Raw genomic sequence first — 576,716 nt, 5'->3', positions numbered from 1 at the left:
TTGATGTATGGTAGTCCCTTAAAAAATAGTTGCAATGTGGAACTTGAATAAATTTTTATTTGAATAAATTTCCATACACATTTAATGCTCTGTTACATTATAATTTCTTGTTTTGCCTTGTGCTTTGAGTTCATTTTTTATCTCTGCATGATTTATTATCATCGTGCACTTGTTGTTTAGAAAATATTGGTTCACTGAGTCACACAGTTTCCAACTGTTGACATATCTTATGAGACAATATTTTTAAAAGCCCACTAATGAACTTTTAACCACTGAGCATCAATCTTTAAGTATTGAGAGACTATCAAGCATAAGGCAGCAGATGCAAAATTTCCCCCAAATCTCATTTTTCACTTGAAAACTCCAGTCTTTTCATTGGCAACAAATAAAATCTATTGTCCTTGAAGTAACAGGCTCGCTTTACTCATTTTTGTGGAAATGTTTGCCAAACATCCAAGCTGAAATAACCATTCTTTGCCTGATAGTTGCTCCTTTTCTAGCAAAAATGATGTTCCCTGAAATATGCAGCCAGTCAGCTGATAGCTCAATCACCAGGACTTCTCTTCCCTGACCCCAGGGCTGCAGTTTGATACAAGTGCTTTATGATTGCTTCTCAGATCAGAGGCCATGTGTTCAAAGACAGATTTAATAAAACACGTAATGCCCATTGCGTTGGCAATGATGGTCTTGGGTAAAACCTGGCTCTGGCTCCACTTTGAATGCTGGGAGTGAAGTACACAACAACAGCCACACCCCAAGCAATTTGGGGGTCTCTTAGTTGATTTGCCTGGGTGTTTTCTCCATGGGAATCACTGTTTTCACAGTGAAAAAAACAGAGCATCTTTGTATTGGTACAGAAGTAATTTTCACTTTCAAGGTTTTTTGATCTCTGTTTCTGAGAAGGTTTCAGGGGCCTAAGAGATAGTACAGCAGATAGGGCACTTGTCTTGCATGCAGTCAACCAGACTCAATCCCTGGCATCACAAACTGCCCCCTAATTCCCCCACCAGAAGTGATTCCTGAGCAGAGATAGGAGTAATCCCTAAGCACTGCCAGGTGTGGTCCAAATGCCCTGTCCCCGCAATAATTATTTAAAATGAAATAGAAGGGCTTCAGGCATCTCTATAGATTCAAGGGCCACAACCTGGGAACTGATGATCTCTGATTTTTCAAAAAAACAGATTCTATTGCAAAATATTCCATAACAGGGAGAAGGGTGCTGGGGATACAGCTCAGTGACAGTACAGGCTTCACGTGAACAAAGCTCTGAGTTCAATTCTACTCGCTGTATCATCTGTCCAGCCCTGCAGTCTTGCTTCTAAAACTTATTTTTTTGTATTTCCATTTCTGCACAAGAACAGGAAAGTGCAGATATGGAGGATGAACAAGCAGGCATCAGCATGGCATTAAAGAAGATAGAGAAAAGCAACTTAAATATTCACAAGTACGGTCGGTCGGACTCTGCACCAGACTGTTTTCACTTGGGGCGACCCGCAGTGGGGGAGTGAGAGCCCTCCCTGCCCCAAGGGACCTAGCCCTGGCAGCTGACCTCCATAACCTAACCACCGCCACGCTCCAGGCTGCTTTCCACATGCTTGGGCTGAGCCTCACATGTGAGTGAACATATTCCTGAACTGTGCGGCCACTTTGCGGCCACACAGTACATCATCACAGAGGGAAATAAATATCTATGCCTCTCAGAGAGTCCAGCAAGCTACCAAGAGTATCCCTCCTGCATGGCAGAGCCTGGCAAGCTCCCCATGGCGTATTCATGTTACTAAAAACTGTAACAATGACATGTCTTATTCACCTGACCCTGAAAGTAGCCTCCAATAATAGGGAAAGATGAGTAAGAGGAGGCTGCTAAAATTTCAGGGCTGGGACGAATGGAGACTGGCACCGGCTCGAGTAAATTGATGAACAAGGGGAATGACAGTGATACAGTGATACAGTGATGGTATTGAGGAACAGTGACATTATGCCATGTCATCAACAGAGGAAAGTGATAGAGATATCCATATGGACATGGACTGTTGTCCAAATAAGAGACTTTGATCCTCAACAAAAGACAAAGCATGGAGCTTCAACTGGCTATGAGCAACAGTATCCTTGCTAACACTGAGTCCCATGTGTACTTTCATAGAATTACCAGAAATGCCTCCAAGGTGGGGGACTAGAAGGTGAAGGGAATGTTACTCAGCTTTTGCTTCCTGTGCTCTTGCACCCTTTTGAAATTGGGGTGGAAAACCTGCTCGGAGCCTAGCTACCAGGCTAGGAACATCCTTTCAAGGATAGGTGAAGGTCACGCTCTGATCTTGAGCAGCCCCTGGCCCAGACCAGGAAATAGAAATAGACAAGACAGGAAGAACTCTCCAAGCAATCCATCTTTGCAAGGAGTCCATGTGGAGCTGCAGATTGGGCAGGGGAAAAAGGTAGAAACCTGCTGCTGTAAGATTCGGTGCCCAGGGACACTGATACCCAACTTAGGGCATAGTGTTTGGTGGGTGCCTTGATGGGTGGCTGTGGCTATGTCCTGGGCTGAGAGGAAGGGCTGTCCATAACCTCTGGGGGAGTTCTGAGAAAGAGGTCTTATTATTATTATTATTATTATTATTATTATTATTTATTTATTTTTTTTTTGCTACAGAATGGAGACCTCTGGGAAGACACCGCCTCTGGCTACATCTAGTACCTTCGAGGATTGTCTGAGCAAGATCCCAAATGCCATCTCTTTAGTTGGCTTTTAAAAACTTTCCCCAGGCAGTAGTTATGGTAAGAGCTGAGAAGAGAGGGGGCAGGGGGCTGGAAACAGAAACCAGGCTGTGTGGATGACTCCTTCGCAGAGACTGTGTTTTCCCAGCTGATGTCTTGCTGCTCTAAGTGAGAAGTGCTGAGACCGTTGGCTCCCAGGGACGCGCCTAACATTTCCTCCAGAGTTTGGTCATGCCAGCTGATGGATGCCATCTTCACTACTGGCCAGGAAGCATAGGACCTTGTGACCCTCAGTGAGGATGGGAGAATGTGGCTGCCAGACAGGTTTGCAAACAGGCCATTCCTTTTCATGCCCCTCTGTGCATCTTGGGTTGTAGGCTCCCTGTGGCACTTACTCACGGGTGATATCAGCAAGCTCAGGGAGTTGGACTCCTGAGTCATCCTGATTTATTGAATTCTGGGGCTCTAATTGAGTTCCTAGTGTGGCCAAAGACAGCGATGCCAGAGCTGAGGGCATTAAGTCATTAAGGGGCGGCGTTAAACAAGAGCTTCAGACTCTGGGAACTCAAAGGAATTCCCCAGCTACTGAGACCTGAGTCCTGGGGATGGGTGTTCATTCCTTGCTTAGGATTCAAGACAGAGAGAAGCAGGAGTTTGGGCTGAAGCAGCAGCTTCAGGCATGTGTGACTGAAAGCTCTTCTTTTGGGAACCGGGAAATAGTATAGTGGTGAGCACACATGACCAGCAGGCCCAGGTTCGATTCCTGGCACCTCATGGTTCTTCAAGCACCTCCAGGTGTAACGGTCAATGTATGGCAGGGGTGGCCCAGTTCTACCCTACAAGGCTGGAGCAGTATTGCATCCTTAGGCTCTTGTACTAAACTGATGGTCCAGTTAGCCAAGAATTGCTGGTGGGAATCCCAGACCTCCTGAGGGCTTGGCGCTTGAGAGGTCCTCAAAACAAACAAGGAAACAAAAAAATCTTTCACTCTCCGTTTAGGATGGTGAGCTTTTTTTTTTTTTCTTTAATGCAGAATGGCCAGTTCAATTTGAATTTCAGATACCCAGTGAAAAAAATTTTAAGTATATCCATACAAAATATATTTGTTGTTTGGGGAAGAGCAATAATACAACAGATAGGGCACTTGCCTAGCACATGGCCAGCCCAGGTTTGATCCTTGGCACCTCAGGTAGTTCCCCAAGCACCACCAGGAGTGATTCTTAAGTCCAGAGCCAGGAGGAAACACTGAGCACTTCCAGATGTGGCCCGAGCCCCCTATGGTTTAAAAATTTTTTTTTTTAATTTTATAAGGTGGTTCATAATATTTGATTACAGTTATTATTCAAATACCAATCCCACCACCATTACACCTTCCCACCACCAAATTTGGGATGTTTCTATCCCAAGCCCTAAGCCCTGTCCCAAGGCACAACTGAAATAATATATTTTGTATTGTCTGTTATGAAAAACCACTGAAAATGCTACAAAAAGTATCCATAGAAAAGATAGTGTGAAGATTGTTCTATTTTGGCAGGGGCCATTAAGACATGCTTTAGAATATCACTAACAGAGAGGAAGTTGCAACTTCGGGAGGGGAAAAAGGCGACCACGAGAGACCGAGCTCACCCAGAGTCCCTAATCACACCAAGAGGGAAAACTGATAGTGAGCTTGAAGGCCACACCTCCATATGACCACCACAACATGAAGAAACAGCGCAAATCCCCACCACAAGGGGAAGATGAAGAAAAAGGTCCAGAAGCCCCAACAGGGGCTACTCACAAATTTGATCTCTCCAATAAGGAGTTCAGAATTGAAATGTTGAAGATGCTCAATGAACTCAAAGAAACAGTGGAACAGACATCTAGAAAACTAAAAGGGGACTTGATTGAACCAATGGAATGGGCAGTCAACAAAATACAGGAAGAAATGAGAGCAGAAATAGAAAATCTACAAACAGAAATGTCACGAATAAAGGATTAGATAGATGAAATAAAAAACTCAGTGGGTGCCCTCTACAGTAGAATGGCTACAGCTGAAGATAGAATCAGTGAGCTTGAAGATGAGCTGCAGAAATCTTACAGACAACAACAAACTATGGGAAAAGACCTCAAAATAGCCCTAGGGCAAATCAGAGTCCTAGGGGATGAATCCAAGAGGAACAACATAATAATCATCGGAGTACCAGAAGGACAGGGAGGCAACCCCAATGAAAAAGTCACAGTTAAAGATATCATTGCTGAAAAGTTCCCAGGGCTGGAAAATGCAGGCATCCAGATCCAAGGAATCCAAAGGGTGCCAGCTAAAATAGATCCTAATAAAAAGACTCCAAGACATAACATAGTAACAGTGATGATGACATGGATAGAGACACAATACTGCAAGCAGCAAGGTCGAAGAAGGAAATCACATACAAAGGACCACCCCTTAGATTTACAGCAGACATATCAGAGGAAACCCTCCAAGCCTGAAGATAGTGGGAGATATAGTGAAAAAAAACTCAAGAAAATGAGCACTTACCAAGAATACTCTATCCAGATAAACTCTCACTCAAATTCGAAGGAACCATACACTATTTCGTAGATAAACAACAGCTCAGGAACTTCATAGAATATCACTAACATGTTAAAGGTTGTGTGATGTGCACTTTCAAATATATATATATGTATATAAAACTATATATACACATAATTATATATATATTTTCCTCTATGATTTGTTGCCTACTATTTGAACCCCATCAACTGTGGTGTGGTACTTCTGGGAAATGGGTAGGGAGAGTCTTATGATGTGTCACACAGCTGTGAATGTGGTGCAGCCAAATAGTCCAGGAATATAGTCACTTGTACATGAGGCTCAGCCAGAGCATGTGGGGAGCCTTGAGCATGGCAGCGGTTAGGCTCTGGAGGCTTTCAGCTGCCTGGGCTGGGTCCCTTGGGGCGGGGAAGGCTCTCACCCATCCCCCTCTGGGGTGCCCCAAGTGAAACATCCTGGCGCAGAGTCCAGTCACCCCCCCATCTTGCCCCCCAATTATTTGTTGCCTAATTCAATGTAACTTAGTATGCTTATGTTTTTATCACCTTTCCCAGGTGACCACAAATTAAGACCTCATTTCTGGCATCTAGTTCTGCATGATTTAGTCTCTTCTACCTGTGCAACCTAATTTTCTGATAAATTGGACAAATTTAACTCCCTCCTGCACATAGCTCTGCCTTTTGCTTCCTTGCCCTTGGATTTGGCAAACACTCTCGCCTTCACTCCATACCTTCAGTGCCACATCCACACGCCATCCCTGGTTTCCGTGGCCAGAGCCCTATCTGTAGGAAATTCTTGACCATGCTCCTGCCATTTAGAGGATGCTCATTGCTGCTGGCCTGGCACCTCCCGCTTAAGGAAAGGCACACCCTCCCAAGAACCTATCCTACTGTTGCACTTCCTGGTTCCCAGCCCTCTGCTCACTGGCCTCTCCAGGAGTGGGGTGGGAGGGGTGCTGAGCTGAGTCAGGCCTGTCGTATATCCTTACCTGGGCAATTTTTATAGCATGTTCTGACCAGCTAGCTCACACCCTGTCTAGGATTTCACTGACTCCAACTTCAATGTGCGTGAAGGTCTCTCTACACAGCTGCAGTATCTGAGAACCCAACTCAGTTCTGTTACTCTCTGCCCTGGGAACATCCTCTTCCACAGGGCAAGGACTCAGCACCCTCAAATCCCTATCCTCTGCTTCAGATGCCCGTGGTAAGCCCGAACTCTGACCTGTGCTTCTGATCCACACGCTGTTGCTTGCAGGTTCCAATGACCTCTTCAAAACTTCAGGGCTACTGAGTGATACTACAGTGGGTCAGGTCCTTGTCTTGCATGTAGGTGACTTGAATTTGATCCCTGCAACCTCATATGATACCCTGAGCTCTGCCAGGAGTAACCCCTGAGCACAGAACCAGGAGCAAATCCTGAGCACTGCTGGGTGTGGCCCCCAAATCAAACAAAACCAAAGCAAAATTGGGGCTGGAGCGATAGCACAGCGGTAGGGGGTAGGGAGTTTGCCTTGCACGCGGCCGACCCAGGTTTGATTCCCAGCAATCCATATGGTCCCCTGAGCACTGCCAGGAGTGATTCTTGAGTGCAGAGCCAGGAGTAATCCCTGTGCATTGCCGGGTGTGATAAAAAAAAATTAATTTTGGCCAGAGTGTGCAACCAAAATAATGAGTAGTGCAGAAAAATATGTTGGCATCACAGCTAATGTGCAACATCAGCGAGCCAGCACGTGTGTACAACCTCAGAGCCAGCCCATCCATCCCAGCAACAACCCCACAAAGGGAATTATCAAGGCAAGAGTAATTCGATGTTTTAGTGTGTGTTGCAAGCAATATAAAGAAAACTACTTCGGGGGGCCGGAGCGATAGCACAGCGGTAGGGGGTAGGGCGTTTGCCTTGTACTCGGCCAACCCGGGTTCGATCCCTGGCATCCCATATGGTCCCCCAAGCACTGCCAGGAGTAATTCCTGAGTGCAGAACCAGGAGTAACCCCTGAGCATCGCTGGGTGTGACCCAAAAAGCAAAAAAAAAAAAAAAAGAAAAGAAAAGAAAAAAGAAAACTACTTCGCACCTGCTAAGAAGGCAGGCTGGGGGGGTTGGGGGGGTATGAAACTGTGGACCTTGGTGGAGGGAAGGTGGTGGGATTGGTGTTGAAACACTGAATGCCTGAAACAGCTTTATGAACAACTTCATGAACAAGTTGTATTATGAACAACTTTGTAAATCATGGTACTTAAATAAAGGGTTTTTGGTTTTTTATTTTTAAAGAAAGGGTAGCAAATTTTAGGTCCCAAGATTTTCAGGCCTATGCTTTTGAGAGACTTTGAAGAGATGTTCCCAAGAGTCTCTCCTCAACTAATTTGCTAGAGTAGTTCACAGAACTTTGGAAAGGAAACCTAGGGCTGAGAGGTAGGGTCTCCAGGCAAAGATTCTACATGTGCCCCAAGGTTTTATGAAAATCTATTCCACCACATCTCCTGAACATGATCAAAGTTAAAATGCTAAGTCATTAAGGCACAAATAGCAATGATTGTTCACAATGCAAGTCATATTATTATACTATTTGGCTATATTTAAGTGACAAGAATTCATAGTCTTAACAAAACGCAAATATGTCATGTGACTCTATGAAAAACACTCTGAAGAGAATGAGAAAACAAGTGAGACCAGGCAAAAATAGTTGCAAAGACATATCTGATAAAGGACTGTTACACAAAATAAATGAAAAACTCTGAAGACCAAGAGAGATAATACAAGGGTTAAGGTACTTGCTTTGTATGCAGATGGCCCTGGTTTGGTCCTCAACACCACCTATGGTCCCCGGACACCACCATGAGTAATCCTTGGACACAACGCAAGAAGTAAACTCTAAGCACCACTGAGTGTGGCTCAAAAAGCAAAAGTAAAAAAAAAAAAAGTCCAGATGGCAAATTAGCATATGAAATAGTCTGTTTAGCATATGTTGCTAGTGAACTGCAAGATGAAACAATGAGATGCCACTCTACAACTCTTAGAATGCCTGAACACAAATGCTGGCCAGGACTTGTGGCAGCAGGTACTGCATTCATTGCTGGTGTGAACATACAATGGTGCAACACTTAAGAAGACGATTTGAGAGTTATTTACAAGGAAAAAAATAAAAGACTTAGCATTTGACCCAGAAATTGTGCTCCTTACTATTGTACCCAAATGACTGGAAGGGGGGCTGGAGAGGTAGCTGAATGGGCAGGAATGCATGCTTTTCTTGAGAGAGGCCCAGGTTGAGTCGCCAGCACTGTGTGGTACCAAATCACCACCAAAAGCAGCCTTTGGAACACCACTGAATGGGACTCCAAATAAACAACAACAAAAGAGGCGAAACTCGAAAGCAACCAAGATATTCTTTAATAGGTAAGTGAATAAATTGTGGTATATCTAAGCAACAAAAGACAATTCAGAAACTAAATAAATATGAGTTATTAATCCATGACAACATGGACGAAGCTAAAATATATATCCCCAAGTGAAAGACGCCAATGTGAAAAGGCTCCAGGCTACACACTTCTGACTATCCAACGTTCAGGAAAGAGCAAAACAAGAAAGAAAGACAAGCCACGGTCAGGATTAGAAGAGGGAAGGGATGAGCAGGCAGAACAGAGAAAGCTTTTAAAATGGTGAAACTATTCTCTTGTTTGTTTTGTTTTTGGATTTTGGGCCATACCTGGCAGTGCTCAGAGCTTGCTCCTGGCTCTGTGCTCAGGGGTCATTCCTGGTGGGACTCAGGAACCACATGTGATGCCTGGGATTGAACCCAGGTTACCCGCATGCAAAGCAAATACCTTACCAGCTATACTATCGCTCCAGCCCAAGACAGTGAAATTGTCCTGGGTGACACCATAGCGTTATATCCCATCATTACACACTTATCTAAATCAATAGCATGCACATCTACAGGAACTAGCATAAATTGGACTTTGGGTAATTGCGATGTGTCAGTGTGGGTTCATGGACTATAACACATGTCTTTTCTATTGATAGCGAGCAAAGCTTTATTTGTGGGAGGCTAGAGAGCATGGAAAATTGTGTAATCTGTTTTGCTATGAGCCTAAAATTGCTGTGAAAAACAAAGTTTACAGTAACCTATCATTAAGTCACTTCATATCAGAGACATGTGGGATAGAGCTACAATTCTCTTACAATAGTCAAGGCCAGGATTGGCCCCTGGTAAAATCATTGTCATCCCCCTCTTTACTAAATCTGTCCCTTGCCTAGTCTGATATTACTGGTGTGTCATAGTCACTGAGGCATATATAACATTAGTAGCACTGTAGCACTGTCGTCCCGTTGTTCATCAATTTGCTCGAGCAGGCACCAGTAAAGTCTCCATTGTGAGACTCATTGTTACTGTTTTTGGCATATTGAATACGCAATGGGTAGCTTGCCAGGTTCTGCCATGCAGGCAGGATACTCTCAGTAGCTTGCTAGCTCTCCGAGAGGGACGGAGGAATCGAACCCGGGTTGGCTGCGTGCAAAGCAAACGCCCTACCCACTGTGCTATCACTCCAGTCCGAAGCATTGGTGGTTCAGTGGTAGAATAACATTAGTAATTGGGAAAATTATTTAGCAGGTACTCAGATGAACATTTTATTATATATTTTTGTTTATCAAACTAGTCTGTATGTGTAGTGGTTCCTTCAAAGTAAAGACAAGTATAAAGCCACAGAGGCAGTGCAGGGGTTAAGGCACTTATCATTGCAAGTGGCCAATTCCCATTCGGTTCCTGAAACTGCATATGGTTCCCCCAGAACCACTAGGAGCGATCCCTGAGCACAGAGCCAGGCATCTACCCTGAGCAAGGCTTGGTGTGCCGTCCGAAAAACAACAACAACAAAAGGCATTAAGAAAATGATTCTATTTAGTATACCAGTGACATACAAATATGGGGCCAGGGAGGCCCAACAGGGAAAATTCTCAGGTGGCTGAGGATGGTTGATCCTGGGGAATCTGCTCAACAATAATGACCCAGTTCTACTCTGGATACCTGTCATCCTCTTTAATTGAGAGCTGGGGGATGGGGAAAAGTAGAGTGGTAGTCGTTGTGGAGGTTGGATTTTGAGACCACACCTGGCCGTGTTCAGGGCCAAATTGCAGAGTGGTGCAGAGGAAGACAGGACAGGTTGCTCCCAGAGGAGCTCTGAGACCGGAGGGTGAGGGGATGAAATGAGCCTCCTGGATGTGGCACCCCTGCTCCAGCCCTTTGAGCGCCCTCCCCGTCCCTGTAGCCCTCTTTCATTTCCCTTCACTGAAAACTGCAGCTGACACTCACCTCCCTGCTCTTTCCCACCTTACAAAATCAGCATCTGGGGCTGGAGCGATAGCACAGTGGTTAGGGCATTTGCCTTGCACTCAGCCGACCCAGGTTTGATTCCCAGCACCCGTATGGTCCTCTGAGCACTGCCAGGAGTAATTCCTGAGTGCAGAGCCAGGAGTCAGCCCTGTGCATTGCCAGGTGTGACCCAAAAAGAAAAAAAATCAGCATCTGTTAAGAGACTCACACTTCAAGTGAACTTGTGCAGAAGATCTGTAGTGGCATTTGCTATTTACTGGGGCTCCTACAGTGATGGTTATTTATTCATTTATTTATTTTTAAAAACAGGGCTTGTGAAAATCCATCAGCTACTTGGTGTCATGGCCAGACAATAACTAATGGTTTTGTCCCCAGGGTGAGAGAGAACTGCCCAGAAGGATTAAAGAGGATCAAGGGAGTAATTCTAAATCCAGACTCTGGTGCCTTAAATCCATCATGATGAGAAAATGAAAACATATATCTGGGGCTGGAGTGATAGCACAGCGGGTAGGGCGTTTGCCTTGCACGCGGCCGACCCGGGTTCGAATCCCAGCACCCCATATGGTCCCCTGAGCACCGCCAGGGGTAATTCCTGAGTGCATGAGCCAGGAATGACCCCTGTGCATTGCCGGGTGTGACCCAAAAAAAAAAAAAAAAAAAAAAAACATATATCTGTGTGCAGACAAGGAGGCTTGGAGAAGTGCTCTCAAAAAAAACAGAAATCAAACAGCGGCTTGTGGAAATTGAGCCTCAGGGGTGAGGCGGGGTATCCTGCAGAGCAGGAAGCCACAGAGACTAAGAAGTTCAGAGGCGATCACCTGTAGTCTATCCATCCACCCACTCATCCATCCATCCATCCATCCATCCATCCATCCATCCATCCATCCATCCATGAATGCACCTTAGGGGTCCTTCCATAAAACAAGATCATTCAACTTCAGAGTACTTCAGGCCATCCATAGGTTCCCTGAAACTGTTCCTTCAGTTTATTCAGCAGCTTGATACTGTTCACCTTTGTTTTTTGATTTGGGGTCATTCCCAGCAGTGCTCAGGGTTTACTCTTGGCTCTGCATTCAGAAATCACTCCTGGCAGGCTCAGGGTGCCATATGGGATGCTTGGGATTGAACCCGGGTCAGCTGCATGCAAGGCATGTGCCCTGTCCCTCTGTACCATCTTTCCGTCCCCGAACTGGGTATTTTTTAATAAACAAATGCTTTTTTGTTTGTTTGCTTTGTATCTTTGGAAGGACCCACACCTGGTGTTCAGAGGTTACTTCTGGATCTGTGCTCAATGATCACTGCTGTTGGGACTTGGGGCACCATATGGGATGCGCAGTATAGAACTCAGGTTGGCCGTGAGGAAGGCAAGCACATTACCCACTGTATTATCTCCCTGGCTCCTAAACAGCTACTTTTGTATTTATAATAAATAAAGCCCGAGAGTGTCCAAGCTTTACTGGAGCAAGAGTACGAAGTTAGTGATCCCGAGCAGCCATACATGAATGGCTCCTCTATTCCTGAACACCCATGATCCCGGAGGCCCACTAACTACTTTCGGCACCCAGCGGCTTCTTACAGAAATGCCTCTAGACTGTGAACTAAGCCACGGCCCCATGCTGCCCCGGGAGGGGTAAGGTTTTTCTCTCGGCTTTTCCTTTCCCCAGTGGCGTGGCGACTGCCATCTTATAAGGCCCACTAAACAGAGACATGAGCTTGCAATGATGTGACTTCTGGCAGAAATTTCTCTGGACTTAATTGCTAAAATACCAGAAATACTGGCCGCAACAGCGGCCACGCAACTGCATATGCTCTTCAATTCTCAGCAATGGAAAACAAATTATCAAATGACGCCTTTTCGGCAAGTCTGATTGTTGGGGAGAAATTCCAAATAATAATAGTGAGTTTTCTGTTGAAATATTGACTGTAATCAAAGTAAAGAGAAAGTAAAGTGAAAATCATCAGCCACACAGGCAGGGGTTGGGGGTGGGATGGGAGGTATACTGGGGTTCTTGGTGGTGAAACATGTGCACTGGTGAAAGAATGGGTGTTTGATCATTGTATGACTGAGACTTAAGCCTGAAAGCTATGTAACTTTTCACATGGTGATAAAAAAAAAAAAAAAGTACGAAGTTGCTGACAGCAGCTTCAGACTCACTGTTCTAAAGCAAGTGACTCTCTCCCTTCCCCAGGCTGCCTTCCAGCCCTGGGGTTTCAGTCATCATGACCTGGAGACAGCCCAGCCCAAGTATTGCCTCAGCATCTCCTCCCAAGACTTAGGTTCTGCCAACTGTCCCTGAGAAGGACCTGCCAGTCAGCAAACCAAAAGCTCTGATGTAAGCTGGCACCAGCTTAAGGGAAGCCGATGCATGTCAGTGTGGAGCAAAGGGAAGACATGGCCCATCCCATCAGACTACCCTTCCCAGGCACCTCTTTGAAAAGGAAGTAACAGTCACAATATGTCATCGGCCTGCACGATTCCTAACCAGGTTCTTGCACTTTGGACTTCACCCATGCATTAGCGACAGACAGCAGAAACTAAACTCTCACAGTCAAACAAACGATTTGCACATGACCCTTTACACATTCAGGTCTCTGAGGTTCAGAAACATTCATATAAAATTAAAAAGGTCACTCCAGACATAAGCACCCATATAAAATTAGATATTACTTCAGATAAAAACATTTCACTCCAAAAGGTGTCTGAGGTGATTAGCTAATTTCACCCACTAGATATTGCTTAAGTCCCCAAAGAGGACTACTGGTTCAGATCAACCTTTTTTATCATCTTTGTGCTTGATTCACTCTTAGCCGACTATGCGTATACACACACACACACACACACACACACACACACACACACATGAAATGACACTATTAATTTGCATCAATAATATTGAGTTCAGAGAGTACTCTTTTTTTTTTTTTTTTTTTTACTTTTTAGTAAACACCTGGCGATGCTCAGGAGCTAGTCCTAACTCCTCGCTCAGGAATCACTTCTGGTGATACTCAAGGGATCATATGGGATGCCAGGAATTGAACCTGGGTTGGTCTCATGCAAGGCAAACGCCCTCCCTACTATAGTATCTCTCCAACCCAAGGACTTTTTCTTGCTGTCTGCAAAATTCCATTTGAAGGCATAAATTACCCACTGTTCAATACTCTGAAGATTCTTGTTGTTTTTGTTGTTGTTGTTATTGTTGTTCCTATAGGATCAGTGTGAAATTGAGTACTTGTGGGGTCTTTCTCCAGGCAGTTTCTTCAAATGGGAACAATTCTGACACTTTTCTTCTATAAATATCTGTCATAGCTGCGGGAGCTGGGAAAGGTTTCACAGATGTGTCTTCTTGTCTTTAATAGCAAAGAAAAGATGGATTCTAGGGGCTGGAGCAATAGCACAGTGGGTAGGGCGTTTGCCTCACATGCGGTCAACCCGGGTTTGATTCCCAGCATCCCATATGGTTCCCTGAGCACCGCCAGGGGTAATTTCTGAATGCAGAGCCAGGAGTAACCCCTATGAATCACCAGGTATGATCCAAAAAGCAAAAAAAAAAAAAAAGATGGATTCTAGAACTAAATTGAAAACCTTCCTCACCCATGTATTAAAAGTATCTTTATTTTGGCAGCCAGGAGATAGTACCACAGTTAAAGCACATGCCTAGCTTGTATCCAACCCAAGTTCAATTCCTGGCACTGCCTGGTACCCCGAACACCACCATGTGCAGCCCTGGAGGCCCCTGACCGGTGGCTGTGGCCCTGGAGGCCTCCAACTCCATCAAGGTGACCTAGTATCCCCTGGACTACAGGCCTGACCAGCATCACATCCTTCGGCATTTGTGCTGGGGTGCCCAGACCTCCTGAGTGCTGCTTAGAAAGCTCCATGGAGGGTTGGGAAGGGACCACTATGACAACGCTAGAGAGAAGTGGTCACTCTGCAGGAGAGCTGGGTACTGAAAGGAGGTAAAGTGACATGCATAATATCCTATCAGTAACAGTACTGCAACCATAGTCCCTGAAAGGAAAAAGGAAAAAGTATCTGCCGTAGAGGCAGGCTGGGGGCTGGGAGGGAAACCGGGGACATTGGTGGATGGAAGTGGACTTTGCACTTGTGAAACATTGCACTTCTGAAAGTCAATTATGAATAATTTTGTCATTCATGTTGATTTAATTTTTTTATAAAGCCCCCCTACGTATTTTAATTTTTGGCGTGTAAAATAACAATTAAAATTAAAAAACAGGGGTGGGGGTGGCTGGAGGGACACTGGGAACACTGGTGGTGGAGAAAGGGCACTGGTGAAGGGATGGGTTTGATTGAAATGCAATCACAAAAATTTGTAAGTCTGTAACTGTATCTCTGGTGATTCACTAAAATAAAAAATAAATGAACTTTATAAAAATTTTTAAAATATATACTAATTTATAATGTAAAAAATTGAATTAAATTAAATTTAAAAACACAGAACGGGAGTGATAGTATAGCAGGTATTGCACGTGGCCAACCTGGGTTTGATCCCCAGCATTCCTGAGCAATGCTAGGAGTGATTCCTGAGTGCAGAGCCAGGAGTAACCCCTGAGCATCCCCAGGTTTGACTCAAAAAGCAAAAAAAAAAAAAAAAGCCACATTTGAAAAGTTATGATCAAAAATATCAGACAGAAAACAAAACAAGCTAAAAAAAATCCTAAAGGGAACTAGTTTGGAAGCCTTCAGAAGGCCAGTATGATTGGGGAGTTATGAGCGAGATAAGGATGAAAGCCAGCCAATGGGGTGAGAAGAGAGGGGTTGAATTCTACCAAATTTTGTGCATTGTTATACTGGATTTGTGGTTTCAATTTGAGTACCATTTCTATGGTGAAGTCAATTCATCTTGTATTAGCATCCTTGCAGAACAATTATAAACTCCCCAGAGTATAAGACAAAGCCCTATCACTGCAACTCTTACTGGCATCTACAGAAACGCAGGCTGACTTTGAAAGGACCAAGACTTTATTTTTTATTTATTTATTTATTTATTTATTTATTTATTTATTTTACTTTTTGGGTCACACCTGGCGATGCACAGGGGTTACTCCTGGCTTTGCACTCAGGAATTACCCCTGGCCGTGCTCAGGGGACCATATGGGATGCTGGGATTCGAACCCGGGTTGGCTGCGTGCAAGGCAAACGCCCTACCCGCTGTGCTATCTCTCCAGCCCAGGACCAAGACTTTAGAGAGAAGGTGGTGAGCCTTCCCTTTTATAGCCTCTGTCCTGAGGGCAGGGCACTTTCAGCAGAGCGACTGAAATTTCTCTTGAAAACATCACATCTTCCAGCTTTCCAAAATCAGAAGAATGTTTAAGCCAACTGGAGCATCTGGGAATGTAAGGGGGTACTATAGGAATCAGAGAGCTCAAAAGGAAGGGGAGTGGGAAGAGTGGAACATATAAGTTGTGGCTAACTAGCTTACTGATCCCAAGATTTCACATGCTCAAGTCATAGTAAAGTATCCAAGTGAAGTCTCAAAGATGCATAAATCTGAGCTCTATTCCAGAAATAGACTTTGCAATGTGAGTCCAACTGAGATTTTTTTTAAAAAAATCTAAAAATAAAAAGAGGGGGATGCTAAAAAAAAAAAAACGCACGAGGTTTAAAGAGCTTGTCTTGCATGTGGTAGACCCCTAATCCAATTCCTGGCACTATACAACCCCACAGTGTCACTGGGGATAGCCTCAGAGACCCCCCAAATGATGTGGCCCAAGAAATGCCCAGCAACAGGGCCCTCACATTGAACTCTGGCTCAGTTGTCAGAGAAGTCAGCAGAAGGTTTCCCCTCAATACTAAAAAAAAAAAAAAAAAGTTGCAACATTTCCCAGAGAAATTAAGCACAATTCAGCATCTCAGAATAGAATATATAAAATATCTGGATATAATCCTAAATCATTCAACAAAAGTAGAATTAGGGCAATATGATCCATTCTCGAGATGAAAACTAATAGGGACCAACCCTGATATGAACCATTGTTGAATTGAACAAGTAATATCAAATATGAATTATATTTGCATTCCATGATGAAGAAGAAAATATCTGCATAATAAATAGGAGATGCCAGGGTGGGAAGGGAGAAGAACATACCAAAAAATTAATACAAATAAAATCTCAACAGAAAACCATAAGTTTCATTTCAAAACAACCAAATATAGGAGCTGGAAATAGAAGTCGAGTCCTTCTGGAGGCCCTAGAAACATCACTCCTCTTGATGCTGGCTAAGCAAATCCCTGTATTATTTTCATGGTTTTACATTATTTCTTCTTTTCTCTTTAGATGGCTTCTACTGTTTCACTTCTGAGCTCATTGATTCAGTCTTTGGCTTCTTCCATTCTGCTGTCAAGCACCTCACGTGCACTATTTTATTTCTGCTACTACGTTCTTCAGCCCTATGATTTCTATCCGAGTGTTTCTCTAAGTTTCTCTGCTGCTTTCTCTTTGTTGAAATTCTCATCAACTAATATCATTTTCAGAGAACATATTTAGGACTGTCGCTGTGCAATTTTTTTCCCTGAGATTGGGGGGAAATTTGGGCCTTTCCCCTCCACACCTCTTCTGCCAGACCAGTAGCCCATTAGTAGAGTGCTCGAATATGAAGCTGCGTGTTGGGTTCTGGCTCTGCTCACAAACTGATTGTGACCCAGAGAGAGCACAGCCATGAGGATCCCTGATATACAGCAATGTGCAATCTCCAGTGTACCCCAACCATGTATGCACAAATACCACCACTAAAGGTTGTGACCCCAACTCATCGGAGCAATAAAGGGAAGGGAGGAGGGGGAACTAATTGATTTTTTTAAAGATACTTCATTTTCCCCACCTACTCTGTATTTTTTTAATTGATTGAGATTTTGTGATTTATAATACTGGCATTGTTTCATACACGTGACTCTAATAACACATCCATCACCAGTATACTCTCACCTTCCTCCCCCAAAGATATTGGTGCTCCTGCCTTTCAATACTCTCCCTAACTCAGTTGTGTGGATCTGTTCTCCTGTGTTTTAGCAAGATCCTTTTAACTGCTGTATTATTAACATCACATCGTCAAAGTTCTTCATATATTTTTGACATGTTTGTGACATTTCAATTTTCTTAAAGGAAAACTACTCTTAGAGATGAATCATCATATCCCCTCTACCTACCCCAAAAGTTTCTTGCTTTGCTCTGATTTCATGCATTGCAATCAGAAGCAAATAGAGTTTGGTGTTCTTCTGTTTCATTAACAGTGCAACAGAAACACCCTCCACATCTCATAGAGACTGTTGGTAGTGGATATGAACTATTCGATCGGGTGGCATATCGGGTCACCCAACTGATTTCTTAGGTCCACAGCAGCAGTTGCTTCTTTTCTAGATGGACATCACAGTACTGGGTTACAGTAGATGCTTAAAAAATACCTGTCAGGAAGTCTCGCATCTGTTTATTGCTAAAGTTATGACTACAGGGCTTTATTATATGTAGGGGGACTCCCCAAAGCCATTCTGGGCACTGGCCCAACAAGGTTGGACCATTTAATGGTAAGGCCCAAAGATGCAGAGATGCGTAATGGTGCTGGGGGCCATCACGGCCATCCCAGCTATATATGGGGGGCTTCCAGAACTGCACCTCAGCAGTGCTCCAGAAGCAATGTACTGCCAGAGTTCAAGATCCAATGCGGTGAGTGCAAAGCATAAGCCCTGACCTCTGAGCTAACTCCTTGGCCCATACTTTTTTGGGGGGATGGGGAGGGAAGCTGGGGTTACACACAAAGCAGGCACTGGAATCCTTTAAGCTCTCTCCTAGTCCAGCGTCCACATTGCTCTTAGCCTTTGTAGGCCACTGAGGCTCCCACGGCTGTTTCTGCTTTTTGCTATGTAGCTTCTCCTTGGCCCATTTCTGCCAGATCTGGCTGCAGCACATCATCTAAAAGCTACTCAAGAGTGGAGAGAGCACAGTATGTAACGCAGTTACCTTGCACACAGCTGATCGAGGTTCAAGCCTTAGCACCATATAAGGTCCTCTGAGTACAGTCAGGACTAGTCACTGAACATAGAACCAGGAGTAAGCCCTGAGAACAGCCAGGTCTGGCTCAAAAACAACCAAGTGAATAAATAATATATTTTTTAATAGTAAAAGCTACTCAGCTACCCAGATGTACGGGACCCAGGGCTGAGATCTCCAAGCCAGCTCAGATTGGGACTGGACCTTCTCCAGCCAGACTCCCCATTTTCCAGTATCTTGGCAGCCACACCCACAAACTGCCCCTGGCGCTGTGTAATCCCATCAACGGCCAACATCCAGAGACTATAAAACCAATAGTATATGTGTAATAGCCTTGTTCTAATACTATGTAATAGCCTTGCTCTCCCTCTTGGAGAACCTGACAAGTTACCAAGAGTTTATTGCCTTCATGGGAGAGCCTTGAAAGCTTCCCGTGGTGTATTCATATCCCCAAACACAGTAAAATATATATGCATACCTCTCGGAGAGCCCGGCAAGCTACCGAGAGTATCCCACCCACATGGCAGAGCCTGGCAAGCTACCTGTGGCGTATTCAATATGCCAAAAACAGTAACTATAGGTCTCATTCCCCTGACCCTGAAAGAGCCTCCAGTCGTTGGGAAAGACGAGTAAGGAGAGGCTGCTAAAATCTCAGGGCTGAGGGCGGCCGGAGTGATAGCACAGCGGGGAGGGTGTTTGCCTTGCATGTGGCTGACCTGGGTTCAATCCCCGGTATCCCATATGGTCCCCCAAGAACCTTTAGGAGTAATTCCTGAGCTCAGAGCCAGGAGTAACCCCTGAGCAATGCTGGGTGTGACCCAAAAAGCAAAAAAAAAAAAATTAAAAATCTCAGGGCTGAGTGTAATAGAGACGTTACTGGTGCCCACTCTAGTAAATCGACGAACAACGGGATGACAGTGATACAGTGATACTCAGTACATGGTCAATAAGTCTTCTTTCCACTTAGTCTCAGTCTGTCTTCAATTGTTTACAATTTAACATCCAGTCTGGTTCAATCCTCATTTTCTGTTCCTGTTATACAACGTGTATGAGAAATAATTTAAAATAAATTCCTTCTGGGGAAAAAAATTCCCTCATTTCTATAATACCTTGTTATAATATTCTTTATTATTTAAGCCTTTTTTTCTCTATTCAAGTCAAAGCATTCTAACATGGGTTTGCTTTTTGGTTTGCTTATTTGCTTAGTTTGGGGCTCATACTCAGAAATGCTTAGGGGTCACTCCCCGCCAGGGAATCCTGCAGTACTGAGGATCGAACTTGGGATCCCAAGCCCTTTGGGCATTTCCCTAGCCCCTAACACATGTTTTTTATTTGTTTGTTCATTTGTTCATGTTTGGGGGTCACATTCAGTGGTGCTCAGGAGTTACTCCTGATTCTTTGCTTAGAGATCACTCCTAGTGGTCTCAGGGGACCGTTATGTGGTACTGGGGATTGAAATAGGGTCAACCACATGCAAAACAAACACCTTCCCCACCGTGCTATCTCTCCAGTCCAACATACATGTTTCCATCATAGCAACTTAGTAATAGGAAAATAGGGGCAAATTTACACATGACTGACTAAAGTTTGATCCTCAGCATCCCATAGGGTTCTTGAGTGAGGCTAGGAGTAATTCCTGAGTGTAGAGCCAGAAGTAAACCCTGATTGTCGCCAGCTGTATGGGGGGGGAAAAAAGAGGAATTCAGGACTCATGGTGGTTCAGTAACTGACCCAGTATTGCAGTCTATTGTTCCATCTTCTAAGTCAAAATTCTTCACACGCTACTCATCAAGTGACCTTCCATAGTGCCGTGTTCTATGTCAAATGTTGCCAACAGGGACTGAGATTAAAGCAGGGACAGATTCTAAGAAGAAGAAACTCAATCAGGGAGGCAGTTCTTCATGCTATACAGAAGGAAAGAGAGCTTGATTGTGCATGTACACACACACACACACACATACACACACTCTCTCTCTCTCTCAGCCAACTGATGCCTCCCCCTGCTTTTCCATTACCAGGTGCTAAATCTCAGAGGAATTGGTTAGCAGCGCCCAGCTGTGCAAAGCACACCTTTGATGAGCTTCTATTTTTGTGCTAACAAGTGTTCTTTCCATGAGGACTTTAAATCGTGCACAACCCTTGCAGGAATGACTCACACATGGAACCTGGTGGGGTGAAGGGAACCCAAATGGGATGCTTGGAGATGTTAGGACCAGTGGAGACAACATCATCTCCTTCCATCCATTGCATGGTTCCTGCAGGCTCAGAACCCCCCCACCTGGTAAGCGTGTGGACATAAATGCAGGGAAGGTCTCATGCTAGAGGAAGCATTGGAGGAAGGCTCCTGAGTCTTCAGTCAATCCCTAAGTATTTTATGGTACAAAATATGAGCAGGACCCCTCCTGCTCTGCCGCATGTGTCAGGGTTGGGGGGAACACAACAGAAAACACACAGAACCCATGTAGAAGCCCATCTGCTGAGAGACAAAGGAAAGGACTCAGAATTTAGTCAACTCTCTCAGTGTACCACCATTGACCGGAGACAGGAGATGTCTCATTATGGCCTGAGACATGGTGTGGGCATGGGGTTTTATTTGGGGGAGGGGAATGTTTCAGAGAGAAGGGAGGAAATGAAGGCAATGCAAGAAAAGACAATGTCGTATGTGTTAATGAAGGGTGAATACCCCTTACTAGTGACAAAGGGAAAATGGAGGAAGGATGCTATTCTGAGCAACAGAGCCTCAATCCTGCAGGCACTTCCGGAAAAACCTCCTAGAACATGCCTCAGTGAGATCCTAGCAAAGGATGGGGAAGTGGCGGAAAGGTGAAGGGTCCCCTAGGAGTGTGAGGCCCCAGCTTTACCTCCTCTCTGCACATGCAGCTACAGTGACAATCGTTGAAGCTGCACTGAAAACCCAGGTGGGATGGCCCAGGCCAGTTGTCCAGACAAGGCAACTCGGGTAAGGTGACCTGGTACATCACTAAAAGCTGCTCTCCTCAGCTGGGTGAATGTGCCAAATACCACCACGCCGGTGCAATCTGCCAAATCCAAATTGTGGGCGATAGTGTCAGGAAAGATGATCTGGCTTCTTCTATAAATATGGCAATAAAGAGGGTAGAGAATGCCAGAAGCTGAAACGGACATAGAGAAAAGCCAATCCAATGTCACACATTTCGTTTTTCCTTGGGGTCTGGGCAAGAGAAGCAAGGTTCACATTTGGCTGTGCTTGAGGGTGACTCCTGACACTGTGCTCAGGGGTCACTTCTGGTAGTGCTTTGGGGACCATAGGTGACACCAGGGATTAAACCCAGGTTGACCGCATGCCAGGCCAAATGCTTTGCCCACTGAACTGTCTCTTTGGTTCCACACATATTCCTCTAAGGATCTGAATTTGAACAAACCAGGAGTCAAAGACTTTTTTGAGGCAACTGAGGAAAAACTTATCTGGCCTAAGTGGGATGCTGTTAAGCAAGTGTTGTGGAATTTTGTTAGGCCTGAAAATGATGTACAGGGGGCTAGAGAGTTGGTACAGTGGGTAGGGCTTTTGCCTTGCATGTAGCTCCCGGGTTCAATTCCCATCATCTTGTTTAGTTCCCTGAGCCCTGCAGGAGCAATTCCCGAGTGCAGAGCCAGGAGTAACCCCTGAGCATCTCTGGGCGTGCCCTCCGCCTCAGAAAAAAAAAAGATGATAGTAGAAGAATTTTCTTGGTCATTGTATTTGGGTTTGGTTTTGGTTTTTTTGGTTGTTTCTTTTGTTTGTTTGTTTTTAGGGCCACACCCAGCAATGCTGGGGGCGGGGGGAACTCCTGGCTCTACACTCAAGAATCAGTCCTGGTAGTACTCAGGGGACCATATAGGGTGCTGGGGATTGAACCCAGGTGGGCCACATGCAAGGCAAGTGCCTGACGGGCACTTTGGATCCCTCTGATCCAAAGAGTTTTGTTTCTTTGCTCTTTTCCATTTGAAAGCCGTCTTTGTGGTTGAAATTACACCATGACTGACAGTTTCTTTAAAACACTAAAGCAAGGGAAAAAAAATGTTAGTGGGAGTGTAGGTAAAACAGATTATCACAGGATGTGGTATCTGATGTGGATGTGATTTGAGTGGGAGTGCACAGGTTCTGCATATGCAAGGCCCAGGGCTGGACCTGGGGCACTGAGTGCTGCTGAACGTGGCCCCCATAACTAACAACAACAACAACAACAACAACAAGTAACATGGTGATAAAACTGGGTGATAGCAATCCAGGGATTAAAATGCAATGCTGTTATGAAGAGAAAATGTTTATCAATAGAGTGAAATTTTCAAAGGAAGAAGGAAGGGAAAAGGGGAGATGAGAATAAGAGTTTCCTAGATTTTCCCCAGCTTTGCATGAAGTCAAGTGGAACCCTAGAGCCTTAACTCAGCAGTGGAGGAGGGAGGGGGTATCCCTGGTAAGCACTGTTCCAGCCAAAGGGGCTGGAAATGATGATGAACCAGTACTCCCTGCCACAAAGACAGACACTTTAACACTTGCAATGAAATGAGGGTTCCCAGAAGGGAAGCAGGGTGAAAGAGAACTCGTAGGGTGATGGATGGAAAGGAGACACGGAAGTGGGGAAAACAGGATAGTTTACAGATGTCATTTACAGATGTCATAGGGTCATACAGTGAACTGTGCAGTGAAAACTGAAAACTGAACTGTATATCAACCAATGCCACTTCGACTAAAGAAAATGGGTGTCACGTACATTCAATTCAGTGCCTCTGCTCTGAACCCTGCTTCTTCCTGTTAGGCCATGTGCTGTCCCTGGGGATGTGGAAACAAAGGGCCTCTCTCTGGGATTAAAAAACCGAAGTGACCCCCCACTCAGCTGCTTTCTTCCACAATCCAAAATTGCCCCCATGCCCCCGGCCTGACTCCATTGTCTCAGGATGGACCTCACCAAGATATAATCTGTTGAAAATTCTGATATGTGGTTTTGTGACTGAAATCTCCAGGCTTTCTCAGGGTCAGAATAGGCTATCTCCCCACACCTCCCTATACTTGGGGAAGCCTCATCAGTCACATCCACATCCCTAAGCGGCCACCCAATTGAAAAGCTACTCCTGCCTCAGTGTCCTGATAAAAATACTGAATGTCCTGAACAAACACCATGACCTCTTGGCACCTGTATTGCAAACCATAATACACAAAGGAAAATAAGAGAGAGAGAGAGAGAGAGAGAGAGAGAGAAGGAAGGTGCCCTGCATTGAGGGAGGTGGGGGCTGGGGGGCTGGGGGATGGAGGTGGAGAAATGGGGGACATTGGTGGTGGGACATGTACACTGGTGGAGGGATGAGTGCTGGATCATTGTATGACTGAAACACAATTATAAACAGCTTTTAATGCTCTATCTTTTGGATATCCAATTAAAAAATATTTTTTTTAAGTAATGGGGTGTGGCTACCAAGCTACTGGGAAATGGGGTCTGGGTGGAGGAAGCCCAGTCCCGATTTGAGCAGGCTTGGAGATTTCAGCCCCGGGACCCACACACCTGTGTTCCTCTTCTGGTTCCTTCATGCGTGAGACTCGTTCGAACCTGTGGAGAGGGACCTTGAGCATGGCTGTGGCTGGGTTCCAGAGGTTTTCGGCTGCTGGGGCTCTGCTCGGGGCGGGAAGGGAAACTCAACTCATCCTGCTCCAAGGGGCCCCGGTGAAGACAGCCAGGCGTGGGGGCAAGAGACTCTTACACAAAGTGTATAGAGAAAGGTAACAAATAACCCCAAGATTAAAGGCTGGAGACACTACCTCCTTCTGGGATTAACTCTACCAGCACTAAGATTTATGCTATGGATGTTGATCTTTGCCTTGTAGAACATAAAGGGAAAAAAAAGGGAGGAACAATCCCATTCCCAGGTATCTATCCAAAGATCACGGAAGCACTAATTCGAAGAGCTACAGGTGCTCACTGCCACCATATTTATTACTACTTCTCTAGGATAACCAAGACAGGAAAAGAACCCAAGCTCCCAAGGACAGGTGAGTGGATGAGAAGACTTGGCCTCTACACACTATGGCAGACTCGGCCATTGAGGAAATCTTGCCTTCTGCTACATGGAGACCCAACTGAAGAGGGGTCATGCTACTCCAGGGCTTTTTTCTTGTGACCCCCCCTTTTACCCCTGAAAAGTTTTACAAAGTTCCAGGTGTATAAAACAGGTGTATGAATAAAATATTTACTAAAACTAAATCATACATTCATGTTTAAACAAATTCTTCACAGCCCCCACACTGAGCTGCACAAAGTGCGACCCACAGTACCCAGAAACTGGCCCCGATGCTGTGTAATCCCATCAATGGCCAAGATCCAGAGACTATAAAACAACGCTCCTGGAATCCACCTCTTATAGCCTAGTTCTCCCTCTCAGAGGACCTGACAAGGTACCGAGAGCATCCTGCCCACACGGCAGAACCTGGCAAGCTCTCCGTGCCGTATTCGGTATGCCAAATACAGTAACAATGATGGGTATCATTCCCCTTACCTTGAAAGAGCCTCCAATATGGCACTACTGGGAAGAACGAGTAAAGGGAGGCTGCTAAAATCTCAGGGTTAGGATGAATGGAGAAGTTACTGGTGCCCACTCGAGCAAATAGTTGATCAACAGGATGACAGTGATACAGTGAAAGTAATGGGGAGTTCGTGCCCAGTTCAATCAGCTTAATCAATGACTGAATAAATAGCAGTACCCCTGCATTAAAAAAAAAAAGGCAAGCTCTGGCCGTGGAGGAGGACAGGGCATGTGTGGCACGTTTCAGAGAGGACAGACACCCCAGGGAACACGGAACCAGCTTTCCAACACCTGAGCCCTTTCTGTCCTCTCATTCAATGCCAAATCTCAGGGAAGGGACTTTGAATGGCTATGGCTTGGGAAAAACAGCTGGACCACAGTTCTGGTCAACAAACCCAAGAGGTTCTGGGGGATACGGAGGAGAGTAAGGTGGGTCTCACTTTCCAGTAAACAATGCCTGCCAGGAAGGAACCTGACGGCAACTTGGCCCTACAATGTGAAAGCGAAACTAACTTGGTACTGAGGGCTGGCAGATGGTTTTGCTCCATATCATGAAATAAATGGAAACAGTTTTTTAAAAGTAAAGTTCCTGAACACCTTCTATCTAGAGGACACACAGCTCCAGCTCTGGATACTGTCAGGCGAGGGGAGGTGTGAACCCCAGGGAGAGGAGAGGGGCGGGGGGGCGGGGGGGCCGTGGGCAGTGTGTGAGAGATGCTGTCAGCCCAGGCTGTGCTCAGTGACAGGCGGCCCTGAAGGTGACCCGGGTCAGATATTGCAGCTCTCACATCAAAGTCGAAGATAACCAGTAAATGGTTTTCTCCCTGGTTTCCTTTCCCAGCAGAAACAGTTCATTTCAGAAAGAAAAACAATGTTTTTCTTTAAAAAAACACACTATCTTTGCAAAAGAGGTGGCTCAGAATGTTATCACTAATTTTGTTCAGCTTTAAAAAAACTGTTTGTTTTCTGAAAAGCTTTCCTCAAGGAGCCCCTCCACACCACACACATACACACACCTGGCAGTGTTTGGGGGTACCTAAAATTGGGGCTCTTGCATGCAAAGCACGTGCTCCACCCTTTGAACCATCCTCAGGGTCCTCTAAAAAAAATTTTTGGAGTGTGGAAGGGATCATGGCCCGTGCAATGAGCAGGCGGCAGAGAGATTGCTGATTCTATCAATGTGGGTCAGTGGCAAAGAGTCTTGGAAAATAAAGGAGAGAAAAGAGGCAGAGGAGACAGGAGGAAAAGGGGGGGATACATGCAGGAATAAGAAACTGAAAGAGGGGCCTGGAGTTATAGTACAGCATGCAGCTGACCCGGGTTCAATCCCTGGCATCCTTTATGACTCCCCAAGCAATGCCAGGAGTGATTCCTGAGCACAGAGCCAAGAGTGAGCCCTGAGCATCACCAAGCATGACCTTGAAAATAAACCCAAAATTAATTAAATTTTTTAAAAAGAAAGAAACGAAAGGAGGGAGAGCAGAAGACTTTAAACCAGCACCTGCCACTCAGCCTTGCTCCCCTCCCAGGCCAGTCGATAGCCCTGAGCATGCTCAGAAGACTGGTTCAGATGGATTGACAGACTGATTTGACACAACTGAATGAACAAAACACTTTCATTTCATGATTCGGTTTGATCTCTTTTTGACTTTTGTTTTCCCTTCTCACTAACGCACAAACTGAGGTTCAAGATCAACCCCACTCTCCCACAGAGTCGGTCACTCGACAGTTACACAGTCACATACATAGACCCTATACCTAAAAGTCGAAGCCCGGTCTACAGCGGCCTGAGAAATAGTAAGGAGTTAAGGGGCCTTGCCTGTAGCAGACTGCATGTTGTCCCCTAAACTCCACCAAGAGTGACCCACCCAGAGGTCATAGAGCCAGAAGTAAACCCTGAGCCCTACTGGGTGTGGCCTCCAAACTAACAATCAAAAAGCTCCATTCTGTAGCTCACACAGTCCTCTGCCCCAACAGAGACTATTGTCACTAGTGGAACCTGAGAATTGGGTAGGTGGCCCAAGGTCACAGAGCCAATGAGTGACCGGCCCAGGATTGACCACCAACACTATGTCTACCCCATGGCAGGGAGGACATATGTGGGCGGTTCTCTCCCCAACAGATAGATACGAATACAAGTCATCTGTATCAAAGTCTGTTCTGTTCTGTTCCTGTGCTAACTCCTTAGTCTGTAGGATTCTGCAAAACAAAGCTTTTCCCAGACTCCCAGTGGAAGCAATGAAAACATCTCCCATTGTCTTTTCAGAGACATGCTCCTGAGAGCAAAACTGATGTGCCAACAAAGATTGGCCCCCAGCACAGAATCCATATGAAAGAACAAATGCTTGCAAAAAAGAAAAGACTTTGTAAGCAGAATACCAAATAGTCTGCTGCGGGTGATTACCACCCAGTCACTGCGCCTGCGGATAGAGACAAAGGCTGCGAGGAAACGCAAACAGTCGATCAGTTCTATGGCGAAGGGAAGCTTTGTTTTTCTTTTTTTTAAAATGGATTTAATGCTTTTTTCATATTTGGGCAAGAACACAAGGTCTTTGACATCCTGTGTGGAGGAGATTCATAATGTGAAAAACAGTGGAGCTTCTAACAGTGGTATAAATCCAAGACGCAGCTGCCCAAGTGCCTGGGTGGACTGCTGCTTGGTTGGCCATGTCTGACCTTGGCGGGTCCCAGTCATGGTCACCATAGAGATAGACAGGAAGAGAGAGGGGCGGGAGCCGCCTAGCCACCAGGCAGTTGTGTTAACTGCTTATTACCGAGATGTTCTGAATACAGGCTGCAATTCTTTTGTTTAGTTTGGGTTTAGGTTGGGGTTTGGGGGCCACACCCAGATGTGCTCGGGTCTTAGTCCTGGGGATCGCCATATGCAGTGGTGGGGATCCAACTGGGGGGGCCCCAGCTGGATTACGCAAGGACCTTGACTCCTGTACTGTCTTTCTGATCCCCGGGCTTCATTCAATTTTGCAGAGTTTGCTGGGCAACGACTGGACGCTGGGACTCCGGAGGAAGCAGAAAGGGGCAGGAGCGATAATACAATGGGTGGGACGTTTGCCTTACATGCGGCAGACCCAGGTCCGACCTATGGTTCCCAGAGCACCATCAGGAGTAATTCCTGAGTGCAGAGCTGGGAGTAACCCCTGAGCATCGCCCGGGGTAACCCCAAAACAAATCAAAACAAAACAAAAGCAGAGGACGCATAGAGTAAGTTCTCCGCCCTGTGGGAACTCATACCCACCTCCCTTTTTGGCAGTTTTGGTTACTTTAGGAGAGTAAAACCCTTCACATATGCCCACCTCACAGAGCCCGCCCTGCTTGAGCTTTCCAGAGGAAAGGCCTGCAGAACTCAGTGTCCTTTCTCTGCATTTCATCCATGGAGTCAGGCACCCAGGCAATGCCGGTACATGGTAGGCACTTTGTAGATTTTTGTAACAAATCTCAGTACTGGAGCCAGAGCAATAGTACAGTGGTTAGAGCATTGCCTGGCATGCAGTCAACCCAGGTTTAGTCTCTGGCACCCTCTATGATCCCAGAGCCCAGCTAGAAGTGGTCCCTGACACTGGTAATGGGATTGGTGTCGGCAAGATGCATGCCTGGAATTTGATCATGAATGACTTTGTAAAATCACAATACTATGGATAACTTTGTAAATCACAGTATCTCGATAAATAAATAAATAAACAAATCTCAGTGCTACTGATACCAGCCTGGTGGATTCTCAATCTAGAAAGAGGTAAGGCCACCATGGGTGAACTAATAGGGTCTTCATCTTGGGTCCCCAAGCCTGCCACAGTGAATCAGGGGCCCCATCCAAGGCTTGTTGAATGGACTCAACTTGACTCATTTGGAGACCTCCAAAAGGCTTCAGTGACACTGTCCCCTCTACTCAGCCCCTTCCAGGTAACATGGGGAACTGTTAAGAAACTACTGCAGGACAACAGCAGGAGACCATATTGTCTTGTCCCTTCATGCCACATGTGATCTCAGACCTCACCTCCCTCTGGGGGGATCAGAGAGTAAAGAGAGGGCTGGGTGGTCCTCCCAGGTCCCCGTCTCACACAGCCAGCCATTTACCTTCAGAGAGAGGCTGCTGGCTTAACTCTGTCTTTCTCTCTCTTCCTTAAAGTTCCCTCCAGAACTTAAAATGAACAGAGATCAGAATGTCCCTCCTGAGTTGTCTCCAGATCTTATTGAGTAATTCTTCAGGCTCTCTCCACCCCAACCCCCACTATCTCCCCACCCACCAGATGAAAAGAACTCTTTGGAAGTACAGTATGTAATTTCCAATCTTATCCTTGGATAACAACATAAGCTTTTGGAGAACACTAAATTCTGCTGAGTTATTCTGGTCAGAAGTTCCAGCATGAAGCCAACATAGACATCACAGAATTAGGTGCTCAATGTTTGATGCATTGCACATCCATGGTGATTTCTACAGGACAGAATAGATGGATGGACACACATACACACAGAGAGTAAGGCACAGTATCATAAAACAGAAGTGCAGGAACTGAAGTGCTAGTACAGTGGACAGTGAGCTTGTCTTGCATGCTGCCAACCCATGTTCAATTCCTGGCACCCCATAATGACTCCAAGAGTAATCCCTGAATGCAGAGTCAGGAGTGAGCACTGAGCACTAACAGATATGGCTCCAAAGCAAACAAACAAGCCAACAACAACAACCAAAAGATGCACAAATTGGGAGGAAAGTTTAGGCAAGAAATACAGAGTCATGGGCAAGGGGTTAGGAAAATTCACAAAAAGCAAAGGAAAAGCTAGACAACCAGAACTCAGAAAGTTGCTGCTAGGGAGAGACTGTGGGTTCTGTCAGGGGCATGCAGCAAACCTGGAAGTGGCGAGAGACCCTGAGTCCAGCTCCTGATGTGTGCAGATTGAATGCTGTCCCCCCAAAAAAGACATGCTGGAATGCTGACTCCCAGCACCTCAGGAGATGACATTACTTGGAAATAGGTTTGGTGCAGATATTAATTAATTAGAATGAGGTCATGCTGGGAAAGAACAGACAGATCCTCTATCCAATATGATTGGTGTCACAAATGCCACATGAAGACAAAGACACACAGGGAGAAGATGGTAATGTGAGGAGGAAGACAAACGGCATGTGGCAGGCTGGAAGAGCCCATCTGTAGCTGGGGGATCCTGGGGACACCCCATCTATCAGAGTCACTGTGGAGAGTAGGAAGGACTCTCCCCAGATTCTCAGAGAACAGGCCTGTGTGGTGTCATTGTTATAGATTTCTGTCTCCAGGATTACGAGATGGTCAGTTCCCGTGACTTTCAATCCCTTCACTGATGATGCTTGGGGCTGCAGTTCAGAAAATGAGCTACCCCTCGGTGGGAGGTGAGAGATGAACAGGGCAGGACGACGCAATGACACAGAGGAGAGAGGGAACAAGGAAAACCAGGGAGGTAGCATTTGAGCTGAGTCCTGTTTTCCTGTTTTTGTTTTTGGTGCCAAGGATCTAAGCCAGAGCCTCAGCAATGCAAAGCATGTACTCTAGCCCTGAATGACAGCCCTGGGCTCAGAGGTTTCTGGGAGGTCCTGAAGGATGCAAAGATTAGGAGAAAGCTCTTAGTCTGTTCAGCTTCTTGGGATCCTAAGGCCTTCTTTGCTCAGCAAATCTCTACACAGCCGCTCTTTCCGGGGCCGTCAGATGTCCATCGCTCGTCCTGAGCATTTCCAGCATCTCAGGCTCTTGCCTAGGACCAGGTCAAGAGCTCAGAGGAGGTGCACGCCTCTCCTTCCAGGGTCACTGTCTTTGTCCCCTTCTCCAAGACACACCCTTGGGCACTCAGAAGCATTGCCTGTGCTCAGGTTAAAGGTAGCAGTGAGGAAAGACAACCCTGAGTGCCAACCTGCCCAGAGGAGCCAGGAGCTCACTCGACATGGCGATAGCACCGAAACAGATGTCAGCCCACAGGGACCCTCACAGCTGACGCTCGGGGCTGCTCTGCCAGGAGGTGGCCCTCGGATATTATTTTTCTTCTGCTGGCCCTCACTGACCCTCCCCAGAATCCCGTGCCTGTGCTGCTGGGAATTGAACCCAGGGCCTCCCACAACCTAGACGTTTGCTCTTTAGCAGAGCCACATCTCCAGTGCTCCCCAGAATGTGACAGGGACCACAGCTGCAACTGCTGAGAGGCCCTCCAGGTCCCCACTGGTATCCATCGTCACCCCTCCTCCTCACCCCTCCTCAGGCTCTCACCGATTTGCCCTTGTTTGTGCAGACAGATCAACTCCCAACTCCAACTCCACTCAACCCCCCCAGCTCAGCCCCGACCTCGTCCTTCTCCAGTTCCTAGCTGGCACCCGTCTCAGCTCTGGGCTCCTCCTGACAGCGCCTTATCCAGTGCCATTATTTGATACAGTGTCTGGTACTACCACCCACTGACCTTGAGCTCCAGCCCAGTCTGTGATCGTCTCGGCCCCATTCGCCTTCTGTCACCGACTTGCTGGCACTGAGAGTGACAAGGGTCTCACATCAGTGATGCAACACCCATGGCTCTAAACACCCTCTACTTACTGCTCACAACAGCCTCAGACATAAGTTCTGGGACCAGGAGGTCCTGGAAGGACAGGGAAACTGAGGCACAGAGACATAAAGGACTTTGCCTAAACTGACACAGCAAGGGGGTGCCAGAACCAAGGTTTGAACCCAGGCAAGTCTGAAGTCACAGTTCACACTGTGAAAGAGAAAGGGTTGCAGGAAAGGGGAGTGCTGGGCTTTGGGGCTATACCCAGCTACCCAGCTGTGCTCAGGGATCACCCCTGGCAGGGCTCAGGGGGCCATATGGGATGCCAGGGGTCAAACCCAGGTCAGCAGTATGCAAAGCAAGTGCCCAACCCACCGCACTACTGTGCCGGCCCAAAGTTCATACTCTGAATTGCCACACCGCACACTCTATTATTTATTTACCTGTATAGTATACGTGCATGCATGCAATATATAATATTGTGATATGTCTTATAGAAAAAAACACATTAAAAAAGCTTTAATTTGAATTATTCATAGCAAGAAACACAAAATAAATTATTTAGGGCCTGCTATTGGGGCAGGCTTGGATGGTGGTTGGGAAAATTTGAAATAATGGTGGTGGGAAGGTGTAATGGTGGTGAGATTGGTGTTGGAATAGCGAATGTAATAAATTATTATGAAAAACTTTATGAAATAAAATGTAAAAAAGTTTTTTAAGCTTTAATTGAATTTTCTATCAATAAATATTTGCTTTTGGGTGTTTTTGGCCACACCCAGCAGTGCTCAGTGGTTACTCTTGGCTCAGTGCTCAAGGATTGCTCCGAGCAGTGCCTGGGGAACCCTGCTTTGCTGGAGACAGAACCCAGGGTTTCCTCAGACAGCTCACAGGCTACAGCCTCGTCAGCACTCTCCCCAGACCCTGGTCACTTTGGGTTTTGTTCTGTTTTCTTTGCAGTCCCAGGGATCAAATACAGGCAAGTGACTCTCTTATTAAGTGATCTCAACTCAAAAATTAAAAATAAGAAATGACCCTTAAAAAGAGCCCCAGAGACACTGGTGGAGAGAGAAAGACACTGGTGATAAGATTGGTGCTGGAACATTGTATGCCTGAAAAAACTCTATTCTGAACAACTTTGTCAATTATGGTGTCTTAATAAAAATTCAAAGACAGAAAGAAAGAAAGAGAGAGAAAGAGAGAAAGAAAGAGAGAGAGAGAGAAAGAAAGAAAGAAAGAAAGAAAGAAAGAGAGAGAGAGAAAGAAAGAGAGAGAGAGAGAAAGAAAGAAAGAAAGAAAGAAAGAAAGAAAGAAAGAAAGAAAGAAAGAAAGAAAGAAAGAAAGAAAGGAAAGAAAGAAAGAAAGAAAGGAGAGAAAGAAAGGAAGAAAGAAGAGAAAGAGAGAAAGAAAAATAAATAAGGAGCCCCAGAACTGGAGTGAAAAAGCCTCGAGATTCTTCCTGTAACTCTAGCTCTGGGTGCTTGCAGCTACTCTGAACGGTGTCATCAGGAGGTCCTCTGGGTCACCAGAACCCACACAGCCCAGCAGGGGCCTCTTTGGGGCATAATCCCATGTAAGCTGAAGCATCGGTGCATTAGAAGGCCTGAGCACCAGAGGCCACCTCAGCTCCATCCTCCCCTGCCCCTGGGCCTCCTGCTTGCCAGGGCCAGCACATGCCCGCCAGTAGGACAGTGTGTCTGCTGAGCTGTAGCACGATGCTAGCCACGTACTATTATATCTTTTGTTTTCAGCTACCTTTGGAAACCAGCCCATTTTATTTCTTTTTCTTTATTGAATCACCTTGAATAACAAAGCTACAGAGATATCTATGGTTGAGCTTCAGGTTTATCCTGTTCCCACACCAATCCATTCATCAGTGCCCACCACCCTCCACCAACGTGCCCAGTTTCCCTCCCATGCCCCTGCCTCTGTGACAGGTATGTTTCCCCGTTGTCCCAGTGTTTCCTTCCCTAACCAATTCCCCCTCACCCCTGTCCCAAGTGCCAAGTTTCCTATTGGAGACCAGTTCTCCTCCTCTTCATTTCTGTTCGCCAGCACATTATAGGATTACAGAGAGGGCTTTATAGAGAGGGGAAAGTTTAGGTCAGGAAGGAGTAGATGTCTCAGACCAGTCAGGTCAGAGGAGGCAGAGTCAGACCTAGAGCTTCTGGGAATACAATCCACACCCGCTCCCTGCCCCCCTAGCCTGGGGCCCTGAAGCCCTGTGTGAGGCCTGACATAGAGGCTGCGATCTGCAGTATCTGCCTGACCCCCAAAGTGTCTGGGGTTCCCCTGAGAGCAGTATATCAGGAGAAGGGCTTTCCTTCAAAGGCCTGGTGGGGCCACGTGAGTTCCAGCCCAGGCCTCCCTGACTGTGGAAAAGCACCTTCTAACCATCCCCAGTCCCTGGGAGCCAGGGCAGGAAGACATCTTCCTGCATTTCACTCTTACAGAAAATTCTCTGTAAGGCTCAACTGCATCTCAGGGTCCAGCAGCCATCAGTGATCAGAGGACTTAGCCCCAACTCGGCCCATTGCAAAGCAAAGACCAAGAAAAGGCGGGAAAGCTTCTCAAAGCTTTTCTCAAAACTCATCACTAGTGGCATGGTGCATTTTTCCTGGGATTACCCACCACCCCACACTGCTAGGAAGCCTAAGGGTGCCCATCACTCTTAGGTCTAATTAGGTTGAATTCTGGAATTCAGAACCCCACATGACTGGGGCAGAGATGCTGTCCTCTGACATCCAGTTAAGAAGGAGAGTGCAATTAGGACAGAGAGGGAACACTATGATAATGATAGTTGGAAATGATCACTCTGGACGAGAACTGGGTGCTCAAAGGTAGTAAAGTGATAAGCATGATACCCTTTCAGTAACAGTATTGCAAACTACAGTGCCTAAAAGGAAAGAGAGAGAGAGAGAGAGAGAGAGAGAGAGAGAGAGAGAGAGAGAGAGAGAGAGAGAAAGAGAGAGAAGAAAAGTGTCTGCCATAGAGCCAGGCTGGGACACGGGGGGCATGAGCTGTTGTAAACTGGGGACATTGGTGGTGGCGGAAAACCCCCAAGGGATGGGTTTTGGAACATCTTATGACTGAATGTCATCATAAACAATTTTGTAACTGTGTGTCTCATGGTGATTCCATAAAAATAAATAAATAAATTTAAAAAAATAGAAGGTGGTGCCAGGAAGGGAGGAGAGGGGGAGGAAGCACAAAAGGGAAACAAGAAAGGAGAATGCACTCATAGTCTTAGCCAGGACTTGAATGGAAGGACAGAAGGGGCCCAAGACCTCCCACCCGCCCCCTGCCAGGCACGCTGCCTGCCAACAGCCACTGCGCCTCTTGCCGTGAGCCCTGCTTGGTGCAGGGCCCTGTGCTTTCCAGGAAAGTCACAAGCACACAGCTTCTCATCTCCCGCTTTCTGCTGTCTCTGCAGCCCTGTCAGGCTGCAGCTGGCAGAGAATGCTGCTGGGATGGATGGCATCCGAAGGTGACTTTGAAGATCAGGCTTACACAGCTCAGGAGCTGCTGGTGACGTGGGTGCATCAGTAGGAGCAATGCCCTGAAGGGGGGCTGTGTGCAAGCCTGCCCGGCCGCCAGCTTCGGCCTGGGCATCTGAGAGGCGGAAGGAGGACACAGGCTTCTGCCTGTCTTTTTATTTAATGCTGAGATCTACCCTTATGGCAGGGGATTCATGGGTTCCATGGATTTTCCGCACTTCAGATGAGCTTGCCGTTTCGTTGTCCTGATTATCATTTTGCAACGCACTTCAGCTCCCAAATAACTCCAACTTGTTCTCTCTGAAGGGCTTGTCCTGCTCGTATTACAGGAGGGACCCTAGACAGGTGTGTTTGGAGACCTGGGTTCTGCCACGAACTTAGCAGGAGCTCTCTGTGTCACATAGTCCGAGTTGAGTTTTCTTGTCTCGGAAATGGGTCTAGGTTTGTGTGGTGACTCAGACAACCCCATTAAGGACAGGTGAGTGAGGGTCCCCAGAAAGATCAGTGAACAATAACTTGCCTATAGAAAGAAAGAGCCCCTGGAAGCCAGAGAAGTAGGACCATCGGGTAGGGTGCTTGCCTTGCACTCGTGGCTGACCCAGGTGCAGTTCTCGACTTCCCATATGGTCTCCGGAGTCCCACCTCATCACGGTGGGATGTGGTCCCTCCCCACCAAAAAAAGAAAAAAAGAAAGAAGTAGCCTCTGTGTGGTAATGGGTGGCTGTAGCGTCAGAATTCTAAGACGCTGACACCCACTCCTCTTCAGCCATCTCCTCGCTCTGCTCCTGAAGCTTTCTGGTGCTTTCCAGAACAAGCTGTTTGGTGTGCAGGACTCTGTCTTCGCGTATGCTGTTGCCCCTACCTAGAGTTTCATTCCACCCTGACCGGCTGGGCTGCCGCTTGCTCATTTTTCAAAAGTCAAGCTGGATGTCATTTCCTTTGGGAAATCCTCCCCCACCCCCCCCTTTCCCTGCATTCGGCGGGAGTTTCCTTTCCCACAGAGGACTCGTTTCTTCCTCTTTAGGGCTACCGCTGCCTCTCGGACACGTTTGTTCTTCCTGTGTGCGTTGTTTTGCATCAGGCCAGGTTTGGACTCTCCCTGGGAGTCTGGGCGCTGCCAAGGATGGGAATATCTTGCTCCCCACTGCTGCAATTCTGGCCTGGACGGTGCTCTGGAAGGTGGTGGCAGCTCTGGCATGTACTTGTTTTTCTAAGGATGGCAAGGACTCCTCCTCTTGCCTTAAACTCTAGGGCTGGTCCAAGTTTTCATGCATCCTCGAGCACCCCCTTTCCAAGCAGTACCCCAAAGATATTTTTCCTACCTCTAGTTAAGCGCTTCAGTCAAGTGCTGGGCGCTCAGAAACAAACATCGCAGGCCCTGACTTTGGAGCACTCACAGGAAGGAAACCCACAATTGCAACAGAGGGCAGGAAAGGCCACGCTGAGGCCTGCTGGGTGCAAGCGTGCGATTGGGGAGTGACCACTGAGACAGAGCAGAGGCGGCAGGAAGCCAACCTCAGTTTCTGCTGGATGGGGGTGGGGAGCCTGCAAAGGCACCGCATGGATGAGGAGCAGCCCTGACTCAGGGCACTGGGGGCAAGGACAGGGCAAGTCTGAGAGAGAATCACAGTCTGTGGTGATGACTAGGACGGTCTAAGAGGCAGAAGAGGGCCAGAGAGGGAGCGCCGTGGGCTGGGACTCAGGTATCCGGGAGACCTGGGTTCAATCCCCAATCCCTCATGTCTTCTGAGCATGCCTGCGGGCCACCCCCAAACACAGAGCCCAGAGCAGCTCCCAGCACTGCCAGGTGTGGCCCCAAAATCTTTTAAAAAGTAAAAAAAAGAAGAGAGAGAGAGAGAGAGAGAGAGAGAGAGAGAGAGAGAGAGAGAGAGAGAGAGAGACACAGAAAGAGAGATCCCAGGGAGGGAGGGAGACAGGTGGGGTCATTCCTGCTGCCACCTCTGGACTCTGCAGGAGCGCCCTCTCCTCAGAGTCATGACTCCAGTGCCTCTGTGTGTTCACATCCCTAGGATGAGCCACAGCAGCAGCGACAGTGGACATCACTCTCCTAACGCAACTCTCATTCCCTAAATGATCGCATCCAGACCCAACGCAGGGAGCCGTGACCCGGTACTGAGACACCAGCCGTGTCCCTATCCCCCCAGCCATGCAGTCAGACCCTTCAACTCTGGCTTGGCAAGGAGGGAAAGTCTATGAAACCCCAGTTAAATACTTAGTGAGGCTTAAAGGTAGCTAGTGATTACTTATGGAGCAGATTTAAAAAAAAAAAATTTAATTTTATTGAATCATGAGATAGAGCATTACAAAGCTGTTCATGATTGGGTTTCAGTTATACAATGCTCCAAGACCCATCCCTCCAGCAGTGTACATTTCCCACCACCAATGTCCCCAGTTTCCCTCCCACCTCCCCCACCCACCCCCCATGCCCACCATAGGCACCTCTCCTCTTTCTTTCTTTCTTCTCTCTCGATCTTTGTTTCTCTCTCTCTCTCTCTCTCTCTCTCTCTCTCTCTCTCTCTCTCTCTCTCTCATTTTAGGCACTACAGTTAGAGCAGATTATTTTAATATATTCCTTACCCACAACACGGTCCTAGCACACAGGCTGATCCTGGCCTCCTTGTGCGGTGGGTCGTGAAATAGATGCTCACTATCATTCTTTCCAGTAATGGACAGACAGGGCTCAAGGCAGAGGGAAGGTGAGATCAGGTCCAACTAGCAGGACTGGCAGGAGCTGCTGTTTGTCAGGTCATTCTTCCCTGCTAACGATGGGCACAACTCTACAATTCTCTGTGCACCCAATTCTTTGTACTTTGAATGATGAAATGCACCTTAATGGAATTCCGGAGCCTGTGCCCTGGTTTTCTTCCCTGAACCCTTCCATGAAAGTAGGGGCTGGAGAGACAGCACAGTAGGTAGGGCACTTTCATGCACACAGCCAACCTGGTTTCGATCCCCAGCATTCCAGATGGTTCCCCAAGAACCACCAGGAGTTATTCCTGAGTACAGAGCAGGCATAAACCCTGAGCACCTATGGGTGTGGCCCAAAAAACAAGTTGGGGGGAAAAAAAGGCTCTCAGGGGTCTAGAATCTAGCACCAGGAAATGTACACTAGTACTGTTGGTTGCAATCAGAAACCAGGAAAAGGTCAAAGGGCTCTCTGGAATCAGTGAGACCCCACCAATCAATGAGACCCCATGGACACTCTGACACATAGGCACCTGAAGGGTGTGTTGCTTGCTCTAGCCAAGACTCAGAAATAACTGGAATAAGCTTAAGGAGTTTCTGAGTTTATTTCATGCAAAAAAAATTTTTTTTGCTACTAAAGATTCCAGGCATTACTATTTAACGAGTACATCCTATGCAGGGAATGGAGAGATGAACAGTCCTTCACCTTGATTTGGGGAAACACCATGTCATGTAGTGAAGAATCGGTGACTTTTCAAGGACCCTAAAGATCTCAAAAACCCTGTAAGTAAATTGTACAGAGTGATATGAATATGAAATCTCACACAGTACCTAAGAATCTAGGCTGCTTTATTCCAATGAGCAATTTTTTAAAAAGCACCTGAAGCATTTTCCATCAACAAATATTTGATTTGATTGATTCCATCAACAAATATTTGAGTGATTGATGAATCCCCTCATCCATCATTTAGACATATGCCGGTCCTACAGATTTTGCCTACAAAGCCAATAATTTAAAACTATAAACTTGGGGCTGGAGCGATAGCACAGCAGGTAGGGCATTTGCCTTACACACCGCCGACCTGGATTCAATTCCCAGCATCCCATATGGTCCCCTGAGCACCGCCAGGAGTGATTCTTGAGTGCATGAGTCAGGAGTAATCCCTGTGCACCGCCATGTGTGACCCCCCAAAAAGAAGAAAATAATAATAAAACTATAAACTCTAGGTTCTGGCAGGGCTCAAAACATGGCTGCATGTATTTTGGACACAGAAGTGTCCATCCTCCACACTGAACACCACCAGAAACTATCCTCAACCACTGAGCCAGGAGTAGCCCCTGAGTACTGCCAGGTATGCCAAAAACACAAAACAAAAATAGTAAAAAGCTACACTAGGTTGGTTAGAAAGAAAAAAAAAAGTAGGAAAGGTACTTGCCTTGTAACCCACTGACGCCAGTTCGATCCCCAGCACCACTGCCAGGAGTGATTCCTGAGAACAGAGCCAGGAGTAAGTAAGTCCTGAATAGTACCAAGTATGGCCCCCAAACAGAAAGAAGTACACAGACATACAGACACAGACACAGACACACACACACATACACACAGAGTGAGGAAGACAGCATGGATTCTGCGGCAGGCAGCACCAAGGCATGTGGGCAGGAATGAGCCTTTTCCTAGCAGTGTATCTCTGAACTGCCTCCAGCCCATGTTCCCTTCGCCGCTCTCACAGGGGTTATTTCCTCTTGGCCATCAGAGTTTGGGCTGACCCATATTTTGCTCAGAAACTGCCTGGCACCTACCGGACAGCATAAACCTGCTTAAGGTGTCTGACCAGTCCCTACAGTCTGACCACCAGTGGCCAAAGCCCCATTAGTCAGGACCTGGGACCAGTTCTTGAGCCCTGAACACTCAGTTCAAATGGGCATCTGAATGGGAAGTTCCAAGGGGCACAGGAAAGAGAGGAAGAGAATGGGTTGCAGGTTCAGAGTAATGGGGGGCGGCTGTGTACCCCAGAGGAGGATAGAATTGGGAGCGAGGAGGGCCACACTCCTGTATCTCCAGACTCTGGGAGGGGGCAAGAAAACAAAAATTCTCAGCTGCAAAGGATAGCATAGGCAGCGGACCTGAGGCCAAAACAAGAGTGGAAAGGTGAGAAGGGAGAAGACAAGATTGGCAGAAATCTCATGGCACCATTTTTCCTGCAGAAAAGCTAAGTCCAGGACCAGAGACTGAGCTCAATAGGCTGAACATATTTAAAGCACTCGGGAGGTTTGGGTTCAAGCCCCAGAATCTCATGGTCCCCTGAGTATGGCTGGAAGTGAATCCCAAACATATATGTGAGTAGCCCCCAAGCACCACCCTGTGTGACCTCTCCCTCCCACACACACACAAAGGCAAAGAAAAGCTAAGTCCAAGTCTTAAGGTAGGAACAGAGCCCCCCTACAGGAAGAGCGGTGAGAATGCGCCCCTCCATTAAAACAGGATGTGAACCAACCTTTAGTCCACCCAAGGACAACTGCAAGCACAGAGATTCTGCTTACAAGCTAAATGATCACCTCCATCATATCATCATCATCACCACCATGAGTGCTTGCGTTGTTAGATACTCTTCTTCTTAACACAATCTGCCATTACATCACTGCTGTATACAGAATGCAGAGGTGAAGAGAGGGCAGGTCATTCGCACAGGGCCACCAGTTGGTGAACAGCAACACAGGGCTGGAAACCAGGTCCTCTGAGAACCACTGTGAGTCCAAGGTGTGCTCAGCTGTCAGTTGAATTCAAACTTCAGATGTGTTTTCCTAATGGTGAGACAGGGTGTTAGCTTTGCTCAGTCAATAGCCACAAGCTATCTTGAGAAATATTTCTTTTATAAAACTGAGCAAAGCGTGCCACGAGGAAAGCTATCTCACAGTAGGCTCCGACATCCTGCAGTGAGGATGTGGGGAAGGGCTTCGCTTGTCTGCTAAGCCTGTCATTCTGAAAGAGTTGTGAGCCCAGAGGATCAGAGGATTATTTAAAAACCGATTTCATGGGATTGTAAATCTCGCTTCCTCATGAAATAAGGGATTGAAGGGTCAATCTAGAGAAAGGAAAATAGAAAACGACAACTTGCAGCAATCTTGGATGACTTTCAATGCCTACATCTGACCAAGCATCTCTGAAATATTTAACTCCCCCTTTGCTTCCCATCCATCACTGTCACCATTGCCTTGATTCAATCTCATCTGCTTTTCTGAAATGTTCTACCACTGATTCCTACCTCAAATCTTCCAGCCTATCCTTCATATGTAGTAAACAGAGGAACCCTTCTGGAAAATCTCATCGGCAGGGTTGAGTGGCATGGAAAACAGTTTTGACTAAAGCGCTTGTCTTACAAGTATGAGGCCGTGAGTATGATTCCCTGTGCCAACTGTATACACCGAGTGTGCTCCTGGCAGCTCTGCTGTCTCTGATCTTCCAGCACCTGAGTGAGTTCTAGCTGCATCAAAACCAGGTAGGTGCAGGCACTACAATGCCAAAGAGCCCCAAACAAAATGTTTGCACACCACTGTTAGGCTGTGTGCAACAATAGATCGTTGCAGCCACATCAAGAGAGGGAAAGGCTGGAGCTATAGCACAGTGGGTAGGGCGTTTGCCTTGCACGAGGCCAACCCAGGTTCGATTCCCAGCATCCCATATGGTCCCCTGAATACCGCCAGGGGTGATTCCTGAGTATAGAGCCAGGAGTAACCCCTGAGCATCATCTGAGTGTAGAGCCAGGAGTAACCCCTGAGAGTCATCGGGTGTGACACAAAAAGAAAAAAGAGAGAGAGAGGGAAGGGATGAGGTGGGGCGAAAGAAGAAAAAAAAATTATTCTCAAGTCTCCTGTGGGAAACAGTGTAGATGACAGGAAGAGAAAGCAGAAAAGATGGGTGCTGAGCTGGGCCCAGGAGTAGAGTTATATTGTTTGATGCACAGAGTGTGTGTTTGGGAAGATAAGGAAGCTCTGGAGATGGTTGGATGCACAACCGTCTGAGGGTACTTAAAGCCACTGGACTTGACACTTAGGAATAATGAAAACAGTCAATACCACATTGGGTTATTTTACAAAATGTAGAGTGAGGATTCCTAATGCTCACAAGATATACTTGTTCCTCAGAAAAGCATCAAGGCCTATAATACTCATTTGCGACCTTACCCCACATCCCCATACCTGGGTCATACACCCTCCCTGTCCCCCTGTTCTGCCCCACCACATACAGCATGGTTTCTCGGGCCTCTTTCCTTCCATCTATCCACCCCCTTCTCTCTGAAGCATGCCTCTCCACTCAAGGACTAAAAACATCTTAGTCTTTCATTGCTTTGTTTTTCTGTTTTGGGGTCATACCCGGCAGCACTCAGAACTACTTTCAGCTAGGTACTTGGCAGGGGCCTGAGGTGTCAGAATCAAACCCAAGTCTCCCACATGCCAAGCGTGTCCTCTCCCGTTGAACTGTCTCCAGGCAGGCCTGAACACCCTCAGGTTGAAGGCCGGCCTAAGGCAGATCACCTCGCCCCTCCACACACCTGGCACGAGGATGACCTCTCAGGCACAGAGCCTGTCTTTGTCCCTATGACCTCCCAGAGGTCGAGCAGACACTCAATAAATGTTTGTTAACCATTCAATGAATAAGATTTCTGTCTCCCTCCTGGGGGAGCATTACGAGACATCCATAAATGAAGTCATTCATTTCTAAAGAGGATGACGCAACCCAGAGGTGGGTCAGCATCTTCCACAAGAGAGATCTTTGTAGGTCTGGGGGCAGGCCCATGAAGTGAGGACCAGCCTTCCAGGGAGGAAGTGCACGAGGGCAGAGCCCCCCAGCCCCACTTTTCAGGAGAGAGATGAGATCCGGGTAAAGGCTTTGCCAGCCTCAACGTTCATGTGCCCCTCATGACTTTTGCTTTTCTTCACCGTGCTGACCAGTTGCCCAAGTGTGATTGCAGGGGACATGGTTAATTTGGGTTGCCCAGAACATGAAGTCCCTTCCTTTGAGGAACTCCCCACTTTGTAAGTCTTAGTAGAAGACAGAAACCAACTTCCTCTTTGAAAGGAGTATGTTCCATACCTTCCCCACCAACCCTACCCCAGAGTGAGGAATAGTACCTAACTCGGCCTTGGCTTAACACCCCAACCAGGTTTATGCATCTAGAGAGGGCAGTCTGTGGAGGAAGCAGGAATTATGGAGCATTCCCTCTGAAAGACAGTGGTGTGCCTTGGTGTTCAGTGAGATTGGGGTGCATGTAGGGGGCCTAGGCCTAGAGATGAAGGAGTCAGAGAAGCGGGGACTGAAGCCTGGGGTCCTGTGGCAGCACTCATGGGATCTCTCTGGGTAAAGTCTGCCATGTGATTCTGACTGGTTCTGAGGGCACTTACTGCCAGGGCCGGTCCACTTCACAAGCCTACTTCACCATTGAACTTCAGGTTACAGTCAGCAATGGCCTTATGGACCAGAGAGCTAGTACAGGAGCAAGAGGCACGTGCCTTGCATGTGGCCACTTCAGCTAACATTGGTCCTATCTCTGACACCACATGTGGTCTCCTGAGCACCTCCAGGGGTCACTCCTGAGCACAGAGCCAGGAATAGCTCCTGGGTACTGTGGGGTACGGCTCAAACCTTTCTCCCTCCAAAAGAAGATGTAATGGACTTCTATTTCCAAAGCACCAGAAGAGGGGGCCCAGAGGAGCTGGGGGAGATCTACATTGGACCTGGTGAAGTCATCTCAAGGCTTTTGAGTTGATTCTATTTTCGTAACTCCTGGGTAGCATGACCTGAAGTCAGCACTGGGTCCTTATTAACGCATCAACTCCTCATCACTATCTTATGAAGTTGGTGCTGTTATTACCATCACCCCTACTTTATGAGCCCAGAAACTGAGGCCCAGCATAGGTAGGGCAACTGCTCAGATCCTGTATCTAATAAGCAGGAACCATAGGAGGAAATCCAGGTCACCCGTTCTCCCATGAGCAGCAGTTGGAGCTGGTGAAGGGTGAATATTTGAGGTTTGGGGGGTTTTATTTTGCTTTGGGGCCACACTAGGTAGTACTTGGGGTTAACTTCTGGCTCTGTGTTCAGGAGTGATTCCTGGCAGTGCTCAAGGAGCTACATGTGGTGCCAGGATTCAAACCAGGGTCTGCTGCTTGCAAGGCAAGCGCCCTGCCCCTTGTCCTATCTCTCCCCAAGCCACCTCAACCCCCAGTTTATATTTGTGGCAGGATTAGGCTTCTGAAGCGGCCAGGAGGGCAAGGTAACCAGTGTCCCTGGAGTGGCTGCACCCATCATACTGTCCATGTGTCTGTTAGTGAAGGAAGAGGTGAAGAAGCAGAGGTGATTTCCCTTGAACCTAGGTCATTGGATGCCAAGTTCTCCTGAGGGAGAGAAGGTCCGCATTCCAGTATGCTGTCCACACCATCCTTCTTGGGGCTCAGCCCTATCTGAAGCTGACTCCAGTTCAGCTGAGACCCTCCTGCCTCTTGGTCAGCTCCCACTGGGGGCAGGGTGGTGGAAAGGAGAGAAATGCAGGACCCCCGCCCCCACCCGCCATCCTGTCAGTTCTCCTCATTGCGTCTCATGATCCCTTCTTCTTGGGAGAAAGTCTGAGGCCTGCAGCCTTCTGCAGTCACTCCAGCCCACACGCCTGTGTGCTTTCTCTCAACTCCCTTCACACTTACTGGGAGCCCCACACAATCGGAGCCTGTGTGCATTGTTCTCTAATTGCCCTGTGTTCATTCATCCAGCCAACTGTCCAGAATTGTCTGCAAATGAGTCATGATTGGGGAGATGGTTGAAGATTCATTGCTTGATGTTCCAAAACTGAACATCCCAACACTTCTGGATGTTAAAAAGAAAAATCTAAGCACTCATTTGTGGGATATAAAAAACATAGTATGAGACTAATACCCAAGGACAATAGAAACTAGGGAGAGGAGGATTGGAAACTTGCCACAAGTGGGGGAGAGTGGGGAGGGGCAGTTAGTACAGAGAAGGGACCACTATGACAATGACATTGAAAATGATCACTCTGGACAGGAACTGAGTGCTGAAGGGAGATAAAAGCACATACTTGATAACCTTTCAGTATCTGTGTTGCAAACCACAAAGCCCAAAACAGAAAGAAGGAGAGAGAGAGACAGAGACAGAGAGAGCAGAGGAGAGAGAGAGAGAGAGAGAGAGAGAGAGAGAGAGAGAGAGAGAGAGAGAGAGAGAGCTGTCCACCATAGAGGAAGGTGGGGGCTAGGGGGGTGGAAACTTGGGACATTGGTGGTGGGAAATGTACACTGGTGAAGGGACAGGTGTATGACTGAACCCCTATCATGAACATCTTTGCAACTGTGTATCTCAGTTATTCAATTTTTTAAAATAATAAAATTATTTTTAAAGGAAAATACAGATATGGATAAATATAGACACATGTAGTGTTCAGTATTCTAGAGCTGATTCTTTAACACTCCAAAATGGAGAGAGAATATATAGTTCTGGGCTTTGTGTGTGTGTGTGTGTCTGTCTGTCTGTGTGTGTGTGATGATTGTGGCTCCTTATTGCATATCCAGCCCCTTCCTGAAACATGTGCCCTTCCACTAAATGTGACAGCCTCGAGAGCTTTCTCATGAATTTTTTGTCAGTTTGTTGTCACCATTTGGCAACTGATTATGTGGCACAGGAGTAGGCTGGGCCCCAGGTGAGTCCACAGGACAGGACTGGACTGGCCGCAAAGCCCCAACATTTCTACTCAGAATCATTAGGTGAGAAGGTCGCATGAATTCAACTGGACACCTTGCAGAAATTTCCCCTCTATCTCCTGAACAATGACTTTTGGCCTTGAAACCAGGTAACTGAGTCTCTATGAACTGAAAACAAAGTTTGGGGTCCTCTGTCCCACCCCTGTGCTATCCAATGAGCTCCTGGTAATCACAGACTGGGTCTTAGCCTCTTAGCCTCTTTGTTTTCTTTCTTTCCTTCCTTCCTTCCTTCCTTCCTTCCTTCCTTCCTTCCTTCCTTCCTTCCTTCCTTCCTTCCTTCCTTCCTTCCTTCCTTCCTTCCTTCCTTCTTTCTTTCTTTCCTTCCTTCTTTCTTTCCTTTTCTTTTTTACTTAGTGAATCATCGTGAGGGTACAGTTACAGATTTATACATTTTCGTGCTCATGTTTCCCTCATACAAAGTTCGAGAACCCATCCCTTCACCAGTGCCCATTCTCCACTACAAATCAACCCAGCATCCCTCCCACCCCCCCAATCCCATCTCCCCCCACCCCACCCTGCCACTGTGGCAGGGTATTCCCTTTTGTTCTCTCCTTTCTTTCTTTCTTTCTTTCTTTCTTTCTTTCTTTCTTTCTTTCTTTCTTTCTTTCTTTCTTTCTTTCTTTCTTTCTTTCTTTCTTTCTTTCTTTCTTTCTTCCTTTCTTTCTTTCTTTCTTTCTTTCTTTCTTTCTTTTCCTTTTTCTTTTTTTATTACAGCCCCTAAGACCATGTCTGGCTCAGGGTAGCCCCAAATATTTTGCTGAATAAACTAACAGGAAATTGAGTCCGAGTTAGAAGATGGTAGTTCTCCCTTGAACTGTTTGTTGTCTTTTTCTTATAACAGTTATGTGACTAAAACAAATCCCACCTATGCTAAAAAACAATGACTAGGGCCAGAGGGTTGCTCAAAGGGTGGGAGCACAAACTTTGCATGTGGTCAGCCCCAAGTTCTGTTCAGGCACCTCATGGTCCTCAGAGCACTACCAAGTTATAGGACAGTGAGTGATGCTGCTAAAGAATCTGTTGAAGTTACAAGACACTTCACTGAGAGAAAGAGTTTCCAAGAAATTTGAAAAGGTAAACAGGATTTACTATATTGTATGTGTTCCTCCGCCAGGAACTTTAGAACACTTTCAAAAAAATTTTTATTAAATCACCATGAGACACACAGGTAAAAGATTGTTCATGGTTAGGTTTCACTTATACAATGTTCCATTACTCATCCCTTCACACTTCCCATGACCAATGTCCCCAGTTCCCTCCTGCCACCCCATCCCTACCCACCCAGTCTGCCTGTATGGCAGGCACTTTTCTTCCTTCTCTCTCTTTTGCTTTCTTTTTTTTTTTTTTTTTTTGCTTTTTTTTGGGTCACACCCAGCGATGCTCAGGGGTTACTCCTGGCTTTGCACTCAGGAATTGCTCCTGGCAGTGCTTGGGGGACCATATGGGATGCCGGGGATCGAACCCGGGTCGGCCGCATGCAAGGCAAACGCCCTACCCCTGTGCTATCGCTCCGGCCCTCTTTTGCTTTCTTTCTTTCTTTTTGGGCATTATGGTTTGTAATATAGGTACTAAAAGGTTATCATGTATATCGTTAGGGCACTTTTTTCACTATACAGGAATCTTCCATGCCAGCTTTAAGGTTCAAGCGTATTCATCAGAGCAAACACCACGCCATGTTTATGGAACATGCTATATAGAGACCAGCTTTGTATTTTTTCTTTGTGATTTTACAACCCTTCTGGTGACTTCATATATTGGGCACAGAGTCCGCCTGTGACACATACAATTGCTAGTAGGGGAAAAGCCTGATTCACTCTGAACAAGTCTTCAATGAATGCCTTCTAGGGCCACAGTCACCAGATGGAAACTTGCTCCCTGGACAAGGGGGGAGATGGGAGAGGAAGGAGGGATGGATTGTAACTCATGACATGGAACGGACAGGAGTGGAGAGAGATACCTGCTCCTGCAGATACCTTGAGCATGTGCATAAAACAGAGCCTTCACTTGGAAATCAAATCAGCAACAGATTCCGTGCTCTGGCATGCCTTAACCCCCACCTCGACCCCCACCCCCCACCCCCACCAGCCTAAAATAAAGAAATGTTCCCAAGTGGGCAAACACTGCAACTTATCATCTTCCAAAGCGGGGTGCCCTGTTCATTGCAGAAGATTGAAGCCAAACATATCTGCATTAAATTGGAACAGATGCCAATCTGGACAGGTAAAGTAGACTCCAGAAACTTCCTTTTTTTTTTTCTTTTTGGGTCACACCTGGCAATGCACAGGGGTTAATCCTGGCTCTGCACTCAGGAATTACCCCTGGCAGTGCTCAGGGGACCATATGGGATGCTGGGAATTGAACCCGGGTCGGCCGCATGCAAGGCAAACGCCCTACCCGCTGTGCTATCACTCCAGCCCCGAAACTTCCATTTTTTCAACCGTTCAGTGGGGATAATCATACTGAACTTTTGTTGGACATGCACTAGGAACAAAACACCAAAAATCAAACTCATACCTTGAGGAAGCTTACTACCTTGTAAGGGAGAGAGGAGAGGCTGGTGGGTCATGGCATACTCCTAAAGGTATTAAAGATAAGTTGGTGAAATAAGAAAGTATGGAATATATTAATATTCCATAGTTTCTTGTCTTGGTGAAAGTATGGAATATACTTTCCATACTTGTGCAGTGAAACATCAAAAAAACATCATGGACAGGGAGAGGGAGGAGAGAGAACAGGAGAGAGAGAGAGGAAGAGAGAGAGAGAGGAAGAGAGAGAGAGAGGAAGAGAGAGAGGAGAAAGAGATTATAAGGATTAATTCTAAAATTGTTGGTAGATGGCTGCAGGTAAATCTGGAGATTCAGGAGAAAATTTGAATCTGAAGACTAAGATCTTAGAAGATTTCTTAACTAAGGCAGAACTAATATTGCAGATGAGTTCAAAGACCATCTGCTGAGGAACTTTTTTGTTCAGCGAGTGATGGGAGATGATGTTCTGGCTCTGCACTCAGGAATTACCCCTGGTAAGTCTTTCAACTGATGAAATGGGATTCACTCATGTTCTGTGCTTACTAAAAGCACAGAATTTTTTTTTTCTTTTTTGGTCACACCCAGCGATTCTCAGGGTTTACTCCTGGCTTGCACTCAGGAATTACTCCTGGCAGTGCTGAGGAACCACATGGGATGTTGGAGATTGAACCCGGGTTGGCTGCATGCAAGGCAAACGCCCTATCTGCTGTACTATCACTCTGGCCCCAAAGCACAGAATTTTTTTGTGGAGGGGAGTATGCCCAGAGATGCTTGGGCAAGTGGCTCCTGGAACTTTTCAGGAGATAAGGGGTACCGATATTAAATTCAAGACTCTTAAGTAGAAAGCATGGCCTTCAGTCCTTTATGCTGCCTCCTATTCCCCCAAATCCACACATTTTAATTTACGTGTTAATCTTTCCCTTTCCAGAAGCATCCAAAATAATGTTTGATTCTTTTCTGGTTGGTTCAGTCAAACTGACACATAAAACTAACTACCACTGAGCAAAGAAAAGAATGCACTTTCTGGAAGGAAAATCATGTTTATGTTTAAAAGAGAACACATGCGTGTGCATTCTCTCTCTCCCTCGCTCCCTCTCTCTCTCTCTCTCTCTCACACACACACACACACATACACACACATACACGCACACACACGCACACATGCACACACACGCACACATGCACACACACATCAAGAGAAGGAGGTCCATAGAAGCTAACAGTCGTAACTCCTAGACACAGGCTCTTAGATTCTTTTAACACTCATTTGTACATTTATTATTTAATTTGGGGGATGAATCTCCTCGGATGTTTGGGGCCATGTGGTTGCCCTGTATTGTTTAATTTTGTTTTGTTTTGTTTTTGGGGGGAGCCACATCTGGCAGTACTGAGGACTTACACCTAGCTCTAGTGTGGCCCAGGAGGACCACATAAGATGCCAGGGATTGGGGCCGGAGCGATAGCACAGCGGGTAGGGCGTTTGCCTTGCATGTGGCCGACCCAGGTTCAATCCCTGGCATCCCATATGGTCCCCCAAGCACCGCCAGGAATAATTCCTGAGTGCAAAGCCAGGAGTAACCCCTAAGCATCGCTGGGTGTGACCCAAAATGCAAAAAAAAAAAAAAAAAGATGCCAGGGATTGAACCTGGGTCAGTTGCATGCAAGATAAGTGCATTACCTATTATACTTTCTCTCCAGCCTAAATGTTTAATTCCCATCCACCAACCGCCCGTAATAAATACCAATACTTGTGTGTTGGGGGGGTGGACATCTGGCTATGCTTGGGGCTTAATCCTGGCTTTGGAGGATCATATGTGATACTTTGTATCAAACCAAATCAGTTGTGTGCAATGCAAGTGCATTACCACTATATACACTTTCTGTCCCACCATTACATTTTTTTTTTTTTTGCTTTTTGGGTCACACCCGGCGATGCACAGGGGTTACTCCTGGCTCATGCACTCAGGAATTACTCCTGGCGGTGCTCAGGGGACCATATGGGATGCTGGGAATCGAACCCGGGTCAGCCGCGTGCAAGGCAAACGCCCTACCCGCTGTGCTATTGCTCCAGCCCCAAACACCATTACATTTTTTAAGATTATTATTATCACCATTATTGCAAAAATAGCCAAGCATCAGGGCCCTGACTACCAGGAGTGATCCTTGAACACCAAGCCAAAAGCAAGCCCTAAACACCTTCAGATGTCCCAAAGACCAATAAAATAAAATAATAAAAATTTCTAAAAAAAAACAGTCAAGCATTACAAAAACATTCTGGGTTGTGGAGATAGTATAATGGGTAAGTAGCTTGCCTTACTCATGACTGACCAAGGTTTGACTCCTAGAACCCACAAAGTCCTCTAAGTCCCCCTGGGAGTAATCCCTGAGCATCTCCGGGGGTGTCCCAAGAAACAAACAAAAACTTCTATTGTCTGGCATATAATAAATATTGGCTGTAGAGATGAGATGGTACAGTGGGTAGGGCACTTTGCCAGACGCTGACCTGGATTCTATCCCCAGAATCTCATATGGTCCCCCAGTCACCGCTAGGAAAACTTCCAGAGTGCAGAGCGAGGAGTAACTCCTGAGCACTACTGGGTGTGGCCCAAAAACCAAACCAAAACAGAACTGGTGAAATGGTAGAATGTGGGAGCTCTTCCATCAGAGACTGAACAAAAGCTTGCTCAAAATGCCTAAAATTCTCTCTCTTCTCCCTCCCTTCTCTCCTTTCCTCCTCCCTCCCTCCCTCCTCCCTCCCTCCTTCCCTCCCTCCCTCCCTCTTTCCTTCCTTCCTTTCTTTCTTTCTTTCTTTCTTTCTTTCTTTCTTTCTTTCTTTCTTTCTTTCTTTCTTTCTTTCTTTCTTTCTTTCTTTCTTTCTTTCTTTCTTTCTTTCTTTCTTTCTTCAGAATGGAATGGAACCTGGGCTTCACATAGTGGTTACCCACTATACAGCTGGGCCATATTCCCGACCCCTAGAATGCCTGAAATTCTAACAGTAAAGTTTTATTCAGCAAATGTAAGCATTTTCTTTCCTTATAAAATGCAAGTCATGGCAGGGTGAGAGAGCTAGCACAGGAGTAAGGTGTCATGTGACTAACCCTGGTTCTCATATCCCCAGCACCTCATATGGTTCTCGAGCATCACAGGATCATAGTGGGGAGGGAGGGGAGGAGAAGGCCCTCTCCACCAGATGTGGCTCAACCTTTTCTCCCCTCAAATGCAAAAATTTTTTTTAAATTGCTTGAAAGTTATTCTTTTTTTTGTGTGTGTGGTGAAATGATTCAATCTGATACTTTCCTGAGAGAACATAGTAAAAGTTGGAAAATGATAGGGGTGCAATGTGGCGGGGTTGGGGGTACTAGGAGATTCCAGTAAGGCAGACACCCATAAACACAGATAGAGAGGTTTGTTGATGGTAAGAATCACCCTTCTGCTGCCAGTTTGAAGAAGACTAGATTCTAGGGACCTGACCCCACCTAGACCTGGACACATGGCAGCGGTTACCCCTCTTGTGCTACTCTCCCCAAATCTCATGCAGCCCTTGCAGGTGGGTGGATAATGGCACAACTCTTCATCCGCTAAGCAGAAATATTGATAATGGGCATATGGGAATTGGCGGTGAAAAATTCCTCTCAACTGTTTGAAAAAGATCTTGCCATCAGGTAGAAAGAGGAAGCAATTCCTCGTAGAAGATCCCCAGGTTTAGGCAAATAAACCAATGAAGCAGTTGATAAGGGTAAGTTCCAAGGAAAGGACTCATTTCATTCATTCTGAAGTGCATGTGGGATGGAACCATTCTGCAGTCCATTAACTCCACTAGTTACAATCAGGATTCCAGAGACAAGCCTTCACAAACGTTTCATAAGGCACTAAGGCTCCTAGCAACAGGATAGGCACCCGCAGAGGGAAAAGGAGGAATAAAGAGCAGTATTTGTGAATGCATGATATAACCAGAATTTCCCTGTGATCACTTCCTAACCACTAGTGGAAGTAGGATTATTTTGCCACCTCAGGAAACAGAAGTGCAGAGAGACAGTAATAGAGTTCAAGGTCAAGGTCATGCTGCAAATAAAGAAAGAGTAGGGCCGGGATGGAGGCTCTTTTGGCTTCGAGCTCAGCCCGATCCTTCTCGCTCCAGAAGCTTCTTTTCACCAAGTAATTTAGGGAAAAAAAAATCAAACAAATAAAGCAATAACTTCTCAGACCTGTCACTGTCTTGTATGCTCCATTCCCTCGAGTTTTCGCTAGCAGTTTGCATGGGAACGTGTAACACATTTCCTATTTTCTAAACTGAAATTCCTGGAGGATTGACACTCAGCGGATCATTCCTGGAGTCCTTACAGAACAAACAAAATCTGAAACAGTTGCTACCCCAATGGGCTTTGGTGCAGAGAATGTGCACTGCGGGGGCGGGCTGGGGTGGGAGAAGGGAGGAGGGGGGAGGGTTCTGGAAGATATTTAGGCTCTGGCCCTTGTTCACTGGGTGGCCTTGTGCATAATCATTTCTCTGTGCCCCCATTTCCTTATCTAATAAATGAAAATGTTGGTCATAATGTATCCACTTCATGGTGACATTAAGCACTTGTAACATTTGCCAAAAAAAACTTACAATAGCATTTTTTTTTTCTTCTTGGGGGTCATACCCAGCTATGCTCAGGGGTTTCTCCTGACTCTGCACTCAGGAATTACCCCCTGGCAGTGCTCAGGGGACCATATGGGATGCTGAGAATCGAACCCGGGTCGGCCGCATGCAAGGTAAACGTCCTACCCACTGTGCTATTTCTCCAGCTCCTACAATAGCATTTTTTGCACACAAAATCACTCCATAAATATTAGCTTTATATGTCCAAAAGACTCCAAGTTCTCATGTCTTTCACTTGTGCTGCCTCAGTTCTTTCACAAAGTTATTTAGATATAGGTTATTCCCCTACCCCCCCCCCCCTCAAACTGCTTGACAGGGCTGTGGAGATAGATGCATGCTCTGTAAACATTGGATTAGGTTCAACCCCTGGCAATGCCATTGTCTGGTGAGACCCTCACAGCCCCCACAAGGACTTTAGTCGTGTTGGGTCCTCATATGGAATTATCTGGCTTCATTTGCTGAGTATCACTAGGTGTGGTCCCAGCACGGCTGAGATCTCTGCTTGGGAGCCCACCTGCCCACAAATAAACAATACAATTTCCTAAGGTGCCATTGATTCAAAGCAGTTCTTACTCCTGATTCCATAACTCAGGAGCAAGTATTTGGGAAATATTGTTGATTGAATGAAAGCTGAAATTTTAGACTACAGAACAGAGATTAGCGAAAGCTTGCGTAAAGTCACCTTCAGACAGGGCAGGGCGGCCAAAGACAAAGAATCAGGGAGCTTGCTCCTTCCTTCCTTCCTTACCACGCAGGTCTAGTTTCCTGACAATTTCCCTAAAGGGTCTCCACTTCCCCAGCCCCAGCTTTCACTCTTTTCAGCCCTCTCCTGGACTGTCTGTAATTGGGAAGCTTGAAATTCACTGGTCATACAGAAAGCATTTTATCTGACCTTCCACATGCAAATTCTTTCCATTGGGATTTCTTGGTGTCCAGCTCCACCCCAGCCCACACGGCTATAAACACTCTTGTGTCTGCAGCCTGGCCCCAGGGATTCCAGAAATAACAGCAGGGCTCTCCATTAGAACACTGGACAGTGTAAAGCATTTCTGCACGGAGAACACAGGCCCTTTCCAGTCCAGGCTTCTCCTGCCTGTCAAAGCACAAAGCAACCTTTACAAATCAGGGCAGGGAGGGGTCGCTGGGAAGGAGTTTAGGTTTCTGCAAAGTCCACACCTCCTTTTGCCACTGTCTGCACTTAGATGGTCCTTTCTAGAGCTTCTCCAGAGCTCCTCCAACCTCCTCTTAGTATGGGACATTCTTGTTTGGGCCCTGGCCTTTCTTGGCTTGCAATGCACCACGCTCAGGTGGATGTGCTAGTGCAGGAAGCAGATGCAATTTTCATCTCAACGTGAAGACACAAAGGCACTTTCCAGATGCCCAGGACAGCCACCTCCTTTGGAGGCGGGGCACTAGGCAAGTGCCAGGAGAAAAGGGAGCGGCTGTGAGGGCGTGCCTAGTTTAAGGAGAAAGTTAGTACAGGGCTTAAAAGGCGTCTGAGGCAATCCTGCACACTTCAGAAGGTGTTCACTAGGGAAAGTCTGAAGTTGACAGCTAGGGGAGAGGAGCTTTTCAGGTGGCCCTTCAAAAATAACATCAGAATATCAAAAGTGTATCTCAGATAAAGATTTAGGTGGGCAATCTGGAAAGGTTGGAAAAATATTTGCAATTTTGGAAGGTATTGTCGAATGTTTTCTTCTAAGTGGTCCTTCACGTGTGTCACAATTTAAAAAATAATAAAGAACACTTGGCATTGCCAAGGAAACCTGCCTGGAATCTCTTGGGACGTTTACGAGGGAAATTTCGGTTTTATGTACCGGTCAGAAAACTTGACTTATCGAGGAAGAAAAGAAAAATCATAGTAAGCCTCTTTCTCCAAGTCATAATTCTTCTTTAGTGGGGATGGGATCATGTCTAATTCGCACCCTCAATCGCAGTATCATTCAAGGATGGTACTCGGTGTATTGTGCTCCAAACCTTTGTCAGGAATAGCAAGGTGGGAGAAAGAAAGGCGCTTTTCATTTAACGGCCAATGTGTCACCACCCTCGGGGCTCGGCCTCACCGCGGCCAAGCCGAGCCTCAGCTGCCTTAGCCCACGAGAAGCTGCAGCAAGGAGAGCCGGCCACAGCAAGCGAGAGAGAGGTCGTGCTCGCCACCTCGCTCCCGTGCCGCACCCCGAAGTACCGGGGGTGGCGGGGAGGATGAGGGGAGTTGGTAACAGCATCGCCATGGCAACAGTGACGTCCTTGTACCCTGGATCTAATTGGAGGAAACCCCGTGGCCGAAGCCGCAGCCTGACGGCCAACCGAACTTGCCCAAGCCGACCCACCCTCCGAGCCTCCGCTTCCCCCCCCTCAGCCCCGCCCCTTTCGCCCCCTTCCGCGCGCTCCACACTCATTGGCGGCCGGCAAGGCGGGAGGCGGAACTGGCGGCGCAACTCCGCCGCCTCATTGGGCGGCGGGCGAGGGCGGTCGCACGGCGGCCCGCCCCCTCGGCTCGGGAGTAGGCTGAGACGGGAGGGTCCTCGGCGCCAGCCCAGAGCGGATCAAAGTGGTGGGACTCGCGCCGCGGCCGCGGAGACGTGAAGGTGAGTTTCAGGGTCGCCTCCCCGCCCCCCCGCCCCCCACCCCCCCACCACACCACACACACACATACACACGCCCCCTTAACTGCGACCCGCTTCGGGTTCGGGCGTTAAGGTGTGAGAGCGCCGAGCCAGGAGCTACCCCCCCCACCCAACCTCCCGCGTCGCCTCCCGGAGAGCGACCGTCCTCGACGCCGCTCCCCTGAGGAGACGCTCCGGGCGGGAAGGTGCCGGCCAACGGCCGCTTCCATATTGGGCCGGGCGGGCGCGGGAACGGCCCTTCTTCCTCCTCCTCCTCCTCTTCCTCCTCGGCCCGGCGGGGCGCGGCGGCTCGTCCCGCGGCTTCCTGTGGGCCCGGGAGGAGCTGGGGGGACACGGAACCGGGCCCGCGCGTGCGGGGACGGACAAAAGGGGCGGTGGGCGGGCGGCTCGGGGCCCGCTCTGACGGCGCCCCCTCCCCACCCCCGCCCCCCCCGCTTTTGTCCGCGCCCCCCTCCCCGCCCGCAGGCCCCGCGCACGCCGCCCTAGCACGCCCCCCACCCCGCCCCGGGTCGCCCGCCGCCACAGCCGCCGCCGCCGCTGCTGCTCGCCCTCTTCCCCGCCCCCCGCCCCGGTCCCCCCTCATGGAGAAGACGGAGCTGATCCAGAAGGCCAAGCTGGCCGAGCAGGCCGAGCGCTACGACGACATGGCCACCTGCATGAAGGCCGTGACGGAGCAGGGCGCCGAGCTGTCCAACGAGGAGCGCAACCTGCTCTCGGTGGCCTACAAGAACGTGGTGGGCGGCCGCCGCTCCGCCTGGAGGGTCATCTCGAGCATCGAGCAGAAGACGGACAGCTCGGACAAGAAGCTGCAGCTCATCAAGGACTACCGGGAGAAAGTGGAGTCGGAGCTGCGCTCCATCTGCACCACGGTCCTGGTGAGGCCCCGGCCCCTTTTGTGTGACTGACTCTGTGTGTGTGTCCCCGTCCCCACCCCAGCCCACCCCCGGCCGGTCCTGGCCCGCCCCTCCCATCCCCTCCTGTGCCCACCGCACTCCCCAGCTCCAGGCGGGCGCGTAAGGGGGTGTGAGCCAGGGTTCTCCCGCCGCGGTGCCTTCCTGCAGCTCCCCAGGCTCTGGAAGCTGCATTTGCAGGGATGAGTAAGTCTGTCTCTCTTTTTTTTTTTTAACCACCCCCCCCCACATGCTGCTTGGTTGCTTGCAGCCATCGAGGGTGACTTGGAGCTGGCCAACAAGCTTTAGGTTAGCACGCGTGGACGTCGGGGTTTTTTTTGGCTTGGTATTTTTTTCTTCCTCCCCCTTTTCTTTTCCTCGCTCGCCAAAGGTGATCTGAGAACCGTCAGAGAGGCTCCAGGCTTCAGTTGAAAATAAGGTGCAGGCGGCTCTTTGGACAGGCTATGTACATAGTAGGCGTACTTTCTCACCCGGCCCCTGTAGAACCGCCCGGGAAATCCAGAGCATGGATAGCTGAACGTTGGTTTTTTTTTTTTTTTTTAATCCCCTTTTATCATTACCCCAGAGTGTGGGGGTGGGTGGGGGTTTGGAAGGCATTGAATTCTGTAAATGTGAAAAGGGCACACACACCACTAAATCTGAAGAACAAGATGTCCTGGTGAATATCAGTATTTAATAACATTTCTGGCCATTACATAGCTACACTGAATCAGCACTGATCCCTTTCTGCCGTGGAGTAGGCAAGTTTCCAGCTTTCCAGGTTCTGGACTGTGCACTCTTTGCAAGGGTGGCTAATGGGTGGGGTAGGTGACTTCTATGATTCACCCGTACTCAGAGAACAGTTTTAGCTTTGTCATGGCATGAATCTTCTGATCAATGGGTTGAGCTTTTGAAATTGAAATACCAACATTAGGTCCTGGAGTGTTTTAAAAATGTCTTAATACTGCAGAGAGAGTGGCTTTACTATTAAATAAAAATGTGATGTGGTTGCCAGTTTTCTTCTAGGACACTTGTACAAGGGGCCTGCTGGTGTTTGACATGTATGCTCATACTGCATTTTAAGTGAGCTTTCAAAGACAGATGTGAATGATAAAAGGGTTTTTTAAGGAATAAAAGGGGAAGTGCTCCTTTTCCTTCTTCCAATCTCAACCTTACCCTTATCAGAATTTTTTTAATTTTCAACTGCTTTTTTCAATACAATACCTGGTGATTGAACAAAATCATGGCTCTGGACATTGCTGCTAAAGAAGCAGTGTGTTTAAAGGAAGGCTTCAGAGATTATTGATTTATGAAGGCAGAAGTTTGTTATCTCATTTGTCTTGACTTTCATTTCCTCTGTTGCATAGAGGATGCATTTAAAAAAGCTTTGTGAACTGAATTGCTTCTATTAAAGTAAATGTTCTTTGTAAAAGTAAGAAAGGGTAGTCTTCTATGATATGGTAATGGTTATTGACAGCATTGGTGCTATTATCGAGGAAAAATTCATAAGAAATCCATATGTTAATGAGATTTCCTGGTATATTTTCATCTTCTGTTCAGCTATTTGCAGTTGGTTACTGTGCAGTAATTCAGAATAGCCACAGATTCTTGACTTATCTAACGGATTAACTGTCTGTTATGGGAAAGTTTTGTTTTGTGGCTCTTACAACATTGAATGTGTTTGTGTGTGTGTGTTTAGCAGAATTTTGCTTAGTTGATTTAATGACTGGATAAGAACTGTTATCTATACAGATTGTTTTCAGATTGGGCCATTTTTATACTAGGCCGTAAAATGACTGAAGAGAATGATGTGATGGGCAACCTATTAGAAAAATCTGTGGGGCTGGAAAAATAGTATAGTGGGTAAGGTGCTTGTCTTGCACACAGCCTACCCTAGTTTGATCCCTGACATCTAATTTGGTCCCCAGAACACCACCAAGATTAATTCCTGAGTGTAGAGTCAGGAGTAACCCCCAAGTGTTGCTGGATGTTGCCCCCTAAAACCTAGGGAAGTGAGTATTTACATTTGTGGCTGTTTTTGAAAGTCTAGTTTGTGTAAGGTATTACACTTAGCATTATGGGGCAGTTCAGGCCTGAGAACCAGGTCTTTTTTTAAATTTTGGTCCTCCAATATCACTGTCACTGTCATCCCGTTGCTCATCGATTTGTTCGAGCGGGCACCAGTAACGTCTCTCATTGAGAGACTTATTGTTACTGTTTTTGGCATATCCAATACGCACGGGTAGCTTGCCAGGCTCTGCCCCGCGGGCTCGATACTCTCGGTAGCTTGCCGGGCTCTCTGAAAGGGGCGGAGGAATCGAACTCGGGTCGGCTGCGTGAAAGGCGAATGCCCAACCGCTGTGCTATCGCTCCAGCCATTTATAATAAATTATGCATCTAGGACATCATAAATGCAGTTTTTACAAGGTGATTATGAACAAAATGTTTATGTTAAAGGAGCACAAACCTTGGGAAAGGCTTCATAAACATGGTGACTTTTAGCGTGAGGAAGAATGAAAGAACCCCAGGGACTCAATATTCCAATCCAAAGGAATATATCAGGAGGTTTATGTGTGAATGAAGCTGCTTGCAGGAGGAATGCTTGGAAAGGAAAGTTGGAACTATATGAGAAAGTGTCAGGGAATTTTCCTCCTTTGTAGTCCGTATTAAGATACAGAAGTTTTTTAGTGGCTTTTGAATTTACAGAGCTTTTTAGTGGCATCTAGAATTCACGTGTTGAATGCTGTTTACCAGTCTGTAATCTAACAGATAAGGAAGTGAAATAATTCTTTAAAGAGCCTGATAATTGTTAAATTAATAACTATTGGAGCCTGTAAACACAATGAGGATAGAAAAATGAAACCTGAGTTTCAGAGTGAGTATTAAACTGAGGGTTTTTGCTCCCTCTTTTTTTTTAACCTTTGAAAAGGAATGGGAATTTAATATGGAGAAAGTAATTGAAACTGACTTATAGAAGACTAGTAAAGAGTAAAAGGATACCAAAAATGGGGCTTAGCCTCTTTCCCTCACATTGAGTAGTCTGGGAGTGAAATTATTTGGTATACTTATTCACGATGAACATGGTAGACAATCCTTGATAGTCTTAGTATTGAGAAGTTACTGAACTGTGAATTTTTTTTTTTTTCTTTTTGGGTCACACCTGGCGATGCACAGGGGTTACTCCTGGCTCTGCACTCAGGAATTACCCCTGGCCGTGCTCAGGGGACTATATGGGATGCTGGGATTTGAACCCGGGTCAGCCGCGTGCAAGGCAAACGCCCTTCTGGCTGTGCTATCTCTCCAGCCCCTGAACTGTGAAATTTGAAGAAGTTAAAATCCAGTTACTTAAAGAGCAAGAAATTACTGTATTGGGGCTGGAGAGATAGCACAGCGGGTAGGGCATTTGCCTTGCACGCGGCCGACCCGGGTTCAAATCCCAGCATCCCATATGGTCCCCTGAGCACAGCCAGGGGTAATTCCTGAGTGCAGAGCCAGGAGTAACCCCTGTGCATCGCCGGGTGTGACCCAAAAAGCAAAAAAAAAAAAAAAAAAGAAAGAAATTACTATATTTTACTGTATAATCATTGTTCTGTTTTTATATCAACTCAGCATTTTGTTTGTTTAACCTTATTGTGTGATGTGAGACCATTTCTCACTCTACTTTTTGCCTCCCTATTATTGTCCTAAAAATCTATCACGTTTATGCAGTGAAATTGACCAAGTTATCTTTGTCCATTCTCATTGTGAAACCACTGCATGTAGACTAAGATTTTCTGGTTTTTTTTATAATACTTTTATTTGGGGAACTATACAATTATTCATTTCAAGTCCAACGTCTGTTGATAGCAACAATCATTCTTATATTACTATAGGATATAGAAATTATAAAAGCTTTGTCATAATGTAAAAGCTCTGCAAAGTTAATTCAGTAACATGTTTGAATTTAGTTCCATATTCTAAAGTGTTCTAAATTAATCTCTTAATGAAATGTCTTGTGCTGATTATTTTGAAGTAAGACTACTTAAGATTACCTTGATAGGTGATCTTAATGTAATTTTGTGACACAATGGAAAAGAATTTCTGCTCTGGATTCAGACAGTTTTTGTATCATCACTCCAAAATCTTAGAATTTCCTGAGCATGGACAAGTTTCTTGTCTCAACATTTGTTTCTTTGCATACAAATTGGAGGTGGTGGTGCCTACTTGTAACTGAAATAATAGCTCACAGAGACCAAGCAGATAGAGGCTAGAGTTCATGTTTTACATAAAGGAGACCGGCTGGGTTCAAGGCCCAGCACCTGGACTGTAATCCCTTGAGCATCAGGGAGTATCCCTCAATCACTACCAGGTTTCAACAAAATAAAACTGTCTACTGACATTTATTGGGCATTAACTGCATGCTAAGAACTTTATATACCCACTTTGTTACCATAAGTTAGGTCAGTAGTATTTCTGGTTTAAAGTTGAGAGAACCCGAAGTAATAAGGAAGATCAATATCACAGAGCTAGCAAAAAAAAAAAAAAATTGAACCTGGGTGCTGTGACTCCTTATAAAATTAAAATGATTCATTCTGCCAAGAATACATAATGACTGACTAAAGACCTCAATATGATTGTTTTGAGTAATTTGTACAGCTTAGTAAGTATAAGATACTATGTTTAGGGAGGTTGGAAAAATAATGCAGTGGATAAAGTGCTTGCTTTGCACACAGCTTCCCAGTTCTATGCCTTGCACTGCCTATGTTCTCCCAAGCCCAGCCAGGAGTAAGCCCTGAGCACAGCTGGGTGTAGACGAGCAACCAATTTTTAAAAAGATAATGTGTTTGATGGGAAAGACCTCCCAGTTTATAAATCTTTGGCCTTGTAGGAGATTACAATAAAATTTGAAACTCCTTGAGATTTTTTTACTTTTAGATTATAAGCTCTTTGAAGCCCCAAATTGTGTTTTTAAGCACCAAAAGAAATAGAACATTGTACATAGAGATAATGTCTTAAGTCAGTCTAAGTAAGGTCTGAACCAGGGTGAATTTACTTACCTCAGGGACATCTGGCACATTATAGGGACAACTTTTGGTTGTCAGTACCTGGAGAGGTGTGGATAGTGCTTCTAACATCTAGTGAGAAGAAACCTAAATGTACAGGAAAAATGTGACAACCAAGAATTATCCGGACCAAGATGTTAGTAATACTGAAGTTGAGAAAGCCTGTAGTTTAGATCATAAATAAGACAAATGAGGAATATTAACCTCTTACACTGAATTGTATCGTGTCTGTTACTTGGGTTCTTACTAACATGTTGGCGTCTTGTCAGCATCTTGTCTAAACTTCAATTACTTTTTCCTTGTTAGTAGTATTTTTGTGTTTGCTGTGTGTTTGTTAATTCACCTTTCTGCAGTACACTGAGTGGGTCCTATACTTGCAGAGTTCCATCTCATGGTTGCCTTCCAGACCCCATTTTGATCTTTTTTGTTTTGTTGATGATTGATGGTTCAAACCCTGTGATGCTTGGGGAGAGGCATGTGATGCTAGGGATGGAGCCCTGTCCTCCTGAGCGCAAAGCATGTGCCCAACCCTTTGAGCTATCTCTGGTTTTGTGCATTGCTCTGTTTAAAAGCTTGGCAAAAAATAAATTAAAAGCTTGGTAAAATGGTTGCGGGACAAAGATCCAGCTGAAATTACAGAGAAGGCTTGGGGAAGAGATAGTTAAAATTCATGGACAGTAAATAGTCTCCTCTTGTTCCTGTCAGTAGTATTTTGACATACATGGTTTCAGGCTTTTCACTCTGGTGTGTGTGCTTATTTGATGTTGTATAATTATACTGAGACCCTGTTTAACAACATTTAGGTTGTAAACAGCTTTTCTCCATTATAAACAATCCTAGGAGGATTTGAGATTATACAGTGGGTAGAGTTCTTGCCCTGCCTTCGACCAACTTGGGGTCTATCCCACCAGGAGTGATTTCTGAGTGCAGTCAGGATTAACCCCTGTGCACTGCCAGGTATAGCCGCCAAACTAAAGCAAAATAATTACTGTCACTGTCGTCCCATTGTTCATCAATTTGCTTGAGCGGGCACCAGTAACATCTCCTTTGTGAGACTTCTTGTTACTGTTTCTAGCATATTGAATATGCCACAGGTAGCTTGCAGGCTCTGCCATGCATGTGGGATACTCTTGCTAGCTTGCCAGGCTCTCCGAGAGGGACGGAGGAATCCAATTCGGGTTGGCTGCGTGCAAGGAAAATGCCCTACCTGAAGCAAAATAGTAATGATAATAAATTTAAAAAAATATTGAGAAAAGCATCCTTTATCATATACTTGTTACTGTATTATATAATTAGAAGTAAAACTTACAAATTAACGAATGGAGAGATATTTTTCCCTATTTGACCTTTTGAGAGTATTGATTATCTTGATACTGCCTCTGGCAGTGGGTGAAAATAACCATTACTTCTACTGCACAGGTTTTTGAGAAAAACAAAAAGGGTGACTAGAGAGAGGAACCACAAGTTAACCTCCTCATTCAGTGTTGGGTATAATTAGAACTATAATAATGACCTGACTTTTGAAAATCTCATATACAATTTCACATATAAAATGATACCCTAGGGGCTGGAGCGACAGCACAATGGGTAGGGTTTGCACGCAGCTAACCCGGGTTCGATTCCCAGCGTCCCATATGGTCCCCCAGCACCACCAGGAGCAATTCCTGAGTGCAGAGCCAGGAGTAACCCCTGTGCACTGCTGGGTGTGACCCCCCCAAAAAATAAATAAAATAAAATGATACCCTAGAATGAGATTAATTCAGGATGCTTGACAAATTTGCTTGATCATATTGAGAAGTCTGCATGGTCATGTTGACCTTTGTTGTATTTAGAAATAATTATTTCTGTATTTAGCTCTAGTTCTTTCAGAGTAACAATGGGATATATCTGTTCCATTGATTTTTCAAAACCTTTGTTGTGTCTAGTGCCAGGGCTTATACTCAGGATCTCACATGAAAGGCCAGGTCCTCTATTCCTGAGCTACATACATCCCTGATCTGAGTTCTCTTTTATTTTGTTTTTGTTTCGGGGGCACCTGGTGGTTCTCAGGAGTATTCAGTTCAGGATCAAATCCTACCTCTTGCATGCAAAGCTTGTGTATACGCCATTGAATTCCCTCGCCCTGCCTGGTTTTCTAAGTTCTAAGTAGCATTGGTAGAAGTGTATCAGAGGGGGGGGGGTGTAGGGGGGGAGGGAGGGAGGGAGAGAGAGAGAGAGAGAAGAAGGGAGGGAGGGAGGGAGGGAGGGAGGAAGGAAGGAAGGAAGGAAGGAAGGAAGGAAGGAAGGAAGGAAGGAAGGAAGGAAGGAAGGAAGGAAGGAAGGAAGAAGAAAGAAAGAGAGAGAGAGAGAAAGAGAGAGGAAGGAAGGAAGGAAGGAAGGAAGGAAGGAAGGAAAAGAAAGAAAGAAAGAAAGAAAGAAAGAAAGAAAGAAAGACAGCCTGTGGTTCTCCAAGTACTATCACTCCTGGCAGTATTTGGAATCTTGTGCTGGAATCTAACCTGGGTTGGCCCCGTGCAAGGCAAAATTGCTCCAACCCAATCGTATGATTTTTGTTGAGGAAAAACTTATATGTGCATTTGTCAAAAATCAGCAGATGTAGTAAAAGAAAAGTGGGGTAGGACAGAGCAATTATGTATGGTCCTGAGCACCATCACAGATCATTCCTGAGCACAGAACCAGGTGCGGATCCCTCTCCAATATACATCTAGTATCTGTATATTTTACTTCAGAGCAAAATAAGGATGTGCATGGACCGATGTTGGCAATCTAGGATTAAAACAGTGTAATAAAACAAGTGTGATTATAAAGGTTAATGGTAGTATCTGTTTGGTGTGTATACTGACGTTCATTGTAGTTGTTGGTTGCCATGTATTAGATGTATGATTCTTAATTGCTGTGATTAAATGTGTTTAATACAAGGAAAAAAGGAAAAAAGACATGAACTCTTTTTCACTGCTGTGCACCTTTAAAATGAGTAGAAAGGTATTAACATCCACTTAGGAGATAGAAGACTTGACATGGCAGTTTTTTGGTGATAAATGCTACTTAAATGGTGCAGTTACTTGGTACATTGAAAGGTAACACATGATAATACTTTAAGGTTCTTGATATCATGACCACTTGGCACACTTAGAAATATTGTGGAACCCAAAATATTTATCATATTTATTATGTATTATATTTGTTTATATAGATTTTATCATATGATTACTTAAATTATTACAAGTAAAATGGAAAATTTTGTTGGGGGTGAGGTGGACAACATCTGGTGGTGTTCAGGGTAATTCCTGACAGTCCTTGGGATCATATTTGTTGCCAGGGATTGAACCAGGATCAGCTACATGTAAGGCAAGTGCCACAACTCTTGTACTACCTCTACAGACCATAATACACTTTTTAAAAATTGCAGTAAAATGTACCACTTAGGATATATTTTGTGCATTTAGTGCACTCACATTGTTTGACAACCATCACCTCCCACTTACCTCCAGAACTTTGTCATCTTCCCCAGTTGAAACTGGATGCATTCATTAGACTTTGAAGCCTCCTCTTCCATCATAGCAGCCATACCACTTCCTTTTTTGTTTGTTAGTTTGTGTTTTGGAGCCACATCCACTGATGCTCCTGGTTCTGCACTCAAATCACTGCTGCTGAGCTTGGGGCACCATCTGGAATGCCTGGGATTTGGGGATTTGAGCCCAGGTCGCCTATGTGCATGGCAAGTGCCCTACATGACCCTGTATTATCTACACAGCCCTCTCTACTTTCTGTTTTTGCGTTTTATTCAGATATAAGTAGAATAATTTTTGTTTTTCATTTTAAAAAATGTTGAATGAGAATACTGACGTTGCTTTATGTTCCATCTATTGCAACTTATAGCTTCTAAAATGATGGTGAAAAAGCAAATAGCATCTGTTACAAAAAATGGTTGGACTTTGATATATAAAGAGATATAGTACAGCAGGTAAGGTGCTTGCCTGGCACAAAACTGATCTGGGTTTACTCTCTGGCACCTAGTCTGGTCTCCCAAGCTCCACCAGGAGCTAAGTCCTAGGCATAGCTGAGTATAGCCAAAAATGAAACAAAATGATTGGACTTTGTGGTCACCCACTCCCAAACTTTTTTTTTTTTTCTTTTGGGTCACACCTGGCAATGCACAAGGGTTACTCCTGGCTCATGCACGCAGGAATGACTCCTGGCAGTGCTCAGGGGACCATATGGGATGCTGGGGATCGAACCCTAGTTGGCTGCATGCAAGGCAAATGCCCTACCCTTTGTGCTATCACTCCAGCCCCTCTCCCAAACTTTGGAGGTCCTTGAGCCCAGATTTTGGGTACTGCCTTCCATGGTGTGCAGTTTTGTGCACACTTTCCCACAATTAAATGGTTTCTTGTTTCTGTTTTTTTGTGATTGAGCAGTTTTCTGAGTGAATGTCCTAGTGTTGCCAGAATTTTTTTTCTTCCTTCCTTCCCTCTTGTTCCAGTAATTGGAGATCCCACGCTTGATTTCAGTGCTCTAGAGCTCACTCCTTTGGGTTGTTTTTTTGTTTTTGTTTTTTGTTTTGTTTTGCTTTTTTGGGTCACACTGGCAATGTACCGGGGTTACTCCTGGCTCTGCACTCAGGAGTTTCTCCTGACGGTGCTCAGGGGACCATATGGGATCCTGGGAATTGAACCCGGGGTCGGCCGCGTGCAAGGCAAATGCCCTACCTGCTGTGCTATCGCTCCAGCCCTTAGAGCTCACTCCTTTGGTCACAAACTGCAGTGATGCTGGTGGCACATTTGGCCTTTGGGAAGGTGCCAGATCATTCATTTATATTGTGGACTGAGCCACAGCCCCAGGCACTCTCTTGTAATGTTGATGTAAATATTCATAAATTGTATGTGTAATTGTTTGGTGCAGATTGACATTTTTAGAGAAGATAATAATAGGGTCAGTAGTAGGTGTTTTGGGCTCTTTGGGCATAAGGTGTAACGGTCGTGTGTTATGACCTTTCCATACCTAGCTTCTAAAATGTCAGAGAGATAAAAAGGCTGTAGTCAGAGATGAAGGACTGAGCATTATATTTGTTTCTGATAATAACAAGAATTGTTTCAGCTATTTGGGGTTAAGTAAGGGAAGAAGACTGGTTTTCTTGTGTACTATAGGCACAACAGTGAATGTGCAGTTTACACATTCACTTTTGTCAGAGGCTCAAAATTTAAGATTTTATGTGTTAAATAGCTCTGGCTTAGCTAAATTAGAAGATGGGTGGACATTTAAAAACTTTCTTTAAGTATAAGAGTACTGCTATTTGTTCAGCCATTAAGCTGATTGAATCGGGCATGAACTCCCCCCCTCCAAAAAATTGTTTTAATTGACTCATTGTGAGATAGAGCATCACAAAGCTGTTTATGATTGGATTTCAGTATTCTAACACCCATCCCTCCACCATTGTACATTTCCCAGCACAGAGGCCCCCAGTTTACCTCCCACCAACCTCCAAATCCTCCCCCATTCCCCCATGGGTGGACATTCCTATATAAGAGCATTTTACTGCTTGAACATTTTTTTATTTTATTTATTTATTTATTTATTTATTTTTTGAATCACCAAGTGGAGGGTTACAAAGTTCTCAGGATTATGTCAGTTATACAATATTCAAACACCCTTCCCTTTACCAGTGCCCATCTTCCATCACCAACCCCCCCAGTATATCTGCCGCCCCCTCCCACCTCCCTAGTCCCCACCCTTGTACGTGATAAGTTTCACTTCATTCGCGCTTATCTCGATTACATTCCATTGAACTTTTTTTTTTTTTTTGCTTTTTGGGTCACACCCAGCGATGCTCAGGGGTTACTCCTGGCTTTGCACTCAGGAATTACTCCTGGCAGTGCTTGGGGGACCATATGGGATGCCGGGGATCGAACCCGGGTCGGCCGCGTGCAAGGCAAACGCCCTACCCGCTGTGCTATCGCTCCGGCCCCCCATTGAACATTTTTTTTAAGTGCTCACTGTTTTAAGGGTGCACAATGCTCACAAAAGATTCTTTCTTACACCTAAAGTACCACTGTCTTGATAATCATATGTCGCTTCAGTCATGGGGTCATGGTAGTGGGTAGTGATCTTGTCAAGGACAATGAATTTACTAGTATTTAAGAGAGGGAGATAGAAAAACAGTTTTTTCTGGGACTGGAGAGATAGTACAGTGTGTAAAGTGCTTGCCTTGCATGGAGCTGACCCAGGTTCAATCCCCAGCATCTCATATGGTCCCCTAAGCATTGCCAGATGTGCCCTTCACCCAAAAATATCTTAATGAAAAACAACAAAAAAAGCTTTTTTCTCTTTTATTGGAAACCTGTATTCTTTTCATCATGCTTCCCCTCCTTTCTGTCTGTTTACCCACTGTACTTTTGCTTCTTAATTTCTTTGGCTCATAAAATTATTTGCCACTTGATTTGCAGGGGAATAATACTCCCATGTCCTCCCCTTTCTTTTTGCTGCTGCTATTGCAATAACAGTCTGGTTATGATGCTTCTGGAATTTGGTGGTTTGATGGCATGTGATCCCCAAGTACCCAGAAGTGCACAGTGGGATTCACTCTCTCCCCACCCCAGCCTCATACACAAAGATAAAGTCTTTTCCTTTGGTGGTTTGTAGGTAAGAAGGGGAAGTTGAATGTTCACAACTTATTCTTGGGTTATTTGTCTAAGGTATCCAAAATATTCTTGATATGGAGAAATTACATTCAGGGGCTGTGGAATAAGTAAGTGATTAAATAAGCTGCTTTACAACTGTGAGGTCATGAGTTCAGTCCCTGGCAGCAATAGTACCTGGCAAAGCACGATTACAAGGATGTCTGTGAGCACCTCAACTAATGATTGGTAACTCCTGGCAAGTACTGAGGCAGAGTGTGCAAGAGCTTACAACCAAACGTGTGATTCCCAGTCACTGCTACAGCAGCAGCAACAGGGATAAAGGGAGGAAATTATATTCAGGGGCTTGGGTGATTGGAAATAGGAGACCAGAAAGGTGGGGGGTGGGGGCGTGCAAAGGATTAAGATGGCATCAGACTGAGTTTAGGACTGCTGAACACTTTTCTCCTAAGTCAGAAGATTGAGTAGGGGTAGGAAAATAGCAGATTGTGTTTACAACCAAAGTTGAATATTCTAAAACGTCCCAAAGGCCCATCCACATGTCAGTGCTCAGTCTGCTTAAGAGAAAGATTTGTGTTACTCATGGTGCACAGTGATTGAGGTTTATGCAGCACTGCAACCTTCTTAGCAACTTGTCTTACTTCCCAAGATCTTCACAATAGTTCTCTGAAGTGGAGACTGTTGACTGTTTTTCAGATGAATAAATAGCTACAGTTTTAAAAGTTAATTTGCCCATCTTGGTAAGGGGCAGATTTAATGACCTATTACTTAAGGTTAGCCCTTGTGAATGTTATCTCAAGTGATCCCAAATCTGCATTCCTTTAGAATGCAGAATGGCTAACTAAATTGTTTGAGATTCTTGATTATGTGAATGAAAACTTCTGGAATTATTCTTAAAAGTTGAATTTCAGATAGTGTAATTGGATAACAGGGTTTGGGCCCCACCCAGCAGTGCTCAAGGAAGACCATATGAGATGCAAGGGATCCAAGCCAACCCAGGTCTGCTGTGTGCATGGCAAGCGCCTTAACCCACTGTACTATCTCTCCAGCCCCAGGAGTGTAGTCTTACTGGCAGATACTTGTTGGATTGACAAAGAAAGAAGAGTGCTTAAATTTTAGGGTGTGGGAGGTGGAGGTTTCTCCTATATGCTGAGCATGCCTCCAGCCCTTTGAGCTATCTGCCTTACCACAAAAACTTTTTGTACTAAATCATTTGAAATATTTCCTCTGCAGATTTGAGTTAGCACACCTGCTTTGTTCAACATCTTGTAATAATTATGTTTTAAGATTATAGGTGGGAGGGGCTGGAGCGATAGCACAGCGGGTAAGGCGTTTGCCTTGCACGCGGCCGACCCGGGTTCAAATCCCAGCATCCCATATGGTCCCCTGAGCATGGCCAGGGGTGATTCTTGAGTGCAGAGCCAGGAGTAACCCCTGTGCATCGCCAGGTGTGACCCAAAAAGCAAAAAAAAAAAAAAAGATGATAGGTGGGAATTTTTTAGCTACTCCATATTTTGGTTACTGTAATCTCATTGGTGACATCTCTTTTATTCTGTTACTTCTTCCTACTTTATAAAAGTCTTTTAAAGCAGAGGTCTGGGTGGAATTTCTGTATTTGTCTGGAAATGTCTTTATTTTTGCACCTTTTTTTCTTTACATGATGCTTTTAATTGGTTACTGAATTCCATCTGTCAGTTGTTTTTCCTAGCACTTTGTAGATACTTGATTATTTTCTAGTGAAAAATCAACAGTCGGTCATATTGTTACTTCTTCCTTTATAGGTAACAGTGTCATTTCTTAGTTGCTTTTAAGAAATTTTCTTGTCTTTGGCATTCTGCAGTTTTACCCTGATGCCCTGATGGTCTAGGTATGAATTAATTTTTATTTTTAATCTAGCTTGGGATCTAGTGTTTTGGTTTTTTTTTTTATTTTTCCAGTTTGAAGATCAGCTACTGCTGGGAGAGTCTTGGCCATAGTCTTTGGATAATAAATTCTTCATTCTGTTTTCACAGAATTTTAGTGCATTATTATCTTAGATAAGTCTATTTGCATCTTTCGTTAAGTCCAGTTTTTTCATCTTGTTGGTTCTTTGGTCTATATTCTGAGTTTTTTTTTCTTGTTTTGTTTTTGTTTTTGGTTCACTTCTGGTGGTACTCCGGGTCGTGTGGTGCTGGAGATTCAAACTGGATTTTACTGCATGTAAGCATGAGAGCAAGTGCCTTACCCACTGTATTATTTCTCTGGCCTTTGAGATTATTTTTCTTAATTGATCATACTCTATCGTGGCTTCTGTTTCTCCACTTATCAGTTGGATTATTTTAGTCAAGGAAAATGCTAGGGCCGGGGATATTGCTCATTGGTAGAGTGCCATCCTGCTTCCATGAGTACCTGAGTTCAAATGAGTTGTTTCTATTTCCTCACCCGGTATGCCTCTCTTCCCAATCCCCACCACCCTCTGATTTTTTTGAAGCCAATCCTGACTAGCATCTATTTAAAGATGGTAAAATATGTACTTTTTTGAGGGAGAGGGGACCTAGCATTTATGATGCTAGGAATCAAACTGGGGTTGGTAGGATGCAAGAAAAGTATCTTAACTCCTGTAATTTAGCTCTGTAGTACTTTTTTTTTTTTCCCAATTTATGAGTAGGAGGTCTTAGATCATACTTGGTGCTCTGGAGCTGCTCCCAGCTTTTTGCTTGAGTCATTCCGAGTGGAGTTTAGGGACTATGTGTTGGTGATCGAAGTAGGGTTGGCACATATAAAGAAAGCCCCTTCCTTAGTTGCTTTACTCTCTAGCTCTTAAAATAGGCATCTTTAACTTTTCTTTAATCACTTTTCAACATATGTTCTATTACATTTTTTTCTCTTGATTTTGGGGCTATACTTAATAGTGTTCAGGGCTTACTGCTGACTGTGCTCAGGGATTATTCCTGATGGTGGGTGCTCAAGGGACCATATGTAGTGCTGGGCATCTAATCAGGATCAACTATGTGGAAAAGCAGGCATGCCCCTTGATCCTATACTCTCTCTCCTGCCCACATTTGTTTTTTATTTTTCAGTTATTAACCAGTCTGTTGTTTGTTTAGCCTACAGGTGGGTGGTCTTGAATTATTTGCTTATTAATAATAGGATTATAGCTTTTCCTGTAAAGTGTGTGATCATCTTTCAAAAAATAATATTCTATTTTGGATGTTTGGTATTGGTCCTGGCATGTAGTCCCTTTGCCAGGGGTAGAACCTGAGCCTGTTCCATATAAAGACTACATTCCAATCACTGGAGCTATCCCCTTAGCCCTTTGAAAGTCTGTACACAGTGGCTTTGTTTCTGTCAGCATACTATTTTCACCCATTTCTGTCCACATTTTTATATAACATATATGAAATAAAAATATGAATAGTACCTGCATAGAATGTGGATTTGGGTTTAATTTCTTAATGGGAGACAGCATACACTGCGTGCCCTCAAAAGTCCAAGAAATAGTTTCCTTGCTGCTTCCAGGATAAGTAGGACACTCTGCTGTCACCGTGTTGTAGACTTTCCCTTTTTATTCCATCTAGCACTTGGATATCTCCTGTCTTTTGGACCGCTGTTTTTTCCTTTAATCTATTTTTGTTTAGTGTATTGATTATTTTTAGATGGAAAAGTCTGCTCAGTCTCACTGTTTTGCCAAAACTAGAAAATCGTGTTTCTGCCCATCTATTTTAAGATGATGACTCAAAATTTTCTCATGTGCTCCTTACCAAGAGTGAATGTATGTGTGTATATTTTAATCAAATATACTGCTATTTAGGTAACATTTTTTAAATACTACCATTTCATATGGTTGGGTATACAATACACTACATACACATTCAGACTTGTATTTCAATTAAGTGTCATTTTCATTTGTGTTAAAATTGAATTGTTGTGCCAGAGAGATAGTATAGGAATTGATTAAGGCTTTGCCTGCTACTGACCTTGATTCAATTCCCAGCACCACAAGGAGCAGAGCCAGGAGTAGGCCCTGAACCTAGGACCTCTAGGTGTACTTCAAAACCAAAATTGAACAGTCAGATTTTCTACATCTTGTATTGGTCAGAAATGTTGATAATTTTATATATGTTTAAATAGAATAGGTGAATAGTAATAAATACAGTTGTACAACCAGATGATTTGGGGAAGGGCCACACTTGGGTGGTGCTCAGGGCTGACTCCTGGCTCTGTACTCGGGGATCTCTCCTGGTGCTGGGGAAAGTACATAGGGTGTCAGGGATTGAACCCAGGTCAGCTGCAATCAAGGGAAGCACTTTACCCACTGACTGTCTCTGACTACTAACCAGATAATTTTTAGATATAATAAATTCATATAAAACTGGAAAATGTTAATCACTAATGTCTAAAGATTCCACAGAAGTCTAGAAAAAAAATCATTTGTAAAATTACAGAGACTTTAAACACTTCACCAAAAAGGACAAGCAAATGGTCAATTTCATTTACAATAAATTTCAAGTAAGGTGTGCAAAAGCATTTGCTCAGCCCCATTTGAGCGTTTTCTCTGACCCCTAAAAATGTGCTAGATGTAAAATACCAATTTGTACTTTGTTTTATCCCTAGTCTTCTCTTAAGACCCAAGAAGGTATAATTAGTAGGAGTATATCAATATTTCACTCGTCCTTCCCAACGGTGCCGCATTGGAGGCTCTTTCAGAGTCAGGGCATGTTACTGAGACTGCTTGAGAAAAGCGACGATCAACGGGATGATGATGATGATGATGATGGTGGTGGTGGTGGTGGTGGTATCAGTATTATTTCTTGATCATTTCCTTAATGTATTTCTTCATAGCTTTTAAAGTGTAATCTTCATTATACACATCCTGTTTATTTGAGCATGTTTGTTTCAAGGTTCTTTAAGACATTTGCTAAAGTGACATGTATGATATATTCTTTCCTCTGACTGTGATCATAATGGATTGACTTCCATTATGCCTTCCATTTTTATTCTTTCATAATTAGGGATGGTGAATACATTGATTTCTTTACAGATTTCATTATCAGAAGTGTAAATAGTGCGTTTTACCCTTCAGTCAAATCATTGTCATCACTGGTGGGATCCCCAGTCTTAGTTCTCTAAGTCTCCTAGAATCATAAAGAGTTTGCAGGTTGAAGGGTTGTGAAAGGATTCTGCTGTTTGACCAAATAATGTACAGGAAAAAATAATGTGGGAATTTTACTATATAAATGCTAAGACTTCAGGGACTGGAGCGATAGCACAGCGGGTAGGGCATTGACCTTGTACGAGGCCGACCTGAGTTCGATTCCCAGCATCCCATATGGTCCCCCGAGCACCGCCAGGAGTAATTCCTGAGTGCATGAGCCAGGAGTAATCCCTCTGCATCACCGGGTGTGACCCAAAAAGCAAAAAAAAAAAAAAAATGCTAAGACTTCATTGCTCTTATCGTTGATGTTTTTTCAATAGCCATATTTAAGGAGATATTCAGTGGGGTACTGAACATTTATTTTTCTTTGTATGGAATTTTTTAATATAGAATATGAGTTTTTAAAACAAAAAGTTGAATACTTAGGTTATATGCATTAAGTTATTTGTATACCCTATATTCTACCTGGTATTTGTAATTGATAGCTAATATTGATAGTACTTGATATAGCCATGATCAGTTTGGTAACACATGACTGATTCCACTCTATTTGATTTTTTTTAAAATTGGAGTGAAATATACATCTCTCCCACTGATAACTTATGGAAAGACAGAATTATTCTATATCTGTTGTTTCCTTCACAGAGAGCTAGTGTCATCTGACAAAGAATCATGACACCTGGCTGAAACTCCAGGATGGAAGTAATGCACAAGTCACTAATTAAAGCCAACACTGTAAATCGTACGTAATGGCTATATGCAAATTAGTAATCAAAGTAAATAAGAAAGAAGCAGTTGGTAATTAGCCATGCATGGCTGTGTAGGTACTAATCCAATAGCTGTTTAGTTGCTCTCTAAGTCTTTGGAAAGCCTTGGAAGTGTGCTGGTAAGAGTCCTCATGAGTACCCCCACATTTGGCTCTGTGATTGATGAGGGATTGGTAGTCTCCTCACTCCAAGTCCTAATTCCAGTCAGGCTATTTCTTTATTACTGTGCTTCTACCGCTCTTAATCATAAAGTATTAGGTTTTAGAAGATAACAAGTCTGTTTTTTTTGTGTGTGTATCTGTCTGTCTGTCTGTCTGTAAGTAAGGTCTTTCTTTGCCAATGCTGGCACCTGTAGAGATCATCTGTAGGATCTCATTCTTACTGACCGACTGACTTGGAAAAACAAGAACAGTGAGAGGCACTATATTTTACAATAGAGTTCATCATGTGGGGACAAGAAGAGGTGGTAATTCCCAGAGTTTATACTGTATGTTATTTGATACTACTTTCCAGAATCCACTCTTTCTTGTTCAGTAAGTGACCTTGGGGCTGGAGAGATAGCATAGCGGGTAAGGCTCTTGCCTTGCATGTGGCTCACCAAGTTTGATCCCTGGCATTTCATAATGGACCCAAGTATCACCAGGAGTGATTCCTTAGTACTGCCAGGTGTGGCCCCAAAACAAAAAGAAAAGACATAAGTGACCTTTTCAACGATCGTAATTCAGGCCTATCATTAAAGTAGTTATAAAATTGAAAGTAACCCATCTGTCTGTATCTATATTGGAGGGGAAAATTTAGTGTGATTTTCTAAGATACTGGAAAAATTTCTCAGGTTTATTTTCATAAGTAATTGACTGTTAATGGTATTGGTGATATTTAGCAAAAGAAATTTTGTGGTTCTTGTACTTGAATAAGGTGGTACGGAAGCTGTGTTTGTTGTTCAGTTACCTTAGTGGTTGGGTGTGACTTCCAATGACATTGCTTCGTTCTTGGACCAGCAACGTTTCCTATTTGATACCAGCTGTACTGTAATAGGTAAACTTCTAGGGACATCATCAGATAATTTCATAATACTAATTTACCTGAATTTCAAATCATTTTAGGGACTATCCCCGGTGATGTCAGGGGCCACTCATGGAGATGCTCAGCCTAGCCATGAGGATTACACTTGGTGCCAGGGCTCTAACTCAGGGCCATACACAGGCTAGGCATATACTCTACTACTTGAGCTATTGCGCTGTCCCCAAACACTTTTAAAATATTTATATACTTTGTTTGGGGCTATCGTTAACTGGACCAGGGCATATTCTTGGCTCTGTGTTCAAGGGTCATAGTTGGCAGGGCTCATAGATCACAGGGAGGGGTTGCTGGAGAACAAACCCAGGTAGGCTGTGTGCACGGCAAGCATCCTACCCTCTCTTGCCCCCTCTTACAATGTTTTATAAAGTACTTTAACCTAAACAGTTTTTAATTAAATTTGTCTTTAAAACATGTATGGGTGTTTAGTTTAGCGGGTTGGGAGTTTGCCTTGCGTGCATGCCGACCCAGGTTTGATTTCTGGCATCCCATGTGGTCCCCTGAACCACCGCCAGGAGTGACTCCTGACTGCAGAGTCAGGAATAACCCCTGAGCATCGGCCAGTTATGACCCAAATTACCTACGACTAGGAAATATGAACTGGAGAGCATGCAGTCCTCACGGATTCAGTCCTGGGCCCTGCATGATCCTGTAGCACTGCTCTCAAAGCAGCCATAGGGTGTGCCCCGAAACCAAAATGTAAAACAATAAATAATAAAATTAAGGGTCTTACAACCTTTATATTCCATATATTTTTAACCCTTACCTGTGAACAGCTGCCTTTTACCTCAGGAATACGTTATCTGAATTTAAAACTGTCTTAATGAGTTATTCTCCAGACTTCCCATTTTGTCTGCTTTTAAAGTTGTTTTTACTAGTCTCATTTTGCCTAGACCAAAAATCACCAGTGACATTTACTAAGGACTGCCCTATGATATTACCCCTTGCCTTGACATCTGTGTGGTAGCTTTTATCCCCAAGCAAATTAATGAACTGTGCGTGTTAGTTTCTTTCAATGGGATGTTCATTTGATTCTGTAATGTATATTAGTGCAAAAAGACTTTGATTATCTAGTATGGAGGAAAAAATGATACTCCAAGAAGATAGCCTTGTCTTTTGTGACTCTTAGTCTCCCAAGGACACCTTGTACAAATGCCCCTCTGTTTGAGAAGTACTAATTCACTAAGTGCACACTTAACTCTAGGCCCTGTACTTAACCTTGTTTGGGTGTGTGCTGGATGGGCAGAGGAAACTTAGTTCTGCTTTTCCCTGAAGTGATTGCACAACCCCTGTTTTCTAACTGCTGCATCTTAAAAGTATCCTTTCTCATAAGTATATGTCCATACCAGGGATGCCAGTTTAACCAGCGGTCATCTCCAGCAGAGTCAGATATTATCTCTGTGTTTCCACAGACTTTGCTCACACACCTCTTAACCAGTGTCTAGTTCATGGCATACCATCCCTTTTTTCTATTATAAGAATGTGAGTTCTTTGAGGGCAAGGACTTAACGTATTTCTTCTTTATAACGCTTGACTCAAATATAGTGCCTGGGACCGAGCGAGTGTTGCTGGATGAGTGAACAGACAGGTTCTTTATAATTAGTGTTTGGTCTAATCTAACTTTACTATCAAAAACTACGAGTTGCTCCAAAGCCAAGCATTCAGCTATTGGCAACCACCTGGCTCCTATTCTCAGCCCATGCTTTAAGTCCAGAGCCTGGTATAGAGTTACTGTGATAATTAATGATTCAAATACTTATCATTGTTAGTTTGTGTGTGTAATGAAATGCCTTTTCATTAATGTCTTAATGTTTTATCATATTTCTTTCAGGAATTGTTGGATAAGTATTTAATAGCCAATGCAACTAATCCAGAGAGTAAGGTGTTCTACCTGAAAATGAAGGGGGATTATTTCCGGTACCTTGCTGAAGTTGCAAGTGGTGATGATCGAAAACGTATGTATATTTGGCTTGTAGGTAAAGTGAAAATAATTTTAAAAGGATTAATGAAACTTTTACTTGTCTCTGTATAGTCTCTAGTCCCTTTTAAATTTTTTTTGGGGGGAGCGTTAAGAAAACCATTTTGAGACCTAGGGGGTTATAGCTCAAAGGGATTGTTAGTGCCTGGGGTTCAGTCTCCAGTGCCATATGCTTCCCCAAGCACCACAAAGAGCTATGTACTTTGAGTAGCCCCTTGTACTTCTGGGTATGGTCCGTGTGTCATGTCTCCCTCTTCTCCCCCCGGTAAAACAAAAAGGGCTGGAGAGAGTACAGCGAGTAAGGCACTTGGCTTTCATGGGCTGAACTGGATTCTATATCCCCCAAATACAGCCAGGTGTGACCCAGAACCTCCCACCTCAAAAAAACAACAAAACAATGATTTTGTTATTTATGTATAAGAAATTAGTGCTAACTCAGGTCTCCAAAATCATTAAGAATTGACATGATTTGCCCTTTAGAAACATTAAGCTCATAAGTGCTATTTATAACCTGATTTTTAAAATTTTGAATCTGATAGTTTATGCTTTTTTTCCCTTCATATTCTTAACTCCAAAATTCTATGAATGGTTTCTGTTATGTTACATGACCATTATTGTGTCAAATTATAGGCATTGAAACTTAAGATAACTGGAAATAGGTGCCAGAGCAATAGACAGTGAGCAGCCTGTTTGCTTTACATATAGCCAACCTGGGTTTGATCTCTGGTATCACATATGGTCCCCAAGCACCACGAGGTGTGACCCCAAAGCAAAGACTAAAAGATAACTGGAAATAGTATACGGTAATAGTATTTGTGCTTTTTATTTCTGGCATCAACTTATTAGCTACCTAATTTGAAGGATTACCACATTGACTTTATTTCTGAGGAGGAGGAATACATGTTATTGCAGGCATGTAATTTGTCACAGAAAACAGATGTGGGGGAGGGAGGAAATTTTTCAAATTGCTTAATCAAACTTAATCAAATTGCTTAAGTTGATTATAAAAGATTCGCTGAGTAATTTGGATCCTTTTAAATATTGTGTGTGTGTTTGTCTTCCTGCTACTCAGTTTACCAAGTTAAGTTCAGAAGTGCCATTTCACTTTCTCTAGTAAGTTTATTGGTTTTTGTTTGGGGGAGCAGTGCTCAGGGCCATTCTCTCTGGTACTCTGGCCTGCAGTGTTGCCCTGCTCAGGTCCAGGTGTGCTAAGACCACCCTGGACCTAGCCCTTATTTTTCTCTTAATTTTGCTCCACCCAAAAATGGTATATTACCCACCCCAAATAGTTACCATGGTCCTACTCCTACAGAACATTACTGATTGAAAATAAGGCAGTTTTCCCATCCCACATACCAGTGTAATTGAAAATACAAAGAGAAAAGTGTTGTGCCCTGCTGTAACAAAATCTGTTATTATGTACAGATGTCTAATTCTGTTGCATGAAGATTAAATAATTGAATGCGAAGCTCTTTGCCTAGAGCTGAACATGTTAAAGGCAGCAAGCCAAAGTGATGTTTTTCTGATATAGTACCAGCATTAATCTGATTTGTCTCTTTCCAACTCATTGGCATTTCAGGTCCCACACATAACAACGGTTATAATAATCGCTATAAATTCATAAATAGCTTGTGTTTGTAGCTTAGATGTTGACTGCCACTTACTGTAGTGTATTGTATGTGCCAGACAGCAATAACTTGGTGTGTGAAAGATATACTGGTCGCCACACTTAGATTAATAACTGCCATTTTGGAGGAAACAGTATATAATTAGGACAAAAAAGGATAACAGTTTTTATTAAATCAGAATTTCTAAAGCTGTAATGGGTCAGTGACTATTCAGAAAATGTATCCTTTTGAAAGCCTGGATATATAAGGTTAGGGTTAGTAATACCTCCTTGACATTTTTTTAAGGAAGGAAACATTATTAGGCCAATAATAAAACTCTGGTCAGAGTCTGTTTGTTCTGTATATTGGCGCTTTGATAACTGCCTTTCATATACGGTATTTTCCTTAAATAAGACAGGCACAAAAATAAAATTTTGAACATACATATTTTTGTGGGCTGGAGTGATAGCACAGTGGGTAGGGCATTAGCCTTGCACAAGGCCGATCCGGGTTCGATTCCTCCGCCCCTCTCAGAGAGCACAGCAAGCTACTGAGAGTATCTAGCCCGCATGGCAGAGCTTGGCAAGCTACCCACGGGGTATTCAATAAATATGCCAAAAACAGTAACAACAAGTCTCACAATGGAGACGTTATTGGTGCCCACTCGAGCAAATCGATAAACAATGGGACGACAGTGACAGTGACACATTTTTGTAAAGTGCTTTCTCTTGGGAAGGTGTATTACAGCCAGATTATCACTTTTCTGGCTTTCCTGGGATATTTTTTATACATATCAAAATAACTGCATTTCTTTTTTTTTTTTTCTTTTTTTTTTTTTTTTTTTCTTTTTGGGTCACACCCAGCGATGCTCAGGGGTTACTCCTGGCTTTGCACTCAGGAATTACTCCTGGCGGTGCTTGGGGGACCATATGGGATGCCGGGGATCGAACCCGGGTCGGCCGCGTGCAAGGCAAACGCCCTACCCGCTGTGCTATCGCTCCGGCCCCAAAAAATAACTGCATTTCTAAGTAAAACAATTACAACATGAAGAGAAGATCTTTGTTTTTGCCTCAGAGATGGAAATGTCAGAATCACTTGTGGTGGCACCCGGGATTTGGCTCAGAGCCTCACTACAGATGTTTTTGTTTTGTATTGTTTCTTGTGTGTGGTTTTTTTTGTTTGTTTGTTTGTTTTTTGTTTTTTCAGTTTTTACACCACTGAGCTTCTCCGTTGCCCTTTCTCACCATGGTTCCAATTAAGCTGTCAGGATCACCTCAGCAGTTGTGTACGGCACTAATTTGAACTCATGGCCATATATTTGTTGGCAGGCACTTAAACCATTGAGTCATCTTATGGGCCTATAAATAAGTTTTTAAAGAGTACAAATTATATTGGGGTTTGCTCCCATGGTTTTACAAGACGACTACAGAGAGAAAACTGGTACTTGGACCAAGAGCTAGTGTGTGTTAAAAATGTTAATGTGCTAGGGCTGGAATGATAGTACAGGGGGTAGACTATTTATCTTCCTCGCAGCTGACTCAGTTCATTCCCTATCATAATGTATGGTCCCCCATGTACCACCAGGAATAATTCCTGAGTACAGAGTCAGGAGTAACGTTACCCCTGAGCATCACTGGGTGTAACCCAAAAAGCCAAAAAAAGAAAAAATGTTACTGTGCTATAAATACTAGAAGGATCTTTTTCATGCTTTCTTTTTTCTTATTTTTCCCTTCACAGAAACGATAGATAATTCCCAAGGAGCTTATCAGGAAGCTTTTGATATAAGCAAGAAAGAGATGCAACCTACACATCCTATCCGGCTGGGGCTTGCTCTTAACTTTTCTGTATTTTATTATGAGATTCTTAATAACCCAGAGCTGGCCTGCACACTGGCTAAAACGGTAAGCTGTGTATCCAGAAGTATCCTCCTGAGTTAAGGTTATTTAAGATAGCAGGTATGTTCATTTCTAGGTATTTTACTTGGATAACTCATTCCTTTTTTTAAGCTTTATAACCACTCCTTACCTCTCTGAATATCATAACTCTCCTAAGAACAATGATAAGCAGTGATACTATTTATAAAGAGCACACTGGCCAGAGTATTCAAAGAAATATGAAAAAGTATAATGGATTGTAAAGGAATGCCTGCCAGGCTTACTCACTAGTATATAGTTGTATTCTTTAAAATTTCTCAAAAGTGGTGAGTAGAAAAGGGTTTTTGCAAGTAAATGCTAGATCTTGTTGGTAAGACATGTTTAGATATATCACACGGTATCATACATCCTGTTAAAGATCCGAGAAATCCATGGTTTTTGATTATAGCTTTTATAATTCCAGGTCATAATCAGGAGAGACTTGAAATAAGAGGGAATTATTACACTGAGTTTTGAGGGGCTGGGGATATGGTTTAAAGTGGAGACACTATTGCCTAGCACATGTGAAGTCAAGGTCAATCCCTGGTACCAGTTGGCTCCCCAGCACTGCCTGAAGTGTCCCCTAAATAAGAAGTGGAGATGGGGGAAATCTGTCTGTGCGTTTTTTGTTTTTAATTGCTAGAATTAAAGTAAATGTTTGTGTATTTCATAAAAATGGTTTGTAATTGTGGGCTAACAAGTTTGTTCCAATGTAAATGTTTACCATGGATATTAATTAATGTTTTTCAGGCTTTTGATGAGGCCATTGCAGAACTTGATACACTGAATGAAGACTCATACAAAGACAGCACCCTCATCATGCAGTTGCTTAGAGATAACCTAACAGTGAGTTCATTCTAATTTTATTTGTTTCTTAGGAACAAAATTACTTAGTTTATTTCAGGCTCCCTATCTTTGGGGACAGTTAAAAATCACATTTTCTCCAGAACCATAGGGGTAATACTGGAGGAAAGGAACTTACTTGCCTTGCATGCATTGAACTGTGATTGGATTCCTTCCATCACATATGGTACCCTACACACCAACAGGAGTCAGTCCTAAGCACAAAGTATTAAGTGCTTGTTAATACTCCAGGTTGACTGGGAATTTTGTCAGACATCCTTGAGAAGGCACTAAGATTACAGAAATCTAAGATTAACATTAGCTATTTCATTGAGCTTAAGGTTTATTAATACACAAATTATTAAGTTTGTATAGTTCAAATTTTACTTTCTAAACTGTACTATATTACATAGTCATTTGATAGAAGTCTCTGTGTACCTCAGTTTGTTCCACTTCTTGTAGGCCAGGTCTCTTACTGATCATTTTTCCCTCTTTTTTGGGGGGTGTTTGGTTTTGGGTTGTATCCAGTCATGCTCAGGGATCATTCCTGGTGTGCTAAGAGACCACATAGGGTATGGGAGGGCCCAAACCCGGGTTGGTTGTGTGCAAGGCAAGTAAGTGTTTTACCTGCTGTAGTATCTCTTCAATCTCGCACTTTCCTTTTTTGTTTTTCTCCATTGTTTCTTGAAAAGGCAGGTGAAGGAAATAGTAATGGAGGGAAAAAAAGTATTGGTTGAGTGTTATTTAAGCTTATTTCATAGATGCAGATAAATTTGATGTCAGAAATCTAGAAATAATTTGGGAGAATGTACTATCCTTTTTTTTTTAATAAGAAATATTTTATTGAATCACCGTGGAAAAAAAAATATTACAAAGCTTTCAGGTTTAAGTCACAGTCAAATACTGATTAAACCCCCATCCCTTCACCAGTGCACATGTTCCACCACCAAGAACCCCAATACACCCCCCTCCCACCCCGCCCCCCACCTAAGTAGCTAATGATATTCCCTTTATTCTCTATATACTTTGAGTACATTCCATATTTCCATACAGAACTCACTATTACTGTTTGGAAATTTTCCCCAACAATCAGGCCTGCTGAATAGGCATCATCTAATAATTTCTCTTCATTGCTGAGAGTGAAGACTCTGAGTCCGCACGGCCGCGATGCTCGGTTTTGGGTTTCTAATATTTTAGCTCAGTTCACAGTCAAAATGCATGGCTGCAAGAAGCCGCTCTGGTGCCAAAATGGGTTAGGAGACCTCAGGATCACAGTCTTTAGGCTCGAGGCTGTACAATCCTTTTTAATAGAAAGTTTCTTATCTCCCATTTTGGTGTTTTATCTTTTGCTCAATGATTGTGTGTATAGTATTGGAGAAGGGTTTTTATTTATTTTTACTTGGGGACCACACCGAGGGGTACTTGGTGACTACTCCTGATCAAAACCATGTGCCCTAGTCCTTCAAGCTATTTTCCCAACCCTAGATTAATTTTCATGTCATGCCTATCCAACTTTGCTAGGTGGGGAAATGATGAAAATACTTTGTTCACTGTCAGCAGAAATTCCTGCCTTTGTGAAATGGCAATAGAAATAATAATCCTCAGATCAAAGTGAAAGTACAATGGGTCAGGCTCTTGCCTTGCATGCAGCTGGTCCTAGTGTGGTCCCCTGATCCCCGCCAGAATTGATCCCTGATCCCTGAGCACAGAACCAGGACTAAACCCTGAGCACTGCTGAATGTGCCCCAAAAACAAAACTGAGAAAGAATTTCAGCAGAAGAACCTTTTGTGGGGGCCAGGGAGAAAAATTACAGCAGGTTAAACTCTACCTACCTCTAATTGTTTCTCTCTTTCAGAGCTAATGCTTCAGAAATGTTTGTAGGGGGCTAAGGGAGTGAGAGGGAGCGGTATTGGGGTCCTTGGGGAAGGGAGGTGGATGCACTGGTGATAAGTGTGGTTGGAAGTATGTGCATAAGAAACCATTAACATTATTATAAATTACAGAACCTTTGTTAATTAAAAAAATTTCAAAATGAAGTAGTTTTAAATTTCTAGCTTTTCTAAAATTGCCAGTAATGTCTTAGCATTGGTTTAAAAGAATTTCATTTTGTGAGCGTTGTCAACAAATACTATTTCATTTATTTTAGTGCTTCATTCTAGAAAGTAGGATGAATCTTTGATATATAATTTAATATCCTGTCTAGCTTTCCTGTGATTTATATCATCCTCTTAAGTTTAATTTTTTGCGGTAACACAAAGTAAACCTTTTTCTACAGTTTAGCTCATCAGATATTGAAAATAGTTATGTCTCCATGGTTTTCTACTTAATTTTCTGCTTTGTTTGTCTTATAAGTTTTATTTCAGTAGTGCTTTCAAAAGAATATTTTGAGGGCTTGGGGGCTGGAGTGATAGCACAGCCGGTAGGGCGTTTGCCTTGCACACGCACGGCCGACCCGGGTTCGATTCCCAGCATCCCATATGGTCCCCCGAGCACCGCCAGGAGTAATTTCTGAGTGCATGAGCCAGGAGTAACCCCTGTGCAAAGCCGGGTGTAACCCAAAAAAGCAAAAAAAAAAAAAAGAGAATATTTTGAGGGCTTAATATCATTATCTAATCTAGAAATAGTAACTTAATATGATTTCTTTTTTTCCCCCTAGTTATGGACATCAGACAGTGCAGGAGAAGAATGTGATGCAGCAGAAGGGGCAGAGAACTAAGTGCACACAGGGTGGCATCCTTCTTCCCCTCGAGAAATCTTTTTACACATCTCCATTCCTTATTCCATTTGGATTTTCTCTAGCAAAGAAACCCATTCATGTGTATGGAATCAACTGTTTAGTCTTTTCACACTGCAGCTTTGGGAAAACTCCATTCCTTGATTTGTGTTTGTCTTGGCCTTTCTGGTGTGCAGTTACTGCTGTAGAAAAGTATTAATAGCTTCATTTCATATAAAAATAAGTAATGTCCAAACACCTATGTAGAGGACTTAAAATGTACCTGATATTTAAGTAATCTGAACCAGTTCTGCAAGTGACTGTGTTTTGTATTACTGTGAAGATACGAAAATGTAGTTAATTGCAATTTAAAAGTGTTATACATAATTTCTTCATTTCTATATCCCTCTCTTACTCTTGGGGTTTCCTTTTAATAAGCAACTTTTCTATGCTTTTAATGTATTCTGTTTTGGTTGGATTCCCGAAGAATTAGATTGAATGCAAAAGCATTGACACTTCTGGGCTGGGGGTCACATACTGAAATGTCTCCTATTCCATACCTTGGAGGCTTTGTGTGTTGGTGACAATGGGGAGTTTCCTTATTCACTCTTCATTTGCTGCTGTTTCAGTTGACAACTTCCCTTCCCAATAAAAATTCACTTACACCTCCTACCTTTGTAGTTCTGGTATTCACTTTACTGTGTGTAATAAAAGTAGCATGTTGCTGTCAGAATACAAGCATTGCTTTTGGCAAATTAAAGTGCATGTCATTTCTTAATACACTAGAAAGGGAAAATAAAGAAAACAAGTCCAAGTCTAAAACTTTAGTACTTTTCCATGCAGATTTGTGCACATATGAGAGGGTGTCCAGTTTGTCTAGTGCTTGTGACTTAGAGAGTTGGACCACTACTGTGTGTTGCTAATCATCGACTGTAGTCCCCCAAACGCCTTGTGAAAATGTTATGCCCTATGTAACAGCAGAGTAACAGAAAATAAAAATTACATTTTATAAATCATATATTATGGCTTTGTAACAATTGCATACTCATTTTAAGGGACAGGTGAATTTAATACTTTCCTGAAGTTTATTGGTAATTTCCTCTTAAGTATAATGATACCTGTATTTCTGCATTGTGATACAGTTGTCTAGGACTGCCTGGAAATGTACAAAATTGCACCTTTATCTTAGAGTCAGTGTTTTACTATAGATCAGTTTTATGGATCATCTCTCAGATGTAAATGCTATCCAATGGATGGAATAAAATGGACATTATAAAAGTAGGAAAGTTAATTATGTACTTGTGCATGCTTTGGCTGGTGTTATATATAATCAAGCTCCAGTGATGTATAAGCAATGTCAGAGTTTAAGAGGACCTTGTTTAGTTTACAAACAACTCTTCATAAATAGTCATATGAGTTTCAAATAACTTTTTTTCCCATGGTGGCTGTTACACTAACCTGTCTTCAGAAGTATTCAAAAGATAATCTGGAAAACTGCCATCTGGGTTTATCTTTTGTCTCCTGAAATATGGAACAAGGTTTTGCTTGTACTTGATTTGTTTTCTAAGGAAACAATGAGGAGGAAGGATTAAATGGACAATCTAGGGAAATACCTGCTTAGAATAGAACTTTGATTCCCCAAAATCTAAGAAGATGACAGTTGCAGGGAGAAGAGCATGCAAGGGACAGAATCCAGGGTCTCATGTGGAAAGCATATGCTTTCCCACTAAGCTACATTCTTGGTCCCAAAATAACAACCTCTGTAATGGAAAGTTTTAATAAGTGGCTGGAGAGATACAGTACAGGGAATAAAGTGCCTGCCTTGTATGTGGCTGGCCTCAGTTCAGTCTCTGGCACCACACAGATTTCTAAGCACTGTAAAACATTATTTAATTTCTTTAAATAGGGAAAATATTTTTAACTAAGAGAAAAAGTGATCACATCTTAACAAAGTGGTAATCACTGAATTAGTTCTTAAAGAGCAGATTTTGGAGGCTAAAGAAATGCACATGTCTTGCATACAGTCAATCCTAGTTTGATCCTCTGCACCACATGATTCCAAAGCACTGCTCCCTTAGCACTGCCCTGTGACCTGGTAATCCTTGGCACCAGAGCACCCAAGAAACACATCCTCCAATCCTCACATTGAACTGCCACTTCGGTTGGCCAAAAATCATCAGGAGGAACCCTTGGGCCTCCTGAACACAGACTAGGAGAACTCCCCTCCCCCCTACACACACTAGCAAAGATGAAAAATTTCTTAACATTTAGTGACATATTTAACGCTTGCTTTAAGAGAAATGAGCATCTTTGAAAGGTATTCCAGTCTAGTTTGGAAACCCTCTATGCTAGGTAGAGGGTATTTATAGAACACTACTGTAAATCCAAGACAGTTTTTTCACAAAGAAAAGGAAGCGGTCAAATTTTGAGAGATTATCCTCATTTGGAGACCATACTACTTGTTATCAAGGATCACTCCTGATAGTGCTCAGGGGACCATATGTGTGCCAAAGATTGAGCCTGGGTTGGTCATGTGGCACAAGCATCTCACCCACTCTATCTCTGACCCCATAGCCTCTAGGTTTTCAAATTAGGGCTTTTTTCATGTTACAATTAATTTTTTTTTTCTTACTCTTAAGGTGCTGGGGATCAAGCCCAGATCCTCGTTTATGTGAGACTTAAGCTCTACTGCTACTCCACATCCCCCCAGCCAATATTCAACCTGTTTTGTAGTTAGGACTTAATTGGCAGTTTTAAAATGTCATTTGAGTTTTAATAACTTAAAATTATCTGGGAAAGATTACACCATTTGACTATCCAGAAGAGGTGCATTCGGAATTTTTGTACCCATAGTACACTCAGCAGTGATTTGTTGATCCTAGTTTGGCAAAGACCAATATGGATTTTCCTCTTGGCCTTTGTTTTGATTTTTGGGCCACACTTGGCCCTGTGTTCTGGGATCATTCCTGACAGTGCTCAGGGAATTATATGGGGTGCCAGAGATCGGATCCAGGTTGGCCACATGCAAGGCACATAAGTTTTTTGATATTGTGAGGGCCACGCCTAGTGTTCCTGGGGTTCACTCAATTCTGTTGAGCTGAACTTGCCATGGGTTATTTGTCATACTTAAGGGTTCTTAACATTAGATCAAATTTAAACTTAATTCAAATTTAACTGGTGTGATTGGTGTTAGATTCTGTATTTCAGTGTACTGGAAAGGCTGTCATCAGGGTTTGTGCCTAATGTCCCTGCGAACGTAACTACATAAGGATCAGCACATTGGGGAACTGACTTGTCCTTCACAAACAACTCAGTCACATAAATTTCTGTATATTGGCCTTTATCCCTGATTGATGGAGGAGGAAGTAGGAATGGAAGTCTGTGACATCCAAGACAATACCACAATGAGTAGGGTGCTTGCCTTGCACATGACTGACATGGGTTCAATCCTTAGCACCCCAGATGGTGCCCTGAGCACTGTTGTTTGTGGCCCAGAAACAAGTCAGTGGTATTCCTATAGCTTGGGTCTCCTAGCTAAGGAAGTAGTGGCACCAGTGTCAAATCTGTTTCCTCAGCTGCATACAGCAAGTACATTGTTGCCTGTATGTTGCATTTATTTTGGGGACACTAAAACAGTTGAACTGGCATGCTTGCTGCCTTTTTTTTTTTTTAAGATTTTTTTGTAGTAAATCAAAAACTCTTAGGATTTTTGTATTAAATCGGGCATGAGCGATAGCCATAGTGGCTAGGGCATTTGCCTTGCATGCAGCTGACTCGGGTTCAATTCTTCCGCCCTTCTCGGAGAGCCCAGCAAGCTACCGCACAGCAGAGCCTGGCAAGCTACCCGTGGCGTATTCGATATGCCAAAAATAGTAACAAGTCTCACAGTGGAGACGTTACTGGTGCCCACTCGAGCAAATTGATGAGCAGTGGGATGAAGTGACAGTATTAAGTCACTGTGAGATAGACCCTTACAAAGCTATTCATGGTTAGGTTTCAGTCAAACAGTCATCCCTCCACCAGTGTACATTTCCTAGCACCAGTATCCCCAGTTTCCCTCCCATCATCCCACCCCGTAGCAGGCACTTTTCTCTCCCTGTCTCTCTCCCCACCCACCCCCACCCCCCTTTTAGGCATTGTGGTTTGCAATACAGATACTGAAAGATTATCAATATATCCCTGTACCTACTTTTTAACACTAAATTCTTGTCCAGCATGATCATTTCCAGCTATTACTGTCATACTGGTCCCTTCTTTAACAACCCTCCACCCCCCACACACTTGTGGTTGATTTCAACCACTGACAGCCCTCCTGGCCCCCGTTTTCCCTGGCTGTGAATATTAGTCTTCCTATTTATGTGTGTGTTATATAGCACGAATGCAGTCATTCTATATCTGTCCATCCTGACTCATTTCACTCAGCATGATACTCCATGTCCATCCTTTTTTTTAAAAAAAATTTTATTGAATCACTGTGAGATAGTTACAAGCTTTCATATTTGGGTTACAATCACACAATGATCAAACACTCATCCCTCCACCAGTGCACATTTCCCACCACCAATATCCCTGGTATACCCCCTTTACCATCCTCCCCCTGCCTCCATGGCAGACAATATTCCTCATACTCTCTCTACTTTTGGGCATTTTGGCTTGCAACACAGACACTGAGAGGTCATCATGTTTGGTCCATTATCTACTTTCGGCATGCATCTCCCATCTCGACTGATTCTTCCAGCCATCATTTTCTTAGTGAACCCTTCTCTGTTCCATCTGCCTTCTCCCCTCTGCTCATGAAGCAGGCTTCCAGCTACATGTCTATCCATTTATAAGCAAATTTCATGGCTTCATTTTTCCTAACAGCTGTGTAGTATTCCGTTGTGTAGATGTGCCATAATTTCTTTATCCATTCATCTGTTCTTGGGCACTCAGCTTGTTTTTAGATTCTGGATATTAATGAATAGTGCCACAATGAAAATAGGAATGTAGATGGTGTTTCTGCTGTGTGTTTTTTGGTCCACAGGGTATATTCCCAGACGTATTGCTGCATCAAAATGGGAGCCCAATTTCTAACTTTCTGAGGAATGTAGAACTGGCTTTCTTAAATGTTAAGCCATGACTTGCTAATGGTCAGTGGAAACAATCACAGCCAGCTTTTCCCCCCTTCTAAGTGGAAAATAAACACACACACACACACACACTTGGATTTTGGGAAACACCCAGCAGTATTCAGGACTTCCTCCTGTCTATGCACTCAAGGCTCACTCCTGATGGAGTTCTCGAAACCATATGGGGTGCTGGGGATTGGACCTAAGTCAACTATTTGCAAGGCCTGCCTATTATACTAAAGATCATCATCATCATCATCATCATCATCATCCTGTTGATCATTGAATTTCTCGAGTGGTCTCAGTAACGTTTCCATTCGTCCTAGCCCTGAGATTTTAGAAGCCTCTCCTTACTCGTCCTTCCCAACGATGCCGCATTGGAGGCTCTTTCAGGGTCATGGGAATGAGACCCAGCTTGTAACTGGTTTTGGCAGTGAATACACCATAGGGAGTTTGCAAGGCTCTCCCATGTGGGCAGGAAACTCGGTAGCTTGCCAGGTTCTCCCAGAGGGAGAAGTTGGCTATACGATGTCACCTCCAGGAGCTTGTTTTTAAGTCTCTGGATGTTGGCCATTGATGAGATTACATGGCGCCAGGGGCAGTCCCTGGGTGTGACTGCCTAGCTACTGGAAAATGGGAAATATGTGCAGAAGAGGCCCAGTCCCGATCCAAGCAGACTTGGAGGTCTCAGCCCCGGGTCCCACATACCTGGGTTCCTCTGCCTGTACCTTCATGAGTGAACCTCATCAGAACGTGTGGAGAGGGGCCTTGAGCATGGCTGTGGCTAAGGCTCCAGAGGTCTTTGGCCGCCAGGAGCTCTGCTCAGAGCGGGAAGGGAAGCCGGAGCCCATCCCCTCTGAGAGGCCCTGGGAAAGACAGCCACACTCGTGGGCCAGGGACTCTGCATCGCTCTCTTCCGGGAGCTTGCTTTTAAGTCTTTGGATGTTGGCTGCAGAGTCTTAAAAGCAAGCCAGCATCCAGAGACTTAAAAGCAAGCTCCTGGAAGAGAGCGATGCAGAGAGTCTCTTGCCTGCGTGTCTGGCTGTCTGTCTTCTATACTAAAGATAGTATATTTATTTAATAGAATATATAACTTGCCTGCTACTGTGGGTGATATTTTGTGAGAGTAATATATGTGGGAGCAGGACCTATAGTACAGCTAGTAGGGTTTTTGCCTTGCATGTAGCCAACCTGGATTCGATCCTTGGTACCACATACGGTCCCCGAAAACCTCCAGGAATAATTCCTGAATTTAGAGCCAGGAATAACTCTTGAGAATCACCAGGTGTGGGCAAGAAATTATATGAATAATGGATTGTGAAGTGAAGTAGATTTCAAGTGAACTGTGAACTTGAAAGGCATTTCTACTAGATGGTCTTAAGGTTTTCTTCCTAATCCATGTTCTAGGATGGTAGATTGCACAACATATCAGCATTTTTTAATGGTGGGTGACATTGTTGGATCATTTCCATTACAGCATGGCATTACGCTTTCTACTGGAGTATGTACCGCTCATGCCATCTCTAAATGGTCTTTAGAAAGAAGCAGGCTTGGGGCTGGAGTGGTAGTACAGCAGGTATAGTGTTTGCCTTGCACGTGGCTAAGCTGGGTTCGATCCCCAGCCTCCCTTATGGTTTCTGGAGCACTGCCAGGAGTAATTCCTGAATACAAAGCCAGGAGTAACCCCTGTGTATCGCTCAGTATTGACCCAAAAAGCAAAAAAAAAAGAAACAGGCTCCCGTTTTTCAGAATGAGATATTTAGTCCATATTACTCTAAGTATTATTAAAAGATACTTGGGTGGGGGGAGGGGGGAATAAGAGAGGCATTCCAGGCAATGATCAAGGGACCAGGCAATGCCAGAGATCAGAGCACATGAGAGTCACATGTAAAAACTTTCAGCACTTTGAGCCCCATCCCTAATTATTGTGTGTGTGTGTGTGTGTGTGTGTGTGTGTGTGTGTATGTGTCCTTAGAGGCACCATCTGCAACCAGAGACCAAGGATGTACTAGTAGATGTGACAGAAGTAGAATTTACTTAACCTAGCAAAAAAGAGTTAGAAAAGAATAAAAAGAATATACTAATGTAATACATACGAATTGCTAAATTAGTTTTAAATTAGATTGAGTACTGGATAAAAATCAAATAGTACGAGCCCGGAGAGATTGCATAGGGGTTAAAGAGCTTGCAACACAGCTAACAATGCTGATTTGATCCTCAGCATAGCATATTGTAAAAGATGGTGTATGTACCTCAAATTAGAGGTTTGGAATAATATATTGTATTATTTGGAGTTCCAACATCCAGAGACTTTTAAAAGCAAGCTCCTGGAAGAGAGCAACGCAGAGAGTCTCTTGCCCTCGAGCCTGGCTGTCTTCCCTGGGGCCCCTCAGAGGGAATGGGCTCCAGTGTCCCTACCCCCCACCCCACCCCCAGCAGAGCTCCCTTGGCCAAAGACCTCTGGAGCCTAGCCACAGCCATGCTCAAGGCCCCTCTCCACACGTTCAGACAAGGCTCACGCATGAAGGTACAGGCAGAGGAACCCAGGTATGTGAGACCCGGGGCTGAGACCTCCAAGTCTGCTTGGATCGGGACTGGGCCTCTTCTGCCCATATTTCCCATTTTCCAGTAGCTAGGCAGTCACAGCCAGGGACTGCCCCCCCACCCCGAGCGCCCCCCAACTCATGTAATCCCATCAATGGCCAACATCCAGAGATTTAAAAGCAAGCTCCCGGAGGTGACATCTTACTAGCAGGCTTCCGAGAGTTTCCTGCCCACGTGGGAGAGCCTCAAAAACTCCCATGGCATATGCCAAAACAGTAACAAGCTGGGTCTCATTCCCATGACCCTGAAAGAGCCTCCAATGAGGCATCGTTGGGAAGGACGAGTAAGGAAAGGCCTCTAAAATCTCAGGGCTAGGATTAATGGAGATGTAACAGACCATTCGAGAAATTCGATGATCAACAAGATGATGATGATGATGATGATGATATGGAGATGCCGGGAATCGAACCCGGGGCCCCATTATTTTAGATTTACAGAATTATTGGGAAGAGAGCATGAAATCCCATATACCTAAGTCTAATTCCCTCTATTACTTACATCTTTTTTTTTTTTGAAGTAAAACATTTTGTTTGGAGGTTTTTGAAGGAGAGGAGGAAGAGAAAGTGGAGTGGAGAGTAATGTGCTCAAGAGAGAACACAGGTTTCTCCAAGGGTCAAGAGAGCCCTACACACATCCCAGCATTAGACATGAAGGCATGAAAGTACACATCTCAAGAGAGGAGGTGTGGGCGACACTTGTGCTCAGATACCACATGTGCTCAGCCATGTAGGCACAAACAGCATATAGGTTTGGGCAGCATATGTGGCCCTTCCTTTGTTCAAGGTGGCCTTATTATTTACATCTTAATGTAGGCATTTATCACAAGTGCCATGTGATAAATGAAGCCATCCTCTTGGAGAGCCGAGATTATCTGGCTGCAGGGAAGAGCCTGGCAAGCTCCCCATGGCGTATTCAATATGCCAAATACAGTAACAATAATAGGTCTCATTCCCCTGACCCCGAAAGAGCTCCAATTGTTGGGCTGCTAAAAAATCTTAGGGTTGGGATGAATAGAGATGTTACTGGTGCCTGCTTGAGCAAATCGATGAACAACAGGATGACAGTGATACAGTGATTGTATTATTTGATCTCCCCCAATCCCCCTTAAGATTTTGGGTCACACCTGGTGATGCTTAGGGTAACTGGCTTCCTGCTTAGGAGTGACCCCTTGTGGTGTTTAAGGGGTCCATGTGGTACCAGGGATATATTTGGCCTGTATGCAGAACATGTGCTCTGGCCCTTTGAGTTATCTCTCTGGCCCTATAGACTTTCGTTTGTTTAAGCAATTAGGCTGTGACAAGCTGGCTTCCTTTTCTCTGAGTGATCGTTTTTCCAAGTGTAAAAGGTAGTGGACTATGTATGTAAAGTTCTTGAGTGGGAAGAAAGTAGCAAAACAGCTAATTTCAGAAGTGGACAGTGCTAATAAAGTGTTAAAGCAGTCTTGTGGGTACGAAAATGAAACAAGAGTACATCAGGTAGGGAGGTTTTTTATGATCGACCCAGATTTAATCTCTGGCACCACATGTGAATCCCCTGAGCACTGCCAGGAGGAAACTCTGAGCACAGCCAGGTATGCCCCCCCCCCCCCAAAAAAAAGGAAGGAACGAAAAAATCAGCCACCCTTTTGACAAACCTATTGCCCTAGATTTTCAAGGACATGGACACAAAAAGAAAACGAAGTATAATTTGGGAATTCAACGTGAAGAAACAGGCAATAGTTTTGTTTCTAATTAGCACTCTTTCGGAATAGAATGGAGAAAGGTTATTCTGTTAAATGAAGTGAAAGCAGAAAAAATTAAAACCCAGAGAACTAGGCCCAGGAAGAGATGCCTTTATTTCTCCAGAGTTACATTAAGATCTTAATAATCAGTCTTTAGCAGCATCAGAATCTCATGTTGGGAGTTTTGCTAAAACACGAGAATTTTGAATCAGCAGTGATGGGGGGGTGGGGGGCGGAGATGGATAATGTGCTTCCTAAGGCTGATCCCAGGGATGCTGCTGCTGTCAAAGGAAGTCTGGCCAGTGAAGGCCAAGAAAGGACCAGGTGAGTTTCACAGGGTTGTTCAAATAAGTCAGAGGATTCTGGCTGGGGACATGGCTTGGCAGGCTAGGGGCACACGCTTTGCACGCAAGAGGTCTGGGTTTGCTCCTGAGCATCGCTGATGTGGCTCCCAAACCAAAATCAGCAAGACCCCAATAAAGGATTCTGAGGGCCAGGGAGATGGCTCTATGGGTTGGAGCACCTGCTTTACATGTGGGAGCCTCTGGTTCAAACCATGGCACTATGTGATGTCCTCTCTCTGCCCCACAACCCCCACCCCACCTGGTTGGTCCCCAAACAAAAGAGGCAGGCTTTGGAGTCAGAGAGACTGTAGGGGTTAAGGCTCAGCTAACTCTGGTTCCATTCTCAGCACCGCATAGGGTCCCCCAAGCACTGCCAGGAGTGACCCTTAAGCACTGCCAGGTGTGTCCACCTTCACACCTAAAAAAAATGCAACAGCAGATGGCAGACCAGGAGGATGGCAGTGGACGTTAGGAGGCCAAACCAGTGAGAGTCCAGTGTAGACTCCGAACCTGCGAGATACCGATGTGGGCCAAGGATGCTGTGTTGGGAAAGCAGCGAATAACTAGTGTGATTCCTGGACAAAGAATGCTGGGGACCCGAAAGGATCTTAAAGCTGTCACTTTAATGTTGTGAGCCATGGGGGTTTTATATGCTCATTTTACACACAGAAGTTCAGGAGCTAGTTAAATTTTGTGCTAACAAGGCTCAGCTTACTCTGGTTCCATTCTCAGCACCGCATAGGGTCATCTTCAGAGCTCTCAGCAACTGAAAACGGGTTGTATGAAAAGAATAGGCTTCGGTTAACTCTGCCTCTCAATTGTGTAGTATTAAAGTAATGCTAAAAGGGCCAGAGAGATAGTACAGGGGAGTCAAGTGCTTGCTTTGCATGCAGTGGACCCCGGTTCAATCCCAGCACTACCAGGCATAACTCAGCCCTACCCCACTTCCCACCTGCCCAGACACCCCCTCCCTCCCATTCCTCCCTCTAAAGAAAAGCTCTGGCACAGAGAGTATAGGACGTCAGGCATTTGCTTTGCACAGACCTGTGGCAGTCCCTGCCCTGGTTTGACTCCCCAGCATCACACATTTCCCCTGAGCACTGCCTTAGGCTACCCCAGACAAACAAAACAAACATCTCAGGGGCTGGAGAGAGTACAGCGGGTAGGGTGCTTGCCTTGCACATGGCTGATCCGAGTTCATTCTCCGGCATCCCATGTGGTCCCCTAAGCACTGCCAGGAGGGATCCCTGAGCACAGAGTCAGGAGTAAGCCCTGAGCACCAGCAGGTATAACCCAAAAACCAAAAAGAAAAGTAAGTTCTCAACAGGGCCTAGGAAAGCAGCTGAGAAGATGAGTGCATGTCTGGCATCCATGGGGATCAGATTCAACCCCCCAACACTGCATGACCTCCCCAGCCACCGGTATAGGCCTGGTAGCCTCAGAGCCACTGGGAAGCCCACCTTATGTTCCCCCAGAGAAAAATCTCAAGGACATATTCCTTGTGCCTTTCCAGGAACTAAGAGCTCTTACCTTTGTAAAGACAGTGCGGTATCCTTTCAGCTCTCCTAAAATAGATGTCTCAGTCATTTGAGTTTTGCATGAAGTGCTTGACTTGAGATCCCAGCTGTTGAGGCGTTGGAGCCCTCCCAGCTGTCACAGGCTGAGCATGAGCCTCTTACTCCCAACTGACCTCACACTCCTCTGTCAGAGAGCAACTGAAGGGGCTAGAGTCACAGTACAACAGGTCGGTGCTTGCCTGGCACACACCAGATCACCAGCATCCCACATGGTCCCCTGAATGCCACCAGGAGTAATTCCTGATAAGAGAGCCAGGAGACAGCCCTGAGCATTGTAGGGTTTGGCCCTGAAACAAAAACAAAGACAGCAACCCCAAAGCTGGCCAGTTTGCCTTTCAGGAGCAGTTTGATGAATCACAACGGGGGTTGGAGCAATAGTACAGCAGATAGGGCATCTGCCTTCTACTTGGCTGATCTGGTTGATTCCTGGCATTCTGTTTGGTCTTCTGAGTTTGCCAGGAGTGATCCCTTGAGCTCACGGCTAAGAGTCGCCTCTGAGCACTGCCGGGTATGGCCCAAAATCAAAACAAAAGAAGTCATAACAGGCAACAGAGACTTGGACTGGAAACCAGTTGGCCTGAGCTGTCATTCTTGCAGTTAACTTTCTGTGACACTTTAGGAAAATCACAGGGCCTTTTTCTATAAACCCTGGGAAGGCCTAGGGAATAGAGAATGATGGTCCATGAGTACTTCAATCCAATAGTTCTGCTTTGATCTGTTTTATGGATTATGTTTCTGCAAAGATTTGGAGATAAGACAAGGTTTAAAAACATCACTGGGCTAAAAAGGATACAGGGGACAAGGCACTTGCCTTGCATACAGCTGACTCTAGGTTGAATCCCGGGCAACACAGATGATCCTGAGCACTGCCAGGGGTCAGTCCTGAACATAAAGCTAGGAACAGACCCTGGCAATGCTCAGGGACTGTCTTTTGGGGGGAAATAATTATTTTAGTTCCCCACCCCCAAATAAAAACATCACTGAACTAGACAATAGCCACTTGTGCTTATTTAAAATTTACTTATATCTTAGGAAGGGTTTTTTTGGAGATGGGGGCCAGGGGAGTAAGATAGTTTTATTTAGAGAAATAGAAGAGAAATTGAGAGACAAATAAAACATTGTAGGTTGTGATACAAGCAACAGAGTGCATCTTATAAAGGTTTTTTTCTTCTTTTTTGTTTGTTTGGGGTCGCAGCCTGCAATGCTCAGGGATTACTACTGGCTCCGCACTCAGGAATTATTCCTAGTGGTGCTCAGGGACCTTATCAGATGCCAATGACCAAACCTGAGTCTGCCGCTTGCAAGGCAAATACCCTACCTGCTGTACTACAATTCTGGCCCCACATCATATAAGTTATGTCAACTTTGAAATTATTTCTAACACAGGACAGAATGTAAACATATAGCATCATAACATCATAACATAATAGTTCATCATATGGATGAACTATTGAGGGCTGAGTATGATGCTGAAAATGAGCCATTATTGTGATTCTTCTGCATTAACTTACTTTTGTTGTCTTACTGCTTCAGAGTTAGTTAAAAAACAAATGGTCATTTCCCTGAGGCAACTGGTACTGTTCTGGCCCTTCAGTGTGATCAGAAGGGAGCAAGTTGCCCAAACCCTACAGATCAGAATGATCTGAATGGGCTGCACAAACAGCACCAAAGCAAGAATGTTGTCTTTCTGTAGGCTAGATTCTGAGATGTGTTTCTCTTCAGCTCTCACTAGTTGGGGATCCTAGACTAACCTCTTGGGCCCCTTAGTAAGACAACAAAAGTAAGTTAATGCTTAGCTGTGGAGACTTTCCAGAGCCTGACTCTGGGGCCATCGTATGCATCAGCTAGCGTGGCTGCCGCCCTTAGTGCAAGCAGTCAAGGCACCAGCAGGGTACCCGATCTGACCTTTTCCTAAACCTGCATTTTGAGTCAGGGATTCATTTTTGTTGTTACATTCTTGGGCCACACCTGGAGATACTTGGGGGACCATGCAGTGCTGGGGATCCAACCTGGGTCTTCAACTCTGAGTCATCTCTCTGGCCCAAGAAACCATTTTGTTTGATCTGTTTGGAGGTCACACCTAGCAGTGCTCAGGGTTTGCTCCTGGCTCTGTGCTCAGGGATCACTCCTGGCAGTGCTCAAAGGACCCTATGTGGTGCTGGGAATTGAACCCAAGTTGACTGCATGCAAGGCAAGCACCATAACCCCTGTCCTCTCTCTCTGCACCACACAAGGACCTATTTATTTATTTATTTAATTTTTACAAGGGCCCAAGGCTTGTTTCAAATCAGCCTCCTAGGACTTTTCAAACCCCAGTTTACTTCTTTGTTTATAAAATTCTAGTATTTTAATGTGGGCAGGGTAATAGCACCTGCTGTTGTATCTTCTGCCCCTTTAAGCCAACAAACAGCAACGTCCAGTTGCATTTTTCTTTTTCCAGTTGCGTTTAAGGCTACTACACCCTCCTGGATTGGTCTAGCAGCAGCCCTCCTGCCCCCATACTTCTCCCACCCACTAACCCACCCACACACACACCTGGGCCAGGGCCTCCTACTTTGAGAGTCACTGCCCTGGTCACTGGGACTGATGGAATGTTCCAGACCATGCTATGTGACTCCGAAGTACAAGCTCTTCGAAACCCTCAGAGTACAAAGCAGAATTTAGAGGTGACAGTATAACTATGGCATCCAAAGGATGCGCTGTGGGGCCAGGACCAGATAACATCAGTCCTTCTAGGGCTGAGTCAGAGAGAACAGCATTTGGAAGCACCTTCAGAAAATGATATGGTCTGTAAGTTCTTTCATTAAAATGGAAAGTCACAGGATACCTGGCAGCCTGTCAGATAACTCACTGATATTTGTTCAGAAAAGATCCTTGACTGCCTTTCCCGAAGGATGAAATGAGAGATGAACCATAAAAGAAGCAAATGAACACAGGGAGATCTTGAGTGTGGTCTAAGATAAGTAGAAATGGTGGAGGAGAGGATCCAGGGACAAAATGACCCTTAAAGCTATTAGACAAGCACGAAAGGGACAGAGTGAGGATCCAAGTTCTCTTGTACACCGGTTAAAGATGTTAATCACACTTCTCTGCTGGAAGAAATGGAGAAGGGATTTTTCATTTTGTTTTGGGGATACACCCAGTGGTGCCCAGGGCTTACTTCTGGCATTGCTCAGAGGATCACAGGCGATGCTGGGTCAGCCACATGTGAGGCAAGTTACTTACCTCCTGTGCTATCTCTTCAGGCTTCGAATAAAATATTTAGAAACAGCTTAAGATGATTCAACGTGTAAAAATTTGAGGTGACTAGAGGCACTATGGTATCCTGCATTGCATCTTTGAACAGTAAAATAATGATTAATGGCAAAACTACAACCTGTTAGTAGGTGTTCAGGGCTGGGGAAAGGGATTAGAGGAGAATGACTGCTGAATGAATATGGATTTTTCTCTTAGGGTGAGAAGGATGTTCTGGAACTAGATAGTGGGAATGATTTCCTACACTGTACTGTCACTTATACTAAATGTTATCTTGTGTTTTACTTTTGATCTTTGAATCACACCCAAGGTGTTCAGGGTTTACTCCTGGCAGTGCTCAGGGAACCATATGTGGTAGCAGGGCTAGAATCTGGGTTGTCTGCATGCAAAGCAAGTGCCTTACCCAGTGTGCTGTCTCTCTGGTCCTAATAATTATTCTTAAAATTCTAGTAGAGAAAGAAGATAAATGGAAAGGCTGGATAATGTGTTTTGCACATGAGGGGCCAGGTATGATCCTTAACCCTGCAAGGTCCCCTGAACACTGCTGAGAGTGACCTTCAAGGACTGCACTGGGAGTGATCCCTAAGCACCAGCAGGTGTGGCCCCCAAACAAAACACAGCCAACAAAACAAAAAAGTGTCAGCAGAATGATGTCACTGTCATCCTGTTGCTCATCGATTTGTTCGAGCGGCCACCAGTAACATCTCTCATTGAGAGACTTATTGTTACTGTTTTGGCATATCCAATACGCACAGATAGCTTGCCAGGCTCTGCAGTGCGGGCTCGATACTCTCGGTAGCTTGCCAGGCTCTCCGAGAGGGGCGGAGGAATCGAATACAGGTCGGCTGCGTGAAAGGCAAATGCCCAACCGCTGTGCTATCGCTCCAGCCCAGCAGAATGATGAGATTTTATTATTTATTATTATTTGCAGGGGGTGTTTGGGGCAGCACTCAGGGTCTCAGGGATCAAGGGACCAAAGCCAGACAGACCTTCAGTGTGTGAAGCCTGCATGCAGTCCAGCCTAGATTATCAGATTCTTAAACATTCTACATTGAAGTTCTGTTTGTCTGAAGAGCACCAAATGGAACAGGTTTTCAATTAAGGTCTCTGGCCACTGCCATACTGGAGGATAATTGGTGATATCCACTTCTCCTGGTTCTGTGAGCCTACGAGTAATGACTTTTGGCCACTTCAGACCTGAGGTAATTTTGCACAGCACAAGTTTCCATTTGTTCTATTTATCCAATTTACTCTCTGTACAGTTATTCTTGTGGTTCAATTACTCTGAGATCTCAGGGGAGAGAGAAAGGGATTTAAGAAGGAAAAGAACCAACGTAGCTCTTTATTTTGGGTGGCATTCAATATATAGGGCATAGGATAACTTTGCCAGCAAAATCTAGGTTACACAGTGCAAATAACTGTAATTAAAAGCAAAGTTTCTTAATTTTATTTTTTAAATTTTTATTTATTTTTAATTTCATTTTTTATTAATTTATTCTTTTATTGAATCACCATGTGGAAAGTTACAAAGCTTTCAGGTTTAAGTCTCAGTTATACAATGCTCGAACACCCATCCCTTCACCAGTGCACATATTCCACCACCAAGAATCACAGTATACCTTCCCCCCACCTCCCCAGCCCCCCACCCCTAAAGTTTCTTAATTTTAAAAGAAAAAAATACCTAAATGGTTGTGTGTGAATATGGATATGGTTACTAAATTTTTATTTATTTTGCTTTTTGGGTCACACTGAGCGATGCTCAGGGATTACTCCTGGCTCTGCATTCAGGAATTACTCCTGGCGGTGCTCAGGGGACCATATGGGATGCCAGGAATCAAACCTGGGTCAGCTTCATGCAAGGCAAGGACCCTACCCACTACCCACTGGGCTATTGGTCCTGCCAAACTAAACTTTTAGAATAAATCTTGAAATATTTTTAGTGAAATGGCTGGTTTTCTTCTCTTTCTGAAGTTGGAAGGGAAATCCGGTTTCAAGTATACCTGATTATTTCTTGACCATTTAAGAATCCCCTCCCCTCCCACCAAACAATCATTAGTTGGTCAGTGAATAATCTCAAACATCCTCCTTCCCTTTACATATGTTTTTCTGTTTGGGGGCGCATCCGGAGGTACATTTGGTTTACTCCTAGTATAGTGCTAATAGGCCTCTCCTGGTGGTGCTTAGAGGACCATGAGGTGCCAGAAAGCGAAACTGGGGATCCTTCCTTCAAAACAGGTGCTCTAGCCTTTATTGTTTTCTTCTTGCTCTAGTTTTACTTTCTACAAGATCTAAAATAGATTTCTAAATAAAGCTATTAAAAACTTTCTAAGTAAAACTTTGGAAACTAAAGTTCTTGATCCATGACTTTGTATATAGTGCAGTTTCACACAGGTTTGTTCAGTGTGGGAATAATAAAAATTTTATTTATTTTACATTTTTGGTTTTGAGACACAGTAGTGCTCAGGATTTACTTCTGGCTCTGTGCTCAGGAGTCATTCCTGGAGGTATTCAGGGAACCACATCCCAGGTCAGGTATCACTGTGGGCTCATTTGCACGCAGGCAATAGTTTTAATTCCTGTACTCTATCTCTAACCCAGGAATAATGAACATTTAATTAAAAAAAATTTTTTTGGCCACACCGGTGATGCTCAGTGGTTATTCCTGGCTCTGCACTTAGAAATTATGCCAGGTGGTGCTTGGGGGACCATATGGGATGATGCATATCAAACCTGCATTGAGGGGCTGGAGCGATAATACAGTGGGTAGCATGTTTGCCTTGCACATGGCCGACCCTGGTTCGATTCCCGGCATCCCATATGGTCCCCTGAGTCCTGCCAGGAGTAATTTCTGAGTGCAAAGCTAGGAGTAACCCCTGTGCATCGCAGGGTATGACCCATAAACAAAACAAAACAATACCAAAAAGCTTGCATCGATTGTGTGCAAGGCAAGTGCCTAACCTGCTGTACTATTGCTCTATTCCCCATAATGAGCATTTTAGAGAGTAAAGGTTGTATGCAGCAGATTGGGGCAGGTGAGATTGGTATAGGACAAAAAGTGGCTAATGGGAGAACTAGAGATGGGATGAGTGAAGAATAAAACAAACAAAAAACTCAAAGCCAGCCACTTCTCCTATCATTTAAATAAAATGTCTAACCAATCCTCTGTGTGTGGTGTTAGGAGCTGAACTCAGGGCTTCACACATGCAAACACATGTACTTTATCACTGAGTGCCATCTCCACCCTCTTATCAGTTTTTTTTTTTTCTTTTTGGATCACACCCGGCAATGCACAGGGGTTACTCCTGGCTCTGCACTCAGGAATTACCCCTGGCGGTGCTCAGGGGACCATATGGGATGCTGGGAATCAAACCCGGGTTGGCCGCGTGCAAGGCAAATGCCCTACCCGCTGTGCTATTGCTCCAGCCCCTCTTATCAGTTTTTATATGCATTTGGCAACTAACTCTTGAACCATATGTGGCTATAGCAAATGTTTAAAAATTTGACTTTTATTTTGTTGTTTATTTTACTCTTTACTTTTGGGCCACACCTGGCAATGCTCAGGGCTTCCTCATAGCTCTGCTCAGGGACCACCTCTGGCAGTGTGTGGGGAATTATACAGTACGAGGGATTGAAGCCTGGTCAGCTGTGTGAAAGCAGTATCTTAACCAATTGTACAATCTTTCTGACCCTACTTTTAAATTCACTTGCAGTATCTAAATCATAATTCATTAAAGATTATTTTAAAAATCTTGTGTTATTGAGATTCTGAGATTTACAGTAAATACTATCAATGATGGTTTACTGTGCACTTAATTCCAACACCACACCCATCAGCAGTGTACCTCTGTTCCTCCCCACAAGGGTCATTCCTTTCAAACTCCTCCACCCACCATCAGTTTTGTGGATCAGTTCTCTCATTGTGTTGCCTTTGACCCCTCGTTGCTACTTTGCTATGTATCTTTTTTTTTTCTTTTTGGGTCACACCTGGCGATGCACAGGGGTCACTCCTGGCTCTGCACTCAGGAATCACCCCTGGCGGTGCTCAGGGGACCATATGGGATGCTGGGATTCGAACCCGGGTCGGCCGCGTGCAAGGCAAACGCCCTACCCGCTGTGCTATTGCTCCAGCCCCTGCTATGTATCTTTTAAAAAATTTTTTATTTTCATAAAGTTGTTCACAATAATTGATTACATTCAATATTTCAACACCAATCCCACCACCATTACACCTTCCCACCATCATTATTTCGAAGTTTCCCACTCAAGCTACTCCATAGGCAGATGCTAATCTATTTTGTATTGCTTGTTATGAATAGTGTAAGATGTCTATAAGAGTCTATCTCACAGTGATTCAACAAAAAACCAAAAAATATAGCATATCATGCAGCTGCGTGCTCCTGAGATTCTAAAAATTTCAGTAATTGGGGTCCAGAGCCATCTCTGCAGTGAGCTGCTCAGTTCTGAGATCCATTTGTGAGTTTCTGGATCATGAGTGTTAATGTGCTTACATGGCACCCGGAGGCATTGCTGTGTATCTTTCATCATCATCATCATCATCATCATCATCATCATCATCATCATCATCATCATCATCATCATCATCATCATCATCCTGTTGATCGTCAAATTTCTTGAGTTGTCTCAGTAATGGCTCCATTTGTCCTAGCCCTGAGATTTTAGAAGCCTCTCTACTCGTCCTTCCCAATGATGCCGTATTGGAGGCTCTTTCAGGGTCATGGGAATGAGACCCAGCATTGTTACTGGTTTTGGCATTTGAATACAACATGGGGAGTTTTCGAGGTTCTCCCATGGGGGCAGGAAACTCTCGGTAGCTTGCCAGGTTCTCCCAGAGGGAGAACTAGGCTATAAGATGTCATTTCCAGGAGCTTGGTTTTAAGTCTCTGGATGTTGGCCATTGGTGGGATTACACGGCGCCAAGGGCAGTCCCTGGATGTGACCACCTAGCTACTGGAAAATGGGAAATCTGGCGAAAGAGGTCCAGTCCCGACCCGAGCAGGCTTGGAGGTCTCAGCCCCGGGTCCCACACACCTGGGTTCCTCTGCCTGTACCTTTATGCGTGAGGTTCGTCCGAATGTGTGGAGAGGGCCCCTGAGTATGGCTGTGGCTAGGCTCTGGAGGTCTTTGGCTGAGGGAGCTTTGCCCGGGGCGGGGAGGGAAACTGAAGCCCACCCACTCCGAGGGGCCCTGGGGAAGACAGCAAGAGACTCTCTGTGTCGCTCTCTTCCTGGAGCTTGGTTTTAAGTCTCTGGATCTTTGTATCTTTATTTACTTTTATTTTTGGGTCACACCTGGCAATGCACAGGGGTTACTCCTGGCTTATGCACTCAGGAATTACTCCCAAATCATATGGGATGATTTCCAACATCCCATATGCTCGGGTGACCATATGGGATGTTGGAAATCAACCCTGGTTTGGCCATGTGCAAGGCAAATGCCCTACCTGCTGTACTGTTGTTCCAGCCCCTGCTGTGTATCTTTAAATCCCACATTTATGAAAAGTTTTCATACGTTATGAAAATACCTAAAAAATGTTTAAAAAATTTAGGCACCATGATTTATAAAGCCTTTATTACTGGAGTTTTTGGACATCCAATGTTAAATCTTGAAAAATTCTATAGCATGGGATCATCAATCCTCAAGTAGTTTATTAAATTCCAAATTCAAAGAACTGCTTTAGGTGTGGAGAGGATCTTGGGAGCCAGTCAGCCTGTTCTTTATTTTGAAACGGATGATGATGTGTAACAAAGTGCCCCCAATTTAAGAGCTTATAACAACAAACATTTCATTTCAGGGTCAGAAATCTGGGAACGGCTTAATTGGGTGGTTCTGGCTCGAGATCTCAAGAGGCTGTGGTCAGGCTGGGAGGCAGTGGAATCATAGTCACCTCGAAGCTCAAGAATTCAAGCACTAGTCCTCACTTGGAGAACTTTTGGCGAGTCTGTTGCTTGTGGTTGTTGGCTATTGACCTTCATTCCTATGACTTCTCTATAGGCTTTTTTTGTTTTGTTTTTGGGTCACATCTGGCAGTGCTCAAGGCTTACTCCTGGCTCTGTGCTCAGGGATCACTCCTGCTGGGGTTTAGGGAAACTTAGGCGGGTCAGGAATCAAAGCCAGGATGTTGGTGTGCCAGGCAAGCATCCTGTCTGCTGTGCTCTCTCCAGTACCTCTATAGGTCTATGGAATAGTCTCATGTCCTGAAAAGCTGGCTTCCCCGCAGGGAATGATCCAAGAGAGCCTAAGAAAGCAAGTACCGCAGATAGAAAACTGCCTCTTAGATTTTTCTTTCTTTTTTTTTTTTTTGCGGGGGGTGGTCCATAGCTGAGTCTCTTAAAAGGGAATTTTGCAGGACCAGGGATAGAGGGGTTCCTGGTACCACATATGTATATCTAAGCACCACTAGTGATTCCTGAGCCAAGAGCCAGGAGTAAACCCTGAGAACTACCTGGTTCAGCCCCCAAATCAACCAACCAAAACAACAAAAAATATAAAACCCCCAAAGACCCTAATTTTGCAAATGGAACATTATTCTGTTTAAGCTATGCTGATGATCACAATGCTGTGGTTGGGTGTGGGAGTTGACTGACTGTATAAATTAGTCAGTATCATGAAACAGGGCCCAGGAGGAACTATCTTGGCGATTAGCCAACTTCTGTGGCTACCACAGAGGCTATCAAATTTCCCAGTTATTTCTACTCCATCGGGCAAAACTTAAAAAGAATGACTGGACATTTATTTTATTTATTTATTTTTTTTTAAATTTATTTATTTTTAATTAGAGAATCACCGTGAGGGTACAGTTACAGATTTATACACTTTTGTGCTTATACTTCCCTCATACAAAGTTTGGAACCCATCCCTTCACCAGTGCCCATTCTCCACCACCCGTAAACCCAGTGTCCCTCCCACCCTCCCCAATCCCATCTCCCCCCCACCCCACCCTGCCACTGTGGCAAGGCATTCCCTTCTGTTTTCTCTCTCTAATTAGCTGTTGTGGTTTGCAATAAAGGTGTTGAGTGGCCGCTGTGCTCAGTCTCTAGCCCTCATTCAGCCCGCAACTCCCTTCCCCCACATGGCCTTCGACTACAATGTAGTTGGTGATCGCTTCTCTGAGTTGACCTTTCCCCGGAACGTGAGGCCAGCCTCGAAGCCATGGAGTCAACCTCCTGGTACTTATTTCTACAGTTCTTGGGTGTTAATGACTGGACATTTAATTTTAAATTTCAGTGTACAGAGTGTGCTGAAAATGTCATTCTTTGCAACTACTTGCATTTAAGAATAAAACTTTAAAAAAATATATTAACACAAATTGAATTATTTAGGAGATAAAAGAATAAAAGTTTGGGAGTCTCAGAGATGCCTCAAAGGGTGGGAGAAGCTTGTCTGATTCCCAGAATCACAGGCCCTGCACTCAGTTCTGGGGGAAAAGGGAAAAAAAGAGGGCACTTGGCTAAGTGGCTTCTATGAGCAAGAGAGTTTTTGGAGGACAGTAAGAGATAGTAAGATCTACTAAAGTTATAAACGGGATAGTGCTTAGATTCTCAGAAAATTGATTTTTTATTGTACAAATACTGAGTACATAAGTTGCAGAGGTGAATTTTTTATGATTAGGTATACCATCATTGTACATGTTTCATGGAGACAGTAACGACTCAGATGAATACACCGAGTTAATAAAAATCTGCACGTTATGGCAAATAACCATGGGAAAGGATGCCGAGATCTTCATGAGGCCTACCCAACAGAACCTAAATTTATTTAATTAAAAAAAAATTTTTTTTTTTGGTTTGGGGTCCCCACCCCGCAGTGCTCAGGGCTTACTCTGCTCAGGGAGCACTTCTGGGGGGCTTGGGGAACTGTATGGGGTGCTAGGGATCGAACCTAATTGGGTGCATGCTGGGCAAACACCTATCTGCTGGCCCCAGAGCCGAAATTTAAACCATAGTTTGAGTATTTTGTATTAGCAACGAGCCTTGAAACCTAACTAGGCAGGGCTGATTTTACTCCCTACAAGTTACCATTTCACAATGGAAAAATCAACTGTTCCAGCGAGCACACTCTTGGAGTGGAAAATGCACGATGTCCCACTTACATCAACTTCAGCTCAACCAAAATAACAATCACGCATCGATCGATAGTGGCGCGGATGCTCCGGAACCACCAACACTACATTACAGAGAGCAGAAACTATGCAAAGGATTGCGAAACGGGGTCACCAACGGGGCCTCGGGAAATCTCCACCCTGGGCTACAGGACCCAGCAAGTGCTCTGACTTGTAAAGAAGTCGGCCGTAAAATGTTTAAGTTCTGTTATCTAAACTAGCTCCCATCACGGATGAGGACTAGACTTTAGGCCGCCGGTGTTTGGTGTTTGGCGGGTCCTCTTACCCATTGCTACTTCAAGCGTGCAGCAGCTTGTGCCATCTCCAAGGTTCACCTTTTGGGGGTGGGCGCAGGGTTACTACACCTAGCGGTGCTGGGCGGGGGATCGAACTCGGGGCCTCGAGTGTACAAGAGTTTCACCTCTTTGGGTAACTGTCCCAGCTTACAACGACCTTCCTTAAACAAACACACACACACACACACACACACACACACACACACACACACACACACAACCAAACAACACCCCCCACACAACCAAACAAAACCCCAGACAGACCAAGCGCGGGGGTGTTGCCACCCCTGAAAGGTGGCCGACCCCCGACCTGAATCTCAAGCAGCGGCTTCTCCATCCCGGGGACCACCGACCCCGAGCCTGGGCGGCTCCTCCAGCTCATTTACTAAAGACGAGGGAGGGGGGATGGGGCCCGAAAGTGGGAGCGAGCCGGGGGTCTGCGGGATGCCCCTCTGCGGGCCTCCTCACGAGCTGCCGCCGGCCCCGATGGCGGTCACCTAGGGACAGAGGGGAAAGCCCGGCAGGGTCGAGTCAGGACGCCGCGCTCCGCCCCGCAGCCAGTAACCGCTGAGCAGCAGCAGCACCACTAGCAGCGGCAGCAACAACAGCGGCCGCGGGGCCGGGAGGGCGTGGCAACATGGCGACGCGCCTGCGCGGGGCGGAGCGAGAGCGAATTTCCCAGCGTGCCGCGCGGCGCCCGGTTTCCGGATGTGGGCGGTGCGGGGGCAGGCGGCGGCCGGAAATGGGCTGGGCCTGCTTCTGGCAGCGCCGCCTGCACTTCCGGGGGCCTGGAGCCCGGCGTTGGAGTCTTCCGGCAGGAGGCGCGGGAGGAGAGAGAGATTTGAGGGGCTGGGTCGGGCGGGTCTCTTTCTCCCCCGCTCTGCCCCCCGCCTCCCACCCATGTGAGCCGCGTCCCGAGCCCCGGTCAGGCTCAGGCTGCCGAGAGGGTCGGAGCCGGCGGCCGCGCGCGGGGGAACATGAGGCGTTCTGTCCTCTTCCTCAGCGCGCTGGTTCCCTTCGTGTTGGCTCGGCGACCGCCGGACGAGGCGGGTGTGGGCTCCTCAGAGCGACTGGGTGAGAAGCACGGCGTGGGGGGTGTGGGGCGGACGTGGGGTCGGGTCGCCCCGGGGCGCTCCCGGCAGGAAGGGGGTGTGGCGCGCGGGGTTTCGGGCCGGACCCGCGCGTGCAGGCGCGCGGGAGACGACCCCCGCCTGCCGGGGTCTGCGTGTGCGGGCGCGTGTGTGTGGTGTGGTGTGTGTGTGTGTGTGTGTGTGTGTGTGTGTGTGTGTGTGCGCGCGCGCGCGCGAGGGAGACGACCCCCACCTGCCGGGGTCTGCGTGTGCGGGCGCGTGTGTGTGGTGTGGTGTCGTGTGTGTGTGTGTGTGTGTGTGTGTGTGCGCGCGCGCGCGCGAGGGAGACGACCCCCACCTGCCGGGGTCTGCGTGTGTGCGTGTGTGTGTGTGTGGGGGGGGAGTGTATGTGTGTGTGTTTGTGTGCGCGCGAGGGAGACGACCCCCGCCTGCCGGGGTCTGTGTGTGCGTCTGCGGGAGATGACCCCGCCTGTCCGCGTGTGTGTGTGTCTGCGTGTCGGCCTCCCTGCCGCCCAGGACCCCGTGTCTGCTCGGCCCTCAGAGGAACCTACTAGAACCTGTGGGAGGCACTTAGGCAGCTATGTGGTCGGAAGGCGGTGGTGACTGCGGAACTCCTCTTGGCAGTGACTTTTTTTTTTTTTCTTTGCTTTTTGGGTCACACCCGGCAATGCTCAGGGGCTACTCCTGGCTCTGCACTCAGGAATGACTCCTGGCGGTGCTGGGGGAATGCCGCGTGCAAGGCAAACGCCCTACCCGCTGTGCTATCCCCAGCCCTTCCCCGCCCCCCCCCCCCCAGAGCTGCCGAAGCACCTGCCAAATGACTGTAGTTTGGGAGGAGGAGAGAATGGCTGGGATTTGGGTTCGCGGGGGTAGGGGTCCCTTCCAAAGCCTGCCAGGTCACTTCCCGCCTGATGCTAACCCTTCCTGGGAACTCCTGCTTTGCATTTTTTAAATGAAGTGATCCCTTGGATCAGCTTGGGGTGGTGGGCGGGCGGGGGAGGGATTGGCAGAAAAGTGGAGGATTCTTGGAGAAATTGGATTTTACAGGATGGATGCCCATAGAAATGTCAGCTTGGGTGGAAGTTTGTCTAAAGTTGTGGTTAAGTTCCTTTTAATCTTTAAAAAAAAAAACACACACACCGCCAAATTGACGTTTACAATTCGGTTTGATGAATAATAAAGGATCTATTTCCAGTGGGCTCAGATCGTTATGTAGTTTTGCAGAGTTGTGCTGGTCCCCAAGTCACGCTAATTACGCTTTTGCATGGTGTTTTTATTTTTCTTTTTAAAATAAATGGACAATATTGTGGTGGACTGATACAGGTATGAAAGGTGTAGGTATTTTTCCCTGAACAGCTAGCGGCCTTGTGGTTGGCGGTCTCGGAGGTCATGCCTTGTGCCCTTGGGACCATATGTAGTGCCAGGGATTGAGCTGGTATCAGCCACAGACAAGGAAAGCGCCTTAACACGTTACCATTGCTCTGTCAGGTTTCACTAGATAAAGAGCTAACCCTAAGCAAGAAAAATGAAAGTATGGACTTGTACTTTCATTAACTATATGTGGCACCGACAGTACAGAATCAGACTGTCCGTCTTCAGAAGTTTCTTGAATAGTGAAATGGAGTGCTAAAGAAACCTTAAGGAGGAGAGTGAGAGCAGATGTTATCATGAGGGAGCTCAGAACCTAACCTGGGAAAGCTAGGAAGGCTTCCTGAAGGAGGTGATTCCTGGGCCCATACTTTTAGTTAGGCTGGTGAAGAGGGAAAATAAGTACCATCTTAAAAAATGACAATTAGAGACTCTTGTTGAACCTTGGAGCAGCGACCTGCAGTGGCAGGTCCTCAGGTGTAAAAATGTTGAAAACCACTTGTCTGCGGTCTTGGTCATAACCGCCAGTCGGTGGATTGGTATGCAGGACAAGTGTTGTTCCGCTGCTGTGAAGAGGCTGAAGAATGCTGCCTTAGAGACCAGATCTTTTTTTTTTTTTTTTTAAATGGAAAGAAAAAGTGAGTTCCAGAATTATTAGAGTCGCATGTGAGATGAGACCAGAAAGAGTACTGTGGTAAAGTGCTTGCCTCGCTTGCAGCTGACCAGGATTTGATCCCCAGCACTCCATATGGTCTCCTGAACCCTTCCAGGAATGATCACCAAGCACAGAGCCAGGAATAAGCCCTAAGCACTGCAAGGTGTGTGTTCCCCCCTCCCAAAAAAGCACATATAAATGTGCCTTGTGGGGATTTTTTTCTTCTTCAGAATAATGATTTTTTGTGTCTGATATCTATGTCTGTTGCTGCTGAACTTAATTTCTACATTTTAGATTGAATGGGTCAGTGTAAATTTAGATTGTTTAGATTCAGTTTGCCCAGTGATTAGTTTCATAGTAAAGGTCAAGGCTTTTTATTAGCTTACTTATATGCTGTAACAACAGTACTAAATACTGATTAGGAATTTGACAGTTTTTCTGTTTTTTTTTTTTTTTTTCTTTGGTGAGGGGGCTTAGACTTGACGGTGTTCAGGGATCAGACCTAGTAATGCTTGGGAGACCGTATGTGATGCCTGGTATCGAACCCAGGCTAGCCACATGGAAGACCTACTACAGTACCTCTCTACCTCCTGACAGTATTTTTCTGAGGGGAAAAAAATCCACGTAATAGAATCCTGGCTTTTGGTGTACCTGTACCAAAATAATTTCAATTGATCTGTTGTGAATTGCATAATTTAGGAAAGTTGTAAGTCATGTGAGCTTAGTCATGATGATAATATGTTGAAGTTGCTGCTGGGGTGTATAAGTTTCACTTTGATTTCAAAAGTGTTTTTCCCTTTGTCTTCTAATAAAAGAGGATGTAAAGGGTGGAAGAAAAATAATTAGTCACAGCTGAGGGATATAAATTTGTATCTGAAACAAACTTTGACATTTACCTAAAGGTTATTGGTGGGTATCCTCCACATTTCTCATTGACAGCACCTTTTGGCTCAGTGTTCTGAAACCTGGCTAAATTTTGATTAGTCTGCTTTCCTTTGAAATGGCAACCTTGAACCATCCTGACTCTAAGAGAGACTATGACTCTGAGAGACTATGCTGTGTGCAGATTAAATTTGATTCAGTTTTGAGAGGGGTCAGGAAGAGGGGCGCTGTACTGGAACAATCCAGTGGGGCAGTAGTGATCTTGAATGCCATTGTGGGTGCTTTCTGTTTGTGCACTTAAAAAATGCAGATTTCCATTGGGCACTTAGTAGTATTTTATCTGAAAAGGGGGCTGTAGGCCAGATAAATTTGGGAATCTTTGTGCTAATCAAAGTGAAAAACTGTTTAGAATAGAATGAAGACAGTTAAGTATAGACTAGATCGAATAGAGTTAAGTAGAGAGGTGGAAATGAAATTTTTTGCCTTTGTGGGATTTTCCAAAATTAAGTATTGATGTTCCTACCCAAGTGTGATTAGTTTATAATTCTTCATTTGTGAGAGATACAGGTGAAAGTATTACTTGTTTTGGTTTTGGAGCCTCACCTGGCTATGCTCAGGGATCATTCCTGGTGGGGTTTGAGAGACTGTGTGTGGTGCTGGGTATTAAACTTAGGTTGATTGTGTACTTGTGTATTGTCTCTCTGGCCTTTAGGTGGAAGAAAATCACTGTCACTGCCTCCCATTGCTCATCGATTTGCTTGAGCAGGTACCAGTAACAACTCCATTGTGAGACTTGTTACTGTTTTTGGCATATCGAATACGCCACGGGTAGCTTGCCAGGCTCTGCTGTGCGGGCGAGATACTCTTGGTAGCTTGTCAGGCTCTCTGAGAGGGACGGAGGAATCGAACCCAGGTCGGCAGCGTGCAAGGCAAATGCCCTACCGCTGTGCTGTCGCTCCAAATATGAAAATTATTGGAAGGGATATAGAGACAGAAAAAGGTACCACTGGGGCAAGGAAATGAAGGGACAGTTTTTCAGTAGGTACCTTAATTTACCTTAAATTGCAGGGGTATCCCCCTCTCTTCTTATATGGTTACCATGATACAGATAGGTTTTTTTTTTTTTAAAGCAGTCCCAGCCCCTAAGGACAATCTAATAAAGTATACCAAACAGGAACATTCTACTAATTTTTTTTTTTGGTGTAGCGGTTGGATTAGGGCCAGGCACACGGCACACCAAGTTATGCTCCAAGCTCTATACTCAGGGATCACTCCTGGCGGTGCTTGAGGTACCATATAAAATACTGGGGACCAAACATCTTATTTGTTGTACTTTCTCTTTGACCCAGGGCATTCTACTTTAAATAGTGTGGAGAGCCTATAATCTCTGCCTTTCTTGAATTTGTAACTTTTTCTGCTGTATGACATGAACCAAACCAATTTCCTTCCAAGGTTCTCTTGGGATGTGTACTTTCATTTGGGATCAGTTTTATGTTCTGGTCTTGTTGGAGAGTGTCTCAGGATAAATAACCTTGCTGAAGAGCTCGCTTGCTCTCTTTCGTGCGCTCTCTCTCTCTCTCTCTCTCTCTCTCTCTCTCTCTCTCTCTCTCCCCTCATTTTTCATCTTTTTTTTTTTTAAGAGCTCTTTATAGGGTATTATATGAGGGAGGTTATTCTTCATCCTTCCTAACTGGTATAAATACATAAAATTTAGTTTGTAGTTCCCAGGCTCTGGGGTCCATTGTTTCAGCAGGACGCTTTGCTCTCCTTTTCTCATACCCTTGTTCCAAGGAGGAATCAGTCATGCCTGGGACTTACTGTACAAGAGTGTGACCATGTCACTCCTTGGCCTGCCTGGTTTGGGGGATGATGACAAGAAACACATCTTATATGTCTTCTGCCCAAACAAACATTTGACAGTTGTCTGGGCATTACCTTTTCATCTTGAGACCAGAAGCAGGAGTCCGATGTCGATAGTGTCATTTGAGGGCACTCTGCAGCAGAGCAGTGGAATGTGAGCCACTGTATTCCAGGAAAAAGCAATTTATCATTGAGAGAAAAGAGTAAGTTAAAAGCACACAGATGTTCTCAAACTCTTACCTTTTTTATTGCTTAAAAATAAATTGATTATGGGGGGTGGGGAGGTGCCTTAAAGGGCTAAAGTATGTTTTTATATGCAGGAGACCTGGGTTTGATTCCTGGTACTGTATGGTCCTCTGAGCACAATTGTGTGTGACTCCCAGAACTAAACCAAAGCAAACAAACCAACAAAAGTGCTGACTCTGGGTTTGATTAAGAAATAAGGGTCCTATGTTATTGACCAAAGTTAGTAGTTATAAAAGCTTATCCTGGAGATGAAACAATTCAGAAATAAGAGAAGGGTGAGATGGGAAGTTATTAAATCTTCTAGAGTTTATTTCACTTCTTCTCTAGAAAGCCAGTAGTTGCTTTCTAGACAGGAAGGTCCAACTTTTCTCATTTTTCCTTTGAGAACATAGAGAAGAAACAAAGTATTGATTGCTTTTTGCCATTGATGTTAATATTGAAAATAATATAACAACAGATCTGCTTTCTCCATGCTTAAACTTACTATATGATTTATTATTAGTGTAATTGCAAATATATGATAACTTATTACAAAAAAAAATCCTATGTGATGGGGCTGGGGAGATAATACAGTGGGTAAGTGGCCCTTGCCTTGCATGCAGTTGACCCGGTTTCTCTCCCTGGTGCCCCAGATTGGCCCCCCTGAACCTTCCAGGATTGATCTCTGAGCACAGAACCAGAGTTAAGCCTTGGGCACAGCTGGATGTGACCTCCCCCCCCCCAAAAAAAAAAAAACCAACTAAAAAACCAATGTGAATGAACAGTATAATTGTAAACTATATGTTAATACAATCTAGACCTCCAGAATTCTGCTTTCAGTTGTCCTTTTTCTGTTATCCTTTCCCAAATCTGCTGCTACTCAGCTTTTTGTAATCTCATTGAGTTGGTGTCACTATCTTTGCAGCACTCTAGGCAGAAACCCACTGGACTTTCCATGATCTGGATTGCTCAGTAGTTTCCTGGTAGATTTCCAGACTCCAGTCTTATTGGCTCTAACCCATTTTTCATAATGCGGTAACAATTTTGAATTTCTAGATGTTGTCATTATTCAGAGTGAAAAATCCTTTAGTTTTAATGACCCTCACAGCCCAGCCTTTGTCTGCCTTTCCTGCTTCACACTTCCTGGTGTTCTATGTTCTGCAGTTCCACCCTGCCAAGCTGCTTTAATTTTTTTGGGTATTCTATTGTGCATTTCTTTTTTAAAAAGTAAAAAGTTCGGTTGTTTTTGTTTTGGAGCCATACCCAGCAGTACTCCTGGCTTTGTGTTCCGTGATCACTCTTGGTCCTGCTCAAGGGACCATATGCAGTGCTGTGGATTGAACTAGGCTGGATTACAAGCGAGGCAAACTCCTTAATCCTTGTACTGTCTTTCCGACCCCCTATATTGTGTATTTCTTTGGATTTCAATAAAAAAAAAACCTCTTCTTTTCTCCTTTGACTGCCTTTATCTTTGAATGTCCTTGCTGTGTTCTTCCACAACTTCCAGCAGCTTCCTTTCTCTTAGCACTGGACATACTTTATAATAGCACTGTAGCACTGTGTTGTTCATCAATTTGCTCAAGTGGGCACCAGTAACGTCTTCATTGTGAGACTTGTTATTGTTTTTGGCATACTTTGTTATTATTATTATTATTATAACTTTTTGCTTTTGGGTCACACCTGGTGATGTTCAGGAGTTACTCTTCTTGGCTCTGCACTCAAAAATTACTCCAGGGGGGTTGAGGGTAGTTAAGATAGAGGAGGGTGCATTATGACAACATTAGTTGGAAATGATCACTCTGGACAAGAACTGAGTGCTGAAAGTAGGTAAAGGGATATGCAAGATAGCTTTTCAGCATCTGTATTGCAAACCATACAGCTTAAAGTGAGAGAGAGAAAGAGAGAGAGACAGAGAGAGAGAGAAAGGAGGGAGAGAGAGAGAGAGAGGGAGGAGGGAGAGAGAGGAGAGGTGCATGCAATAGAGGCAGGGGTGGGGAACGACTGAGAAGTGGGAGGGAAACTGAGGACACTGGTTCTGGGAAATTACTCTGGTGGAGGGATGAGTGTTGGAACATTATATGACTGAAACCCAATCATGAACAACTTTGTAAAAATAAGTAATTTAATTGGAAACAAATAATTACTCCTGGCAGTGCTTAAGGGACCATATGGGATACCAAGGATCAAACCTATGTTGGCCATGTGCAGAGCAAATGCCCTACCTGCTGTACTATCACTCCGGGCCCTATAAAAATTTTTCAAGAGATTTTTTTTTCCTCTCAGTGTCACAGTATTTTCCCCTCTATATCTGCGATGACTCAAACGTATTTGTTGAATATATCAAACGGTGGGATCTGGTGGATGAGGGAAATAAATGCCATGTGTGCAAAGTAGAAGGAAGAAGGGGTGGGTGGGGATGGAAAAGATGAAGCAGCATCGAAAAGAATGTAGGGATCTCAAGTCTGAGAGGACAGGTCACGGGACGGAAACTAGCTCTTGGCAGGACAGGGAATATCTGAATATTCAAATCTCATCTTTGAATTTTCTCATTTTCAATTACTTGGTAGCTAAAATAAGAAATGAGAAAAGGCTCAGCCGATTAAGGTGATTACTAGAACAAGTTGTGGAGAGTAAGGAAGGTATTCTCATTCTAGAGTGCTGGCAGCCATTATGGAGTTTTTCTGGTTTGTTTTTGAGCCACACCCAGTGGTATTCAGGGCTTACTCTAGGCTCTGTGTTTAGGGATCACTCCTGGTGGAACTTGGGGGACCATATATGTTGCCTGGAATTGGCACAGGTCAACTGCATGTCAGGCAAACATCTATCCTCTGTACTATCTCTCCAGCCCTGTTTTGGAGATTTTTTTAAAAATCAAGAAATCTTTTTTTTTTTTTTTTTTAATCAGCTCTTGGTCTATGGGGGAGATAGAAAATTTGCAGGAAGTTGAGATTACCAAAATTTAGAATTTTGGAAGTGAAATGTAGTAAAAGACTGATTTGGGGCTGGAGGTGTAGTATAGATGTTAAGACACTTGGCCTTGCATGCAGCTGACCTAGCTTTATCCCCAGCACCCCATGTGGTCCCCTGAGTATAGAGCCAGGAGTAGGCCCATATTGGGTGTGGCCCAAAAAACCCAAAACAAACAAAAACTGGCACAGTGTCTCAGAGGTGACTAGCAAGTGATAAGATAGGAGCTAGAGGAGAGATTCTAGTGGCTGAAAAAAGGGAGAGCTTTTACCCTGATTGTAATGTCTCTAGGACATTGACTTGGGATAATGCAGTTTTTAAGAGAGAATAAACTACAATGGAAGCATGTTCAGCGTTTTAAGTTTCTTTAGCAAGCAGCATATTAAAAATGCTTAATATAGGAAGCATACATAAAATTGGTGTCCTGCTTTATTTTGGGCCATACCCCGTGGTGCTCGGTTGCTTCTCCTAGCTCATGCTCAGGTTTCCATGTAACGTGGCGTATCAACCTTGGCCCCCTGCAGTGCAGAGCATGTGTCCCATCCCATTACCTTATCTCTCCGGCCTTACTGTATGAACTTTTATTACCTTAGTTTATTTAGTATTATGATATAACTATTTTCCCATGTTCTTAGCATTTTTCTTAAAATGTTTCTCAAAAGTTCTTAGACTTGTTTTCCCATATTATTAATAGCGGGGGTCTGGAGGGCTAGTCTTGGGATTAAGGTGCATACTTTACATGTGGTTAACCTGGGTTGATTCGGACACGGCATGTTTTCCCTGAGCATTGCCAGGTGCAATCCTGGAGGCCCCTGAGCACCTCTGGGTCAGGCTGAGTAATCCTTACATCCTTGGCTCTTGCACTGGACTGCTGTTTTTTTTTTTTTTTTGACACTTGGAAGAACTCTGATTTTCCTGTTTCCTAGTTATTACTGTGTTTTTGATTTTTGTTCTTTAAAATAATGCGAAGCTCAATAGCAGATGTCTTTCTATTTAATGTTCTTTCTCCTTCACTGTGTTCTGTTTCTCTGCTTCTGTCTTATTGCTTAACAAATTTGAGTGTGTTAACAGCATGAGGAAGGAAAGTTGAAGATTTCTGATCCTTAATTCTAGAATTTTCGATTGTGAAAACTGCAGGGAGACATGAAAATGGGCATTTTTGATGAGTTCCCGGGTGATGCAACTGGTGTGGGGTCTGCACTTTGAGAACTGCTGGCTTATATTATTGTCGGTGAAATGAGGTTAAGTTTCTACAGACAGTAGGAGTGATTATGATCTTGAATGAAACTGCGTCATGTACCAACCTGTTATGGGGAAGTTGAGCTAAAAGATGATATCAGTATTTCACTACTAAGAATTTGTGCAACTTATGAACATAGGAGTGCTGTTTTGTGCAAGATTTTGTGCTGGGTATTAAGACGAGGATACTGTGATGAATAAATCATAGCCTCCTTTGACAGTTTTTATTATCTTTTTGAGAGAAATGTATGTCACTTACAAGCTTTAGACAAAGATCTAGCAAGCAAAGGGCTTCAGTATAGTGAGAGTCATGTTTGGAGACCTGTTCTTGGAAGACAGTTCAAGTGGTAGAGCATGTGTCTAGCATGTATATGGTCTTGGATTTGTTCCCCAGCACTGGTAGGAGTGGCCCCTATTTTTTTTTTTTTTTTTAAGTTTAACTTGATTTTGGACTGGGATGTGTCTCAGTGACAAAGTGCATAGGTTTGGTCATTGGTACCACCAAAAAAGTTAAAAAACAACAACATAGAAAACCAAGAAAATCCAAGAAGAGACAGGCTATTTTTAAGGAGCTTAAAAAGTATGACATCAATAAAACTTGGAGTTTTCAGACAAGTTTTGAAATTTAGATCCTCTTCTTTGTTAGAAATGACTTATATGCTCTGAGTTTGACTCTTCATCTATAAAATGCAGCTATTATTCCAGTGCTGTTTGTGGAGCTGGAATAAAACACTAAGCAAGGTGTCTTCTGGGAAACAAACACTGCTAAGATTGTTGAATAGGTAAGCTTCCTGAAGGTGCTGCTAAGCACTGCGATTAGCAAGGCCCAACCACCAGCAACCATCCATTGGCATGAAAGTGATTGATGTCTTATGAAATGATTCTCTGGATATTTATTTTGATTTTGGGGTCACACCCTGCAATGTTCAGGGGTTACTTTTGACTTTGCACTCAGGGATCACTCCTGGTGGTGCTTTGGGGACCATATGGGATCCCAGGGATCGAATTTGGCTTGGACGCTTGCAAGACAAACACTATCTACTGTACTATCTCTTCAGCCCTCTGGATTAAATTTAAAAGGAAAATTTTCAAGTAGGTGGCACCCAACAAGTATGATATTTGCTAACATTTTATTATTTATTTAGACCCTTTATGAATTTTGGTATTTCCTCTGTGTCATCTATCTCTTCTGCATAAGTGGCAGTGATTTTTCTGTTATTCCTTCTTACCCCTTCCATTCTCTTTGTTGTTCTTATTGCAATAACCAGGGATTGAATGCATATTTGGTTGTGGTGTTTTGGTGTTTGCATACTTGTACTTGCCAGTGATTGTACACTTTTGGTTGCAGTACTTGCACATGTGCTCATAGTGCAGTGGTATCACACAGCTGGCCTCTGTGCTTATATGCTTTTTAGTTGTGATATTTGACAGGGGTTGCACATTTTAGTAGCACTACTTGCATTTCCCTCTCTGTGGTGTGCTGGAGGATATCACAAATACTGTTGTAGTGCCTGGGATCCTACAAAGGATAGCTGCTGGGATAACGCTGGGTGCATGTGGAAAGCACCAGGCATCAAACTCATGCCTCGTGGTTGCAAGCCTTTTGCCATTGAACCATCCTTGGGCTGACCTTCCTCTGTTTAATGCTGTTTGTCAGTAGTGTCTTACAGATAGCAGTAAATTAAGAAATTGAAGAAAGAATCAATTGGATGGTAAGAAAAGGGAGACAGTCATTGAATTTGGTTTTTATTTGTTTGTTTTTGGACCACACCTGGCAGTGATCTGGGGTTACTCCTGGCTCTGCACTCAGGAATCACTCCTGGTGGTGGTATTCAGGGGACCTTATGAGATGCTGGAGGGTTGAAACTGAATCTGCCACGTGTGAGGCAGGCGCCTTTCCTGTCTACTATTGTTCAGGCCCCTGGATTTTTTTTCCTTTTGTTTTTCTGTGCCGTACTCTGGTGTACTCAGGGCTTATTCCTAACTCTCTGCTAGGAGTAAGTAAGGGAACCATGTGCTGTGTTGTGCATTGAGCCATGGTTTGATATATGCAAGCAAGTATCTTAATCCTTGTACTATCTCTCTGGCCCTGAAGGACAACTAGTCTCAGAAGAGATGCCAAGCCAATAAAACTCCCAGGTAGACCAGTTTCTGGCCTGAGAGCTTTGGGACTTTCTCAGAGAGTGAGCGGGCAGCCTTCCCCTACCCCCTTGTTCTTCCAGGAGGTCCAGCAGTTCCAGCTCCATCCACACTCCAAATTCTCTGGCATATAATTGGCTCAGCTTCACTACTAATCTTGGAAGAGACACCAAGCTGATGATGTGTCCCAGTTCCACAACTCCTGGTGTGCGCAGCCACATGACACCTCCAAATTTCATAGTACTGACAGCTGTGTAGGAGCACAGCAAATTAGATGGAAAATTGCATAGAAATCCACTAAGTTCTGTAAGCAAAATCAGTAACACAGAGGTCTCATCTTTCACCAAACAGCTCAGTAAATCCTTAGACAATGACTTTAATCACACCATTGTGAGATATAATAACTCACAAATTTTCTTTTTTATTTTTGGGCCACACCCAATGATGCTCAGGGGTTGTTTCTGGGTTACTCAGAAATTACTCTTGGCGGTGCACTGGGGACCATATGGCATGCCAGGGATCAAACCAAGTGGCCTACTCACTGTATTGTCTCTCCAGGCCCCACTGATTTTTTTCACTGAGCTTTTTTTTTTTTAATCCATTTTTCATTTATTGTAACAAGCAATATAAAGTTAATTATCTTGTGGCTGTTAAGGAGCAGGCTTGTGGAGTGGGTGGAAACTCGGCATGTTGGTGGAAGGACAGTCACACAGAGGTGGAATTGGTGTTGGAACATTGAATGCCATCACAACTGTATGAACAACTTTATAAACAAGCTTTTTAAATTAAGGTAAATTTAAAAAAATGACTGAGGGCTAGATTGCATGTGAGTTTGAGACCAACACTACGTGGTCCCACAGACATAGCTTATAGTCATCCTCCTGAGCCTGCCAGCTGTGTCCACAGACCAGAAAAATAAAATAATTCAGGATGTTTAATCATATTTTTTGTTGGCCGTACCTGGTTGTGCTTGAGACTGCTCCTGGTGGTGCTCAGAGGACCATAAGGTGCTTTGGATTGACTCCAGGACTTCTGTGTTTGTGGCATTGCCCCAGCCTGTGGCATGGTCTCTCTGATCCCATTAGGAGAATATTTAACTTCAGTGGTAGTGTACTTATATTTTAAGCTATTGCTATTGTTTTTTGAAGTCGTTTTAAATACACTGGAAAGATTTAAAATATCTGTTCTTTTGCAGTAGTATTTGCTGTTAAGAAAAGCCTCAGGTCAAATATTTTTAGTTTTTCTGGAGACTTAAGTCATCAAAGTTGTTGTCAAAATCCTCCTGGTTCTGGAAGAGGAAGCAGTTGCTGCCAAAGAAGTGACTTACATGGGTAGCAGGATAGCATTGGTGTTGTTTACTCCTTCTCTGTTCCAAATAAAACTTATTTGTGCTTTTGCTATCTTTGGGACAGTTCTTTAGTTCCAAGTAATTCTGGTAAAATAGTTTTTTTTCCTAGGAACTAGATTAGCTTTACCACTTTTACTTTCTGATGTTCAGTGGATTGATACTCCATCATTTCTGTTAAAGGATGTCAGTAATAAGTACGATCCCACTTCTTAAAACAATTATTTTTAATTAATAAAATTTTAAAAATTAATTAAAGTACCACAATTTATAAAGCTTATCATAGTTGAGTTTCAGGCATACAATATTCCCAGCACCAGTCCCACTGCCAGTGTCAGCTTCCCACCATCAGTTCCCTGTCCCCCCTCCACCCTCCCAGTCTGCTTCCTTGAAAGGCATGTTTTAAGTTTGGTTGTTACAATTTGAATCTCTTGCTTTCAGTGTTGTTGGCTCTGTGGTTTAGATATTAAAGATATACCTCATCTCTACCCTACCCCCATGTGTCCAAGTTCCCTGATCCTGTTACTTCCTGTCTACCTCTTCTCTCTTCTACCCCCTCGATTTCTTTCATTCCCTATACTTAATAGCTTGCATTTCCGTATAAAACAGCTAAGTGAGCTCCTCCTGTGTTTTTCCTCCTCCTGACTTTACTTAGCATGATATCCTCCAATTACATCCAAGTTACAGCAAATTGCATGGATTTATCATTCCTTGCAGCTGCATATTGTCCCATTGTGTATGTATAATCACACCTTCATCATGACCTACTTCTCTGTCCTTGGACACTTAGGTTTATTCCATATTTTACTTATTGTACTAAGCTGTATAAGAGGACCATAAGGAGATTTGGATTGGCCCCAGACTTCTGTGTTCACAGCATTGCTCCAGCAATGTGTTGGTATGTTGGTGTGCATATGTCCTTTTGAATGAGAGTTTTTGTGTCCTGGGGGTAGATAACCAGAAGTTGAATTGGGTCATTTGGCAGTTCAGTGTTTGTTTTCTGAGAAATATCCCTGTTATTTTCTGTAGGGGTTGAGCCAGATAGTATTCCTACCAGCGGTGGCTGAGAGTTCCTTTTAAACCACATTCCTAACCAACACAGATTGTTGGTCCTAGGTTTTTGTTTTTGATTTGTGCCTTTCTTTTTTTTTTTGCTTTTTGGGTCACACCCAGCAATGCTCAGGGGTTACTCCTGGTTCATGCACTCGGGAATTACTCCTGGCAGTGTTTGGGGGATCACATGGGATGCTGGGAATCGAACCCGGGTTGGCCGCATGCAAGGCAAACGCCCTACCTGTTGTGCTATCGCTTCAGCCCCGATATGTGCCTTTCTTAATAGTGTGAGATGGTATCTCTTTGTTATCTTAATTTGGGTTTCTCTGATAACTGATGGTGAACACTTTATGTGCTTGTTGGCCATTCTTCTGGGCTGTTGTGTGCTAAGATGGCACCCAGAGGCAAATTGTGGGAATGACAGCCAGTCTGCTGGGCAGGTGGGACCTGGGGAGGAATAGCTCAGGTCCTCTGCTGCTGTGAGTGCTTGGAGATTCAATCCTAGAACCTGCATAGAGAGGGAGAGGGGAGAAGGGGCTTGTGAAGGGGACTTGCTCTTGGTCTCCGGGATTCCATCTGGAGTAGGTGGGGAGGACACATCTGCTCTATCTGGGGTGCACTGGTGAAATTGACCTGGTATAGGGCCCGGAGGGATCTCCAGCACTGTGATGTCTTCCTGGACTTGCTGTTGTGTCTCTGGGCCAGGGCTGTTGGTGTGCAAAGATGGCGCCTGGAGGCAAATTGTGGGTGTGATAACCAGTTTGCTGGGTGGGCAGGGACGGGGATGGACAGCCCAGGTCCTTTGCCACCGTGTGGCCTGGAGATTCAGTCCTGGAACCCGCATAACTGGGCCTTGCTTGTGGAAGCTCTTGGTCACTAGGATTCCATCTGGAGTAGGTGTTTTGCAAATATTTTGCAAATTTTCTTAATAAGTGACTTCAGAAAGAGTGTTAAAATTTTATTAATTTTACAATTGATTAGTAGGTTTAAGTATTAATAATCTTTTACCTTTATTTCAGGAAATCTTGATTCTTTGCTCTCAGACTACGATATCCTTCCTTTATCCAATATTCAACAGCACTCGATAAGAAAAAGAGATTTACATGCATCAACACACTTAGAAACACTACTAACTTTTTCAGCCCTGAAAAGGTAAGTTGATAATGTGAGGCAATGGGTAACTTGACTTAGCAGAAGCAGAAAGATAAGGGTACCTACTGGAATCTTAGGGCCTTATGTTTTAAAGAGTCTCCTCCCCCCCCTTTTTTTTTTTTAATAAAGGTGTGTTTGGTTTTTTTTTTTTTTTTTTGTCTCTTTTGGGTCACACCCAGCCATGCTCAGGGGTTACTCCTGGCTCTGCACTCAGGAATTACTTCTGGTGGTGCTTGGGTACCATATGGGATGGCAGGAATTGAGCCCGGGTCAGCTGTGTGCAAGGCAAACGCCCCACTGTACTATCGCTCGGCCCAGGTTAATTTTTTAATAATTTTTTAAAATTTCATGTCAGATATTTGTTATCAATTTCCAGATGCATAGTAAATTTTAAAGAAGTGGTGATAATAACTAATTTATCAACTGCTTATTCTGTATAATTTACTTCCATAGATACTTTGCATATATTAACTATTAACATTATATTCTGTATAGATTTTATTATTAATTTTTTGAAAGCTGGAGAAATAAAAGGCCCAGAGAAGTTTGATAATTTGCCCGAGGTCACTTAGCTGTTAAGTAGGAGATAAAAGTTAAAATACAGGTCTAAGTCCAAAATGTATTATTATTTTTTTTTTTCAAAATGTATTATTTCTGCTGTGCTTTTGGGTTTGGTGGATTGATGTTGTTTTTGTGGGTTTTTATTTTTTGTTTTAGTTTTTGGGTCAGTTCTGGTGATGCTCAGAGCTTACTTCTGGCTCTCTACTCAGTAATCACTCCTGGCAGTGCTCAGGGAAACATTTGGAATGCTGGGTATCAAACCTGGGTCAGGTACATGAAGGCAAGTGCCCTACCCACTGAATTACCAGTTTGGTGGACTGAACACAGTAACAATGAATAGGAGCAAGAGATGAGAGAGGGAAACTGTAAAAGATGAGTTCAGTTCTCCTGTCTGAGTTACAAGAGAGATAGTACAATGGGTAGAGAGTGGCCTTGCAACATGTCTGACCCAGGTTCAATCCCCAGCACCCCATATGGTTCCCTGAACCCTTCCAGAAGTTTATTCCTGAGTGTAATGCCAGGAGTGGCCACTCGAGTGCCAGTGGATATGTCCCCTCCTAGTCCCCCACCACCAACCCCCACCACAAGAGTGGTTTTTTTTTGGTCTATAGAATTATTGGGTCTGTAGCATCCTTGTTACAGGGGCGGATATTGCCATGACTGTATATAGTAGTTTTTCATCTTTCTTAAGTCACATTAATTTATTAAGAAAATGTTAAATAATATGCACTTATTCTTTTCTGTGTAAAGGAGCATCCACTTATTTTTTATGTAAAGAAACAGACATTTATAATTTGTTTTACAGAGTATTTATTTACTTATGTTTTGATGCACACATGTGTTGTGCTCAAGGCTTACTCCTGGATCTGTTCTCAGCGTCGCTCTTGAAAGGCTCAGGGAACCATTTGTTGTACTGGGGATCGAAATTTGGTTGCTTGCAAGGAAAATGCCTTGCTTGCTATAGCATTTGTGTCGAGTCCCTGACATAGATGTTTAATGGGAAATACATGTTGCAATGTATGAGAATTTTGTACCAAGTACTTTATTTATTTATTTTTTGGGGGGCTGTGCTCAGGGGTTACTTCTAGCTCTGTACTCAGGAATTACTTTTGACATGTTTAGGGAACAATATGGGATGCTGGGGATTGAATCTGGGTTAGGTACATGCAAGGCAAGTGCTCTACCCGCTTTGCTATTGCTCTGTCCCCATACTTTAAAAGAGTTTATTTAATCCTTAAAATCATCAGTTGTACTGGGTGAATCTGATCCTTGGCACTCCCAATCCCCACCAGTAAGTCCTTCTAAAATATTTTTTAACTTGCTACCACTTTTGTTTCCTCTTTGTTTTAAATCAGGAAATGCCCTTTTAAAAAATGATATAAAGGTTATAAATATTTTAATAATATTTTTAATGATGTAACAATTTTAAGGAAAATATCTTTTTCCTCTTTAAAGTAAAATTGGGGCTAGAGAGAGTGTAGCAGGTAAGGCTTGCCTTGCGTGCAGCCACTCCACATTCAATCCCTGGCATTACATATGGTTCTCCAAGTACCTCCAGGAGTGGTCCCTGAGCACAATAAAGTGTTGGCCCCAAACATCCTCCCTCAAAGTCTGGAACTGATTTTGATAATAACATGTTTCATTATAATAATGAGTGTGATTTTTACCCAGCTAACTGGACCACTAAAAATAATTATGAAAATAATGTTACTTTAGACTGATTAAAATAAATTCTGGCTCATTGGTAGTTATTATAAATCCTTAACTTAGAATATAGGAAGAGCAGGGGAGATGACTCAAAGGTTAGGCTGCAGGTTTTGCTGGAGACCCAGGTTCAGTCCTTGTCACTGCATGATCCCACAAGCACTGAACCTGGAGTAGATCCTGAGCACTGATGAGTGTGGTCCAATAACCAAGAAGTAAAATTAAAAGTCGGAAAGAAAAATGAAAAAGATCGTGGGGTTTCTGTCATATCCTGTTGGAAGTTTCATAGCTCAAAGGTGAAGATTGGAAACAATGAAAAACAGGGATTTTGCCATTGCTTGGTTCTTTATAGCAGAACAGGTTCTTAGAGTAGAAACAGGAATGCAATTCTGATGCTTTTTCTGGAAAGAACATTAACAGTAACATTGAGACTCCTGGAGAGTGCTAAAACTAAAACAGCAAGGCTTGTATGGTGGGAAACTTTTCATATTCTTAACTGATAGGGGAAAAAGCCTAGCTGAATATGTGGGGTGATAAGGATAGCAGTAAAAAATGTTCCAAAGTTTTTGAAATTATATTCTGTAGTCTCTCTCTTTGGGACTATTAAAAAGCCACAAACTAAAATTATCTTGTTATGCCTTAAAAACATTTGTTGCCATGGAGATAGTTATAGTCTAGATTCTTCTTGGCTCTTTAAACTTATCTGTGCAAAGCTGTGAGCAAGTAACATTTCATATTTTCAACACCATAGTCTGACAAAATTTCTTCTCTGACTGGGATGAATAATACACCTTCTTTTAAGATTTTGGTGTTCCTGGGCACATTGAAAGGGTTCTGTAACTAGCAGTAACAAAATTCTTGGCTCACCACACCCAGTTTTTATGTCAGGCTTAAAGCTACCAGAAAGCAAAAGAATATTAAACCAACTAAAGGACTTGAATATGTATTTTTAATATCTGTGTTGGATATCTTGTATTTATTTTCCCAGGAAAATTGTGGGTTATTTTCTGTGTAACTTCTCTGAGGAAGAAAAAAAGCACAAGTACTTTTAAGTATTAATAAAGCCTTTATGTTACACAGCAATAAGAAAGAGCAGCTTAGGATGAGAGGCAGAATAGTATAGACTATAAAACAAGTTCAGTTTCCAGTTTCCCCAGATATCGGCTGTGTAACCTCAAGTGTGTAGATTAGCCTCTATTCTCAGTTTCACTGGGTAGTGGAGGTAGTGTATACAAAGCGTTAGCACTTTCCTATAAATGGTTCCTAATAATACTATTCTTTAATAAATATTTAAGACAAGTGGGTTCCAGTATATCCAAATTTGTGGTTTTTTTTTTTTCTCTTTAAGAGTGTCAAAAAAAAGTGGACTTCTTACATTTTTTATTCTTTTGTCCTTCAGCTTTGGTTTCTTTCGGTTTGCCAACTTTTAAAATCAGTCCTTTTGTCTTTTCAGGAGTTATAGTGCTTTTAATATGTAGTAAAAAACTGTTCAGTTTGCATAGTGTTTCATATGTCATCTAAATTTTTAAGATTTATAATTTAGTTGAAAATTAAGGCTTCTGTTTTATGTGCTTAACATGAAATATAGTTGCATGTTTTCCTTAGGCATTTTAAATTATACCTGACCTCAAGTACTGAACGCTTCTCCCAAAATTTCAAAGTCGTGGTTGTTGATGGTAACAAAGAAAGCGAGTATGCTGTCAAATGGCAGGACTTCTTCAGTGGACATGTGGTTGGTTAGTATGGAGCCTATGGTTTGTCCTTGTGTCTAAGATGTGAGGTTTACAAATTTAACTTGATCTAGAATTTTCTGGGAGAAGAGAGAAAGGTTGTTCATTAGTGCTATTCTTTGTTTTATTTCAGCTATATAATTTTGAAAACAGCAAACAGGAGGAAATAGGTATTAGCCACCTTAAATTAGTTGGCTATTTTAATGTTTAAGGGGATTTTTTTCTCTCAAATGATAAGAATTGAATCTTGATTGTTTTCAGGAAGGATATATGTTTCTCTTATTGATATTTTCAACAGGGAAGCTAGGACATAAAGTGATTTTATGATCCTGTTTACTTATTTAGAATATATATTGAGCAGCTGTACTTTTCCTCTGACATTTTTTGCAAAATAATAAACTAAAATGGAATTTTTTTTTTTTTTTTTTGCTTTTTGGGTCACACCTGGCGGTGCACAAGGGTTACTCCTGGCTCTGCACTCAGGAATTGCCCCTGGCGATGCTCAGGGGACCATATGGGATGCTGGGAATCGAACTCAGTTCAGCCGAGTGCAAGGCAAACGCCCTACCTGCTGTGCTATCGCTCCAACCCCTAAAATGGAATTTTAATCTCCACAAATAATACAGTTCAACAACTGTGTTTCAAATTATACTTTGTCTCTTATAATGTAAAGCATGTGCTGCAACCATTTCAGCCATCTTCCTGTTTTATTTCTTTAAACTAATAGTAGATAAAGCAATGTAAATAATAAAGAAGAAAATCTACACTTCAGTTTGCTTTGTTCTGTAACATATCAAATAATTTTCTGAGAAGTCTGAGGGAAAGAGTTTCTCAAGTGACTGGAGTTGAGGCTCCTCATTAGGAGTGAGAAAATCTAGATTTTTTTCCCCTAGAATCTTTGTTTCTTTAATTATCACTGCAGTTCCTAGGCAAATGCCACTTTTGCCAAGGGTATGGTTGATTTCTTTTGACAGTAGCATAATTTACTATTTAAACATTTTTAAATAATGACCTCTTTTTTTCTCTTAAGGTGAGCCTGACTCTAGGGTTCTAGCCCATATAGGAGATGGTGATATGACAATAAGGATCAACACAGATGGGGCAGAATATAATATAGAGGTAAATCTTGTGAATTTTTTTCAGGAACGTATGTATCTGATTCTTCAAAAATTAGTCTGTTGTTTCAAGAAGATAAAGGCCTTTAATCATACTTAAATGTCTTTTCTATGTGTATATATTTTTCTAGACCAGGAAAATAGATGATTTAAGAAAGAAGATAGTACTTTGTACATATTTGAGAAGCTGCCGAAGATACACCTTTATTTTTAGTCATTGTAATTTAGAGAGCATCACGTGTGGGGTGGTTAATAGGAAGAGAAAACTTTGTTCCTCTTCCTATTATGTTTTATTAAAATATGATTTTTTTCTCTAGTATTCATTCCTTAACATTCTCAAAGGTGAAGGTGAAGTTGTAGTTCTTCATTTTTCCCTTTTTTTCCAAGATAACTCAGGAAGTGCAAGATCAGCAAAGATTGATAGTTTGTAATATGTAAAGTTTAAAGAGGAAACTGGGAAATGCAGGCTTAAGCCCTTTTCCGTGGAAAGTGCTAGTTGTGGAAATCAAGATCAGACTATTCACATGTGCAAGACACACCCATGCATCAGATGCTAGTTTAGGAAACAAAATGCTTGCCATGGATTAGTGAATCGGAGTAAATCTGTGTTTCTAGGGAAAAGAATGTTCTGGTGGTGCAGTTATCTAGTTGAGCTTGGTCCACATGAGCACTTCAAGGAATATTTGAGTGCTAATTCAGTGTAAGGCAGGGTGCTGATGCTGTAAATGCTGTATATTTTAATACCTTTTAAAATGTATGACCTCTAGTCATTTGTCATTGTGAGAGAGAAATGTGTCTCTCTTGTATTTTGGTTTGCTTGTTTGCAGACTGTCTGCTACCATTGTTTTGGGGAGTCTAGCATACCGGAAAGAGGCTCGCTCGCTCTCTCTGTCTCTCTTTCTCTCTCTGTCTCTCTCACTCTCACTGTCTCCCTCGTTCTCTCTCACTCTGTTTCTGTCTGTCTCTCTCTCTCTCTCTCACACACACACACACACTCTCTCTCTCTTTCTCTCTCTCACTCTCTCACTGTCTTCCTCGTTCTCTCTCACTCTCTGTGTCTCTGTGTGTGTCTCTCACACTCTCTCTCTCTCTCTCTCTCTCTCTCTCTCTCTCTCTCTCTCTCTCTCGCTCTCTCTCTCGCTCGCTCTCTGGGCTTCACCCAGCTGTGCTCGGTTTGGTCCACACCCAGCTGTGCTCAGGGCTTACTCCTGACCAGGATCACTTTTGGTGGACTCGGGGGATCATATGGAGTAGTGGAGATTGTGCCTGGGTCTGCTGTGTGCAAGGCAAGTGTCCTGTACTATCTCTGGCCCTTGGTTTCTCTTTGAAACAAAAAATGTCCATGAACAGTTTGAACACCTCTTTTGATTCACTTAGGATAATCTCAGCGATAGGGAATTTTGGGGAAAATGGAGGAACCTTTGAGTCCATGCCATGATTTCACATCAGCTTCTTCCATGTGACTCAGTAGGTACAGCAAAGGCTCATTGCTTACTGTCATAAGAGTTGTTTATGTGGATCCTCTGATCTTATACTATCGCTCTGACAACTCTGAACACATGTTCTCTGAGGATGCCAATAGAAGGGAAACATTTTTTCACTCTCTTTTTTTTTTCTTTTTGGGTCACACCCGGTACTGCACAGGGATTACCTCCTGGCTTTGCGCTCAAGAATTACTCCTTGGCGGTGCTCAGGGGACCATATAGGATGCTGGGAATTGAACCCAGGTTGGCCATGTGCAAGGCAAATGCCCTACCCGCTGTGCTATTGCTCCAGCCCCCATCACTGTCTATTTTTATTAAGGGGATGTGAAAGGGGCTTTTACTATATGGTTTTGAGTCTCATTTCCATAATGAGTTGATATATATAAATATATACACACATACATTATAGATATCCACATATGTTTATATTATTATTATTCTCTATATATTTTCTGTAAGTTTCCTGATTTTAAAGAGGCTAGATTGTTTTTCTGGTTAAGACTTTGGAAAAAAACCCAAAAACAAACATCTTTTGATTTGTGTAGCCTAAGAAGATGTCTTAGTTCTTTTCTTTGGCTCAATAAGTGAAGTGTTTTTTTTTTTTCCTTTTGCAAGAAGCTGTGGAGGGGTAATTAGACCACTTCCAACTTGTGGCACAGGTTTGTGCTTTGGTCCATGCTGTCCCAGAATTTGAACCCCTCTTGTACACAGAGCATGCACTTAAGCCCGCTGAGCTTAAAGCTCTATAAGTCGAGAATTTTTTAAAAACTGCTGTTCCTGAAAGTAATAAGTTTTAGGGATAGTGCTACAAGTTTTCAGTCTTAGGAAAATGATTTTTTTTTTCTTGTACATAAAATCTACCATGTGAAATAAAATCAACCATGGCAGGAAAATGTCATAAAAACATGTAATTGTTAAAGGACATAGAATGAAAATGAAGACAAGAACAGAAATAGAAATCTTGCCTGGCTTTCATAGCACACCATGAAGAACAGAGCCAGTGTATGGAGGATAGTGCATAAATATTTTTAAATTAGTGATTGGAAGAGAATTTGCATTTTTCTTTCTCAATCTTTCAAAGGTTTTCTAACTTGTGCAAAATAATTGCTTTTTCCATATGTACAGATAAAATTAGAAAATGAATAACCCATTCATTTACTAGCTTAGAAATTCTGTACTAAAAATCTTTTTAAAGTGTTTTCAAAAAGTGGTCAATTTACTTAATGTGGAAATAAATGTTATAAGAACAGGAAAGGATGTAAGTATTTAATCCTTACAAGTTCTTATTTTTTCTGTCTCTTTTGTGTTTTAGCCACTTTGGAGGCTAATTAATAATACTGAAGACAAAAGAATGTTAGTTTATAAATCCGAAGATATCAAGAATATTTCACGTTTGCAGTCTCCAAAAGTGTGTGGTTATATAAATGCTGATAAGGAAGAGTTGCTTCCAAAAGGGCTGGTGGACAGAGAGCCACCTGATGGTAAGATTTAAAAGTATATTTCACATTAGAAACAGTATTATATCTGCTCTCAGTTGAATGGTTAATTGATGAAGTAACATGATTATCAAATAAGATTTGACCGGAAAGCAAGATTTTTTTCATTTTGAGAAATTCTAAAGTTAATTCTTTTACCTTTAAAATTAGAGGTCAAAAACATACAATGGCAGGGCTAGAGAGATGACTCAGTGGACTGAGTACATGCTTTGCTTGCAGGAAACCTGGGTTTAGTCCCTGGCACCAAATGGCCCCTGGAGTTCAGAGCTTGGAGTAGACCTTGAGCCCTGTCAGATGTGTTCCAAAAACAGAAACTGTAAAAAGTAGTGGTAACAGTAAATACTGAATTAAAAAAAAAAAAAAAGGGAAAGGTACTATGAAATGATCTAAGAGAAAATAATTTTTTTATCTGCTTATATTTGAAAATGAAAAATCATTATTTTGTAGAACAATTTATTTTGTTTTTTAGTTACATGTGGTAGGTGCTCAGGGCTTAGTCCTTACTGTTTCCAGGGTTCACAGATGGCAGGACTCTTGGTTGAACCTGGATCAGCTATGTGCAAAGCAAGCTCTGTACCTATTCTGTCTTTCTAACCCTAAAGCAGTTTTCAGTTTATAAGAAATTAATTGGTGATATGAGAAGTCTAACTAGCATTGTCAGTCTTATCTTGGGACAGATCGGTTGAGAGTCATTTAAAATGTATAACTGGGCCAGAGAACTGTGCTGGAGAGTATGCTTTGCGTTTAGGAGGCTCATGTTTTATCCTTAGCACCACATTGCCCCCAAGCACAGCTGGAAGTGGCCTTGAGGAACTAAGCTGGAATAGCCTCGGAGTATCACCTCCAGGTGTGACTGCCACCAAAATAAATAAAAGTTAAAAACAAGAGGGGCTGGAGAGATAGCAGAGCGGATAGGGCATTTGCCTTGCATGCGGCTGACCCGGGTTCTATTCCCAGCATCCCATATGGTCCCCTGAGCACTACCAGGGGTAATTCCTGAGTGCAGAGCCAGGAGTAACCTCTGAGCATTGCTGGGTGTGACCCAAAAAGAAAAAAAAAATGTAAAAATAAGAACAGTAAGTCAAACCAGAGTGATAGTATAGCAGTATAGTGGGTAGGGTGTTTGCCTTGCACATGGCCAACCCAGGTTCAATCCCTGGCATCTTACATGGTCCTTGAACACTGCCATCAGTAATTCCTTAGTGCAGAGTCAGGAGTAACTCCAGAGCATTGCCAGGTGTGACCCAAAAAGCAAAACAAAGGGGGCTAGAGCAATAGCACAGTGGGTAATAACACAATAACACAATCGAACCTTGCATGCGGCCGACCCAGGTTCGATTCCAAGCATCCCATATGGTCCCCTGAGCACTGCCAGGAGTAATTCCTGAGTGCATGAGCCAGGAGTAACCCCTGTGCATCGCTGGGTGTGACCCAAAAGCAAAAAAAAAAAAAAAACCAACCCAAAAAAACAACCAAAAAATCCCAGTAAGTCATCTTAGAAAAGAATTCTGCTATCTGCATTTTGGAAAACTTTAGAAAAAATATTAGTAACATTTTAGTATATAAATTACTTGCTTTTTTGTTAGTTTTGATTGTAGGGCTGTTTGTTGCTTTTTTTCCTGGGGGACTGTACATTTCAGGGATTGAACCTGGGCCTTCTGCATGCAGAGCATGCACTTAGTTTTTGAACTATCTCTTTAGCCTCAAAAACTAGTTTTTAAAAATCTTATTTTTTAATATTTTTTGCTTTTGGGTCACATCTGGTTATGGTTAGGGGTTACACCCAGCTCTGTACTCAGGAATTACTCCTGGCGGTGCTCGGAAAGTATGGGATGCTGAGAATTGAACCCAGGTTGGTCACGTGCAAGGCAAATGCTCTACCTATTGTACTAACACTTTGGCTCCTTAAATTTAATTATGCATAAGAAAAATGTCCTGTTAATCTAAGCAGTGTTTGATTATCTTAATATTTTACCATTACTTTGGTTATTCATAGATTTCTTCTAGAGGAAAATCTCTTTATAGTCCAGAAAGAGATAGGTGATTATTAGTGTCAAGTCACTTTAATATTTTTGTTTGTTTGTGTTTTTGTTTTTGTTTTTGGGCCATACCTGGCAGTGTTCCCGGGCAGTGCCTGACTCTGCAGTCAGGAATCACTCCTGGCAGGCTGGGATACTGAGATTTGAACCTGGGTAGGCTGCATGCAAGGCCAACACCTTATCTGCTGTGCTATTTCTCCGGCCCCTCAAGACACTTTTCTTTTTGATTTGTTTTTGTACCACACCCAGCAGTGGTCAGAAAGTGCTTCTGGCTTGGTTTCCAGGGGTCACTCGTGGCTGTGGTCAGCGGACCATCTTGTACCTCCTGAATGCTGTCCCAGCCCTTGAACCGTTTCTTTGGTCTTGTGTTAACTTTTTAAAAGTTTTGGGAAAGTACTTTACTTTGACTTTGAATTTTGCAGTTTTAAAATTTTGTGTTTTTTTTCTTACCTAAAAAGTATTGTTTTGTTTGAGATACCTTTAAGGATATTAGGTCCCAATAATGTTTGTTTCAGTATGTACTAGATCTAAAGTGTTACTATAAAAAAACTCGTTTTGATGAATTTTGATTTAATAGTGCATACAAATTCATATTAGAGCTTGTTCATCGAGTGAAGAGAAGAGCTGAGCCAAATCCCATGAAGAACACGTGTAAATTATTGGTGGTAGCAGATCATCGCTTTTACAAATACATGGGCAGAGGGGAAGAGAGTACAACCACAAATTACTTAGTAAGTATCTGATATTGGATACGGTAATTGGATCCACCCAGAATTATGTAGGTAGGTAAGTTTTGTTGAAAGGAGACTGCTGTTATTTGAGATCTATTTCAAATGCTGTAGTATTTCCTAAAACATCTGAAGCCAGTTTTGAGGTTTTCCTCTTCCAGTATAGAGAGCCTAGTTTTACTTTTAAAAAAATTGTTTTTCATCTTGTAGGTAATATTTTCTGCATGTTAGAATTTTTATGCTTATATTATTTGGAGAAAATTCATCACATAGACCTCCTGGTATATAAGTAAACTCTTCAGAAACTGCTATAATGACAGTGAAATATTTGGTGACACATGTGGATATATGCTCCTTAATAAAAGAAACTGTACTTGTATGTATCTGTGAATGTTATTTTTACCTATCTGTGTATCTCAGAGAAGATATGCTTTATGTTGTGTAAAATATGTAATTATTGGAATAACTGGGTAGGTGGGGGTTTTATTGTCTGATTAATTATAGGTCAAAGATTTGAAGGTAAAAGTTATAGAAGTGCTGACACTAAGTTTCTTTTTTTTTCTTCTGATACTAGATTTTGGGGGCAGGGCCATACCCAGCAGATTTTTTTTGGGCATAGCCAGCATTGCTCCGGGGGCACACCATATGCAGTGCCAGGTTGGAACCAGGGTTAGTTGCATGCAAGGCAATCTGCTAACCCTTGTACTGTCTGCTCTGACACTGATTTTTCAGCATTTGCTATTATAAGTCTTTTTTTTTGAGGGGAAGGGGGTTTGTTTTTGTCTTAGGGACTGGGGATGCTCAGTGGTTACTCCTGGCTCTGCACTCAGGAACCTCTCCTGATGTTGCTTGGAGGAACACTGGATGCCAGGGATCAAACCTGGGTTGGCTTGTGCAAGGCAAGTGCCTAATCTACTGTACTATCTCTCCAGCCTTGTTACTGTAATTTTAAAAGTCATGGGAATCATATTTCATTGACATTTTTGTTAATATGACCTCATTCGTCGTGGTGTCTTGGCTTCTTGGCACTGATCAAATGATGCTGTGGAGTGAATAACAGAGAATGCTGCTATTCATGAGCCAGGAGCCTAGTGCAGTAAGGCCTCTTTTTCATTGCGTCTTTTCTCCATTGTTTGTGGTTTTTTGCCCTCACTCTTTCCTTCCATGTCTAGTGAAAGAATTTATTATGAGACTAATAGGAGTGAGAAATTACTCTAATTCTTTTTTCTAAGAGATAATCTTTCTTGAAACAGCTACTTTTAAAAATAAGATTTATATTAGGAGTCTTGTTTGTTTTTCTGATTTATCATTTTCTAAGTATGAATACATTGAGAGGCTTAGTCCTAAATATTGAATTCCTTTTTTTTTTTTAAATATATATAGTTTTTCTTTTTGGATTACACCCAGTGATGCCTAGGAGTTACTCTTGGCTCTGCAGTCAGGAATTATTCCTGATGCTGTTCAGGGAACCATATGGGAGGTCAGGGATTAAACCCTGGGTTGGCCTCATGCAAGACAAATGCTCTATCCATTGTACTACTGCTCTAGTCCCTGTAACTCGGTTTTCACTTGAGACATCATGGTTTATAGGAGGATTGAAGTCGCTGAACTACAGAGCGGCACCTGCCCCTCCGCCTGTGTGGCAAGATCCCTTCAAGGTTATCTCCTTGCCTCTTCTCCTCTTGCCCTCCTCAGCTCACTGTCCCTTCACCCCTCAGCTCACTGTCCCTTCTCCCCTCATCCCTTCCCCTCTCACCCTCCTCAGCTCACTGTTCCTTTCCTCATGTAACACTTCTCAGTAGTCAGTTCTGTTGACCATGTCTCAGGGTTTGTTTCCATTAGGAATTGTCTAATTGTTTCTTTACACTCTGCTTATGTGCAGCATAATTTGGTCTGAAAATAAGCAATTCCAACTGCAAGTCTTACAGTTAGAAGAGCAGTTTCACAATTGTTGGAACAAACCTGATATACCCAGTTTTTTAATAGAATATTCTGGTTGAGCTCAATGGGCAATGAATATTTTGTTCTTCATTTGAACTGTCCATCCTGGGTAATGGCCTCTCTTTCCCTGGTATTTCCTGCTCTGTTCCCCACTTTCCTTGTCAGAGGAGAGAGGAGGAATGAAAGCATCTCTCTTTCTGGCTCTTACCCAGTCCTCAGTGGGGACTTTACCCACTGAGGGAGGAGGTTTATTATTTTGGGCTTTCTGCCTTCTCAATTAAGATGCTTGCCAAGAGATAGCATGATGAAGACAATACAGTTTAGAAGGGAATGTTTTAGGTTTTGTTTTTGTAGTTGGCTAAAATAGTTATTAAAAAACCTACCTGGTTGATATTTCAGTTTTATTTGTGCAGTCGATTACCTGAAACTTGGGATGATTCTGCCACTCTGTATTTTTAATTTTGGGGACCTCCCAAGTGATACTCATGAGACCCATGGCCTCTCCCTGTGATTCTCAGCCCCCTGGGCTGCGGTTCAATATGAAGGCCTGATAATGCAGTGCTGTCAGGGACTTCTGGTGCTGGGCATTACTTGGACCACTCTGTTGGTGCTTTGGGACCTCCAGGGCTGCACAAAGCAGCAGTGCGTATGGGATCATGCAGTACCAGGGATCTAACTGGGGTCAGCCTCACGCAAGGCATGCCCCTTAATTGGACAGCATCACTTTGGACTAGGAATAATTCCTTTCTTACCACAGTAAAGACTGACACCTCAGTGTTAGTTTTTGTAATTGATAGACATTTTTTTCCTCTTGGCTTTTGGTTTTTGCACCATATCAGCTGTGCTTTGGCATCACTCCTGGTGATGCTTGGGGGACCCCTATATACAATGCCAGGGATTCACCCTGCTTTAGCTCTCCAACCTGTAGAAACTTTTTCTGTGGTATCTTCTTTTATTGGATGGAGGGGCGGGTTTGGGGCATACCCGGTGGTGCTCAGGGCTAACTCCAGGCTCTGTTCTCAGGGATCACTTTAGGCAGGGCTTGGGAGACTATATGGCGTGCTGGGGATTAAACTTGGGTTGACCGCTTACAAGGCAAGTGCTATACCTGCTGTGTTTTTGCTCTGACCCCCAGTGGTATCCTCTTAATCTTTTTTTAATCCCTGCAGATTTATATTACATTGCATAGGGTAGTAAAGATAACCACAATATCTTTCTCTTAATCTTTTTTACACACAGATAGAGCTTATTGACAGAGTTGATGACATTTATCGGAATACTTCATGGGACAATGCAGGTTTTAAAGGTTATGGAATACAGATCGAACAGGTATTTATCAAGGATGGGGCTTATATTACTTCACTGAGTTATGTAATGTAAATTCTTATTGTTTGTATTCAAACTTTAAGACCTAGGTTCAGCTTTAATCAGAAATAAATGATTTCCCAATTGCAGTAATTTTTGTACACTATATAGTGCTTTGATATTAATTTGTATATCTTGTAGCTTATTGTTCTAAAACTTGTTTTAGGCAGATTTTTTTGTTTAGGTTTTTGCTGCTGTAATCATTCCTTTTTCTTAATTATACATTTTCCCCTGAGTGTTTACTTTTCTTTGATTATACTTTTTATCTTTAGTTAGAATGCTAGTGCAAGTTGTTGAATCTTAGAAAATTTATTAAAAATATTTTATGCATTTGCTAGACTCTAAAAATCTGATTTATTGTAATCTATAGAAAGTATGTACAGCATTGATGTCATTTTACTTAATTATATTTCATTATAAATATATCATCATAATTATATTTTAATGAAAATTGTTTCAAATTGATTACTAAAAAGATTTCTGAAAATGAATTTTGCTTTGGATGGATAGGCATTTTGATGTAATTATTTACACATCAAATAATAATGTCATTTGATGTAAATTATTGTCTAATTTTTTCAGGCTTTTTGTTTTAAGTTAATTATATTATTATAGACCTTTTAATATAGAATTTAGAGAGTAAAAATTTTTTTTGATATCTTGCCTATGAATGTTCAATTTTTATAATGTTTGTATAAAACTAAGAGAAATATTTTTCCCTTTTCCATTCTCTTTCACTGTTTCGCATTTTCTTTTTTAAGTTATTATTTGAATAGGTAATACACACACATGGTACAAAAGCCAGTGACAAGTAAGTCGCCTCAATCTCTCTCCATTACCACACCAGTTCCTTCCCCCAGAGATATCCATGGCCCTAGTTTCATATGTGTCTTTGCAGAACCATATTATGCATGGACAGCATGTGTATGTATATGTGTGTATTTGACACATCGGTGTATGCTGTGCAGTTTTGTATCTTGCCTTTCATTTCACATATATGTTGGAGATTATTCCATTTTGGTACACATGAAGCTTTCTTCCCTTGGAGTAACTGCATCATGTTTGTGTTCTAGATGACAAATACAACTCCTTTAGTCTTAGGAACTTGAACCTAATTGAGAATTAAAGTGTGATGTAGAAAAGTAAAATACCAATTTCTTTTATGATAATAGACGAATTGCAGCATGTTATTTAGATGTGTGGTCAGGTGGGTTTCCACCCATTTATCCCACAGTTGATCTTGATTATTTACCACCAAAGAGCTGCAAAGCCCACCCCAGTAAATTTCTGATATCAGTGCAGAGCAGACCAAAGTGCCACCTGCAAGTGATCAGATCTAGTGAGACTGGGCTAAGCATGATTTTATTTCCTTAAACTCACCAGTTGGCACGACTCCTCTCTTTTGGAGAAGCCTTTGTCCCCTTTTATTTTTTTAGCAGGATTGCTATGAGTTTATATTCTGTATGTCTAAGGAAGAAAAACCCTTATGCTTTACAAATGTTTAATTACAAATGTAAACTCCTATGCTTTACAAATGTTTAATTCTCTTATGCAGTAATCATACATCTTTTTCTGCATCTTTGAATCATTGACTATAGTTGAATAAAGTACTTACATTCATGGAATCCAAATTCTTAGATTTCCCAATTAAATGTAGAGGAAATGGAGATTTCAGAATAAATTTATGAATCATTCATCAACATGTGCTTTCCATAAAATACGCTTTAGTTTGTTTTTAAACACTGCATATAGTTCTAGAACTGAAGACTGTATAGGTTTAGCTCTAAAATACTCTTTTCTAGAATGGTGGGTAGTATGTTTTTGAGTCCAACAATGCAATATTTCAGTCCTGTGACCATCTTCCGAAGTGTTCTAAGGATGTTATCTCTTTAAGTATAGATTCGCATTCTCAAGTCTCCACAAGAGGTAAAGCCTGGTGAAAGGCACTACAATATGGCAAAAAGTTACCCCAATGAAGAAAAGGATGCTTGGGATGTGAAGTTGTTGCTAGAGGTAGGTTGGGGAATCCTGGCTGTGTTGGCTGTTACCACCACTTTGTGATTTCTGATTGTATCTGCATTGATGAATCCCAAGTTAGTTTAAATGTAATTGAAAACTGAGAGGAGCATTCCGAAACTGATCCAACAGTGACCTCATCACTGTGGCAGGTTGAACAGCAAAATGTCCTCCCTCGCCCCCTCCAAACAAAAACTGTGTTTGAAAAATGATAGTAAGCAGTACTTCTTAACTCCTTCTCTTCAGGAATCTAATGAAGTAGTGGGACTTCAGAAAGTAGGCAGATACTCTGTTTACATATTTTTGCATACTATTTTGAAGGGATTGTTTAAAGAATTGTCTTCCAGCCTTTGACTTTGAGTTTGTGTTTGCTCTGGGTATTCAAATGTGTTTCTTGCAGGCAGCAGAGTGTTGGCTTCAGTTTTCTAATCCATTTCATTGGTACATTTTGCCCATTGACATTGAAAGAGATTATTGTTATGAGATTTTGTGCCAACTTTCTGCAGGAGTTTGGTGTGTTTATGGGACTTGTCTTAGAGTAGCCCATTTAGTTCTTGTGACAATGGTTTTGAGTCTGTGAAGTTCCTGAATTGTTTATCTGTAAATTTGTGTATTGTTTCTTCAAACCTGAATGAGATTCTGTCTGGATAAAGTATTGTTGGTGAGGTTTTCATTTTATTGAGCTTTTTTCATTATATCCAATCACTGTCTTTGGCTTGGAGAGTTTCATATGATTAGTCTGCCGTTAAGGATGGTCCTTTGTAAGCACTTTGCTTCTTTGATCTTGGCTGCTTTCAGTATTCTATCTCTGTCTATGTTTTTCGTCATTCTGATTAGGATGTGTTGTGGAGTATTTTCATTTAGGTTTCTTTTAGCTGGTACCCTTTGGGCATCCAGGACCTGGGTGCATGTACTCTTCAGCTCTGGAAACTTCTCAGCAATGAGGGCTTTAACAGTTGCTTCACTGTCCTTTCTTAAGGCCACAAGCCATAATGGCTCACCCATGTGATCTCATTTTACCTTATTCCCTTTCTTAAGGTATGGTTCTATTCCGAGGTTCCAAGGGCTAGGACTTCAATACGGGAATCTCAGTGATGTAGTCTAGCCTCCACAATCTAGGTTAAATGACTTGTTCTTTATTGGTTGTACTAATAACAGCAGAGCCAGACGTGGTGACCAGATCTCTGACTCTTCAGACAGTTGACCCTCCTCACCTTTGCTTCTCAGTGTGTCTTCAGACAAATGACATCAAGAAAAAGAGACTGAAGGAAGATACAACTTGAATCTACATAGGCACCTGGAAGTTTCCCAAAAGCCTCACTTTTATCACAAATTATCAAAATCCCACTGTGGCCAGAGAGGCAGCCTAGAAAAACTTTATATTACATGTTGGCCTTTCTGCTAGTGCTTTTTGGATCTTACTTAGGTGATACTCAGGGGCTTCATGGTCTTAGGGGTTGCTATGTCTCTGCCCCTTCTTTTTTTTTTTTTTTTTTTTTTGCTTTTTGGGTCACACCCGGCGATGCTCAGGGGTTACTCCTGGCTCTGCACTCAGGAATTACTCCTGGCGGTGCTCAGGGGACCATATGGGATGCTGGGAATCGAACCTGGGTCAGCCGCGTGCAAGGCAAATGCCCTCCCCGCTGGACTATTGCTCCAGCCCCTGTCTCTGCCCCTTCTTAACACTTTTTTCCTTTTAAGTTGGATCCTGAACTATTAAGGAGTGAATCTATTTGTAGAGACCTTTTTAATTTAAAGGGCCAGGATCATAGTAGAGAGGTTAAGGTACTTGGATGCAGCAGACTTTGGTTTGATTCTCAGCGCAGCATTGTCCCCAGCACCTTCAGGTGTGAGTCCTAGTGGTCCCTCCCCCACAAAAGGAATAAAGAAGTCTTCTCAAACTGTCAGTGAGTTTTTTAGTTTCTGATTATAGTTGCTCATATGTTACAAAAGCAAATTAAAAACCTGGGGACTGGAGAGATCCTATAGAGGTCAAGGCACATGCTTTTTATGTAGTTGACTCCATTTTGATATTTGGCACCACATGGTCCCCTAAAGCATTGCTGGGTGCAGACCTGGATAGCAGATGTGACCCAGGTAATCCCCAGCACTGTCAGGCCTGAGTAGCCCCCATATTCTTTATCCCTTACATTAACTCATTTGCCTGGTTGATCAAGAATTTCCAGAAGGGGCTCTCTATCTTTCATTCCAACCTCTACTCCCTCCCTCCCACCCCCAAATTCAGGCCAGGAGATAAATCAGTGGGCTGGAGTCCTACTTTACTTGGGGGAGCACAGATTAATCCCTGTCACCTCATGGTCCTCTCAACATCCTCAAGAGCGACCCCTATACTGAACTGGGAGTAATCCTTAACACTTCTGGGTGTGGCCAAAAACCCCTAAAGCTGCCTTGATATACTTTTAGGATTTGTTTTGGGTGGAAGTGCTGAGAACCCTGGAAGAACTGACAAAGCACTGAGTTGCAGTGTCCTCACTGGTAGACTACATACTAATCCTAACCTCCCATTCTGGAAGGAAACAGCAAGAGTTTACTGTAGTTTTTGTTTGTTTTTGGATCTCCTTTTTGGGGTAGAGTGGCATTGATTGGGCCACACCCATAGGTGCTCAGGGCTTACTCCTGACTGTGCTCTCAGAAATTAACCCTGGAGGACTCCAGAGACCATATGGGACACCAGGGATCTAACCCTAGTCAACTGTGTGCACGGCTAGTATCCTATTCCTGTACTGTTGGTTTGCCCTCACTTTTGAATCTCCTTGCCATGCTGGGGCCACCTGAGCCACACCTGGGGATACTCAGGGGCCATGAAATACCAAGGGTTGAACTTCTGGCCTTGTTCTTGCCTGGCATGTGCTGCAGCCCTTTGAGACATCTCCCCAGTCCCAAAATGTCATTTAATTTCAAATTTCTGTAAAAGCTCCCAAACACTTCCCTTTTAGGTCCCCAGTACCCACTCTACAGTCGGCTTGGTGTATACTGGGTAAAGCCCAGGTAAGGGGTTCTGTGCTGCATAAGATTGTTGCTGGCACGTGACTGCAGCCAGTTCCTTGATACTATTTGTGAAATTTAGTCAAAATATTCTTGGGTCTGATTAAGAATGATTTTTTCTTCTTTTTTTTTTTTTTCTTATAAGCAATTTAGCTTCGATATAGCTGAAGAAGCATCAAAAGTCTGCCTGGCGCATCTTTTCACTTACCAAGATTTTGATATGGGCACCCTTGGATTAGCTTATGTTGGTTCTCCAAGAGCAAATAGTCATGGAGGTGTTTGTCCAAAGGGTAAGTTATTCATTTTCTGTGTAATTTGATTCTGGAATGAATGACAAGCTAATTAGGTCATAGTCTAATTCTGTATTGTATAAAAATGTTTATTTTTTTCCTTTAGCTTATTATAGTCCAGTTGGGAAGAAAAATATCTATCTGAATAGTGGTTTGACCAGCACAAAAAATTACGGTAAAACCATCCTTACAAAGGTATGTTTTTTTTTTTCCTGTCTTTAAATAATTTTTATCTATTTTTATTGTGGGGGCCACAGTCAGCAGTGCTTGGTTGGCCATATGATAGGGATCTAACCAGGTCTTCACATATGTAAGACATATGCTGTACTATTTAATACACATCCCCCTGTTCTTTTACCTATATATTTATTTTTTTTTGGAGTGTATACCAGATGGATAAACTCTTCCTGGTTCTGTGTTCAGGTGACCATGTGATACTGGAAATTGATCCCTGGCCTCATTATATACAAAGTGTGCACACAGTTCATTTATAGAAGGCTGGATTTTTTTTTTTTTAATTAAAACTTTTTTTTATTGAATCACCGTGAGATAGTTACAAGCTTTCATGTTTGGGTTACAATCACACAATGATCAAACACCCATCCCTCTACCAGTGCATGGTCCCCACCGCCAATATCCCCAGTATACCCCCCCATTTCCACTCTCTCCCCCTGCCTCCATAGCAGGCAATATTCTCCATACTCTCTCTACTTTTGGGCATTATGGCTTTCAACACAGACACTGAGAGGTCATCATGTTTGGTCCATTATCTACTCCAGCCATCATTTTCTTAGTGATCCCTTCTCTATTCCATCTGGAAGGCTGGATTTTCTAAACTTGTAGTAGACATGCATGTATAATGTCAGCTATTACATATTTATGTCAGTATCGTATATTTATATTTATTTTGAGCCCAGTTTGGCCACTTGCAAGGCAAGCATCTTAACTTGCTCTACTATTTATATGCCCCCTCCTTGTTTTTATATCTTTTTCTGTCTCCTTCCGACTTGCTCACGTTGAGAATGAAGAGGTTGGAGACTTTGCCCAATTAAATGCACATTGAATGCTTGAAATGACCAGTATTTGGTGCTTCAGTTGAGAGTGTTACAGTTCATCGTGTAAATTATATATATTTTTTTCTTTTTGGGTCGCATCTGGTGATGCACAGGGGTTACTCCTGGCTCTGCACTCAGGAATTACTCGTGATTGGGGGACTATAGGATGCTGGGAATCAACCCGGGTTGGTCGTGTGCAAGGCAAACACCCTCCCTGTTTTGCTGTCGCTCCAGCCCCTATATTATATGTTCTTATACTGATTTCTGTTAATTTTTATAGTGTCTTATATTTAAATTCTTTTAATTAAAATTTTTTATTTTTACAATTGGTATTTTAAACCAGTCTGTTATTGTGTTCATGGTCTGATTCATAGGACCCTGTTTAAGTCTGTAGGGCCCAACAGATTTGAACAGTTCATGGGAAATAATGTTTTCTTTTCCTCATCCTTAAGGAAGCTGACCTGGTTACAACTCATGAATTAGGACACAATTTCGGAGCAGAACATGATCCAGATGGTTTAGCAGAATGTGCCCCAAATGAGGATCAGGGAGGAAAATACGTTATGTATCCCATAGCTGTGAGTGGAGATCATGAGAACAATAAGGTATGTATCTTTTGGAGCTTTCATAGTGGTTAGGGAAGAGGTAGACTTCTTATTTATTTATTTATTTATTTATTTATTTGGTTGAGGTAAAACAGATTTTATTTGAAGGATATTTGGAGGGAAGGAGGAAGAGAAAAGTGGGAGAGTGGAGAGTAGGAGAGATAGTAACGTGCTCAAGTGAGAAGGTGGGCTTCTCCAAGGGCAGAGAGAGCCCCTGCACACTTCCCAGCGTTAGGTAGGAAAGCATGACAGTACATATCTCAAAAGGGGAAATGTGGGCGACACATATGCTCAGGTACCACATGTGCTCCCCCATGAGGGCGCAAGCAGCATACAGGCTCGGACAGCATCTGCGCCGACACTTTTTTTTTTTTTTTTTGCTTTTTGGGTCTCACCCAGCGATGCACAGGGGTTACTCCTGGCTTTGCACTCAGGAGTTACTCCTGGCGGTACTCAGGGGACCATATGGGATGCTGGGGATCGAACCCGGGTCGGCCGCGTGCAAGGCAAACGCCCTACCCGCTGTGCTATCGCTCCAGCCCCATGCGCCGACACTTTTGAACGGTACTAAGGGTTCAGGAGATCGTCCAGTTCAAGGGGCACAGATTACAAAAGACTTTGAAGTGTGGTTGTACTTTAGGGTGAAATATGTTCATGTGAATATGGTTCAAGCTATAATTTGTTCTGTTAAAATTTATTATGTAGGTTTGGGCTCTAAGGAAAATTAGTAATGGTTTTTGTTGGAGTTGGGTATGACTTTTCAGTTAAAAATTTTATTTCATTTTCAAGTTTTCATTTTGGGAGGAGTGCCTTCTTAGTGATTCTTGGTCAGTCTGATTGATGGTTTCATGTTAGAGTTCAAGAACACCATGGACTCAGGCTCTGCAGTGCTGCGGACCATCAGGGCTTGGCAGACCATGTCATGCTAGGGATACAGTCTTGAGCTTGTGCCTTGCATGCTCCTTAACTCCCATGTTATTTCTCACTCCCCCATTTTATTTTAATTTTTTGGATTTTGGGTCATACCTGTAGGTGCTCAGAGCTTATTACTGGCTCTGCTAAGGGATCAGTCCTGGCAGGCTTGAGGGACCATATGGGATGCTGGAGATCACACACGAGCGGCCACGCAGAAGGTAGATGCTCTACCTACTTACTGTCTCTGGCCCCAGTTGCAGAGACTTTAGAAGAATGGCTAATACTAAGTCTTAGAATCTGAATTAAAAGTGTTAGCTGCTGGCCATCTGGTATTTTGTGAAGTCAAGCAGCATCAGGCAATGTAAAGAAAATGTGTCATTTTTGTGGCTGCATTGGAGGGCTGGGAGGGACTAAGTGTTCAACTTGGATGGGGTAGGGGGAATAGTAACCCTTCTGATCCACTTCTGATCTGGCCACGGGCACTCTGACCTTTGCTTCACTCAGACTTTGCTTTTTCAAATTTCTCTCACCTTTTTGTCATCCTTTTTTGTAGTTGCATCTCATTTTCTTTGGCTACTATGTGTAAATAATTCTTCCTTACTTGGTCTGCATGTTTTATTTTCCTCTGCTTGGCAACTTGTTCCTGAGGAATTTTTTCCCCTTCCTGTTTTTGTCTGTTCTTCCAACTTGACATATGCCTTGCCGACCTGGTGGAGTTTCCTTCTTTATTTATACGGTTTCTGCCCTTCTGTTCATGTACTGGACAGCGTTGTGTTAGGGTGGTGGCTGTGAGGGAGGAATGTCTCTCTGTTCTGCCCAGTACCACAAGCACGCTCCGTAGTTGGCGAGCCCTTGAAATGGCTGGAGAGACTGAGGGACTGACTTTGACGTTTCCTTGTGGGTAGGGAGCCTAAGGATAGCCAAGTGGTAGAGTGCTTGCCTTTCAGGTCTTGAGGACACATTCCAGGAATTCCCAGGACACTTCCTTCAGCCCTCCTACCTAGTACTGAGACCATGTGGCACGCCATTTGAGATCTCTGTACCACCACAAATTGTGCTGTCTCCAGCTGTTGGGTTACCTCAAGCAACTGCAGCAGAGACAAGGGAAGGAAAAAAAAATAACAGCCAGTTCAGTAGCGGTTAGCTGGGGCTGGAGGTGGGAATTGGGCACTGTCTGTAAAGGACCTGAGGAACCTCACTGAGAAATGGAAATGCAGTGGCTGTGGAAACTGAGTCAGGGTGATAGCCGCACCACTCGGTGATGGAATCAAATCAGTGAATCCTGCTTTGGGCAGGGCGAATTTTATGATTGGTGGAATATGCCCAGTAACGCTGTTAAATGGCCAAACCAGTGTGAGCCAGAAAGCGGTGAGGCCAGAGACCCAATCTGTGATGGAAGGGTGTTCACGATACCTACAGTCTGTTCACTCTGTAGATGCTTGAACATTTCTTTATACCTTTTTTGTTTTTTGGGGGTGGGCACACCTGGCAATGCTCAGGAGTTATTTCTGGCACTGCACTCAAGAATCACTCCTGGCAGTGCTCAGGGGACCATATGGGATGCGAGGGATTGAACCTGGGCTGTCTGTGTGCAAGCCCTACCTGCTGTACTATTGCTCTGGTGCCCAGATGCTTAAACATTTATAATAAAAAACTAGGAAGTAGAAGCTAGGGAAGGTTAGGAAAAAGAACCTAAAGCATGTGCATCTGGCTGGTGACCGCTGTAGGAAATGGTGTCATACGTGCTTGGGGAATGTCACTGGTTTCCTGCTGTCTGGTACATGGAGGGAAGTGGTTCACAGTTACTGACTCCACCTCCAGTGAACACAAAGACACAGTGCTTCCTGTACTCCAGTCCTCAGGGGGATTCCCTGTGGGCTCTTCCTTCAACCCCCAGGAGAACCTGCTGATGAAAGCAGGCTTCTAGTCTGTCAACAAAGAATAGTTTATCTATGAATTGATTTTTGTCCCAAGCAAATACTGGTTTTTTTTTTTTGTTTTTTTTTTTAATTGGTCAAGCCTTTTTTATTTTTTACTATTATTTTTTAATTTTTTTTCCCCTTTATTTTTAATTAGTGTATCACCGTGAGAGTACAGTTACAGATTTACTCATCTTTGTGCTCTTGTTTCCCTCATACAAAGTTTGAGAACCCATCCCTTCACCAGTGCCCGTTCACCACCACCAGTAAACCCAGCATCCCTCCTACCCTCCCCAATCCCATTTCCCCCCACCCCACTCCGCCACTGTGGCAGGGTATTCCCTTTTGTTCTCTCTCTCTAATTAGGTGTTGTGGTTCGCAATAAAGGTGTTGAGTGGCCACTGTGTTCAGTCTCTAGTCTACGTTCAGCTGGCATCATCCTTCCCCCGCATGGCCTCCAACCGCATTATACTTGGTGATCCCTTCTCTGAGTTGCCCTCTCCCCAGAATGTGAGGCCAGCCTCCAAGCCATGGAGTCAGCCTCCTGGTACTTATTTCTACTAGTCTTGGGTGTTAGTCTCCTACTCTGTTATTCTATATTCCACAGATGAGTGCAATCTTTCTATGTCTGTCTCTCTCTTTCTGGCTCATTTCACTTAGCATGATACTCCAAGCAAACATTGTTTTGTGTGTTTCTTATAGTTTTGTTTACCCTTGAAGCATTTGACACATGACAAGAGTGGCCATCTTTTTATCGATGTTATATGAATTCTTTAGTATGAATTTTTTTTTTCCTTTTTGGGTCACACCCGGCCATGCTCAGGGGTTACTCCTGGCTCTGCACTCAGGAATTACTCCTGCTGGTGCTCAGGGGACCATATGGGATGCTGGGAATTGAACCTGGTCGGCCGCGTGCAAGGCAAATGCCTTACCCACTGTGCTGTCACTCCAGCCCTAGTATGAATGTTTTAAATTCAGGGTCACTCCAGTCCTAAAATGAATGTTTTAAATTCAGTGGTAGCACAGCAGGTAGGGCCTTTGCCTTGCATGCAGCCGACCCGGGTTTGATCCCCACACAGCTTACCAAGAGTGATCCAAGTGCAGAGCCAGGAGCACTTTGAGCACTGCCATCCAAGTGCAGAGCCAGGAGCACTTTGAACACTGCCATCCACCCTAGGCCCCCCCGAAAAGAACGTTTGTATTCAATAAAAAGGGCTACAGATCAAAACAGATTGTTTCTTAATCAGAGAAGTGACAAGCTGCTGGCTTGTTTATGAACAGCTGGCATTTGGAAATGCCACATCGCAGGAAGGGGAATTGCAGAAGGAGGAGCCTGGTGTTAGGGTGCAAAGAGAAGGCCACATTCCTTGTCTGGTGTGTGGGGATGAAGGGAATGGGGCTGTGGTTCCTCATTTTTCCTTGGGTTGGTGCAGGGCTATTACTACTAGAGGAATTGATGGGGTGATCTTGATGTGCATATGAGTTCATTGGGACTTGAATCTGTGTAAGTGTAGTGATAGAATTGAACTGGTGAATCTTCAGTGATGGTGATTGAACCCCACTGGAATATAGTTCCTCAGGGCCTGTATTGAAATAATCAGTTCCTTTAGACATCTGCTCTGGAAAATGGAAGGTCCTTTAAAAAAATATTTTCTTTTTCCTTTTTGATTATTGGCCACACCTTGTGGTGTTCAGGGGTTAATTTCTGGCTCTACTCAGGAGTGACCCCTGGTGGTGCTTTGTGGGATCATATGTGGTGCTGGCGATTTAATTGGACTCAGCCGGTTTGACTTGCAAGCCAAGTGCCTGATTCCCTATGCTGTCTCTCCAGCCCCTCCCTTTGTTATTGTTATTGTAGATGCCTGGGGGTTGGCACACACACTTGATTGTGGTGTTCAAGCATTATTCAGTTGTGTTCTTTGGGGTCGCACACTTTTTTTGGTGTTGTTTTATTCTGGGGGCATACCTAGCAATGCTCAGGGGTTATTCCTGGCTCTGCACTCGGGAATTACTCCTAGAGGTGCTTGGGGGACCATATGGGACGCTGGGGATCAAACCCTCATTGCAAACAGAAAAACAGAAGAGCCTTAAGGAGTGTCCTATGTGTGCGGTGTCTGTGAGGGTTGAATTTATGTTCTTATGCTCCTGGGATAGGTTTTTTGAGCCACAGAACTATGCCCTCTAGGTTTCCTCTTTTTAAAAAAGCAATTCTGGGGCCCAGAAGGTGACTTTGTGCTCTTGCTTGGCAGGCTCAGGCTTGTGAATTCATAGGCTGGTGCTAGCACTTGCTTGCACTGAGGTGATAGGACAGTCCTGCTGTTTGGGATCCCCAAGAGAAAGGGCCCAGAAATGACTCTGGCTGAGGAAATGCCCCTGGCAGGAGGGAGGCCATGAGCTTAATCCCAGGATATGCTGGGGTGAGCCAGACCATCCCACTTTCTGGAAGGGAAAATTTTCAAAAAGCAGAACCAGAAATGTCCAGTTGACAATTCTTTTGATGGGGACTTGGGTGTCTTTCTGAAACCATGTCTCTGTGTCTGAGTCAGCGACCGAGTGGCCTTGGTCTGCGCCTGTGCTCTCTGCTTTTCAAGGGCTTTGTCTTCCTGCTGCTGTCTTGAGGTGAAAGTGAAGCCCTGTCACCAGTGTGCAGAGATTTGGGGCTGCCCCGCCTTAAGAAATGAATGCACTGAGTTTTCTCCCAAGGTGCCTCCCTTTCTTCATTTCAAATGGCTTGGAAATTTTTTTGTTTTGGAGCTCCTGATAAGAAATCCTCAAATTTAAAAGGGACTGTTTGTGTGGTCTGTTCACCCCTGAGGGTGGAGGTTTCCTTTGAGAAGTTAGCAATGAGACCAGTGAGAAAGCACAGAGAAGTGAGCAGCTGGCCAAGAAGAAAGCTCACATAAGCTATTCAAATCTTGGCTTCCAGGGAAATGTTTGGGTAACACTTTGGAATTTAGGTTTCTGTCACTGTCTAATAGACTGTAATATTAGCTATTTATAAAGAAACAGATTATTCGTTGCGCTAACTGGGGGTGGGTAGACAGAGATGCTGCAGCTGCTGCTTTTCTGCATTCTGGGTTCTCTGCTCTAGGCAAGGCCAGTCTGTGCCGAATTCTCACTGTCACTGAGTCTTGCCGAGCCCCAGAACAGAGTCATTACTGCTCGTCTCTCCAGGGCTCTAGCAGAGCATTGATGTACTGTCTTTCCTGGGAAAAATGTTAGCATCTAAAATTAACATCAGCTTCAGCCTCCTGCCTCCAACTTTCACTCAGGCTTGACGTGAAGCTTCTCTGGGCAGTTCTGACTGGGGCTTTACACCCAGGTTTGTCCCTAGAGCAGAAGCACAGGCACTGCATGGGACTGAACGTTGATGATGTTATTTGGGGTCCTTTGTGGCCTTTTTCTTTTAAGATGTTTTCAAACTGCAGTAAACAATCCATCTTGAAGACCATTGAAAGTAAAGCGCAGGAGTGTTTTCAAGAGCGCAGCAACAGAGTGTGTGGAAACTCCCGGGTGGATGAGGGGGAGCAGTGTGACCCTGGCATCATGTACCTCAACAACGACACATGCTGCAACAGTGACTGCACGCTGAAACCTGGAGTGAAGTGCAGGTGAGATGTCCCACAGTAGCAGAATGACATTCAGGGCTGATGCAGCAGAAGGTTCCTGCGCATGGAGCATTCACTCCATTGCTTGTATGACAAAACCCTTCTTCCTGCTCACTCTGACACAGCCATCAGAGTTCAGAAGCATGTTTAAGAAGGATGATTTAACACAGACACAGAGCTATGTAGTTTTTTTGGTTTTCATTTTTGGGCCATACCTCACGATGCCCAGGGGTTACCCTTGAGTCTGCACTCAGGAATTACTCCTGGCAATGCTCGGGGGGCCATATGGGATGCTGAGGATCAAGCCCCGGTTGGCTACGTGCAAGGCAAGTGCCCTACCCGCAGTACTATTGCTCCAGCCCCAGAGCAACATACTTTTAAAATGGTGCAATATTAAATAAGGTGCTAGCTCTGATATGTACTGCTATGTATCTGTGCAGTAGGTTACGATTATTTTTTATTGGAAGGGAAGAGGAATGGGTTTTGGGATCACACCAGTTTTGCTCAGGGTCTTCTGATCAGTAATCAGAGAGGTCACACCTAGCAGTGCTCGGGGGACATTGTGTGGTGCAGGGGATTGAGCCCGAGTCTCTTGCATCTAACGGATGCATTCCACCACATTGAGCTCTCTCTGTTCCCACAAAAGCGTTAAAGAGATGAGTTCCTTTGGACCTCTTTGTGCGTACGTAGGCATTGCTGGGTGATTCCACACAGGCAGAATATGTGCGGGTGGCACCAGCACCAGGAAGTTGGGCATGCACATGCAGACGGCTCATGCAGGGAGGCCCTCTCCTGTTGGATATGAAACTGTCATATGTTTTTCTTCTGCAGTGATCGGAATAGCCCTTGCTGTAAAAACTGTCAGTTTGAGACTGCCCAGAAGAAGTGCCAGGAGGCTATCAATGCTACTTGTAAAGGCGTGTCTTACTGCACAGGTATGTATGGCCATGTCTCTTGGAATAATTGGCTTGCACACATGTACAAGCTGTCCGTGTGTGTGTACATGTGTGTTCACGTGTGGGTACTTGTGTGTGTCCATAAGCCCATGTGTATGTCCATCTAGCTGGTTCTCTTGAAACAGTTTGATCAAATGTGTGTATCTTTGTAAACCAAGACTGTTTTGTTCAGTTGGTGACAGTGTATTAACCTCACATGCAGGGTTTGATTGATCATACTCCCTTGTCTGGGATACATGTGTAAGATGTATTGTTAAATCTGTGAAAGATTTATTGTTCCCCTTTTCAAAATACATATCATTGAAGTTAAGATAATGTGTTTTCAATACTGTTCTTGTTTATGGTTTTGATGTGCAGTTATTGCATTTCACCATCACCAAAGTGCCCAAGACCTTTCACCAATGACTTTATATCTAGTCCCTCCTCTGCTTTTCTCCCTCTTCCTGCTGCTTGGTACTCTTGAGTTTTGTCCATTGATCTGTTCTTTATCTATTTGTCTGTTGAGCATTTGGGTTGCTGCCATACCTTGACTATTCTACTAAGCATTGCAGTGAACATATGTGTGCAAATTTCTTTTTGAATTAATTTTTTTTTTTTTTTTTTTTTTTTGCTTTTTGGGTCACACCCGGCGATGCACAGGGGTTACTCCTGGCTCTGCACTCAGGAATTACTCCTGGCGATGCTCAGGGGACCATATGGGATGCTGGGATTCGAACCTGGGTCGGCCGCGTGCAAGGCAAACACCCTACCCACTGTGCTATCGCTCCAGCCCCCTGAATTAATGTTTTTATGTTTTGGGGCTGGAAGCCAGGAATTGCTTGAGTGGGTCCATATGGAAGCACTAGTCTTTGTGGTTTTGGGCCCACACCCAGCAGTGTTTAAGACTTAATCCTGGCTCTGTGCTTAGGGATCACATTTGGCAGGGCTCAAGGGACCAGTTCTGTGGTGCTGGAGATTGAACCCGGGCTGACTGCATGCAAGACAAGTGTCCTGCCTACTCTACCATTGCTTTGGTCTCATAACAATACTAATTTGATGTAGCCCCATTTATTTGTTATGCCAGTGAGTTATCATTGAAAACACCCAAGATCAGTACCCTGGTGCATTCTGCCTATTTTTTTTCTCTGTATCTTATGGATTCTGATCTTGAGGTCTCCAATCCACCTTAAATCAACTTTGATGTATAGTATGAGATACGGTTCAAATTTCACTTCCAAAACGTTGCATGTGTTATTCAGTTTTCATTACTCCATTTCATGTGCCCAACTCCTGTCATAGATTTACTGTCAGTAAATCCGAAAGCTTGTCTCTGGGGCCTCAAGTCTGTTCCATTGATCTTTATTCCAGCATCACATATTTTTGATTACTATAGCTTTATATCACAATTTAAAGTCAGGAAATTCAGTTCCTCCCATCTTCTTTCTTTCTTTCTTTTTTTTTTTTTTCAGAATAGTTTATATACTTAATATTTGCAGGATGAGTATATATCCTTGAAAATAGAATAATGTTTTAGTGTGACATTCTACCTATCTTCTTTTTTGGGAAAACAACACTGTTTTCAGAAATTATCTCTGTTGCTTTGTATGCCAATGTGTACATATCTGTATGTGTATGTAGCTTGTTGCTTTGGGCACCTGCTGAGTGTATAGTCATGTCTTACTTTCTGCTCACCAACTAATAGCTGCTTGGATTGTCATCATCTTCTAAAATGCCCCCAAACATCTTTAGTACTGTGTCTAAAAAATTTTCCACACTCGTCTGATACTGATTTTGATTTTGTAGAACAAATTTGATTTTGTTCCACAAATGTTTTTCAGGCATTTTAAAGGTATATTCAGGGCATCATATGCTGAAATAGATGGTGCAGAGCACAAGCCTTTCTGAAATTTTAGCTCTTACTTCCACTGGTAGCAGGTTCCCTCAATTATTTTCTTGTGGATATTGTGATTGCCTGGTGCCTGTAAAGTGTTTATGAAACCAGAGGGAGAATAAAAAGTGCTTATTAAGTATCTGATGTATATTAGGCACTTAATAAAAGGCTGCTTTTGTTGGCAGTCAGGCAGATTGCTTTCCCCTTTTGTTCAGCTCCATAGGCCTTAACGTCCAGATTCTTTTGGTTGGTTCAGTGCCTTGGCTGGGCAGGACCTCAGCGTCTGGGCATGGTCCCTGTTTCCATGTGCTCATTTCTCTCTTTCTTTTCTGTGTTGACTTACTGCTTGTGCTGCTGATTTTCCAGAATGAGTCACTCATTCTGCCCTCTCCACCCCCATGGTAACAGCCCACTGGCTTTTCTTTGTCTTTAAGAATCATTGATTCATTCCAGAAATATGTATTTTGCATCTGCATTGTGATAGGGTGGATCTCACTTGATTAATGGGATTGATCTTTATTCTCCTGGAATTCACCAATCTCGCAGAGGGAAAACAAAGTAACTAGATAATCACATAGATCTAAATTGCAAAACCTGTAATGAAGAAAGAAAAGATGCAAATAATGATTGAGCTCTCATGGCGGGGAGGATACTGCTCAGGCCATAGCGTCCTTGGGTTGTGTTGAAGACGAGACTTCTGAATTGGAATGGAAGCCCTCAGAGTGAGGGGACTAAGCACCGGGTGGGCCGAGCAGCAGCTGGTGTTCATTGAGATGGAGGATTGAAGGCAGACTGGGAAGGGACTCATGGCAACCTTGTGTTTCAGGAAACAGCAGTGAGTGTCCCCCTCCTGGAGACGCTGCAGATGATACCGTGTGCCTGGACCTTGGCAGGTGCAAGGATGGGAAGTGTGTTCCCTTCTGCGAGCGGGAGCAGCGGTTGGAGTCCTGTGCCTGCAATGGTGTGTGTTTCTGAGCCCCGGTTCGGGGAAGTGATGGTCTTCCCCTCCAGGCCCCCTCTTGGGTCTGGTGGAGGAGGGAGGGGGAGAGCAAGGACATGTGTGTATTTCAGAGACAGACCACTCGTGCAAGGTGTGCTGCAGAGATCTCTCTGGCCGCTGTGTGCCCTATGTGGACGCTGAGCAGAGGAACTTATTTCTGAGGAAAGGAAAGCCTTGTACCGTGGGCTTTTGTGACATGAATGTGAGTATTTCTGTGTCACCCAGATGCAAAGTTTGGGTTGGTAATTATTTTTAAGTTGTGGGTGGACACTGCAGTGCTGGGGGCCTTGTCCCCTGCACCACCTGGCCCCTTCCTCCTGCAGCCCCCACCCCCAATACGTCCTGAGCCCTGTGGTGTGATGTTTGTAAATAAAGTAGTACCCCTGACCCAACAGTTCCCAGTGGGATCCTGAAGCCTTGGATAGTACCACATCCTGTACCACATGACAATACTCTGTAATGAAGGGCAAGTCTTCTCTATGTGATTATCCTGCACATGCAAGCACTGCTTGAGTATGGCGTGTACTCTGAAAAAGAATAAAAACTAATTATGGAAGTGTCAGCAACAGTGTATCTTGCTTAGGTTCGCCTCTTCACCTGAAGAGATTGCCTGTGTCAGACAGAGCTGGGCCCGAGTTGTTTGCTTTTAATGAAGCTTTGTACATGTCAGCTGTTTATGTACAGGCATGTTACTTGCTTTTAGAAATGATTCTGCTTTCTGTTCACAGGGCAAATGTGAGAAACGTGTACAGGATGTAATCGAGCGTTTTTGGGACTTTATTGACCAGCTGAGCATTAATACTTTTGGTAGGTGATTCTTAGGGTCATTGTTTGTTCTGAACAGAGCAATTTTGCTTTTGACCTTAGAACAGTGAGGCCTCACGCTATGCTCTGTAGATGAGGGAAGGTCACTGCTGGTGTTGGAAACAGCTTCAGTCTGGCTGAAATCAGGGGCTCATTCTACGTCTGCCCTGTGTAGCTTGGGTACACATGCTTTCAGACAAGGGACGTTAGTTCAGATATTGGGTTTTTTTTTTAGTAGTTGAAAATTGAATGTGTAGGGCTGGAGAGATCGTACAGCAGGTAGGGCGCTAGCCTCGCACTCAGCCACCCAGGTTCTATTCCCAGCATCCTGTATGATCCCTTGAGTAATTCCTGAGAGCAAGCCAGGAGTAACCTCTCTGACCACTGCTGGGTGTGGCCCCCAAAACCAAAATAAATAATAGAATTTAAAAAAATTGACCATGTGACAGTAGGTACTGGGATGTGATAGAACACTTGACTTGAGTGTGTGAGGCCCAAGGGCGTTGATCTCTAGTGCCATACAAAAAAAGAAAAAGAAAAGCCCAAAACCCAAAGGACCAGAGAAAGTACAGTGAGAGGGTACTTAATTTTGCACACATCTGACCCAGATTTGATCTCTGGATCACATAAGGTTCCCTCCAGCCCTGCCAGCTGATCCCTGAGCATAGAGTCAGGAGTAAGCCCTGACCGGGTGTGACCATCAAAACAAATGGCAAAGCAAAAAATAGAAACATGGAAATGGAGCAAAAGCATAGTTCAGCGGCGTGGATTATAAACTTAACTCTTTGAGCTAAGAATTCATGTAAAAGTGGGTCTCAGATTTTGGAGAAGGAAGGATTCTGACCTCTAGGTTGGTTGTAAAATGATACTCATGGAGCAGTATTATTAATAGTAGCCTTTTTTTAGGGGCAGTATCCCAGTGATAGTGTTGAATGGTGTGAACTCTCAGGAGGGCCGTTTCTGGGAACGCACTTGTGTGGGGCGGTGGGCTGACCTGACGTGTGGAGAGGCACTACCTGGTGATCATTGTGGCATTTGACACTACAGCTGCATCTAAGCATATTTAATATTTGTAAAGTACACGATCATGACATTCACCATTTGGAATTTTCACAGGGAAGTTTTTGGCAGACAACATCGTGGGTTCTGTGTTGGTTTTCTCCTTAATATTTTGGATCCCTTTCAGCATTCTTGTCCACTGTGTGGTAAGTCACCAGTTTTTAAGTAATGAAACATTCTTTGGCTGTTTTTAAGCCAAGTTACGTAGTGCAGACCTCGCATATGCAGACACCAGTGTGATCTTTGGCACCACAAACAGGTTTTTAAAAAAGTAGTTGCCGCCTTGTACACAACAGTTGGAAAAGATAAGCTTATAGCAAAGTCTACCTCTTATTTTTCAATAAAATGTGTGCTCTCTCTGGGAAAATAATTCTGCAAAGAATTGCATATTTTGTTTATGCTCAGGTATAATTCCTGAGGAATTTTGTGCTTCTGAGCATAAATGGGGGTAGGGGATAATACAAAGGCTTGGAATGCGTACCTGGCATAGGGTCCCAGTTTAATCCATGGTACTGTATTGCCTTTGGAGCACCATTGGTGGGGAAGTCAGCCCCCTCACCCCAATCCCTAGGCACGGGAAACATTTTCACTAGATTTGTGTAAAATCTCTGATGTGTGAAGCTTCTGAAGAACAGAAATTTTAGGGCTTGAGTGGTAGCTCTAAGGGTTGATGTGCAAGATTTACATATAGAACACCTGGGTTTGACCTTTGTCACTAAGTGCTACCAGTGCACTGCTGGGAGTAGCCCCTGAAGATGTGTTTCCTGCACTATATAGATTCGTACACTATATAGACTAATGTTTTATATGGGTTTTTTTTCAGCCATACTGTCTTCCAAGTAGGGTGATTTTCATTCAAAATGAATAACAGCTTACAGTTGAGTTGGGCTTTGTCTGAAAAACACAGATACTTAGAATCCTGGCACTCTTCAGAAATGTTTCCATTGACTTGCTGGCAACTATCCCTCAGCGCACTCCTCCTCTTCCGGGTGAACAAATGGAGGTGGGGGGAGCTCTAGGGAGCGCTATGTTACAGCAAAACTGTTTTACTGGTGTGGGGGCAGCTCTGACAGAAGGGCAGCTGGGACCACCCGCCTGCGTGATTTTCCTTAGAATTGCACTGACTGCTTTTAGCGGACGTTACCTTCATGGAGGGAGGGACCTGTCCTTCGATTCTGACCAAAGTCCCTGATAGGGGAGGGCAGTGGATTGCTTCTGACCATAGAAGTACTGTCAGGGAAACGAATAGAAATCAGACTTGAGTGGGTCTGGCCTCCTATCTTGCACATTGTCATCTGTATGTTATGTATTGGCTGTAGGGGGCTGGGGACATTAGCTACAACTTTGAATTCATCCTTCTTCAGAAGTACGGCTTGAGGACTTATGTATGGCCTAGTTTCCAAGAGTTTGGACTGCATAAACCTGGAAATAGCTGAAAGAGTTGTACGGTTGTGGTGGGTGGGCAGTGTGAGACAAGTGCCAAATGAGATGCAAACACAGCCTGTACTGCCCAGTGTTGCCCTGTGTGCCTGGGTCGGGCAGGATCTGACCATATGACACACAGAGCCTTTGTTCTACTGCCCACAGGGGACATGTCTGTCAAAAAAAAAAAAGGCCTTAAATATGCCTATTTCTGAACTTCAGGCCATGGAAACACTTGTAGGCTGATGACAGAATTGTTAGCAGCTTATGTAAGAAACTCATTTTCTATTGAGCGTGCTACACATTCTACAACTCTAGTTCTAAATGTATTCTTCACGTGATATTCCAAATAGTCTAGAACTTACTGTGATCTTGTTTGTGGGAGTAACGCCTCTCTTTTTTGGCTTCTTTCTTTTCTAGGATAAGAAACTAGACAAGCAGTATGAATCCCTGTCTCTCTTTCACCCCAGTGTAAGTACCCCAAATGAAAGATGTCATTTTCTGTGGTTACTCTGGGGCCTTGTGAAGCAGATCTTAAATTGGCCACCTTGAACCCTTCGTTTTTTCGTCTTGCTTTCTGTCTTGCTGGCAACAGTCCCGAAGGGGCTGGAGGGTGAACCCCTGACCATGGCAGACAGATACCAAGCGCTGTGTGGAGGACAGAGGGGGTTCTACAGCCCCTGACTTCCTCCACCAGCCAGAGATGATGAGCTGCTCAGCAATGGCGTCCTTAGTATAGTGAGATCTTTTCCTGACTCGGTTTTTGCTTTTTTTTTTTTTTTTTGCTTTTTGGGTCACACCCGGCAATGCACAGGGGTCACTCCTGGCTCTGCACTCAGGAATTACCCCTGGCGGTGCTCAGGGGACCACATGGGATGCTGAGAATCGAACCCGGCTTGGCCGTGTGCAAGGCAAACGCCCTACCCGCTGTGCTATCGCTCCAGCCCCGGTTTTTGCTTCTTAAGCAGAAAAGTGTTGGGAGCCTCAGTGGGAAAGGTCACCATGCCCTCATTGTAAAAGGCCCTTTGGTGAATAAGGCTGGACCTATTTCATTGTCTCCTGTCTTTCCAGAATGTTGAAATGCTAAGCAGCATGGACTCTGCTTCGGTTCGCATCATCAAGCCCTTTCCTGCTCCCCAGACCCCAGGCCGGCTCCAGTCCACCCCTGTGATGCCTCCAGTGCCTGCGGCTCCGAAGCTGGACCACCAGCGAATGGACACCATCCAGGAAGACCCCAGCACAGACTCGCATGTGGATGAGGACGGCTTTGAGAAGGACCCCTTTCCCAATAGCAGTACAGCTGCCAAGTCCTTCGAGGATCTCACAGAACGGCCAGTCACCAGGAGCGACAAGGCCTCATCCTTTAAGCTACAGCGTCAAAATCGTGTTGACAGCAAAGAGACAGAGTGCTAGCTTAGGGGCAGAGGCGGAGAGTGCCTGTGAGTGTGCAAACTATTTTTATAGCTTTGGCCTAAAATCACTGCATATATTTTGTGAAGACTTGGCAGAAGAAAGGAAGTAACTCCCCAGCAGATGCTGGTCATGTGTTTGGACTTCTTTCCTTCACGTACAGAGTACCACGTGTTTAGTCCCTCTCCTTTCGAGGGGAGGGGAATCTAGCTTATTTTGAAGCTTTCAGGTTTTAGTTTTTCTTTTTTGGTTTGATCTTTAAAATATCCTTCAACCTGTGGTGCAAAAGCAAAATATAGCTGGATTAGGTTATGAATATTTACATTTTTGTAAATCAACTTTTATATTGGTTACAGCACTGATTAGGGAGATAATCAAATTTTTTTATACACTGTAATGATCATTGAATATAATGAGGCATTTAGCAGCTACTTGGTGAGGACAACTGGAACATAGGATTTTTTTTTTTTTTGCCTTCAAGCAAAAGACAAAGGAGATAAAATTATTATCTCCAAAATGTGGGTTCTATTTCTTGGTATTACCTAGAGCTCTTAGCAGGGAGTATTACACATCTAAACTTAAAAATAACTTGGGTTATGATGTCCTCCTTATTCTAAAACAGTGTAGTTTATCAGGAGGGTCAAATAGTGCGATTGTGTTTACAGAATCGTACGAAGTGTTCAAGGCTCCTTAACTTGCAGAGCCGTTTGTGTATGTTTTTTCAGTCTTTTCATGCGTCTTACACTGTTTCCATGCTCTTTTTAAGAGTGTGGCTGCCTCATTTTAAACAGTGGACAGAGGGAGCCTGGCCTCCCTTGGGCCTGAGTGTCTGTGCCTTATTGAACCGGTACTTTAATCCTTTATTAATCCTTTGTCTGGACCTACAACAGGACTCATGCATTATGCATTACTTCTTGCTTTAGTGCTTCAGGATTTTGGACATCTGCATTTACTGTGTGAAGGATAAGAATCATCAGATTGAATTCTTGTTTCCTTAAAGTTGAGGTTAAATCTCTCCCCTCCCCCCAGTACTAAAATGTGCTCATCAGCCAACATTTTAACAGATAACTTGTAAACTCTGAGGGCAAATAACTGAACCTGTGACGAATTGTATTTTTTCCAAGGACGTTTGTTACGCAGATACCTGTTACACTAATACTTGAACCTGCACCTTGTGGTATTTGCTACTTTTAACTAGCCATGATATTCTTATATTTTAGTTACACTTTTGGAATCTGATAGAGGTGAGTGGGTGTGTGGGTGTATGTATGAGAGTGAAGCAATTCCCTTCTGAATGTAAGAAAAACCTTTTTTTTTTTTTATAAAATTGTGACTTTTTAAAAAAATGAAACAGTTCTTTACTTCTTTTTTCACTTAGAGGATTGGCAGGCTGCTCAGGGTATATTTTGTAGCTGTGGCACTGATGACACCTGCATCCATCAATAAATGTTTAATATCAAAACTTTGCCGAAAAACACTAATGATTTTATTAGTCTTGGTGACAGATGCCAGTGTTTTTGGTCCAGGGTAAGAAGAAAACATTCGTGATTCTTAGCCAAGATCTTTCTGCATTGAAGTTAAGCTTGCCAATGAGAATTGGAACCAGACATGGCTTGCTGCAGCTAATGGTCCCCATCTCCCAGGAGACTGAGTTCCGGTTTAGCTTCTGCTACGTCCCGCCAGTACGGCAGCAGCAACGGCAGGGAGGAGACTTTATTCTCTATCAAAGGCCAAAGATGGGAGAACAAAAACTCATTTCCCTTTGGTGACAAGTGTAGTCCATCTGACAAGTAGGATGAAAAGTCCTGCAAGGAGAGAGAACACAGAACACAGGGGCAGCGAGAGTCAGTGCTCGCCAGGGCTGCACACGCAGCACGTCCTGATGCTCAGGCACAGCCAAAGCATGTAGCCTCCCGTGGACAGCTGTGGACTGTCTGAATGTTACACACTAAAACCTCACGTCACTCAAGTGCCTTTAGGTCATCAGAACTAAAAGGCTGTGAGTGAATGTGATGTATTCATTTCAACGAAATGGGGGAAAAAAGAGCTCAGGGCCCAGAGCATTAATCACTGTCACTGTCATCCCCTTGCTCATTGATTTGGTTGAGCGGGCACCAGTAACGTCTCTCTATAGTGAGACTTGTTACTGTTTTTGGCACATCGAATATGCCACGGCTGTAGCTTGCCAGGTTCTGCCGTGTGGGCGAGAAACTCTCAGTAGCTTGCTAGGCTCTCCAAGAGGGGCGGAGGAATCGAACCTGGGTCGGCCGCTTGCAAGGGAGAGCATTAATAGGGTTTTTTTCCCCCCCTGTTTTGGGGGTGGGGGAGGGAGGAAGGGGACTTGGGTTACACCTGACAGTGTCTGGGGGACCAAACGTTGGCTGCATGCAGGGCAAGTGCCTTAACATCTGTACCATCTCTCCAGCAGCCCCTCAGTAGTAGTTTTAACTTAGATTATTAGGTGGGAAGAATTTCAGCTGCCCTGCCTAGAAAAACAATTGCTGCAATACAAGTCCATGTCCCTGACTAATGACATTTTCCATCAGAGCCATTTTTCCTGTGTGAATGCTCTCTGGGCTACAGTGCCCCCACATCCTTATCAGAACCTACAGTGGCTGGGGCAAGAGCAGTAGGACAGCAGGGTAGGGTGTTTGCTGGTGTGGCAAACATGGTCGTATGTGGCTGACCTGGGTTCCATGATCTGTATCCCAAAAGGCCCACTGTCCCCACAAAAGCCAGGTAGTTACTGGCTTTATACAGATTCCAATGGCATTTCTTGTTTTCCTTATCCGTGATCTCTAAAGAAGATTCTCCCAGTTCTAGAATATTCCTGTTAAATCTACAGGACTATGTAAGAGCACTTGCCCAGTGGCTTGCAATTTCTTTTCTAGCAGCATAACTCTGAAGTCATCTCAGGTGGAAGCTGATCTAAGGTGAGCACACTGTACACGCCCTCTTCAGCCTTTCTGCTGCTGGGCCCTCACCACAGGGTCCAATGTGGGTTACAGGTCCATTTCTCTGGGTGAGATGGTAGAGCCTGTGTCAGTATGAGGAACCAAATACCCTGGGTTTGAGCTCCAGTAAAGCAAAACACCTGCTAAGCTCAGTGGCTGAGGCAGTCAGTGTGGGATCAGCTCTTTCCCTTTATCTGTTAAATCTAAGGGGACTGTGTAAGAGCAGCTCTTCTGAAGGGGCTCTCTAGCTATAAGAGTTTATCTCAGTATAAATCTTGGTCCTAAGAGATAGCTCAAAGGGCTGAGTGTATGCAAGAAACTCAGGTTCAATCCTTGCCATCAGCAGGTCATTTGTGTACTTATGTGCCCCTAGAATCTTAAGAAATTGTTTTTGTCTGCTAAGTTTGGTTTTTTTTTTTGGGGGGGGGGTCACATTTGACAGTGTTCAGGGCTTACTCCTGGCAGGGCTTGGGGAACTGTAACTGCTCATGCCTTATTATAAAAGAATCTGTCCTCCATGGTGGTTTTTTGGTCACACTCAGCAGGGCTCAGAGGGACACTATGGGGTGCCAGGAATTGAACCTGGGTGGGTCAGCTGCCTGCAAGGCAAATGCCCTACTTGCTATAATATCTCTCTGGCCCCCATCAATAATTTTTAAATTAGAAGCCATTTATTTCACTGTATATGTTTAAGGGGGTTCCCAGAGGATGTCACACAGGGAATTTAGGAACCAAGCCCACGGAACTGAGCCATTTCTAGGTAACCCACACCCCTTAAAAGAACCAAGCCTGCCACCCTACTGTACCTGACTCTCCTTCTGCATCAGGGTCCACAAGTCAAGTGCATCAGTACCACAGTCTTGGGCTACTTGTAAACAGGCACTAGCATATTCTCCAACTACAGAGTTTAGGCGATTCAATTTGCAACCTGTTGGGGAAAAAAAATTCAGGTGGCAACTGACAGAAGCAAGTGCTGGTTCTTGAGAAAATTCTCCTAGCTGAGAGGTTTCCTGCTCTAGTGAACAGACACATCTTCAGGGACCTTACCTGGCTCAGCATGGAGAACAAAGGGGCCTATATGTTACTTGCCATGGCATGGAACTAAGGGAGCCATCAGTGGTAATCGGGTCCCTGAGGGGCTAAGAAGGATACTAAATAGCCATACAGGTAGGCCCAGGGGATCCAGTCTACTTGGCCAAAGTGCATGCCAGAAGTGAACGGAGCTGGGTGGGTGACCTCTAACGCTAGTGGTCAATTTCGGAGCCGTTGGCACAAGGCATTGCAAGGGGCTGGTCCTGGGTTCTCAGGCATGACACAGTGGATGCTGATAATCTTTCTTATATAATTTCTACTCACTGAAAACAGCCTGATTCAGGCTCAGGGGCGTCTTGGGGCAAGTGTGAGGCTGAGAGTTTGACCCCACACCCTGCCCCACACACCCTGTGCAGGTGTGGCAGTACTCTGGTTAAGGACGCCAGTACCCCACACAAAGTGTGCACTCCCAGGCGAGCATGGAGGTAAGCACCATAACCAGTCAGCACACAAAAATGGAAGAAAAGGGCAATTAGAAAATTAAATGGGTTTGAAAGCACAACCGCTAAGGGGCCCGAGATCCGAGGCTATGTACCTTGCATGCGACACTCCTTTTCCCATGCGGTCTCACAGAGGGGGGGTGGCGTAATGAGAATGATCCTCCTCTTGGGAATATCCATGGACTTCAGGTACTGCACCATACTCTTCAGATTCTCAATGTACTCATCCAGGGGGATGTGCTGCTTGGGGTTCTCCTCTGTTCAAAGGAAATTGACACTTGAGCCCAACTGTTTACTGTTAAGTGGTAACATGGCTAGACAACGCTCACAAATGTATAGGACTCATAGTATTACTAGAAACTGTTCAGCACCGAGGACAGAAAAAGAAGGTGGACCAAATCAAGCAGTCTTCAGAGGCTCCTGTAAATGCTCTCACCCTGTTCTTCTGGGGGCCATCGAACTGGGTGGAATTTGGGGGAAGAGTGAGCCCAGTTCTAGCCTGACTCAGCTGCTGATCACCCACATGGTCTGGATAAATGCTCCACTTTTCTGTACTCTTTCCACACGGGTGAAAGGATGACACAGGATCTACCTCACACAATTGTTGAGTGTGTAAAGCTCAAGGCAAGATGCCTGCCACAGAAGGGCCACTCAACAGATACCTCTGCCACTACCAAGACTGATTTGTTCTTAGTGATCACACATGCACCAAGGCTCACTGCAGGCCTTCTACAAACCACAGTACTTACAGGGGGAAAATACCGCTTTTGATACTTATTTTTACAGGGGAAAATGATACCGCTGCCAGGGCTAAGCACTGCTGGCACTTGGATATATTCACCAGTCTTCTATCTAGATATGTATACTTAGAATTTTATCCCACAGAGGAGCATCTGAGTCCATAAGGAATCTTCAAAAAATTATAACAGGGTCAGAGATAGTACAGGAGGTTAGCCACTTGCATGCAGCTGAGCCGAGCCATAACTGGTTCAAATCCCCAGGATTACATAGTTGCTTGATGCAATTATAAGAAACCACACACAGAGATCTGTGCATGTATCCCTGCCTACACTCCTGAGTATTTCTGATGGCTGGAATGCTAGGGGAGGGCTAATAGCTTTCCAGAAACGTTACAGCAAGTCTTCCTCACTGTGTCAGCACAACTATCACATTTTAAATTTGTCAGCTTTTATTACTTGCTTTACTGCTTCAAGCTGCTGCTGTCTTTGAGAACTGCATAACCACATTCTGGGGGTGGTGCATGTGGCTCTGAGATCGGCCCTATATGCATGAGGGTTGCTTCTTAGCACTGCCACTGTGACCACAGCACTAAAATGTGCAAGCACCACAACCAAATGTGTCAGGGGAACAAAAAAGGGCAAGAGGAGGAAAAGCCAAACAAAACACCTCGTTCTACTTGGCAATTTTGGGTTTTTCCACGTATCTTCAAACACTTCTGTGACTTACCTGTTGCTACTTGCCCACTTTCCTATTGGATTCAGTGTTTTTATTATCCCTCCCTTAACTGTCCACCTGACTGGGTGACACACACACTTGGTACTCCATGGGTCACACTTCATAGCTTCAGGACACCTATGCTCGCTGAGGTCACAACACATTAGTGCGTTGCTCATAAACCTGGCTCTACTGCAGCCAGAAATAACCCGAGGCACGTGGCATTTCAGACTGAGCTCCCGGGACTGTATTTCACACACACACACCACAGCAAGGACCCAACTCACGGGCTCAGGCTTGCAAGGCTCTAACTGCTGAACCATGTTCCAGTACCCCTGCTGCTTAGAGGGAAGGGGTCAGGCCACTCTTGATGGTGCTTAGGAGTCACTTGTGGCACTGAAGTGTCAGTGGGTGGGCTGCAGGCAAGGCAAGTGTTGATAACCCAACTTTCCAAATGAAAGGCTGACTTCCCCTCCTTGATTCTGTGCTGGGCTCAGAGGGAAGAGCAGCCTGCATGTGGCCTGTGACCTCAAGCCACAGTCCCACTTCTTCCAGAAGCACAGGACCTAACTCCAACTTCCAGTGCCCAAGCTGTGTACCTGGGTCAGGAACTGCTGCTGGCAACTAAAGACAAGCGTCAGAAACTCGGCACTCATGGGCTCCAGGAGACAAACGTCAGCTCTGCCAACAACCACACCACCCTCCACCCGCTCAACCCCCAAGTAGGTCAGTCAGGAATAAAATGAACACAAAGCAAGAAACATATAATAGTTCAGTGGGAACACAGGAGGGAATTCAGAAATTTGGCAAAGCTTTACTAAGAGGTAAATAAACAGTTGAAAAAAAGTCTGTTGTGATATAAAATGATTAAAAGTGATCTGAAAAACCACAAAAGTGTTTTTACCTTTTAGCGCACTGTCATTAGCCCCAAAGAAAACCGTTACTGCCACTGGGTTGTCCAAACTGTTCCCTTTCCTGATGAGTCTTGGAAGGATAATTTTGGCCCATCTGGTATTGTAACCTGAAAATCCACGATTCAGAACATCACATTTTCTGAAATGAAAAGTTATTGAAAAGAACTAATGAATTTTGGGCCAAGAGCTCTTTGGGAGTCCCCTACAGTTTTCTGCAACCGTAGGGCCCCTTTGGCGACTGCCGTGCACAGCATTCTGGCCCTACCCAGCTTCCCCCGCAGGAGTGGAGATGTAGACGCTGGTCCCCTTCCGGCGCCCAGGCTCAGGCGACCCTCTCCCACTTCTTTGTGAGGGCCATGATGGGGTCTGCACTCCCTGGTTTCATGTACAGTCAGATGGAGTTGACTGTAGATCAGTACCACTAAAAAACTGGAATTTAAAGGCAACTGGTTTAATCTGGGGTAAGGATGTTTATCACTGTATCACTGTCATCCCGCTGTTCGATTTACTCGAGCAGGCGCCAGTAACGTCTCCATTCATGCCAGCCCTGAGATTTTAGTAGTCTCTCCTTATTCGTTTTCCCCAATGATTGGAGGTTCTTTTCAGGGTCAGGGGAATGAGATTATTGTTACTGTATTTGGCATATTGAAAATGCCACGGGGAGCTTGCCAGGCTCTTCTGTGTGGAAGGATGTTTATGTACACCTTAAAGATATCTACATATTTGTATGAAAGTAAACTTTCTCGTGTACATTTTTTTGCTTTTTGGGTCACACCTGGCGATGCACAGGGGTCACTCCTGGCTCTGCACTCAGGAATTACTCCTGGAGGTGCTCAGGGGACCATATGGGATGCTGGGAATTGAACCCGGGGTCAGCCGCATGCAAGGCAAACGCCCTACCCGCTGTGCTATAGCTCCAGTTCCATGAACCTGGGTCAGCCGCATGCAAGGCAAACACCCTACCCACTGTGCTATAGCTCCAGTCCCATGTACATTTTTTTTTTTTTTCTTTTGGGTCACACCCGGCAATGCACAGGGGTCACTCCTGGCTCATGCACTCAGGAATTACCCCTGGCGGTGCTCAGGGGACCATATGGGATGCTGGGATTTGAACCCGGGTCGGCCGCGTGCAAGGCAAACGCCCTACCCGCTGTGCTATCACTCCAGCCCCAGTACATTTTTTTTTTAATCAACTTAAAACTGAGGGGAAGGTAGAGAGCACATAGCTCCTGTCCGTACCTCTGCCCCCCACCCCCCTGCCGCCCCAACCTCATGTTAGCTTATGTGTCAGTTTGGCAAGTCACCAAAATTCTGTTTGTCTTATTTTTTTGTCATGCTGGGAATTGAACCCGAGGCCTCATACATGCAAGAGGTTTGCTCTACCACTGAGCTGCATCAGTGCTGATACCTCAGCACCCAGAGCTTCAATCCACTTTAGTGAATGTCTTAGTTGTTTCAGTTTGTTAATAAGCCAGTCCTGACTTTTTACTTACAAATACATGATCTGAACTGAGAAGCAGCTCAAACTGCTGTAGCATTTTACCTGTGGGAGATGTGAATTCGATGCCCCTGCCGCAAGGCTGCTGCTTCCTGAGCACTGAGCCAGGATTACCCCCAAACACTGCAGGGTTGGTCCAAAGAGAACAAAATAATCCACAGCATCATGTCATCACACGATTATGAAAAATTAGGGACTTTGAAGCTCCAGATTAAACTGGACAACATGACTAAACCGCTGAACACCACATCACATACAAGACGGTCCTATCTTCTATTTTTCCTTTGGCCACATTTAGTGGTGTTCGGGGGGAGCTCCCAGGGCTGCCTGGGGGACAATGTGGAGCTGGGCATCAAGTCCAACAAGTCTCCAGCACACGCGGCACGTGCTCTATAGCCCCCCGAGTTCCCTCTCCGGCCCCATATTTTAAATAACATGGTAAAATGTTTTATGACCTGGGGTCAGCTTTTGAAAAAACCATGGTGTAGGGCAGCATATGACTAAGGCTACCTGTGGGTCCCAAAGATATTCCAAGGGGGCCAGAGGTGAAAATCGCATAAACGGGTACCACAGTGTGTTTGTTACTTATAAAATACTTGTCATTTTCTTTTCAATTCTTCCTTTAGGTTTTTGCGCCACAGCTGGCAGTGCTGAGTGGTTACTCCTGGTGGTGTCTGGGGAACCACATGGGATGCTGGTGATTGAACCCAGGCCAGCTACATGCAAGGGAAACACAGTACTATTGCTCTGTCTGGCCCTTCTTTTCAACTTTGATTTGGGAGTTTCCCCTCTTAATGACTTCCTTAGCTTATGTGTAAGTTTGGCAAATAAGTCACCAAAATCCTATTTTGTCTTTTTTTTGGTGTGTGTGGTGTTAGGAATTGGACCCAAGGTCTCATACATGCAAGGCTTTTGCTCTATCACTGAACTGTGTCTCCAGCTCATCTGTCATATTTTTAGAGTTTCAAGAAAAAAAGGTATCTAAAATAGAATGCAAGTTTGGACTGACTGTATTTTGCTTGAATTCCAGTGAATTCTTTGCTAATCTAAAATCATATCTATGCACAACTGATAAAGTATTTACACCTTTAGAGCAATAGCTGTATTGCTATTGGGAATCTAATCTAATTAGAATCTAATCTAATAGGAAATCTAAAAATCCATATATAGTTTTCATAACTATTAGGATTCAATTTCACATGGTGGCGAAGTTGTTTTTATTGGAACTTGAGTGCCTGATCCCTCTCCTTTCTTCCCCCAACTGACTAAGAAAGGCCAGCAAAGGTGAACAAGGGAAGAAGTTACTGCTTGAAACTGTATTATCCACTATCTTCAGAGGTGCAACTATATTTTCCATCAATAAATACATACCAATCTAGAAACTATTCTCACCTGGCCAGCTTGTCAGCCAGTGATGCTCCCCATCCACCCTGCTGGAAAGAAAACTGGAGAAAGAAAAGCCCATTACTACTCATCTTGGAATTGGGGCGATTAGGTTAGCACTCCCAAATGATTTTTCTTTGCCTCCCCCCACTTGGCTATCCTCTGGCTTTACAGATGATTGTAGTCCCGTTTCACTTGTGCTCTGGAAATGTGTCGTTTTCTTCCCCATCAACGGGATTTGGGTCACTTGCATTTTCCCCCGAGACCTAACAATTACTTAAAAAAATCTTTATGGGGTTCCAGAGGGATAGAACAACGTGTGGGAGCATGCAAGAAGCCCCGCTTTGATCCACTGCTGCATTCCCCGTAGGTATAACCCTGAACAGCCAGGTATAGCCCTGGCAACCCCCAAAAGCTAAACGTCAAGTCTTGCACTGCCATGCGTATCTGTAGGAGTGGCCCTTGGGCTCCCTTGGCACCGAAGGACAGAGCCCCTTAGGACCATAAATTCTCTATGTGGAATTAAGTATAAGAGAGCCAAAGGCAGGCCCTTGGATCCATCCCTGTGCAAATTCCACCCACAAACCAGCAGTGGGAGCAGCTCAAGGTGACCCCTTGGACCCCTGCCCTCTCAGCATCACCAAAGGGGTCTCTCAAAAAAAAAAAAGAGTGTGTGTGTGTGTGTGGGGGGGTGGGGTGGCCGGCAAGTACTAGTATGAAGGGAGGGCACTTGTCTTGCATGCAATTCACCACGTTGGGTCCTGAGCATTGCCAAGAGTGATCAAACACAAACACTAGGAATAAGGCAGGAATAAGACCTGAGCACCACTGGGTGTGGTTTGTGCAAATCAAAACAGTGCAAAGAGAGAAGCAGGGAGGGAGGGCACAGAGAGTACAGGTGCGTAGGCACCAGCCTTACAGGCCAGTGGCTCTGGTTCGAGCCAGGACGAGCCTGTGAACAGCCAGAGGTGCCCTCCCACCCTCATCACGTGCAAGAGCTACAGGTCGCTCGGTTGGAGAACGAAGTCCACGGGGCTCCACTTTCACAGTGCTCAAGAAGTTCACGAGGGCAAGAGAAGGGTGACCATTTGTGAACTACACATTCCCACGGAATCGCAAAAATCCTACTAAAACCCGAGTTACCAATTATTGGCATATACACAAAATCGTTTTTAGGAGGTTACCCTCGAATTTGTGAACAGGAAGCTGTAACTGAGAAATATATATATATATATATATATATATACGAAGGAAAAAAAAAAACCCCAAAAGATCATGGAAAAAATAAATTTTAAAAACGTTTCCCTTTCCTCCTGAAATCAGCACGTCTCGCGAGCAGAACGAGCAACTGATCTTTTAACTTCACGCCTGGGGTTTCTCTACTCGACATCAAGCTGGTTCCAAGCGTGCTTCCAGGCTCCGGCTGCGCACCGCGCGCGAGGTCCTGGCAGGCGGCCCGGGCAAGCTCTGCGCAGCCGGGCGGGGGTGCGGCGGGCACGGGTGCGGCGGGCACGAAGACGACCCCAGGCCCCGGGAGGTCACCGCACCTGGCTGCTCTCCCCGCGGCCCCACGAAAGGTGGGCGGCGGGAGGGCCAGCGGGCACGGCCCGGGGTGGCGTCGCACACCCAGAAGCCGCGGCCGCACAGGGCACCCGGCCTGCGAGGAGCGAGCGGCGGGTACCTGGGTGATGGAGTCTCCGAAGAGGAACACCCGCGGCCAGTACAAGGCGCTCCCGCAAGCTGCGGCTTCGCACAGCGCCATGACGCCCGCCGGGCAGGATGTCTGGGACGGTCTGGGGGCGGGGCCTGGCAGGACCGGATATCCGGGAGGCCTGGGGGGCGGAGCCTGGCAGGACGGGCTCTCCAAGAGGCGCCTGCGCAGTCGCTGCCTCTCAGCTCCCACCGCGTCCCTTCAGGGCCGTGAGGGTCACGCGCGCTCCCAGTTTGGCTGTTGCCGGAAGGAGCGGGGCGAGGAGTCAGTCAGGTGGATGTCAGGTTACCGAGGGGCAACCGCAGAATGGGCCTAACGGGGTGCGGTCTGTGCCCACGGTGGGATCGGTCACACTGAGGCATTTGAGCGGGCCAGGGAGGCCACGCGGAGGCTACTGGCAGAAACTTGCGCGCGGGTCACGCGGGTTCGGTCCCCGAGCCCGTCAGGGGCAGCTCCCGAGTGCCAAGCCAGGAGTCACCCCTGAGCATCGCCGGGTGTGACCTTTCCCTCACAGTAAGAGAAATGGACTGTAGGCAGGGGGTGTGAGGGGCCAGTAAGAAAGAGATCGTCGCCAAGGATGGTCTTTGTCATGGCACCTGATCGCCCCTGAGTGGAAGGTCGGGGAGGTTATTGCCGAGCTGCCACTGGAATCAGTTAGAATCTGGAGCTCTGGAGCTTTATGTGCTGAGCAGAGATGGTTAACGCCAATATTAAATAAAAATAAGTGCTGATCAAAGGGCCAGGGGCATCAGCACAGTTTTGACGTTCCCTAATTTTTCCACTGTGCAGGTAGGATGGAGAAACTGCTCAGCTGTGGTAAGGGGTTTGGTCCTCATCCTAAATACAAATATGAGATCAAGTCTCTATCTCAAGAAATCAACTATTGGGAGAAAAAGGCGTGGCAGGAACCAGAGGGGAAAGAATTATGGAGATTCACAAAATAGAGCTCAAGAAGGTTCTAATTTAGGAGTGATGCAGATGTTACTTCTGGGGAGGGATTCTATAGGTGAAAGGGCATTTCCTTCCAGCCAGTCAGTGGGTAGGGCTTTGCCTTGCACACAGCTCACCTGGGCTCGATTCCCCTACCACATCTAGTCCCTTGAGCATCACCAGAAGTTCCTAAGTGTAGAGTCAGGAGTAACCCCTGAACATTGCTGGGTGTGGCCCATGCCCTGTCTCCCCTTTAAACGAAAATGTTTTAATAAGACCTTATACTTACAGGTGACCTTTTATACAAGGAATGCATTTCAAGTAAAATTGTGGAATTCTGCATTGGTTTGTCAGTCAAGCACAAGGAGGAAGTATCAGAACAGTTAAATCTTCCTTTCCCTCTCCCCAATGGTGAGGCATGCGGAGCACCGAACCAAGTGTGGGTGGCATTTGGTGGAGGCGACTTGGACGTCAGGCCTGATGTGACCAAGCTCCTACACAGTCCCTGAGAGGGAGTTTCTGGAGCAGATGTGAAAGAAGCCCTTAGCAGGGCTGACCTGCTGCTTATGATTGACTCACTTCTGTGACCAATTATCTGCAAGTCTGAATTACATCCCAGAGACTGGACTTATGATTTATTCACAACTGAAACACTGCAGCAATTGATACCTGAATGCCCAAAACTGAGTATAAAGAAACAAACAAAACCCCCCCAAAATTCTGAATTTAATGTAGAGATGCTATATAAAAAATTAAAGTACTATTGAATTCTCAGTCACAATTATTTGGAGGAAGGGGGCCACACCCAGTGGTGCTCAGGGACCATATGTAGTGCCAGGGATCAAATGGGTCAGCCAGTGCAAGGCAAGAGCCTTAACCTACTTGCACTATCCCTCCAGACCATAAAATTATAAACACGAAACAAATTTAATATCAGAAGAAAAATAAAACAGGAAAGGGGCTTAACATTTGCTGATAATCTCTATACATTTAAATTCAGAACATGAAAAGATGAACTAGGCTTCCTTAAAAATTAAGGCTTTTCCCCCCAGGGAAAACTTCAAAAATATATGCATGAGAGCAGACTCAAAGCAATCTTAAACAATGGAGGCTAGAGTGATAGTACAGTGGGTAATGTGCTTGTCTTGCACACAGTTGGCTAGGGTTCGATTCCCAGCATCCCAAACGGTCCTCCAAGCCCCCCAGGAATCATTCCTGAGTGAAAAGCCAGGAGTAACCCCTGATGGCTGCCAGGTGTAGCCCCCAAACAAACTCCATATCCCCCACATAAACCAAAAATACAAAAATAAAAAGCCACAAAAAAACCCCAATCTAAAACAATGGCAGATTATTTAGCAGTCCCAGAATAATATTAGCAATTTCTTAGTATTCACTTAAGCCAAAGTATGGAGGCTGGGGGTGGGGACGTGGCTGAATGGGAGAGCACATACCATTTGTTATATCTGAGGCCCTGGGTGCCATCCCTGATGCTACAAAATAAGCACACACGCGCGCGCACACACACCAAGCATCCCCAAACAAAACTAGGCTACCCCAGAGAAACTAATGTATTTATTGTAAGTAACAGAAATAGAGTCCAGCATTGCAAAGAGAAGAAAGCTTTAACATATACAGACGGAAGTTGTCAGTGGACGGGCGTGAGGGCCTCGTAGAGTCGCTGCGCAGCCAGCTCCACCATTTCTCGGAGGGATTCGTCATCTTCACTTCCTTCCTCACATTCTACGGTCTGTAAGTGGAAGCACAAATGCGACTTTACATGAACTTCTCCCAGGAACGGCCCAGTCACCCGGCACTAATTGTCAAGGACTCGAACCTCTGCACTGCACACACAGGGGATGTGCCTGGGTGCAGATTCCCGACAACACAGTGATACATCTGATTAAAATGAACTTGCGGGGACAGAGGTGTTTGAGCCACACCTGATGGTGCTCAGGAAATACCCCTGGCAGTGCTTGGGAGGCCACATATGGGCCGGGTTCGGAATCAAATTAGGGTCGGCCAAAACACTTCCTTTTTACCTTGTAGAAAATACCTCTCACCTGACTTAAGAACCTCCTTCTGTCCCCACAGCATCTGAGAATACCTGTCTCCCAACTCTCACCATAATACTATAATGACTGTGCCCATATGGTAAGTGCAGTTGATACCTTAATTTTTTATTTACCTTACTTATTAATGAATCTGAATTATCTTTTTCATGCTTATTGGCTATCTGTATTTCTTCTCAAATGAATACGTGGGTTTGTTTGTTAATTTATTTATCCCCAGCACCACATGAGCACTACTGGTCAGTGCCCCCCCTGCCCCCCAATACACACACGGACCACATCCTCAGGCTCACAAACACACACACACACACACACACACACACACACACACACACACACACACACACACACACACACACGCACACGCGCGTGCGCGAGAGCCTTCAAATTGAACCCTCCTCCCCAAACACACACATAAATACACTGGGCATCGAATCCTCAGGCCCTAAGACTGAACTGCACTCCCCCCCCCCCCGAAAAAAAAACCAAACAAACAAACCCCAAATAACCCAAATGTGTACACTGCAGCAACATGGAAAACACTTATGATAGAACAAGACAATACAAAGATGTAAAACCTCAGATATAATAATAAAAATACAACACTGTAGGAGAAATCTGGAAGAAAATGCCAAAATGTAAAAGCTACTTTTAGAATGGGATTGTGGTTATTTTTGTCTGTACTTCCCAAATGATTTGAAATGTAGGACACAAAGCTCCATACCCGAGTCTCCAAGTTTATATTCGCAGTTTTTCCATCCACGGTGACACCAAGAATAGCACCATCTTTTACACTCACACAATCTTCTCCAAATATGTCTCTTAAGAAAAAGATGAGATAATAGAGAGAAAACATGTAAAAAGAAACTTTTACATATCTGAGGGAAAACATTCATCTACTTCCTAGTTTGAAGCAGAATATAGTTAACTCTTTATAGGCTGGATCTCTAAAGAATCTTAAAAAAGTGCAACTTTAAGAAACAACTTAGGAAACTAGATTTCTTATAACTGCTGTCTTCCTCAAGGTCAGCAGAGATTGAATTTTTTTTCATCAATAGTCTACCTAAGCAACATTGAACAGAATGGCATTGTTTGAGAACCTGCCCGACTACTTTTTCTTATTTTTTTTAGGTTTTGGGCTACACCCCAGTGTGCTCAGGGTTATTCCTGGCCCTGTGTTCAGGGATCACTCTTGGTGGGGCTTTAGGGGCCATATGAGGTGCTGGGTTCAGCAATGCTTATATCCCAGCTCAGGTATCCAGACTGAATTGCTTTCCAAAATCAATGGCTGTCTGCTCCACTTATTTATTTGATTGTTTGTATATTATTCTTGGGCCACATTCAGTGATGATCAGGGTGTGAGTGTACCCTCAGGGATCACTCCTGCTTGGGGGACCATATGGGATGCTGGGATCAAACCTAGGTCACCCTCATGCAAAGCAAAGCCTTACCTGCTGTACTAGCGCTCTGTGCCCTGTCTGTTCCTTTAAATCAATTCAGATGCCTCCTTTGAGTTAAACTTGTATTTACTGGGCATTGCCTAAGTCCCAGGTGCTGTTCCAGGTGTTGGGGATATGGAAAACACTAAGATACTACCTCTGGCATCGAGGAGCTACAATTTAGTCACTAATCTCCACATTTGTCCCTATCAGTTACACAGGCATTCACAACAGCAACTCACAAGTGCGTCCAACAAGCTGGACACAGGCCAGACAAGGCGGTCAGTCAAGTGACCCTTAGCACCTCTCGCAGCATGGGGGGGAGGGGCGTATTCAGCCATTTATTCTTTTGGGGAGACAGAATTTATTCCTGCACAGTCCTCAGACTTAAACAAGTGGAGTAAGAAGCTGTTTGTTTGTTAATTTATGGTTTGGGGCCATATCCAGCGGTGCTCAGGGCTTACTCCTGGCTCTGTGCTCAAGGGACCATCTACAGTGCCAAAGATTCAAACTGGAGTTGGCCGCAGGCAAGGCAAGAGTCTTAGATTCTGTATCATCTCTTGGGCCCAGCCGTGCCGTTAAGTTTGGAAGATGAAACTAAGGCTTCTGCCCACTGTGAATACCAGCCCTTTGAGCCACCCGCTGGGTCCTGGGAGGGATGCTTCAAATGACAGCACCAAGGGATGTGTGAGAGCTTCATGGGGACACTCCCACTGAAAGCCTGTTAGCCCCCTTTTGAAAACGGAATGGCTGCTTACAAAGAGCTGTCAGTGTGAAAATTCGAGGAAAGAAACATCAGCATAAAACCATCCAAATACACAGAGCATCTTATTTGAGAGATTACTATCCAGGGCAATTGTACCAGAGGCTCAAATTATAAAAGCTAAATTCAAATGCTTTATCTGGTCTCCCTTTGGGGTACAACACACAGCATAAACTGCAGTTCTTTACTAGGAAACAGGTAATATGACTATCTGAAAAGCCATCGTAAAAATCAACCATGGGAAAGTTTAAGGTTCAACAGCTAGTGTTCAGAAAAGTACTGATTTTTGGGGGGCTGGCAGTTGTGGTGGGTTAGGGCACACTCCCACTGGTGCTCAGAGTGACTGTAGTATCAGGGCAAAACATGGGGTTCCTGCAGGCAAAGCATGGACTCTAGCCCTTTGAGCTAACTCCTAGACCCCAGAAAAGTAACTCTTAAAGTCTTAGTAACACTGGGGTAGGAATTTAGCACTTATTGGTTCTGCTGAGCGGTCTATGGCGCTGAGTTCAGGACCTTAGCATTTGTTCCTGGTCATGATGTTTATCTCTGTCCATGCTGCCATTAAGCATAAGCAAGTCTGGAGACCCTGTGTTAGTTTTTTACAGGGAAGTGACTAACCAAAAACATTACATGTACTTGGAACCAGCTAGAGGGCTGAAGAAGTGGTTCAAACTATACTAGTGACAGAGCCTCACAGACAGTCAGCAACGGGGCCAGAAGTGAATCCAGGCTTCCCACATCCCTGCTCAACACCAATCACCCGAGCAGTATTTGGGGGATACTTACTGAAGCATGATCTCCAATCTTTTGCTATAAACGTGCATTTCTAATTTTTTGGAGACCTTCTGTACTGCACCTGAAAATAAAAACACAGTTTCATTTCCATTGTTTCAATTTAGAATAATTTCCAGGGGCTGGATCGATAGCACAGCGGGTAGGGCGTTTGCCTTGCACGTGGCCGACCCAGGTTCTAATCCCAGCATCCCATATGGTCCCCTGAGCACTGCCAGGAGTAATTCCTGAGTGAAGAGCCAGGAGAAACCCCTGTGCATTGTCAGGTGTGACCCAAAAACCAAAAAAAAAAAAAGAATAATTTCCAAACCAATAACTCCTCATAGTTTCTGCTAAGTGATTAACTATTAAATCCTTTAATAAATGAGAAATCTGCTGAAACAAATGGATATTTTCATTTATTTCTTGTTTTCTTCTATGTGTGTGTGTGTATTGTGTGTGTGTGGTATACTGCAGGGACAGTGTGGTGCTGGGGATGGAGCCGGAGCCCCTGCCGAGGGCACACGCTGAGCCACCTCTCCCTGAACATAATTCATGTTTTCTTTACACGCGTGATTTTTCTATGAAGGCAAAGACTTTATAATTAGATTTGGAAATGGTCACATTAAAGATTAATTTTATTTCCAGTTTTTTTTTTTTTTTTTGCTTTTTGGGTCACACCCAGTGATGCTCAGGGGTTACTCCTGGCTTTGCACTCAGGAATTACTCCTGGCGGTACTTGGGGGACCATATGGGATGCCGGGGATCGAACCCGGGTCAGCCTCGTGTAAGGCAAACGCCCTACATGCTGTGCTATCGCTCCGGCCCCCTCCAGTGGTTTCTTGAAAGTCCCTATGTTTCACTTGGGGGCCACACTTGGCAATGCTCAGGGGTTACTCCTGACACTGCACTCAGGAATCACTCCTGGCGGTGCTCAGTGGAACATTTGGGGTGCTGGGGATAGGTCAACCACGTGCAAGGCAAGCGCCCTACCTTCTGTGCTATCTCTCCGGCCCCAGAGTGAAATTTTAACTGCACAAGTTTTAGAGGCACATCTAAACTTGATGTTTATGAAGCCCTTTGTTGTACATAAGGCAGGAGGCTGCAACTTCTCCAGGATCATGCTTTCTGCTTTTTAGTTCACAGAACTACAGGAGAAGGGAAAGAATCGGGAAACATGAACGAATTCTGTACCTTTCCTTATTTTCGGGTTTGACTGAACTTCCAATATCACGGTCGTTACAGTATCTGCATACATGTCATTGGAAGGGTTCGCTAACCACTGTAAAGCAAGAGACAGAATTAGGAAACTACAGCGATGGCCAACCACAAAAGCCACTGAACTCCCACTGACACCCCTGCACTATTCATGGGACTTGTTTCTCGCACTTGCACTGAGACTAACTGTTCACAGAAAGCAATTATCAATGCAGGACTTCACTACCTGGATTAACCACAGTACACGGACTTTGTGAAAGTGTTTTACATGCACTGGCACTATTCTCTCTCCCTTCCTCCTCCCTCTGCCCTTTCCTCCCTCCTTCCCTCCCCTCACCCCCTTGCTCTCATTTTGGGCCACGCCCAGCTGTACTCAGGCTTCTATCTGGCTCTTGGCTCAGAGATCACTTCTGCTAGAGCTCTGGGGACCATACACAATTCTGGAGATGGAACCAGAGCTGGCCAGTTGCGTGCAGGGCAATGACCTTAGCCCCTGTACCGTATGCTGTATCACTCCAGCTCCAACCTCTTCATTCTATAAAGGAGGGAGCTGATTTAAAAAGGAACCTGAGCAAGACAACACTGCATAAATGCTGACATGGGGATGGGGATCCCAACTCAGATTTTTAATCTGGTATTTTAAGTAGCATAGACAGAATGGTTTGGTTTAAGAGTAATATAATATATGTATATATAAGTTTTGGGGCCACACCTAGTGATGCTCAGGGGTCACTCCTAGCTCTTTACTCAGGTCCCCCGGCAGTGCTCAGGGGACCATATGGGATACTGGGGATCGAACCCAGGTTGGCTGCATGTAAGGCAAGCACCTTACCCGCTGTACTATCGCTCCAGCTCCAAGGGGGTAATAATTTTAGGCATCTAATTTTGGGGGCTAGAAGGACAGTATAGCAGGTACGGTGCTTGCCTTGAATGTAACTGACCCATGTTTGATCCCTGACATCCCATATGGTGCCCTGACCCATGCCAGGAGTGATCCCTGTGCACAGAGCCAGGAGTAAGCTCTGAGCACTGTTGGGTGTGGCCATAAAACAAAACAAAATAAGCAAATAAAACAAAGCATCTAATTTTCTTTCTCATATGAAACCTGAGGCCCCAGAAACTTGCATGCAGTCAGTGCTTCAAGAACACCTGGGATGTCTACCAAGTTAGGGTGAGACCAGATGAATTATTGAAAAATTATAACTCTACCAATATTTAATTATCTCAATTGTATGCTTCACAGGCAAAATGGAGCACTTGAAAAGCGTTCTCAAACATCTTCGGCATATTAACTTTAGGGAACAAAAATATGGTCTCATAATATTTAGCAGCTAGCATTAAATTACTGTCTCTGATTTCCCCCTTACCAGGTGTTAACATTTTGTATATTATTGCCTATAATTGCATGTTACAGATAATTACTCATTTTGACAGTTTTTTGTTATAAGTAATTGCTATGAATCTAGTTCAAACTTAAAAGACAGAACAACATTGGGTCTATAGGCAAGGGCTTTATAAAAATAATTCTTTTGTTTGGGGGCCACACTTGGCAGTGCTCAGGACTTACTTCTAGGTCTGCACTCAAGGATCACACCAGGTTGGCTCCGGTGCCAGGGATCAAATGTGGGTCTGCTGTGTGCAAGGCAAGCATCTTAACTGCCTGCCATACTACGGCTCTGCCCCTTTTTCATTTATTTGCTTTTGATTTGAGAGTTTAACACTTTTTAATGTAACGGAAGACATCCTGGAGTACCACAAAGTAGACTTGGTCCAGTGAGAGACCGCTCTACTCACTAACATACAAAATATCAAGACAAGTGATTAGTGCCTATGTTATTGCTGCTATGCATTTAGAAAATGTCTACTCATGTTATCCTATTAGTTGTGGCGCTTTTGGATAGTGTGGGGCCACATCCAACGGTGCTCAGGTGTCTCAGGCAGAGCTCGGGGAACCATGTGGCCATCAGGGAATGAACCTGAACTTTCAGCATGCCAAGTTCATTAAGCTAAACTACACTATATTTAAGAAAAAAGATCTTAAATACAGATGTGGCAAAGTGGCAGACAACTGGCCTTGCAAGACCATCCCCAGCTCTTACTCCAGAAAAGCTGATTTTAGAAAGAAAAAAGATATGCACATACATATATACTGTCAACAATTTTTTTCCCCCAGGCTGGGAAGAAACTCATTTTCTCTACAGTCACATGTGAATGCTTAACACTGTTTTTAAACTTCCTCGTTTAGGCAAATGAACTTAACTTCCTCATTTAGGCAAACGAACTTATCTTACCTCTAACACCACCATTCCTGGTTCCTGTATTACAGTAATATTTTTAAACACTTTCAAAGCAGGTTTTTCTTGAATTTCTAATTCTTCTACATCACCTGAAAAAAAATTATAAGATGCATTTAGTTTTCTGGAAAATTAGAAAATTAAAATTAAGAGTAGAAACAGATAGAAATTTAATTTAAAAAAGTTAGAAAATTTAGGAAAGTTACCTAAGGAGACTTTAAACACAAGAAAGAATTATTGCTATTTTTAGTTTTTTTTGGGGCCACACCTGGCTGTACTCAGGGCTTATTACTGGCTTGCTTGGGGGACAATATTAGCCAGAGATTGAACTCTCGGTCGGCTACATGCAAGACAAGCACCTTACCTACTGTACTATTGCTTCGACCCTATTTTCAGAATTTTATATGGATCAACAGTAAGTGATCTTATGGCATTTAAAAAGTTCACCAGTGCATTTTCAGAATTTATTTACCTAAAGTTGATAATAGCCTTGTTCTAATCTAATAGCCATTTAATAGCCATCTAATCTAATAGACATCTAATAGCCTTGTTCTCCCTCTTGGAAAACCTGACAAGCTACCAAGAGTCTACTGCCCCCATAGGAGGCCTTGCAAGCTCCCCATGGCATATTCATATCTCAAATACAGTAAAAGATTTATACATACCTCTCGGAGAGCCGGGCAAGCTACCGAGAGTATCCCGCCCGCACACCAGAGCCTGGCAAGCTACCCATGGCGTATTCGATATGCCAAAAACAGTAACGATAGGTCTCATTCCCTTGACCCTGAAAGAGCCTCCAATCATTGGGAAAGACGAGTAAGGAGAGGCTGCTAAAAGCTTAGGGCTGAGTGTAATAGAGATGTTACTGGTGCCTGCTCGAGTAAATCAATGAACAATGGGATGACATTGATACAGTGAAAGTTGATAATAACATGATCAAATGAAGTACCAATAAAAGTTATGCAATTCTAGGGCAAGAGAGATATCACGGGGCTATGGTGTGTGCCATGCCTGTGGCCAACCTGGGTTTAATCCCTGGCACCCCTGAGCACGGTCAGGGCTATCCTTGAATGCAGAGTCAGGATAAGGCCTGAGCATTGGCAGCTGCAGCTCAAGGACTCCCGCACCTCCCCCCCAAAGGCTGTCAAACACTGAGACAATTAGCAAAACTCAGGAAAGAACTTTTCTTACCTGTAGCTCAGGGGAAAGAAAGAAAACAAGAACAAACACAGTGAAGTGAATTTTAACAAACATACACACCTGTCAGTTTCTGTAGCTGGTAAAAGAGCAAGTTAAAAGGCCCCGTGTACGGGATCGCCTGGGTCTGTTTGACGGTGCTCATGGCCAGGTCAGTATAATCTGAAGAGAAAGTGAAGAAGAAATATACGGTAAGAAACAACACGGGTAGCAAAAATTATAATCTGCAGACACATATTAGGAGTAAAGAAAACAAGGGGTGAGGGTGAAGAGAGAATGCGATTGTTAGACTAACAAGCCACTTGTCTGTTCGGCCCCACCACCTACTCCTGCACCCCCTGGGCAGACGGACATTCCAGTCAGAAGAAAGCCCTTCACTCCCCAAGCACCCCGGAGCCAGCAAACCCACTGTCCTCTGCCTTCTTTCCTGCTGGCGACAACTCTTCACCACCCGGCATGGTGCTTTTGGCTTGGCCAAGTTTTCTCCAGCTCCTCTAGGTCCGCTCTCTCCTCACCTAGTCTGCAATTCTCCCCGTCACTGGCAAGGCCCGCGGTCGGCTCTTCCCAACTCTGCTTTCCTCAGCAGATGTGCGGGTCAGAAGGCTCAGCTTGGGCTTTTATTGGTTTGATTTTCCCTTTTTTGTTGCACTGCACCTGGCTGTGCTCAGGGATCACTCATAAAGACGCTCAAGGGACCATGAGGTATAGGGATCAAACCTGGGCTAGCTGTGTGCAAGGTATAATGTACAATGCACTGTACCAATTCTCTTATTTTTCTAATTTAATTGTATTTTAGGCACCACGATTTATGAAACTGCTAATGGTCAGGTTTCATGTATAGAACAATCCAGCACCTCACCCTCTACCAGAGTGTCTGCTTCCCTCCATCACTGCCCCAATGAACCCCAGACTGCGTGTGGAAGTCAATCATTAGTTCTCCCGGCCTGGCATGAGTAAGAATTCAATGCTGGAGAAAGGAGCAAGCTCTATTTTGCTGTGCTGGCCTGAAGGCTGACAGCTGATCCATCTCACGAATACCTACACAGCTGCTGTTTCTTAGTCTTTCATAAAGCACTTATGACTGTTATCAAGAGAGAGGACTGAACCTGGTTACCTACTTTATGGTAATGCCATATTTACTGAAAAAGTACTGATGCGGGGGCTGGAGCGATAGCATAGCGGGTAGGGCATTTGCCTTGCACGCGGCCAACCCGGGTTCGAATCCCAGCCTCCCATATGGTCCCCTGAGCACCGCCAGGAGTAATTCCTCAGTGCAAAGCCAGGAGTAACCCCTGTGCATTGCCAGGTGTGACCCAAAAAGCAAAAAAAAAAAAAAAAAAAAAAAAAAAGTACTGATGGGTTGGGTCAAAGAATTAGCTCAATTGGACGAATGCAAGCAAAGAGACTTTGCATATAGGAGGCCAAGTAAGACGGACCCCTGGCACCGCTGGGCATAGCTCTGGAGCACCACCAACCAGGTGTGCCCCCAAATGAACTAAAACAGTGATGGCTTGGCGTATCCAGCTACATATCACACGGGGAAGTCGTTATAACTCTAAATTTTGGAAAAAGAGCTACCAAATTTCTATGTTTTCCTTAGATATGTAAGCTCCAAATATAGGTACTGTAGTCTTGAGCTACTTGTTTTTACTTATTTGAATAATGAAAGAAACCCAACACAATATTAACACAGCATACTTGTTTATTTTTTCAATATCAGGTTTTGTTTTGTTTTGTTTCACTTTAAAATACATCATGAGGGCTGGAGAGATAGTGTGAGGGTTAAGGCACTTGCCTTGCGTGTGCTGACTGGGTTTGACCCCTCCAGCACTCAAGAGCACCACAGAGCGCTTGCACTATCTGGTGGCCTCCAAACCAAATAAAAACGACAAAAAGCAAAAACTAAACACCATGGAATTTTTGTTCTCTACACAGATCATCTTTTGGTTGACCCTGAAGAGCTATAAATCAAAATCAAGGAGCTGGAGCTTTAGTAAAGCAGGTTGGGCACTTGCCTTGTATGTGGCAAACCTGGGTTCGATCCCCAGCATCCCATATGGTCCCCCGAGCCCTGTTAGCAATGGACCCGACTGCAGGGCCAGGAGTAAGCCCGGAATGCTGCTTAGTGTACTTTTCCCAACCCCCTCAAATAAAAATCAAAATGCTCTTGTGTAAAGCTCATTATGACTTCAAAAAATAAAGTACCACTAATCCACGTGAAAGGCAGAAAATAAGCTTATAAACTAGCAAGATTAGTCAGCCTGTCTTAGAAGTAAGCATATGTTCCCAATGAAGAAAAGATGCTATGTAATCAAGCATTCAGTTCAAGAAACATGTTTTCCCCCCATAAAGCTAACTACATCAACTTTGATTTATTGTTCTATTATTTAGTTGTTACATGAAATTTGGCCTTTAGGTAAAATGGTCTCAATAGATTTTCTTTCAGTATTAAAATTAAGTTGTATTTGACATTTAGTAGTATACTTACTGGAGAGGTCACAAGGAGAAAGTATGTGATAATTAAAGTTTCTCTTAACAAGTATTCCTGAGACTCGCTGGCCTTGTTCTGGTTTTTTGTCTGCTAAAAAGCCCATGACCTATTTTAAAAAGGAAAAATATCCAAAAACATTAAACAACAGCTTAAAGAAACAGAAGCTTGCAAAATGCAACTTTTCAGGTACACAAGACAAGCACAATCATATGTCTACCTCTGAATGATGGAAAAACAACAGAAGCATTTGGAGGACAAGATACAAATGTCATTATTTCACAAGAACGATGAACAGGCTCAGGGGGCCGTGCCACCAGAGCACAGCTGACACAAACGGCAAGTTTAAGGTTAGCTTTGATCGACTCTGGAGCTGCAAAGGCCGGATGAGTGACAGGATTTTTAAAGCTCTCAACTGAGAGACAGCACAGGACTGAAGGCATTTGCTCTTCATGTGATCGCCTGGACCAACCCTGGTTTGATGCCTGCACCACATACGGTTCCTTGAGCACTGAGCTCGGGAATAGCCCCTGACCTCTACTGGATATGGGTATGGCCCCAAACAAACCACACAGATTGTAGTTGTCAACAGATGGGCAGGAGAGACAGAGGAGAGGCGAGTCAAGTGCTTGCCTTGCAACACAATTGACCGGAACTCAGTCCCTGGCACCCCAGCCCACAGGCACAGCCTTTGTGCCCTTGAGCACTAAACCACCAGCTACAGAGCCAGCAGGAGTACCAATGGGAGTGGCGCCCAGGCACTTCCTCCCCTTTACCTCCTGCCCCTCACCCCTAGAGGATTCTATACGAAAGTGTGTTCTTTACTGGGCAGTCCGATTATTTTCTGTTCTTTGAGAGAGGGACTTTGGGACACAACTACTGGTGCCCAGGGACTATTCTCAGCTCCTGGCAGTGCTCGGAGGATCGTAAGTGGTGCTGGGCACTTGAACTGGAGTTGGTGGGATGTAAAGCAAACACCTGAACTGTACTGAACTGTACTGTCTCTCCAGCACTCAAAATTATTCTTTTATTTGGGGGTGGGGGGGTGCATTTAGGCCACATCAACAGTGACCAGGAACTACTGGTTTTGTGCTCAAGGGTTCCCCCCAAAGCTGTCCATGTCAATTTCATTAAGCCCTACTCATCTCTCAGGAAACTTTCCACATGACAGAACAAATTAGAACCAGAAAAAGCCTAAAAAGCATGAAGAATGAGGGCTGGAGAGTGCACAGTGGGGAGGGCAGCTGGGCATGACGGCCACCCCTGGTTCAGTTCCCCGCATGTGATCCCTAAATATCGCAGGGTGCAGCCCTGGCACTGCCGGGCCCCAACAGCTTTGCATCCTTGGGCCCCAATATCACCTGACACCTGGGGGTCCAGGAATTGACGCTGGGATCCCTGGAACTTCTGAGCACGCGTGGGAGATTCTTACTCCCCCCTGCCCCCGCACCTCTCTCACAGAAGGCGTTAAGAACCAAATAGTTTCTACGGTTGTTTTGGTTTTGGAGCACACCCAGTGGTGCTCAGGGATCACTGGCAGGGATTAGGCCACATATGGGGTGCCCAGGGACTGACACCTGAGTGAGGCAAGTGCCTCACCTGCTGGACTATAACTCTCTGGCCCAAGAATGGCATTTTATAGTATACGGAGTAGGCAGGCAGACAGCACCATTAACTACACTTACTCATCTGAGTACCAGAGGTTCATACACAGACTTTCCTGAAGGTAAGACTGGGGTAGGATTAAAGGCCAAACCTTTACCTTGGCCAGTTTCTCTCCCCTGAAATTCAAGGTGACTGCTTCCGTGTTCCGAGGATTATGAACCTCTATGTGAACTTCATCGTTATCTTCGTATTCTCGAATCAGGGCTGCTTTCAACCTGGCCATTTCGTTCTGCTCCCCGTGCACTAAAATCTACATGGAAGACATTTTCAAGAGCACAGGAAGATACTGTTAATTCAAACATGAGTAACGATGGCGCTCATCTGGGTTACACACACAAACAAGTGATATACCTGAAGCTACTGAATGTCACCATTTTTTTTTTTTGTTTTGTTTTTGGGTCACACCCAGAAATGCACAGAGGTTACTCCTGGCTCTGCACTCAGGAATTACCCCTGGTGGTGCTCAGGGGACCATATGGGATGCTGGGAATAAAACCCAGGTTGGCCGCGTGCAAGGCAAACCCCCTACCCGCTGTGCTATCACTCCAGCCCCTGAACTTCACCACTTTTAAGGACCAGTCAACACGACTTCCTCAGGGCCACCCTGGCCATGTTGGGCAGCCAGGCGGTGTTGGGCATCACAGGGTCACAGGCAAGGCACGTTCTCCACTACTTTGAACCGTATATAAAAGGACACCTTTAATTGTTTTTGTTTTGTTTTGTGGGGCAACACCCGGCATTGCTCAAAGCTTAGTCCTGGACCCCTGGCGGGAATCAGGCGTGTTGGCGATCGAGCCCCGGTGGACTGTGTATAAGGCAAAGGCAAGCACCTTCCCTGCGATCCAGCTCGCAGCTGGACATTGGCAACAATAATAAAGGGAAGAGAATTGGGGGTGGGTAAAAATGCAAATATTATGTCACATTTTACCACCATTTGGTAATTTGGGAGAGAAAAAAAAAAAAAAGGGAAAAAACCCCAAGAGGGCCACTGGCTCTAAGTGACTCTCCCACTGGAGAGGTGCTTTACCTTTTTTCTTTGCTGCCATGTCCCACACGTGTCCTTCATTTAGAAATAGTGTGGGCTTTTTTTTTTAAATTTAACTTACTCCCCCCCACCAAATTCTACCAAAATCTGTTAGCCTCTTAATTACATGAAACTTAAAAACATAAAGGCACACTCATAAGGGGCTATGTAATGTACTGCATATCTATTATTTCTTTATTTTGGGTGGGGGCTGGGACCACACCCAGCAGCGCTCAGGGGTTATTTCTGGCTTGGGGGAAAACATGCAGTGCCAGAGAGGAACTGGGGTCAGCCACAGGTAAGGCAAGTGCCTCAGCTTCCATGCTTTCTCTCTAGCCCCTGCGCCTTTAACTAACTACATCACTAGTCCTTGTTCTCACCCCGAAATTTAAATTAAGCGTAAGTTTCCATAATAACCCTAGTAGAAATTAGTATTCCTCTGTATAAATGAGATAGAGATATTAGGTAATTTGCCCAGGATTACAAAGAAGGAACAGATAGAGGGAGGAGCGACAGCACAGTGGGTAAGGTGTTTGCCTTGCACTTTTTTTTGTGTGTAAGGGTTTGATTCCCAGCATCACATATGGTCCCCCCGAGCACCGGCAGGAGTGATTCCTGAGTGCAGAGCCAGAAGTAACCCCTGTGCATCGCCGGGTGTGATCCAAAAAGCAAAAAAACAAAAATAAAAACAAAACAAAAAACCCAAAAAGAGCTCAAAGCAGTCACTTTGCAACACCTGTGCTTCTAAATGGTAGGCAGTCTCGAATAACTAAAAGAATACTGGAACTGGGATTGGTTGATGAAAGTGATATGAAATAGAAAACTAAGGACCACAGCTTCCTTTAAAAACAAAGCAGTCTGTGCTGGAGAGACAGTATAATGAGTAGGGTTACTTGTCTTGCCATGGCTGAAATAAGTTCCATCCCTGGCATCCCATATGTTTCCCCAAGCCCACCAGGAGTGATCCCTGAGTGCAGAGCCAAGAGTAAGCCCTGAGCAATGCCTGGTGTGGTTTCGTACCCCACGCACACCCCCCTCCATAAAAAGGCCACATGTGAGACCAGAGAGATAGTATAGCAGGTAATGTGCTTGCCTTGCATGCAGCTGACCCTAATTCCATCTCCAACACCACTTAAGGTCATGCAAGTCGTGCCAGGAGTGATCCCCGAGCACTGCAAGGCGTGGCCCCAAAACAAACAGACAAAAATTAAAAGCTACTTTAATAGAAGATGGTGCATGGGCTGGAGAGATAGTACAGTGGGTAGGGTGCTTGCCTTGTACACGGATGATCCAGCTTCAATCCTGCGCACCCCAGATGGTCTCCAGGGACTATCAGGAATAACTCCTGAGCATCACCGGATGTGGCCTCCCAAATCCCCCTTCTACCCCTCACAATAGAAGATGGTCTTTGGTTTGCATTTTGGCTGCTGCAAAGCTCCTTCCCCCACCCCCATAAACGCTAAGATCAAATCCAGACTGACCACATGAGGCGGTTTCAAAGCACGAATAAATTCACTGGTTTGCTGGTAATCTGTGTGAGCAGAGAAAGAAATGTAATCAACGGACATTTTCAATGGTAACTTCTGTCCAGACATGGTCGTAATTTCTTCAGGTTCAGACATGATATGCTGTGAAAAACAAAGAAGAAAAAAACAAACACTAATAATAACAAACAATGCATTTAGAGATGGTGCACTTTTTAAAAACTATTTTTATGCAGCTGTCAGTTCTTATATCAGATTTAGGATCGTTAGCAAAACAAATCGTGCTAATACAATTGACAAAGCAGGCACCAAATACTTATTTTCTTGATCAAGGAAATATTTAGGCAGCAAAGTAAGCATACTAGCCAAAACTGAATGTGCAGTGACAATTATAGATTGACAATTTTGTGATGAGAACTTTTTTTTTTTTTTTTTGCTTTTTTGGGTCACACCTGGCAATGCACAGGGGTTACTCCTGGCTCTGCACTCAGGAATTACTCCTGGAGGTGCTTGGGGGAATCTTATGGGATGCTGGGAATTGAACCTTGGTCACGTGCATCCAAGACAAACACCCTACACACTGTGCTACTGTTCCAGCCCCAGCTTGAGAATTTTAAATTGGTTTTGGGCCACCCCTGGTGGTGGTCAGGGGCTACTCCTGGCTTGTGCGGAAAGGTTGGTTCCTGCAGTGTGAGAGAGACCCTGTAGGGGCGGATCCTGCATGCAAAATACACACACTGGCCTTTGAACTATTTCACCAGCCTCTCAAATTTTTTTAAACAAGGATCTTTAAACAATGGTGACAAGGGGCTTGGGTAGCTTAGACAGCTGGGTTCTGTGGCTCAGTGTTCGAGCCCAGTCAGCAGTACTAGTTGGGCCAGGAGGTGCTGGGGACTATTAGGGCTACACTTGGGGGTGCTTGGGAGCTCATGTAGATAGAGCTGGGGGCTGAGCTCCAGGCCTGGTGTGAGCGAATAATCACTCCATCCCTTTGAACTATCTCCCAGCCAGAAAACTACAAATTTTTTCCCCCTTTATTTATTTATTTAAATTTTTTACTAGAGGATCACTGTGATGTACAGTTAAACTTATGAACTTTTGTGTTTGCATTACACTGATACAGTGATCATTCACCCATCCCTCCACCAGTGCCCATTCACCTCCACCAATGATCCCAGTATCCCTCTCACCACCCCCATCCCACCCTGCCTCTGCAGCAGGGCATTCCCTTTTGTTCTCTCAGAAAACTACAAATCTTGTGATTAGAAAGGCAAACTTGTAATCCCAACTATTCTCTTGCTCTGGAAAAAAAAAAATCACTTTTCAAACAGGAGGATTCACAACTTTCATCTGAAATCTATTCTAAATTTATAGTCATTGTCAGAAATATTTACAGAGTAAGGTCATAAAAAACTGTCAAAGCACAAAATCATTAACACATTAAAAAATAAAAGTTATCGCTTAAAGATAAGAGAATGTGAGATGCCTGATGCCGAGAAATTGCCTCTACAGTTTTGTTTTGTTTTTTTGCTTTTTGGGTCACACCCAGCGATGTACAGGGGCTACTCCTGGCTCTGCACTCAGGAATTACTCCTGGTGGTGCTTGGAGGACCATATGGGATGCTGGGAATCGAGCCCGGGTTGGCTGCGTGCAAGGCAAATGTCTTACCTGCTGTGCTATTGCTTCAGCCCCAGCCTCTATAGCTTTGTACTTTGACGTCTATGGTACTTAAGAATTAGAGTTAACTCAGCCATTATTAATACCAGGAGGGTAGAAATCACCCGAGCAAGCTTTTCATGAGGTTATGGATAAAGCACCTCATTAGCTGAGGATACCCATGTGCTACTCTCAGCGAGGTACCTCTCTACACACACATGTAAACTGCAAGTAACTGCCGCTCCAGCTCCCTGTGCTACTGCTGTCCTGCATTCATTCCTCCTCCTCAGCTCCGGTGACCCATTTCCATTCTCATTAAAAATAACCCAAAACTTGTTTCATTTAGAGAATGATTTTCTTTTTTAAAAAACTTTTGGGCCATACCCGGTGATGCTCAGAGCTCCCTCCTGGCTCTGCACTCAGGGATCACTCCTCGCGGTGTTCGGGGGACCATATGGACGGCTGGGGACCGAACCCGCGTCGTCCGAGTGCGAGGCGAACACTCTCCCTGCTGTGCTACCGCTCTGGCCCCTAAGAACTACTTCAGCGGGAGCAGGCGTGAGACTGCTGGCCCCTGGGCCACCCTTCTGGGCGAGGCAGGGTGGCCAGTGACTGACCTTGGCGAGGGTGCCCTCCACGCAGTAGCCTGCGATGATGACGCCGTTCCTCTTGTCGGTGCACCAGCTCTCAAAGAGCTCTCTGGAGAGGCCGCTTTGCATCATACCCGGGGAGGCCATCACCACGCTGGGGCCAATGTCATCAAAATGATCCATGCTCTGGAAAGGAAGGCGAGGGGGGACAGAGGCTTAACTCTAAAGAACACCGAAAGGTCAAAAGGTCAGCCATGTGACCAGAAGCGCCGTGGCAGAAATTTAGCTGCTGTACTGTACTGTCAGTGCTCTGACATCAGAACACTGTATTTTTAACCAATTTTTTTTTTCTTTTTGATTTGGGGCCATACCCAGCTGTGCTCAGGGGTTACTCTTAGCTGCTCTGCATCCAGGAATTACTTCTGGCGGGGCTCAGGGGACCATATGGGATGCCGGGGATTAAACCCGGGTCAGCCATAGGCAAAGCAAGCACCCTACCTGCTATTTTTCCAGCCTGAAGATACTGTATTTTTCTAGTTAAAGAAAGTCAGACTTTATTGAATATCTAGATAACATACAGAATTTTTCTTTTAATAGAGAATTTGCAGTGCCAATCAAACACATGAGATTTGAGCAATAACAGAGAAACAATAAGTGGGGCCCTTAGGGTAGTACAGCAGGAAAGGCGTTTGCCTTGCACACGACCAAGCTGGGTTCAACCCCCAGCATCCCATAAGGTCCCCCGAGCCCTCCAGGAATGATCCCTGAGTGCAGAGCCAGGAGTAATCCCTGAACACTGTTGGGTGTGGCCCCAAAACAAAAACAAAAAAAGAAAAACAAGATATTTTTCTCATGAGCACTTTGTATTGCAGAAGAAATGCCAAGTAATGTTGTATTGAGAATGTATGGGGACCTGGAACAAACAGAAAAGTTGTTCAAGTGAAAAAGGGTACCAACTGCTTGATTTTGATTTCTGGTGAGTGACCAGAATTCAGTCACAGAAGAATTCAGTCACAGAATCAAGTAAAGACACCAACTACTAACGGGTCTGTGTTTAACCATCCCTTTCCCCTCTTCTACAAGCACTCACCTTGAGGTTACTAATGTGTTTGAAAACAAAGGGGTTATTGATGTTGATCTGTTTGCGGATTTTGTCATTCATGGCATTGACGTAAGTCTGGTACACTGCCATACACTTCTTGGCCAGAGATGATGCATAGTATATTGGAATGTCATGGAGTTCCGGGTGATTCTGCCAGTACTCATCTAGAGAGATTTGACAAGACAAAAAAAAAATCCAATAAATGATACAGATAACTGAAAACTTCAGACAACTTGGGGCTGGAGACATAGTCCAGAGGTTAAAATTCTTGCCTTGCCCGCAGCTGACCCTCGTTCAATCCTCTGCACTGCATATGGTCCCTTGAGCACCATCAGGAGTGACGCCTGAGCACAGAGCCAAGAGTAATCACTGAGAGCTGCTGCAAATGGCTCCCCCCAAAATAAATAATTCAGACAAATTAGAAATAAAGACATATAATTACATTTTCAGGAGTTCAAGAAAAATTAGTCAGGTGTTTATTATCATTATAAAACCAAAATTATGCGTGACCATAGTCTGAAGAGGTAAAGATTTAAAAAAATGATTCAGAGAAGTTTATACTGAAAAATGTTTGTTTTTGGTTTGTGATAAATGTTTGTTTTTGACTTGTGAGCCACACCTGGTGGCACTGAGGACTCTGCACTCAGGGAATCACTCCTGATGGGTTCCAGGACATGGGTCAGCTTGTGCCACAAGAGCCCCCCATACACTATACAATTTCTCCAGCCTCATGGATCATCTTTCTGAGGGATGTTATATCTGGCAGTGCACAAAGGTCACTCCTGGAAGTACTAGGCGGACATATGCTGGGGATGGAACCGGGGTCAGCCAAGTGCAAGGCAAGTACCTTAATCCCTGAACTATCTCTGGTCCATAAGAATCAATCTGTGTGTGTGTGGAGCCCCACCCACCACATGCCCGAGTCACTTCCTATCCACCCATTCCCCGCTAACCTGGTGCTCAGTTTGAAGTCTAGTACTCCGAGTTTGTTATTGGTAGATGTTGTCTATAACCTCACTTTGTTTCACTGAACACCCCGGGCGCATCAGATCACTCAGTGTTTGTTCTGAACCCCTGGTTTATTTCACTCCGCAGGAAACCCTCCGATTCAATCATCAAAATTGCAGTAAACTGTATTTCATTTTTTCTTGTGGCTGCACAGTATTTCATTGTTCATCTATATCACAACTTTGCAACCATTTGATTTTGGCTTTTTTTTTCTTTTTTTTGTTTTTGGGTCACACCTGGCAATGCTCAGGGGTTACTCCTGGCTCTGCACTCAGGAATTACTCCTGGCGGTGCTCAGGGGACCATATGGGATGCTGGGATCCGAACCCGGGTCGGCCGCGTGCAAGGCAAACGCCCTACCCGCTATGCTATCACTCCAGACCCAGATGATTTTGGCTTTTTTTGCCCACATCCATCAGTGTTTCAATGACCATATATGATGCCGGGATGGAACTGGGTGGCTGCGTGCTGGGAAGCGCCTTGAACCCTGAACTCTGAGCCACCACCACGTCTTTATTCGTCTGTTGTTGGATATTTCGCTTGTTTTCAGCCTAGACCTCTACTTTCCTGGTCCATTTAACATATTGTGTGTGAAAGGAGGTATTTATTCACCTACAATGTCGTTATTTCTTTATCCTGTGACATTTACTAATGGGGTATTTCTTTTTTTTTTTTTGCTTTTTGGGTCACACCCAGCGATGCTCAGGGGTTACTCCTGGCTTTGCACTCAGGAATTACTCCTGGCGGTGCTTGGGGGACCATATGGGATGCTGGGGATTGAACCCGGGTCGGCCGCGTGCAAGGCGAATGCCCTACCCGCTGTGCTATCGCTCCGGCCCCCGAATGGGGTATTTCTTTAAAAACACAGGAACAACTGAGCTTTCTTACTGACGATAATTTCTGTACCTCCTTAATTTCCCCAGAACACTTCTGGGACAATCTATTTTTAAAGTTTCAAATTCTGACTGTCAAGACTTCTGATGCTAATGGCGCTAGTGGGTAATTTCTATTCCCAGGTGCAGCGCACTAGTCACTGTTCCTCTGGGCTCTGACTGGTACAACGGTCTCTGATGCTTACATGCCGAAACCTCAGTCCTGAAAGGCAGAATGACCTCTTCACGGCCACACAATCACCCGGATATAATGGAAAACCATGGCAATCTCTCAAAAGGAGGGAGGGAGCGAGGAGGAGGAGGAAGAGGAGGAGAGAGAGAGAGAGGAAAAGAGGGAGGGAAGAAGAGAGAAAGGGGAGGGAGGGAGAGAGGGAGGAAGGGATGGGGAGAGAGAGCAAGAGAGGGACAGAGTGAGAGAGACAGTGAGAGCGAGTGTGGAGCGAGTGCACGCTTACCTAAAATCAGAAGCAGCTCCTGAGCCCTTCCAAGGGCGAAGACAGGAATGAGCCCTCTGCCTCCCCGGTTTACAATATCATGGACCGTGTTACAGAATCTCGCTTCTCTCTCTTCACGCTTCTCGTGGATATGGGTCCCGTAAGTGGATTCCTAAGAAGCACATTTGAAGTGGGAGAGGAAGATTGGTGATTCCCAAAGAAAAGCACCATGAACTGCAGAGGCGCTGTGATGCATCTCACGGTGAACACAACGCTGGCTTGAACCCATAGAGTGTCACATGGACGCATTACAATTTGGATTTGGTTAAGTAGTTAGAATGTTTTAGAAAGTGAATATTAGAAAATAACCCCCAAAAATGTATCATCTGGGAGGCCAGGGGGATACAGCGGGTTGGGCTGCATGCAGCTGACCCAGGGCCTATCTCCAGCATCTTGTCCCCTGAGTCTTCCAGGAGTAAGCCCTGAGCACAGCTGGGAGTGGTCCCCAAACCAAAAGCAAAACCAAACCCAAGCAAAAATCTCTAAGTTAATTTTGCTTTTTGTTTTGTTTTTTGCTTTTTGGGTCACATCCAGCGATGCACAGAGGTTACTCCTGGCTCATGCACTCAGGAATTACTCCTGCCAGTGCTCGGGGGGACCATGTGGGATGCTGGGCATCAAACCCGGGTCAGCTGTGTGCAAAGCAAACGCCCTACCCGCTGTGCTACTTCTCCAGCCCCTGCTTTGTCTTTTAAAAACAAACAAACAAACAAACAAACAAACAAACAAAAAACCACAAAAAGTTTGCTAGGCTGGAGAAATAGCTCCATGCTTTGCATGCAGGAGGGCCTGGTTTCATACTCCTGCACCACATATGGTCCCCTGAATACCACCAGGAGGGACCCCTGAGCACTGAATCAAGAGTAAAGCACTGCCAAGTATGGCCCCCAAACCAAAACACAAAACCAGAAACAAAATATCAAGCCCAACCCTCCGAAAAACATTTTACTTTCTAGAAATTGAAAAAATATTTCTCCCTCCTCTAATAATAAGTCAAAGCATATTAATTCACAGATAGATATTTCTATATTTACTTACTCTTATTTATGTTTAATTATCATTTGAGGAGAGGTTGTGGCCATATTCGATGGTGTTCAGGGGCTTTTCCTGAATTCTGTGCTCGGCAGAGACCCACGGTGCTTGGGGGATGGAGCGGGCGGCTACGTGGCTAGGCAAGCGTCTTAACCCCTTTGCCATCTTTCCAGCCCACTAAATTCTGCTTCTGACAGTTCAGTTTAAGAAGATCCCATGCATGCTCTGATGGCCAGTGGCACCGTCACTCACAGGAGCTCATGAGAAGAGCCAAAGCTCACTCAGGCTCCCTGAACCACAGAATCAGAAACTGTATTTTTTTTAAATGTCACTAGATGTTTCATAAGCAAAGTCAAGTTCTGAAGTACTGGAGAGAGGAGAGAGGAGAGAGGAGAGAGGAGAGAGGAGAGAGGAGAGAGGAGAGAGGAGAGAGGAGAGAGAGAGGAGAGAGGAGAGAGGAGAGAGGAGAGAGGAAAGAGAGAGGAGAGAGAGAGAAGAGAGGAGAGAGAGAGAGAGGAGAGAGAGAGAAGAGAGGAGAGAGAGAGAGAGGAGAGAGAGAGAGAGAAAGAGAGAGAGACCTTCCTCGTTTGCAGATCACGCAACAGGAATAGTTAAGGTATGTGCCTGCCTAGCACGCTGCCTACCCAAGTTTGATTTCTCAGCACCGCAAATGGTTCCCTGCCAGGATTGGTTGATCTCTGAGCACAAAGTTAGGAGTAAGCCCTCAGCACAGCCAGGTGTGGCCCCCAAACAAAAAGCAGCAGCAGCAGCAACTTCAATGAGCGCACATGTTGTGTGCCTACGAACAAAATGGGCAAGTTCAGTCCCCGTATTGGAACAGTTGAGCCAGTTAAAAAGAAATTCTTTTTTTTTTCTTTTTTTCTTTTTGGGTCACACCTGGCCATGCTCAGGGGTCACTCCTGGCTCTGCACTCAGGAATTACTCCTGGTGGTGCTCAGGGGACCATATGGGATGCTGGGAATCGAACTTGGTCGGCCGCGTGCAAGGCAAACGCCCTACCCACTGTGCTGTCGCTCCAGCCCCAAGAAGTTCTTTATAGAATTCTTTTCTAGCCAAAAGCACTTGATATTCCGACGTACACCACAGGCTCCAAAGTTCTCAGTCCTCAGAGCTCACCGTCACCAAAACACACTTAGAATTTGCTCCTCACCAAGTCCCCCACCCCAAAACTACTTTGTACTTACTGACTCTGTATTTTCAAGACTTAAACTCATAGGCAGACTTGAAATACATATAAAATTAGGAGGTGCCATCAGTCAAGACAGTCAAGAGAGCCAAGGCTGTGGGGCCACAAAGTTTCTATACAACCCAGAAAGTATATGAATCTGGGCAGTTTAACCTCAACACAAATCTGACACTGGAGAGAGTTAATACAGAATAACTGGCGGAGTACTATACAGAGAAGCCCAAAGATGAAAATATCTGATAACATGTATGGCTATGAGATGGCATTCCTTCTCGGTAGGAAAACAATTTACGCTTCCATTACACTTTAGCACAGTATAGTAGTACTCACGATAATAAGAATATCAGGCTTAATATTGGGAATTTCAGCTGCCATTAAGTGTCTATCTTCTTGTCTTGAGAAATCACCTGTATATAAAAGCTGTGAAAAAGATAAAAGCGGAAAGTTAGGCTTCATTCTACTAGTAAATAAATGTAACACACAAAATCTTATATGAAACTCAACAGAAAAAGGAGTCTGCACACCAATGACATTTAGATGCAACCCTGGGTCTGATTCAAAGTTGCAATTTAGTCTAGTGATAATACATTCAGTTTAAATTATTTAACTAATGGGAATAACAAACTCCCAGAAAACTCCCACAAAAATGACGTGTCAATTAATAAACTTGAGAGATACCCTAGGCACCTCCGAAAGAAAGGGTATGACAGGAAAGAGACCTAGGGAGATCTCCGAGACAATGATCCAGTTATACAGATAAACTCATAGGAAGGAGACTGGGGAGATAGTTCAGTGGGCGAAGCTCTGAGTTCAATTCCTGGCACTGCCGGAGTCCCCAAAGCACCTCGGAAGCACACACTAGAAAATGGCCCCGAGAACCTCCCAAACACATAGTGGGGGATGGGGGATGGTTGCATAGAATTTCAAGTGGGAATTTTAATTTGCAATTGTGCACTTTCCTGCTTATTTCTGGGTCTTTGAGCAAATAAAAAAGAAAAGTATAACTCAACAGATTAATGTTATCAAATATATGTGTAGCTGCCAAAATTTAGAGTGTTGTTATCCTGGTTAATAGAATCTTTTATCATTAGAATCACCTTAAAAAAAAAAAAAGATGTCACCCCCTCACTCAGTTTTTGATTCAGTGAGCACTTTTTGGGTCTTTTTTGGAAAAAAAGAAAAAAGTTGCTTTTTTGTTTTTTGGGCCACACCTTGCATTGCTCAGGGTTTATTCCTAGTTCTGCTCAGAGATTACTCCAGGCGAGACTCAGAGCAATATACGGGGTCCTGGGGACCAAATCTAGGTCAGCCGAGTGTAAGCCCTACCCGCTGTACTATCCTTCCAGCCCCTACATTTTTCTTTATTATTATTGCTGTTGTTTTGTGACTTTCTTTAATGAGTATTTTTAAAAAAGCTTTGCAATGATTCTAATGTGCTGCCAGAGGAAGAATGGCTTAGAACCTATTAGTCTTAAAATCTATTTGCCCACCTACATTTTCACAAGTTTTCCACTGGTCTTTTTTTTTAAAAATCAAGAATGACTGGAAAGATAATCTCTGATTAACCACCTCTATTCATGCAGTTTTATTTTTTAATGAGAACTAGATGTAGTCATAACTCTTCCTCTTTCCCTTCCCTCCCTCTCTCCTTTCCGTCCTGCTTTTCCTCCCCCCCTCCTTTCCTTCTTGTTTTCCCTCCCTCCCTCCCTCCCTCCTTTCTCTCTGACTTTGGGGTACATCTTGCCGTACTCTGGGCTTTTCCTGGTACTGCTCAGGGTACTAAGGCTTGGGCAAGTGCTACCTCTCCAGCCCCGCTTTTCCTTTCTAAAGAACAGTGAAAAAGAATTAATTTTATGATGCTATGAAGGAAATTTACATTTTTGAGATGCTTATTTTGCTTTTCTCAAACTTGATTAAGAAGAACTGCACACTGAAGTATGAACTATAATATTTAAGTGAAGAAAAAAAAGTCAACTGGATTCTGCCCTGTTCAGAGTTTTGACAGAAGCGTGAAGGACTCTCTAGTCCTCCTGGGTAGCAGAAGCTCTACGGTGGATTCCGGTGGACAGAAACTGACAGAGCCCAAGTACCTTCACGCCCGCGATCTCGATCATGAACATGGCAGCGCCGAGAACGTGCCCCGCGTGGTAACACCAAAACTTGATTCCTGCGACTTCCTTAACTTCATGAAAGTTGATAGTTTCAATTTTGTCCATGCTCTCCTCCAAATCTGTCTCTGTATACAGCATGTCATCTGCTGATATGTTACTACATTTTCAAAGAGATCAACAAAAAGAATTATGGGTAGGACATTTTTAAAAGCCTCTGAACTAAAAGAAATGATCTATAGGGGCCAGAGTGATACTATAGTGGACTCTTGCCTCGCACATGGCTGTCCTGAGTTCAATCCCTGGCAACCCATATGGTCCCCTGAGACCCATCAGAAGTGATCCTTGAGCGCAGAGACAGGAATAAACCTGAACACCACTGGGTGAGGGCCAAAAACAAAAAGGAAAAAAACATCTGTGATAGTATAATCATGAAGCTGTCACTGTCACTGTCATCCCGTTGCTCATCGATTTGCTCGAGCGGGCACCAGTAACGTCTCCATTATTGTTGGGGACTGCTCAGGACCCTGAACGAAAGAGGACCCCGAAACCTTTACCCTGGACAAACCGGAAAATTCCATTACCAGCTTTGCTTGACCTGAGGCACAGGTGCCCTTGTGACAAAGGAAATAGCCAAACTCAAGAGGTAAAAGTAGCCCAGGGCAGTTAACTAAGAGACGCCATTAAGCCCCTAAGTAGAATACCTTCCTCTACCTTGTGCCTTCCTCCTGCCAGATGCTCCTGCCAGATAAACCCTTGCCTTCCTCTCCCCACTATTTCTCAATCTACTCTTGAAGAATGTTGTAAGCCCACCTAATACACCCCGAACCTTTCCTTATTTGGTCTGAGAAGACACTTCCCTGATGATTGACAACTTATGTACCAACCCCCTGCTAAGAAAAGTATAAAACCAGCGTGGCAGTTAATAAAGTTGCCCTTGATCGGCATGTGTCGTCTTGGGCCCCCTATTTATTATCCTCACTAGTTTTATTTCAGGTCGGAACCGCTCACAGAACCCACCCAATTAGGAGCACTTTCCACTGCTGTCTCTCCGCGGGCCGGAGAGATCTCCAGGGGAAAGCGCACATTATGAGTCTGGTTGTTACTGTTTTTGGCATATCAAATACACCACAGGTAGCTTGCCAGGCTCTACCGTGCAGGCGAGATACTCTTGGAAGCTTGCCGGGCTCTCTGAGAGGGGTGGAGGAACCGAACCCAGGTCGGCTGCATGCAGGGCAAACGCCTTATCTGCTGTGATATTGCTCCAGCCCCATCATGAAGCTATATATTAAAAAATTATATTGTATATATTATGCTATTTAAAATATCTTGGAAAATTTATGTATGTACCCCCTTTTGGTATTATAATTAGAATGTTCAGTGTGTGCAGCTACAAAGCTTGATGCTGCTCAGCAAAGCACATGATATATTAAGGCAAAATGCTCTTTGGGACATTATTTCTCAACCTTTGTTTTCCATCTCAACACTTCTGAGAAACTCACAAATGTACTGTTCCATAGACGATACCATTCTCACAATACAATAAAAAAAACTTTTTTTGGGGGGGGAGTCTAGCATAAATGTTTTCCTGAAAATAAAGCTAATATACTTTTTAAAAAGTGGGGGCAGGAAAGACAGTGATTAAGAATATAAGCTCTGGAGTCGGACTCCTGGGGGCTCCATCCGAGCTTGGTCTCTCTGAGCCATCCAAGTAGGCAAATCATCTAACCTCTCTGTGCCTGGTTTCACCACCCATAATAAATGAGACTCTCAGTACATGAAGGTGATATGAAGATTAATCAGGTTAATATGAAGAGTTGAGGACATGGTGTTATTTATGTTTTTGTTTGGTTTTGGGCCAGAGCTGGCAATGCTTAGGGGTTACTCTTACCACAGCACTCAGGAATCATTCCTGGCAGTGCTCAGGGGACCACATAGGGGGCCAGGGATAAAACCAGGATCAGCCACACACTAGACAAGTGCCTTACCCATGGCAGTATCACTCCACCCTCAAACATGGTGTTATGGAAGGATGAATACCATAATTATTAATAAGGAAATTCCCATTCTTTGCTAGAATATACATGTTGAAGAAGAAACTTTTGAAGAGTAATACTTTATGCTGTAGGAATCATAAAAATATCTTAAAACTTTCAAGCAAAGAAATGGATTTTCCTCCTGCAAGTGAACTTTAATAAAATTCTGAAATTCTATATTCAGAATATTGTTATCGTAACTTACAGCTCACTTAAGTCACCATGATTCCTTTTTTTTTTTTTGCTTTTTGGGTCACACCCGGCGATGCACAGGGGTTACTCCTGGCTTTGCACTCAGAAATTACTCCTGGCGGTGCTCAGGGGACCATATGGGATGCTGGATTTGAACCCAGGTTGGCCGAGTGCAAGGCAAACACCCTACCTGCTATGCTATCACTCCAGCCCCGTGATTTAATTTTTTAATTTTTAATTTTTTTTTTTTTTGCTTTTGGGTCATACACGGTGATGCTCAGGGGTTCCTCCTGGCTCTGCACTCAGGAATCACTCCTGGAGGTGCTCAGGGGACCATATAGGACGCTGGGAATTGAACCCAGGTTGGCTGTGTGCAAGGCAAATGCCCTACCCACTGTGCTATCGCTCCAGCCCCAAGTCACCATGATTTTAAAGAATGTGAAAACTACATGAATGTTTCAAGGTCAGGGCTCAGGGATGGGAGTGCTCAGAGGCCTTCGTGTCTCCTGGCAAGTGGCTTCAGTTCCTGATGCTGGCCATGACCTCGGTGCCTCTGCTGTCCCCTCCCAGAGCCACAAGCAACTTCCAGTCATGGCATAGCCAGGCATGTGTGAGCACCGTGACGGCAAAAGGCGCGTGAACTCTGGTGAGCATCCCCACTACAGTGTGTGAGCGCAGTCAGGCGCGTGTATGATCCCTAGTCACTGCAACAGCAACAACAAAGGATAAGAAAGATAAAGGCCGGGTACATGATGGTATGCCAGGAACTGCGATGAGATGACCTCATTGTGACAGCTGTCAGTGAAAGCAGAGCCTCATTTCAAAACACAAAAGGTACCTCTCTTGCACATATGAATTATGGATAATTAATTTAAAAAATGTTAAAACAGAATAAAGTATCTTACCTAACTTTGACATAATCTGAAAGAAGCCATCTATAAATGGCTTTTGTGGCATGAGTCATAAATGTTCTTCCTTTGAAACTTGTCTTCTGTAGAAACCAGGGCAGAGCTCCGCAGTGATCCAAATGGAAACTTAGAAATAAAAAGAGCCCATCAGTTCTGCAAATTATTGTCCATCATATTCTTTATGCAATGAAACGATTAATCAGTGTAGAGAGACATCATGGCATGCCAGCCATTTCAATACCACGGGTAGTTACGGGCAGGGGGAAGGAATAATGCATCCAGGGCTGGTAAAAATACTAATTAGAGAGTGAAGAACATATCCAAACCCACTCTTGGCAACCGGAATTACAGCAAGCACTTTAGTGACTGAAAGCAGAATATGTCACTGTTTAGAAATCAAGTTCCTCAAAAAAACACACAAAAAAACAAAACAAAACAAAAAAGGGGCTGGAGCAATAGCGTTTGCCTTGCACGCGGCCGACCCGGGTTCGAATCCCAGCATCCCATATGGTCCCCCGAGCACCACCAGGAGTAATTCCTGAGTGCATGAGCCAGGAGTAACCCTTGTGCATTGCCGGGTGTGACCCAAAAAACAAAACAAAACAACAACAAAAAAGAAATCAAGTTCCTATAAAAGAATGTGGCAAATTAGTGACCCCAAGGTGATACTGTGGGAAGAATAGATTCTTAGTATACAGTTTTATAACTATCCAAGTTTCACACTATCGTTTTCCAATCTATGCTTCACAGTAAATCTTTACACTAGCCATAATCCAAGTTTTACAATATCTAAGTATTACACTATCCTATCTCCTCCTTATTCTACAGGTCACTGTCACTATCACTGTCATCCCGTTTACTCATCGGTTTGCTCGAGTGGGTACCAGTAACGTCTCCATTTTAGAGATTTGTTACTGTTTTTGGCATACTGAATACGCCAGGGTAGCTTGCCAGGCTCTGCCGTTCGGGCGAGATACTCTCAGTAGCTTGCCAAGCTCTCCAAGAGGGACAGAGGAATCGAACCCAAGTCGTCCATGTGCAAGGCAAATGCCCTACCACTATGCTATTGCTCCAGCCCATTCTACAGGTAGGGAAGGAAATTTCTCTAACCTGGGATAACACAGAGTATGGTCTTAGATGTTTGAAATATAAGGGACCACTATGACAAAGATAGCGGGAAGTGATCACTCTGGATGAGAACTGGTGCTGAGAGGAGGTGAAATGATATGCACGATACCCTTTCAGTAACGGAATTGTAAACCCCCGTGCCTAAAAGGGAAAAAGGAAAAAGAATCTGCCAGTGAGGCAGACGAGGGGGTGGGACGGAACCCGGGAAACTAAGAGGTTACTGGACACTGGTGAAGGGATGGGTGCTCTAGCACTGTATGTTTGAAACTCATCCACGAGCAACTTTGTACCTCACAGTAACAATTATTAAAAAAAATAATAATAAATCAAAAAACAAAACCAAAACAAATCCCGAAAGGATGCTTGAAATATGCTTCCTAGTAGAAATTATTTATTTTCTACTAGGAAAAAAGTGAAAAACAGTGTGTTAATAAAGACAAAACAAACAAACCAACCCCAAACTTACTGACTAATGAGTAGAAGATCAATTTCGGCTGGATCAATCAAATCGATGTAAGGAAGAGCGTCCATTCCTTCCAGGCCAGGGTGAATCCCACAGTCCAGCTGCAAGACGGGAAGATCAGACCGCAATCTCACACACTGTTTACTAAACCTCATGCGACAGGGCTGGAGCAGGAGGGTCGCGGACAGGGCATTTGCCATGCACATGGCTAGTATGGGTGCCATCCCCGGAACCCCCACTGGGTCCCCCGAGCCAGGAATAAGCACTGAGCACCACTGGGTGTGGCCCAAAACAAATCCATTCAACAAATTAGAAATACCTGTAACTGAGATGTCTGAAATAGACCCATGAACACCTAATCAAAGTTAGCTAGAATTTAGAATGGACTTAAAATGTATTTTTTCTCAATCCTTATTTTTCAGCTTTTAGGCCATACTTGATGGTACTCAGGGCTTACTTTTGGCTGTGCTCATGGATCACTCCTGGTGGTGCTCCGGGGACTGAACTGGGGTAAGTTATACGCAAGGCATACACCTAACCCTGTACTGTCTCTTTGCTGCCCACCTTTTTTTCAAGTTTTGGAGACACATCTGACAGTGCTCACGGGCTACTCCTGGCCCTGTACTTGGGGTCGGCTCCAGGAAATGCTTAGGGTCCATGCAATGCTGGGATTGCTGTCTCCATCATGCAAAACTTGCATTCCATGGGTGGGGCTGAGCAACAGTACAGTGGGTTCTGCGCTTGCCTTGCCCAGATTTGACCCCTGGTTCCCTCTGTGGTTCCTAGAGCCCTATTAAGAGTGATCCCTGAGGCTGGAGTGACAGCACAGCAGGTTGGTCCCCTGAGCACTGACAGGAGTGATTCCTGAGTGCAGAGCCAGGAGTGGCCCCTGTGCATCACTGGATGTGACCCAAAAAGCAAAAAAACAAAAAACAAAAACAGTGATCCCTGAGACCTGCCAGACGGGGACCCTCGTTTTGAAAAAAAAAAAAAAAATTAAAAAATTAAAACTTGCAATCAAGGGACTGGAGTGATAGCACAGCAGGTAGGGCGTTTGCTTTGCATGCAACCTGATCATTGCTGGGTGTGAGCCAAAAAGAAACAAAAACCAAAAACAAAAAAACAAAACCCAAAACTTGTAATCAAGCCATCTCTGGGCCTGGAATACAATTTTTATTATGACCAGTATGTCATTAACAATTCTAACTTCCTGAAGAACAATTAAAATGGACAGAAGAGCTAGAACAAAATAGTACAGTGGGTAGGTCGTTTGCCTTGCATGCAAGTAACCAGGGCTTGGTCCCCCGCATCCCATATGGTCCCCTGAGTATCGCCAGGAGTAATTCCTGTGTGCAGAGCCAGGAGTAAGCCCTGAACATTGTTGGGTGTGACCCAAAACGCAAAACAAAAAACAAAAACAAAAACAAAAACAAAAACAAAAACATAAAATATTCAACAAGTTTGCTTTTTTTTTTTTTTTTGGTCACACCTGGTGATGCACAGGGGTTACTCCTGGCTCATGCACTCAGGAATTACTCCCAGCGGTGCTCAGGGGACCATATGGGATGCTGGGAATCGAACCCGGGCTGGCTGCGTGCAAGGCAAACGCCCTACCTGCTGTGCTATCTCTCCAGCCCCAATATTCAACAAGTTTGACCTGGTTGTATCAACATGGTTGAAATCTAGGGTTCAGGAAAATATATTGCACCATTCTCTTTACTCTTGCATATGTTTGAAATATTTTCATATTAAAACATTAAAAATTCTAGAGGACCAATGAGATAGTACAGCAGGTAGGGCACTTACCTTACATGCAGCTGACCTGGGTTCAATCTCCAGCACCCCATACGGTCCCCCAAACTCTCCAGTAATAATTCCTGATTACACCCTCAGAAATTACCTGTGGGCATCACTGGGTGTGGCCACAAAACCCAAATAAATATGTTCGATTTGTTCGAGCGGGCACCAGTAATGACTCTCATTGAGAGACTTATTGTTACTGTTTTTGGCATATCTAATACACACGGGTAGCTTGCCAGGCTCTGCCGCACAGGCTCGATACTCTCGGTAGCTTGCCGGGCTCTCCGAGAGGGGCGGAAGAATCAAACTCGGGTCGACTGCGTAAAAGGTGAACGCCCAACTGCTGTGCTATCGCTCCAGCCCAAATAAATATGTAAATAAAAAAAAAAATTGAAAATTGGGGGTGGGGTGGGCGGAGTGATAATACAGTGGGTTAGGCATTTGCCTTGCACATGGCTGATCTGGGTTCAATCCCCAGCACCCCCAGAGCACCGTCAGGAGTAATTCCTGGGCACAGAGCCAGGAGTAACCCCTGAGCATTGATGGGTGCGATTCCTCCCACCAAAACAAAGCAAACAAAAATTCTGAGAGAGAATACAGAACTCTAAAACCAAAATAAAATATACGGTTAGGGAACACATTTTTAAGAGTCATTCAAAAATGTTTCATACTCTTTTTTTTTTTTCACATTACAATCAAATAATACCCCCAAAATGTCTACAAAGGCAACATGTCTGGAGTCAGAGCGACAGTACAGCAGGCAGGGTGCTTGCCTTGCATGAGGCCGACCCAGGTTTGATTCCCAGCACCTGATATGGTCCCGAACCCTGCCAGGAGTGATCCCTGAGCACAGGGTCAGGAGAAAGCCCTAAGCATTGCCAGTGTGGTCCTCCCCCACCAAAAAAAAACCCACAAAAAACAAAAACCTAAATAATTCCAGGATAGAGACACACAAGGAACTAAAGGAAGGATGAGCCACTGAACTGCACAGGGAAGGCTAGAAAACGCACCTAGGAAGCTCGTGTTAACTTAGCGCTTAGGTGGCCAGACCAGGGCTCTAGCACCACCGGCTCCTTCTGCTGTGGGCGGGATGGTAGGCTGGCCAGACTCTCGGGAGTGAAAAGCGCGTGTGAGGAAGCAATCATTTAGGGGAGCTAATTGTTAACTTCACAATCCTGGAACACTGCTTCCTAGTTTATTCAATGTTTTGGCATTTTACTGAGAAGTATGTCTCCACTGAATTGTTTTGGTGGTGGGCACACCCAGCTATGTGCAAAGGTTACTCCAGGTGGGGCTTGGAGGACCACTGGAGAACCGAACCAGGGCCAGCTCCGTGCAAGGCAAGTGGGCTACCTGCTGTACTACGACTCCAGTCCATCTTTACTTTTTTATACTAATATTTGAGAATAATAATAAGAATAATAATAAAAGAGGGGCCAGGGGGAGATAATGTCAAAGGGCTAGTGTGCATCCTTTATTCAATCCCTGTCACCACATGGCCCTCTATTATGCATGGAATAGCCCCTGAGCATGGACGGTTGTAGCCCCCAACCCAAAACAATCAACAGAAAAACAGGCAAAAATTAAAACAAGAAAGCAAGGAAATACTGATAGCAGAGACTATATTTACCAACTATAAACTTTTTTCTGGGAGCTAAATAGATACCAGGAAAAACCTAACTACTAAAGATCCAAACTGTTAATTTGACTACAAAGTGATAATTACCATTATTTTTCTTCCCTTGAACTCCAGGATAATACATGATCTTCCTACTTCTTGTCCAGCTCCACTGTAAACATTCAAGGGAAGAAATAAAAAAATGATTCAAAAACAATCCAAGTTAAATCCAATGAATTCAAATTTTTCGCAACTGTCAATGATACCAGCACTCATTTGACAGAGGAGGGTCTCACAAAGTTACCAAGACTGAGAAGAATGTGTCCTTGAGTTAAAAGATGAAAAGTGACTATTTGGGATTTCAGGGGTGGGGATTTAATAGAATTGCAGAGAAGATGGTAAGATTTGAAGAGCTCAAAGATCAACTTTCTGTTTTGGTTAAATTATAATGTACTTAAAACATAAACCATCGGTTACACGGATTGTTTAATAATACATTGAGCATCAGCATTTAATTTTGCCGTAAATTTATACTCTTGTAAAATTCTTTCCTTTTCAAGCCAGAGATGGGTTAAGTCAGGCACTTCTTGCCCAGGTTCTATCTCTGGCATGGCATATGGTCTCTGAACACTTCCAGGAGTGATTCTTGAACACAGTGAAAGTAACCCCTGAGCATTGCTGGCTGTGGCACAAATCCCTAGTTCCCCTGGGAGTGGGGACCCCCAAGAATAAAAAGTCCTTTATTTTTTTTAGATCATGACACACATTTGCCAAGTGATTAATTTTAAATACTTAACCCTGCAAATCTCAGTTCCTTTAACTTCTATTATTCCACCATATGACGAAACAGTGTTATTTCTAATAACTATACAATGTACTCTAAATTAAATCTCCTAATTTTCAATTCCCTTCCCTTCTGACAGCTCCTTCCAACCATTCTAGGTCATGATTCATTTGTTCAGCTTTCAGCTCCTTTTATCCACCGAGCCCTACGCAAAGCACCCAGCACCCAAGGATTCTGACTGTAAGGCGCTCAGAGCCCACTTATCAGGAGACAGACACAAGTGGGCCATATCCCTATACTGAGACCGTACCTCAGACGAGGATAAAGAAAGCCCCACCACTAAGAGGCTGCAGGAGACCCTGGCGTTCCACCTAAACACTCCCCTGCCCCGCCCCCGTGCAGCTGCGTTTTCTAGTTCCCACGGCAACCATTCCCAACCTGGGCACCTTTGCTAACCATCTCCTTCACGTAAGGCACTGGCCTCCATGTGCACCTGCCACTTTTCCTCAAGGCCACTTACCTTCCCACTCATGTCTTGGTCTCTTCCCTTCTCTCCGATGACTACAGACCCTCTGGGCATCTAGCTCACTTTCTCCCCAGTTCTCAGTTTTCCAGTACTTCCTCCGAACACTGTGGCATCAGCTCCTGAGCTTCCTGCACCATCAGAACTGAAATGTGCTACAGCCCTTCTCCCCCTAAATCAAATGTCTGAACCCTAATTTCCAGTCTTCTACAGCCACACACGCACTCTGCCTCCGCCTGTCCTCCTGGCAGTGCTCTCTGCCCTCTTGGGACCCTTCTCTCTCACCTTCTGACTTCAGGCTCTCGCCCTGTTTCCTCCACGGCACTGCCTCTGCTCACCCTTTACACACCGATGCTCCAAGGCATCTTTCCTCGAGCCTCCTCTCAGCTTTGCGACCGTTTCTCATGCTTTCAACTTGCCGAAGACTTCCTAGATTGTACTTGCAGCCCAGAGAGTTCGGGCCTCTCACATGCACCTGCCATAGTGATGGACCATCTGGCACATCTCACAGGTCGCCTGGGTTCAAATATGCGGGGCTGCAGATAGGACATCAAAGAGGACAGGCACTTGCCTCGCACCTGGCCAACTCGGGTTTGATTCCCCAGCACCACATATGGTTCCCAACCCACCAGGAGTGATTCCTGAGTGCAGAGCCACGAGTAAGCCCTGAGCACAGCCAAGTGACTCCAAACCTCCACGCACCCCCCAACCCCTAAAAAAAAAGTCAAATACGCTAAACTCATTTCTCACTCGGATCCTTTGTAGAACTTTCTCTCTGGAACATGCTGCCCTCAGATTCTCACAAGACGGACTCTGAATCATCTTGGAAAAGACACCACCTTCTCAGAGGCCTCCCTTATATGCCATCCAGAATGTTCTAACATAAGACTTTTTACTGCATGAAATCATTAACTACCTCATTTATGGCTGGCCTCTCACTATTATAATGAAAATTCTCTAAGGGCAGAACAAAAAATATTTGTTCATTGCTGTGTAGCCAAATACGTATCACTGTATCACTGTCATCCCGTTGCTCATCGATTTGCTCCAGCGGGCACCAGTAATGTTTCCATTGTGAGATTTATTACTGTTTTTGGCATATCGAATACGCCATGGGTAGCTTGCTGGGCTCTCTGAGAGGGACGGAGGAATCGAACCCAGGTCGGCCACATGCAAAGCAAACGCCCTACTCGCTGTGCTATCCCTCCAGTCCTAGCTAAATACGTAGCACTGTAGCACTGTCTTCCTGTTGTTCAACGATTTGCTCGAGTGCACCAGTAACGTCTCCACTGTGAGACTTGTAACTGTTTGCACCAGTAACGTCTCCATTGTGAGACTTGTAACTGTTTTTGGCGTATCGAATATGCACGGGTAGCTTGCCAGGCTCTGCCTAGCTAACTACGTACTGAGTCAAAACTCCAAATTATGAATGAGTCTTAGATAAGACTTGCTAAGTGGAAGAAGTCAGTCACAAAAGGTTTCATATTGTATGATCCTTCATATAAGCGTCCAGAGGTGGGAGAGGGGTTAAGACACATGCCTTGCCTGTGGCTGACCCCAGTTTGATTCCTGGCACCACGCATCTCAGGGAGCAGCCCTGGGAATCCCAACACCACTGGATGGGCCTGGACGGTCCTCAGCACTGCCTAGCAACACTGCATCCTTGGCCCTTGCACTGAACGGCACACTAGATTAGTCAAAAATCACACGGAGGGTCCTGACTTCAAACAGTCCAGAACAGAGGCTGGAGCGATAGCATACCAGGGAGAGCATCTGCCTTGCACACAGCCCGTCCGGGTTTGGTCCCCGGCATCCTATAGCACCGCCTGAGCACCACCAGGAGTAACCCCTGAGCATCACTGGGTGTGATCCCTCCCCACCAATTCTCTTTAAAAATGTCCTGGATAGGTTAATCTGCATGATGGAAAACGGATGAACAGTTTTCTATGGCTGGAAATTTGGGGCAAAGGAAAGTATAGCCGCTAATGGGTACAGGCTTCTTTTCTGGAAGGATAATAAAACTGGATTTAGTGGCCTGGTTTACCACTCTGTACTAAGGGACATAATTCAAAGGACCAGAGTGCGTCTTTGCATGCCAGAGCTGAGTCTGCTCCCAGGGACTGCAGAGTCACTGAGCCCTGGCAGGATTGGCCCCAAAACTAAAACCCAGGGGGCCAGAATGGCGGTACAGCCGTTAGGGCATTTGCTTTGCATGCAGTCGACCCCGGGTTCAATTCCCAGCACCCCATATGTCACTTGAACACTGCCAGGAGTGATCCCTGAGCACAGAGCCAGGAGTAAGCAAACCAAAGCAAAATAATTGGCCTCCCTACAAAATATGCAAAATCCTATCACTTTAAGTGAATTGTATCTGAATTATATCACAACAAGGCTGTTTTATAAGACAGTTAAACTCCCAAATTAACTCCAGACCTGCCCTGTCTCCTATAGTTCTCTCAAAAATGACCCAAACAAAGAATCGGAGTTACTGAAATTAAACTCCTTTCTCCAATTTAACACTTTGTCCCTTCATACAAATCTAATGAGTTACAAATTTCTAAATAGTTCTTTTTCTGGGGCAAAGAGATAGTACAGAGATTAAGGCACCTGTCTTGCACGTGACCAACTCTGGTTCGATTCCCTGCATTGCAGATGGACCCCCACACCACTAGGTATGGCCCCCCAAATTAAAAAAAAAATCACTTCTTTCTCAAATCCATTTCTTATCAGCCTGTTACTGCCAATTTCACTCATTCCAATTACCTTCTACCTGCCACCCTCCATTTAATCTGCCCTTCTACTCACCCATGATACTTTTGCTAGGAAAGATCTTTGACGCTCCTAAAAGATCTGAGAGAAAATCTCCACCACATCCCATCTCATTCAAAACTGCTGGCTTCCGATAACTGGTAGGCGAAAGACACAAACTCCGGAGTCCCTTCAAGGAGTGAACCCCTAAAGCTCTCTCGGTCCTATTTAGTCACAGGCACGAAGAGACTGGCCGCACAGTGCTCCCACTCTCGTTTTCATAAGCACCTCCTCTGACTGGAGCATCCTTGACCTGACTTTCATTCCTATTGGTTCTCAGGACTTGGCTCACACCCTGTACTTTCCCAGTGTAGGAGAGCGCAAGCTCTTCTCCATCTGCAAGTCTCCCTTTACCCTGCGTGTATGCACACTGTGCATTGCCTCTCCATACTTTAAATACGGGCCATCTACTGAATACTTGTGGCCTCAAAACTGAAGCCACATACACCATCTTCATGTGAGGAAACAGGCTCAGTGAGACCACTGTGCAGTGAGGGACAGAGTAGGATTTTAGGGCTGAATTCATGATGTCCCTGTAGTCCAAACTCTCCCCAAGTGACTTTTCACTGTGCCCTGCCACTCCCTCCACCTGTCCTCCCTGTATCCCCAGCGCCTGCGCCTGTGACTGTGTTTGCTGGTCACAGGAAGAGAGCACAGATGTGTGCTAAAAAGTGGGAAAAGAGTATTATGGCATCTGGAGCTGCTCAGATAGTCCTCACTGAATCCATATACCAGGTGATATTCTACCCTCGAAAAAAGGCACATTTGCCTGGTCACTAGACATTAGATGTCAGGATGTCAGTCATTAAGTAATAGTTATAGATGGTTTATTATATTAGACGAATTACTAGATAACTCACATCTAGCGTTAGTTCCCTTTCTAAGCCACACCGCAGAGCTGTAGAAGCTTCTCTGGCAAAAGATCAGATTTCTCACGAGCAATCAAAGTCAATGTTTTTGTCCCTAACACCGGTTCCTATTCTCCTTTCCACCTTTTCGCCTTCCCGATCATGGTAAGGGTCTGCACTCAGAACGCAGCTCCTGGCTGGCCCCAGATTCATTCCCTCTTTCTTGGCAATCATCAATTTTTGGAGGCACCAGACACACGTCTGACTCTTTCCCGCAGGACTTGTGCCTTATGCGGATCCTGGTCCAAAGTAGGCATCACCAGGTGTCACAGAATCTCGCACTCCTGAGCCGTATGGGAATGCGCCAAGGGGTGCGGGGGGGGGGCAGCAAAGACATCTTTACCCTCCTCAACTCCAGACACTCTCCCCTAAGAACAAAGGGGAAAAGGGGGGGCTCTTCAATTAGCAGAACCCTTCCAATTAATCCTTCTCCAAGCCCATCAGCAAACTGCAGGCCCAGGGCAGGGGATGGAGGCAGGCTGGAGTCGGGGCAACCACTCGGCTACCCCTCCTTGCCCAGGGGGGATAAAGCCCGTGTGCTTTAATTCCCTCCGGCCGGGCCCTTACAGCGGTCGGATCAGCAGCTGGTCGCTCTCCTCGGCCGGAATCGCGGACATCTCTGAAAGGCGAAGGAGACCCGAGTCTTTCTACCCTGCAAGCAGAGCCATGCAGAAAGGAGCTAGGCAGGCAGGCAGCACTCCAGGGACGCGCAGCACGACTTCCGGCACTCCAGAGCCCGCGACGCCCTAGGCTCCTCCCCTCCACTTCCTGCCGGAGACTCCGCCCACGAGCTGTCCGAAGCTGGGGCGGGATTCCAGCTGCGCCTGTGCATTGTCGCGGGACGGGGCGGGGGCGGGGGGCGGGGGGCGGGGGAAATGGGTGGAGTCCCCGGAGGGCAAGGCCCGGAGCGCCTGAATGCCATAGGCTCCTCCCCCCACTTCCGGCCGGAGACTCAGCCCACGAGGAGTCTGGAAATTTGCGGCGGGATCCCGACTGCGCCTGCGTATTGTCGCGTTGGGCGTGGAACCTGGCGGGCGAGGCCGGGAGCGCCGGAAAAGGTGGCGCTGGATCCAGACCTGGAGTGACTTGCCGGGGCGTCGCCTGCCGCGCGAGGGGGCTCCAAGCCCGGAGCGCGGGCTCTGTCCCACGGAAGGGCCGGCGGCTGTGAGGTGGGAGTCAGGGCCTCGTGCTCCCCGAATGGTACCGTGGGTGTCTCCGGACAGCAGAGGGGCGGATGGGTGGGGCCGTGGGGGCCGCGGTTTCCACGGGGGACCCGCCTGCCCTGGGCCCTGGGACCCCGGTGTTAGAGTTGGCCGGGGCGGGGAGGGGCGGTTGGTGGGGAGCGGGACCTGCCGGGTGCCCCTTATTGGGGGTCGGACTCCCAGCTCCGGTGAACGACAGGTGTCGCACGGGGCGACCCGGGCGCGAGCATCAGCCGGGCTGCCTGCTGGCTCGGCGGGTTTCAGGCTCTGCTCTGCGGCCAGGGCGGCCCAGAGCCTTGGCTTTTGAGGCTGCAACCCTGGTGGTCTTCCCCCAGCAAACAGAGCAGAGGAGAACCGAGTGCCGGCTGTCCCGTTCGCTGGCGCCCTGCACACCTGCACGTGGCACTCGGGCCCGGGCGGGGCGGGCGAGGTGGAGAGCAGCGCGGGATCTGCAGAGCCCGGGAGCCGAGTTCAGCACCGGTTCCCGGGCGTGAGTCTGCTGACCTGGGGCAAGTGCTCTGGCTGCCTAGGTTTGCAGAGGACTGTATTGCGGCAGCCTCTCCAATGCCTTGGAGAGTTAGAGGTATTTATAGATAGTATCTAGGGCTGGGTGACGCGGGGGTAAGCGTTCAGTATGTGGGAGTTGCAATGTCCTCCCTCGCCCTAGAAAGTTCTCCGGTGCATGAAGCATGACGTATGCCAGCTGGTGCCAGGCATTGGCTATGCAGAGATCCTGAGTTAGTCCTGTCCTCCAGAACTCCAGTTTAGAGCGAAAGAGAAGTCTACAAGAGCAGATATGCCATGAGTGGGGTGCAAGCTTGAGCTCTGGGGGTGGGGAGGAGCACTGGGGAGGAGGAGGTCTTTTAGGTCCAAAACAATCCTCTCTCATCTGGAAAGGCGAGTCAGATTAGCCCAGCGGATGACAGGTAAGTCATTCCCGGCAGAGGCAATGCCATGGGTTCGACATCTGGGAACATGGAGCTTTGGTGTTGCTGAGAACATGAGAACAAGTAGTGGCTTCTCATTGCGGGGGGAGATCAGTGCAGAGTGAGGAAGCTGGCGGAGGGTGAGATCAGAGAGCGAGAGGGCGAGCAGGGCTTTGCGTGTTCTGGGAGAAGGGTTTTGACTTGTCTGGAACCCTGGGGAGCCCCGGAGAGATTGTAAGTAGGTCAACGGAGTCAGATTTGAATTTTCACTTATTATTTGTTATTTTTAGTTTTTCCTAATAGCTGATACCCAGGATATTAGAATATTTATTTAGGTTTGGGGGCTACACCCACTTGTGCTCAGGGCGTACTCCTGACTCTGCACTCAAGGATTACTCATGATGGGACTTGGGGGAGAACCATGTGGGGTGCCAGGAACCAAACTTGGGCCTGCCACATGCAAGGCAAGCACCTTACATGCTGTGCTATCCCTCTGGTCCCAGGTTTGCATTTTATTACTTATTTATTTTTATTTTTTGTTATTTTGGGGGGCAGCACCTGCCAGTGCTCAGGGAACCTTGCTGGAACTGAACCCAGGCCACCTTCCATATGCAAAATATGTACTCAGCACCTCCAGCCATCTCCTGGGTCCCAGGCTTGAGGAATTTTTGTTTATTTGTTTTGTGGGCCATACCCAGGGGTGCTGCTTATTCCTGGCTCTGTGCTTAGGTATCACTCCTGGCAGGGCTTAGGGGATCAAATGGGGTACTGGGGATTGAATCCAGGTCCGCCACATGCAAGGCAAGCATCCTCCCTGCTATACTATGGCTCTAGCACTCCAGATTTGAGTTTTATTTAATGAATTCTTTGGTTTTTAGACCATACCCAGCGATGCTCAGGGGTCACTCCTGGCTCTGCACTCAGGAATCACTGCTGGTGTTGCTTGAGGGATTGAACCCGGGTCAGCCATGTGGAAGGCAAGCGCCTTACCCACTGTACTATTGCTCCAGGCCCCCAGATTTTAGTTTTAAAGAGGTGATTTTAGCTGGAGTTTGCTAGTTATGTTTAAAGTGGCCAGACGTCTAGCTGGAACAAGATTCCATGCCTGGAGTACCTTCAGGGGGTTGTTGAAGCCTTTAAAATGCACGCTAAACATTGCCCATGGGGGCCTTTTTAAGGGGCGAGCATCCATCAAGTTTATAAGCTAATCAGACATTTAAATCAGCCAGGTGGTGGTGGGAGGCCCAGTTCAAGGCATAAGAGAACACTTCAGGTGGTGTATTTAGTGGATCTAGGAGCTTGATTGAACGTGGGACTGGAGGATAATGGATGAGTTTTTACAGAAAATAATAGAATTTTCAGAAAGTGAAAGAAGAATGACATGTAGAAAGGAAATTGATGGGTACTGCTCTGACATTTCTGCAGTTGATGAGTCTGTGAAACATGAAAGAGACAGTTTGGGGCCTCATTTTTATGCATGAATAATTTGGAGACAATTGTGCTTTGCAGTCTGCCGCAGTAGCACAGTGGGAGGGTGCTTACCTTGCACGTGGCCACCGTGGGTTCAATCCCCGGCATCCCATTTGGTCACCCAAGCATCATAGGAGTGATTCCTGAGTGCACAGCCAGACCGTGAGCATTTCTGGGTATGGCCAAAAAAGGAAAGAAATAGTGAGTGATTTGTGTAAGAATGTCCATTAAGATAGTAGCACAGACCAGGGATGTAATCAGAGATATAGCATATAGCTTTTATATGTAGGCTCTGAATTTGATATCCATTACTGAAAAAAAAAATAGCAGATAACCAAGAGACTTTAATAGATGCTTTTTTTTCTAAGCTCTTGAGATTGAAGGTGAAAAAATAAGATTGATGATGAAAAGTAAAAGAGTTGCAAAGGTATTGTAATATAATATGATTTTCAAATCATTCTGGTATTCAGAGGGTTTGAAGAGATACTTCAGGATTTCACTAACAATAGAATCAAATTTTAAAATAAAAAATTAAAACAGTAAGTGTGTATTTTTACATATTCAAAATAGAATGTGCAGAAGTGGTTGCGCTAGCCTCTTGACTACCAAGACCATAACCTTGGTCTCTGGTAAGTACTTAATGCTGCTAGGTTAACCCAGTTTTTTTTTTTTTCTTTTTGGGTCACACCGGTGATGCACAGGGGTTACTCCTGGCTCTGCACTCAGGAATCACTCCTGGCAGTGCTCGGGGACCCCATATGGGATGCTGGGAATCGAACCCGGGTCGGCCGCATGCAAGGCAGACGCCCTACCCACTGTGCTATTGCTCCAGCCCTTAGGGTCATCTTTCTAAAGCTGCTTTTGTACATCTTTCTGTAACTGCTTTTTCCATCCTCGGCGTTTCCTGTTGAGCTGACGCAGCCTTGCGTCCTGTGTGGCCTTCTGCAGCTCTCCCTGCTCGTCTGGCCCTCCTAGTCTCAGCCATGCACTCTACCCCTGAGGCTCTCCTGCAGACCCTTCCATCTCCTGAAGTCCCGCTTCCTCAGAGCATCTTCTTCGGAAATTCTTCTCTGTAGTAGCCCCTTCACTTACCTTGGTTCCTTTTGTGGCCATTACTACTTCCTAGTAACGTTTTCCATTTGGTTTTTGGGTAGGTCTTTCTGTTCCCTTTATCTCACAGCAGCCTTTTTTCTACCCTCTGATAACTCAGGAACAAATGCATCAGATATTTTTTTTTTTTTTGCTACTTCACATATAAAGCAAAAAAAAAATAGAAGAAAGTAAGAGAAAGAGATAAAAATTGTATGATTGTATGATGAGGCTGTATAAAAAGCTGGGTCTCAGGAATCAGTTTTGAGTGAGTGGCCTACCGCTTCTCGGTGTTTTGGCTAAGGTCAAGTGTTGAGAAAGTGACCTAGGGTCAGAGCCTGGTCAGGGCACTCACTGGTTCCAGAAAAACTTGGACAAATGTCCACCGGAGCAGGGCCTCACGCTGCGTGTTCCTGACCTATGCGCTCTTTTTTCCCTCATCAGGTACACTGCTTTTCTGAAAAGATCAACCATGACAGGAAACTCTCCGTGCAGCTGCCTACTGGCGAAACCTCAGAAGGCACTGAAATAGTATTCAGTTCTACGGTAGGTAGGGCTCCATGGGTAGAAACTGTTAGGTTATGCTGCTCGCACATCCTTCTGAATGAGGGGGCACAGTTCCCTCGGTTACTCAATGCAGATTATAGCAGACCTCCTGTAAGTCCCTGGTTGTGGGAGCTAGGGCCCCTGGCCCTTTGAAAACCTTGGAAGGGCAAGTGGCTTTCGTCACCAGCTTGTAGTTAGGGCGACAGGAGACTGTCTCTGGAAGTCCTTGAGCTCAGAAACATTATGCAGCCAAATTGACAGTTTTATAAGCATCATACATGTGCTTCTACGAAGTGAGCAAGGTTAGTCTACTGGTTTTCAAATGGCAAATCTTAAGAATTCCTCTGGAAACATCAGGTTGCTTCCTCCCCAGGGCTTCCTGTAAAAGGAGGTGGCAGGAGGTGAGAGATTTTATGTGAGCTTTTCCATAAGGTAGTGAGGTTTCCAGAAGAATGCGAGTTGCGGGGAGGTGGGTCTGCCCTTTGTTCTTAGCCCTGCCATTCACAGATTGTGGGCACGAGACAGCAGCTAAATCTCAGTGTCGTCTTGCTTTGTAAACTGAGATGTCTTAGGTTTCACTAACATCTCAAATGGATTAAAGATCTCGGGTGTTTGAATACTAGAAACTCTGTCTGCTCCTTCGAAGAACCTATGACCTTTGTCTGCTCCTTCTCAGAACATGTTTCTCTAGATGTAACCCGACATTGGGGGAGGGAAGTTGACACTGGAGATGGGACTGGTGGTGGAACATTGTGTGCCCGGAACTCAACTATAAGTAACTTTGTAAGTCAGGTTGCCTTCATAAGAAATTTTTCCCAAAAATTTACGACAAAGAACAGCATCCAAATTTTGAGCTAGTGGGGACATATGTATCAGGAATATGAAAATGGAAGGGATTCTTTTATGCATAGAGTGATAGAAAGTTGATTTTCATATAAGCACATTTGTTCTTCTAGGGGCACTCCGAGGGATCAAGCTATGGTGAAAAATGTTCCGAAAAGGCAAAAAGCGACACAGTAGTAGCAGTTCCCAAAGCAGTGAAATCAGTACGAAGAGCAAGGTAGGGGCAATGGGGTTAGGAATGGAGTCTCGAAGCACTGCCCATTTTGTTTCTTCTGGTACTGCATAAAAGATACCAACTGGCAGTGCTGCCCTGTGGTCTCCAAACTATGTTTTTGATACTGGGGGGTTTGGGGCGGTGGGCAGTAGAGACAGATTCTGTGCTTGATTTGAATTTTATTTTGTTTCAGTCGTTATTCTGGAGTTCTTAAATCCGTTATGCTAGATTGAGGACTCAGCCTATGAATGATCTCATGGAACACTGATTTTTTAAAATTTTCTGACATGATAGGAATTGCAAGCAATTTAAGGGCTTCACCTCTCAAATTCTAGAATTTGGCAGGGGTGTGTGTGTGTGTGTGTGTGTGTGTGTGTGTGTGTGTGTGTGTATGTGTGTGTATGTGTGTGTGTATGTGTGTAATGGAAATTCTGCAAGCAGTTTAAGGGCTTCACCTCTCAAATTCTAGAATTTGGGGGGGTGGTATGTGTGTGTGTGTGTGTGTGTGTGTGTGTGTAATGAAAATTCTGTTTACTTCCCAGAGTTAGGATTGTGTGTTTGTGTGTGTAATGAAAATTCTGCTTACTTCCCAGAGTTAGGCTTTTGTGTGTGTGTGTGTGTGTGTGTGTGTGTGTGTGTGTGTGTGTGTGTGTGTGTGTGTGTGTGTGTGTGTGTGTCTGCTTACTTTCTGATCAGAGTTAGGACGATGAAGCAAGTGCCATGATTAGAATTCTGGTGGTGTCGAGCATGTGAATTTGAAGGGACCTTAGAATCTAATGGACATTTTCACTGAGCCTTTTGTTTGCTTTTGGGCCACATCTGGCAATACTCAGGAGTTAGTCCTGGCAGGCTCAGGGCACCTTATGGGATGCTGGGAATGAATCCGGGTTCACCTAGGCTGGCAAATGCCCTGCCTGCTGTGTTACCACTCCAGCCCCTAAAGAGCCTTTTTATTGTCTTTTGCCCTGGTGAGCTCTCTAGGCCTATTTTGTTTGTGGGTGAGGGGTGGGGGGGAGGTAGGGAGCATGGGGAGGGAGGGTGATTGGGGCCACATCTGGCAGTTCTTGGAGGTTGTTCCTGGTGGCACCCAGGAACCATCCAGCACCACAGGGTCCTGTGCCTTCCTCTGCACATTTTCGCTCCCTCTCAGCCTGAGCTCTCGGTTTCAGGTTTCAAAAGATGGGCAGGTGGCAGAGAGGCTGGTGAGGAGCCCATCACCCAGCATGCAGAGTGGGCGTAGCATCAACAATGGGCACTGCACCGAGGAGTTGACACATGGCAGTGCGCATTCAGGGGCCCAGCCTGTCATATCGGTAGTGGCATGCTTCTAGCCCCAAGCACAGAAACTTGCGCATTCTGGATCATCAGGGTGGGAAGAGCAGCCGCTTCTGTAGGTTTACAATTCCCGGCGCCAGCCAAGAGCCCCCCTGCCATGCCCTCCTCAGCCTTGGAGTGTGCGCGCCCGGGCTGGGAATCAGCGGTCTGGCCCTGATCTTGTCTCCATCAGAAAGTCACGACCTCACGGGCGGCTCTGGCTGAGCAGGACAGCAGCTGGGTCTCGGGTTCCGTAAGCGTCTACTAATGGCTTCAGCTGTCGCTTCCAAGAAGGTGCCCACGGCCGTGGGGGGTGGACGGTGAGGCCCCAGAGGCCCCAGCTCAGTCTAACCCAGAAGGTATCCCTGAGCTGCCGTGTCGGGGAGGGTGGCGGTGCCGGTGGTGTAAGCTGCTGTGTCTTGTGACGTGGGGGGCAGACCAGTATCTCCCTTCCTGCATTCTTTGTGCGGTGGGCCTCTGGTGGCAGGTTTCCTGGGGTAGGGGAGGGTTGGTAATCTAGTACAGAGGCTCACCTCTGTTACTTCAGGGTCTGTATTCATCCTAGAACAACTTCCCTGCTCCTACCCAGGCAGGTTTAGGCTATTTCCAGTGTGTTACAACCACATATAACATGACGAACTTCTCTCTGCTGTTTTTTGTTTGTTTGTTTGTTTGTTTGTGTTTGCTTTGGAGTCATTTCCTGGCAGTGCTCAGGGGCCATTCCCAGCCGGGTGCTTGCCCATCACTCCTGGCGGGGCTGGGGGTCATCTGCAGTGCTGGGGATGCAGTCTGCTGAGCTTCCTCTGTGTCCCCTTAATTTTCATTACATCCCACAGAGTGCAGTTACTGAAAAAGGGAAAGAACATATTTAAGACATATTTAGTCATGCTTGTATTCTTCTTTACTCTGACTGATAATACATTACATTCATAACTTTTGAAATCTAATTTTGATTCGAGGTGTAAAAGTAACACATTTCTGTTTTTGTGGGCCGGGTGGTTTGGGACCACACCCAGCCGTGCTCAGACTCAGCCTGTGCTCAGGAATCTCTTCTGGCGGGGTCTGGGTTACTGTCTGGCTGCTGGGGGTCGAACCGAGGCCCTGCCTGCTGTACTAACACATCTCTTAATCAGAAATTTTCAGACAGGCCCAGTGGACGAGTACATGCCTCGATGTGTGAGGCCCTGAGTTCCATCCAGGGCACCCCGGGAGTGACCCCAGGCCCCTAGAGCACTGTTGGGTGTGGCCTCTATAAAACCTTATTTTCACCAAATGTCATTTCAGAAGAAATTAGGCATATTGAGAGTATAATTCTTACCTGTGTGGGTGCACCCCATGGAACCCGGAAACTGTATACTCGGTTCAGGGCTCAGGGTGCTAGGACAAGCCAGGGGCTCTGGCGTGCAGAGCACAGTCCCCGCCCTTTTTGTGGAACGGTTTAAGTGGAAGAATATTAAGATCAACATTAAATGATGAACATTAACCCATAGGTTAACGTAAGTGAACATAAATCAATATACATTAACCCATGTTCTTTTTTTTGACTAAAACTTCCACATTTCCCTCAAGATCAGACTGGTCCGTCTACAAAATGCAGGGCGGTGGAGAGGACCACCTGATACAACAGAATGCAATACCGTCTTTACTCCCAGGTGCCTTTGAGCCAGCTCAGTGTTCTCAGAGATCATTAACAATAAAGGGTGCCTTTGAGCACGGCTCCAGCCCTGACCGAGAGTATAATTCTATAGAACAGATTACACCGCCATGGGTGATTTTTGTCTTTGGCTTAAGTTTCCTTTACCTTGCACTTCAGGTGGTGGCACTCAGCCCTGCCAGCCTCCCTGGGCGTAATCCCTGGACAGGGCCTGGATGAGGAATTGCAGAATCTCTGGGCAGGGAATTGGAAGGTGTTGGAGAGAGAGCTGACGAAACCTTGGTTTCATCACATTACCTCTCTGGGCCCTGCTCATGGATTTCCTGGAGTAATCCTCCCCCCGCACCCCAAACGCATTCTACAATTTTTTGTGTTTGTGGGCCACATCTGGCTTGCTCCTGGTTCTGTGCTCAGATATCACTCTTGGTGGATTCAAGGGAGCATAGGGGGTGCCGGGGACCGAGCCCGTGTCTGCCGCCGCATGTGAGGGAAGAGCCCTGCCTGCTGTCCTATTTCTCTAGCCCTCTGCAGAGCTCTTTGAGGGCTGAGTGGAAAGAAAATGAAAATAAGTCGTGGATTTTCACCTGTAATGTAAATAAGTACGAGGTGTCTTGTAAGGCAAGGGAGGTAGTAGAACGGCTCTGAGGGAAACTGGGGGTCTTGACCCCACTTTGATCCAGCATACGGGAAAGAGCAGTGGGGTTGTTTTCTGAAGTTTGCCGATAAAATTTCTTTCGAAAAACGCAGGCACTGTCTTTCTGCCCGAAGAGTTGACGTACTGATGTGATCTTGTGCGTCCGCTCAACTGTAGTAAGCTGGACCGGCATGAGTGAGAGAGAACGGTGCTCTAACTGTGCTTCCCCATTTGTCTCTCGTCTCTCAGTCTGTAGATTCCAGCCTCGGGGGCCTTTCTCGCTCCAGCACTGTGGCCAGCCTTGATACTGATTCCACCAAGAGCTCAGGTACCCGGGGCTTGGGGGCATGTGCCATCCACGTTAAGTGGCCATTGTCGTTTCAGCAGGGCAGCCCAGGGAGTGTCTGCAGATTTGAGACTTTCTTTCCTCTGCTGTTTTGACGCAAGTCGAGAAATGGTCCCAAGACCCATGGCTGGAGATCTATTGGGGGCGGTGGGCAAACTGCTTTGAAGGGGTCTTAGAGGGAAAAAACAAACTAACTAAAACCTGTGGAAGACACTGTGGCAACTATTTAGAACTTTCCAAACAGCTTTTGAAAAAATGATGTGGCATGGGGTGAATTACATTGGAACTGCTTTTTTGTTTTTGGTTTGGGTCACCCCTGGTGATACTCAGGGGTTCCTCCTGGCTCTGCACTCAGAAATTACACCTGGTGTTTCTCGGGGGACCATTTGGGATGCCGGGGATCGAACCTGGGTTGTCTGAGTGCAAAGCAGATGCCCAGCCCGCTGTACTGTTGCTCCGGCCCTGAACTGCATTGTTTATGGGACATAGGACAAATGTCTTGCTGATTGGAAGGACTGAGCAGCTGTCCACCCAGAGATTTTATTTTACTTATTTTAAGTTTTGTGCCACTCCCGGTGGTCCTCAGGGCTTATTCCTGGCTCTGCATTCAGGGATCACTCTGGCAGGCTCAGGGGACCATATGGGATGCTGGGATCAAACCCGAGTCATATGCAAACAAGGCAAACACCTTACCAGCTGAATTGCTCTCCGGTCCCAAGATACTTGGTTTTTAAACATCAGAAACAATTGGTCAGGAAGGATAGCACCTGTCTCACATGCTAGAAAATGTACGTAGTGGACTGGAGTGAGTAGCTTTGTTAGAAATCAAAAGATGGCTCTGACTCACCTATCAGCTCAGGTCCAGTTGGAAATATACCATATTTACATCCATTTTCCTTTCCTTCTCTTCACCCTCTTTTTTGGGGGTGTGTGTGTGGGCTTGGGTCTGTAGTCCTCAGGGCTTACTCCTGATTCTCTGCTCATGGATCATGCCTGATGGGACTTGGGTGACCAAATGTGGTGCGGGGAATTGAACCCAGGTCACCTGCAGGCATCCTGCTGTCCCAGCCCCTATATGCATTTTCTTGTTGTTGTTTGGGGGCTACTCCAGCAAGGTACTCCAGGGACAGTGCCAGGGATGGAAATTGGGCCTCCCACACTCCAGCCCTTTGAGCCATCTCCCAAGCCCAGGTTCATTTGTTTTTGCCTAAAATTCTTCCATATTTCCCCTCAAGATCAGACTAGTCCATCTTTAAATGCAGGGGAGTGAAGAGAAGTACTACATGATATGAAAGAATATGGTACCATCTTTACTTCCAGATGCTCATAAGATATTTCAAGATAGGGGCTGGAGCGATAGCACAATGGTTAGGGTGATTACCTTGCACGCGGCTGACCCGGGTTCACTTCCTAGCATCCCATTAGGTTTCCCCGAGCACCTCCAGGAGTGATTCCTGAGTGCAGAGCCAGAAGTATCCCCTGTGCATTGCCGGGTGTGACCCAAAAAAACAAAATAAAAAAAAGATATTTGAAATGTCAGCATCTTCATTACTGAATCATGGATACTTTGTGGGCATTTTGTATTGGATATCAAGTTCATTTGCCTATTGCCATCAGTATTGAACCCAGGTCAGCCATGTCTAAGGCAAACTCCCTCCCTGCTGTACTATCGCTCCGGCCCCGTCATCAGTACTGTTAAGGGACTTCCTGTCTAGCTTCCATCCACAATAAAAAAAAAAATTACCTTCACTTTCTGATGGGTAGAGGTAGACCCAATTGTTTTGAATCAGGACTCTTGAAAAAAGGGAAGAACCCCCAAAGTGATTAAATGTCATTATGCCCTATAAAGGTCCTCAGTCATTATCTAGTTGACATTGTTTTTTAACTGCAGGATATTAATAACTCATTCCGATGGAGGGTTTGGGGGAGGTAGGTGCTGCGGATTGACCCTCAATCTCAATCTTGCACGAGTTCTACCACGGAGCTATATTCCCAGCCCCCTAAGGAGATCTTTACACATGCAGTGGGTTGTGGGGGAAAAAGGATAACGAAGTTCTCAGTTCTTCCCTATCACACCAAAACATTTTGTGTCAATATTTTTCTCATTAGAGAAAATCTGATAACAATCTGTGTTGATTTGGGAAGGGATGGAGAATTTTTATTTTTAAAAATTTTAAAAATACGGATTTTTTTTTAATGTCTTACTGTTGTAATTTTCTTTCACCCTTAGGACAGAGCAATAATACTTCAGATACCTGTGCCGAATTTCGAATCAAGTATGTTGGTGCCATTGAGAAACTGAGGCTGTCTGAGGGAGAAAGTCTCGAAGGACCTCTAGACCTGATCAATTACATAGATGTTGCCCAGGTAAAAACAAACAAACAAACCAAAAAAAAGTCCAATTTTTGTCGGGTCCAGCAAATAAACTTCCAGCCTTGGAGAAAACCTTTTGCTCAGTGGCATCTTCCCGCCGCCCCACCTGAAGCCAGGTGCTCTGCTATTCATGATGTGCCCGGGCCTGATTTGCTGGAATTCATAGGACAGTTTCCTTCCTCTGTTTTCTGTTTTGTTTTGGGGCCACGTCTGGCAGTGCTCAGAGTATACTCCTGGTTCTGTGCGCAGGAGTCATTCCTGGCAGGACTTGGGGAACCATATGCAGTGCCAGGAATCAAAACTAGGTCAGCCACATTCAAGGCCCTACCTGCTGCACTATCCCCTCTGACTGTTACTTAGACAAATGTCTTGCTGATTAGAAGGACTGAGCAGCTGTCCACCCAGAGATTTTATTTTACTTATTTTGTTTTGTGCCACTCCCGGTGGTCCTCAAGGCTTATTCCTGGCTCTGCATTTAGGGATCACTCTGCAGGCTCAGGGGACCATATGGGATGCCGGGATCAAACCCGGGTCAGATGCTAACAAGGCAAACACCTTACCAGCTGAGTTGCTCTCCGGTCCCAAGATACTTGGTTTTTAAACATCAGAAGCAATTGGTCAGGAAGGATAGCACCTGTCTCACATGCTAGAAAATGTACGTAGTGGACTGGAGTGAGTACTACTGCAGGTTGCAGGGGGAGCTCCTGGAGGTGCTCCAGGGATTTTGCGGTGCCAGGGACCAAGTCTGGGCCTCTTGTGTGCAAAGCCTGGCTTCAGGCCTTTGAGCCGCCTCCTTGGTTCCCTCCAGTTATTTTTTGTTTCCGAGGCTGACTGACTTCCTTGTTGAAGTGAGAGCCACTCCACGTGCAGCAAAGCCCTCCATGCTCCCTGAACTGATTTCAGTGCTCGGCAGCCTAACTCACAGTGCGGTTGGCAGCATCTTACTCATACCTGGAGGCAGCTTTCAAAAATAGGTACTACTGGTCAAGGAAAAAAAAAATCATTAAGAATGAAAAATAGTCACTGCATTCAATCTCCCATGAGAATTGATTTGGCAAGAGAGCACGGCAGCATGGTGAGGGCCCGAGAATGGAGTGGATGAACCATTCACCTTCATCCCGGGAGGCAAGAAATGCCACAAAAATACTCGGGGAAGGATCAGCTCGACATTGCCAACAGTGTCTTCCTTTAACTTAGAGAAGGCAGATTAGGTGGTGTCCAGGCTAGGGCGACAAACTGCATATGAATCTGGCAAAGATGCCGCCAGAGATACTGTTTTCTTTCTGGATAGCTCAAACTGTTATTCTAAGAGCCAGGCACTGTTTTCTGGCTCGAAACCATGGACAGGTGTCCAGAGTGGGTGAGCACCCCATTTGGGTAGGGTTGGGGGACCAGCCCTGAGGGAGTGCCGATGGTAGCAGTCTGGTGTAAGTAGGGGAAGGGTGCTTAGAGATTAGGAGTCTGTAGGCAAGGGGAGTTTGGGGGCCTGTTCCCTGGAGCATGGGACCTACTCTGGTTAGCTGAGTCCTGGGTAGGACTTGAAAAGGCTGAGATAGGCGAGCCCTGTGTAGTGTTATGTACTGATAAAACCATAAGCTTTCAGCACTTAAAAGACCAGCGTTTTTCTAATGTTACTATTTCACCCTAAGGTCAGGAAGTTTATAATTTACAATAACATCAAGATTGAGGGGTAGAATATTTATACACGAAGAGCATGCATCTGAATGTTGGACTTTTGCACAGATGCGTAAATTGTTAAACAAAACAATATAATGTGGGAAAGCTTTCCCTCTGCGTCTCTGGAGGGAAATTCTTGCTGGGTTATTGTTCACTCCATATTGTTTGAAGAGTTTGGTTTTGTTAATTGCTAGGTACTAAAATTGCCTTTGATTACAATGTATTTTTAATGTGCATCATGTAATCTATTTTCACTTTAAAGCAAGATGGAAAGTTACCTTTTGTTCCTTTGGAGGAAGAATTTATCATGGGAGTTTCCAAGTACGGCATAAAAGTATCAACATCAGATCAGTATGTAAGTAATTTAAGGGGTTGGGAGGGGAATGTGTTTTAGATCAGGACTTCTTAAATTCTTTCCATTGGAGACCTCTTTATACTCAAGAATTTTTTCATAGCCTCCCCCCTTGACATATAGTGTATAAAAAAAGGTGTAAAAGTCAAATATATAGTAAAGCATAATTTTTTTTTTTTTTGTGCCACACCTGGTGATACTCAGGGCTTATTCCTGACTCTGCACTCTGGGATCTCTCCTGGAAGGCTCAGGGGACCATATGGGTTGGGGATTGAATCTGCATTAGCTGTGTGCAAGGCAAGCACCCTCCCTGCTGTATTACTGCTCTGGCCTCAAGAAATTTGAAATGTATTTTAAAGTAGTTTTTTTTTTTTTTATGACCTCCCCCCACCACACACACATTCAGTCAGTGAGGCCATGTGGGCCACAATCCCTGGCTTAGGAAGCAAGGTTTATTTATTTTTACTTTTAAAATTTATTTTTATTAAGATGCTGCTGTGATTTAGGAAGTGAGATTTTAGGTGTTGGGGAGTTCAGGCTGAGAAAGGTCTACTTCTTGTCAAGTCTGTTCTTGCTGAGTTTTTCCAGGTGACTGGGCCCAACAGTAACTGATTTTTTTTTTTTTTACATAGTGTTGCATTTTATTTTTTGGTTTTTGGACCACACCTGGTCGTGCTCAGGGATCACGCCTGGCAGTGCTCAGGGATCATACGGGGTACCAAGATTGAAACCTCGGGTCAGCCGAGGACAAAGCAGGCACCTTCCCCTCTGTCCTGTAGTCACTGATTGCTTAGGGTAAACGAGTAGGATGTTCCTTCAGTGAGGTGGTGCCCAAGCCTACACCCCCATTGCTGTTCTGTAACGCATTTCCAAGTTAGAGCCCTACATCAAGTCACGTAGTGTCAGCTAAGCAGCTGGGGAAAAAAGATCTTGAGGGGCTGGAGCATTAGGTAGTACAGTGGGTAGGGCATTTGCCTTGCACGCGGTCGACCCGGGTTCAATCCCCGGCATCCCAAATGGTTCCCCCAAGCATCACCATAAGAAATTCCTGAGTGCAGAGCCAGGAGTATCCCCTGAGCATCGCTGGGTCACTGTCATTGTCACTGTCATCCTGTTGCTCATTGATTTGTTCGAGCGGGCACCAGTAACGTCTCTCATTGAGAGACTTATTGTTACTGTTTTTGGCATATCCAATACGCACAGGTAGCTTGCCAGGCTCTCCGAGAGGGGCGGAAGAATTGAACACGGGTCGACAGCGTGAAAGGTGAAAGCGCAACAGCTCTGCTGTCGCTCCAGCAAAAGAATCGTGAATTTAGATCATCTTACGCCCTTCTTTCATATCAGCCCTGTCTGCAGGGTACATAGGTCTAATCCTGAAGGCAAATTGCTCCATATTTGACACTGTTTATGCTGGGACATTCCTTTGGGTGAAAAGCCTGTGTATGTTTTCAGCCAGATCCACACACAGGTGGGGTGAAAGCCTCACAATTAATTCTATCCAGGAGAATGTTTCTGAGAATCAAGAAACATGGAACACAGCGTGGCCTCTCTCTCCCTCCCCCCCACCGCCTTCTGTAGGACGTCCTGCACAGGCACGCCCTGTATCTGATCATCCGGATGGTGTGTTACGACGATGGTCTCGGGGCAGGAAAGAGCTTGCTGGCTCTCAAGACCACAGATGCGAGCAACGAAGAATGTAGCCTCTGGGTCTATCAGTGTCATAGCCTGGTGAGTTACTTCGCCTCTTTTTCACCGAGTCAAATTGGCAGAGCCAGAGAGGATTCCCGGTCACTTCCAAGGGGAGATGCTGTCCACTGGCAGTCCAGCAGCCAGTGGAATGAGTGGCGCCAGGCGCTAGGTCCGGCACTGTCCGGACTCACTGCAGCCTGGGAACTAACTGCTGGGCCAGGAGCAGCCGAGTAGATGCAAAGCCGGTGAGGAAAGTGGCGTGTCCCCCTCGAGTGGAGCCCCCCCACCCTTCTGCACACTGTTGATCTTAGTCCTGCTGGCCTTCCCTAAGGCTGCTGGTCCTGTGTTACCGCACACACTATGGGTGTTAATCCAGGCTTTCCAGAAGCTCCTGGTGTGCAGGTGTAGGACAAGTGTTAAGAGGGCCAGAGTTAGGGGCTGGAGAGAGAGTTTAGAGGGTAGGCGCTTGCCTTGCATGTGACTGGCACAGGTTTGATCCCTGGCACCCACCGGGGTCCCCTAAGCCCCGCCAGTATTGATTCCTGAGCACAAGGCTAGGAGTAAGCCCCGAGTGCCACTGGGTGTGGTCCAGAAACAAATCAATAAAAAGGATCAGAGTTCTCTCTGTTCATCACTTAAGTGCCAGAAGAGATTTATGATGTATCTTTTCTCTTACTGCAGGAACAAGCACAAGCAATCTGCAAAGTTTTGTCCACTGCTTTTGACTCTGTATTGACATCTGAGAAATCCTGAATTCTGCAGTCACGTGGAAGTCAGCCTCGTGTGAAAGCTGAACTGTTCCAATCTGCAGTGTCGAACCATTGAACCGTTGTGGAAATACAAAGCAATACCTTGCTCTAGATTTTTTCAGAAGAAAATCCAATGTATGACATACCAATATTTGCTTTTCTATTAAAATGTGTCTTAATAGCAACGAGTAAATTCTCAATGAAGTATTTGTCTCTGGCACTGCAAAGACCAAGCTCACTTGTCACTTTGATACAAGTAAAGTTCGATCAGTACCTCATTGTCTCATAAGCATGCATGCAGTGGGCGAAGAGCACCGAGGACTGAGGACTAGCGTTGGCAGTTCAGCAGCAGTCTGCAGTAACACAGTGTCACTGATTGCTTTGGTCGGGGAGGGGACTTGCCTGGCAACCTGGGTCATGCTGGCCAAAAACAGTAAGACCGACCAAGACATACAAATGAATCTTTTTAAGTGTATGTTCTGGAGCGATAGCACAGCGGTTGGGTGTTCGATTCCTCCGCCCCTCTCGTAGAGCCCGGCAAGCTACCGAGAGTATCGAGCCCGAGTGGTAGAGCCTGGCAAGCTACCTGTGCATATTGGATATACCAAAAACAGTAACAATAAGTCTCTCAATGAGAGACATTACTGGTGTAAATCGATGAGCGACGGGATAACAGTGACAGTGACAGTTCAGGATAACAGGAAGCAGACCACAGTATTTTTATTTCAGAGTTAGGAAAACCTATAGAGACGGAATGACGGTACAGTGAGGAGGGGGCTTTGCCTTGCATGCGGCTGCCCAGGTTCAATTCCCAGCACCACATACGGTCCCTCAAGCAATGTCAGGATTGATCCCTGAGCACAGAGCCAGGAGTAAGCCCTCAGCATCACTGGATGTGGCCTACAAAGCAAACACACACACAAAAACCCTTTAGAGTATCATTTAAAAAGTATTAGAATTTAAAGTCTCATGGACAGTTTGCACTCAAATGTGTTTTTTAAAAGATTATTTTGTTTAGGGGCCACACCTGGTGATGCTCAGGGTTTACTCCTGGCTCTGCACTCAGGAATTACTCCTGGTGGTGTTCGAGGGACCATATGGGATGCTGGGAGTCACAACTAGGTCAGCCACATGCTCGAACTTCCCCTGAAATGATCATTTTAGCCTAATGCTCTAAAGATGAAAACATAAAAGCATTAAACATAGAAACATTAGAAACACCATGTCCATTTAAAAGTATTTTATTTTTTTCCAGTCAAATGACTAGTTAACAAGAAGAGTAAACTTAAACATGCTCTAATTATAAATCACTGCATTAAGGACAATGAAAATAAGAATTGATTTAGGTTATACAATATATACAGTTGCGCTGCAACTAGACCAAAGTAATCAAGTGAATGAATTGAATATCATACATCTCAAATAGCATTCCAGACTATGCGACATGGTCCATCCCTTAACAGATCAGAGCAACTTAATCTGTGCACATATTTCTGAGTCGCCATCCTGAGGAATCAGGTCTGATGGAAAATGGCATGCAAAATGCCAGAATCCTGCAGCTAAGTTCATGGAACATAAACTTTAAATATAAATAGATTATCTACAATGCTTTCCTCTCAGTTGCTTTTAAAAAAAATTTGCGAAGAGTAAATAACTAGGAAAAGATGTTAGTAGGGAAGTTAATATAATTTCTCTTCTGGCAAAAGTAATGTTAATTACTGCACAATAGCACCACCAAATTGTATACTGGAAAAATATTTCTAAATATTTCTGTACCAGTGGACCTGATAGATTCATATGGGACTGGTGTTCAAATGTTGATATGAATTAACTTGAATTCCTTAGTTAGCTGGCACCAAGTAATCCAAAGGCAGATTATAAAATACAGATGCATGAGAATTGTGTTAGACATAATGGGCACTGTGCAAAATACATCTGTTTATTATCTTCTTAAATCTATGAGAATTAACTAAATAGAGGATTCAAACAACACAAATCAATAATTAGTGAAAATAGATGTAGTGTTTTAAAAAAAGGCTAATTACAGACCTAACACATTTTTACACAAAACTTTGAAAGGCAAAATGCAATTGCCACATAACATCATAAAACTTTCCAGTTTGTTCTGTCTGCTTTCATACTAGCAACGAAAAATACAATGCAATAAAAATTTAAAAAAAAGATTACAAGAGTTGCATAATAAAGACAGGCTGCTTCAATCAAATGTACCATCATAATAAACGCAATAAAAGCACCATTGCCTCACTTTCCAAGCCTACATTTTCAATTTATTCCTTTGCTTTCAGTAAAAATTCAAGTGGGCATTATATCATATGCCTAACTAATCTCAAAGAGTGCCAATAGTTCCAATATTCCTACAATGAATCTTATGCTCACAATTACTAGAGATATGACAGTCAAGTTCATTAAACTAATGAAATTTTGATTTTTATCATACAATCTAACCCCCCAAACCCCAGTAGCTTAGGCTTAAGGATGATATGATGGGGGCTTTAATAGTGAGACTGGGATGGGAAGGGGTATTTTATTACCTGGGACCTACAGATTTCTGATATGCTCTTGATGACAAACAGGGAACAGTTTCAATTCCGAGACAGTGTGACTACCATTCCTGTTGGCATGTTATATAGATACAAGACACTAGACGGAGTAAACATTCTCATGAGCTCGAAAGGGCAGGCAGTGGTACACTCGACGGGAGACAGCTAGTGTGGGAGGTGGTCGGTGCCACAGGGTTCTCTCTGCGGTTGTTTCCTGGATGACTGATGAAGTTCAAGAAGGCAAAGTCCAAGCTACCTAAAGCGTATAAACTAAGGATCTGATTTTGCAATCCGTCAACCTTAGTTTTCTAACTGAACTCACAAGATGCAGTTTCCTGGAACCTGGCGCCGAGGTGAGGTCAGCGTGGTGACCCTGTGGGGCCGTCGCACACGTGGGGGAGCGCTGTGAAGCAGGATGTTCACCACTGTCACACACATGCAGGAGACGAGGAGAGCGGCAGCCTCACGACCGGGCGGGAGGGACGGAGGCTGAGGTGTGAATTTCCAAGTTCTTTAAATAAATACCGGGTAGATTTCAAAGAAAACTTGAAAAACATTTAAAAAAAAAATTTTTTTAAAGGTGGGGCCGGAGCAATTAGCTACCTGGTTTTGATCCCCGGCATCCCAGAGGGTCAACCAAGCACCAGCAGGAGTAACTCCTGAGTGCAGAGCCAGGAGTAACCCCTGAGTATCACTTGGTGTGACCCAAAAAGCCAAAAAAAATTTTTTTAAAACATTAAAAAGGTGAGTTGGTAGCATCTTACCTAGAAAAGGTGAGAGTTTTCTCCACTATGGCTATAGATACCTAAAGGAACGGCTTATTGACTTCCTGAAATAACAGCGCTAAAGGTCATGCCTCTAGAACTGCCAAAGAAAGCAGAGTGAATTTATTTCCAAACTCAAAATTTGATTTCTGGTTCAGCTAGTTCTACAGATTCAGGATCTTGATATTGTAGTTAAAATAATTTTTTTTTTTCAGTTCACCTCTCAGGAAAGCCAATTTTTCCTTAAAAAAAAAAAAGTATAGCAATGTCTCATGAAAACCACAAATTATAAAAACAATTCATTTATATCTAAATTGCCTTTGAGGTTTTAAAACACGATAGTGGCTTTAGAGAGAGGGGGCCACCGGACAATCGCTCACGAAACTGGGCAGAGTCTGGCAAGAGTCTCAGTACCAAGAGTGATACGGGAACATAACTCTCAGCAGGAGTGCTTCGTTCAGGAGCAACTTAGTCAGCAATAAAGTGCACAAATGATACGGGAAATGCTCCTTTGCGACTGGGGTCTCCGTCTAGATGGCCGATCTGAAATGAAGAAATGGTCCGGCTGTTACTATACAAAGCTCCAGCCCTACATGCTTATAAGGAAATGCTCTCGGAGAAGAATCTCTGGAGAAACAGTGACGTTAGTGAGGCACGTCTTTCCCTTCCCTCCTAGTTCCACGTGCACCCACTGCCTCTGAGAATGTGGGGACGTCAGGAGCTTGCTCAGAAGTGCCGAGACCCAGAGGCTATAACCACTGTCCCCCAAATGTATTTTTATGAACGAAGAAATTGAGCCAGAAACGTGTGAGCTGCAAAGTCAAAGAAAATGGCCCTAATAAGGCTTGGCCCTATTTGGGTCAGACTGGAGGAAAATGCTGGGAATTATACACTGAGCACAGAACCCAACGATGGCAGTTAAATGTGGGTTATGGGAAAGAAGACTTGAAAGGAGAACTGCCCGACGCCAAGTGGAGGGCTGTGGCACGGGACGGAGGCGGCGTGTGATGAAGGGCACTTCCTGCTTTGTGTCTCTGCACTTTGCGGCGGGCGCCTGAGCCGCTGCTTTCTACACTGCGGGGCCTGCTGCCCACCTTGTGAGGGCCCGGGGGAGGCAGGTCCTCACACCTACACTGCAGGCTGGGTGCTCTCTGCTGCTGCAGGCAGCACGTGGCGGGGAGCACCAACCCTCGGGAGGCAAAGGGTCCCTTTGCAGACTCCTGGGGAAACAAGACCAGGATCTGGAAGCCAGCCCCTCCAGAGGCACAGCTGCAAGAATTCGGAGCTCCTAGGGGTCTCTGAAGGGGAGAACTGACCTGACCGTTGACCAGGGGGTGGCACTGCTAGGATGCCCCCACTCACAACGGCACTGAAACGCTTCTCTGAGGGTGGGGACATGGGCAAGAACTGCCTGGGTAAAGTCCCAGTTCACCACAGGCCCCCTGTTCGCCGCTGGGTTGGAGGGCAGGGGGTGGGGCACTTAAATGCTAACCAGGAAGTAGCCAACCACCTCAGCACCAGGAAGCGACCCCATAATGACCACCAAGAAGAAATCAGCCCTTCTCCTGGTGATCTCACCACCGTCTCTGAGTTCGGGTGACAGAGCCGTGCCTTTGTGCCCATCGTGGGCCAAAGACTGCCAGCTGCTCCGTGCACGTGCTCTGTGCGTATGCCTATACATGTATGTATATATGCATGTATGTGTGTGTGCATGTATGTGTATGTGCTGCTCTGAGCACATACCAGGCACCCCTCTTTTACACTGAGTTTTGGTTTTCAGACCACACCTGGTGGTACTCAGGGCTAACTTCTGACTCTGAGCTCAGGGCTCACTCCTTAAAGGTCTCAAGGGGACCCTAGGGGATGCTGGGGATTGAACCCGGGTCAGATGCATGCAAGGCAAGCACCCTCCCTGCTGTGTGATCTCTCTGGCCTTCAAAAAAAAAATATGTTTTATTTGGTGAGGCCTCCCTGGTGGCACGTGGGGACCAGGGGCACTTGTTGTAATTTGTGGCCTGAGTATCAGGCCCGACAGCTAGTGCTCAGGCCTCGTCATGTAGCTGTCTGGGTCAGTGACAGGGCAGTATCCGAGCTGGGGATGGAAGCTAGTGTGCAGCAGGTATGCACCCCACTCCACTGCGCTGTCTCCCTAACACCCCAGCTTGATTTTCAAAGAGAAGCTCTCAGGCTTTCTGCAGAACCCCCCACCATGCAGGGCTGCCTTCCCTTCCACAGATGAGGGGACCTTGGTGGGTCGTGCAGACTCTGGGGGCTGGAGCGATAGTACGGCGGGGAGGGCACTTGCCTTGCAATGCGGCTCACAGGGTTCAATCCCTGGCATCTCAGATGGTCCCCTGAGCACTGCCAGGAGGGAGCCCTGAGCACAGAGCCAGGAGTGACCACTGAGCACCACTAGGTGCAGCCCCCAAACCAAAACAACCAAAACAAAACAAAGATGACAGAGACTAACTGATTCTGAGGGTCACTGCCCCCTCCCCCCACTCCTGTACCTCAGATCTTATCAGTAACACCAGGGGCTCTGCTGCCCCCTCTGCTCTCTCCACAGCTCAGTCCCGCCAAGTGGCACTAGAGGGACAGTGCTGTCCAGAAACTCAGAGGCAGAGGCCTCGGGGAGAAGGGCCCTGGAAGCTGTCGCCCAAGTGGCCCCCAGCACCCAACTAGGGCTGAGGGAGGAACCCCCAAGCCCCCAGAGGTGTTCACAGGTAGTGCGGATTAGGGACGCACTGCGTGTGGTCAGGGGCCAGGTGGCAGGAGTGCCCGGGCCCGTGTCACATGGGTATGTGGGAACTGAGAGCGGAGTGAGGGGAATCCCCATACATCTCTCAGTCGGGGGGCAGGGGGAGCTGAAGCCCCCACACCTCTCAGTCGGGCGCAGAGGTCGGGTCCGCTCCCCCAGAAACCTGAGCTGGTCTGAGACACAGCCCCACGCCCCACCCCGACTCACCCACCACTCCTGGTCCTCCTCCCCGTCCACGATGATCACGTCCCCCTCCGAGAAGGTCAGCTCGTCCGGGTTGTCGGCCACGCAGTTGTACAGGGCTTTCACCCGCTTGGGCTTCAGCTTGGTCTGGCGTGAGAGGGCGGGGGAGGGGGCAAGGTCAGCACCATGGGGATCCCTGGGGCCCGCGGGCTCGGTCTCTGGGTCTGATTGTCCACAGGCGTCCAGAGATGGATGCGCAGGGCGGCAGGACTCGGTGGCCAGGGGAGAACAGGGAGAGTGTCTGGCCAGGCCAGGGAGGAGCCAGCTCTGAGCAACTCGGGGCCGGGGATTTGCTGGTGGAGTCGGCGAGTCTCTCCCAGAGCTGGGGACCGGGCTGAGCCTGCTGGCTGACGGGCTCTGGGGTCCCATCCCGACACAAGTCACCAGGTACCCAGACCCGCTTCCTCTGTGCGCCCCTGGGTGGTCCCCTTACCGTCTGTGACTTCCGGGGCATGGGTGCCGGGGGCTGCACTGCCACCGTGCTGGACAGGGGACCCGCGGTGTCTGTTCCGCAGAGATCAGCTGCTGTCAGGACAAAACAAAGCAGCTCAGTGTCCCTCAGTCACCACTGAGGGACAGAACGACCGAGAGCTGGGCTCATGCCACGAGTCAGGTCTTGTGGTTTCCTGGTCTCCTTAGGGAAACGCTCCTCAAAGGGCCCGGGAGCCTCCAGGCTTCCACTCTCCCCGCAGAGGGTGCACCAGCTGGAGAGTGGGACACGGCCCCCCACTTCTCCACCCACAGACCCCCCAGTCACTGCGCAGGCCACCTTGCCCCATGTCAGGACAGGGGTGAGGAGTCGGGCTGCGGGGCGAGGCCGCCTCCCCGGGGGGAGAGTGTTCTGTGTTGTGTGCAGGGCAGGGTGGCGGTCGGGCCTGGACACGGGGCCGACCACGGTTGCCAATGTCCCCAGATGTGCCCCGGCAGAAGCCAATCCCAGTCCCAAACTGAGCATTACCAGGTCCTCTGGGCTGGCCTTTGCTGATCAGCGGGGTGGACTTGTCGGTCCTGAAAAGAAGGGGAAAATGAGTGAGCGGGAGAGGCTGAAATGCCTCCGCTCGCCCTTCATAAGAAGAGACCAGCGGGAAGAGGTGAAGCCAGGAGGGCGGCCGGGGAAACACCCTACCTGCTGTGCTACCGCTTCAACCCTTCTCTCGAGGTAGGGAATTAATAGAGCAAAGAGAACTAGAGAGAAAAGAACTCTGGAGGGGCAAAGCAGTGGAGAGCCTGGCTCACCAGGGCAGCAGGGAAAGCCCCAGAGTGCTCCTCTCCAGTGCTCTCTCAGGGAGCACAGCAGCAGCAAGAACAGGAGCTGGCCCAAGTCTGCAGCATTCTGGGTCTCCGGGTCCCCGCCCAATCCCAAGCTCCGCGGGAGGAGACGCTTCTGCTTTTAAGGCAGAAGAGACCGGCTGGGTGGGTGCCGAGCGTGGCTGCTGTGACTGTCCAAGAGAACAGAGACCTACGGTTAACCTGGTCTCTGCTTCTGCTCTCAGGAAACACACTCTTGTGAGTCGAGAAGACATTCTTTTTTTTTTTTGCTTTTTGGGTCACACCCGGCAATGCACTGGGGTTACTCCTGGCTCTGCACTCAGGAATCACCCCTGGCGGTGCTCAGGGGGCCATATGGGATGCTGGGAATCGAACCCGGGTCGGCCGCATGCAAGGCAAACACCCTACCCGCTGTGCTATTGCTCTAGCCCCGAGAAGACTATTAAGGAACCTGAGCTGGCCAAGGAAAAGGGCCACACTCAGGGCTCCCCAGTGAAAACCCTCGAGAAGTTACTCTAACAAAACCCGCATCTAGTGACCACACATTGGGGTGCAGTTTGTCTTTCAGTTGCTGTTTTTTTTTTGGGGGGGTGGGGGGTGGGCTACACCTGTCGGTGCTCAGAGACCATTCCTGGCAATGCCTGCAGGACCATATGCAGGTAAGCTGGTACCATAAGCTGGTAGTTAAACTAGGGCTGGCCACCTGCCAAGCCAACGCCATCAGCCCTGTACTTACTCTGTGGCCCTGTCGGTCAGTTTTTATTGCCTCACATGAAGTAAGGCACCTTATAACACGTGCCCGAGAGAGCACAGGCCTCACGAGGGAACCACCCGAGTTCACTCTCTGGCACCACACGCAAGAATAAACTTAACGTGCTTAAAATTTAAAAACAAAGAGAAAAGAACATGGAAAAAACAAATTGTGCAGGTAGACAACAGCTAAAATAAACAAAAAACTGCCCTCCAATATCCGGCAAAAACCCACAGTCTGAGATGAGAGGAAAGGATTTCATGAAATGAAAAGATGGGACTGGAAAAATTGTATGATAGTGGAAATAAAATGCCAAAAAAAAATAACTGGAAGACAAAAATTCAAAATCTCCCACAGGGAGGATGTTGAAAATGAGTGAGGAAACAATGCAGAAATGGAAGTGAGAAGGGGGCAGAGGGTGGACCCCGACAGAAGGCTCAGCAGGGCACTTGGATGGCCAACAGCGCCTGCACTTCCAGCCCCGGCCTTTAGGTGGAACCACAGGCCTGACGCATGCCCAACTCCTGAGCTTGGAGGTAGTGGAGGAGGCGGGGTAGGCTGAAAGGACACATTTCAAGGGAAGGCCAGAGAAATCTAACATTCGGATTACCATGGGGGAAAAAAAGTAGTGGCATGAAAAATGTAACGTTCCTGAAGGGCTGTATCAAGCAGCCTGGAGCACTGGAGCGCAGGTGGGGATAGTGGGGGGGTGCTGGGGCGGGGGCAGGGGACATCAGAAGGCAGAGGTGGGAAGGGAGGGAGGGAACTGTGGCCCCCAGTTTTTGGCAGGGGCCTGACTGGTGAAGCATTTCCCCGCAAGTGCTTGCAACTAGAAATCACCAGGACTGCAGCACCACAGTGAACTATGAGGCCTCGACTGAAATACAAATAAATTAATTAATTAAAATGACAACCCCCACCCTGGGCTGGAGCGATAGTGCAATGGGCAGGGCATTCGCCTTTCACGCAGCTGACCCGGGTTCGATTCCTCCATCCCTCTCAGAGAGACTGGCAAGCTACTGAGAGTATCTCACCTGCACGGCAGAGACTTGCAAGCTACCTGTGGCATTTTCGAAATGCCAAAAACAGTAACAAGTCTCACAATGGAGACGTTACTGGTGCCTGCTCGAGCAAATCGATGAGCAACAGGATGGCAATGACCGTGACAGTGACAAACCCAACTTTTTAAAGGAAGACAAGAGGACAATTTAAGTTGGATTCCCTAAGTTCTCCTACAGAACCCACTGATATGGTAACATCTCCCAGGGACCATCCCTTCCCTTCGACAGGATGGACCAACTCAAAACTTGGTTTTCAACAAATTCCTGCTCATGAGAAATATCTTGGAGGAATTTCTGAAAAACTTTATAATGTTCTTTGCATCATATTCTTAATTATGCTTAAAAAAACCCCAAAACAAACACCCAAGCCCTTTATCTCTGACTGAAACGTGTGTTGAAGACCAAGACGGATCCACCACATCACGTGAGCATGAAGAGACGCAGAGAAACACCACAGACAGCGTAGGCAGACCTCACTTTCTGTCACAGCACCAGGTCGCAATAGGACATGTGTGCTGAGCAAATGCCTGTCTCTTTAATGATCTAATAAAAGATTTACCAGAAGAGTAAGCATTTCACCGCAATTCTTTTTTTCTTGGTTTTTGGGCCACACCTGGCAGTGCTCAGGGACCCTCCTGACGGCCTCAGGGGACCTATGGGATGCTGGGGATAGAACTTGTGTTGGCCATGTATAAGGCAAACGCCTTCCCTGCCACACTGTCACTCCTCCCTCCAATTCATCAGAGCTTGGGTCACCTGTCTCAACGTGCTACAGCCTCCTGCTGAGTCTCCTGTGTCTCTCTTGGACCTTGGCAGAAGTTACACCGTGCCAGCCTCCAGGGCGGGCCTCTGTGAGGGGCTTGTTCTTGGGTTCCAGCGCTAGAATACTCGGAAGGTTGCTGGCCTGACGGAGAAGCCACCTGTGGCCCCGGCCAGCTGGGCACCTACTGCGGGATAGGCACAGCGAGGAGGAAGCACCAGGTCCTGGGTCTCCTCCTGTGCCCTGTCACCATCCATCACTTATTTATTTATTTTTTTGCTTCTTTTGGGTCACACCTGGCGATGCGCAGGGGTTATTCCTGGCTCTGCACTCAGGAATTACCCCTGACAGTGCTCAGGGGACCATATGGGATGCTGGGAATCGAACCCGGGTTGGCCGCGTGCAAGGCAAATGCCCCTATCCGCTGTGCTATTGCTCCAGTCCCTCCATCAGTCTTTTCACCTACAACTGAGGCTCTACAAAGAAGCAATCAGCTCGCCCCAAGTGCGCCTGCCCGATTCCTGACTCACAGCCTGCAAACAGAAATGGTGTTGGTGTGATCCACTTCTAGAGCCACTGAAACGGAAGATCATAATATATACGTGTATATACATATTTATATATAAAATTAATTTGTGTGTGTGTGTGTGTGTGTGTGTGTGTGTGTGTGTGGCACAGTGGACCAAACGCAGGACCTTAAGGCATGTGTCTGCTGAGTCATGTGCCTACCCCTTCTCCATTTTTCCCTCCTTTTCTTTCCCTTTCTCTCTTTCTGCCCGTTGAATTCCTACTAGTATATTTATAATTCACCGGCAGTGCACCCCCCCACCCCCTGGCGCCAGATCCCTCCCCTCAACCCCATTCAAAGCTAGCCCCTGGGATCACATGCTCTCACCCACTGTACCCCCCACCCCCTCCCTGTATAGTCTGAGAGTGCTGTGTGGTTTTCAGCTCCTGCGAGTTTTCACCTCCTGCAGTTTCCCTGTGTGGGTTACTGAATGGAATCTTGCAGCCAAATGAAAGTCACACATGAGACCAGGCCAGCAGCAACAATAGTGACTGACAAGTGACCAGCACTGGAGAATGGCCTCCCGCCCGAGGAACAGGGCCATTCCGAAAGCAAGGCGCTCCCAGACACCCGGGTCTTGGCCCCAAGGACCCACATCCCACCCCAAAGATCCCGACGGATAAAGGAGCAGGCCCGCTACAGCAAAGGCCGTGAGAAGCGAGGGGCCCGACTGCGCCGGAGTCAGTGACGCAGCTGCCCGGATCTGCTGGGCTTGCGGGCTGTGCTGGGTTTGTGGAAGGCGCCCGAGTGCAGAGGACCTCTATACGGTGACAGCCACCCAGTGAGTGAGCAACAAACAGACCTGGAGGGCTCCTGCCTCACAGTGCCCAGTGTGAAATTCTCTGTGGAGGGCGCCAGACAGCACAGCGGGGAGGGTGCTGGCCCGGCACGTGGCTCACCTGGGTCCGATCCCCAGAATCCCAGATGGTCCCCCAAACACTGCCAAGAATGATTCCTCAGTGCAGAGCCAGGAGTAACCCCTGAGCTTCGCTGGGTGTGACCCCAAAACCAAAACCCAAACAAAACGCCGAGTGCAGAAACTCATTATTTTATATGTAAGATAGACATTATGAGAAATATTTATAGTTTTAAGAGTTCTGCACAGTGCCTCGAGACTGCAATCTTCAAGCTTTCAGAGTCAGGAGGGACCCCTCCACCTCTCTCCCTGCACTTCCGCTTTCCTGGCACTCACGCCCATGAAAGGCCCTGGCGCCATTTAAGCGCATTAATGGCCATGATCCAGATGCCCAAAGGAATCTCGGAAGAGAGTAGCATACTATAGTGATGCCTCCAGATCCCAAAATCACCATTCAGTTAAAAAAAAAATTAACTCCAAGTCCAGCACCCTATGAAAAAAGTTTAGTATTTCAGGAGCACGTGGCCGTAAAACCAAGAGTAGCACACCACGTTTGATGGGGTGTAAGGTTGAAGACAACCAATCTTGATTTAAAAAAAATAATAATAAATATATAGGTACATATATATGTAGATAAATATATAGCACTGTAGCACCTTTGTCCTGTTGTTCATCGATTTGCTCAAGTGGGCACCAGTAACGTCTCACTGTGAGACTTGTTGTTACTGTTTTTGGCATATCAAATATGCCACAGGTAGCTTGCCAGGCTCTGCCATGTGGGTGGGATACTCTTGGTAGCTTGCCAGGCTCTCTGAGACGGACGGAGGAATCGAACCCAGGTCGGCTGCATACAAGGCAAACACCCTACCCACTGTGCTATCACTCCAGTCCAGAGTCTTAGTACACAAGACTCAAATTCTAACAACATGTTCACTGTATCACTGTATCAGTGTCATCCATTGTTCATCAATTTGCTCGAGCAGGCACCAGTAAAATCTTCATTTGTCCCTGTCACGTGCTAGTGTAGCCCAATGGCATCTGCTCACTCCAGGAACACAAAGAGCACGTTGGTTGTTACTGTTTTTGGCATATCAAATACGTCACGGGTAGCTTGCCAGGCTCTGCCGTGCGCAGCAGCCTCAGACACTAGGAAAAGCCATCTTTTCAAAGCAGTATTACTAGAAATATTAAGAATTAATAAAACAATAGTTGAGACATAGAAGTCTGATTTTTCAAAATTCAGCCAATAATTTCCCCTCTACAGAACAAAACGGTGAACACGTTACCTAAAAGAGGAACACCTCTCGGTAAGTGACGTGCTCTGAAACTTGGGACTGCTTTCCCAAGTTAGAGAATTTTTTTTTACAGACTGGTATAATGCTTTATTTCACAGGCATACTTTTGAAAAACATTTAATAATATGCCCCAAGACAATTGTTTCCAATGACTTACTAACAGAACCAAATAGATAACCTAAAACAAACTAATTTTCTTTCCAGGCAGAAGAAAACATCTTTTCTGTTTGAGTCTTAGGGGTCATATCTGGAGGTGCACAGGGCTGACTCCTGGGTCTGTGCTCAGCGATCACTCCTGCTGACGCTCAGAGGACCATAGGTGGTCTGGTCCTCAAAGAGGTTGGCCACATGTAAGACAAATGCCCTGCCCATTATACTAACTCTATAGCCCTTTAGTCTATTTAAAAATATAAAAACATATACAGCATGATCTCCAATACAGGGACTTAATGACTCCAAGATGAGATACAAAAATTTTCACACTTTCCTCTAAGGAAAGCTCTTTGATCATTTTCAGTCAATTATTCATAACAAGTAATAAAAATAAGTCACTTAGCATCTTCCTTTTGGGCAGGCTTGAGTGGTGGTGGGAAGGGGTAATGGTGGCGGGATTGGTGTTGAAACATTGAATGTAATCAATTTCTGTGAACAAGTCCTTGAAAATAAAAATTACAAGGGAGTTCTGCATAAATTATTTGTGCACAATGATGGGGCTGAGGGGTCTCCCCATTAGCACTTGCCCACAGTGATGACAGGTGCTGCTCAGGCCTGGTGACATGGGGCCACCGTGGCCACACATGGTGCTGAGGACAGGGCAGAGAAGGGGCGGGGCTCATCAATGCAAGGCGCGCTTGTCACAACCCTGGATGGATCTATTATTATTGTTGTTGTTGTTGTTTTGGTCTGAGAGTTACACCCGGTGCTCAGGGCTTACTCCTGGCTCTGTGCTCAGGAATCACTGCTGGTGGGGTGCATGTGCAAAGCAAGTGCCCTGTCCACCACACTGACTGGATCAAAAAAAATATTTTTGTTTGTTTGTTTGTTTGGGGGCAATATTTGGCAGTGCCCAGGGGTCTGCACTCAAGGATCACTCCCGGCGGGCTCAATGCAGGATGCTGGGGATCGAAGTCAGGTCAGCCACATGCAAGATGAGTGCCCTCCCCGCTGTACTCTCTCTCGGCCCAGACACATTACTAAGACCCCCGAGACCCATCAAATTCATTTCGCCAGGCTGGACTTCAAACATCACAGAAGCAGAAGCGATGGGAGATTTCAAATGATCATTCAGAAAGCCCAGCAGATGCTCCCCGAGGGCAGGCAGTGGGCGTGCAGGTGCTTACCCAGGAGCAGGCCTCTTCTGGGGGGGTCGGTTGGGCGGCTGAGGGGGCAGCGGTGGGGCTGAGGCCTTGCTGGGCAGAGCCCCGGGCAGGGTGGGCTTGTTCTGCTGGCTCAGGACGTCCATCACACTGGACAGCTTTGCTCCGGGAGGGGCCTGTGTGGGAGCTAGGGGATCTGTTGAGAGAATGAGGGAGTGGGGGGGAGAGGGAGAGAGAGGGAGGGAGGGAGAGAGAGAGAGAAAGAGAGAGGGAGAGGGAGGAAGGAAAAATGAAGGAGGGGGAGAGGGAGAGAGAGAGAGGGAGGGAGAGGGGGGAGAGAGAGAGTCAGGGGCCTGGATGTAATGCTCCCTACCTTCTCCCAGAGATTCCTCAGGTAGTGCTTTCCGCCCCCATGGCTATGCCCCAAGGAACCTAGCTGCTGTTTCTCTGCAGGTACCAGACCCCTTCCCAAGTGACACAAACATGGAAGCTGCAAACCAGATCAGGTTTAAGAGGTTTTCTGAGTTCTGATCTTTTTGGTTTTGGAGTCACACCTGGCAATGCTCAGGGCTTACTCCTGGCTCTGCACTCAGGCATCACTCCTGGTGGTGCTCGGGGGACCATATGGGATGCCAGGGATCCAACCCAGGTTAGCTGTGTGCCAGGCAAGTGCCCTGCCCACTGTGCTATCACTCCGGCCCCTTCGAGTATTTCCAGGCTCGTGTTCCCTAGCCGCAGCCCTGACGCCAGCAGGGCCTTCTTCGGGTCTGTTCTCTCGGTCTCAGCGAGCTCCCAGGGTGCCACCCTTTGTGCCCAGGTGGCGGAACAGGTCATTCCACCCAAGACGGTGAGTTTGAAACTCCAGAAAGGCTCTGCCAACTGGGCGGAGGGCAGGAAGAAGACCTTATTCTTGAGGATTTACTGAGAAGACACTGAGGTGAAGGTGTTTGCCACGGCTTGCAGTGCTGGAAGGACGGGGCTAAGCTGTGAGCCAGGCGGGCCCTCAAGCTCACCTGGCGATGCTCAGGGCTCTGCACTCAGGAATCACTTCTGGTGGGCTTGGGGGACCGCTGAGGGTGCTGGGGATCGAACCTGGGTCGGCCGCGTACAAGGCAACTGCCCCACCTGCTGTACCATCACTTCAGCCCCTCAAGGTGTCCTTGAGGACAACCTGCCTTGGGACTGGACACGACACCTCATGGCCAGCAGTTCCCTCTGTGGGACAGTCGGGTTCAGGGTGCCAGAAGATGCCAAAGAGTCCCTTTAGAGTCTGTTCTTGTTTCCCGAAGTCTGGGAGCGAAGCTCTAGCCCCCAAGTCTGGGGAGACTGAATGCAGGGAAGCAGGCCCCCGGCCCATGGGCACCCCTGCTGATGGCCTGGGGTGGGTCTGAGCTGCCGGGCCTCTGGAAGGCCCTCCTGCACCCAGATCCCCACAGTGTCACCAGCTGGCATATATGTACTTAACTGCCACCGGGGCTGGCTTCCTTCCTCCTCTCTTAGGGTACGAGCGAGAGCCTTGGAACAATGCACAGCGTGCTCCAAGCAGGCCCCGAGACACTGCCATGCCTCCCTCCCCCGGCCCAAGTGGAGGAAACAGCCGCAGTGACTTCAGCTCAAGCTCTGGTGCTCACACACCCCTACACCTGCTCTGTCGGTGAACCTCCTCCCGGCCCCTACCCAGGCTCTGGCACTTTCACCCCTAGACTGACAAGGAGAAAAACCAGACTCCCACCTTCTATACTCTACTACTTTGCTCAAGAGTTTGAGACTCGAATGGCCTTTAGCAGATGAAGCCCAAGTGTGATCCATGAAGGCAGACATGCTGCTCAAGTGTTGGGTTAGATGGAGCCATCCTGGTGGGGGGCGTGGTGCAGGGCAGACAAGAGCGAGTGTGTACCTGGAGAGGGAGTGCTGGAAGGAGGGAGGAGCCATGGAGGAGCCCAGGCCACAGCAGGCAGCTCCATGGTGCCCCCTAGTGGCCACCAAGAGCATCCCTAGTCATTCACACCAACAGCCCACGGATAAAGGGGGAAAAAAAGGGCAAAAAACGTACTGGTAGATGTCACGCGGAGTGGTGGATGGACAGCTGGCGGATCTGACGAAGATCTCTGCCTGCTGACACCGTCCACCCTTACAGAGTTTGTCTTCCACGTGGCGTTAGCTGGGGTGGCTGTCTGAACTGCACACACAGGCACGCACGCACACGTGCCCAGCATACGTGGGCGAGCACACACGCGTGCACACGGGCACAGAACAAAAACAGAAACAGAACATGGCGTTACTGATCCTTGCCCTGGCTCAATGGCAAAGACGACCCTTCTACAAGTGCATTTCACAGGAGAACACCGGGTTTTAAAATTCCTTTCCCTGACAGGTCTGGAAGAAAGACACAGATTTGCTATCCAAGGAAGGATGCTTTAGGGAATATTTCCGGCTGGTTTTCTTAGTTTCTTAATTTAAAAAAAAAAAATTCCTGGGGCTAGACCAATAGTACAGCGGGTGGGGCATTTGCCTTGCATGCGGCCTATCCGGGTCGATTCCCAGCATCCCATATGGTCCCCTGAGCACCGCCAGGAGTAATTCCTGAGTGCAGAGCCAGGAGTAACCCCTGAGCATCACCGGGTGTAACCCCAAAAAGCAAAAAAAAAAAAAATTCCTGACTTTATATGACAAGTTTATGCTGAGACAGGAAAGGAGAATCTGAGCTTTTGAACTTCGGGCTGTGGCATGCCTGACTCTTTGGGAAGTGCTCTCAGGGGCCTGAGGCAGCACTAGTGGCCCATGGTGTTCTCAGGTGGAGCCATGGGTGCAAATCAGGGACAGCAGGTGGCATGCTCCTCCCTCCTCCTGCAAACACGCCTCTGAGCACCGATCAGCACAGCTGACGCCGACAGAGAGCGCCGGGTGCCGTGGCCACGGCCTGAGGTCCCCTCACAGCTCGGTGGCTTTCTCAGGGAGCCTCTTCTCAAGGGCCCAGGGCAATCTCTGGCCCACCTGGAGCCTGGGGACTCGAGGTGGCCCCACCTGCACTGGCCTGGCCCAGGGCCCAGCTGAAGCCTCACGCGCCTGATGCAGACAGTGTGGCCGCATCTGCTCGAGTTTCCGTGCTGCCTGCAATCACGTGTGGGACCAAGTGAAGACCAGATGCAGCTTTTGCAGGGACACGTGGGGCCAGTGGGGACGAGGCACATCACCAGAGGAAGAAAGCAAGTCGGCACAAGAACAGTAATGGGAACAGGGAGAAATCAAAGGGAACCCCCTCGCTCCAGGGTGTTGGGGACACAAGCAGTTAGAGAGCTGTTCACTCTTTTCTTTCTTTTTTTTTTTTTTTTGCAGGAGGATATACCCAATAGTGCTCAGGGTTTACTCCTGGCTCTGTACTCAGGGATCACTGCTGGTGGGGTCTATGGGACTGGTACCAAGGACTGAACCTGGGCTGGGTGTGAGCAAGGCAAGTGCCCAACCTGCTGTCCAATCTCTCTGGCCCCTTTTATCTGACCCAAGAGAGCAGAAAACAGTCTTTCCTCGTATGACAGAGGGTGAGAGCCACCAGAGGGGGACGGGGGAAACTGAGCACCTTCACCCTGGCCTCACAAATTAGCAGCTACGTGCTCACAGCACGTGAGGGGAGGGCAAGGAGGGGGCAAAGAGACACCACCCAGGGAGTGACCTCCCACGCTGGCCTCACTGGCCTGGTCCTGCTGGCCAGGATGATAGGATGATAGCAAGGGGCGGCTGTGGGATCTGACCCTGGAACTTCCAGCCGAGTTCAGGCACCGCCACATCAGGCCTAGGTGTGAGCAAATCCTGCCTGGAGTAGCAAACATGGGTGATTTCCCTGACAGAGCTCAGTTCATGATGGTGACATCTGCCAGTCTCTCTCCTCTTTCTCCCTCTCTCTCTTTCTCCCTTCTCTCTCTCTCTCTCTCTCTCTCTCTCTCTCTCTCTCTCTCTCTCCTCTTTCTCCCTTTCCTCTCTCTCTCTCTCTGACACACTGGCAGTGACCTTCGGGCTGTAGCACGTCCGACTCTTTGGGAAGTGCTCTAAGGGGGTCAAAAAGATCGAACTGTGACATCCATTTCACTGTTATGACATCCTAAATGAGGTGGGTGTCGTGAGCACGGTCATTTGGGGGCACTGAGGTCCTTCCTTGTTTTGTTTTGGGGCCACACATGGAGGTGTTGGGGTGGGGTTGGGTGGGAGCTGGACAAAACACACGTCCTCTCTGGGCACAGAGGGAAACTACGTGTATCACCAGCCAGGGCACTGCTCCCTCAGCGTCATTAGGTCAATTCCCGGGGATCAGAGATAAGTGCCACACGTTGGCAGGGGGCAGACAGGGATGGAGAGAGGTGGCATGCAGCGCACCACACCAGCAAGGCCTGCAGCAGGAGACCGCTGACCCGGCCTCATCAGAGCTGCCCCCGCCCTCAGTGGCCAGGGCTGGGAATCCCGGTCCTGCACCGGAGCACAGCACAAGCCGAGCCAGGAGGGGAACGCGGCCAAGATGCCTTTTTGGCACCGGGCGTTGGGAGAACGGTAGGATTCCCCGGGAAGCTAGTAACAAGACCACAAAGTGCCGAACCCTGGGTGAAAGCACCATCCTGACCGGACCCGAAGCGAAGCGACTGGGGACTCGTCAGAGCAGCCCCCCCAGCCCCCCCCAGCACTGAGGGGCTGCAGCAGCGTTGTACCTTTGGCAACGTTCCTCGGGGGCAGTGGGGGGGCACTGGCGGTGCTGGGGGCGGTGGGCTGGGTGGACGGCGGGCTTGCGCTCAGGATGGTCCCGTATGTCTCGTTCTGCAGGATGTTGGGCACAAAACTCCTCTGCTTGTCCTTGGCGAGGCCGGCGGCGTCTCTGGCCAGAGATGTGGTGGCATTGGACTGTAGCTGGCCGGAGCCCAGCTGGTAGAAGCTGACGGGCCGGTCCTCGCGCCGGCTGGGGCTGGGCTGCAGAGGGCGTCAGGCAGTGGGTGAGATGCAGCTCACTGACCTCCGCTAGCAGGGCCCAGCCTATGGCGGGGGGCGGGGGGCCTCAGGCACATGCGGGACCACCTGGGCGCTGCAGCTCTCAACCGTCATGTGAGAACTGCAAGACGGACAAACTCGCTGCTCTTGGCTTCTCAGAGGGAAGTGCTCCCCGCACCCTCCACCCCACCATGATGGAGAAGTTACGCTTCTCCATTCCAGGAAGGCTGCATCAGGAGGATTTCATCTTGACTAGTGAGAGCTCTTGCACTCTAGTTCCACACATCTAAAAACACGGCTTTTAGATGATGAAAGAGTTGAGAGCTGGTCTGGGCACCAGTGCACCACGGTGGGATTGCGAGTTCCGGGCTCGAAGTCTCAGTGTAAATGAACGTGCCATCCCACGCCGCCCTGTTGGGACACCCGGCACAGAGATGGGTCTGCCCAAAACGGCTGGAGCCCAAGTCAGGGGCCAGCACTCGGCGGCTGAGGGCTCACCCAGGGCACTCTGAAACTCCAACCATGCCCCCAGCCCCAGGGTCTCACCATGCCAGGAACTACTGGACAGGAAAGGCTGGGTGAAGGGCAGGGCGGCAAACGACAGCACCAGCTCAGAAGCTTCAGCTGGGCAGGCCACCCGCCGTGCCCTCTGCTCTCTGCCCGGCCCAGTCTGTGACTTGTGCTTGGGGACGAGCCACGGTGAAGCCTGTGCTTCAAACCTTTGCTGTTTAACAGGAGGCCAGTATAAACTGAGTTCTTTCCATTTGGCACCACTTTCTCGTGTAATTCAGTGAAAAAAAATGTTCTCCTTCTGTATTCTAAGAAACAAGTTAGTTGCTAAATACACAAATAAATAACAAGTATAGCTAGCTTCAGAAAAGCCACACGTGTAATGAGAGCCGCAGTCCATGCCAAAACATCACCCTCTAGTAGTGCAGTGTAAAGGTGGACATAGCGTGTCACACCACCTCACAGTAGGAAGGTCCGCCGGCCCCGGGGACAGTCTCTGAGACTGGTGTGTGGCGTATTCTATATGCCAAAATCAGTAACAAGTCTCACAATGGAGACGTTATTGGTGCCCGCTTAGGCAAATTGATGAGCAATAGCATGACTGTGATACAGTGATATATATATATATATATATATATATATATATATATATATATGTTTTGGGGGGGTGCACACCCAGCAATGCTCAGGGATCACTCCTGGCAGGCTCGGGGGACCATATAGGATGCTGGGGATGAATCCAGATCGGGTGCATGCAAGGCAAGTGCCCTACCCACTCGCTGTACTGTCTATCACTCCAGCCCCCTCTCCCCTGCTCAGTCTTAAAGGGTAACTTGGCAAACTTGACGACTGACACTGGAGAACAGTGGAATGATGGAGCGTCCTCTGAAATAGTGTGATTCAACCTTTCCGTGCTTGTGGACAGGCATTTGTGGACATGCAGTTAGAATCAAGGCGGTGGATGGACCACTGGTTTTCAACCTATCTACACTGCACACCAGTACTGGTCTGTGGACTTTGCTCTAAGACATGTCAGACTCAAAGGCTGCCCCTTGCTTCCCTTCCAATCAAGGAGGAACCACTACTTGTGATGACATCATCACCCACCCCTGTATGTTACCCTGTGGAGGAGCCAGCGGGCAGGTGACACTGGGGATGGGTGAAACCAAGACCCACGGAGATGAGTAGAAGTAAAAGCCAGTTTTCTTTTATTTCCCACAGATCAGATTTTCTGCTCCAACTACAGCCTGGGGCTCACTCTGCTCTTGACTGAAGCGTCTCACAAAACTCAAGGTTGGACAACCTGGGCACAGACCTGCAATTTCTCATCCATGTCGTCATCACTTTCATCCAGGTCCTCATGTAGCAGTCGCCATTCATACTCAACGTGAACGTGAGAATTGAACCTTCCAGACAAGGCTTGGGTCAGCTGAGAAGAAGAAAGCGCTGTTAGTGCTCGAGCACTCAGCCACGGAGGCGGCATGCAGCCGGCTGTCTAGAAGATGGCAGGTGGGCATCCGGGGGAGGAAGGGAGGAGGGAGGAGGAGCATTGGCTTGGTGGTGGGGTCAGACACAAGGCCAGCCACAGGATAAGCCCTTTCCCCTATGCACTGAAGCTGAAATCTGTCAGCACCCCTTAAGTGTTGTGCAAACTGTCCAGTGCTCACTTGACAGGGCAAGGGATATTAGAGACCTGCGGGACAGTGGCTGGCCTGAAGGTGCTAAGAAGTGCTCATGGGAACAAAGTACACAGGAGAAAGCATTCAGTCTTTCTCCAACCAGGAGACTGGAGCCCTACCGGAAATGATGTGAATGACCATGATCTCCACCCCAAGGAAGGTAGCTAGTGCCCTCTGGTCAAGAGGCACAGGGGAGAGATTAATTCATTAAGGGCAATGAATGTCTCAGGAGACGAGGGCTTAATCTCTGCAGCCAGATGGTAAGCGTGTGTTCTAGGGTGTGAGACTTAACGCCTTCATGACATTTCTTCTACTGGTAAAATGGGGCAAAAGGTAAAAGCCATGTCAAAAGGTAATTACAAACTAAAAAATGAGTAAATGGATGGAGAAGTGCTCAGAAAAATATCTCATCCTATACTTCCCTGGTTCTTTTTACTGGGCACTTACTATGCATCCATTGCTTTAAAGTTCAACAATAACTTGTGCCACCACCTTGTAAACTGTTGGTGCGCACTCCACTTTAACTTTAGTTATTTATTAATTTATATATTTGTTTGGCTTTTTAGGTCACACCAGCAATGCAATGGAATTAAATCCTGGTGGTGCTCGGGGGACCATATAGGATGCCGGGGATCGAACCAGGGTGGGCTGCGTGCAAGGCAAACACCCTACCCGCTGTACTATCACTCCGGCTCCTAACTTTAGAGATAAGGAAGGAGTTGGTGACTTCCCAAATGCAATCGCAGGTCTACCCGACTGGCCACTGGCCACACCACTGCCTCTTTCCCCCAAGTAGGTCAGGAAAAGATGGTGCCAATGATGGGGGGTTGCGGAACAGAGTGAGGAAGCCAGCTCCGGTTCCACAGCACAGCCAAAGCCGTGGCTGTCCCCAGGGCAGTGTTCCAATAGCCCCAGACACACGGTGGCAGCGAACATAGACTCATGCTCCGAGTCTCACTGTGTGGGCTCGGGTTGCCTCCTCCTGAGCCCTTTCCCGTGTTTTCTCCCAGTTGCTCTGATAGGACCGGGATCTGCTCTGGGTGGCTCAGAGAGAAGCCCCCCCACCCCAGGGGGCCCCAGCATCCCACCCACACGGCCACGGGGACACTCACCAGCTCCTCGCAGTGCTCATGTCTGAGGCGCTTGGCAATGTCCAGTGGGGTCTCCCCTGACTCGTTAGCTGAAAGGAGGGGTGGGGAGGGTGGGAAGGAGCGTTATGGGCCAAACCACGCCAAGACCTGAGGCTGAGAGGGGACTGCAAGGACAGTGAAGCGGCACTGAGGCAAGGCGAGGGGGACCGTGGCAGCACAGGGTGAGGGGTCAGGGCTCGTCTGCGTCTGTCTATGATGGGGCAGCGCCCTTGGTCAGACTGGGGGGGCTGGTAGAATCTGGCTCATGAAAGTAGGTATCCAGGGTGTAAGCTCCATCATCTACCCAAAGGCGCTGCTCATTTGATGTGATAAATGAAGCACTTTTTCTAGAGCAGATTGTAAATGTGAAAATATATTGTATATTTCTTCTTTGTTTAAGAAATTGGGGGGGGGGGGCTATACCTGGTGGTGCTGAGCCAACCATATGTGATGCCAAGGACTGAACTAGGGTCAACTTCATGCAAGGCAACTGCCTGAACCGCTGTACTGTTTCTATGACATGTGTCCTTTTTTTTTCTTTCTAAATAAAAGCCCCAGTCAACAAGATTTGATCACCAGTTTTTCTTTTGTGGGGTGAGAGGACTCCCAAGTGTCTTTCAGGGAGACCCGGGGACAGTGCTGGCAACTGTGTGCCAATGGGCCATTTGATGGACAGTCAGAGCCAAGCACACAGCTGCTCAGGCCCTCGGTGCTGGGGACCACCAGGTCCACCCCAGTGGTGCTCTGGCTCCATGAGGAACATACCTGGCCCCCAAGGCTTTGCCTAGTGGTGTTTGGGGTCACCAAGCGGTTGCTGGGGATCACCCTAGGGTACTAGCTCCTGTACTAGCCTGGTACTGTCTTCCCTGCCATGAACTTTAGTTTTTTTTTTTTTTTTTTAAGAAATTTCGCTCACAAACAGAGCTATGTCTTCCAGACTCCCTGCTGCCTAGGGGGAGGATTCCAGGATTCCAGCTGGGCTCGGCAGGTGAGGTTGTGCCCAGCTGCTGTGGAGGTGAGCAGAGTGCATGGCCCTTTGAGGAAGGGCTCGGGGCCCCTGAGAGAGGGGGCAGGAAGCAGAACCCCCTCCAACCTGAACCAGCTCTGGGCCAGGTCTGCTCAGGTCGAGAAGCAAAGGCTGACAGACTACGTCCCAAACTCTGAGTAAGTGAAGGCTGTGGGGCCTGACCTTGGCGCCTCTTTTCCTTCCTTTCTTTCTTCTATTTTTTTCTGTTTAGGGGCAACACCTGGCAAAACTCAGGCATTGGCTCTGTACTCAGGAATGACTCCTTGTTGTGCCCGGAGAACCATACAGGGTGCCAGGGATTGAACCTGGGTTGGCTGCGTGCAAGGCAAGTGTCCTACCCGCTGTCTTCCTCTCTGCTCCCCCACCTTGACACCTTCTGACCCATCCCAGGGCTGCAGATGATGGACAGTTGGAGGGGCCCAGGACATTCAGGGAGAGGCCCCGTGCTCCTAGGAGGGCAGATTTCCCTCGGCTCTGCCAGCGTCCCAGACTTTTGGACTACCCCCGTCCTCCCCTGCGCACAGCACCGAAAGTGCCGACAGCGTGGGTGCCGCCAGGCCCCGGGGCCCTGCTCACCTATCTCGATGGAGGCCTTCCCGCGAAGCAGCAGCTTCAGGCACTCGGCGTTGTCCGTCAGGCAGCAGTAGTGCAGCGCTGTGCTGCCCTTCCCCGTCTGCTTGTCCAGATTCCCACTGCCCGAGGAGGGAGGGAGAGAGAGGGAAGGAAGGAGGGAGGGAGAGAGAGAGTGTGTCACAGGCAGAGCTTGGGCAGCTGGAGGGGCACGGATGGGGGAGGGAGCACTCTGCGAGGTGGGGCCTTCCCGGAGCATGTGCCATCAGTCTGGATGAGGCGGTCAGGGCGTAGGGGCCGCGGGGAACTGAAGGGCAAAGGGGAGCAGTGCCAGGCACCTGGGCTGGGGCTGTGGGCCACCTGCCGCCCACTGTTCAATTGCTCATGCCCCAAGAGCCTCATTTTCTGATGGTCCCTGTACTCTCTCACTCTGGAGGAAAGACCCCTGGACTGTCTTCCTGTGCCTCAGAGGGTTCATGTGCCGGCTGGGGCCTCTTCCCGCGGCTGCATCACAGGGTCCTGAGTCCCCGTGGCCAAGCACTGGGCAAGCATCCAGGCTCCAGCAGAGGGCAGGGCCCGTGACCAGCTTCCACTGAGCGAGCAACCAAGCCCCGTGCCCGGGGAAGGAGCTGGCCACCCGGCCCCCCCTCCTTGTTTTCTGATTATTTCTTTACCCCACCCCCGAGGAATGACAAAGAAAAGGAGAAAAACAAAATTGCCCCGTGCTTCTGCACCGTGGAATTCGTCCATCTGGAAAGACTTCAGTTGCTTTTAACAAACAGGGATCCGAGTCGAGATAGCCCTGGACAGGCCTGGTCTGGCCTTCCGCTGCCAGGGAGGTAACCCTGAGTCAAGGGCGATGCCCCGAGGCACAGAACTCCACAGTCTGCACTAAACCGCCCTGAAATGCTCTCCACAGCCTTGTCTTCTGATAAGAAATCAAAACAAGTTCTCCAAGCAGGCAACCCAGAGTTCTGGTTTACAATGCCCCGCTTGGACCAGTGGCCGAAGCTCGGGTGTCTGTGTCCCTCGAACCGGGGTTGCCTGAGGGCTTCTCTGCAGGACATATCACAGGATGATGGGGGACAGCCCGTGCACAGAGGGTGGCTGCAGGTCACAGACAACGTCTGTCTCCAGGAGCCTGGGACAGCACTGGACCCTCCCCGAGCCCCGGAGAACAGAAGCTGGGTTCTGTGGTACCACACGAGTACCACGCATGAAGGGGCTCTGCTCACATTCTCGGGCACACTAAGGGCTGGCGCCAAGGGCCCAGCCCAGGCCTGGCAGTACTTTTCCCTGTGCTGTAGTTTAAAGTTGAGACCTGGGAAATTCCCACACCTTGGCCCCAGGGCTGAGGTCATGAGGCAAGACTGGGTTCTTTCCTTAGAAACATCCAGAAACAAAGCCCAACGCTTTGGACGCTCGTTCTAGAATGCTCACCTGTTCTGGACTAGAAAGTCCACGATGTGGAGGGAAGTGCGGTCCACGGATCTGACTGCGAGGTGGAGCGCTGTTTCATCGGGCTCCTGAAACCCAAACAGGAACAATTCCATAGTGCTACAGTGACTCCTGAGCACAGAGCCAGGAGCAGCCTCTGAGCAACGTGGTGTGGCCAGCCACTCCCCCACCCTGCTCGCCCCTGCACCACCACCAAGAAAAAAATTTCTTCCAGGAAACGGTGTGTGGTCTCTCGAACTGTGGCGTCCAAAGGGAGGTGGGCAAGGAGGCTGGGGCCACGCACAGGCACCCTCTCTGCCTCCTTCACTGCCGTGCAGGCAGACGGGGGCTTGGGCTTCTTCCCGGAACTGCCACAACATTTTGGGCTCAAAAATAAACCCAAAGGAGCAAGAGACGTAGCACATGGCACCTGCCTCGCATGTGGCTGACCCAGGTTCGACCCCTGGCATCTCATATAGTCCCCTGAGCCCTGCCAGGAGTGATTCCTCATTGCAGATCCAGGAGTAAGTCCTGAGTGTTGGTGAGTGTGGCCAGAAACCAAAAAAACAGCAACAACAACCCCCCCCCAAAGAATAAACCAACAATTTCTTCCCACAGAGCCTAGCGTGCTCTTCCCTCAGAAAACCACGGCTTTGGTCAGTGTTCCTGGTTACACCACTTCGCCATTTTCCCTATTGAAAACTTTTTTTTCGTTTTTTTAAACATTGGATTTGGGAGACACACACATTAGTGTTTGGGGACAAATCCCAACTCTGTGCTGGGGGGTTGCTCCCAGGGTGTCCGTGGAGCCAGGTGGTGCCAGGTTTGACCCGGGGTCAGCTGCATGCAAGACAAATACCTCATCCTCTGTCCTATTCCTCTCTCCTGCCCCTCTCTTGTGTGCACCTCTGGGCCATACCCATCAGTGCTCAGGGGACATGTGTGATGCTAGTGATTTGAACTGGGGTCACGGGCAAGCAAGGCAAGTGCCTTAACCTCTGCACTATATGTTCCTGGGCCTGCCTTCTATTAAAAAATTTTTGTTGTTGTTGTTTTGGGGCCACACCCAGAGGTGCTCAGGGCTTACTCCTGGCTCTGCATCAGGGAACACGCCTGGCAGAGCTCGGGGGACCATATGTGGGTCTGGGGATAGAACCTGGGTTGACTGCATGCAAGGTAACTGCCCTGCCCTCTGTACTATCACTCCAGCCCCTATTTCTTTTTTATTTAAAAAAAAATAGTTAGCTGTCCTCTTACATGTCCGTTGGCCAGGGGAATTTTCTCTGTTAGATCCACACCATCAGCATATGCTTGGAGTAATCCGAAAATATCTCTGGTCTTGACGGCCTCACACAGGCTGTGGAGTTTGGCTGAGTTTTCCCCATGTTTTTTCCTTGCATATTTCCTCTCGATGTACTTGGCAGTGATGTAGTCCTTTCTCGCATTCCTGAAATCAAACATAATTGTCTCGTAAATTATCAAGGGCCCCGACTCGAATACACCCAGCCGTCTATTCATCTGTGACAGCCCTGTGAAAAAGAAATCAAACAACCCGGCCCCACTCTCCTTGTAAGAAAACACCAGAGAAAACCACTGGGAAGGGAACCCACGTGACGTGTGCTGCATCTTTTCTCTGTGGCACCTGAGCACTTGCAAGGCACGCTCGAAGCCCTCCAGTTCCCACACAAGAAGGATCAAGGCCCCATCACCCAGGCGCTCCGCAATGGGCAGAAGCCTGGAAGCCCCTTGAGGGCAAAGCTTCCATCTTCTCTTTTGTGAAAGTGGCTTCTGCCAAAAAAAAAAAAAAAGTGCTCCTGAGATACTTCCAAAGAGATAAATGCTCTGCCAGGACTGGAGAGACAGCACAGGGTGAAGGCCCTTGCTTTGAATATCCTAACCAGGTTCCATTCCTGGCACTGTCTATGGTCCTCGAAGCACTGCCACGAGTGGTCCCTGAGCACACTGACCACAGGAATAAGCCCTGACCACAGCTGAGTATGGTCCAAACAGACCCAAACCCCAAACAACAAAAGAAATCTCAGCACATGTGCCAGTCTCCTTGAAGTCTCTCTCCCACCCTTTATAGAGTTCTGTTCAGACAACCTCTCCAAGGAGCCTGGCACAGCAACTCTGGGGAGCCAACGATGCCAGGCTCAAAGCCTCCTCCCGACACCCCAGACCAATGATTTGCTCTTCGACAAGACCCCATGAGAGGTATATAAGGTGACACAACTGCTGACGATACAGTCAGTCTTTAGGAAATGGCCAGAGGAGCGTATGAAATACAAGAGTCATTCAGCATTTCACACAACAAACAGACACAGCCACTAAAAAAGAAAGGAAGAAAAAGTCTAGTCTTTCTGAGAGCCACAACAGACGCTAAACTTCCTGCAACAATCAAGGCAAATAACAACTCCGAAGTCCATTAGCTAATGAATTTAGAAGCACAATGTGACACACCCAAACAATGTAATATTATTCACCATAAAAAAAGGAATAAAATGCTAACACAGGCTGCAGTAGGAATGAATCTTGGAAGCACCAAGTGACCACAATTCAGCACGATTCCCTTTCTAGGGACTGTCCTGTTGGAATATAGCTCTAAATGTTTTAGGCCTAATTTTGGTTTGTCCTTTCTCCCTTGCTATAAAGAGTTTAGGTTTATCTGGTAATAATCTCTAAACACTTTTAGACAACATTGGTATGTCCTGTTCCCCTTACCACAAGGAGCTTAGGTTTATCGGGTCACAGCCATCCAGGTGCTCCCGAGTCACTCCCATTCCTTTGTCTATCTGTAACCACTTCTCTATGCTCTCTTCCACAACCAGTTAATCAGCTTTTCCCCCTAATCAGACTCTGTTAATTTGTAAGGTCAGATCTTTCTAGGACACTGAATTTGTATTGTAAGTTAATATTGCCTTTCTCCTTTTCTTATGTCTTTTGAATAGTTTACTTTAAAGTAATGTCCTTTTGTATGGACAAAGAAAGACAGTTGTTAATATGCTTTTGTAACATGGGATTTAATTGGCTTCGAATATTATTCACTCCTGAGCATCTGCTTTCTCGACTTAAGCCTCAGCTACCCTTACTTCCTAGCATCCCCAAAAGCAGGGTCCCGACGAGGGACGGGACGAACCCAGGGCAAGCAATGAGTTATGTGCTACCCTGGCATTAAGATGGGCCTGGCCAAAGTGCCTAATGCTTAACTATAAGTTAAGAGCTTGGTCATGGACAAATGCTGTCATGATCCAAAAGCAACGACGTGACTAGGACTCTGCTAGGGATAGGAAAGACTAATCTGGCCTGAGCACTGTAGTCTGAGATCAAGATGACCCCAGGAGAGCAATTCTATAAGTTTAATGCATCTCTTGCTATGTCCATACAAAATGATTAATATTATGAATACTTATATGTTAGTTGGACAATGAGAGGAGAAACACACCCATGGGATTCCACTCTTGGGCGGGTGTCCTGCTGAAAGAGAATCTGTCCTAGAAGAAGCATCCCCTGAGGGAAAGAATTTTACCCCTATAAGCCCTGACACCTCATGCTGGGGGATTTAACTAGGCTGTAAGAGGGGTTTGGAGGGCCAGTTCCAGTGCGAGATTTGGAGAAGCCAGATCCAGATCCAGATCCAGAGGAGGAGAATGAAGTAGCATGGGGGAGGAAGAAGCAGGAGGAGAATCAGAAGAGAATGGAGATGGGAATGGAATAAACTGCAACTGAGACCAACCAGCCTGGCTCCGTTCCTTCCTTCGCCTGCCTCATCATCGCCATCAACCTCCCGGGGGTGGGGGAAGCGGCTGGAGACTACCGAACGCAGGCGGCGGGAGAGAGATAGAGCGCCGCTGCCCCGTGCCCGGTATGCCCCACTTCTTGTGTGTTTACACACTGCCCAGAACAAGCAAGCCCAGAGAGAGAGAGAAAGTAGGAGTTCCCAAGGATGGGAGGGCAGGGGGCAATGGCGAACAGATATAGAGTTTATTTTTTGGTGAGGTGGGAAATATTCTCAAGCTGGTATGGTAATGGACGTATAGTTCTGAGAATGTACTAAAAGCCGACACACTGTACATCACAACGGACAAGCTGTTTGGTTTGTGATGGACAAAGCCATATTTAAACAGAGCAGGGTAAACCAGATCCCACTGCCAAACACACATTTAACTCCAGCCGTGAACTCTACCCAGAGATGTGGATCCTTACAGAGGTGAGACGGAGCCCTGCGCTCCCTCTAGTTTATTCTCTGCAGAGTGCAGTGAAGTTTCCAAAGGACGGCCCAGGAGGCTGGGAGGAGAGGCGGGGGTGAGAGGGGGACCGTCCTCAGAGTCGAGGTCCTGCAGGCTCAGACTGGCCACCGTGCTTCAGTCCAGGTAAGTCGGGGTAAGCCATGCCAGCTGGCAAAGACCGACTCTTGTTCCCACGGCTGCACGGGGTGACGAGGGGCTAGCAGGGGCCTGGCAGGTGGAGCCCGGTCCTGTCCTCCAAGTGAAGGTCCTGCTGCTCACGGCCAGCTGCTCCCAGGCTGTGCCTGCTCCTGCCGCCTGAGGACTGCAGTCACCAGCTCCCACACAGCCATACCGAGGGGGCGGGGCGGGGGTCTGGGCTGGGTGCCAAAATGACACCTCATCGCATATACCCGCCCCTTGATCTACTGGCCCCTTTTCAGAAAAAAATTTAAAAAAATCTCAGTGCTCACCCCAGGAGTCTATAGTCTTAAACATGTTGACGCGGGCCTGGCAGTTGTATTAATTAAACCATTCAGGCGTGAGCCACCAGTGGTATTCTCGCTGTCAACATTAAGTGGACAGAGAAATGCCCACTGTGCCACAAGTTACAACCACCATCTGAATTATTCAAGTGCCCCGGGGTGGGGGGGAGCGGTACCAATCACTTTGGGAAACAGCAGTCAGTCAGGCTCCTTCTTGGGATCTCTGAGCTGAGTGGGGGCTGGGAGAGGGGAGATGCTCAGGCTGGCTAATGGGTCATTTCTGACAATCTGATGGACTAAGACAGGCGAGTGGAACCTTCGAGACGGCACAGTAGGCAGGGTGTTTGCTGACCACAGGGCCAACACAGGTTTGATCCCTTCGGTCCCCAGCACCACCTACGGTCCTCCAAGCCCCCGTCAAGAGTGATCCCTGAGCACAGAGCCAGGATTAAGCCCTGAGCAATGCCAGGTGTGGCCCCAAATCCAAAATAATAATAATAATAATAATAAAAAAGACGGGTGAGTGGAGGACAGCTGCCAAGTTTTAGACATTTTTCGATTATTTCTGGGACCCCGCAGAGGGGAACTAGAGAGAAAATAGGTCCTTGTGCCATTTTTCAAGGCACTATTTAGCCTGTCCAGGACCTGGGTCCCTGAGGCCGGCCCTCCACAGCCAGGGCCGAGACTGGTTTTACGCAATAGCACATTCCGTGGCTTTGGGAAGGACGCTGACCCCGCGGGGGCAACCCACTGCTGCCTTTCCCCTGCTCTCTCAGGAACATTTATTGCCTTATTTTTGGTGCTGGACTACACCCACCAGCAGCGGTGGGGCTCCTCCCAGCTCTGCGTGCCAAGGACAGCTCTATGGGCTGCCCCGTCACGGTCCTCAGGGTCCTGCAGGAAATGCTGCGTGATCCTTTCTGCTCCCCCAGACGGAGTCCTCGTTCCCCTTTCATGCTCCAACACCCGGATCCACATTCCAGTGGGAATGCAGCTATAATCTCGTGAGCCGTTGTGGACGTCTCTCCCCCACTACCCGCTTTCTCCAGCTGGCCTTTGTGGGACGGCAAGTGACCTTCCCAGGCCATCCGTGGACAGACAGGCTTCCCAAGCACTCGGGGCTGAGTTCCAGAGGGGGCAGGTCATGCTGCTCTTTCTCTGGACCGCACCGTCCATGCATTGCCTAGGAGACTGGCAGGAATGCCCTGCTGGAAGCCTGGCCTCGATGGGCCAGCGAGGTGCATGATGGCACACAAAGGTTCCTCAGTGAAGCTGACTGCCAACAGTAAAATATAAACAACAACAAAAGGGTGCTTTTTTCTTAATTTGGTTTTCCTTTGGCTGTATCTTTGTAAGCAAAAAAACTGTTTTATTTCCTTGACTCTATGATAATGAACCTCTTGGTGGCTCAGGCGGGGCCGGGAGACAGTGTAGCAGATAGGGAGCTCTCCAGACCCAGGTTCAGTTCACCTCACCACCAGCTAGCTCCTGAGCATCATCGGGCGAAGTCCTAGAGACCCCCGGATATTACTGGGATGGCACCATACCCCCAGCACGGAATCCTCCAGCTCTTGTGCCGAACCAACAGCTTGGATGGCTGAGAATTGTGAGGGTCCCGCCCCCTGCAGAACCTCCTCAGCACCTCTGGAATCCTCCCCATCCCCAAAACAGGGCCGAGGGGAAACGGCGGAAAGGTGAGGGGGAACTCCCCCACCACCAGCGGTGGGTGATACCCGCCATACCTCCGGGGCACACACAAGCTTGTCTGGAGGGCCTCTTCCTAAGACAGCTGCGTCAAACTAAAACCTGGACACTTCAAGAGGTTAAAGTGACTCAAAGATTTAAAAAAAAAAAAAAAAAAGAAACAGGCTGATGACCTCCCTCAAAAGCAGCCGCAAATGAAGTGGCCAAAGCAATGGAATTTGTTACTCCCCTGGCCGCTGGGACGTGGGGACAGGGCCAGCCTCTGTTCCGGAAGTGAGAACGGCCCGGCCCGTACTTACATGTCGCTGCCTGGGTGGGGTTTGACCGAGTCCTCAGCTGGAAGGCAGCACTCCATAATCTCGTTAAAGCCTGCATTCCCGATGTTCTTGGCAAGCTGCAAAGGCAAGAGTCTATTTCAGGGCACTCAATTATTAATGCATCCCACTGCTCCAGATTACTCACACATCTAATAATTGATTGAATGCCGCTAAGAAATAGACCGATAAAGTGGTTTGCCTTTAATGAAGACTGACAAAACCCAAAGCCCAAAGGCGCCCAGAAGCCGAGCGACGGGAAGTAGCACACCCCTGACAGCCGCGTTCGCTTTCGAGTCTTCTGGCCAGTGGGGCCCTGCGTGGACAGGGAGAGGAGAAACCCAGAGCAGGGTGCCCCCGCCCCCCCACCCCATCCTCACCCCTGGGCCAAATGCAGCCAACCACTTTTTATTTCTGCCAGGCAGGGCGGAGCTCTGGCCTGGCAGAGATGGCGCTGGGCCAGGAAGCCAAGATTTTGGCTCAGAGCACGACTCTGCCGACTGGTGTGGGGGCTCTCAAGTGAGTTGATTTAGCCAAATTTCAACTTCTCCTCGGTTACGTGAGGATGCTCTCTGCCTTGCACTGGGTTGTAATAACGATGAAATAGCAAGATTTAGGTGAAATCAGCCAAAAAAAAAAACAAAACCACACACTAGAAATATAACGCATGGCTTCAAATATAAGCACCTCACTTGTGTCAATCCGTCTGGCTTGTTAACAAATCGAAAGAGCACATTTTAATGAATGATCACTGAGCACCGGGCAGGCTTCCCCGCCCCCCCCACCCCCCCGCCCCGCAGCAGATGCGCCATGAAAGGTCATGGCTTGTGCCAATCAAACACCCTGACAGCCCTGCAGGGGGCAGTGCTCTAAGGAGGCACACGGGGGCTCTGGGGCGAGGACTGCCATGCCAGCACCCAACAGAGGTCAGCTGCCGCCAGATGCGTCCATGTACAATGAAAATCAAGAAAACTGACAGGGAGCACCGGGCATGAGGCCACGGAAAGAAGCATGTTGAAGACAATGAAAACATGAGCCAGATTTCATGCCCATGTTGAAAAGGAGGCCACGGGGACCAGTGGCCCCGATGCACATGCTTGAATGAATTCTGTGGACAGGGTGGCTGGGATGGCCTGGACACCTCGCCGCTCTCCAGGCGGATCTGGCTGGAGGAAAGGTCAAAGGGAAGTGGGAGACAGAAGCATCAGAGAACGTGGGTGTGTGAGGGAGGCGGGGGACGGCAGGGACAGCACGTTAAGTGGGGGATGAGTCCTTCCTGATGAAAGCTGTGCTCGGTGGGAGAACAAAGCTTCTAATTGGAGGCCGACGTCTTCAACTCAACTACCTTCTATCCTGGCTCAGGGATTCAAGCCACTGTTGGGTGGGCTACCCGCCCTCGAGATTCCCTAGAGACCAAGTCCATGGGACAGGTGGGCAACCAGGTCGGGGGACAGTGCCGATGCACCTGTCGGTCAAACCCAAGCCTTGCAACAGGCTTCGTGGGGTCCTGGTATCAGGTCGAGGCCTGAGACTGACCACGTCCCGTGCTCAGAGCGAGCCCCCTCTGAGGCTCCCGCCTCCCCGTCAGCACGAGCCGCTTCCCAGTCAAGCACAGTCGATTTGAGGAGGCGAATCACAGCCGGAGCCATGGCCCCGGTGCCTCTCGGTCTGTGAGAAGCAGATGGGGACGGGGTGCAAGGGGGAGAACTTCCCAGGAATCTGAAAGCTGCTTCCCTTCTGCTTGGACTTGGCTGGTGTATTTAGGGGACAGCTGGTCCAGGGAGCCACCACATTCGTACGTCACTCATCGGATGCAGAGAAATGTGCTGCCTCACCGTTCTGCCAAGTTCCAGGGATGGTGTCAGCCTGCAGAGAAGCCGGCTGCAACCATGCACAAAAAGCAAAGGCTTGCGGAAGGAGGGTGCAGAGACACGCCAGAAAACGTGGGTCCCGCACGCCAAGGGTGTAGGAACCAAGGAAATGGGGAGGCCCCAAGGCATGTCCGCCATGCCCAGGGCTCTGTCCCCCAGAACTCGAGGGCTCTCCAAGGGGCAGATGTGCAGCGGGATCAGATCTAGATGGATGGTTAAGGCCCGCATCACTGAGAGGCTGTCCTGAACACGGACAGCCCCGGGGCTGTGCTGGGCCTGAAGTGCACGCCAGCTGCGCGGCAGCTCAGCGGGAGACGGGGGTTAGGAAGGACTGCGATAAAGGACGGGGAGAGCCAGCCTGGGCGCTCTGTGAGGGGGATGGTGTGGGTGCACCAGCAGGGCTGATGCCGTGACAACTGCCTCCTGATTTGCACGCACGCACGTGTGTGTGTGTATGTGTGTGTGTGTGTGTGTGTGCGCGCACGTGCATGTCCATCTGTCTTTCCATTCCCTGACGGCAGGGACTGGCAATCAAACATTTCTGCAGACCCTCAGGTCTCAGAGGAGACCACGCTTTGATCTAGAAATCGTTTTTAGAATTTGGGACAGGATGTGGGGGGCACTGCTCTGCCCTATTTCCATGTCTGGGTGGGCGGGGAGCAACGATGGCGCCGTTCTCCGCCACACACACGCCGGGGAGAGAACAGGAAGGTGAAGGGCAAGTCCCTGACTGCAGTGAGCTCGGCCTCTTCCCTTCCCACTAGGCCGGGCTCCAGGCCAAAGTGGGCACACGTTACCCGCCAGCAGTGTCTGCTGGTACCAAGTCTTGTGTTTATTGGACTTCCTCGGACCCCAGGTGACAGGCGGCTTAAGGAGGCAGAATGCACCTTTAATACACAGTCAGAGCAATAGCACAGTAGGTAGGACATTTGCCCCACACGGCCAACCCGGGTTCGAATCCCAGCATCCCATATGGTCCCCTGAGCACCGACAGGGGTAATTCCTGAGTGCAGAGCCAGGAGTAACCCCTGTGCATCACCGGGTGTGACCCAAAAAGAAAAACAAAAGTACACAGTCAGATATGGCCCCAGGAAGTAAAGAACTTGACCCCAAAAGACAGTTAAGAAATTCCATAAACTTTAAAATCTTCCTCTAAAACACAAAGAAGGGCCAGAGAAATAGCACAGCAGCTAAGGCACTTGCCCAGCACCTTCGTGTGGTTAGAATTTCCAGCACCACATGGTCAAGTGTGGTTCACACAACAAAACCCAAACCCCTATAAACCCAAAACCCAAACACAAAAATGTAACACAAGAGAACACAGGTTCTGGAGCATGGAGTGTGGTTCATTCAGCCGTAGGGGCAAATACTCCTACCTTTCTGGCCTTTGGAAAAAACAATGCTGGGGACCAAATCCAGGGCACTGGCCTCATTTCAAGCAGGGGCAGTGGTGGTGCTTACGTCACACCTGGCGATGCTCAGGGGTTACTCCCGGTGGCTCAGGGGATCACATAAGGTGCCAGGGATGGATCTGGGATCAGTTATGGGCGAGGCAAGTGCCTGACACCTGTACTATCTTTCTGGTCCAAACTGTTCTCATTTTTAAAACACAGTTTGTATGTAGGTGAGCCTGCAAATCCCTTAGGACCACATCCAGAGCCTTCCAGGGGTCAGTGGTCAGGAACGGTGCCATACTTCATACTCGGGAGAGGCTTCACTGCTGTCCCAGGAAAAGCAAGAGAACTAGAGTTCAGTTCTTGTCTGAGGGCCTTCTCCATTTCACACCTCTTTCAGATCTGGCTGTTAGCTGACCAGTTCTGTCCTCATAGAGGAAGCTGAGGTAAGTCAAACACCGTCAGGTAACCTGTGTTTAAATGGTTACTGATTCTGCTCTTCAACTTGATGGACGACTTAAATTTTGACTGAGGGGCCGGTGAGATAGTATGGGGGGAAGGTGCTTGCCTTGCATGTGGCTGATCCAGGCTCAATCTCTGGTATCCCATGTGGTCCCCTGAGCCTGTCAGGAGTAAGCCCTGAGCATAGACAGTAACGACTCAAAAAGCAACATAACCACAGAAACTATTGACTGAGATTCTATTTCACAATATTAAGATTTCCATGACTAAATATCACTTAAGATGCAAAGCCACAGATGATACCAATATCCTACAGCCAAAGATACTATTCTGTAACATACGACCCCACCCTCCCATCAATGCCTAAGTCATAATCTCTTTTAAGAAGGAAATTTCTTTTTTTTTTTTTTTGGCTTTTTATGTCACACCTGGCGATGCACAGGGATCACTCCTGGCTCTGCACTCAGGAATTACCCCTGGTGGTGCTCAGGGGACCATATGGGATGCTGGGAATCGAACCCAGGTCGGCTGCGTGCAAGGCAAATGCCCTACCCGCTGTGCTATTGCTCCAGCTCCTTAAAATCTATCATTACAATGAAGTTTTCTGAAAGCAGACTGGCTTTATAAGGCTTTTAGCTCTTGTCTGATAAATGTAGTCTTGGCTGGACTTCCCAAGAACTAATCAAATGAAGACTTTAATTACCCCAGTTTCTTGCCACTAAGATGTGTTTCTAAAAGAAGCTAAAGGGAAAAATAGATCACGGCAAAGCAGTCACCTCCATGGCTGTGCACTCAGGAATTACCCCTGGTGGTGCTCAGGGGACCATATGGGATGCTGCATGATCACGGGACACAGTAGCCTGCTACATGTGAACATGGGACACAGTAACTTGCAGCATGAGCACAGGACACAGTAACCTGCTGCGACACAGGAGCCTGCTGCATTAACACAGACAAAGAAGCCTGCTGCATTAACATGGGACACAGTAATCTGCTGCATTAACATGGGACACAGTAGCCTGCTGCATTAACATGGGACACAGGAACCTGCTGTATTAACATGGGACACAGGAGCCTGCTGCATTAACACGGGACACAGTAGCCTGCTGCATTAACGTGGAACACAGTAACCTGCTGTATTAACAAGGACACAATAGCCTGCTGCATGAACAGGGGGCAAAGGAGCCTGCTACATTAATGTGAACACAGTAATCTGCTGCATTAAAATGGACAGTAACCTGCTACATTAACACAGAACATAGGAGCCTGCCACATTAACATGGGACACAGGAGCCTGCTGCATTAACATGGATACAGAAGCCTGCTGCATGAACAGGGAGCACAGGAATCTGCTGCATTAACACGAACGCAGTAACCTGCTGCATTAACACGGAACACAGGAGCCTGCCCCATTAACATGGGACACAGGAGCCTGCTGCATTAACATGGACACAGTAGCCTGCTGCATGAACAGGGAGCACAGGAGCCTGCTGCATGAACACGGAAATACAGGAGACTGCAGTAACCCCTATATTAAAATGGGACACAGGAGCCTACTGCATTAACACGGGACACAGGCATGCCTGGAACCATGAGCAAACAGCAAATGGGAAAGAATCACAAGCTCCCATGCTTTACTAAGGGCTCAGTCTCACTCAGATCACTGAATGCTTCCCACTGTTTGAAGGTAATCAGGGGGTCTTGGCACCATGGTGGTGCTCGTGAGGTGCAGTGCCTATATACATCAAAGTAATAAGCTATTGTAAGCATGCGACCGAAACTATAGCAATTAAAAGAAAATCATGGCACAGAGCAACTACTGTAGTTGGCCAGTGCTTACTGAGGAGTTATTCCCTTGGAACATGTATTGTGACAACCTCTATCCTGTGTCACTATCAATCTTTTTCTGTTTTGCTTTTGGGCCACACTCAAAATAATGAACACTAAAGGTCAGGAATGGGCTTTTGTTCAGTCTTTTATTTTTTCAGTTTGGGGGTTGGGGTGGGGAGCATACCCAGTGATGCTCAGGGTTTACTCCTGGCACTATGCTCAGAAATCACTCCTGGAACTTGGGGGGCTATATGGGATGCTAGGGATGAAACTTGGGTTGGCCGAGTGCAAGTCAAGTGCCCAACCTGCTGTGTCATCATTTATTATTTATTTATTTATTTATTTTGCTTTTTGGGTCACACCTGGCGATGCACAAGGGTCACTCCTGGCTCTGCACTCAGGAATTACCCCTGGCGGTGCTCAGGGGACCATATGGGATGCTGGGAATCAAACCCGGGTCGGCCGCATGCAAGGCAAACGCCCTACCCGCTGTTGTGTCATCATTTATGACCCAGTATACCATTTAGCCAAAGTCGGGTGTCTGCATTACTATAGGGATGATGACCACAGAGTGAAACCAGTGCTAGTGAGTTACTGAATGCAGTTAGTGTGAAACTTCTGGTATTCTTGTTTCTTTGGTTGGTTCTGGGGCTACACCCAGTGCTGCTCAGGGCTCACTCCGGCTCTGTTCTAAGGAATCACTCCTGAGCAGTGTTCAAGGGACCATATGTGGTGGCAGAGATCAAACCTGGGTCAGCCACATGTAGGGCAAGTGTCTTACCTGCTGTATTATCTCTCTGGCCCCTGGTGATAAACCTGAAGTAACACAGATGCTAATTTCACAGGACTATGAGAATCCACTCTAATTTCATTTGTCCTTAAAATTATAAAGAATTTTTTTGAAAAGATTGGGAGAATTTGACAAGGTAGCTGAAAATGCATTAGAAACTCAGACAAGTTGGATGCAGTATAGTCAATAAGATTCACAGTCCCTGGAGAAATATATTAACCACAATAAATTGATTTTCTGTCAAGACTATTGCTTGTGACATAAAAATCAATGGTGATCAATGGCCACTTAATATATTTACTGTCCACTGTCAAGTTCCCCAAGGATTTCAAAACACTCCCTAACTAGCAAGTATGGACTTCGGAGAAAGCCTTTGGTCCTATTTTATGGAGTCCCAAATCACCCCGGAGGAGTGAGGTGCTTACTTCTTAATAGGCAACAGTTTCTATACCCTCCACATTATTCAAAGAAGATGCTTCAAGCCCCTGCTAGCTTTCATCAAATATTTTATGTATTATCATGGAAACAAAGGATCTTTTCACTTTCCTCATTTCTTTTTTGGGGCCAAGAATTGAGCCCAGGGCGTCACACATGCAAGGTGTATGCTCTACCTCTAAGCTACTCTCTTAGGCCATAAAGGGTTTTTTGTTTGTTTGTTTTCTTAATTTTTTAGGACAAAAATAAAAACCAGTATCTTTCTGAAAGGGCCCCAAGGGGCAGAGTGCAAAGTTCACTGGAGGCCTAAGCCAAGTAGGTCTTGTCAGAAAGCAGCCCGTGATGCAGGGAGAAGGGAGAAGGCATGCTTTGCCATCTGGGTGGGGACTGGCCTGTCTTAGGAACGCTGTGAACCAATCCTACACCCATGCCAAAGCTCCTGCTCTGTGTGTCTCTTCACTCTGTGCATTTAAGGATAAGGTTTTATAAGCTATGTCCTACAATATTAGTAGCTGAGGAGGAGAAATGATCAGTTTCTAGATGTCCAAGTCCACTTGACAACATTACGCCCAAGCGGCAAATTACACGAGAATGGAGTGGTGGTGTAAAAACTTCGTACACCAAAAGCTCCAATGTCATCACTAATGTAAACCACGTTATCTCTCTATATATAACAGAATGTACAATATATATTAAAACCAAATTAAACCTTAGCTTTCAGCTCATTTATTCCTATTTCTTAAATCAAGGATCTGGAAATTACCAGCAGTTCAGATGTTCCTAACACATCTAATGTCAGGGACTGCATCCTGGAGTAGTGAACGCCCAGCTCTCGGTGGATTCCAGAACACTCAATGCAAGTCAGGATGCCCAGATTGGTAGAAAGCCAGGTTGGATCTGCCAAAGAAAATAGAAAACATTGGAACTCACAGGAAGTAGAGGTCCAGGGCCAGAATTTTTCTCTTGCAGAGCTAAAGAAATACGATGTACATGATCCTTGACACAGATGGAGCCCTCATTCATCCCTAATTATCAATTTCCGCACAACCCACACACATGCACATATTTAGTTTTCTCTTCCCATGCATCTACCCCCCTTCATGCCATGTGTATAATATTATGTAAGACACAGCGACCCCTAGTGGCCATAAATCTCCCCAGGGTTGTCCTGAATACAGACCACCCCTTCAAACATTTGAGCAGAAGGGGAGCTACAGAAAAATGAGCCCTTGCTTAAGTTGTGTATCACAATGGGAACAGTCCTGAAACATGCCAGTCTGTCTGTTCACAAGGATGCTAAAAGAACTGACAGAGAACACATACTGTGTGCTGATGTTCTGTGCTTGGTGCCATAAGAGTAAGCCAGAGCTCCTGTTTCACTAGGGGCACCCCAGAGGGGGGTGGGCGGGAGCCCTCCCCGCCCCAAGGGACCCAGCCCCAGCAGCTGAAAATCTCCAGAACCCAACTGCCACCACGCTGAAGGCCCTCCCAACATGCTCGGGCTGAGCCTCACGTACGAGTGAACATATTCCTGGACCGCGTGGCCACGAGACAACATAAGACACTCCCTACCCATTCTCCTTAAGTACCACACCACATCTGACGGGGTTCAAATAGTAGGCAACAAATCATAGAGGGATATATACATGTATATATATGCACATATATACATATATATTTTCAGATATATATACAAAGCTCACATCACTCAACCTTTAACATTAGTGATATCCTAAAGAAGGTATGAATGGCCCCTGCCAAAAATAGAACAATCTTCACACTGTTTCCTCTATGGATACATTTTTGTAGTATTTTCAGCGGTTTTTTATAACAGACAATACAAAATACATTATTTCAGTTGTGCTTTCGGACTTGGGATGCAAACATCCCAAATTTGGTGGTGGGAAGGTGCAATGGTGATGGGATTGGTGTTTGAATATTAAATATCATCAAATATTGTGAACCACCTTATAAAATAAAAAAAATTAAAAAAAAAAGAGTAAGCCAGAGCTCACCATATGAAATTATAGATACTTTCTAGAATACCTTTATTTGTTCCATAAGAGTCTTTAGGAGGCAGACCGGGTTCTGGAGGTGCGACAATGCTCATAAATCCAAAGGATGTTGACCCAGGAGCGTGCTGAGTCAAACTCCCCCTTTATCTGAACTCAAGTCCCCATATGCACCACCAGTGCTCAGGGGATATGTCCCTTTCAGTGTCCAGGGATCACTTCCAACAGTGCTCAGGGAACTGTGTGATGCTGGGGACTGAACCTGGGGCTCCCACCTACAAAGCATGAGTCTTTCGGGCCACCTCCTTGGCCCTTGGTGCTTGCTCTCAGTGCACAATTACACTGTATCATGTACTTGGCATTCATTTGTCAAGTATTTCCCTAAGATCTACTATGCGCTCACCAAGTTTTAAAATCACCATGTTTCTTGGCATGGGTGAGGGGCGTGATCCAAAGCAGAGCTCAGCGAGCCTGGGGCCACTGCTGGTGACACTTGGCTGGAAGGTCAATGTGTGGCCTGGTAATGTGGTGCTGTTCAGGCCAGCAGTGTCAGGGCTGAGGCAACACTCAGAGGGCTCAAGGGTTACACCTGGTGATGCCAGGATTCTAATTCAGGTTCCGTTGTATAACACACAGACACAGACACAGACATACACAGACACACAGACACACAGACACACAGACACACACACACACACACACACACACACTCATGACTGCTGAGCTGCTGCCTTAGTCCCTTAGCATTTAAAAATGTATAGTTTCAATTTCTTATAAGGGTACACACATGTATACTCATTTGCATACCTATATTTTCTTATTTGTTTGCTTAATTTTGGACCATCCCAAGTTCTGTTCAGGGCTTACTATTGGCTCTGAGTTCACGGATCACTTCTAGCAGTGTTCAGGGGACCCTATGGGGTGCTGGGGATTGAACCTGGATACGCAAGGCAAGTGCCCTACCCACTGTACTACCTCTCTGGCCCCCATTGTGAAGGCATTTTAAAAGTCCAAGTACAGTCTGAGCTTACCTTTTTTTGTTTGCTTGTCTTCCCTTTTGTAGCACCAGGGATCAAACCCAAGGACTCATACACGTGAAGTATGTGCCCAGCACTAGACAAATTCCTACTTTGGTTCTGTCTTGTCTTCCCCTTTTGAAAATTAATTTTAATTTTCGGGCCACACCTGGAAGTGGTCAGCGGTCACTCCTGGTGGTGCTGGGGAGTGGGGGTGGCATGCAGTGTTAGGGATCCAACCCGGGGCTCCAGCATGCAAAGCCTACGCTGGCCCTCTGAGTGAATTCTCTAACCCTGGCTTATCAAGAAAAAGCACGACTCACTAACCACTCCCTGTCTAATCTGCCAAAAAGATTTATTTTCATGGTCAAAACCTGTGAGGCAACCCTTCTACCTGCCCAAGAAAACAGTCTCCAGGGCGGCAGGTACCACACATCATCTGTCAACTGACCACCTCATTGCTGTTGTGTTTTAAATCAAATTAGAGGTATGAAGAGGTAATGACCACTCTAGGCCACAATTTTCTTACTTCACAAATGTTCAGAGAAAAGGATTTGTCAAGTTACCTTCAACCTCCCTACATCATTCCATTAAAAAAAAAAAAATAGGGCGGGGGGGGGGGGGTTCTAGGAATCAAACCCAGGGCCTTATTTACTTAAGACATGTACTCACTCTACCACCATGCTACATAACTGGCGCTCACAGGAGAATAAGTCAACTACTTAAACTTTTAAATGCCAGTTGTTACAATCTAGAATCACACTCTATGCCCATTGAAATGGAGCTTTTACTAAACTTCATCAGAATGCAAAACCGTGGGGGGATAAAACTGTTTGCTTTGTATGCCTCAGGCCCTGGTTTACACATATATCTCATTTCACATGCCTGGAAAGGGCCTGCAAGCATTTTTTTTTTTTTTGACTTCTTCAGTTTTAGGGCCACCCCTGGTGGTGTTCAGGGCTGTTCCTGGCTTTGTTGTCAGGGATCCTCCTGGCTGTGCTTAAGGGATCCTAGGTGGTATCAGGGATCAACTCTGGGTTGGTCGCGTGCAAGGCAAGCATCCCAGCTGCCCTGCTGTCTCTCTGGTTCCTGACAACGATCCTAACCCGTCTTTACACTTCTTAGTCAGGAAATTGGCATCTAACCAATCCAGCAGCACTTCCAGGGGCCAGAGAGAGCAGCTTAAAGGTGAGAGCAGCCGCAAAGTTCTGCGAAGCTAGGCAGAGAGGGCAGAGGGGTGGAGTGGGAGCTGCCCCTCAGAGCCGACGTGACCAGACCCTGCTGGGGTCACCTTTGCCCACTGCTTTCATTTCTCAAAGACCATTTAAACCAGAGCAATTCTGTTGGGCAACCATGCGAGGGTCCGTTTTGGAGGTGCTAGAGGCTGACACCTAGCGCACACTCCCCCTTGCTGGCCCAGGGTTCAGGGAGCACAGGCTGAGCCACACTGAGCTTCCTGTTTGAAATGAAAGGGGTCCTGATGCAGCTCGAAAGGCATTCAAGTGTTCCGTGGTGGGGTGCCTGGGTCACCTGGGGCCCCGCAGTCGCAACACACGTCGTTGCCCGTCATCCTCTGCACTTCTGAGATGATCTCCTTGGTCAGCTCCTGGACGATGTTGTTCTCTCCGGTGTTGTCGTCCCCTTTGAACGCATTGTTCAGGGCTTCTTCCTTGCTGTTCTGCAGCACAGACATCCATCTAGGACAGCGACAGCGCCTCAGTGAAGGGCCCAGAACCGCTAAGTTCCTGCCCCAACCTCCTCCCTCCCGGAGAACTCACATTTGACACTCCTGCTCGTCCTCTGCTTGAAAGTGGTACGTTCTGTCATCTGCAGTGCAAGGGGAGTCCCATCAGTTGGGAGCGCGGGGAGAAACGTGGACACAAGTCCCCAAGAAAGGATCTTACAGTGCGCCTCAGAACAACCAACTCTGCTAGGAAATTAACGACTGGCATAAATCAAGCCCTCCCTCCCATCCTTCACAGGCCTGACCCTGCCGGTGACTGTGGCTTGAACGAGAAATAAATGAGTCTGCCCTGTCTCTCCCTTCAAATCTAAAGATATGCTGCTTCCAAAAACAATGACCAGTTGATGGAAATTATCACTAACCTTTCAAATGTTTTATTTATTTTGGGGACTTCCCAAGAAGAGCTCAAGGGGCCTGGGGCGACTTCCTGTGATACTCAGATGGGCTTAGTGGTGCTGGAGCCACAGGGGCAGTACTGGGGGCGGGAGGGGAGGGAGAGGGGTTTGTGGTGCTGGGGATAGAACTCGGGGTCTGCACAGCTGAAGCAAGCAGCCCTGAACCCCTATGATATCTCCTTGGCCCCCCAAAACCTTAATTGTGGGGTTTACCAAGCAGCTCTTGGGGGTTCTGGTGGGCGCGACTGGTTATTCCTGGACAAACTGGACTGGTGGTTCAATGTGGGGGCCCAGGGGTGTGGCATGCTCAGGCCACCTCCGTAGAGCTGGGGAGCTCGAGACCTGCACCCTGTGATACCCTATGGTGCCAGAGATCCAATCGGCGTCAGGCATGTACAAGGCAGGGATGCCTTAACCTCTGCACTCTCTCTCCCACCCCCAAAGCTTTGTTGGCAAAACCTGCTGTAGAGTTGGTGTCTCAAAGGAATGACGAAGATCTCTTAAAAGTCTTTTCTAAAATGAGTACCTAGAAATATGTTCTAGTCTTGGAAAAAGATGAGTCTGAACAATTCTAATAGCAACATGTGACGGAGTGTTCTAACACACACACAAGACAGCAAGAGGAACCCTCGGAGACACCGACTCTTCTGCTCACACAGGGCAGCTTTGGGCTGACTGCAGTGCATGGGAGAGGGTAGGGGTGCAGGGGAGAGGGGCAGGCTTGGGGGAGAAGGACAGGACTGTGCAGGCAAGGGGAAGGGATGCGGCGGAGAGAGAGAGGGGAAGAGAGCACAGGAAAGGGAAGGGGGCAGGGGAGAGGGGAAGGGTGAGGGGCAGGGGTGCGTGGGAGAGAGGACGGGGTGTGCGCGTGTTGCACAGAGACAGCATCTCTCCTGTGCTGTTCTGGCCAGAACTAAGTCCCACAGAGAAAAAGCAACAGAGGACTTAAGTTGAGGGACCTTTGAAACCCAGAGGGGATCAGTGGTTTTTTGAAACAAAAGTATAGTGTCAAGAGCAGGAGAGATCTGGAAATACTGAGTCTAGAGGAGAGAAAATATAACCACAAGGTGGGCCCAGCGAGAGAACCCTGGCGCAGACTGAGGACATTTGTGGGAAGCCTGAGAAATCTGAACAAGACTCAACAGCACTGCCTCAATGCTCATTTCCTGTTGGTTCTTAAATAAATAAAAAAAAAATTAAATGAATACACTGTGACTAACAAAGTTATCCACAGTCGGGTTTCAGGCATACTGTGCTCCAGAGCATCTCCCACCACCGATGCTGAGTCCCCCCAGCAGTGAGCGCCCTGGTTCTGAGGCTGCTCAGATGGACAGGAATATGGACCACATACGACAACTGCACTGGGGTGCTAAAGGCAGGAGCAGGCTGCGAGACCGACACTGCCTGTGATCGGTCCAAAAACAAACTTAAAACACATTTTTTTTTTAAACGGGACAGGGAAGGAGATTTCGCTTCACCAGAAGGGAAGAAGCAGAGCAGAGCCGCCTATCAGCCCCCAGGAGGGTGCTCCCCGGCTGCTCGGAACGACTCCTGACCCTCCAACAGCATCCAACGGGCGTCTTAAGAAGCACCTCAGACTCGGGAGTGCAGGGGCAAAAAGACAGCCCCCCTAGTCTCCAAGTCCTGAATCTAGAGTTTGTCCCTAGGGAAGAGAAAGACTGCTGGTGCTTAAGCCCCTCACGCCTGCTTTCTGAAAGGGGGAGCCGGCCCCCTGCCCTCCCCCCTACAAGCTACAAGTCTGCCAAGGACAAAGGGCCTGTCTTATGTTTCTTTATGATTTTTCTTCAGGACTCCCCCCTTCCCCCTTAGGGGAGGTGAGGAAGCCCTCCCCACAATAGCTGGCTCAGCAGGGATCCTTTTGTGAATGCCACAAAGGAGGAAAGCTCACAGGGGCCTGAGGAACCAGCAGGGTTGGGGACTTGAAGCCAGTTGGGAAACAAAGGCCAGGCTGAGGACGCCTCACTTCAGCTGACAGGGCCCAGCCGGAAGGCTGTAACAGAAGCCCCTGTGTTACAGTCCCAGAAGGGGCGGTGGGGCAGGGGCTGATCTCCTGGCTCACAGAGGGGACAGCCGGGGCCTAGGGGCGCAGGACGGGAGTCAGCCCCCAACTCTGAGGTGACGACCAGGGAGACGGAGAGAAACTTGGCTCCCTGGGGAAAACCGGCTCCTCACGAGGTGCTGCCTGACAGGAGGCGGCTACCCGGACCCAAGGATGAGCACTCCAGCCGGTTTCTCTAGGGCTAGGCTGTCTCCTGGGAAACTTACGAGAAATGAGGTCGAAACACTTCTTCTCCTCGGGGTTGGTCTTCACTTGGCAGGTTAAAAGGTTGAGCTTTGCGGGAGGGCGGTTCGCCTGTTTGAAAACGAACATCAGTTGAGCACGGATGGGGTTGGGAGAGGAAAGCACAGAGCTCCTCTCCTCATTCCGGCCCAGCCCGCTCAGACTGCCCTCCCGCTGGCACACGGGGAGGGCGAGGGCAGCCCCCCAGAGCGGGTCCCTGAGTCTCAGAGCCAGAGGGGGCCAAGCCGCGCCACACAGACACCTCCCTCTCTGATCGTGTGCACTTGATCTTCTACGTGAAATCACGGGCTACTCTGCATTCGCTGTGGACACTAACAGAGTCGCCGGGATTGGAATGCTCAGAGGCGTCCGGCCCTGAAGTCCAGCTGAACGCAGTGGCGCTGCGCCGGGGAGCTGGACACCCGCCCAGCTTCTGGTGACAGAACTCTGAGTGTAAACACACCCAGGGGAAGGATGGCACCGCACAGAAAGGCTGGAGAAATAATTTTTTGTACTAGCCAAGGTGCTGACAATAGCTTTGTAAACCTCAATGCTTAATCTGTCACTTAACAATCTGTCACTTAATCCAGTCACCCAAAATCCACCCATTTGAATAAATATCCTGATCTGTTACACACAGTAACAAATTACAACACACTCTAGTCTAAGATATGTCCAAGGGTTATTTTATTGCCACTTCAAAAACTCACAATTAGTCCGAGAGCAAAGGACAGTGGATCAAGACAATTTCAGGGGGGAAGATGCTTCAATTCTATCAGCTCCCAGCCCAATTCATTAAGCCTTTTATCCGTCCCTCCAACGTATTAGGCCTTCAAAAGGAAGTCTATGGTTTTCTTTTTTGCAGGATGAAAGAGCATTTAAAATATTTTAGGTTGTATCAAAACTAGTGGACATGGCTTCCAACTCAACAGAGTCCTTGGCAGTGGGCACAGCTAGGAATTTGGCATAGACGATACCCAATTAGAGTTATTTTGTCCCAAGGATCACTCCTTTGCAGTGCCAAAAAGCACAATCAGCCTTGGCTAAGGGGGCGAGCACCGACGTGGGCTTTCTCTGAGTTCAGCCGGCTGTAAGAGTAGACACTACACTTTCATACTGCCAGGCTGCCAACCTCCTGGGAAGAAACTGCTCTTCCCAACAGTGCGAATGCACCCTATGCCGCTCCAGCTTAAAGATCAGATTCCTAGCCAAGGGCCAGAGACTGCTCTGAGAGTCCCGTTTACTTGGTCTGGTCTTTGACGAACCCTCCCCGTTTCCCTGCCAGAAGATGCTGGCTAACGAGGCAAGCTACTCAGAGAGGCACCGAGAAACAAAACCAGGTCGCAAGCAGCTTTGATCTTCCTTGCAGAGATGAAATCATACCACCTGGTTGGGAGAGAGGAGGAGGTGGGAGAAAGAGGAGAGGGAGAATGAGAGAGCAAGGGAAGAGAGGGGGGAGAGAGAGGGAGGAGGGAGGGGGAGGGGGAGATTTCTGCTCTCCAGGCCCTGAACCTGATTCTTCTCCTGGAAAGGATGAGGGCAGCCCCCACCTGCCACGGGGCTGGGCTGGAGGAGAGTCAGTGGCTGTTCCAGCTGCTCAGGGTCAAGCGGTTACACACAGGACGAAGAATCGGGAGAGCAGAGACTCTACCCTCCCCCGCCCCGCCCCTCAACACACAAAGCACTCATTGAATGTGCAAGTTGTGTGATGAGCTGAGCTGTCAACATGCTAGTGAAGTTCGTTATCACTGTGCATTCTGCCAAAAACTGGAACAACTCGGCGACATTAAAAACAACCACTACCAAAAGAATAAATAAAAAATAAAAACCACACAGCTAAGCCTCCGTGCCTTCCAGAGACAGCGCAAGCAATGGAAGTGCTGCGAACCAGACTTGATCCTGTCAGCAAAGGATTACTAGGCTCATTTTCTTCTCTGCCATGGAGGAAGCCCGAGGCCATGGGGCATGTGGAAGCCTTTAACGACGCAAGCACACCAAGTGACTCAAACCTGGAAGCGAGCACGAACTGAAACTCAGTCATGTTTTCTGAAATGCCCTATAGAGAGGCAGTAAACCTGAATTCAAAACAGACAACAGTATGGAAAGTGATCTGAAAGTTTCCCACAGATATTTAGGGAAGTGAGCTATCATGGGACACAACCTCACGATGGCTTTTTTGAGGTCACACCCAGCGATTCTCAGGGCTTACTCCTGGCTCAGGGATCACTCCTGGTGAGGCTCAGGGAACCGTATGGTATGTTGGGGACCATATCAAGTTGGCCGTGTGCGAGGCAAGCGTCCTGCCCACTGTATTATTGCTCCAACCACCTTCCCCCCACCCCTCCCGTCCAGTGGTCTAACATTCTTAATTTTTAAGAGGAATGGTGATTAAATACATTAAATACAGTTGCTTCCCTCAACTGGCAGTACTCACACCCAGGCACACATCTAGATATCTCTAGATTAAAAGAAATAACACTGAGAGCCACACAACGTGGCGGTCACAAACAAGGCCAGGTGTCCCCAGAGACCCCTACAAGCAGGTAAGTGATATTTGCTAACTGCATTTCTCCCTTTTCAGGCAGAGTCACTCTGTGCACTGGGCCTTCCTTCTTGGGTTCAACCCTTGTCCCCTTATGTTATTTCCATACTCGTAGGTACCTAGAAGAACTGTTTCTCCAGAACCTCCTCAGGGCAAGGAAATCTGGAAGGTCTGGGAAACCTATCTATGCTCCCGGCCAGCACTGCCTTCACCCACGACGACTGGTAGACTGACAGAGGCAGAGAAGGGCAAGATGCAGACTCAGGATTATGGCCACCCCATCGACCAAGGGGCTGAGCCTACGACAAGCACCCAGCCCTGTGCCTCTTGACAGAGGAGAGAAACACAAGCCACTAGCAACAAAACAGCAATTAACTCAGCCATGACACGCCTCTGGGTGACAGGGCTTTCACCAGATGCTGCCACAGACCAGCTGAGTGGCTCTCCTGGGAACAGTACAACAGTGTAAAGGGATGAGTTTGTAACTGACTCTACAAAACCTAGATCAGTAAGACCTTATATTGAGGTCGACTTGCAACAGGCTCAACATACAGGGCATACTTTTCCCAACCCGGCTTCATACATAAGTGGTAGAAAAAGGATGGACTCGCTGTAGGTTGCAGTGACTTAGATATCTATAAGCGGATGATTGAAATCTCTCTCTCCTCTTGGCTTTACTTCCTAGTATCTGAACCATTCATGTATTTCCCCATTAATGGAAAAGCAGAAAAATCTTCCCAAGTTAGATAGCTAGACTTCCAGAGGCAGAAATAACTGGAGTGTGGTTTGTTGGGTTTCTCCGCTTATCTATCTGTTTCTGGAAGTCACAGGCTCTACACACCTCCTCTCACCAAGAATCTGTGACTCTGTGAGGTAGAGAAAGAGAGAAAGGCTCTTTCAGGATAGAAAAAACATAGAAATACTGCAGGTGAACCAGATCAGGAAGATACCCCAGCCAGCTCTCCTCCACAAGGAAACCCTTTCAAAGGCACCCTTCTACCGGCCACAGCACACAAGACCTGAGTCCCACTCTCTCCCCCAGGACAGCAGGGCTCAGGAATTAGAGTACTTACGGTACCATGGGAAATGGTCAAAAAGCCGTTTTTAACCGAGCATTTCCTTTTCTGCCACACTTTTCGGATCCTTGCAGATAAATGGGGAGGAGGGGGGAGATTAGAAATTTTGACACAGGAAATATCAGATATCCACGTACACTCTAGCACCCCTGATTCACGTACCCGTCACTTTTCTTGTAGAGGTTCCCGTTTCGCTCAGTTCCATGTTCCTTGTTCCCCTGAGGCTGATGTAAGCTATACGCTGTACTCTGGCGAATTTGTGAATCCTGGAAACAGTTAAGAGATGGCTCTTATTCCTGTACAGATCGGATTTTTTTAAAAAAGAGAAAGTTGTACACAAAGGAAACCTACCCCCTTAAAATACCTCAAAAGAGTAATTTCCCCTTCACACACATCTAAAGGAAGACATAAACTTGTATAAAAAGTCCAGACACCACTGAAGAGGCTGAAGGAAATATCTAAAAATAGCATTTCCAAAATGGCCATGAGAATGAAGCAGTAGGAAGATATAAGGTTTGACTTAATTATGAGCCACTATAAATATTTGATAATGTCAAGAAACTTCTGCTGCCAAAGCACCCATGGGGCAGGAAAGTGGCCTGAGGTATTCGAAGAAGCAGGGCTTTCAAACAAAAAAGAAAAAAGGAAAAAACGTAGCCCAAAATGTTCTTTTTCTTTAGACACGTTAGTATACTCTCAGTTCCCTCCCCAGAAATTAGGAAAGCAATATCCCAGTAGGAGAGAAAAGTGGGGAGACACACATAATCTTATGTGGGACTATCTGGTATATACTAGGTATCGAATTATAGTTTTTTGGTGGAGGGGAGTGGGTGGGGGATGCTTAGGTCATACTCAGCAGTACTCAGGGCTTACTCCTGGCTCTGCACTTATGCCAGATCATGCCCAGCAGGTCTTGGAATACCATATGCAGTGCTGGGGATTGGACCCGGGTCCGCATGCCAGGCAAGTGCCCTGCCAGCTGCACTAATGCTCTGGTTCCCCAGAAGGTGAGAACTGACAGAGAACAGGGGAGGGTACGCAAAGCAGACGGGATGGCTGACAAACGTATAGAGGAAGGTGATGGCTGTGCCATCTTCCAGGGAAATAAGGACAAATCGTGCGGCTAAGACAAAAGTAGGCCAACTGGAAGGAGGAACAGACAGTCTAGAGTACGAATTTAGAATTCATCTGAAAAAAATAAGATACTTGACGGTTTTAAATATTTTTTAAGCAGAAAATATTTTTGAATAAGTCCTATTTATCTATCATGGTTTTTGTTTTTTGCTTTAAATTTTAGATAGCACAAAAATGAAAACACTTCCTAATCCAAGGTCATTGCTTCTTAGAGTTCTTTAGTTTTAGTTCTTATGGGTAGATCCTACTAAGTGAAGTTTGACTTGAGTTAATTTTCATTTTAATTTTTGACTATGGCATGAGAGGTAGGGGGTTCAAATTCATTCTTCTGTTTTGGCTATTGAGCTGTCCCAACACCATTTATTGACTATTAAGCTTTCCTCTTTGGATTGTCCTGGCACACTTGCTGAAAGTCAAGTCTGGCCAAAATATAATAGTTTATTTCTGGATTCTCAACTTTATTCCATTGATTGATAAGTATCCTTAGGCCAGTGCCACTCTGTCCTGACTATTACTGTTTTGTGGTTAAGTTTTGAAATCAGGAAGTATGAGTCTTCCAATTTTGTTCTTCTTTTTCAAGATGGTTTTGCCTATTCTGGTTCCCTTGCATTTCCATACGAAGTTTAAAAAAGCTTGATTTCTGCAAGAAGGCAGCTGAGACTTTGGGTAGGGATTTTACTGAATTTGCCTTTCAATTTGAAGAGTACTGCCACCTTAACAATATGAAGTCTTTTATTCTTCCAACCCACAGCACAGACTGTCTGATGCACAGTCTTCTTTCAGCCTCTGTAGTCAATATGGGAAACCCCTTTTAAAGACCCCACTCAGTATCTGAGTAGTCCATAATGTGCTTAGGCATTCCATCACTGGGCTGACAATAGCACCTGAGCCTGAACAAGCAGTTCACAAAATAGAAGGAATGGCCTCCTTTTCCTCAGGGAGTTCATGATGCATTCATGCCTCTGGGACAACTAGGGCAAAGCTCATTCATTTGGTGATGGGGAACGGAGCCATGTTTCCTCAAAGGGGCAGCACAGACACACTGAAAATTTAGAGCAAACCCAGCCTTACACATGCTAGAAATAAATGCAGTCGGGGGAAATGGAGAAATAGTGCTCACCTATCCGAATTCCTCTGAAAGATTAAAAATAAACCTGTCAAAAAACTAAATTGCACCACCAATCAGTAGATACAATCAAATGTATCTACTGATTTTGAGAGAGTGGGGGAAAAAAATCCTTTTTGCACAAAGTGGTGAAATCATGTGACAATACTGTTAAAAATGTTCATGCGAGGGGCTAGAGTGATAGCACAGCGGGTAGGGCGTTTGTCTTGCACTTGGCCTACCTGGGTTCTATTCCCAGCATCTCATATGGTCCCCTGAGCACCGCCAGGAGTAATTCCTGAGTGCATGAGCCAGGAGTAACCTCTGTGCATCGCCGGGTGTGACCCAAAAAGCAAAAAACAAAGTATTCATGCGAAACATGCTAATCGGAACTCCTTGCAGTTCTCATGAGGAGAATAAAGGACATTCCTTTCTTCAACAGAATCACACCCTATGCCAGAATTTATGAATATCACTTTCTTTTCCTTTTTTTTTGACCAGACATTTCTTGAACCAATTAAAATGTGGAGGTGAGTTTGAAGCAAAGCAACCACGTTAAATTTAATATTTGTCAAAGAGGAATGCAACCTGTTTAACAAAATTAAACTTGTCTTACAAATAACTATTTCAGTGTCTTCAACATAGACTGCCCAGTGGCCAAATGAAAACAGCTTCTTCACTTACTTATATGGATTTTCTATAACATCTAATCCAGTGAAGTTGGTCCCTTCATATAACTAAGATTTCTATTTCATTGAATATAATAATGGGGGAAAAGAGCCTTTCTATCTGGGGAGAAGAATCATCTAACATACACACACAGAGGCAAATGGCTGGGGTGGGTCCATGCTGCCGGATTTCCTCAGACTCTCAGAGGTATTCTGTACTTCTGAAGAGACCCCAGAATGGCAAGAACAATCTAACACCCCAGAGCACCTGGCAATGTGGAAGCCCATAGGTTAAGGGGGCATTCCCTGGCCCTTCAGAAATCCATCATATATTCTATCAAAACCCACATCTCTTCTATCGTCTGATATCCAGGAAAGTTCTCAGTCACCACGCACCATGCATGTTTTTTCTTATGAAAGATTCAAAAGACTTATTTCCTAAATGGCAAATAATTAGATAGTTCAAATAACCTATTTATGTTGTATTATTTTAGCAAGTCTTTTTTCCCTTTTCAATTGAAAAAACATGATTTATAATAATATTGTTAATGGTAATTACAATAGTTATAATGTTGGTAATTATAATAATATCATTAATGGTATTATTAATGGTAATCTCAGTAAAATTATCATTGAAATGCTACCATTTATAGATCTTTGTACATTTACACTTAGTAAGTGTGACAGTCCTTGGGGACTTTGTGGTGTACAGATTCCCTTCCTAGAATTATGGAAACTGGTCTCAATTTAGAAATTTTAATTTTTGTATTTTTTTTTGTATTTGTATTTTGTATTTTAGTATTTTTTTTTGTATTTGGACTGGAGTGATAGAACAGAGGGTAAGGTGTTTGCCTTGCACGTGGCTGACCCAGGTTCAATTCCTTCATCCCTCTTGGAGAGCCTGCCAAGCTACCGAGAATATTCTGCCTGTGCGGCAAAACCTGATAAGCTACCCGTGGCTTATTTGGCATGCCAAAAACAGTAACAACAAGTCTCACAATGGAGACATTACTAGTGCCTGATCCAGCAAATCAATGAAAAATGGAAGGATGGTGCTACAGTGCTATTGTTAATGGTAGGGTTTCACGCATACAATGTTCAATATCCCACCCTTCACTACCATCTGTGATCTTAAGTTTTGGGTATCTTTATTAAGAGTTAGCCATTGTGGAGTTCATGCATAATTCAATCAGCTTAATCAATGTCTGAACAAATAACAGTACTCCTACATTATTAAAAAAATTTGAAATAAGGGGCTGGAGTGATAGCACAGCGGGTATGGTGTTTGCCTTGCATGCGGCTGACCCGGGTTCAAATCCCAGCATCCCATATGGTCCACTGAGCACCGCCAGGGGAGATTCCTGAGTGCATGAGCCAGGAATGACCCCTGTGCATTCCTGAGTGCATGAGCCAGGAGTGACCCCTGTGTGACCCAGAAAGCAAAAAAAAAAAAAAAAAAAGAAATTAAAAAGTAAAGTATATATTAAAAAAAGAGTTAGCCATTGGGGCCTGTCAAGACACAAAGCTGTGAGAGACTTAATAATTTAAATTCTTCTCATTGTTGCTGTTGTTCTGGAGCCCTACCTGACAGGCTTATTACTGGCTCTGAGCTTAAGGGTCACTCCTGGTGGGCTCGGGGGACCATATGAGATGCTGAGGATTGAACCAAGGTTGGCTGCTTGCAAGGCAAGTACCTTGCCCACTGTACTATGCTCTGGCCCCATAATCTGAAATCCTAAGAGGATATTATATTATTACACACAGATTTATTTTTATCAGACATATTTCTGAGCTGTCTAAAAGTAGAACATCATAAAAAATTTACTTTCTCTGCCCACCTCTCAGAAAGTCTATATTCAGACAATTTCACATTAAACATTTGCTAAGGAGTCACCTCTGAATGCTTAAAATTTCTCAGTTCAGGGAGTGACATGATATCCAACTCACTCATCTTCCAAGGGAATGAATAGCTTGTCTAGTCACAAGCACACAATCAGGTTTTAAAAACTGTGCCAATCTAAACAACAACTTAAGATTATTTTCAAATATCATTGCCAATGTACTCTCCTTTACTTTGAAGTAACTTTTAAAAGGACTCTATTTGTTGTTAAATAATACAGTTACATAATTATTGAAAATAAAGGCTTGCAATGGAATAGATGAGGGGTTGACAATGAGGGACCAGCTAAATATCTACAACAGCTGCTAACAGACCTTAAGAAGGACACTGTGAGCAACACAATAGTAGTTGGAGACTTCAACACTGCCCTATCACCTCTGGACAGATCAAGAAGATTAAAACTCACCAAGGAAATACTGACTTTGAAGGAAGAAATAGAAGAGAGAGGGCTAATAGATCTACACAGGGCTTTATATCCTCCCAAAAAGGAATACACATTCTTTTCCAGTGCACATGGAACATTTTCCAGAATAGACCATGCGCCGGGCCACACAACACAACTTAACACAATCAACAAGAAAGACATTGTACCAGCTATCTTTTCAGACCATGATGCACTGAAGATAGAAGTTAATCATGGACAGATGCAGAAAACCAAATCAAACACCTGGATGTTGAACAATGAGTGGGTCAGGAAGGAAATCAAGGAAGAAATCAAAAGGTACCTGGAAACAAATGAGAATGAAGACACGAGTTACCAGAACCTGTGGGACGCAGCTAACGCTGTATTAAGGGGAAAATTTATAGCTCTGCAAGCCTATCTAAGGAAGGAAGGGCCCACATAAATAACTTGACTTCACAGCTCAAGACCTTAGAAAAGAACCAACAAAAGGAGCCCAAACCAGGCAGAAGGAAAGGGATAATAAAACTTAGAGCAGAAATTAACGACATGGAAACCCAAAAGACAATCCAAAGATCAATTAAACCAAGAGCTGGTTCTTCAAGAAAATAAACAAGATTGATAAACCACTAGCAAGACTCACAAAGAAAGAGAGAGAGAACCCTTATAAGCCAATTCAGAAATGAAAACGGGGATATCACAAAAGAAATCAAAGAAACTCAAAAGACCATCAGAGACTACTTTGAAAATCTGTATGCCATGAAACAAGAGAACCTAGAAGAAATGGATAAATTCCTGGATTCCTATAATCTCCCAAGGCGGAACCAAGAAGACCTGGAGTACCTGAATAGTCCTATTAATATCAAGGAAATTGACACTGTAATCAAAAGTCTTCCTAAAAACAAAAGCCCAGACCCAGATGGATTCACTAGTGAATTCTTCCAAACATTTAAAGAGGACCTATTGCCAGTTCTTCTCAAGCTTTTCCAGGAAATTGAAGTAACAGACACCCTCCCAAACAGTTTCTATGAGGCTCATATCTCCCTAATACCAAAAGCAAACAAAGACACCACAAAAAAGAAAACTACAGGCCAATATCCCTGATGAACACTGATGCAAAGATTCTCAACAAAATATTAGCAAATAGAATTCAACAACTCATCAAAAAGATCATACACCACGACCAAGTGGGATTCATCCTGGGGATGTAAGGATGGTTTAACATCTGGAAATCAATCAACATAATTCATCATATCAACAAAAGAAAAGATAACAATCATATAATCATATCAATTGATGCAGAGAAAGCATTTGACAAGATCCAGCACCCGTTTATGATAATAACTCTCGCCAAAATGGGTATAGAAGGGACATTCCTCAATATAATCAAAGCCATTTATCACAAGCCTACGGCAAGCATCATCCTCAATGGGTAAAAACTAAGAGGCTTGCCTCTAAGAACAGGGACGAGACAAGGATGCCCACTCTCTCCACTTCTGTCCAATATAGTACTGGAAATACTTGCAATAGTGATTAGGCAAGAAAAAGATATTAAGGGCATTCAGGTAGGAAAGGAAGAAATCAAGTTCTCACTATTTGCAGATGATATGATACTATACTTAGAGAACCCTAAAACCTCTACCAAGAAACTCCTAGAAACAGACTCATATAGTAAAGTTGCAGGCTATAAAATCAATACCCAAAAGTCCATGGCTTTCCTATATGCAAATAATGAGAGAGAAGAAAGCGACATGATAAAAGCAATCCCGTTCACAATTGTGCCTTAAAAAAATCAATGTCATTCTCAGCAATGGAAAACAAATTATCAAATGCTTCCTTTTCAGCAGGTCCGACTTTGGGGGGGGGGGGGGAATCTCCAAACAATAATAGTGATTTTTGTTGAAATACTGAATGTAATCAAAGTAAAGTGAAAGTAAAGTGAAATTTATCAGTTACACAGGCGGGGTAGGGGGCTGGGGAGGAGGTATACTGTGATTCTTTGATGGTGGAATATGTGCACTGGTGAAGGGATGGGTGTTCGAGCATTGTATAACTGAGACTTAAACCTGAAAGCTTTGTAACTTTCCACATGGTGATTCAATAAAAGAATAAATTAAAAAAAAATAGATGAGGGGTTGAATCTTGGCACCAGCACTGCTAATGAGCTACAGCCATTCACTCATCCTTTTTCAGTCTAGAGGGATATGATGAGGCCTGATGCTTCCTGCAAGTCTGTGGTAAGGGTTACTGGCCGCACTGACATATGTTAGCGGAAGGCAGCAAAGCGAGGCAACCTGAAAGTATTCTGAAAATGAAGAGCAGAACGCTGCCAGAGAGTGAGGGATCAAGTGGAGAAGTGCTGATGAGGGCATGGAAATAGGAAGTGGGGCGGGCCCAGAGAAACCCCAAAGCCTGGTTCAGGAGATAAATTCTTGTTTTAGAAAAGTGAAATCTGATTGGAAGCATCAATAATGAAAGACAAGGATTAAATGCCTTCATAAGAAAGTCAAGAATCTAATGCACCAATAAATGAAGCTTCAATTTCAACAAAACTCAGCGAATTTGTTAATATTCACTCGAAGAATTTGAGAGTATTTCTGTTGAAGTTTGCTTTAATACATTTCCTAGCTGATTTTTTTCTCCCCTAAGTAACTGAAGGGATGGGACTATTAACTTTATTCTGCTTCCCTCCCTAACCCAGGCAGCCCATGTCACATCTCCATGCCTCTATTATGTGAAGGGGAGAGTAAACGTGAGAGACCATACAGCTTAGTAGCTTTATTAAACAATGTAAGAGTTTATACCTCATGTGTGGGCAACAGAGTCTCTTGCTCGCACGCCTGGCTGTCTTCCCCAGGGCCCCTCAGAGGGGATGGGCTCCAGCTTCCCTCCCCACACCGAGCAGAGCTCCCGGCGGCCGATATCTTTAGCCTGCTTCTCCCTTTTGGAGAAACTGACAGTCTTCTGAGAGTTTCCTGCCCATATGGGACAGCATTGCAAGCTTCCCATGGTGTATTCATATGCAAAATCCAGTGACAAGCTGGGTCTCATTCCCATGACCCTGAAGAGCCCCCAGTGCAACATCGTTGGGAGGGCCAAGTCCAGATGGACTTCTAAGATCTCAGGGAAAGGATGAAATGAGATGTTGCTGGGCCCGCCCGAGAAATCGGTGATTAACAGGCTATCGTGATCCTGATCGTGATACTTCATGATGTAGTCAGAAACACATACAGTTTTCTTTATGAGAAGTATGGGTAACCCAGTGGTTCTCAAAGAATAAATTCTCTGCCAACCAGTTAACATCAGCATCACTCAGGAGCTTGTTAGACTTGCAAATTCTTGGGCCTTATCCCAGACGTACTGAATCAGGTACAAGGTCTGGCCCAGGAGTGAGGGGACCAACTGGGGTATGAGCTCCTTAGTCAGAGCAGAGTGGAGACCTGAAGCTGGAGTTGAGGTCAAGAACACTGGGTGCCAGATGACAGGAGAAAGGGGGTGGGTTGAGTGGAGAAGAGACAATATACTGTCCTTGACTATTCAACCAAGAAGTGGGGGACTTTATGTTGATGTTGTTCACTACTGTCAGATTCTAGAAGATCAATAGTTGCTAGATGATGAACTCAAATCTTGTTTATGAAGAAAACTTGTTGGGTGCTTTATAGAAACGATGCCTTAGCTCTCCACGTAACTCTGAGGTAGGCAATGCCATTCCCTATTCCTATTTGATAGATGAAAGGCCCACCATGTGGAGAAGTCAAGTAATTTATTATACTCTGGGAGGAAGTGGAAGAGCCCATTTTGTTAAGTAGTGAGGACTGAGCTCTTCTGCTCTTGTCCACCCAGGCAAGCTTTCTGTCTGAGCAGCCGCTGACCTCCAATCTGCAGGTGCAGAGCTTCTACTAAGTCAGAACTATCTTCCAAATCCTTGCTCTGGGAATGCATCCTCCCAGCGTGCAGTGGAGCGATGCTATGGGCCTGAATCCATTAGCGCTCCCATCACACTCTCCCTTAATTACTTGTCTGTTCCTCTCAGTGAGTCCTAAGTGGTAAGAACTGTATTTATCTCATTCTGGTTTGGGCAGTGCCTGACTGTAGTAACTGCAGAGATTAAAAAAAAAAAAAAGTGGCTGAACGTGTCCAGCAATGACGGACCAAGACCAAGTCTCCTACTGAAGCAGAAATGATACCCAGTGCCAGGACTCCAAGGAGCTAGTGGGGAGAGATGGGGATTTAAACATCTGGCTGGAGGGTTCTGGCTAAAGCCCAATTTGGGCATGATAAGATAAGGAACAGACTAGAAAAGTTATGACTGCCACTAGGACCTCTATTCTCTTCACAACACGTGCAATTCAACCACATCCTACAAGACAGAACACTTGAATGAGAGGGGTGTGGGGGGGGGAGGGAGGAGCTGAGAAAGCACACTTGATACCTTTAAAGAACAAAGAGCTATATGGGTTCAGCATTTAGATCTACCCAGACCACATCCCTGAGCCCAAATCCTCTTCCGCCTCGACAGCACAAGGTTCAACATCAGACAGCAGGGAGTCCGATTATCAACAGACGTTTGGCGGGGGATGGCCAGGTCAACAGCCACATATGTACTGGCGGGACTCACTGGGGTGGACCTAACTGGGATGAGGAGAGCAGATGGGAGGTCTGACGGGGAGAGAGCTTGTGCAGTCTTGAAGAGGTTCAAGGTTCAACTTTGCAGAAGAATCTTCCAAGTATCAAAACTGAAATGCACATGCAGGTGTTCACTGCATAGTTAACCAACTTTTATAGATATCCGAAGATTTTTCCAGAATAAAACAATGGAAAAATCAAACAGTAGCATTCTCTACATAGAGAGTAGATACATTAAGAACAAAAGGAGGGGCCGGAGCAATAGCATAGCGGGTAGGGTGTTTGCCTTGCACGCGGCCAACCTGGGTTCGATCCCCGGCATCCCATATGGTCCCCCAGGCACCACCAGGAGTAATTCCTGAGTGCAAAGCCAAGAATAACCCCTGAGCATCGCTGGGTGTGACCCAAAAAGAAAAAAAAAAGAACAAAAGGAAAATGTCAGTGGTTTGTATTAATGTATTTATTTTTGTATTATTTTGTGTTATTTATTATTTTTATATTGGGTATATATTATTTATTTTAAAATTTATGCTATATTTTTAGTTACTTATGTTTGTATTTATGACTCAAATTATAATGGCACAATGACAAAGAGAAGCTGCCAAAGCCATATTTGAGATTTACAAGAAGGGTATCGGTAAGTGGTTCCTATGTCCCATTAACACAGTTTCCTTGGGGCACATTACCTAAGCTTAGAAAGTTAGAATATTTATAGCATCATCACTTCCTTGAACAAAAACAATCAGAACCTTCAGTTTTCTTTTTTAGAAGGGTGGATGGGTGTCTAGGGTCATACCCAGAGGTGGGGCCATTCCTGGCCCTGTGCTTAGCAGTGTCCCTGGTGGTGCTCAGGGAACCATACAAGATGCTGGTAATCAAACTGGGGTCAGTCACATGCACTCTGCAATGTCTCCGTGGCTTCTCGTTTTCTAGATCCTAACAATTCAAAAAGGGAATGGAAGCCTACACACATAATATTGAGTATTAAATTCTCCTAACTGAAACACAAGGTAAAGCCTCATTAAAAAAAAAAATGTGGTCTTCGGGGTTGAAAAGGTAACTCAATGGGCTGGCTCGTAAGCTCTGCATGCAGGGGGCCTGGTTTTGATCCCTCGCTTGTCCCCTCGAGCCCTACCAGGTGCAGCCCCAAAGCAAACAACAAAAAAGTGACATTTACCTCGCACATGCTTGCTGATTATTACTTGCAACTGTTCTCTGAGTATACGATTTATGGAATGCAGGCATCAAAAAGAATTCAGGGTGTGATATACAGAAAATACAGAACAATCACAATCAAGAGACTGGCAAGTTTGCTCTCTGCACAAAACTCAAAAGAGCTGTAAGGAAGGTTCATCCCACTATTCCGTGCAATGTGGAGCAGGGGGATTGGTCAACAAAGAGACACACAAACCATGAAAGACTTCTGGTCTGTGCCTGTACATTTGTTATGCTTTTTTGCAAGGCTATAAATATCCAGCCTTCTGACAACAGCCAATTTTCCAAACTTCCTAATTCCGCACAGCCAAAGCAAACATGTCCCTTGCTCTCTGAGGAGGCTACTGAAATCGAGCATCTGCTTTCCTTCACGATAAATATGAGCTCCCCCTCGTGAGTTTGATCCTCCCTCAGGGACAAAAGCTGTGCACAGCCATTCCCACCAAAAAGCATGGACAGCTGGCTGCCTCGATGAGTCTGCTCCGACTCCTAGCACTACCTCTTCTCCTTATGAGCAGGCTGCTGTTTTCCTCTCCACATTCCATAATTCCCACCCCGCCCCCAAGTCCCTCTTTAAGCCTATATTTCATGTTCAACAAGACTAAAGCTCTAGGGCCTCTATTCTCCCCATGGGAAGAAGTCATCAGGCCGTGGGTAGTTTCTAGCATGAGCAGGTATTCGGTGTGCCAGTCTCTCCCTTCGCTGACCCAGGCTTAGCAACAGCAGACTCAATGAGCACTGATGACCAGGAAGGACATGCCCATAGGGACGGCAGCTTGGGGCACTGACAGATTCAGTCGCAGAGACAGCATTCATGCATGTGAAGTCACAATTGACAGCCCAAAGGAAAACGTTGTGACGAGATATGTCTTTCGGACAGAATATATACTAGGAACTTGGGTCACTCACTGGGTTAGGGTGAGCAGAGGCATCTCTAGGGGGTCGGGCTAAGGTGGAGCCAGAAAGGATGGAGGTCAGCTATGGGGTGGAGGGGGTGGGAGAGAGCAGAGTCATTTTCAGAGAAGTGACAGCAAGAATGTCAAGGAAAACTTGGAAAAATTTCACTAATTTTTGTGCATTCAAATTCTTTAGCTTTTAACAAAAATCTAATGTTATACTAAAAGAGGCAGGATTAAAATTTAAAGTGCTATCAGACATTAATACATACATGGGAAAAACATGCAAAATGGTCCAATTTATTAAAATTCTGAACTACTTACTCTCCTAGACTTCGGTCACAAAAGGGAGTGCATTTGGGAGAAAAACAGTCATTCAGTTATAGCACAGGAACTTAAAATTAAGAATACCAAACCCAATGGTCCAAACCCAATGGTGAACCTCATGTTTTGCTAAGTAGGTCAACAGTTATTTCTCAAAAAATCAACTTTATGTATTTAGGCATTCTTTTGGGGCAAGGAAGTGAATTTATGTCATATACGCATTACAGTACTTGCACTACAGTGAGAAAAGAAAACCAATGGCACAAATACCAAGAATCTACATGATATCACTATCCTCTATACATCACAAAGCCAAAATGTTTTATATAAAGTCACTGAAGGCCATACTTATAAGCAAATACTTTTCACATGAAATAGGGCTATTTTAAAATGGTTTTGAATGGTTTCCTTTATATAACTAGAATTAAAAGATAAACAATGGTTTTAGTTTTGCTTGACACAGTTCCAGAGTGAATTGTAAACACCCATAAGATCTGGATTTCATGTTCCTGGGTCCCCAAACTCGTAGCAATCTTTCTAAATTAAATCCTCTCACCTCTTTCTGTTCAACCTGCAATGCTGATTTCAGAATATCCCGAAGCTGTATCAGCTGCCTTCTTTCTTCATCCTGGGCCTGTTTGATCTTTAAAGACAAAAGAAAGTCAGGTTTTCATCCTCTATCATACAATTGCTCCCTATAATTGAGATTTTTATGGTATAAAAGTATAGTGGGAAGGAAGGAGGGAAAGAGGGAAGGAGAGAGGAAAAGAGAGAGGGTAGGAGAGAGAGATACAGAGAGGAGAGAGAGAGAGATACAGAGAGGAGAGAGAGAGAGAGATACAGAGAGGAGAGAGAGAGATACAGAGAGAGAGAGAGAGAGAGAGAGAGAGAGAGAGAGAGAGAGAGAGAGAGAGAGAGAGAGGAGAGGATGAGAGAATCCAGGCCACTGATTTCTGCGGGGCACAGCACACAGAGAAGCAGTCCAATGGGAGTGTTTATTGCACGAAAGCCATTTCAATATGCGTGTAAGAGGAAATGACTTACTGTGTGAAGATCCGTTGAAAGAGTTTCAATGGAAGGTTTGAGGCTTTCAACTGCTTTCAGTCCATCCTGGAAAAAACTAGGAGAGCAAAACAGAATAAACACATTGCACTTCACAAAACAGAAAAAAATTCTGTTACATGGAATATAAAACTTCTTTTATGTAATTAAATGAATCGTTCTGCAATTTCTGGGAGAAAATATTGGTTGAACTGAACCTTAAAATATTAGGCCAACCAGGAATAGAATGATACTATGGGAAGTGACTAGAAAAGGAAATGCAATAAGCCTAAGAATTAGTAATTTGTCTTAAGTTGTAGCTTATTTACAGAAACTGGGCTCTACTGAAAAATGACAAGGAAAACTTTGGTTCAGAAGTATAAGAACTTAGGGTCAAAAAAGCATGAAGCATAAACAACTGAAAGACACAAATTTTCCTTGACAAGGGATAGCTAAGTAGAAACAAAAAAGAAAGCAAGAAAAAAGTAAATTAGTTTGATGCACATGAATGGCCATACTCCCTAGGAGAACTTGAGAACTGGTATCAAAAGGAACTACCTATATTTTGATAGTTGATATATATATTGAGATAGAACTCAATATATATAAAGTCATTTCTAACAAGAGATTTGGGCTGGAGCTATAGAACAGTGGGTATGGCATTTGCCCTGCACAAGGCTGACCCAGGTACAATTCCTGGAATTCCATATGGTTCCCTAAACAGTACCAGCAGTGATTTCTGAGTGTAGAACAAAGAGCAACCCCTGAACATTGCTGGGTATGATCCCCAAACAAAACAACAAAAAAGAACCCCAAGTCCCAAGAGATTCAGGAATTACAAGAGAAGCTAGACGAGTTTCTTTCAAGTGTCTGTGTGCCGATGTTCAACTCTGCCTCTGAAATGTGTGTGTACAACCTTTTTGAGGAAACTGAAGAAAAGGATTCCCGATGGGCTTAGGATAAAGTTCAAAACCTGTGACCAAGCCTCTAATGCCTTTATGATTTTGCCCTTCCCTATGTTCCCCGCAGTAACCAACACCAGATGGGCCATTCATTCATGAGGTTCCACAACACTGGCCTCCCCTGCCTTGAAGGTCACCGAATTCTTCCTATCTTGGCTCTGGGCCAGGTTGCTTCCTCCCTCGTGGAGTTCTCTAAGTGGCCTATCTTCGGTTTCGCCCATGTAGGGCTCATTCATTTTTCAAGTTTTAAGTTAAACGTCACCCTAATTAGTGAGAGCTTCCATGTTCCTCAATTTTAAAAGAGGTTTCCTTGCTATGCTTTCTCAGTAGATTCTATCTTGGCTTCAAAACACCACAACTGCTATTATGCACTCATTAGTGGGACTCTAGAAAATATAATTACATCATTAGATCTGTTGTTCTAGAGGGGTAAACACACAGGATCCATACAAAACCTGGCACATGAGAAGCACACAGCGTTTGTTGAATAAGGGAGTGAATTAAGGAAGGGAGGAAGGAAGGAAGGAAGGAAGGAAGGAAGGAAGGAAGGAAGGAAGGAAGGAAGGAAGGAAGGAAGGAAGGAAGGAAGGAAGGAAGAGAGGGAGGGAGGGAGGGAGGGAGGAAGGAAAGAAGAGAGGGAGGGAGGGAGGGAAGGCGAGAGGGAGGGAGGAGAGCGTCCAACTCCTGCTAGTTAATGACACTGAGACTCTACAAAGAGTGACTCGGGGGCTAGAGAGATAACTCAAAAGGTGGACTGAGGCCCTGGTTTGCTCCCTAGCACTGCCTGGTGGCCAGAGCACCAGCCAGGGTGGTCCGTGAGCACAGAGCTGGGAGAAGCCCAAGAGCACCTCCAGGTGTGTTCCAAAACCAAAAACAACAAAAAGTGCCCAGAGCGTCTCATGTGTCCATGTAAGGTGATACTGCGTGTGACTTGGGCAATGGTCCCTGGGGACTTTCCCATGTCACACATGGAATAAACAGAGGGGGTGTTCAAACAATGCTGTATGGGCCTTAGTACAATAACTCCAAGGAGGAAGGAAGGGGAAAATATACACACAGGATGCGGTTTCTGTACTGTCACTAGCTAGTAACAAGCATGGTGGGCAGGCTCCGGGCCTCACCCTACCTTTATCTTTATATATGTATAATTCATTTAATGCTGACTTCTATATTTTACCCAACACATTTTCTTTCATGAGAGTAGACTACATTTCTGGTATAGCAATTGTGTCAGACTGTCACCATGATTTCCCCAAGTATCTGCTTCCATGGTAAAAGTGAAATATCTTATCCTGTCTCTCTGTGCCTTTACCCCAAGCACAGAGCCAGCCCACGGCAAGCAGCGCTTTTTTAAATGAAAGGGAGCCGAGAAGAACAGTTGCAGGAGTGAGAAGCTGAGAGCTCTTCCCTCCTGTCAGGAATCCATCTGTTCTCTTATGTTTTCTTTCAGTCACATTTACTCTTTCTGTAACTACCTCTTCAATTGTCTGCTTAGTGAAACAAAAGCAGCGTGACAGGGAGGAGAGAGATGGAGGAGCAGGGAGCCAAAGGTACAGCGAGAACATGCTAACGACTGGCACATGGAAGAGGGAAAAAATGCAAGATCGACATAGAAACGCTCTTAGTCCTGCCAAAAGAGAATCTCTGCCGGGCAACAGGGAGGAAGGGATTGAGCAAGACAAGCTAAAGGGGTTCCCAGGGTCACACTGCCAGCGCAACAGCGCACTTGGAATAATGGTACAGTGTGGATGGAAGGTGTGGATTTCATCTTTGTAACCACCTCACCCATCTGGGTGATCTATCTGAAAAATCCCATGGTTCTCAAAATCCCTCCATCAGCTGTTCCCCTCCTGTTGATGCATGTTCAACACTTCCAGAACAAAATCAGCACTGGCCTCAGGGAAAGTGTCAAAAAGCAGACCCGGTCCCGGCTTCATTGACTGCCCTCACTGGTGAACATTCCCGAATACAAACTCAGGCTGAATCCACTAATACCATCCCAAGCTTCCAACAAGATTCACCATCTACATCGCCAACTACAAAAATGAATCTTTTTGGGGGAGTTTTGGGTCATGTGCCCATTACTCAGGTGATTACTCCTGGCTTTGCAGGGAGGAATTACTCCTGGCAGTGCTCAGGGGATCAGATGAGACGCCAGGGATCAAACTTGGGTTTGCTGCATGGAAGGCAAGTGCCCTACCTGCTGTATTATCTGCCTAGCTCTATTAACTTTTTTTTTTTTTAAATCAATGACCATCTGACCAAATCCCCAAACCTTTTAAAATATACCGCCCCCCACCCCCCACCCCCCACTCAGTCCTCCAGCTAACACACTGAAGGCTGGTCTCTTCTCAACCATGGCCCTCACATCTGCATGCTTCATCAGACTTCGTGCTGATGATGGCTAGGCTTGATGCCCCTTCCTGATCGAGTAAACAGGCTTCTTCTGGGGACCTGGAACTACAGTGTCGGTGAGCTCCAGATGCCAAGGGTACCAAACAACAGCTGGTCACAGCAGTGCTCGGAAGGTCAAGTCAACTCAATACTCATGACCTAGGACACGAACCATTTTTAATCCATTAGTGTTTTAAAGACTGTCCTGTTTCTACATTCTGCTAGGGAATCCCTAATTTTCAATAGCTAAGGCTAAACAAGACAAGTTTTGAGAATATAGCAGTAAGAAGGTAGAGATGAGAGATGCACCTTTCCTTAAGTGAAGTAAAAGAAAAACCAAAAACATGAAATATACTTCAATACTCAAACAATGTGACTTTCAGTGCATGTTTCCCAGAATCTCATGTACAGGATGAGGCCTCTTCAGGCCTCTGCAGAGACCGGGCAGGGCGGGAGGAGGAGCTTGTGCAAAGCTGTCTCCTCTGCCCACAGCGATGCCCAGCCCTGCTGCCGTGAGGGGAGTGGAGACCAGGAACGTGAAAGCGAAACGCCAAGAAACTATCAGATAATAAGCACACACACGTTCTTCTGACTGAATAGCAGTTTAACCAAAATGATGAATGAAAGTTAAAGCTGTTTAAATGATGTGACAAACATACAGTAAGTGTGCATGCACCACCCTGCCCCCCACCCACACACACATATACACGTACCCATCCGGAAAGGAACTGATGGGAGATCCATCATTTTAAAAGGTTACTGAGCTCATGCCCATAAAAGGCCAACGAATTCACTTTTCCACAGTGGTCTGTTGCTACCCAACTGATCGGTTTGGGAAAATAAAGAAAAAAAGGAAATCCCAGAATAGCTTCTTCTTAAAAATATCAGCAGGGAAGCGACCCACTTCCTAAACTGCTTCACATAAGGTTCACAGGGAAAGAACTAAAGAAGTAATTTGAATGTTAATCACAGAGTCAGGATTTTGTGTCTCTTAAAAATAATTCATCTTGGAAATGCTGCAAATTAGAGTCTTTCCCCCATACAAAGGTGACTGTTTTTCTAACTCAGGTGACTTTGCTTTCAACCTCAGATGAATTGCTCAGTGCCTCTTTCTTTGCTTTTTGACCTCAGCCGATTCAGAAACGCAATGTCACCGAAATTATATTAATAACCCCAAAGTAGAACCGGGGAAATAGGTCAAAGGTCTACAGTGCATGCTTCATAGATCGCCAGAACTTCATGGTGCCCTGACCAACACCACGTGTGACCCCCAAAACCAAGAAAAATATTCCAAAGCAGGGCTTGGTTCAATTTAATTGCAAGTATGTGCCAGACCATTACAGACAGTAATTGTCCTGGTCCCTTTCCATGGAAACTGAAGAGCTGTGGGAGACGTAACAGGAACAAAGGTGACCCAGGAAGAGTGACATTTCAGGGAAAGACCAGAGCAGCTTCAAAGCAGTGGTCACAGCAGTCAGATCTTAGGCGTAAACACAGCTGGGAAAGGCATGAGAGAGAACGACTCTAAGAAAAGCAAACAACGTGTTTGCAGATCTCTCAACCTGTGTTGATATGCCCATCCGGAGAAAGCAAAATGCTGCGGCAGTTCCAAGGATACAGATTTCCACATGGCTCCATACCCTCCCTGTGCACCTGGCCCCCCTTCTAGGACAGTTAGCCACAGTTAGCCATAGCAAATAGGAACCACTGACTGACACCATCAACCAGGTTCCAGGTGAGAACTTTCCCACAATTCGCAGAGTGAGCATTTCTCACACACTTTTTCATTTCCATGGGCATGCTCACAAACAAACAAAAAATCTGAGAAGTCACATTAGATCAGAACATGTACTTCCAGGGCCAGGAAGCCAGCTCAAGGGCTGGAGCCCATGCTTTGCATGTGGACGTCCCCACATTTGAGCCCTGGCATTGCATTGTACCCAGACCACCACCAGGAGCAATCTCCGCACTGAGTCAGAAGGAGTCACTTAGCACTAGCACTGCTGGGTGCAGGCCTCAAACAAACAAAAAGTTGTCCCCCTCCTTAAATTTTTTTTTTCTTTTTTTGTTTTGGAGTTATACCCAGCAGTGGTCAGAGCTTACTGCTGGCTCTGAGCTCAGGAATCACTCATGGTAAGCTTGGGGGACAACAAAGAGTGTTGGGGATCAAACCTGAGCCAGCTGTGTGCACAGCAATCTCCCTACGGTCCTATCTACCACTATGCCTCAGTTTGCCTCTCTTTCTGACAGTGAGACGACAACTTTGGTTGGGTGCAGTGACAGCAAGTCTTAAAAGTTTATAGATGTGAGAAGCTACACCTGTAAAATTTTATAGTACTATAAACCACTGATAAATTAAAAAAATTAAGTTTTCCCCTATACAAAAAAAGAATAAAAATAAATGTAGTTAACAATTACTGCAGATTCTTATCTCAATTTAAAAATTTTGAGGTATAATCCTTAAATTGGAAAATATATATATTTTTTAATAGGGGTTGTGTCGATGTTCAACTGTTTAATGAGACAGTGTGATGCTCAGGTCAGCAGGGCTCCACACCATGGAGGTGGTGGTCACTGGACTGTTGGGGACAGAACTCAGAGCGGTCCCCCATTCGAGTCATCTCTCTGGAACAAAATTCACTCTGTGAAACTATAATTCAGTGATTTTTAGTATCTTCGAAAGTTGTACAACCATCAGGTGCAGAACATTTTCATGACCCCAAGGAGAAACCCTGCACCATCAGCACTTGGCTTCCATCCAGTTCCTGTGCTCAAGCAATTGTTATTCTGTTTTCTAGCTCTGGACCTGCCAATTCCTGACCTTTCCAATCACAGGGCAGTGTAGCCTTTGTCCCTAGATTTTTCTCTTTTAGCATGCTTCCACGGTTCATTCGTAATAAAGCATGTAAGTAGGATGGATTCCTTTCACTATCAATATCGTGTTTGTTTCTGTGTTGGGGCCACACCTGGGAGGGCTTACTCCTGGTTCTGTGTTCAAGGAACTGTATGGGGTGCTGGGGATCTAACCAGGGGTCAGCCACATGCAAGGCAAGTGCCCTAACCCCTGTCCTATCCTCCAGGGCTATGAGCCATTTTCACATGATTGCTTATTTTCTTCAATAAATTTTCTTCAATAAATCAATAGCCATCAGAAGTCGTCATAAAGCATCATTTGAAATAATATTTTAACAAAGAAAACGAACTTACTTGCACTGAGCATGAAAATATTTGATCAGATTCTGAAGTAAATCCACTCCCTTTTTAATCTTTATTTCATTGACCTTCAGCAGATACTGTTCAAAAACAAACAAAAAAGGAAGTGTCACGGATATGAACAAAATTATCAATTTAATATCAGCCTCTGAGGACAGAGATAACCATCTCTTACACTTCTTTAGCCTTGTGCCACACTCAGGGGTGCTCAGGGGCTACTCCTGGCAGTGCTCAGGAAACCATGTGGTGCTGGGGATTAGACCTGGGCATCCCCCATGAAAAACATGTGCTCAGCCCATTGGACAATCTGTCCAGTCTTCTGCCTCGTTAACTTTCTTTACCGGGGAGAGAGCTCTTGGGAGAGGCTTTGTACTTTATGAATGCTTTAGTTTGATGCTATATTAATCACTGGAAACACAAGCAATTAAATATTTAAGAACCAATAATCAAACATTCAGTCAATGTGTGAGGAGATTCACTCCAGTACATGGGAGACTGTGGGGAGAAAGAAAGGCATCACAACCATCTGGAACATTCTCAGTAGCCTACTTCTCACCAAAGTTTCTTTCATGAGGCAGGTTATTATTGAGAACACAAAAATTCCTGCTATTTTTTTTTTTTTTGTAGCCGAGGTTCTTGTTACTCTACTACCAATCCTAAAAGGTTCCTCCTACATTTAGGCCAAATGTATGAGCACAAAACAATAGTGGGGCACATCATAAGGAAAGTACTATGGAGCCATTACGCTAATAATATTGTCTTCCTGGTGTGGGAAGATGCCTATGATACACTAGTGCATGAAAATAATCAGGTCACAAAGCATCACAGAGTTTGATTCTATTTCTGTGAATGATTTTTATGAATATACACAGAAGAATAGGAACAATTTTTAGCTAAGGGTCAAATGGGCTATTTTTGCTACATAAAATTTGGGACAAACTTTAATTTCATACACATCCTTATATTAAACATACTGAAAAGTTAAATTTCATTATAATAAAAAAAGCAAGATAGGCTCTCTCATATCTTCTCCATTCATAGTGGCTCTGCATCACCCACTTGGTAATACAACTTTCTTTATAAAATTCATTTGGGGGGCCAGAGCTATAGTACAGCAGGTAGGGTGTTTGCCTTGCATGTGGCCGACCCGGGTTCGATCCCCGGCATCCCATATGGTCCCCCAAGCACCGCCAGGAGTAATTCCTGAGTGCAAAGTCAGGAGTAACCCGTGAGCATCGCTGGATGTGACCCAAAAAAAGAAAAAAAATTCATTTGGAAGATAGAGTTCCACAGCTTTAAAACAAAGCCTGAAAGCTATTTGCCTAGCTTAGATCCTGGGCAATTAAAGTTTGAAATAGCTCAATGTCAAGTTTTTACAAAGCTTGAAAACGTCAAATTGCGGAGACAGTTCAACTATCTAGAAGGACTTTCAGGTAATAGACTGACTTCTTAGGAAACTTCCCTGCAAATATTCTTCCTTGCCCAGGGGAAATCCTTCTTGGCCCCCACCTGTGCCCTTCCTCAGACGTCCCTCTCCTCTGTGCTTTAGGAAGGGCTGTGAGGCCCGCCAGGCCTTTGTCTGTGCACTGAAGGGCTGGCTCCAGTCACTACCAGCTGCAGAGGTAGGGGTCTGTTATCTCAGCACATACAGGGTCCCACAACCACCCAGGGACTGGCTCAAAAGAGGGCCCAGGAGTCTGACTTAGAGGCATCAGCCAAGAGCACATTTCCAATAAGCCACTTAACCAGTGCATACAATTCATTTGTCTAAGTCCAGAGAGAATTCTAGAGCAGCAGGGGGTGCACCTGAAAGGCAATGCCAGCGCATGTGAAACGGGTACCTCTCACTTCAGGGATATGCTAATAACATACGGAACAAATCTGAGTTCACAACATTTCAAACAATCAGTCGTGAAGAGTTCAGTGGACAGATTTTCTCCTAACCATCCCCAAAGACAGTGCAACCCAAGAACACATATACAGATTCTTCCTAACTTCATTCTCTATAAATCACCACCTCTATGGAAACAACGCCCAATGTATGTATACCGGGGAGCAGTTTCCTGGCTCTTGCTTCCCCAACTCTGCCTGAAAGAGGCTGGGCAGATACTGGTATATAAGATGCTGGCTCATAAAATGGGAATATATATAAAACACACACTCTCAGGGCTGGAGCAATAGTACAGCAGGTAGGACGTTTGCCTTGCACATGACTGACCTGGGTTTGATCCCCAGCATCCCAAATGGTTCCCTGAGTGCTCCTGCGTGCAGAGCCAGAAGTAATTCCTGAGCATCACTGGCTGAGACTCAAAAAAGCAAAAAAAAACATACATACAATAGCACCCTATTAGCACCCTGTTCTTTAATCTCTCTGACTCTCTGTCTCTGTCTCTCTCCCCTATCTACAGTAACATTTTGAGCAAGTTAATTTTTTTAAATAACAACTTTCTTTTGAAAAAAAGTCTAAAAGACAAATTCAGTGAAAAAGAAAACAACACAGGAGGCATACAAGGCAAAAAAAGACACAGAAAGCAAAAGCAAAACAGCAAACTTCAATCCAACCATACCAATAGCAACAGCAAATGGGAATGGTTTAAACAATTCCATCAAAAGGCAGAGACTGCCACCTGGATAAAATAATACAATCTCACTCTGAGTCGTCTACGGTAAACACCATCGGCTCAAAGACACACAGAGGCAGAAAGTACATGCGTTGAGGACTTCTGAGAGGCCACCTAGGACAATCTTCATCTTATATTTCCCCCACTTTTAACAAAAATTTGGTGTTAATCTAATCCCACCTCCCGGGTGACTGAGGCCACCCTAACTATAGGAATTGGACAAATGGAGCTTTCCTGAAGCTACAGGTTGAGGGGGGGACACTGTTCCCAGATGGGCAGGCGCCCTGCAGCTGGTCACAAGCGGGTACAGGCAGGCCCCTTCAGCCCAGGGCCCAGAACCCGCCGCCTTGGGTCCTCTTACCTCGCACATCTGGAGCTGGAAGAACCGCCTCTCCTTCTCCATCTCTTCGGCTATTTCCGCCCCACTTATTTCGGTGCGAATCATCCCGTGGAGCTTGGCATGTTCCTTTTTCTCCTTTTCTATTTTGGTTCTACAGGTGAACAGAGCAAGGATCAGTCACGCTACCGCTCAGCAGGGAGCTGGGGAGCCTGGCAGCGAAGCCGAGACCCCTGAGGCAGAGGCTCACGGGCCGTGCGGTCCTACCCAGCCGGAAAGGCTTTTGTCTTTGCCTTCTGTCGAGTAGAGAACCAGCAGGGCCCTCCTGAGCACCTGCTCTAACAGGCCTCCTGGGAGGAGGCAGAGAGCCTGGGGCCTCCGTCAGCCCGCAGAGGGACTGTGTGCAGGAAACCACGCGCCAGCCAGCTAGTGCGCCGTGGCCTTCTCTCCAGCCCCCCACTCCCTGGCACCACACCGGCCACTTGGGGTGCCAGGGGGGCGGGGGGGGCAGTCATGCTAGACCTCGGCCTTGAGCAGACAGTGCTCACCGCTGCAGAAGCCAGCCGGCCCGCCTTTAAGCCTGGAGCCCCTTTCCACGTTGATCTCCTGTCCCTCGCCAGTGCTTTCCAACCCCCAGACCGTGGCCCCACAGGAGTACCGAGGGCCGAGAAGCCCTGATCCAGTGCTGAGTGGACAGCGCAGGGTGGCCAGGCGCAGCAGAGGCACGTCCACCCACGAGATCGCTTTGAAGGGACTGAAATAACAACTGGGTTTTTTTTAAGTTAATGTTGATTTTTATTTTCCAATCATTTCTTTTTTGTTTTTTAATTAGTGAGTCACCATGAGGGTACAGTAACAGATTTGCACATTTTCATACTTGTGTTTCCCTCATAATAACAACTGATTTTTTTATTCCAGAGAAAAAAAGATTTCAACAAAAACCATGGAAAACACTCAAAAATTTTTCAAGGACTGCTACGAAGGGAAAAGACATTTTGCAGAGCCTCAAGCCTTCTTGCTCAAGGATATAAAGCAGCACATTCAAGAAAGATACTGGGTTACTTTGAGTTTAAGAATTCCCCATCAGGGGCTGGGAGCGATAGCACAGTGGGTAGGGCGTTTGCCTTGCACACAGCTGACCCGGGTTCGAATCCCAGCATCCCATATGGTCCCCTGAGCACCGCCAGGAGTAATTCCTGAGTCTGGAACCAGGAGTAACCCCTGTGCATCACCAGGTGTGGCCCAAAAAGAAAAAAAAAAAGAAGACATTTTTAAGGCATGTGCTAGTAGTTAAACACATTTAACTACTAGTGTGTAAGTCTTACACACTGAAAAAAAAAAAAGAATTCCCATCATACGGAAAAAACTTGTGTGTGTGGGGGAGGAGGAGGAATGGGATAGGGGCCACACCTAGTGATGCTCAGGGCTTACTCCTGTCTGCACTCAAGAATCACCCCTGGTCCTGCATCCTATGGGATGCAGGGGATCGAACCTGGACCAGCCACATGCAAAGCAAGTGCTTTACCTGCTGTACTATCTCTCTGGCCTCAGAAAGAATGAATTTAACAAGACAGGAGATATATAGTTTTTTAATTCTTGTAGTTTTATTTTAATCTCCACACACTACATTGGGTTCTCAGCTATTTGAATAAGTAAGAATAAAAATAAAAGATGGGCATTCGAAAATAGATAATAATGGACCAAACATGATGACCTCTCAGTGTCTGTGTTGCAAGCCATAATGCCCAAAAGTAGAGAGAGAGTATGTCTGCCATGGGGGCAGGGGGAGGGCAGGCAAGTGGGGTATACTGGGGATATTGGTGGTGGGGAACGTGCACTGGTGGAGGGATGGGTGTTTGATCATTGTGAGATTGTAATCCAAACATGAAAGCTTGTAACTATCTCACGGTATTCAATAAAAAAAAAAAAAAAAGATTAGCTTTTGGTGGGGAGGTTGTCAAATAAATATATGCGTCAGCATGTGACCGAAGGGACCATTAGTTACCTGGGACAAAAACTATATACCCCAAAGCTCCACCTGACCATCTCCAAAGGATCAAGACACAGCCCACATGTTATCCATTCTCCTAACATCAGGTATAAACGATTTTTTGGGAACCTGACAGACATCTTAAGGCTATCTGTTACTTATCAAAGGCATCTTGGAATGAATCTTGGAATAAATCAGTCTCACATGTTAATGGGTAAATAGCAACTTCCTTTATTTATCCTGGAATGACCTCAAGTTTAAAAGGTTGCTATTCCCTCATACTCAAACACTGGGATTTTGTAAGCAATTCTGTCCCCACTCAAATGATTCGTATGTTGATTTTACAGAAATTGATCTCACTTCCTCTTCAAGCCTTTTTAAAATTTCAGGCAACAGGTTCAGTGATACGCAGTTTCCTCTAGGAACCTGGGGGGCGGTGAGAGCAGCTGGCCCAGAGCCAGCAAGTCCCTGTCCTGGGCCTAGCAGGGGCTCTCTTCCTGCAGCCCTGCGACAAGCCAGCGAGCTCAGGAGTCGAGGAGTTGTGAGGATCCTTCACCAATGATTATGCTGAGTCGCTACACAATAGGCAGATGCCAAAGGGTCGGGGAGAGCACATAAGAGCCTCTCTGGGTGGAGTGGACCTTCAAGGGTTCTTGTTTAAGCATCGCTCCATGCTCGTATATTCGAGTATGCCAAAGGCAAAAGTTTAGCATTCAGAGCAACTTTCGTTTGTTTTTAACTCGCCTCAGCTGTCTGTTAGATGGTGACTTTCGAGACGGAAATATAAAACTTCCAGGGTGGAGTCCTAGAGGTTGGGTGTCTTTTAATTGTTGTTGCTGGGTTCTTTTGGGGGGGGCTAAAGGGGGAGGGACTAACAAGCAATGCTCATGGAGGCCTGAGTACCACCCGAGTGATATTTAGCTAACCAGACTTGATGGTTGGACGCCCACCAGAGCCACGCCCAGCAGTGCTGGGAATTAAACTGGGGATTTTTCACGCGAACTGTCTAGTCTTTTAAGTCATTGGCCTGACCCTAGTATCCCACAGTAAATTTACTGCACCATCTAACAGACAGCTGAGGCGAGTTAAAAACAAACGAAAAAAACAAAAAGCTGAGGCCAGGCCTGCGGTACAGCAGAGATCTTGAATGTGCAGGGCCCTGGATATTCTATCCTTGGGGCACAATAAACAGAGAAAAAAGCCAACAAAATGCTTGCATTTTGACATGGATTTTTTTCTTAGTACTTCTCTCTTGAGTGATAGCACAGCGGGTAGGGTGTTTGCCTTGCATGTGGCCGACCCGTGTTCGATTCCTCAGTCCCTCTCGGAGAGCCCGGTAAGCTACCGAGAGTATCCCACCTGCACCGCAGAGCCTGGCAAGCTACCCATGGCTTATTAGATATGCCAAAAATAGCAAGTCTCATAATGGAGTAACAACAAGTCTCATAATGGAGACATTACTGGTACTCACTTGAGTGAATGGATGAACAATGAGATGACAGTGCTACAGTGCAGTGCCACTTCTCTCCTTACCAGATGATTTCACATTAAAGTTTCCATTTTCACTCGGAAAACTTTTATTACCTCAGATAGAGCTATTCAAAACCAAACACCAGGGGTCTGGCACGATGGTGCAGCGGGTGGTAGGGGGTTTGTCTTGCACCTGACCCGGGTTTGACCCTCAGCACCACATGAGGTACCTCAAGCTCGGCAGGCATGATCCCTGAGCACAGAGCCAGGAGTAAGGCTGGGCACCACCAGGTGTGGCCAAAAACCAAACCAAAACAAAAATCAGAACAAGGCACTTAAACATACTTTCTACTTTTCAAGTACCTAAAATAATCAAAACCATTATTTCAAGTATTTCAAGTTCAACACCAGCTAGCTCAGTCCTCGCCACTCTAGCCAGGGGAAAGCGTGACTAGAAATGTTCCAAAGGCCAGGCGGGGGGTGGGGGGCGGGGGCGCAGCACCTATTCCCAGTAGGGCTTGGGAGCACAGAGACCCACCGAACAGCTGTCTGATCTCTTGGCAAATGAAACCGCCCAATAAAGCCAAAGCGAAGGAGGATCCCAACAATCTCTCTTTTCTCTTTCTAAAAATCAAAGGGAAAGAAGAAAGAGCAGAAGGCTTTCACAGACCACCAGAAGGATGGAGTTGGAAAACTACAAGGTCACAAGAGTGATAAAACGGGATAGACAGGATGGAAATAGAAAAGAGAAATTGGTTCTAATTTTTCTTAATTAACTTTTCTGAAGGTAAAAATCCTATAACTGTTATGTTATAACTGAAAGGGATGAGAGAAAACTTGTTTCAAGAGTCAACATCACCACATTTAGACTCCAAATATGAATGCACCTGGCACCGTAACAAACAACGGCAGTACAGTTTTAGGTAAATTCTTTCCTGGATTAAAGTTTATTTAGACAACACCTTCAAAGCAATAAAAACTCAATTTAAAACCGGAACCCCAAATTACCTATGCCTGTTTTTAAAAATGAAAACACTCACATTTTTGTTTCATAGTCCTTCCAAGCTTTATCAAAAGGTTTCTTCAGATCCTGTAAACAGAGAACCATGAATTAAACAGGACTAATCATTAACTTCTGGGCAAGATAAACTGAGTTAACCCTAGACCAGTACTGAAAGCAGCATTAATTTCTGCAATAAATGAAGCATGTGATCCCATGGCAGAACGGGGAGGGGGGAGGGAGAGAATTTAGAGTTTTTAATTAGACTAGTAATGGAATTTCCTTTTTCAGTCAAAGAAAAAAGTATTGCAGAATATAACAAATGCACACAGAAGTGACAATTACAGTAAGACAACTCAAGGCCCATCTTGGTTCACCTAAACCCTACAGCTCTGCCCCGGGATGATTGCGAAATTAAACCTAGAAAGCCGTAACCATCTGCAAGTTATGTTTACTCTATTTCTCTAAAAGAAAGGAACTCTGGCTTTACCAAAATAGATGAATCTCCAAAAACATGTAGTCCTGATTTGGATACCAATCATAGACTAAGAGCCGTTCACCTTCTGAGGTCTTTTGATTCCTCTCTTATTTAAAAAACTCAGGACTCATGCTGATAGTGTCTGGCTCCAAGATGTTCTGAATCACTAATTCTTTCAAAGATCTCCATCTTGTTAGCAAGGTTCTTCTGGAAGAACAAGTCTTTCAGTGAGGGGAAACTTACATTTTTGGGGGGGAAGCAGGAGCAGGGCAGGGTCACAGCCAGCACTGCCCAGGGCTGACTCCTGGCTCCGCACTCAGGATCACTCCTGGCAGTGCTGAGGGACCATATGGAGTGCCGGAGATCAACCCAGGGTCAGCTGTATGCGAGGCAAGTGTGTTCCCTGCTGTGTTATCTCTCCGGCCCCGGGAGCTTACTTGTTCATGTTTGGTCATTGACTGGTCTGGTGATAAGGCCAATGAATGCGTCATGGCAGGGCCCTCTCCCCTCTCTTTCTTGCACCTCTGCAGACTCCTGGTCTCAACCTAGATGCCAGCCCCAATGTGTGGCACCGCCAGGCTTTCTCTGCTTGAACACTTCCCCTCTACCTGCTCTTGTCTCCTATTTTTCTAACTCTGCCACCTTGTTCTCTGGATAAGAGATCCTCACGGTCCTGATGGTGCACGGTCCAGCAGGCACACTCTGTGAAGGAGACGCCGAGAGGCTCCCCACCTGCCAAGCGGGGCTGCAGGATGCGAGAGGACATGTCCCTGTGCAGAGTCCATCAGAAGGAACTGCCGTCCTGAGACACACCCTGCCCCCCACAACCACCTCCCTTTCCAGGGCACAGCTGTTGGTACCAAAAGCAACTGTATGACTCCAGCATTTGTGCCCAAACCCTAGTGACACACAAGCCAGAAAACCAGACTTTGCCACATAGGTCTGTCTTCCGATGTCAACTGATGGTGTCCACATGTCATTCACTGCTGCCAAAAGGGCTGTTTCTTTCCCTCATGCCCTTCTCCTGTCACCACAGGAGGCCAAGAAGGGTCGTGAGCCTCCTGACTGGGGCAGAGACAGAGGGCAGAGAAAGGAAACCGAGGCAGTCAAAGTCATTCCAGCCAGGGACAGACAGGGACGTGGTGACTGCCTTGATAGCAGCGTGGTGGCGACTCCCTCAGCTCCTGATGAGCAAGGCCTGGTGTCGTACCCCTTTCACGCCTTTCAGGTCCCCCTTCAGCAAACTGTCCAACGGGAAGGAGATGATGTTGTTCATGTTCTGAATCTAAAAAACAAAACCAAAATGGGTAGTTAGATCCAATTTCCCCTCTAACCTACCGTACAGACAGAAAAGACGTAGGCAAGGACATTTGGTAATAATTAACCTTCTCTTACAGCCACATTGGTACAAGCATAACAGCCTCATCCATATTTATATTCTTTGTGATGCGATTTTATCTAAGTGGTGAACTGGATGACGAATGGAAAGTCTAGATCTGTTTTTCACAAAATCACATTCTATTACTCAATTACGAATTTGTGAAAAGTTGTAAAAATTGTGGCAATAATCATATATGTATGTTGGGGAAAAAGGAAGCAGAAAATAGCCAATAACAAGAATCATGTTTTTCAAGACAGAACTACAGGGACACCCATCTCTCTCTCTTATGACTCCATGCCAGGTACATCCCAGAACATCAGTTCCTGGGATTCCCCAGAAAAATAAATCAAAAGGAAAAACACAAAGTCAGTCTCCTGTGAATGTGTCTGGATAAATTCTAAGAAGATAAGTGTGTGCGCATCAAAAAGAACAAGAACAACCAGTGGTAGCACAGATGCAGGTAGAAAGAGACTCTCATTCATTGTTGGTGGGAACGCTGACTGGTCCAGCCTTTTTGGAAAACAATATGGGCACTCCTCAAAAAATAAGAAATTGCCCTTCCATGAGACCCAGAAATACCACTTCTGGGAATATACTATGGGGGTGCAAAAAACACAGTAGGAATGACATTTGCACTTGTCTGTTCATTGCAGCACTGTTCACAATAGCCAGAATCTGGAAACAACCTGAGTGTCCTAGAACAGATGGCTGGTTAAAGAAACAATGGCACATCTACACAATGGAATACTATGCAGCTGTTTGAAAAAATGAAGTCATGAAATTTTCTTATAAGTGGATGGACGTGAAATGAGTCAGAAAGAGAGAGACTGACATATAATGACTGCACTCATTTGTGGAAGATAAAATAACATAGTATGAGGCTAATACCCAAGTATAGTAGAGACAAGGGCCAGGAGGATTGCTCCATGATTGGAAGCCTGCCTCAAATGCTCAGGGAGAAGGCAGTTGTGATAGAGGAGGGACCACTAAGTCAATGATGGTTGGAGGGATCGCTCAGGATGTGAGATGTATGCTCAAAGTAGATAAAGGACCAAACATGATGGCCTCTCAGTACTGTAAACCACAATGCCCCAAAGAAGAGAATAATAAGGAAACTGCCTTCCATAGAGGCAGGGGTGGGGTGAGTTGGGATGGCAGGAGGGATACTTAGGGACATTGATGGTGGGAAAGCTAGAATGGTGGAAGGATAGGTGTTTGATCACTCATCATAAAAGCTTTGTAACTGTATCTTACAGTGATTCAATTAAAAAAAATTTTTTAAAGGTAAGTGTGCATGTAGGGTGTGTGTGTGTGTGTGTGTGTGTGTGTGTGTTGTGTGTGTGTGTCCACGTGCATTCTTGCCCACTACTGGACAAAGAAGAGTGAGGTCTCCTTTTGTCCCCTTGTAGCAAGAAGGCCAGAATCTGGTGGTGAAACAAGTTGTCATGATGGATTAGATCAAGTGGAAACAAACTCTCCTGACAGTTTGGGAAGCAAGGTTGGCCCATTGGCTGTTTAAGTGTGAAAATCAAAGATAAGGAGCTGTTAGTAGGAAGACCCTTCGGGCACAGACAAGCCTGTGGTCTATACCCTGTAAAGGTCCTCCAATGGCAAAGTAAGCAGATATACACTCTATTCATCTCCCTAGGCTCAGATGTCACCGCATCTGCCAGACAGCACTGCTAGGATTGATAAATGTGCCACTTTGGGTTACATGTGCCCCAATTTGGGGGCTATAGAAGGTGAAAGGCAAGAGTAAGACTGTGGAGCCTTATATTCATTCTTACCATTCAAACAAGAAAACTTTTTATTTTTATAATGGCACAGAGGGTAGGGAGTTCGCCTTGCACGTGGCCAACCCGGGTTCGATTCCTCCATCCCTCTTGGAGAGCCTGACAAGCTACCAAGAGTATCCCACCTGCACGGCAGAGCCTGGCAAGCTACCTGTGGTGTATTCATTATGCCAAAAACAGCAACAAGTCTCACAATGACGATGTTACTGGTGCCCGCTCGAGCAAATTGATGAACAATGAGATGACGGTGCTACAGTGATACAATGGCACAGTGGGTAGGGTGTTTGCCTTGCATGCGGCCAACCCGGGTTCAATTTCTCTGTCCCTCTCGGAGAGCCCGGCAAGCTACAGAGAGTATCCCACCCACACGGCAGAGCCTGGCAAATTACCTGTGGTGTATTCAATATGCCAAAAACAGTAACAAGTCTCACAATCGAGGTGTTACTGGCGCCTGCTCAAGCAAATCAATGAGCAATGGGACAACAGTGCTATGGTGCTAGATCCTGAATAGAAATACTCAATATAGGTACTTCTCTCCCCCCCCTTTTTGGGTCACACCCAGTGATGCACAGGGCTTACTCCTGGCTTTGCACTCAGGAATTATTCCTGGCAATGCTTGGAGGACCACACGGGATGCTGTGTGAATCAAACTCTGGTCAACCGCATGCAAGGCAAATGCCCTACCCGCTGTACTATCGCTCCAGCCCCAATATAGGTACATTTAGAAAAAACATTATAGGGGTCTGATTTCCATTAAGTATTTTGCATTAACATATCAAAATGAAAAAAAGTTTCCTTGAAAGCAATTAATAGTAAGCTATGTAGTAATATCTGTAACAAACCACCACCATTCCTGTCAAATACATGACTGATTAGTGACTATCATTTCAGATAAACACCTTTTGGGGGTAACTTTTGTCCTAGCTAAGCCTAGGACATTAACTCAATATTTGTCATTGCCTGCCATCCCCTCAAGTAGTGACTTGCTGGAAATAGCCTGAGGAGTTAAATTTTTAAATGCTGAAAAGCCAAGCTTAAGGCAGTTCCAAGGGATGACGAGAAGGAGAAGGAATAGTGACAAACCAAAGGGTGTGCCAATGAATAATCCCTCAGGGCCAGCCCCCCGACTTCCTGACCAACAGTAGAAGGAAGAAACAAGTCCTCAGGCAAGTCTGCTCCAGCCCCAGTTCCATGAACCCTCTTGGGAGCCTGGTGGTAACTGCACTGGTGTTGCTCCCATCCCCCCCCACCCCACCCCTCCAACCTTTATTCCTTTGATGCTGTTTTGCAACATCCTCTTAGCACATCATCGCTGCTTGTTCTCTACTCTGCTCCATACTCGCCCACCGGGTGCTCCTTCACCCGTTTCCCCACTTTACCCTGTTAGTCTGCAGGACCTCACCATCCCTTTCTGGGATAAAGCACTGGATTCCCCTGCTCCTGACCACCATCTCCCAGGCCCTCCGGCACAATCCAACAGATTGAGTGTTGGCAGAATGTACCTAGGAAAGACTAAACTTATTTTAGTCTTGAAGACCCTCCAGAGTGCAACTTCATCTGCCACTTTTCAGTTTCATTTGAAGCAAAGGCTTCAAAGATGGAAGCCTTTGCTGCCCTTGGCGTCTTAACCTGAACACATGCGAGTGTGTTTCTCCCTGGGGCCCTAATGTCCAAAGCTTTCCATCCATCAGGGTTTATTCAAATGCCACCTTCTCAGTCAGTATCTCCAGTTTAATCTGAATTACTATCCCAGCTGAAACTGATCCCCAGCCAATCCTCCAATATTTTCTTTAAAAAAGTCTTACGGTACTTTCAGGTTTTTAATGTTCTCTTTTGGTTTCTGAGCCACACTCGGCTGTGCTCAGTGCTTACCCCTGGCTCTGCACCGAGGAATCACTCCAGGCTGGGATCAGGGGACCCTATCATTCCAGATCTAGAACCTGGGACAGCCGTGTTCTAGCACTTGTCCTACTCACTGTATTATCTCTCTGGTCCAGACTTGGCAGGTTCTACCCCGCATTCCAGCTGGATAACCCAACACCATCAAGCTGAAAGCACAGCTTCAAGTGCACTTCATTCTAACCTTCTCCATTGCACCTACTTCAAGAGTTGGCTCAGTTTGGTGCTTCAAAATTACTGAGCTAATCAGTGTACCCAAATATGCTGAGCATCTAAAGGAAGTTGAGAGAGGCTTCAGAAACATTCATGCATTTAATTAAACACCGCATGACAAAGGCCTGTTTGGATTCATTCACTCATTTATCACGCATCAATTGAGTCCCTCTTTGCAGACAGCAGCAAGCCGGCTACACAGATAAAATAAGACATGAGGTTCAGGATGCTTGCCATCTCAGAGGAAGAACAAATACGTACAGATCAGAAATTAAGCAAAAAGTCTGAGATACTTCATGCACATCATATTTCACTCTGTACAGACAGCAGTGCCTCCCTGTGGAAAAAAATAGCTGGCTTTGGCTTGGCTAGCCAGGCAGGCGGGCCTGGGCCCAGAGAGAAGGCTAACTGTCCTGAGCAGTGTCCACTCACTCCACATGCTCAGAAAACCATGCCTGCAGTCAGCATTAAGTGGACTGATTTGGACCTCAACACACTCTGGAAATAGGTCATGACAGGGGGCAGCAAAAAAAGGCCCACAGGGAGCATCCCCCCGAATAACTCTGAACACTGTATAATGGGTATAAACACAATGTTTTGATTCAAAATTTTATTTCTGGGCCAGAGAGAGCTCTCCGTGGACTGGAGCACATGTTGGAGGACCCAGGAGGTGTGGGTTTGATCCTCATCACTGTATATGGTTCACTGAATACTGCAAGGACTGATCCCTTGACCCCTGACCCCTGTCAGGTGAGACACACACACACACACACACACACACACACACACACACACACGCACACACACACATTTCTGGGAAGAATTCTGGTAGGTTATTGGTGTCTGTGTGTGTGTGTGTGTGTGCGCGCGCGCATGTATCTGTTTGCGTGTAGTTAGGGATTCAACCTATAGCCTCACATATGCAAAGCAAATACTCTATCACTTGTCGAAGATTTTTTTAAGTGTATATATAAACGAATACAATAATGAGTACATTAAACAAGATTATACACAGCAGGGGAAAGATTATCAGTCACAGTTTGGATTATATATTTATTTTAAGATTACTATTATTTAATTCAGATAGAAACCTAGGTACTGATGACATATATTATGGGTCAGGGAGGAATACTGAGCTTTGGTACCCGGAGTGAAACACCAGAGGTGGGAAAGAGTGAAATTCAAACCATCAAAACACTTTCGGCCATCTGCTTCTCATTCATTTATGCTGAGCGTGACCTTCCTGGGCTAGATCCCGGGGACAATGTTCCACAGCCTAGAGGTACACGTAACACAACAGCCATCACAGGTGTGATGAATACTACAAAGAAAGGCATGAGGGGACACTGGGGAGGTGGAAGGGGGCTTAGAAGATAAAAGAGGAAATAGAACTAGAGTCCTAGGAACTCAGTGACTCCTAAAAGAAGATGAAGCACACAGAGAAACTGCCCTCTGGAAACTCAAAGAACTACAAATGAAACACCATGGAATTTTCAAGAAGACAAAAGTGCTTTTAGCAAGGGCACCAGGAAACATTTGCTAAGCAGGAATGTACGAGACAGGTTCTGGAAGGGTAGAATAAAATTGGTCTTGCTTATGGGAGTGTGGGGAAGAGGACGAATACATGAGCCTCACCTGGTGAGGTGACCTGCAGCTAAACACGAGAACCTATCATCATTCTTATTTGGGGGGGATTTTGGAGGGCCACACCCAAAGGTGTTCAGGGCTTACTCCTAACTACACTTAGGGATCACTCCTGGTGGTGCTCAGGGAACTATATGGGGTGCCAGGGATTGAACATGTGTCGGTTACAGATGAAGCAAGTGCCCTGCTCACTGCGCTATCTCTCTGGCCCGCTATCACCCTGTACGCACAGGGGTAGCCTGGAAGGGAACAGTGAAAAGGCATCCTGATACTGGTTCTACTAGGGGAATTCTGTCCTTGATTATGATTTTCCTTTTAGGAGCTATTCAAATGATCTAAAATAGGTTCTCTAATTGGAAAATAATTAGCTAAATCACGGAGACAGAAAATAGCTGAGTGACTGTCTGGGGTAGGGGAAAGGAATGAGGACTAGCACTGAGAGATATGAGAGTGGGGGAGGAGGGCAAGAATATGTCCCCAAATTCATGGTGATGGCTGCCCTCTTAGTACTTATCATAAGTTACCCACTGGGGTGGGGATGGAGAGATTGGACGGTGGGTGGGATGCTTCCCTTGCATGCAGTTGACTGTGTTTGGTCCCTGGCATCCCATAGGGTCCCTCAAGCAGCCAGGAGTGATTCCTGAGTACAGAGCCAGGAAGAACCCTTGAGTATCACTGGGAGTGACCCCCAAAAGAAAACAACCACCACCAACACCAACAAAACCACAAAAGAAAGAAAAGAAATTACCAACTCGAACACCTAAGATGGGGGAGTTTAATGATATTAGTAAAACATACCTCATTAAAAGTTGGGTTTTCCAAAAGGAAACAAATACCAAAAAGAAAAAAATATCCCATCTTGGGATTTTCTCATGAAGCTTCCCCAGTCCCAGGAATTCGACTCAGCCTGCCTGTGCCATTCCTTACATGCCTGTGAACGGGACCCACGTGGCAGGGAGGCTGTGATTCAGAGGGAACATCCCAGGAAATGACTGTTCCTGCCGAGGTGCAGAGCACAGGTGCCCTGCGGGCCGGATGGGGCTGTGGCAGGCAACCAACGCCAACCCTCCCTGAACGGGGGTGTGGGAGCAGCCGGGTCGGGTGCGGGCTTCCTCCGCTCCAGGACCTGCTTCACCTTCTGGCAAAGACGAAAACCATGGCCCAGGGGTGAATGACGGCACACCTCTGTGCCCAGGTGGCTGCCACCTCAATTTATAAGTAATGAGAATTTTTATCACATAGGGGAAGAATTAAATTATCCCTGCGTAACCCAACCTGATTATTTCCCTCGGCATCAAGCAAGCTTTGGGCTGACTGTTTGCATGGCTATTATACAAAGTGGCTTTCGGAAGCAGCAAACCCAATCTGTGTGCAAATCACTAATCTTCATCACTTAAAGAGGATGGAATACCACAAGCAATTACAGTAAAAGCCCTCTTCTCGCTCCTCTCTCCTCTTTGCATTTCCAGGGTTCACTTGGATGGGGCTAACGGGGTGAGTCAGGAAGTGTATTCCAAGGCCTTGTAATCTCACAAATGAAATGACTGAGTGAAATAAAGTGATTCGTCAGCGAGGGGGCAGAGAGACAGAGCTATCAGATAACAAGAACAACCTTCACAGGCCAAAGCCGCAGCTGGTTAGTTAATACAGACAGGAGATAAGCTGAGGGGGGTGATAGAGCCAACTCAGGGCCGTCTACGATGCTCTTCTTCCTATTTTTCTTAAAATCCTCTGACTCTTTGCTTGGTCACTTTTGTACTGTCTAAAAACCTTTCTGGCTAGTTCCCGTGTTGCCACGCCCCACCCCTCACCTCCTTTTGTTCCCAGAAGCAACTGTCTCACCTGCATCTTAGGTTGAGTCACTGGTCACCATCAGCTGCTGAACCAGCCAACTCTCTCTCTAACCTGCCCTACCATGCAGCACTGGGCCATGCCCACTTTCTCAGGAACCTCCATGACTTGGCAAATGTTAAGCCTGATAGGCTGAATGATCTTGCTCAAAGCGTCTACTGAGAGAGAAGCCAGGGTCTGGGCAAGATTCCTGTGAGGGTAATGAAAAGAGTGAACCCAAACAAACAAAATAAGGCCACCGGGCAGAATCTTCCTAACTTCAGGCTCATGATCTAATACAGAAGAAGTCTTACCAGGGCTCTCCTCCAAGATTCTTAAGAGTCCAACTTTTCATAAGTTCTTTGTTTCTTTCACTATCCTTCCCTCTCCTTTTTTTTGGGGGGGAGGGGAGATTGTTTTCGGGCCATACTTGGCAATGCTCAGGGTTATTCCTGGCTCTGCATTCAGGAATTAGTCCTAGCAGTGCTTGGGGTATCATACAGGGTTACGGGGATTGAACCCAGGTCGGGCACCAAGGCAAGTGCCTTAACTGACTATACTACTGCTCTGCTCCTGTGGGTTTTTTTTTTTCCTCCAACTAGAGTAATTACTGCTCAGAGTTAAACAGGAACTTCAAAGAAAAGCCAACTGACATCACAGCAGAGTAGAAAGCTGAGAAAGGCCCTCACACCTCACAGCTTTAATTAGTGCATTCTTTTCATTGATGGTTTTTGGTTTGGGGGCCACACCTGGCAATACTTCTGGCCCTGCACTCAGGAAACATTTTTGGTGGGGCTCGGGGGACTATATGATGCCGAGGACCCAACCAAGTTCAGCAGCATGCAAGGCAAGGGCCCTACCCACTTTACTATCCTCTTAATTAGAGCATTCTTAAGTGTCCTTAAGTTTCCTTATTAATGCAAAAACTCCACTTTGCAGGGACAGTTCTCACAAACTGGGAGCTTCTAGTTGTGTCAAGGAGCTAAAGCCTAAAACTTTTGAGGGGTGAGGGTGTTGTTGGGGGGCAGGGGTTGCAGCAAGGTGTTTTGTGCCCCTGTACCCTATTACATGACAAATTAAAACTGACTGAAACTTACCAACTTAAAAAAACAGTTCCTCAATCTCACTCATAATTTAAGTGCTCATCTCAAAAGATACCATGACCAGAATACCAAGACAGTCTACACAATGGGAAAGGATATTCACCCAATACTCATCTGATAAGGGGCTGATATCAAGGATATACAAGGCACTGGTTGAACTCCACAAGAAAAAAACATCAAACCCCATCAGAAAATGGGGCAATGAAATGAACAGAAACTTTCTCAAAGAAGAAATCCAAATGGCTAAAAGGCACATGAAAAAATGCTCCTCATCACTAATCATCAGGGAGATGCAGATCAAAACAATGAGATATCATCTCACACCACAGAGACTGGCACACATCCAAAAGAACAAAAGCAACTGGTGTTGACTAGGTTGTGGGGAGAAAGGGACTCTCCTTCATTGCTGGTGGGAATGCCGGCTGGTTCAGCCCTTTTGGAAAACCATATGGATGCTTCTCAAAAAATTAGAAATTGAGCTCCCATTTGACCCAGCAATACCACTTCTGGGAATATATCCTGGAGATGCAAAAAAGTATAGTAGAAATGACATCTGCAGTTGTATGTTCATTGCAGCACTGTTTATAATAGCCAGAATCTGAAGAAGACCCAAGTGCCTGAGAACAGATGACTGGTTAAAGAAACTCTGGTACATCTACACAATGGAATACTATGCAGCTGTTAGAAAGAATGAAGTCATGAAATTTGCATATAAGTGGATCAGCATGGAGAGTATCATGTTGAGTGAAATGAGTCAAAGAGAGAAGAACATACATAGAAGGACTGCTCTCATTTGTGGAATATAAAGTAACAGAATGCGAGACTTACACTCAAGAATAGTAGAGATGTGTACCAGGAGGATTGCTCCACGGCTTGGAAGCTGGCCTCATATGCTGGGGGGAAAGGCTGCTCAGATAGAGAAGGGAACACCAAGTAAAGGGTGCTTGGAGGGCCTGCTCAGGATGGGAGATACGAGCTGAAAATAGACTACGGATTGAATATGATGGCCACTCAATACCTATATTGCAAACCACAACACCCAAAAGGAGAGAGAGAGAGAGAGCAAAAGGGAATGCCCTGTCACAGAGGCAAGGTGGGGGTGGTGGGAGGGATTCTGGGATCATTGGTGGTGGAGAATGGGCATTGGTGGAGGGATGGGTACTCATTCAGTGTATGACTGAAATGTAAGCACGAAAGTTTGTAAGTCTGTAACTGTACCTTGAGGTGATTCATGTAAAAATTTTTAAAAAATTAAAAAATAATTTTAAATAAAGTCTTCAAAAGATATGTGTGCTAATAACTCCCCCCCTTTTTTAAATAGCAAAATAAAGTTTTATTGAAAGAAGTTTAGAGAAATGTGAGTGGAGGGGACAGGATTCTCCAGAGAGGGAAAAACAGGCGAGATAGGATTACATGTTCAAGAGAGAACACAACCTTGAAAAAAGTCATTCTAATGGCTTCTAACACTGGATGGTAATGTTCTAATACAGAACATTACCATCAGCGCAAAAAAGTTCTATTGAATACCAATGTTACAGACTAAAGTCTCAAAAAAAAAGTAACCATTTTTTTCTGAATCGTATACAATTTAAATGTCCAATTTATTATCTCTGGCCTGGATATGCCCTGAAACCACTGCCAAGATTTTAAAAAGTGAACAAAACTATCACCCTTCAGTTTCCTTCTGTTCTTGGTAAACCCATCTCCCAGCTCCTCACGTTGCAAGGTGCAGTCCCAGGAAACCACAGGTTTGCTTTTGTTAACCACTTCTAGATTGTCCTACATACAGAATCATAGAGCATGTCCTTGCTTTGTCCACATCTTTTATAACTGTTTTTGAGATGGACCATTGCTGCTCTGAGATCCAGACGCGTTGTTGCATTAACAGATCATCCCCTTTTCTTGCTGAGCCGTATATCATCATCGGCCATCCATGGATGTTGCAGATCAAACCCGGGACCTCAAATATGGAAGGGGCTGTATTCCTGGGGTCACATCTCCAGTCCAACTGACTTCTGGGCTGTTTCCAGTTTGAGGCCAGGGCTACTAAAATATCACCAATTAAGTTGCTATGATTACTCATGGACATTCAAACAATAGTCAGGAAGGCCTTTTGAAAAGTGACATTTGGACAGACAGTGACGCAGAAGGCCACATGAAAATCAGGTGGAAAAATATTTCTAGCAGATGTAGCTGCTGTTAATTTAAGTCAGTCCTGAGGCAGCATGGACTCGGCTGGTTCAAGAAACAGTTTTCTACGCTCATCCCTGAGGCTACTTTATCTGAAAGAAGAGGCCCCCAAAGCAGAAAAATCCTGGAGAACCAGGCATACTGTGTAAGCGGAATGAAGAAACGTTCACCAGCACCACTGATTCTCATGAAACCTTCCTGAAAAGTGGTATTAGACCCATAAGACAGACAAGGGCAGCGAAGGGTCGGTTAATCACAGACTCTGCCCCCAAATCAAGTGGGTTATGGAGTAGCAGAGTTGAGCCGAGAGGGCTGAGGCCTGATCTCTTCTTCCTGTGTTACTATCCATGGTGACGAAAAGACCTGTCTCAACAACACAAGATCGGAGCAAAAGAGCTGTCGGACTGAACTGAAGCACACCATGAACCTGAGAAGTCGCCCCTCTCTCCTCTTACGGAGGGAGTCAGTGAGGAACCTTGAGAACTGAAAAACACCTGGGTCACTTGTATTTGGGGGCAGGTGAAAAGACCTCCGGGACCAGAGAGGAAGTGTGCCGGCTAGAATGCTTGTTGTGCATGTGGCCGACCCAGGTTCAATCTCCAGCATCCGATAATGATCCTGCAAGCAGTACCACAAATACCTCCTGAGCGCAAAGCCAGGAGTAATCCTGAGCATTACTGTGTGTGGCCCCAAAACAACAAGCAAAACAAAAAGACTTCCTTGAGCTAGTAACAGCACTGCCTAAAGTCTACCATTCAGGTGCAGCACACACATACATTCCTGACGGTTCTCGTGAAAATGTGTTCCCAGCAGTTGCATAGACATGTTGACATGCATGTACACATGGTGCCCAGGAAGTCTTCCTCTGGCTTCATCTAGGGGCCCTGGTGAACACATGCTCTTTTGGCAGCCAGGCCATGCTGACAGTTTAATTAAAAGCGAGAGCAGGGAGTCCAAGCCCATCCCGACTGCAAAAGATCTAAACCAGCCAGCTGCCAAAAACACACTGGCAACTTTCACACCAGACGGGAGAGAAGGGAACCAGCTGACCTGGTTTTTGCCTTTACCAAGGCATCTCTGGCAGTCACACTACTTTGATCTTTCAGGTTCTAACTGGAAAGAAAAGAGTAGCCCGTTTTCTCCCTCTTTATTTGGAGACTAAACAGTGAGATTGCACACGCTGATCTACCTGTAAGATGCTAAAAGTCCCTGCACTGCTAAGCCTTCCAAGGCTGGAGCCAGAATGCTTTCAATTCCACAATTTGTTTGACAGCTCCCATGGCACTGAAGTCATCGACCAGAAAGGAGACGCCTTTTTAATCTGATTCCCGCTGAGAATCCAAGGTTGGAAGCTATTTGCTGACCTCACCTACACCTGGGCGTCCTGTCTCAACTCCTCTGGGGCACCTCTGAAGCACTTCCCTGTCCGTTAGGGTGCCTGGCTCCTGGCCAGGCAAGGTCAGCACTACTAAGGAATTTACTAGAAATGCTCGAGGTCAGAAACTCTGAGAGTAGTTCCCAACAAGGAATGTTCTAACAATCCCATAGACGGTGCTGGTGCACTCGAGCTGAAGACCACCATCCAGTATACACCTCCAAGGTGAGGTCCAGAACTTTGATTTTAACAAGTTCCAGGTTATTCTGAGCCCAGCCCGCCAGCCCTCCCACCTCACTCAAGCTTACAGACTCCTTGTGTACAAGTCTAACAAGCCAAGTCCTCCCGGTGCCGGGGAATGAGAGACCCTGGAGACAGGCACTGAGATCCGCAAACACCTGTGATCAGCAGGAAATAGGCAGAACATTAAAAAGCAGATGCAGAAATGGAGCAGTCAACAGTCTGGGCCACACCTAAGGAGAGTTATTCCCATATGCCGCGTACAAGCCTCTGGGAGGCGGGCAGGGTTCGCTAGACTCCAGCCTAGTTCATCCACTTACACCCCGAACCATGCTGCGCCCTCCTCCCCAAGTGGTGCAACTTCTACCAGTGCCTCCTGTTCAATAAGAACAAAAGACAATGAAAGTTACAAGACATTTTTCAGAAAAGAAGTTGGGAGAAAGGCAAGAATGGGCTGGTGGAAAGATTTCTATCTGAAGCCAAGAGATGAGCCTGCTAATACGGAGAGCCCGTTTGCATCTAACCTGAGCTCCGTGACCCTGCTGTGCTGACACCAGTGCAGCAGGGCGAGAAGTCCCATCATCGGGCACTGCACAGCTCACTGCGGACAGGACACAGGCACTGCCTGCCCTCACTGCATGGACGGAGACACAGAAACCGCTCACCCCAGCTGCACAGGTCACTGAAGACAGGACACAGACACTGCTCGCCCCACCAGAATCATGGCTATAATTTTTTTTAACTCCAACTTTTGTTTGTGTGAAACAAACAAAACCACTGTGACTTCAATGCATGTTGCTGGTTGGAAATTCTTTTTTTGTTTTTTGGTTTTTTTTTGCTTTTTGGATCACACCTGGCAATGCACAGGGGTTACTCCTGGCTCTGCACTCAGGAATTACTCCTGGTGGTAGTCGGGGGACCATACGGGATGCTGAGGTCAGCCGCGTGCAAGACCAACACCCTACCCGCTGTACTATTGCTCCAGCCCGCTGGTTGGAAATTCTAAGTTCCTCTTTTGCTGTGAGTGAAAAGCTCTGGGGCCCATTCCCCAAATTCACACTGGAAACTCCAACTGCTGGTCCCACATCCACTAAGAGCTGCATCTGGGGGCCTGAGGTGTGTCTCTGGTGGATGTGGGACCATGCAACACTTCTCGGGCACCAGAGAACATCTGTAGCCGACCTTCCAGAAACCCACCTTTTATTGCAGAACTTGCTAAAGAGTCATTTCTCAGCTCAGACGTGGTCTTTGGAAAGTCTTTCCAAGATTCTCACATTCAATACGGTCCAGGAAAAGAATCTGAGAATCTGCACTGCTTTTATAGCCAGTTTAATTTCACACGTTATTATTTCTCGAGCTGCCTCGTTTCTCCCTGTATCCTGTATAACCGCAGAGGAAATTCATAGACGTTCTGAGGTGAGATTCTCACCCAATAGTAAGAAAATCTCACCTCATATAGAGTTAGCCTTTCTTTAGAGACATGCGGCCTGCACTGTAAACACTGTTGCAAGCTCTAAAGCCTGTAGGGGTCAAGTATTCTCTTTGGACAAGGGGCAGAATCGAGAATGTTATCCAGACAGAACTCAAATTTTTTTTAAATGCCCCAGAAAAAGCAAATGCAAAGCTGGGAAAGGAAGAGACGACGACAGGTCTGACCAAAAACACGGAATAAACATGGTCCAGGAAAGGGGCGAGAATTCTCCTATCACCAGCTCTCGTGGCAGCAGCATCTTCCTGTGGCTGGAGGGGTGGCACTCTGGCCTGGAGCAGTGGGGGAAGCGGTTTCTGGTGCACGTGAGTCCTTCCCACCCATCTATTCTGGGAAACAGGACAATCAACAATTCTAGCTCCAAAGGGGCTGGAGAGATAGCACAGCGGGTAGGGCGTTTGCCTTGCACGTGGCCGACCTGGGTTCGATTCCCAGCATCCCATATGGTCCCCTGAGCACTGCCAGGGTTAATTCCTGAGTGCAGAGGCAGGAGTGACCCCTGTGCATTGCCGGGTGTGACCCAACAAACAAACAATAATAATAATAATAATAATAATAATAATAATAATAATAATAATAATATATAGCTCCATGAAGTCAAAGTCAAAGTTCAAGTATCACACGAGGACTTAATGCTATGATCACCTGAACTAAAATAAGGCAACAAACCCTGCCAATGAAACACTACCCAGGAGCTCTGAACAGCCTTTCCTGGTTCTTCCTTTTCTCTCAGTCCAGCGAGGCAGGCTTAGCTTTCTCATTCCTGTTTAAAGATCAGGAAATTGAGGCACCTGGCCTCCCCGTGACCAGGCCAGTGCTACCGCTCCATGCTGTGTTTCTAAGCCGCACTTTCTCCTACCCTTCCTTTCCTTCTCCGTCTCCTCGGCCTCCTCCTCCCAGCGGTATTGCTGTGAGGTCCTGAGTCCCTTTATAATGCCCAAACGGAATGGGCTTGGGATTTTAGGACCTGGATGTAGCAGTCAGATTGTCCTTTGGACTTAAGTTACCTGCTGTGTGCGCTTGACACAAAGACACAAGCTCTCTGTAGGTGCTGGAAAGAGCACGTGAACGAGGATACCTGCATACCACACCAGCGCTCACCACCCAGAGATGTGGCTCTTTGAAAATTTGCCGCAGAAAGCGCAGAGTGACTGGATCTTAATAGGATTTAAATGCTGAGAGTGGCCAAAGCTGTGCGCGGTGGCCAGTGTGTCTGCCAGTGTCCAGGCCTTGCCTGGCATTTGGCTTTGCAGAAGAACACCAGAAAAAGCAGCAGCGGCTGCTGCTTCACTTACAGCTGCCCACAATGCCCACTGAGGAGAAGCCAGGTGTTTCCAGGTCCCCCACATGTGCTGTGCTGCAGGAGGAACCTGCAAGATGTCATCGGAGAGCTGGCGAGGGCCTGACTGTCCAGGGGGCAAGAGTGGCTCTTTCAACCGCCCTCCCTCCCACTGTCTTGAGTCGCAGTTATCTAACCTGTTGAGTGTGTGTGTGGGGAGGGGAGGCCTCGGGGGGTGGGGTGTTATATGGACTCACTTTCTGGGATTGGAACAAGGAAGGGTGACAAAAGTTGAAATGGGTCAGAACCATAGTCTCTGTTCGCTGGACTAAGCCGAGTGTGGAATCAGCATCTTTATCTCACAGCTGAGAAAGCCCAGGTGCAGACATCAGATGAGTGAAGACGAAGCAGCTGCCCACACTGACCACTGAGGAGAAGCCAGGCGCTTCCAGATCACCCGTGTGTGCTGTGCTGCAGGAGGCACCTGAGAGACGTCATCTGAGACTCTAACAAGGGCTGCTGGCCTCTGCGCCTCCGACTCAGACCTCCTGGACCCCGAGGCAGTCGCTGCTTTGCTTCCCTGGCTTGTATGTCCCCCTCTGGGCTTCCCTCTTTATTCTGCTAACGCTCATCCTCTAGGAGTTCCAGAGCCGTGAGGCACGGGCATCAACCTCGAGGAGTCCTGTTGCCGGAAACACTTTGCTCTCTCACTGAGGGGGATCAGGACAGGATGACAGGCTAAGTTGGGTTCCTTGCAGCAGCAGACCCTGTTCAGCGATGCAGTCGGCATTGTTAGTGCTGAAATGTCTCGGAACTCGCTTTCCGCATGGCTGGAAGCTCTGGGGCCATTCCCCACAGATCCCCACAGCGGGTCCTTGCATCAGCACCGGGCACGGGAGCCCTTCCACAAGGCGATGCAGAGCCTTCGGCTTCAGAGAATGTCCTTTGTTCTCCATGTTCACGACATCCGCTTCTACTCCTTTGTTTTCTTTTACTTAAATGCCTACCAGTTGGACGCTGGCCCTTGAGGGAGACGCCTCAGCTCATCTTTTATGTATCTCCCACTTTTTTCCTTTTTGGGTCTATCTTCTGGGTAATTTCTTTTACTCTAATCTTTGTCACTGGACTTCTTTATTTTAAAATATATTTTCTTATTCCCACTGGATTTTTCTTTTCCTGGACCATACCCAACTGTGCTCAGGGCTTACTCCTGCCTCTGCACTCAGGGATCACTCCTGATCAGCCTCAGGGAACCAGCTGTGTTGCCAGAAATCAAGCTCAAAATCAAATTAACCCCTGTGCTGTATCTCCAGGCCTCCCCTTAGATTGAACCTTTTTTTTTAATATTTTTTTACTTTGTCTCCTTCCCTTCTTTACCAGCAAACTGCATCCCTTTCTTCCTTCATGGGTACAATGTCTTATCCCATTTCCCAGAGGAATTACAGTTTCTTTCATGTTTTCACTGGCTCTTTACATTATCTTTGTTACCTCCAACTTTTGTTCTCCCCTCTGTTAATTTTGGTGGCTTTCATTTCAAGAGACCGCCTCATTCATATTTAAGAAGTGGGCACTAAAAAGCCGGCTGGTAGCTTTGTATGCATAGAAGGGCTTTATCCACGGAGTGTCTGAGAGATGAGGCGGGAGGCTGAGCCTTTCACCACAGAACCCCCCGCAGGTTAAGCATCTAGACCCTGAGAGTTTTCTCCAGCCTTGCCTGTGAAAGACCGAATCTGACTCAGTGGGGGGACCCTCATCAGCCGGGGACCCACTGGGGCATGTGAGCTGTCAGCCTGCTCGGGACCGCAGAAATGGACAACAGGCTTGATTAAAAAGGCCCACAAGACTACAAATTAACCCAAGTTAAAAATAAACTTAAGCAGGGCCTTTTATTTTTACCATTTCCAAGAAAAATATTTTATTTATTTTTTAATGATTTACTTTTTAATTAATTTTTTTTGAAATTAAAAATTGAATCATTTTTATGATCTACTTTTTAATTGAATCACAGCGAGATGCACAGTCACAAAGTTGTTCATGATTGGGTTTCAGTCACACAATGGTCCAACACCCGTCCCTTCACCAGTGAGCCTTGCCCACCGCCGGTGTCCCCAGTTTCCCTCTGTGGCAGGCACTTTTCCTCTCTCCACCAACGGAAACATTTTATAAGTGCAGAGCCCAGGAAGCTCCGTGATGTTTCTTTCCCTCCCGGCTACCACCTCATACACTGCACCCCCTTGTTTCTGCGCCTCCATGGCCAGGCTCACGAGCCAGCCACCATGGCACTGAGGAATGATGAACTGCTCTTTCACTCGCTGTGAGCTCGCTGGCAGGAGAAATGAAAAAGGCACCGTTGTTTACGACTCCAGAGAAAGCATTATTGAGTTTCTGACCTGCTCTGGTCTTCCATGACCTCTGGGAGAAGCCGAGGAGGAAAAACAGGAAAGATGTGGGCCGATGCCAGTACACAGGGCCCTCATGGAGGAACCCCTGGGCAGGGTCACACCAGCCCTCCGCCTGCCCACTTCTGCTGGGTTCTGTTCCCACAGCCAGCATGGCACAAGGCGGCCGAGGTCAAGAAAGAAATGTGTTCTCCCCGCATTATCAAGCACCATCCGCAGACAGAAAGTGCCAACACCCTATTTCTACTTGCTTTAGAAGTGAAACTTTATTAAGCTCCCCATTTGGGAACATAAAAGGCCTTTTTACGTTTATGGTAATTTCTGTGCTTTGATTATAGGTTACCTTACTGTGTAAGACAGGTCTGAAACATATTTATTAAATATTATAAGTTTAAATGCCTACTATAATTACCAGAAACAACCTAGTCTACACAATTTAGAAACGATTAAAATTGAAGTCAGAGGCCCTTAAAAAGATGAAAGCATTTATCGGTTTTGTTTCACAGCTGTGTACGTTTAAAATGAGTTGAGTTTAATGTCTTGTTAGAACCAAAAAAAAAAAAGTTATAAAATGTGTTCTCAAGGTGACCAAGTCTATGTAGAAAATACATTTCTGGGACTGAAAGATAGTACAGGGGCATCTCACATGGTCCTCTGAGAACCACCAGGAGTATTTTCTGAGTACAGAGCCATGAGTTACCTGAGTATCACCAATATGCCCCAAAATGTAATGAAAAAAAAAAGAAGAAAAAAAAAGGAAGAAAGGAAGAAGGAAGGAAAGAAGAAAAGAGAGAGAAAGAGGAAGGAAGGAAGGAAGGAAGGAAGGAAGGAAGGAAGGAAGGAAGGAAGGAGGAAGGAGGAAGGAGGGAGGGAGGGAGGGAGGGAGGGAGGGAGGAAGGAAGGAAGGAAGGAAGGAAGGAAGGAAGGAAGGAAGGAAGGAAGGAAGGAAGGAAGGAAGGAAGGAAGGAAATACATTTCCTTTAGGAATAATTCAGTCACTATGAGACTTGTAACTTATCAAGTAAATTCTAATTACCCTCTACTTCTCCAGCTAAAGTAACTGTGGACATTTCACACTGATTGACAACTGCATGCACACAAGGATACTCACCAGGTTTTTGAAAAGCGCTGTCAACTCCTTCGTAAACACCGAGAACTTCAAGAATGCACTTCCTAAATCTGGGTCGTCTCTGCACACACAGTTGCCACCAAACTTCTCCAGAGCCTGGGTGTACTGCTCTTCATTTTCCACATGTGCTGTGAGAGAAACGGAAGACGCAGGTTCAGTGTAGCAACCTTTCCATCCCCACTCACCACCAGGCGCTTCTTGGTCATAAACAGAACTCAGCACATTAGCAGAATAAAAATGCGAGAGCAAGTTGCACAAAGCTGAATATAGCTGGCAGCCACAAAACCAACCCTGGGGGAACTGCAAAACTTTTAAAAAGTATCCTAAATAAACAAGTATGAGGACCAGGAAGGCATGAGACTTGCAGAAATCATCAGTCTTCAGTACGGTGAAAGAAATGAGCAATGTACCCCTATACTCCATCTCTTCCACATCTCCTAGCACTTCCTCTGTGGCTTATAGAACGACAGGTATCCTCAGTCAAAATGGCACGCGCAGCTCTCACACAGAAGCCGAGCCAAGAGATGCTCGATCTCTCCTGCCTGAAGCACATCCACAGGTTCTGATTCTCCGTCAATCACAGAAGAGTGGAGTTTCGGCCTTGACGTGTCAGCGGCTGTGTCCTCTGCCCAGATTCAGAGCTTCCCTGACTCTTATGCATCACAAACACTTGTCCTTCCTCAGAAAGTCATCCATGATTCTACACGACATCCGAGTATCTGGCTTTGGCTTCTTCCAGTCCTCACACCCCATGTTTTATATTGAATTCATCTGGTAAATATGGCCTTGATATCTTGGTAGAAACCAAGAGTATTCATCTTTGCGCCTGATACATAGGATCAATGTTTTGCTTTTTTGTGTGTGTTGGGTAGGTTTTGGAGCCACAATTGGCAGTGTTCAGGGGACTATATGGGGTGCTGGAGATTAAACCTGGGTCACTGCATGCAAGGCAAGCACTTTACCTGCTGTACTATCTCTCTGGCCCTCTGTTGTGTGTTGTTGTTGGCTTTGTGTGTGTGTGGAGGAGGGTGGGCTATGTTTCGGGGCATACCTGGCAGTGCTTGGGACTGAACTGGGGTCAGCTGTGTGCTTGTGCTTTAACCTCAGTATTATCTCTCTCGCCCCTAAATGTTTAATTTTTTTTTTTTTAAGCAGACAAAAAACAAGCCCTGGGCATCCACCTGATAGCATTTAGCTGTCATTGACTCACAAAGCCACACTGTCAGGAGTGAAAACTCTGGTTACTGGTCTCCCCACTGGCCATCAACATCACACAAGGATGTTATTCCAAGTAAAGGCACTGAGTCTTTTCTCGGATTCCTTCTTGAGTCACTGGGACTGCTGGACGGATAACAGTGAGTTCACATAGTGGAAAACAATTCCCTGTCTTCTGTGCTGGCTGAACGTTTAGATTTTTATTTTAGGTGCTGTGGTTTACAGTAATGTTAACGGCAGGGGGTTCGTGCATAACACTTTCTAGCACTGACCTCCAGAGTGTCCTCCAGCCACAGCGAAAATGGTCCCCTTGTCCCTTTCCTTGCCTTCCCTTTGTTGTTGTGATGACTGGGAGGTGTATCTCCTTGGTGACTGTGCTCACAAGGCTGGCTCTGGTGGTCGCCACTGGGGGCTCAGCGGGGGGGGGGATACTCTGACTTCAGTGCTTGCACGCTCAGTCACCATGCTGTGTGCCAGGGGACACTCTTTTTTATTATTTTTTTAGTTTGGGGGCCACAACTACTGGTGCTTAGGGCTTACTCATGGCTCTGTACTCAGGGCACATATGGGGTACCAGGGATCACACCTGGGTTGGGCAGGTGCAAGGCAAGCACCCCTCCCCCCATGTTGTTGCTCCGGTCTGAGATGCTCCGTAGCAGCAGCACTCTGCACATGTGTCCGCTGAGAGCTGCGCCCTTGTCACTGTGGTGCCCACACGTCCTGGAGCTAGTGCTCGCCTGCCTCTCGTCGGGGACTGCTCGCTTTAGGCTGGTGCTCTCACACCTGGCCATGTGCTGAGATGGCTTGCTCTGTGGTGGCCCAGAAGGTTCCACATGGCTCAGTCACAGACACTTTGCTTCCTGTCTGTGGGCAGCACTGGGGACTGAACTCCCACTGAACTCCCAAGGATGGCCCTTCTGCCACCGAACCAGCCTTCGGGTCGTAGGAGTCATATTAAAAAAAAAAAAAAAAAAAGAATTCAAGCCATTCTATCCTAAAAGTCTGCATACATGAATACCTGATGCCTTAGTTTTCATCACTGCAGTAAATCTTTACCACAACTACATTTCAGGCACAACTGGGCGAGTGAGTGAACTGCTGCTCAAAATTGCACAGGAAAGTCACCAAGGCTGAGGGCTGTGACTTCCTCGCTGAGAGGGAGCTGTACGATGCCCCACATTCTTCCCTCAGGGGAATGAAACCACTGGCCGGCAATGTCGGGGCCTGGGGCCAGGGCAGTCAGTGCGTGAGGAGAACACCAGTTGTGGAGGAATGTCACTGCCCCTGAGTCAGATGCCTGGGATCAGGAATGTTGGGAACACCCATCCCAGCAGCGGGACACGTTGGCCTTGACCTTCAGTGGGTGTCGTATGTGGGTGGAAGAGACACACAGGAAAGGGAAGTCTAGCTCTCAGACCCTTCTCCAATTTTATTTTTGTTTTCAGAAAAGGACCTGAGATTTCTGGACATATAAAATGCACGTCTGAGACTATACTCGGCATGTGACAGAAGATAAAACACACACATGAAAAATGCATGGCCCTCAGGAACAGCCCCCAGAAGCCCTGGTCTACCAGGGTCCTACCCCTGCCAGTACCTACGTCTGTCTAGTCGGTCAGTTTTCTCACGGGGATCACTAGTCACAGGGAGGCAAAGACTCTCTGTGAGATACGACAGCAGCTGAATTAAAGCAGCAGCTACCAACAGTGGCAGCGAGCGTGCACAGGAGGGGTGAAGGAGCAGCCTTGCATCAGCTGGCTCTTCTTCGTCCTCAGCACCCTGAGCACTGCAGCGTGCAGCCCCGGGTAGTGGCTGGAGCTACAGGGCTCAAGCACCACTCACCTCGAGCCCTTGCACTGAACCTCTCGCTTGGTTGTTCAAGAATCCCTAGCAAGGCCCCTGGGCCTCCTGAGCACTGCCCGGAAGCCCCCTCACCTCAAAGGAAAGAAAACAAAACTAAGAATGAAGTGAGTTCAACCACACAACATATGTTGTCTACAGCTCTGGCGAGAGCAACAGCAGCACAGATGTCATTAATTTGTACTGAGCACAAATGATGCCATGTGATTTTTCCCCCCACACTTCATTTATAAGTCTTGTAATATTTGCTGTAATACTGAAAGGAAACGGGAACTCAGAGCTCAAATGACTTGTCCTAGGAAACGAAGTGAGGAAGCGGCCGAGCTGGGGTCAAACCCTGTCTGTCGAGGCCCATTCTTCCTTCCAACCGGCTACCCTTGTGTTGAATATATTTCAAGGAAACAGCTTTGCCTTACTCAAACCCAAGGTACTAAAGTTTTCAGGATTCCACTGTGGAGACAGATCAGTTGTACCTCCCATTTCACTCTTACTTACAATTCTAGAACATATGTTTCACAGTGACAGGCAGTTCCTTTGAAACCACGCAGTTCCTTTGAAACCACATGCTATTTTATAACTAATTCAAAACTGGTGGTCAGAATGTGGGCAACTGCAGTGCGGTTTCCGACGGGAGTGACAGCCAGAGCAGCGGCCACTGCTGAAGTCGCTCTCTGGGTGAGAGAAGCAGGCAGACAACTCCACACGTGTGGCTTCTCTTATTCACCGCTCTCTGGACCACGGGCTTCCCTGGGGATGCTGTGGAGTGCGCCAGCTTCCTTAATAGGGCTGGGGGAGATGACTACACATCCCCCTGGAAGATGCAGTTTCCCTTTGAATGTCACTCAAAGTGGAGGGTGAAGAAATTTTGCTTTTTGAGATGCCAATTTGGAAGGGTGGGGGGCCAGAGGAGAAAGGCATTTTCTTTTGATCAATTTAACCTGATAACACTATGAGACGGCGTCCCTCCCCCTACACACGCACCTGGCAATGCTCAGGGCTTATTCCTGGCATTGTGTTCAGAGATCACTCCTGGCTGTGCTCAGCGAACCATATATGGTACTGAGGATCAAACTCAAGTCAGCTGCATGCAAGGCAAGTGTCTTGGGTAGTCTATACTATAGTCTGTACTATTAGACAGTTATTCTTATTACCATTTTCAGCATCGTAATCTACACTGTTATAAATGGTAGGATTTCATGTACACACTGTTCTAACACCCAGCCAGAATGTCTGCTTCCCTCCACAACTGTCTCAGCGCCCCCAACCATCACTGCTAAATTCACTTCTATAGACCAGTTCCCAGGTCTTATTGGGTTTGGGCATTATATCCCACATATGAGAGAGATCAATCTGTGTCTGTCCCTCTCCTAACTTCACTCAGCATGATACTCTCCAAATTCATCCACGTAACAGCAAATTGCATGATTCTGTCACTTCTTATAGCTGAGCTGTATTTCACTGAGCATCTATACTGCAGTTTTTTTGGCTGGTTAGATAAGAACAGATTTAGCAGGAACAGATTTCTTGGATGCTTGAGTTACTGCAGACTTTCCCCCCCCCTACTTGTAAACAGTGCTATATAGGTGTGCAAGTGTCTAGTATTTCTATTTGTAATAGAGATTTTGGGTCCTTTGGTGAGATGCCCAGAAGCAGAATTGTTAGATCATAATAAACTCAATTCTTAGTTTTCTGAGAAATCTTTCCAAAAGATTGAACCAGTTAACATTCCCACCCGAGGGTGTCTTTTTCCCTCACATTCATTCCAAAGCTAATTGCTTCTGTTCTTTTTTTTTTTTTCTTTTTGGGTCACACTTGGCAATGCACAGGGTTTACTCCTGGCTCTGGGGTCACTCCTGGCTCTGCTGCATGAGTGCAGGAATCACCCCTGGCAGTGCTCAGAGGACCATATGGGATGCTGGGAATAGAACCCGGATTGGCCAAGTGCAAGGCAAACACCCTACCCGCTGTACTATTGCTCCAGCCCTGAATTGTTTCTGTTCTTTTTGACTTGTACCAGTCTCTCTGGTGAGTGGTGTATTTCAATTTTATTTTTATTTGCAATTTTCTGACAATAAGTGATGCAGAGAAATTTTTTCATAAATGTTTTGGTCATCTGTATGTCCTTCTTGAGGAAATTTCTGTTCAATTTTTCTTGCCATTTTTTGATGGGGTTGGGGTTTTTTTTTTTATCCCCCTTGCAAAGTTCTTCCAGTGTTTCAAATATCTTTGACTAGCAACCCTTTATCACATAAGTGTGGGGCAAATATTCTCTCCCACCCTGGGGGTGTCTTTTTCCCTGGCCATCATTTCCTTTGCAGTGCAGCAGCTCCTTAAATTGATATAGTTGTTTATCTTTGCTCCTGTTTGCTGGCCAATGGCACTGAATCAGTGAACATGCCTTTAGGTTCAGTGTCATAAAAGGTTCTGCTTATGTGTTCCTCAATAAAATTTATGGATTCTGGTCTGATATCAAAGTCATTAATTCACTTTGAATTGACTTTTGTACATGGTAGGAGAAAGGAGTCTGTGTTCCTTTTTTTTTCCACATATGACTGACCAGTTTTCCCAAAACCATTTGTGAAAAAGCTTTTCCTTGCTCCACATTTCTTTCTTTCTTTCTTTCTTTCTTTCTTTCTTTCTTTCTTTCTTTCTTTCTTTCTTTCTTTCTTTCTTTCTTTTTTCTTTCTTTCTTTCTTTCTCTCTCTCTCTCTCTCTCTCTCTTTCTTTCTTTCTTTCTTTCTTTCTTTCTTTCTTTCTTTCTTTCTTTCTTTCTCTTTTTTTTGCTTTTTGGGTAACACCTGGCAATGCTCAGGGGTTACTCCTGGCTCTGCACTCAGGAATTACTCCTGGCGGTGCTCAGGGGACCATATGGGAAGCTGGGAATCGACCCCTGGTCAACTGCATGCAAGGCAAATGCCCTACCTGCTGTGCTATCACTCCCACCCTCACATTTTCTTTTGAATGAAGTGATGTTTAGGAGTTGTGACTTAACCCAGAATCCCGACTTAGTAGAGATGGGACAGACATCAAGTCACCCTCTGTTTGGGTACACAAGCTGCTTCCCAGCCAAGGTCACCTGTAGGAAAAATTAACCTGTCTTCTTCTTATAGTCAACCAACCTGGCACAGAGAAACAGCAAGACTTCATTTTTCAGCACCAAGATATGTGTACAAACTCCCCACCATCTTCCCAAGATGCTTCTCAGCTGATCACTTGGAATAGCTTAATTTTTTGAAAGTACCTTTCCCTAAAAAAGAATCTTCAAAATCATGTGCTGATCCCAGCAACACCAATAGTGACCAATGAGCTTTTGGGTTATCATCATAAATCTCATGTATTTAAAGTTTCCTGATGCAATGCAATCATAATAGTAGTAGTAATAATGACTATTATTATCTAATATAATTTTCTGCCATTAAATCGTTCCTGTCAAGGGCAAGGGAACCTCTTAATCCTAAATGGGGCTTGTAACACGTAGTTCTCTGCTTGCAAATAAATCTGAAGCTTCTTGGTAACGACTGTTGTCCTGTGCCCTTCTGTGTGTTTTATCGTCACTTGCATGGTGGCCGCTGTGAGAACAGGAGACCCTCCGTAAATACCTATTAACTGAATGACCTACTGCTCCAGATTGCCCCAAACTGAGATTTCCCTAGTAGGAAACAGAAAAGAGTCGAGTGCCTCTGTTTTTCTTCTGCCAAATACAAACTTAAAATAGGAATCTAAATAAATAGCTTGGGAATAATAAACCTCCTGGAAAGAAACCAGACTGGGTCTAGCAGTTTTTATTTACAGAACTGCAAAAGCTGTTCTAAAAGAATTCACTCTTCCACCTCCTCCTTGCTGAAAAATATCTTAAGCTCTGATTCTTATTAATGATCCAGATCCCAAAATCTCCGATGTGAGAGAGACTTATAATGGAAATCCAAGTGACTGGGATCACCGCCGAATGGAGTTTCTTCTCCGTTTTCACCAGCAGTCCCTCCCATTTCTCATCACCCACTGGACAAAAGTCATATTCCCCCTGCCCAATTCATTCAGAAGGACAAAATGAGAGACTTCCAGAAAATTCTATTATGAAGCCAGCAGCACATACACAAACTTGTGCTAATTCATAGTGTGACTTCTAGCTTACTTGATTGTTACTCTGACAGAACTATTATCCAGAAGAAGGTCCACTGAATATAGCTTGAAGAACACTGTTGGATCCAAAAAGGACAAAAGGCGGCCACAACTGAGAGAGAAAACAAGTCAGCAAGCCAACACTGCCACCGGATGGGCAAGGCTCCCGGGCGGCTCCCCACCACCACCTCCTCTTCCACCTCTCGCCCCCTCAGACAGTTTCTGGTTACTGGCACAGGCGTGCGACCATCCGCTGGGCAGACACACAGAAGAGCGTGGCTGATCCCTAAGGAAAGAGACACCAATCCAAGCACTGGTGACCTGCACTAGGCAAGGTGATCTCGGGTTCAGAGACCAAGGAGACCTCTGAACTGGGGTTCAAGGTCAGGTAGGATGTGCAAACAGAGAAACAGCAGGAGTGGGAAGGAATCAATCCCTTTGATTAAGTAATCAATAAAGAGTCAGTGGATACTCAGCAGCTAGAAAGCCTCTGCCCGCATCGACTTCAGGACTCTCCCCACCATCCCAGCTAGCGCAGACCTCTCCCTCCCCCATCCTCCTGGGCCCTTCCACACCCCTTCGTTCTTTTCTGTTCAGAGAATCCTGAACACGTGTCCAGGTGTGAGTCCTTTCTTTATAGACAAGGACACCTGAGCTCTGAAAGGACGCTGACTTGCTCAGGGTCCCACAGCTAGTGAGCAGGAAGGCTGGAACCCAGGTTCTCTGACTCTCAGCTCCATAGTTTTCCCAACCACATTAGGAACAGTTTCTTCATCCATTTACCACAGTCACTATTCTCCACAGTAAGCTAACTAAGACAAATGTGTTACAACCCTCCAGGCAAGCACACCCACCTCTAACAAGCCTTAAGCTGCGAGAAATGGGGTGAATGGCTGCCTGGTGTTCTCCCAGTCTTGCCTGGCCAATCCTACTCAAGAGGACCCTCCAGCCTCCTGTTCCTGGTGAGACTATTGGCTGGGACCACTGAGGGTCACGCTGAGGCAAACTCAACCTCTCACGCTGCTGCTCTTATGTGGCACCTCTGAATTCAGGGATAGCACAGTCTCAGAAAAAGCTATTTTTTTTTTTTTGCTTTTTTTGGGTCACACCTGGCGTTGCACAGGGGTTTCTCCTGGCTCATGCACTCAGGAATTACTCCTGGCAGTGCTCAGGGGACCATATGGGATGCTGGGAATCAAACCCAGGTCGGCTGTGTGCAAGGCAAAACGCCCTACCACTGTGCTATTGCTCCAGCCCCAGAAAAAGCAATTTCTTAAAGTCAAAGATAATCCCTGTTTCTTAGCGGGATCTCTACCTGTGACCATCTCCTGGTTAGCTTATCTGGGCTCTCTGTACCTGCCGACAAGAGGATGATCATTCCTGGGCAAGCTGATAGAGTAGAGACAATCTCTGGAACTTGAGGACCTACATGCTATCTGATGAGACACAAGGAACCACAACGAGAAAGGGTCTGATAGAACGCCCCTCTTTTCATCAAGTCCCTCTGAAAGCCAGGCCCAAGAGAGCAGAGGGCAGAGGGAAAGATGGCCTTCCTTCCGGAGCTCTGCCACTGGCCATTCCCTCCACTTTCCCCAACATGCTGTGCTTGTCCAACTCTGAAGATTCATTCAAAATTCATTTCTGGCCAGCCTTTCCCGAGCGGCCCCCTCTGACCCTGCTTCCTGAGGAAAGACACTATCACTGGATGCATCTCTGCGGGTGTGTCTAGGCTGCCGGCCAAGGACTTTAATAAGGTCAAGATGGGGGTTGGTTGTTAAAATATAAAAACATTTCAGAACAGGGCAGGGCCAAGAGGGTACCACCTACACTCAAACTGGGATTCCTCTATAAAGAAATGACCCGAAGCAAGGACAAATGAAAGAGGGACAGAGAGCGCACCAAGGCCGGCCCACTGAGAGAGCCTTGCCAGGAAAGACACCCCCCGGGGTTGTGTCCTATCTACGGTGCAGGGAGGGGCTTAGACCTGTGTTTTTCTCAGGGGTCCGAGTGAGCTGAGACAGGAAGTGCTAGTGGATACCTCTGTACCAGGATCGAATGCCTGGGCAGTGACCAGTTCAAGGCAGCCAGGACTAAACACTAGGCTGGCTGCCTCAGTGATGGTGGTGGGCCAGGGTAGATTTAAGAGAGACCTGAGGCCTCTATCTCCACTGGGCATGGAACGTGAACTCCTGTGCTGGCATGTGACAGTGTGTGGCTGGCCCTGGGTTGCTGTCATCTCTGCTATGCTTTGGGGGAGGTCCACAGGTGCTTTCTGTCTGCTGGGATGTCACTTGCTTGCTAGCTGTCAGGTGTGGACTAGAAGGACCTGGTCTATTTTCCTGCCAGAGAAAGCGCTCAGATTACTATCTCTAGTCCTAGGAGAGCTCAGCTATTTGCCCTCGGGGTCAGCTACGATGGAGCATGAGATCCAACAAGGTGTCAACTACACGGGTAAGAGAAGCTGCCAAGAAGGCACCTGCCAGCGTCTCAGACCCCAGTGTGTCCTGTAGCTGCCTCCTGTGACACTGTCCCAAGCAGATCACAGGGCTGGGCTGCTGCATGTCTGGAAGCCTTTGAACTTCCCCAATCTGGCATCCTGCCTCCTTTCTCAGCGTGGGGAAGTTCTTAGCGATTATTTCTTCATACAGGCTTCTGCCTCCTTCTCTCCTCCTGGAACCCCTACACTGTGATGTTAAGAATGAATACTCTAAAAAAAAAAAAAAGAATGAATACTCTTTTGGGGCCGGAGCGATAGCACAGCGGGTAGGGCGTTTGCCTTGCACGCGGCCGACCCGGGTTCGATCCCCGGCATCCCATATGGTCCCCCAAGCACTGCCAGGAGTAATTCCTGAGTGCAAACGCCAGGAGTAACCCCTGAGCATCGCTGGGTGTGACCCAAAAAGCAAAAAAAAAAAAAAAAAGAATGAATACTCTTTAAAGCTTATGGTTTTATTCCTTGTTATCTTCATACTGTTACATTTAGAGAATTTTCAGTTTCAGATATTGTATTTTTCAGTTCTAAAATTTGTATTTGGGTCTTTTAAAATGGAGCTCACTCCTTTTGATGTCCCATACAGCCTGCATATTTTCTTCTTTGGTTTTAATTATTTTCTCTCTGTATGCTCATCTTTTTTGATTGTTTTAGTTGTTTTCACTATTTTACTTTTGAACTCACTGGTTCAATTTTTGGCTTTTCCCATTCTGCTGTTGAATCTCTCTCTCTCGCTCACTCACTCTCTCTTTCTCTCATAGTTCAGATACTGTACTCTTTGTTCAAGTGGGCACCAATAACGTCTCATTGAGAGACTTATTGTTACTGCTTTTAGGAGCGATAGCACAGCAGTTGGGTGTTCGCCTTTCACGCGGCCGACCCGAGTTCGATTCCTTTGCCCCTCTCGGAGAGCCCGGCAAGCTACCCATGCGTATTGGATATGCCAAAAACTGTACTCTTTAGCTCTATGACTTCTGTCTAGCTTTTCCATAAACTTTTTCCTCCTACTTTCTGTCTGTGGAAGTTCTTTTGATGCCCTCATTTCCTGGAGCATTTAAGGGCTGTTATTTGTTATCTTCTTCAGATAACTCACACAGATCTGCTGTAAGGGGCTAGAGAATAGCTTGGGATAGGGGCAGGAGTGACTTATAGAAAGCCCTGAGCTAGATAGAGTCCCAGCACTGCACGGCTCCCTCTAGGGCATAATTCGGATGGCCCTGAGCATGGCCAAGACCAAGAAGCACCAAGAGTGCCTCTGGGGCCCTGAGTACCAACCAGGAAGGTTATCCCCACAAGAAAAACATACAGACACACACACACAAATCAAATATGAAGACTTCTCTGCTATGCTTTTGGTCCTGTTCTGTGTTGATGATAAATGGCAGCTGGCAGTCTGTGTGAAGGCCCTGACACAGCTCTAACCACCTCTATACAAGTGTGATCTCGTGATGGCACATTTACAAAGGAAGGGGGTAGGGGTTGAAAGTGGTATACAAGATGCCTCTTCGTGTCGGTACTTTCTGTCACTTCGGATTATAGGCTCTGAGTACAGAAAATATATCAACGTTCACTTTCATTTATACACTCTATATTTCCTGAAGACCCACTAAACAGTAAAATGTAATCAAGTTGAAAGTCTATTATGCAGCAAGCACTAATGAATATAAAGATTTATGAGATGGCCCTACCCTCAGGAAACAAGCCTCCAATAAAAGAGAAGGACTCACATACGGATCAATTTGTTGCAATAAGGAGGTTAGAAACACAAAAGCTTGCGGGCATTCAAGCATGCCCCCGGCCCTGCATGGGTAGAGGTGACAGTGATGTGCCCGAGGAGGAAGGCAGGGGGTGGATGAAGGACTTCACTGGATGGGCTACTGGGCCGGACAGTATGTTTAAGAGGCTGAATGTGCCGGAGCAACTAAAGGCAGGTATCTGCAAACAGACAATTCAGGAAGGTGTCACCTCAGGATAAGTCCATCACAGCACAAGGTCAAAGAGACTAACACAGCACCCTTTGCACACTACGACTTAAGAGTAGGCCAGTCTCCTGGGCCTGGTGAGAGGAAAGGCCCTCAGAGAAGGTGAAGTGTCTGGAAGCTTCCTTCTGCAGGATCAGAGCAGGAGGGCAGCTGCAGCAGCCAGTCGAGTGTCACCGGCCCTCCTCATCCCAATGGCGACTGGCCTTCCTTGCCTTGCTCTGAAATCAGCGCGAGCAGCAGACAGAGACAGGCTCTTGCGAAAGAACTGGCAGGGCTCTCCTTTAGCCTGAGTCCCCGGGCACTGCAGGCAGGAGGAAGGTGAGTCAACAGGGGTTAACTGTGGACCAGCAGCACTATTAGAAATTTCACATCCAATTACGCAGATCTCCTTTGTTGTAAAAACAATTTAATTAGCTACATTATAGAATGAGCATTCTGCCACCGTGGATGGCTTTGTCTTTGTCCCTGTTTTTCCCTCACGCTGCCCTAGGGACATGATTCTGTTCGCAGACACTCCCAGAATCCCTCTCCACCTCCAACAGACACAGCAGACATCGCAGTGCGCCCCCACGCCCCCCCTTGGGGGACAAGGAGCCCCTGGATTAGCAATGGCCCAAAGTCTCACAGAACAGCAGCTACCACACACACTTGTTTTTTCCTACACTCAGCCAGGGTTTTACAGACGACATTTCTCCTTCCCTTGTCCGTCCCAGCTGCACTGCCTCTAGAATGTGTGCACGCTAAACCGCAACTTAAGTATGCAACGCCAGCAAGCACCAAGGCCAGGCGTGCACGACCACAAACAAGCTGCCTGCGAACCACCCCCCACACCCCCCCAACCACCCACCATCACAACAACAAAGGATACTGGAGGGAAATAAAAACAAGGACAAACCCAAAACACCTGGCCGTTTCTCGTGAGGCTCACTATGGCTTGGCCAGAGAGTTCAGACCTGCCTGGAGCATGTCTGTATTTCCTGCATTGGGTATCCTCATGTCACACTCCCCTGTGCACCAGGCAGTGCAGTCTGGTGACATGGCTGAAGGTGGACACCAGGGTGTTGAACACCTCAGCTCCACTGATGACCGACATTAACTCCTGGCATGTCACTGCTCTGTGCCGAGGTGACCTCATCTGGGGCCAGAGTCTTGGATACAGCCTAACTGGCAAGACTGTTGTGATGGTCGTCTTTGAATAATAAGCTATTAGCACAGAGCTAAGCTAATTTTATATATTTCCTAAGCATACTTATTTCCTAAGCATTAGGAATTTATTCGTATGTTTCAATTAGTATACTTATCATCATTTGTCATGACCGCCTCTTCTTTTATAGATAAGTTTTATTCTCATTATTGTTTGAAGATTTCACCCTAAGCATCTTTTCATAATGCTTCCTAACCATAGTTTCATCAAGTAGCTATATCTGAATTTAGTTTTCCACTATGATAACAGCCTAACAATATAGTGAACATCTTTATACATCTTTTCAGACAAAATGCTTTACTTGTTCTTGATAATGATTGTCAACTGCTTCCCAAAAATTCCATTTGTGCCCCATTTTTAATGCCATAACCACGTAGCAGAATATGAGTTTCACTTACTTCCCAACCCTGAAGGTTTTAATTTTTGTTATTGTTCTAATGTAATAGGTACAAAATCATGCCAAAACATAACTTCTCACACAATGAAACTTCACTTCCTATTGTTATATACATTGTATACAAAACTATTACATATATTACTTTTGAACTGGTCTAGTCAACTGGTAACTATGACAAATAATTCTCAGTGTTAATTATTTTTAAGGCAGTGTTGGGGATCAGGCCAAGAGTCTCACATGTGCAAGAAAAATAATATGCTACTGCTGAATCACATACCAGGCCCCACTTCCCTGTATTAATTTTAAACTTGGAATCAATTTAACAATCACATTCTAATTAGCACTGCAAATGACAGGTAGAATCACACAAAGGTGCATTCTTATTTTCTTTTGCAGGTGGAAGTAATGAGGCCTAAGGGAAACAGGAATTTTTTTTTGCACTTCTCATTTTAACAGTGTGACCATTTCTGTAGGACATTCAGATGGAGAGCAAAGAAGGGCTATTCCACTCCACCAAGTTTTTAATGCAGAGTAATTTAAGGAAGTGAAACTGAAAGTTTTTTGTTGTTTCTTTCTTGATAAAGATGAATTATTCCACCCACTGATATGTCACACACAGCTGAAAAATGTCAGCTCCAACTTCCTGGAAAGGGAAAAAAACACCTTTGGGCTAAAAGAACACTTGGGAAATTTTTAACTAATAAAAGTCTTAGAGTATGAACTGAGTTTGTTTTTTATTTTTAAGAGGTCAGATAGAAGTCTATGAGTGGGAAAAATGACTCAAGGGAACTTTGTCAACAAATTATTATAATAGCTATTTTTGCAAAACTGAACACAAGATATTCTAGAAAAAAAACAATCTAGCTGGGTTATTTGTCATCTGGGAACAAAAAAAAACTGGGAACAAACACAACATACTTGCCATAGCAAGATGACTATGATTTTATGTAGGCCACATTAATACCCGTTTAGCCCAGGCCAGTGTTTAAATTCAGGGGCAGGTGGTGGTCGGTGGGAGTATTCTCAAAGACCAGCAGCTTAGCAAATATTCAGGCTCCAACCTGGACCTTCTGAAGCAGAGACTAGGAGGTGGGCACTCTGCATTTCAACAGGCTGTCCGAGCTGTCTGGGCACTCAGATTTCAGAGTCACTGCGACTCTGAAGCAACAACTGGCTAACTTGTTCCTGTAAAGCCAGAATAAATATTAAAGGCTTTGAAGACCAAGTGAAAATACTGAGGTAATTGTGCAAATAAGTAGTAGTATGGTAAAGACAAAATAAATACAAAAACACCACTCAGAGCTTTTCAGGCTGTAAGAACACAGCTGTGGCACCTCAAACCCCCAGAGACAGTTTTAAATATTCTAATGTAGCAGAATACAAGGGCCTGCAGTAATTTCCACTGCTTACATGCGAAATTGTAAGAGTCTTTCTCCTACATTGAGGACAGTCTAAGAACATAACAGCAGAAACACAATGAATATTTAGAGGGTATGTATTAAGTATCTACCAGCCTCTGTGCTGGCAATTCTAGGTATGCACACAGGAAGTTCGCACACAGCTTCTATGCTTAGACTGCTTACTGGGGCTGGGGACGGATATAGCGGTAAGGCACTTGCCTTGCACATGGCCGGCCAGGTTCAATCAATCCTCCACATCCCATATGGTCCCCCAAGCACCGCCAGGAGTGATTCTTTTTTTTTTTTTTTTTTGGGGTCACACCCGGTGATGCACAGGGGTTACTCCCGGCTCTGCACTCAGGAAATACCCCTAGCAGTGCTCAGGGGACCATATGGGATGCTGGGAATCAAACCCGGGTCGGCCGTGTGCAAGGCAAACGCCCTACCCGCTGTGCTATTGCTCCAGCCCCGGGAGTGATTCTTAAGTGCAGAGCTAGGAGTAACATCTGAACATCACAAGGTGTGTCCCCAAAACAGGAAGGAAGGAAGGAAGGAAGGAAGGAAGGAAGGAAGGAAGGAAGGAAGGAAGGAAGGAAGGAAGGAAGGAAGGAAGGAAGGAAGGAAGGAAGGAAGGAGGAGGGAGGGATGGGAAGGAGGAAGAAGGGAGAGAGGTGGATGAGGGGAGGGAGGGAGGGAAGAAGGGAGGGAGGGAGGGATGGGAAGGAGGAAGAAGGGAGGGGGGATGAGGAGAGGGAGGGAGGGAGGGAGGGAGGGATGGGAAGGAGGAAGGAGGGAGGGAGGCTGAATACTTTTTCTCAGATCATGGGCTTTGCAAGTGGCACCTCAGTGTTGACTCCAGGCTTCTTGGATTCCAAGCCCCACATGCTCTCTATCCTACACTCTTACCCAGCACCAGTTTTTGATGATAAGAACTTGTCATATTACTGAGGAGCAAAGAACAAACATATAATTATGAGAAGAGTCGAGAGCAATCTTTAATTCCTGGAGCAAGTGTCGTTACTTTCTGCACAGCCAAATACCTCAGGGAAAGGCCAAGTCTAATTTCCTCTCCCACCTCTGCTTGGCCTAGCAGGAAGCAGTGTTTAGCTACCTGGGCTGTACCCTGACTTCCCCCAAATCCTAGCGCTCACAGAGGCTTCCTCTTCTTCCCAGGCGCTGGTACTCACCTTCACAAATGTCAGTGTGGTAACAAGGAGAAAGACTGCGAAGTTTTGGGTAGCAAAGTGACATCATGGGTTGCATTTTAGGAAAATGATTCTGGGGCAGAGACAGAAAGGAGGTTTGTGGCACAGACTCAGAATATAGGTCAGAAAGGCAGCTCAGACAGAAGTGTTGCTCAATTAACTCACAAAGGTGAGTTTCCTGAGACCGGAGCGTGGCAGGCTCTCCCGTCTCTGCTTGTTGGTTTAAAAATAAGACGGCTGTGGCTGGGCCAACCTCTGGAGACACAGGTCCCCAAAGCCCAGCAGAGTCACCTGACCCTGCAGGTTCAAGCACATCACGGCACTGATACTTCTGCTAAGAGCTGCCTTCTTGATACCACTTAAAAATCACTTTGAATCTGATCAGAATATAGAAGTACTGTGCTATATTTAAATTCTAATTCAAAAAGTCAACTAAACACACTTTAAAAAAATAATCTTATATTTGGGGGCTGGAGCAATAGCACAGCAGGTAGACCATTTGCCTTGCATGCGGCCGACCCGGGTTTGATCCCCGGCATCCCATATGGTCCCCCAAGCACTGCCAGGAGTAATTCCTGAGTGCAGAGCCAGGAGTAACACCTGTGCATTGCCGGGTGTGACCCAAAAAGAAAAAAAAATCTTATAATACTCATAAAATCCAATGGTTGTCAAGAAACTGAGAATCCATCTGAGGAAATTTTTCCCCCTTTTTTTTAAAAAATTGAATCACTGTGAGACATACAGTGATGAAGTTGTTCATGATTGAGTTCCAGCTGGAACACAATGTTCCAACACCCATCCCTTCACCAGTGTACATTTCCTGCCACCAAGTCCCCAGTTTGTCTCCTGTCCCCCTCTTGACCCCACAGCCTGCCTCTGACTCTACGGCAGATACTTTCCCCTCCCGCTTTCCCTTTTAGGCACTGTGGTTTGCAATACTGCTACTGAAAGGCTATCATGCTTATCACTTTACATCCCTTTAGCACTCAGTTCTTGTCCAGAGTGATCATTTCCCTCTATCACTGTCATAGTGGTCCCTTCTCTGTCCTAACTGCCCTCTCCCTTGCCCTGGGTGGCAAGCTCTTTACAGTCCTCCTGGCCCTAGTTTTTGGGGTATTATTCTCATGCAATATTGTGTTGTTTATTTTGCCTGTTTCACAAATGAAAACAATCATTATATGACTGTCCCTTTGACTCATTTTAGGAGAGAGGGTGTTTTTTTTTTTCCTTTGCTTTTTGGGTCAGACCCGGTGATGCACTGGGGTTACTCCTGGCTCTGCACTCAGGGGATCAAAAGGGATGCTGGGATTCGAACCCGGGTTGGCCGCGTGCAAGGCAAACGCCCTACTCGCTGTGCTATCACTCCAGCCCCAGGAGAGAGTTCTTAAATTCTTGAAGAGAGGCGGTGCATGTGTTTCACACTGAAGACTCAGGCAGAATGAAGCGGTATACATAACCAGAACCAGGGGAAGCCCAGTTCCAGGGACGTCCTGGGAACACTCTGCCCCTTCAACCCAAGGTTCCTGGATAGTGAAACAAGAACTATTTGCAGTAAAGATTAGTGTAATGGATGGAAATCACTTGGTATGCGCCCAGTGTTCGAAAGCATTAAAACCATGACTGTTTCTTTCTGCCACCCTATCCATGGAGACTTGGAAGAAGGCAGCCCCCTGAGGAACACTTGAGCACATGTCTCAGTAAATCTCAGTGCTGTATCAAGAGAAGTGTTTTATAGTCTTTTTTGATGATCACTCAGATTATTTTTAAAAATTCACCCCTTTGTTTAGTTTTACTTAGATGTTAGTTATCAAGAACAAACAGCTTTCTTCTTTCAACAAGTCAGTAGCTGTCAGGTAATCATTCAGTATTTATTTATTACCTTGAGATATGCCCAAATACAGTCCTAGAGTGGACATGTATCTGTGTATCAATATAGGAAACTTGTTTTTGTTTAGAATTCAATGGACTGTCAACCTGATATCTTTCTGTAATTCTGGGAATTTTTCAACTATTATTTTTTTCAAAATACCCCCCTTTCCAATCTTTTTCTCTCGTACAAAACTCCTTTTAAATTAATGCTGCTTTGGTATTCCTAGATCTATTCTATGTAGCTCTTTTCAACTTTATTCTATTTAATTTACTGCTTAAATTATTAATATCACGCTCAGGAAAACTGGGATTTTACTAATTCCTGCTTCATGTGACAATTTAGAAATTTTTATTAATTTCAATAATTTTTCTTTTTTTAGTTTTAAAGACTTTATTGGCTATTTTTTATTAGTACCTTTTCCTTTTCATTATTCATTATTTAATAATTTCCTCTGCCACTTTGAAGATATTAAGTCATATGCTCTTATTTTAAGTGCTGTTCTAATTACTCTCTTAATTCAGTTTCCTCAATCAACATTTTCAGTTTCCGGATTTGGGGACTCTTCAAATATTAGGCTGTTCGTGGTAGTATCTATAAGCAAAAGAGTTCACTGTGGGGGACACTGCCAGCAGTACCCAGATCACATGGTCACTTTGGGTGATCCTTAGACTGGAGGTCCAAGGCAGAGACCAGCAGGGGTACAGCCATAGCAGGCTTCAGGGGTCCAAAAAGTACTGGACATTGAACCCAGAGCTTCGTATATTCCAAGCACATGTTCTACCAGTTGGCCACATTCTGAGCCTCCAAAGGTTTTTCTTGAGCAAAGTCCAATTTATTAACCATTTTCTTTTCTTCTTTTTTTTTTTTGGCCACACCCAGCATGCTCAAGAGCACATCCTGGCTTTGTGCTCAGAAGTTACTCCTGGTGTGGTGGAGGGGATCATATGGGATGCCGAGGATCAAATGCAGGTTGACCTTGTACAAGGCAAATGCCCTTCCTGCTGTGCTATCACTCTAGCCCTCAAGTATTTTCTTGAAGTATTTTCTATCAAGTATTTTCTATCAGCTGCCTGCTGTGTTCTTAGCTATGAAATCTCAGCCTAATACAGGATGCTTTGGCAGTCATGGATGTGATCTTCGGAAGTTGTATTGCTTAAGCTTTTACATTAAATGTATAATCCACCTCATATTAATTTCTATGTAAGGCCTGGAAGATCATGCATGGTTAATTTTAGCTTATGTTCATATTTAGTTGTTCTAGCTTTATTTATTGAAAACACATTATTCCATCCCCAGCCTCCCCCTCCACTGAACTGCCTTGGCAACTTCGCTAAAAATTTAAAAGACATTTAATCATGGGTCTATTTTTTAGGCGGCATTTTGTTCTGTTAATCTATTTACTGGTCCTTATGTCAGCACCACAATTTAGATTACTACAGTGAGTAAGACTTGGATTGCTTAAGTTTTTCAACTCATTTTATTTCCCAGATTGCTTTGGGTATTCGAGGTCCTGTCTGCTTCTCTGTATGTTTCACAATCAGCTTGTTGATGAGAGAATTTAATAAAACTGGTAAATCTTAAGATCAAAACTGGGGAGGACTGACATCTTGACAGCAGTGAATCTTCTAACCATGTTTATTTAGATTGTCTATCATTTCCTTCCATCCCTTTCTCCCTCCCTTCCTTCCATATTTTTTTGGGTCACATCCAGCAGTGCTCATGGGTGAATCCTGGCAGTGCTTGGGGGATTATATAAGATGTAGAGGATCAAACTCAGGTCAGCCATGTGCAAGGCAAACACCCTACCAGTCATATTATCATTCTGTCTTTAACTTTTGTAGTGGCCAGTGTGGAATTTTTTGCATAGCTTCTGTTAAACATGTCCTGAACCAATTCACAACTGTAATTATAGTATCTTTGCAGCTGGGGTTTCCTTCTAGACGCCTTACAACCTTGGTTTTGAAAACTCTCCATGGGGTGAGGCAGGAGCAGCTACTAGAGTTTCTACTTATGTTAACTGATGCCGGGAAGGGGTTGGATGAGACATGTATCCTTGGTGACATCACAGCCACCTAACACACCCTTGTCCTTCTGTTTTACTACTTTTATTCTGTTTCACTACTTTTGTTTTACTACCGGGACAGTGAAAGCATGGCTCCCCCTGGCCAGCCCTCCTTCTCCACCATCTGGCATCCAGAGTGGCTCTGTCGTCCACGCAGACATGCGCTCTGCTCTCCCACCAACTCGTCTTTTCTCAGCAGCCATCAGCCTTGTCTCAATTTCTGGGACTCCTCATCATTTCTAGTTCATCAAAGTTGCCATAGCTTTTCTTCATGGAACTATAAAGTTACTTTGTAATTTTTAGAAACTATTTTCTATCAACTGTAGGGCTCTATGCTGAGTGCTGACTTGTCATACGGGTACAGCCTGACATCTGTCCAAAGCTGCAATCCTCTCATTCTCATATTCTCTCTCCCCGTCTCTCTCTCCTTGCATCTGTCTCTGTCTCTCTGTCTCTCACAGACACACAGACACACACACACACACACACACACACACACACACTCTCTCTCTCTCTGCAGTACTCAGGTTCTACTGAACCCAGGTTTGGGGCGTGCAAGGCCAGAGCCTTGCTTTGCTGTACTATCTCTCTGGCTTTTTGGCGGTTTCTTTTCATATAGTATACATATCTTGAAGAAATTGTATTGAGAGGTTGATTTTGGTTTTGTTTAATTTTTCCCAACAACAAAGGTAAGACTGGGTGAGCACAACAGAAAGGGACTTCTGCGAGGCTACCATGCACAGGAGGTATCGTGGCGGTATCAACAAGCTGGACAAAGGTGATCATTTCACTCCGGAGAAGTAGATTCCCCAGGGGCAGAGCTGTGCTGGGAAAACCCACTGTACTTCAGGGAACAGGAGCACAGCAGGGGACAGTGTGGGGAAGGGAAAATGAAACTCCACATTAGAATGAGAGTGAGAGCATCAAAACCTACTTCATATGAAGTGATTGTCCAACTCTAAAAAGAGATTTGCTTGACAATCATTAATGAATATGATAGGTTCACTACCTGGGATAGAAGAGAAACTTCTAGGAAAGAATGCATACTCACCCAGCCCAGAGATATTGATTGCTTTCACGGATTTCTTCATTTTGTAAAGTACCATCCGGTCCACATCCAAAGCCTAAAATGCAAAGAATATACTGATTAAAACCCGTGTTTGCCTTGGATCTCAACTAGCGCAACTCCCGTGAGAGTGACTGTGGGGCCCCTGGGGGACAGATCCCCGAAGGGGTGTGGGTCACTCCTTTGCGAGCCCAAACCTTTCTCACACTGTTGGGCTGCACCCAACATAAAAGCCAGCTTGGGCCACACGGCCTGCTGCTAGACAATAGCCATCTGCATCTTCCTTGACAAAGAACCCAAGACAAAGTCTCGGATGTCCCTGTGGTCTACTCTGTGCTCCGACCCCCAGCACAGGCAGAGGACGGTGGGCAGGAACTGAAGCAGCCCGTGTGTGGGGAGGTGGAGGTACGGGCTGCACGGGCTAGAGGAAGGTGGACATGCTGGCAACACCCCGCGTGACTGTGTTAGAAACAGGCCTCAGACCTCTCTTCCAGAAACCCTGAGTAAAATCCCTTCTTTGCAAGGCTGGACGATTACGCAGATACACTTGTGTCTATAACAGTCAACAAATACTTGTACAACAGCCACGGCCCAGTCCAAGCACACGGCACTCACTACTACTTTGTGCCTCGCACAAAGGAGCGGCTCACCCGGTACAGATGCAGGCACTTGCCAAACGTGGAGATTTGATTACGGCTCCGCTTTCACAAAAGATCCAGGGTCAAAGGAAACCATGTTACCCAATTAAACACCAGTCAAGGCTGGGTGTCACTTTCAGATGTGACTGGAGGGGATGAGCCCTTTAAGCTGTGCAGTGACCCCAATCACAGGGGTATTATAGAGTCTAAAGAACTGCAGAGGAGCACCTGGCCTGATACCTGGTCTGTGGCAGCTACCTGTTAACACCGGCTACTAGCAGGCATTGCGACCATAAAAACTACAATAGCTTCTGCCTGAAATGGAATGACCAAATGGAGAGATAGATGCTGTTCTCCCGGCCTTCCCGAGATACCTCTGAAATCCATATTCAATAGCAGCATCATTAGTCCTATTCTAATGCAACAGTGACTGTTTCAGTGGATGCTAAAATAGGGTGACTGGTGCTAACAATTTTAGTGGAAAAAGAAGACATGATGGAGAAAACAGAGTAATGCCCAAAACTTCATGGAGTTCTCAAGCTGGCAAAAGTAGGTCTCCAACATGAATACAATTAAGTCTGACAGAAGCAGGAGTCAAGGTTGACAGGCCTCTAGCCCTGCCCTGTTCAATGGGGCACCCACTGTCTGCATGTGTCTACTGGGGCTGATACCACACACAAAAATTATAGACATAGCAAGTCAAATAAAATATTAATAAAATTAATTTTACTACTTCTACCTTTTTTCAGTGATCTACTCTAATATGTTCATCTGCATATTCCCAGTGCCCGGCAGAGAGCTTGGCATAGAACATGACCCAAAAAAAGTAACTGAGAAAATGACCACAAGACTAGCCTGGCAGGGGTTCAGATCCCAGCAACGGTGACCAGCTGAGCCTGGATACAACAAGCAGTTACTGCAGGCTTCTTAGCAGGAGGGACATGTGGGCTGTACACGAAGGTCACCGCTCTGAGCAGGCAGAAAAGGGGACTCAAGTGACTGCTAGCCAAAGGTGAGGGCCTGGAAGCCCCTTGGGGGTCAGTGTAGGGCAGAAGACTATGGAAGAGTTGGTCAGTGGCCTGCAAGATCTATTCTGCCTTGCCTGACCAAATGTTGGCTCTGCGGGCTCTGCTAGACGCTAACTAACACAGTAGTGTCTGCTCAGTGGCATCTGACTCGATCATACGAAGAAAAACAGGGGTTGTGGGGAGCCACACACACACTCTCTCCATTGTAGAAGACCTATCACTGATGAGATAGACTTTTTAACACCATTGAACTCTGGTAAAGTCCCCCTGCCCAACCATTCACTGAACAGAAGTCTTGTAAAAACATGCTGCCATATGGAGTCTTCTGCTTTGTCATTAAAGGGGAAGCACTATTTCCTGAGCTTGGAAATAAGTATACGTAATAACTTGCTTTTCAGCTGACACTTAAGAAGAGATTGGAAATAAAAAGGAGTGGTAGGCGGTAGAGGTAATTTTTAATTAAAACTGCAAGAGAGAAAAGCAATTACTGCCTTGCTCAAAAAACACACCCTTCATTATGGTGCTTATTTATGGATAATTAAGATTAAACTTGGTCACAAGAAGAAGTTAGAATGACTAAAACTGAGTGCATTTTAAAGTCTCCTGTTCACTGTAGTACCGGGTACAACAGCCCAGATCTGGAAACAACTTAAGAACCCAACAACAGATGAACAAAGATGTGAACCATAGATGCAAAGGACTACTACTCAGATCTAAGACAAAACATTGCATTTCAGTACAACATGGGTAGAACTGGAGGGCGTCATGGGAAGTGAAGTGAGTCAAAAAAAAAAAAGACAAATCTGGACATGTCACTCATGTGGATTATAAAGAAACAAAGCAAAGGAAGAGACGATGGCCAATAGAAACAACACGAGATGGTGCCGACAGAACTGAGGTTACCAAGCAAAGAGTGTAGGGATGGGGGTGGGGCAGGTGAATGAGAAGAGAGCCCGGACAGTGGAGGAAGGATATCGACTCCTGGGTGACGGGTGTGATGCAGTCACATTCTATGCCTAAAACAGGATATTGATACTATTATCCTGAAACTATTAACCTCTCAAAAGCACAGAATTTTAAAATAACAGCAAATAAAAGTTGAGCATCTCAAGACACCAAAGGTTTCCAATCGGTTGAGATTTCTAATCCTATTAAGTATCCACACCATGCCCCAGAGTCTACCCAAATCTAGCAGAGGGAAAAAAGAGCTGCAACTTGTACCAGAACTTGTGAGTAGAAACTATGAACACTGGCAAAACCCAAAAAAGTCACCCAGACCTAGCGTGAGCCACACACCAGCTTACATCTGTCTGCACAGACCTCATTAGTTCTGGGGATGGGACGGAAGCTGACCTCTCGTTTATAAGACAAGTTTCACAGAGTAAATTTATCACATAAGGAAGGCTGCAGGAATGTGTCTCAGATATTTGGAGGAAAATAAACAACTATTTGCACCGCTTCTGAAGTGTCTCCTCTGATCACCCGAAAGTGATGCTAGTAGCTGTGATTCTCATTTATCCGAAAAGCGGCTCAGCCCCTCCCCACCCCTTCTCGCCCCATCAAACTGCCCATGCTGTAGCCAGAGTAACCCACCCTGACAGCGAGCAGTGTGGGGGCAGGGGAGCCCCACCGAGGGACACAGACTGCTCAACCTTCCTTCTCATACCTGGGATGGCCAAGGGGGTGGCCACTGGCCACATACAAAAATGAGGCACAGGGTTCGGAGAGTACCGGGGTCAGGGCACATGCCCAGAGTGCAAACAACCCAGATTCAATCCCTGGCATCACGTGTCCCCCAAGCACTGTCAAGTGCATCCCTGGATATGTCTGGCTCCAGTGAATATGGCCTTGGAGGCCCAGAGCACCGATAGGGTGGCTTAGTAATCCTTGACACCCCAGGATCTAAGGAGCACCACATGCTGTTTGGGGTGTTTTTTTTGGGGGGTGGAGGGGGGTTACACCCAGCAATACTCAAGAACGACTCCTGGCTCTACACTCAGAAAATACTCCTGGTGGTGCCCAGGGGAACGTATGGGATACCAGGGGTCGAACCTGTCGGCCATGTGCCTTCGGTAACCACCTGCTGTATGATCACTCTGGCTCAGCACCACAGTTTTGGGCTCTCCATGGAACCAGTCACTAGTCTGTTGGTCAAGAATTGAAATGAGGGGGACTCCAGGCCTCCTGAGTACTGTTTCAGAGCCCTCATCCCGCCCCCCACCTCAAAAAAAATGGAAGAGTAAAATTAACTAAAATTAAGTAAAAACAGGGATTTTGTCTCCATAGTTCTTCCTCTTTCAAGTTCTAGGCACTACAACATACTGTTTTAATTATATATTTTTTAATTATTTTATTTTATTTTTTTGCTTTTTGGGTCACACACCCTACCCACTGTGCTATTGCTCCAGCCCCAACATACTGTTTTTAAACATGCTGCCCGCTTTCTGTTTTCCCTCTGTGTGCAGGTCCCGGGGTTGCTGCCTCACGGGCCCCGGGCCACTCTTTCTGTTCTCCCCCCACCCTGGGCTTAGGAGAGATGTCACCGTGTCACACTCCCCTCTCCCTTTGGAGGATGAGTCTGTCTTTGTTCAGGGAAGCGCTGGCGTGCTGGTGAAGGCTGCGGAGCCCAGCCCTGTCTAGGAGATGAGCTGGAAGCAGCAGGTCGAGGAGCCCGGGGGCCCAGGGCCCCAATCTGCCCCCTCGTCTGCTACTGCGCAGGTTAAGGCTCGGGACAGATGAGCACCTCCAGCAGCAAGGTGAAGGGCTGACGAGCTGCCAGTTCCCCACAAAGAATCCTACTCCTCTCAACAGCACACTTGCACCATAAAAGGTTTACTCCTTAGCTCTAGTTCAAAGGAAGCACCTACAAAAGACCTTCAAATTTTGTCTTTGGGCCCACAAAATCTGAACCACTAACTGTCTGGCCCTTCACAGAGGTTCCCAACCCCTGCCTAAAGGACCCACACAGATGTTCCTCCTACTCTACCGGGTCAGTTCCTGCTCCTCCGGGTCAAAACTAGAGACGTTCCAATCTGGAGGTGGCAACATGGCACCTGGTTTGTGCACAGAGCCTTAGCTAGGCCTTCAATTGGAGCCAGCAGGAGTCTGGAGGAGCTAGCTTCATTCTCAGGAGCCAGAGCGGGGACCCTGTGGAGAAAACGCAGGTCACAGCCCACAGGCCGCCTCCACCCAGGCTGCTTGTGAGTCACAGTCCACTGGCCTGTCCCAGCCCTCATTCCTCTGACAAGGGCAACCCGAGATGGATGCTTCTGAAGTGACAGGAGACCCAATAACAAAGCAACCCTCAGATCCACGCCCCAAGGAAAGCTCTGTCAAGTTACATCAGCTTGGTCTCATCCATCACATACTGGACTTGACTTTTAAAGAGACACAGAATGCAGAGCATCAATGACAGTATCAAATATTTCCAGAAACCCCTAAGCAGCAGCCACCCCGGGGCCGGAGGGTAAAGTTAAAGACCTGAGCACTCATAATGGCACTCCCTCCCCCTGGGAATAAAGTGTAGGCCTGGGAGACGGCAGGTGTGGTTAAGAATTGACATCAAATAAATATCCCCGTCAAATCACAGCTGTGTAGAACATGTGCGCCTAGCCTGAGGACAAACGAGAGGGGGACACTTTGGTATTATGGAATAAAATGGAAGCTGCTCAGAGCAAACACATGTCCACACCAGCAAGCAAGAGCGGTGTCGACCTTGAGAATGACACACCACTCAAAACAGCCCCAAACTGGAAAAGTCCAAATGCCAATTAACAGGAAGAGTGATAAAATGCCAGGCATTCAAATTTAAAAAAAAAAAAAGTGCTAGGCAGCAATGTGCGGACAAACTTGACCTACTGAGAACACAAATCAAATTTAAAGAGAAACAAAAGACCAGAGAAGTGCACATGTACACACGCCATATGTCACAAAGTTTTTAAGGAAAAACGCTTGGCAGATACGGTTCTAACAAGCCTGCGAGTGGAAGCCACACAGGAGGGCACCACTCAGACGGGGGCTGCCCTGGAGAAAGTCGAGACACGAGGGCACATGAGGAATCCTGGAAAACTGGGCAGGACCAGGCAAGGACCGCGGTGGTTTGCTTGATGATGAGTCTTTAAATTACAGTTTATTCCCATAGTGGGACATTAGTATAATCCTACTAATGGGCATGAACAGATATTTAAAGGCTTTTTCATGGAGAGGAATTTAAGGACGTGGGGAAAGAGGTGGAAACACTGCCCAGATGAGAGCTTATTCCTGAGGGTAGCCGACTCTCTGGCCACACAGGGCTGTGTGAAGGAGCTTAGAGATCCCCTGTCCCATTCTGGAACTGTGGTGAGTGGGTGACATGAGTCAGTGAGCCGAGACTGAGTAAAGCAAAGCCGGCCTGGCCACCTCCCACCTGGAGCTCTGCCTCTGGTTGGTAGTGTGAGGCAATCTTACTAACCACTGACTCTGATCGTGCAGATAACTGCTTTCCTGAGCGCCTACCCTGGAGGGCAGGCTGAGCCTTTCTGCCAGTGCCAAAGTGGAGGTGACCCAGTGAGTATCTCAGAGGAAGGTAAGCCCCTTCACCCCCAGCCCCTTATTGGACTGTGGCCACTTCCTCACAGGACTTGCAACAACTTGTGGTGCATCCAAACCTGTGGGGCATCTCTTAGGAAGAGAGGCACCAACCAGCTCCTCGGTTTACTCGTCAACCCTAGGATGTGTGTGGCACCAGGGGGGAAAAAACGACAGGGCTGAGAGCCAGTACAGGGGTTAGGGCACACGTGGGGCACCAGTCTGGTCGCCCATACCAGGCGGCGTCCTGAGCACTGCTGGGTGTGGCCCCGAGCACTTCCAAGGTGGCCCTGATGGTCGCTGGCACAGCCGGGCCCAGGCACTGACCTGCTGGCACAGTGGCCCGAGTACCCCGGGCCCTTGAGCTGCTTCACTGAAGACTCGAATCCTACAGAGCTTGTTCAAAATTCTATCTTGGGAGGAAGGAAGGACGTGATTTATCAAACCTATTGAGCATGTGCACACACAGAGACATCTGTGAAAGTAAGAGGTAAACAGTTCTAAGGAAGAGAGGAACAGTGACTGTTAGTCTACATAAGTGATGCAGGGACACAGACTGATGGGCAGGAAGACTCCGGGACACAGCTGCAGGCCTCTCTGGCCGATCCTCTCTGAAACTACTGTTCACATTAATCAGCATTCTGGAAAAGAAGTAGAATGTCTGCAACATACTTCCATAGCTTAGATTATTTTTTCAATTATTTTCACAACAAGTAGGGTACTGAGATTTGAGTCAAAAAATGTTAGAGAGGTGGACTGCATGGTAAAAAAATATGTACACCAAAATATTCTAAGTTACATTAAGCTGTCTAAGGGGTTACCTGAAGACACAACCTAGACAGTAAAAGGAGATTCGTTTTTCGGTGTGTCTTTGGTGGTTTTTTTTTTTTTTTTTTTTTTTTTTGCTTTTGGGGCTACTCCTGGCTGTTCTCAGAGACCATTTGTAATGCCAGGGATCAGAATTGGGTCAGTGGCATGCAAAGAATGCAAACTTACCCCATGTAGTAGCATACTATCTCTCCAGTCCCTCATTTTTAAAAATTATTATTAGAAATATTTACTGGGGCCGGAGCAATAGTACAGTGGGTAGGGTGTTTGCTTTGCGTGCGGCTGACCCAAATTCAATCCCCAGCATCCCATATGGTCCCTTGAGCACTGCCAGGAGTAATTCCTGAGTGCAGAACCAGGAGTAACCCCTGTGCATTGCTGGGTGTGACCCAAAAAGCAAAAGAAGAAAAGGAAGGAAGGAAGGAAGGAAGGAAGGAAGGAAGGAAGGAAGGAAGGAAGGAAGGAAGGAAGGAAGAAAGGAAGGAAGGAAGAAAGAAAGAAAGAAAGAAAGAAAGAAAGAAAGAAAGAAAGAAAGAAAGAAAGAAAGAAAGAAAGAAAGAAAGACATATTTATCACAGGATATATTCCTGGATGAAACAAAAAACAACACAAGTCTGTGGAATAAATAGAAAGGAATAGCACATGGACCCAGCCTGAGTGAAACACAGTGTACAGTACTTTAAAGGTTGTCAGGAGTGGCCACGAGAGGACGATCCAGGACCCTAGAGCTCATAAAAATTGTAAACCTTTGAAGGTTCCAAAGTCCAAGGCAAATGAAAGAAACACAAGCCAAAAACACAGAAGCTCCAGGTCTGGGGGAAGGCTGGTGGTTTAGAGGACAACACAGGAAGGGGCCAGCGGCACAGTGGAGGGCGCTTGCCCTGCGCAGGGCCGACCCAGGTTCAATCCCCGGAGCCCATAGGGTTCCCCTAGACCCACCAGATGCGATCCTTGAGCACAGCGGCAGCAGTAAGCCCTGAACACAGCTGGGTGTGTTCCCCAAACCAAAAGAATACTGAGCTGACCCAACTGCGCCCTTCCCCACCTCTGCCATCACCTCTGCTTCTGGAAAGCAGGTGTGAGAGCGAGCAAAGATTCCCCAAAGTTGTTTGCTCCTTCAGTTGTTGAAACATTACCCCCCTCCCCCACCCGCCATTCTGTGCGACAGTCTCAGAGGGGCTCCAGGTGTTCAACCTAAAAGAACCACGCCTACTGCCGCACAGTGGACTGAGTAAAGCCAGCAGTTCACTGTGCCCGTGACTGGAGACAGCGGACCCATCTCTGGAAGGGATCACAGATGCTCTAACTGATGCTTGGCCAGCAAAGGAGCTAACCAAGCACTGACGCCTGCTAACTTTAAAGAACCAAGGACCCCATAAGGGCTCCCAGGAACCCTGACACTGGTGATGTGGGTGCCAATAGAGGCTCCCCCCCCCTTCGAAAACCGGAAACAGGAGAGTAAAGCTCCAACTCTTTAAAAGCACGGCACTTCCTGATTTTCCTGTAGGAGAGGGAAATCTCTGATAGGGAGGAGGGTTGAAGAGATAAGGCTAAATGGGGGGAGGGGGGAGCCAGCTACGACACACCCACAGGAGAGAAAGGCACACCCAGTGTCCCTGGCCCCAGTGCCCTTTTCCAAGAGCAGGTGGGGGTGGGCGGGCGGGTGGGGGCTGGCCTGGGGTCCCTGACAACTGGCGAACCCTTGCCTGATTCAAGCTCTGTCCCCTGGGACTGCAAAGAACACTAAGGCAAGGCAGGAAGCAGGCTGTCTCAGGAGAAGAGTCTAAATAAAACAAGGGGGGGAGGGGGGTACATTATGCCTGAAGGTGCTGGGGACACAGCGGGAGCCTGGAGAGGCCTCTGCACTCAGCCAGCACAAGAGAAAAAGGAGCGGCTGGGAAGGCGACCTTCACTGGAGGAAGAGGTCAGTCATGCACATCTGTCCCAGTCCCAGAAGACAACGTGACTGCTGCAAAGGCTGATCTCCCCAGGCAGGATGCAAGGACCAAGAGCGGTGAGCTCCATTTTGGTCACACAAACAGAGCTGAGGAGGCATGGGACGGCTGTGCTCCGGTGAGCCCCCCACACAGAGCAGGAGAGCGGAGCCAGGCTTTGCTTCTGGAGCTCTGGAGGTCAGCCCATAGTCCCTCAGGCTCCCTGTCTCAGATCCTCTCCTCAGCCGAGCAGCCTGCTGAGCTCTCACGGCCTTGGACGAGGCCAGGAGGGGGCTTTCTGCAGTCAGCTGCCTACCACTGGCTTTACAGATTCCGCCCAAAGTGTATCCTGTAACAGAGACTTTATCCTATGCACTAGAGTGTGTGTGTGTGTGTGTGTGTGTGTGTGTGTGTGTGTGTGTGGCGGGGGGGGGGGGGGAGCAGAACCCAGCTATTCCATTCAAGCCTCCTGATTGCCTGCCAACGCCCATGTGCCCAATTCCTCAATGTCACCTACAAGAAGACACCAGATAGGAAAGAACCCGATGTGATGTGCTCTTGACTAGGGTCCCCTCAGTGCTGGACCCTTCTGAACAACAGTGCAGTAATTAAAAAAACAAACAAACAAACAAAAACAGGCTTTAGTAGAATCAGACAGATCTGGTTCCACCTAGCAGCATTATGGCCTCAGAAAAATGACTTGGATTCATGGATTCGTGATGCTTTACTTGTGAACTGAAAGTCCTGGCTCTGGGCAAAGACCACCAACATACACAGTGTGAGACCACAACATACACGAGCATGGCAGAGCAGAGAGCAACTCGTGGCATCCTCCGTTCCCCGAGAGGCTAGACCACTCTAGGCCAAGTAAGGCAGCTGCTTACAACCGTCTCCCCAAGACTGTGACAGTCAATGGGATAATGTCTGATAATGGCTATGATAATAAAAAAAATTTGAAACAAAAATGCATTTTTAGCTCATACTATTTGTCACCCCAACTCCAACCCCCACCCACACCATAGCAATTAAATTCTTTGAAACTTTTGCTGGTGTGTGTCTAAAGTGCCAAAGGAGTAATAAGAGCAAAGGCAGGACCACATGGCAGGCAACAGAGTAGGGTCCTGAATCAATCTGGCTGAGGGGGCTGACTCACCTTCCCTCTGCTTAATGTGTCAGGTTAAACAGAGTAAAGTGTGGACCCAACTCCCCCTCCCCCCACCCACGCCATAAGATGCAAGGGGAGAGAGTGGGGACCTGGTGTCAGCCTGTCCTCTCTCCTGTACCCTGCAGACTCCGTGGCCTGAGGAACCCCACTCCCAAGGCAAGCCCTCCAGGGGTACTTGCCCTTCTCATGCCTGCAGGTGGCCCCTCTTCTGTATGCGCCCAGGCAGCTGAACTCCATCTCCCTCCTACGCTCCTACCACACTATAAAGTGAGAGAGAGGATGGCAGGGAATAAAACTACTGCTGTTACTCAGATAAGGCCGCCAGAATTTCACAGAAATACTTTTCAATTCCAAAGACAGGTCCAGAAAAACAGTTCAGCTGGCTGAATACAAGCTTTGCATGTGAAAGGTCCAGGCTTGATCACCGCAGGATCCCTGAAGCACCACCAAGAGCCATCCCTGAGCACAGAGCCAGCAGCAGCCTCCGAGCAGAGCCAGGCGTGGCCCAAAAACAAAAACACAAAAGGAAAGAAAAAAGAAAACCAAACACGCAGCAGAGACTGTCATCAAAAAAGGCATCTACATTCCCAAGATCTGACAGTAACCTCCCTTCCACAAGGCACTTGAACACTTGCATCATCTTCTGCAATATTTACAATTCTAGTGAAGCCTTCCAAGGGAACCTGGAAGAAACTGACTCAAAGGACTCCAGTGACCTACCCAAAGTCATGGATTTGGCTTTGAACTAATAAAAGGTCAGCAAGCAGAGAACACGCATCCAGAACAGAGTGGCCAAACCCCAAGTTGCTAAAAGCCTTGTTCCTGAGTGTGGAGGAGTGCCAGGTGGTCACTGGCGCCATGGGCGGACTTCTGCTGCTGCCTTCTCCACTGTCTGCAGAGAATAGTCCACCTCTGCCCCTCTCTCTGACGCTGCTTCCATCACCTCACCTGGAGATAAAGCCACATGGAGCTGCCCCTTCCATTCCAGGGACACTGCCCACCCCCCAGAATCTGCCTCGGTGGTCTTCTCAGCACTGGTGACCACCCTGGTTCCTGCCACTCCATGTCCACCTGGAACACAGGCATCCCCACCAGGCCCCCCTGGGTGACCGCCTGTGGTTTCAGAACTTTCCAAGAGCCACTTGGGCAAAGAAGTGGGTAAAATTTGGGGGTAGAGGGGTGGTTTGCCATCACTTGCCCGTGCCCAGGTTATGCAACCTACTCCTGTGCTTTTCAGGGGAAATGAAATTCCCATTTGCCATCTCAGAGACTTGGCCCACTGCCTGGTAGTGGAATGGAAGTCGGGAGGAGGGCAAAGAGGGAGGGAGGGAGGAAGGATGGACGAGGCCTGAGACCCCAAAGCAGACTCCAACACACAATGCCAACCTCTACAAACAACAGAGTTTTTCTGGATAGGGAGTGTGAGCTGCAGATACGGGCACTGTACTTCTGCTTTACCACGTGGGAGCTCCAGGGTTTTCCCCCCTTCACTGCTCCCTAGCCCTGAATCTGTCACCTCTTGGTACTAATTTCTCACTTTTCGGTAACCCGAGGAGTGCAGTGATGCGATGCAAGCAGGGAAGAGAGATATTGGGGGAGGGCTGGGCAAACTGTGCCTACTCCATCCCCGTGACCTAGCTGAGAGCCCTGGAGCTTAGGGGACACAAGCCTGTTCCCCAACTTCCAAGTCTCCACCACAAAGTGCTTGATCTCCTGGGTTATCTGTCTCCATAAGCCTGAAAGGGGCCAATGATTCTGAGAAGGCTACGGTGAAGGTTGCATTACTGGGCACGTACAGCCCTGGCATTCGGAAAGGGTCCCAGTTAATCCGAGGACCCACCCCCTGTCACTGGGACCAGGCCACCTGCGGGCTCTGAGACAGAGACTGCAGCCTACAGACGAGGGCAGTGCTAAAGAGGGCCTTGCTCAGGCCCCCAGCCATGCTCTCTGCACACACTGGAAGCCCCAGGCTGGGGGTGGGGGGGCATATACCAGCCCCTCTCAAGCTGCCTCATGGTCTCACGACACCTCAGAACCCTCGACACCAACAGTCTGATGCTAGGCTTCCTCCATACGCCTTTCCATGGTGCGTTCAACCCAAGGCCTGACAGTGTCAGAAGCTCGGACAACACGCAGGACCCACCAGGGCAACAGAGGCAGGGCCACACAGATGCCTTGTGCTTCACATGGCGCTCCTGATGCCAAGGAGGCTACAAGGTGAGGGGGCCAAGGGGACAGGCTGATACCAGGTGCCCACCTGCTCCCAGAGCACCTTGGAACTGAGGTTCTCCCCTCTCCTCCGGGTGAGGCTGAGACTAGGTGGAACCCTGCAGAGCCCGGGCGGGAGAGCACTGGACAGGTGTCGCTCCACTCCATCAGGCACTGGCCTGCTCCCAGGAAGAAAGTAAGTCCACTAACCACGTGCATGCACAGAGAATGGACCTCACGGCACCAGGACAGAGTCCACACACGTGTCGGTCCCCAACAGGTGGGCCGCCTAGGAGCAGGGAAGACAGGGGAGAGGAAGGAGATGCCAACCGCCTCGTTTCCTCCTCTCCCCTCGGAAGGACTCTGCCTGCGGTGGGGGGGGGGCACCCACTCACCTGAGAGGCTGTAGTGGAGAAGGGTGAGGTTCGGTCACTTCCTGAAACAGAAGTGCCATTGAGGCAGGAGTGCTGGGAGCTGGCTCAGGGGGCAGGTCAGGGTCACTGCAAGGCCAATCAGGCAGTGAGGGGCCCAGGGGCAGAGGCAGGTATGGGCACCTCCCGGCTCCTGGGAGCTGCAGCAAAGGACAGCAAGAGCCATAGAGGGCCGCTGGCTCAGGTGCCTCGGAGCACTTGAGGTACCTTAAAGCCTGTCTGTTTTCAGCAATAGGAGATGTGAGCATTTTTCCCTAAGAAAAGGCTTCCGACTACTGGTCTTACTTTCTGTGCCTGTTTTCCTTCCAAAGAAAAGGAAATCCCAAACCCCCGCTCGTAAGAGAGAGAGCATGGGAAAGAGCTCCCTGGTCGACCCCACCGCGGGGACAGCCCCAGCCTAGCCTCTGCCCACGCCGGAAGCCAGAGTTGCAGACAACGGAGAGTGGGCCCGCGGTTGGTTAGAAGGCGCTGGCTTACCCGCCACTGTCTGTAATGAGACAGCCCCCGATTCCAAAGCTCAAGACGGCTCAGCAATTGAACCCCAGGGAATGAAGATAAATCTCAGGATAGGCACCCAAATGCTCTCATCTCTAAAGCCTCCAGAACCCCCTATAGCACCCAACACTTAGAAAATGTTCCGAGAACGCAGGCAGAAACCACATACACATTTGCCTTTTAGTTTATTTATGTGTCAATGCAGTGGCTCTGCTGGGAAGATTCCCTGCAGTAGGTCAACAGCCACATCCTGAAGAAAGCCGCAGGATTGTCCGAAGGGACCCAGGCAGAGATCCACCAGTCAAACAAGCAGATCTCTCCTGGCCTCTCTGAGCACTTGCAGCTGGAGGGAGTGGAGAGAAAGGGCAACTGGGACAGGGCAGGACAAAGAGCTCAGAGACTGTCACCAAGGCATGACCTTGTGCACAGCCAACCCGTGTTCAATTCCTGGCATCCCATATTGTCCCCAGAGCCTACCAGGAGTGATCCTTGAGTGCAGAGGTAGTTGTGGTCTCCCAAACCCCCAAAATACAATTCCCCTGTATGACATGAATTTAAATGGTATCTTACTACTAGAATACAAATTGTTCAAATATGTAACATCTGGGACTAAAACCATAATCACTGACGATGAGACTATTTTCATTCACTTGAAGTTAGTGTGAGATGCTAGAGCCTGGACTTTCACTTCAGCACTGTTTCAGTCACACAAGATGGAGCAAAGTCTGATTTGCACATGTAAATAGAAACAGATGGTCTCAAGACTTAAAAAAAAAAGCCCAAGAAACTCTTTATTCAAACCAATTCAAATACTAAGAAATCTGTCTCAACTCAAACATCCAGCATCTTCTTATAGTCCTTTGTTTCAAATATACTATAGAAAAACCCTTAAAACATAGAATAACTGCCAAGTCCATGTAGAATATTACACTGCATTAAGTGGGAGATGTAATTTCTTGCTGCCTTGCCTCATCTTTAACTAAAGACAGCACACATGCACATACACACACACACATACACACACTCATGCTTGCACATACACATGAAGAACACCAACAAAACGCTAAATTCCTTCTGTCCTCATCACCCCAGAAACATACTTAACACAGAGTAGGCACTCAATAAATTATCATTAAGTGAACTAACTGCACTAACAGGATACAGGGCTGTTCAGGGGATCTGAAAGCAGCTCCTCTCCGACTTGAGGTCACTCGCGCTGGTGCTCAGGGACTGCTGGCAGGTATGGAACCCAGGTACAAGAAAGAAGCCACTCGGTCTGTTGAGCTCTCTATTCCTCCAGTGCTCTGGGAACCTCTGGCCCGGGTGTATTAGTGAGTAGGAAGCTGGGGATTTGTAGAATCATTCGCTGAATTTAGGTCTATACATGTTCCTTCATCAAACAGGGCATTAAAAACAAGTAACCTGAGAGTGTATCACTGGGGCAACTAGTTACATGCAGTCCTCCACATGTCACATGACTAATGTGCCATGACAGCAATGCAAATACATTAATAGTAATAATTAATGTATACCCTACAAAGTTCATTCCTCACGGCAGCTTAAAATATTCCAAGGGTATCACCTCACTGCTACAAGACAGACATATTCAGAATGCAAATATTGGACTCTGAAAACTTTTAAACAATTACTGGAAGGTGAAAGTGGTATAGAGACCATGTAGATACCGAAGCACCTCTGGGGAACCTTGGAGCCTACACAGCAGTTCAACCCATGATCACCCTCATAATCTGAAAAAATCCCAGGTGTGTTGTATGTATACTAAGGACACCCCAGAACTACCCATGGCTACTAATACACAAAATCAGCATGCTACCACTTTAAGTGCCTATTCATACAACAAATAAACCGTTCCTCCATACATATAACAACCTTGCAGTGAACCCATCTCTTTAAAACTCTACGAGAGAATTTTAAGTGAACTCAAGACGATAGATCCTTTGCATTATTTCTAGTAAGAATGATTTAATCCCATGACCCAGAGATACCTGCAACATTCTTCCATAGAAAATATTTCCCCACGATCTTGTTTTAGATTATTGCTTAAATACTCCATTTCTCTTAAACAGTTCTTCCCAAGGAAGCCATTCAACAATCATGAGAATCTCTACTCTCATGATGCACTTCAAGACACAAAAGGCAACTTACACGATGAGAATCAGACAGACAGCTCAAAGAAACTTCAGTGCCTAATAAGGACCTGGAAGATGCTAAACATCATTAGCTACCAGGGAAATATAAATTAAAATCACAATGAGATTCTACTACACCCCCTACAAAAATTCCACTACAAAATAGATAATAGTGAGTGTTAAAAAAATGAAGGAATTAGAACTGTTGTTCCTTTCTAGTGGAGACTTTTAAAATGAGACAACCACTTTAGAAAATAATATGGCAATAACTAAGTTAAACATACACTCCATAGTGACCTTCCAATCCTACTTCTATGTATTGACCTAAGTCAAAAAGTCAACCCTATTTCTACACACAGACTTGTACACAAATGTTCACAGTGCCTTTATTCGTAATAGCCAAAAACTGTAGGATGCTAAATGCTCAAGTGGTGAGCTGATAAACTGGTACTGGGAATGATCTAAGGATACAGACTCCAATGGAAGGATGAACAGACTAATCTCAAAAGGATGATGCTAAGTGAAAAGAAACCAGATGCACTGGCTATAATGCCATAATATGTATCACTGTATCACTGTCATCCCGTTGTTCATTAATTTACTCGAGCGGGCGTCAATAATGTCTCCATTCGTCCCAGCCCTGAAATTTTAGCAGCCTTACACATCTTTCCCAATGATTGGAGGCTCTTTTCAGGGTCAGGGGAATGAGACCTGTTATTGTTAATGTATTTGGCATATAGAATATGCCACGGGGAGCTTGTCAGGCTCTGCCGTGGGTTGCATTGATAGCAGAGCAGGTAGGGCATTTGCCTTGCATGTGGTCGTTGACCTGGGTTTGATTCCCAGCATCCCATATGGTCCCCCGAGCACTGTCAGGAGTAATTCCTGAGTGCATGAGCCAGGAGTAACTCCTGTGCATTGCCAACAAGGGAAAAAAAAAGCCATAACATGAAATCCTAATAAAAGCAAAGTTCCAGTGACAGAAGAAGACCAGTAACTGCCAGGGGCCAAACATGAGAAAAGTGGTCTCAGAAGGGCCCAAGGAAACACTGAGGGGAGGGAGTCCTAGATTATGGCTGTGTTGTGGCTGACACATTTCACAAAACTCACTGAATCTCATACTTAAACTGATGAATTTTACTGTCTGTATATCATCACTCAGGCAGATTTTTAAACCTAAAATAACGCTAAAGTGTCATGGGTTTCTTTTTGTTTGGTTGTAGGCCACACCTAGTGGGGCTCAGGGCTTACTAACGGCTCAGAGTTCAGGGATCTGTCCTGGGCAGAGCTCAGAGGACCTTATGTGGTTCCAGGGATCAAACCCAGGTCAGTCACATGCAAGGCAAATACCTTACCTGCATATTGTCTCTCTGGCCCCCATAACATGTTTCTTGATTTTCTATGCCATTTTATTCCTTCAAATAGCTGATCTTGTTTATTTTGTCCCTTTAAATAAACTGCTAATTTTTGGGTTTTGGTGGTGGCGGGGAGAGAGCCCAGAGCTTCACACTGCGAGGCATGAGCTCTACCCCGGAGCCAGATCCTCAGCCCCTCTATTAATAACTTTCACAAAGTTGCTCTAGCCTATAGAATCCCTTGTGATCACCCTTTTATTCCTAGCTCAGTACTTTGCACTGTGCTTTGCCTCAGGTTTATGAGGTGGAGGGAAACACAAGATCTTCTTAAGGGCTGTAGTAAACCACAGAAAGCCAAAGGAGGGGGCCCGGAATGACAGCACAGCGGGAAGGGCGTTTGCCTTGCATACGGCTGACCGGGTTCAATTCCCGTCATTCTATATGGTCCCCCAAGTGCTGCCAGGAGTAATTCCTGAGCGCAGAGCCAGGAGTAACCTCTGAGCATCACTGGGTGTGACCCCCCCCAAAAAAGCCAAGAGAATTGGTAGGTAAGACTGGTGATCAGATCCAGGAGGCACCATCTGCATGTACTCCTGGTGCCTCCTAGGGCCTGTAAAACAGATGTCACTAGATCCATACAACTCTTAACCCCACCACAGTGTCACAGCTTCAGTCATCCTTTTGCCCTCGAGAAGCCCCACCAAGTGCCTTCAGCAGTACCCGTCCGTGCCATGAGCATTAGCGGCGCCTTGAAGGCCCACTCTCCTCCTAGCTTGTCACAGAAGGAACGTGCTCTGCCTCGGATGGCTCTAATAGCCCCAGTCATGACGCCCCAAAGAAGTAGTCTGGCTCATTACTAAAGACCCAGGAAAGAAACTCTGATACGCCTCTCATGATAATTTGGGGGGCAGGCATGAGGAGATTAAGGAGAGGAAATGAGAAATGCTGGCATGCACTGCCTGTTTCTGAACTCTCTTCCCAACCCACCTCAGGCTTGTCCACAGTCCTGTTTATCCACCACACACAACCTTCCTTCCTGCCGGTTCCCTCACCGGATGGGCAGCTGCTAATCTCGCTCAGCTCTGCAATGCCCCTTACGTCATCCCCAAAGGCATTCCATCGTTCACTGGGCTTTCCTCTGGCCTCACTCTTTTCATCACAAAACTGGAGGGCCCTCAGGAGGAGAGTCCTCGACTGCTAAGACTCAGACAAGGTTTGTTCCCCTCGCCTCTCCTTCGACCTCATCCCTGGGGTCACTGGGTCCTGGTGCTCACCACCTGAGATGCTGGAGGGGAGGAGCCGGAGCAAGGGGCACATTTCTAGTAACGCCTCAGATGCACACGTGTTCCTTTAGCAGTTAAACCTGCAACGTCCCTCTCAATGGAAATAGGAGGTTCATGGTTCTGCTTTGAGCATATCTATGTCTCCACATCCTTCTGGACCCCATGTTGCAAGCCAACCTCCATGGAGTTCCCAAGCTCTCAATTCCCAAGGATGGGTGGTCCCCAGAGACCGCCCCTCGTGCATCCAGAGGAGCAGGGAGGTAGAAGTCCTCAGCCCACCCTCACCCTCAGCACCTTATTCTCTCAGGGACGAAGTGGAAAGCCATAGGTCAACCTTGACTCACGGAGAATCACTCTCTGGTACCATGACTGATGTGCTCCCCGCTCTGACTCGCTTTCTCCTTCGGGTTTCTCCATTCATATTCCTCTATCAACCTCCCTCGCGCTTCCTTCCTATCTAACAGCTTAGCCCTTGAGGGAACCATGGGCTCTCACCTCTCAATACAATTTGTCTGTGCCACTCCCTAGAGCATGAAATACCTGTTCCCACGTCTGTTCCTCCAGTTAAAATCCCTTTGAAGCCTAGGGCCAGAGCAACAGTACAGCAGGTACGGCATCTGCCTTGCACATAACTGATACTGGGTTCAATTCCCAGCACGCTGTATGGTCCCCCCAGAGTCAGGAAAAAGCCCTGAGCATTGTTGGGTGTGGTGAAAAAATTAAAAAACGAAAAATCTTCAAAGCTTTCAACATCCACCTAAAGATCAGTTGCTCAGAGAACTGCCTCTGATCCTCTGTCAGGAAGCCTCCTTTACTACTTGCTGTTTGGATACTATCTTCCCAGGACTAAAAGTTCCTCGAGGGCAGGGCCTGTGTATTAGTATTTCTGTACTCCTCCAATGATAGGCTCAGGGGGTTGCGGCATGTAATTCCGTCTCCATGGCCACCAGCACTTCCAGCAGCTACTGTCTGATCTAAGAGCCAGAGTAATAGGAAGAAATGAATCAGAAATCTGGATACCCCATACCCGTACCCCATTCATTCTTCCTGAGCTCTGCAGCCCATGAGCCTCTTCTCTTACATGCTCAGTGCCTGTGCCCATGTCTGATGCCTATTTATGGTCTCATCTTGAAAGACCCCCACATTTACCTGGGACTAGGAATGTGTCCTCCATCTCTTTGTGCCACTGTGGAATGTAAAAACAGCTTGTGCACCAAGCAAGTTAGGTGAGTCAAACTTCTAGAACGCCTCTGTGGCACACGACCTCAGGCCCGGTCTCTCCAAAGTCACGCTCAGCGCGTGGGCTGCTCTGAGAGTTCTGGTAGTTCTAGAGACAACGGAACCATGAGTCCCACATGTGTAAGCAGAAGCCTGTGGTCCAATTCCTCTAGCTGAATTATTAGCAATAATCACCACATGCGCACATACCTGACAAAGTACAGAATTTTACCCAACAAACATTAAATGACCACTTTGTGTCAGGCAGCATGTTAAATGCTGAAACAAATTACGGCAGTGGTCCTGTCTCAGGGAGTTAGTGGGTATTATTTTAGCTTCATACCAATCCCTGGAGGCAGTTAGGGAAGATAACACTTTCCCCATTTTACAGAGGATAAAACCGAGGCTCAAAAAATTAGGTAAATCTTCCCATGAAGACCAGCACAGATGGGAGGAGACGTAAGGCTAGCTCGCCTCCTGCCCGCCCTCTGCCAGGGCGCAGCCTGTGTTGAGTCAGAGGCACAGCCCGGCATCCTCGCATCTTCCACAGACCCCGAGCAAGACCCGCTCCAGACTAAAGCCTAAACACCTGGACAGGTCTGTTTTCAGGGCCTCCCGCCTCTGACAAGGCCTAGAGATCCCCTCAGTGCCCTCCCAAGAGGGCCTGCCCCCAGCAAGGTAGCAACGCACCCGCTTGGTGTAGCTCAATCAAGCAGGGGGTGCTGCTGGGAGGGGGCGCCTGTTCGTGGCGTGAAGACACTGCACACAACACAGGCACGGCTCTCACAGGCTCCGGACCCAGCCCTGAGCTGATGCAGGCTGGGGACTTCCTGTCCCCCACACCAAACCCCCTCTCCTACCACTCCACCACGCCAAGGTCCCACCTAAAGTGTGACTAGCCCATTCGGCGTGTCCTTCCCAGAATCACCCACGGGGCCTCAGCGAGGTCCTTCAAAACAGACATTCCAAGCTGGCCAGCTCCCAGGAGACAGCTGTGGCAGACGAGGTTCTGTACCACGCCCCCTCCCCCGCTCTGCCGTTGACTCCCTCCATCTCTGAGTACAAGGCAAGTCTAAACATTTGGCTCAAGCCTGTAAGTGTAAAGTCCTTCAGACACCACAAATCATCACACAAAGTGAAAACAGCCGTATGAGAAGGGCTCTGCCATGAGAGAAAGGTTAAAGGGCAGGCTAAAGCCAGAGACCAACGCACGGCTCAGGCCGCAGGCCGCATCTGGAGAGTGAAGCCACCCGCCTATCAGTTCTGACGTGCTAAAGGCTTCTGCACCACGCAGATGGCCAGGAACCAGCCTCTGCCCTGCATGGACAAGGTCATCTACAGAACACGGTGTCTCTTCGAGAGCACAGATGCCAGGAATCAGAGACACGGGGGCAGGCTGGGGGTGGCAGGAAGGACCAGAGTCAGGGGGCAGAGTTAATTTAACAGAAACACGTCCTCTGAGTCCGGGGACATGGTGGATCCTTGGTGGCCGAGGGACACCCACCGGGGCCGGCCTGGGCAGGCCCTCTCACACCCTCCCTGCTGAGTCGTTTTCGCATAAAACCAGTTTGGTTGTAATGAGAGAAAAACATTCCACATTCGAAGCTTTTCTGTTTTCTCAGAGAACTCTGAGTGCAATTCTGCCTCACGCAGGACTACCCAATGCACCAAAGAAGGCCTCATCTGCAAGACCCTGGGCGTTTAGCATGAGGTGCAGAGCTGCAGGCCTCCATGCTGGAAAAAAAAAAAAGCACCTTTCTGCTGAGCTTTCATTCTCCTCCTCCCATCAGCCACGTCTCCACCTAGTCTCCCCGGCGGCGGAGCTGAGCTCGGCAGCCTTTTCTGTTGACTTCCGGTTCCTGGATCTGTTCCAGATGGCAGAGGTTGCTGAGAGTCTGACCTCTGGGTAAGTGGAGCACAATTATGCCTGAGAGCTGAGGGAGCACATCATGGAAAGGTTATCAGGGTGCGCCTGTCTGTGTAGGGAGCAGGGGATGGGCTGAGACAAAACCCTGATCAGTCAAGTTTAATACCATATTTGATGGGGGTGGGGAGGTGGCGCACAGTGGAGGGGAGGTGGTAGTGAAGAGTTTCAACTACAGCAGGTGGTGCCCTCCTGGTGGTATTCAGGGACCCAAATAAGGCGCCAGGGATTGAAATGGCCAGTCACATGCAAAGCATACACCTTCCCAGCTGGACTATTTCTCCAGCCCCAGTACTAGATTTTTAAACTTGTTTTCCCTCCCTTTTTGTTGATTCACCATGAGGTACAGTAACAGAGCTTCGATCATACAATCATCAAACACCCATCCCTTCACCGGTGCACGTTTTCCACCACCCAAATCCCCAGTGTCCTCCCTCCCCACTTTCCACACCTCTCCCTGCCTGTGTGGCAGACACTTCGCACAATACTCTCCTTCTCTCCTTTGGTTACCTTCGATATTTCGAGACCAGTCCCACCACCACTCATACCTGCCGGAAAGGTAATGCTAGACAATGTGTTTTGTATTGGTTGCTATGGATACAATATAATGTCGCTCAGTCACAAAAGCAGCCGCACGCTCTAGGAATTCTAAAATTTTAATAATTAGGGTCTGAAGAGATTGATGAAGCAAGCTGCTCAGGTCAGAGATTCATTTGTGTGTCTGGGTCTTTGCCGTGTGGGAGCTTAAGGAGATGGTGGCCGTATGTGGGCGTCATCTCAGAGTCCCATCAGGGTGGGGGGAAGGAGACGGGCCGACTCCTCCTCTGTCCTGTGAGACCTGGCATTTGCTGCCACTGTCACCCGTACCTGGAGCCTTTCACCGAGTTCTAGAAGATGGCGGCAGCTGGGATTTCTAGGGGGCAGGCGGCGGGACGGCACCCACCCCTGTCTGGAGTGGCCCAGCAAAAGTGGCATACTGCAAACTCTGGAGCCATCTCTGCAGCAAGTTGTTCGAATCTGAGATTCATTTGTGTATCTAGATTTTTAAAATTTTTTTAAAAAATTTAATTCAGTTCAGAGTTTCGTTTCCAATTGCAGGACATTTTATTACACTTAAATAACCATCCTCTCTGGATACTCACTTTTAAAGTTTTGATTACTATATAATCAGAGGGAAGAATCATCTTTCCTGCATACCAACAACCACACTGAACCATATATTTCCTGAGACCCCCCTCATGTCCCAGGCACTGCTCTAAGCACTGCAGTTTTTTGTTTGGTGAACAAAAAACTCTCTCCCCATGCAGCGCTGAGTGGCAGTCTGAAGAGACAATCAGCCAATAAGCCCGTCTCAGACAGTAACGGCTGCTGAGGGAAAAGGAAGTGGGTCGTGTATTCCAGAAGACAGAGAATTCAGATATCCTCTGTTCACTCAGGGATCTCTAGTATCCCACAGGTACTCAGTAGGTTTGGAATAAAGAAGGAACACATGAAAAGTAAAGAGTGATGCTATTTTATGGGGCTGGAACGATAGCACAGCAGGTAGGGCGTTTGCCTTGCACGCGGCTGACCAGGGTTCGATTCCCAGCATCCCATATAGTCCCCTGAGTACCTGAGTGCATTAGCCAGGAGTAACCCCTGTGCATCTCGGGGTGTGACCCAAAAAGAAAAAAAAAAAAAAAGTGATGTTATTTTAGAAAGGAAAACCAGAACGATATGAAGTGATATTTGAGTAACATAAGCAGAAACAGAATTGAAACTAAGGGAATGTCACAGAAGGTAACTTATTCCTTTGAGAAGTGACTAAAATATATATATATATATATATATATATATATATATATATATATATATATGGCTCCTCATCATTTAGGGTTTGCTTTTACAGAACACCCGGTAATACAGAATAAGTGCAAAGAAGGACTGGACCATTGGCCCTGCAGGCTGGCTCTAGTTTAGGAAGATATGTGGGCGGGGAGCCTTTGTTTTAAGGAGCAACTCCTACCACTGTCACCAAAAAGCATTCAGAATACCAGCAAATGCATTGCTAGCCTTTCTCTGGCCAAAATCTCTTGCTTGAGGAGTCAGCGCAGTTCCTAGAATCTCTATTAGTAACAATAATATTATTATTACCACCCCGTACTAAATACCAAGGGCTGCATACTAAAGAGAGTATTAAGTATATTTTATCCTCCCAGTAACATGCCTGAGGCTACAGGACTACTAAGAGGAAAAAGCTCACCCCCAACCCCAGGGCCGTGTGATTCATGCTTTTACTTTCTATACCATTGTTTTCTCAAAGCTGCCGTAAATGCAAATGAACTCAAGCACCATCAAGTCCCCAAGTAAAATAAGCAGTCAGGCTATTCTCCACTCTAAGCTTGACTTTTCAGGAGGCCTTACACAAAGAACCCAGTGAACTGTTTTTCCCTTTGTGTCACACATTCCAATTACTCTGTAAATAAATACGCATTAAATCCATCCTCTGCTCTTTGTACAAATGCAAATGGACGGTTGGTAAAGTGCCGAGGCAAGAGGCAAGGCACAGACAGAAGCCTATACCAAGGCACAGCCGAGATAGCCCCTTAGAGACTGCACTCCCCCAGTCACTGAGGCAGGGAGCAAAGGATCAAATGCTCCTCCTCTTTGCATAGTTCTCCCAGCAGGGTTCAGTTGTTGCCTCTCTGGGCTAGGAGCTGTAACTGTACTCTACTGTTCTATCCACCCAAAACATCCTGGAACTTCACTGGAGGATTTAAACCTCAGATTAGCATCACATGATACTCCAAAAGCAAACACTGTAATCCAAACAGGACCTAGTAATGTTCATCAACATCTCATACCTACTGGTCTGAACATGGATTATACTCTCACCTGACCACCATCACACAGTCAGCAGCTGATTCGCCAGCATCCTGCTGCACCAGAGAGGACAGTTTTGCTCCCTAAGGCAAAGCAGGAGCAAAAAAGGAAACAGAAAAGTGAATGAATGGTGACTAACTTGGCTTCTCTCCTTGACTCTCCTGGAATTTGAAGGAATAAGTCTTTGGATCACCTTCTTATTCTCCCCAAAGGCTTCAGAAACAAGGCCTAAAGAGACAGGTGTCACACCCTCTCCCAACACAAGGTCTTCCAACAGATGAGGCCTAAGACACACCAAGCCCTCGTTGCTAGGAGGCTGCACCCTGCTCCGACAGGGCGAGGACCAGTCCAGTTTGCTTCCTAAGGAGTGGCTGTCCGGGATGAAAAGCCTTCCGGAAGGGGTCTCCAAGGTTATTATATAGAACCCTACTGCACTCACTCCACGTGATGAGCAATGTGCCAGCACTGGATGAGACGCTCCAAGAGCATCTGAGAGTCTCGGGGGGAGATAGACCTTTCACTTCCTAGAGTCCAGACGAGATCTGTAGACCAGATTCTGTAGACCACCAAAGTAAGTATGCTCCCATAAGACCAAACAAAATGACCCTCATGACCATGGCCCCAAAATGGTCTCACTCCAACACAGGCACAGACCTCGGGTCTCAGTTAAGGCAAGAAAGACAGACACAGACTGAACAACTGTGAAATACACACTGAGTGTTTTTCATATGTGGATAGCTAAGAGGGGCCCCCAGGTACACAGCAACTCAACTGTAAAATCAGGTTTGAAATTTACCGTGTGTCCAGACAATGACAAAGTCCTCCGTCCTTCTACTATGTAACCCCTAAATATTAAACTTACGAGGACCCTGGACACGCTGCCCAAGGAACCCTCTGCCTGCCAGGCTTTACCCTCTGCTTTTCCTGGTAAATTCATTCTTTGAGATATAGATCAAAATAGCACTGCCTTCTCTCTCTCCTCTTTCCTAGAATTAACATAGTGTCTGTCCTAAAGAACTTAGACCAGTGAATACTGGTTGAAAAGATATATGTCCACGGGAATAAGTTATGGTACATGTCTTTGCTGAGTCATGAACATTTATTTAAATCAATTCATTGTCATGTATAGATATATTCATCTCTAGCCATAATTATACCATAGCTTAACAGAAAAAGGGGTGGCAGGGTAGTACCAACAGGCCAATGACCTAACAGAAAACCTTTCACTGAAAATTACTGGGCAAATAAAGAATTAAGGTCTCATATACATGAACAGTCCAAACAAAGGCAATAGCAGTGCTTAGCACTGATGAATTTTCTTCCTGGACCACACATATGCTGGATTCAGAAAGATTTACTGGGATGAAGAGATAGTTCAGTGGTTAAAGGCATATACTTTACATGAGCTGGGCCCAAAGTTTGAACCCCAGCACCCCATGGTCCCTCGAGCACTGCTGGGTATAGTCTAGGAAGTTCCAGGCACTATGGGATGGCCCTCATTGTCCTCAGCACCCTCAGACCAAAGCAGCTGCAATCGTGAGGGCGGAGAGCACTGAACTGTCCAACCTGGTACCATCAGGAACACCCCTTACCCTCTCCCCCGCCCTCTCCCCAGCTTCCTGAATACTGCTCAGAACAACCCTGCCCAAAAGACTATTCGAACAGATGAACTAATAAATTTTAGCTTTGGATTGTATTTTTTGTACAAATTGTGATATTCAGATAGTTCTGTGAAGATGAACTATGAATATCTTATCCAAAATTGCTCTACAAAATTGTTTAATTTTGTTTTGTTTTTTCAATTCTCAATTCCTTTCCACAAACCACCCACAAAATTACTAGTACAGGGAAAATAACTCAACTTGGAAGCAGATGCCCTGGACTCAAACCAAGCCCTTCTCAACAGCTCTGCCACCTTGGGAAAAATCACACCTCAATCTCTCTATCACTATATTCTCCTATAAAAGTGAGGAGGGGGAAAAGTTAAAATGATTGATGTATTATTCATGCTCAACTGATGTCAGGAGAAATGAAATTAATTACTTTTTTTTTACTGTGCAATAAGCAAGACACCAATTTTCCTCCTTTGCACAACTGAGGAAGTAGTGCCTACACATTTGGGCTGTTATAAGAATTAAGAGATCATATTAGACATAGTCTGGCATATAACAGCCACACAGGATTTGTAGCTATTTTCTCCTTCACCCAAATTCATAGAAACAGTGAAAAGGTAAACAGAGTCATATGATACTTGAATACACTAGAACACACAATAAGGACTATTTCCATCGAGTCACGGATGTGACGAACTCTGACAATCCTGTATAATCATGAAGTGCAGGGCCAGGAATCCTCAATCTGCAGGTATAAGGCTTCCTCACCCAGGGCTGTCATAGCACTAAAAATGAAATTCACCACACTAACAAGCTAAAAAAGGAAAACCATATGGTCAGTTCAAGAAAAAGCATCTGACAAAATTAAACTCTCATTCATGACGGAAACTCTTGGCAAACCAGAAATAGAAGAGAGCCTGAGTAAAGGGCAGGCATGAGACACGTGCAGCTAATGTCACATCCAGCAGGGGAAGACTGAATGTTTTCCTCCTAAGATCAGGAACCCGGCAAGATGCCCACACTTGCCACTGCCACTCGGCCTGGGACCCAGGACCAGAGGGAAACAAATGGAATTGAAAGGCAAACAGGGTGGAAAGGAAGAATTAAAAATGATTCTTCACAAAAGATATAATCATCTATATTTATATATTACATATTAAATTTTATAAAACACTAAGGAAAAAAACCAGAAAAGTTAACTAGAATCACCAATTAGTTTAGAGCCAGAGGAAATTTGGAGCATGATCAACATGTTTCCTATCAAAACTATGATCATGGTTACATGACTGCTCAAGTGTCCGAGTTCACCTGTATTGCTAACATTGCTAGACTGTATTATTCTACTGAAAATTACGCTACGGTAAAGCTGGTCAAAGCAGAACAAACATGGGACTTCTCCTCATGAACAGGCTTTCCTCCTCCCCACACAAACATCACATACTTTTAGCTGAACACATTTAAGACGCTGTGGAGACTTGGAAATCAAAAAGGAAGGCATCTTGAGGAATCATGGATGAAGCAACATGCACTCGAGACAGGATAAAGCGTTCACTGCTGGTAAGACAAAGCTTTATAAACCACGTGTGGCTGCTGTCCAATAAAGTCGTGACGTGGGTCATTTGTTTACAAAAACCTTGAAAGTTAGAAGTTGTAAAATAGCCAGAGCTTCCTCTCTTGCTTGCTGAAATGGAAATGAGGCTCCAGAAAGAAGTGATTCGACTAAGACAATGTAGAGGTTTCTACCCAAGTCCAGAAGGTGAGAGATATGTTTCTTTTGTAGACACGACAAGTAACAGAGAGGCACTGTGAAACCTGGGTTTGTCCTTTCTACGCAAAGTAAGTAATCTCCTTGGGAAGGACCGTTAGGGCCGGGCGCAGTACTGGGCAGGTGGAAATCAGCTTCCAGGCCTGAGCTGAGGCTGCTCACCACACTGTGCTGACACCTACCGTGGAGGAGTAAGCACGTGCCCTTGAGAAAAACACAAGGAAGGACAAACCCACAAAGGAGGTCACCCACTTCAACGTCTTCCCTTACTGTTCACTCTCATAGTCGCCGCTCTCAAAACCTACCTGCACCTGAAGAGACTTGATGATCTCTCCTGCTTTACAACCTCAAGGCAATCACTCCCCAAACCAGAGGCAGAGTGCTGAGAGCCGACCGTGAAGGCGTTTCCCGGGGAGAATCCGACTGGCCTCTCCTTCCCCATTCTGGGCTCAGAACCCAGCCTTGCCACCAGACAGTGACAGACCAAACAGATGCTTTCTAAATTCCAGAAAGGAAGCAGGATCATTCTGGGTTTTCCAAAGGTAACAAGTACGTTTTCATCTAAAATGATGAAAGTGGTGGTGGGGGGGGGGAATCTCAAGACTTAAAATCATTCGTCAAAACGGCTCCAGTTTTGCTTGGTTTGCAAAGCAAAGCTCAGAAAGCAACAGGAACAAAGCATGAACAGAGAAAGGACTTTTTCTTTCTTTGTTTAAAGACTCCACCCACTGAAGGCAGAAATGTGCTTTTTTCTAGGTTCCCATCCCCCTCTCCTCAGACCCAGAGCCAAGAGTCACTGAGACTTATTCCTCCAAACAGGTCCTTCCTGCTCCTTCTCCAGGCTCAGACAGAGCCTCACCTCAGAACCTCTCCCCTCACCTCCACCTGGCCAGCCCAGCTGACCCCATATGCCCCAAGAGGGATTTGTCTAACCGTGCCCTGTCACCGTTCTGTCTGCTCAAAACCCTTCCACAGCTGCCTGCCACAGACCGAGTCTAAGCAATTCAGCTAAAGACAAAACTTTAATTAAGAAATAAACTAAGAGTCAGCACGCCCTCAGAAGAAAATAAATGTCTTTAATCTGACCCAAGAAAGTAGAAAGAGAAAATAAACTAACCATGCTGGAAATAACTATGGTTACAAATCTTAAAGACAGGGGAAGGCGTTAAAAAGGAAAGGAGAAAAATGTGTCTTACATATGCAGGCAAAATAATAATGGGGTGATAGGCTTTTTGAAGAAAACTGTACCATGGCCAGAGCAATAGCATAGCAGGAAGGGTGCTTGCTATGCACACAGCAGACCCAGGTTCTACCCTCAGCTCCCATATGGTCCCGGCATTGCCAGAAGTAATCCCTGAACACAGAGCCAGGAATAAGTCCTGAGGACCACTGGATGTGGCCCCAAAATAAAATCAAACAACAATTGTTATCAATTTTTAAATCTTCCTTTAGTTCTCCAATGAAAATTCTTCCTACTTCCATAGATAATTGAGACTTTTAAATTATAAAAGTAAATTAAAGCTCTTTACATCTTCACTATTTGTAATCCATCTTTACTATTTGTTAACTTTCATAACATTAAAAAGGTACCAAAATACAGTCCCCAAAAAAGGATACCAGTGTTCTTCATAACACACATAAATGACAGTGGCAGGGGCTGGCAAGACAGGACAGTGGAGACGGCTCTTGCCCTGCTTGAGGCTGACCGAGTTCAAAACCCAGCATCCTCTCTGGTCCCCTGAGCACCACCAAGAATAACCCCTGAGCATCACCAGTGGGTGACCACACTCCCTCTTAAAAAAGGCAGTGGTGAAGAGGAGGGCATGTCAGGAGTATGAGATTCAGAATTCTATTTAACTTTTTAGTTTTGTGGCCATGTGTTCAAATTTGCTCCGAGCTCTGCACTCAGGAGTCACTCATGGTGGTGCTCAGGAAACCATATGCAGTGCCGGGTCAAACCTGGGTCAGCTGCATGCAAGGCAACACCTACCCACAATGTGTCTCTACAGTCTCTCTGTGCCACGTTTTCTTTTTCTTTTTTCCCTTTTTTTTTCTTTTTGGGTCACACCCGGTGATGCACAGGGGTTACTCATGGCCCTGCACTCAGGAATTTTTCCTGGCAGTGCTCAGGGGACCATATGGGATGCTGGGATTCAAACCCGGGTCGGCTGCGTGCAAGGCAAACAACGCCCTACCCGCTGTGCTATTGCTCCAGCCCTCTGTGTCACGTTTTCAAGACAGAGCAAACAGTAACTTTCTTTGGAAAAATAAAATCTTTCTAAGATCAGCATTTAGACATACTGTTTAATTGCTATGAATCAGAAAATTTACACTGAAAACTAGAAATGCATATAAACAGAAGGAAGATAATTTCATCTCATAAAAACAAACGAACAAACAAACAAAACACCAAAAAGGGGGGCCAAAAGTGACGTCTTAGGGGCTGGAGCACAGGACTTGCATGTAGAGGGCCCAAGTTTGATATTGGTACCACATGGTCCCTGAGTCATTGTCAGGTTCACTCTGCTGAATGATCAAAGCCGCTGCATAATCATTTCTAAAATCCAGCCTCTCAGAATGGGCCAAGTATTTCAGGATGTGACTTCCAAGCACTGCTGGGAGGTCCCTCAAAAACACAAGAAAATTAAAAATATGATTTAATGAGTGTTCTCCTTCCTGCCACAGGAGAGGCCCACCACCGTGGAGCTCGCACTTCCCGTCTAAACCGTGTGCAGTCTCACTGTGCCTACACCCACCTTTTACAGTTCACAACAGCTAAGTGTCTCCTATTTTTCTATGATTACTTTAATCCTTGGAGTGTGAGACTTTCCAACCACTCTGCCAAAGGCCTGGAGCTATACAAAAGGAAGCCACTACATGATCACTCCCAACATCCAGCCTCTGAGAATGAGCAAGTCAGGTCATAAAGACTGAAATTAGAGCCAGTCGTGGTAAAATGTGACATTGCCAAGGAGAAGGCCAATGCATCACACTGTGAGTGCCCTCTCTGCCCGTGGCAAGGCTGCCCTGGCTTCCTCTTACAGGAGTGCTCTGAAAGCAGGTCTATCCAGGGCACCAGCAGGGCCACCACTGGTACTTCTGAAGACAGGGCAGTCTGTCAGCTTCCAAAGGTCATCTCTCTCAGAGTCAGTCAAAACTCCGCAGTCCACCTCCAATGGCATTAATCCTATCCTTAGACTCCCTGCAGCCGCACCCAGATTCCTGACTGCCACTCAAGGAGGAAAATTCCACTTGGCTACATCAGGTCAAGGCAGTGCAACACTTGACCTGAGTTTTGGTTCGGAGCCTGGCGAGCGGCTGAGGGCCGTGGGCTTCCCTGGAGGAGTCAGGGAAGCAGAGCCATCTCCCGCCGGCACCATTCATCACCAGAGTACACTTCGCACCATTCTGAAATTCCTCTCTCAACACTTCCCCAAACAGGATGTGTTCAATCAGTGAGTCATGAAAATAGGGTATTTCTAAAAATCCAATGGAAGGAAGGAGTGGGAGAAATTTTCTAAAGGGAGAGAACAAAAAGACAATATGTGAAGCTAATCAAGCATTCGCCAGGCGGGAAGTGGGCCCACCTGGCCCCGCAGTGTCCGGCCAGCCTTGAAGCCCACTCCTTCCCTTCTCAGTACGAGTCCAACCCATCGGAGCTCCAAACAACTCCATCTTCCTAGTCTTGTCCTACCGACCCTCTGAATCCAATCCTGAGCTTTTGAGCCAACTAGTTAAGAGTTTGGGTAAAAAGAAAAAAAGCCCGTGTTTCTGGCTCACTACCAATCGCAGACGCTGAGTCAGTGCCCAGGTAAGTGGTGCCCATCCTCCCGCCTCCTCTTTCAAGAAGGCTTCCTAGGGCCCAAAGGAAGCAGTACTGTTACCAGCTCTGCAGGCACTTACTGCACACCACCTGGTGTCAGTCTTGTTTGTGTAGGATTTTTATCTCCCTCAGCCAGCACTAGCTGTCAGGAGCCCTCACTCACCGCAAGACAGGTGCAGGGCCGTGTGCTCTACCTGGGGTTCTTCCTCACTGAATTCTCATACTCACCCTGCATTGGGTAGTCAGATGACCAGCTCTCACATTTTATGCAAGCTCTCCCATTTTCAGATAGCTCAGAGGCGGCACAGACCATTTCATGATGAAACTCAGGGACTCAAGACCTAGCCAGTGTGCCTTGGGGTTGAAATTCTGGCTTTACTACTGCCTAACTCAGCATGCTGGGAAATTAATCTGTGTCCCAGTTTTCTTCTCTTTAAACACAGTACTGATGACAATAGTCCTACCCACGGGGTTGTCATAGGATTAAACATGTGTAAGGTCTGATAGGTGCACAGCAAGCATTTTATAAAATAGACTGGAGCGATAGCACAGTGGGTAGGGCATTTGCCTTGCAAGCGGCTGACCCAGGTTCGATTCCTCTATCCCTCTCGGAGAGCCCGGCAAGCTACCGAGAGTATCCCGCCCACACGGCAGAGTCTGGCAAGCTACCTGTGGCATATTCGATATGCCAAAAACAATAACAACAAGTCTCACAATGGAGACGTTACTGGTGCCCACTCGAGCAAATCGATGAGCAACGGGATGACAGCGGTACAGTGATATGGAAGTAAATGAGACTGTTGCCTGGGGTCTTCAGGTATTAATCAATGAAATCGGCATTGGAGTCCAGATCCAACTGGCATCAAAGCAGATGCTCTGGTAGTTTTAGAAGCTAAAAAATTAAAGCTCCCACCAGAACGGGCCTTTTCTCACCCGTCTCTACATTCCTGCAAAGGATCTTGGTCCCAGGACACCACACAAGGTTTGAGAAGTGTTGTTCAGACATTCCTGCAAAGGATCTTGGTCCCAGGACACCACACAAGGTTTGAGAAGTGTTGTTCAGAGTGAAATCTGAAAAGCTTACAAAGGGAGATTACAAACACTAAAGAACTACCAGGGTTACGAAAGAAATAATGAAGTATAATAAGTATAAAAGCCTCATCAAGATAACCCTATGTCGTGGATAGCCATCCTGAGTATGTCTGTTTCAGAGATCTTAACATTAATGAAGAAAAAAAATTCTATAACATGTTATGGCTAACAGGAAAATGGGCTGACTGGGCAGAAAATAACCCTGGCATCTCCATTCCCTAACTCAGCATCCTGGGAAATTAATCTGTGTCCCAGTTTTCCTCTCTTTAAACACAGTACTGATGACAATAGTCCTACCCATGGGGTTGTGTCCCAGAGTCTATCTGACACTCTTCAAAGTCCCAACATAATAGCCACCTTCCTTAAAATTGTCACACAGACAGCGATAGTGATTGCCAGAGCAACAGGGGTTAACTTCCCAGCCCTCCTGCACCATCATTAGATGACTCAGACAGTTTCAAAGTCCGGCTCTGAAACTCTCTAACACCAAGCAACTTCGGTCCCACTGAGTGAAAGAGAGGAGCAGCAGAGACTGGCAGCATTCCCCGTTCCTCAGCAGCAGCAATTCAGAGTGACAAAGATAACCCTGGGAGCAGGGCTGCCGACGGCTGGAGAACAAGAGTGCAACTACCCTGGCTCTAAGCCCCAGAGTCCTTCCTCCGGGGCCCAAGAACATCTCAACCCATCTACAGGCAACAGTCCAGTCCCTGAAGAGAAGAACCACTGGGCATGCACTTGTCTTTTAGGAGTCTTTTCTCATGAGCTGAACTTCTCAAACACTACCCTCCTGGAATCAGGACTCAAGCGGGAAAAACAGTACAGTGAGGAGGCTATTTGCCTTGCATGCGGATGACCCGGGTTCAATCCCTGGCACCCCCTAAGATCCCCTGAGCACAGGCAGCAGTGATCCCTGAGCAGAAAGCCTGGAGTAAGCCCTCAGTAATGCTGAGCATGACCCAAATACAAAACAAAATAAGGAATCAAGACTCTGCCTACGCCAGAGTAACAGGATTTCAATGAACCAGTCCAACCACTGCTCCTGGAGCACCACGCTCCACTCCTTGCCAAGTGAACTGTACGTGGACACCAGTTTCATTCATTCATTCATCAAACTGCAGCAGTGCCAGGCACAATCCTGGGAGCTTGGGATACATCAAGAAGAGCCGAAGCTGCCTATCTCCCTGCAAGGGAAAACAGACGAAATCAATCAACATTCTCAAAAAAGACTGGGTTAGGAAGCCAGGGTGGTGGTGGGGAAAAAGAAAATGGGCCAGAGAGCCTTGGAAGCAGGGGAAGTGTTTCAGGGGTGAGCAGCTAAAGTCTCTGTGAAGGACAAGTTTGAAGAGGTGACCTGAGAGGAGAGAAGATGACCCCAGGTAGCAGGAAGGGCCAGGGCACAGGCTCTGAGAGGAGGTGAGAGACAGTATAAGTTGCAGGGGGATGAGGCTGGAGCGATAGCACAGCAGGTAGGGCATTTGCCTTGCACGCGGCCAACCTGGGTTCGATTCCCAGCATCCCATATGGTCCCCTGAGCATTGCCAGGAGTAATTCCTGAGTGCAAAACAAGAAGTTAGCCCTGTGCATTGCCAGGTGTGACCCCAAAAAACAAACAAAAGTTGCATTGGGACAAGGCAAGGACTCCGCACTTGGCAGGCTTTCGACCTGAGAAAAATGAAGAGGATTGGACAGAGAAGAGCTCCTCTACACACCGACCCTGAAATCTAAAAGTCAAGCCCAAGGTCACAGTCTCAGGAGAGGCAGGAGTGAGAGGGTGGCAGGACTGGTGACGGCCACTCCCAGGAGGAACCCACAGTGTCTCCCATGCCTTCCTGGAGGCAGTCCCCAGGCTAAAAATAAAGAGGAACCAGCCGGGAGCTGTGAGCTTTGTTGTGGGACCGGCACCCTGACTACAGCAAGTTGCAGAGGCTGTTTGGGAATTCCCACAAAGGGGCTGCCGGGCGGGAAGGAAGTGAAGGCCAAGAGAGAGTGAGGCTGCAGGGCTTCGGCCAACAGGAGGGAAGCCATGGTGATTCACGTCCCAAAGGGAGCCCTGTGTCCTGCCGTCCTGCCGAGGAGTGGAGATGGAACTGGGCGTAGTCTCCGCTTCTGCCTGCAGCAATTGGGGGGCGAGGGGGTCCTGCTACTTCGGTCAGGAACTCTTTTCAGCCAACATGCAGCCCCCAGACAAGCAGCAGCCAGTGGGCTGGGCCGGTGGCAGGAGGACGGGTGTTGCTGGGTCCAACACAGGCAGGCACTCAGGTGTTGAACAGGAACAGCAACAAAGCCTGGGCATCCGGAAGCAGCTTTGCAATACCAGGAATATTCATTTTACTAGCCACTGCTAGGCAAGTACTCAAACCCAAATTCAAACCCTGTGCAACGCAGACCACTGTCATCACTAAATACCCATTAAAACTGGGGCTCAGGGGGCTGGAGTGATAGCACAGTGGGTAGGGCGTTTGCCTTGCACACAGCCGACCCGGGTTCGACTCCCAGCATCCCATATGGTCCCCCCAAGCACCGCCAGGGGTAATTCCTGAGTGCATGAGCCAGGAGGAAACCCTGTGCATTGCCGGGTGTGACCCAAAAAGCAAAAAAAAAAAAAACAACTGGGGCTCAGGGTGAGAGAGATAGTACAACAGGTAGAGCATTTGCCTTGCATGCAACTGGCAAAGGTTCAATCCCCGGTATCCCTCATGGTCCCCCAACATTGCCAGGAGTAATTCCTGAGCCAGAAGTAACCTCCAAGCATCGCCAGGTGTGACCGAATAAGGCAGATAAATAAATAAAAAGCTGGGGCTCAAAACAAGACTTCACATCCCAGAGCACAGTGAGAGAGAGGTTGAGTGCACAGGGAGACACAGATCCTGAAATCCCAGTCAGGAGTCAACAGCGAACTGTCACCTGCTCCTGGTGAAAAGCCCTAGCTAGAGAAGGACATATCATATCAGGAAAACCTTTTACCGCAACCAGCCAGCACAAAGAGGAAATCTTGTCAGAAATGCATCGGAAGAAAAGGGAAGGAAGTGGCATAAGGAAAGTGACCAACATGAAACCACAGAAGAGCCCAGATCTGCACGGCAAGTGGCCTCGTGGAACTAGGCAGGTTCTTGTGCTGTCAGGAAGCAATAAGCTGACATCTGCGCCCTACACAGCAAGCCAAGGGTCCCCCTCACAGAGCACAGTTCCCAAGTGGCATAAATGCTGTGGCCACATGTTTGCAGGAGATAGCACCTGAGTTCTTGACTGCTTTCACTGACTGCTGTGCCAATGTTCTTTCAACACTCCCTCCCCCCATGGCAGGCCAGGCTAGCTCAAGAGGCTGAATGCATGCTTTGCATAAGAGAGACCTGGGTTCTCTCCCCAGCACCACATGGTCCCCAAGCACTGCTGGATATAGCCCCAAAACAAGAACAAATAATCACAGATGCCTCCTTACTTGACTGCAACGGTTTGTCTGTTTCTCTCTCTCTCTCTCTCTCTCTCTCTCTCTCCCCCCCCCACCCCCTTTTTTGGTGACTAGAACAAGACGACTTTTATAATCAGGATGGGAGGGGGTGGGAAGGTGGACAACACACCTTCAACTTTTCCTGTATCTTCCCTTCTCCCAACTGAGATGGAAAACAAAAAGCTTCCTCATGAAGCTCAGGAGATGCAGGAACTATTCTCAGCAAAGCCCCACCCAAGCTCAGAAGTTGCTTGCCATCCCTCCCCTCCATGAAGCCCAGTCTACCGGAGCAGAGCCAGCATTGTGGGGCTGCCCTCTGGGGACCCAGGATCAGCACAGCCCTCTGTAGGGTCTCTGTGTGCCCAATCTGCTCAGCGGAGCCAAGTTTGGCCGGTGCAGATGATGGCGACCTCCTCCACACAGAAGAGCCAGCATTGGCCTGCTTGCTACAGCTACAAGATCCAGGGCAAAGCCGAGCCTGCTCACTCCCGCAGGAGTGACTCGGTGTTGCCATAGCAACCACTCGTGTATCATAAGGCATTTATCAAGCCACATTGTCACTGTTTGTTTACACATCTATTTCCACTGTGAAACTGTGAACTCTAGAAATCCTGGACTCTCGGTTCACATTAGTAAATGCCTGAGTCAGAAGGGCAGACCGTCAATGAATGATGGAGGGAAAACAGGCACAATGATCTCCTCTCGAAGAAATCATAAAAGTATTTCCTCTTCGACCAAGCTAGGGCAGTGCCCCTCATCCAACACCCTCATTTCTATCCCATGATTTTGTCAGAGCCACAGAAGCCAGAGTCAAACCAGACCCGCCAGGATACCCAACATCCTCCTGCCCCCCAAATCCAGAGCTGGGCATAGTGGACAAGTCCTCCAGAATTCTACATCTCCCTGGCTTTCTTCAAGCAAACCATGTCCTACTTAAGCTCAAATACTCTTGTCCCCCACCTAGACGGCTGTGTCTCCAGTATCGCCTATTCTGTCACATGCTCGACACATCTTTGACTGATCCCTTGTGTGCCAAGGCTTGTTGCAAGCTATGGAGCTTCTGTTTGTGCTGTAAGGTCCAAGAGATGCCCAGACTCCTGCAGGAACCACACTGCTCACGCTGCTCTCCAGGCAAGCCACACACCCAGGGGGAGCCACTTTCCTGCCTCTTTTGCAGCTGTTCCCAGTTCAGCAAGGGCTGGAAAGACAGCGGTCAGGTCCATTAATCAACAGACCAGAGACTCTGCTGTCGAGGCCCAAGGGAGTTCAGAGATGAAGGCAACAGAAGGGGCCTTATCCCTGCCATGGCCACTGTGTGAAATCTGGTCCGTTGCCAACTTCTCCAGAGCCACTGTCAAGCAGAGTATGGCGGCATCGCCAAGGTTAGAGGGGTCTGCTCCAGGGCAGCCCATCTCCTCTCCCCCCAATCTACTCCTGGAGCTTTCTATCTTGGATTCTCTGTCCTAAACATAAGATGTGATGACACAGAAGGGGACAGAGACATATCTGGATCATTCTTTGTGTGTGTGATGAGAGGACTGAGCCCAGATCTCCTGCATGCAAGACAGAAGCACTGCCTTATATCCAGCCAAGCCACACCCATGCTCTGAAGGAGCAGGTCTGAAAGGCAAAGGTCACTCCCTAAGTCCTTCCTAACCCCCCACTCCCACCCCTATGTGTCAAAGTCTGCACTAAACGGCCCTTCTTTGTCAAGATTTATCACAATCCTGGGACCATATAGATAGCACAGAAGTTAAGACACATGGCCAACCCATGTTTAATTCCCTGTAGGACTTGGTTCCCTTAGCTTCTCCAGGTACAATCAGGAATCCTGGCCCTGAGAACTCCAGGTATGGAGTTTTCCAGATTTCCCCCCTCCCAGGAAATCTCTGGCACCACTGTGACCTCATACTACTTCCTCAGGCCCTCACACTGAACCACCAGTCTAGTGGGGTATAGCCAGGAGGGTATTTTAAGTACTGCTTGAAAACCTTTCCAGTCTCCACACCCCCCCACCCCTGCAAACAATTATCATGATCCTGACTATCTACATTTGCCATCCCTGCCCTCCATCAAGGCATTCCCACATGGGGGAAGATAGCCCAGGCCATTAGCAGGGAACCAGGCGGCACTAAGATGCTGAGCCTTCCACCTCAGCAACTGGAGTCCCATGAGGGGACAGACACTGAAGGAAACGTCACTGAAATTCAGCAGGAAATAGAACTGTCAAGGCACTCTGCTAAGGTGATGACAGAATTAAAACTACAGCTATATAGGACTACTTAGGAAGACCATCACTCATGTCTTTGTAAACCAGGCAGCATAAATTTACATATATTAGGTATCAATAGAAACAATTTGCATTTGGGTGTACCCAGCTCATATACACATTCTGTTGTCCCTTGGGACTCCATGTTCAAATGTTACCAGCATTTTCCACTTGTGTCTTGGCCAGATGTAAACAAGATGTGGCCCAAATGTGGCCCCACCCAATAGCCCTTCACCAAAGAAAGCAACTTAGAATCAAATACAAATAACACAGAAACCAGGAGAAATTGAGGAAATTGTAAAAATGTGAAATATAACTAGCCACCCAAAGACTGGGTAACAATTAACTACCAGCTAAAATCCTTTTCTCTTCTCTTCCAGGATAACTGAGTGGGCAGAAGCAGGGGTGGGGAGATGTGATATAATTAGAATACTATGAGTTATTATTTATAAACATTTTAACACTGGTGGAAAATTATTCTCTTAAAGGAACATCTCACTTCAATAATAAATATTCAAGAATAGTGATTTTCCTTCCAATATTTTATGGCCAAAGAGTATCTCATGTCACTGGCATGACAGGAGCTCTTAAATCTTATATGAAGATATTCCCACCTTCTCCATTCCTTTTAAATTATAATTAAACCTAAACTCATAATGCCCAATTTTGCTGCTATTATTTGGTTATTATGAATAAACAGCACCATTTTCTCAGGAGAGCTAATACTTCTCAGATAAACAGAAATGGGCGCTATTAACTCCCTTCTGATATAATGTGCAAATATTTCTACATTTCCTTTTTAGGGGACTTGAGGGCCATACCTGGTGGAACTCAGGCTTAATTCTGGCTCTACACTCAGGAGAGGACTGTATATGGTGTCAGATATCAAACCCAGGTCAGCTGTAAGCAAGATACATGCCCTACCCACTATACTCTTGCTCTGGTTCTGTGTAATAACACAAACAATACATGGACAACACTTTCAATCTCTTTCAAAATAAAAAGTCTAGACAAAGATGTTTCAAAGTCTATAGAGCTCGTAAACAAGCATGTTGCACTCATAAATTCCATTCCCACACATTTAACTCAGTAAAATGATTGATTTCAGAACATTGATTTCTGATGCACAGATGGTTTTGAGTAACAGAAGGCCATTTACTGGACAAGAGCTATAAGTGCTAGTTCAAGCCTCAATGTTATCACTTACTACAGGTCTTATTTTGCAAACACCATAAGACCTTTGGGAGGCTGTTTCCTCTGCTGTAAACCATGCGTAAGACCTGCCCTACCCAAAAAGTGGTTTGGAAACAGTCAAGTATAAACAAACATATGAACTTCTTTTAAAATGAAGAGAAGAGCGCCTTCTCTCAAAAGTTTACAGTCTAGGTCCAGGAAATCTGAGCACAAACACAGGAAGAAGGTCTACAGTGAGAATGGTGTATGCTTGCTGCTGCAGAGATTTATCACAGGGAGTTATTCAGGGAGGCCTCATTTGCTGGCCACTGAGGAACAAAGGGTGCCTACCAAGTCCCTCCCTTCAGCAAATGAAGACTTTTTTTCCATCAAAGGACTGAGGTGTGAGTGGAGTCCCAGTACCCTATGACCACAGGAGCTCTTGAAAATGGATGAAGTCATTATCAAGTGATTGTGATGGCTCTGTATTTTCCTGCTTCCCTAGTTGTTTCAAACAATGTGGGGCTGGAGAGGTACTACAGTGGGCAGGGTGTTTGCCTTGCCTGCGGCAGACCCAGGTTGAATCCCAAGCATCACATATGGTTCCATGGCCAGGAATAATCCCTGAGTGCAGAGCCAGGAGTAAATCCCTGAACAGTGCCAGTTGTGGTCTAAAAAACAAAAAAGCATGACACGATGGTCTTGTTACTGTAAAACACAAATTTATTTCTATACATAGAGAACGCCTTTGAAAGGGAAAGTTCTAGAAATGCAAAAATCAAAGAGTCTCCTGCACCTTCACATTTGGAAGACACTTCTGAGAGCCTTGTGTTTGGTGCCTGGCTGGGCTCTGAGGAATCAAAGAGAAATAATGTTTAATCCTTATTCAAGGCACACTGTCTGGAATTAGGGGCCAACTCAGGAACCAGGAATGTCTAGGGGCAAAGCTAACAGCTAGGGGGAAGCTCCCTCACCCCAAAACACAAGTGCCTGAGCCCACAGAAGTCAAGACAAGAATTCACAGCGCCAATTCTCCCTCTTCCCACTGTCAGAGGAGACATGGAAGGGTCAAGGCTGACCTCACATGAGATTGTCAGACCCCAAAACCGACTGTCCCTTCTGCCACAAGGCATCCCAAAAGTCATACACAATGCCTTATTTGGGCCAACCCTAAAGGAAGAAATTTCTACCAAACTAAATTTTCTCAGTGAACTAAAGCCCAACAAATCACAAAAAGCAAGAATTATTTTCACAGGAACTCTTCTCCATGGCCCCACATCTCACTTTTTTTTCCCCCTTTTGACTTTTGGGCTACAGCCAGCGGCGCTCAGGGCTTACTCCTGGCTCTGCTCTTAGGGATCACTCGTGGCAGTACTCAAGGACCATATGGGGTGCTGGGAAGCAAACCTGGGTCATCCATGTACAATTGTCTGGGGCAAGGCAACTGCCATACAATCACTCCGGTCGCCCAAATCTCTGCTGTGGGCGTCCTGGCTAACAGACGATTGGTCTGTCTGTCTCTCATCCTCTCATTAGCAAGTCTGATCCGTTTTCTCCTTCCCACTGGTCTCAGGAGCAGAGCCCCTTTATTTACATTTCTCTGCGTGGTCTTTACCAGAACTCTCTCTGAACAGAGCATGACTTTGACTTCCACAAGAAACAATATGTGCTTCAGAGCTGCTGTTCGGTCGCGAGGGGTCCTTTTTTGCTTCCAAGGCCTCTGGTCTTAGCTTTAATTATTCAACATAATAGTAAATTTTCCTCAGAAAAAAAAAAAACAGTAACTGCTTTTGGGAAACACTCATTTGCTGACACTGCTGCTCTCTAACATAACCCCACATCTACCAGGGCCAGAACCAAAGTTCTGCGGCTCAGGGCAAATTTGAAGGAGGACTATAACGCTTGATATGATTGATCAGGCCTCCCTGTCTGTGCACAGACTGTGGAGGGCTCCAAGGTGGTTCATAAATTAAACAAACGACAACAACAAAATCAGAATAGGAGCCCTGAAGAGATTTCATATGGATGATGACTAAAGCATTTTGTCATAAGATCAATCAAGCCTCCTTTACTTTCCTCTGACCCTAAGGAAACCTGCACTGCGAAAATTAAGCTGCCTCAACACTGCTGCAGAAGAGGACTAATGGCTTTAAGGTGGGAGAACAAACCCGTTTCAGAAACTGAGGGGAGGCAGTGCGGTAGGAAAGGAGGCCAGCATTAAATGTCACCACCCAAGCTGTGGCGAAGACAGTGACTGGAGCGAGGAGAAGAGGTCTCTGCCAAAACCCCAAAATGAAAGCTGCTGCCCCGAGTTCCTGAGCAGCATCACTGTCACTGTCACCCCGTTGCTCATTGATTTGCTCAAGCGGGCACCAGTAACATCTCCATTGTGAGACTTATTGTTAGTCTTTGGCATATTGAATACACCACGGGTAGTTTCCCAGGTTCTGCCGTGCGGGCGAAGGCGAGATACTCTTGGTAGCTTGCCGGACTCTCCGAGAGGGGAGGAGGAATCGAACCCGGGTCAGCCAGATGCAAGGCAAAAGCCCTACCCGCTGTGCTATCACTCCTGAGCAGCATATCCTCCTCTAAAAGAGAAAATAGGTCTGAGAGATGGCACAGGGGCTAAGGCACTGGCTTGCATGCAGCAGCAACATGGTTCAAGTCCCTTAGCACCAGGACGTGTGACCCCAAAACAAACAACAAAGCAGAATCTAAAAGCCTCGATGATCAGCAGAAACAATGGACTGCGCACTCAACAAAACCCGGCTCTTAGACGACAAAGCTCCCAGGTGACAAATGCCCTCTAAAGACAGCAATAGTGGCGTAAGAGATAGAATACAGCAGGCAGGGTGCCTGCCTGGCATGCAGACAACCAGGGGCTAATTCCCAGTACCACATATGGCTCCCTGAGCCCTAACAGGCACAGTCCCTGAGCACAGAGCCAGGAGTAAGCCCTGCACACTGCTGGGTGTGGCCCCCAAGCAATGAAGACTAATAATAATAAAAGAGGCAAATATCTGAAACCCTTTTCCCAAAGCATGTGAATTTCAACTAACTTATTTTATAACCAAAGACCAAGCAGGAAAATCATTTGATTCTCTTATAATACTGAGTACCCAAGAAAGAAGAAAACAAATTCATATTTAGGTGCTATGAGATTGATTCCCAGATTAATATTTGGGAATTCTGGGAATACATGAGTCCCTAAGTCAATGAAACCCATTTGTTGTTTAAAGATGACTAAGAGCTGATTCTACAATTTCACTGTATCACTGTATCGCTGCCATCCTGTTGCTCATCGATTTGCTCGAGCGGGCACAGTAATGTCTCCATTGTGAGACTTGTTGTTACTGTTTTTGGCATATTAAGTATGCCACAAGAAGCTTGCCAGGCTTTGCTGTGCGGGTGGGACACTCTTGGTAGTTTGCCGAGCTCTCTGAGAGGGACCAAGAATCGAACCTGGGTCAGCAGCATGCAAGGCAGACGTCTGCCCTACCTGCTGTGCTATTGCTCCAACCCATTCTACAAGTTAGGCAATAAAAAATAAAGGAAAAGAAACAAAGGCATGCAAATTAAAGACACAAAGTTATACTTGCAGACGAAATAATTTTATACATAGAAAACCCTAAGGAACACGGGTCATATTCACAAAATTGTGCAGACATCACTTGTATTCAAATTCAAGAACATTTTCATCAAATAAAAATGCTGTACCTATTAGAAGTCACTCCCTGTTCCCTTTCCCCTCAACCCTTGGCAAACAATAATCAACTTTCTGTTGATAGATTTGCTAATTCTGGATATTTCATATGATGTAATTCAGATAATGGAAATATACAATAAGTGACTTTTTGTATCAAATTTCTTTTACTTAGCAATAATGTTTTTAAAGTTCATCTGAGTTGTAGTATGACTTTGTACATTTTTTGTCTGAAATTATGCTATTGTATGGACATACAACATTTTGCTTATTAGTTGGTATTTAGATTTTCATTTGAGGGCTATTAATAATAATACTGCTGTGAATATTCTTGATGCAGGTAGGTGGGTTAGGGAAGCACGCACATACACACACACACACACACACACACACACCCTATCCCTGCTGTGACATGATGGCAAAGAAATATCTGAAAGTAATAAAGTCACTAGTCCTAAGTCTGACCCACCTTGTGGATACAGAAAGCAGGACCTGGTAAGACTTTCCCCAGCAACAGACCCTGAGGTGACTGGACCCCTCCCTGCAGAAAGAGCCTGAAGAAAATTACCAGGGAACCCTCAATTCCTTCCTTCAATCTGATTAACCCTCAGCTAGCCCAGGCCAGAGAAGGTTGGACCAAACCTCCCGAGAGAAGATCCAGCAGGACCAAAGGTCAAGAAAAGGAGTTTCAAAGGCTGCACCCAATTCTACCCACTTAGCAACGACCCTAGCAAGGGACTCTTATCTAGGTAGAAGCCCAACCAGGGAGCAGTTTGGGAAATCCCTATAAAAGCCACATTGACCAAAGGAAAAGCTCACATATGCTGGCCGAGACCATGTGTTGCTTGCACCCCCGTGGCAGAGCACATGTGGTGCCTGAGCACATGTGTCGCCCGCATCTCCCCTCTTGAGATGTGTACTTTCATGCTTTCCTGTCTAATGATGGGATGTGTGTAGGGGCTCTCTCCGCCCTTGGAGAAGCCCGGGTTCTCTCTTGAGCACGTTACTCTCCACTCCCTCCAACTTTCTCTTCCTTATTTCCTTCAAAATCCTCCAAATAAAGTCTGTTTTACATCACTGCTCATCTACTTCTGAAATCTTTTCTACGAGATGAGACAAGAACCCAGTAAGCCTGGGTCCCAGGAGGTAGAGGCAGATGGGGAGAAAGTTACCGTCTTTCTCACCCCTGCTTCACATAAGCCACTTGTGGAGGCCCACCAACATCACTCTGGTACTGGTTTTTGGATGAACTTTTTTTCATGGATTAGCTTAGGTATATATCTAGGAATGTAACTATAATTGAATGGAAATTTTTTGAGGGACTGTTTAACTACTGTCCAGAAGCAGCACCACTTTGTATTTCCATCGGCATTGTATAGGGTCTCAACTCTTGTATTATCCAAATTCTTGTACTATCTGTCTTTTTAAGTGTAGACCTTCCAATGGTTTTAAAGTATCTTGAGTTATAAGACCTTAATGGGAGCAGAAGCTTTTGTGCATTGTTTCAAGTGCCTATAGCTACTTGTATATCTTGCTTTGAAGGACATCCTATTGAAATCCTTTGCCCATTTAAAAACTGGGTTTTCTGGGGGCCACACCCAGCAATGTACAAGGGTTACTCCTGGCTCTGGACTAAGGAATTCCTTTGGCAGTACTGGGGGCGCCATATCGGATGCCAGGGCTTGTGCAGTCCATGAACAAGGCAAGTAACCTACTTGCTGTACTATTTCCCCAGCCCCCAAATCTGAATCATTTTTCAAGTTGAAATATAGAAATAATTCATATATTCTAGAAACTAGACTTGTATATGACATGGATTTGTATATATTTTCTCTTATTTTTATATCATCTTTCCCACCACTTGATGGTATCCTTGGAAACATGTTTCTTTTCCTTTTTAAATTAAATAACCTTGAATTGCAAAGTTACAAAGTTCTTGACGATTGAGTTTCAGGTGTTCCAACACCAAACCCTTCACCAGTGTCCACTTCCCTTGATCAATAATCCCAGTTTCCCTCCTATCCCCCACCCTCAGTCTGCTTCTAAGGCAGGAAACGTTTTTCCCTCCACCACTGTCCTAGTGTTCCCTTCCCTGAGTTATCTCTTCCTCCCCTGCCCCCCCCTCCCCCGCCTCCAGCGGCAAGCTTTCCAAAGACGACCAGTTCTCCTGCTCTTTCTTTCTACTGCCTTTGAGTTTTGTTCTTCTCCTATGTTTCTTCATATGCCACATAGGAGAGAGATCATATTGTGTCTGTCCCTCTCCCTCTGACTTCACTCAGAAAGATACTTGCCAGACCCATTCACCCAGCAGCAGACTGCATGACTTCACCTTTACTTACAGTTGAGTAGTATTCCATGGTATATAAGTACCAAAGTATCTTTGTCCGTTCATCTGTTCTTGGGCACTTGAGTTATTTCCAGATCTTGGCTACTGTGATAGTGCTGCAATGAACATAGGAGTGCAGATGTCTTTTCTGAGTAAAATTGCTGAGTTGTATGGAAGCTCAATTTCTAGGTTTTCAAGGAATGTCCATATTGTCTTCCAAAAAGGCTGGGCCAACTGACACTCCCAGCAGTAGTGAATGAAAATCCCTTCCCCCCCACATCCACACCAACACCGGTTATTGTTGATTTTGATGTGTGCTAGTCTCTCTCCAGTAATACCTCAATTGTTCTCTTGATTTGCGTTTCCCTGATGATTAGCCAGGGATTCTTTTTCATAAAATTTATAAAAGCTAGGGGCATTTTTCATATGCTTTTTGGCCATTTGTATTTCTTCTTTGAGGAAGTTTCTGTTCATCTCTTCTTCCCATTTTTTAAATAGGGTTGGATTTTTTTTTCCTTCTAAAGTTCTATCCGTGCCTTATATATCTTTGATATTAATTCCTTATCAGATGAGTCTTGTGTAAATAACTTCTTTCATTCTGTAGGTGGTCTTTACATGCTGGCCATCATTTCCTTTGAAGTGCAGTAGCTTCTTCATTTAATACAGTTTCATTCGTTTATCTTTGTTCCCACTTTTTTGGTCAGTGGCATATTATACTTAAAGATGCCCCTAGTTTCAGTTATAGGGAGAGTTCTGCCTATGTTTTCCTCTCTGTTCCTATGGGTTCAGGTCTGATATCGGGGTCTTCGATCCATTCTCACTTGACTTTTGTGCATGGCATTAGAAAGAAGTCTGACGTTTTTTGGTTTTTGCATATGGTTGACCAATTTTCCCAGCACCACTTGTTAAAGAGGCTTTCCTTGCTCCACTTCATATATTTTGCTCCTTTATCAAAGATTAAATGACCATATAATTGAGGGTTTGTCTCTGGATTTTCAATTCTATTTCACTGATCTAATGGAATGTCCTTATTCCAGCACCATGCTGTTTTATTACTACTGCTTTGTAACATATAGTTTAAGTTGAGGAAAGTGATGCTTCTCATCTTTTTTTCCCTACAGATTGCTTCATCTATTCAAAACAATCCCTGGGGGGTTCTTTGAATTTCAGTCATATCTGTTTCGCTACCTCCCTTTTCTTTTCTAATTCAGTTAGGGTTCTCTTTTTTGTGAGTCATGTTAATGGCTTATCAATCTTGTTTACTTTTTCAGGAACCAGCTTTGGTTTTGTTCATCTTCTGGACTGATTTTTTGGATTCCAATTCATTAATTTCTGCTCTAAGTTTTATTATTTCCTTCCTCCTGCCTGCTTTGGGCTTATTTTGTTGGTTGTTTTCCAGTTTCGTAAGCTGTGTAGTTGGATTATTTATGTGGACCCTCTCTTCCTTCCTGATGAATGCTTGCATAGTCATGAGCTTAACACAACTTTTGTTGTTTTCCAAAAGTCTTGGTAGGTCGTGTACTCACTCCAGGAATCCTTTGATTTCTTCTCTGGCTCAATGGTTGTTCAGGGAGTGAACTGTTTAATTTCCAGGTGTTTGAATTATTTCTCTGGAAAACACATGCTTCTGATAAATTCTTGTCTTAGGTTGGTTGTGCTTTTGGTGTCATACCTAAGAAACTCTTGCCTAACATAAATAAGGTCACAATTTACACCAATATTACCTTTAAAGAGTTTGATACCACTTTCATTGATGTTGTTCATTCACTTCAAATTTGTTCTCAATATGCTATGAAGTAGCACAGCTTTATTCCCTTAAAAATGAGCATACAGTTGTCTCAAACATCATTTGTTGGTGTTGATCTCTGAGAGTGTTTGATACATCTAGGGTAACCAATCCTTTACCTAATGTGTTGAGTGTGAACATTTTCTCCCATTCATTGAGTGTCTCAGTTTTAGCTCAGGTTTCTTTAACTAAGCAGGTTTTTTAAAAAATCTGATGAAGTCCCATTTGTTGTTTTGTATCTGTTGGCTTTACCAATGGACCCGTTATCACTGAAAACACCTTTGAGATCCAAATCTCAGAGCACTCTGCCAATATTTTTCTCAATATATTTTATGGATTCAGTCTGATCTCAAGATTTTTGATAACTTTTTTTTTTTTTTTTTTTTTGCTTTCTGGGTCACACCTAGCAATGCACAGGGGTCACTCCTGGCGCATGCACTCAGGAATCACCCCTGGCGGTGCTCAGGGGACCATATGGGATGCTGGGATTTGAACCCGGGTCGGCCGCATGCAAGGCAAACACCCTACCTGCTGTGCTATCACTCCAGCCCCTGATCTTTGATGACTTTAAACTGACTTTTAAGGTGTGAGAAATGGATCCTGCTTCATTTTTTAAATGTGGTTATTCAGGTTTTCCAACACTATTTGCTGAAGAGTTATCTTTACTCCACTTAATAAACCTAGCTCCTTTGTTGAAAATGTGTGACCAGGGGGGCTGGAGTGATAGCACAGCAGGTAGGGCACTGGCCTTGCATGTGGCCGACACGGGTTCGATTCTCAGCATCCAAGCAAAAAAAAAAAAAAAGAAAGAAAGAAAGAAAAAAAAATGTGTGACCACAGATCTGGGCATTTGTCTTTGGGTATCTGATTCTAACCTGGTGGTCAGAGAGTTTATTCTTGTTCAGGTACTGTGCTTTTTTGATTATCATAGCTTTATCATATAGTTTCAAGTTAGGTAATGAGATGCCTCCCAATTTCTTCCCAGCATCGTTTTGGCTAAGATGGTTGTTCTATGATTCCATACAAACCTTATTATTGACTGTTTTAAGTTCTTGATGAATGTCATCAGGATTTTGATTGGGATGGCCTCAAGTTTAGGTGGGACAATCATTTTGACAATTTCTAATCCAAAAACCATTTTTCCATTTCATAAGGTCTTCTATCTTTAATTGATTTATAATTTTTAAAGTATCAGTCTGATCATTTATCCCAGAGCCTTTTCCAACCCAATATATGTTAAACAAAGAGCCATGGGATCTTCAGGCTGGGATGGGGAGTCAAGGGTCAACTATTTCAAATTTCTAATTTTAGAGATCAGGCATTAGAACTGGAATCAGCTAGCTCTAACTTCTTGGTTAGTGTTCTTTCTGTTCTTTCAACTCAAACATATAAATACAACCAAATCCTAAGGGCTTCTTGAAAGAGAGAGAGAGAGAGGGAGAGAGAGAGAGAGAGAGAGAGAGAGAGAGAGAGAGAGAGAGAGAGAATGAGAAAGAGAGGAATATATTCTAAAGAACTAAAGAAGCTCCTCTAAAGCTTAAGAAAATGAACCACAATACAAGAAAATCAGTATTAAAGTTCAATAGTCCAGCTTATTTACTAATGGCAAAGCAGTGATCTTTAACACAATCAGAGAAACAAAGCTCAAATGAGAAGTAATCAAAAAAACAAGGCGTGCAGCAAGAAACTATATCAAGGTGAGACAGGTTGCATGCTATTTAACACCACTAGTCCCCCCCCCCAAATTTTAATAGTGCACCCAATGGAACTGGAGCTCATGGACTCTATATTAATTTTAATGATATCTGCAGGAAGGAATCCTTTGGTTAGGAACAGAAAAGCTAAGGTTTATTTTCACTTTTAATCTATTGGAAAGTATGAACAGTCCAACAAAAATTTAGGAGGTGTCATTAAAGGGAAAGAAAAGCAGAGGAGCTGTATCATGTAGTGTATAGTTGCAGATTCTGCCTTGAGCTGGAAAGGTCCCGCAGTCCATCTCATCACAAGCTCCAGGCCTGCAGTGACAGTATGGCATCAGGGCAATGCACCCTGGTTGCATCCCCAGCACCACACAGTCCCCTGAGTGTTACCATGGTGGTCAGCCCTCATGGTCGTTGACACTGCAGGAGAGCAGCACTGCATCCTTGAGCCCTAGCATTCAACTGGCTGGCCTGGCTGTTGCTGGAAGTGCCCCCTCCCCACCCCAGCACTGCTTAGAAGAACCCCCCTCCCCCCCAAAAAAAACCAGCCACCACCATTTAACCAATGAGACCTGAGACTGGATCTGTTAAATCACCTGCTCACAGCCCAAGGGCTGATGAGGAACAGGTTAAAGTGATACAGAGCACAAGAAATTAACGTTCTCCCTTATTTTCAGAATCTCCCCCCAATTCCCTAAATGGAAACAAGTGCTGACCCCTCTCGGTGCCAGTCTGCCCACCAGACATGCCAGCTGGTATGACTTCCCTTTGAGGGACCACCACTAACGAAAAGGGATCTGAGCACTGTCAGCCTGGCTCCAGGCAGTTTACAAGCAGCCGTGACAGTGACCCCTGTCCCACAGCTCTGAGGTGGCCAGATCTGTCCTTTAACTCACTTCATAGCAATTACGGCCACTTAATAAACACCTTTGATGCTAAACACTGCCCTAGGGGTTAGTGTCTAATGACCCTGTGTGAGTGACCACAGTCTCTAAGTCAGCAATAATGGGGACAGAGCAGTTATCATCTGCACTAAAGAAACCCCTAGAAATACCGAGAGAGAGGATCTTCCTGGCAGCAGAAATTCCCACAGGACCCAGCAGGCAGTGCACTTAAGAACCAACAGGATTAAAACCCATGATGCAACATTGCTCTCAGCGAGGCTGGGACCCTGATGTGGGACCGGGGATCTGCGATCAACGTTAGTACTAAGCTGCAGTTTCTTTGACTATAGAACAAAGATAAACAAAGACCCTATCACAAAGGATTATACAGGGCCTTCAATCAATTTAAAACACAGCACAGACCTTGACACAGAACTAATGCTTCAATAACCACTATTATAGTGTTTTTTTTTAATTTATTATGAAGAGGCCAGAGAAAGGCTATGATGCTATAATTATAGAGGGGCTATAATATGGGGGCTATGAAGCTCACCTGTTATGCTGCCGACCCCAGTTCAATGTCTGACCCCTGAGCACCACCTGGAATAATTCCATACCACAGAGGCAGAAATAAGTGATGTTCCACCCTGAGCACTACCAGGTGTGGAACAAAAACCAAGGGGAAAAAAAGAAACTCTTAAGAATGTGATTTATTCTTGGAAACTAAAAATGAGGCTTCAAAATTGGATCACCCGACTAGACAGACTCCTAAAAGAAAGGTGTAATCTTTAAAAAGAGGTTACATCAGCCCTCCGACTGTATTGTATCTGTGTGTAAAACCGTATTGTTAAAATCAACATCGTACGAGTCTACATTATTGAAATATGTGGCCCAAACTGTAAGTCACTTTTTCAAATGAGTTTGCTATCGAGGCCAGATGGGGAGAGGGATGGAACCTTGGGTCCGTGGTGAAAAACACTGACACTGATGGTGGGTTTGCAGCTGGAACACTGAATGCCCAAAGCTTCGTAAACTGCGGCGCCTAAATAAAATAAATAACAAAACTACTGGGGGTGGAGGGTAGGGATCCTACTGTCAAAGCTACATCAGCATGGAGGGTAAGGGTGACATCATCAATGCTGCCATGAATAAAGCAGACCTCTTGCTAGAAAGTGGGCAATGCCCCCAAGCCGCTTGGCTGGGCAGAGCTGAGCATGTCAGCAGAATTGAAGAGAGTAAAATGGAATCATTTCTGCATCAAGGACAGAGGAGGCAGAGAAAAGAGCAGCAGCAAGAATTTCCCAGAAGCATTCACTCAAGACATGCAAGAGATGCAATTTATAGAGAGAGAGGAGAGAGAGGGGGAGAGAAAGAGACAGAGAGAGAGAATCAACAGAGGGCTTTCTGACCCAGGTTCTGCAGAGGCAGAGCACTGCTGCTCATCCAGCCTCTCATGTCCAGGCAACTCAGATGTTCTGAGTTGGAGACCCGGCTCCACCACCTCCTAGCTCTGTGATTTGGGCTCGGGTTCTTTTAACATTCAGGGTTTCTGTAGTAACTGTATATAAAGAAATTCAAAAGCATGCCCGGCACATAGCAGATGCCCAGTAAGTGCTAGAAGTAAAGGCAAGAGGGGAAAAAAAAAATGGAAAACAAATTTTTTTAAAAACCTCAAATGACTGGGGCTGGAGTGATAGCACAGCGGGTAGGGCATTTGCCTTGCACGCAGCCGACTCGGGTTTGATTCCCAGTATCCCACATGGTCTCCAAGCACCGCCAGGAGTAATCCCTGAGCATCGCTGGGTGTGACCCAAAAAAGCAAAAAAAAAACAAAAACAAAAACAAAACCTCAAATCACTGAGAGTAACATTTGAACATTTGAACCATGCTCTAAATAGCCCAAATACACTAATGCACTAGCTGTAGCATTTCAAAGACGTAACCCCTCTCAGGACAAGTCTATTAACCAATGATCACTTCACAATCAAGCTTGCCCAACAGAGTCAAGAAGGGTATATAAGAGGCTAGAAAAACAATAAAGGTTAAAATACAAGAATTGGTCTGCAGAAAGCAACCCAGCTCAGGGTTCAAACCAGAGGACTCATGAGATCCAATTCAGTTTTGCTGAACTCCAAGATAGCTGTGGAAACTAACCCAGGAAATCTATGGAAAAACTGCCATACCTGATCTTAAAAAAAAAAAAAAATGCCCAGCGCACTATGGCTAGCAAACCACAAGTGACAGCTTGACCCACCCAGACAAGTTTCTCTGAGCACCTTTACTACCTGATAATTACTACACACTGGCCTAGGGTTTAGTTTATCTTGTCTAGACTCTGAGAAACAACCCATGATGACAACAATGTAATAATTTTGAGGCCTGTTTCAATGAGTATTTAACAGTCTAAAAAAATAATTTAATGAATCATAACATAAAACCACGACATTCTTAGTCTAAATTCAGAGGTAAAAAAAAAAAAAAAAAAAAAAAGTAAATTCAGAGGTACTATAAACTTGGACTAAAGAAAATGGTATTTGCATATTATCCTCATAACTGAAACTTGCCATTTTTCAATTATGAATGTAAAGCAACATACCATGGCAGAATTAGCAGTACTTATGAGTCCAAGAAAAATACTTATCTTTTGGTTGCTTTTTGGTGCTGAAAATCACATCCAGAGCCTCATACATGCGAAATGTGTGCTCTACCACTGAAACATATCCCCAAACTCCCCAACAAAGGTTAAATGAATAAAACGTTAGAGTTGTTTGGGGAAAAAAAACACATTACTTACATCCATTGTTTGAATGAATTTCAGTATATTTGGTTCTCACTGAAATCCTATGCATTTTGTCTTTTGCATTTAAATATCTTTCTGAAAAGAGATCTCTTTTCAAAGAGGCCCATGGTATACAAAAGATTAAAAACATACAATGTAACTGCACAGAGATGTTGAAATATAAGGTCTTCATAGGGAGGGAGTTGGTCCAGTTCACTTCAACATTCCTGGCATCAGGCAGTGAATACATATTGGCAGGTGCCCAATATATGCTTATCCATCTGACAAGGTCAGATTCCTTTCTAAAAATGACCATCATTAGCATAGTAGGTAGACCTGAGTTCAATCCCCATGTGGTCAGTCCCCTGAGCCCACCCTGAATACAGTCAGGAGTAAGCTCTGAGAACTGCTGGGTCTGACCCCAAAAACAAATCAAAAAATAACCATCATCATAAAAACACAACCCAGGCATTCTATTTGCACTTGACGGTCCATCTGTCCCACAACATTGTTAATTTGATGAAAACAATAGTGATATAAAAGTACCTGAAGGGTCCTCATAATGGACTTTAAAGCAGAGAAGCAAAGAACAAGAGTCCCCACCATGGGATGAGGACTTAGTGACATCACCATCTCTTTTTAGTAGGGATAAGGAGTGTTTGGGGAGCTGACTCCGGGACAGTATCCCAGGCATCTGACAGAGCCAAGAAAGTGTTGCCTACCCCGGTCTGCCTAGAAACAGCAGAGGAGAGAAGCAAACACATTCATCTGTCCAGGTCCTTCTTCACAGGTCAGCTCTATAATCTCCCTTCATGGGCATCTAGTCTAACACTTGATACCTGGGAAAGCCCCCATCGTAAGCTCAAGAACCAGTTGTGTTTAGAGCACATAGAGTGTCTTGGCACTGATGCCACTGAGCCTCTGAGAGTGCCCACTGCACCACGAGACACCGGGAGATCATATGCAACTACAAAACCCCTGAGTCCCCAGAAAGCCTCCCCTTACCCTCAAGTCTACTATTCTCCTTGGAACCACCACCAAGGTAAAAAATAAAATACAAATCAGATCATGTGATTTATTCCCTGCTCAAAACCCTCCAATAACTTCCTATCACGTTAGATCAAAAATCCAAATCTCTTCCACCAGGACCAGGCAGGACTGTGTGAGTCTGGTCAGCCTGCCGCTCTTCCTCTCTCTTCCTTCTCACTGTGAACACGGGCCTCCCTCTACCCTTAGGTGCCCCGGCCCAAACCTTATCACTGCCCCGGCTCCCACACTGCTCTAGTCCAGCTCCTCCCTGGCTGGCTTCCTCAATGCATTCCTGGCTCTGCCTAACTGCACCTCCTTAGACCGGCTACTCCTGATTTACAAAATTATTTTTCTATACTGTGTTCTGCCTATCTAAAGAAAGAATGAAAGAAAGAAAGAAAGAAAGAAAGAAAGAAAGAAAGAAAGAAAGAAAGAAAGAAAGAAAGAAAGAAAGAAAGAAAGGAAGGAAGGAAAAGAAAGAAAGAAGGAAAGAAAAGGCTTTTTTTAAAAAAATACCTGGTTTGTTGGGGCCAGAACAATAGTACAGTGGGTGGTGTGTTTGCCTTGCAACAGGTTCAATCCCTGTTGTCCCACATGGTCCCTGAGCACCATCAGAAGTAATTTTGAGGGCAGAGCCAACAGTAATCCCTGAGCATCATCAGGTATGACCCCAAAATTTCAAAATATATTTAAAATAAATTTGTTAAATATCTGATTTGTTACTGTGTGCTATTCAAGAAAGCAGGCATTTTCTCACTGAGCAGCCCTCACCCCGCCACAATTATCACTACCCTACATATCACATGAGAATTTACCGCAGTGATTCTCAACCCCACTTAAGAAGAGGTTTTGAAGGACTGGAGCAATAGCACAGCGGGTAAGGAGTTTGCCTTGCACGCAGCCAACCCAGGTTCGATTCCCAGCATCTTATATGGTCCCCCAAGCACCACCAGGAGTAATTCCTGAGTGCAGAGCCAGGAGTAACCCCTGTGCATCACCAGGTGTGGCCCAAAAAGCAAAAAAAAATAAAAGGTTTTGAAAAACACCAATGCTTCAGGCCCCACCCAAATAGATCAAACCCAGTATGAGGAGAGATAGTACAGTGGGTAAGGCACACAAATGATCTGACTAGATCCCCAGCACTCCATATGGCCCACGCAAGCACTGCCAGGAGTAAGTCCTGAGCACCACCAAGTGTGGTTCCAAAAAAAAAAAACAAAAACCCAAAGTGATTCTGATGTCCAGATACAGACAGGGTACACAGTCCAGAACAGTGTTCTCAAACTTTATTTATTTTGAAATAATTGGAGGGGAGTGGTTAAGCCACACCCAGTGGTGCTCAGGACTTAATCATGGTGCTGAGCTCAAGGATCACTCCTGGCAGGGATCGAAGGATTATATGGAGTGCCAGGGATCAAACTCATGTGGCCAGGGTACAAGGCAAGTGCCCTGCCTGCTGTGCTATCTCTCCAGCCCCGCTTCTCAAACTTTAATGTGTTTATAATGTACCTGTGATGTTACTCAAATAAATGCACACTCTGATTTCTTAGCTCCGACGTAGGACCTAGGGTTCTGCATTTCTAACAAGGTCCACTAGTTCCTACAGAATATTCTGCAGTGATGGGAATGCCTTCTAGCTACCACAAAACACATGTGGTTGCTAAACTCTTGAAATGTGGCTGCTAGCATAGCTGAGGAACTGGATTTTTATTTGTTTTGTTTTGTTTTCTCGGGACCATGTTCAGCGATGTTCCTTGCTTGTGGAAGCATATGGTGTTGGGGATGGAAGCCGTACCTTCCACATGCAAAGCCTGAGCTCAGCCTGTTGGGCTATGGATCAGACCCAGACCCGAGTTCCTCTGCAGACCACCCTACTGGACAGCTGTGCTCCAGAAAGTATGTGCTTTATGAAGACAGAAATGCACCAGTGCCTCGAAATGTGGAGTTCAATACAAGAATCTAGGGCCACTCCAAACTTATTTTGGGGTCACACCCAGAAGGTCTAAGGGTTCCTTTGGGGAGTGACTAGGGACCATGCTGTCACAAAGACTAAACGTGGAGAACACACACAGGTACATGCAAAGCATGTGCTTCAGCCCTAAGTCCCTCCAACCCCCATCCCCCCTTCCCTACTCCAAATTCTGCACCTGAGCAGCCATCTGTAGGTTGGGTGGCTCTGAGAAAGCAACCAGAGGTGTAGTCAGTCACCAACTCAGGAGTCGATCAATATTTACCTAAGGTGGGCAGGCAGGTACAGAAGACCATACTGAGATCACTTAGTGATTCAAGCATATGGTGGCCCACAGATGACTTCATGACTCAATCACACATCAGCATACAAGGCTCTCCTAACCTCTGGCCCCAGCGCACCAAACCACTGCCATTCCCGGACATCCATGGGTCTAGATAATCTTGCTGCTAGAGCACACAATGTGACATTTTACTGCATGGACTAATTTATAGAACATCTGTCTCACCCACTAAGCTGTAGGTTCTTTCAAAGAACTACACCCATCACCCAGCACACAGAAGGACCCAACACTGAATGAATGGCCAGGAATAGCATGAGAACTTTTCATGTTAGCCATATAAAAGAGAGGAGTTAAAGTGAAAAATATGGGTAGAGGGGGAGAGAATAATCACTTGAGAAAAACATGGTTCCTCCTTAAATGACTCAAATTTCCAAGCACATGAAAGTAGATAAAGGACCAAACATGATGGCCTCTCATTATCTGTATTGCAAACCATAATGCCTATAAGTAGAGAGAGAAAGAGGGAAATTGTCTGGTATAGGGCTGGAGCGATAGCACAGTGGGTAGGGCGTTTGCCTTGCACATGGCCGACCCTGGTTCGATTCCTCCGCCCCTCTCCGAGAGCCAGGCAAGCTACCTGTGGTGTATTCGATTTGCCAAAAACAGAAACAAGTCTCACAATGGAGGCGTTACTGGTGCCTGCTCAAGCAAATTGATGAGCAACGGAATGACAGCGATACAGTGATACAGTGATAGAGACGAGGGAGGGTGGGGGGAGGGATACTGAGGACATTGGTGATGGAAAATGTACGCTGATGGGAGGATGGGTGTTCGATCATTGTGTGACTGAAACTCAAACATGAAAGCTTTGTAACTGTAGCTCATGGTAAGTAAATTTAAAAAAAAAATTCCAAGCACATAAGTCTAGAAGTCAAAATACAGCATAAAAGGATGGTCCTATTTGATCCACAGAAAACGTGGATGCATTGGGCAAAAAGGTAAGGTCCTTTCAGCAACAGAGCTGAGGTGGGTTTTTTTGACCACCCCCCACCCCCTACCCCCCAGCCCCCCTACACACACACTGATCTGGCATTTGAAGAAGCTGTTTTTCAAACAATTCACAAAGAGTGAAATTCAAAATTATATTCTTGCCTGCAAAGTTCTTTGGCTGGGATCCCATTATGAATGCTGGGAGGGGCACCTGGCCCCAAGGCAGGCAGAGCCCCTGAGAATCCATGCCGTCCAGCTGCTCCTTCCAGCCCTGCAGTTAGAACCCTGTGCTTATGACAGCAAAGAGATTTCCTAGGTAACCATGGACAACAGAGTGAAGCATTCTGACCTCAGAAGGAAGTAGATTAAATTCTAATACTTAGAGTCAACATCAAATTTATTTTTAAAACTACATATCTACTAAGAAAAAGGAATAAGCAAGCAGAAAGCAGGATGCTCTAAAGAGAAGGCTCTAACTAGAAACGGAGTACTCCAAATATGGATACAATGTTTCCCTATATCAAAAATATTCTTAAGTGCCTAGAGATACAAAGAAACAAAGGATGAGGGCCAGGGAGATACTACTGGGTTAGGATACATGGGCCTGACCTTCCTTGAATTCCTGGCACCACAAAGCTTCCTGAGCATCACTGGGTAAGGCCCTGGAGACTCCCGCATAATGGGGTGACCCTGGTGATCCCAGATACTGGTATCCTTGGGCCCTAGCAAAGAAACTTGGGCCCAGCCCACTGGGAGTGACCCCACGCCTCCCCCCCCCCCCAGCGCTGCTTTGGAGCCCTCCCCACTCCCAACTCCTCAGCAAAAAATAAATAATTTGCCACCATCCCTAATTGGGAAGGGGTGGGGGAGTATATAGGCTTACTCCTCAGATTTACACCAAAACCACTTTACAAGACAGACTAGCTGAAACCCCGGGCTTTACGGAAATTGTGTAAATTACTTTGCCCATAGGAAGTGATCAAGTGAAAAATGTAAAACTCAAAGCATAGCTATGTTGTCACCTGCTCTAAGACAACAGAATTATTAAAAAGACAAACATGGGTTAATGACAGTGTAGTAATTTTTTATTCACTCAATCATTCAGCCATTTCCCCGATTTCCCCCATCCCCTCAAAAAAACCTCTCCTAGGACCAGATATTCTCCTCAGGTTCTGTGAATTTTAAAATCTGTTTAGCTGTCAGCATTTACTAAATCAGTTGTTTGTCAGATATTGTGCTGAGTTTGGTCTCATCAACTCTGAAGGTGACAAGTATTGTTATTCAAATGTCTCAGCTGAGGATAATGAGAAAATGCTAGACATCTCATCCAAGTTCACACAAGCAGAAAGTGGTGAATCTGGTCTGGGACCCTGGTCTACCTACCAAAGGAGTAATTTAGATACTTGGCATCATTAAAAGTAACAACCCAGCATAGCAGCATAGCTTCTGGAAACAACCTGGAGCCAAGTTCAAGTTCCAGCTCTACAACCTATGGCAAATTAACTTCCCTATGCCTATATGCCTTAACTTCTTCACACAAAATGTGGGGGATGAGGAATAAGTGCAACAGATGTGATGTCTGTAATACAGAAGAGGGGACTAATAGCTACTCATATGCCCACTGTAGGTGTGTATATCCCAAAAAAAGCACATTTCACTCCTACAGTAATTTTCAGCAATCTGTATTAGAAATAATTTTTAATTATTTTCTTTACTGTTAAACTAGTAATCTCAATAACCATTCTCAGGTCTTGTTTTAATAAGTAGATGCTTGGTTAAAACCAAACTATGTTGCATTACTTGTTGAAAAATACCATAGATGAATTAAGTTTTGATAGTGGGATGAACATGAAGCCACTCTAGAAAAGAGCATTATATAAAGAAATCCATAGTGATCACTCTGAGAAAGGAAAGAAATTTTGATGTGAGTCACAAAGCTAAGACCATGTGTTCCATCATCATAACATGTAAACAGAATTTGCCTAAGGTGAGACAGACAAGCATGTAATGATTATTTTTTTCTTCATTCCTGAAACCAATTTTTATGTTCTGATGACGATGTGCCGCAAGCTTGCAGTTTAATAAGACGACCAAATCCAGCCTCTTCTTAATCTTCTCAGTAACTGAGCTCTGGGGTAATCTGCACAACATGCAGAAAAAGCTTTGGAATTATACACTGTAAACTAAAATTAATCAAGGAAAGGGTATGCCAGTTGTACCAGTAATTCCCACTTGCTTAGTTTTCCAACATCTGCCAGTGTTAATAACATTTAAATGACAAATTGCAGTGGAGGGAAAGATGAAAAACTTTAAATGTAACCCAGCTTTTTTTTTTTTAATTCACCTTTTTCTTTTCTAGCTTTGGGGTCATACCCGGCTGTGCTCAGGGTTTACTCCTGGCTCTGCACTCCTTCAGAGCTCAGGGGATCAAACCCCGGGTCTGCTGTGTGTAGGTAGTAAGCCATACCTGCCGTACTAACCCATTTTTTTTTTTGGTTTTTTGGGTCACACCCGGCGATGCACAGGGGTTACTCCTGGCTCATGCACTCAGGAATTACTCCTAGTGGTGCTCGGGGGACCATATGGGATGCTGGGATTCGAACCCGGGTCGGCCGCGTGCAAGGCAAAGGCCCTACCCGCTGTGCTATTGCTCCAGCCCCCCCAACCCATTTTTTTTAAGGCTAGGTATTATATATATATTGTATATATATATTTTAAGGCTAGGTATTGCTTCCTTCCTCTAATCACTGAGCAGCTACTTTTTGTTGTTGTTGCATTCATTCCATAAACATGATTAAATGATGCTGTTTTCCAAAAACTCTACTGCATCTGAAGAAAAATTTAAAAAAAAACACCATCTTAAACCCATCTTCACCTGCCTCATTTGCAGGTACCATTTTGAAGTCGTGCTGAAACAAGTAGTAGTCTGGGTTCCCAGAACTCATTACTAAAGCTTTCTTCCACCAGAAACAGGGAGACGAAGGCAGGCAGAGGATGGGCTAAACTTTAAACACTCAGGATGCTGAATCTGTTGCTTTTGATTTGGCCTATCACTGTTAGTCTACCAAGACTTTTTTTTTCTAAAAAATTCCATAAGAGAAAGCACTCAGGATTCCCACCCTCCCAACAGCCCCCCTGCCAGCCCCCAAGCCATTCCTCACAGCAGATGCTTTGTTCAAGGAAGAGAAAGAACAGGAAAGCCATCCCTTAATTTTAAGCTCACTGAGGCTCTCTCCCCGCATTCACTCTATGCGCAGGCATCATCCCTAGAAACTAGATTATCCCCCACGGAAGAGCTTGTAACTCGCCATTCTGGCCAAGAGCAAGCTCACCTTGGAAATGAACACTAGCGCACGTGTGGCTCATACACCAGGTTCCCCTATTTCAAGCCCTGCCGAGTGTTTATTAGCACTTGACGCTCGGGGGTCTCGGCCCCTCGGAGCAACGCTGCAAGAGAAGGCTGCACCCTTGATCCGGCTGCAGAGGGAAGGAGCGGCGGGGAGGACGCGGCTTTGCCCAGTACCCGGCTCCACACCCAGCAGCCGACGCTGCCAACAGCCGCTGAGGGCCCACCTCGAGCGGCCCTTCCCTCCCGAGTCTGGCGGGGGGAGTCTGTCCGCAGGAGGAGCGGGTGCTAGCTAGCTCCCTCATTAGCCAGACCTGGGAGGGATGACTTTGCACCTTGAAAGCACTTGGCTACAACCGCCCCTTTTCCAGCCGATGGGGCAGAGGTGGGGGAGGCGGGGGTGTGTGAGCTAAATGGCTGGGGCGGGTGAGCCGCACCGAACTGGGGGTGGCGGGCAAAAAGGCCTCGGGCTCTGCAGACGCCGCAGCGCCCCGCACACCTTAGCGGGCACGCGGGAAGGGCCCGCTCCGGCCTTCCCGGCAAAGGGGTGCAACACCTCTCCGCGAGCCGCCGGGGGCTGCCCGGGTCCCATCGAGGGTCGGCCGAAGCCCCGGCGGGCAGCGGCGGGGCTCGCGGTGCGCACTGCCGGCGGCGGGCAGGGCCACTAGCAACGCACGCTGGACGCCCGGGGGAAACCGCGGGGCGCAGGGGTCCCCCCGCTCCCCGCCCACCCCGGCTTTTGGGGCAAAGTTGGAGGCGCGGTGAAGACACGAAGTGGGGGCCGAGGGGAGGGGACTTAAAAGGGCCCAAGGCGTCCCCTCCGAGCCACCCCCTCGACGGAACAAAGGGCTTCTGTGCCGGGCTGGTGTGAGCCCCGCCGCGTCGGGGGGTTGAAGGACCTGAAACTTTTCCCGGGTGGCGGGAGCGGGGCGCGGCGCGGGGCGCGGGGCCCGGCCGGCCGGAGCGGGCGGGCGGGATGCGGCGCGGCGGGGCGCGGCGCTACCTGCGGCCGGAGCCGCCCGGCGCGCGCGGCGCGCTCACCTCCTCGATGGCCGCCACGGTGTTCCGGCACTGCGCCGTGCGGGTGGTGAAGCTCGAGGCCGTGGGCGCCTTGTAGTCCTCATGGGTCTCGGCCACGAATTCCGACACGGAGATCTGGTCCGGCATCGCCTCGGAGCGCGGGCGCCGGCGGCCGGCCGCGGGAGAGCCGCCGCCTCAGCTGCCGCGCGGGCTCCCACCCGCAGCTCGGACGCCGCCGCCGCCGCCGCGCCCCGCAGCCCCGCTCGGCCCCGCGGACAAAGGGAAGCGCCGGCGCCGCCGGGGCCGCACGAGCCGCCGCAGGAGCCGCCGCAGGGCGCGGGTGCACAGCCCCCCGCGGGGCCCGGCGGCGGGAGCAGCGGCCGCGCCGCGCAGCTCGGGCCCGTCCGCCCGCCGCGCCGAGGGCTCCGCCGCCGCCGCCTGCCCGAGCGAGCCTCGCCGCGGACGGACGCGCAGCGCCGGCGGGAACTGCCCGCCACCCAGCCCCGGGCCCCGAGCGCCTCCTGCGGAGAGAGGGGCGGGTCCCGGCCGGGGGCGGCGGCCGTCCGGGCGCGGGGCGGGGCGGCGCGGAGGGCCGGGCCGCCAATCCGCGCGCTCGCCGCCGCCGCCGCCGCCGGGAAGCTGAGCCAGCAGGAAGGAAGGCGGCGCGCGCCCCGGCCCGCCGAGCCGCTCGCCCGCCGCCGCCGCCGCCGCCGAGCCCGCCGCATTGTCTCGGCGTTCGGGCCCCCGCGCCGCGCGCCGGGGCTGCTGCGCGCGCGCCCTGCCGGGCAGGTGATGGACCCGGGCGAAGCGGGGGTTTTTCTGGGCACTGTCCGGGTCTCCGCGCCCACCTGAGGGCTGCTTGGATGCCCGGTGCATCCCCCGCACCCGGGCTTGGAACCTTTTTTTTTTTTTTTTTTTTTTGCGGGGAAGGAGGTTGGGGTTCAGGAGGGGGAGAAAGTAGGCGAAGTTCGCCCCCTACAGGATGGTGCGCCCCACCCCGGGGCATGACAAATGACCTCTGCACCCCAGGGCAGCACCCACCCTCCACTGTGGGTTTCGGTAACAATTGACTGGGTAGCGAGTGCCCGTCCTCAGCACCTGTGACACAGGGTTTGGGTTGTTACGTACAAACTTCCATCCAAAGAACAGATTCTCAAAGAACAGATGCTCGGGTACCACAAGGACAGGGGGCAAAGGGTGAGGGGAGGGGATTTTAAAAAGGGAAAGGGTGCCCCCGAGAGAGTACAGGGGGGTAAGGCACTAGCTTGCACAGCGCCGACGTGGGTTCTTTCCCAGGCATCCCATTTGGTCCCTTGAGCATCACTCCTGAGTGTAGAGCCAGTGTAGAACCTCTAAGTGTCGCCGGGTGACCCCAAAACCAGGAGAAAAATAGAAGTTTGATTGGGTGGGTGAAGTCTATTGAGTGCTGATTGGAAACTAGACTAGGTGGTGGAATTATAATTTCAGGTGTACCCTGGAACGTGTATACTGTAGGCCAATGTTACTGCAATGAAAATTTGTAAGAGTTGATTATGTTGAAGAGAAACCGCTTGGGCCTACAGCGGGTTAGGTACTTGCCTTGCACGTTAGCAACCCTGGTCGGATCCCGACCATCACATATGATCCCCCAGAGCTCCTCCAGGAGTGATCCTGAAGCACAGAGCCAGGAGTAAGCCCCAGAGCACTGACTGGTGTGACCCACAAATTAGGTTTTGCCCCCTCCGGATCAAAGTGCTTTCAGACCAGGAAATGTCCAACGTGTTTGCTAAGCTTGTATGGATCTTTCTGGTTAGGTGTTGTCCATGTTAGGGTAGGAGGCCAAGAACTATCCTGGGAAGGGAATAATATACAGAAATGAAATACCTGTCAGAAGTGGAAGGGCCCTGGAGACTGTGTGAAAGAACCAAGAGAAGGAACTTTTTTCACTGGTCTTTAACAGGGAAGGTGCAGCAGTCACAGGCAACAGGCTAAGCGTCTACAAAACTGGTCCAGAGGGAGTGAATGAATACATGTTTTCATTTAACTGCTCCCAAGGAAACTCTCAAGGTTGTGTTTTAAAATCCAGAAGCTCTGAAGACACTAGTCAAATTAAATCACACCCTATAACTCTACATTAGGCATGTAGCATGGTTTCTGTAGCTGCCAGCAATAAAACCAAGAGAAACATTACAAAAACCTTTTGTGCATCTGAAAAGGAGGAAGTGTGAGAGACATTGAAAATTCAATATGTCAGACAAAGCAGTCTCCTGACTCTGCAGGGCAGTAGACTAGTCAAACGGATCTTTTTTAGGCTCCCATGTGAGAATTTGATTTGCTGTATGAGGTGGCAGTTTGGGTCAGACGTTATGTATGGCCTTTGGTATTTTGGTAGCACTGCATGTGAAATTTTCTGAAATAGTTATACTAGTATCCCAGGCAACAAGTTACAATTTTTAAAACTGTAGCATCCCTCCTTCTGTCTTCCCTTTATTTTAGTTTTTCTTTTTTTTCTACCTTGTTGGCACCTTTGGTGGCTTCTTCTATTTTGTAGCTTTCTACAATTCTCATACATGTAATACTTAAATGACTATACTCTTCCCTATGCCAGGGAGATTCTGTTTGTTCCTTAACTAGCTTTCTAGTTGTAGGTATTGATTTTCTTTTTCATTCTGTTCTCCCTTGACATTGGAGAATACCTGGATAATCTTTCAAGGTTTGGTTTTTGGAAGACTAGGCTCTATGAGACTCTGAGGATTTAAGAAGATAAAGTAATGTTTTCCTTGGCATCTACAGAGCAAATAAGACTGATCGGGACCTCTAGAAGGATAAAGTTAAATGTGAGCTCTTCTCTTTATATGCAATTCTTGTTCTGAATATAATTTTTTTAGATATGGGAATCTTAGTGGGCATAAAAATTAATATACAAAGCTTCATTGCAGTATATTAGTGGGTAAGAAGATGGGTGGGAAACAAATCATTACCAACTCTACTAATGATACAAAGAGAATATTTGTGTAGGGCTGGAGAGATAGTACATTGGATAGTACGATCGCCTCGCATGTGGCTGACCCATATGTGATCTCTGGCATCCCATATGTCCCCCCCAAGCACTGCTAGGAGGGAGTAGTTCCTGAGTGCAGAGCCAGGAGTAACCCTCCGTGTGTCAGGGGTGACCCAAAAACCAAGAGGGAAAAGAGAGGGGGGAAGGAGGGAGAGAGGGGGAGAGAGAGGGAGAGAACTTATTCCTCCAGCCATCCTTGAGGCCTTACCTGGTGCAAAATTTGAACTAGAGCAAGAGCAGAGCAAAACATACTTAATGAATCTTGGGGATTAGTATAACAAGAATGAGTAATCTCTAACGAAGGATTTAATGTGTGTCAAGAGAACCTTTTTTTCCTTTTTTGGTCACACCTGGCAATGCACAGGGGTTACTCCTGGCTTTGCACTCAGGAATTACTCCTGGCAATGCTCAGGGGACCATATGGGATGCTGGGAATTGAACCCGGGTTGGCCGCGTGCAAAGCAAATGCCCTACCTGCTGTGCTATGGCTCCAGCCCCAAGAGAACATTATTTTTAAATGCATGTAAAAGAGAACCATTATAGCCTTCTACTCAATTATCCAATTATCTGATACCCTAAAAATTTAAGATAATTCTATCAGTGATAAAACTGACCTGAAGTGAACCAACTTGAGGCTACATAAAGTCTTGTTTATGCCACTTTATAAGAATATATTTTGCAGCAAATAATAAATGTACCTGAATATGTAATATTGTTTTAGACTCCTCTGGGGGTCATTTAAATTTTAATATATATGCTCTATTGTCATCCTAAAATAGGGGGAAATCCTGAATTCTTCATACATCTGTTCCTCAGGAAAAAAGAAACACTCCTCTGAAAAATGGCATTGTTTAGCAGCTAGTCGCCTTTACAAAGGAATTTTCTACCTCCTGGAGCTCTTAGTCTGAGATTTTTTCATTCAGCTCAAGAGTTAAAATATGTTCTTAGCTCATAAATTTTTTGCAAGGTGGCTGACTTAATCACTTGTTCTTAATTTGTATGTGTAACTCATGAAAAGCTCAGATCTGTGTTTCAAAAGAATTATGATAGGGTAGAAGCGATAGTATAGGGGTTTAAATGCTTTTCTTGCTGACCCCGGTTCAAATCCCTGGAACTGCATATGGTTCCCCTGAGAATCACCAGGGGTCCCTCCTGATCAGAGGGCCAGGAGAAGCCCCTGATCACTGCTGGGTGTGGCCACCACTCCACACACAAATAAGTTATGGTATACGGTGTAAATAAAACTGGTATATGAACAGGCAAGCATAACCAAATTCTTTTTCCACAGCTTAGCCAAACTCTCCCCAAAACTGTATTGTGGAAGGGACCCATTTACTTGCATCACTTGTATCACTTGTCATCCCGTTGCTCATTGATTTGCTAGAGCGGGTGCCAGTAACATCTCCATTCATCCCTGCTGTGTGCTAGTGTAGCCCAATGGCATCTGCTCGCTCCAGGAACACAAAGAACCTCAAACCGTTCATTCACGGTCTTGACAAAGAAGTCTGACCATCTCCTAGGTTGGCAGCCAGGCATTCTTTTGACGTCCTGTGGAATCCAGTCAGTAACAACTCTAGTCCAGCAGTCAGCTCCAAATCGCATTACATGTCAGCCCATTTGATTTTTGACACCTTGGCAAACGAGACAGCATCCCTGATTCTCGATCGTCAGTGGAGTTTGGAACTCCAGATTCCTTCTCTCACTTGAGTGAAATGTGATATTCCAAGCATAGCTCTTTCGAATCCTTTTTGGGAGACCCAAATGGCATTCTTATCCTATTTATATAGGGCCCGGGTCTCTGAGGTGTATGTTAGTTCAGGAAGAACAGTGGAGTCGAAAAGATGTGCCCAGAGCCAAAGGTTCTTTGTCCTCTTAACAATTTCTTCAAAGCTCTGGAAGGTGTTCCGTGCGGCTCCCTTCCTCCTGCAATAGCTCAGGTGCTGGTCGTTCGTCATGTTGAGTTCTCGACCCAGGTACACATAACTGCTGCAGTCAGAGATGTCCGTTCCATTGAGAGCAAATGGAACGTCAGGAACTAGTCCATTTCTCATGAACGTTGTCTTTGTGAGATTCAGCTGCAGTCTGACCTTTTCACACTCACGGTTGAAGTAGCATTTGTGCTGCTTGGCTAATGTTTGGTGTTATTAGAATGATGTCATCACAACCACATGCAAAAGAATGGGCTTAGACCTCGACCTGACACCATGCACAAAAGTCAGATCAAAATGGATTAAAGACCTCGACATCAGACCACAAACCATAAGGTACATTGAAGACAAGGTCGACAAAACCCTCCACGATATTGAAGATAAAGGTATCTTCAAAGATGACATGGAACTAAGCAATCCAGTAAAAACAGAGATCAACAAATGGGAGACTACATTAAACTAAAAAGCTTCTGCACTGCAAAAGATACAGTGACCAGAATACAAAGACTATCTACAGAATGTGAAAGGATATTTACACAATACCCATCAGATAAGGGGTTGATATCAATGGTATATAAAGCACTGGTTGAACTCTACAAGAAGAAAACATCCAACCCCATCAAAAAATGGGACGAGGGGTCGGAGCGATAGCACAGCGAGTAGGGCGTTTGCCTTGCACGTGGCCGACCAGGGTTCGATCCCCGGCATCCCATATGGTCCCCCAAGCACCGCCAGGAGTAATTCCTGAGTTCATGAGCCAGGAGTAACCCCTGAGCATCGCTGGGTGTGACCCAAAAAGCAAAAAAAAAAAAATGGGGTGAAGAAATGAATAGAAACTTTCCCAAGGAAGAGATACGAATGGCCAAAAGGCTCATGAAAAAGTGCTCTGCATCACTAATCATCAGGGAGGTGCAGATCAAAACAACCATGAGATACCACCTCACACCACAGAGACTAGCACACATCCAAAAGAACAAAAGCAACCACTGTTGGAGAGGATGTGGGGAGAAAGGGACCCTTCTACACTGCTGGTGGGAATGCCGACTGGTTCAGCCCTTTTGGAAAATAATATGGACGATTCTCAAAAAACTAGAGGTTGAACTCCCATTTGACCCAGCAATACCACTGCTGGGAATATATCCCAGAGAAGCAAAAAAGTATAGTCGAAATGACATCTGCACTTATATGTTCATCGCAGCACTGTTTACAATAGCCAGAATCTGGAAAAAACCTGAGTGCCCTAGAACAGATGACTGGTTGAAGAAACTTTGGTACATCTATACAATGGAATACTATGCAGCTGTTAGAAAAAATGAGGTCATGAAGTTTGCATATAAGTGGATCAGCATGGAAAGTATCATGCTAAGTGAAATGAGTCAGAAAGAGAGAGACAGACATAGAAAGATTGCACTCATCTGTGGAATATAGAATAATAGACTAGGAGACTAACACCCAAGAATAGTATAAATAAGTACCAGGAGGTTGACTCCATGGCTTGGAGGCTGATCTCTCATTCTGGGCAACTCAGAGAAGGGAACACCAAGTAAAATGTGGTCGGAGGTCATGCGGGGGAAGGGTGATGCATGCCAAATGTAGACTAGAGACTGAACACAATGGCCACTCAACACCTTTATTGCAAACCACAACACCTAATCAGAGAGAACAAAAGGGAATACCCTGCCATAGTGGCAGTGTGGGGTGGGGGGGAGACAGGACTGGGAAGGGTGGGAGAGATGCTGGGTTTACTGGTGGTAGAGAATGGGCACTGGTGAAGGGATGGGTTCTTGAACTTTGTATGGGGGAAACATGAGCACAATAATGTATAATTCATTTCAATTCTTAATGTAATTTTATTAGATCAATAAAGTCCAGATGACAAAAAAAAATAGAACGATGTCATCAGCAAAGCAGAGGTGCTGTAGTTGCCGACCACCTATCTTCACTCCCATTCCTTCCCTTTCCGGTCATTGCATGATGTTCTCGAGGGTGGCACTGAAGAGTTTCGGGGAAATGGCATTGCCATGCCGAACCCCTCTCTTTACGTCCATGATCACTTTCTTGAAGAATGGTGAGATCCTGGTGGTGGATCCGTAATACAGCTCACAGAGGATACTGATGTACTGAGTTTGAATGCCCTGTTTGACTAGGGCTTCGATGACCACTTCGGTCTCAACAGAATCAAAGGCCTTCTTTGAATCAATGAATGTTAGACAGAGCAGCATCTTGAACTCTCAGGAAACCTCAATGAGCTTGGTCACCATGTGGATATGGTTGATCGTGCTGAATCCTTTTCAGAACCCAGCTTGCTCACATGTTTTCCTTTGTCTAGTGTTCTACCAATTCTATTCAGGATGACTCAAGAGAATAACGTCGATGATGGACAACAGGCAGATCAGGCGATAGTTGCTGATCTCATGGAGTTTCCCTTCTTGTACTACAGAATGGTCCTGCTGGTTTTCATTGGGATGGAACCTTGCATTCAGACAGGTAGCATGTGAAGAGCTGAGCCAGTGTATTGAGTACTTGTGGCAAATTCTTCAGGTGTTCAGGTCTGAATTTGTCTGGACCGGGTGCTGTATGCTTCTTTACCAACAAAATGGCATGTTGGATTTCAGAAAGGAGAATGCTGAGAATGACATGTCCATCCTATGGAATTTGGTATGTGGGCAGGTGGACGTGGCTATCAAAGAGATCCAAGTAGAGGTCATGGATAACCTTTCCCATTGCCCTTCTGGAAGATGTGATAGATCCATCAGGACATCAGAGCGCAGTCATCTTGGGCTTATAGTTGGCGAAGGACAGGTGAACATTGCAAATACTTTTCCTGGTTTCTGCCACATCGGCAACACTACTGCTCTTTTCTCTTTGAGGTCTTGCTTTATTGCTTTTCTGCACAGTTTTGCGAGTTCGGACATTAGCTTGTGATTGCCTGGGGCTCGTGCCAAACCACGTTGGCGAACAAGCTTGAGAGTTTCTGAAGACAGGCATCTTTTTGTGGCTTTCTCTCTGTGGGTGTCCCTCACACAATCGTGGAGGTGCTGAATCAGTCAATCATATTCCTCATTGATGTTGTCAACGACCGCATCTTCCCATATTGCTGCAATAGTGCCAAAGAGCTCCCAGTTGGTGGTTTCTGGGAGTTCTCTTCTTAAACGTTGCAGCCCTTTCTCCCTGCTTTGTGGAATTTGGGGACAACAGTGACATTGGTAAGGCAAAATCGCCGATTGAATATGATGTGGTCAGTTTCATTGTGAAACTGTCCACCGGGAGACTCCCATGTCCAACGTTTAGATTCGACCTTCTGGAACTGCAAGTTACCATGGATGGTCTTGGTTGACATGATGAACTCAGAGAGTCGCTCACCCTGTTCATTCCATTCTAGGCCATGGGTCCCAATGTGGAGTTCTTCGGATGACCTTCTCAGTCCTCAGCGTTAAAATCACTGACAATGACCTTGAAGAAGGTATGATCTTCTTTATAGAACTTCTCCAGCTCCATGTAGAACTTCTCAATTTCTTCTTCATCATAGTTGGATGTTGGTGCGCAGACGACGAAGATAGAGACTGCCGGCAATGAGCCACATCTATTCAAATGTAAGCGTCCAATTTTGGTTGTTAGGCACTCGAACAAATCAATGCTCATGGCCAAGTTTGTATTGATGAGGACACTGACACCACCAACGCCTCTACTGTCGCATGTTCCTAGGAACAGTTCTTCTCCAGTGTTGAAAACGGCACGATGTGATTGATTCCTTCTCGTCTCAGTCAATCCAATGATGTCATACTTGATCTTCTGCTCTTGCACCATCAGGTCCTCGATGGATGCTTCTGATGCGTTAAATGTGCAGACAGTCATTTTGGTCCTTCTTCGTTTTGGCAGCCTAGTTTGGCCCTGAGATTTTAGCAGCCTCTCTTTGCTCATCCCCCTCAATGCTGCCATTTTAGGGGCTCTTCCAGGGTCAGGGGAATGAGCCCCATTTTTGTTACTGTTTTTGGCATATCAAATATGCCATGGGTAGCTTGCTAGGCTCTGCCATGTGGGTGGCATGTTATAATGATCTGCATGCTGACAAACACTCCACACACCTTGTGTATGGACATGCTGCTCATGTACAGAAATTATTGGCCAGATTGACACAGTCCTGCCCTGCACTTGCCTGCATCTCTGGGCAGCACCTGTTGGTTCGCTCTTCACCAGTTGGCACTGTTGCCACCCCCTCGCCATGATGAGGTGGTGAACCATCGAGGGGGATTTACTTGCATAGTGAAAGAAATTGGAACACACTTATCAGAGTAGTGGTAGCACCTTGGAAACTTAAAGGGGTAAATCAGCATACTGAAACTATTTTACCAAATGAAAACTTAGGTTTTGATATTAGCTTTGCTTCTCTGTGACTTTGGAGAAGTAAATTAACCTCCCTGGACTCTGCTCATTTCTAAAATGGGAGAAGTGGTCTCTAGCTAATTTCCAAAAATCCTTTCTGTTCTGATATAATCCAAGTCTTATATAGTTTCAGAACAAAAGAGAAATTGCCACAAGAACCATATTGCTACTGAGAATCTAATCACTGGTCTTAGACACTTGGGAATAAGCAGGTACCAGAGGACATTAAAAGCTTGGGGGGAGAGAGGGGCAAAGTGGTAGTGCAAGTTCAGGGGGTAGGACATTTCCCCTGCACATGGAGTGCCTGGGTTTAATCCCTGCATCCCATATGGTCTCTTGAGCAGTGCCAGGAGTGATTCCCGAGTGCAGAGCCAGGAGTAACCCAAGTTACTCCTGAGGGTGGCCAAAAAAAAAAAAAAAAAGCTTTATGGGGAGGCATGGTAGGAGAAGATTGGGTCACACTCAGCTGTGCTCCGGAGCTAATCCTGGCTCTGCTATCAGAAATGACCCCTGGTTGTGCTTGGAGATCCTACGCAGCATTAGGGACTGAAACAGGATCAGTTGCATCCAAGGCTGTGCCTTGTTTCCCATGCTACATCTTCTGTTTCAAGAGCTAATAGTTGGGGCCAGAGCAATAGCACAGTGGAGAGGGCATTTGCCTTGCATGCAGCCAACTTGGGTTCGATCTCTGGCATCCCATATAGTCCCCTGAGCACCACCAGGAGTTATTCCTGAGTGCAGAGCCAGGAATAATCCCAGAGCATCGCTAGGTGTGGCCCAATAAGCAAAAAAAAAATAATAAAAAGCTAATATTTGAGAATGTATTTGGTTTTTAGTCACATCTGACATTGCTGTGTGCTTACTTCTGTATCTGAGCTCAAGGATCACTCCTGGTGGGGCTTGGGGGACATATGTGTTGTCATTTTGTTAAACTGATAGATAAAATTATTTATTCATATTAATTTACAGTAACATAGTTGAGATCTGTACATATTTTGTTTTTAATAAAGCAAAAGAGGTATAACTTGTGCTGTGCTGAAGCTAGTTTGAATGGATTCTAGAGAACTGTCAGATTGTCAGGACTTTTCGAAACTGCTAATTGTACATCTCTTCCCAACATGATAATCTGCAGGTTTGAATTGCCCATAGTGGGACTATTTGCATCAGCAAAATTGCAAATGCTAAAATTGAAGGTGAAAATCTTTAGTTTGTTCATCCAACCCCATCAAAAAATGGGGCAAAGAAATGAACAGAAACTTTACCAAGGAAGAAATACGAATGGCCAAAAGGCACATGAAAAAGTGCTCTACATCACTAATCATCAGAGAGATGCAGATCAAAACAACCATGAGATACCACCTCACACCACAGAGACTAGCACACATCCAAAAGAACAAAAGCAACCGCTGTTGGAGAGGATGTGGGGAGAAAGGGACCCTTCTTCACTGCTGGTGGGAATGCCGACTGGTTCAGCCCTTCTGGAAAACAATTTGGACGACTCTCAAAAAATTAGATATTGAATTCCCATTTGACCCAGCAATACCACTGCTGGGAATATATCCCAGAGAGGCAAAAAAGTACAATCGAAACAACATCTGCACATGTATGTTCATCACAGCACTGTTTACAATAGCCAGAATCTGGAAAAAACCCGAATGCCCCAGAACGGATGACTGGTTGAGGAAACTTTGGTACATCTATACAATGGAATACTATGCAGCTGTTAGAAAAAAGGAAATCAAGAATTTTGTAGTTAAGTGGATGGGCATGAAAAGTTTCATGCTGAGTGAAATGAGTCAGAAAGAGAGAGACAGACATAGAAAGACTGCACTCATCTATGGTATATAGAATATCAGAGTGGGAGACTAATACCCAAGAACTGTAGAAATAAGTACCAGGAGGTTGACCCCATGGCTTCGCGGCTGGCCTCACGTTCCGGGGAAAGGGCAACTCAGAGAAGCGATCACCAACTACATTGTAGTTGAAGGCCATGTGGGGGAAGGGAGTTGCGGGCTGAATGAGGGCTAGAGACTGAGCACAGCGGCCACTCAACACCTTTATTGCAAACCACAACAGCTAATTAGAGAGAACAGAAGGGAATGCCTTGCCACAGTGGCAGGGTGGGGTGGGGGGGAGATGGGATTGGGGAGGGTGGGAGGGACACTGGGTTTATGGGTGGTGGAGAATGGGCACTGGTGAAGGGATGGGTTCCCAAACTTTGTATGAGGGAAGTATAAGCACAAAAGTGTATAAATCTGTAACTGTACCCTCACGGTGATTCTCTAATTAAAAATAAATAAATTTTAAAAAAAAAGACAGCATTAAATCTATAAAATTTTTGTAAGATAACCATTTTATAATATTATATAGTATTATATATTATAATATTTATAAATTAAAAAGCTTTAAAACATCAAAAAAAAAACCTTTAGTTTGTAGATCATGTAAACTTAATAAGGTGATAAGAAAATGTCAAAAATGAAGACTAATCTTTAAAGTGTACCGTGTCTGTTGCTTTTGCATTGTGAATGGTGAAAACACTTGAGGTAAGAGTCTTCTATTTTGTTTTTATTCTTTTAGACCACACCAGCCAGTGCTCAGGGGCTAAGCCTGGTTCTATCCTCAGGAGTGACCCCTGGGAGTGTTTGCAGGGGACCATGTGCAAGGTCAGGTCAACTGCATGCAAGGCAAGTACCTTACCTCCTGTACTAATCTATCCAGCCCAGTGCTTTTCAGGCTTTTGCTAACTGTCATCCGATTGACCAAAGAGGTCCCTCATCTTTATGACCAACGAGTGAAATAAAGCATATGTCTTCACAGCTTCCTTTTTCTCTTACCCCTTAAATTTAAATGTCAACCAATGTTTTTGTTTCACCTACACACATTTGTCAGTGACATGACTAATTTGCTGAAATGATTAATAATCAAGCATTTATTCATATTTTCATTTTGTTAGACCCTGGTTGAATTGCAATCTCCAGTTGGTTGTAAATGCAGAAACACTGCTAAAATCAACAAAAGCATTATGCAACAATTTGCTATTTGGGAGTTTACAATAGAGTATGTATTCTTAGTTGTTACACCAAAAAATGGGCATTATAGAACCTTAATATCAATGAAGATTAGACTTACAAACATTGCATATATCATCTCTCCTCCCACCATAGATTAGATTGTTAAATATTTCCCAACTCTCTGCTAAGCCGGAGCCAGAATCTTCCCTAACAAGAGGTCCATCATATGGTTCCACTGTGAGTCATGTTTAGAATACAAGATAAAATCTCAATAAATATAAATTGTGCTATATACACACAAAATCAACTAGTGCTAATCAAAGTAGTCTTTTTGATTAAAGACTAATAGTCTTTAAATAGCAATTAAGCAAATAGTAAAATAGCAATTTATAGCAAATAGCAAAATAGCAATTAAGCTGTTTGTTGGGATGGGATCCCCTGAGACAATGTTGGAGGGAAACAGATACTCTGGTGGAGGGTGTGGTGTTATATGCATGAAACCCTGTCATGTACATGTACTGTAAATCATGGTGCTCAAAATAAGAAATACTATTCCTATTTCCGAGTGTTTAGAACAACACAAAGGCTAAGGTGTGGTTAATGAAAATACAAGGTCTGGAAAGATAAGAGAGTGGGTAGGTGCCCGCCTCACATGCAGCTGATCCAGATTCAGCCCCTGACTGAATCATATATGGTTCCCCTGCCAGGAGTGATCCCTGAGCACAAAGCTTTGAGTAAGCCTTGAGCGTGATCACATGTGGCCCAATTCCCCATTGTCACCTCCCGCAAAAGAAAAAATACCCATTTAATTAGCATCCTGCACGTAAGTAGATATCACAAAATCTTCAAAGGACTGCTTGCTGCCAATTTTTTTTTCTTGAATAAATCCCTCTCTTCTCCCTCATTTTAGACCCATTAGATTTTACTCATGCCATCTAAAGGGCTAAAGAACTCCAGTGGTTTAAATTGGAGCTCGGTCGCAGTCTCTTTCCAGCTTCTCCCCAACTTCCCACTATTTCCCTCTCCCCAGCCACTCTGACTCAGGGCTGACAAACGACAGCTCAGGGCCAGGTGTGGCTCACAGTCTGACTTTGAATGGGCTTGAGCTAGGAATGGGTTTTACACTTATTAATGGTGGGGGTGGGGAATCAATGTTTCATACTATGCGAACATGAAACTCAAATCTGAGTGCTTATCAAGTTCTACCTGAACGCAGCCACAGCTGATTACCCAGTCATGCCACTTACATACCAGCTCTGTTGGTGCTGCTGGGTCATTGTAATGGGCACCCCGAGGCCCACGTATCTGAAATTTTCACAGCACTGTTGGCTAAGTTGGCTAATCCCATTCTAACTAAACCAAGCGTCTCATTTTGTCTCAACTCAGCCCTTTGGTAGCAGGTGAAATGGACACAGCTATCTATGTTGAATCTCTGCCCAAATCCCAACACACTACCCACTGCCTTTCACAGGCTTCCCCATACACCACCCCATAGCACTAACCAGAACTTGGGCCTCCCATCCTTCACCAAAGACATTATTTCCTCACGCAAGCTCTAGGGCCTCGAACTTGCTTTTTGAATCCCTGACAAGCTTACGCTCAGCTTTCACTATCAAACCCCCAAATCTCCCCTCCACGAAGCTGCTCTCGAACTGTCAAGGAAGAATCAACCGTCTCCAACTCTGCTTCCAAAGTGCTGTAGCCCCATCCCCAGGCCCCGTAGGACCTGGAATGCAGACTCAGCTTCACGCGTGAATGCACTGTAAATGCCTCTCTCACTTTCCTCCTGGCTGTGCTCACCACGCTCTGCTCGTTGGTAGATGAACCAATTGTGTACCAAACATGAGACAGACAAGACGGGAGCATCCTGCTCATTGAACTGCTCAGACTCCAATTCACTCTGGCTCGACGTGAGTCAGAGAAATAGCATAACAGGTAAAGTATTTGCCTTGCATGCAGCCAATCTCCATTCAACCCATGACACTCCATATGGTGCCAAATGGTCTCCTGAGCACCACCTGGAGTGATCCCTGAGGACAGTGACAGGAGTAAACCGTGAGCTCTGCCAGGTGTGGACAAGAAATAAATCAAATGCTCAGCCTCTCCCAGACCCAAGATGCTCCCCTGGTAGACATGTTCACATCATATTCACATGAAGCAGTACTGAGCAATGATCATCCCATATCAAAATTTAAAATTTGTTCACATCAAGAAAGTAAACTCCCAAGGGGGGAAATGTTTTCAAATAAGATGTGAAAAGGGATGAATATCTAGCTAGCAATAATTGTTACAACTCAATCATAAAAAGAAAACCCAATCAAAAATGGCAAAGGAATTTTATCAATATGTCTTGAAGATGTATAAATGATCAGTATGTATGGAAGGATGTGCTACAGCTCTGGGGAGATCACATAGGGGGTTAAGGTATTTGCCTTCTATGCAGCCAACTCTGGCTAGATCCCTGGCACCACACATGGTCCCCTGAATACTGCTGTGAGTGATACCTGAGCACAGAGCCAGGACTAGCCTCTGAGCACTGTTGAATGTGGCCCAAAGCACCCATCTCCCTTCAAAAAACAAAGATGTTTGGGCCAGAGCTGTAGAACAGTGGGAGAGTGCTTGCCTTGGATATAGCCAACCCGGATTCAATCTCTGGCATTGCATGTGGTCTCTCCAGCACAGCCAGGAGTAATTCCTGAGTGCAGAGCCTGGAATAACTCCTAAGCATCAAAGGGTGTGACCAAAACAAACAAACAAACAAACCCATGAAAGGTGTTTTACAGCATTAGTCATCAAGCAAATGCAAATCAAACCCACAATGTGGTACTGTATGGTGACTCTACATGGTGGTGACTGTAATCTTAAAAGTAATCTTAAAAATCTTAAAAGGAAGAGTGTTGGTAAAGACGTGAGGAGGGGCTGGAGCAATAGCACAGCGGGTAGGGCGTTTGCCTTGCACATGGCCGACCCGGGTTCGATTCCCAGCAGCATCCCATATGGTCCCCTGAGCACCAGGGGTGATTCCTGAGTGCAGAGCCAGGAGTAATCCCTGTGCATCGCCAGATGTGACCCAAAAAGAAAAAAAAAGACGTGGGGGAAATGGAGCCTTCATACTTTATTGGTGAGAAGCCAAAATGGTGCAACCACTTAGGAAAAGTCTGATGGTTTCTCAAATGTTTAAGCAAAGGATTCTGATATGACACAGCACAACTCCTCTCCTCCAGGATTCAAGAATGTTTATGAATGTTTATGAAGGCACCGTAATAACCCCACAGTAGAAAGCATTTTTTTACTTCAAGTGTTCAAGTGATAAAGTGGCTAAAATGTGGTAAGTCCATACACTCTGCATACACTTGCTAGAGATGCTATAAAAACCACCATAAACAGGATGACTTAAACAGGAACATGTTGTCTTATAGTTTTGGAAGCTGGAGAACAAGATCAAGGTAGTGGCAGGCTTGGTCCCTTTTGAGGCTGTGCGGAAGAGCACTCTCCAACTCTCTTCTAACTTCTGGTAGATTGCTGTGAACCACGGTGGTCCTCAGTTTGTAGCAAACCATCACTCTCACCTCTTCTTCATATTCACTTGGTGTTCATACTGCATGCACATCTGTGTCCAAGTTTCAGATTTCCCTTTTTTGGAAGGACATTGAACAGACTGGTCATGCTGGAGTGAGGACCTAGCTACCCTAGTGTGACCACACCTTAACAGCTCATACCCTGAGGCCAGGAAAATTGCTTTCTGCAATATTAGAGGTCAGGATTTTAACAGATGAGCTGGGGGGAGGGTCACAATTCAGTCCATCAAACAACAGGATATCATCTAACTTTTTATAAAAATATAAGACTATGTTGACATGAACAGACCTTGAAAACATTGTGCTTAGTGGATAAAGCCAGACACACAAGACCATGCATTATCTGATTCCACTTATATTAGATGCCCAGGATATATGAGTCTGTAAAACCAAGCAGTAGATTATAGGCTACATAAAACTAGGGAGGGACAGAGCAGGAACTGGGAAGCATCAGTTCAAGGCTATGTGGTTTCTTTTGGGGTGGTGAAAATATTTACTAAAATGTAAAATTTAATTTTACATAAAATGGAAAAATATAAATAGATTGTGGTGATAACTGTGACTATGCTAAAAATCATTGAATTTTACACTTTAACTGTGAATTTAAATTGTATCTCAATGTTAATTGTGAACTGGATCCGAATAAAGCTGTTGCCAACACAAAACACAATTTACTGTTAGGTAAAGTGATAAGGACTAAAAAGAAGAATGGCATCTTTGGAATTTAAAATTCAAATCCTGACTAGGCAATCTTCCTACCTGAGCAAGTTGTTCTGTAGAATCGCAGTTTCTTCTTTGGAAACTCAGGAGTACAGGGAGATCCACTCACATATCTCTCGGGGTTCTAGTATGAGTTTGAGGTCATCTATGTAAGATTCCTGACACAAAGCATTAAATCAACAATACAATTATTAATACATGTTCCACCTTGCTCTTGCAAACAATGTGGTTCTCTAATGGTTTAGATCTTTCTTTGTATCATTTTAACATTTCAAGTAATTTTGGAGTTTGAGGTCAATACTAGTGGTACTCTAGGAAATACTCCTAGCTATTAATCTCATAGGTTGCTCCCAGGCAGTGGTCAGGGGACTACATGGCACCGGAGATGGAATCTGAGGCCTCTGCATGCCAGGGCCCTGTGTCATTTTTGGAAATAAAGTCTAAGCAAACCTCCAATGACCGGGTTAAGCTTGGAAGAAGACGGTCCCCCCCCTCACCTTTTTCATGCCACAGGAAAGCCCACGGGTCTGCTTCTCCACCTCTGAAGTCTCATCCTGCACTCTTGGAAGATCCTGGAAGCTGTGGGAGAAAGGCTTGTACTGCTCAGCATTTCACCAACGACTTCCAACTAGGACTAAAGTGTGTGTTACTGAGATTCTTAACAAGCTGCCAAGCCGCCAAATCATCCTAGGGCTGAAAGCTCTGGGCTAAAAACTCTGTGGCCTCTCAGAATGGGGGCAGGCAAATTCTCTCCCCTTCTGGATGAGCCCTGCAGCTGCCACACCCCACAGATCCTGGAGCACAGGGATGTGACACCGCCTTCAAATTTCACAGTATTGACAGCCCAATAGGAGCACAGCAAATTTGATGGGAAAGTTGTGTAGAAGCCCAGAAAGTTCAGTGAGTGAAACAGTAATACAGAAGGCTTTGCCTGCACCAACCAGCTCAGAAACTCCTCAGATAATGACTTTAATTACACCATTGTGGGATACAATGACCACAAAACTTTTATTTATTTTCTGAAAATTCCATTTGCCATTTTGTTGTAACACTTATTCTGAAGTAAATTTGTGCCTGCTCAGGGGGCAAGCTTGCGGGGTGGGTGGGAAACTGGGGACATTGGTGGAGGGAAGGTCACACTGGTGATGGGTTTGGTGGTGGAACATTGAATGCCTGAAACAACTGTATTATAAACAGCCTTGTAAATCATGGAGTTTAAGTGAAAAAATATGTATCAGCAATGTTTAGCATCAACTCCTGGCTCTGTGCTCAGGGATCGCTCCTGGTGATGCTTGGGACCATCTTTAATGCCCAGAATTGAGCTGAGCTCAGCTGAGTGTAAGTCACCTACCTTACCTCCTGTACACCTCTCTAGCCTGGGATACTGGTTCTCAAATCTGCATCCGGTGGGGGGGTTCCAGCTTGTCTGTTTGATGGCATAGGTCTGAGTCAGTGAGTGTTTAAAGATTAGAGAAGGGACAACAGCACAGTACCTTATGATTTGGTCTACTGAAATGGAGTTAGGGGGAGATAGATTCTTGCCAGAGTCCAAAGGATTTCCTGAAGTTCTCAAGAGAAAAAAATGAGAGTCCTTCAGTGCTCTGGCAGTGAATATACATCTCAGTTAAAATGCTGGAGCCCGCACATGCTGGGGGAAAAGGCAGCTGTGATAAATAAGGTACCACCAAGCAAATGATGCTAGGAGGACTCGCTTAGGATGGGAGATATGTCCTGAAAGTAGACCATGGACCGAACATGATGGCCACTTAGTACCCCTAGTGCAAACCATAACACCCAGAAGGAGAGAGAATAAAAGGGAATGTGTCTGCACAAAGATGGGGGTGGATGGGAGGGCGGCAGGAGGGATATGGGAACATTGGTGGTGGAGAATGGGCACTGGTAGAGGGATGGGTGCTCGGTCATTGTATGACTGAAACAGAATCACAAAAGTTTGTAAGTCTGTAACTCTGCCTCACGGTGATTGATTAAAAAAAAATTTAAGGGGCTGGAGCGATAGCACAGCGGGTAGGGCATTTGCCTTGCACGCGGCCCACCTGGGTTCGATCCCAGCATCCCATATGGTCCCCTGAGCACCGCCAGGAGTAATTCCTGAGTGCATGAGCCAGGAGTAACCCCTGTGCATCGCTGGGTGTGACCCAAAAGGCAAAAAAAAATTTTTTTTTAAATGCTGGAGTCTGAATGTCAAATAATACAGAGGGATCTGGGCTAAAGGGGTAACTTGGTTGAGTTCACAGATGCTGTGCCGTGCGCCAGGCTCTGGGCTAGACGCAGGAAATCTGGAGATGACCGGAAGATGGAATCTGAGATGACCCGTTCCCTGCACAGAAACCAAATGCCCTCCGGAGAAAGGTTTATCAGCTTCCAGGACAGCAGCTCGGACAGGCCTTAGTCACCCGGCAGTGCCTATGACTCTGTGCCATCTGATCTCAGTATCAAGTACCCAGAGAGCTGCCCCCGACAAATTACTTTTCCTCCTACTGCTCCAGACGGTCTCATTTATCTCACACTGTCACTAAGCACTGAGCAGGTTCTGTCCAAACAACTCTATCGTTATGACTCATAACCTCCGCAGCACCAGCCCTGATTTAGAACATCTTATTCAGGGATGATCTTCTTATGAATTCTCAGCAATTGCAGACTGGTTGGCAACCCCGCCCCCCCCAACTCTCCCCCTATTCTGAGAGCCGCTGTGCTCTGTCTTCCTCCCTGCCAGCCCCTGCAGTTCTCTAGGCAAGCGCAGTCCCCTCCCTACTGTGGCTTTGGCTTGCCTGCTGGGGTGGGGATGGTGGGGCCATGATCACCTCCAGTGCTCTATGACTCAAAAGCACTTTCTGTGTTTATTTTTTTTAATTGAATCACTGTGAGATACAGTTACAAAGCTTTCATGATTGGTTTCAGTCATACAATGGGTTCAGTCATACAATGTTCCAATACCCATCCCTCCACCACTGAACATTTCCCATCATCAATGACCCAGTATCCCTCCCGCCACCCCACCCCCCAGCCTGTCTATGACAGACACTCTCCTCCTCCTCCTCTCCCTCACCCTCCCTCCCTCCCTCCCTCCCTCCCTCTCTCTCTCTCTCTCTCTCTCTCTCTCTCTCTCTCTCTCTCTCTCTCTCTCACCCCCACCCCCATCCCTCTTGGGCATGGGCTTTATAGTTTGCAATATAGGTACTGAAAGGTCATCATATTTGGTCCTTTGCCCATCAAAAGCACTTTCTGGCACTTTCCTAAATCTAAGAATTTCTGGGGACCTTTTCAAAAAACTTTAGAAGGCCCTAACTATTTTCATCTTCAGGGAAATGGCTATGAAAATCTGTACTCTTATTGTGCCCTCCGGGAGATCTTAGAACCAGCAAGTTTGGGGAATTTCTCACCTAAAATTTCAGCATTTTAGGGGAGAAACTCAAAACCCAGACTGGATTACTGGCCATGCATATGCCCGTGCTAGCAGGGTGCATTGCAGAGGTGAGTGGGCTGGTAAAGGAGCAAGCTCCTTTCTACTGAGGATCAACTCTTTCAGCACTCCAGGCTAACACTTCCAAAATTAGGAGCTGAGAGGGAAACAAATTCCCAAGGGATTGGGAAGTACCTTGTACTCGTTCTGAAAGTGCCTGCTGAACTGCCACCCAGGGAACAGTTGTTTTGGCTGCAGGATTTGGAGCTGGGGCTATTTCCTGCCTCTGAGCAAAAGTAATAACCCTTAGTCATATAAGAGACCTAGTCATGGCTTTTAATAGAGACTTCATTTTCTCAGTGCTGTGGAATTCCCAGTCTCTGCAAAGCTGGAGTAGGACCGACTCTCTCTGGAAAGAGTTTGTCCGTTGTTTTCTGAGGGCTTTTGCCTGACTGGGAGCTGTGTTTAGCTGCTGCTTTGGGCAGCCCAGGTCAATGTCACACAAGGGATGGCAGGTTCTCCTCTGGGTCTGGAGTCCGGCTGAGTCTTCCCAGGGTTCCTTTCTCTGTTGTTGTTAAACCAGGTTACACCCTGGTCACATTTGCTCCAATGTCCCCTTCCTTCCCCCCCTGGACTCTCCCTCTCTGTTTGAGATTTTTGAGCCAGGGTTGACTTCACTGGTCAGTTCGGCAATGCATTTTGGTGAGTCCCGCTAACAGCTGCCAAGAAGTGAGCTGTGCCTCTGCCCAGAGCCTGTTCAGATTTTCCATAAGATTCCGAGCACAGTCAGCCTGTTTTGGGGGGCTCCTAGTCTCCCCTGGGGTCCTGTCCTGAACCTCCACAGGGCAGTCTTTGGATGTGGCAAGAAGTAGCCCCATCCCACCCCCACCTCTCTCCCCCAGCTGCTGGACCAGACCTGTGGGAACACTGGGTTGGGCACCATGGGTCAGTCAAGGTCATTTGGCTGGAGACAGCAGCAGGAGCAGGGGGTCAGTGGAGGAAAGGCTGTTGATCAAAGGCGCCTTTGTGCCCTGCTCCCTAACGTGACACAGCAACCCCGCCTGCACCTCCTAGAAGCAACGAGCACATCCCTGACCAGGTCTGAAAGGTGCTGATATCACATGAGAAGCTTGACTCTGAGGGGGCGAGGAGGATCTCCAAGCCCTTCTGATGAAACAAGTGGCTCTCACACGTTTTGAGTCTGAGACTGGCCAGACGGAGATGGATACCCCAGCCTCCTTGTACTGGGAGGATGCGAGACGTGGAGAAGATAGCTCTTTTTGATTGAGGCTTCCTTGAGTGCAACTGCAAAGTCAGTGGATCTTTCACTTCATTCAATTCAGTCAGTATGCTTTTCTGCCTCATCTGGTTGTTCTGAGAGAAACTTTGCTAGCATCCTAAATCTTTCATTTTCTTCCTTCCACAAACCCAGTCCACTCAGCATATCCTAATGATTTTTCCCACTTAATCCTCCCCACCCCAAGGGATCCAGCCCCGGCAGCCAACCTCCACTACCCAACCACAGCCACACTCCAGGCCACTTTCCTACACATTATAAGACACTTCCTACCTATTTTGCATAATTATCACACCATATTTGATGGAATTCAGACAGTAGGCAACAAATCAGAGAGAATAATATATGTATATAAACATATACCTCTCGGAGAGCCCAGCAAGCTACCGAGAGTATCCTGCCCACACAGACAGAGCCTGGCAAGCTACCTGTGGCATATTTGATATGTCAAAAACAGTAACGATAGGTCCCATTCCCCTGACCCTGAAAGAGCCTTCAATCTTTGGGAAAGACGAGTAAAGAGAGGCTGCTAAAATCTCAGGGCTGGAAGGAATAGAGACATTACTGGCGCCCTCTCGAGTAAATCGATGAACAATGGGATGACAGGGATACTGTGATAATCCTCCATTGGTGGGCTCCCTATTTCCCAGTTTCTGCTGCATCCCTCAGCAGTTCAGCCCTGATGAGAATGCAGCTTCATAGCGAGCCTTGGCATCTCCAGCCCACGTGACACTCTGATCCATCCTGTTTGCATGAATGCCAGAATTATCTTTCCAAAAGTGAGCCTTTTAAAAATGCACTTCATCAGTGGTGCATGCTGAAAACTCTTACAGTGGGTCCCCTTACTCTGTGAATAAAACTCAGATTTCTTAGTGTGTTGCTATACAAAGTCCTTCACTGCTTAACTGTTCAGCCTGGTTTCCTAGCAAACCCTACATATACCTAGACATAAATAACTTTTTAAAAACACTTTATTTCATTATTTATGAAGTAGTTCACAATATTTGATTACATTTAATATTTGAACACCGATCCCACCACCACTACACCTTCCCACCACCATGTTTCAGATGTTTCCAGCCCAAACCCAAACCCCTGCCCCAAAGTAGAATCGCAATAATTTATTTTATATTGTTATGAATAAACCACTAAAAATGCTCCAAAAAATTTCCTTAGAGGAAAGTGTGTGAAGATTATTGTATTTCACTCAGGGGTCATTAAACCCTTCTATAGGAGATCACCAACATGTTATTAAAGATTGAGCCTTGTGTGCTTATATGTATATACATATATATGTAAAATATATTTCCCTCTAAGATTGACTGTCTTCTACTTTAAACTCCATAAAATGTGGTGCGCTACTCTTGGAGTATGAGTATGAGAAGTGGAGAAGATAGTTGAGATGTGAAGAATGAGATGTCGCAACTGTGTGGTGTAGGAATAGGTTTACTCATGGGTGAGGCTCGACCTGAGTGTGTGGGGAGCAGCCATGAACATGGCAGGGGTTGAGTTCTGGAGGTTTTCAGCTACCTGTGCTGGGTCCCTTGGGGTGGGGAAGGGTCTCACCCATCCCCCTTGGTGTGTCCTGAATGAGACAGCCTGGCGTGAGGTCCATCAGCATAGCTATGGCGAGTTGTTTGATGCTCTCTTCCAAGAGAATTAGAGATAAATTACTCTTTGATTGATTTATTCTTCATTCCTGTTTTATATATCAGATCCTGTGCTAAACTCTAAGAATTCAGAGAGGAACAAAATAACCACAGTCCCCAACATCTTAGAACTGAACAAGTGAACAATGATAACTATGACTTGGATGCTGGTGAAAGAAATGGTCCAAGCAAGGTTCACAGGTGAAAAAGAGTAAATGTTTTCAGCAATGGAAGGGAAGGAGGACCTGCGAGTGATGAGACAGAGAGCAGGGGAGGGAAGCAGGTCACGGAAGTACTCAGAAGATTCCCTGGTAAGGAGCTGGTGACTTTACCTAATGGTAGTAGAAAGTCACAGAACCATGTTAAGCACATTTTTGAAAAAAACGTCTGGTCTGAAGGTAGAGAATGGGTTGGGTTGTTTCTAGATCTCTAAAACACCAGGCCTTTTTTGCGACTCTGTGCCTCAGCCCAAGAACTTTCATCCATCTTGAATGCTCCATTGTTCTCCTACTAGGTGAGCTCCATCCAACTTTAAAATAGGTCTCAAAACTCTTAAAATCCTCAGGCTCTCCTTCTACCCTTTGCCTGTGTAGAGCTGGACACAGATCTATCCATCCTTGCTCCCAGGACATTGTCCATTGTTCTCTGATAGTATTTTCACATCACATTGGTATGCCAGTCTCTGTTACTAGGCTGAGTTTATAATGGGAATACAGTCTGTGTTCCCTTCTGCTTTCTATCCCTAAGACCTAGTACTTAGTTTAAATATGTTCTCTAAATGACTGAATTTGTATCGGGGGGAAACATGGAAAATCCAAGATTCAAGATCTCTTTTTTATTCTAACTATGCCTGGGATTGCATGCAGAAGAGAACAAGAATACCAGTCATGGTCTAGGATGCGGTAGCATCTACACCAGTATTTCTCAAGCTGTGTTTGGTCTGACATTGGCCTTCTTCTGAACTTGTTTTCTTCCTGTACCCTCCTCCCCCCACCCCTACTGTTCTACTGGTTGGCCCTCTAATCACATGCCATGACTCTCCGTTTATGCAATTTTTACTTTTAGTCCCCTTGGAATATCCTGGGGGCCTACAGGGGACCATATTGTTTTGGTTGAGAAATGCTGGTCTAGAGAAATGATTAATAATCATTGCTGATTTTTATAAACAAAGATTTTGGGTTGATTTTTTTATTATGTTTTGTTTGGGGGTCACACTCAGCTGTGCTCTGGGCTTACTCCTGGCTCTGTGTTCAGGGATCATCTCCTGACAGGGACCATATGAGGTACCAGGAATTGAATCAAGGTCAGCCACAGCATGCAAGAATGCACCTTATTTGTTATATTATCTTTCTGGACCTGAAAATAAAGTTTTATTGGCATACACAGAGATATGTAGACATACACCTCTGTGATTCCCTCAATCTTACATCTTTCTGTCTGTGTTGGAGATGGTACTCTTTCATTCTAGCTCCTCACAAGATTCCTCTTTCACATAACAGTACATTTCAGCAAACCAGCTCCTAAAGTAAAGAAGAAACTCTAAAGCATCCGTACCATCATTTGTGACATGGAGAACCTTGGATTTGGGCCAAGTCCTGGTTGGGAAGTCTATATGTAAAGTTGACTTCACTAGTTGGTTTCATAGCAGAATAGGCTATGTAGTGCATAACTTGATGGGAAAAATTTCCATTAGTCACCATTAAGAGGCATATTTTTTCAGTGTTTAAGGGAGTAAAAAGGCAGAGAAATATATGAACAACTCTGTGACCGCTAGAAACAACCAAGAAGCTACATAAGCTTGACAAACTGGAAGGGGTGTACCTTTAGTGAAGATCTTAGAAACTTGGTTGAGTTGATTAGGATTTCTAAGAATATTCTAGCAATTTATAGTTAGGAGTAATTTATGAAAGGAAGTTGCTTGAGGTGGGGGGGGCATACTCCACTGTGTTTGGGCTTACTTTGTGTTCAGGAATCAGTCCTGGAGGGCTTTCAGGACCAAATATGGTGCCGGGTTCAAACCCAGGCTGACCACGTGTAAAGCAAGGCCCTCACTACTGTAACTATTTCTCTGAGGAGTGGTCTTGCTTTTGGGGAAAGGGTCTTAGCATTAGCTAGCAGAGGGGCTTGATTTGCACCCTCTGTCTCATCATGGCACCGAGAGCTCTGGAATCTACAAGCGGTACACACCTTTGCTGAGATGACAGGTTGTGATAATTCCGATGTACAAATTGATGAAAACACCTACTTCTACTTTGTCATTCCATGCTCTCATCAGTCTTTTAGCATTGATGGAGCATGTTTTGGGTGGTCTAGTAATTTGTCAACACTTTATGCCATTTATCCTTTGAGAGCCCCTTGTTATTCAGGCATCCTCATTCCCATGGCACAACTTATCAACTAACTAGGAACAGTTAAGCTCTAGGCTTAGAGAACTCCATATTTAGGACATGATGGAACAGAGATTCCAGTCTGGGCCCTCTTGCTACAAGGACTTAATTCTACCAGGGGAACTAAATCTAAGAGAGAGATACTTAGGCTCTGCAGTAAATGGGTAGAGTGGCCTCATAAGGTGTGCCAAAAATTTCCCCCTTTTTTTATTGGGGGGAGGGAATAAATCCCAGTAGTGTTCCATGGATTGATCCAGGGTTGGGTGTGTGCATGGCAAATGCACTACCTCATTGTGCTGTTGCTCCAGCCCCCACAATGTTTTGGGGAGGAGGGAGAGACCAATCTGACTGCCAAAATAGGACTTCCTGGAGAAGGGAGAAGGGTCATTGAACCGGACTTGACAGAACTGAGACACGCAGGAAAGGGGATGTGTGCCCACTGCTCTCTACTCCCCCTTTAGAAGCCATGGTTCTAAATGCTTGGGAGCTTGGAGTGTGAGAAGGATGCAAGCTCCAGATGGTGGTGAAAATGACGGGAAGGGTACCAAGAACGAATTGGGCAAGAGCCTGGCCTAGATCCATGGGGAAATACATGAAAAGTCATGCCCCTGCCCCAGCGGGCAGACAAGGGAGCTTTCAGAGCAGACAAGTGAGCACACAGTATATCTAAACAGGCGCAGGGGAGGGCCATCGAATCAGCAGAGCAGCTTCCAGGAGCCAAAACCATGTTTGATTTTATCTCCTTAGGCAATAAAAAGTGGAGCTCATTCCTTGGCAGCCATCAGAAAGGCGGATGGCTGCCTCTTCATAACTCTTTGGAGTTTTTATAGCGTGTCAGTTATCATAGCAATTCTTACAACAGAAATCGCATCCTTTGTGCTGGGGCAGGGTGCATGTGAAAGGCATTGTGACCGCAGCATCAGAGGGTGACAGCCTTCCAAGGACAAGCTGCGCTGACTCTTCCCAGTGAGGCACTGTTCAAGGAATGTCTCTGACATATCTTCCAGGGCACCTCTGGGAAAAGGATTGCCCACCTTTACGGGCTGTTGCCTTGAAGTCACTGATGGAAACGTCCCTGCTGTCAAGGGGATAGTGTTCTGAGTGCTGTGCTGTACTTATGTCTGTGGGATTTACTTATGTCTGTGGAATTTGTTGTCTGCATTCAAATTAATGCTTTCAAAATTGCTTCTCACCAAGAAATGCTGTTTTGCTTTGTCACCCTCTACTGAATCGGGTTTACCATGTGAATTAGGTAATCATCAGATAGATCCTGATGATGAGCCTTTTATCATCAGTGGCCTCTTGAATTGACAATGTAAGAGGGTTCTTTATTATTATTATTATTTTATTGAGCCACTGTAAGATACACAGTTACGAAGTTATTCGTGATTGGGTTTCAGTCATACAGTGTTCCAATACCCATCCCTCCACCAGTGTACATTTTCTACCACCAAGGACCCCAGCTGACCACCCCTTCCCAACCCCCGCCTGCCTCTATGGCCAGCACTTTCCTCTCTCTCTCTCTCTCTCTCTCTCTCTCTCTCTCTCTTTCTCTCTCTCTCCCCCCCCGCCCCGTCTCTCTCTCTCTCCCTCCCTCTCATAAAAGGCTTCTTATAAAAAGTAATAATAGGGTCGGAGAGGGAGCTTAATGGGATGAAGAGCAGATTGTGTTGCCAGAAACCCCCAGTTTGATCTCTGGCATTGCACGCCCCCGCCAGCAGGGAGCCCAGAGCACTGCCAGGTGCGTGTGGGCTGCAAAACAAACAAAAAGAACAAAAAGGGTAAGAACAGGGATGGGATGGGGTGGGGCACAGGTCTAACTTGTGCAAGGCCCCCAAGTCCCATCCCTGGCACTGCATGCTCTCCTTCTCCTCAGTGTAAAATAAATACAAAGAGTAAGTGACAGAAGGCTACTATTTGGAAGGTTACTGTGTGCCAGGTATGGCCCTGTGTCTTTTTACACTCAGTGATATTTTTTATTTTTTGAGGGGGGGGTCATACCCAGCAATGCTCAGGAGATTGAATCCTGGCTCTGCACTCAGAGACTATCCCTGGCAGTTCTCTGTGGACCATTTGGAATGCCAGATATTGAACCATTTGTCAGCTGTGTACAAGGCAAGTGCCCTACCCGCTGTACTCTTACTCCAGCCCCCAGGTGAGAGTTTTGTGTCTGCTTCACAGCTGAGGAAATGGACTCAGTCAAGTTCTTCCTCATGCCCCACTAGTGCGGGCACAGAGGAAACTAGAACTTGGCTCTGCCCTGTCCCAGAGCCCATCTCGCCCTGACCCCCTGGTCCTGAGCAGCTCCCCATGAGTGAGCATTCTCCAGGACAGACTCTGTGTTCACCAGCTTGGCTCGAACCCACCACCTTCCAGCAAGAAAGGAGCACTGGGAACAACAGAATTGTTCCTTAAAGTTTTGAAATTGGCAGTTGTCATTCAAGCCAAACCAGCCCCAAACCACACCTTCCCTAACACGAGAAAGGAAGGCACAGACCTCAGGCATCAGCAGGGAGGGAAGCAGACGCTCCTGTCTCTCCACCGGAGGAGCATGCCCGTATACATCACATCAGAAACTCTTAGAGAGGCCCCCTCAACCTCCCTCACCTCCTCACTGGGCAGGAACAAGGCCTGGGGTCTTAGCAATTGCCAGTTCTCTCAGAACAGAGCAGAGTAGAAAGGCACAGCCCCTCGCCCTTCCCCCATTGCTAGCCACACAGCATTTCGGAAAAAATAATTATTGTGGGGGGCCAGAGAGGTAGTTAAGCAGGTGGGGTGCTTACTTCTCACACATCTGACCTGGTTCTAATCCTATCACCTCATCTGATCCCCCAACCCTGCTGGGAGTGATGCCTGAGCACTGAATCAGGAGTAATCCCTGAGCACTGCTGAGTGTGATCAGCCCCCTGACCCCACCAAAATGAACCCCATTGTGGAAGACAGAAAACCAGCTCAATGGCATATCATGTCCAGAGGCTGCTCTTCCGAACTGGCGATAAAAGTGCAGCAGCCAAATTAGGCCTGGGTTGCAGGAGCTGTTCCGGTTCTTATTTATTTATTTGTTTGTTTGTTTATTTATTTATTTTCTTTTTGGGTCACACTCTGCAATGCACAGAGGTTACTCCTGACTCATGCACTCAGGAATTACTCCTGGCGGTGCACGGGGGACCCTATGGGATGCTGGGAATCAAACCCAGGTTGGCCATGTGCAAGGTAAACGCCCTACCCGCTGTGCTATCTCTCCAGCCCCTGTTCCAGTTCTTAGATGTTGCAGTGGTTCTGAGGGGCTGGGAAGAGAAGGGACTGGCAGAGAAACAGGTGCCAGGGAGACTGATATTTGTTCCCTGTTTTCCTCTCCTGCATTTTATCCTGAGCCCAGATTACTTAGCAGGTCACAAGGGAGAGAAAGTACTGGGGTTTCAGGGCACGGGGTAGCTCGTTGAGTTTGCAGTAGAGGTGTTTAGGGTTCACAGGATGCTGGACTAACAGGTGGGTTCCAGGCACAGGTCCCCAGGAGGGCCCAGCCCTGCAGTTGGGCAGCATGGCTGGGAGACAGCATTCGTGCCAGGGAGCAGCTAATAGCCTCCATCTATCTTCTGGGGATGCTATTTCTGGAGTGAGGTAATTGACTCCCGTTTGCATGACAGATGAAGCTCAGAAAGGCCCCAGCTCACGGCTCTCTCTTTCTTTAGCATCAGGCTCTGTGGTGGCAGGGCAGGTCCGTGACTCAGAGGAAAGGTGTGTGTTCAGACTTTAGCCCAGTGTGGGGTGGTCAAACGAAGACCTGGGAGCATGATTTTCATCCAGAAGCCCTCGTCCCCATGGGCCTTGCCTGTGTAGTTCTCCGGGAACTGCCTGACGACCTGGAGGGTCAAACTCAAGAGGGCATCATCATTCATGATCACAGAGCACATCGGCATCCCTTTCCCAGCTTTATAACAAGATGGATAGCAACTGTGCGGGACCTCACACATTCCCACCATCCCCCGGCTCTCTGGAGGGAGGCAAGTGAAGGAGGCTGCCATTATCCCCCCAAGAATCCTGGAAGGTAACATGGGTCACATCCAGCGTTGCTCAGAGGTTTGTTTTTTTTTTTTTTGGCTCTGCATTCAGGAATCACTCCTGGCAGTGCTGGGGGGACTATATGAGATACTAGGGTTCGAACCCGGGTCAATTGTGTGCAAGGCAAATGCCCTACCCACTGTACTATCCCTGAGCCCCACAGTGGCATATGTCACTGCTCATGGAACAAAGCTGCAGGCTCCCCAAATCTAAGCCTGGAACTCAGCCCCAACCCAGACCAACCTCTCCTCCGAATGCTCGTGCAGTTGATCACCAAGTCATCCTCAAAGCTGCCTTTGAATTCTCCTTTGCTTTTCACTCCCAGCCAGCTGGCCTCTCCTCAGCCTTTTTCCTGCTCTGATGGCTTCAAGAGTTCCCTGTCTCCCTGATCTATGGAGCCACCATCATCAAAGATGCTCTAGCAGCCCCTGCTTGGCTTGTCCACCTCCGTTCAGTCCTTCCCAAACAGCTGAACACTGGTACGAACCAGCCTTCGTGTCCGACAGAGCTATCGTTGACAGCGTGTCTCAGGTCACCAGGCACTGAGCTCAGTGTCTTGCACACAACCAGCAGTTGACAGCGTCTCTGAATAAATTTCTGTGTGTTCCTTGGGGAAGGGATTGTTGACTTTGTTTACCAGTGGTTCCCTGGGCTCCAGCAGGGTACAAGGGAGTTTTCAAATGCTTCTTTTTTTTTTCCTTTTGGGTGCTGGGGTTTGAACCCAAAGCTTTGTCCATTCGAGGTACATGCTCTCCTATTGAGCTGCACCTCCAGCCCCCTGGAAATATTTCTGGAGTGTCAGAATGAACAAAAGCCTTCCAGTTGTCTACATATACACTTTCAAAGGCTCCACTTCCCATCAAATCGATGCTCAGAATGCTTAGTCTAGTGTTTGATTCACTTTATAAAATATTTTTTAGCAGAGCTCTGTAGGGCTTGAGTGATTAAAAATCCAATTCTGGAGCAGTGAACCATGAGAATGGGGACTTCCAGGGTTGTGTAATGAGATGGTCTAAAAATCAAGAGCAGGTCAGTGGAGCCAGAGGGCTTGCAGGGTGTGACTCCGTGCCAGGAATCCGAGCAGCACCTGGGACGGGAAGCAGAGCAGATGCTAGGGGTGGGAGTCACTGAAAACGAGGCAAAGACTTTACAGTGTCCTGAGACATTGAGCAGGGCAAGTGCAGCAAAGTGGCCGCAGTGTGTAAAGCCCTGGTGGGTACTGAGGACAAAAGGGTAAGACACTCAGTGTGGTGTGCGTGGTAATACCATGCAGGAGGTAGGGTGCGCTTGGAGCTTCTAGCCAGACACAGGCATTTTTCATGCCCCCATCCCCGTGTAAACCACTTCCTTCCTGACCAGAAGAACTGTGGGCCTGGCGGACATCATTCTGGGGAGGGGGAGGAGAACTAAAATCAGGGACCCTCATGAAAGACCCCCTTCCTGTGCTTTTCACTGTCCTGATTTTATAGCTGGTTTCTGTCATCAGTGACATGGAGTTGCCCCAGCTGGAAGAGAGTGAAGTCCAAGGCCCATTGGGTTCTTTTTCTAGAAAACTTATGTATCATCAGGGCCCAGAATGAGGCCCTGGGGCTAGGAAGCCAAGGCAACATAAGCGCCGTCGGACTGATGCTCAAGGTCTGTTCCAGCAGGTTCTTTATGCCCCTGAGCGGGTTCTGTGTGTCATAATTGGTGGACTCTGGCTAATCGGTTGTGTGCATGTATGTGTGTGTGCAGTAGGGGCCCATGTTAGTGCCTATGTATGTGTGAGTGCATATTAGGAACCAGTATGTGCCACTGTAGTATGTCTGTGCGTAAGTGTGAATGAAGAGCCCATTTATGCATACATATTTGTGTGTGTGAGTGTATTAGAAATCCAGGTATGTGTACATTGTATGTGCCTATAAATATCAATCTATTTTTAATTTATTTTTATTTGGGGGTTTGGGGATTCATCCAGGGGTGCTCCAGGCTTGCTTCTGGCTCTATGTTCAGAAATCACTCCTGGTGGTGCTCATGGAACCATATGCGGTTCTGGGGATAGAATCCAGTTTGGTTCTGTGCAAGGCTAGTAACTTACCCACTATCCTCGCTCTCTGGGCTTACCGATTTCAATTTAGACCATTTCCACATCCTCAGAAGCACACTAGGGTCTCTCCTCTTTCTGTGCTTTTCTTTATCTTCCTGTTTCTCCACCCAACTTGGCAGAGGGCAAAGGGCTCCTGGAGGAGGTACTCTGCTCAAATTCCGACCCGGTATTTGTTGACTGAGGCCCATGCCAATGGCTAATCCTTTCACAAGGGCATCTGGCATTGACTTCAAAACACACAGTGAGAAACCAAGACCCAGAGAGGTTCTGCCACTTGCCCCAAACGCATCTTTTGTAGAGGGTAGAGTCAGGCCCTGTTTCCCTGACTCCACCATGGGAGGGGGTCTTCCCATCACTCAGAGCCCAGACTCTACTTAGACTCTGGTGTGTCCCCAGCTGTGCCACTAGCAGCTGTGTGACCCTGGATGGGTGTCTTACTATCTCTGTGCCTCAGTTCTTCCCCTGCAATCCTACAGAACTCAAGGATTCATGAGAGGGTGAACGGTGTCTAAGCCACAGGAAGAGCTATATAAATGCACCCTTCTCTTCTTAGGGTTCTAATACTACACTGCAACTGAAAATGATTTGCACCCAGAAAAGAACATTATTCTAGAAGAGGAAGCCTATTTTCAGAGGGAACCCCTGAAAGACTAATAGTCCCGGGACCGCTGGCTATTCCCTCTCCTGCCTCGGCCTCGTGTCTCTCACCCTTGGGCCCAGGCCCAGGGTAAGGCCCTAGGAGGGAAGGTCAGCCTGAGAGCTTTGGCAGGTTTGCCCTTATTGGCCTCGATTAGATGGTGTGATGGCTGTTTGGAAAAATGCACTGCATTCTTTATGTATTTTCCTCATCAAAACACGTCTGTTTCATTCTCTTTTAAAGGGCGTCCATGAGTCATTCAGCACGAACAAAGAGGCTTCAGTCTGAAACTTCCATGGGGGGAAGTGTGGGCTCACATGGCTTTTTGAAATCTGAAAACATGCCTTGGAGGGGCCCTTCAGCACCTGAGAGCAGCTATTTCATCCTGACAGCTGGATCCCAAATGTAAACACTGTTTGTTGGAATGCGTGGGAATCATTTGCATGCAGTTGTAGACAGCTTTGTGACAGTGGAGGTTGGGGGAGGGGGGCGGAATCCAACCTGAGGACATTGTCTCTGTCTCTGCTGCCTCTGTCTGGTAGAGACCAGCGTGCTCCTGAAGGGTTACATGCAGCCTCTGAATGGAGCTGCTGGCTCTACTCAATCCCCCAGTCACCCGGTGAGACAAACATCTCGGAGACAGATAAGGAGAAGAGCAGGAACAGAAGTCCCCAAGACTGAGCATGAGAGCCACACACCTGATCTCCATCTATGGCGCCTCAAGATCCAGATACTCAGCACCATCACCCATGGTACCTGGACACCCGCACACCCAAGACACTTCTGACACCTTCAGTCCTACCTACTTCTCAGTACCCCATACCAGCCTACTTGTCCTTTCTTGGATCCATAGGTGGGAGAGCATTAGAACACGGCGGTTTTACTTTGAGATTTTTTTTTCCAGCAATAATCATTGATCTGCCTCATAGGTGATTTTGTTTTTGTTTTGGAGTCATACCTGGCACTGCTCAGGGCTTGCTCCTGGCTCCTAGTGGGGCTTGGGTGGAGACCAGATGGGGTGCTGGGGAATGAAGCTAGGTTGGGCAGGGGCCGGGCAAATGCCTGACTGCTGTACTATTTCCCCAGCTCTGTCATGGATGGTTTTTAAGAATTGAGAGCAGTGTTTTCAGATGAAGGACTAACTAGCATCTGGGTTGTGTTAATGGCTCAGCTCTTGTTGCCTGTGGCCCTTAGCTTCGCTGGGTGATCATGCTAGATGGACGTCCTTGTTCCTACCCTCAACCAATTCTAATCTATCCCCAACCTGGTTAGAAACTTAGCTCCTAAATTCAGTTAGAATTCTTTAGATTTTCAAATATTTCAGTGGACTCCTATTGCTTCAGGATATAGATATAAGGCCTTCTCGCTGGGAACCAAGACCGGGTCTTCTGCATGCAAAGTTTGTGCTTAGTCAGGTGAGCTATGTCTATGATCCCTTGAGCACATCCTGTAAGCCTGAAGACTCCACACAATGCACCCTACCACATCCTGTGCCACCTTTTCTCACCCTCTTTGATCCCTTCCATATTCCATCTTGTCCAAGTGATGTAGGCAGGTAGATAGGGAAAGGCCCTTGGCAATGAAAATTGAGATTTAACAGTCTCTGGGAAGGAAACTCTTAAGACTTGCAGATTCAAGAAAACAAAAGCCCTGGAAACCATCAGGACCCTGAGGATAATGGACCCCTCCCCAGGAGGTTCCCCAAAGAAGACCATCACCACTCCCAACCTCCCTGGTAACCTTAGCAACGAACTTTTACCTGGAAAGAAACCCCATGTGGGTGGGGGCAGGTTGAAGAAACCCTATAAAAGACACCTTGAACAAAGGAAGGGCGCGCATATGCTGCCTGAGCCCATGTGCTGCTTGCGCCCGAGTGGCCGAGCACATGTGTCGCCCGAGCACGTGTGTCGCCCGCATCTCCCCTCTTGAGATGTGTACTTTCATGCTTTCATACTTTTGTGTCTAAAGCTCGGTTATGTGTAGGGGCTTCCTCCAAGGCTGGAGAAGTCCGTGTTCTCCCTTGAGTGCGTTATTCTTACTATTCTCTCTCCCACTTATCCCTTCCTTCCTCCCTTAGAAACCTCTGAATAAAATCTATTTACTTTACTGCTTGTCTACTCCTGAAATTCTTTTCCGAGAGCGAGACAAGAACCTGGTAACTCTGGGTCCCGGGTGGCAAAGGCGGTTGGGAAGAAAGTGACCGTCTTTCTCCTCCCCACGTCATGTAAGTCATCCATGGGGCCCACCGACATCACAAGGGCCCATTGTCATGGTCATTCCTCCACAGGCTGTGGCTACACTCTGTGTAGAACCCCACTTTTACCTTCCCATCCCCCCACCCCTTCTCCACCCTTCCTTCCAATTTCACTTACACCTCCTCTGAAGGCCTCTCGGATGTCTTCTTCCCCTTGGGCTCACCTCTCTGATTGCTTCCTGCTCTGGATTTTCATGGCCCGTCTATCTCCTGGTCCATAAAGTCCTGGATGCAGGAATGCCTCATCTGTGACCCTCAGAAGGCTATGGTGAGGCCTGTCATGTGAGCACGGACAGATGGAATGAATGGACCAGATCTGCAGTGATTCTTCTAAAAATACTCTCCAAGGGTAATTGAGTTCAGTCGTGACAAGACTCCTTCCTTTCACTTTGATTAATCTCTCTGGACTCCATTTGGGAAGCGCCGTTCAGTTGGTATCCAAAATACTTGAGAAATGGCCAGGCACAGACACTGATGAATCGAATCCGCTCGCATGACCAGCCAGGCACAGGAAGTGGCCCTGTTGCAGTCGGGGATGCTGATGAACTGGCACTGTGGAGAGAGCAGGTCCCTTCCAGGATTGTCTGTGTTCTCCCCACTCTCCGTTAATGTCGGCTGCCAGAGAAAGACAAAACATGGAAAATCCTCTAACGTGGACTGACACAAATTCTTTCCTCTTTCTTTTTTCTCTCTTTCCTCGGTATTGCAAAAAGAACTGAGGCGCTCAAGCCAGACATGAGCAATGAAATCCCTGCTCCACCACCTACTTTCTGTGTGATTTGGAGGCAAAACTACTTAAAATCATTGAGCCTGAATTTCCTTTTCTATCCGGTGGTTGGATTGAGTACATCAAAAGCATAAGCGTCAGCACTATTATAAGCATGTGACCCCGACTATAAATCTATTTAAGTTTGCTAAGGAGTCAGGATTGGACGGGTCTCTGAGATGCTGGTGGAGGGGTGCAGATATTGGGGGTGCTGTGGGTGGAGTTGTAACATTGCATGCTTGACACACTAGTATTACAGTATTGTAAATTATGGTTCCTAGATAAAAATAGAAAACATAAATTAAAAAACAATATCAAGCATGTTGTAAGAAAAAGATAAGAAGACCATCACCACTCCCAACCTCCCTGGTAACCTCCTTAGCAACAGATTTTTACCTGGGAAGAAACCCCACGTGGGGGCAGGTTGAAGAAACCCTATAAAGGCTACCTTGAACAAAGAAAGCATGCGTATATGCTGCTGCTTGTGCCCACATGGCCGAGCACATGCGGTGCCTGAGCACATGTGTCGCCCGCATCTCTCCTCTTGAGATGTGTACTTTCATGCTTTCGTGTCTAGTGCTAGGATGTGTGTAGAACTCTCTCCACCCTTGGAGAAGCCCGAGTTCTCTCATGAGCGTGTTATTCTTACTATTCTCTTTCCCACTTATCCCTTCCTCCTTCACTCAAAAACCTCTAAATAAAATCTGTTTACTTAAAAAAAAGATTGTATTTTGAAATTGAAGGTAAATTTGGGGCAGAAGTGTTGTGAAATGATAAAGTATTATGATCTAGAGGCTGAGTGGATCTTTTAGAATGCTGAGGAATTTTAGTGTTTTGAACGTATTATGAGATAGAGAATGCAATATCAAATTATAATTAAAACATGCTGCTGCGATAGAGAAAAATGTGGCTTCTAATTTATTCAATGTTAAGTTTAGATGAAAAGATACAGGTAGCTATAATAATATATAATAGGCATGAACTACAGTGAGTTTCCTCTTTCTCTTGTGCTAAGTAGGATCATTTTCCAGACAGATTGACACCCACCTTTTTTTTTAAAAAAAACTACCTTCCCAGCCATTTCTAGTTGAAATTTCATGATCATCAGACTACTTCTGAGAAGAAGCTACATTCCCACTTCGTAAGCAGGACAGTGTGCCAACCCGGACAGCTGTTTCCAAACCCGTTTATACCCCAGTGCTTGCTATTTTAATTATATAGTTTAATTATTCATACTGTAATGCAATCAATAAAACATGCAGGTTTAAATAGCATTATCTAGAAACAATAACTTTAAATAAAAGACACTAAAGGGGAATTGTTCCCTGTGGAATTCTAATGAGACATGTGGAACTTAAATCAGTTATTCAAAATAGCAGTGAATAAATGTACATTGTAAGTTAAAAATGATGTTTAAGAGTAGGTAAAATGCGGCTTGACTTTTCTTCACTCTTGAAGGGGGCTGATAATTTTTTTTTCTTTTTGGGTCACACCCGGCAATGCACAGGGGTTACTCCTGGCTCATGCACTCAGGAATCACTCCTGGCGGTGCTCAGGGGACCATATGGGATGCTGGGAATCGAACCCGGGTCGGCCACGTGCAAGGCAAACGCTCTACCCGCAGCCTGGGGGCTGATAATTGCTCACAGACCCTGGCACCATCACTAATGCAGCAGGTACCTCCTCGTGAGAGGTTTTGTGTATATAACTCACACTCAGCTGAGAATAGGTTGAGTTGCATATGATCGAAATAACTTAAGATCAGTTTAATGCAGGCAGTTTGTTTTGTTTTTCTGTTCTAGTAAAGAAAGCCTCGAGATAGACACTCTCTGGTGTCATCTGGTAGTCAGGCCCCTATCTTTTATCTTTCTATGCTTCCTCAACACTTGGCTTCCATACAGAGTTTTTCTCTTGGGCCCAAAATTGCTGCCCAGGCTCCAGTTGTCACATCCTTGCTTCACGTAACAAGATGGAGGAAGGGTAGTCGGAATGGTCTCTTTTCTATCTCTGTAAGATGAGGGGACTGTAGCACTTTCTTCCTGTTAGCAATAAGAGCAGCAAAAATTCAGGGCTCTGTTAACAGGGAGAAAGACAAGAATGTGATAATGAGCCTAGGCAATTAGCAGCTTGCCCTCACGCATTCCTGACCGTTTTACAGTGAGGCCCAGAGAAGAAAGATCACACAGCTAGGAGTGGCCGAGCTGGGATTCAAATGCAGATCAGCTGAAGTGCCTGAGTGTTGGGTTTCCGGACATTGAGTGGATGCTAAGGCAACACTTGACTCTGTTCTGAGGCCCACATCTCTTAGAAATGTCTGTGTGTTGGAGTCTTTGAAGCCGGCCCACTTCAGCACTCTTTTAAGAGCTCTGAGGTGACTCTTGGTCAAGTTGAGCATGCAGGCATTTAATTGGTTTCCAGTTCTGAAACATGGTCATAGAAGGTTTTGCTCATTACTGTGACATAGTTTCTAAAAGTGGTTTCTTTTTTAAAGGAAGATGGGACTATCAGTCTTGAAGATTGAGTTAGAATATTATCTTCACTTGGGATTGCCTTAGGAAGTGGAGGGGGTTGAAATCAGTGATTCTCAGTTGGGGCCCATTGGCTATGTCTGAAGGTGTTCCGGAGGCCACGCTGGGAGAGGTTACTTCTGGGTTTTGGTGGGGACAGGCCAGGGGGATCCCGCAATGCAAGCGCAGACCCTGGGACAAAAGACGTCAATCTTGCCAAGAAATCCTGGTCTAGTTCCGGGCTTCTGAAATTGTGGTTCATAACCTCGTCACAGAATGCAGGGTCACAAAAAAATTGGCAACAGCCAAAGGTTTCTGAACATGCAGAGACTAAAAATTAATTCAAAATCAATTATCGGATGTATCCAAGGCGTTTCTGATGGCATTCCCTCGATGAAAAGGGGCTGTGGTAGAAAAAGTTTAAGCAGCCCTGAGCTGCACCAGTGAGTTTCAACTGTTGGTCCTTGGGCCAATGCCAGCGAGAGGGTGTGAAACTGTGGAGACCACTGGACTCAATTAGCGCTGGAGCTAACTGAGCTTATGTCATATTACAACCTGCTGATTTCATTTGGGGTGTGGGGTGGCGGTAGGGATGTGCATCGTTTCGGCAGTACTCAGGGTTTACCTCTGACTCCTGGCAGGGCTTGGGAGACCAAAGGCGGTGGCAGGGATTGAACCAGGGTTCACCGCATGCCAAGCAAGGGCCTTCACCCCTGTACTATCTCTCCAGACCAAATCTGCTGTTTTCGGTGGAGGTCTCAGAAAGAATCTTACAGCTTAAGTCCTCCCCTTCCTCTTAGTATGTCTGCCTTTGGTTACAAGAAAATGGGGACCCAGAAAGCCTATGGAGTGGATGTATAGTTGCTCTTCATTACTACTAATAATACAGTGACCTCTCTTTTGCTGGGGCCTGGAGTTTGGGACAGTCCACATAATGAAACTTTTGTTTGTTTCTGCTGTACCTGGCACTAGGTAAGCCCTAGTGCTCAGGGCTTACCCCTGACTCTGCTGTGAGATTCCTGGCGAGACTTTTTTTTTTTTTCTTTTTGGGTCACACCTGGTGATGCACAGAGGTTACTCCTGGCTCTGCACTCAGAAATTACTCCTGGCGGTGCTCAGCCAGGGATGCTGAGATGCTGGGAATTGAACCCGGGTCGGCCGCATGCAAGGCAAATGCCCTACCCATCGTGCTATCACTCCAACCCCTCCTGGCAAGTCTTTAAGTACCATATGAAGGATGGGTCACAAGAAATGGCGCCCTCCCCTCTTCCTAGTTGGGAGCTCACATCTGCTTCTCAGAAGCATTATCTGGCACAGGAAAATAAAAGGATTTTACCTTTTGCCAAGAAAATTTCATGTAACACTATAGGTAATGCATGAAAGCCAGGGCTTTGTAAGACAGGCTACATGTTGGCTTATGCTCATGCACTCTTTCCTAGTTTGCTTGGGGAAGAAAGCCAAGCCCACCAAGGAGGAAGGATTCTAGAAGCCACCGGTTGGAAGTCTGATGGCAGGTCTCAAAGCTGGTATCCTGATGACAAAGAGCTCCAAAGCAAGGTTGTGTCTGTTTTCCCCAAACTATAGGCTGAGCCAGTGGCAGTTGGGTTGAACCCAAGTCAGGTGCGTGCAAGGGAAGTGCCTTAACTGCTGTACAGTTTCTTCAGCCCCGGTGTGACCTTTTTACCGCAGCTTTAGCAAACTAGCAAACTATTACAACAGTATGCTTTGGAGTCACCTTCCTTAATGAAAACGGTGTTAGGGCTCGAGAGATGTGATAGGAGATAAGGAACTTGCATGCGGCCACTTTAGCTGAGACCCTGGTTGGCTCTCCAACACCACTTACGGTCCTCGAACATGACCGGGGGCACTCCTGAGCATGGAACCGGAAATAACCCTGAGACCATTTCACTGGTGGCATTCACCCTGAGGTGATGCCTTCTTTGTTTAGGGGCTAGTGGGGGGTGACACACTTGGCTGTGTCAGGACTTACTCCCGGCTCTGTGCTCAGGGAACCATATGGGATGCTGGGGATCGAACCCCGGTTGGCCACATGCAGGACAAGCACCTTACCCACTGTACTATCTTTCCAGCCCCACAAAGAAATTCCCCCCATCAAATAAAAAGCTGTAACTTTTTACTTTGGAAAAATAAAAGGCTGGAAAAGATCATTATCCCAGGTTCACTGATCATCATTGTCACAAGCATCTTTGATAGTTGTGTATATTTTTTTGAAATATTTATCCCGTGTTTTATTGATATCTATAGCACTCCTACTGGGTACTAGTATCTTAATAGTGAGAAGCAGTATTTCTTTTTCGAGAGTCCTCCATATGTGCCCTGGAAAGGTGACATCGTGCAATATGTCAGTGTTGGCACAGCCCCACCATGTCGACTGCCTGTGTCTACTGCAGCCAAGATGTGAAATGAGGTGGAAACTGACCCGGATGGGGCAAGGTGAAGGCTTATGTTTCTGAAGCAGTTTTGTGGAGATCACTGTCATCCCATTGCTCATCGTTGCTCAAGCGGGCACCAATAAGGTCTCCATTGTGAGATTTGTTGTTACTGTTTTTGGCATATTGAATATGCCACAGATAGCTTGCCAGGCTCTATCAGGCAAGTAAGATACTCTCGGTAACTTGCAAGGCTCTCCGAGAGGGGTAGAGGAATTGAACCCGGGTTGGCTGTGTGCAAGGTGAACGCCCTACCCACTGCGCTATCACTCCAGCCCTTTGTGGAGATAAACTTCACATGTCTAATGTGTGTGACTTGACGTTTTTTGGTTTGTGTTTGGGCTACAAGTGGTAGTACTTACTCAGGAATTACTCCCGGCTCTGTGTGCAGGGATCAATCCTTGGGGAACCAGATGGGATACTGGGGATCAAACCTGGGTGGACAGCATGTAAGGTCAGCACCTTATATGCTGTAGTATTGCTCCAGCACCATAAATAGATAAATTTTGACAAAGGTAAATATCTATGAAACTAGTATCCTAGTAGCAATATAAACATATAATCACCTTCAAACGTTCTGCATGCCTTTTGACCTTTTCTCTTTTGGATCCCCCCATATCTCCTCATTCCCAAGTGATCATCAATCCTGTCACCACAGACTTTGCATTTGCAATGGGGAGCGTGGGATTGGGCCACAGCCAGCAGTGTTTGGGAACTATTGCCAACTCTGTTCTTTGGAACACCATGCAGTGTTGGGGATCCAACCAGGGTTGGCTGCATGTAAGGTAACTGTTTAACATAAGGTAAGTACTTAGGTTTTTATTTTTATTTCATTTCTCACATTTAGAGCTTGAGATTCATTCATGCTCTATATATCTATATTTAATAGCTTTCACTGTTAAAGATCATTTAGAATTTTAATTGTGATAAAATACACATACATGAATTTATCTTCAACCATTTTTTGGTGTACAGTTCAACAGTATTAAGTACATTCTCATTATTATGCAGCCCCCATGTATCTCTAGGGTATATTATCCCAGTGGAAACATGGTGCCAATTAAACACTAACTCCCCAAGCTTTATATCAACAGTCAAGTAATCCTGATTCTACTTTGTCTCTATGGATTTTTTCTAGAACTACTACAGAGAAACAGACTAATATATATTTGTCCTTTCTTTGGGGATGGATTTATTTCAGTTAGCAAAATAACCTCCAGGTTTGTTCATTCCAGGATATTGCATGTTTTAGAATTTCATTATTATTTTAGGGTTGACTAATATTCCATCGTAGATGCACCACATTTTGCTTACCCATTGGCCTCTTGATGAACACTTATATCACATCCACACTTTGGTGATTGTGAAGAAAGCCATGAAATATACAAATATGTCTTTGAGAGTGTTCTTTCAGTTATTTGGGGGAGTACATACTCAGAAGTGGGATTCCTGGTTGTGTGGGGGTGCTAGCTCTAACTTTCTGAGGCACTGCTGTTATGTTTTTTTTTAATGGCCACTGGACTGTTTTCCATTTCCAATGCCATGCCCACAGGTTCTGGCTTATCCACAAATCACTCACCACTGACCAGCATCGTCGTGTGGGGGTATCCCATTTGGTTTTGATTTTTATGCCCTGAATGATTCATGGTGTTGAGCTAATGACTGCTTCTCATTACTAATTGTTACTTATTGGCCATTCATACTCTTCTCTGGAGAAATGCCGGTTTGTATCTTTGACCCTTGCCTTGCACACAGCAGACTGGGTTCGACCTCCAGCACCACACATGATCCCACGAGCACCCCCAGGAGTGATCCCTGAGCACAGAGCCAGGAGTAAAGCCAGAAGTAAGCCCTGAGCACAGCCGGGTGCGGCTCCAAAACCAAAACCTGACATCCCAAAATCGAAACAAAAAACCCCCATAAGATTGAATTTTCCTCTTTAGTAAAATAAGTAGAATTCCAGGAGACAATGGAGAGCAAAAAAAGCTCAATCAGCTTTCCCTACCTCCCTGGAGTTTACTGAAGTCTTGGGGCTCTGAACTCCATCTGCATTTCACAGAGGCTGCGGGTTCCAGAGGCCCCTTCAAGCTGGAGGCCTCCATTCCTACCCCCCAGCTGCTGGGTGAGCACTCTCAGCTGAGGCTTTCAGTTATCACCGAAGTCAGCCTTCTCATGCAAGGATAAACCCTCCTTGGGGCACCCCATCCCAGGGACGGGTTAAGGAAGGCATTCATTCACCAGGTCACCTGTTCTCAGGGATAGACAATTCTGGAGTCATTCATCTCATGGGCTCCCAGGAGCCTCAGAGGCCATCTTTGTGTTGTGACAATATCCTAATGCCCTGCTGATGCCCACCCTCTGCCTACTCGTGCTTTCTTTACTTCCTTCAAGGGTGTTGGTCCTAGGAGTCTTCTCCAATAAACCTCTTTCAGTGGAATCTCTGTTTATGGGAGTGTGTAGGGTGGGTGGCTATATTACATAACTCTACATACATCAGATAGACCACTGCACACAATGGATGCCTTGTTTTTGTGCATATGCTTGCATATATGTGCCAATGTAGATGCACATATATTACACATAATCTATTGTACATAATGTCTTATGCATTAATATTTATCATATATAAATGCACACATGTGGTATATTACATCCAGTAGATGCATTGTGTACATACAAATGCATGCATGCTATGTGTAGGTGAACATGCATTACATACAATGTATTGCACTCAGTTGAGTGCTTTGTGTGTGTGTGTTGTGAGTGTATATGCTAAACACAATGGGTGTCTATGTTTTACAAACAACATATTTACATGTAATGTTACTACATCCAATGTATACCTTATGTGCCAATTACAGTAAATGACTGCCTTATGTTTGTATTCAGAACAATGTCTGCATATAAGAATGCCCTAGACATTTTGGTTGTGTTTATTGGGATATCATTGGAAAAGGGACTAGTTGGGGTGAGTGAACCCTCCATTCCGGCCTAGAAAGGCTTTCTCAAAATCACTCTGGGAAGTCATGCCCAGCTGCTCCGAGGCTCACCCTCATGACAACCAGTGGTTCCTGTGTCGGTGCTGTGCCGTTCACCCTTAAATTGCTCTCCTGCTTCTGAGCTCCTTGGGGCCCTCCCCGCTGATGCTCTGAGCATCTGGGCAGCATTTCCAGATCACCCTGTCAGGCTTTCTGAACTCACTCTCCAGCTTCCCTGTTTTACTGCAAGCAGAGGTGTTTCTCTAATCCCAGGAGACCCAGGCTAGAACTGGCTTCACTTAGTGTAAGAAAGAGAGTTTCCCCCTTGGAAAGGAAACAAAATCATTTGCTTTCTATGTGCTTCCTGTAGGGCTTGTTTGGGGTTGCCCCATTATTGCTAGGCATTAAATCCAGTTGGCTGCATGCAATTCAAGAACTTTAACCCACATATTATCTCTCTAGTCTGGAAAACATTATTTATGCTCTTTCTTTTACCTGAGCCCACTATGAGTAGAGAAGAAAGAAATATGCTCTTTTAACTATTTGAGTCCACTATGAGTGGAGGGGAAAATATCTCAACACTAAGCGTCTTGATCACAGAAAAATTGTAACTTGTTTGCTGAAATAGAGAATAATAATAATAATAATATGATGATGATGATGATGATGAAGAAGAAGGAGAAGGAGAAGAAGAAGAAGACAAAGAGGAAGAAGGAGAAGAATAAGAAGGTGATGATGAAGAAGAAGAAGAAGAAGAAGGAAAAGAAGAAGAAGAGAAGAAGGAAGAGGAGAAGGAGGAGGAGAAGGAGAAGGTGGAAAAGGAGGAGAAGGAGAAAGAAAAGGTGGAAACGGAGGAGGAGAAGAAGAAGAAGGAAAAGAAGAAGAAGGAAAAGAAGAAGAAGAGAAGAAGGAAGAAGATAAGGAGGAGGAGAAGGTGGAAAAGGAGGATAAGGAGAAAGAAGGTGGAAACGGAGAAGAAGAAGAAGAAGAAGAAGAAGAAGAAGAAGAAGAAGAAGAAGAAGAAGAAGAAGAAGAAGAAGAAGAAGAAGAAGAGGAAGAAGAAGAAGAAGAAGAAGAAGAAGAAGAAGAAGAAGAAGAAGAAGAAGAAGAGGAAGAAGAAGAAGAAAGAGGAAGAGGAGAAGGAATAGAAAGAGGAGGAGAAGGATAAAGAAGAAGACAGAAGAAGAGCCATAGAGGCAGAGTTGGGATGTGGATGGAAGGAATTTGGGGACATTGGTGGTAAGAAACCTACTTTTGTGAAGGGCTAGGTGTTGGAACAGTGTATGATTGCAACACAATCATGAACAACTTTGTAACTATGTACCTTGAGGTGATTTAATTACAAAATTTAAAAAAATCTTGTTTGCTGAGAGTTTTGCTGCTCTTGATGTTTGGACTTGGTTGTGGTCTCCCTGTGCCTTTGGACTTGACTTTTTGAATTCTTCCACTATAGATCAAGGCCTTCCTATTTACTATTGATAAAGATTCTAACAATAGTATGTATGCTGTTATTCTATTTTTCAAAATATTCTCTGTGTACTACCTGATCACTTATTTTCATGATCCATGTGCCGAATTTCTCAGCTTTACAATCGGAGATATGTAGTCCAAGGGCAAACTTTGGGAGAAAATTAAAACCAAACCTCTGATTTTTATCCAGACATTTAGATCATGGTCTTGGAAGGTAAACTTCCTTGACATTCATATGAAAAAATTAGCTCAAGAAAAATGTACCAACAGCACTCAGAATTTTTTCTCTCTGCCTGTCTCATGGGAAAGTAAATAGCCTTAAATTAAATAGAAAAATGCAGTTTCTGGAGTAGAACAAGAGTCAAGAGAGCAGTCTCTCTGGATTTTTCTAAAGCATAGGTAACCAACAGGAAATATTCTAAATGCCATATGTCCTGTGTCTCTGTACCTAGGAAGTCAGAGTTGGCAATTTGACATGCAGAACTAAGTGCCCCTGAGTCCTCCCAGCTCACAGTGAGTCGGGGTCGTGGCCAGGAGGGAAGGTGCTGCCTCATTGCTGTGCTACCGACAGGTGGGCTGTGTGGACAGAGCAGAGGGGGCCCTGAGACCAAAGGATCTTGCTGTACAAACAGATATTGTTGATAAAAAGACACAAGTAGGTCACCAAGTCTCTGCTGAGTCCCAGGACATGGTTTACCTAGTGAACCACAGGGCCAGGGTGAATATAGGTCTTGGTGACTAATGCCCAGTGTGACACCCTGGCTGATGGCCTGATGACCTATTGCCTGCTTACCTATTGCCAGCTGTGTCCAGGGGGGCTCTCAAAGTTGGCCCCTTGCATAAGAAAAGGGCTGGCTCACCCCCTTCCCTGTCTAACATCTCCCTGTCCTGATTCCTGGACCTGAGAAACAGCGTGGTACCTGCAGAGGTTGGGAGGCACCAGGCTGCCACTGGCTCAGCCTATAGTTTGGGGGAAGTCCCCCTTCCCCCTGTTTTGGGGCTCTTTGTTCATCAGGATACCAACTTTGAGACCTGCCATCAGTCTGCCAGCCCTCGGCTTCTAGGATCCATCCTCCTTGGTGGGCTTGGCTTCCTTCCCCAAGCAAGTAGGAAAGAGTACATGAGCACAAGCCAACATGCAGCCTGTCTCACGAAGCCCTGGCTTTCCTGCATCACCCACAGTGGTACATGGGAATCTCTTGTCACTGTCACTGCCACTGTCATCCCATTGCTCAGCAGTTTGTTTGAGCGGGCACCAGTAAGGTCTCTCATTGTGAGACTTATTGTTGCTATTTTTGGCATATTGAATACGCCATGGGTAGCTTGCCAGTCTCTGCCCTGCAGGCTCGATGCTTTCGGTAGCTTGCCGGGCTCTCTGAGAGGGGCGGAGGAATCAAACACGAGTTGGCCGCGTGAAAGGCGAATGCCCTACCACTGTGCTATCGCTCCAGCCCGGAATCTCTTGACAAAAGGTAAAACCTTTTTATTTTCCTGTGCCGGATAATGCTTCTGGGAAGCAGATGTGAGCTCCCAACTGGGTAGTGGGGAGGGCGCCATCTTCTGTGACCCACCCTCATCCCTGACTCCTCTCTTTCCAGTTCTATTTGGGGGGCTCACTCCCGTAAGTGCTCAGGGCTTATTCTTGGCTCTGACCTCAGGAATCACTCCTGGCAGTGCTCAGGGAACTATATGTGGTTCTGGAGATAAATGGTAGTCAAACTGAAGTCTTGTGTGCAAAACAAGCACATTAGTCCCCGTACTATCTCTCCAGCCCCTCTCTGTATTCTTTTTTGGTTGTTTGTTTCTGGGCCTCATGGTCAGGCCCAAACATGATGGTCTCTCAGTATCTGTATTGTAAACCATAATGCCAAAAAGGAGAGAGAGTATGGGGGAAATTGTCTGCCATAGAGAAAGAAAGAGGGTTTGGGTGGGTGGGAGGGGGAGAGATACTGGGGATATTTGTGATGGAAAATGTATACTGGTGGAGGGATGGGTGTTCCATCATTGTATGACTGAAACTCAAACATGAAAGCCTTGTAACTGTAGCTCACAGTGATTCAATTAAAAAAATCCTGGAAAAGAAATAAAACCCTCTACATTAAAATCAGAAAGAAAAAGAAAGAAAAAAGCATGCTCAGGCTTACTTTAGTCTCTGTGCTTTGGGATCCTTCCTGGCAGGGCTTTGGGGACCATGTGGAAGCCAGGAATAGAACCCAGGTCAGTTGCATTCAACAAATGGCAGCCCCCCACTGAAAATGCCACAGGTACTGTCAACCCCTGGATCCATGGAAAAAATAGTTGTTTGAACTATTTAAACCAAAAGCAAACAGGAGTTATTTGCTCAGCCAGGACCCGGGCTGAGTATGGAACTGGGATTCAAGACAGCTAGAAGCGAGTTCTTGTCTGCTGTTCAATAATTTGAGGAAAACTCTGAGCCCCACCTGATGTTGTCTTCCACTGTATAAAATGGAACAAGAATCAGGGACTGGAGTGATGGGGCAGGGCATAGGGCACTTGCTTCGCATGTGCTGACGCAAGTTCAATCTCCAGTATCCCATGTGGTTTCCTGAGCACTGCCAGCAGTAATTCTTGAGTGCAGAGCCAGGAGTAACCCCTGAGCACACTGGGTGAGGCCCCCAAACAAAATTAACAAAAAGAGACAAGAATCAGATTCTGATCTCAGGCCCTTCAGTGCCCTTTCTGTCACCGCTCCTGGCCTCGCTCAGAGGGGGCCTGTCCACACAGGCTGGGGGCCCGGCTACCGTGGCAGCTGACTTCTGGATGAGTTTGGCCCATGGGAAGCTTGGGTGGGAGGTAAGCAGAGGTGTAGAGGTGGCGGCGTGGGAATCGCTCCCTCCTCTCTTCTTGGGCAACCTCTTCAGTAGTGACTGAGTGTCCTCGCGCCCCTTCTGCTGGTCTTGTTACGGTCTGTCACCTTCTCCCCTAGGGAGGGAGGCTTCCTGCTATTGCTGATTTCTGGATCGTCTCACTGTTCCTTTGTGGTCTCACTGTGCAGGTCACAGCAGCTCAGAAATCTGCAGCCCGGCCAGGCGTCAGCACACACTGCAACAGAGGGCGAGCAGCCCTGCATGAGGCTGAGGTTTCGGGAGAGCAGGAACTCAGCAGGGCGCCGTGTGTGTGTGTGTGTGTGTGTGTGTGTGTGTGTGTGTGTGTGCTGAGGGAGCCAGAAGGGCAGCAGATGAAGCTGCCGACGCCCTTCTCAAGGTTGAAGAAGAGTCAGATAAAAAGAAAAGCCTAATGGAACATGCAGAGGAAAGAGAGCTTGCTGGGGCCAGATCTCATAAGCGTGGCAGAGGGAGGCTGTTTCGCTTCCATCTGGATAATGTGGTCCCAAGGGTCCAGGCGGCTCCATCTGTGCTCAGCTTGGCCCTCCGCACCGCACACTGCTGGTCCGGGCCCAGGGTGACTTCAGAGGAACACCGGACAGTCTGGTCCCTAAAAAAAAAAAAGCAGCCCGGGCTGAGAGGGATTTCTGATCGAAGCTGACTTGCTGCCCACAGATGAGCTCAGCTCTCTGATGGCTCGTGCGTGCCGCCGCCTTGGTCAGCGGAACAGAAGAGCGGGCGGAACAGAAGCCAAAGAGAAGCGGCGCCTGAGCCGCGGGGAAACAGAAGCTGGAAGAGAAACGCGAGCATCTGAGTCTGCCGGGGCAGAAGCCTGAGAACATCGCTGCGGGGGAGATACTGACCGAGCAGCGGTGCGGAACGGAGCACACCCTCGGCTTCGCCCACTGGGCGCTGCCCACAATGGGTAGCTTACGGGATGTCCTCAGGGCACACGGGAACAGGAACTGACATCAATCGGAATGTGAGCAGACTTCTCTGATCAACCTGCCGAGTAACACTTGTCATTTTAGGGGCTGGAGGGATGGTATAGGAGCTAAGGCACTTGCCTTACATGTGGCCCGCCATGTGTCCCTGGCACTGCTTATGGTCCCCCAGTACTATCCGGAGTGACCCCTGAGCACGGAGCCAAGAGTAAGCCCTGAGTACAGCTGGGTGTGGCCCAATCGAAAAACAAACCAGAAAGGAATTGCAATTTCGTCAGCTTGGTCAAGAATTACAAAATAGAAAGAGGATGACAATTTCCTTGGCTCTGTCAAGAGCAGGATGACAACATTCATTCCCTAGGATATAAGCACAGCCTAGGAATGAGAACAGACCCAGCCAGAGTCATGCATGGCTGAGGAGACAGCAAAGCCGGGAGCGGGCGTCGGCGTCGTGCCTGCACACAGCATCTGTGACATGCCACCATTCGTCCCTCTGGGCAGCGCTTTTGAGCCCTTCAGAGCCAGCTGTTGGGCAAGACTGCAAAAGCTTTCATGACGCTTTCCCTCCAGAGTCCATGACGCATGACCCCAACCCCTGGGCGGGCAGCTAAGAGACTTCTGGATGAGTTTGGCCCATGGGAAGCTTGGGTGGGAGGTAAGCAGAGGTGTGGAGGTGGCGGCGTGGGAATCGCTCCCTCCTCTCTGCTAGGCAACATGTGCTGTCCACTGCTGCTCGGAAGGGAAGCAGTGATGGATGAGACCAGAAACGGCATGTGCACATTTCCTTTCCTACGTGTGGTCCCCGCTCCGACTCCCAGCTCAGCCGTCAAGGCTCCACCCTGAGCTTCTAAACACAACGGAATCCCTGCCCTGTGCACTGAGCGTGGTCAGCTGGAGCTGGTGCCCAGTCTCCAGGTGGGGAGGGGGGTGTCCAGATGAGGAGCAAAGGAAACCTGAAGGACCCCAGAAATGAAAAGGAGAGGAAATCCAGACAGCTTATGCCAGCTCCGAAGGAATAAGGAACACCCAAGGGCAGCAGAGTCAGGTCTAGTAATTCCTTAATTTTATTATTGGGCTGGAGTGATAGCACAGCGGGTAGAGCGTTTGACTTGCACGTGGCCAATCCGGGTTCGAGTCCCAATATCTCATATGGTCCCCTGAGCACCGCCAGGGGTAATTCCTGAGTGCAGAGCTGGGAGTGGCCCCTGTGCATCGCCGGGTGTGACCTAAAAAGCAAAATAATAATAATAATATATTATTTTAGGCACCATGGTCGATGCTACTGTTAATGATTTGGTTTCCTGAATAGCACATTTCAGCACACCTCCCTCCCCACAATCTCCCAGAGTGTCCTTCTCCCATCCTAATCCCCCATCTCTCCCCTGTGCTAAGGCCACGTCTCAGTGTCTGTTGCCTTTGGACATTTGTCATTCCCCTCCGTTGTTCATATCCCAAATGTGAGAGGCACCATTTCCTGTCTGTCTTTCACACAGCTTGTTCCCCTCCATCTTCCCCGCAGCAGCAAATTGCTTGAATTCATCTTTTCGTAAGTCCGAATAGTACTTCATTGTGCCTATGGACCATGGTTTGTTTATCCAGATCTGTGCCTGAATTCTTGGGATGTTCCCAGATTTTGGCTATTGGGTCAACTGTGGTTTTTAAAAATGTTTCCAGGGAGAGAAGTGGGTCAAGTGTACAAGGGAGTTTTCTGTTTTGTTTCTCACCACTGCATGTGACTCTACGCTTGTCTCAACATTTTAATTGAAAAAAGATTTGGGGGTTGGAGAAATGTGACAGGAGCTGGTTAAGGTGCTTGCCTTGGTTTTATCCTTGGCAGTGCAAATGGTCCTTTAAACACTGCTAATTGTGATCCCTGAGCACAAAGCCAGGAGGAGCCCCTGAACACTGCTGGGAATAGTCCCCAACTGTATTTACATAGAGGGATAGTTAAAGGGTAAAAGTGGTTTCTTCTGAGATACAGTACTGATAAATTCTTAATTTTATAAGCATTTTACATAAATTTTTATAATCATGACTTACTTTTGCAATACAAAATAAAAGTTTTACTTTAAACAGGGAGAGCCGGAGAGATAGTTCAGTGGGTAGGGAGCTTGCCTTGCCTACAACCTACCGGGGTTCAATCCCCGGCATCCCATATAGTCCCCCGAGAACCACCAGGAGTAATTCTTGAGCACAGAGCCAGGAGTAGGCCATGAATGAGCACTGCTGGATGTGGCCCCAAATCAAAACAAACAACAACAATAAAAAAACAAGCTAAGTCAGGCACTGGCATTTCTCTAAGCAGCACCCACCAGGAAGGATTACTATATGTAAGTCATGTGCCTGAGATTGGCTTGATCCCTCCCCCACTCTGCACCAGCCCACCTAGCACCCAACTACCTCATTTTCTCCCATTCCAGATCCAGCTCTGCACCCCAGGTGGAGAGGGTCCCTCCCTGCCCTCCCCGCCCCAACCTCACATTACTTTCCCTCAGAGACCCTTTCCTTGGTTTAAGGGCACGCTCAGCATCCTTGAAACTCAGTCCCTCTATGAAGAACTGGGCAATCATCTCTGCCACAAAGTTTTCTCCTCTGAACTCCCTCCAGTGCTGTAGTCCTGCCTGGGTTGAGGTCAAAATTCAACCCACAAGGGCCACCTGAGGGACGTTATGGGGTCAGACAAGTGCTCTGCCTGGGCCTGAGGCCACCTGTGGACACCCTCTGAGCCTCAGTGTCCGCTCCTGCCCCAGTGGGATGCACAGGAAGTAGAACTTCTTTTTGCCCAATCAGAACAGACTAGGGCTTTCTCCCAAGATATGCCCTGGGGAATAGGACACACTTAACTGTGTTTACTGGGGTTTTGCTTTCCACCTCTCCTGTGGTTGATTTATCTGTCAATCATGAGATGTTTGAGGCAGTAGATGAGTTAGATACAAACCTAGTTGAATCCCACTTACTGCTGGTACCACCACGAGCAAGCAGTTAACTTCCCTACGCCTTGGTAAAATCAAAGTACTTCCCTCCTGGGGCTATATGATTATTGGTGCCTGGGGCATGGCCAGTACTCCAGACACTTTCATACTGGGAGCAACGACATTCATTTGACCTTGAACCAGAGACTTTCTTGTATTGTTGGTTAGTTGTTGTATGGACAGATGGGCCATGGAAACCTAATATTACGGAAGTCAACAGGACTTGAGTTCATAAAGAACAATTCTTGACATACCAAATCTTGAAGATAATCTTTCTGAGGGAATAGACAATGACAAATGATGAGAAACCCAAACCCTTGGCGTTGGACAGCACGTCTGAGGTTACCAAACAGTTGAGGGAAGAAGGAGGAAGGGGTGGAGTAGAAGTGACAAAGACAGCAGCAAAATGTTGTGGGTGCTTTGGTAGGAAGGGCAGTGACTACACCGTAAGTGTGATTGCTACTGTAGCCATATTACTAAAACCATCATTAACAGTATTTAAGTCACAGAGCCTCAGTAAATAAAAAAGCTTAAAAAAGCTAAAGTAACTTGGTGCTGGAGTGATAGCACAGCGGGTAGGGCATTTGCTTGCACATGGCCGACCCGGGTTCGATTCCCAGCATCCCATATTGTCCCCCGAGCGATGCCGGGAGTATTTCCTATGTGCATGAGTTAGGAATAACCCCTGTGCATCGCTGGGTGTGACCCAAAAATAAAAAAAAAGACCCCCACAAAAAACTAAAGTAACTTTTAAAAAAGATAATCTCTATAATCTAGTCCTAAATAAATCACATTCATCATGAGGATGTTTTAAAATCCCCAATGAAAGACTGGCAAGATAGGACAACAGATAAGGTGCTTGCCAACCCTTGCAGCCAGCCAACCTGGTTTGACCACGAGCACTGCCAGGAGTGACCGCTGAGCACAGAGTCAGGGCTAATTAAGCTCTGAGTAAGCACTTCTAGGTGTGACCTCCAAAAAAAAAAATTCCCTGGGACCAGAGTGATGATATAGTGGGTCCGGCATTCAACCTGCATACAGCTGACCAGGATTCAATCCTTGGCACCCCATATGGTCCCCTGAGCACTGCCAGGAGTAATCCCTGAGTGAAGAGCCAGGACTAAGCCCTGAGCACTGCCAAGGATGGATCTCCCCTCCCCCCCAAAACAAATACTTATGAAAACAGATAGTACTGTTCTAAGAGTGCTATTAGCTGGGATACTTTATTCATATGCAAATTTTATGATTATTTCTGAACATGACCAGATTCCTAAGAGATTTTAATTTTAATGGCCTTCTGAGATGCATGTTGCTGTGGGCGTGGGCCTTATGGAGCCGATGTTCCCGGTCTGCTACCTTTGCGTCTCCTGCAGTTGGAAACAGTGCGTGCAGATCTGCCACCTCAAAGCGTCTTAACCTGCTGGGGTGGGTGTGCGGGGGGAGGTGCTGTCATATAATGAAGTGCAGGGGTCCCCAAAGCAAGGGAATCCAACCAGTCCTCAAAGTTCTGCCCCGCTGGAGAGAAGGTTCCATGTTCCATCAGGAGCCTTGGGATGGGTGCGGGGCCACGGAACGGGGAACCAGCTCGAAAGGCAAGCAATGGAGCAGCTCTTCGCTGGACTTGCGAGTGGTCTGGCTGGAGGATCCCTGAGGGTAGGCAGCAGAAATTGGTCAAGGTACTTTCTAGAAGCACGTTCCTATTTGACAGGCAATGATCACCTTGATGCCTCCTTACTATAGCATGAGTGTTTGATTCTCAGCTTCTCGAGATGAAATTTGATTGCGAAGAACAGGAAAAAAGAGTAGTCTGGGGGCTGGAGCGATAGTACAACAGGTAGGGCGTTTGCCTTGCACGCGGCCAACCTGGGTTCGATTCCCAGCATCCCATATGGTCCCCTGAGCACTGCCAGGGGTAATTCCTGAGTCAGAGCCAGGAGTAGTCTGCTTCCAAACAAAGAAAGAGGATGGTGGGGAAGGTGCTTGGCTTGCAGGAGACTGAGCATGATTGGATCCCAGGTACTGCATAGGGTTCTCTGAGCACTACCAGGATTGTCCCCTTAGCACAGAGATAGAAGTAAGCTCTAAGCACTGTTGAGTGTGGTTCCAAAGCAAAAATGAGTTGTCTATAAAGGAGATAGACACTTAGGTTTCTCTTATGCAACAGGAGTCCGGGTCGAGACTGCCATGGCATTCCTCAGAGAACAGGCACCTGAAAGTCCTCCTTACAGCCACCCTCATCAAGGCTTCCTTCCTGGGATCACAGATGTTGCTGGAACTCCAGCCATCTCGTCTCTATTCCAGAAAGGATAGACATCAAAAGGGACTTTCTTAAAAGCCTCCTACAATACCTTCTGCTTAGTTTCCTTTGACAGAACTCTGTCACAAGACATAGTGGCTCAGAAATTTAGACTTTTTAAAACATTGGTTTTTGAGCCATACTTGGTGGTGCTTGGACTGGAGTGATAGCACAGTGGGTAGGGCATTTGCTTTGCATGCGGCCGACCTGGTTTTGGTTCCTCCATCCTTCTCAGAGAGCCTGGCAAGCTACCAAGAGCATCCCGCTCACATGACAGAGCCTGGTAAGCTATCAGTGGCATATTCTATATGCCAAAACCAAAAGTAACAACAAGTCTCACAATGGAGACATTACTGGTGCCTGCTCGAGCAAATTGATGAACAACGGGACGACAGTGCTACTAAAGTGCTACAGTGCTACTTGGTGGTGCTCAGGGCTTTGCCAAGGATCACTCCGGAAGGACTTCAGGGGGTCCCTATGGGTTGCCGGAGATCAAAGCCATGGGGATTGACATAGGGATCAAATCTGTGTTGGCTGAGTGCAAGGAAAGCGCCCGACCCACTCTACTACTGCTCCAGCCCCAAACACATCACCTCCTCGAATTAAATCTGGTTTTAACTAGTAAGGAGGGAATAGGAAGAATGGTTATTGGCTTGGACTTTCTCAATCCCTGTTACAAGATACTGTTGGCCAAAAGGATGACTCTGGCCAACAGTAACACAGGAAGAGGGAAGGACCCCCACCCCCAAAGCCCGGGTTAGCTTCCCAGAAGGGCTCAGTGTGCCCAGAAAACCACCTTTGGCTTCTTACGAGCCTGAGGTCCAGCTGGCACTGCAGCTGCCGAGATCTTCTTCTCCTGCTTTCTCCTCCGTCATCCGTGCCGCGGTGTTCGGAACTCCACATGCCGCCTGCTCCCCCAGTTCCTTATTGCAATAAGGCATTGCACCATCAGAGGCTCCTTGAATGAGCAGGTTCTATTTTCAAATGCATAGTCTTTGATTAGCTACTTTAGAAAATGCCCGTTTGGGCCGGGAGATGATTCAGTGTCTGAAAGTCACTGCCTTACGAGCCTGAGGTCAAGATTCCCCCATGCCCAAATGCCCTGAGTGTGATCCCAGTAGGTTTGTGGTCTAAGGCACCCCCCCCCCCGCCCCTGCTCCAACATCCCTCTCAGGTCCACTGCAGAGGGACCATGCAATGAGTGTGAGAGTATTGTAAAGAAGGAGCCGGACCCGGGGGAACACCACAAGCAAAGATGTGTGACACATGATGGGAGAGCAACTGTGGGTGAGAAATGTGGGAGAGTACCTGAGCCCACCTCCTGGGGGGCGCCAGGGCCAAGTGCAACAGCAGGAGCAATGAAGGGCTGGGAAGGGGAACAATCAAATAAACTGTAGCACTGTAGCACTGTCATCCCGTTGTTCATCAATTTACTTGAGCGGGCACCAGTAACGTCTCCATTGTGAGACTTGTTGTTACTGACTTTGGCATATCGAATACGCCACAGGTATCACCAGGTTCTGCCCTGTGGGCGGGATACTCTCGGTAGCTTACTGGGCTCTCCGAGAGGGATGGAGGAATCGAACCCGGGTCAGCCGCGTGCAAGGCAAACGCCCTACCCACTGTGCTATTGCTCCAGCCCATCAAATAGACATCGATGATATCTATGAGTACGATTGAATGAAATTAAGGGGCTCTCTTGCCCCTTGGCCTAAATAGGTTGACCTCCCTCTGGCCATTGACCAGAGCAGCCCCTGGTGGAGGCGAGGCAGCACTGAGAAGCAGCCTGTGCTCTCTCTAGGCGGGAGGCAGGAGACCAGCCGCAGGGGCATCGATCAGCCACCTCGCGCTAATTGATGGATTGCTGCTGAGAGCCCGTTCATTAAAGCACACTCAGCCCTGATGGAGTCATAAAGCTGCAGGAGCCCCAGCGGGCGGGAGGGGCCACGGCTGTCCTTGGAGCACTGGGGACGCCTTTGGAGAGTGGCTGCTTCCCTTCACACAGAACCCAGCAGAGTGACCTGGATGGAGACGTCCTCTGTCTGCATCTAGGTGCGCTCAGACCTGCGGCTGGCATCTCCCCCTACCCTCCCCTGCCCCCCTGCCCCCACCCCCACCCCCAGTTCTTTACCTGGCTCTTAGGCTGCTCTCTCCAGCCTGCTCACACAGATGCTACTGCAGAGCTGGGGGCTCACGGAGGGGCGTAGAGGGGCCGGAGAGGTTGGGGATGCACCCAACTTCAATCCCAGGCACCTTATGGCAGCATTCTGTGCCCTTGTCTATACCCGGGCAAGGCTCCTGGTGGAAGAGGAAGCCTCAGTTCCCCCTGCCAGCTGCTCTGAGCAGTCATACTTTGGACTGCCCCCATCCTACATTTTTAATCTTTTTGTGAATTCCTGGCCTCTTTCTGATAAATTGGAAGTAAATAATTTCCCGAGATCATAGGTCCTAACCCAGACCTAAGTCCATTGGCCAAATACATAATCCCAAAGGCCCGAAGCTGGCCAGGCCACCTTGTATAATCCTTGTGTCCTCCGTAAACATTCTTGTTTCAGTTTTCCTATTAAAGACCCACAAATGAGCCATACTCAGTAGATTTCTTTACTAAGTTCCTCCCCTGCTGGGGAGTGTCTTTCTCTTCTACTTCCTATTTCTGAGTCTGTTCATCTTTATTATTCAATATTTTGATTCTTGAAAATAATGGAGAATCTGAGAGCTGGGGGTCAACATAGAGATACCATCTCAGCTCCTGCGTGACTAGTCTGTGCCCAGGTAAGGGTCCTGGTCTGTGCCTTAGTTAAGGGTCCTGGTCTGTGCCCAGGTAAAGGTCCTGGTCTGTGCCTTAGTTAAGGGTCCTGGTCTGTGCCCAGGTAAAGGTCCTGGTTTATGCCCAGGAGGGAGTCCTGGTCTGTGCCCAGGGAACCTGAGCCCTGCTTGATGTGAGAGCAAGCAGTGCACAGTTAAGGCACCAGAACAACAGAAAGGCAGGGTCTAGAAAGGGAATATGGGGGAAGATGCTTGCCTGGCACCACATGTCCCCCCTTCCTGATCAAGCCCCCCCTAGGTGTGGCCCTGGTGATCCCCAGCACCCCAGTACCTGAGTAGCCCCACACAGCCAGGCTCTAGCATTGAGCTGTCCAGCCTGGGTGGCCTCTAGACCCTGAGCACTGCCTGGGAGACCCCCACATTAATGAAGGTTTGCTTCTCTGTTGCCTCCTCAGTCCTGGTTGCAAAGGGCAACAAGGGTCAGCCATCCACGAGAGGCCATGAGTTCAGACCACTGTGTGTGTGTGTGTGTGTGTGTATGTGTGTGTGTGTGTCTGTGTTTGTGTGTGTGTTCCTCCTCCAAGTAGAGAAAACTGGCTCATTCTGACATATATGTGGCTCGGTACATGAAGGAGAGTCAGGGGCTGGAGAGATAGCACAGCGGGTTGGGCACTTGCCTTGCACACAGTGGACTTGAATTGGATCCCTTGAATTGGCGGGGGCGGGGGGGACTGGAGTGATAGCACGGCAGGTAGGGCATTTGCCTTGCACTAGGCCAACCTAGGTTCGATTCCCTGGTACCATACAGGGGCCCCTTAGTGCTGGCTCTGTGCTCAGGAGTGATCCTTGAGCACAGAGCCAGCACTAAGCTCTGAACACCACCAGGTGTGGCCCTCAAACTACTACCACCACCAACACCACCACCACCAATAAGCCAGCTGTCCAGGGCTGTCAGCCCTGCTGAAAGAATGTCTATAACAGAGTCCAGGCGATAGCCCCTCCCTCAATAGAGCCCTCTGTGTTCTGATGGGGACCTTAGGATACAGTCTGCAAAGAGCCTTCATGGTGTCATTCTCTCCCTCACCCAGGGATGCTGGGTCGCAGGAGCGAGACCTCTCGAGTGGTACTTGGTCACTGGAGCCTCTTTGAAAAAAAGTGAAGTAAAAATAGTTTAAAGAAGTTTACTTAGAGAAATTTGAGGAGAGAGATATGTGCTCAAGAAAGAACACAGGGCGGGGGCGGGGGGGACTGGAGTGATAGCACGGCGGGTAGGGCATTTGCCTTGCACTAGGCCAACCTAGGTTCGATTCCCGGCATCCCATATGGTCTCCTGAGCACTGCCAGGAGTGATTCCTGAGTGAAAAGCAGCTAGAAGTAACCCATGAGCATTGCCGATGTGATCCAAAAAGCAAAATAAATGAATAAAAATTAAAAAAAAAAAAAAGAAAAGAAAGAACACAGGCTTCTCCAGAGGGGAAATGCTGAGAGTACACATTTCACCTTGAGATGCAGCCAAACCCCGGGGTAGAGAATGATCCCCGTGTGTCTTTACAGGAGTTGGTTTAGAGTTGTTCTTCTTCCCTACTGCCTTGGCCTGGAGTTCCGTCATACAGCATCACCTACCTGGGGCTGGAGCACAGCGGGTAAGGACTTGCCTTGCATGTGGCCAACACAGGTTTGATCTCTGGCACCCATATGGTCCTCTGAGCCTTACCAGGAGTGATTCCTGAGCACAGACCAGGAGTAAGTCCTGAGCACTGCCAGGTGAAGACCCCTGCACCCCCCAACACACACACACACACACACACACACACACACACACACACACACACACACAAACAAACTCCCACACACAGAGCGGAAAAAAAAATCAAGCTAGGTGTCACAGGACTTGAAAAAGTCTTGGACTCTAGATGGTCCTTCACATTCTTATCAGGACCTTTAAATTCTCTGCACTTCTCCATTTCTGAGGGGTCCCACCCATCTCTGAGTGGTACCTCAGTTTCTGTGTCTGGTGGAGGCTCATTCCCCCACCTCCACAGAGCTTGTATTTGCATCTAGAAGGGTTGTGGTCCTCATGTCTTTGGGCTACTTCAGGGCTTAGTTTTATTATTTCTTCTTAGTTTTATTATTTCCCGAAAACCTCATTATCAGGACCCGCCTCCCACCCTACCTTCCTGCCTGATGCATGAGGGAGACCATAAGACTCTCCTATTGGACCCTACCTGCTCGTCACTCTTTACCAAGGATGCTAGCCAAAGAGTCTCAGTGAACAGCAGAGCAGACAGCCAGGGCCCCCTCAGGTCCCTATGAAGCCATCAGTCGAGCAGGAACAGAGTGGGTGAGGGGGTCCACGGGATTCCACTCCCCCCTAGCTGGTGCTGGCAAGTGGGCTAGTCCAGATCCCTGGTTCCTGAGATGTGCTTGTGTTTTTCATTCCTTCAATGCCCGTCTGGTCTGAATCCCACACTGTGGATATGGGCGAGGTTTCCCCGACCAGCTTCCGTGCGGGCACTAGCAATTTCACATGCGCTCCGTGCCAAGGAAGACAGCCCCGGGCAGCAGCTCTGCTTGGCACCGACTTTGGCATTGGACACTCCTTTCCCGCCTCGGCTGCTTGGTGTAATGCCGCGTGGTCTTGGCCACCTTCCGGCCTCATTTCTCTCGGCTACAAAGGGAAGACGCTAAAGCAGCAGCCCGGAAGGAGCCCCACCCCTGAACTGGCGCCGAGTTCCAGCACCCTGGGAAAGTTTGTTATGATGGAACAGGAGCAACTTGCTGGCCGCGACCGGGTGCCCACTTCACTGATGCTCGGACACCCGGGGAGAGATACAGGCTTCCCACCTCCCGCGCCTCCCGAGGGAGCCGAGGTGAAGGCGGAACCTGCTCATTTCAGCAAGGATGTGCTGCGTGAGGTCTGGAGAGGTGACAGCCGCAGAGAGGGTGACCGGGCCACTGAGACTCTGCGGCTGGATATGCTATTTCCTCACAGAGAGTGGACAGAGGGGATGGGCTTTGTCCTGTCCCCACCCCTGGACTTGGCGAGGGGAAAGAAGGGCTGAGGGGAGCAGCGTGCCAGGAGCTCTGCCGGAGGGGCTCCCCTGGACTGTGGGTGGGGACAGAAGTCTCCCAAGTCCCAACAGACGAGGACATAGAATCAAGTCAGTGTGAGGCCTGCAGGAGGTCTCGGGAGAGCAAGGAACTCTGAGCTGGGTGGAGGTTGGCACTCGGGGGCTCAGACATCACCTGCGAGGGGGTTAGGAGCAAGGAATCTGCTCAATAACCAGGAGAGCAGAGGTCGGGGCTTTTTCTTTTTCTTTTTTTTTTTGCTTTTTGGGTCACACCCAGCGATGCACAGGGGTTACTCCTGGCTCTGCACTCAGGAATTACTCCTGGCGGTGTTCAGGGGACCATATGGGATGCTGGGAATCGAACCCGAGTTGGCTGCGTGCAAGGCAAACACCCTACCTGCTGTGCTATTGCTCCAGCCCCGTTGGGGCTTTTTCAGAATTTGACCCGAACGGATTCCTCTAGAGCTGGACAAGCCGCTGACCAGGGCAGCACCAAGGTCAAAGGCCCGAGGCTTAGGAGAGCTTGGCTAGAGGGAGGTCAGGAGACCCCTAACACCTGAGAACAGGCACAATGCAGAGATGGCTTTGCGGCTGCAGTTGCCCTGTCGGGCTGCAGGCCGGGGACAGGTCTGGGACCAAGGGTCTCACGCTGGGTCCTGTCTGGTGCTGCAGCCCTGGTCTAGTCGGGGTGGGGGGCCGGGACCCCGAAGGTGTGAGAAGGATGGAGAGAACCATTCCAGCTGGAGGCGCGTGGGAGGAGTCTGGGCAAGGCTGTGGGGTGGCTGACGGTCACCCCAGCTTTCTGCTCTAGTGTCCAGGGGGGACAATGGAGGGCGGGGGTTGGTGAAGCGGAATGAGGAATGCCCGGGGCTGTCTTCCTTGGCACAGACTACGTGTGAAATTGCTAATGCCCGCACAGAAGCTGGTGGGGGAACCTCACCCATTTCCACAGTGTGGGGGCCAGACCAGATGAGGTTTTAAGGAATGCAAAGCGCGGGCACGGCTCAGGAGTCAGGGGTCCGGGCTAGCCCAGGGGCCAGAGGGGTGAGGTTCCCCCAGGCTGCGCTGGTCTGAGGCCCCTGGGCTGCGGGAAGGGAGCTGGAGCCCAAGCCTGGGCTTCAAGACAGCAGCGCTGAGGCACACAAAGACACAGGCTTGCGGACTGCTCGGTGTTTTCTCTCAAACAATTGGGCAGAATCACTGGAAGTTGTAAAAAATGTGCAGTTAGGGTCTCGCATTCCCTTCATGCAGTTCCACTCAGTGGCGGTCTGTATCATGACAGTCGTAGATGACCAAAGCCAAAAACTGGCCCTGAGCCTTTTTGGAAAACAATATGGGCATTCCTTCAAAAGCTAGAAATTGAGCTTCCATATGGCCTTGCAATACCACATCTGGGAATATACCCCAAGGGTGAAAAAAGCACAGTAGAAAAGACATCTGCACCTGTATGTTCATTACAGCTCTGTTCACAATAGCCAGAAATGGGAAATAACCTGAGTGCCCGAGAATAGATGACTGGTTAAAGAAACTTTGGTACATATACACAATGGAATACTATGCAGCTGTTAGGAGAGATGAAGTCATGAAATTTGCTTATAAGTGAATGGACATGGCAGGTATCATGCTAAGTGAAACGAGTCAGAAAGAGAGGACAGACATAGAAGGACTGCACTCATTTGTGGAATATAAAATAACATAGTATGAGATTGACAACAAAAGACAGTAGACCCAAGGGCCAGGAATATTGCTTTATAGTTGGAAGCCTGTCTCATGATCTGGGGGAGAAGGTAGCTGAAATTGAGAAGGGATCACTAAGACAATGATGATTGGAGGAATTATTCAGGATAGGAGATGTGTGCTGAAAGTAGATAAAGGACCAAACATAATAACCTCTCAGTATCTACATTGCAAACCATAAAACCATAATGCCCCAAAGTAGAGAGAGAGTATGGGGGAAATTGTCTGCCATAGAGGTGGGGGCGGGGGGTGGGCAGGTGGGGGGGCTTGAGTGATAGCACAGTGGGTAGGGTGTTTGCCTTGCCACGGCTAATCTGGGTTTGATTCCCCCATCCCTCTCGGAGAGACTGGCAAGCTACCAAGAGTATCCCATCCGCACAGCAAAGCCTGGCAAGCTACCCGTGGCGTATTCAATATGCCAAAAACAGTAACATGTCTCTCAATGGAGACATGACTGGTGCCCGCTCGAGCAATGACAGTGACAGTGACAGAGGCAGGGGGAGGGTGGGAAAGTAGGGGTATACTGGGGACATTGGTGGTGTAGAATGTGCACTGGTGGAGGGATAGGTGTTTGATCATTGTATGATTGAAACTCAAACATGAAAGCTTTGTAACTGTATCTCATGGCGATTCAATAAAAACAAAAGCAAAAACAAACAAAAAACTGGTCCTGGAGCTCACAGATTCCTCCTGCCCGTACAGCCTGCGTGAGATGTGTGGGTCTGTGTGCGGAGTGTTCTGTGCAGGTGTGGGTGACTGCCACACACCCTGACTGATGCCTGCATCTGTGAACTCACTGGATGTACCGTCCCCCGTCCCCGCCCCCCAGCTGCCGGAGGTCAGGGGCCTGGCTAAGGTTTCCCAGGAGACATGGGGGAGGGGGTGAGCACAGCCTGATGGGGAGAGCAGGTTCTGTGGGTCCTTCAGAAGCACCGTGACGCCACTGTTTCAGGCCTTTGGTGTCGAGGTGCCCGAGGCATCTGCCCAGAAATGCGAACACAGGGTTCCAGACCACCCTTCCCAGCGAGCACCGGACTACTGTGCTGGGCCAGTGCTGAACCAGGTTTGAGACGGAGCCTCGTGAGTCAGAGGTCCGGGTTCAATCCCTGGCACCACGTGATCCCCAGCACCGGTGGGGGTGATTCCCACCTCCAGCACAGAGCCTGCTGGAACTAACTCCTGCCCACTACCAGGTGTGGCCAGAAAAAAGAAAAAGTTGATCTATTTGTATAAACTTCAAAAGCTCTTTTTTTTTTTCCTTTTTGGGTCACACCCAGCAATGCTCAGGGGTTCCTTCTGGCTCTGCACTCAGGAATTACTCCTGGCAGCACTTGAGGGACCTTATGGGATGCTGGGGATCGAACCCATGCCGGCCGTGTGCAAGGCAAACGCTCTCCCCATCGTACTATCACTCTAGCCCTCAATAGCTCTTAAAACTTCTAACTAAGGTTTGCTCTGAAGGGACCCCCCCACCCCCAAAGTCCCAGCCAAGGGTTTTGTACAGGGCCTCCCCTCAGTACAGGGCCTCTGACAGGGACACTCATGCAGCTCGGTCGCTGGTGGCTAAGTGCTGTCCCTTTGACACCTGATTTTCCACATGGAATCCTGGCAGTTTCAGGCAGTTATGGTTGACTCAGCAGAGGGTGTTTTTCTCTGCCGAGCTGCAAGGCGTTCTGTTTTATTAACACCAATTTCACGCTCCATATATTTTTTGTTCCATCACCTGCACATTAAATCTTTCACCCACGAGCCCTGAATTTTGAGGATTCTGACAATGACAACCTAGGACACGGTGCCCTAAGACTTTTGACTGGGCAGAGACCAAACCAGAATGGCTCGACGCTGCCACCCCCTGGTCAATACTAACATTGCAGCCTGCTAGCGGTCTCTGAAACACGCATCTTTGGGGTCACAGCCCAACTTCTCACCCAGAGAAAGCCTGGGCGGCCGGGAAGGTCTTGGCATGGGCCTAGGAATCACACTATGTCTTGGGAACCGTGTTGACGGGGGAGGACCTGAAGAGAATGGGCCTTGAGCCTTGGTTCCAGAGTTGATGTCCTGTGAGGGACCTAGTCAGGACGATGATGGCGCAGAGTGGCATCCAGGTTCTGGCTAGACACACTGGAGTTTGCATCTTTTTTGTTTGTTGTTTGCTTGTGTTTGGGTCACACCCGACAATGCTCAGTACTTAGACCTGGTACTGTGCTCAGGAACTGCTCCCGGTGGTACTCGGGGGACCATACGAGATGCTGGGAATCAAACTTGGGTCAGTGGTGCGCAAGGCAAGCGTCCTGCCCTCTGTGCTATCATTCCAGCCCCACAGGGAGTTTACATTTTGGCTCTCTGCCTCTTGTCAAGCGTGGAGCTCAGAGCACAGCTTTTTGAGGCTATTTCACATGAAAACAGGACTAATAGTTTGGTTCTGGCATGTTTTTGATTTGGGGCCACACTTGGTGGTACACAGAGATAACTCCTGGCTCTGAACTCAGAAATCATTCTTGGTGGTGCTCGGGGGAATCACATGGGATGGCGAGGATCGAACCTCGGCCACCCTGGGCAAGGCAAGTGCCCTATCCACTGAACTGTCTCTCCAGCCCCTCTGGCATGCTTGTTTTAAAAAGGACTCACTTTTTGTGACACGTCAGGTACTTAATAGAGATACACTGAAAGGAAGATAATTATGCTTCTTTCTGATGTAATGAAACGGATCAATTTTAAAAAGGGAAATTATTAAGGTATGGGGGTCAGAAAAGGCTTCACCAATGAAGATACATTTTACCTGGGTTTTGAAGGATGAGTAAGAGTTTTCCAATCACACTGTACTATTGCTCCAGCCTGGAGGATGAGAGTTAAAGTCAACACCTAGATTTTGGCTCTTTGCTTCTGGGGTGGGAGGGAGGTGGTCATTGCTATAAGCCTCCCCCCAGAGTAATCACTCTGTGTGTGTGTGTGTGTGTATGTATGTATGTGTGTTGAAAACACAGATGTGTATATGTATGTATCCACTCAGCTATCCCCAGTCCATCCCTGTCTATACACTTATCTCTTTATTGTATTTTTTTTTTTGATTTTTGGGTCACCCCCAGCAATGCTCAGGGGTTACTCCTGGCTCTGTGCTCAGGAATTACTCCTGGCGGTGCTTGGGGGACCATATAGGATGCTGGAAATCAAACCCGGGTCGGCCGCATGCAAGGCAAATACCCTACCCACTGTGCTATCGCTCCGGCTCCTACACTTATTTCTTCAGATCATGAAATGTGAAAGCTTTTTGTAACTATCTCTCCAAAACTCTTGGGTTTTGTTTGTTTGTTTGGGGACCGCAACCAACAGTGTTCAGGATTTATTCCTGGCTCTGCGCTCAGGAATCACTGCTGTGGGCTCAGGGTCGAACCAGGATCAGCTGAGAGCAAGGCAGGCACCCTCCCCACTGTACTGTCTCTCTGGCCCCCTCACCTCTTGATTCTATAGAGGGGACCGGAGACCCAGAACAGAGCTGCCGGAAGTCTGGGCGGGGCAGAAACCTGCCGGGATCACCTGGGCAGCCTTGTTCCAGCTCAGGGCCTTGTCTCCTGTGAGACAGCAGACTTGCCTGGCAGAAGGCAGGGGGTTGCCCAGAGAAAGCAGACAGCTGGGCCAGGACATTGCTCAAGCACAGCACACAGGCCCGGCGTGTGCAAGGCCGTGAGTTTGATCCCTGGCACTGCACAGAGCCTTTGAGTGCTGCCAGGAGTGGCTCCTGTATGAAAGAAGGAAGGAGAGGAAGGAAGGAAGGAAGGAAGGAAGGAAGGAACGAAGGAAGGAAGGAAGGAAGGTAGGAAGGAAGGAAGGAAGGAAGGAAGAAAGGAAGGAAGGAAGGGAAAAGGGGGGGAAAGCAGAAATAAAGGGAAAGAGAAAGGAAGGAAAAGGAAAGATGGGGAAGGACAAGCAAAAAGAGAGCCACAGGAAGGAAGAGAAAGAGCAGGCAGGCACCAGGTAAAGAAGGACTTGGTCAGCGTCTCTCTGGCCTGGCGCGCTGGATCTGGGCGGGGCGGATCTGGAAGATGAAAGGTGGTGCTCCGGCGTCTGCTCTCCTCGTCACCAGCCACTTTGGAAGGCATTTCTACACCTTAAGAGTCCAGTTCCCATGAAGGCCACTCAGTACCTCTATTGCAAACTACAACACCCCAAAGGAGAGAGGACAAAAGGGAATGCCCTGCCGCAGAGGCGGGGTGGGGTGGTGGGGGATGGCGTGGGGTGGTGGGAGGGATACTGGGATCATTGGTGGAGGTGAATGGGCACTGGTGGAGGGATGGGTAAACGATCACTGTCTGAGTGAACTGAAAACACAAAAGTTCATAAGTTTGTAACTGTACATCACAGTGATTCTCTAATAAAAACTTTTTAAAAAATGAAAAAAGGTCCAGTTGTAAATTCCTTGCAGGGCCAGCTGACACCCCTGAGCTTCCCAAGCTTCCATCCCCGAGACTCCCTGGACACTCCTCTCCCTTGAATTATCACCCTCATCACGGGCCGTGCCCCCCCTCCCCCTCCCCCCCCTACTCTGGGATGCTAAGGAACTCTTGGAAACTCACACCCAAGGAGCTTGGCATTGCTCATGCCATTTTTACTGCCCCTTTGCCTGAACCCAGAGGAAGCCACAGTCTCTCCGCTGAACTGGTTCACCTGTGACTGAGCACCGCCACCCTGGAGATGTAGTTCCTTACTGGCCAGGTGACCTGATGAGCTGTCTCCTTTACAGGCTTTGTTGCAGAATTTGCGCTGATCCCGGCAGGGACTCTGCATGCACACACGTGAATTAAGCAAACCAGGAGCCACCGATAAAGTTACCATGAAAAAAAACAAGGAACGCCTGGATATTTGACCCCCACGCCGCCCAAATACCTTTTATGCCTTTACACGCAGGGAGGAGAGTTTGTAGTTTAAGGTTATCTTTGGAACGTCGGACTCAGCCATTCTCCCAGGTTTCCATCTCCCGAAATGCAAGTTTCTTCTGTTGGAAGTTCCTCATCACCAACGATTGGCTTTTCTCTGGTCCCCAGCACCGCACAGAGCCTGCACCTGCGCAGTCCTGAGCATCTCCGAGACTCAAGGTAAGTACTTGGCCTGCAGGCTGTTGTCCTATTCTTTCCAGAGTCTCCCAGATCATTTCCGGGTTTAGCCTTGTCCTCTAGCCCAGACTTGCTAATATAGTTTTTGTTTTTGTTTTGGGTCGCACCCAGTGATGCTCAGGGGTTACTCCTGGCTCTGCTCTCAGGAATTACTCCTGGCGGTGCTCGGGGGACCACATGGGATGCCGAGGATCAAAACTGGTTGGCTGTGTGCAAGGCAAATGCCCTACCCGCTTGCACCATCTCTCCGGCCCCCTGGCTCACTTCTTTAGGGGTCTGCCCCTTTTGTTTCAGCTCTGCTCCATTGCAAATGAACTTCTGGAGTCACGCGAGTCCTGGGATCCGGGGGACTTTCTTCAGTCTGAGAGTTTCCCCACTTCCTGTCTGGTTCCGCCAGAAATACCAAACACGACCAGGAGGTGGCGCTGCTGGGTCAGAATCCTGCACCTTGTATGCAAACGCCATTGAGAGAGAGAGAGAGAGAGATGAGTGACCGCAGATGGGGCAGAAGAGGGCTGGAAGCTGGGAACTAGAGTATGCGTGGCTGACTTGAAAGCATTCTGTGTGTGTATCAGTTAACATAGCCAGCCGGCCAGCGGTGCAGTAGATATAAACATACACAACGCATACTTACAATGTGAAACATGTGCGTTTTCTCCCGGGGGCAGGTGACTCTGGGATCTGGTTTTAAACAGAGGCTGTCCGTCTTGGGGGCAGCAGGCTTTCTTCCCAGGTTCCTTGACCGTATGAGTGTGCACAAGTCTGCACCTATGTTGTAGGGGAGTGTGGAGTGCCTGTGTGTGCACTCCCATGTGTGAGTGAGTGAGAGTATTAGGGACAGGCATAAACTGCTCATCTATTAGTCCAGGTGAGCTTTCAGGTCTCCGGAGCGTGTTCTAGAAGAGCTTGGTTTGTTTCCCACAGGATGTGGGGGCTGCAGCTGAGGGGCCCCTCAGAGTCTTCCTGTTCCTGAAAGAGATGTGGGCGAGGGGGACTGTCATACGCAGAGCAGGGGGAGCTAGTGGGCAGAGGTGAGAGGCTGGCAGCTGGTTCAGTGCTAATGTGGCACCTCTGTGAGGGCTGCGGCTTCCCTGTCCACGAGAGGCCACATCGAGTCTGAGAACCAGGATATGGCTGGGGAGGGAGGATGCAAGGGAGGGTCCCTCGGGAGGCCACATGCTTTTGTGACAGGTTTCCCTGCCTGCCACAGCACCCAGGTCAAGTCCCAAAAGCACCTTGTGTACTGCCTGATGCCACCTTTATGAGTCTTTGTCTCAAGATTAAGACAAAGTGATGAGGGTGGGGGTGTGGTTCAAAAGGACGTGTGTGTGTGTGTGTGTGTGTATGTGTGTGTGTGTGTGTGTGTGTGTTTTGCATGTGGGAGCCCAGGTTCAAACCCTGACACCATCAGGAGTACTGTGAGATGTGACCACTCTCTCCCTTCCTTCCTTCTCCCCCTTCCTCTCTCCCCCCCCCCCCCCGCAAGACTAAATGCTGAAATCCTGCGTCCTGCCCACAGCCAACCAACTGACCGACCAACGGACAGACCTGGGTTCAATTCCCAGCATCTACCTGGTTCCCTAGAGCCCTGTCAGGAGTGATCCCTGAGGGCAGAGCCAGGAATAAACCGAGTCCAGCTGGGTATGATCAAGAAATAAAACGAGAAGCCGTTGTCCTAAGGTCTCCGTGACCCGAGAGCTCATTGTCCCAGAGTCTGTCCTTCCTGCTGATGGAGAAACCTGAGCCTGCACTTTCCAGATCCAGGTGCTCGCCAGCTATCCCCAGTGTCCCTCTGCCAGGGGTCACTGCAGCCTTTGCCCCGGACACGTGGCCTGAACCCGCAGCCCTCGATGCTAGGTAGAATGGAAGCACTCCCCTCTGTCCACGAGTCCGTCAGTTCCCCTGAGCCTCGTTTTCCAGCCCTGTCAAGTGGCGATTACCAGGGCTGCCTTTGTGGGTTTTTTGTTTTGTTTTGTTTTGCTTTTTGGGTCACACCTGGCGATGCACAGGGGTTACTCCTGGCTCTGCACTCAGGAATTCCTCCTGGCGGTGCTTGAGGGATCATATGGGATGCTGGGAATGGAACCCTGGTCGGCCACGTGCAAGGCAAATGCCCTACCCGCTGTGCTATCGTTCCAGCCCCCAGGGCTGCCTTGGTTCCTGGCCCGGGGCAGAGAAACAGCAGCAGAGCACCTGGTCTGGGCTTGATGCTCTGCAGGGCAGCTTTGGTGCTGCTCAGGCGGGGCCAGCCGGTCTGGCTGCCTCCAGGGGTCTGGCTGGGGTCCTTCTGGAGTCTGAAGATTAGTCATGCGGGCGTAGAGCCTGCCAGTGGGTGGGTGGGATTCCTGCCCCCCCAACCTCACTACCTGCTGACCTCATGTCTTAGAAAGTTCACACACAGGTCCCAGCCATGTCTGAGAGACCTTGAAGGACTCATTATGTCGAGTCCTGCCATATTGCTTGTTTCGAAAATGTGAACTTGTCCCATAAAATTGATCGACGAGGGAACGAGTTGAACGGGTCACGCATTTCAAGTTCACATTTGTTTCTGCCTGGTTCTGCAGTGAGTTGCACAGAGGTTGCAGAAAACTACGCCCTGCTGATCTCAGGCATATATTTACACCCGGGCACACACATGCATCAGTATGCCCACATACAACATACACATGTACACACATAAACACACGTACACAAGTGCACACACAGGTACACATATGCACATACCTCATGTGTACATGCTTGCATGCATACACACATGTACATGAGTACACACACATGTACACATATACACGTGCACACACCTCTATACATGCATACTCACATGCACACACATACACGTGTGCACATACATGTACATGCATAAGCGTGCACACACCTCCACAGACTTATGTTATTGTCAATGAGATCCCGCCTTCTTTCTTTGCTTCCAAGCAGTGCTCAGGGACCTGGGCGCCACCCCCAGTAATCTGGGACTAACTGGGCCAGACAGTTCAATGCACGGGTCCAGGGACACAGGCAGCTCAGGTCCTCCATGTGGAGAGCGCCAGGGCTGCCATGTGGTGATTATCAAGGCTGCCTGGTAATCGCTGGGGCTGGGTGGCACGTGGAGCTGGGAGTGGGGGTGGGACAGAGCCATGAGCCCGCGTCTGCCCCTGTGCTCTCTCCCTGACCCTGTCCTCTCTGACTTCTCAGCATGTCCCCGATGAAGCCCCAGGCTGCGTGTCCACACAAGTCCTGCCATTTTTATCCCCCACAGAGGGATTATTTTTTTTTACGTATTTCTAATTTTTTTTTTTTTAGTGAATCACCATGAGTTACAGTTACAAACTTATGAACTTTCATGTTTGCATTTTGTTTCTATCCCTCCACCAGTGCCCAATCCCCTCCACCAATGTTCCCATATCCCTCCCACCCTCCCATCCCATCCCCTCCACCCCACCCCACCTCTGTGGCAGGGCATTCCCCCTTGTTCTCTCTCTCTCCTTTTGGGTGTTGTGGTTTGCAACAGAGGCACTAAGTGGCCATCGTGTTTGGTCTATATTCTATTTTCAGAGTGCATCTCCCATCCCGTGCAGGTCCTCAAACCACACTTTAGCTGGTGTTCCCTTCTCTATGCGAGCTGCCCTTTCCTCCAGCGGGATGATTTTTAGGGGCTCGATGTCCATTTTTAGGAAGGTCGGATGTAGCCGTCACAGAACTGGCTGTCGGATGCAGGGACAGGGCTGCCTGGGGACACTGGGGCTCAGGGTTGCCACTGTGATGCCGGTAGTACCAGGTTCTCCTGTGCACCCCTGTTTCTGGTCCTGCGGACTCCCGGGGGCAGTGTCCTCTGATTCATACTCCTCACGGACTCCCTCAGCTGCCCTGGGAGCTCCCAGCCAGCTATTTTACAGAAGAGGAAATGGAGTGAGTTGGCTGAGGTCACATGCTCTGACTGAGGGCCTGCGGGGCTGGGGGGCGGGGAGGGGGGAGGGTTGGGCTGCCCCGGGGAATGCTGACCAGCTCCCTGGCAGAGCGAGTGGGCTCTTCCCCGAACGCTCCAGAGAGTATTTTTTAGCTTTCCAGACAGCTGGAGCTACCACAGCAAAACCCCACAGATGCTCCTGATGTAACAGAAATTGACTTTGTAACCCTGGAGGCTGGAGTCCAGGATTGAGGGGCAGACAGGGTGGGCTTCTCCCGAGGCCCCACTCCCTGTCCGCCTTCTCCCGGGGGCCTCCTCTGGGTGTGCCCTCTGTGTCTCCTAGTCGCCCCTTCTTTGAAGGACCCAGTCAGACCCGCCTCGGTGACTCATGTACTTTGCTTACCTCCTCAAAGACCCTGTCTCTGAAGGACTCGCGAGCTGGAGTCTGGGAGATGAAGGCTCTGGTGCGTGAAATTGGGGGCTCAGGAGGGAAACAATTCAGCTCATAAGTCTCTGCAGCTGTTATTTACCTCTCCCCTGATGACTGGCCACAGACAATATGCAAATACAAGGCAAGGCTGTGTTAGGAAGAAATAGTGTTTATGGATATTGACCAGATCATTTTCATGCCTCTGAAAATATTCTTCTGTGGATTCTTTTCAACAATAGCACTGTAGCACTGTTATCCCGTTGCTCATCGATTTGCTCGAGTGGGCACCAATAACGTCTCCATTGTAAGACTTGCCATTACTGTTTTTGGTATATCGAATATGCCATGGGTAGCTTGCCAGATTTTGCCGTGCGGGCGGAATACTCTTGGTAGCTTGCCAGGCTGTCCGAGAGGGGCAGAGGAATTGAACCCGGGTCAGCCACGTGCAAGGCAAATAGTATAGCAGGTAGGGTGTTGGTTTTGCATGCAGCCTTTTCAACAATAAAATGCAAAACCCATGACTACTTGGGGGCTGAACAAAAGCAAGAACAGGCAGGCTCAGGGCTGCTGAGTGAGAAAATTCCTCTAGTGAGAAAATTGGGCCCAAAAGTTATGACATCTTCTTTGTTTGTTTTTAGCTCACACTCAATGATGCTCAGAGGTAACTCCTGGCTCTGCACCCAGGGATCACTCCTGGTGGGCTCAGGGGACATATAGTTTGCCAGGGACCAAATCCAGGTCAGCTGTGTGCTAGATAAGGGTCATACCTGTACTACTACTCAGGCCCAAAGTATGACATTTTCGTCTTGAAATGTTTTGGAAACGAAGGTCCAAGATTTGCACACACGGACATTGTGGGCAGGACTTTTAAAGTGTTCTAGTTCCTGCATAATCCTTGGTAATGTCTTTAATATGTGAAAAATTCACAGCTATGAAAGGGAGCTTCTCTCCCCTTTATCTTATAGGAGTAACACCTGTCTGTAGTTTCCAATTTGTAGAGCTTCATTCTCCTCACAAGAATAGCTGCCTCTACCCTCCTTTGTGGGGCTTCCTTCCTCTGAGACCTGCACATGCGGGTTGGAGAGAAGCTTAGCAGAGTCCTGCTTTCTCCGCGACAGCTGTGGGCAGGACCAATCGAAGAGAGGAAGGGGTTCAAGAAGACGGAGCTTGGAGCCCCTGGGAAATGGTGCTGGTGCTCTGCAGAGGGAGTTCCCCTTCTCAAGGCCCCAGGGGAGTGTTAATGGATCCATGAGCTTCTGCCCTTGAACCTTGGCCAGTGGATTGGGTTGCTTCTGCACCCTGGATGACTGTAGTGCCAGCCAAGAGATTGTGCATCCGCAGTGTCGGAAATGCTGGAGACGGTGGGGTCAGCGGTGCGGGCAGGAGGCTGGGTGTGGGGCAGAGAGCACCTTGCTCAGAGCAGGCGCGTCTCTCCTGCGGGTGCTGGAGAGCAGAGCTGCCAGGATCTGACTTCTCTGGCTGCCTGGGCCGGCGGGGCACGGACCAACGCCAGCAGTGCTGGTTTTGGGGCAAAGGGGTGACCCGTGCTTAGAAGAACCCTGGGCTCGACTTGCATGATGCAGTCGTTGCAGTCTTGAGACTTTTTAATTGTTGTTTTTGTTTTGGGGCCACACCTGGCGGTGCTCAGAGCTTCTCCTGGCTCTGCACTCAGAGTGCTCAGGAGACCTTATGTACTGCTCTGAATGAACCTAGGCTGGCTGTGTGAATGGCAAATGCCTTGCTTGCTGTACTATTGCTCTGGCCCCAAGTCTCTCTCTCTCTCTCTCTCTCTCTCTCTCTCTCTCTCTCTCTCTCTCTCTTTTGCTTTTTGGGTTACTCCTGGCTCTGCACTCAGAAATCACCCCTGGTGGTGCTTAGGGGACCATATGGGATGCTGGGAATTGAACCCGGGTCGGCTGCGTGCAAGGCAAACGCCCTACCCACTGTGCTATTGCTCCAGCCCCTGGCCCCAAGACTCTTAAGAACTTTTGGACAAGAGGTCCTGCAACTTCCTGTTGCATTATTCCCTGAAAATTATAAAGTAAGTCCCATGAATGTGCTCAGGGTGAAATCATTTGAGGGACACTCTTATACCCATTCTCCGGTGTCATAGAGAGAGAGAATTCAGAGCCAGAGAGATGCAACATGAGACCTGCATTCAGGACCCCAAGCCTGTGGTCTCAACAATGCTGACACCACACCGAGATCTGGGACAAGTCATGTATAACCTCTTGGCCTCAGTTTCTTCATCTGTAAAATGGATTTGCAATAGCAGCCTCACCTACCTCACTGAATGACTTTGAATTTCCTGTGAGTAGAGACTCAATTGCCCCTGTTGAACTGCATGGGAAATCCAGTGCCGCACCTGGTATTTTGCACACTCTAGAGCATACTTGGTGACTAAAGCCATGAGCAAATTCTAAAGCCAGGCCACCGGAAAGATGGCTGGTGTGTTTTCCTCATGCACAGACGCTCTATGTTGCTTCTAGACTTCAGAACAGGAGGACTAAACATCCTGTTTGCTTTGGGGGTGAGCTCTCAAGAACAGATGCGTAGAATGCAGACACGACTGTCTTCCAAGAACATCTGGGTCCTCACCTCTGAGCCGTGGTTTGACAGGCCAGGCCTCTGCTGAATGTGCAGGAACCACCACAGCAGTAACTATTTTGAATGCAAAATGTGTACCCGAGGGAGTCATTGAATTTGCCCCATATGCTATTTCTTGCTTCCGTCTCTTGTAGATGAGGCTCTGACCAAAGCCCCCTTCTGGCTCCGGAGCCAGGCTGTGTCTAGCCCTGGCTGGGTCCTGTGTCAGATCTCGTCCACAGGATGGACAGTCAGTCCTGCCTGCACTGGGCTGTCTGCAGGTTTTCATTATGGGCTATGATGAAACCTCAGAAAGGTTGACTAAAGAAACTCTTGTATTTTAGCTTCTGGAGTTTCTCAAAAAAAATTTTTTGTTGTATTTTTTTTGTTTGTTTTCAGACCATATCTGGTGGTGTGAAGGGCATATTTCTGGCTCTGTGTTCAGGGATTATACCTGTCAGGGCTCAGGGGAATCTCACGAGGTTCAGGGCATAGAACCAGGTTGACCACATGCAAGGCCAAGTACTTTAATCCCTGTGCAGTATCTCTGGCCTGAATTGTCTTAAAATGACATGTCCTAGAGAGGATAATCACGCAATATTCTTAGAAATACAGGAAACCTAATCATGAATTTAATAATACAGGTAACAGGCTTATTATGATGTAATTCACATGCTATGTCGTAAATGCATTAAAGGCATTCAATGGGTTTTTACTATATTAAAATCATTATGTAACCATCGCCCCAATTAGAACATTTTAATTGCCTTCAGAAGAAACCACTAGTCTACCATTACTAGGTCATTAGTCTACTTTCCGTCTCTGTGAGTCTGCCTTTCCTGAATGTCTCATGACATTGACTTCTGACAACACGTGGCTTTTGTGTGTGACTCTGGCCTCTTTACTCCAGCATCATGCTATCAAGGTGCTGCCATATTGTAGCCTCTGTTGGTGAACTTTGGCAGATAGATTTTTTTAAAAATTTATTCTTTTATTGAATCACCATGTGGAAAGTTACAAAGCTTTCAGGTTTAAGTCTCAGTCATACAATGCTCGAACACCCATCCCTTCACCAGTGCACATATTCCACCACCAAGAATCACAGTACACCTCCCCCCACCCCCCCGCCTCCCCAGCCCCCCACCCCGCCTGTGTAACTGATAAATTTCACTTTACTTTCCCTTTACTTTGATTACATTCAATATTTCAACAAAAAAACTCACTATTATTGTTTGGAGTTTCTCCCCCCTAAAGTTGGACCTGCTGAAAAGGAAGCATTTGATAATTTGTTTTCCATTGCTGAAAATGAAGGGATATGAGGTTGATCGGCCACATGGTTTTGGATTTCTGTATTTTAGTATTTTAGTAACTAAGTCCAGAGAAATAATGGAAGATAGATTTTTGGTTGCACGTTTTCATTGATCTTTTCCTCAGAGCCACCATTGCTCTTTAGAGGTCCTTCACGCATGTCCCTGACAAGCTACAGGTTTGCTTGGACTTAGGTTTCTTATCTGTGAAGCTGATCTGGAAAGAGGCATGTGTGTGCATGCGTGTGTGTGTGTGTGTGTGTGTGTGTGTGTGTGTGTGTGTGTGTGTGTGTGGCATGTGTTTATCCGTGTATTTGGCTGGAGCCAGTGTGGGGAGGGGGTATAGCTGAGAGACCTTCACAGCAGAAAGATGCCTTGAAAGAGGGGGATGACTGCTCAATGATCTCGCCCTCTCTTTGTGCCTTTTGGGGCTTGGCACGAAGAGTTTAAGGTGAGAAGAGTTTAAGGTGATTTGAGCTCAGGCCTCTGGCACTCTGGCTTGGAACGTGAGTGAGGAGTCCTGCATCAGGACTCAGCCTGTGGGATCGCCTTCCTCCTGCTGTGCCCCAACAGGGGCTGGAATGGCCTCACCCCACAGAGTGCGGCACGGCCACCAGAGTCCTTCCCAGGAGAGTGGGGAGAGGTGTTGTTTCATATCTCTGACCACTGCTTTGTTCCAGGGTGACAGGTGTCTCGGGCTCCCATAGGAATGATCCTAAGGTGGACAAATTATTTGGCTTCTTCAAACACAGCTTGACTGAGTCAAAGAGGATATTGAAGAAGGTGGACAGACGTGGGTCTGGAGAGAGAGTACCAAGGGCAGGATCCTTGCCTTGCATGCAGCTGATCCTGGCGTTCCATCTCTGGTGCCACATATGGTCCCTTAAGCCACACCAGGAGTAAGCACTGAGCATTGGCAGTTGTGGTTCAAAAAGAAAAAAAGAAAAGGAAAGAAGGTGGGGAGATGTGATTCGCAACCTTGGATCAGTGGTTTGTTAGGTGCATGGCATTTGGGGGCTCAGCCATGCTTCCTGAGCCCCACTGGATTTATCTGCAGATGATAATTTTGGTGTTGGTGATGGTGGTGGTGATTTACAGCCACATCTGGAAGTTCTTTGGGTTACTCCTGACTTTGTGCTCAGGGATCACTCCTGCTGGGGCTCCAGGGACTATCTGTGCTGCTGCAGATAGAACCCAGATCTTCTTTCTACAAGCAAGGCAAGTGCCTTTACCCACTGCACTATCTTTCTGGCCCCTTGACGAGGCTTCTTACTTCGTAATATGGTTAAGAACATCCAACGATGACAAACACCAGATTGTAGACAGTCCAAGCACAGTAACTGCTTTTGGATGCTGAAGACACAGTTTCCTCCTGCCTGAGGGCAGAAGGCAGGAACAAGGGGGCTTCTTTCACTCTGTGCCATCCTTCCCCCCTCACCTCCATTGATGCCCCTGGCTAATGAATGATCCCTCCACTACATCACCATAAACTCTTGCATTTCCAAGGCACTCTGGATTTCACCTTGATGAACTTTAGCGGGCTAGTGGGTCTTGCTGCATGTCTGAACCACGTCTTTTTTTGTTCGTTCACTTATTTTGTTTTGGTTTTCAGTTGCTGGATCTCCAGCCCAGGGCCTCACACAGTGAGCTATGTCCAGGCTCCCACACACAGTTCTTCAGGAAATATTTACCCACCTACCCAATGCGCACACACCCATTTATTTCCTAGGTTCAGGAGAAGGATAACCATTTGAAAGCTGAGGAAGACTCAGGCTTTTTCCAGGTTGGAGGTGAAGAACGCTGAGTCTCGTCCCCAGACTTGGGTTTAGTTGGGCCCATGGATATAAGCTCCCTCATTCCTTGGGGGTGGGGGCGGGGTAGGGATCCACACCCTGGGAAACGGGGTGCCGTGTGGGTGGTCTCCCTGGCTCCCAGTCCTAATCATCCCCATCTACAGTGCCCTCTGCCAGCATCTGTCAGAACCGGAAAGTTGAGAAGTCTTACCTGGAGACCTGGGTGAGGGCAGGGCAGCCAGCCACGCCAGATCTTATCTCTCTGTTTTCATCACACACACGGGTGGACGGGACAGTTTAGTGACTATGTGCTCACCGCCCAATTTCAACTGATACTATGTTTTTTGATAGTTAATATAGGATTATGGTATGCAATGGATTTGATATTAATGTTTTATATTTACAGTGATATGCCTCACCCCACGGAGTGTCCAAATATCTGTCCGTAGGTCACTTCCTCCTGCCATGTCACCCCACTTTGCAGCTTCAGTTCACAGCTCTGTTGGAAATATCTCAGGATTTGTGTTCCCCTGGGGACTGTCTACTTCTTTGCTTTGTTTCTTTATACTCTACATATGAGAGAACAATCTGTATTTGTCTTTTTCTTTCTGACTCCCTTCACTTAACTTGATACCCCCCAAATCTATCCAGGTTGCAACAGCCTGCAGGATTTTATCTTTTCTTTTTTTTTTTTTTTGCTTTTTGGGTCACACCCAGCGATGCTCAGGGGTTACTCCTGGCTTTGCACTCAGGAATTACTCCTGGCAGTGCTTGGGGGACCATATGGGATGCTGGGGATCGAACCCGGGTCGGCCGCGTGCAAGGCAAACGCCCTACCCGCTGTGCTATTGCTCCGGCCCCGATTTTATCTTTTCTTATAGCTGAGTAATCCAGTGTGTGTGTGTGTGTGTGTGTGTGTGTGTGTGTGTGTGTGTGTGTGTGTGTGTGTACACATATACATACATGCACATAAATACGCTTACATTTTTATATCATGTTTAATTCCCCCTCCATTTCCAGCATACTAATATATATTTTATTAATCATATATTTTATTAACTTACCTATAGATAATTCAGGATGCCCTTCTGACATACAAAAGCCTACACTGTATAAACTCTAATGACACCATCACACGTTAAGTAATATCATTGACCACTCAGTCCATATTCAAATTTCATGCATTTTAGAGATTCTCCAAACTGAGAAATATAGGCTGGAACATCCAAGTCCATAATCTAGCCAGGTCCTGTCAAAACTCCTACTTCACAGGGAAAACCACAAACTCACAAGGCTACCCTAGCAGAATAAATGCATGTGAACATTGGCACAGGGTGTGACTGTGTCCCAGGGAAGCACAATCCAGGTTGCAGGGGGTGGGGGTTCATGGAGACCCATAAAAGAGCAGGTTCATGGCTGAGTTTTGAAGGGAATACAGGTTTCTGGCAGGTTGGTGTCAATGGGAAGACGGAATAGGCCTGAATATCATGCCCAGTCCTTGATAAGCACCAGAGACTAGTTCTTCGATAAACGTGCACATGTCAAACAAGTATCCCAGGTTCTCAACTGGGCCTGGGAGCCAACAGACAGAACCCCGGAGCTGGGAGAGTTTGTGGTACTGGTTAGGGAGAACTGATGACAAGAATGTCTCGAATATCTTAAAAATAATGGCTAGGGGAAAGAAAGCAACAACAGTGAGGTTAAAAAGGATTTAGGGTGCTGGGATTGCTAATGAAAATGGGGTGTGACTGTCAGGGGGGAGGTGTAGGTACAGGTGAGATGTTCACCTCTTCCTGTGAACATGGAAAGATCATTCTTCTCAGCTGTTTGCAGTTAGGTTAGGACAACCTAAGCGCCTTTCTGGCCCATAGAATAGAACTGGAAGTGAAGCATGCTGTCATGGAGGAATTATAGTTTGAGCCAACAATGAAATAGACTACCCACGATTAGAATGGTCAGATTCTGGGCCACTATCTGTGACTGGAGGAAATGCTGGTGAGAATAGAGAGCAACAGGAATTTTCATTTGTTTCAGATGAGAATGCAGAATTGGGCATCCAGGTTGGACGCCAATTCCCTTTGGTGCTTTCTTATTAAAGGTAAGCATATTTTTTTAACCACCTGAGTCAGTAATTGTGCTCTTTGGTTTTCACTCAAAGGACCTGAGGACTTACATTCACACAATGTAAGCCACTTCATTCCTAACTGTGAGGATTCTGACATAACCAAAGTATACCTTAGTAGGAAAACGGGCAAATGAACAGGTACATGCGGACAAAGGACTATTATCATTCAGTGCAGAAAAAAGATGAGCCTTCAGGTCATAAGAAGACCCTGAGAAACTTAAGTGATTATTCTAAAGTAAAAAGCCGATCTCAAAAGATAGTTTTGTGTATCTGGAAAAAGCAAAATCATGGAGAAAGACTGGGGTCAGGAGCTGGGAGGGGCTGTCCGCATTTTTCCTTCTCCATCCTCCATTTGGAGGTCACATGTTAGATATGAAGTGGTAGAATCTATGACCCAAGAACCCCTCTGAGACACCACTGGAATTCCATCCAGCTCCTCTCAATCTGTGTCACTTAAAAAAATTTTTTTTGGGGGCCTGGACTCTCCAGCAGTGCTCAGAGCCAGGGGGCACCCTAGGCTATAATCAGTCCATGGCAGATGGTGTTTGTCCGGGCAAGATGCTGCTGCTCAGATGCTGGCGGCCGCCAGGGCTACCTCCGGAAGTGCTGGGGGACCATGTGGGTCAGCTCGGTCTCATGTGTGCTCTCTGTGCCTTACAGTTCTTGCTCCTGCTCTTCTTGCTATCTTTTCTTCCCTCATGTTTAGTAAGTTCTTCCTACCTTAGTCAGAGCAGAAGCCGCCAGGGCAAGAAGTAGCAGTTGCTGCCTCACACCCTTGCCTGTTCTGAGGTGCCAAGAACACCTCAATTTGAAGCCACAACAATAAACTCAGAATTTTGTTCCTATTATTATTATTTTTTTTTTGAGGGGCACACACCTGACAATGCTCAGGGGTTACTCCTGGCCCTGAACTCAGGGATCACTCCTGATGTTGCATAGGGGACCATATAGGATTCCGGGGATCGAGCCCGGGTCAGCTGCATGCAAGGCAAAGACCTTACTTATCTTCTGAACTATTGCTTCAGTCCTGTTCCCATTATTTATAAGAATTGAAGCAGGGGAAAACCCTCATGTCCATTCACTCAAATAACCCTTTTCCCAGACTCTAAGCACTCTTCACGGGGGGCTATAACATAGGGGAAAGGACCTTATATGCTCTGCAAATTGAAGTATTTGCCATTTAAAAAAATTATAATAGAAAGTCTTTCCTTGATAATAGTATCAATTCAAAATTGCCTTAGTCTAAAAGCCTGAAAAGGATGCAGTTTCTTCTTCTCCAAGGAAAACCATCTCTGATTTCTAATGTCACACGGATCAAATTACTGGAGTGACCTGAGTATTCTTTTCCACATGTGTAAAATGAGAAAATTAATGTTCCCCTCACTGGGCTGCAGTAGCTGACAAAGCGATGACGTGCTGCTCGCATGCCTGAGGCAGCAGCTGAGCTGCTGGGAGCGCTCAGCAAATGCCTTCCTCCCTTCATTCAGACAAGGCAAGTAGCACTGCCATCCTGTTGTTCAGTGATTTGCTCGAGCGGGCACCAGTAATGTCTCCATTGTGAGACTTGTTGTTACTGTTTTTGGCATATTGAATATGCCACGGGTAGCTTGCCAGGTTCTGCCATGCGGGTGAGATAGCCTGCCGGGCTTTCCGAGAGGGACAGAGGAATCGAACCCGGGTCGGCCATGTGCAAGGCAAACGCCCTACCCGCTATGTTATGACTCCAGACAAGGCAAGTAGAAAGGCATATTGAAGGTTATGAGAAGACATTCAGAAGGGCTTGAAGCAGTCACAGGAGCCTGAGTCCCACAGTTTGTAAAGGAAAGGGATTAGGCTGTGTCTGACAGGCAGGTTTTAGGGTGCTTGTATGAGGACCCTTTGTGGAAGTCTCTGTAGCCATCTGTGCTGTGTGGCAGATAGGGTTGGAATTTGGAATCCAGAGCCCTTGACTCCAGTTTCTTCTTGTCACTTGACATGGTATTTATCCTTTGAAATAGAAAATTGAAAAATAGAAAAGAATAGAAATAGAGGGGCTGGAGTGATAGCACAGTGGGTAGGGTGTTTGCCTTGCACGCGGCCGACCCGGGTTCAATTCCCAGCATCCCATATGGTCCCCTGAGCATCGTCAGGAGTAATTCTTGAGTACAGAGCCAGAATAACCCCTGTGCATCGCCAGGTGTGACCCAAAAAGAAAAAAAAAGAAATAGAAAATTTAATTAGTAACTACCTGAAGGGATAGAATGAGAAAATGCACATGAAGACAGTTTGGCCCAGCAGATTCTTTCCACATCCGAGGAACCAGGACTGGACAGGTGCTTGAAGGTGATCAGGGACACGGTGGCTCAGTGTGATGTCACGGGAACCATGGTCAGTATAGATACCAGGAGCAATTACTTGAGTGTAAAAGCTGACCATGTCTCTAAGAATCATAGAAAATCAATAAGGAATTTTTTCCTTTTGCTCTTTGGCAAAAACCCTACATTTCTGGCTGCTACGTGAGGCTCATGTTAAGTGCCCTGATGGCTCAGGAATGTTCTCATTCTTTAACCTCAACAATATTTCTAAGAGGGAGGGAAAAGGTGAATTTCCATCTATTAGGGTCACACCTGGCAGAGCTCAGGGGCTACTCCTGGCTCTGTGCTCAGGGTTCACGCCTGGGGATTTCAGGGATCAAAATGGGAGTTGTCCTCCTTAATATCTGTATTATCTCCCTGGCCTGAAACCCACCTCTTACAAGGAGCAAAGCAAAGAGCATGAGTAACACAGAAAAGAAAAAGGAAACGGAATGTATTTTATCATTCAAATGTCTTCCGAGACTTTCAGCAATGATCATGACCAAGGCCCTTCTCACGACTCTGCTACAATAATGCACACAGCACTGTTATTATCTACTTAAAGTCCTTGTCACCCTTACAACACACTGAGACCCCAGACATGGCAACAGACAGAAGCTTCCTCATTGCTGATTTCCCAAAGCCTGGTGCAGGAAAGATCTTGATAGCTGTTTGTTGAAAGGGAATGAATGCTTCCACGAAGAATTGATCGCTGCAAATATATTTGGATGTTCTATACACTTACTTTGAGTCCTACTAGTTCTGACTGCCAAATGCTCACCTACAGGGTTCAGGTTAAGAAACCGTGTATTTGATCTGGAGCTGTCATTTTATTTATTTTATTTTAAAAAATTTATTTCCCTTTACACTGTATATGACTCTGTGGTTTACAAAATTCCCCATGATAGTTTGTTATAGACATTCAATATAGCAAGACAAATCCCACCATCACTGCACCTTCCCACAACCATTATCTCCAATTTTTCTAACTGCCCCTTAAGCCTGCCTTTGTAGCAGGCCCTCAATAATTTATTTTATATTGCTTGTTATATTTTGCTAAAAGCATAATCAAAAAATGTTTCCTCAGAAGAAAGCTAGTGAAGATTGTGTATCTCATGATGGAGCTATTAAGTCCTCGTGTAAGAGATGACTAAACTGTTACAGGTTAAGCCTTCTGTATTGGTATTTTGTTAACTGAGATCAGATGTCCTCTACATTACGGCCCATGCAATCTGGTCTCCCACTCCTGGTTTATCAGTGTTATAGTTTGTGGTGTCACACCAGGAAGTCCGTAACTCCAGTTACAAGGTGATACCCAGAGTTAAATTTTTAACTGGGTGGTGTCTTGGGGCATGTGCATAACAGCCAGGGCTTCTGGAAGTCCGTAGGAAGAGACGAGGTAGCCCATCCCCAACTCTGTGAAAGCATGGACATTTCAGTCACAAAACCCGAGGACCTGAGTTTTTCAACAGATTAATTTCTGTTTTTTTTTTCTTTTTGGGTCACACCCGGCGATGCACAGGGGTTACTCCTGGCTCATGCACTCAGGAATCACCCCTGTCGGTGCTCAGGGGACCATATGGGATGCTGGGATTCGAACCCGGGTCGGCCGCGTGCAAGGCAAACGCCCTACCCACTGTGCTATTGCTCCAGCCCCAACAGATTAATTTCTGGATGAGGCTTGTCCCGAGTGTTGAGTGTGGGGGTTTTTGGCCGCCCAGGTTCTGTTTGGATGGGTGCTGGGCTCACCCACCCCCCTCCAGGGTAACCAGAATGACTCAGCCTTGCATGGGGCCTGTAAGAATCTCCGCATCTTGATGATCTCTCTTGAGATTTAGCTATGAGTCTCAGGATCATGGTCCATGAAAGCTTACATGGTGCCAGAGGTCTGGAGCTATCATTTTATTTATTTGTTTTTTTTTTTGCTTCTTGGGTCATACCTGGCGATGCACAGGGGTTAGTCCTGGCTCTGCACTCAGGAACCACTCCTGGAGGTGCTCAAGGGACCATATAGGATGCTGGGCCGCGTGCAAGGCAAATGCCCTACCTGCTGTGCTATTGCTCCAGCCTTGCACGAGCTGTCATTTTAATACTTTATAATGTTCCAGGTAAAAGAGACTTCATAAACATTGCACTTACTCTGCTATTGGAAATTTAGTGTCTTCTCAAATTTTCACTATTTAGCATATTTCTAAAATGAAGTATTTTGTTTTTCACATCGCTTCCCTAAATACCTTAATACTTTGCAGGGTTTTTTTTTTTGGGGGGGGGGAAGGTATTTATAATCTAAAGTGGAATTACTGGATCAAAAATAAAAATCATTGGTTGGGCCAACCCACAGAAAGAGCAGCACAATATTTTCAGGGTCACCACATAAGATGACTTCTACATTAACCAACATCCTACAAATGTTCATTCCTTTTATGTCCTAATATTTTACTACAAAAAATTTTAAACATGCAAGAAAGTTGAAAGAATTTTACAATAAACACTCACCATTTACCCCTAATTTTTCACTAAATTTGCTTTCTCGTACGCCTACTCAAAGAGCCATCTAATAATTGGTCTTTTTATATTTTTCAAAGTCAATTGCAAATATTTCTGCAGACTAACTGGAATTCAGGCTCTTGTATATAGGTTTTCCTTTCCAGATAAGTTTTATATCTTGAAACACAGATTTTAAGTGTGTTTTTTTTCTGAGCTTTGACAAATGACCATGCAAACCCCTATTATAGTATAGAACATTCCTAATATTTCACAAAATTCTCTCATGTCTTTTCCAGTAAGTCCTTGACCCTATTTTACAAAGAATGTGTGTGTGACTTTAAAAAAAAAAACCCATCGAATAGCCTTATTCTTAGCATTCCAGATTTTTTTTTTTTAAATCAATGAACTCATAGAACATGAAATCTTTGGGTCTAATGATTCTTTCATTTAGCACAATGATTTTGTGATTCGATCATGTTATTGCCTGCATCAGTGAATCATTCTTATTGCTGAGAAGTATTCATTGCATGAATATTCCACAATTTGATTCTTCACTGAGGGACACCTGGGCTCTGTCCCGGGTTTGAAAATAATGTATAAAGCTCCTATAAATATTCTCATCCAAATCTTTTGTGAACCTAAGTATCTTTTTGCTCCCTCAATAGACATGCCACCTTACCTTTAAATTGTTGCGATTTCCATATCCTTAATTGCCAGTAATGCTGTGCATTTTAAATGCTTTGATAATAATAATAATTCCATTTCTTGAATGCTAGCTGCAATGACAGGCTCTCTAATTTATCCTCAGAAGGAACCTGCAAAGTGGATGCAATTATATCCATTTTGCATATGAAGACCCAGAAGCAGCCTCATTAAGTGAGTTGGCTGTGTGGCTGCTGTCCCACGGAGCTGTGCCGATGACTTCTGGAAAGCCACTTGGACACCTCTTTTCTCATTTCTTGGAAGGGGCATCTAGATCCATACATTGTGCAGTTCTGCCTCTTTTTAATTTGTTTGTTTTTGTTTTTGTTTTAGGGTTTTAGGGTCACACTGTTGGTGGTCAGGACTTACTCTTGCTCTTTGCTCAGGGATCACTCTGGAAGTTCTCAGGAAATGAACCAGGACCAGCTGTATTTACGACAAGAAACTTGTGCCCTGTAGTATCTCTCCAGACCCAGTTCTACCCATTTTATTTTGTTTTAATTTTGGACCAAACCCAGCAGTGCTCAGGGTTTACTCCTGGCTTTGTGCTCAGGGATCACTCCTGGCAGGGCTCAGGAGACCATATGTGGTGCTGGGAATTTAACTTTGCTGAGCTGTGTAAGGCAAGAAGTCTACCCACTATACTATCTTTTTGGCCCCTCTACTCATTTTATTGATTGATTGATTGAATTGCTGTGAGATAGACCTTTATAAAGCTGTTCATGTATAGGTTTCAGTCATACCATGTTTCAATACCCATCCCTCCATCCCTCCACCACTGCACATTTCTCAACATCAGTGTCCCCAGTTTCCCTCCCATCACCCCATCCCCCCACTCCATTCTGCCTCTATGGTAAGTACTTCTCTCCTCTCTGTCTCTGTCTCTGTCTCTGTCTCTGTCTTTGTCTCTGTCTCTGTCTCTCTCTCTCTCCCCCCCCCCTCTCTCTCTTTCTGGGCATCATCGTTTTCAATACAGATACAGCCCTCTACTTATTTAATCCTTTGCTTAGTAAACTCTTTGCAGTTAGAATGGTGACATACTTCCTTCCATTCTGCTGTTTAATTTTTGATATTTACTTTGTTGTACCAAGATTAATTTATTCAAATCCATCTCTCTTGTTGGTAGATTCCACTTTGTACAAGCTGGAAATTTATCTTTATGCCACTATTTTCTCCTGCTCGCTGCATTTGTTTTTTGGTTTTTGACAGGCCAAAACTGATATCCATACAGGGCATAGGATACAGAACTACAATCAGAGGAGAGATAGATGCCTGCTCAATCAATAAATCCCAGTAAATAAATGGAAGCAATAACACAGCGGGTAGGGCGTTTGCCTTGCACGCAGCTGACCCGGGTTCGATTCCTCTGTCCCTCTCAGAGAGCCCGACAAGCTACCAAGAGTATCCTGTTTGCATGGCAGAGCCTGGCAAGCTACCCGTAGAGTATTCAATATGCCAAAAATAGTAACAATAAGTCTCACAATGGAGACGTTACTGGTACCCGCTTGAGCAACTCGATGAACAACGGGACGACAGTGCTACAGTGATACATGGGAAATAGAAGCTAAAAGAATAAAAAGCTGCTGCCTGAAGTTGGATGGGGGCAGTCAGCAGCTCAGCTTGCTTTCACCCCACAGCTCTCACCTGTGAGGGAGGGTCAAGAGCGCTTCATGGACTGCACATTGCTTAAGACCAAAGCTGGTGAAGGGTGTTGCAGAGGGCGTTGCTGGGAGATTGGATCTGGTTTAAGCTCCCCCCCCCCTTCCTATTTTTTCCATCTCCTGTTGCCTTTTTTTTTTTCCAGTTCAAAGCTTAGCAATCTCTAAAATCAATAGAGACACACCCCCCTCCAAGCTAGAAGGGACCCTGCAAGTTTACTCCTTCTATCCAGCAAACAATTGCTGACCTGGGTCTTACAAAGACCCAGTTTACAAAGTTTTCGGGGTGACGGAGAACCGGTGGATGAACAGTGTCTCACCTCTCATCAAATCTAGTACATGGACGCAAATGTGACAACATGTGAAAGCATATGCCAGAAATTCATCAGGGAGAGGATTGGGGATCTCTTTCACAGGGCGGGGCCAAGTACCCGTACTCCAGAAAGGGCAGAGTCTGGACTGAAGCCAAGAGGGTGAATAGCAGTTGTTAGAATGTTGAGCGTGAGCCACATTAGGGACGTGGTGACAGACGTCCTTGGGTTTAAGTTATTACTCCTTTGTCTAATGCATAATCAGCTGAAACCATTCTGATGGATCCCAGGAACACAAACTCGGCCAAATCATCATAATACTTGACTCATGGCTTTTAAAAATTCGTCAATGCCTGGCCCTTATCTTTTTTTTTTTTTTTATTTTATTTTTTTTTAAATTTATTTATTTATTTATTTATTTATTTTAATTTATTTATTTATTTATTTTTATTTTTTTATAGTTTATTTTTAATTAGTGAGTCAACGTGAGGGTACAGTTACAGATTTATACATTTTTGTGCTCATGTTTCTCCCTTACAAAGTTTGATAACCCATCCCTTCACCAGTGCCCATTCTCCACCACCAGTAAACCCAACATCCCACCCCCCCTTCCCAGTCCCGTCTCCCCCCACCCCACACTGCCACTATGGCAGGGTATTCCCTTTTGTTCTCTCTCTCTGATTAGGTGTTGTGGTTTGCAATAAAGGTGTTGAGTGGCCATTGCGTTCAGTCTCTAGTCTATATTTGGCCCGCATCATCTTTCCCCCACATGACCAACAACCACATTTTACTTGCTGTTCCCTTCTCTGAGTTGCCCAGGATGAGAGAACACTGGCCCTTATCTTTTAAACTACAACCTACTTATCTATCTGCCAATGCTATATATCACATTTTTATATAATGAGTGAGTGCCCATGGAACCTCCTCCCAACCTGCCACCTCAGCCTTAATCATGGAGCACACCTACGTGCATTATCCACCTCATTCCACCCCCTATCCGTCCTTCCCCACTCCAAAGCAACAACCACTTGACTCCATCATTAACCAACACTCACAACGCTTGCCTTTCTTATAATTCTTTTCCACATGTTCCACATGCACACGAGTGTTCTAATACATTTTAATGATCTCACTTTTCTTTAAGAGCATAAATGTGATACATAATGTTTTCAGGACTCAATTTTATTCTCTTAATACCAGGTTACTACACAGCCGCTGGGATGTGCTGTGAGCTATTCTAGTTTAGTTACTCTGGCTGATGTGGGATGCTTTGTCATATGAGCATGTCTCAGCCTATTTATCTAGGATTTCGGGGATGAGCATTTTTTTCTTTTTGGGTCACATCCAGCGATGCACAGGGGTTGCTCCTGGCTCTGCACTCAGGAATTACCCCTGGCGGTGCTCAGGGGACCATATAGGATGCTGGGAATCGAACCCGGGTCGGTCGCATGCAAGGCCTTACCCACTGTGCTATTGCTCCAGCCCCATCCGGGGATGAGCATTTGAATAGTCTCATTGGGAATAGTTTTGGAACTGTCTCAAAGTTTTCCTCTGTTGTATCCCTAGGTGTAGAATTGCTGGGTCAAGGTCAGCTTGGAAACTGGCCTCACATACTGGGGGAAAAGGCAGCTGAGATAGAGAAGGGAACACCAAGCAGAGGATGTTGGGAGGACCCATTCGGGTCGAAAGATGTGTGCCAAAAGTAGACTATAGACTGAACATGATGGCCACTCAATACCTCTATTGTAAACTACAACACCCAAAAGGAGAGAGAACAAAAGGGAATGCCCTGCCACAGAGGCAGGGTGGGGTGGTGGGAGGGATACTGAGAACATTGGTGGAGGTGAATGGGCACTGGTGGAGGGATGGGTAAACGATTACTGTCTGAGTGAAATGCAAACACAAAAGTTCATAAGCTTGTACCTGTACCTCACGGAGATTCACTAATAAAAAATTAAAAAAAAAAGAATTGCTGGGTCAAGGGAATGTGAATGGCTCTCTGGCACAAGGGGGGGGGTAGGGTGGGGTGGGCAGGGGTGATGCACACATTTCCCAAGAAGTATTGGACTAATTTAGACTCCCACCAATAGCGAAAAAGGACCTTGGTATCCTCATTTCCCTCGGCACTTGACACTTTCATAATACTTGGGTTCTCCAGGACACCAAAGCCCACAGGTAGAGTGGATACATGGACAGCCAGACCGTTATATATTGCCACTTACTAGGCATTGGTTTACACAATTATGGAGACAGAGAAGTCCCCAAATCTTCCCTAGGCAAGCGGAAGAATCAGGAAAACCAGAAATATCGTTTAGTCTATGGCCAAAGGCCTGAGAGCCAGGAGCACTGTCTAAACACAGAAGAATTGTTTAAGTTCAGGCAGAGAAAGGGCACACTCTTCCTTGCGCCTTTTTTTTTTTTTTTTTTTTTTTGCTGCTTCTGGCCCTCATGGACTGGTGGCTGCTCCCTGAATGGGCGGAGGCAATCTTTAAGTCCTCCCCTTCAGACGCTGACCCTCTCCCAGATTAGCCCAGCCTCATATGCCAACTATCTAGGCCCTTCTCTTTGGCTCATCAAGTTGACACAGTCAACCATCATCTTCTGAGGGGATAAATAGCTCTTGTTCTATGTCCGATTCCCCAGTCCATCCGGGCCCAGTTCAAGAATGACTTCCCCCAGGAAGGCCTCCTGGAGCAGGCAGAGAACATATCTTTGCTGGTTGCCATGGAGCCTGCGTTTCCTGTCTGTCCCCTCCCTGCTTGTGTCTGGATTCCCAGATATCAGGGGACATATGGGTCATTTCGGACCCTACTATAAGGTGCGGCCCAGGGCAGGGCACGGATAGAGGACCACCTCCTGCCACCACTGCCCCTTGGATGGAACAGATTGTTGTTTATGCCGATGTAGGAAGTCGGAAGAGCCCTCTGGGGTTGTGGCGGCGGAGGACTTCCCGGGGGAGACTGGGAAGGGGAAGCGTCTGCCAGCTCGTGATCTCGGGTTGCAGTTGGTTGGCCTGGCAAGCCCCTAATTAGCCACCTTCCGAGGGCACTGCAGCAGTTGTCGGGAGCCGTGTGACGGCTCCCAGCAGGCCGGGGCCAAGGCCTCTGAGAGTTGAGCCATGTCACGGGGCTGGAGCCGCTGTTTGGCCCAGAGGCACAGACCGAGCTCCTTCTGGAGGGGAGCCAGTCAACAGCTCATTATTGGGCCACCTTGAGTCCAGGTACTGTCTTCCTGGGCACCACGGCCTGGGATCCCGGGGGGGGGGGGGGCGGCCAGCAGCCCTGTGCCAGGTGCATTCCAGTCTGTAATTACAGGCTCCTGGCCAGGACCACACCCGGTGCCAGGCCAGACAGGTTGGTCAGAGGTGGACTGCTGAGTGGGTTTGGGCAGGGTGGTGGAACATTCTTCTGAAAGCCTGCTGGGCGAGGGCCCTGCGTTGCAGCAGGGAGAGGGAGGCTCCTAGGAAGCGCAGACCAGCCCCGGAGGCCGACTGTCATGTGTCTCTGTCTTGCAGTCAGCTGGAGGTGGGGTGATCAGATTTGTCTGCGTTCCCTGGGGGCTCAGGAGCCAGCTGCTGCCCCGCAGGAGCCGGAGACTGTCTGGAAAACAGCTGGGGGGTGGAGGGGGAGAGAAAGAGGACTGCTCCAGCTTATTCTAAATCCACAACCTGAAGTGTAAATCATTGACTAAATTCCATCCTGGCTGCCTCCGCCTCTACCTTTTACTACAACCTGGGAAGCCCAAACAAAATTCCCCACTGTTGTCCCAGGACTCTTACCCTGATATAAACAGTGATCTCTTTCATTTTTCATGGACTTTAGCATTTTTTTCTTTCTTTTATCTTTTCTCTCTTTGTCTTTTCTTCATTTCTTTTTTTTAATAATAATTATTATTATTATTTTGCATTTTCAAAGTATGTTCTTGCCCTTGACCCAATTTGATCTTCTGAGTATTTCCCCCCATCCCCTCCACGGATCGCTCCTTGGTTTGTGCCATTTCTTCTGGGGGTACTTCCTGTTCCCTCTGCAGCTGCACCCCTTTCTCTTTAGTGGCAGGCGAGCTGGAAATTTTCTGATTCCTTTTCCTGGGGCAGGAGGAGCCCCAGGTTCGAAGGACACAGAAGAGGCTCAGGCAATCAGGTGCAGCCCTTAGCCCCCTGTTCCCTTCACTGCACATATTCTAGGGTTCCCCGCCTTCTTCCCTTCATTACACACACACACACACACACACACACACACACACACACACACACACACACACACACACACACACGGGGCTGAGCCTGGGAGGTGGGAGAAGGGCCCAGGATACAGAACCCACGACGTCAGATTATGCCTTGACCCTGCCTCAGGGGTTGGTTACCTCCTGGGGAATCCCCACTGGCTCCAGGGAGGGAGATGGTGCTTAGCGCTCCAGCAATCCAGCAATGTGACATTTGCGGCTTCCGGGGCCCTGTGCTCTTCTCTGTCCTCATCTGTAGAGCATCAGGAGAGCCCCCATGTTTTGTTTTGTCCTTGGAAACCATTTTATTTATTGTTTGTTTTTGATTTTGGAGCCACACCTGATGATGCTCAGGGCTTACCCCTGGCTCTGTACTCAGGAGTTACTCCTGCCAGTGCTCAGGGGATGATATGGGATACCAGGGATTGAACCTGGGTTGGTCGCATGAGAGGCAAATGCCCTACCCACTGTGCTATGACCCCAGCCCCCAGGACCACTGACCACTTTCCTGCTGTGCCTGCCAGGGCTTTGCCCACATGCACTGAGGCCATTGTTCCTTCCCCTTCCGGTCCACAGTGGAGCAGATGGAAGCGAACAATAGGCCTGCTTTGTACAGTCAACAGCGGGTCTGCTTCATACAGTCGTGGCCAGGAAGGGGGTTGGGCCCACTGGTGTCTGGCTTCTAAAAGCAAGTTCTTCCCGTTCCAGATGCCGCCTTACAGGGCTGCGGGGAGGAAATCAGTGTTTTGTTTATTTATTTATTTATTTATTTAAATTTTATTTTTGGCTTTTGAGGGGCCACAGCTGGTGGTAATCAAGGCTTATTTCTGGCTTTGTGCTTGGGGATCACTCTTGGGGGTGCCCGGGGACCCAAACAGAGTGCCAGGGATTAAATTTACCTTGGCCACATGCACCCTACCTGCTGTACTATCTCTCCAGCCCCTCACTGGGATTTTATTTCTTATTTATGTACTTTTGGGTCACACTCAGCTATGCTCAGGGTTTAACTCCTGGTTCCACACTCTCTGGCCCTCAGTGGGACTTTTAATGTCCAATGCTCATAATACTAGGTCCTGAGAAGAATGAATTATTGTGAGTCCATCACCAGCTGTATCCTTTCTCCTCACCTTCCCTCCGACGTCCTCCTCCCAGATGAAGCATCTGGACATGTTTTCTCCCTTGTAATAATTAATGCGTGTGCCAACATGTTTATGGAAAATAGCTCACATGCAGCCTTTCATCTCTAAGGACCCAATCATGTTTGGCAAGCAGGCTCCCAGATGCAAGGCCGGTTCTTTCAGTCACAAATAGGGAGAAGGTTGTCCAGGAAATTCTGACAAAGAGAGTAATTACTCGGCTCTGACACATGTGGGCTACTTGTGCCAAAACGGGGCGGGTTTTGTCCCCCCCTCTCCCCGGGCTAAAATTACCTTACTGATATGTCTTACGAAGCCAGACACATGCAGTGTTTTTTCTCTATGATATTTTGAGCAAGCACCCCTCAGTCTTCACGTCCTTTGCATCCGAAGCAGGCTGCGGAGGCAGAGCTGGCGGGCACAGAAGCATCCTGAGATCTAGGTTCGCCCTGTTATCTGGAGAAACCAGAAGATCTGAAGTCCCATTCATCCCGAACTGTTAGCCTTGCCAGCAACAGGGGGTCCCTCCCTCTTTGACCCTTCCCAAAGCCTTTTTTCCCCTCACCGTGACCCTCTGGTCCTTCAGCTCTGCCCACCCCAGGAGCCTGCCTGGGGCCCGGGAAGCTGACGACTAATCCCTGCTAGGGATTAGCTGGCCTGGGCCGACTAGCATTTTAGTAATGAAAGTTCTTACATTTTTGAAATGCTTGGCTTTTCCATCCATTATCTTGCCTGATCCCCACCACAGTCCTTAGAGACCGGCATTAACAGTGCCATTTTAGATGAAAAATCTAAAAAATGAGAAAGAGTGTGAGTTTATCTCAGGTCGCCAGACAAGAAAGGGCAGCGCTAATGGCAAACCGAAGCGGCCCCGCTCTGTGTCTGGCTCTCTTTTCATTGCTGAACCCTGCATGCTTAGAAAAAAACAACCAAGGGGTCTGAGGGGTGGTTCAGGGGTCATAAGCTCCTGACCGGAAGCGTGAAGGCAAGAGCGCAACCCAGGGCTGCCCAACAACACACGGGGTGTGGTTTTGCTCCGCTGCCTGGGACTCCTGGAGCTTCGGGGGACGATGTGGCTCCGGGGCACAGTGGTGTGTGTGAGCACCTCAGCTGCAGTGTGTGACCCTCGGGGAGTGACACTGCCTAAAGGTGTTTAAGCGGCTCAGCTAAGAGGGGGGCTCTGGCAAACGTGTGTGAGCGCCATAGCATGTCCTGGTGAGCGCTACAAACAGTAGAATCAGCAGCCAGTGTGCAAATACCACAACCAAATGAACGTGACCTGCAGCTGGTACCACCCCCATGAAGACGAGGGCAAGCATCACAGCCCAGCCTGCAAACCCTCCTCTGCAGAACAATGGCAAAGAAAAGAAGAAAAAAAAAGGAACCTTCCTAGTTAAAAAAGGAAAAAGAGAAAACCAGGAATACCCAAAAGAGTACTGTGTGTGTGTGTGTGTGTGTGTGATTTTTTTTTGTCACACCTGGCTTTATTCAGAGGCCACTCCCAGCTCAGTGCTCAGGAAATTGCTCCTATGATATGTGGTGTGTGTGGGGGGGGCGGGGGGAGGTGGAACATTGTGTCAAAGATGGAGCTTCGGCCTCCAGGAGGCAGAATATATGCTCCAGCCCTTTGAGATGTCACATCTTGCCCCAGGAGTGAAAAAAAAAATTTTTTTTTAATTGAATCACCCTGAGATATAGTTACAAAATTGTTCAAAATTGGGTTTCAGTCATATAATATTTCAGTACCCATCCCATCACCAGTGGGCCTTTCCTACCACCAATGTCCCTAGTTCCCAATCCCCTGCCCCCTTTTCCTCTCTCTCTCTCTCTCTCTCTCTCTCTCTCTCTCTCTCTCTCTCTCTCTCTTCCTCTCCCTCTCTCTCTTTCTCTCCCCTTCTGGGCATTAGTTTGCGATATAGCTACTGAAAGGTTAACATGTATATTCCTTTACCTACTTTCAGCACTCAACTCTTGTCCAGAGTGATCATTCCCAACTATCATTGTCATGGTGGTCCAGTCTCTAACCTAACTACCCTCCCCACCCCCACTTCCTGCCCCTGCTTGTGGCAAGCTTCCAACTGTGGACTAGTCCCCCGGCCCTTATTTCTACTGTCCTTGTATATTAGTCTCATACTATGTTTTTAATATCCCCAAAATGAGTGATTTAAAAAAAAATTTTATTGAATCACCATGTGAAACGTTACAAAGATTTCAGGCTTAAGTCTCAGTGATACAATGCTCAAACACCCATCCCTTCACCAGTGCCCCTGTCCCACCACCAAGAACCCCAGTATACCTCCCACCTCACCCCTGCCCCCCGCCTGTGTAGCTGGTAATTTTCACTTTTCTTTCTCTTTACTTTGATTGCATTCAGTATTTCAACATAAAACTCACTATTATTGTTTGGAATTTCCCCCCCCAAAATTGAACCTGCTGAAAAGACAGCATTTGATAATTTGTTTTCCTTTGCTGAGAATAAAGAGACATGAGGTCTACCTATGCAGCTGCGTGGTTTTGGATTTCTGTATTTTAGAAGCTAAGTCCAGGGAAATTTCTGCCAAAAATTGCATCACTGCAAGCTTTGTTCACAGTCTGGAGGCATTTCTGCAAGAAGCTGCTGGTGCCGAGAGTAGTTAGATGGACTCTGGGATCATGGGCGTTCAGCAACGGAGGGGCCGCAAATGTGCGGCCACCGGGCAATGAGTGATATTTTTAAATGGAAGATTTTTCCAGTGTTCTTCTTACTCATGAGATGTGACATGGGAGTTGTCCCCCTGTGGGAGCCTTCGCTCAGTTGGACCCCCTGGGCAGCTGCCTCCTCCCAGGTTGGATGGGCCCAGGGGTGTGATTCAGTGCCAGCGACACCAACTCCACGGGTGTGACAGCATCTCCCCGCAGAGATTTGCGTTCTGGGCAGTCACTGGGAGCCGTAGATAAGCAACCAGACCAGCCAGATGTTAATGGGCCATGGCAGGTCCTGCAGCAGCAAAGTCATCTCAATTGTCATCTCTGGGTGGAGTTGAGGGGACGGGAGAGGTACAAGTGGTGGCTCCCGCCTTGGGTGATGAGAGCTGGCTGAGTCCCTTTGGGCAAGGACTGGCGAAGCCTTTGCGAGCGTTAGTTGGCTCTCCCCATCTTGAGAAGAGAGAGACTGACTTTCAAAGGCATCAACCAAAAAGCCCAGGTGAGGAGGTGGCAGCCTCAGTGCCATCTCAGAGTCACCCCACCAGGGCCAGGCTCATGGGTGGTGGGGGCCTTGCCTGCTCAGTGCTGCCCCATCTGAGATGTCTGGACTCTGCAGAGAGCGGAGTGCCGGCTCACCTTCCTAAAGAAACACAGGAGACAGATGTTGAAGGGTACACTGTTGCTCCCCGAGCTTTTCCTCTCATTACTTCCCCTCCTGCAGCTACTGGAGAATAACTGTCGGCCACGAAGTGGGGTCGGAAACCTCAGGGTGGGGGTGGGGGCCCCAGTCACAGACTTGCAGGTAGTTCTGGGATTTGGCTTCAAACACGTTTCTCAGCTTAATTTCGGGGCTGGGAGACATGAGACAGGTGATCTCCTTTTGAAGGAGGCATGTTCCTCAGCTAAACACTGGAATTGCTGCAGAAATGCTTTGTCAAATGTGAAATGTCTCACTGCATTTGCCCTTCCTCCCTGGCCACTGGGAGCTTGTGTTTGTTGATTGCCAATCCCGCCCCCACCATAACCTGTCAATTGTCTTTGTCTCCTGATCAACTCTGACTTGTAAATATTGTCTTTTTCTTCTCCTTAATGTCCTTTGCATGGTTAGTTATTTCAGAGCAGTTGCTTTTTGTATGGATACAGGAAGACAGTTAAAAAGACAAGCCTGTGGCTTGGGAGTTGATTGACTCCAGATACTATTACCTCCTGGACATCTGCTCTCTTGACTTAAACCTCAGTTGCCCTTACTTTCTAGATTCCCCCAAAGCAGGGTTCCGATGAGGGAGTGGATGGACCCAGGGCAAGTGGTGAACTAGCTACCCTGGCATCAAAATGGACCTGGCCAAAGTGCCCTAATGCTTAGCTCTAAGTTAAGAGCTTGGTCATGGACAAATAGATTTGGACCCTGCTGGGATTAGGAAAGATTGCTCTATCCTGAGCACTGTAGGCTGAATCTGTAGTGAGATGTCTCCAGGAGAGTCATTCTATAAGCCTGAAAGTGTCTATTACTGTGTCCACACAAAGAGCAATTGCTCGGAAATAACTAACTATGCAAAGGATATGGAGGAGAAGAGAAAGACAATATTTACAAGTCAGAGTCTGATCAGGAGACAAAAATAATTGACAGGTTGGGGGGCAATCAACCAACACAAGCTCCCAGTGGCCAGGGAGGAAGGGCAAACCAACGTTATCCTACATGCATTATTATTTGTTTTTTGGTTTTTGGGTCACACCCAGTGCTATGCAGGGATTATTCCTGACTCTGTGCTCAGGGATCACCCCTAGGGGGCTCAGGGGGGCACATGTGGCATTGGGGACCAATGGGTGCATGCAAGGCAAGCACCCCCTGCTCTGTACTATTGCTCCAGCTCCTATAAATTTTTTGTGTTTGGGTTTTGGGCCACACCTGGTAGCTCTGGGTCCTCACCAGCAGTTGGCCCTAAGACTCCAGCATGCAGGGCCCTTTGACTACCCTCCCTCACCCCGGGGTAGTATTTTATTTTATGTTTAAAGATTCAGCTGTTTTCTGTAAAATGGAACAGGTTCATAGTTGTCATACAATTTCTATTGACTTGGGGATCTAGGTTGCATTATTTTCTTTCCTCCTGGGTGGGCTGTTTTATTCTTATGCTTTGTTCTTGAACCACATTCAGTGGTTTCCAGGGGCTGCTCCCAGCTCCGTGCTCAGCGTCTTGGTGGTATTTGTGGGAACCAACCATATGGTGGTGGTGGGGACCGAGCTGAAACCCTGTTCTCATTAAACTGTCATTGATTCGTCAGGGGTGTTCAACGCTGTCTCCATCTCCGGAGTGCAGCTTCCTTCACCCAGCTACTGGCTTCCACATGCTTGTCTGGCTTCTAGTCCCCACAGTGGCATGCTTTTATCACAGGCTTTATTGTGCCAAGAACCAAACCAAACCAAATCAAACCAGTCTGCTGTTCATTGGCTGAATTATTTCTTATTTCTTGGGGTTTCTGACCCTACTTGAGGATGATGCTTTAAGACACAATAAAGATATAGACTAAAGTGAAAGGAAAAGAAAACACATGGAATTGGGAGATGAAAGTGGAGAATTGCTACCCCGTAGCATTACCCCTCCTTCCCCTCGAGAGCTGTGACTGTGTCTTTAGGGCTGAGGGGCCTGTCAGGGGCTCGTTCACTTCACAGCGCCTGCTGCCTGTTCTGGGGCATGCGGAGGCACCCCAGGGAGAGTCGGAGCTCTCTGCCCTCAGCCCTGGCTTCTCTAAATGGACTCATCTTCCCTGCTTTGCTTTCTCCCACCTTCTCCAGAGAGTCTAAGTCAGCTGAAATCTGTCTTGGCCTCTCACCTTTCTCGTCAAGATGATTTTCAACTGTACGCTGAGAGGTTCTTTCAGAATCCCATTTCTCCGGGGCGGGGGGAACAGGCAGAACAAAGGAACTTGTTTTATATTTTTATGGTTTTGGGGCCACATCTGGTGGTGCTCAGGGTTTACTCCTGACTCTGCACTCAGGATCACTCCTGGCAGGGCTTGGGGGACCATGTGGGGTGCCAGGAATTGAACCAGGGGTGGTTGTGTACAAGGCAAGTGCCCTACCCACTCAACTATCTCTTGGGTCCCCAGAAAAAAGAATCTCTGAAACCTCAAGTATAGGACATTTATGGTCTCTAACCCAAATAGCCTCCTGAGGTGACCTTCTGGATCCACAGCTTGGCTCTAGGCCCAACCCCCTCTGGCACCCACGTTAAGGTCTGTGCCGTCAGTGGCTGCGGGCCTCTCCCTGCCCACAGCAAGGCCCCTCTCTTTACCCTGTTGAGTAGAGGGGCTCCAGCCCTCCTTGACTCCGACCTTCCTGTCACAGAGCCTGACTCCATCTGGCTGGAGGCCCTGCAGAGCCGGCCTGAGCCCATGGCTTACCCTGCCACCAGCAACCCTTGAGCTGGTGGTCGCCTTGTCCCTGCCTGGTGAGTAGTTCCAGGAGGTACATGTGAAGACCTGCCCACTTTTTTTTTTTTTTGCTTTTTGGGTCACACCCGGTGATGCACAGGGGTTACTCCTGGCTCATGCACTCAGGAACTACTCCTGGCAGTGCTCAGGGGACCATACGGGATGCTGGGAATCGAACCCGGGTCGGCCGCATGCAAGGCAAATGCCCTACCCGCTGTGCTATTGCTCCAGCCCTCAAGACCTGCCCACTTTTGCTCAGGGCCAGTTCCAGGTCCAACTGGCCTGCTTCTCAGGCAGGACACTACTCTTCTTCTCTGGCCTTCAACTCTACTCCCCTCTTCCTACAAAATGGTGAAGCTCTGGCCCTTACCAGCAAATGATGATTCCACCCTCAACTACTACCCCCCAACCACTCTATCCCTATCACCGAAGTCCTAAATCTTTCCCCAACCCACATGGCATCAAAGGCCCATTAGACACAGCTAGCCTGTCTCTGCCACATAAATAACATGCAGATAAATCTCCCGGTCTTGTGTTCTACAGCCTCCTTGCTGAGGTAATGCTAGCTAGTAGGTATTGCTGCTTGCTTTGCCTCAGGCACAGGTGACATAGTTTACCTGCATTATCTCATTTAACTCTGCAAGAACCCTTAGAGGAAGTCTTTTATATCTTCTCTCTCTGCAGCTGGGGAGGCTAAAGCATTAAGAAGTTTCGTAAGTTGCCCACAAGCAAAGAGCTGGTAAGTGAGACAACGGTTTTCTCTCAAAACAGGTTTTGCCTATCCGGGGAATTTGGCTCCTCAGGCTAAGTTCCAGGCCAATGTCTCCTCCCTGGAGACTTCCAGTTCTCACTTGCTCCTTGAAGTAAGTGTGCCAGGAGTATGTCAAGGAGTATGTCCCTAGGTCTTTATTACCCTTACCTGATAGGAAGAAGTAATCAAGAGTAAAGAAGTAGAGTAAAGACTGTCTTAGGGAACTTGAGGAGGATCTAGGAAAGGGGAAGAGGCTTAGGAGGGTTTCCATCGGCAGAACTCCTTCAGCTGGGGCTGACGGGGAGGGAGTCTTCATAATGATACCAGTGTGTCAGTGATGGGGGACCTGGGCATATGGCAAGAGAATGATGTGGGTGCAGCCAGAGCTGCGGATCATTCCTTTGGCAAATCCTGCAAAGATCAACAAGCAAAGCAGGAGCCAAATTATTTTACAGTCTTAGTCATAGAAATGAGATGATTAAAACCAAATTGCTCACAGGCCAAATCCCGAGTCAAGAGTAGGACAGTTTACGTGTAGGTGCCCGTGTCAGTGCCTGTCTCCTGCCAGTCTCTGGCTGTGCTCGTCTTCTGTGCGCCTCGCTGTCTTCACCTTTAAAATGGCCATGAACAGAGGCAGGGAGACAGCTCAAGTGGAAGGGCACCTGCCTAGAAGTGTAAGACTTTGCACTGCAAAACCTTCCTCTCATTCTCTCCCCAAGAGGCTGAGGCCCACCAGGTTTGGGCAGTACCCCCCTGTCAGGCTTGATCACAGACCTGTCAGGCTGCCTTGCTAGGCTGGGCATTGTCAGGAGTGTCCCGAGGTCCCTGGAGCACTGCAGGGTGTGGTTATGTATATTAAAATAATTTAGGGCTGGAGAGATAGCACAGCAGGCAAGGCATGGGCCTTGCATGTTGCCAATCCCAATTTGATACCTGGCACTTTGGTCCCCTGAGACCTCCAGGAGTGACCCCTGAGCACTACCAGGTTTAGCTCAAAAAGAGAAGAAAATAAAAAAGCTAAAATCCATCAAGGTTCTTTTTTATGGACTCAAATAACATCGATCTCTTAGGATTACTTATAAGGAAAGTTCATTGTGTCCATAAACACTGAAGGGTAGGATATGAGTGAGTGAAAGAGCCTGCCCAGATTTGTTTTCTGTGGTCGTAAGGCTCAAATGTTAAACCAGTTTCTGAGGTGTGATTTAGAAACCTTTGAGAAATCCCTCTAGAAAAAGATATTTTAGGGAATAGCCGTTTCTATTTGCATTGGAAATTTTGGCCTTCACGGGTTTTCATTTTTATGGAAAAGAGCACCTTGGTACTGAAAATCTCCAATATTTTGCTTTTTTCCCCTCCTCTCATTCAACACACATTGGTTGGTAGATCTGGGACCACCGAGCCTCCCTCTGAAAGATGATTCCTGGCCCACACTCTGAAAATCACCTCATTCCTAGCCAGAGGTATGTGAGGTGGTTCAGCAAGTAGGAGTTCAAGGCTCAAGCCTTCCTCAGGGCCAGTGCGGGTCTGGCTGGTTCACTGGTCCAGGAGGTCAGTGCTGCCCAGAGCTGGCACAACAGCCATTCTTCTCTTTACAGAACGGAGGCCTGAAGTGGAAAAGCCAGGACCAGTTTAAATCCTTGGATTGTACACAGAGGAAAGAGTCAACAATAAACGCATCATGACATCCTTCATCTCCCGAGTCTGGGTTCTACAGGTTTTGCTCATGCACGTCCTGCTTCTAAGCGGCCTTTCCTGTTGCTGGTCTTCATGCCCAGGACCTTGTCTCTTGCTGTCTACTCTCTCCCTGAATCAGCAAATTCTCAGGCTCTTGGTCCTATCTTGGCTGAAAGTCTTTGGTCCTATTCCCCATGAATAGATTTCTAGGCTTCAAAGACGTTTGGACTCACCTCTGGGGCTGTTTTATTTCTATTTATTTATTTATTTATTTTTGGGTCACATCCGGCGATGCAGAGGAGTCACTCCTGGCTCTGCACTCAGGAATTACACCTGGGGGTGCTCAGGGGAACATATGGGATGCTGGGAATCAAATCTGGGTCGGCTGCATGCAAGGCAAACGCCCTAGCCACTGTGCTATCGCTCCAGCCCCTCTGGGAATGTTTTAGGTTCACACTTCTAGCCCACTCCCCCAATCCGTTTCTACATTTATTCATACTCAAGAGCTTGCTGTTCTTGCCCTTTATCATACTGCACACAATCTGTGCATCTGTGCATCTATTATGCATGTCTCTTTCCTCCTAACTCATCAGCTTCCTGAGAACAAGGGCTATGCCAATTTCCCCCCACTGCTAATTTCTCAGCACCTAGCATAGGGGATGTCTGTTCAATGAATGAATGAATGAATAAATTAATAAATGCATGCATGTATAAATGAATATATGCACAGTTTCATTAAAAAAGTGGTTTCAGGCAGCTTTCTTTCACACCCATTATTTTATTTTACTGTATTTAAATTTTAGGCACCATGATTTACAATGCTGTTAATTGATAGGGTTTCATGAAGACAGTGTTCTAACACCACACCTCCCCTACCACCATCCCTGTTGGGGGTTGTATGTAGTCTTTGGACATTAGTTATTCCCTTCTATGTTTCTTTTTTCTTTTTTTTTGCGGGTCACACCTGGCGATGCACAGGGGTTACTCCTGGCTCTGCACTCAGCAATTACTCCTGGCGGTGCTCAGGGGACCATATGGGATGCTGGGAATCAAACCCGGGTCGACTGTGTGCAAGGCAAACACCCTACCTGCTGTGCTATCGCACCAGCCCCTCTATGTTTCTTTATATCCCACATATCACATCTATTATTTCTCCAGATCAACCTCTGAAGGGTCAGAATCCTGGTAACAAGGAGTTAAGATTGGTCCAGAGAATGTTAACAAATGAGTCCACTGCCTGAGGTCACAGACAAGGGGGGAGTGGGGCAGAACTGGTTGGAATCCAGATCTTGGCACTGGCCATTCCAATGGCTATTTAAATGTCATGGAGGGAAACACACACACACACACACACACACACACACAGAGTCTCTCTCTCTCCAGCAGGCAGAGAAGGTGGGAAGCTACCCAAAACTGAGAGCAGGATACAGGATTATAAAGTCACCCAAGCGGGCCATGTCCATCCGACGACTGCCCCCGGACCCTGGGGAAGATGCAGGGCAGGGGAGCGGGCATTCCTGGCATTGCTGTGTCCACCAACCATGGCGACCATGATCCGGAACTGTGGCTGGCGCTGCCAGGAGGTTGAAATCTTGTCACAGAAAAGGCCTGAGGGCTGGAGGACTGGAGTGGGGTGGGGAGGGTGGGGGGGGGGAATTGGAGGACAGCGGGAACCTCCTCGGAGGCATGAGCACCCCCAGAGCTGGGATGACCCCAGATTCTCAGTCCTGCTGTCTGGCCAGCCTGGCCACCAGAGGGCCGATTTCCAAGCCTGCAGCTTGGCAGGAGAGGGAGGAAGGCAGGTCGGCTACACTGGCCTGTGAGCCACAAATCCAGGTTTCTCATGAGTCCCGCTGCCTTCCCGAAGGTGGTTTGTGTGTGTGGTGCTCACCCCAATATTCAGACTCTGCTGAGCAGCCTGCACCCGCTCCAGGTCAGCCTCTGCCCCTCACGCCCTTGTTGGTGCTTTCGAGTCTTGGCATCTTGCCCTGACTGACCTCCTGGTTTTCCTTGGCTTTGCCTGCCACCGTTCAGATGTGGGGAATCTGGGACGAGAGGGCGCAGGGGCTTAGGCAGGAGAGGACTTAGCCAGGCCGCAGTGGGGAAGCCCCTCCAGATGCCTGTCCTTGCCATGTGTCCTGGCACTTTCTGTCCTAGGCCAGAGCCACGCAAGCTCCCCAGCCCTCCCCGGGCTGCTTCTCGACTCTTTCTTGGCTCCTGACTCTGTGGAAGGAAGGGCCTGTGGTGTTTGTGGGGGGCAGTGGCAACCCTGAGAGCTCCCCTAGTTGACCCGGATGCTGGCGAGTGACCTGGTCATTGGCCAGACGCTCCCTTCTCCACTCCTGGGCCTTTCTGCATCAGTGTCTATCAGGACCCCACCGCTGTGCTAGGCACCTCTGGGGAGGCCACTGAGCTTAAGTTTGTGAAAAGTCAGCTCACAGCTCTGACGTGACTGAGGTAGAGGAGACCACCAAGGTGTGTGTGTGCGCGCACACACGTTTGTTTGCTTCCATTGTGCTCCATCATGGGTGCAGGATCCCCTTTTATTTGTGTTGAGGGCTCATGGACTATGCCTCCATCTTTGTTTGGAATATGACTTGGATTGCTCTCTCTCTGTCTCTCTCTCTGTCTCTGTCTCTCTCTCTCTCTCTTAAAGTCTATAGACTTTTATTTATTTTTTTGTTTGTTTATTTTTGCTTTTTGGGCCACAACCAGTGATGCACAGGGGTTACTCCTGGCTCATGCACTCAGGAATTACTCCTGGCAGTGCTTGAAGACCATATGGGATACTGGGAATTGAACCTGGGTTGGCCGCATGCAAGGCAAACGCCCTACCCGCTGTGCTATAGCTCCAGCCCCTAGATTGCTCTCTTGACTCTTGTCTGCCTGGTACCTGGGTCACACCCTTAACCCCCTTTGCCTCCATTCTGTGCCCCTACCTCACCTTGGAAAACTCTGAGGATCTAATAGTGGATATCAGCAGTTAGGTCAACAGGAGACCACCCAGTGTCATTTGCACCCAGAGGTGGGCAATGCCATAGCCAAAGAGCAGGCTAGAGTGGGGATGAAAGTGGGGCCTGCTGGTCCCCTGTGACCCCCCACTCTGGCCTAGCTGCAGGGAGTCCTGAGCCCTGCAGGGCCTGGCCAGGGTGGGGGCGCACAGGGCGGCCGCGTTTCCTGGACTCCCGGGGCTGCTCGGACTTTCTGCAGACCGTGTTTGTTATTCCGCTTCCTGGCCGCGATGCCAAGCGCCCTCCAGCCTCCGGAGCAGCCAGCAGGTTCAGCTAAGGATTCTGACCACTGCTGCCGTCGTCCCTGGAATATCAAGTAGGCCGGACCGCCATGCTCAGCGCTTTCGGGTGCCCAGCTGCCACCCCTGCTGGTGGGTGGCCCGGCGCATCCTTTCTCCGGCACCCAAACCACTTTAGGGTGGCTCAAGGGCTGCAGAAGTAGGTTGGGGTTGTGGCCACCTGCAGGATTGCAGCCTGGAGAGCTTAACTCTGTGTATAGGAGGAGGAGAAAAACCTCGACATGTGCTTCCAGGGGGTGCGGGTTGCCCCCCTCTCCGTGCCCACCTGTCTTCGTGCATGCTGCTTCCCCAGCCCTGCTTCGGCCTTCAGAGCCCGTCGTCAGTGGCTCTGTCCGAACCCTTCCTCCCGAGGTTCCTTCTCTTTCTAGAACAGCGAGCGTCCCAGAGGGATTTCCACTCCCAAGCTCATAATTCCCAGTTTTCCATCGTCACGTTAGGGTTTATACAGAGTCGACATCATACTGTGTAGTATGCTTTTATCCACGTTTGGTTTGATGTAACAATAATGTTCAGGAAATGCTAAGGAAGGAGAGAAATGGAGGCAGAAGTAAGAATGGGAAGGCGGAAGTAACAGGGCCACGGGCCTGTGGTGTGGAGGTGAAGCGGCTGTGTGTAGTTAACCCATTAGACCCAGCACTGCTGTAAGCATAAAACTCAAGCTACAATGCTTACATTTTAAAATATATCTGTCAGGTATTCAGGTTGGGGGTGGTGGTGGAAAGGAACTTAGAATCAGGATATGGCGAGATTGGAGGTAGGAACACTGTATGTCATAAACCCTATTATAAACATTGTAAATCATGGTTTTTAAATAAAAAATTAAATATAAAATGTTAATAGGGCTGGAAAAATAGTGCAGTGGTTAAGCTACTTGCACCCCGTATGGTCCCTTGGGTATCACCAAGAGTGATCTTTGAGCACAGAGCTGGGGATGAGCTCCAAGCATTGCTGGATGTGACCCCAAAACAACCAACCAAAGTAATGTCTTACTCCAGGTCACATGGCGGCAGCGGAGACGTGCTGTCCTTTCCCGACTCCTACTTGGGGTCCTGGCTGTCATGCCCACCATCTACCTCCACGTGCCATCTCAGCACATCAACAGCCTTGATCCAGAGACTCCCAAATGAATCTCAAAATGGATTAGTTCCCTATAGAAACGTCTCTGGACCCCAAACATTTACAATTTTAGAATTCCAGAAGCACGTGGACACTTTTGTGGCCATATGACCTCTCATGTTATTCATAATAAGTAATAGCACTGTAGCACTTTAGTCCCATTGTTCATTGATTTCCTCGAGTGGGCACCAGTAACGTTTCCATTGTGAGACTTGTTGTTACTGTTTTTGGCATATTGAATATGCCACGGGTAGCTTGCCAGGCTCTGCCAACCTGGGTCAGCCACGTGCAAAGCAAATGCCCTAAGTAAGCAATAGAAAATAAATTTTCTAGCATTTGCCCCTGGCAGGCAGTCTTGAATGGTGGTAGGAAAATTCAATAATGGTGGTGGAAAGGTGAAATGGTAGTGGGATTGGTGTTGAAATATTGAATGTAATCAATTAATGTGAACAACCTTATGGAAATAAAATGAAAAGAAAAAGGAAAAACCCAAGCTAATGTCCTACTGTTGACTACTTGATGTGTCAGTTTCACTCAAATCTTGGTGCAGGCTGGATCCCTTAGGAAGATGCCCCAACTCCACTCTCTGGCCTGGATTCCAGAGCAGGGGGAACCCAAAAGCTTTGTCTGAGAAGTGATGGGAGAAGAGAGTCTTTTAGAAGGCCCAATGGTCACAGACCCTCATCCTCTCCTTAGGGCATTCTTCAGCGTCCTTACTCATCGCTGATGCCTCACAACTAAGGCTCAGTGTCCCCTTCCCTCAGTCCCCGGGACCCGACATAGGACAGTCTCCCATTTACTACCCTGTTAAAGCTGGAGGGTCAGGGGCTGGAGCGATTGTACAGCGGGTAGGGCGTTCGCCTTGCAGGCAGCCGACCTGGGTTCTATTCCCAGCATCCCATATGGTCCTCTGAGCACCGTCAGGAGTGATTTCTGAGTGTAGAGCCAGGAGTAACCCCTGTGTATCGACAGGTGTGACCCAAAAAGTGAAAAAAAAGAAGCAGCTGGAGGGTCAGAGCTCAATGGGTCAGTTCCCCCACAAGGGGTGCCTGTTTCCAGATTTCCTCTAGAGACACCAGAGTGGAAATAAGAGAGTTTCAGAAGATGTTTTTTCGGTTTTTCAGCCACATGATAAAGGGCGGTCCAAGAGCTTATTCAAGAGCTAATTTCTGGCTGTGCACTTAGCAATCACTCCTGGCGGTCTTGGGGGAACCTATAGGATGTGGAGGATTGAAACTGGGTTGGCCATGTGCAAGGCTAGTGCCCTACCTGCTGTACAATCACTCTGGCCTCAGAAGAAGGTTTAAAGATCTGTGGTGCTGCTGCCTTGGCCTCCATTCTCCCTGAGGAGGATTTCTGGATCATGGTGTAGTTAATAGGGGGCTGCAGGGAATGGAACCCTGGCACCCGATTCCCATATGCTTGTCATCGTGGCACCATAACAGAAGACCAGAGCTTGGCCCAGAGTGAAAGCTCGGTTAAGCACTGGCTGCTTGAACACATCTGTCTCTAAGGGCTCTGCTCTATCAGGCTGAGGCAGAGGATGGTGTCACCCATGGGCGGGTATGTGTCAAGAGTCCTCGTGCTTATTCCATGTGCTCAGGCCGGGGCCAGTGATCCTCTCTAGGTAGCTAGTTGAGAGGAAGCTCCTGTTTTCTCTGAACTGACATCCTGGCCATGGTTTCTGGAAAGTCAGGCTGATGGAATGGGGGTGGTGGCTATGGTGGGGGCACCAGTCCAAGTTAGATCCCCAGCATCCAACTCCACACCTGGAAAAAAAAGATTTTCGTAAATGTTTGTCATTGAATGATTAAGAATATATTTTACATCTTGAAAATCAACATAATCCAGCACCATCTCCCAGCCTCCCGCCACCCCCCTCAAATAAAACCACATCAAATCTGTGATTCTCTCAAGGCAATGAAGAAAAGCACATGACAAGGCTCATAACCATTTCTATCTGATGAAAGTTCTTAGCGAGCTAGGAATTGAAGGGAATGTTCTCAACCTGGTAAAGGGCAGCTAGGTAAAAACCTGTGGTCAAATCACCCTTCGTGGTAAAAGACTCAGTGCTTTCTTCTAAGATAAGAAAAAGGACAACTCTTGCTATCACCACTTTTGCGCAATATTACACTGGAGGTCCCAGCCAGAGCAGTAAGGCAAAGATAAGAAATAAACGGCACATTGAAAAAGAAAAAATAAAACTTTTTCTAGTTGCAGATGAAATGATTGCAGAAATCCCCAGAGACTCTATCAGCAAGGACTAGAATAAACAACTTTTTAAAGTCTGATGACAATGAGATCAATACATAAAGACTAGACAATCATATTTTCATGTTTTAAAAATGAACAAATTGAAAATTTAAAAAAAAGAGTATCATGCAAAATAGCACCCTCAAACATGAAATGCTTAGGCATAAATTGAATAAAATACCTACAAATTTGAGAGGTGAAAACAACAAAACATCAGCAATATGCATTTGTGTCCTGGCTACGGGACCTCCAAGCTGAGATTATGTTTGGTTTAGTTTATTAAAACATAGTAAGGGATTTTATACACATGAATGTATAGCTAATATATTTCTATCTGTTTCAGAGTAAGAATGACTTGAAGGATTAAACTTATCATCTACTTTTATGGCATCATAACCTGAAGGTCTAGGACTCTGTTTTGTAATAAATGTTTTTTTTTTTTTTTTTTTTTGCTTTTTTGGGTCACACCCAGCGATGCACAGGGGTCACTCCTGGCTCATGCACTCAGGAATCACCCCTGGCGGTGCTCAGGGGACCATATGGGATGCTGGGATTCGAACCCGGGTCGGCCGCGTGCAAGGCAAACGCCTACCCGCTGTGCTATCACTCCAGCCCCCATGTTTTGTAATAAATATTTAATTAGCACAAAAGGAGGCAAGAGAGGAGGAAGGAATTATAAAAGATGTGGGAAGCAAATAATGAGAGAGTAGAGTTAAATAAAAACATAATAATTGTGTTTAATATGCACTGTAGCACTGTCGTCCCATTGTTCATCAATTTTGCTCGAGTGGGCACCAGTAACATATCCAGTGTGAGGCTTGATGTTACTGTTTTTGGCATATCCAATACACCACAAGTAGCTTGCCAGGCTCTGCCATATGGGCTGGATACTCTAGGTAGCTTTCTGGGCTCTCTGAGAGGGACAGAGGAATTGATCGAACCTGGGTCGGCTGCATGCAAGGCAAATGCCCTACCTGCTGTGCTATTGCCCCAGTCCATGTTTAATATAAATTAATTAAATTCGATTTAAAATCTAAAGTGACTAAAATAAATTTTAAAACCTCAGTGACAGGCTGGTGAGATAGTACTGCTTTTAGGGCACTTGTCTTGCATGTGGCTAGTTAGAGTCAATCCCCTGCACCATATATGTTCTCCCTAGTCCTGTCAGGAGTTATTCTTGAGCACAGAGCCAGAAGTAAGCTCTGAGCATCATCTGGTATTGCCCCCAAACAAAATGAACAAATAAACAAAAAACAAATAGGAAACCTCCCAAGCAAAACAAAACAAAACAAAAAAACTAAAGCAAAAACCCAACCATATATTGCTTACAGGATATAAAATTTAAATGTAAGGCTATAGAAACTGAAAAAAAAATAGTTCCATATAAACAAATCAAACAAAAACGAAACAATAAAACTAATATAGCTATTCTAAGACCAGACAATAGACTGAAAACATAGGGAAACACTTAATGGTTCCATGTCAATAAATTTAGAAATTTCAATAAAATTCACTTGAAAGGCAGAACAGTTTTATAGGCTCAGGACAGCGTCCAGGATCACAAAGTTGATAGTTTATTAAATGATGGAACATTGGTTAAATAAAACAAAATTGCTTAGCAGCACTTGCTTGAATCCCATAGTAACCAAGTTCTTCTTAAGTGGCATGAAGAAAACAAAATTTAAGACACATTAGCTCTAACAGGGAGTGTTTGGAAGAGTATTCAATTATAAAACACCTCAAAGAAGAGGCATATGCTGAATTAATTAACACACCAATGGTGTTCTGTCCATTTGACGTCTCACGGTGAGTGCATCTTTGGATGTGGACCAGTGGTTCTGGAATCTTAATTAAATTGGTCAGCGGGAGATAATTAGATGTGGTTTCTGAGTGATGGTAAAGGCAGATGAGATATGTTAGGGGTACAGTTCCCTTTGTCATAGTCTCATTTTTGATGGAATTACACTGTCTGGGATGGATCTAGGGAAGGCCTCATCTAATAAATTCTTCACTGAGAACTACAGGAAGGCTTTAACCCTTTTTATGCTACCTTCTGTTTGCAAAAAGTCGAGATCAGTTTTGATTAACTGCTAATTAGCATTACCTGGGATAGGTTAATTTAGAGACCCCTGATCATTGGGGCATGCAACTCACTGGAGAAAGCCAGAACTTATTGTTTGTTGATTGGTTGGTTGGTTTTCATCCTTTTATTTTTTTTTCTTTTTGCTTCTTGGGTCACACCTGGCGATGCACAGGGGTTACTCCTAGCTCTGCACTCAGGAACCACTCCTGGCAGTGCTCAGGGGACCATATGGGATGTTGGGAATCGAACCCGGGTTGGCCGCATGCAAGGCAAACGCCCTACCTGCTGTGCTATCTCTCCAGCCCCGGTTTTTATCCTTATTGAAGTATTGTGGTTTACGTTATTGCTAATGTTGATTACATGCATACATCATTCCAACATCACACCCACCACCAGAGTACCCACTCCCCTCCAGCCCAAAGACTCCTCCTATTTGAGCCTCCTTCACACCTCAAATTAATTCTTTGGACCAACTCCCCAGTTTCCCTGCCTTTAACAATCTGTTGCTTTCCACTAAGTACATTTTTATATCTCACATATGAGAGAGATAATTTTGTATCTGTCCCTTTCCTATGGATTGACTTCACTCAGCAGGATATCTTCTAGTTTCATCCATGTTATGGCAAGTTACATGATTTGTTCTTTCTTACAGTTGCATAATATTCCATCGTGTACACATATGACAATTTCTTGATCTATTCATATGTAGTTGAGTATTTGGGTTGTCTCTAAATCTTGGCTGCTGTGCTAACTGCTGCAATGAACATATATGTGATTGTATCCTTTTAAGTTAATGTTCATGCATTTTGAGGGTAGATGCCAAGAAGTGCTACCCTGGGTTGTATGGGAGTTTGATTCCGACTTTTTTGGGGAGATCCATAATGAGAAAGCTGGAACTCAGGTGGGAGACATCTGGATTCAAGTCACCATCTGTATGTTCAAGAGTAAATAGTTTGCTTTCTTTACTTCAAGTTGCTTTTCTGCAAGAGAGGGTGATAGATAGTAAAAATCAGTTAAAAAAAGGTTAGCTTGAATTCTACCTGCAGACTACACTGAGTGTGGCAACTGAAGATGGGGCTCACTCCTTGAGCAGAATAAAGGCAGATAGATGGGGAGAAGATCTGGTAAGATGTATATAGTTTCTAATTGTTCAGTAAGTAATGAAGTTCACACATAGGGGTGAAATCAGAGCTCCTCCTGCAGAATCAATTACTTATTTAGATTTTTTAAAATTTTATTTGTGACACTCCAATAAAAGTAAATGAATGTATAGAAAAGTGCAAAATTAACCCTTTCTAGTAACTAAACAGATACGAATTAAACTATATGAGGACTCCCTTAGCAAGCAAATTTTAGGGACTTAGATTATATAATGCAGTGGCTCTAGTTTCATAATCACTTAGGAGTCTGGGATCTTGTGCGGGTCACTAGGAAGAATAATATAGCTGTGGTCAGTAAGTTTCATCAGCTTGGTGCTTTCAGTGTCTGCTATCAGTGCATTTTTTTTTCTGGAGGAATCTCATATTCTCTCTTGATTTCAGTCATTTTCTATACACCATTGACTCCTTTTCATACTCAGGCTTCCTCATCAGACAGCCAGCTTTTCATTGGACATCTCCTAGAAGTCCCATGAACTTGTTAATTTTTATTCATTTGGGACTGGACCCATTTGATCTCAAACTTGCTTTTTTCCGTACCCACACTGCCACTTGGTAATTGCCACCGTCTCCCATCTGCTCCACATCCCGCCCCGCGCGCTCCCCCCCCCCCCCCCCCCCCCCGTCGCTGTCAGTTACTGTCTCCTTCTGAAACTCAGTGGATAAACACGGAGTCTGTCTGGACTGACACGCTGCACATTTTCCAACTCAAATCCCTTTTTCTCCGTCCTGACTGCCAGTCCCTTGGATCATTTTCCCCCTCCTTCTTCTGCCCTAATTGCTGCAGCTGAGGCCCTCCTGGGAAAGACGTTTTTGTAAGGTCTTTTCTATACACAAGGACTAAAGGTATATCACAAAATCCATGGCTCACATAACTGTTAGTAGCTTAGGAACAAAGACTTGGGAATCATAAAACAGAGATGCTTGTGGTTTTCATGTTTGTGAGGAGTCCACGTGTGGTGTCTAGGAATTCTTCATGCTCAGGCCCGGGAGATATAACCTCCCAATTGTTCTTTGTGGTCAAATGTGCATAGGCTGGCTGGTTTCATATTTCCCACCATAGGAAAAAATAGCAACGCTATTATTGCTTGCCATGGCATGGTTCTCCAGCTGCTATTAGTATTTAAAGGTGCATGGAAGTTCCCTGCTGCCATTTGTTTCATATTGGTTAATCAGTACATGATATTACAGCTTCCATCAGAGCTTATGGAATTTATAGCTTGCAATGATCCCTCAGTGATTGTTGCTTTGCTTTGTTGATGATGATCACAAATGTAAAATTTACACAGTACATGGGTTTTAAATGTAAAATGCTTTCTGGTCACCTTAAAATTTCCTCTTAGGATTTTTTAGTATAAATGCAAAACAGTGCATCATTCTACCATGGTGATGCAGTATGTGTGTGCTTCCATATCAAATCGGTCTTAGTTCTGATTTCTAGAGAGGTATAGAATAAAGCCTGCTTCCTACTGTATTTGTTCAGCTAACCTGCACTTTTTTAAACTTGAAAGGTTAGAGAAGTAGGGACACTAGCCCTGAGACATTCATTTTTCTTATGGTTGGACACATTTACTTGTGTGTGTGTGTGTGTGTGTGTGTGTGTGTGTGTGTGTGTGTGTGTGTGATTTTGGGACAACGCTTGACAATGCTCAGGGGTTAGTCCTACTTCTGCACTCAGAAGTTATTACTGGCAGTGCTCACAAAAGCATATGGGATGCTGAAGACAGAACTCACATCAGCTGCATGCAAGGCAAGTGCCCTACTCACTGTACTGTCGCTCCAGCCTCAAGGACCCATTTATTTGGAAGCGGGGACTTCTCAAGGACTCTCAGGAGTCTCAAACACTATTTTTTTTTAAAAGTTGAATCAGTGTGAGTGACAGGGTGGCAAAGTTATTCATGATTGAGTTTCAGGTGTGCAAGGTTCTAACACCAATCCCTTCACCTGTGTCCATAATCTTCCACCAAAGCCCCCAGTTTTCCTCTCACGCCCCAGCCTGCCTCTTGACAGGCCTTATTTTCTTTTTCTTCTTTTTCTCTTCTTTAGTTTCCCTTTTAGGCACTGTGATTTGTCTTCCTGCTACTGATTTAGGTTTGGCACATCAACTGTGTATTCTCTTGCAGGTGAAGATCCCAGACCCCCCGGGAGGGAAGTGGATTAATGTGATTCAGCTGGTAGCTGAGCTGTAAGATGTGCCTCTGAGAAATCACATTAAATCAAATAAATAGACTCCTGGGGTAAAAACCAGAATAAACCCCTTTCATCTCATTTGAAGAGTTTGAGGAATCCCGTGTCATCCCTTAGTTGAATAAAAAAGAAATTATCTCCCAACGGGAACTAGGGAAGGACTATATCAGAGAAAGACCCAGAGGTTTGAGCTCTGCTTGAACTTGGGTGGATGCCATTCTTCCCTACGCTGTTTTAAGTTGGGGTGACAACTTCTGCCTGAGGAGGTTTGTTGTAGGGCTGGAGAGATAGTACAATGGGTAGGGCATTCGCTTTGCATTTGGTCAACCCAGGTTCGATTTTTGGCACCAGATATGGTTCCTGAGCACTGCCAGAAGTGATCCCTGAGCACAGAGCCAGGAGTAATTCCCGAGCACTTTTAGGTGTGTCTACAAAACAAAACAACACGTAGGTCTAGAATACAGTAGGTGACCCCTTTGAATCTAGTCCTTACTATGCCCTTTTCCCACGAGACACACGCATTAAGAACTAATCAAAGATACAGGTGACCTAGAGGACCCATTCAATGTTGTCCTTACCAATCACAGTGTCCCTCTGCATCCAGTGGCTGCCTCTTAGCCCATCTATATTCCTCGTATAGACTTTGAAGATATTGGTGACTTTCTCCATACCCAGCCGGGAACCACAGGATTCCTTGGATAATATTTCTTCTCCTTTGTTGTCACCTTTCCTGCTCATGTGAATGGGGACAGCATTGATTTTGTACTTATTCAGTCAAACTCACTCCGACTTTTTCGTGTGCTTTCTTCACAACTGATACTAGAAAGGTAGAAAACTTTACATCCCAGATCTTTATGCAGTTAGGGATATTTGGTGAGATGTTCATATCACCAAATAACCATACTATAGCATCTTAAAATATTTATTTGGGGCTGGACCGATAGAACAGCAGGTAGGGTGTTTGCCTTGCACGCGGCCGACCTGGGTTTGATTCCCAGCATCCCATATGATCCCCTGAGCACTGCCAGGAGTAATTCCTGAGTTCAAAGCCAGGAGTAACCCCAGTGCATCTCCAGGTGTGACCCAAAAAGCAAAAAAAAATTATTTATTTTAATGTAGCATCTTAAGATTCATTTATTATCAAAGTGATTGCAGATCAGAAGTCCAGAAGTCTCTGCTAGACTCTGAGCTCAGGGTCTTCTGGGACCAAAACTAATGTGCTATCTAGCTGGGCTATTATCTGGAGAGTCTAAGGTAAAATCTGCCTTCAAGTTCCTTCAGGATTTTGGCTGTTGGCAGAACTCGTTGTGGCCATAGGACTCATATTTCTTTGTTTTCATGTCTTAATCTGTGTCAGCTGGGGATGATCTCTGCTCCTAGCAACTGTCTTGAATTTGTTCTTATGTTGCTATTTCCTCCCTCCCTTCCTCCCTTCCTTCCTTCCTCCCTCCCTCCCTCCCTCCCTCCCTTCCTCCTTCCTTCCTCCTTCCTTCCTTCCTTCCTTCCTTCCTTCCTTCCTTCCTTCCTTCCTTCCTTCCTTCCTTCCTTCCTTCCTTCCTTCCTTCCTTCCTTCCTTCCTTCCTTCCTTCCTTCCTTCCTTCCTCTTCTGCTTAAATTTTTTTTTTGTTTTGGTTCTTGGGTGACACTCAGTGATGCACAGGGGTTCCTCCTGGCTCTTCAGGAATTACTCATGGCAGTGTTGGGGGACAATATGGGATGCCGGGGATCCAACCTAGGTCGGCTGTGTGCAAGGCAAATGCCCTATTCGCTGTACTATCACTCCAGCTGCTGCTTAAATCTTTTACTTCCTCTTACATGTGAGCAGAGAAAACTGCTTTCAAAGAATTTATATGATTATTTTGAGTCCACTTAGGTAATATCTCTATTGAATAACTTAAAATTAACTGGTTAATCAGGGAGATTGAGATCAAAACAACCATGAGATACCACCTCACACCACAGAGACTGACACATATCCAAAAGAACAAAAGCAACCGCTGTTGGAGAGGATGTGGGGAGAAAGGGACCCTTCTACACTGCTGGTGGGAATGCTGACTGGTTCAGCCCTTTTGGAAAACAATATGGACGCTTCTCAAAAAATTAGAAATTGAGCTCCCATTTGGCCCAGCAATACCACTGCTGGGAATATATCCCGGAGAAATGAAAAAGTATAGTCGAAATGACATCTACACTTACATATTCATCGCAGCACTGTTTACAATAGCCAGAATCTGGAAAAAACCCGAGTGCCCTAGAACACTGGTTAAAGAAATTTTGGTATATCTATGCAATGGAATACTATGCAGCTGTCAGAAAAGATGAAGTCATGAACTTTGCATATAAGTGGATCAACATGGAAAGTATCATGCTAAGTGAAATGAGTCAGAAAGAGAGAGAGACAGACATAGAAAGATTGCACTCATCTGTGGAATATAAAATAACAGAGTAGGAGACTAATACCCAAGAATAGTAGAAATAAGTACCAGGAGGTTGGCTCAATGGCTTGGAAACTGGTCTCACATGCTGGGAGAAAAGGCAGCCCGGATAGAGAAGGGAACACCAAGTAAAATGTGCTTGGAGACCATGCTCGGGAAGGGAGATGTGTGCTAAAAGTAGACTAGAGACTGAACACAATGGCCACTCAATATCCCTATTACAAACCACAACACCCAATTGGAGAAAGAGAACAAAAGGGAATACCCTGCCACAGAGGCAGGGTGGGGTGGGGGGAGATGGGATTGGGGGATGGGAGGGATACTGGGTTTATTGGTGGTGGAAAATGGGCACTGGTGCAGGAATGGATTCTTGAACATTGTATGAGGGAAACACAAACACAAAAATGTGTAAATCTGTAACTGTACCCTCACGGTGATTCACTAATTAAAAAATAAATAAATTTTAAAAAGTAAAATTAACTGGTTAGTAGCTTTAATTACATTTGACACATCCCTTTTGCCATGTAACATAATCACTGCATGATTTACATTCTAAGAACTTGAATGCTCTTGGATATTTCTTTTAGGTTCCTGCCCACCGTACAAGCCACACTGTATTGGTCGACTCAAAATGAGGAAGGGAGCAACACAGGGCAATAATCACACACTTGGTGGATTTGGACATTCTGATGCAAGTGAGGTGCCAGAAGCACCTGATTTTTGGGGAGCCCTTATGGAAGTAGCATTTCCTGATTCCAGTGGAAGCATGACTCTGGAAACTCATTGCAGATCTATTTTGAAATGTGGATCTAAGAATTATTCTTTGGAGTGAATCTTATCATCTGCTTCTTCAGTGCACTCAGTGATTCTGCAAATGATCCAGTTGCTCATCATAGTTAAATGTAGCATTCTTGGAATTCTTGGACTTGTGATCTATTTTCTTCTAGTAGTTTGTAAAATTTTTTTTTTGGGGGGGTGTTGGTGCTGGAACTCCAGCCCAGGGCCTCACACATGCAAGGCAAGTGCTTTATCACTGAGCTACATCAACAGCCCCCACAGCAGTCTGTTTGGAGGTATTCCATTGTTTAATTTTCAGTTATAGATAAGCCTTGAGCCAGCATGATTCTCTCTTTTAACTGTATCACTGCCATCCTGTTGCTCATCGATTCGCTTGAGCGGGCACTAGTAATGTCTCCATTGTGAGACTTGTTGTTACTGTTTTTGGCATATTGAATACACCACAGGTAGCTTGCCAGGCTCTGCAGTGCAGGCGGGATACTCTCAGTAGCTTGCTGGGCTCTCTGAGAGGGAGGAATCAACCTGGGTCAGCTGCATGCAAGGCAAATGCTCTATCCGCTGTGCTACCGCTCCAGCCGCTCTCTCTTAATTTCTTTTAATTTTCTTAAGTAGCCTATTCTTTCTAATTGGAAGCTTGAAAGTCTTACTTTTTTGTTTTGTTTTGTTTTTGGGTCACACCCGGCGATGCACAGGGGTTACTCCTGGCTCATGCACTCAGGAATTACTCCTGGAGGTGCTCGGGGGACCATATGGGATGCTGGGATTCGAACCCGGGTTGGCCGCCTGCAAGGCAAACGCCCTACCCGCTGTGCTATTGCTCCAGCCCTGAAAGTCTTCATTTTTAAGTGGGTCTGTCATATTAGATGATGATCAATGTTTGGGGAATGCCAATGAATCCTATTAAGGGTGCAAAGGTGGGGATCAGTTTTCTGTGGAGATGGTTCTCAATGCTGATGTGACAGCCTTAGGGATATACACTTGGAACAGGCACCCCTCCTACCCCCCTTCCCCCGCCACCCTGCGACCCCGATCCTAAGACACAAGCCCTCTGCTGCAGACTGCCATCCTCCCTGTACAGCCTCACCAGCAATGAGTAGCCTGCTTTTTTGTCTTTTGCAGGTTTTCAAAATGCCTTTCTGGCTCTTTTGACTCTTCTGGAGATCTCTTTCTGTGCTCCAGACTAAAGGGACAACAGCAAACAACATAGCATGTTTTAGAGCATTCACAGTGTGACTGAGTGAAACTTCCAGGCACCAGGTACTTCTTAGTTCAAAACAGTGTTGGAAGGCTCTCTGGAATATAGGACTTGTATGGGAGTATTCACAGATGTGTATATCTCTTCAGTCTGATCTGATTTCAGGGGGGCACAAATTGGTAGATTTCTCTCTTCATGGAAAACATGCTTTTCAGTGTTTCTCAAGAATCATTACCTTTTCAGATGTTTATTTCCATGCAATTTTGCCACTTATTTACTTAGGGTTTTGGGCCACATCCAGTGGTACTTAGGGTTCCTGATTCTATGATCAAGGATCACTTCTGGCAGTGCTCAGGGGACCATATGAGTTGCTGCAGGTTGTATGCAAGGCAGGCATCCTACCCACCCATTGTACTATCGGCCCAGCACCACTCCCAGTTTTTTTTTTAATTTTTTAATTAATAGTTTATTTTTAATTAGTGAGTCAACGTGAGGGTACAGTTACAGATTTATACATTTTTGTGCTGATGTTTCTCCCTTACAAAGTTTGATAACCCATTCCTTCACCAGTGCCCATTCTCCACCACCAGTAAACCCAACATCCCTCCCCCCCTCCCCAGTCCTGTCTCCCCCCACCCCACACTGCCACTATGGCAGGATATTCCCTTTTGTTCTCTCTCTCTGATTAGGTGTTGTGGTTTGCAATAAAGGTGTTGAGTGGCCATTGTGTTCAGTCTCTAGTCTATATTTGGCCCGCATCATCTTTCCCCCACATGACCTCCAACCACATTTTACTTGGTGTTCCCTTCTCTGAGTTGCCCAGAATGAGAGACCAGTCTCCAAGCCATGGAGACAACCTCCTGGTACTTATTTCTACTATTCTTGGGTGTTAGTCTTATAGTCTATTATTCTATATTCCACAGATGAGTGCAATCTTTCTATATCTGTCTCTCTCTGACTCATTTCACTTAGCATAATACTTTCCATGCTGATCCACTTATATGCAAACTTCATGACCTCATTCTTTCTAACAGCTGCATAGTATTCCATTGTATAGATGTACCAGAGTTTCTTCAACCAGTCATCTGTTCTAGGGCACTCGGGTTTTTTCCAGATTCTGGCTATTGTGAACAGTGCTGCGATGAACATATAAGTGCAGATGTCATTTCGACTATACTTTTTGGCTTTTCTGGGATATATTCCCAGCAGTGGTATTGCTGGGTCAAATGGGAGCTCAACCTCTAGTTTTTTGAGAATCGTCCATATTGTTTTCCAAAAAATGTCTGAACTAGCCGACATTCCCACCAGCAGTGTAGAAGGGTTCCTTTCTCCCCACATCCTCTCCAACAGCGGTTGCTTTTGTTCTTTTGGATGTGTGCTAGCCTCTGTGGTGTGAGGTGGTATCTCATGGTTGTTTTGATCTGCATCTCTCTGATGATTAGTGATGTAGAGCACTTTTTCATGTGCCTTTTTGCCATTCATATCTCTTCCTTGGTAAAGTTTCTGTTCATTTCTTCGCCCCATTTTTTGATGACTCCCAGTTATTTTTATTAGGATCATGTGGTTAACAATCATTTCCACGTTATTGTTTATAGTTGCAATGCTACTTTACTTCCCCATCCTCACCCCCACCCTGCCACCAGCTGTCCCAAGGGAACTTCTCTTCACCTCCCCACTCAACTTTTGTAATTTTACACTGTTCTATTTACAATATTTCAGTTTTTGTCCAATTGGGGATTGTCTATTACTTGCTTTGTTTCCTCATACTCCATATAAGAGCAAGATCATCTGGTATTTGTCTTTCTCCTATAGACTCACTTTACTGTACTTGACACTTTCCACTTTCTAGAATTCCTGTTTTTCCCATGAAGTCTTCTAAACCTCTCCTCCAAGCACCTTATCTTTTTCCTCCTGGTGTATTTTTGCTAAGTATCTAGAAAACTTCTCTTCAGTCCACAACCTGCACTGAATACTCTCAGTTTGACTGCCAAGTTTTTAAATTCAAAAATATTTCATTTTAATCCCCCAAGTTCCCCATATGAATCGAACTGAATCTCCTTAAGTGCTTTCCTGTTATCACTCAATTCTGCCAATAATTACTCTTTCTACCGTAGTTGCCTGCTTGAAGTGGGCCCAGTGATCACCCAAGGACTGAATGTTTTCACTTGCATTTTTAAATTTGCTTGAGTTTCATCATTTACCTTTCTCATTTTCTCTTGTGAATTCTATTTCCTTGTGTAGCACTGTAGCACTGTCATCCCATTGTTCATTGATTTACTCAAGCGGGCACCAGTAATGTCTCCATTGTGAGACTTATTGTTACTGCCACGGGTAGTTTGCTAGGCTCTGCTGTGCAGGTGAGATACTCTCAGTAAATTGCCAGACTCTCCGAGAGGGATGGAGGAATCGAACCCCGGTCGGTCGAGTGCCTGCTGTACTATCCCTCCAGTCCATTTCCTTGTATATGTTAGCATAATCTGCCTTTATTCTTAGTAAGATTTGTTACATTCTACCAGCAATTCAGTGCTATGCACGCACCATTCACATTGTTTCCCAACTCCTCCACCACCCAAAGATCACTGAAGCAAACAATTAAGTTTCTCAGAGAGACTGTCGCTATGAAAACTGGCCATGCCATTTTCAGTATTTTTTATGGCCTAATGAATAATGACTTAATTATCTGGGACACTTGCATATCATTCCTAGTCTATTAAGACACCACTCCCCTTTACGAGGGCCATTTATTTAGATTGATTAGTATTAAACAATTTATAGTGCTTTCAACATGGGGGCCTTTGCAGTGCAGTTAATAAGCAGTTATATGATGGGATGTCAAAGGAGAGGGATTATTTTTTGGATGTATCTCAAGCCTTTGGGGTTCTACGAATGGAAAAACTGTTCTACAGAATCATTTTCTAAAATATGGTGGTAGAAAAGAGTTGGATGCTGTTTTTATAGATCAAGGTAACTGGGGTCACTTTGCCTATGGTAAAAGTTCCATGTAATCCAGGTTGGAAGGAATAAATTAAAATTTTTTTAAACCACAGATAAAATATAGGCCTTCAAAGCTATAAGAGCAATTTTGCTCAATTCACAGGAAATTGCATTGGCATAAGACCCAAAACTATCTCTGGAACAATTTACCCATGATGATTTTTAACACGTCAAAATGGAAAATTGGACTCAGAACCTTTGGAAAGTCTCCAAGCTGAGAGATAACTTTTGAAAGAAGGTTAGAATGAGGTAACTACTATGACAATTAATCCCAGGACCTTCCAACCATCTTCTGAACTCATTGATCACATGAACAACTTTGTAATGTGAATTTTACTTTATTATGCCAGGTTAATTGAGTCTTGTCCAGTGTCAGTCTTTCTGGAAGAAAAAGAGTAAAGGGGTCCATTTCTATGTGTTGCCTTGAATTTCTGTGCTGCCTTGAATCACTTGTGGTCTAATGATAGGCAATTATTTAAAACATTATAGCCTACTAGGACAAGAATTAACAATTTTTTGGCAAGGATCACTGAACTTGGATCCAGTACTCTGAAACAACTGTCATTCCCAACTGTGATCTAAACCTCACTATATTCTTGTCCCAAAAGGACAGCATTTGGGGTTTGTGACCCAGTTCCAGCCTGAGTCTGTGGAGAGTTCCCCAATATCAACAAGCAATTCTTGGACACAACAGGGTGTCTGAAAATTGAACTCAATTCTGACACCATCTATATGGGAATAGTGTCAATTTTACTAGGTAAGGGTTCAATCTTCCCAAACCATCTTATACTTCAATTTTTTTTTTTTTGCTTTTTGGGTCACACCTGGCGATGCACAGGGGTTACTCCTGGCTCTGCACTCAGGAATCACCCCTGGCCGTGCTCAGGGGACCATATGGGATGCTGGGATTCGAACCCGGGTCGGCCGCGTGCAAGGCAAACGCCCTACCCGCTGTGCTATCGCTCCAGCCCCACCATCTTATACTTCAAGTGCCAGTTTCAAGCTCAGTTTTGAGCTTTTGCTTTTCACTATGGGGTCAGTCTCCCAAGAAAGGTCAGATGACTTTTCTCAATATGCTCAGTTTATGCCCTTCCTCAGTATCACCTTGAGAATAAAGATAATTAATATCAGAGTGGGCCTTGGGACAAGCTATGGCCATTTCAGGAGAATTCAGGTAATTTTAGCTTAAGAATGGTGAAGGCCCTAGAGACTGAGAAAGAGCTCTTCGTCCATCTCAGTCCTTTGCCATCTTCCTGCTCTAAGAAGCAATATATGTTCTCCCTTTTATGGAAGAATGCAGCCGGGCTGGAGTGTCATCTAAATGTAAGCCGATCTGAGAAACTCATCTCTTAAGTCTCAGTTAAGTAGAGGCAACTCTCTCCTTTCAAGACATCCCAGTTGTCTTAAGACAAGATATAATAACTCAGGTCTGCCCTATTTGCAGTCATGCAAATTCTCCATATTCCATACTCAATGTCATTAAACTAAGTTCTCTCTCACTGACCTTATCTGGTGCTGTTTGGATTACTCACCCAGCATGAGAAGAAGCCAGAGGATAGAGTATTTTCCCCTGTGCCCTGGTATTACTAACTAGCTACAAATCAGACATTCTCACTCCCTCCTCCTTAAGTTCAATGAATTTACGAGGGTGACTCATGGAAATCAGGAAACATGCTTACTCACTAGGTCACTAATCTATTACAAAGGACATAACTCAGGAAGTTAAATATTCTAGCTATCTAGATATAGCCAAGGGGAAGTGGACCAGAGGGTAAGGTGTGGAGTAGGGCATGGAGCTTCTTCTATGCTTTTTTCAGGCACAGTATCGTCCACACATTCACAAAGTGGAAGTTTCCCAAAGCCTCTCCTATGAGGTTTTTATTTGCAGTTTATTATTTAGATATCAGAGATCAAAGCATTGACCTACTGGTCAGTAGAACATAACCATAAGTCTCTCTTTTTCCTTGGAGTCTGGACACGGGACTGGATTTCCCACTCTCTATAGACTTGGTTGGTTTCTTTGGTTCTGACCCAAAAGCATCTTTCAAGAACACAGAAAAGCATTTGTGCCTTGCCCCCACCCTCCACGCAGGAGATGATAGAGATTTTCAGAAACCTAAGCCAGGAACTATGGATGAAGACCAGATAATAATTGCTTACGGATCACCGTGTTCCAGGAAGCAACATAATGAATGGAAAGTTCTGGAGTCAGAAGAGGCTATAAAGTTAACGCAGTGGCAAGGGAATCAGAGTTGTGTGGAGACTGTGGTGTCAGGCAAAAGTCTACACTGTCCTAAATGCAGTTTCTCAGATCCCCAAAAGCTGAGCTGCTAAGGGTATCATTACCTTCTGCCAGGACCATCCCACTGGTATCAAGTAGGTTATCTTTGCCCATTCACTGTGTGGGGGCAGAGGAGACTTAAACTCCCATCTCTTCTGCCACAGAACCTGACTTGGTCTCTAGTCCTACCCTTCACCAGGTGCAAACAATGAACATTCTGGCCCACCTCACTTCCCTCCACACCCCCCCCCCCCCCACCGCCCCTAGCACGTTTCCCTTGACTTTTGATTACCCTATCTATCACATCACAGAGCAGGCCAAGGAGCCAGGCTGCTGCAGGTTTGTTTCTGCACTCTCCAGCACCATTTTATCAACCCCCTTTGGGCTAGCAGAGCAACTGTGCCTCAGAGCAGTGTGAGCTTAGAGAGGGGGACAGAATGTTCCAGCCTTCCATTTCCATTCTCAACGAAATACCCCACGCTCTCTTTTCTCCAGGGAGTTCAGCTATCCGGCTTCCTCTGGTAACTGCATAGGGCAGGAGAACAATTGAGGCGGCAGGTGGCTGCAGTGTACAGCGGGAGATTGATGCAGTTAGTAGCACAGCAGCCCCAGATAGCAAGTCCTCAAGGCAGAAGAGCTACCACCATCTCTGTCTTCAGAGCTGTGCTCAGCAGGACTGCAAATGCCCTGTGAAGACCAAGACTGGACAAAAGGTTAGCTGAGAAAAGTCTGGTCTCAAAAATGGGAATTTTACACATGGAGCAACACCCTACTGCAATCCTTCAAGCATGGGCTGTACTCACTAACCCAGGGGAGTCACATGTCCCCACCTCTATCTCCAGGAGGGAAAGATTTCCACAGAAGGGCAGGAGAGGTATTCCAAAGAGAGAAGAGCTATGTGGGTGCAGAGAGGAGACGCCTGCTTTTCCTCCTGGCAAGGACATTCCCTCTCCAATTATGCCATGCTAAGCCACATCATGGTAATCTCTCTATCTGAGCAATCATTATCCAAGTCTTCACAGGGTTTTTTTGGGGGGGGCAGGGGAATGCACCCAAGCACCGCTCTGCGGGCAGGGACCACTATCTGTTTGTGGTTGTATGGGCCTGGTGTGTTTTTGTTTGTTTGTTGGGGTCTGAGCACACTGATAGTGCTCAGGGCTTACTTCTGGCTCTCGGTGCTCAGGAATCATTTCTGGTAGGGCTCAGGGAACCATTTGCTGTGTGGGGATGGAAGCCAGGTTGGCTGTGGGCAAGGCAAAGACCCGGCCCACTGTCCTCTCTCTAGACCCCAGGACCTGCCTGATATTTTAATGCTCCAGGTGGCAATGCAGTATAGCTTGGGGCCCTGAGGTCCTGGAGTGTGGGCATATAGTGCTGGGTTGAATGCAGGCATCCTGGCTATCAGGGATGCACTCTAGTTATCTCCCTGGCCCCGAGACTTTAGAGTTTAAATTACCAGGAAATAGTCACCAAAGAACTGAGTGCTTATAAAATTAGTCCCAGGTCATTGTCCCTCCGTTTAATGTTTGCATCTATCCCCAAAACTTTAGCTATGCTATCACCAATCTCTCACAAATGATGATTGTACATAAACATACAATTCAAGGGCACATCAATAGTTTGTTAAGTGATATTCTAAAGATATGGGATTTTTATGAAGTTGGTCAAGTGAGGCTGGAGGATGGCCAGTATCCAGTGCAGGTCAGTGGACTCCTAAAGAAGGAGATATTGTCATGATGAGGGATTAGAATAGCAAAGGGCTATTAAGAGATACCCTTGGGAAAGTCCATGAAGTTCTAGAATGTTCTTCTCCTCCTCCTCCTCCTCCTCCTCCTCTTTTTCGTCTTCTTCTTCTACTTCCTCTTCCTCCTCCTCCTCCTCTTCCTCCTCCTCCTCCTCCTCTTCTTCTTCTTCTACTTCCTCTTCCTCCTCCTCCTCTTCCTCCTCCTCTTCTTCTTCTTCTACTTCCTCTTCCTCCTCCTCCTCCTCCTCCTCCTCCTCCTCCTCCTCCTCCTCCTCCTCCTCCTCTTCTTCTTCTTCTTCTTCTTCTTCTTCTTCTTCTTCTTCTTCTTCTTCTTCTTCTTCTTCTTCTTCTTCTTCTTCTTCTTCTTCTTCTTCTTCTTTGTTTTGGTTTTGTTTTTTTTTGGGCAGCATTTGTTTCTCAAAACCATTATTTTGAAATTCAAATGGAAAGTGAAGAATATTGTTGATGTTCTGGGAAAATAATGCCACTAAAAGCAATTAATGTTAAGCTCTTTCTTTATTCATTTCTAAGAGGCAGGTTGTCATGGCAATGATACATGTAAGAGCTGGTTTCAGTTTGGAGATAAAATCCCAGCAAAACTTTTTCATTATTTTCAGAAAAAATTTAGTTTCCATTTTATTCTATTTAAGTGTCTTGTGGGGAGGTACACCTGGCTGTGTTCAGGGCTTACTTCTGGATGTGTTCAACTGTCTTTTCTGTGGACCCAGACGGCCTATTGGGGTACTGTGGACCAAACCTGCATCAGCTGCGTGCAAGGCAAGCATGCTGTTCTCTACCTTACTCTTTTAGTGATTCTTCCCACTATTACATCTCTCCAGACAATTGTGTTCCAGTGATATAATTTTCTGTGATGCATATAATATATGATGTATAATGACACATAATTAGAAACATTTAAATGCCGGTGTAGAAACATAACTTTCTATATTACTCTTTTAGTTAGGTTCACAGACTTGTAATCAGCACCTCCAAATTATGAGTGCATTTAGATAAGTACCAGTCATAAGTTTCTAGATTTTGCTCCTTGTTTTCTAAGACTATACATGAGCACATGCGGTGACAGGGATTACCAGGAGAGGCAAGCAAATCCTTTCCAATCTGCAGTGCTCCAAAATGTTTTGCCACAAATTAGCATGACCTTTCATTCGTTTCCCTTCTTTACTGGGCCTCACTTTCCACCTTCATAAAGTGAGGAGGCTAAAATATATGAGGTTTCAGTCCTACTGGGACATTATAGCCACCGGAGGGATTTTTCATTTGTGTCCAATTGACATGGGGGCCACTCCTGGTGGTCTGGGCCTTCTCCAAAAGTACAGGTTGGGGACTGCAACTGGTGGTACTGGTTGGGAGTAGGGACCATGCAGTGCTGGAATGTGAACCCCAAAAGTCCAGCATGCAAAGCATATTCTCTGGTCTTTTGAGTCACCTCCTTGCCTTGTGTTTTCATTAAAAAACTGGGGTCCATCCTGTGCAGAATTTAAATACCCCAGATGATTCTAACTCCGCTATAGTGGGGGTTGCAGAGCCATGAATGGTGAAAGGATTATTCCACCTTTATTGTTATTTTCTTTTCTCAGAGTTCATGTTCCTTGGGAGTTGGAGAGGTGCAGAGGAAGTAATTATGGAACCCATCCCATTCCGATCAGAGTTGAAGCCTTTGTCATAAAGCTTTCTGATAAACAGGGGGGTATTTTTTTGTTGTTGTGGGAGGAGACACACTGCACAACTGTTTTTGCCGCATTTTCTTTTGTGAACACAGCATTCTCACTTCACACAGATCCATGTTGCAGTGAAACAGGATGCTGTCACCTTGCCACAAATGTCCTACAGCGGCTGCAAATAAAATGAGGTGACAGACAGAAAGGGAGCAGAGGTGGCAACGCGGGGATGGAAATAGTCTTTGGACTTTTCTTGGCCATCGCCGAGGGCCCTGGAGCTTTGGGCAGACTTACTCCTTGGGGCTGACAGAAACTACTGGATGAATCTCTGGGCCCAGACAAGAGTGCCATCCCTGTCAGATCTGAGGCCTGCACTGCCTTCCAGGACCTTCAGGTTTGGCCTCCGCAGTGGCCAACGTTGGGAGGTTTCTGTGTTTGCACGATAGGTTGCTGCAGCCAGGAACCTGCTGAAGCTCTGTTGCTGCATTTCCATTATTTTCTCCCCTCTCCAAAAATGAGACTATTCTGACATCACTTAGAGAAGAATTGATATGGCATTACTTAGAGGAGTCATTCCAAGAAGATTGCTCTCAAGCAGCTCTGTGCTCTGAGTGATTATCCCAGACTGACCAGTAACCAATACCTCTCTGTGACCAGTTGTGACTCTGTGTCTCCCTTGCTGTTGTGGTCCTTGGGCCTTGCGGTCAGCCTTCTCAGCCCACTTTCAGCAAGATTCTCACCCCTGCCCCATTCCTTGTATCTGATCATCATTATCTGAGCAAATTCTCAGCCTTCATTCTTTTGTTTTGTTTTGTTTTGTTTTTGTGTCACACCTGGTGATGCACAGGGTTTACTCCTGGCTCATGCACTCAGGAATTACTCCTGGCAGTGCTTAGGGGACCATATGGGATCCTGGGAATTGAACCCGGGTCGGCCACGTGCAAGGCAAATGCCCTACCCGCTGTGCTATCGCTCTTGCCCCTCAGCCTTCACTCTTAATATCTGATGCTCCTGGTCTGTCTTTAACAAGCCCCTATTGGTTCAGTTTAGTAAGTGCCATCATATCCTTGAGGTCTCCTCTGAGTTATTTTACCTCCAAGACCCCCCTTCTCTGCCCTGGGCTGATAGACACCCACTCATCTTCCCTGTGTTTAGAGCAGAGCCTGACCTGTCTCCCCTGCTGGGCCAGAAGGGGACCCATTCTACAGTGGTCTGGAACAAAGTCTTTCTGGCAAGTGTTCAACAAGTGTAAGGGCCCCTGGACAGTAACAGCATGGTCCCACCTAGCACAATCTGAGAACATCCCATAGGATGTTTACAGATGCTGAGGTTTGGGAGAAAAAACCTTGGGATCCCATCAGTTTAACAAATGTTTGGTTAAACCCAGTTTTCTTTCCTTGCTGACTTATTGATTTTTGTTGTTCTTGTTTTTTTTCTTGGACACATCTGGTGATGCTCAGGGCTTAATCCTGGCTCTGTTACAGGGGATCACTCCTGGTGCTGCTCAGGGGACTATATGGGATGCTGGAGATCAAACCCAGGTCAGCAGCATACATGGCAAGCACCCTACCTGTTGTACTATTGTTCTGTCCTCTTGGTCTATTTTTAATTTTATTTTATTTTATTTTTAAACTTCTTGGGTCACACCTGGCGATGCACAGTGGTTACTCCAGAGGACAGTTACTATTGTTCTGTCCTCTTGGTCTATTTTTTATTTTATTTTATTTTATTTTTAAACTTCTTGGGTCACACCTGGCGATGCACAGTGGTTACTCCTGGCTCTGCACTCAGGAGCGACTCCTGGCGGTGCTCAGGGGACCATATGGGATGCTGGGAATCGAATCCGGGTTGGCCACGTGCAAGGCAAATGCCCTACCTGCTGTGCTATCACTCCAGCCCCTTGGTCTATTTTTTAGATCCTTCAGAATGCTGATAGTCTACAGATCTTTCCAAAAGTAGGAAGAACACAGAATCCCCCAAATTTATTTAACCTCTTATTGTAGGGGTGTTGATTATCCTTTTGTTTGGGGACAGCAGAGGCATACTTTGTGGGAGGACTGGATTCCCTCTGTTGAGGGTTTCTAAGACCTTTATCAGTACAGACTCAGAAAAAAATAGTGCCAGGATGAGATGCTCAGATTCCCTCACGAAGAAGGCAGAGTGGGCTCTAGAGAAGTTACAAGGCTGGTACCAGGCCAGGTGGGGAGTAAAAGCCCGATCCCCATCTGGAATTAAATTCAGGGCTCCAGATCACAGTCTCTCTTCCCTAAGCTGTATTCAGCTGTCACAAATCCAGAGAAAGAAATACGCATCTGCAGTACCTGCATTATACTCAGAAATCATATGTTCATTTTCTAGGGCTGCCAGAACAATGTACTACAGACTGACAACGGTTATAAACAACAAAAATGTGCTTGCTCACAGTGCTGAGGCTGGAAGACTAACATCTGAGTGTTGGCTAGGCTGTTCTCCCAAGGCCTCTCTTCTGTCTTGTAGATGGTCACCAACCCCCCGAGTATGCACATACCTGGTCTTCTGTCTGTGGGTATCTGGGTCCTATTCTCCTTTTCTTACAAAGACATCAGTCCTATTGGATCAGAGCCCAACACATGATCTTCCTTTCGACTGTGTGTCCCCTTACGGGAGGTTGGCAGTTCAATACATACATTTGAACATAACTCAGTCCCTAATAACAAAGTCTATATGTAGTGTATTTATACTTCTGTGTAAGATGGAGAACTACTGGTGATTGTGCTCAGTTTGTTTTGGTTGTTGTCGACCCATCTGGAAAAAATAGAGTAGACTAGTTCTCCCATCCTCTGGGAGAGGGAGTTGCTTGTTCGTTTGTTTTCCGTGTTTGAAGGAAGAGATTTCATGCCTGAGTAGGAACCCCTGGGGACCACTCTTCGAAGTTTCCTATTGGGAAGGTCTATGCCCTACAAGCAATTAGCTGTATCGTTCGCCAAGGGTTTGGGCTTCTGTGATGAAAGGTTTTCTAAAGATGCTCTCCCTCTGAGCATGGGCAGCCCACTTCTTCAAGACTGGACAGTGCAGAGGGGAAGCAGGAGCAGAGCAAAGGCACACCTGACGGGGCAGAATTGAGGCTAACGCTGTAAGAACTGGACCCAAAGAGCTGTGACCAGGAGAGTTGATTGTGCAAGTGGAGGTGAGATCCCTTGGTAGCCTCAGAGGAGCTGAGATGACTCGTGGTTCCCCAGCCCTGACCTTCTGCTTCTCCCGTCTAGGGACTGAATCTCAGAGTGTTACGGGGGCACCTGGGGCTACACAGCCACTGGCATAGCTACTGTTTTCCCGTCTTGTTGCAACTAGGTATGTATAGAACTGACGTGAGTTCTCCAAATCTTTTGGAGACAAAGTGGCCTGATATTTACTCCCCTTCTCTCCTGCCATGGCTCAGACTGTGTTCGCTGATCGAGATAGAGCACTGGGAGGAGGCACAGACAGGAAAGGGACGGAACCCGTGGTCCTGGACAACCTCAGAGAAGATGTACCTGATGAATTCCAGACCCCTGGACTGTTTTTTCATTTCAACTGTTTGGGTCACACCTGGCAATGCACAGGGGTCACTCCTGGCTCTGCACTCAGGAATTACCCCTGGCAGTGCTCAGGAGACCATATGGGATGCTGGGAATTGAACCTGGAACGGCCACGTGCATCGAAGAAGGAATAAACTTACTTTTTATTTTTTTATTTATTTTTATTTTTTTTTTTTAAATTTTATTGAATCACCATGTGGAGGGTTACATAGTTCTCAGGATTATGTCGGTTATACAGTTCTCAAACACCCTTCACTTCACCAGTGCCCATCTTCCATCACCAACCCCCCCAGTATACCTGCCGCCCCCTCCCACCTCCCCAGTCCCAACCCTTGCACATGATATGTTTCACTTCGTTTACGCCTTATTTCGATTACATTCCATGTTTCAACACACAACTCACTACCGTTGTTGGGGTTTCCCCCAAAAAAGAAAAGCAGTCCTATTGCCAAGGAGGCATTTGATAGTTCTCCATTGCTAAGAATATAGAGATATTAAGTCCCGCTGTTTGTTACATAGTTTTTCTTTTTCCCCCTTGCCCCGCGCCACCGAGTTCACGCCTGTTTTAGTAATCGCCACGCTGCCTGACAAGGGAAAAAAAACCGAAAAGGATGGTTATTTCCCGTCATCAGCAGGCGTGGGGCTCTGGCTTAGTTGATAGACTTGTAGAGTATCTGCAAGCAGTCTCTGGAACCGACGGTCTTGCGCTGGTGTCGGCTCCGGCTCGAGATTCCACCAGCGTCCCGCTGTTCCTTGTACATAATTTTTCCCCTTATATCCCATTCCCACGCCACCAGGTCTGTTTGCTTAATGGACATCACACTGTAGTTGATGACACACCGCGTTTCTTCCCGAGAAAGAAGAAAATTTCTTCTCAGCCGGCGTGGGGATATAGCTTAGTTCAGTCTAGTGAGATGGCTACCACTTTGATTGCCTTCAATATTTCAGCAACAGACTTACTATTAGGATCTCCCACAAAAGTCCGCCCCATTAGAAAGGAACCATTACATATTGCTCATACTAAGATGACATTAAGTCGCGCGGCCGCGGCAGCGGCCGCGCGGTTTTGGGTTTCTGTATAAAGTCCAGGGAAAGTACAACCAGAAATAACATCACTATAAACTTTTACCCTTTTATGGTGCTCATAAGATGGAGAAACCTAGAGAGAGGCTCGGCGTCTCCGTTTTGCGCTCAGGAAAACCGCGGCCCCTGCGCTGTGTTCAGGAGGGAGGAGTTGAGAGAGAGACAGGTTAAAAGAATTGGGGGATGCCCGGGTCCCACAGCTTCAGCACGCCGTGGGGTCTCTGGTCCCATGCCGGAATTAGTTCAGTGGGCTGCTTGGGGTCCGAGGGCGCTCCCTCGGGCCCCTCCATCATGCTCCTTCCACAGCCGGGTCCAAAAGGAAGCACACGTGGGGGAGGTGGGTTTAAGTATCTAACTGCGGTGGGCGGGGGTCGCCGCCCCCGCCCCCTGGGGACTCCCGCATGCGCGCTCACGTCCTGTTTTGGCTGAATCGGCGACTCCGTTTTGCGCTCAGGAAAACCGCGGCCCCTGCGCTGTGCTCAGGAGGGAGGAGTTGAGAGAGAGACAGGTTAAAAGAATTGGGGGATGCCCGGGTCCCACAGCTTCAGCACGCCGTGGGGTCTCTGGTCCCATGCCGGAATTAGTTCAGTGGGCTGCTTGGGGTCCGAGGGCGCTCCCTCGGGCCCCTCCATCATGCTCCTTCCACAGCCGGGTCCAAAAGCTAAACTTACTTTTTAAAAGCTGTTTTTGTTCGATTGCTGCAGAGCACATAGCCACACCCAGTGATGCTAAGAGGCCAGGCTTAACCCATGTTCCCCTTTCTTTTCTTTGACGTTGTTATTCTGGGTTGGAATTACAACCTGTGCTGTGGTACTCACACACTAGGTACAGTGCTCACATATGCCTTGTTGCGATGTACTGAAGATCACACATTCTCTTGTGGGGATGGGGCGGGGGGCTCCTCCTGGGATTCACTCATCCTGTGGGCAAGGTCCCATGCCCACAGCAGAACTATTCCCGAGCCTGCACACTTCTTAAGCCACCTGTTTCAGAAATTTTTAAAGTCAGAGTCATTTAACTAATATTTATATCTTAGCCCTCGCAAGTGAGAGCTTGAGTCAAACTTCACGTTGTGGAGAAAGTCAAATCAATTATATGGGCTGTAAAAGCATGCTAAAATTGCTTCCTCTTTAAAAAATGTTACAATTGATTTTATTTTCAGTCTAATGAGAACCTTCAGATGGATTATATTGCAGTGGGAAATGACTCTTTCTTTTGGACTAGAACTTAAAAATCTCTTGGCAGAGGGAGGAAAATACATTATAATGATATAAACTTATAAAGAATACATATGTTTGTAGGGAAGAAAAATTAATAGAGCCAGGGGGGTGATTTGGTGACGTAGAGTCCCTGCCTTAAGACCAGGAATCCTCTTCCAGGTGCTGCCCTCTCCCAGGTCCTGGGGCTCTGATGTCTGGGACCCCTTCTACATCCCCCCACCCCCAATGCCACAACACTGTATCATCTACACCCCACATCCAGGTGTGTGTGAGCACGACCACTGCAGTAGTGACCCTGGTGGGCATCACAATGGACAATGTGGCTGGGAGTGGGACCCCTAGAGTGCACTTCTGTGAACACTACGGTGACCCCCTGAGAGTGCTGCAGCCAGAGTGTGCTGGAGCACCACAGGGCAGGGGGGGTGGCATGTGCAAGGACCAAGCTAGAAGTTTCAGCCCTGGACAGTAGAACAATCTAGTGTGCGTGACACTCGTCATCACCATCCCAACTGTGGGCGGGGAAAGCAGAAATAGAAGAAAGCAGTAACTACTATGTAGGAAACTCAGAAGTTAATAAACGGTAAAGAGAGCAGATTCTACTCAGCCCACCTTCTCATCCCTTTGTGCTATGTTTTTCCAGGCTTTAGAGTAGACACACAAATCATTGTATGCGGGGAGTTGGGATTTATTGGCATAATAGCATCCTGCTTTGCTTTTCTCTTTGGTAGATTTTATTTTTGGTTTGTTTTTGGGTCACACACAGAGGTGCTTAGGACTTACTCCTTGACCTGTGCTCAGGAATCACTTCTGCTGGGTCTCGGGAGACCATATAAGATGCCAGGGATAGAACCTGGATCAGCCATGTGCACGGTAAGCAACACCTACCCAATGTACTATCACTCCGGCCCCCGATTTAAGTTTTTTTATCGTGGTGTCACACTTTGCAATATTACTGAATTTGTTGGACAGTTATTCTAACACAGCATGAGTATCCAGCATCCCAAGATCATTAGAAGTTCTTTGTTGTTGTTGTTGTTGTTGTTGTTATTTCACTAAGCCTGACAATGCTTAGGGGTCACTCCTGGCTCTATACTCAGGAATTACTCCTGGCGGTGCTCCGGTGACCTAATGGGATGCTGGGATTTGAACTTGGGTCAGCCGTGTGCAAGGCAAACGCCCTACCCACTGTGCTATTGCTCCAGCCTCAAATGGCTACATATTTTTATTGCATGTCTGATTTGCATCTTATTTGATCACTGCCCTTTTTTCAAACACTGAGGTTGCTTCCCACTGTCTTTTCAATGCTATAGTATAGTGAAGCTACAGCATAGAGGACGGTTCTCATGCTCACCATGGAATGGGTTTGACTGAATGGAACTTAAGCCTCTTATTTATTATTTATTCAAGACACTGATTTACAATAGTGTTCATGAGATTATTTCACAATGCTCCACCCCCACGCCCTCTACCCTCCACTTGAGTGTCTGTTCCCCCCTCTCCACCATTGCCTCAAGATCCCTCTTGTCCACCCTCACAGCCCTCTGGCCCTGGTTCTCTAGATTGGTTCTTGGTTTCTTGACTTTTAAATTTGTTATTTCCTGACTATACCTATGGAACATTTGTGAGCACTATCCCTATGTTTGGAGAATTGGCTAATTTCCTACTTCCTGAACCAGGCCGTGGCCCAGCTGAAGCCAGCAGACTCCCATTCGGACTCCTCCGGGCAGCAGTTGCAGCCTGAGCATAGATTCCGAGCTCAGAGATTGTGCCACGGTGGCACTGACCGTCGGAGACTGAGACCACAGGTCAAACGGTTGCCTGCCACATCCTGAAATATGACTGTCAATGGCTGCAGTGAGGGAGTCCCCATGAGCAGCCTTTTTTTCTTTCTTTCTTTCTTTCTCTCTTTTTTCTTTCTTTCTCTTTCTTTCTTTCTTTCTTTCTTTCTTTCTTTCTTTCTTTCTTTCTTTCTTTCTTTCTTTCTTTCTTTCTTTCTTTCTTTCTTTCTTTCTTTCTTTCTTTCTTTCTTTCTTTCTTTCTTCCTTTCTTTCTCTCCTTCTCTCTCTCTTCTTTCTCCCAGTGATGCTCAGGGCTTACTCCTGGCTCTGCACTGAGGAATTACTCCTGGCAGTGCTTGGAGGACCATACGGGATGCTGAGAATTGAACCTAGGTTAACCACAAGCAAGGCAAATGCTCTACCTACTATACTGTTGCTCCTCCCCATGAGCAGCCTTTGTGCTGAGCAGCAAGAGCAGTTTCAGTAGCACAACTGGACACTGTTCTGGGCAGTAGGCCACAGAGCTCAGAGTTTGGCAGTCCCAGTGATAAGTTCTCTGGCTTCTACATCCCGTAAGAAAATAATTTGGCTAAATAGCCAGAATAAATTTTTCTGTGGAGCAATTGCTGTTCTCACTTGATAGAAGTGGGAATGTAAAGTGGTACAGCTGCATTGGAAGCTGGACTGACAGTTCCTTAAAAAGCTAATCATAGCTTTACCTTAAGATATGGCAATTGCATGCAAGTATTGAAAACTTAGGTCCAGACCAAATATCATTATCTATTCACTTGCTGAGGAGAATTTAGGCTGTAAAATTTCAGGCTTTTTTTTTTTTTAAAACCATACCATTGATAGTCAGGGGTTATTCCTGGCTCTGCACACAGGAATCACTTTTGGTGGGACTTTAGGGTCACTATGGGATGCCAGCAACTGAATCTGTGGTGGTCTCAAGCAAGCTAACCACCCTACCCATGTACTATCTCTCCAACCCCTAAAATTCCAGTCTTATCATAAGAAAAATGTTTGTCAAATCCCACTCAATAGACAGTATAAAATTATCAGACCAATATTCCTTACAACTCCCAAGGTCTTAAAACACAAGGAAAGTGTGAGAAACTTTCACTGAACAGAGAAAGCCTGGGGTTGGAGTGATAGTATTATATATACTAGAAAGTTTATCACTGTATCACTGTATCATTGTCATCCCATTGTTCATCGATTTGCTTGGGTGGCCACCAGTAATGTCTCCATTTGTCCTAGCCCTGGGGTTTTAGCAGTCTCTCTTTACTCGTCCTTCCCAATGGTGTTGCATTGGAGGCTCTTTCAGGGTCAGGAAAATGAGACCCATCATTGTTACTGTTTTTGGCATATCAAATATGCCATAGGGAGCTTGCCAGGCTCTGCAATGTGGGAAGGATACTCTCAGTACCTTGCTGGGTTCTCTGAGAGGGAGAACTAGACGATAAGAGGTCGCTCAGCCACAACTGTGGCTGTGTGCTTCCAGGAGCTTTTTTTTTTTAACTTTTAAGTTATTAGTGCCTTTATTTTTATTTATTTAATTTTTTAATTTTATTGAATCACCATGAGATAGTTAAAAGCTTATATGTTTGGGTTACAATCACACAATGATTAAACACCCATCCCTCCACCAGTGCACATTTCCCCACCACCAATATCCCCAGTATACCCCCTCCCCCCTTTCTCACTCTCCCCCTGCCTCCATGACAGACAATATTCCCCATACTTTCTCTCTACACTTGGGAATTATGGCTTGCAACACTGACACTGAGAGGTCATCTCTGGATCTTGGCCATTGATGGGATTTCATGGCACCAGGGACAGTTTGTGGGTGTGACTGCCTAGCTACTGGAAGATGGGGGAGGGTGGAGGAGATTCAGTCCCAATCTGAGCAGGTTTGGAGATCTCAGCCCCGGGTCCCTCACACCTGGGTTCTTCTGCTGGTTCCTTCATGTATGAGGCTCATCCAAGCATGTGGAGAGTGGCCGTCAGCATGGCTGGTTTCTGGAGGTCTTCGGCTGCTGGGTCTCTGCTCGGGTTGGGGAGGGAAACTCAACCTGCCCCTCCTTTGAGAGGCTCTGGTGAAGATAGCCAGGTGTGGGGACAGGAGACAGCAGAAAGTTTATATAATTTAGAATTTTTGGTAAACATTGTCTTAACCATGTTTATGAGATGCAGGATTCACAGTACAGTTAGACTTTTCATGCATACATCATCTCAACACACACCATCACCAGATGACTGCTTCTACCCCACACCAGTGTCCCAAGCACCCAGCCCAGCACCCACTACCTAGCCTATGTGAACTTAGTTCTACTGTAATTTGCACACTTTTGATATATATTAGGTGGGCTGGAGATGTGTTAGAGCACATGCTTGTGTGTGTGTGGTCCTGAATTCTAGCCAGGCATGATCATGGTGACCCCTAACACCACTGAATGTGGTCCCACAATAATAATATATACCAGTATATATATCACACACATGTATATATAATAGGAATTTTCATGCTTTGTCTCTCATTTCGAATGAACATCTTCCCCATTTGTTTCCTTTTAATTGTAAAGCCAATGCTTTGTTATAGAGTATTTTCTAATACCCTGTGACTATTTTAGTCCTTAAACTGGGGTTCACCATTCAGCAGCCTCCGCTTTTTTTTTTCTTTTGAGTCACACCTAGCAGTGACCAGGACTTACTCCTGGCTCTGATTTCTGGAATCACTTCTGATGGGGCTCTTGAATGCTAGAGATTAATCTTATATGTGCTGCATGCAAGGCAAGCACCCCCCATCCCCTCTGTACTATCACTCCAACCCCAGGCTTTTGTTCAAGAATGGACTTTGGTTGAGTGGTATGAAACAGATTAGGGACAGAGAGAAAGGGAAAGCCAGGCAGGCTGCATTATTGTATTGACACTGTAAGGATAAATTTGAAGTGAAAATAAGAGACTTAATTCTTGCTGTTTAAAAAAAATGGGGGGCTGGAGCCATAGCACAGCAGGTAGGGCATTTGCCTTGCACACGGCTGACCCGGGTTTGAATCCCAGGATCCCATATGGTCCCCTGAGCACTGCCAGGAGTAATTCCTAAGTGCAGAGCCATGAGTAACCCCTGTGCATGGCCAGGTGTGACCCAAAAAGCAAAAAAATAAAATAAAATAAATAAATAAAAATAAAAATAAAAAATAATAAAAAAAAATTGGGAGAGAAAGAGAGAGAGCGAGCGAGAGAGAGAGAGAATGAGAGAGATATTTATCTTCTCTTCTTTTCTTGGAGCATTTACTTCAGAAAATGTATAAGTACCTTTTTCCCTACTTAGGCCTTCAAGTCTAAATAGATCTTTTGTCAGCTGCCCCTGAACTTCCACCCCCTCATACCCTACGTTTTTTGCTTTAAAGACACAGGAATGACTTTCTTAAGAATTTGGGAGTTATCTCTTTACTAATCTTAGAGTTATCTTTTTTGAAACACAACCACAACAGAGGGGCAGATCTGAACTCTCTCTTTCCCTAGGAGCCTGATTTGGGGCAGGGAGGGTTTCACTCTGTTTTATACAACTACCATTTCCCCCACCCCCCAGGACTAGAGAGATAATACAGGGATTATTTTGCTTTACTTGCATACATTCAACCCGCTTTCAATCCCCAGATGGTCCCCTCAGCACATCAAGAATTGATCCCTGAATACACAATCAGGAGTAAGTCCTCAGCACTGCTGAGTGTGATCCCAAAACCCAAACAACAACAACAACAAAAACCCTGAAATTTGAAAACTACATTAAAAATTTTTAAAAAAATTAAATTCCCATAAATAACAGTTACTAAGTTATTCATGATTGAGTTTCAGGTGTGCAGTGTTGTAACACCAACCTCTTCACCAGTGTTCACTTCCTTCCACCAACATCCCAGTTTCCCTCACTCCAGGCCACTTCTATGGCAAGTACTTTCTTCTTTCTGTTTTTCCTTCCCCTGCCCCATCCCCTTTTAGATGCTGTGGTTTATGGTTACTGATAGAGTATTATGCACATCACTTTACTCCCTTTCAGCACCTAGTACTGGTCCAGAGTGACCATGTTCCTCTATCATTGTCATCATATTGGTCCCTTCCCCGATCTATTCCATCTTCCTTAACCACTCTCCTTACCCCACAGCAGCAAGCTCCGTACTAAAGGCGAAGGGAAAATGTTTATATTACCTTTTGGCTTTAGTTATTCCCCTACTATTAAAATCTAAAGAAAAATTGTTTTTTCCACTGGATAAGGCCAATAAACTAGCACAGATGGTCACTCCAATGATTAGGTAAATTAGCAATTAATTTCCAACCTCAAAATCATCCAGGCAGACTTTCCCCATCATGTTCAAGGCATGTTCCAATAATGATCGTGGTGGCATGTAGAACTAAGGTTAGTGAGGCCCTGTGGGCTTCAAGTAAAACAATTTCTTTAAAGAATGAAGATTAGCCAGTTTCAGAGTCATCACCAGAAATAACCCTTTATCAGAGCAATCCATCTGAACACAGGGCAAACATCTGGAGGTGAAGTTTTGTCATATGACATCATTCCTTCCCCACCATGTGAGATATCCTGCTCTTTCCTTGACACCCCAGGTCCTTAGCACATTCCTTGTTTTAGGCTATAAACCTCAGTATGTCTCATTTACTATATTTATTTTGGTATGTGTGTGGGGGGGGGGCGGTGAGTGGGTCAGCTATGCACATGGTCTGGAGTCCATTCCTGATATTTGGTCCCATAATGTGGCTCTGGTGGTTTGCTGCTAAGTCCTAGTGATGCTCTCAGGATGAGGAGCAAAAGGGCCAGCAGAGTCACATCCAGCAGTTATTTTGTGGGATGTTCAGTGCCAGGGATGGAACTCAGGGTCTTACATATAAGGCCTGTGCTCTAGCCCTTTGAGTCTCTCCTTTATCTTATTTTTCTTTAAAATTTACAATCATGAAAATTTTTCTTATGCATGTAATTTAGTGTTATTCTCCCATGGATGTGTCTAATGTTAATCTGTTCCAATACCTTAGAAGAACCTAGAGGACAAAGGGAGATTTCCCCTTGCACCCTACATTCATATGAACTATGTTCAACCAGTAGCATGTTAGATCATACCCCATGGCTCAAGAAGCTTTATCTTGAGCACAAGTATGGAATGGGCTATGTTTGCTTAACTATCGTGTATGAGGGTGAGATTCCTTTCTCTCTTTACAGATTGGGTGGATCAGTTGCCTTTGATAAGCATCAGATTCTGGCCTGGTGCTTATTTGACAACAAATTTTTCCTTCTTGCCATACTACCTCTGTGGAGAGGATTTCTGGTTTGTTCCCAATTACTGTTCTCCAACAACTACCACTGGAGACAACTGTGCATGTCACATAGGAGCCTTGAGGAAATGACTCTCAGAATTCCGAAGGTCACAATGGAAGAAGCAGAGATACTCAATCCCCCATCCACCCCACCCCCAATGCTGTCCCCCTTCGTGGGTTGTGAGTGCAGAATCTCATGGAGTTTTCCCAACAAGTGTTGGACAGAAAGGGTCAGCTGAGAAGGTCCAGCCTTTGGCAAGGTCTCCTAGATTGCCCCTGTGTGAGCTTTGAGAAGCTGGTCAGAGCGGCAGAAAGTCAGTCAAGCAGTCTAGAGAGGTGACCTAAAGTGGAACAAAGGCGGCATGGGGCAGATATGTCCTTTATCCTTTGATTTGTCTGTTTAGCTTTTGGTCCACACCAAGTGGTGCACCCAGCACTGTGGTCAGTGCAGGGAATCTAATCAGCACCATGAGCTTCAGATCTTTGGGCTATCTTTTGGCTTAGCCTTCTTCACATGTTTTAAAAATAGTAAATATTTAAGAATCGATTATTCTTTTTTTTTTTTGCTTTTTGGGTCACACCCAGCAATGCTCAGGGGTTACTCCTGGTTTTGCACTCAGGAATTGCTCCTGGTAGTGCTTCGGGGACCATATGGTATGCCAGGGATCGAACCCGTGTCGGCCTCGTGCAAGGCAAATGCCCTACCCGCTGTGCTATTGCTCTGGCCCCCAAGAATCGATTATTCAGCATTTAAAAGTGGAGGCAGAGAGAGTGTACAGCAGATAAAGTACCTGCCTTCCATGCAATCTATCCAGATTTGATCCCTGGCATTCCATATGGTCTCCTGAGCACTGCCAGGAGTAATTCTTGGGTGCAGAGCCAAGACTAACCCCTGAGCATCACTGGTGTGGCCCAAAAACCTAAAAAAAAAAAACCTCAGCATTTAGTGAATTCCTTTCATGGCATCCACATAAAACATTAATTCTCTTTTCATTATCCCATCCTTTATATATCCTCTTGTTGGTTTTAGAATTCCGTGGCAAAGAATTATAAATGATGATAATTATAGTAATAGTTGTCTCTGTCATTGCTATTAATGTTGAACTATTCTTATTTAAATTCTTTTTTTAGTGTCACTAGAAAATTGAGCACGTAAGTACTATACATCAGTCATCCATAAGATTCTTCATGAGAATCATTTCTCTTTTACAAGACTTGTCACCCGACCAAAGGGAAGCCAGGGCCGCCTACTGGGGGCAGGGGCCATGGCCAGGATGTCTGAGAGTACAGGTCACATCCTCTGCAGACTTGGCTGACATGTCTTTGAAGTTATGGTGGCCAGCCTGCGGTACGCGAGCTTGTCTTTACACTGAGTCCATCATCTGTAACACTGAATATCATTATTTTTCCTAGGAAAAACTAGCACCTTGGCAAAGTTCTTTTTAATGTTTTCTGGGCTTGAGGGAGGGGAGTAATAAAGGAAGTGGTATGAATTTACCTATATCATTACTTAGATTAGCCATTTCAAAAGAGAAAAATAAATGTTAATGTATTTTTAAATTAATGCATTTTAAATTAATACATTAAAAAATAAATGTTATCTTATTGGGAAAAGGACAATTTTTAGATTTTTTTCATATTTGAATTATCTTCAGGCATAATTTTTAAATGATTAAAAAAATGGAAATTATCTGAGCATGTGAGGCCGGCTTCCAACTTGTGGAGCAATCCTCTTGGTTCTTATCTCTACTCTCTTTGGGTGTTAGTTTCTCCCATTCTGTTACTTTATATTCTACAAATGAACAAATGAGAGCAGTCCTTCTGTGTATGTTCTTTTCTTTCTGACTCATTTCACTTATCATGATAACCTCCATGTTGATCCACTTATATGTAAATTTCATGACTTCATCTTTTCTAACAAGGGACCACAAAGTAAAGGATACTTGGAGGGCCCGCACAGGATAGGAGATGTGTGCTGAAAGTAGACTATAGACCCAACATGATGGCCACTTAATACCTGTATTGCAAACCACAACACCCAAAAGGTGAGAGAGAGTAAAAGGGAATGCTCTTGCCACAGGGGGTGGGGGGTAGGGTTACTGGGAATGTTGGTGGTGGATAATGGGCACTGGTGGAGGGATGGGTACTCGATCATTGTATGACTGAACTGTAAGCACTAAAATTCATAAATCTATAACTGTACCTCCTGGTGATTCATTAAAAAAATAAAATAAAGCTTCTAGTTTTTTAAAAAAAAGGGGAAAGTATCTTTAAAGTCAAGTTTTCAGGGTATTTAAGCTAATTTAAATAAATTAAATGTTTTATAAATGGATTTAACAAGTTATAGGATTAATTAGGACTACATTGATAATACAATAGTGTTTTTCCTTGAAAAAGAAGCCAGATATGTTTTGTTTAAATAGACATAATTCAAGAAAATTTTGATCAGTTATGATATGATATAGTGAGATATTGTCAGGGCACAGGGAGAAATCTCCCACTTCTCTGGGTTCTTCTCAGGTTAGATAAATCAAAAAAGCATCAAAGGGCCAAGAGCTAGTATCTGCCTTTCACGTTGCTGTTTTGATCCCCAGCACTACATAAGCGCCCTGAGTCCTACCAGGAGTGATCCCTAAGCATAGAGCCAGGAATAAACCATGAGTCTCACTGGGTGTGGCCCTAAAGTCAAAAATCAAAAAAGAAAAACCAGCATTGAACATCTTAGCTAAAGAAAAATCAACTTAGTAATAGGCGTACAAAAAATTTACATGGCTGCAAATTCTAAAGGAAAGTAGGGCAGACTTGGGTTTTTAAATTCTGTGTTAGGGGACCTGTGGTGTCAGGGAGAGAATATTTCCCATGCTAATGAGGGGATTGCCTCATTCTACTCTGAGAGTAAATGGGTGAGTCGCAGAGAGGCTCTGCTCACTGATAAACCTGGTGACACCTCCCCAAACTGCATTCTTCTAGGTCATCATCACCTGGGAAAAGGACAAAGGACTAACAAACACCAAAGCTTCACAGCCTTTAGCCCCTCATGGCTCTTAAAATAATCAACAATCCCTGAATAAACCCTGGCACTTTGTAATGTGACAGGTGCGGATAAGGTGGGGGGTGGGGTGGGAGGGAATATGGGAATATGGAGGGAAGTTAATTCTGGTGGTGGGATTGATGTTAAAATATTATATTCCTTAAAATAACATAACACGAGACTAACACCCAAGGACAGTAGATAAAAGGGTCAGGAAGATTGCTCCATAGTTGGAAGCCTGCCTTATGAGCAGGCAGGGGGAAGGCAGCTGGAATAGAGAAGGGATCACTAAGAAAATGATGGTTGAAGGAATTGGTCAGGGTGGGAGTTGTGTGCCGAAAGTAGATAAAGGACCAAACATGATGGCCTCTCAGTATCTGTATTAAAAACCATAATGCCCAAAAGTAGAGAGAGAGTATGGGGAATATTGTCTGCCATGGAGGTAGTGGTAGGGTGGGAAAGGTGGGGGCATACTGGGGATATTGGTGGTGGGGAATGTGTATTGGTGGAGGGATGGGTGTTTGATCATTGTGTGATTGTTACTCAAACATGAAAGCTTGTAACTATATCTCACAGGGAACATAAAATTTTAAAAAATATTATATTACTAAAACTCATCTATCAATAACTTTGTAACTCACAATTATTTAATATAAAAAATAATAATCTGCAGTCCCAAGGTCTGGTAAGCAGTTTTTCTGGAGGTCCCCAATGGCTGAATTGAGCCTTAGTTCAGCATACTAAGGCCCCACTGGTGAGATCTACTCTGGGCAGATAAGAAAAGTCTGTCATTCGGGGAGACTGGTCCCACAATTCAAGATATATTCTTTTACAAGTATATTCCTTTAGCTACTTACAAGATAGAATATTTATCAGAAAGAGTAATATCACACCAGGCCTAAGATACCAGGAGACTTCAACAATAATACTCAAAACAATGAAAATTAACTTCAACAATACACCTTTATCTGCAAAAACAACAAAATTGCTTGAAGGAGACTGGAGTGAATTGATATCAACTATTTAAAAAAAAAAGAGAAAAGAGGGATTGTTTTGAAAGAATGCTTTGTGCCTCTGAGAGATTGTGCTGCACTGCAAATATTCTTAGAGAAATATGAGACGTTAGTGGGAGTTGTCAGAGCAAAATTGTTGCTACCAAGACACAGTTGGGCTGACAATATACCAGCAGAGAAAACCCAAATTATAGCTCAGTTATATGAACAGATGAGAAAGATGCCAGTAAAATGTCCACCCTAGATAACTAAAAGATCCAATCCAGGAATAATATTTGCACCGAAGAAATCACACACTGCAATGAAGAAAATTATCAAAGAAGATATTACTGAGACAAAAGATCAATTCTTTATGAAGTTTGAGTGTCTTTGTAAAAGGCACAGAGGAAAGCAGGGCCATTACTCTGAGAAGGTTGAGGGTCAGATCTAGAAATTAATGTTGCACCTTTCAGAACGGTGTCAGTTACTTTTCTACGTTTGAAGTTAATGCCCTAATTAGAAAGGGGTGGCTGTTCTTTCTGATAGATGTGCTGAAGCTAGCTTTGTGAATGTGGCGTAGAGCTATGCTTAACCCCCAAACTTTCCAGATCTTTGCCCAGTTGGAGTTGTGATGTACTTTGTGGCTATCTATATAGACAGTGACCTAAGCTAGAATAAAATAACCTGCTATTCCCCAGCTGTGTTCTCAGGCCAACACAGTGCACAAAAGGCAAATGTTGCTAGCCCATCCCAGTCAAGGTAGTTAAGAGGAACCCTGGCTTAATGCTGTTGCTGCTGTTTCTAGGAAGCCTAGTAAACATCACAATAGTCATCATAAATAACATTTGTTCTGTCTTTTATATTGGCCAAGCTTGTGTTTTATGATCTCTCTTACAAAATAACTCTATGTGAGCACTCTCATTATTACCATTTATAGATGTGGAAACAGATTCAGAGAGTTATAACGAGTAAGAGCACATAATTTGGAAGAGCCAAGATTCCAAAACAGGTCAATCTGACTTCAGAGCCTACATTTTTAACTATTACTCCATATGGTGTACTCAGCCTTGTAGGCGTGTGGAGTCTGAGATCAATGGCATTAGATCACCAAGCCTGGTTATAGCAGAGTCTTCCCCCAGATGAAGCTGAAGACATCCCACTCTGGTTCTCAAGAAGGTCACTGCAGAAAAGAAGCAATTCACTCACCGATAAGAGATCTGTGTCACATGCTGGGGGAAAAGGCAGCTCATATAGAGACGTGAGCACCAAGTAAAGGATGCTTGGAGGGCCTGCTCGGGATGGGAGATGTGTGCTGAAAATAGACTATAGACTGAACATGATGGCCACTTGCATTGCAGACCACAGCACCCTAAAGGAGAGAGAGAGTAAAAGGAAATCTGCCTGCCACAGAGGCAGGGCATGGAGGGGGTTGGAGTGGGGGATGATGGGAGGGATACTGGGAACACTGGTGGTGGAGAACAGGCACTGGTGGAGGGATGGGTACTCAATCATTGTATGACTGAAACGTAAGCATGAAAGTTTGTAAGTCTATAACTGTACCTTATGGTCATTCATTAAAAATATGAATAAATAAAAAGAGATCTGTGTCAGTTTTTATTTTGTCCTCTTTGTTTTTCTTTTTCTTCTTTTTTTTTTTTTTGGTCTATGTTTGGAGGTGCAGCTGCAGGCTTGGTCTTAAGGGGACTATGTGATGCCAGGGATTGAACACAAAACACATAGTCCAGCCCTTTAGGCTATCTCCCCATGTTTGACTTAACAGAAAATTTTAGACTCTATGGATAGAGTCTGAAGGCCAAAGAATGAGAACTGTAACCGGAAGAGGTCTGCTATGAACCACTCTTTTCCTTCTACCCCCACTCATTACTCTTTCCCAGTCTTTTAGAGTGCTCCTCTCAGATATGACCCTTAACTAAATCTTCCAGGTGGTCAACATCTGACTGAAGGCCCTTCCATACCCAGCAAAGAGCCCAGCAAATAATGCCAATAATGCCCAAGGACTTCTCTGGCCCAAGTGCAGGGTGCACTGAAGATGCCTTCTTCCACTGCCACCTTATTTCCATATTATTTCCCTTTCCTTTCCCATTTGTTGTTGCTCTTGCTGGGGATAGCATACTTGACCTGAGCGCTCTCTAGAGTCCGATACTTTTGTGTTGTGATTCTCACACTTTCATTGCAGTCTTCATTCTGTTCTAAATTAGTATACTTATTGTGTGATAAATTTATTGCTTGTATTTTTCTATGGTAAACTCCAAGAAAAAAAACAGTTGTCCAGACTCACTTTCAAAACAAAATATAATTTTAAGGTGCTCAAGATTTGGGGGGCTAGAGTGGGTAGGGTGCCTTTCTTGCATGCGGCTGACCCAGGTTTGATCCCCAGCATCCCATATGGTCGCCAAAGCACTGACAGGGGTAATTCTTCAGTGCAGAGACAGGAGTAAGCCCCGAGCACTGCCAGATGTGGCCCCTGACTTCCACCTTTATTCTTCCCCCCCCCCCCCAAAATGAAAAGATGTTCAGGTTTTTAGTTTGATTGATCTCAAAAAAACAATAATATATCAAGCTAGATATCTTATTATTCCCAGTATATTACTTTACTAGGACATCCATAATAAAACACCACAGACTCCTATGTGGCTTAAAAGCAAAAATTATTGATTTGTAATTATGGACTCTTCAAATCCAAGATCAAAATCTTAGCAGTATTGGTTTCTTTTGAAAGGTCACTCTTCTTGGTTTGTAAATGTATTAATTTAGCTTCTTCTCTTTTATGTTTGTGTCCTAGTTTTCTCTTGTTTTAATGACCTATTGACTTAGGGCCCATGCTAGTGACCTCATTTAAACTATTATCTCTTTAAAGATCTTATCTCTAAATATAGTCACATTCTACAGTACTGGGTGTGGGGACCTCAACTGGTAGGACATGATTCAGCCAATAACACAAAGCATAATTTATATGATAGTCTGACTCAATTTTTTCCAGTAAAACTGTGCCTTTGGACCAATATGTCCATGATTTCCTCTCCTGTATGCTACTGAGGAATACCATTTGACTCATAGCTTTTGTATTTGACCATGATAGATTTTTGTTTATTTGGGGCCATACATGGTGGTACTTGGGGGTTATTCTTTGTTCTGTGCTCAGGGGTTTCTCACAGCAGTGCTCAGGGGATCATGTGATGGCAGAAAGTCTGTGGTTTCCTGCATGCAAAGCATATGCTCAGATCTTTGAACTGTCATTCTGGCTCTTGATTATTGATATGGGTGGGACCAAATATTATTAGTTCTTGTCTTGCTTATTTTGTATAGCATAATATTTTCTAAATTTATCAGTGTTGCAGCAAATGACAGGATTTTATTCCTTTTTTAATACTAAGTAATATTCCATTGCAAATAGAAATCGCATCTTCTTTTTAGGTGTGTGTATGTATATGAGTCCTTTGTTTTGGCAGTCTAGTTTGACCCTGACATTTTAGCAGCCTCTGCTTATTTGTCCTCCTCAATGCTGCCGTACTGGGGGCTCTCCCAGGGTCAGGGGAATGAGGCCCATTTTTATTACTGTTTTTGGCATACCTAACAACCTGAATTGGATGCTTGTGTTTGAATAGATGTGGCTCATTGCCAGCAGTTTCTATCTTCATCATCTACGCACCAACATCCAACTACAATGAAGTCGAGAAATTCTACATGGAGCTGGAAGGTTCTATAAAGAAAACCACACCTTCTAAAAGGTCATTGTTGGTGATTTTAATACCAAGATAGGAGCGAGAAGGTCTCCTGAAGAGCTCCACATCGGGACCCATGGCCTAAAATGGAATGAACAGGGTGAGAGACTGAGTTCATTATGTTGACCAAGACCATCCATGGTAACTCTTAGTTCCAGAAGGCCGAATCAAAACGTTGGACATGGGAGTTTCCTGGTGGACAGTTCCACAACGAAATTGACCACATCATATTCAATCAATGGTTTTGCCTGACCGATGTCACTATTATCTCAAAATTCCAAACGGGATTGGACCACTGTCTCCTTCGTGCAAAATTCTACTTCACAGAGCGGGGAGAAAGGGCTACAAAGTTTAAGAGGAAAACTCCCAGAATGAACACCAACTGGGAACTCTTTGGCATTATTGCAGCAATATGGGAAGATGCCGTCATTGACAACATTGATGAGGAACATGATCGACTGGTTTAGTACCTCCATGATTGTGTGAGGAACAGAGAGAGAGAGAGAGAGAGAGAGAGAGAGAGAGAGAGAGAGAAAGTCACAAAAAGGATGCCTGTTTTCAGAAACTCTAGAGCTTATTCACCAACGTGGTTTGGCACGAGCCTCAGGCAATCACAAGCTAACATCTGAGCTTGCAAAGCTGTGCAGATAAACGATAAAGGAAGACCTCAAAGAGAGAAGAGCAGCCAGTGTTGGCCAATGCAGCAGAAGCTGGGTAAATTATTTGCAACACTCACCTGTCCTTCGTCAACTATAAGATGAAGATGATTGCCCTGTGACATCCTGATGGATCTATCACATCTTCCAGAAGGGCAATGGAAAAGGTTATCCACAATTTTTACTCAGATAGCCACGTCCACCTGCCCACATACCAAATTCCACAGGATAGATATGTCGTTCCCAGCATTCTCCCTTCCAAAATCTGATACGCCATTTTGTAGGTAAAGAAGCATGCAGTGATGTAATGACATCTGTACCTATATGTTCATCGCAGCACTGTTCACAATAGCCAAAATCTGGAAACAACCCAAGTGCCCTAAAACAGATGACTGGTTAAAGAAACGTTGGTACATCTATACAATGGAATACTACACAGCTGTTAGGAGAGATAAAGTCATGAAATTTACTTACAAATGGATAGACATGGAGAGTATCATGCTAAGTGAAATGAGTCAGAAAGAGAGGGACAGACATAGGAGGACTGCACTCATTTTGGAGTATAGAATAACATCGCATGAGGCTGACACCCAAGGACAGTAGATACAAGGGCCAGGAGGGTTGCCCCATAGCTGGAAGACTGCTTCATGAGCGGAGGGGAGAAGGCAGATAGAATAGAGAAGGGATCGCTAAGAAAATGATGGCTGGAGGAATCAGTTGTGATGGGAGATGTGTGCCGAAAGTATATAAAGGACCAAACATGATGACCTCTCAGTGTCTGTGTTGCAAGCCACAATGCCCCAAAGTAGAGAGAGAGAGTATGGGGAATATTGTCTGCCATGGATGCAGGGGAAGGGTGGGAAAGAGGGGGTATACCAGGGTTATTGGTAGTGGGGAATGTGAACTGGAGGAGGGATGGGTGTTTGATCAATGTGAGACTGTAACCCAAACAAGAAAGCTTGTAACTATCTCATGGTGATTCAATAAAATTAAAAAAAAATTAAAAACGGAAGCGTGTAGCACCCAGTCCAAACAAGGTCAGAACCGAAAACCTGAAGAATCTGCCACCAGTACTCATCAATACACTGGCTCAGCTCTTCACACGCTATTTGTCTGAATACAAGGTTCCATCCCAGTGGAAAACCAGCAGGACCATCCTGTTGTACAAGAAGGGAGACATCCATGACATCAGCAACTATCGCCGGATCTGCCTGTTGTCTGTAGTCTATAAGTTATCCACTCAACTCATCTTGAATAGGATTTGAAGAACACTAGACGAAGGACATCATGCAAACAAGCTGGGTTCCGAAAAGGATTCAGCACGATAGACCATGGTGACCAAGCTCATTGAGGTTTTGCTCGAGTTCAAGATGCCACTCTGTCTAATGTACATTGATTTAAAGAAGGCCTTTGATTCTGTTGAGACTGAAGCAGTCTTCGAAGCCCTACCCAAACAGGAAGTTCAAACTCAATACATCAGGATCCTCTGTGAGCTGTATTACGGATTCACCACCAGGATCTCACCATTCTACAAGGAAGTGATCATCCATGTAAAGAGAGGGGTTCAGCAGGGTGACACCATTTCACTGAAACTATTCAGTGCCACCCTCGAGAACATCATGCAATGACTAGAATGGGAAGAAATGGGAGTGAAGGTAGATGGTCAGCAACTACACCACCTCTGCTTCGCTGATGACATCGTTCTAATAACACCAACCATTAGCCAAGCAGCATGAATGCTGATCGACTTTGACCGTGAGTGTGGAAAGGTTGGATTACAGCTGAATCTCACGAAGACAATGTTCATGAGAAATGGTCTAGTTCCTGACGTTCCATTTGCTCTCAACGAAACGAACATCTCCGAATGTAGCAGTTATGTGTATCTAGGTCGAGAACTCAACATGATGAATGACCTGGCACCTGAGCTGCGCAGTAGGAAGAGAGCGGTGTGGAATGACTTCAAGAGTGTCAAGTTGTTAAGAGGATGAAGAACCTCTGGCTCTGGGCACATCTTTTTGACTCCACTGTTCTTCCTGCACTAACATAGGCCTCAGAGACCTGGGCCCTACAAAAACAGGATAAGAACGCTATTCGGGTCTCCCAAAGAGGAATCAAAAGAGCTATGCTTGGACTATCACGTTTCACTCAAGTGAGAGAAGGAATCTGGAGTTCTGACCTCCATCGATGATTGAGAATCAAGGATGCTTTCTCATTTGCCAATGCGTCAAAAATCAAATGGGCCAGACACGTAATGTGAGCTGGAGATCACCACTGGACTAGAGCTATTACCAACTGGATTCCATGGGACATCAAAAGAACACGTGGCCGCCCACCTTGAGATGGTCAGACTTCTTTGTCAAGACCCTGAATGAACGGTTTGAGGCTCTTTGTGTTCCTGGAGCGAGCAGACGCCATTGGGCTACACTAGCACACGACAGGGACGAATGGAGATGTTACTGGCGCCTGCTCGAACAAATTGATGAGCACTGGGATGACAAGTGATACAAGTGACATATATAAACATTTATATCTTCACCATTAAAATGCTAGTCCTTCCATCCGCCCTTTCGCCTCCCCGCTTTGGTAAATTTGGTTATATGTTCAGAGTCTAAGGATTTGTTTTCATTGGACCTTGCCTTTTCTTTCTTTATTTCCTAACAAACTGCGTATGAGATCATCTGATAACTGTCTTTCTTTTTTTGATTTGTCTTGCTTAGCATGAGTTCCTCTAGTTCCATTCATGTTGTAGTAATATGCAAGATTTAATGTTTTCTTTTGGATTTAAAAAACTTTGTATTGGAATACAATGAATTACAAAAGAGTTTCAGGCATACAGTGTTCTCAACTCCAATTCCACCTCCTGTGACGCATCCTTCTACCAATGACTCCAAGTTCCTTCAGGCCCCCAACCTGACTCCTTGACAGATATGTTTGGGGTGGGGGTGGGGCACAGTCCAACAGTGCACAGGGCTATTTGCTATTTACTCAGGAATCACTTCTGGCACTGTTGACGAGGAGACTACAAGGTCCTGGGAATTAAATCCAGGTCAGTCACATGCTAGGTAAGCGTCCTACCCACTGCATTATCTTTTCAGTCCATGACAGATACATTTTAAAGTTTAATTAATAGAGTTTGGGTTCCATGCTGACAGTAGTGTTGGGTCTAGTTGTTTACCTCAGCCATGCACCACAGACAAGCCCAGGACGACTGTCCCTGGCCCCTGTGAAACTTCTACATTTACTCTTCTTGCTTTCTCCCTCCATTTCTCCCCTTTTATAGAATTTTCATTTCTCTAATCTGGAGTCAATTTTTGCTCATCTTTAATGTTTTTCATAAGATTTCATGTTTTCTTCTAGCTGAGTATTATCTTGTCTATAGTTGCTATTGTGTACTTGGGTAGTTTCCAGATATTGACTATTGTAAATAGTGCTACAGTGTTCATGTGTGTGCATATACCTGTTTACATCCATGTGTTTTATTTGGATGGATACTAGGAGCAGACTTGCTGAATCATGTGATTTTAAAATTTTGGGGGGTATCTCCATGCTTTTTTCCATAGAAATATCCCTCCAATAGTGAACGAGCATTCCCCTTTCCCCACATCTCTAACAATTCCTGTTTTTTGTCTTTTGGTATGGGGCATTCCCACTGCTGTAAGACTATTTTGGCACAGAAGGAATTTTTTGGAGTGTTCCTACATACGGGATACTTGTGTTTCTCTTACTAATATTAGAATTCCCTCTTTCTTTGACTGTTGTCATTTTAATTATAATGTGTCTTGGTATGAGTGTTTTGATTTGTTTGGAACTTTGACTTTCCTGTCTGTGGGTTTCTGTCTCCAGTTTAAAAGATATTCTCAATATCTTTCAAGTAAGAATTTGGACCCCTTTTCCTCTCTTCTTCCTCTAGAATCTCTATGAAGTGAATCCCAACAAATCTCTTGAAAGATTTGAAAGATACACATGAAAAAACAGATATTTCTTCAAGATTCTGTCTTTTATTAGTTTGGGTATATATCAAAGATTGACGATTCATATAATAGTTACATATATTTTTAAAATTTCATACTATTTTTGTTTCTTTTTTTCTTTTTGGGTCACACCTGGTGATGCACAGGGATTACTTCTAGCTCTGCACTCAGGAATTACTCCTGGTGGTGCTCAAAGGGAACCATATGGGATGCTGGAAATTGAACCTGGGTCGGCCACGTGCAAGGCAAATGCCCTACCCACTGTACTATATAGCTCCAGTACCTCATAATATTTTTCATATATTTCTGTAGCTACAAAAATTTCCAATCCCACTAACCATGTACAGTTTTTCCATTTAGTCACATTCTTGGCAGCACAGCATAGATGGAAAATAATATATAATTATAGTATAAAATATAATATAGATTTTATTTCTCAGAGGAACAATGGTATTGGGAAATTTTCATATATATATTTACCATTTATATTCTTAAATTTTTAAAATTTAATAACAGTGAGACACAGTTTAACTGATTTGATTTGATTACAGTTACATAATGTTCCAACACTCATCCCTTCACCAGTTTACATTTTCCACCACCAAGCCATTTATATGTCATTGAGGGGGAAATGTCTTTTCAGATCTTTTGCTTATTTAAAAATCACATTGTTATTATTGTTTTTTGCTACTGAATTATAGGAGTTCTTTCTATATACTAAGTTATAATATGCAAATAGAAAGTCACAAAGAAAGGAGACAGAGGAAGGTTTTTTTATTATTATTTTTCCTTATTTATTTATTTTTGCTTTGGGGCCACAATCTATAGTGTTCAGGGCTTACTTCTGGCTTTGTGCTTAGGGATCCCTTCTGGTGGTGCTCAGGGAATCATGTGGTTTCACGTGTAGATTGAACTACAGTTGGCTCCATGCAAGGAAGGTACTATGTATCTGGGCCCTTAATTATTTTCCAAATAAAACAATTTGAGAAATGTGATTATTAATATATCCCAGACTGTTTTCTTCTCTGATCTCAATGTTCCTTTTAATTTTTAAGGACATTTCTTTGAATAAATCAAGGAATGTTGATTCTGTCTGAACTATACTCACAGATTTAAACAATTCCTGTTTTTACAGCTGTTTATTCTAATAAGGCTGAGTGAAGTTTGCCCTTTGAATTAATTCTCAAAATAATATTGAGATGTACAATTAAGAAAAATGTTCTATCAAACTATGACTCGCTGTCATATGGTACATGTTTCTTCTCCTTGTACTTTTACAAGATGCAACATTACTGACTTTGTCTGGCTTTACACAGAACATAAATGTTGTTTTTTTTGTGTGTGTGTGAAGAAAGATTGTTTTGATTGAGTCAAACTTATTTAAAAAAAAGATGTGAGGAGAGAGGAAAAAGAGGAAGTACATGCTCAAGAGACAAAATGAACTTCTCTACAGTGGTAAAAGCAAAGAGCCATAGAAACAAGCAAGGAAGATAATGTGTGTTGAAGGGAGAACATAAGCTTGAAGAATAAGCGATAAAGGGTATGTTTTGTTTTTGTTTTGTTTTGTGGAAAGAGAATGGAAAGACCCTTGGAAGTCTTTCTTTCATAAGAAAACTCTCTCAGCCCTTGGGGGCAGAGGACAGAGAAAAGCCAATCAGGAACTTCTAAATACTCAGCAAACATGCCTTTCAGGATTAATTAAGGTGATGCAAGGAATGAGGAGGGGGGTGAATATTGAATTAGAATGATCTCAACCTTTATTAAGCTCAGATTGTAATTTACAGACTATCAGGGTCCTCTAATAATTTTACAACTATCTTACTCTTCCTTTCCTCATATCATTCTTTTTATTTCTTCAATTCATCTTAAGAGGAGTTTTTTTCTAAAATTTCAATTTAGTATGACTATACATAGGGTAATTACCACGTGCATGACATTCTAAATTCTCTAAAAGCATTTCTTTCCCTATCAAGCTAGTTTAATTCTTTGTTATATGTCAGAGTAGTTCTAGTCAATAGACATACCTACTTCTTTTAAACTCCTAAGAACTGTATTCAAAATTCTATCTAATTTAGCCTCTCTCACTTTTTTATTATTTGTTTCTTAGTGTAAGCTTTTGTTCCAAATATTCTGGTGTACTTTTTACTCTTAAATGTGTCCAGTTCATTCCCCTCCATACCTTGCTCATTAAAATACATCATCTTCATTTTCTGTCTTTAAATCCCAGTCATCTCTCAAATCCCACTTACTTTTTATTAAAATTTAAAAATGTATTCTAGTTTAGGTTACATGTTTGCAGTATTAACATTTATGATCTTGGTGTACAAATTTAAGCCCCCTTAGTTTAGATATCCCATTTAAGGCAAAGCCTATACTTTCCCCCCCTCTCTCTCCTCTCTCTCTCTCTCTCTCTCTCTCTCATTCTCTCTCTCTCTCTCTCTCTCTCTGTGTTTGTGTGTGAGACACTTGATACCTGGTGGTGCTCAGCGCTTACTCTTGGCTCTGCTACAGGGATCACTTCTGGTGTGGCTCAGAGTCTTATCTGGGGGTTGGGATTGAATTTGAGTTGGATGTATGCAGGGTAAGCACACTACTTGCTGCACTATCTCTACAGCTCTATCTTTTTCTTTTCTTTTTTTTTTTTAAGAAAAAGAACTATAATAATTCCTATGGAATTGATTTGGAATTTGTCATATACCCTATAAATCAATAGCAATTTTTTGTACATATGTGAACAAAGCTGTGAGACTCTTAGGTTCAGAAACCACATTTTATTTCTTTGTGGCTTAAAGGAGACCAAAACAAGCACTTTCTGATTGATGGTGATTGAGCCCAGGACACTTGTAGATTGGTACCCAAATAAACAGTCACCTTTTGCCCAAAGAAATTAAATATAGCCTATAAGTTCAATCACTGTCAAGCACATTTGATGAACCAGGTGCTGAAATGCTGAGACCCCATTCTTGATCCTTGTGACACAAACAAGTCACAGAGAGCTGCAGCAGAGCCTGGATCACATGGACTGTCACAGGAGAGGTGAGAATGAGAGACATGAGCACGAGAGGACTGAGCCAGAAAAGGAAGAGGCATGTCTGGAGGCAATGGTTGTGCATTGCAGACATTTTTCAGAACCAATGAGACATCAAGCATGTTGGGGATTTTGAGGGGAGCAGGAATAGTTCAAAGGTTTGCTCTGTCCCAGTCAAACAGTGGACACCAATTGAAAATACAGGAGCCAGAGAGAAAACAAAGATATAGCCTATGTTTATTGAAGTGGAGAAATACTGTCCTCTATACCAAATTTACCGGCCAAGCCCTTCCTCCCCAACCCCCAAGATTAATTCCTCTGTACACAGAATCTGCCAACTAAGCTCACTGCACACTGGAAAACATCAGAATCTGAAACAGGTTAGCGTCCAGCGAGGCAAGATTTGGGAGACAGACAGAAAATATAATGCATGGTTCTTATACTTGTTCCTGAAAACCATGGATGCTTAGTGTCTCTGTGGCTTTTGCTGGGCCTCTGTTGTCAAGAAAGCGAGCTCCTACATGGCCATCAGGGAAGGATGTGAGGGGGAGGGGGGGTGGGAGAGAGCTGTGAAGCAGAGTATCACATGAATGTGGAACGACTTGGGCTTAAGGCCCAGTTCTGTTGTTCATCTACTGTAAAATTCTCTAAATTTGTCTACAGTGTTATTTTCCTCATCCTCATCCCCCTTCCCCAAAAATTCCTTGTAAAAAATCTTAAAAGATTTTCCTTCCTTCCTTCCTTCCTTCCTTCCTTCCTTCCTTCCTTCCTTCCTTCCTTCCTTCCTTCCTTCCTTCCTTCCTTCCTTCCTTCCTTCCTTCCTTCCTTCCTTCCTTCCTCCCTTCCTTCCTTTTTTCTTCCTTCCTTCCTTCCTTCCTTCCTTCCTTCCTTCCTTCCTTCCTTCCTTCCTTCCTTCCTTCCTTCCTTCCTTCCTTCCTTCCTTCCTTCCTCCCTCCCTCCTTCCCTCCCTCCTTTCTTTCTTTCTTTCTTTCTTTCTTTCTTTCTTTCTTTCTTTTCTTTCTTTCTTTCTTTCTTTCTTTCTTTCTTTCTTTCTTTCTTTCTTTCTTTCTTTCTTTCTTTCTTTCTCTCTCTCTTTCTTTCTCTCTTCCTTTCTCTCTTCTTTCTTTCTCTCTTTTTCCTCTTCTCTTTCTTTCTCTCTTTTTTCTCTTCCTCTCTTTCTCTCTTTCTCTTTCTTCTCTCATTTCTCCTTCCTTCCTTCCTTCCTTCCTTCCTTCCTTCCTTCCTTCCTTCCTTCCTTCCTTCCTTCCTTCCTTCCTTTTTTCCTCCCTCCCTCCCTCCCTCCCTCTCTCTCTCTCTCTCTCTCTCTCTTTCTTTCTTTCTTTCTTTCTTTCTTTCTTTCTTTCTTTCTTTCTTTCTTTCTTTCTTTCTTTCTTTCTTTCTTTCTTTCTTTCTTTCTTTCTTTCTTTCTTTCTTTCTTTCTTTCTTTCTCCAATACAAAACAAAACCCCGCAATGGTTGCCTTGCAAATAGTTGACCAGGGTTCATTTACCCACATCCCATATTGTTCCAAGCACAGCTGGGAGTAATTCCTGAGTGCAGAGCTAGGAATAACCCATGAATATCACAGGGTGTACTCTCCCCCAAACACTGGGGGGCTGGAGTGAAAGTACAGAGGGTAGGGTGTTTGCCTTACATGTGGAATACCTGGATTTGATCCCGGCACTCCATATAGTCCCCTGAGTCTGCCAGAAGTAATCACTGAACACAGAGCCAGGAGTGAGGTTTTTGCATTCCAAGACAACAGCCAACAAACAAAAAAATGGGACTGATGTGATAGGTCAAAGGATTGGAGCACATGTTCTACATGCAGAGCCCTGGTTTTAATCACTGAGCACTTCTAGAAGAGGCTCCAACCACTGAGTTGGGAGTTTTTTCTGAACACTGTTGGGCATGTCCCACAAATAAAAATTACACATAAATGTTTTTAAATTTTTAATTTATAAGATGACTTTGAGTCTCTAATTTCATTCCAGTTGAATACCATCTATTAATAAGCATGTAAGGCAATAATATACTGCAAAAACAATGTTTCACAGGTTAGTTGACAAGAAGCTTGTGTGTTGAAGCTTAGGGGAAAGAGAAAAAGCACATCTCTGCACCTGGCAGAAAAAATTAGAATTTGAGAGAATAGGAAAAGTTGATAGCAAGTATATTTTCAATTACAGAAGCCAAAGGTCTTATGGATTTGTCCAGACTTCATCCTATAACACTGAATGTTTGTTTCAGACCTGCTATCCATTCAGAGGGACCATAGTCCTTATGACACATAACCATGTTCCCGGACTGTTGGGACTGTCCAGCTCGGTGATACTCAACTCCATCCTCCGTGCCTATTCTCTTGTGCTAAATATTATAATGAATTATTTTGCTCTGCAAAGTAGTATTACTTTAAATTTTGTTCCACCACAAAAGGCAAAACTGTCCATCAAGGAAAAGAATGGGGCTTGTGATACAGGCCTCAGTTCTATCTCCAGTACTACATAGTTTTCTGGAGTCACCAGGAGCGACTCCTAAGCACAGGGCTTTGAGCAACCCCTGAGCATCATAGGGTGCATCCTCCGAAGCCAAAACAACAAATACAAGAAGATGTAAATGGATCTCTATACACGTATTTTTTGATATTCAACTGGATATCTAAGGCTATTTCAATAAGCTATTCCAAAATGAAAATACCACTTTAAATTGAAGTAAATCTCGATTTAAATTAAGAAAAAAAGTGGGGCTGGAGCGATAGCACAGCGATTAGGGCATTTGCCTTGCATGTGGCCGACCCGGGTTCGATTCCCAGCATCCCATGTGGTCCCCTGAGCACCGCCAGGAGTAATTCCTGAGTGCAAAGCCAGGAGTAACCCCTGTGCATTGCCAGGTGTGACCCAAAAAGCAAAAAAAAAATTACCAAAAAAGTCTTAATTTTTAAAAAATCAATAAGTTAATAAAGATATTACAAAATCCGAAAAAGAAAAGCAAAATATTTTTCTCTCAAATAATTAAACAAGCACCCATCCAATGAACTCTTTCAGCTGGAATTTCCATTTGTTCTGTAAGAGCTTTTCCTAATGTTGATGATATTTATTCCAGAACTTTTAAAGCTTGTGATTTGTTGATTAAAATATTGATAAAATACAGAATTTGTTCAAAGAAAAGACCAAATTGTGCGACTTACTTCTATGTCATGGAAACTTGAGGATATTGTGCTGAGTAAAGTCGGCCAGAAGGAAAGAGAAAGATATTTAATGATCTCTCATAGGTGGGATATAAAGAAGCAGAGTAAAGGAATAACAAATGGCCAGAAGCAACAACATCTAAGAGCAGGTTTACTGAAAGGTGCTCATAGCAGTGAGATGAGGGAGGAAGAGAAGCGTTGTTGTGGTGGTGGAGCTGAGAGCAGAGATCCTAGAACAGTGATGGAGGAAAGCAGACACTCTGGTGGGGACGGGGTGTGTGATGTTGGAATAGTGTACGCCTGAAACCGTATCATCCTAAGTATTAGAAACTGTCAAGCACGGTGACCGGAATACAGAAAGATGCTTATTCAGCAATTCTATAGACCATTCTGTGATTTCACATGACTGAGAAGACATTATCCTCTACTGCAGCAGACATATTAAATGGGATGATCTAGAGACAGGGGCTCTGTATCTTTTCCATTTTTATCAAGTGCTTAAACAAACAAATCAAGCCTTAAATAAATAATAATAATATTCTTGAGATCAGGAGTCTAAACATCATGGTGTATTTTTTATGTTTCCATTGAACCATTGGAGTGGCATGATGGAGTCTCTTCATCTGGTCAGCATATCTCTGTAGCTATATATAGAACTTATTTAGAGATATCATCAAACAGCTGAGACCGAGGCAGCCCTGGTCCTCGTGGCTACTTACAGAAGAAAAATGCACAAGCTTTCTGCTGACTGGAGTAGTTTGAGTCTGTTGACTTGGGTTAAAATAGATGGAGAGAAGAGATGTATATCTAGCTAATTCAGGTAGCATCTTCCTCTTAATTTGGCTTTAAAAAGAAAAGCAAGACACTTGAGTCTGAGTGAGAGGGCTGAATTTGGACAGAAAGCAAGTGATATAAAATGACATAGAAGAATTTACTGCCATTTTTTTCTGGAGGATTTTGGATGTCTTTTGCAGTTTGATTTTATTCCTTTAACTTTTCCTTATTTTCTCTGTCTACATTGTGATCTTGACTTTTTAAGAACAGTGTGGCTCTATTTGCCTCTCATTACTTTGTTCTTAATATGTTTGATTAGAAGTTAATGTCTAATTTATATCTGATATTCTAAGTTTATTTCCTCTTTCAAATTTATAGCATATATATCTAGAGCTTATGCTGCGAGTCTAGTTACATGTTTTTAGTTTTTCTATCATCTTAAGACTTTTATCTAGCCTTCTGTTTCCAATTAGGGTTTTCTTCCTTTTCATTCTAGGCCATTTGATGTCTCTTGCATAGCTGTTTATAGAATGCATAATGAATGTCCTCATCCATTGTTGTTTGTGGATGTTTTTATCAGTCACTCAAATGTGAGTGATAACCCTGCAGGGTATCTGTTTCTTGTTTGGAGGTTCTTTTTTGTTTCGTATTTTGAATACATTATTCTATTCTTTTCTTGTTTGAAGAGTTACGCTTTAGAAATCCAGTGTGATCATTGCTAGTCATCAGGGAGATGCAAATCAAAACAATAATGAGATATCATCTCACACCACAGAGACTGGCACACATTCAAAAGAACAAAAACAACTAGTGCTGGTGTGGATGTGGGGGAAAAGGGAAGCTATTTCACTGTTGATGGGAATGCCGACTGTCCAGCCTTTCTGGAAAACAATATGGCCAGTCCTTCAAAAACTAAAAACTGAGCTTCCATATGACCCTGCAATACCACTTCTGGGAATATATCCCAAGGATGCAAAAAAGCACAGTAGAAATGACATCTGTACCTATATATTCATCACAGCACTGTTCACAATAGCCAAAATCTGGAAACAACCCAAGTGCCCTAAAACAGATGAGTGGTTAAAAAAACTTTGGTACATCTACACAATGGAATACTATGCAGCTGTTAGGAGAGATGAAGTCATGAAATTTGCTTATAAATGGATAGACATGGAGAGTATCATGCTAAGTGAAATGAGTCAGAAAGAGAGGGACAGACATAGAAAGACTGCACACATTTGTGCAGTATAGAATAACATCACATGAAGCTGACACTCAAGGACAGTAAATACAAGGGCTAGGGGGATTGCCCCATAGCTGTAAGCTTGCTTCATGAGTGGAGGGGAGAAGGCAGATGGAATAGAGAAGGAATCACTAAGACAATGATGGCTGGAGGAACAAGTTGGGATGGGAGATGTATGCTGAAAGTAGATAATGGAACAAGCATGATGACCTCTCAGTGTCTGTATTGCAAGCCATAATGCCCAAAAGTAGAGAGAGAGTATGGAATATTGTCTGCCATGGAGACAGGGGGAGGGTGGGAAAGGGGGGAGGTATACCCGGGATATTGGTAGTGGGGAATGTGCACTGTTGGAAGGATGGGTGTTTGATCGTTGTGAGATTGTAATCCAAACATGAAAGTTTGTAACTATTTCATGGTGATTCAATAAATTTTTTTTTAAAAAAAGGAAAAAAATACAGTGTGAGGCTTATGGAGATTTCTTTATACTAAGGTGGTGGGGGTTTTTTTTTGTATTTTTTAATTGCTTATTTTTTATTGAGTCACTGTGAGATAGACCCTTACAAAGCTCTCTGTGGGACTGGGTTTCAGTCAAACAGTATTCCCACACCCATCTCTCCACCAGTGTACATTTCCCAGCACCAGTATCCCCAGTTTCCTTCCCACAATTCTCCACCCCAATACTAAACTTTTGCTTCTCTCTTGCTTCTTTAGGGAATCCTGCCTTCAGTTCTTGCCACTCTAATGATAACATGTCTAGGGTTATTCTGTTTGGGTTCATTTTGCTTGAAATTCTTTGGGCTTCCCAAATTTGTACATATGTCTCCATCTTCAGATTGAGGAAGTATTCAGATATTATTTCTTTCATCAACAATTTTTCCCATCTCTTTTTCTTTTCCTTCTGGTAGTCTATGATGCAGAAGTTATTCTCTAAAAGTTTTAAGATATACTTAGGATGATATATTTCAACTTCAAAATAGAAGAGTTTGATTCTATTTTATGATTGAGAGGGTGCTTCCAAATGGTCTCATGGGGCTTGGGACCACTCCCAGTCATTCTCAGTCAACCATCTGGATTCTTAAATGCTAGGGTCTAAGGATGCAGTATTGTTTAGACCTTTCAGTGTCAGGAAACACTGGGGTCACACCAGTAGTCTTCAGTACTTTCAGGTTATGAGATGCCAGAAATTAAACTGGGGTCCCATGCATGCCTTCCATGTGCTGTCTCTCCAGCCCCTATTTTATAAAATTTTTTAAAAGAATCACCTAAAGTAAATAAGAGAAATTCTAAGTTATTTATGGGGTACAAAGATAATGGTTACACTATTACCATTACTTTTTGTGTATCTGCAAAATATTAGGCAGAAGGGTGGAATATGGCTATTCAAATAATTATGTCACAATTCTATATTTAATTCTCAAGTCAATTTAGCAATGTATATAACAATGTATATAATACATAAATCAATGTATATAATACAAAACTTAGCAGTGTATATAATACATAATTATTTGGAATAATAATAATACATTATCTCCTGGTGGAATGATAATTTGAACCATGTGTTCTCAACTCAAACAGAGATTTGTGTGTGTGTGTGTGTGTGTGTGTGTTTGTGTGTGGTGAGAGGGGGAACACTTAGCTGTACTCAGAGCTTACTCCTGTCTCTGCAGTCAGGGATCACTCCTGGCAGGGGTTTAAGGGACTATATATGGTTCCAGGGATCTGGGCCACGTGCAAAGCAAGTGTCCTACCTGCTGCAATATCTCCTGACCTTAAGCTGCAGAACTTTGTACAATATGATTTTGTTGCACTTCCACAGGAGGGAACACTAAGTTAAAAGCTAGAACAGTTCTCTTTAGTGATAGTTCATATTTACAGTAACTTTAAGGAACATGAAATCACACAATGGGTAAGCAAATTGCCCTTGAAGAGAACATTAACTTCAATGTTTACAGTCGAACTGTTCTTTTGCAGAGCAGAATAATAATGCTGATTATATCTGCCTTTGAGGAGAATCTTGGTTTTGATTTTGAATCATGATTTGTTTCATTGTAAACAAATTAATGCAAAGTATATTTGTCGATTGCTTTCTATGTGATGTGCTAGAAAGTTACTCATACATCACTTCATCCAATCCTTAGAGCAATCATTTGAGGGTTTCATAGCCCCTATGTATCAGATGAAGAAACATAGGCTCAGAAATCAGTGCCTTACACAAAGCAGCACAGCAAAGGGTGCATGGTACTGCTTTCAACCCAGGTGTGTAAAACCTTTTAACTATTATGGTTTTGAGCCACCAACCATGTGAACCACCTAATTGTCATAAGGATGAGACTATAAATTAACTCTGCTTTGGAAGATATTTGAAGTTTTGCAAGATCTTTGGAAGGACAAATCATGTGAGAATTACATAGCTTTTCTCCCCATCTGAAACTTTTCTTACAGCGCTTTGCCTGAGGTCTAAATATTTAACTGGCATTATTCTCCACGAATCTTGCTCCTATACATTGAGTAGGCTTAAGTAGTGTTATTATTGTGATTATTCTTGTTAATAATTTTAGGCATGAAGTTTTAAAGTTTACCTTTAGCAAAATTTTTATCTTTGACAAAGAAATACTGCATTTAAATTTTTTCCAAAAGTGTTTCAAAGTTCCATATAATTTTTTTAAAATAAATAATTCTTAAAATAGGGAACTATTTTTTTGAGCATTATTTAAAACTTATATTTTTATAATTTAGGTTACATGGTTACAATATTTAAAGTTTATTTTAGTTGAGGTAACATGGTCACAACAGTGTTAACATTTATGCTTATGATATATAGAATTACTACCTCTGTACTAACCCAGAGTGCCTAAGACCTTGCTGTCCTTGTCCTGTGTCACTTCTATTTCACCTCTTCCTCCCATTCTCCTCTCCTCCCCTTGGTAACCTCAGCTCTGTATTCTAAGTCCAAGGGGTTGTTGTCACTAGATACCATCATCCCTACTCCACATTCTAAGCAGTACTACAGATGCCAGGTTGTTTAGTGTTCTGCCACCCCCACCTCTGCCTTCAGCTGCAGTCTTTTCCAGAGTCCTGCAGAAAACAAGGCTCTTTTCATCAGCACCCCGCCAAATCTTCTTTTCCTCCACCCTACAAAACCTGACACCACCATCACCCCATTATTCCCTTCCATACGTTAAGGTTTGGATTTCAGAAGTCTCCTGATTTTTACAGAGATAAAAATATGTCTATCTAATTTTTATTTCCTTATGTGTATGTGTGTACGTGTGTGTGTGTGCATGTGTGTGTGTGTGTTGTTTGGGATGATTTTCAAGATAAGTGGGTGGGAGCATCTTCTAGTCAATTCAGAACAGAAGTCCCTTTTGAATTGTCTCATGTTTCCCTAGGCAAGACTAGCCAAAGGGAAGGAGGCTCTGTGGAAAGAAGGCAGTGTACAATAAACTGTGAATTTTGGGAAGGGTGTTTATTTTCAAGGCTTGGCTTGTGTAAGTGCAAGAAAAACAGAGCACAGTTTGCAGACCTTATTTGAATCAGAAATTGTTCTTTTCTACAGGTGAAAACGCCACTGGTGATAAAGTATTATGCATGAAGCCCTATCATCAATAGTACTGTAAAATACAATGCAAAAACTATATATTATATATCATATATAATATGATATGTATTGTATACATATCATACATATGTGATATGTATTACCTCTTGTAGATGCAGGCTGGTGGTGGGTGGCAGGCAAATGAGGTGGGAGTGGCATTAGTGGTAGAAAGTTGACACTGGTGAAGGGATTGTGTTGAAACATTGTATGCCTAAAACCCATTCATAAATATTTGTTTACAGTTTTATACATTTTATTTTCGTAAAGTAGTTCACAATAATTCATTACACATAATATTCAAACACTCATTCCATCATAGAGCATCTTCCCACCCACCACAATAAGAGGAAAGTATGTGAATGTTGTTGTATTTCATTCTGAGGCCATTTAGGGCCATATATACAAGAACATATGCAAATATGCTAAGAGCAAACACATATGTGCTACATTAGGTACATCAGTGGGCTAGAGTATAAGAGGTCACACGGCCACAAATGCCAGGAAATACTGTATCACTCTCTTCTGGGATCTTTATTTTATAGTTTCTGGATTTGGGCTGTTGATAAGATTACGTGTGGGAGGGAGGGGAGGAGAGTTTGTGGGTGTGGCTGCCCCAAACTACTGGAAAACTGGGGATCTGGGTGGAGGGGGCCCAGTCCGATCTGATTGGATATCTTAGCTATGGGTCCTGCAGATCTGGGTTCCTCTTTTGGTTCCTTCATGGGTGAGGCTCATCTGAGCATGTGGAAAGTGGCCTTGAGCATGGCTGGGTTCTGGAGGTTTTCGGCTGCCGGGGCTCTGCTTGGGGTGGGGAGGGAAACTCAACTGGCCCCCCTCCAAGGTGCCCTGGTGAGGACAGCCTGGTGTGGGGTCAGGAGATTCTGCCCAATCATAAATAATTTTGTAATTCCATGATGACTAAATAAAAAAGAAATAAAATAATTCTTTTAAATGCCACCGAATTTTCAATTTTCTCAGAAAGAGTTTTATATCAAAGCAAAATGAGACTTTTCTTTCTGAATAATTTCAATCTCATGCTGAGTTCTAAGACCTGATGGCATTTAAATCATAAAGAAGTTCTTGGAAAGACTAGTGCTATGTATTGACAGAAAAACCTCAAAAGCTAGTGTTCAAAATGGCTATGCCAAGTAATCAATAAAACTTGGCAAAGAACAAACTGGCAAGAAGAAAGAGGTTGTGCAATTCAACAAAGAGCATTTAGAGGGGCAGGTTTGCTTTATTGCCTTTTGGCTCGCAGGAGCAACTCAAATGCCAGCTTTCGATACAGGTTTTTAAATTATTTTGCTTAGCATAATAATTTTTCCTCAAAGTTTTCCAAGAAGTATGATAACATGTCTCCAAATATCGTTGGCTTAAAAATAAGGAATAAAAATATTTAATTATTGACAGACTATTTGCTAGGCCTGCATATTCTTGTCATTCTAGTATTGGCCCACTTCATTGAGGTAATCTCAGTTACTTAGTTCTTCTGATGCTCCTTGGGCTATTTACAGAGTTTTAGTACTAAACCATGTTTTATGACTTGAAACTCATGCAAGTAGAAATAACTTTTGTAGCTTTGTTCCAAACAACTAGAGAACAACCCTCTTTCCCTAAATTGTTCATAGACATGTTGTGTTCTTTATGGGGACAGAGTCCAAGAGCAATATTACACCTTTTTTCAAAGACACAAGCTATAGAGTCTAAAATCTAAATTTTATGTAGGAAAGCTATCCTAAGTAACTTGAGCTATAATAGAAATAGTTTATATGTTAAGCAGTCAGAATTCTGAGGAATATTCATGTTTTAATTGACAAGAGCTATGCAATTTGTACATAGAAGCCTATTAGACTTACTGCCATAATGTTGCTGACCCAGAGAACAATAATGTCTCCAAAAGTCATAGAATCATAAAGATTGTTTCAACTGCTCCCTTAAGAAGATATAAAATGCCCTTTCAACTCAGAGAAGGTATCACCAACTATAATGTAATCGAAGGCCATGCGGGGGGAAGGGTGTTGCAGGCTGAATGAGGGCTAGAGACTGAGCACAGAGGCCTCTCAACACCTTTATTGCAAACTACAACAGCTAATTAGAGAGAGAGAACAGAAGGGAATGCCCTGCCACAGTGGCAGGGTGGGGTGGGGGGAGATGGGATTGGGGAGGGTGGGAGGGATGCCGGGTTTACTGGTGGTGGAGAATGGGCACTGGTGAAGGGATGGGGTCCCGAACTTTGTATGAGGGAAGCATGAGCACAAAAATGTATAAATCTGTAACTGTACCCTCACAGTGATTCACTAATTAAATATAATAAATAAATAAATAAATAAAAAAGATGTAAAATGCCCTTGGGTTCTGTTTTTCCTTATTTGTTTGTATTTTCACATACTCTAAATTCTGTAGATTTTTTAAAAGAATTGTTTTAGGATTAATAAATTCTACTCTGAAAACTTACAATCCAAAATATATGAATGAGTTTATGGGAATTTGAAACAGCAGAAAAATATGTTACTCTCATATAGTAAAATAGACAATTGTGGTTCTGTTAAATTAAAAAAGGCTTTTTGATATGTAAACTAGATCTACCCCCAATTAGGAGAAGATCTTCTAAAAATAATATCAGAAGTGCTATCTCCAGGCATTTACAGAATGGCTTACCTTTAACCATTATTTTCTAATAATTAATATTTGGAGGATCAAAATCTAAGATACATTTTGAAATTTTACCTTTTTTGGGTGCAATTCTGAGCATAGGAAAAAATGTGCCTGTTTTATACCAAGTAATTATTTCATCATAAGGCTCATGAGAGAAAGAATCTCTATTACCTATACTTGCAAGGATGCCCCTTCCAAAAAAGATTCAAACTTATAATACAAGTGATGGAAAAAGCCACAGAGGCACATGATTTGAATTTGGCAGGAGCACAAACACATTTGAGTTATTAGACTTTGCAGTTGCATGGCCTAGCAGGAGATCTGCCAAATTTGGAGAAACACGAAGATTTGGGATAATATAAATAGCGCCTGTTCACAGGATTAACAAAGGTGAGGTATGTCTTGCACTATATTCTGCAGAATATCTTATGAAATATTTAGGTCTTGGACCAAGTCTGCTGCAGATTACACCTATCATCTGGGACAAAATCCCTAAATGAGAGCTCTGTCCCTCAGTTTTACTTTCAGATTTCTTTGGGGAGTGTGGTGCTTCAAGTGGTGCTCAGGAGACCTGGGAACCCCACTGGAGGTTCTCAGCCAATTGGACAGTGGTTCATTGAAAGTACCTGAGGATGTCGAGAAGATACCCAGGGTCCACTCTACTAGTTCCCAGCTCCTCTTCAGTTTTCTGTCATGTAAGTTTATCAAAGTCTTCTCTGATGCTATCATGAGAAAAGATAAAAGATAAAGTCTTCTCATGACGCTATCATGAGAAAGGATAAAAAGATAAAGTCTTCTCATGATGCTATCATGAAAAAAGTGCCTCTGGTCTCACCTCTGTCAGTTATGATGTGGGAGGACATTGGCATTTCTTTTAAACTTATCTACAAAATGATGCCACTTGTCACTGGCTCCTTATAACATGTGGTATAATCATGAGAGAAGAGATAGAGAAATAGTTTACAAATTATAAGGTGTGAAAGCTCAAAAGAAATTATTATTTACAAACCTAATACATGTAAAAGAATTTTCAGTTGTGCACAGATATCAGGATACTATTATTGTGCTGTTGGAACTTGGGATTCCAGAGAGCCTTTTATACTCTTGTCTGCTCAATGAAAGGTATTCTGCTTTGTAAAAGATGTTCTCCTGGGGGTTATCACCTGTGCTGGTTTCCTCATCACACAGTACCCCAGGGCACAGCGCTGAGAGCATTTCACCTGGGAACAGACCTCAGGTGGCCCAGAGTGTCGTTGTTAACTCCTTCACCAATTTTGGGAAGTTTCTGAGACTTGACTCTTTCTTCTCTGACTTAAGGACTCCAACTAGATAACTGTTTAAAGCTTCTCCTGGCTGTAAAATCTGAATACTTTGCATTTTCTTAAAATATCAATTGTTTTTGAGGACTCCCATGGGTGGTTCTGAGTCTTGGGAGTCACACATAATCCACGGGGACTGTAGGTGCATTTGCAGCATTGAGCTGCTTAAACACAGCAGCAGGGAAAGGTATTTGTGCTTTTCAGCCTAGCATTTACCCTGCATAGTCAGGGGCTCACCAAATGTAATATTTAGCAACTTAAAGAGACATCTTGAAATGAATAAGTCCCAGTGGTCCAGCCTGTGGGCCTAGCGACCAAGCTCGTTGCCATGGTGTCTCGGGGGTAGCTACAGTAAAAAAAAAAATGATACTCAGAGATTAGACTCCATCCCTATAAAATTACTTCTTACCTAGTGTGTGTTGGGGGGTAGGGTGCAGAGGGAAGAAGGGACTCCTAAGCCCTAAATATTCAAGGAGTTAATACGTACATGAAGTATATCTGAAATCTACATTTTATTTTGAATATGCTAATAAACCAAAGGCATTCAGCATTTAAAAAAAAAAGACAAATCAAATGAACAAAGACGTGAAAAGTCATGGGTTTACTAATGGGGGACTGTAGATAAATTAAACTCTCAAATTTCTTTGTCTCCAAAATGAAATAAAGCTACTTGACAGACTATTTGTACAAAAAAAATGCATTAAAATACCTGGTCTCATGGTAGGGGAGATAGTTTAAAGGGCTCAAGAATACACCAGGCCCCAAGTTTGAGCCCTGGTCCCACAGGGCTCTCCAAACATACAGCATCACATAGGTGGGCCTAACACTGTAAAGTCAGGCATGTACTGCCACGCTGATAATCACCAAGAGTTGGTCCGGGACTCTCAGGCACTGCATGGAGGCCTCCTCCTTGCAAAGTAAAACCTGACTCATATTAGGAAATAAAGGTATGGCCATTGTTATTTTTATTTATTTTTTTTATTGAATCACTGTGAACTACAGCTACAAAGCTTTCATGTTTGAGTTTCAAACAAGAATCGGACACCCATCCCTCCACCAGTGTACATTTTCCACCACCAATGTCCCCAGAATTCCCCCATCCCAACTCAATCTTTCCTGTCTCTATAGCAAGCAGTTTTTTTCTGACTCTCTCTCTCTTATGGGCATTATGGTTTGCAGTACAGATAGTGAGAGGCTTGTTTGGTCATGTATCTACTTTCAGCACACATCTCCCATCCTGAGCGATCCCTTCAGCCACCATTGACTTAGTGATCCCTTCTCTATCCCAGCTGCCTTCGCCCCTAGTGCATAAGGCAGGCTTCCAACTATGAGACAATCTTCCTTGATAAGTATATTATTTCTAATATTTTGTTATTAACTAGACAATTTAGATAAGAATGGATCTAATGATGGAAACAAGGATTTGCATTACATTGACTTCAGAGGTACCTTAGGGATACGCCAAAAATGAACAAATGTGACTACATAAAAATAAATTTCCACACTATGAAAGACACTAAGGCTAAAATTAAAAATTACTTTTTTATAATGGGATAAATCTTCACATACCACAATCTGATGGAGGGCTAATATTTAAGCATTCACAAACAAAATGCAAAATGCCCCATCAAAAAATAAAAAGAAGGGGCCGGAGCGGTAGCACAGCGGGTAGGGCGTTTGCCTTGCACGAGGCCAACACGTGTTCGATCCCCGGCATCCCATATGGTCCCCCAAGCACTGCCAGGAGCAATTCCTGAGTGCGAAGCTAGGAGCAACCCCTGAGCATTGCTGGGTGTGACCCAAAAAGCAAAAAAAAAAAAAAATGAAAAGAAGGTGGGACTAGAGCAATAATACAATGGGTAAAGCACTTGCCTTACACACAACCAACCCAGGTCAGCTGACCCAGAGAAACGAACCTGTGTTTACTCTTCATTACTACATAAGGTCTCATAAGGCCTGCAGGAAGTATTCCTGAGTGCAGAGCAAGAAGTAAGTTCTGAGCACTGCAGGGCATGACCCAGAAAAGAAAAGGAAAGAAACGAAATGAAACGAAAAGATAGAAGAGTTGAACAGACACTTCTTCAAAGTAGACATAAAGACGGCTAATGAAAGATATGTGGAAAGGTGTTCAACATCATTGATTGTCAGGGGAATTCAAATTAAAGTGATGAGATATCACCTAACACCAGTGAGAATGACATATATCAAAAAGTCTAGAAATAATAGGTGCTGGTGGGGATGTGGTAAAAAAAAAAAGAACTCTCATTACTATTGAATATATCATCTGGTTTAGCTTCTGTGGAAAACAGCATGGAGACTTCTCAAAATTTAAAAGTATAGAACTACTGTATGCCGCCAACAGGTCAACCTGTACCTGCAGAGCAGTACATCAGCCTGATGGTGCCTTCAGGCTTCCTGACAC

At 45.9% G+C, this 576,716-nt stretch overlaps 6 protein-coding genes across 25 annotated transcripts; 3 read left to right on the top strand and 3 right to left on the bottom strand.

Moving 5' to 3' along the window:
* The first annotated feature begins 55,190 nt into the window (after positions 1-55,190).
* On the top strand, positions 55,191-84,991 carry YWHAQ (tyrosine 3-monooxygenase/tryptophan 5-monooxygenase activation protein theta). Its single transcript, XM_055122454.1, has 6 exons — positions 55,191-55,334; positions 55,839-56,248; positions 76,750-76,873; positions 80,241-80,404; positions 81,167-81,262; positions 83,917-84,991. Exons 2-6 carry the CDS (start codon positions 55,955-55,957, stop codon positions 83,974-83,976), a joined length of 738 nt encoding a protein of 245 aa, XP_054978429.1. The 5' UTR covers positions 55,191-55,334; positions 55,839-55,954; the 3' UTR covers positions 83,977-84,991.
* A 22,820-nt stretch (positions 84,992-107,811) lies between these two features.
* On the top strand, positions 107,812-160,390 carry ADAM17 (ADAM metallopeptidase domain 17). Of its 5 annotated transcripts, XM_055121499.1 has the most exons (19): positions 107,812-108,070; positions 122,840-122,972; positions 126,843-126,973; positions 127,998-128,086; positions 130,879-131,047; positions 133,699-133,832; positions 137,010-137,099; positions 139,035-139,148; positions 142,303-142,447; positions 142,554-142,642; positions 143,955-144,107; positions 150,353-150,552; positions 151,381-151,484; positions 154,202-154,336; positions 154,447-154,577; positions 155,104-155,182; positions 156,296-156,384; positions 158,081-158,131; positions 158,732-160,390. In XM_055121499.1, the coding sequence occupies exons 1-19, from the start codon at positions 107,974-107,976 to the stop codon at positions 159,071-159,073; spliced, it is 2,475 nt and encodes an 824-aa protein (XP_054977474.1). In that variant the 5' UTR covers positions 107,812-107,973; the 3' UTR covers positions 159,074-160,390. The 5 variants fall into 5 exon arrangements, with proteins under 5 accessions (XP_054977474.1, XP_054977475.1, XP_054977477.1 ...); XM_055121500.1 differs by lacking the exons at positions 107,812-108,070; positions 122,840-122,972; positions 126,843-126,973; positions 127,998-128,086 and having other exon boundaries at positions 130,922-131,047; positions 133,679-133,832; XM_055121502.1 differs by lacking the exons at positions 107,812-108,070; positions 122,840-122,972; positions 126,843-126,973; ... (1 more) ...; positions 130,879-131,047; positions 133,699-133,832 and adding an exon at positions 137,897-137,946 and having other exon boundaries at positions 137,013-137,099; positions 139,030-139,148.
* A 115-nt stretch (positions 160,391-160,505) lies between these two features.
* IAH1 (isoamyl acetate hydrolyzing esterase 1 (putative)) lies at positions 160,506-170,630 on the bottom strand. 5 transcript variants are annotated; one of them, XM_055121505.1, is made up of 7 exons: positions 170,488-170,629; positions 168,816-168,868; positions 167,469-167,546; positions 165,916-166,032; positions 163,652-163,813; positions 162,831-162,952; positions 160,506-160,875 (listed from the first exon to the last, which is right to left on the bottom strand). In XM_055121505.1, the coding sequence occupies exons 5-7, from the start codon at positions 163,755-163,757 to the stop codon at positions 160,693-160,695; spliced, it is 411 nt and encodes a 136-aa protein (XP_054977480.1). In that variant the 5' UTR covers positions 163,758-163,813; positions 165,916-166,032; positions 167,469-167,546; positions 168,816-168,868; positions 170,488-170,629; the 3' UTR covers positions 160,506-160,692. The 5 variants fall into 5 exon arrangements, with proteins under 5 accessions (XP_054977480.1, XP_004609425.2, XP_054977481.1 ...); XM_004609368.2 differs by lacking the exon at positions 167,469-167,546 and having other exon boundaries at positions 165,916-166,064; positions 170,488-170,630; XM_055121506.1 differs by lacking the exon at positions 167,469-167,546.
* A 2,367-nt stretch (positions 170,631-172,997) lies between these two features.
* CPSF3 (cleavage and polyadenylation specific factor 3) lies at positions 172,998-211,905 on the bottom strand. Of its 2 annotated transcripts, none has more exons than XM_012932937.2 (18): positions 211,686-211,905; positions 206,204-206,267; positions 202,681-202,778; positions 201,084-201,212; positions 197,933-198,110; positions 196,173-196,262; positions 193,565-193,715; positions 191,197-191,372; positions 190,134-190,292; positions 187,857-188,003; positions 185,449-185,601; positions 183,687-183,795; positions 181,262-181,360; positions 179,999-180,093; positions 177,684-177,771; positions 176,505-176,574; positions 174,241-174,337; positions 172,998-173,194 (listed from the first exon to the last, which is right to left on the bottom strand). In XM_012932937.2, the coding sequence occupies exons 1-18, from the start codon at positions 211,733-211,735 to the stop codon at positions 173,093-173,095; spliced, it is 2,055 nt and encodes a 684-aa protein (XP_012788391.1). In that variant the 5' UTR covers positions 211,736-211,905; the 3' UTR covers positions 172,998-173,092. The 2 variants fall into 2 exon arrangements, with proteins under 2 accessions (XP_012788391.1, XP_054975798.1); XM_055119823.1 differs by lacking the exon at positions 211,686-211,905 and adding an exon at positions 210,208-210,301.
* Positions 211,906-212,048: 143 nt separating this feature from the next.
* ITGB1BP1 (integrin subunit beta 1 binding protein 1) lies at positions 212,049-228,392 on the top strand. 8 transcript variants are annotated; one of them, XM_055119828.1, is made up of 10 exons: positions 212,049-212,287; positions 212,656-212,903; positions 213,218-213,246; positions 216,250-216,351; positions 217,308-217,411; positions 221,260-221,338; positions 223,587-223,723; positions 225,669-225,761; positions 227,337-227,486; positions 228,129-228,392. In XM_055119828.1, the coding sequence occupies exons 5-10, from the start codon at positions 217,340-217,342 to the stop codon at positions 228,198-228,200; spliced, it is 603 nt and encodes a 200-aa protein (XP_054975803.1). In that variant the 5' UTR covers positions 212,049-212,287; positions 212,656-212,903; positions 213,218-213,246; positions 216,250-216,351; positions 217,308-217,339; the 3' UTR covers positions 228,201-228,392. The 8 variants fall into 8 exon arrangements, with proteins under 8 accessions (XP_054975803.1, XP_054975799.1, XP_054975801.1 ...); XM_055119824.1 differs by lacking the exon at positions 213,218-213,246; XM_055119826.1 differs by lacking the exon at positions 213,218-213,246 and having other exon boundaries at positions 212,049-212,318.
* Positions 228,393-229,421: 1,029 nt separating this feature from the next.
* Positions 229,422-408,329, bottom strand: ASAP2 (ArfGAP with SH3 domain, ankyrin repeat and PH domain 2). Of its 4 annotated transcripts, none has more exons than XM_055119820.1 (28): positions 408,028-408,329; positions 346,909-346,981; positions 326,035-326,180; positions 307,299-307,373; positions 305,651-305,700; positions 301,175-301,304; positions 298,187-298,272; positions 291,627-291,702; positions 291,139-291,225; positions 278,477-278,580; positions 278,312-278,381; positions 274,681-274,768; positions 272,034-272,082; positions 271,786-271,952; positions 267,991-268,124; positions 260,431-260,525; positions 254,977-255,166; positions 253,723-253,808; positions 252,289-252,404; positions 250,668-250,735; positions 249,192-249,305; positions 247,093-247,348; positions 244,452-244,577; positions 242,423-242,594; positions 235,481-235,530; positions 234,956-235,044; positions 234,487-234,609; positions 229,422-232,064 (listed from the first exon to the last, which is right to left on the bottom strand). In XM_055119820.1, the coding sequence occupies exons 1-28, from the start codon at positions 408,151-408,153 to the stop codon at positions 231,990-231,992; spliced, it is 3,021 nt and encodes a 1,006-aa protein (XP_054975795.1). In that variant the 5' UTR covers positions 408,154-408,329; the 3' UTR covers positions 229,422-231,989. The 4 variants fall into 4 exon arrangements, with proteins under 4 accessions (XP_054975795.1, XP_054975794.1, XP_054975797.1 ...); XM_055119819.1 differs by having other exon boundaries at positions 234,956-235,047; positions 408,028-408,327; XM_055119822.1 differs by lacking the exon at positions 244,452-244,577 and having other exon boundaries at positions 408,028-408,325.
* Between the last annotated feature and the right edge of the window lie 168,387 nt (positions 408,330-576,716).

The sequence above is a fragment of the Sorex araneus genome, chromosome X (genome assembly GCF_027595985.1).
Source record: "Sorex araneus isolate mSorAra2 chromosome X, mSorAra2.pri, whole genome shotgun sequence".
NCBI lineage: Eukaryota > Metazoa > Chordata > Mammalia > Eulipotyphla > Soricidae > Sorex > Sorex araneus.
This window is presented reverse-complemented; position numbering and strand designations above follow the sequence as displayed.

Excerpts from the sequence above, each read along its gene's own strand:
- CPSF3 (XM_012932937.2), bottom strand. The coding sequence starts at position 211,735 with ATGTCCGCGATTCCGGCCGAGGAGAGCGACCAGCTGCTGATCCGACCG. Across the intron at positions 188,004-190,133 it reads TGGAGGGCACCCTCGCCAAG|CATATCATGTCTGAACCTGA; the intron begins GTCAGTCACTGG and ends TGTTTTTCACAG. Across the intron at positions 176,575-177,683 it reads AAACCCGAAAATAAGGAAAG|GTGCAGTACAGAAGGTCTCC; the intron begins GTACAGAATTCG and ends TTTTATTTTCAG.
- ITGB1BP1 (XM_004609369.3), top strand. The coding sequence starts at position 217,340 with ATGTTCCGAAAAGGCAAAAAGCGACACAGTAGTAGCAGTTCCCAAAGC. Across the intron at positions 217,412-221,259 it reads AAATCAGTACGAAGAGCAAG|TCTGTAGATTCCAGCCTCGG; the intron begins GTAGGGGCAATG and ends CTCGTCTCTCAG. Across the intron at positions 225,762-227,336 it reads TATCAACATCAGATCAGTAT|GACGTCCTGCACAGGCACGC; the intron begins GTAAGTAATTTA and ends CGCCTTCTGTAG.
- IAH1 (XM_004609368.2), bottom strand. The coding sequence starts at position 170,568 with ATGGCGCTGTGCGAAGCCGCAGCTTGCGGGAGCGCCTTGTACTGGCCG. Across the intron at positions 168,869-170,487 it reads TCGGAGACTCCATCACCCAG|TTTTCTTTCCAGCAGGGTGG; the intron begins GTACCCGCCGCT and ends TTCTTTCTCCAG. Across the intron at positions 166,065-168,815 it reads CTGGCTGACAAGCTGGCCAG|AAAATGTGATGTTCTGAATC; the intron begins GTGAGAATAGTT and ends TTTTCATTTCAG.
- YWHAQ (XM_055122454.1), top strand. The coding sequence starts at position 55,955 with ATGGAGAAGACGGAGCTGATCCAGAAGGCCAAGCTGGCCGAGCAGGCC. Across the intron at positions 56,249-76,749 it reads CCATCTGCACCACGGTCCTG|GAATTGTTGGATAAGTATTT; the intron begins GTGAGGCCCCGG and ends TATTTCTTTCAG. Across the intron at positions 80,405-81,166 it reads CCTGCACACTGGCTAAAACG|GCTTTTGATGAGGCCATTGC; the intron begins GTAAGCTGTGTA and ends AATGTTTTTCAG.
- ADAM17 (XM_055121499.1), top strand. The coding sequence starts at position 107,974 with ATGAGGCGTTCTGTCCTCTTCCTCAGCGCGCTGGTTCCCTTCGTGTTG. Across the intron at positions 126,974-127,997 it reads CTTCAGTGGACATGTGGTTG|GTGAGCCTGACTCTAGGGTT; the intron begins GTTAGTATGGAG and ends TTTTCTCTTAAG. Across the intron at positions 137,100-139,034 it reads ATGGAATACAGATCGAACAG|ATTCGCATTCTCAAGTCTCC; the intron begins GTATTTATCAAG and ends CTTTAAGTATAG.
- ASAP2 (XM_055119819.1), bottom strand. The coding sequence starts at position 408,153 with ATGCCGGACCAGATCTCCGTGTCGGAATTCGTGGCCGAGACCCATGAG. Across the intron at positions 272,083-274,680 it reads GTGTTTCGACCTCATTTCTC|ATGACAGAACGTACCACTTT; the intron begins GTAAGTTTCCCA and ends CTTGCACTGCAG. Across the intron at positions 252,405-253,722 it reads GACTTTCTAGTCCAGAACAG|TGGGAATCTGGACAAGCAGA; the intron begins GTGAGCATTCTA and ends CTCCTCGGGCAG.